Raw genomic sequence first — 512,629 nt, forward strand, 5'->3', positions numbered from 1 at the left:
AACTCTAGCCTAAGTCTTCCCTGGGTCAGTGGTTCTCAAACTAGTGACATCAGAATAAACTCCTGCTATACTTTGAGCCACCGCTCTAGGTAAAGGGCATTAATTGTGCCTTTCAGGCTTCACCTGGATCCAGAGAGGGGCCCCAATCTGGAACAAAGGTTTGTCCCCCTCCAGTACCCCTGGGAATCACTTGGGAGCAGGGAGAAGGGGAAAATCTTCTCCTCTTATGTGTCAGGAGGATGAGGTGGGTGGCACTGAAGACTGCAATGGTCTCAGCTGGAAGAGACGCTGAGGATCATCCCGCCCCACCCAGGGGCTGAGGATCCAGAGGCGAGGCAAGGGCGGCTTTTCCCAAGTCCCCCACTGTCTTCTGAGCCCTGTCCCTCAGATGTGCCTCTCCTCTTCACTGAGACAGGGTGGGCTACAAGGGAGAGGGTGGGAGGGGTGAAAGGTAGGGGAGGGACCCTTACTCTCTTCCAGGCTCTGCGGGTCTCACCTCACTCTCACCTCAAGGGACTTGATTGAACAAACTGGTGTCCCTGTCACCGGACCCAGCAGCTGACAAAGAGTCTGGAAGGGAAGAAAGGCGAGAGGGAGCTCAGCCCCACCCTGCTGCGAGGAGGCAATGTTGTGAAGGAGGGAAAGGTTTGCTGAGGTCCTTTTCCACTCCTTCTCTTTCTTCATCATCCCTTCCAGCAAGTCTGTGTTCTCCCTGTGTCCACAGGGCCACAGCTGAGGGCTTTGTTTTTATTCCCTGTAGTGATTGTGTCCCACCCTGGGGGTATTTTCCTCTTAAAGGAGGACTCACAACAACTGCAAGGATGGAATGCAGGGCCGCAGGGCCAGTGCAGTTTTGCAAAGTAGGGACCCGGGAGCAGAGGGTTCTTCTAGGGTCTCTGCCCCAGCCCACGTCAGATCAACCCTCCCGCATCACTCCTGGGCCTCAGCAGATATCATCAGGATGCAGGTTCCCTGGGGGCTTGCCTTGGGGAAGTGCCCTTGGTGCCACCATCACCTATACATGGGTGGCCCTTCTGGGGATGAGCCCAGCTGCTGTTTGGAACATCTCTGCCTGCCAGACTGCCCCAGGAAGGATGAAAGCGGGTCAAAGGTGTCAAATTCCTCCAGCAGTCTGAGATAAGAGCCCCTACCAAATTGAGGGGGCGGCAGCCTTGGCTACCAGCCAGCTGGTGACAAGTCTGGGCCTGAGAAAGGGAGCCTGGTCTGCCCCTGGGAAACTCAGTGAGAGGTGCAGCCCGATACCCCCCTGTCCCCCAGTTCCTTTCGCTTGCTGGTGGTGGGCAGTGACTTTTGGAAGGACAGGGACACATGGAACAGCAGCAGATCCTCAGTCAACCATGTGATGCCCAACAGCCACCAGTAACTTCTTAGGAGACAAATTGCACAGCCTCTTCGTGGGCCTCTCCTCCTCCTCTGTAGAAGTCAGCAGGGCAGCTAGTCCTTCTTCCATTCCTCTACCAGCCCCCACACCCAGCACTCCCCCAGGGCCCGCTCTGTGCCAACCCCGTGCCAGCTGGTTTCTGGGATACAAAGAGAACAGGTCCTGCCTCCACCTGAGGGGCTGTGGGTGGCAACAGGCAATTTCAGAACAACAGGCTGTGAGAGCCGTCTTCGGGGAACACCAGGAAGGAAGCCACCTCTTCTGGAAACGCCTCTCCTTTCACATCCACACTGGGTCCTCTACCCCTCTTCTCCCATTTAATTAATACCAGCTCAGCTTGGCTGAGCTCTGGCACTCAGAGATGGGCTTGCCCTGCATCCTCCAGCCTCACCACAGCACAACACAGGGAGACTGTGAACCCACTTAACAGAGAAAGAGACTGAGGGAGAGAGTAGCTCAGGAGCTGGCCCCAAGCCACAAACACCTTCCACTTAACTCTTTCTCTCATTGAACTGAGGTTCCCACTCCCTAAGGTCTGGACTCCATTCCCTTCTCTGGTCCCTTTCGGACCCCCACTCCCCTCCCTGCCCCCGTCCCATGGTCTCACATCCTCCCGCACCCTCAGCTGTGACCTCCCGTATCTGGATCAGAGGCTCTAGCACCCTTCAGACTGTTGTCCACACTTCCTTCCATACCTGCCAGGCACCTCTCTCCAGGCATCCTGCCTCAACCCTGCTCTGCCCAAGCCCACCGTCTCATCCAGATGTCCCCTTGACCCCTGCTCCCGGGTCCCCAGGCATCTCTTCTCCCTCCATCGAGATCACACAGTACTCTGCAGCATGGCGGAAGCAGATGGGGCAGTGACATCCCACTCACAACCTTCTGGTTGCAAGTGACAGAAAATTTCCATTTGAACTGCTTTGGTCAACAACAGCCATTTTTGAGTAGAGCTGGAATCAGACCCAGCTGAATCCAGTGGTTCAGATGACACCATCGGGTCTTGTCTTTCAGCTCAGCACTCACCATGGGGCTTGGTTTCACTCTTAGGTCCCATAGGGTGGCAAAATGGCCATCGGCTCAGGCCTATACCCCCTAAGGATGAACAGGAGAGAGAGTGCTTCTTGCCCTGGTAAATCCTACACAAGCCCTGGGATTTGCCCTGTCTGCACCAACCAGAGTCGTGTGCACAGTCCCTGGGGCTAGGAAAATTCAGTGTTCTCACTGCCCAGGCTGGGTCCTGGGTTCCACCAGAACCAAATGGACAGAGTAGTGTTACTAATGAGGGCTTTAAGATACCCAGGAGCTCCATGAGATGTCCCCTACTGATTTGCAGCATGCAGGGGAAGGAGAGAAATGGCTCGATTTGTTCTGAGGATTTTGGTGGCCATTACTAGATAAGATTCATACCCAGATAATTTGAGCCTTAGAGTTCATGGTAAAGACAGAGCTGGGTTGAGCCTTGATTCCACTACTGATAGACTAGGAGATGCATGGTGATAGACAATCCCCCAAATTTCTGCCGTTAACACAATACAAGTTTATTTTTTCCCATGCTGCATGTCCCATGTGGGGCAGTGGGGGACCCTCCTCCACACAGTGACTTAGGGATCTAGGTGGTTGGAGGTGCCATCTGTACATCTCCACCTTTTCATGTCAGGGAAAAGGACAGACTGGAGAATCATGCCTGGTCTTTTCACTGCCTACATTTGGAAGTGACCGACGTCCATTCCACTCATATTTCATTGTCTAGAACTAGTCACAGCTTCACAGGAAGAGGGTGGGAGACAAAGGGAAGCGAATGGAGTATTTGGGGAGACTTACTATTATTGTCACATCCGCTCGTTAGCTATGTGTCCGTGGGCGAGTTGCTTACCCTCTCTGTGTCTCAGTTTCTCCATCTGTTAACTGAGAATTACAATTGTTCCTTTCTCCTAGGGCAGCGACAGGATTCAATCAATTTCAACATGTAAGTGTCTCAGAAAAGTGCCTGGCACATAGAAATAGCTTGATAATAGTTACATAGTATTGATACCTACTCTTCTTAGGGTCTCTTTGTACAAACGATCCTCCCTTCCCCCCAGTAAGAATGAAGTGTTCAGACATCATTCAATAATATTCTGATCTAAGACAAGAACTTAGAACTGAGTAATTTTTTAAACATCTTTATTGGAGTATAATTGCTTTACAGTGGTGTGTTAGTTTCTGCTTTATAACAAAGTGAATCAGCTATACATATACATATATCCCCATATCCCCTCCCTCTTGCATCTCCCTCTCACCCTCCCTATCCCATCCCAGAACTGAGTAATCTTTGGTGAGTAGTTGAATATCTTTGAACCTCAACTTCATCGTCCATTAAAACAGATTACTACTTACCTTTTGGGGCTCATGTAAGAATCCAGTAAGAAAATGGTTGGTTAAGGAAGTTATGCCTACATTAAACAAATCTTGCCTACCACAATGGTCAAAATGACCTACACACATTAAATATTTGCATCAGGATTGAAACCAAAAACATTCATTCCACTTAAGCTGGAAACTCTGGGGATCAAGACCACCCTTATCCCCAGTCCTATGTCCTGACAACTCCACATCTGCCCATAGTTCCTTTGGGGTTTTGTCAAAGGCATTCATCTGGGGGAGGTTTTGCATTGACACCATGTGTGGGCACAGATAGTCTTTCCCAGCCAAAGGGGGCAGGAGAGGCACAGGTCTATGCATGATTGTGTTGGTCTACAGCAAACAAGTTTCTCTCATTTGGCCCTTCATTTATTTTTCATTCAATAAATAATTATTAATGACCTACTATGCTCAAATTGCTGGAATTCAGAGGTGAATAAGGGAGATCTGTTTAAATGGAGTGGTGGGAGCCACAGACAACAAGGAAAGAAGTAAAGACCTTTGGGAAGTGAAAATACCAGAAAGAAAAATAAAATAGGGCAATAAACCCGGGTAACGGAGAGAGAAAGACAGAAATGAAGAGACTAGAACATCGGAGAGAGCAGTCAGGAAAAGACTTGAAGAGGAGGTTACTGTTGAGCTACACCTTGAAGACAAGAGGAATCGGCCTTGCAAGCACCTTGGGAAAAGCATTTCTGCCACAAATGCCCCAGGACAGGAATGAGGAGGCCGGGGTGCCAGGAATTTGATGAGGAGGGACCATGGGAAGATCACAGGGTGGGAGAGGCAAGCAGGGGCTGGCTAGTCCTGAGGACCTTCCCTTCCCTCCTTGCAGGGATTGATGAGTTTGTGCATGTCCACCTCCTCCAAGAAGCCCACACCCTCCCCTCCTGTGGTCGCCTAATTTTTGGTCTAGTCTCACCGGCTCCCTCTCTTCTCCCCGCTCCCTCTGGCAATGGGCTATTATGGGAGATCAGTGAGAATTGCAACATGCTCTCTCTTTGCCCTAGAGGAACGGGGGAGGTAGATTCTATTGGGACCCCATGAGAGAGGGCCGGCAATCAAGACTGTGGACAAGAGCAGCAGGTGAGGGCTGAGGGGAAGTCATAGGAGGTGTGGATGACTGAGGCTGGGGGTGTCAGGGAAGTGGGCTGAGCTTAGCCTTGACAGGGCAAGAGCTAGACAGAACAGAGGGGGTGGGGAGTGACATTCCACGTAGGAGGGACACAGAGCAAAGACGTCCTCATGGGAAGGAAAGGAGCAAAGGATAGCCATGCTCATCAGTTCACGAGTCCCAGGGGTTGGAAGAGAAGGTTGGGAAAGCAAGGAGGATCCGGTTCACGCATCCTAGCCACAGACGCCCAAAGACAGGAATGAGAACTCCAGAGCTAGACTAGTAGTTGGGTTCAAATTTGTTTTCTGTCACTTATTAACGATGTGACCTTAGACAGGTTACTTTACCTCTTCATGCCTCTGTTTCCCCATCTGTAAAGCAGTGATCATAATAGTACCGACCTCATTTTAATGAGGCTTAAATGAGTTCATGTGTGCAAGCACTTGGACTAAATAGTACCTGACCCTGAGGGAGTATTATATAGACGTTGGTCAAGTTAAATGAATGCTGGTGAGCAAGTGAGACCCCATGCTAAAGGCACCTGGAAACTCTTAGCTGTTTCTGGGCAGGACCGTGCATGGATGGAAAGGATTCTCTACTTTGATTCAACTGCATCCCTGTGCAGGCTGGATTGGAGACAGGGGGCCTGGGAGCAGGAAGGCAAGTTAGGAGTCTCCTGCAGTGGTCCAGGCACGAGATGACTGCAGGTGCCTGGTGAGGGGGCTGCCAGTAAAATTGGAGGGGGTGGCAATGTGGGCCTGGTGGAGGAAGCGCTCTTGACACGTGGTGACTGGAGACTGGATTTGGGGAGTGGGCTGGAGACGGAGGCTGTAGGCCTGGGTGATGGGGGGAATGTGGAGCTATGGTCAGAGCGGGAAGTTGAAAAAGTCTGGTTTGGAGGAATACGGTGCAATCAGGTGGAGCTGTGTCGTCTTCGAGGCAACGGCAGACCCCCTGTGTTCTGGGTGGCGTCTCGTCGGAGGAAAGGAATCCTGTGGGCGTTTGATACTGGCTCCTAGAGATGAGTGAGAACGAGGGTTTCAGTCTGGGCCTCCGCACACCTGCATGCGTTGGGAGGAGGCCAGGTAGGCCGAGAAAGGGCAGTAAATATTGAAGGAGGCTGAGCCCACACATCCTCTGTGCTTTGTATTGACAGGGCCATCAGGAAGGGAAGACCTGCCTGTGCTCACCACTCCCAGATACTGGACAGTGATGAGGGTCAGTCCCCTTGGTTACCCATTCCCTTTGTGGGGAGGGGAGCTCAGAGTCTTACGACCCCGCCCACTGTTGACGACACTCATCCCGGGCCCCGCCTGGATTAAGGTTGTAGTTGGGGTCCAGGGATACTGGTTGAGATTGATAGCATTTTATTATTGGTTTCCATTAATGGGTATTGACTGGGTACCTGCTTCAGGATCCAGTGAGCACAGCAGACAATGATCTATTAACCAATGGATTTCAGGGGGCATCTATTGTGTTCCAGGCTCCATTTAAGGCATGGAGCTCAAAGTAAAATGAAATGCTTGGTTCCAGAAACCACATTAGCCTAGGTTTTAGTTTTTCCATTTTTAATTATTGATGACCGTAGCTTCAATACAGATATCAGAGAACTGTACCCTGCCTTCAGTCATGAAAATCTTGGTTCAGCCTGGCTTTTAAGTATAATTTATTCCCTCTGATCTTCCCTACAAAGAGTTCTTAATTGTATGCATAAATGTATTTGTGAAATTTTCTTGAGGTTCAGTTTTCATCAGCTTCTCAAAGTCTTTTTTATTTTATTTTATTTTATTTTTTATTTATTTATTTTTTTTGCAGTATGCGGGCCTCTCACTGTTGTGGCCTCTCCCGTTGCGGAGCACAGGCTCCAGACGCGCAGGCTCAGCGGCCATGGCTCACGGGCCCAGCCACACTCCGTGGCATGTGGGATCTTCCCGGACCGGGGCACGAACCCGTGTCCCCTGCATTGGCAGGCGGACTCTCAAACACTGCACCACCAGGGAAGCCCAGTCCTTGTTTTTTTTTTTTTAAAGAAATATGTTTATTTCTTTCTTTATCTCAGAGAAACATCAACAAGAAAATGAAAAACGATCCATAGTCTCACCACTCAGATGACCCCTTGATTCTGCTTATTAAATGCGCATGGAAAGTAGTTCCAATGCTACAGGAAGACACAGAACGAGAAGCAAAATTCTCTCATTACTCCTTCCCGCATTCCAGTTTCTCTTCCTGAAGGTCTGTGCTATTCGTGGTTTCGTCTATATGCCTTCAGGAAATGTTGAACTCATTTATCAGCATTGTGAATGCATATGTATATCCTCTTCTTAGAAGGTCCTCCCAGAAGTTCAGGACACTGCTCTCTCTGTCCTTTGATAGAGTTATGGTTTTGGTTTGTTGTTGTTGTTCTGTCATATCTGCATTTAAAAAAATAACAGTCAGAGGAACTGGGTTCCTTATGCTCCTCTGCCTTGGACTAGCTGGGTGACATAAGCAAGTTACTTTACCTCTCTGAGCCTCAATTACCTCATTGCTGAAATGGAGGTTCTTGTGGGGATTTGATGATGGTGTGAATGCAGAAAGGCCTGGTTAGCCGGTAGGCATCCCACAAATGTCAGAGCAGTCCCTTAGCCCCTTTTGGAAGGAGACAGGGCTGCCAGTTCTAAATAAATGTTACAGAAGGGGCTGTCACTTCATTTCCTGGCTGCAGGAAGAGGAGCGTGGGAGTCTCCTGACAGGGGATGACAGGGTCACATGAATTCCTCACCCTTGGTGTCGGCTTCCACCCCAGGTGCCCAATCGAGCCCGACTCTGGGAGGCTGGTCCCATCTGTCCTTGGCTGGGAAGGAATCCCTGCTAACAGCTAGGACAGGCCCCTGATATATGGCCCCTGTCACCCTCCTCCTCTTCCTTCTCTGATCTCAGGTTTGAAGACCTCTGTGACCCCGGCATCAGGGGGCAAATGGCTCACAGGAAAGGTCTCCGGCGTCCTCCGGGGTCCCGAAGACGACTTGGCTATTGTCAGCAAAGCTGCGTCCGGCCCAGGAAGTCAGAAGGAAGGGCAAGATTCCAGCCCAAGGAGGTGGGAGTTGATGGTGACGATGGCAGGGGCAGACGAAGGCTGTTTGTTACGTACTAAGAAGCTTCTGCCACAGTGCTCGCTCCTTGGCAGGTGTTGCTAACTTGGCCCTCCTAACTGTACTCCCACTTTGCAGATGAGGACACTGAGGCTCGGAGCGTTGAGCAAACTTGCTATTCAGTGAGTAAGAGGCACATCCAGGACTGGATTCTGACTGTGGAGTCCCGAGGTTATGTTCTGCCTCTGTGCCAGGCATAGGTAGATGTGAGGGAGGGAACCAAACAGGGCCCCCAGAACTCAAGGCCACAAAGTGGCTGCCCACTCACAGGCACGGTACACTTCTCTTGGGGTCCACTTTTATCAGTCCTGCTCTGTCTGTATCCTCAGTATCTAGAACAGCATCTGGTACGTAGTAGGTGCTCAGGAAGTCTCTGTGGAATGAAGAAAAGAATGGACAACAAAAATGACTGATTAGCTAACTAGACAGGCCCACCCCATACTCTGAGGCTGACACTCTCTAAACTTGTCTCAGGGCCTGTGAGCTCCAGCCAGATTTGGGAAAGGGGCACAGACCTCACTCTATTCAATAGCCCCCTTGCCAGACTTCCCAGGAGAGAGGAAAGAGAAGCACCCAGCCAGGGCTGGGGACGCGTCAGATCCTTCCTTCTCTGTGACACCCAGAGCCTCAGCTGCTGGAGGACGGTGGTCTCCTGATGACACCTCTCAGGCTGCCTGGGGTCTGTGGCGGGGTGAGTCCAGGTAGGGAGGCACTGAGGGTTGGGGGCTGGGAGCTCAGCAACAGGGCACCTTGTGACACCCGGCACTGTGGCTCCAGCTGGGCTCTAGGGGCTGGGGGAGGGTGGGAGGGAGGGAGGAGTTGGCTGAAGGTCACAGCGGGGTCAGCCTTAGTTCTCTTGTTCCAAGGGACTCAGACGTCCGCAGCCAGGCCTATGAGGAGCACGTATTAATAACAGTAAGAGCAATAACAATGGAGCATTCACTCCATATCAGACACAGGTGCCTTCCATGTCATTTTCTCATTGAACTCTCACAACAAACTTAGGAGCTAAGTACTGTTTTATCACCACTGTACAGGTGAGAAAATGGAGGTACCTAAAAGTTAGGTTGCGTGTGGGATGTGAACCACTGAGCCTGGCTCCAGAGCCTTTGTGTTTGACCACTGGGGCCCACTGTCATTATCAAGGCCAGGTCCCTGCGCGGTCTTTCCCGCAGGGCTGCTGAGAAAGGCCCTGCAAGCTCCTGAGCCCACCTGCCTCCACAGGTGAGCCACTATGACCCATCAACGACTGGGGGAAAAGCAGAGGAAGACAGCTCTGGGGGAGGGGGTTGGGAAGGGCCCTGGGGAGGAAGAGAGCTGGCAGAGGATTGGGCAGATGGATGATTGGAGGAAGGGCATCCTGGGCAGGGAGTAGACTGTGCAGTGGCACCGAGGCACAGGTGTATTTGCTGGAGTGCAGTTCAGTTAGGCAGTGAGTGGGTGTAACGGGGAGGAACTTTGAAAGATAAAACTAGAAGGCTCGGGACTTCCCTGGTGGTGCAATGGTTGGGAATCCGCCTACCAATGCAGGGGACAGGTGTTCGAGCCCTGGTCCGGGAAGATCTCACATGCCACAGAGCAACTAAGCCCGTGTGCCACAACTACTGAGCCCACGAGCCACAACTACTGAAACCCGCGCACCCTAGAGCCTGTGCTCTGAAACAAGAGAAGCCACCGCAACGAAGAGTAGCCCCTGCTCGCCGCAACTAGAGAAAGCCCGCATGCAGCAACAAAGACCCAACACAGCCAAAAATAAATAAATAAATAACTTAATTTAAAAAAAAAGAAAAAAACAAACTTACTTTAAAAAAAAAAAAACAACTTGGAACTAATTGGTCAGGAAGCTGCCCGTGGAGATGCTGAATGAATAAAAGCATCAAATGCAGGTGAATCACTAACGTGCTTTTCTCTTCCTTGGAGAAGACTTTCCAGGGGGATCAGTCCCAGCCTGGCTCACCCAGGCCACTCCAGTCCCTTTTCTTTGTTCATGGCCATTAATTGGCTCACTTGTATCTGTTTCCCAGGCAAAGGCAGTAGGCTCCCAGGGCTGCGGTCCAGGGGGCCTTGTTCTCTTTGCCCCTGGAGAGTCTCAAATACAGATCTGCACATAGTGGGGGCCCAGTGCAGAGTGCCATCTGACTCACACAATCAGCTTCTTCTAAATCAGGCCTTCATCCCAAGCCAGGTGGTAGTGGAAGAGAAGTCTTCAGAGCCAAAGTGCATGGTTCAAACCCCAGCTCCACCACTTGTTTGCTGTATGGCCTTGGACAACTCAAGTCACCTCTCTGAGCCTCCCTATCTGTAAAATGGGGTAAATGTAAAATTTACTTTGTGAAGGTAAATGAGATAAGATTTGTAAAAAGCCAGGCTTCCCTGGTGGTGTGGTGGTTGAGAGTCCGCCTGCCGATGCAGGGAACACGGGTTCGTGCCCCGGTCCGGGAGGATCCCACATGCTGCGGAGCGGCTGGGCCCGTGAGCCATGGCCGCTGGGCCTGCGTGTCCAGAGCCTGTGCTCTGCAACGGGAGAGGCCACAACAGTGAGAGGCCCACGTACCGAAAAAAAAAAAAAAGATTTGTAAAGAGCCTACCACAGTGTCTGGCATACAAGTGCCCCCAGACATATCCATATTCCCCTCTCCTCATCTACAAATAGAGTGAGCATTTTAGTTCCAATACCACCCTTCAAACCTCTTCTCTACAGGTCAAACCTGGGCCTGAAATTCTAGCATTGGTCATTGTTTTTGGCTCTCAGTGCTTGACTGAAGGTCTGCTGTGAAGAGGCTACTGATGGAGAGAAGCCTACTTCTAGAACTAGAAGACCTGGCCTCCAGCTCCACCTCCCTGCCTGCTGTTAGGGACACCTTGGGCAAGTTGTCTGGCCCTCTGTGCAGTGGGGTTAGTAGTTCCTGCCCTGGCCTGGCAGAGTTGCTGTGAGGCTCCAATGGGGATGGACATGGAAGAACTTTGGCACTGGTATAGCGTCAAACATGCATCTTGGATGTTGACCCCATTTTTAGTCCCTTCTGTAGGAATTGGTTTACTAGAGCTGTGCTTTCCAAAATGAAATGAAATGAAAAATCCAGTTCCTCAGTCACACTAGCCACATTTCAGGTACTCGATAGCCATACGTGGCAGATGGCTACCATATTGGACAGCACAGATAGAGAATATTTCCATCATTGCAGAAAGTTCCACTGGAGAGCCTTTGCACTAGAATTTCTCCAATAGGACAACCAGCCTGGGAATGAGAGGGAAGGATGGAGACAGAGGTGGTCTGAGCAGAAATGGGTGGGTGGCATGGATTTTTTGTTTGTTTCTGGAGACTCTGTTTGGCTGACCAGATTCAGGGATGGCTACCACCCTCAACCCCCTACCTGCTAACATCCATGCTGGGCAGCTTCTCTGAAAATAGCATTTTCTCACCATGAGGTCAGGAAGCCTAAAGGTTGCCTCCAACAGGAAGTGGACAGAGCAGGCTGAGACCAGGAGGCTGGGCGGAGCCCTCAACACTGATTTATTTCCCGGCCTGGCTGCTGGTTGGGTGGGTCTGTGGGCTGGCAGAGCTTCTCTTCCTATCCCCGGAGCAGCCTGGTTGAGAGGGCATGGCCGGGAGCAGGGGCAGCAGTGCCAGGATGATGGCGCCTGGGCTCCGAGCTAAGGGACTACTTAGCCAGTCGTGGGGTGCATCCCGTGACCCTATGCCAATCCATGGAGGCTTCCTGGGCCCCGCTCTGGGACACTGCACTGAGAACCCAGCACCCTCAGGGTCACCAGCACCAGGCAACGTAGCTGGACTAACGGGCTCTGTGGCAGGGGAGGCCTGCAGAGCAGAAGGGACAGGACCCAAGGGCTCACTCCATGAGATGTCCAGCTGGGAGGAGACACAGGGAAACTGACATTTTCTGACTTACTCTGTAGAGCTCCTTCCTGCCCACCCCGACCCGACATACGAAACATACTCGCGTATCTACACAGGCTCACAGACCTGTACACACAGGTCCACCCAGAGATGACCACAGGCCTGCAAAGCAGACGTGCCCTCCTGGGTGCAAGCACATTGCTGTATTTATACATGTGCAGCACCAGCTACCAGTGGGCTAGAATTCCCGCTTATCCCCCTGAGCCAAAGATACTTTCTATTAACCAGAAGTTTTTGTTATTTTTTTTTAATTAACTAATTAATTTATTTTTGGCTGTGTTGGGTCTTCGTTTCTGTGCGAGGGCTTTCTCCAGTTGCGGCAAGCGGGGGCCACTCCTCATTGCGGTGCGCGGGCCTCTCACGATCACGGCCTCTCCTGTTGCGGAGCACAGGCTCCAGACGCGCAGGCTCAGTAGTTGTGGCTCACGGGCCCAGTTGCTCCGCGGCACGTGGGATCCTCCCAGACCAGGGCCCGAACCCGTGTCCCCTGCATCGGCAGGCAGATTCTCAACCACTGCGCCACCAGGGAAGCCCTAACCAGAAGTTTAAAGTGTGTGTTTCCAAACAAAAGCAGTCCCAGGGGCCTCCCAGGCCCTCACTGACTATGAATTAAACACCCTGCAGGGCCACAAGCCCCACACCTTGCACACAGGCTGGGGGAGGGGGGGTGTCACCCAGCTGGACACTTGAAATCCCTGCTCTCAGCCAGAGGCTCCTTCTCTCTCTAGATAATGAGAGCGTGAGAACAGGGCACCTGATCCCCGGGGCTCTCCCAGGCACACCTGCCTCCCTCTCCCTCCCTTCTAATCTTCACAACAGCTTCAGTTTTCCCACAGGGCTTCCGGGGGGGGCCCTCCCCACCCTCTGGGGCAGGCTGGCAGCATGACAGGTGACAAATCAAAAGTCATTCTCTCCTGAACAGGTGTGTGCCAGGGCTTGGGGGCAGGGCGGGGAGGCCAAGGTTGGAGTGGGAGTTCCTAGACTCATGTAGGGCCCTGGAGTGTCTTGAGCCTGTGGCCGGAATCCTGTTTTTAGGTTAGTCAGGGCTGCCAAAGCTGTGGCTGATTTCCTCCCCTCTCCCAATGCCAAGTTCACTTACCACCTTAGCCTTTGTGAAATTTAGCCACCTACTCCGGGCCAGGCTTTTTCCTCAGACCAGCATTGTACATAGGATTCTCAGAAAAAGACCAGATCCCGCCCTCTCAGCCCCAGCAGGCAGACCACCCCCTCCCTCCATTCCCACGTTTTCTCTGCCCACCCGGCTGTTGACAGCTGGGCTCACCCAAGCCCTGATCCTACAGGCCCTGTTGCTCCCCAGCTTTTCAACTGATGTGCCTTGAGGCTGGTAGATTATCAACAGCCTCAAGTCCCATCCCCAGACCCAGTGAGGGTTTAAAATAAAGTCATCCACCCACCTCTGAAACCACAGGAAATGTCCTCGGGCCAACTCAGAGGATTAAATATTTCTCTGCTTTGTGCCCTGTCAAGATCAACAGAGCACGATTTATTAAGTAATACCAGATCATTTAAAATAATAATTAAAAAATGCTAACTGTTGATAGTATTTATGTGATAATAGTTCATGTAAAAATAATAATAGCTATCACTGGAAGGTAAGCAACAATACAAACTCTACAAAGGCAGGTATTTTTACCTATTTTGTTCACTAATGTGTCCCAATAGCCAAAACCAGTGTTTGGCACATTGCAGTCACTCAGAAACTACTTGCTGAATAAAGCGCTCACTCTGTGCCAGGCACTATCCTAGTGCTTTTCAAGTATTAATTCATTTAATCCTTACAACGTGGTGAGGTGGGTAATATTACTCCCATTTTGCAGACAGGGAAATTGAGGTGCAGAGAAGTAAATTAACCTACCCAGAGTCACCCATTTAGTAGAGGGAGGCTTTGTGCGCAAGCCTGGGCTCCAGGGCCCAGGCTTTTGACCACCATGTTCTATTGCTTCTCTTGACAGCAACATTGTGTTATTACACTTAGGCTATTTCATTGAACATTTTTGTTTCATTTCTTTAACAATAATTTATTGATACCCACCTCTCCCGCCAGAATACCACATGTCTTCAACACAGACGATGATTCAAAAGCTGGTGGAATGAATAAATGGAGTTTCCATCCACCTCAGTATATTTATGTCATTCACAAATGTTTTGGAAATGATTACGGGTGGGGAAGAAACCAAGGGGGGAAGAAACCAAGGAGTCAGTGGCTAAAAACACAGACTCCAAAGTCCAAATGGCCGGAGTCTCTATCCCTATCTCTACACCTTTCTAGCTGTGTGACCTTGGGCAAGTTGCTCAGCCTCTTGTGGCCTCAGTTTCATCATCTCTTAAATGGGGATAATAATAGCCTTTGCCTGCTAGAGTTGTTGTGAGAATTAAATGAGATCATGCTTGCTCAGTGCTTGGCACATAGTAAGGGCTCCATAAATGGTGATTAATATGATGTTGGTCTAACTTCTTCTTGCCCCGTATCTGATGTGGAGTCAAAGCCTCATATTAGTTCTTCCGCAGGACACACCGGCGGCTTCTTGGCAGGTGCCTGCAGCAGGTGTGACCCTCTCCTACCCAACTGTCAGGGTGATTCCTCCGCCTGTTCCGGTCTGAGCTTACAACCTACTTATTAGGTTAATTAGATGCGACACCTTTCCAAAGATACCCTGACTCCAAAGCCAGCCCTAACATCTGGTGGAGGCTGCCGATTGCCAAGGATCTGGGGAGTGACAAATTCTCAGCAGCCTTCGGCTGGAGCAAGTGGAGCAGGGTTGGGGGAGGGGCTGGAGAACCATCCCTTTCTTCTCCTTTGATTGTTGGCTGGCTCCTGGGACTTCTTTGGGTAGGACTGCTGGATAAAATACAGGATGTCCAGTTAAATTTGGATTTCAGATATGTGCCAAATTTATTTCTTAGTATAACTAAGTCCCCAATATTACCTAGGACTTGTTTATATTAAAAACGTATTTCGGGCTTCCCTGGTGGCGCAGTGGTTGAGAGTCCGCCTGCTGATGCAGGGGACACAGGGTCGTCTCAGTGGTCCGGGAAGATCCCACGTGCCGCGGAGCGGCTGGGCCCATGAGCCATTGCCGCTGAGCCTGAACGTCCAGAGCCTGTGCTCCGCAACGGGAGAGGCCACAACAGTGAGAGGCCTGCGTACCGCAAAAAAAAAAAAGTATTTCATGTTTATCTGAAATTTAAATTAAATGGGTATCCCTTTCCCCCCCTAAAACTGGCAATCCTAGCTCTGGGGCAGGCGGGAGAGTGAGATGAGGTGGAGAGAAGGCCCAGGTGTTTGAAGGAGCAGCAGCAGAATTTGCCTGGGCCTGGCTCTCTCTGCAGCCCTGACACCGGGAGCTCCACTCTGGGCCTCCTGGGTCTGAGGCGAGGTGGCCTGGGGACCTCCTGGAGCCTACCTCCCGGTGGGAGGCTCTGCAGGAAGAGCAGGGCACTTCTGCCAACTCAGCTGTTTGCACTTCACTGGCTCCCTGGGGCACAGGCTCCCTTCCTGGTTAACATCCTGGATGGGAGGACCAAGAACAACGGCCCTTCTCCCCTGAGAGATGTTAAGGCCCAGTTCCAGGAGCACGGCCGGTGGGGACAGGGCTCTAAGGCCCAAGTGGTACAGGACGTGGAAGGCCCAAAGGACCCCCGAGACGGTCAGGGGCTTGTCCAATGGCACACGGGGAGTCGTAAACCTAGAAGGTGGTCCCTGGACATCTCACTCCCATTCCTCCATGACTACGTGGCTACTTTTCCGTACCTGTCAGAAGGGGAACAGCTATAGCCAGAGCAGTTTTGATCCTCAAACTCAACAGGCCTCAAACCAGACCCCTCATCTCCCTTTCCAACCTGTTCCTCTACCTGGCACCACAGCTCAGCACATGGCACCCCACCCACCTGGCTTTGCAAACTAGAAACTCAAGTGGCGTCCTGGACACCTGCATTCTTCCCTTTTCCTGTAAATCACTGAGCCCTGTGAATGCCACTTCCTCTGTAGCTCTTGAATTCACCCACCTACTTCCACTGCTACCACAGCACCGTGTTTCCAGGCATGCATCATCCCCCACCCAGACGGTTACATCGCCTCCTGACTGGTCTCCCCGCCTCCACACTCCCTCTCTCCAATCCATTCTGTACCCAGCAGCAGGTGAAACACCCATCTGTCCGCGTCAACCTCTACTTTCCCCTCTTACAAATCCATCACTGGCGTCTCACTATTTTTAGGATCAAAACTGGCTTCTTAACCGGGTTTACAAACCTCTTTGTCATCTATCCCTGTCCGCCTTCCCCTCCATGGGAATCCCTCCAACCACAGTGCAGTGGACCCGAACTTCCTTCACTCCTTCCACGAACCAAGCTCTTTCTTGCTTTGGGGATTTGCATGTGCCTGCCTCACTTGCCTCCTCCGCTGGCTAACCCCAACCTGTCCTACCTGTCCATCAGACCTCCGCAAAGGCTCCACCCCCTCCAGAAAGCCTCCCCTCATCCCCGCCAACCCTCAGCAGCTGAGGTGGGTTCTGGAGCACCCCTAGAACACCCTGTGTTATCATGATTAGGAATTATTGCTAGTCTGTCTTCCCTACTGGCCTGTGGGCCCTGTGAGGGGAGGATCCAAGTCTAGCCTATTCCCTGCTGTACCTACAGTAACTGGTGTGGTGCTGGGCACATAGAAAGGGCTCACTAATTATGATTTGCAGTCATTATTATAAATGTTTGGGTAATGTGAGGCTGCAAGCATTAGGAGGAGAAAGGAGGGGGCAGTCCAGCAAGTTTTCAATTAGAGCCACACAACAGAATTACCTGGGTTGCTTTATAGAAATATCAATGATCGGGCATCACTCCAGAGGCTCTGATTCTTTTGGTCTGAGGGGGGCCCAAGCCTGGATAGTTTTCAAACATCCTCAGATATTCTACTGTGCAGCTGGGTTGAGAGGCCCTGGGTGAGCTCTAAGTCAGAGCATATGGTCTCAGCTCAGTAAATTCTTGCTGACTGGTATCTGCCGCTATTTCTAAGTGGGGAGGGGAGCAGACAGGTACTCTTGCCTCCAGCTTCCCTTCCTTGGGGAATGGCTCTCTGGCCTGAGGACCAAAGCTTCCCCCTCTGCCCACTGCCTCACCATACACACCCTCCCCAAGGCACCAGTCTGGAAGCTCCCATTGGCTCTGCGCAGAGACAGCCAGGCTCAGTAAGGACAGGGGCTGAGGTCTAGCCCAGCAGTCTGGGTCCTCGGTCTACTGCTGGAGGTGGCCCGAGGGGAGTTCAGTTGCCTCAACAAATATTTGCTGAGTGCCCAGCCTGGGCCAGGTACTTTGCCGATAGCTGGGAGACAGAGGTGAATCCGGTAACCGAGTCTGGCTGCAGATCAGCCCCATATCCAGCTCTGGGCCGGGGCTCAAGGAAAAGCTGGTTGGGGAGTGGGAGTGGCACTGGCTGTTGGCATCATTAGCACCCAGATCCACCTCTACTGTCACCTAAGCAAAGAGGGAGGTATGGACGTCATGTCCCCACCGGAGCTGGCCTCCAAGTGTACTATGACCCAGTGTGACCAGAGCTGTTGCATCAGAATCCCGTGAGAAGCTTGTTAAATTCACAGGGGGTGATTCAGAAGGTCTGGGGTAAGGCCTAGTACTCTGCATTTTCAGCAAGCTCCCCAGAGGATTCTGATGCAACAGATCACTGGTGGTTCCAGTATGTAGCTGCCTTTAAGAACCACATCTGCCTCACTTCCCCAGGTAGGTTTATACATTCTGGGAGGAAGACAGTGCACAAACAGCACCGTGTTTCCTGGGCTTGGGAGGTCCGGCCACACCTGGCTCTAACTCACTTGGTTCACAGTCACCATTCCCCACCGTTCTCCAAATGGGTACTGGACGCACTAAGTGGGGCGATTTGCTTAATCTTCCCCCCAACCAGGAAAAGCTGGTGTTGTTCCTGTTCTATAGACCAAGTTACTTCCCAAGGTCCTAGAGCACAGTGACTACGTGTTGGGGTTCTGGCTCTCAAGTTGCTCACAGACCCTGGGAGAGACTAATTTGTGCAAACCACCGGCAGCTCTAGGCAGAATGAAAGGGACAGACCCAGGGAGCTAAGAGCAGAGCGCTCAGCAAGTGCAGAGAAAGAAACAATGAACGTCTCCTGGGGAATGGCGGAGGGGGCCCCAAGGGAGATGGTGGCATTTGAGCTGGACCTTAGTAGGTTAATTCAGCTTTGACATTCAGAGAGGGAGCGGCAAGAATACCAGGCAGAGGATACAGCAGGAGTGAAGTCACGGAGGTGGGAAAACATATAGTAAAAATGGCAGGCGATCGATGCAGTGTAGGGTGGATGGAGGGACATGGAAGCAATGACACAGGGCAGGTCAGCTCAGGCCTCTTCACTTGCTGGGCCCTAGGAAATGGCGAGAAATGTCTGAGTGGGGGAAATTACAAGGCCCATCTGGTTTTAGGTAGGTAACTCTAAAGGGGGCAGCGGGCTGGGTGGAGATGATTGGACCCAGGCAGGTGAGAACAGTGAGTCACTCTGGTTCTCTGATCAGTCTGTTCATCTCTAAACTGGAGAGGATTGTCCCTCCCAGAGTCTGTCCCAGGCTTGTTGTGAAGATGGAAGAAGATGAAGGATGGGAAAGGGTGTTGGTGAGATCCATGGGGTCAGAGGAAGAGTCAGAATCGCGGTTGGGGACCATGTGTGCTTGATGTACCTTGGCTGGAGACCCCAGTGGCATGGTTACAGACACAGGGCATCCAAAGAAGTTATAGGACAAGCATAGGGGGAGGCATGTGCCATCTGAACCCATATTTGGGAGTGGGAAGGAACAGAGAGAGAGAGAGAGAGAGAAATCAAAGCCTAATCTGAAGCAGAACAGCAAACTGACCTGTTTTTCCATCTGAACCGGGCCCTGAGGACAAATTACTGTTTCCTAGAGAACTTCAGGGTCGGCTGCCCTGAGCCAGCATCCCATGGAGGTTTTGACCAGCACCAGCCCCTTCTCCAGTGTGCAGATATTTGTGGGAGAAACTGCAGCCAGAAGGGCTCAGGGCCTTTGTGAGAGTGGCATGAGCATGACCTGGTCCAGAGGGATCTCTGAGGGGGGGCAGCCCAATTTGCTGCCTGAGCTCCTGCAGTTCCCCTGAGAGGGCTACCACCACTCATCTCCCCCGACCCCACTCCAGCCCCTCAGTCTTAGTCATTCTTCCAGCCCAGCTCCAAGGGGACCAACACTTGGCCCATGTGAGCACCCTTAAGCCTCACAGCTTTAGGAAGTGAGCGTTTCAGCCCTAATGTTCCCGACGAGGAAAGTGAGCCTCAAAGAGTCCATGCAACTAGCATGTGGAAAACCTGAGATTCAAACCCAGGCCTGGGATGCTAAGGGCTGGGCTTCTCCGCACTGGGCCATGCATCTCTCAGACAGGGGCCGAGGTGTTCTTTATAGACTAAATATCTGGAGGTCAGAACATAAGAAGCTAGTTATGGAAGGGCAAGGTGTGAATTGGTGAGCTCATCAGAAGATGCTTACCTGGGGGAGGCAGTGTGATTCTGGAGGAGGGAACAGGCAGGTCTGGTGGCCTTGGCCTCTCTGGGCCCAAACTCTGGGCTTGCGTAGTTCCCTTGGGGGCAGGGGGGCTGTCTCTCCAGCCCTGACCCAGGTCTGGGATTCCTTCTGGGTCTGTGGGTGTTTGATCTTCAGGAGTCTGGAAGAGCATACACTGTCTGAGACCTTTGATATCTACCTGCAGAACAGACCATTGCCACATTCACGCCCTGGAGCCTCTCAGGCCACAATATCAGAGGTGTCCAATGAGTGGGCCTAACCCCCCAGGGATGGTTGAGTCCAATGATTCACATTGTTCAATGACACACTGGCTTCTTGGTGGAAACTTCCTCATTTGGTGGAGAGACCACACCTTTATTTTACATTTGTGTAACCAAAGGGCCCATTAAGTCATTTGCCCCAACAAGGGGCTAAAGATCTCAGAGGAGCATGACCTTGCCTGTGGAATAACCACACTTTTTATTGTTCTCCTTTAGTTCTTCTTTTTTTAAACCCTCCTACCTTCTAACCTCACCAGTTTCAAGTGAAGCAACCATTCTAATTTCCTCTCCTCCAAAGCCATAGCCTTAGTTCAGGACCCATCAGCTTTCCTCTGACTGACCAATGCATCCATGTTTCCCAGGCCCCCATTCTTTTGACGGCAGCCCATTCATCTCCATCCCACCCCATCTGGGTCCAGAATTGTACTTCATGCTTTTGCTTTGGATTTTATTTTATTTTATTTTTTAACATCTTTATTGGAGTATAATTGTTTTACAATGGTGTGTTAGTTTCTGCTTTGTAACAAAGTGAATCAGCTATACATATACATATATCCCCATATCCCCTCTCTCTTGCATCTCCCACCCACCCTCCCTATCCCACCCCTCTAGGTGGTCACAAAGCACCAAGCTGATCTCCCTGTGCTATGCGGCTGCTTCCCACTAGCTAGCTATTTTACATTTGGTAGTGTATATATGTCAATGTAACTCTCTCACTTTGTTCCAGCTTACCCTTCCCCCTCCCCATGCACTCAAGTCCATTCTCGAGAAGTTCTGTGTCTTTATTCCCATCCTGCCCCTAGGTTCTTCATAACCTTTTTTTTTTTTTTAGATTCCATATATATGTGTTAGCATATGGTATTTGTTTTTTCTCTTTCTGACTTACTTCAATCTGTATGACAGACTCTAGGTCCATCCACCTCACTACAAATAACTCAATTTTGTTTCTTTTTATGGCTGAGTAATATTCCATTGTATATATGTGCCACATCTTCTTTATCCATTCATCTGTTGATGGACACTTAGGTTGCTTCCATGTCCTGGCTATTGTAAATAGTGCTGCAATGAACATTGGGGTGCATGTGTCTTTTTGAATTATGGTTTTCTCTGGTTATATGCCCAGTAGTGGGTTGCTGGGTTATATGGTAGCTCTAATTTTAGTTTTTTAAGGAACCTCCATGCTGTTCTCCATAGTGGCTGTACCAATTTACATTCCCACCAACAGTGCAAGAGGGTTCCCTTTTCTCCACACCCTCTCCAGCATTTATTGTTTGTAGATTTCTTGATGATGGCCATTCTGACTGGTGTGAGGTGATACCTCATTGTAGTTTTGATTTGCGTTTCCCTAATGATTAGTGATGTTGAGCATCCTTTCATATGTTTGTTGGCAATCTGTATATTTTATGTGGAGAAATGTCTATTTACGTCTTCTGCCCATTTTTGGATTAGGTTGTTTGTTTTTTTGATATTGAGCTGCATGAGCTGCTTGTCTTTGGATTTTATTTAATTTTGGTTTTTTTTTTTGAAAAAAAGTCACATACGAGTATAATATGGAGCATCAGAGATCTCTACAGAGTTCATCATGAACAGCTGCATCCCTGATCCATCTCCAAGGGTAACCACTTTCAACTCTTGAAACCGATTCTTTGGAACATTCACTTTCATGTCTCTAAATAACATCTCATACAGTTTCCTTTCGATTTTCACAGCTTTAGGATAATTTATTGATTTCCTGCCCTGGGAGATGAGGATTTCTTCCCCCCACCGTGTGCATCACATCCTCTCCCTTGCCACTGTCTTCCCAATACAGTAATATATGATGATTTTGGTTATTTCATTATTTCTTGTTGTACTTGTATAACCATGTAAACACTATGGCCAGTGGAACTACATGATGGACTAGATTACTTTTTTTTCCACCTTTCCTTGAAATCTGGGTAGTTACCAGCTCATGGGCTGTTCCAGGCAACACAGCCTAGTCATAGCTTGGCTCATCTGACCCTAGTCACTGACATCATGAAACCAAACCCTGTTTCTTCTTGTGAAACATCTGCAGTCAGGCTAATGGTGACTTTACCAGCAAGATATGTTCCAAAAAAATCACTGGTTTCTACTTGCTTTATGTGTCACTAAAAGACCACTGAAGGGTGGCTCTGAGGTGCATTCCAGGGTCAGAGTGTGTGGGTTTGAATTCAGCATCTTCCCTCTGTGGCTATGAGACCTTTGGCAAAAATACATATTCCCTCTGAGCTTCTGTTTCTTTTCTTGTAAAATGAAATTAAAAGATGAAACCACCTGCTTCATAGGACTCTGGGATAAAATGAAAGGATACATGTAATGTACTTACCACAAGAAAAGCATTACAAATGATGTGCGTTATTATTACCACTGGGTTAATTGTTAGTGCGAATCCCAGAATAAAGAAACAGGATGCTTCAAAGATGTTATACAGATATATGTATGTATCTATATTCTTTTTTCAATTATCTTCCATTATAGTTTATTACAAGATATTGAATATAGTTTGCTGTGTTATATAGTAAGTCCCTGTTGTTTATCACATAAATTTTAATTAAGGTTACTTTGATTCTAAATTTGTATGCTCAGTTTAAAAAAATTATGTCGTTTTAAGATGATTCTGTTACAGCCATGTTTAAATAAAGTATTTTTGTAGACCTTTAAATACTTACAGAATAAAGGTGATCTCAGTGATGTATACTGCTTTTCCCAGAAAACATCTCTGATAAAATTTAATGCTTCTGTTTTCTGAATTAAAAAGTAAAATAAAATTGAGTCTCGCCCCCACCACCAAAAGAAAAAAAAAAAGTGTCTAGCACTTGCAGAGTGGTGAATGGTTCCCTGAAGAGCCAGCTTTCCTGTACCATCTACTCTAAGGAGCATGGTTGGTCCCTGAGTGCTATGTGGGGCCCCAGCCAGGTGCTGGAGGATGCAGGTGTAGACTGGTAGGATCCTGGGTCACGGGGAAAATGGAATGGTCCCTCCCTCCCCCCTGTTTTCACAGTTCCCACTTCACTCTCTTGGATGGTTTTTGGGGCATCGACAGCAACAGGGACCGTGTCACATTAGTCTCACTTCCTCTGGTTGCTCCTAGGAGGAGGTAGACTGTTTGACCCCCTCCAGTTCCTTTCTTGTTTATTGGGGATGGTGTGGAGGGGGGGATGTTAAATCAGCTCTAACATGTGCTAATTTTAAGAAATTCAGCTCCAACACGTGCTAATTTTAAGAAATACAGAAGTATATAAAATTTAAAAATGTGCCGTGTGCTCCTTCAGGATTTTATTTTCTATGTTTCAAAATGTGTGTGTGTGTGTGTGTGTGTGTGTGTGTGTGTAGAATTGGTTCATATACTATATTCAGTTATGTGTTACCAGGCATATATAGTAATAAAATGAGATCACACCATACATTCAATTCTGCTACTTGCTTTTTCATGTAATAATGTATCATGGACCACTTTCCAGGTTGATCTAGGTACTCGTGACAGCATGCTGTGTATGTGTTTTGGGGTTGCTTCCCATTTTTACCCAGACAAGCAGTTTTGTGATGAGCGTGCTCTTGGGCATACCTTTCCGTGTTTGTGCTGGTGTTTTGTAGAGCAGAGTCCTAGAAAGTAGGTTTCTACAGAGCGAAGGTGAAAACAATTCAGGATTTACCCACTGGAGATCTCTCTGGCCCCTTTGCCCCTTGGAAGACCACCCTCTCTGGCTCCCCTACCTCCTGCCTCACCTCCCTCCACCAACCCACTACTCCTCCCAGGAAAGCTCTCGCCTGGGCCAGGCTGAGGCAACTGGAGTGTCTCATGTGTGAGGCTGAAATCGTCTCACCTCCTTTGCTCCCAGTTGTCGTGGAAAACAGAAGGGCTTCAGCAGGTTGGGATGTAGGGAGCACAACCTTGTGTTGGCCTGTGCCCGAACCTGGATTGTGCCGCCACCTCTTGCAAAACTGCTTGTAGATCAGAAATGACTACCTTTCCTGCCTTCGGTCTTTCCATCCACAGAGCAGCTCGTTTCATAAAATAAAGAAACTGGACCCCAGAGAGGAAGTGGCCTACCCTGGGCCGGCCCCTGGCCACTGAGTCAGAATCTGGGCCTCTGGACACAGTGGAGGCGGGGGGTGTGGGGGTGTGGGGGGAGGGGAGGGGGAGGGAGTGTGGGGGAGGGGAGGGGAGGGTGCGGGGGAGGGGAGGGGGTGTAGGGGTGGGGGAGTGGGGGAGGACTGGTAGGTGGAAATAGATTGCAGAGGTGCGGGAGGGGAGCTGTACACCAGGGTCTTTCTCAGGTCACAGCATTCAGTCCCCATCGCCAGGCCATGAGAGGGAGTGGAAGCAGCAAGTTTCCCCTTTCCCAGGCAAGGAAACCGAGGCAGATCTGGGCGTGAAACGAGACCCGTCACACTCTTAAGCCTCCCCTATCCTTCCTCTTCTCGCAGTCTCCAAATCTGAGCTCTGGACTGTAGCTCTCAGGTCTGGGGACTCGAGGTTTCCAGGTGTTCCTGCCCCGCAGAGTCCGTTTCTAGGGATGACTGCGACTCTACTCCCAGGTGGGCCCAAATCTGAGGTGTCCCAGCCGCGCTGCCGGAGGCTTAATCTCCCCTGCACATCCCTCCCACCCCAGGGGATCAGAACCCGGGGGTCCCCGGCCTCCCCCCTCCTTCGTGGGGACCTGGTGACTTCTCAAAGGTGGTGTAGCCAGGTAGGATTCGAGGGGTGGGAAAAGCCCCCTTTCCTCCCTCCACCTCCCCTGCCTCAGGTCCCTGGCCTGTCTCCTCCCGGGAGGGCAGGGAGCCGAGGGAACAACACCCCGCGGCCTCTGTAGGCTCTGTAGGCTCGCCTCTGCTCCGTGGAAGCTGGGATTCCTTGGGCAGGGCCTGCCGCCTTGAGACTCCAACCTCCCGATAAAACAACCGCCCTGGTTGCTGGGTACTGTCAACAAAACACTCCCAACAGGCCCAGCCCTAGCGGGGGATTGAGAACAATGGTCTTCCAGGGAGAGGCCCCATTTCCCAAGGCTGGTGCAGAGGGAGAAGTGGGTCTAGCTGGGAGGCGGCTCCTGCTGCCTTGGTGTTTGGAACGACTGCCAGGAAATGTGGTCTCTTCCTCAGGCCTACACGCCTCCGTCCTTCCCTCGCGCTCTCAGAAGGGCGCCTGCTCGGGTGGATGGAGAGCCCCCTCTGAGCCAGTTTGCTCAAGCACACCGCAAGAGCCCTCCGAGGGGTAGGGAGGGTCCAGTGAACATCAAAATCAGCTCACAACAGCTCCAAAGCCCAGCTGCCCCGCCCCACGTGTCTGTTTGGGGTACAATCCCCACCATCCCAGGCTGCCAGGGGCTCCTCAGCAGCCCCAAGACATCCACTCCAGTCCCTCCCCAAGCTGTTCTGTAGTTTTATCATCTTCAGTATTTTTTTTTCCTGATAACAAAAGCAGAACTGGCTCATTATTAAAAAGTATTACAGACACATCTAAAGTAGAGGGCGAAAGCCATCCCAGTCCCGGTAGACAGATAGTGATAGGTTCGCACTGCATGTACACATCTGCAACTTGCTTCTTCAAGGAGAGTTTTTCTGAAACCAAAGCCCATCACGTCATCCCCATGTTTCAACCACTCCTGCGGCTCTGCGTTGCTCTCAGATAAAGGACCTTCTCCTTCCCTTGGCCACAAGGCCGTGCCTGCCTCTGCTGTCTGATCCAGCACCTCCCCCCTCCCAGCCACACTGCCTCTCTTTCAGGCCCTTGTCCTCCCTCTGTCCTTCCCTCCGTCACCTGCCTTCTCACAGGCCTGGTCCCACCTGTGTCCCTACCTGGAATACTAATGCACCTAGTGAATATTTGTTCTTGCAGGTTCCAAGGTTCTTCTTCAGAGAGGACTTTTCTGTTCTCCCTGACTCCCCGCCTGTGGAAAAGCCCTGCTCACTCTCATCACAGCTGCAATGACAGATTTTTGTGTAACTATTGGATGGTCTTGTTCCCCAACTAATTCAAGGAGTACCGGGATCTCTTCTGCTCACTTCTGTCTCCCAGTGTCTGACACATTGTAGATGATCAATAAACACTGAATAAATGGACTAATTTGCCAGTTGCTTATGTGGGCCCAGCACGATGGCAGGTATGGGGGATACTCAGTGGAATAATAAGACAAAAGCAGGCTCTCAAAGACTGGGGAGGGGTACACATCAGGGTAGGGGCGCAGGGGTTTGGGTAAAGGCTAGGATGTCCTTTCACAGGGCTTCAAGGGCGTGGGTTTCGAGGTCCCTCTGTGGTATGACTAAGTCATTGCCCGATTGTCTCCTCTTCTCTTCGCATTACACACAAGCCCCTGGAGAGGAGGGCCTTGGCTTCTACTTCCCCCCACTCCCTCCCTGCCTCCCTTCCCCAGCTCCCCTCTCCCTCTTAGCTCACGGCTGGGTCTACAGACAGTGTGTGTTAAAAGGACGATGGATGGATGGATGGATGGACAGATAGATGGATGACGGATGGACAGATGGACGGATGGAAAGATGGATGGATGGATGAATCAAAGAGCTAAAAAAGCCAGCAAAACCTCAGATATCCCTAATGCACACTGATTTTTAAAATGAGGAAACAGAAGTCTAGAGAGGTGGAGTATGTCTTTCATCACTTCCTCTCTTTGAGAACTCCCCAACAGGAGTTGATTTCCTCTCTTTAGCCTACAAACATCTTGAAATAGCCTCTAACCCAAACAAAACCACCTCTGTCCCCTCTTCCCTACGATCTTCCCCTGAGCTAGGACCCTCCTCTTTCCTTAAAGTCTTCCAAATTTCTTAGAAGACTTGTAAAGTCACCCCAGGACTTCCTCATCTCCCACCACCCCTTGACCCCTCAGCCTCTGCCTTCCATCCATGTTGCCATGGCAGCTGCTGTGAAGGTGCCACTCACCAGGGACCTTCCGGGCCCTGAGCCCTTCCTGGGCCTCAGGCAGTGTTTGGCATTGTCACCAACTCTTCCTCCTGAGACCCTGAGGTCCTGCTCTGCTCTGCTCTGGGGGCCATTCTCTTCCCGTCCAGAAAACTGCTCTCTTCTGGAACCCTGAACAGCGTCTCTTTCTCCCAGCTCCCTCTGCCACAGATTTAACTTCAGCTCTTTTGCTCTTTCTTTGCTCTCATTCTGTAGTCTTCTAGCAATTATTGGGTTCTTTCTGTGTACCAGGCACCATGCAGGGCTCTTAGCTGCATCAGTTCCTGTAATCCTCACATCTACCCTCTGATGTGGGTATATTAATTTCATCTGCACGTGGCAGATGGTAAACTGGAGACCCAGGGAGGATACGTAAATTGCCCCATGCCACACAGTTGGTAAGTGCTGTCTTTGGGACTCAGCTGAGGTCTTACTATTTCTGAGTCTATGCTCTCAGCCTCAAAGCCACCCTTTTCTGCTGTCTTACTCTCACTCAGGCCTCATCTCTCTTCTTATGACTCCTCATTAATATTTTCAGAAGTGACCTCCCCCTGGAACTCCCGACCTGCTCTTCAAAAGGCCTGATGAAATTTTTTCTTAGATGTCCTTCCAAAATCTCAAAGCCAGACTCCTCAGATCTCTGGCCAGGCTGATCTCACCAGTCCTGCACTCAGATGCCTGCAGTGGCTCCCCATTGCCCATTCATCTAGGGGAAAACTCTTCCCTGCTACCCTCAGGCTCACCTTCGATCTGGACCCCGATCCCCTCCCCCATCCTCTTCCTATCTCCTGCTTCTGACTCTCTCTCTGAAAGAGTTTAATGCTCCCTGCAGTACTCTCTGCTCAGAGAGGACCTTCCATGCCCTTGACCTTCCATCATGCTCCCCCTTGACCACCAGAAATCCTGGTATCTAGAAAATAGACTGGCAAGAAATGCACTAAACATCAAGAGTGGTCACCTCCAGATGTGTGGGATTCCAGGTGACTTTTATTTTCGCATCTGTTCAGTATTTTCCAAATTTCCAATAATGAATATGTTTTACTTTATAATGAGTAAGGAACTTGTTCAAATAATTTCAGAAAAGAATCTTATTTGCCCACCCTGCACATTTCCTCTTTAAGACTCTTCTGCAGCTTTGTTCACCTGAGGCCTCCCTAAAGGTCATAGGTGGGGCCGTCTTCCCTCCTGAGAGCCAGGCATTCTCTCATACAGTGTGATCTCCCTTGTCCCCTGCAGCCCCCTTCCCAGTTCCCTGGGTGTGCAGGGACACCCCAGAAACACAGGAGGAACAGAGTTCAGATGGACCCATTCATAAGAGTATTCATCAAAGGAGCAAAAGACTGGAGATGCCATAACTGTCTATCAGTAGGGGTCTGGTTAAATAGTTCTTGGTAGTTTGGGGGCTTGCCTACAGCCACCAGAAAGGACAGAGACCCCAGCTGCCAATATGAACCAGTTTCCAAAATATGTCATTAAATAAAAAATGACTTCCAGAAAAATATATGTAGTTTGTTCACATTTACATAAAAAAAATAAAAGGATAGGGCTTCCCTGGTGGCGCAGTGGTTGAGAGTCCGCCTGCTGATGCAGGGGACACGGGTTCGTGCCCCGGTCCGGGAGGATCCCACATGCCGCGGAGTGGCTAGGCCCATGAGCCATGGCCGCTGAGCCTGCGCGTCTGGAGCCTGTGCTCCACAACGGGAGAGGCCGCAGCAGTGAGAGGCCCGCGTACCGCAAAAAAAAAAAAAAAAAAAAAAAAAAAAGAATAGACTCACATACACATATGTGTACTTATATATACATAGAATATTTCTGGAAGGATACTCCCAAGCTGGTAACAGCAGGGCTGCCAGGGTTATCCAGGGGACAGGAAAATTGCATTAAAGGAATCAGAGGAGGCATGAATGTTATATCTGTTCAGCTTTAAAAAATTGTTTGCATGTACCTTTAAAAAAGAAGAAAAGTCAACTTACAAACAGAATCGGAGCCCACAGCCATTAAGTAAGGGGGAGGACCCTCAGGTACCAAAGGGCCTTGGTGAGGAGGGGTAGAGAGCAAACAAGACCTCCCCCCACCCCACTCCATCCCTGCAGATGGAGCTGGACCCCGACTCCAGCAAGGGCCCTGTGCACTGAGGCCCCACGAGATGGTCCCCAGTTGGGAGCTAAGGCTGAGAGTTGGGGAGGGATCCCACCTGCTGACCACTCACCCCATCCCAGGAACAGGCGGGTCACCACAGGCCTGTTTGCATGGAGTGCTTTGCCACACCCTCTTGGGGCACTGCAGGGCCCTGGGCAGAAGCATCAACTGACAACCAGGCAGTGACTCGGCAGCTTGGTGCCTGCTCTCCCACAGGAAGAAGCAATGTCCCCTGCTGGGTGTGGTGGGCAGGATGTGGTGGGAAAGACCTGGCTTCTTCTCTGGTTAGGATGCCCTGGGCTTGGCCTGAGGCAAGGGTTCTGTGCATCATTTATCTTCTCCTGCACAGGGGTCCTCTGGGCGGGGGGGTTGGGGGGGTGGTCAGGGGCCAGACTGCGCACAGCCTAGCAAGCTGCTGGCCGGGGAGGGAACTGTCATCAATGATGACAATAATGTGCATTTCTTTGGAGACTTTTATCTAAGGTTCTCAAAGTACTGAAAAATTCAGATGCTGTTCATAGAGCAGGAATTTGGTTGGACCAAGAGCTTAGCTGCCAAAGGAAAGCGATCTAAACCCTTTCAGCATCATTCCTTCCTGCTCCCAAGCAGGAGCCCACACGCCTCCTACCTTCCTCACCTCAGGCCTTGAAGTGTGGCTTTGTCCCCGCCATCTACCTATCAGCTGCAGACAGTGAGAGCCATAGACAGTCTTTGCCACTTAAGGCTAATTCAGCCATTGGCCAGAGCCACCTGTGCTGGCCCCAACCCTTTGAGCAGCCCACCCTATTGGTGAGGCTGGAAATGTGGGTCAAGATTCTCATTGCTGTGGCCACTTACAGGGCGAGTCCCTTCTCCCACCTGAGCCTCAGTCTCCGTATCCAATAAAAGGGCTTTGGACTCCTCTAGGGGTTATAAACCATGCTAAACAAAATCCTGGCATTTTTCAGGAGAGCTTCATGGCTTTTGCCAATGCTCAATGCAAATATAATTTCCAAGGTATATTTGAAACTATGTGAAAATTTATAATAAGCAACAACATGCACATTTAGAAGGGATACGCGATTTTCACATGTTGGAACCCACTTGTGTTCACAGTGATTTTATAAGTAACACAGCAACATGTTGGCAATTTGGACTTAGAAAAGAAATTTAAACTAATGGAGTACAGCTTTTGTCAGTTGTATACACTGAGGCCTGAGGCCCGAGCCCCGTCAAATTTTGTTTGGAAAAAGTGTTCCTCTTCTAAAAAGATCTGACAGGCATTGGGCTCAGTCACCAGAGGGAGAGGCCAGGAGAGGGATAGGACAGTGCTTTTCTGCTAAGTGACATCTGTGTCCAGCAACTGTGTTGGGGGATGGTGGTGGGCGTTCCTCAGCCGACTGTGGAACATCTTGAGATCTGAGGCCTAGTCCGAACAGTACCACTGATTGGCAGAGATTTGCGGGTCAGTTCTGGAAGTCACCCACAGGTGATAACTCCAGGCTGATCTGGAAGAGGGAGGGTCTGCTTTCAGCACCCTGGCAGAGGAAACTGAGCCTCCCAGGAGCTGCCTGGCAGCCCAGGCACCTAAGCCTGGGACCAGAAACAAACACTAAGAAGTCCAGTCATGTGCTTCAAGGTTCCGACATGCCAGGCACCGTTCCTCACATCTACACAGGGAGGTTTAGTCTCATTTTACAGGTGAGGAAACTGAGGCAGAGACTGTGTGACACCTCTCAAGTCCCACAGTGAGTGTAGTGCTGGAGTTAAACCCCAGTCCACAGTGGAGCCCAGGGACCTGCACTCTTGATAAGCACCCAGGTGATTCAGGTGCTACTGATGCAGGTAGTCTGCAGAGAAGTCCTTCACTACCTCGTGCTGGGTTCCAGGTGTGGGGATACTGGGCTGAGGACCAAATAGTTCTGTCCAGCAGAGGCCTTATCAGCACCGCTTCTTACTGGCTTTGTATCCATGAGGTGGCCCTGGTTGAATGATGTCATAGAGAGGTCTCTGGCACCTGTCACAAGCAAGCCCCTGCTTTTTCCTTTGCTTCCATTTCCCCTTCAATAAAGTGTGTGCGTGTGGGTTGACTTGATGACATCTAGGTGCTCTTCCTGCCCCAACATCCTATAATCCATCACCAGCCTGGGTGACCTGTGAGGTCAGGGGTCGGAGTGGTTAAGGGTCTTGCTCAAGTCAGACAGCGAGCGAGCCTGGCTTCATCAGTCTGCCGGGCTCGAGAGCCTCAGCGTCTCTGCTTCGAGCAGCAGCATCTCCAAAGCTGGGGTCACGGGAGTGGTCCACCCGGGCACAAGGCGGGGACGTAGTGTCTATGGAAAAGCTAAAAACAATAGCAAAACTGAAAGTGATGCACAGGAATTCTCAACAATGTCAGTGATTAAAACACCCCCTCCTGAGAGGTGGGCTGCTCTCACTGCCCGCACCTCGGTGCCACCCACTGCTACTCTGCCACCCTCGGTTACGTGAGTGACTGCCATGCAGTGAGGCTTCTCAAAAGAAGGAGATGGAGGTAAATTGGTTGGGGTGGGGGTGTACCCTGTGACGTGATTCACATCCAGCTATACCAGCTGTGACAAAGAGACACAAGGGAACGTGGTCTGGGTGACTGCAGAGTTCATTTACTTAAGGCTAAAAAGAGGTGCCTTCCCTGCAGCAGGTGGGTGACTAAGCAAGCCCAAGGAAAGCTCCTGCTAGAGGGAAGGTGGTGCCCAGGGGCCCTGGTCTCCCCCGGGGACAGAAACGTAGTTTACATTGTGCAACTCTTCCCGGGCAAGCTCTCTCTCTCCCAGCTTCCCTCCCCTAAATTCACTGCTCAAGAGCCATGAATTATTGGTCCAGGCCAAATCAGAGCCACAAGTCTAGACACCCAAACTTGTGGTAGCTTTCTCCCAGGATTTGAAGGCAGAGGAGAGAGAGGAGGTGTGTGTGCGTGCGTGCATCCACACCTGGCTGGTGGGAGGATAAACAGGTCATGCCATGTCTATACTGTGGTCTGCCTTTGTCCCTGACTCCCCCTGGCCCTTACACACACATAGTGGGATTGGAGGCAGACTGCTGATGCTCTGTGCCCATGGAAATGAAACGTGCTTCCTTCTCCCCAACCCAGACTCTTCAGGAAACCAGCATAGTCCTGGCCTTCTAGATACATCTCTAGAGGCCCAGCAGAAGCCTCTAGAGTGAGGCAGTTATTTGATGAATTCCATCCCACCTCAGGTAGCTGTCTGAGTAGATTGATGTAATGCGAAGAGGAGGGACTGGGCACCAGGAGACTCGTTTCCAACCCTGGCTCTGCCGCTCACTTGTTGTGTGACCTTAAGCAAGTTCATTTTCCTCTCTGGTCTCCAGTTTCTCTTCTGTTTATCCACTTATCTATTTTGGCAACAAATGTATATTAAATGCCTACCGGGCCAGGCAGCTGTGCACACCATGCTAGATACATCATCTAACATCTATGGAGGATGAAAAATGCCCAGGAAGTCTTTGCACCTCCCCCTGCCTGTCGAAAACTGGCACTATTTCTCCATGTCTTGACTCAGGGCTGACTTTGTAATTTGCTTTGGCTAACAGAATGTCAAGAAAGTGCATTTGACTTTCATTCTCTTCCTCTTGGAACCCAGCTGCCACATGAGGAAGCCCAAGCTAGCCCGCTGGAAAGGTCACATGGAGGAGAACTGAGGTGCCCTCACCGATACCAGTCCTGTGAGTTAACCCACGTGGAGCCCCCAGCCCTCAGCAGACTGGCTGCAAAGGCTAGAGTAAGCCCAGCCAAAACCACTGGGGGAAGAGGCAAGCCGGCCCAGCTGACCTTGCCCATGTTGTCAACCCAACCGAGAGAACTGTAAGCCATGATCTAGTTGTAGTTTTTTTTTTTAAATAAATAAATTTATTTATTTATTTTTGGCTGCATTGGGTCTTCGTTGCTGCGTGCAGTCTTTCTCTAGTTGCGGCAAGCGGTGGCTTCTCTCTTTACGGAGCGCGGGCTCTAGAGCACAGGCTCAGTAGTTGTGGCTCGTGGGCTTAGTTGCTCTGCGGCATTTGGGATCGTCCCGGACCAGGGCTCGAACGCGTGTCCCCTGCATTGGGAGGTGGATTCTTAACCACTGCACCATCAGGAAGGCCCAAAATGGTTGTAGTTTTAAGTCACTGTTTTGGAGTGGTTTGTTACGTAGCAAAAGGTAATGGATCCAATGAACGTTTATTGGCCACTGCCTCTGTGCCTGGAACCATGTGGAATGTTTTACATATATCACCTCATTTATTCCTCACATCAACCACATGAGGCAGGTGTTATTATTCTAATATCCATTTTACAGATGAGAGCACTGAGGCACCAGATAGAGAAGCAACTTGGCTCAGAGCAACGAACAGGTGAATCAGGGAGCTGGGATTTGAGGCCAGGCCATCCAAGCTTCCGAGCTTGCTCCATGGAACCAAACAGATGTTCTGGTCCGCACGGAGTTTACAGCCTAGTGGAGAGGGGCATGAAGCAAACACAGAGATAAATATACATAGTGTATACATAGTGGGGCTTCCCTGGTGGCGCAGTGGTTGAGAGTCCGCCTGCCGATGCAGGGAATGCGGGATCGTGCCCCGGTCCAGGAAGATCCCACATGCCGCGGAGCGGCTGGGCCCGTGAGCCACAGCCGCTGAGCCTGCGCGTCCGGAGCCTGTGCTCCGCAACGGGAGAGGCCACAGCAGTGAGAGGCCCGCGTACCACAAAAAAAAAACCCAAAAAACAATAGTGATAAGTGCTATGAAGAGAATGGGTGCTGTGTTTAGTCACAGGGAAGTCCTCTGTGCAGCGCTGAGGATGGAAAGGGACGGGGTCGGCTGAATGAGGCTGGGGCACCTAAGGAGTTTGCACTGGAATCCTGGTTTCCCAGCTTCAGTCAACATAGGTCACTTGGTTCCCAGGTGATTCTGTGAGAAATGAACATTCCTGGGCCTCATTTCCTAGAGATTCTGATTTGGTTGGTCTGATTGGTTGGAGGTTGGGAGCCTGGTCATCTTTTTTTCTTTTTTAAATGTGCCCTCTGGATGATTTTTATCATCAGGGAAATTTGAGAAACAAAGCTTAGTAGAGCCACCTGAGGGGATCAAAAAATACAGCTGCTCAGCCCTCATTCTGAGATTTTGATTCAATTGGTCTGGGGTGGGCCCTGGAATCAGTATTTTTAAAAGCTCCTCAGGTGATTCTACAGTGCCACCAGGGCTGAGAACTGATCCTAGAAGATTCTCCAGGGCCCCAGCCTGATTTTCTTTATCTCTTTTGAGACACCAGGGTTACCTGGTGCTGACTAAACCATCCTTCTAGTGATTCAGTACTGTGGAAGCCCAGGCCCAGAGCGGAGCCTGAGGTAAACCCGCGCTCAGAGACTTGCCCCTGATTGAACGGACCCCTCCTTACAGACCACGCCCACCCAGATAACCTTCCCAGGGGCCCCATGGGGCTCCCCGTGGCTTCCGAGTCCCCCTTAGCTTTTGTTTGAGAGTCGAGCATTCCTTTAATTGCTACCACCCACAAACATTTGCCTTCCTCTCGGGCTGTACAAGGCAGCCCCTGTCTTGCTCTCTGTCTGACATCCCAGCTCAGGGACCTCTGGTGCAGAGGTTCCCCACACTCTGGAGAACGACAGCATCTGTGGTGTGGTCATGAGAAGAGGTGTGTTGGTGGGTAGATATTTCTTGTCTGGTTTCCTGCTCTTCTTCCAAATAAGGCATCAGGGCCCCTGGGGGTTGCTCCTGATGCAGCTTGATTTAGACCAGAGAAGACAAAAGAATCCACTCTTGGCTTGGGGCCAGCCAGCCTCAGGCCTGAAGAAAGTTTGCTGGAGGTGAGGGCAGAGAGAGAGAATGGACCGGCCCAGGACAGCGGCAGCTGCTGGGGAGCAGCGCCACCCGGCCCCAGCAAGCAGGGGTGGTGTGCTGGCAGCCGGGGGCGGGGGTGAACTCCACCACTCAGAGCCTCGTTCTGCTGTGCGGCTGTGCTCACCACGCTGAGAGTTGTTACGAGAACTCAAAGCTCATGGCGGGGCCTGGGACCCAGCAGGCACTCTCTAGAGGCGTTTTCCTTCCCCTTCTTTGGGACAGACACAGAAATGAACCTGACACGGTGGACGAAGGCAAGGCCTGTTGGGAGAGACCCCAGAGAAGGTCCTTCTTTAGGGGCCGGGACAGACCCCAGTTGCTGTGGCCCATCCCCTGAGGCCCCAGATCTCTCATAAAACCTCAGGTGCTAAGAGGTCAGCTCCACACACCTCTCCTCACAGCACAGGACTCTTGAGCGCCTCTGCCGGCATAGCCTGCACCATACATGGTACAGATGGCTGCCCAGAGAAGGGGCTGGCAGAGGGGTGAGGCCTGACCAGTGAGGAAGGAATGAAGGGAATGAGGCACTGACTCAGGCTCCTACTCTAAGAAGGAAAGGACTTGTTTAGGGGTGCGGTCGGGAGGAAGCCAGGCCAGAGGGTACAGTGAGAAACGAGGGTGCTCTGGGGCCTCTTAGCTCAGGGTGAAATCATCCTGGGAAGGGGCCAGTTTAAAAAAAACAATAGGGACTTCCGTGGCAGTCCAGTGGTTAAGACTTCACCTTCCAGTGCAGGGGGTGCGGGTTCGATCCCTGGCCGGGGAGCTAAGATCCCACATGCCTCGCAGCCAAAAAACCAAAACATAAAACAGAAGCAATATTGTAACAAATTCAATAAAGACTTTAAAAATGGTCCATATCAAAAAAAAATCTTAAAAAAGAAAGAATACGGAGATAGAAAGTAAATTTTTAAAAACAAAAAACAAAAAACAAAACAAAACAAAAAAGACAATCCCATCTGTGGTCTCTTCTTTCTTCTGATGTATCCTTCCAGGAGCAATAGTAGGAGGCCCTGAAGGCCACATCAGGCTGAGCCCTGGGCTAAGTCCGGCTGTGTGCACATCTCTCAGGAGACGGGCCAGACTTGGCATCCTGCATCCATTGGGCAGGGCCAGTGTTTGCCACTGTGCCTTGTTCTCTCTGCAGGCTTCTCTACTCCCCACCCACTCCCATCTCACCAAGCCAAGAAGGGACCATGTCTGGGACCACTTTTCCTATATGGCGCAAATGATTCTAAATAGCACAAAGGCATTTACAGGCTAGCAGCAGCTGGCCCTGTGTATCTATTTGTATGAGTAAATTCGAATGGGGGGAGGTAGGCCTCTGAGGAGGAAGTTGATGAGGCAGTAGGGGTTGGGCAGGGAGAGAAGCAAGGGGCCCAGGTCTGACCTTCTGCATCACCAGAATTTTGGCTGCACATGAAAGAAAACCCAACTTTTTGCTTAACGTGAAACCAGAATGTATTGGCCTGGGAACTGAAGTCCAAGGGTGTGGTTGTTCAGATGAGGCTTAATCAGGGACTCTAAACAGCATCACATCTTGACCTGGTGCTCAAAAGACCTGTGATCTTGTGGCTCAACTCTTCTCTGGGTAGCAGCTGAAGCACAGGCAGATCCCACACCATGGGCACAAGGTGGCTGCAGAAGCTCCACGCCTCACACCCCTGTGCCAGGACAGAGAACCAGTCCACTCCTCTGGCAGCTCAAAGTTCTGGAACTGAGTTTCACCGGCTATGATTGGCCTGACTTTGGTCATGTCCCTTCACTGTTTCACTGGAATCACATGAACTCAGCTGAGGCTGTTACTGCAAGTGAGTAAATGGGGACAGGTTGACAAAAAACACTGACCCCCCTCACTCTCTTTAGAGGGAGAGCTGCAGGGAAGAGTTGAGAGCCTTCTTTGGGGCCTGGGTTGCAAACTGGAATACAAGTTAGAGAGAAGAGCCATCTGCCTATTTCGGCTCAGAGCACAGAACAGTTTGCTGTGGTGACTGAGGAACTGCCCCCTGGGCCAGTGCCAGGGTCACAGCCTGAGAAGCAGGGACCTCTTGGGTCTCAGTGAGAGAGGCCAAGTCCTTGCCTCAGTTGCCCAGCACACAGCAGACATCAGCAAGGAGGTGGAGCAGAAGAAACATCAGCAGACTGACCATGGGCCCCTGTGCGACACCCAAGGAACCTCCAGATATGACCGGGGGGCAAGTCCACTGAGGTCCCATATTAGAGAGAAGGATAGCTCTCCTGGCATGGGTGCCTTTGCTGGCTATGATGGAAAGAACTTCAGACTGGGGGTCTAAGATTTGGATCTGGCCATTGCCAGACCCCTCCTTAGCCATATGGGCAAGTCCCTTTCCCATTCTTGGCCTCAGTTTACGCCTCTGTAGAATGGAACTGATGCCTTTCACCTCAAGAGGTGATGTAGGAATCAGGTGAGGCAGGCAGCAGATGAACTGGGGAAAGGCTAAAGTGCTGTCTGAGGGTCAGGCCCTGTTAACCTGCCTTATCCTGACCACTGGAGGCCTGAGGGAGCTGCACATCTGTGCCCAGAGGCCTTCACCTGTAAGGAAAAGCGGAAAGAGGAACAAGCCCCACTTGTACCCAGTGGGAGTTGGTGGACACAGAGGTCCTGGAGGAAGGCTGTCAGCCAGGGATGTGGGCAGCTCTCTGGGACACTCCCCTTCCCTCCTGCTGAGTCAGAGGAAAGGACCCAGGCTGGGCATCAGTCCTGCAGGTTCTACCAGTTATTGACAGGGGAAGAAGAGGGCTGCTGGCAGAAGGAAGAGCAGACACAAACAACCAACACACCCATCCCTCCACAAACAACCTCCTCCTACACCCCAGATATAAATCTTCCTCCTCAGCACTGGGGGAGTGTTCCCAGGCCCCGTCTGCCCTTCCTCCTGGCCTCTCCCCAGAGCCCAAATAGCAGGGGCCTCTTCGTGGGGGCTGCATGTTTCCCAGAATGAAGCTGGTCACAGGGACCCAGCCTCCTCCAGCTTGAGGAGCTCTGACCAGCCACTTCCCAAATGATGGGTTTTCTCTGCACTCTTCCCACACCATCCTCTGCCACTTCTGGGGTCTGGCCCAGAGAACTGGCTCTTTGAAATGTCTTCTCTCTGCCATGCTTGACCTAGTCTACCTATTAACCAAGTGGTCTTGGATGGAAACATTCCTTTCAATATTTGCCCCAGTCAGGGTGGACTGCTCTTACTTACAAGGGAAAGGTCATTCTGTTTGGCCAGCACTGGAGGCCCCCAGGGGTCTCAGCCCCTGCCCACAGGGAACAGTCATTATGGTGGGAAAGGCATGAGTGTGGAGTCAATTAGATATGGTTTGGATCATAGCTCCTGTGCTTGTCAGCTGTGTGACTTGGGTTGCTTCACTTCTCTGAGCCTCGATTTTCTTATCTGGAAACAGGATGGTAATGCCCTACAGGGTTGTTGTGAGGACCGGAGATAATTGGTACAAAGCTTGTAGTCGGGTTCAGTAGATGAACCTTCCCATCCTTCCACATCTTAATCACATATCACTTTCCTATTCCGTTCTCTTCTCCAGTCAAAATGATCAACTTGTTTGCTCAGGGAGCATGAATGAGTCACCATTATCTTCATTTCCACAGCCCTGGGAGGTGATGCCATTAAGCATGTTTGATTCAAGAGGTCATTGTGGCTCAGAGAGGGGTTAAGAGTTAGAGGGCTACCAGGAGGTAGAGCCAGGATTTGATGTCAAGTCCTCAAGAACTATGGGAACCATGGTCCACTGGTTTCCATGGACTGTTTCTCTGCCTGGAATGTCCTTCCACTTCTTCTCCTTTCTGGATTCCATTAGTCATTCAGGGTCTCATTCCTTCCATCTCCTCCAGGACACCTTCTGAATCATTGAAGACACTTTTTGTTGCAAGCAATAGAAAATTCCATCCCAAACAGGCTTAAGAGAAGAAATGGAAGTTTGGGGTGCAAGGAACCCAAAAGCCCAGGTGATCTTATTTTGAGTGAGGTTGGATTTAGAGCTCAAATAACGTTATCAGTATTTTCCTTCTCTCTAAATCTTGGTTCTGCCTTCTTCTCTGAAGGCTGAAGTTTCAGGCTCCACATGGTAGCAAAAGGGCACAGCGGTCTAGCTTTTACATTCTTACAAGTTTCAGGCATAGTGGAAAGAGTGAGTCAATTTCTCTGTAGCTCAGACTTAGTCTTGGAATTGAGACATGTCATCTCTGATTGGTTTGACATGGGTCAAGTGCCCATTCCTGAATCAGTCAATATGTCCAGGGGGCTGGAGTCCATAGATTAGCTTAGACCTGAATCACCTGCACCTCCAGAGTTGCAGAGGGCTGGGCTTCACTACCCTCTAGAGGGAAACTGATGTAGCTTATCAGGAGACAGGTGAGTGGTTGTGGACAGTAAAATAACAGATGTCTAAGAGCTATTGATATTGATACTTTCCCCCTTTCCTGAATTCCTGCATTCCTGCTCTTCTGGTGGCCATCTCTGCTAGGCATTAAACTCCTTGAAGGTAAGGACCCTTTGTGTGACCCTGAGGTCTTTGTAGAGCACCTGGAAAAGAATGGATGCCAATGACTTGCTTTTCAATCAACTAAAGTAATTATTCTGAACTCAATGCATCCAACCTGTGACAGTTGTATCAGTTGGGATTCAACTGAGAATAGAAACAGTCTAACTATTTCAAAGAGGAGGAGATTATAACTGGGTATTGCATGGCTTGCAGAATCGCTGGGAAGGTTGAAGAAACAAACTCTAGACTGAGCATTCAGGAATGACCCCTAAGTCACACTGTAGAACTGGGTCGCCAAGAGAGCTGTTGCCTCTTCTGCAATGGAAAAGGACCACCAATGACACATTCAGAAGACACCATGATCATGGAACCACTTTCCACTAGCTCCAGAACCACCATGTGCCTGACATGATCCAGGCAGGCTGGGTGCCCATGTCCTGCCTCTCACATCCACCAAGCCAGCAACTAGACTCTTGAGTTTTGCTGACACTTTCGAGGTAAAACCAGGCTTGCCAGCAAAAAGAGAAGTAGCTGCAAGTTCAGCCTACTTCCACTTTCAAATATGTGAATCATGTGGTCAAATGTGAATTATATCTGGAATCTAGGAGGCCTGAGAAATGTAGTTATGCTTTTTAAATAGACTTTATTTTTTAAAGCAGTTTTAGGGTCACAGAAAAATTGAGCAGAAAGTATGGAGTTCCCATATACTCCCTGGCCTCACAGATGCACATTCTCTCCCACTATCAACAGCTCAGAGTGGTATATATTTGTTACAATTGATGAACCTAGTTTGACACATCATAATCACCAGAAGTCCATAGCTTACATTAGAGTTCACTCTAGGTGTTGCACATTCTATGAGTTATTATTTATTTATTTATTTATTTATGGTTGTATTGGGTCTTTTTGTTTTTCTTTTTTTCTTTTAGGTATAGTTATTCAGGGACAACGACATAGCCTTAAATACATTTGCTCTACTGTCATGTAATCAAAGTGCATTTATTTTTATTTATTTATTTTTTTAAATCAAGCACTCAGAATTGGTTTAGGTACCAGTTATTATTATTATTTTTTAACATCTTTATTGGAGTATAATTGCTTTACAATGGTGTGTTAGTTTCTGCTTTATAACAAAGCGAATCAGCTATACATATACATGTATCCCCGTATCTCCTCCTTCTTGCATCTCCCTCCCACCCTCCTTATCCCACCCCTCTGGGTGGTCACAAAGCACCCAGCTGATCTCCCTGTGCTATGCGGCTGCTTCCCACTAGCTATCGGTTTTACATTTGGTAGTGTATATATGTCAATGCCACTCTCTCACTTTGTCCCAGCTTACCCTTCCCCCTCCCCGTGTCCTTAAGTCCATTCTCTATGTCTGCATCTTTATTCCTGTCCTGCCCCTAGGTTTTTCAGAACCATTTTTTTTTTTTAGATTCCATATATATGTGTTAGCATATGGTATTTGTTTTTGTATCGGGTCTTAGTTGTGGCCTGTGGGCTTCTCTCTAGTTGTGGCACCTGGGCTTAGTTGCCCCACGGCATATGGGATCTTAGTTCCCCGAAAAGAGATCGAACCTGCATCCCCGGCATTGGAAGGTGGATTCTTAACTACTGGACCAGCAGGGAAGTCCCACACATTCTATGAGTTTTGACAAATGTATAATGATATATATTTACCGTAATAGTGTCATGTGGAGTAATTTTACTGCCCTAAAAATCCTTTGTGTTCCGCCTATTCATCCCTCTCTCCCCCCTAACCTTTGGCAACCACTGATCTTTTCTTCTCCTCTTTTTATTATTTTCACCCTGGAGAATCCATGTTTTGAAAGACTTAATCTAAGATAAAGTAGTTAAGGGAAGGCCTGGATCCACAGTATCTGGGCTCAGCTGCTTCCAGGCTGTGTGAGCTTGAGCAAGTTACTTCACCCCTCTGTGCCTGAGGATCTTTTTTTTTTTTTTTTTTTTATTGCGGTACATGGGCCTCTCACTATTGTGGCCTCTCCCGGACGCGCAGGCTCAGCGGCCATGGCTCACAGGCCCAGCCACTCCGCGGCATGTGGGTTCCTCCCGGACCGGGGCACGAACCCGTGTTCCCTGCATCGGCAGGTGGACTCTCAACCACTGCACCACCAGGGAAGCCCGCCTGAGGATCTTTTGTATTAATAGTCCTACCTTATAAGATTGATGTAAGAATTAAGAGAAATTATTCACCTAAAGCTCTTGACAGTGTCTGGTATGTGGTAAAAACTCAATGAATGTTTGCTCTGATTCTTACTGATTAACTCAAAGCAGCCTTATCACAGATAACAATTTCTTTTAAGACTTTTTCCCTCCTGACTTTTTATTTTGGAAAATTTCAACCTACAGAAAAGTTGAAAGATTAATACAATGAGCATGTCTATACTTTTCACCTGAAGTCATGAGTAATTAACATTTTGCCACATTTGCTTTCTTTCTCTCTCCTTTAGGAGGTAAGTTGCAAGCATGAAGACCATTTACGTCTGGATACATCAGCTATTATCTCCCAGAGAACAAGGACATTCTCTGTAAGTATTATCACATTCAATAAATTTAAATTGGTGCAATAATATCATCTGGCATATATTCCATATTAAATTTTCTCCAAGTGTCCCAATAATGTTCTTTTTAATCTAGGATCTTAACAAGGGTCATGCAATAGGTGATTAGTTATCCTCTGCCTTCTCTTTCTTTCATGGCTGTGACGTTTTTAAGGAGTCACTGCCAGATGTTTTACAGAATATCATATAATTTGGATCTGTCTGACTGTCTCCTCATGGTTAGATTTAGATGAGACAGTTTTGGGGGCAAGAATACTACATAGATGACATTCTCATTGCATCATAACAGGAAGCTCATAATGCCAGTCTTTTCCAAGATTGTTGCTGTTAAGTTTGCATACTTGGCGGTATCCACCAGATTTCTCCATTTTAAATATCTATTCCCCTTTGGAATTCTCCGGGAGCCCTAGGTTGGGAATCTCTGACCTAGTATACAAGTTTCTACCTCCATTTTCTGGATGAAGAAATTAAGGTGCAGAGAAATACCCAAAATACCCACAAAGTCAGTGACAGGACTGAGGCTGGACTGAGCCCAGCTCAGGGCCCAGCCCACTCCCTGCCTCTGACCATATCTGATCAAATGCTCAGAAGGGTCTAATTCTTGAGACTTCCTTGGGAGAAGGTCTATACTTCCTTGCACACTTTTAGTCTGAGAGTCTGTTTCTGCCTAGGGATAGGCATGGAGCACCAAGAGGGAGGCTGATGAGGGGCCACAGCTATCCTCCAGACACCAGTCCTTAACAGAGAGGCGAAGCGACCTTTAGAAGTCATCTAGTTCAACCCCAACCTTCCAAGGAGGAAACTGAGGCCCAGAGTAATGAAATGACTTGTCTAAGGGCTCATGAGCTTGATTTGTCTCCCAGGGAGAGTCAGGTTGGCTGCCTAGGAAGGTCTCATGGGGGATCCTGGAAGGGGAATGGACACAGCACTCTGAAATTATCCCACATATCAGGGTCTGCTCCCCAGTTTGCCAGAAGCAGAAATTAGGTTTGTTGAGGATACCCAGAGGTGACTGCCGTCTTGGACCTGGTTGACATTAACCAAACACTGGAAACAAGAGTCTAAACCTGAATTCTTTGTCCTAATGGCAATGGGACAGGCCAGCCAATCAATTTCATCATGGCTTGGATGCTGCTCAGCACACTTTCCTTCACGTAGCCCTGGAGGCACAGTGCCACCGTTTTGTTCTTTGAATTCCTTTCCTGGACGCCCTGCAGACCAGTTCCTCTCCCCCATCCTCTTTGACCCATTCTTTCTCAGAAGGGACACCATATGATTTGTTAGTCTACACTTTCTTAGTTATAATAACTCATCCCTCACCCCTCTCTGAGGTTTCATACAGATCACTTTTCTTCCAGTCTGAATGCTCCCAAACTATTTTGACTATATATTCCCAATAGTCTCTTGGATTGGATTTTTTCAAAAGATTCACTTAACCAAATATTTGGGGGTCACTTGCTACATGCCAGGCTCCAGGGACACAATGGTGAACAAGATCATATGGGATTCCCATCAGGAAAGTGATGGCACCAAATATTCATCTTATACAGAGGACTGAAGCTGGGGGGAAAGGTGAGGAAAGGGAGCCAGTCAGCACACCTGGGGACCAAGGAGAGGACTGTTGCTCTGAGCCAGGCAAGAGGCCATGATGGCTAGGATAGGGCGCTGGCCATGCAGCTGGAGAGAAGTGGACAGATTTGAGGAGGTAAAGTCAAGGGATTTTGCTGATGGATCAAGGCAGCATCACACACTGCTTAAGAGCAGAGACTCTGGAGCCTGACTCTACTGCTAACTAGCAAGGTATGTAATCTCTCAGTTTCCTTGTCTGTAAAATGGTGTTAACTCTTAACTACATCATACGATTATAAAGTAAGCAGACAGAGCAGGTACAGTTTCTAGCTTTCTGGAAAGCAGGTGCTACTTGTGAGTGAGGAGATGCAAGAGGGGCAGGTGGGTTTGGGGTGGAAGATGCTCCTGCCTGTTTGTGACTCTTGACTCTAAGGACCCTGGAAGCCATCTAACAGGAGCTGCTCAGCAGGCAGTGAATGTTGGGTCCCAGGCTTCAGAGAAAAATCTGTGCTGGAGTTTTCCATTTTATTTTGATTTTTTCTATTCACCTTTTTAATCTGGGCTGTGTGGGTCACACTTCACAGTTGGCTTAGAGACAGTGATGGAGCTGGGACTAGAACTCAGTCTCCTTCGCCTAAGTCCTTCTGCTTCACCAAGCTGCACCCTCTACTCCAAGAGTCAATAGCTTCCATTTATCAGCTCTTCCTCTTATCAAACTCTGCCGAGTGTCTACTTGGATTCTGTCACTGGACCTCATGACTCTCCAAGATAGCCGCTATTATAGATGAAGAAATGGAGGGGGCTTCCCTGGTGGCACAGTGGTTGAGAGTCCACCTGCTGATGCAGGGGACACGGGTTCGTGCCCCGGTCCAGGAAGATCCCACATGCCGCGGAGTGGCTGGGCCCGTGAGCCATGGCCGCTGAGCCTGCGCATCCGGAGCCTGTGCTCCGCAACGGGAGAGGCCACAACAGTGAGAAGCCCGCGTACCACAAAGAAAAAAAAAAAAGAAAGAAATGGAGGGATACTTCAGGAAGTTAAGTGGGTCATAGAGTAAATAGTAGAGAGTCTGCCCAACTTTGTACCTGTGCTATTAGAGCTTATGTTCTAGGGCTGTGCCATCCAATAGAACTTTCTGTGATGATGGAATGTTACATCTGCACTGTCCAATATGGTAGCTACTGGCCACATGAACAGCTGAGGAACTGAATTTTTAATTTTATTCAATTTTAATTAATTTAAACTTAATGGCCGTATGTGGCTAATGACGATAGTACTGGACAGCACTGTCTTAGTTTTTCCATAAGCCACAGGGAATACCCAGAACTTCCTCTCATGCCTTGTCACAGTTAAGTGGTTCACAGTAAGGAACAAGGACCATCTTGAGCAAAACACAGTTTCTGCTACAGGCCCCTGAAGCAACTCAAAAATTCTAAGGTGTTCTAGCCCTCAAGGGTTAACAAGACATTCCCTGCTGCCCATGGTGTTCAGAGGTACCAGATGGGAAAGTTGGATGGTTTGGGAGGTGTGAAGGCCCCTGGTGGCTTCTGAGATGGGGAAAGGAAATGACCCTCTGCAGCATCTGAGAATACCAGCCTCCAGGCAGGCATCCCAAGCAATGGGGCTATTGTCTGGCAGACAAGGAGCCTTGAAGACCTCCCGGAGGCAGCTGGCCTCCAGCTGGGACCACTCCTGGAGGACAGTAGCTGGAAGCAAAGGGAAGGGGAAGGAGAGGACCAAATTGTGCAGGGATAGGGCATCAGGGGCAGAAGGTGAGGAGATGCTGGGATGGTGCCAGGATGTAGAAGGGCCAGGATGGAGCCCTGCAGGTGGTGCGGTTGAGTGGGGAGGGAAGGGATGGCAGCGGCTGTCAGCAGGGGGAGGTGAGGGAGGGATGCACAGACAGAGGAGTGGAGGCTCAAACAGGCTTGGGCAGAAGAAATGCCTATGAACCCTCGCCGGTTTAGAAGTGAAAACCCTTATTGTAAGCCAGCTGCTCCTGCAGTGCAACCGTCAGCAACAGCTGAGTAACGGAAAGTAATTAAAGGCCAGGCCGGAGAAGAGGCCTGTGACTGTGTAAGCAGGGCAGTCGCCTTCCCTACCGACACTTCTGTGGCTGCCACATTGCCTTAGTTATAATACTTTCCCCAGCAGGACGATTTTCTAATTACATCTAACCAGGCGCACCAAGTGTGTTTCCCACTGCATTTCATTTCCCGGCCTGTTGAATGCTGAATGAATTTTTAATCACCCCGGAAGTGTTGAGTTTAATTACCCAGATCGAGAGTGACTAGGAGAACAGGATCTAGAGGGTAACTTTTTGAGGTGCTTCTTGGGAACAGGAACAGGTTTATTTCCACAAGGCTGAAGGTGGGGGGAGAGGAAAAATGTCTTGGCTCTCCAGGTAGAGTTGTCTGTGTATTTGTGAGCCTACAGTGCCCCCAGCTCTGCAGTAGGCAGGGTTGGGGTGAGAGGGAGTAGAAAAAGTGGTCCCTGGAGAAATCCAAGCTTGGGTTGGAGAGAGTCTCCCCCATGCACAAAAAACAGAAGTAGGACCCAATACAAGACCTTCTGGCCTCAGGTCCTTAATGGTGAAGTCTGCTCTTCAGTTCACTCAGCACAGTGCTCTTTTTGCGACACCATCATGTCTGTTCAAATCCAAAAGCCAGTAGTTACTCTTTTTTGCATTTTCTACATGCCAGCTGGGAGTAGACATGGTTGCCCCCATGACAGTCGCCCTTCCTGACTGGATGTGGATGCTCTTCCCTCTGCCGCATGGAAATGCCACACGCCCATCTCCCTTACCAGAGATTGATGCCATCCCACCCAATGAGCTGTGAGGGGGGCCACAGAGACTGGAGGGTGCCAAGTAGAGTCCTGGAGGGCAGGGACCAGGTCTGCAGCATCATTTGCGTTCCCTACAGCTTTGAGTAATGCATTTTCCACTCATGGTCTTTGACTGATTGATTGAATTTTTTTGGCTGCCCCGTGCAGCTGGCGGGATCTTAGTTCCCTGACCAGAGATTGAACCCCGGGCCCTCGGCAGTAAAAACACTGAGTCCTAACCACTGGGCCGTCAGGGACTTCCCTCCACTCATGGTCTTTGATCACTGCTCATTACTTAAACCACTCCTGCCTTGACCTGCCTGAGGCCTGTGGGGAGGACAGTCCACCAGACTAGAAGCTGCTGGAGGGCAGGGCTTCTGGCTTAGAGCCATGGTTGTTGAGGCTCACCAGGCCATGCACTGGGGACAACCTTGGATATTCATGCCTCCACTTTATCTTCACAACATCCCATGAGATGAGGTGTTATATTTGTTTAACAAATATTGATTGAGGACCTTCTATGTGCCAGGCACTGTTCCAGGCACTGGAGATGATACATTAACTTAGCAGACAAAAATCCTTGCCCACGTGGGGCTTTCGTTCTATTCATTGATTGAAAGTGTCAGAGAAACATCTCAGACTGGCATAGACAGAGAAGGACACATTAGCTTTATATAACGAAGGCAACAGAGGGTACATCTTAGGCAAGCTGGGAGCCAGGAGCTCAGGTGAAGTCATCTCACAGGGACTCTTCTCCCTCTCAGGGTTTCTTAGTTCAGCCTCTATATTTTTTTTTCTTCCTTTGCTTTACTCTCAGGCAGGCTGTTCCTGTGCAGTGACAATATAGCCACTCGAAGCTCTAGGCTTACATCCCAGTAAGCCAAAAGAGAACATTCCTTTTTTAGTGGGTCCAGCAAAAATCCCAAACCTAACTCTCATTGGCTGGATTTAGTCACATGTACTTATCCCTGAATGCATCACTTAGTCTGAGAGAACAAGATGCTCTGATTGGCTGGGTGTAGGGCATGTGCTACACTACTGCCGGCAAGTGGGGTCATTGCCAGGTGAACCATAGGAATGGAGAATTGGGGAACAGTGGTTTCCCAAGGAGAAATCATGGGCTGGAGGAAGAGAGAATAGATTTTTATTTTTTTAATAGGAGGGAAAACTGAGCTTCAGAGATATTAAATCACTTGCCCAAGGAAGCAGCTAGTATACATCTTTAACCAGGATTTGAACTCAAGTCTCTTTGACTCCAGTGCCTGAGCTGTGAACTCAGATCCTTCACTGACCCCTTCTTCCCAGGTCGTCCCATTGGGCAGAGGCAGCCTCAGCAGCAGACGGGAGTCAGTCGGACCTGGGTTAAATCTTGGCTCTGCCGTTGATTTTGTCAACTCTCTGGGTCTCAGTTTCCACCTTCACGAAATGGGTCTAATGACACCTACCTCACAGGGTGTCGGCGAGGATTACATGAATCAAAGCATGTAAAATTCCCTGCAAGAGTGCCTAGCTTGTGCTCAGGGGGAACTGAATGAACTTTAAAAGAATAAATCATACTGTAGGAGCTAAAGAAAAGATTCTTTAGTGGCTGACAGGGTGACATGTCTGAGTTTTCAAAGTCTCTCAGGCTCCCTCAGCTGTTAACTCCTTCCCTGAATCTCCTTTGTGCTGGGGGTGGGCAGGAAAGGAAGGGAAGGAGAAAGAGGGGAGTCGGGGGAGGGGGGAGGGCTTCTCCTCTTCCCATGAGAATAAGACCCAATTTCCTGTCTATTAATGTCAAGGGAAAAGGAAATCCTGCTCTAGGGCCGGAGGGAAGCCTCCACCCCATCACCCACACCAGGGATGTGCACTGGCCTGCAGAGGAAAGGAGGTGGGAGCCCCTCTGCCGCCCCCCACTCTCCGCACTCCACACCCCTCTCCTGTGATCTTCCCTCCAGGTCCTGGGAGAGGAGAGGCTGCTGGAGGGTGTCAACAGTACCTAAGCCTGTGTCCCTGTGTGAGCCATCTTGGGACCAATGCTGACATGCCTTCCCACCCTGCTCATGCCCCAGCCTTCACAGCTGAGCAGAGAATATTTGCATGGAGGCTTAGAGAGCAGGCTCTGGAGTTTGGATGGTTTGGTTCGACTCCTGCTGTTTTTCCTGTGAAGTGGCAATATGGCCTGTGGTGAATACTGTTAGTTGCTCATAGAATGCACCCCCTGCATCACCCCTGCCCCCAGTGCCTGTTAGTAAACACACACACACACACACACACACACACACACACACACACGCTTCCTTGGAGTGCCAGTGTGCCCAGCCCCAAGGAATGGATTATGAGTGTTCTAAGCCAAGGATTGGTAAACTCCGGCCTGAGGCCAAATCGGACGGCCCCCTGTTTTTGTACGTCCCACAAGCTTAAACGGTTTTTAACATTTTCAAAATGGTTGAAAAAAATCAAAAGAAAAGTAATATTTTGTGACCCATGAAAATTATACGAAATCCAAGTTTGTGTCCGTAACTAAAGTTGTGTTGGAGCACAGCCGCACCCCGCTGTTCATGTAGCATCTCGGGCCGATTTCACGCCACAGAGGCTGAGCTGAGTGGCTGCAAAAGAGACTGATCAGCCCACCAAGCCTAAAATATTTACCACCGAGCCCTTCACGGAACTTTGCCGACCCTCGGTCTAAGCCGATCATGATTTTCCTGCTCCCTTTTCCCCAGTCTTTCTTGCAGCTGGAAGTGGCCACAGGTTCCAGTCCTTTCCAAAGAGAGAACTAAGCAGAAGTCTGCAGGGGAGAGCTGTCTAAAAAGCATTGCTTTTCTGAGAGAAGGGGACAGATATGGCTGGGACCTCCCCTGCTTCCTACTTCCTGCCTTAAGCGTGGGTATGTCTGGAGCCCACTCAGCCCTTTTCCTTCAGAGCTCATTTCCTGCCAAGGAACGGGAAAACACAGGGTCAAGAGTCCAGTTGGGAGGGCTGGCTGGGTTGGCTGGGGTCCAAGAAGCGGGGAGCTCCACCCTGGGCATCTGCCTGGGAGCCTGGGAGCCTGGGCTGCTTCTCACCCAGACCAGGCTGGGCCCAGAGGGGCCACCAGTCACCTGGGCTGGACTGAGGAAGGGTCAGCCCCTCCCAAGAAGTTGTCTGATGGCTCCTGTCCTCCTGCTCCAATACGGACACCCAGAGATGGGGAGAAGGGCTGAGAATCCCTGTAGGCAGCGCTGCCCTGGGGCTGTCTGGGTTCCCTCTACTTCTAGCTTCTTCCCCAGCAGCTAAAAGAGTGTAGGTAATCAAAAAAAATGTTGAATGGTTGAGTGGATGGATGAGGGGGGGAGGGAGGCAGAGGATGAAGGAAGGAAGGAAAAAATACAGTTATTAAGAGACCCACACATGTGCTGACCGCAACCCTGTGAGGTCACAGGCTAGGTGTTATTATGCCCATTTAACAGAGAAGGAAACTGAGGATTTGTAAGACTAACTGAGTTTCCCAGAGTCACAGAGTTAGAAGCAGGAACCCAAACCCCAAAGCTGGTCCAAATTCCTGCACAGGCCCCTTCTGCTCACCTCCTTGGACATCACCTCCAGGCCATGCTAGGCCTGATACAGGGACACAGACAAAGAACCTGCCATCCCCTCAGCGAAGCATGAAAGGAACTTTCACGATGTGGGCCTGGGCAGCTTCCAGAAACGCCTCTTGTCTGCATCGCCCAGTTCTGCTCTTGGGACAGCCAAGAATACATCATCTCCTTAGCAGGTGCTCAGTACATATTTGTAGAATGAAAGAGTTGTCTTGTATCAGTACAAATTCCTCAACAAAAAAGTCATAGGTTACAAAATCCCAAAAAAAGCAGGTGAAATGGACGTCACGTTTCCTAGCTTTGCAAGATTGGAATGTGTATATGGGTAGCAGAATAAGCCTCCTGTCAGGCTTTACAAGCAAATGATAATCATCCCCGCGATCGTTAACGTACACACTCGTTAAGGTGCCGCTCACTACAGCAAGCACGTGATGGAAAGCGTCTCATTTAAACTTCACAGCAACCCGACAAGGTAGATATTATCGCTCTCCTCATTTTATGGTCGAGGAATCCGGGGCTCAGAGAGATTAAATAATTTGATTAAGGCCACACAGCTAGAGGAGGGCATAGTGTGATTCAAAGCCAGGTGTTTTGCCTCCAGGGAATAAGAGAGAAGGTAGCAGGAAGCTTGCGGTGGGATGGGTCCACAGGCCTGGCTCGTGGGGCAAATGCCCCCTCTGTAATCTGTATGGAGCGCTGCTGGGGAGAGATAGATGCTGCTCACAGAAGCAGGAGTGGGCGGGGCCTTGTGTGCCCACAGGACGTGCCTTTTCAGCTGGCCTTTCCCTGTCCTGTGCCAGGCTCAGCCCTAGGGTCAACACCCAGCCCATGCGACTGTCGTGTTGGGGGAGGAGGGGGGCCGGGCTGGGTGGGCGTGACTGTGCCTCTCTCCACATCAGTCTCGTGGAGGTGCTGTGGTTACCGCTCCGCAGCCAGCTGGGACCCTATCAGGGCACAACCTGTAGTAAACAAGCCCCCAAATGCCATCCAGGCAAGGGGGAGATGGGGAGCAGAGGGTGGCTCAAAGGGCCCCTGCCAGACCCAAGTCTCATCCGGGGCCAGGCATTCGGGCTCCTGCGTGAGACCCACCAGCCCACGGCAGGAAACCTTTCCCTGCTTGGGGTGAAGCACACTGGAAAACATCACTCTCAGCACTTCTGACCTCTTTTTTCTGGAAGGTTCCAGGACCTCCACTGCCCTGGGCTGGTCCAGGGTATGGCTCTTCTAGCATGAGTTATGGGCCTTGGTGCCCAGAGATCACCTGTTTGGGGGCTTCTGAGCGGTGTGCATGGGTGAGTTGACCTGCACGTCTTTAACTGATCCCACTCTAAGTCTGGCAGGGTCCAATGGATGACTCGGGCTAGGTGCTCAATGAAGGTTTATTGCCCTACTGAGTGATTGAACAGGCTCAGAACTCAGGCCAGAGGAGAAACCAGAAGAGGCATATCCCAGCCCTCAAGGGATTTAAAACCTCACTCACAAGTAATGACACAATTAACAGAACAATGAAGTGTTAAATTGTAAGGCTCTCCCAGGGTGCTCTGAGAATTTAAAACGGGGGCTGGGACCCTTAGGTAGGCTTCCTGGAGGAGGTGTACTCAAGTTGGTCTGAGTGGGGATCCTGGAGGTGGGTCTGAGTGTGGAGGAGGGTCAAGATGAGCCTAGTGAGAAATGTGATGATCTACAAGCCTTTGGAATGGGAAGGTCTTTAAATAGCTGGTCTGCTGTCCACAGGCCTTACCGTAGTAACAGTCCTGGGTTACAGAGCTTTACCTGGTGCCAAGAAGACTCTCAGCCAGGCACATCCTTCTTACTTACTCCCCACATCAACTCTGTGGTGGAGGTATTATTATTGTCCCCATTTTGCAGGTGAACAAACTGAGGCCCTATCAGTTTCAGTAAATTGCCTAAAGCCCCACGGATACAGAGGGGAGAACGAATTGCACCTACCTTGTCCAATACAGTGGCCACTAGCTCTGTGTGGCTATTGAGCTCTTGAAATGTGGCTAATCTCAATTGAGCTGTGCCGTTAGTGGAAAATAACACACTAGGTTTCAAAGACTTACTATGAAACAAACAAAAGAATATAAAACATCTCATTAAAAGCTCTTTTTAGTACTTATTACATGTTGCAATGATATTCTGGATTTATTGGGTGAAATAAAATATATTATTAAAATTAATTTCATCTGTTTCTTTTAAGTTTTTTCACATGACTGCTAGAAAATTACAAATGACATGGAGGGCTTACATAATATTTCCACTGGATGATATCCTACCAAGTGGTTGTCAGTCTCAGCCTGAACACCTCCAGAGATGGTGTATTTGTTTCGTAGGGCTGCCATAACAAAATGCCACAAACTCGGTGGCTTAACCAAGAGAAATTCCTTGTCTCGAAGTTCTGGAGGCTGGAAGTTTGAAATCAAGGTGTCAGCAGGGCTGGTTCCTTATGAGACTGAGGGAGACTCTGTTCCATGCCTCTCGCCCAGGAGATTTGCTGCCAATCTCTTCTGCTCTTTGGCTTCCGCTGAATCACCCCAATCCCTGCGTTCATCTTCACATGGCGTCTGTCCTCCCTGTGTGTGTCTTGGTGTCCAAACTTACCCTCTTTATAAGGACACTAGTCATATTGGATTAGGGGCTCACCCTACTCCAGGATGACCTCATTTTAACTTATTACATCTGCGAAGACCCTATTTCCAAGGGTCACATTCTGAAGTACTGGGGATTAGCACTTCAACATAGGAATTTTGGGGGCACACAATTCAGCTCATAACAGACAGTGAACTCCCTCCCTCTCCACTAGCTCATTCCATATTTGGATCACCCTAACAATCTTCCTCTTGTGCCAGCCCATAGATCCACTAAGGATTCCTCCTTCAAATTACTTGCAGGTGCCCAGAGCACCCCTGCGAGGTGAGGTCAGGGGCCAGAGACACGCACATTTCTTTCCTAGAAACCCAGGTGTGACTGGCCCTACCCTTGGTGATACTACCTTTGTTAAAGATAACAGATGGAGAGCAGGAAGGAGAAAACTGATAAGATAGAGAAGGTTAAAAATAACCGAGGGAGCAGGGGCTGCCAGGATGACCTTAGCCCTTTGCAACTTTGATTTACAAACAGCACAGCCGAGAGGTCACCGGGGCTATAAAAACCTCGTCACCTCACCAGCTGACACAGCTTTCTGTTCAGTGGCCTGGGAATTTCCAATCCTGGGGAAATACGACCGTAGCACGTTGGACCACTTCTCCTTCTGTTTGTCCTGGCAGCCCTTCAGGCCCTTCCTACGAGTGGGAGGGGTTCTGGTGAGGGCTCTGTTCCTGTAAGAGGAGGGGTTGCCTTCGGAGAGCTCTGCAGTCTCTCAACGCAGGCAGGTACCCAGGACCAGCTCAGGTCCTTGGGATAGGTATGACTCGGCAAAGTCACAGAATTTATTTGAGCCTCTGTTTTCTCACCTGCAAAATAGGAATAAGAAGGCTTGCCCTGCCTGCCTCACCAGTTATGGCAAGGAGCAATCTAAGAGTCACGGCTGGGCCTGGGGATGCAGGGAGGACTAAGGTGGGCACCAAGTCCCAGCAGCATCTTGATTCCCCTCACTCGTCGCACATGAAATCCATTCGGGCCCAGGTGTTAGGTGCGTTAGGCCCCTCACCACTCAAAGTGTGGTTCCCAGTGGAGCAGCAGCAACATCCTCTGGGAGTTTGTCAGAAATGCAGACTCTCAGGCCCCATCCCAAACCTGCTGAACCAGAATCTGCATCTTAACAAGATCCCCAAGAGATCTGTGTGCTACTGAAATTTGAAAAGCACCACTTTAATGGGCATAGTTTTTGCTTGCCCTGGGTCCGTTCCCCCTTCTTCTGCTTAAACGGATCTTCTTTCTTTGGAAGAATCATGCCCCCATCCCCCACCCCATCCCACTCTAGCTCTATGTGCTTCAGTGGGGCTTATCTACTCTCTAGATCCCCAAGGGGGCATGAAAGCTGGTCCTGGCCAATCAGAGCCAACCCTGGAACTTTGGCTGGAAGAGTTGGGGAAGAGTTCTCTTTATGCAGCTGTTATGCAGCTGTAGGATGGAAGCCTGGAGCTGGGTGCCACCATCTTGGTTAACACTGTGCAGAATCTAAGAATGGAGTTCCCATAGAGAGGAGTAGAAGTGTGTGTGTGTGTGTGTGTGTGTGTGTGTGTGTAAGAGACAGAGAGAGGAAGATTCCTGATCACATCTTTTGAACTTCCCCCTTTGTCTAAAGCCAAACCGACTTTCTTGGCATTTCAGTCTGTATAAGCCAACCAGTTCCCTTTAGCTAAGCCCGTGTGTGATGGGCTTCTGACTCTTGCAGAGAAAGAGCCCTCCTGTCTACCGTGTTGCTGACCCGAGAGAGTAAGGCAAGGTTTGTGGCCCTGTGGAGCTTACCACCGACTACTCCAGGGGAAGATAAGAAAAGGGCCATTATGGGCTTCCCTGGTGGCGCAGTGGTTGAGAGTCCGCCTGCCGATGCAGGGGACATGGGTTCGTGCCCCAGTCTGGGAAGATCCCACATGCCGCGGAGTGGCTGAGCCCGTGAGCCATGGCCGCTGAGCCTGCGTGTCCGGAGCCTGTGCTCTGCAAGGGGAGAGGCCACAACAGTGAGAGGCCCGCGTACTGCAAAAAAAAAAAAAAAGAAAAGGGCCAGTATGATGGTGCACGGGTAGTGCCCAGATAGAGGACAGCACAAAGGTGAGGCAGGTGGTCGAGCTTCTCAGGGAGAGGGGTCAGGAAGACTTCCCGGGGAAGATGGCACCTGAGCTGGCTGTGAAGACACATGGAGTTATAGCCAGGTGGGCAATGCATGTGAGAGCACTCCAGGCAGAGGGAAGTGTGTGAGCCAAGGCAGAAGGCTGCACTAGGGGCTCAGGGTGGCCCAGGGGACGGGGAGAGGCCAGGTCTGGAAGACGGGGGAGGGCCTGGTGGGCTGCAGTGATACGAGCTCCCAGGGTGTGTCCAAAGGAACTGACGGTGACGGGACAGGGGAGGGGGCATCAGGAGGAGGAGGGTCTTATACTGAATAAAGTTGATGCCCAAGGCTGCCATTCCTGAGGGACAAATCACACCTGCCCTCGGAAACCCGAGGGACACCCTGGTGTGATGGGCAGGGAGTTGGCATCACAGCCAGAAGATCCAGCTTGAAATTTCAGTTCTGCCACTAATAGTTGCATGATCTCGGTGAGTCCCTTCACTTTTCTGGTTCTCATCTGTAAAAATGGAAATTCAAAATTCCTACCTCTGAAGGGCAAGAGTGAGAATTGGGTGAGATTGATTTATCAATTAAGGAAAAATCATTTTAAATCCATGAAGCAAGCCAACCTTCAGCCTAGAAGTGACGAAGGAGGACCCTGTAGGTCAAGGTCCTTGAGGGGGGTGTATAGGAAAGCCCCTCTCTGCTGACCCCCTGAATTCCGTGCCTTCCCACCCTTGCTCACGGAATCTGGTCTCCATCAAAGGGGAAATTCCAGAGGCCTAGTTCCAAGCCTCCACCTGGCCCTTTTTGGCTAATTCCAACGGCACTGCCTTCAGACCTGGGCTTCTGAGATACTGCCGTCCACAGGCGCTCCCAGCCTGGGCTCTGGGCAGAAATGCAGCATCCCTGAGGCTCTGGGAAAAGAAAAGGGCAGGGGCTTCCCACCCTGGGGCCTGAAGATGCTTCGAACCACAGACGCCACCTACGGAGCACTTCCTGTGTGGGCCAGTTACTAGACAGAACGATGACACACACCAACTGATATACTCCCCAAATTCATTCTCCATCCTATAGCATCCCCATTTTAAGGGTGAAGAATGGCTCAGAGAGGTAAAGACACTTGCCTGGGGTCCCACAGCTACCAAGTGACAAGACAAGGTCCAGAGCTGGGTGGGTCTCCTTGAAAGCCTGGCTCTGTCCTCCAAGCCACAGGGCAGCCCATGGAAATGCTCTACCATCTCAGCAAAACCCAGCAGAGGAAGGGTTGGCTTTCTGGCTCCCCCTGCCCCTCCTGTCCCCCCATTTCACACTCCCTGGGCCTGAAGAACGGGACAGAGGTAGCCTGCAGAGTGGATGACCTCTGCAGGAGGTAGGTCAGGGGATGTCTGACCAGGCAGGTGACAGACAATTCCTCAGAACCCTAAGGACCAGAGCTTTAATGGTGGAATAACGGGTGGTGGGTGACACTTCGGGTAGGGGGTCCAACCTGAACCGTCCCTCTAAAGCATACCTATGGAGCAGTGTCTACTCTCGGAGCCGGGCCTGCCTGTCCAGCTTTCCCTGCCCTGCCCCCAGGCTTCCTGCTGGAACTCTGGGGCCATAAACCAGGCCACTTTCGGGCTTGGCTTGTGCATCAGATTGCCTGAGCATGTCCCTGCCTGCAGGCTGGAGGCCTCGGGACAGAGGGGACGGTGGCCATGGATAGAGGACAGCAGTTGGGGCCCAAGAGCACTTGTTGAGGAAAAGCCACACTCCATTTAGTAGACCTGTAAACGAAGGGAGAAACTCAGGGGAAATGAGTTGCCTCCAGGCTGAAGCAGGGGTTGCTTTTACCCAGCCAGGCCACAGCTGGGTTCCCTGAGGTGGTGATCAACATGGGGGTTTGCTCAGGACCGAACGGGTTCAGGCTGAGTACGTCACCCTATTCCCTGAGTTTCCAGAGCTCACACTGGGCTGGCAGGGGTGATGGGGGGATAGTGCGGGGCCAGACCTTGACCAGGAGCCCCCTGCCTCCAAGGAGGGGCCGCTCCCCAGGGCTGCTTTCCTAGGAGCCCAGAGCACCCTCACCCCGTAGAACGTGCACCCCGACGTGCTGAGAGGGTGGGGAAGATGAGACTCTGGGCTGCCGGGGGACGAGTGAGAGCTGTGAGGACGGTCTGTTGCCTACGTGGGTCAGGGCTGGTCCGAAAGCGGCCGGTGTTTGTGTGGGGAGGGCGAGGGCTGGGAGTTAGCTCTGCGTCTGTGAATCTGCTGTGTGTGCACATTGCGAGTGGAAGTGAAAGAGGTGGGAGGTGTGAGTAGAGAATTATCTCTTGCCTGTGGGAGCCGTTTTGCGTGTAGATTTCATGCGTCTCTGTGAGTTGCTGGGGGTTGCCAGCGGGGAACAAGGCTGTCTTGGTGAGTCTGCTTTGTGTGTAATGGCTGGGCGTGAGGATGAGTTATCTGCTGGATGTGTGAGTCCACGTGTGTGCCAATGTCCCGCGGGCTGGGTAGGGGAGTCCCCACGGTGATGTGAGAGGAGGGCGTCCAGTGTGAGCCCACTGAGTGGATGGGCAAAGTGTGTCCGTGTATTTAGTCAGTGCCCATTACTGCCCCCAAGAGCTGGAGTTCCCATCCCAGCTCTCAAATCGCCCTCAATTAATTCCCAGTTAATACCTGGCTACCACCCCCACCTGGGGGAGTTGAATGTGCCCCTGTGGGTCTCTCCCCCATCCCATCCGCCTTCTCAGAGCCAAGAGAGCTACAAACTGCTTGACAGCACAAAGCCCCCGGGTTGCATTTTTTAAGGAAAATTGCTGGTGACACTTCCATCCCCTGCTTCCAGAGAGCAGATTTCAGCGTAGATGTGTCTTCACACCAAGGCCTGCACCTCGGAGCACCTGATTCCTCCCTTGGCACTGATGTCAGGAATCTGGGGAATATGAGAATAATAGAGCCATACGGCCCCATTGTGAAAGGGGGAGGAAAACGCCAGTGCCTTTGTGTGAGGCCAAGAGGAAGTGAGGCAGCCGGAGACTGGAGAACAGGAGGGGCGGGCTGAGAGGGGCTTCCTGCCCAGAAACAGGGTGACTAGGTCAGTCTTTGAGGCCCCAGGATGGGTCTGGCAGTAGCACCTGGGGGAGGAGGGGGAGGGGGGTCTCTAAGCTCAGCTAGGAAGCCACAGCTGGAGAGGACTGGGGAGGGGGCTTCCTCTCGCATCCACATCCCTTTTGTCATCCCTTTCTCCACTCCAGGTCCTCTCACCTGTGTGCAGTTGTTAAGGCTGGAATTAAAAGGCCCACCAGCTGTAATCTCAGTGACTTCACAAGGAGGACATTCCTTCCCTCAGATCACCTAACCCATCTCCTCCAAAGACTTCACGGTTATAAATTCATTCCTTACTTGTTAAAAAAAAAAAAAAAAAAAAGCCCCACTGGGTGACCTAAGCTGCTTCCACCCTGCAGCTCCACCCACTCCTGATTGCTGCATCCTCAGCCAGAGGTGGACCCCAGCAGAGAGGGGAGGGTCAGCTGACACAGTGGGGAGGGTGTGTAGCCCGGGCCTTATCTGGAGTCCAGCCACTCCTCTTAAAACACAAGCAAAGCCCCACTTGGCACACGGGACTTCCTCCCCCAGCCCAGCTGCTGGGCTGCTGGGCAGAGAGTTGCCAAATGACTTTCTCCTCCTGAGTTCCCGTGAGGGAAACTGTGAGGAAAAAATAAATTTCCTCCCGATACGTTGTGGATTGACTCCAGGGAACTTCCCAGTGGCACGTAAAATAATCGTAACATTCATTGGGTTCTTTGTGCCAAGTGGTATTAAGCAGATCTTAAAGAGAGAAGCTATGAGCAGTTCTATGCCTCAGAAGAGAGAGAGCAGGTGACCCTGCCAAGCTCACGTATACAGCAAATCCCAGGGCCAAGACTGGGGCCCAGGAGCTGACTGTCAGAGCCCTTGTACGTAACCACCGGGCTACGTGCTGATTCTTAAGAGAAGGTGCGTTTGTGAAATGCAGCCTGGGAGGAGGGGGAGGGGGAGGGGGGGACAGAGGAGCATCCTGGGGGCCTGGGTGACTCATCTCGGGAAGCTGAGCTGCAGGGCAAGTGTTTCCGGGAACGAGCTCAGCCCCAGAGGGGGCTCCCTGAGATGGTCCAGCCCGAGTCGAGCTGGACACAGCGGGGTGACTCCTGGAGGGAAGGAGTGAAGGTTTGGCTTGGCCTGTGGACACAAGACAGGACAGAAGAGCAAGGAAGCACCAGTAGGCCTTAGCAGTGAGGGTTCAGGGCCCGGGGCTGGCAGTCGAGTAAATGCCCTAGAGCAGCCTCCAGCCTCTGTTTCTCATGCTCCAAGTGTCCCTGGCTCTGTAGGCAAACCCAGTGTTCTAACCAGTTTTGGAGTCTGTGCTGGGCTGGAGAGCATACTGGGGATGGGGGACCTCGGGCGGGCTGTGATCTCCAGGACCTGTCTCTGGAGGAAGAGCTGGCCAGCTCCATGGGTGATGGTGGAAAAGATCCCAGCACCGTTTTGCACTGAACGATATCCTGAGATTCTGTCTCGTTAGTACACGGAGAGCCTGCTGATGCTTTTTCACGGCTGCATAGTATTCTGGTGTGTGGCCATTCCGTAATTTATTAGCCAATCCTATCCTAGTGGACATTTAGGTTGTCATCCGCCATGATAAACACCTGTGGGTCTACCTGTAGGATAAATTCCTGGAAGCAGAATTAACAAATCCAACAGTACAAGTCTTTATAATTTTATGACATGTTGCCAATTAACGGTCCATAGCTGTTGACTGATTTATCCCCTCCCACTCACCAACAGCGAGTGAAGGTTGGAAGAGTCCCCACCAGAGACCAGTGGGGCACCTTCCCAGGAGCCTATGGGAAACCCATACCTTTTGCCTCTTTCCAGAAGGTGGTGGGGAGAGGACGCTTTACCCAATGATTGGCATCCAGAGACTATGTAAGACTTCAAACCTGGCTGAGTTGCCCCCTTGAGATGTGTTATGGAGAGAATAAAGACTGCTGGCGGGGCAGGGCCCAGCAGGGCGGGGATTGGGGTGGGAACAGACAGAAGCATGACAATGATGAGCCTGATTCTTTTCAAAACAAGTTTAAACAACACCCAGTATGATCATTCCATGAGTAACCGATGTTATAAATAGCATATCTTATTATTCCTAGAATAACCAAACAATTCTACATTTCTAAGAAGAGTTTTGAAACATAAAGCAATTATTTTTAAGGCTAGGAAAAATAAGTCCAAATATTAACAATAGCAGGATAGAGGCTAAAATCGAAATGGGCTTTAGAACCAGACAAACCTGAGCTGAGCCCCTCTCTGCTCACACCAGGCCTTCACTTATGGCTCAGTGTCCTTGGTCCTAAAATGGGGTTCATATCCATGTGAAGGGCCTGTGGGGGGCATGGCGAGAGCATCAGGCAGTTGTGGGAGAGTCTGAAGCAGGGGTCCCAGCACAAGGTTCACACTCAATGACTGGTGACCATTATCACCGCAGGATGGTGACTTTGTGGTTAGTTTTTTCCTTTTATATTCCGGTCAGTTTGCTATAGGCGTATTATTTTTAGAATCAGAAAAAAAGAAAAAGCCTCATGAAACAAAGGAAAGGTGAGGAGTGACAGGTGATGAGTGATATGCAGGGAGCAAAGGGCAGAGAGACAGATGCTCTATAGAAACCATGGCTCTGGGCCTGGAATTTAACCTGCAGTTAACGAGGCTGAGAGAGGCAGGTGGGCGAGCCCACAGGCTTCCTTACTGAGAATTTCCTGCCTTTGAGCCCGCCCACCGGTCCCCAGTGTACAGATGTCAGGGAAACCCCAGGGTAGCAAGCCCTTCCACAAACACGCCCACTCCTGGCAAGCAGGCTGACAGGGACCGGGTTGGGGCTTAGCAGAGCCCACTCCACCTCGCGCTCCACCTGCAGCTCTCCCCCTGTGCCCCTGGGCTGGGCCTCTGACATGCAGTGAGGTCGGGTAAGGAACAAAGGCCAGGGACCCCAGAATCTGTGTTTTGTTCCACTTGTCTCTGCCTCATCTTCCTGTTCTTTCTTTCTTTTCTTCTTTTTTATTATAAATATTTTAAAGTCATTCCTTTAGATAAATTGGGCTTCATCAAAATTTAAAACTTTATGTATCATAGGACACGACTGACAGAGTAAAAAGGCAACCCACGGAATGGGATAAAATATTTACAAATCGTATATCTGAGAAGGGATTAATATCCAGAATATGTAAAGAATTCCTAAAACTTAACAACAATAAAACAAACAACCCAATTCAAAACTGAGCAAAGAACTTGAAAAGACTTTTCTCCTAAGACGATAAAGAAATGGCCGATGAGCACATGAAAAGATGCTCAACATCACTAATCATTAGGGAAATGCAAATCAAAACCATAATATCACTTCACACCCATTATGGTAGCTATTATTAAAAAAGCAGAAAACAGGGCTTCCCTGGTGGTGCAGTGGTTGAGAGTCCGCCTGCCGATGCAGGGGACACGGGTTCGTGCCCCGGTCTGGGAGGATCCCACATGCCGCGGAGCGGCTGGGCCCGTGAGCCATGGCCGCTGAGCCTGCGCGTCCGGAGCCTGTGCTTCGCAATGGGAGAGGCCACAACAATGAGAGGCCCACATACCGCAAAAAAAACAAAAAACAAAAAAACAAAAAGCAGAAAACAAGTGTTGGCAGGGATGTGGAGAAATTGGAACCCTGTGCTTCACTGATGGGAATGGGAAATGGTAAAGCCTCTATGGAAAACAGTATGGAGGTTCCTCAAAAAATTAAACATAGACTTATCATATGATCCAGAAATTCCACTTCTGCATATATACACAAAAGAATTGAAAGCAGGGACTCAGATATCTGTGCACCGATGTTCATAGCAGCGTTATGCACAATAGCCAAAGTGGAAGCGACTCAAATGTCCACTGACAGGTGAACAGATAAACAAAGGTGCTGTATACATACAGTGAAATAGTATTCTATCTTAAGAAGAAATGAAATTCTCATACAAGCTACAAGATAAATAAACCTTGAAGATGTTATGCTAAGTGAAATAAGCCAGACCAAAAAAAAAAAAAAAAAGGACAAATAGGGACTTCCCTGCTGGTCCAGTGGTTAAGACTCCACACTTCCACTGCAGCGGGCGCAGGTTCGATCCCTGGTCTTGGAACTAAGATCCCACATGCCACGCGGTGCAGCCAAAAAAAAAAGGACAAACGTGATTCCATTTATAAGGGATACCTGAAATAGACAAATTCATAGAGACAGAAAGTAGAATGTGGTTACCAGGGGCTGGGGGAGAGGGGAAATGGGGAGTTATTGTTTAATGGGTATGAAGTTTCAGTTTGGGGTGATGAGAAAGCTCTGAAGGTGTATAGTAGTGATAGTTGCACAACAGTGTGAATGCACTAATGTCACTGAACCGTACAATAAAAAATGGGTAAAATGGTAAGTTTTATGTTATAAATATTTTACCACAATAAGAAAAATTTAATGGAAGGACCATTAAATATCTCTGAGTGTAGAGAATAGCTCCTTCATTCTATAGAGAATAAATTGAGGCTCAGAGAGGTGAAAAAAAGAGTCATTCCTTTAAAATCATTTTTGATACCTGAAGTATAACAGGTATTCTTGAATTTAAACAATACAGATAAAGTTGAAACCCCCTTCGGGCCACCCTCTTTACCCACATCTCCTCCCCAGGAGATAACCATTGTGAAATCACTTTGTGTGGGTTCTTTTAGATCTATTTTGGTAGGTGTACAGAAATAGAACCATTCTGTACTTATTTTGCAACCTGCCCTTTATATTTGGTGCTATTTCTTGGAGCTCTTTCCACACCAGTTCACAGGAGCTACCTCACTCTTCTAAACTGCTGCGCCATGGGTCGTAGTATGCACACACTACAGTTAAACATTCCCTTACTGTTGGACACTTAGGCTGTTTTCAGTATTTGGCTATAACAGACAATTCAGCATAAATTCCTCTTTGTGCACATGCAGAAGTGTTTCTTTGGGAAAACGTCTATTTACTTTTTAAGGTTACAAGCACACATGAATGAACGTCAATAAAAAGTTGCCATTTATTAGTGCTCAGGGCATGCTAAATATTTTCCATCATAATCTCACACGTCGTTACTCCTCTAATCAACCCCACGAGGAAGTCCAGTCACTGTCCCCACTTATGAGGTAAAAGTCCAGAAAACGCGAGTCATTTGCTCCGGGTCACAGAGCTCACAAGAGAGCCCTGGGCCAACCACATGAGGCCTCTTAGTCTGTGTTCTCCTGGAGACCAGGACTTGGATCTCTTTCCTGCTGTGTCCCCACATCTGACATTGGTCTGGAATGTCATGGGCACTAACAAATGCTCCTTGAATATTGCTGAGCAAATGAAGGGATGGATGGCTGTGTGGAACTCTATTGCAGTTGTTGGCACTCCATGGCCAGCATTTGTCCACAACCCTGCCCATCCGCTCATGCTGCCCACTGCCCTGCCCTGGGCCCCATCAGGAAACAGGGGTCAGACACCACCAGTCTCTCCAATCTCACTCTCAGCTGCACCACAGCACCTCACTCAACTCCACCCACTGGAGGATGACTTCTCGACAGGGCGCCCTGGACACCCTGCCCTGATACAGTCCCCACCCCTAGTCACCCAACCAGGCCCACTGGGCCTTCAACACTCAGTCCAGCCCAGGCTCTGCCTGGCTCTTAGGCCTCAGGGAACTCCCAGAGCCCTTATCCTCCTGCCTTAGATACTTTCTTTTTTAAAGTTAGAGTGACCATTACCCCCTTTGAAAAGGCTCCTCTGTGTGTTCAATACAGATGAAGAAGCTGAGGTGCAGAGATGCCACATGACCCGCCCAGGGGCCTGGGCAGCAGGCAGTGCAGATGGCAGTCACACCCAGGTCTCAGCAGCCTCCAAGGTCAATGCCCTTCCTGTCAGACTCTGGCAGCTTCTGAGATAAACCTGAAAGAGGCTCACGTGTTATCAAATGGGAGTCACACAGGATCTAGAGCTGGGAGAAACATTCGTTTCCTGATACCGGCTCTGCCCCCAGAACTACACGGAATCAATCCCAGCCCCCGATGTGTGGCAGGAGGCTCAAGTGCCTGAGTGGCCAAGACTGTAGCCATTCAGGTCCAGTGGACCCTCTCGTCTCCTGGTTCCCTGGGGCTCTGTCTTGACTTCTCCACTCTGTGGTCAACTCCCTGAGAGCAGTATCTTCTCTTAGACTTCTGTGCCCTCCCACTAGCCCCTCACATGAAAAGGTGCTGATTAAACATCTATTTTACTCCTGTTTCAGTTACTTGTCCTTTAGCTGTTGATCCCAAATAAAATGGAGCCAAGCAGGCAAGGAAAAGGAGTACATGAGTTCCCTGTATAATACCCAAAGCTCTAGTCATCCTAACAACAGCATCTACCATGGCTGGGGGCCTACGTCTGTGCCGGGTACTGTCCTAATAGCCATTGCTTCATTTCCTACTCACATCAACTCCATGAAGAAGGGACTTGAGATGTGCCCTCAAGACCAATGTATCTTGGGATCTATGTGTCACAAACAGAGGTGGAGATTTCCTTCCTTTATTTAAAATTCGACCTGAGCTGCATTAACCCTGTCTCAGAAGCAACCATTTCTTCTCCCCATCACCTCTACCAAAGAGAGCAGGCAGAGAAGGCTAAGTGTTGGGTGGGGCCCTTCCCTATGCAGTGTTGCAGTGTATCCCAGAACTCAGACCACTGAGCTCCACCTCACTTCCCAAGAAAGGACCCCAGAGCCATCATGGGCTTCCATCTAGAAGGGTAAGTACTTTGAGAAGGAAGAACCTTGGCTGAGACCACGACAACTTCCTGAAGAGCTTGGGTCACCAGTCCTGAAGCATTTACCGAGAGCTCATCACATACGCCCTGCACTGTGCCCATGAGGAGGGCGTGCATTTGAATCAGACCCAGGCCCTGCCCACATTTGGCCACAGTCTAGTAGGGAACTCAGACATGTAAAACATAAAATTACAGAACAACATAGTAAATGCACTGGTAGAAATGTGTACACATACAGCTCAAAAATAAAAAGACGTATAACTCAACTAAAAAATGGGCAAAGGACTTGAATAGACATTTCTCCAAAGAAGATGTGCAAATGGCCAATAAGCACAGAAAAAGATGCTCAACACCATTAGTCATTAGAGAAATGCAACTCAAAACCACAATGAAACACCACTCATACTCACTAGGAGGACTATAATCTAAAGGGCAGATAATAACAAGTGCTGGAAGGGTGTGGAGAAATTAGAACCCTCATGCACTGCTGGTGGGAATGCAAAATGGTGCAGCCAGTTTGGAATAGTTTGACAGTTCCTCATAATGTTAAACATAGGATTACTATATGATCCAGCAATTCCACTCCTAGGTATGTACCCAAAAGAATTGAAAACATATGTTCACACAAAAACTTGTACACAAATGTTCTTAGCAGCATTATCCAGAATAGCCCCAAAGTGAAAACAACCCAAATGTTGATCAAATGATGAATGAATACGTAATATATGGTATATCCACACAATGGAATATTATTTAGCCATAAAAATGAATGGAGTGCATTCAACTGATAATAGTGAAGCATTTCAGTGTAGTAAGTTTTCATTTTTTTCTGTGTGGGGGAATGGAAAGCAATTAATTTCTTAAAAATGAAAATTATAAAAGCATGAAGTGAACATCATGAGTAAGGGAAATTTCTGAAAAGAAGCAGACTTTAAATTGAAAATGTATTCTCTTTTTCCCCATAAAATGGGGTTTAATATTTACAATATCTGTTTATCTAATTTCTTTGTTTGTTTGTTTTTGTCTGTGCCACATGGCACGCGGGATCCTAGTTCCCTGACCAGGGATCGAACTCGTGCCCCCTGTACTGGAAGCATGGGGTCCTAACCACAGAACCACCAGGGAATTCCTGTTTATCCAATTTCTATTTTTTTTTAACACATATCGTCTTTCCATTGTATTCTTTTTTATATACTTCCAGTTGATTTAAAAGAAACAACAACCCACAAAGGTAAATAAGTGAGAGCGCTAGGAATATTAGAGGATTATCTAGGAAGATGACCTTTTATTTTTTTAACTGAATCTTTCAAATAAACCCTTCATTCTGATGATGTTAAGTGAAGTTGATAAGTATGCTGAGAATTTATTATTCCTCCTATTCCTCTTATGACCAAAGAGGTACAGTGGAAGTCATCCATTTTATTAGTCCTAGGAAATGCAATCTTTTAAAAAAAGTCTTTGAAGTGTTCTTGTCCTGCCTTCTTCTATCATTTCCTGCCCTTAAGTTCCAAGAAAAGGTGGGTACAGAAACATATGGGAAAATGTGATAGTGAACTAATATTTACAAAAACAAGAGCACATATTCAAAACAGATTCTGGTCTCTTCAGATTGTAAATATTTTCTGTGAATTAAAATTGTAATGCTTATTTGTAATTTTGCCAATCTTTACATACAGTGAAAAAAACTGTGTGGAAACGGATTGAATCATCTCAGTAAGAATGGATTAACAAGTGTGAGACGGATATAAAATTTATTTAAACTTGATACTAATTTGTTTAGTATATACCTATGACTTGCTAAATAAATCTAGAGTAATTCATTTTGAATAAGAAGCTATTGTTAACCTTTCCAAGAGAGAGGGCACCATCTGAGCCTGGTTTTAAAGGACCAATGGGATTCATCAAACAGACTGAGTGGGAATTAAGGGCTGTCTCTAGGCAGAGGGAACAGCACATGCAAAGGCCCAGCAAGAAGACAGTAAATAAAGTGGAGTACTCTGCTAACTTTAAGTCTTTTAGTCATTATGGGTATAAACCTCGATGCATAAACTCAGAAGTCATTTTTTTAGAAGTAGAATTAATTTCTGACTCTGAGCCCCATTCCTCCAGGCTACAGAAAATGTCATCCCCATCATTCCTGGTGTTTCTAGGTTTGTGAGAAAGTGGGTCCAGACACATGCTAGAGATAAGGTGGGGATGGAATGGAGGGTGGGAGATGAGAAGCAGGAATGTTTGGCCTCCCAAATCCAAGAGAGCTAAGAGGACAGCCAGGAAGAGCAGATGGAAATGGAAGCACATGGAGCGGCAGGCTGGTCTGTGTTCCTTTGCCCCTTGTCGGGTTTGGTGGCTGGAGCCATTTAAAGGGTCAGTGGTAGCAGGGACAGGCGATAGCCGCCTATAGAACTGACAGCTAGGAATTGCAGGTGGCAGGTAGGGGTGTGGTCTTGGGGAAGGGAAGCTTCCTTGGGTGGAAGAGAGGATCTAGAAGGCTGTAGCTGAAGCAGAGTGAGAGCTGGGGGCCTATTGGGAATCGATCCCCAAACCGTTCCCACACATGAGTGATGGCGAGTGGGGGAGAGCAGAGGGAACCAGGAGGTGAAAACAGTTGCAGGGGCGGCTGGCCTGGTCACCAACTTTGCTTTGTGGGGAGGATGTTTATTTAAGGAAAATCACTATGTTTCCTCAAAGCTTTGAGCTGCAGCCCTCAGGGGTGGAATTATCAGTGAAAGCTGGGCTATTAATCAACTGTGGGACCTGGTGACAGGCCTTCTTCTCCCTTCCGGAGAGTGGGAGGGACAGAGGAGAGAGGGGGGAAGGGAGAGAAGGGGGCTGGAGGGGAGCACAGGGGAGCGTTTCCATGGCTCAGCAGTCATGGGACAAAGCTGGACGGAAATCACACTCCGGGATGCTCCCTGGCCAAGGCCAGGTTGCCCGGAAAGGAAGGACAAAATTCCTGGATGGACACTGGATGCTGAGCCCTGGAGAGGAGGGCAGGGGTGGGGCCCATGGCGTTGCTGGAGCAGTAGGGTCTCTCCAGCCCATCGGCCAAGACCTTGAACGAAGCCTGAACAGAGCATGCCCCCCAGGGACACGTGCTAGATGCAAGGCTGAGCAGCAACTCGGTAACTAACTTCCCGCTTGCTCTCAAGTCTGCACGGCCAGCCTGATGAAGAGAGGGGTGTGTGCCTTCCCCCCACTGGTGGGCAGGCCGGGCAGGTGGGGTAGGAGCTTATGGGGGTGCTGGGTGAGCAGTGCACAGGCTTGAGAGCTTGCCTGGGAGGAACTGGGGAAGTCACCAGCAGCTGTGGGGCTGGGAGGGCAGCTGGTCCAGAGAAAGAAGAGAGTACAGATGGATGAGGGAGGTGCTCGGCACATGTGCCTGGGCCTCGGGCGCCTGAGGCCTCCCAGGAGCACAGCCGGCGGGAAGTCTCTTTATAGTGGACTCAGGCCAGAGCAGGGCCACTCTTGCTGGGCATCTGGACCACAGTATGGGGGCAACTGCCCTGTGAGAACTGAGGGAAGAAAGGAAAGGAGGGAGGGAGGATCTTTCCTAATGATGGCATCAGTGGTACCTACCTCATCAAGGTGTTGGTGAGTTAGTACAGGTAAAGCACCTGGCCCAGGACCCACTGAGTGCTCAGTGGATGCCCCTAGCATTATCGTTTGACGACTTTGCTTACATCCCACCCACCTTCACTCACATGTGTGTCTCCTCCTTCCCTCCCCCGCTCCTTCCCTCCACACAGGCTGTAGAACCACCAGGTATGGGACCATCCAACTTGCTGTCCTGGGTTCATAGGACCTAAGGACCCCTTTCCACCACTTGCTAGCTGTGTGATCTTGAGCTCCCTACTTAACCTCTCTGTGCCTCAATTTCCTTATTTGCAAAAGGAGGATAATAAGTAGCATAGGATGAAATGATCTAACACATGTAAAGTGTTTAGTACAGGGCCTGGCCTAGACTAAATGCTAAAAGGAAGTTATAGCTGCTGTGCTGGGGGGATCGTCTGTGTTCTTGCTCCAGGGAGAGGCTGTCGTGTGCAGATCTGTCAGGCTGGGGCCCTCGGGCCACAGGCAGCCTGTAGGGTCTAGAGCAGAGGAAACACCAGCTCCCACGGAACCTGGGGGCAGACCTACGTAAGGACTCCCCACAAGGGTAGACCCTGTGTCCCAGCTCTGGGTTGGTGTGTGGGTGGGAAGCTGAGGCCTGCAGCTCCCTCCGTCCTTCATGAGCTCGGTGGCAGATCCCTATCTGTCCGTGAAAGGTCAAGCCAGGTCACTTCTCCAGATAGCAAGCGCCCTAGGGATGCTTCCTGCCCCATAAAGCAGTTTGTTTGTTTGTTTGTTTAAATTGAAGGATAGTTGCTGTACAATATTACATAAGTTACAGGTATACAATATAGTGATTCACAATTTTTAAAAGTTGTACTCCATTTATAGTTATTATGAAATATTGGTTATATTCCCTGTTTACAATATATCTTTACAGATTTTTTCTTTTGGCCATGCCTCGAAGCATGCAGGATCTTAGTTCCCTGACCAGGGATCGAACCCATTCCCCCTGCAGCTCGGAGTCCTAACCCCTGGACTGCCAGGAAATTCCCTCCTTGTAGGTTATTTTATACCTAATAGTTTGTACCTCTTACTGCTCTATCCTTGTATTGCCCCTCCCCCCACCACCAGTAACTACTAGTTTGTTCTCTATATCCGTGAGTCTGCTTCTTTTTTGTTATATTCACTAGTTTGTTGTATTTTTCAGGTTCCACCTGTAAGTGATATCATACAATATTTGTCTTTCTCTGTCTGACTTATTTCCTTTAGCATAATGCCCTCCAAGTCCATCCATGTTTCTGCAAATGGCGAAAGTTCGTTCTCTTTTATGGCTGAGTAGTATTCCATTGTATATACGTGCCACATCTTTATCCATTCATCTGTTGATGGCCATTTAGTTTGCTTCCATATCTTGGCAGTTGTAAATAATGTTACTATGAACATGGAAGTGCATGTATCTTTTCAAATTAGTGTTCTTGTTTTTTTCAGATATGTAACCAGGAGTGGAATTGCTGGGTCATATGGTAGTTCTATTTTTAGTTTTCTGAGAAACCTCCATACTTTTTTTCTACAGTGGCTGCACCAATTTACACTTCCGCCAACATTGTACGAGGGTTCCCTTTTCTCCACATCCTCGCCATCATTTGTTATTTGTGTTCTTTTTGATGATGGCCATTCTGACAGGTGTGAGGTGATATCTCATTGTGGTTTTAATTTGCATTTTCCTGATAGTCATCAGATGTTGAGCATCTTTTAAGTAGTTTCTTATGAGAATACAAAAAGGCAATCTAAAACCCTACTCGGCCCCTCTGTGCTATCTTAAAAACCATACAAACGTCATGAAACAGGAAAGGGCCTTGGGGTGATTGCCCACAAGAGCTTTGCAGAGTGAAGCCGCACCCGTGTTCAATCGTGTCCTTCTCCACCCTCCTCTTCGCTGCTGGAAGTCAGGGAGGCTGCCCTGTGTCCCGGCTACAGGATCCAGCGTACGGCCAACTGCCAGCCCCAGTCCACTGGCTTCTCCTGCCAGCTCTGGGGGCCCCAGTGGACTGGAAAGGCCTGGCTGCAGGCCCTCACGTACCTGTGGTCATTACATGGGCGCTTCTCGTCCATTACCACAGTGGACCCTCCCCCCACTCTGTGTTGGACACCCCCTGGTTCTGGCCGCCCCCCCTCACTGGCACCCTGGACTCTAGTGGGTTGAAATTTTCCAAGGTTTCTCATGTTCCCTCTCACTTCTGGGCCTCTGCGTGGGCTGCCCCCCTGTGTGGAATAGAGCTTCCTAGCCATTGTCTGCTGACCAACTCTTTCTCATGCTTCAACACTCAAACCAAATGTCACCACCACTGGGTGACATTTCCTGTCCCCAGGCGGCTGGTGCTTCCTCCTCACGCTTCCCCTCACCCTACTTCAATCTTGATTTCAGGATCCATCACCTGGATAATACATGAGGAGCCTACCTTAGATTCCCCCCAAATCGAGCCTAAGTAAGGACTTGGGTGCAGGTAATTTATGCCGAAGGTGATCCTGGGGGTAAGGGATGGGGAAAGGGGAATGGGAAGGAGGGAAGCCTTTAGAGGGGTGTGTGATCAAGGTGGTCCTCTGTGGGAACTGGGGGCTCAGCTCCCTGGAACCACCTGAGATGTCTTCAGAAGGCCAGCCAGAACTGTCTGCCCCAGGGAAGGAGGCCCTGCGTTTACCCACTGGCTCCATCCTCCACTGGTGGTTAGTTGCTCTGGGGGAATGAACTTCTGCTCATTGCCAGCCTACACTGTCTTGCAGACCCAGCAGGTGCCCGCAGGTGGGAGAGAGCCCTGGGGCAGGCACTAGGGAGGCAAGCTGTGATGCTGTTGGGCTTGCCAGGTACTGTCCAATGCACCTGTGGCTGAAAGCAGCCCAGGGGGGCTGTGGGACGGGCACCAGGGACATCCCTACAGAACTCCTGGAGGGTGGAACCATGTTCTGCTCATCTTGTTGTTCTTGGCAAGTGCTTAGTAAATGTGGAATGACCAAGACACCAGGGTACAGAGAGCCTAAGTGACCCTGCCATGGTTGGGGTCTCTAGCTGAGAACGATAGTCTCCTGACTGTCCCTCTATGGGACTGGGGGGTTTCCTCCCTGGGGCCCACCCCTTTCCTACTTCTCAGCATAGAGAATCTTCAGAAACTAGGTTCTACTGGTTGAAGGGACAGGAAGATCCCTGTCTGATCTCCAGGGATCAGACACAAGAGGGCAGTGGAACTGCTGGATCATAGCATAAGCCCCAACTGTTTTTAATTATGGTATCTCTTCATGCAAGGGTCAAATTTTAGGAAGAGTGTCTGAATGGCCTTATCAAATCACGTGAACATCCCTTGTCCAGGAAAGGGTGGGGCACTTTGGTGGACAGTCCCACAAGACAATCCGATGGAGAGGGGGTATTCCTCAAAGCAAAATCAAGGCGCTGTCACCAGCAGAAGTGCTGGATGAGGGCAGCCTAAAACCGCAGGCTGTAAAATTGGGAATAATAGCTAAGCTCTCCATGCCACAGAGTTGAGTGGCTCCCCCAAAATCATGTGTGTGGCAGGACTTTGAAACCTATGAGATAGCCTCAGATAGAAGTTCCTTGTAAGACCACAGAACGTAGCTGGAAAGAAAGGAGCTGACCATGGTGCCAGGATGCAGCCAGATCTTTCTCTGACTGTTGTACAAACTACACATGCTTATCCCCACCTTTCACCAGGAGCCACCTCTCAATTGTGATAACTAACTGAGCCATATCCTCATGACCAGCTTTCCCCTCAGCCATGGGTGTGTTCATTCCATTAATTTCTTCTTTGGACACTGACTATTTACCAGAATTTTGGGTCTCCAAAATAAGACCTCCTCCAAGAAGCAAACAGCAGACATAAATGAGTAATTATTTCTGTAGCAGTAAAGTGTAATGGCTTCTAGAACACAGGCAGCACAAGGCATTCTGGTGCTGCGGAGGAGAGAGGAGTCTGCTCTTTCTTTTGTTCGATAAGAAGTCAGTGCAACCTCAAAGCAAGTCTTACTCCGAGTGAAGGATAGAGAGAAGGGAGGTTAGGTGAAAGCAACCCCAACTGTTTAAGGAAAACCTGGCAAGGCTGCTGGGGGTCCTTGGCCAAAGCCAGCAGTCACAGGAGTCCATCGTCTCCCAGGAACGGCCTGCATTGCACCCCTGCTGCCCTGTCACTGGCTGAGTGCAGCCTGCGGGAAGCATGGCCTCAGCAGTGATGCATTTCAGAACACAGCAGCTGGAGCCCCCAGCTAAGTACACTTCCCATAGCTGGAGGTCTGTGAGGCTCATTCTCACTGGCCTCCCCAGAGCACTGGACTCTACAAATTGCACCTTCAATGTGATGTTTAAGCAAAGATTGTTTTCTGCACTTGCAAACTGTTTTGGGTGTATCTCGACCTCTCAGCTGGGCTGTGAGCTGCTCAGGGCAAGGGTGGCACCATAATTCTCCCTCCACACGTTCATTTATTGATCCATCAGTCCATTTACTTTTTTCAACATATACTGACTGGAGTACCCACTGTCCTGAGCGCTAAGAGGGTGAGCAAGGGGGGCCTCAGGAGCCCAGAGGGGAGAGAGACATGAAATAACTAATGACACAGTAGACAGGGAGTTTCTAGGTAAAGGTCAGTGAGTTTCTATTTCCCCTTTCCCCACACCAGGAGGGGCTTTTCTCTGAGAGGGCAGCTGTCTCCGGGGCACACCTCCTGCCTGTGGGTGTGAGTCAGCCCAGGGTCGGGAAGAACACTCAGCTCTGCAGGACCAGCGATGACACAGGCGTGGATTCTCCCCGGGGAACCGCTTCATGCCACTACCCTAGGGCCCTCCCTCGGGGACAGGAAAAGAGGTCACCAAGGGCAGCCTTTGAAGGAGAAGCACGCTCATTGCTCCCTGCTCCAAGGAGCCTCTCAGTGTGCTCCATGAAATGCTGAGAAATCAAGTCTCTTTTCCTGAATGTCTTTTAGAAGTGGTCTCCTCTCTCTTCCCATAAAGGAATAAATAAAACGTTAAACTGGAGACAGGAGAGAGGAGGCAGATGAGGAGGCAACAAACATTAAGGTTTTTCCTCCCACCATGTCAGGTCTGAGCTAAGCGCTTTCCAGGCAGGCTCTGGGTGAATTCCACCACAGCCCAGCTTGGGTCCCCATTTTACAGAGGAGGAAACTGAGGTTCAGAGATGGTAAGGAACTTGCCCAAGGTCGCACCACTGCTAAGTGGTGGAGTTGAAACCTGACCCCAGAGCCTGTGCTCTTAACCACTCACCTCACTGCCTGTGAGATGCCTCCCTCTGTGGTTTCTCTTCCAACTCAGCAGGTGGAGTGTGACGTTAGCCATTGGCAGGAGGTGGGACTTGTAAGCTAGCGGGACATAGAATCTGGACAGAGCCTCCCTGCCCACCGTGTGTAGCTGGAGATCAGTTAGTGTTCATGCACAGCATTCTTTGGTGTCCATAGGTTGTGGAGACAATGGCAGAATCGGGGTGCTGACAACCAACAGAAGTTGTTATGCATCAGACCCCCTTGCCCTTACGTATATACAGGGTAAATATGGCTCCAAACCCCGTAGAAAGCTCTGACCTCGTTTTATCTTTAAACCGAGGCACAGAGTGTTTGGCTGGCTTGTCTGAGGCCACGCAATTTAGCAGGCTCTGCGGCAGACTTTATGGAGCCCTCTCCTTCTCTCTTGCAGACGCCCAATGTTCTCTTCTTTTGCCTCTTTTCAAAAATACCCTTTGCAAAGAACTGGAAGTAGGGTGACACTATAGTGTTAAAATTATGATAACTGCTTCTGCTATTATCTATCAACTATAAAGTGCTTATTGTATGCAAGGCATACAGGTGTCATCACACCCCCTCGTAAGGGTTTACAGTGTTATCATGTGGAGGTAGATGGTGTCCAAAGCCTATGAGAGGTGAAGAGCTCCAATGGTACAATTTCAGGCATCAAATGGGATGGTTGCTTTTTTTTTTTTTTTTGCGGTACGCGGGCCTCTCACTGTTGTGGCCTCTCCCGTTGCGGAGCACAGGCTCCGGACGCGCAGGCTCAGCAGCCATGGCTCATGGGCCCAGCCGCTCCGTGGCATGTGGGATCCTCCCAGACCGGGGCACGAACCTGTGTCCCCTGCATCGGCAGGCGGACTCTCAACCACTGCGCCACCAGGGAAGCCCGGGATGGTTGCTTTTAAGCTGCAGGCTCATCAGCTTCTGTCACTATGTCCAGGTCTTACAGTTCAGACTCGACTGGATAGCCCCATGGGAGAAATGTGAGGGAGGCTTTTGAGAAAACTTGGCAGGTCTGGCTGCCAAACAGTAATTCCAAGCAGCTTTGTAAGCAGACTTCCCTTCCTGGGTTGCTTTGACTCCTTCCCTGTCCAGTGACCTTTCCTGATGTCTTGATCCTTGAGGGAATGGTCCACTTCTGGGGCTACCAGCTTCGGAGCCTTCGGTCTTCTGAGCTCTGCCAGGCCTGGCCCCTGGGGGAGACCAAGGAGCCGTGGGGTGTGCACAAGCTGCTGCCTCTGGATCCAGGTTCATGGTTAGCAGAGAGTGAGTGACCTAAGAGGGAAAGAAGAGCCCAGAACATGGGCTCTTGAGGCATGGAGGCAAGGAGCAGCCAGAGAGGAGGGAGCCCAGCAGAAGGAGGCCTGGGCTGTGCCCTGGGGTGTGGGCACATCCATCTGAAGGCAGCCCAGCCCTAAAGGCCGGGGCTTGGAGAGGGCTGAGCTGCCAACACTCTCCATGTGGAGAGCCCCAGCCTCCTCACAGGGCTCCGGCACCAGCGTCTGCTCAGTCTGGCCCCGCCCACTCCCTTGGGCTCCAAGTGCAGTGGTGCTACTATTCACAAGCTGACTTCTGTTTTCTTTTTGAAACCAAAAAAGACATCAAGCTGTCAAAGAGGCTTTTCCAGCACAGCTCTGGCTGGGTGGAGGTACTAGGAGAGAGTCTTTTATCTCTTTGCTCCACACGGAAATGGCCAAACCTAAGGTTTTTTTTTTTTTTTGCGGTACGCGGGCCTCTCACTGTTGTGGCCTCTCCCGTTGCGGAGCACAGGCTCCGGACGCGCAGGCTCAGCGGCCATGGCTCGTGGGCCCAGCCGCTCCGCGGCATGTGGGATCTTCCTGGACCGGGGCACGAATCTGCGTCCCCCGCATCGGCAGGTGGACTCCCAACCACTGCGCCACCAGGGAGGCCCCAAACCTAAGTTTTTAATTCATCTTTGGAGTAGGAAAATGGGGTCCACCCTCGGGGATGGCAAAGAGGCTTAGCTTTCCATACAGGGAGGAGGTCACCCTCCAAAGCCCTGGCATCATTTCCCCTAAAGAACAGGACGGCTTTGAGTCAGAGTCACAAACATCTGTCATTGTGTCTTGAGCACCTGTGTGTGTGGTGGGGAGAGAAGCAGAGAAGAGCTGGGAGTCACCAGCAATAGGAACTAACGTTTATTACGTGCTCACTGCCTTCCAGGCAGGCTGTTGGGCCCTCACACCAATCACCTCCTTTAATCCTCACAGCACGAGGACGGTATTGTCATCATTGCAGGCAGGCCTTCCTTCTCTATAGGTGAGGACACCGAGGCTCAGAGGTCTTATGGCTGGTGAGTGGCAGAGCTGGGATTTGAACTCTGGTCTGGCTTCAGAATCTGAGCTCTTAGGTCCTGAACCCAGAGTTCTCACAGTGGAGTCTAGAAGCCACCTGCCTGGGGATTTCCCAGGTTGCCTGATAAAAATGCAGAGTCTTGGGTCCTGTCCTGGTTTGTGGGATCAGAGCCTCAGGGAATAAATGGAGCCCGGAAGCTGTGATTTTGACAATCTCTCCAGATGGTTCTGCTGCGCGCAGTGTGAAACCCCTGGCACTGTGTTCCCCTGCCCACTTAGTGGGGAGCAGGGCGACTGGAACATGAGGTAAGGAGGCCCCGAGTGGCAGTGCATGATGCACTAAGGTGTTTGGAGTTGTTTCAGTGAGCAAGGGCGTCCTTTGGAGGCTCCCCCAGGCCCTGCTGGCTGTCCTCTCCCTCTGCCTATTAGTTACAGCCTAACCAGTTAGCTTTCCAACCCCAGGCCTGAGCTGTCCAGGCCCACAGGAGAGTCCTCAGGAGAGCTGGGCTGGTGTTTCTATTATTTCAGCCCAAGCTCTTGCCAGGACGGTGGCTCACTCATCCCGAGAACACCTCAGCTTCCTACTCCCCTAATCCCTCCATCATTGAGAAGCTGCCCCCAGAAGGCTCCTTTCTGTCCCTTTCTGCAAACCTCTCACACTCTCTGCACTGCTCTTCCAACCAGGTCACTAGCCTGGGATGATGCTTCCCTCGAGTTTGTGTTGGTAATTTCCTGGGTGGCAGGGTTAGGTGCTGTAGCCATCTTCTGAAGCACACTTAGAAACAGAGAAGAGAGGCATGTGAATGATGCCAAGTGACACACGACAAGCCAGGCAGGCCTTCCTGACTCACTGAAGCAGCAGCAGGTGGCCTTTGGGACACGGTGGAGCAGAACGATCCCTCTCGTCCTGGAAATGCCAGCAGGCAGGGTAGGGGGAGGATGTTGCTAAGGCCTGGGGCTCATCTGCCCCTCCTCAGACTCCAAAACCTGCCCCTGTCCCCAACGTCACCCTGGGAAACGTGTGGGACCCACTTACCCTGAGCCCTGGCAACTCGACTGGTCTTCACGGCTGCCCCCAATGTTATTTTTAAACTGACTTCACCCGTGTGGGGTGCGGACCACATTTGCCGGGACAATTCCACTAGTAGGGCTGGTCCCAAGCAGGAGAGGAAGGTGACAAACTCCCCTTCCCAGCACCTTGAAGAGCCTCTTTGCTGGACAGCCTTCCCCTGCAGGAGCCTGGGAGAAAGAAGCTGGGTCTGCCCCGTAGGTGAATGCCATGCCACCCGTCTGCAGACTGATCTGCCTTCGCTCCCTCCTCTCCTGACTCACCTGCTTGGCCATGTGAGGGCATCTGGATGGCTTCTCCAAGCCAGGAGGGAAGGCAGCCCCAGAGGCTGTAGAGTTGTTATCAGAGATGGAGGCTTCTAGGCGGCCGGAAGCAGCCCAGATCTCTTTCCCTCCACCAGCTGAGTCTCCTTTCTTCTCCCACCAAGCCACCTCCTCCTCATGTCCTCCAGGAGAAGGGCGGCACAGATGGACAAGCGCACCATCTGTTTGGCGATGGCTGGTCCAGACAGCAAGTCCTGTTCCTTCTCCATCTGGCTTTCTCAGTGAACTTTCCACTGAGCTCCTTCCAACCCTGTGGGCAGCACTCCTTCCAGGAAGAGCCAGTGCCAGGGAGAGCAGAATAATTGCCTCTTGTGTTGTGCATGCTGAGCCTTCATTAACACATCCCCAGAGTGGCATTTGCAGCCCCTTGTCACAGCGACCCGCCATTGAATAGCGCACAATGCATCACCCCCAGATTCTCCACTGCCTCGAAAGAGCCAATTAGCCCTGTGTTTCTGCAAGCAGCATTGGTTCATTCGGAAAGTCATGTCACTGGCACTGAGGAGTGGAGGTTTCTCTGTGGCCTTGCTCACTTAATGGCACACATACGTGAGCTGGCCCAGTCACTCTCCATTTTTCTTATCTTTGGCGAAAGGAAGCAATGCTTCTAATCCACGGAGGGCACGGAAGGAAGAGTATGAGAAGGAAGGAGGCACATGCAGAAATCAGGAGAGCTGCGTTTTAGTCACGGCCTTGCCAGTGGTTAGGTGTGTGACCTTGAGCAAAACGACATTTCCAAATGTCATTTTCTTCACTTACAAAATAAGGCGGGGGTGGGCATCGACACAGGGTCTCCTAGAATCTTAGAGCTCATCTAGCGTACCCATTTCACAGATAAGCAAACTGAGGCACAGAGTGGCCACTCAACTCACCCAAGGTCGTGTAGCCAGGTGGTGTTAAGACTTGAGACCTCAGTTCAGGCTTCCTGCCTCCTGGTCTGGGGTGGGACTGATGAAAGAAGGAAGCATTTCAGGAGAGAAAGACACAGTGAAGGAGATCCCACTCCCTGTGCATGTGGGGAACTATGGAAGGAACTATGACTTGTCCTTCACATTCAAGATTCCAGGGCTTAAAGTGAGGGCTCTCACCCAGGGCTATTTTGCCCCTTGGGGATATTTGGCAAATGTCTGGAGACATTTTTGGTTGTTACATCTAGGGCAGGAGTAAAGGCAGGGAGCATCTAGCGGGTAGAGTCCAGGATGCCACAAGCACAGGACAGAGAGTGATCCAGCCCGAAATGTCAGTAGTGCTGAAGTTGGGGTCCCAGTAGGACACCAGCCCCCTTCTCTACTGCCACCTTTCCTGGAATTTTAAAAATTCTCACTTCCTTACCTGTAGCCTCAAAGGATCTGTCTTTTTGCTGATTTTGTTATTGATGCTGAATTTTAAAACAATTTTTTTCTTGAACATAAAAATCATCCATGCTTACGATAGAGATTTTAGAGTATTCCGAAAGGTACAAAAATAAATAAATAAAAATCAATCCCACCACACAGAGGTAACTAGTAAGAATATTTTGATATTTGGTATTTTTCCTGTATTACCTGAGATTCACTGAGCACACTCGTTTTCCCCTGTTCCGTGGCTTTTCTCAGCAATCCTCTTTGCCCCCTCCCCCCACCCCCATTGCCACCTGTTGAAACCCTATCCAATCTCCAAAGTCTCTTCAAAGAGCAACTCATCCAGCACGCGTGGCAAATCACTCAGGACCCCACCTGAGTGGTACGTAAACTCTCCCTTCTCTGTATCCTACAGCACTTCTGTCTCATGAATGGCAATTTTAACACTTTTTCTTTTTCTTTGTATTCCAGTTCTGTGCAAATGGCTTGAGGGTGGGGACTAAATTTTAGTCTATTGAATGTGTGTCCCCTCCCCTTCTGTCTTGGTCACACAAACACATACACACGCTATGGCACAAGCACAGCACCTAAGATGGGCCTGTTGTGGCTCCTCTCCTCACATCACCGTCTTCTTCTTTCCAGACTAAATAACTATCCTTTGGTTCTTAGTCACAGAGGACACTTCAGTCAGTGGCTTTTGTTGCTCCATCATTTGGGATCATTCAGGTCCTCTTCTTTCCGATGGCATGAACCTTGGAGACATTGAGTATTATAATAAAAATTAAAAGCTTTAACTTAAAGGGTCCCTACTTTGTGCCAGGCATTGGGATAGATGCTTATGTAAATTTCCTGATTCAACCAAAACTATGGATGGGTATTATTGATGCCTTTTTCCAACGTGAACACTGAGGCTTAGCGAGGCCTGGGAGCTTGCCCAGGGTCACCCGATGGATGAGAGGAGGTGTGGGATTTGACCCATGGCCACCTGGCTCCATGGCTACCTGCGCTTCCTTGAAGTTTCTCAAGCCCTGTGCAGTAGGTCTGCTCCTGCCCAGCTCTGTTTTTACAGTGAGAGGCAGCAAGGCCAATACATCAGTGCCTGTGGTCTGGGGGGGCCCCAAGGAAGGCATCTCCCTAAAAGGAAGTCACAGAGCCCAACCCAGCTCCCTGGCATGGGAACCTCTGGCTGGCTGGGTGAGCCGCTAGGGAGCCTGGTGGACGGCTGTGTACAATCCGAGGGCCTAGGAGGTTGAGCGTTCCCTGGCTTAATGAGCAGCCTATGGGCAGCAGCATCCAGAAGTCTAGCCCCTTGGTCTGTTGCTTCCCTATGCCTTGTGCTAGGTGTATCACGGGGGAGGCGGTGATGGGTGGCTTAGCCTGCAAACAGACACCTGATGCTGGAGGACCGGTGTCCTCCTTTTTGGCAGGGAGCTGGTGAGCTGGCATGAGCAGGGGAGGTCACATCTCTCCTTGGCCATCCCCTCCTTCTCAGTCAGGCTTCACCTTGCTCTCCAAACTTCTGAAGTTGTTTCTGCTACTTCTGAAGGAGTCTCTTTTTTCCTGGTGTGGCCTACCAAGCTCAGGCTCTAGATCAGATTAGCTTTGTCTCAAGCCAAGTTCGGCCAACAAAGTGATCTTGAGCAAGTCACTTGCCTTCTCAGAGCCCCAGCTTCTCCATCTATAAAATGGGAAGAATGATACCCACCCTCAAAGGGCTGGATGAGGAATAAATGTGTTTTGAAGAGAAACTGACATGCTGTAGGTGCTCAAATATCTCTCTCCTCCTTCCTGGTAGATTTTAGGAGATGATGGGAGGGTGGTTGGAAAACATGTGGGAGAGGAAAATGGGTTGGAATGGGGAGGCTGGGAGGGGGAGGCAAGGACTGGTCCATTCCTTCCCGTTTGTTTTTCCACCTGGGGCCCTGGTGGAGGGGAACCCTTCTGCTGGTCGCTGGCAGCATTGCTCAAACACACTCAGTCATTTGTGCTGACTAAACCTGTGTCCCAAACCTCTGTGTGGGCTCAGAATCAGTTTCACTCCATTTCCATGAGGCAGCCAAGCACAGTGGTTAGAGCAGGCTCTGGGCTGCCCGGCACACAGGCTCCACCCCTGTGTGGCCTTGGGCAAGTTTCCCCCCACCATTTTTTTTTTTTCGGCCCTGCCACACGGCTTGTGGGATCTTAGTTCCCTGACCAGGGATGGAACCTGGGCCCACAGCAGTGAAAGCACGGAGTCCTAACCACTGGACCACCAGGGAATTCCCAAGTTTTCCCAATTTTAGGACCTCAGTTTTCTCATCTGTAAAATGGGGATATTAATATCTGATTGGGTTGCCTGAGATGATGAGATTAGACCCTGCATGGGTTGTGATTGGCTCAGAGCCTGGTCTATGGGACATGCTTTAAGAGGCTAGCTACCATTGTTCATTTTTGTTGTTGTTGTAATCATTCTAGCCACAGACTGTGTCCTTAACTGGGCTGCCTGTCTTGGAGACATGCTCATTGGGAGAGTGTGGCTGGTTCATCAGAGGGCCCCTGGTCCATACCTGGCAAGCTGCAGCATCCGATGGGTGAGCCAGCTGGGTCAGCCTCACAGCTGAAGACCAGCAGCCCAGGTGTCAGTAGAGGCTGCATTCCAGCAACATTCCTCCTTGGCAGAAACTTCAAAACCAGAAGAAGGTATCACTCAGGCAGATTCGGAAGGCACTCCAGGATGGCAAACCTGAGGCTTCCACTGCAAACTCAAACTGATGATAGCATGGAGTGCCACAAGATGTACTGACTGTGTTCCTGGCCATCTCGAAGCAGAGGGGGTGTGGGGGAGAGGCCAGGGCCGAGGATGGAGGCTGGTGGTGACCCCACTCCACCCCAGGTCTTGCATGAAGCCCTGGAAGACAGAACTCTGACTCTTTCCACAGGATGTCCTAGGAACATAACTCTGAAAGCTGTGACTTCCTCCTTGTGAGGAGGTTGCCTGGGGTGGGGCTGGGGCTTGGCTGATCTTTCTGACTCTTGGCCTTTCCTGGGAGGATGGCAATTCCTGGACCCTCCGTGTCTGATGGGCAGGTGGGGAGAGGCTGGATCCTTCAGCTGGGGACACTCTCGGTGGTCCTTGTCGTGGACCTGACTGCATGCAAGGTCTGCAGAAGGGAGCTGAGAAGGACCCTAGGGGAGGTCCCAGTGGAAGGGAAGGAGGGCAGGCATGTAACCAAAGTAGACAAAGTCCACGGACTGGCAGAATAGCATCCTGCTTCAGAGCACGGAACCACCCTAAGGCAGGTGAGAAGTGGCTGCTGGAATCCAGACCAGAGACAAGGGACCTGGCACTGCAGCACATTTGGGGAAGAAGCAGGGAGGCAAGATGCAAAGGCAGGAGCATCCACAGGCCTCTGGGGCTGCTGAACAGGATGGACAGGGAGGTTGAAGCCTGGAGTACTGGCGGGTCCCAGAGGTGAGTACCGTCATCCCAGAGACAGTGCAGCCAGAGGTAGGGGAAGGGGCTCAGAAGGAAGGGGGGGTCATGAATACGCACTGAGCACCCACTACGTGCTAAGAACTTATGCTAAGTCGTGTTCCTTTAATCCTCCAAACACCTCTCTGAGGTGGGCGTTAAAGTCGCCCCCAGACAGGAGAGGGAGGCCCAGAGAGCGTCAGTGATGCCCCAGTTCTCAGGCTGCAGGCCTCTGACTTTTTACGCTGTGCCCACTGCTTGTTTATCTTCCACCATCTTCAGGCAAACCAGACCTGTGTGAGGAGAGCCTGTGCCTTCTGTGACCTCGCAGAGACTCTGCCGTCAGCTGCTGCAGACAACCCTGCCTCACGTGGCTTGTAGATCTTTTCAGCTATTTGCTTATTTTCACTCAGCCAAGAACTTTAAAGGAGCATCATTCCTGGAGGATTTGCTCATCGATGTGTGTCATGGTCTAGCCACCGAGCCTGTGAGCAGGAAGGAAATGGTCAGGTTCAGAGATCAAACATCTGTCCTGGGTGTGTCTTGTCAAGCTGGGGAGCTGGGACTTCTGTGACCCACGTGGAGATGGGGCTTCCCTCCTACTTGGAGGGTTTGGCCACCCCTCAAATGGCCTGAAGCCTGGACGATGGGACCCACCCTGCATTGGGGGTGGGAGGAGAGGTGGGCAGGAGGGACTTCCAAGGCGGGGATGAGCTTTAGCTGCTCCACCCTCTGGCAGGGCCAGCTCTTCTTGCCACCCCGGAGGAGGTGCCCTGCTGGGTGCTGCACCCTACCTGTGCCACCCAGTTATGCCTCACAAAGATGTAAGTCGTTGTCCCCGAGAAGATGAAGACCAAAAGGCTCAGAGCAAGTGCTCCTTGCTGGGCCAGTTGAGCACAGTGCTATTTCAGTGACCTTCTGGCCTGAGTCACATAGTCAGGAAGGCGTTGAACTGAGATTCAAGCAGGTCTCAGGAGCGACCACGGTCACTCTCCAGTCCTGCAAGCAGCGTTTGTGTCTCACAAAATCTGTACTTGTTGGAAGCTTAGTTCCTTTCAGGTGTTGCTTTTTTCTGTTTCTTGGCTTTTTTTAGGCCTGGGGGTAGGGGTGGGAGACCGACGGTAGATATGTGCTATTTTGCCCAACTGACTTGCCTGCACGTCATCCAAATACCAAGTTCCGTTTTCACAGGAAGTGAGAGGTGTCCAATTCGGTCATGCAGAACACAGCTGGGCTGCCTGAAACGAAACGCAGTGGCTACTCTGAAGGAGATGTTGGGCTGGTATAGGGTTGAGTCACAGCAGACGCTGCTCCCACGTCAAAAATACTGGGCCATTGTCTCAGGGACCTTGGTCCCTCATTCAGGTCATTTCCAACCCACTCCCTGGAAACCACATTAAAGGAAAAGAGAAAGGAAAGGAAAGGAAAAGAAGCAGAAATCAGGATGGCTAAGCTTCCAAGTAAGAGGAGAGCTGGCCAGTCCGAGCAGCACCTGGTGTCTGACTGCCACCGGCGTGGCCAGTGCACAAGCCCACTGGGTCATCTCAGCCTTGGTTACATTCCAGACCCAGGAGTGAATCCAGGTTGTATGATGTCCAAAGACTTACAATATAGGAGCGCTCCTTAATAAAAAGAATACAAAACTCTGAAAACAAAGTTCAGTACCAAGTGAATATTTCTTTAGCTTGGGGGTAGGGGCAGGGATCACAGCGCATTGCTGACGCCCTGCAGATTCTGGTCTGTTTCTTCAGTGATCTCTTTAGGCAGTTTATCAGAAGTGTTCATGCAGAAATGCTTCCTGTTTATAACCGGCTTCCCTCCCTGCCTAGAACACTCCCAGCATCTCTCTGCTCTCACAGGGCCCCGGAAGCTCACGTCTCATGGGCTCTACAGTCAGTGCACCTCTAATGAGACCTCAGAGTTGACAACCCAACAATCGTGAAAGCTGTGGGTGCAGAGACATCACCCAGCACAGGTGTTCTTAATCCTTTTGGGGTCCTGGTCCTATCTGAGAATCGAATGAGAGCTGTGGACCCTCTGCAGAAAAATGCACAACACTCATGACCACTAAATTTTACCTACAATTCCAGGGATTCTTGGATCCCCTTAAAGCCTACCCGTGCATCCCAGGCAGGGCACCCGTGACCTAATGTGATCCATTCGTTTCACAGATGAGACAGCAAATACCCAGAGGGGTGCGTGACTTGCTCAAGATCCCACAGTCAGCTGGTAGCAGAGTCAGGAATGTGTTCTTCGGCACTGGACAGAGAGCGGGGTCTCCAAGGAAGGAGACCCCAAGTTAGGGCCCTTCCGAGAGTCTTTCTCATGTCTCCTGGCTTCTTTCCTAGACATATATTTTTGCCCAGTATAACTCAGAGAGAGCAGAAATGATGGCATTGAAACATGAACACAGGGGAAAAAAAGGCTGCAGGGTCTGGGTTTAAAAGCAGTGAAAAATATACAGTTGAAGAACAGCAAGCAAACAACATGCAAATCTCCTGAGAAAGAACTAGGGGCTGCTCTGTTTGGTACCTGGAGCCCCGGGGAAATCCCAGTAAAAGTCACATCTGATCCGGGCCTGCCTGAACCCCTGTTTTTTTCTCATTCCACTCTCTCCCCTTATACCCAATCGGTCGTTGCTGGCCTAAGCTGTGTGCTTTGCAGGTGTGGTTTCTTCTGCCTGCAATGGCCCGCCCCTCACCTCCACCCACCAGCCTCATCAGCCCACCCACCGCAACGCTGCACAGCTGCCTTAACACTTCCTCTGAGCACCCAGCTATCTTAGGTCTCCTGGAAGCTCCCCGCTCTCAGCCCCTGGCTCTTCTCTTTCAGAGCACATGGTGTCACTTACGGTTCTGTATTTGTTTCAGCTCCAGGTCCCCCCACTTGACATTAAGCTCCGTGTGAGCAGCGTCTGGGCCCTTGGTGTCTCTGGGCCCTTGGCCTGGCATATAGAGATTCTCCATAATCACTCGCTAATTTAAATGAATGGTGGCATCTGCTGGTTTGGACTGGGGCACCTAGAACAAGCACCTATTTGCTAGTTCATTCTTGGAAGCCTGGCCAGGCCTGCCTGCAGCTGGGAGCTTGCTTAAGCCTCTCCCTCCAGGCACAAAGGGATGCGGGCCAGGTGGTTGGAACGGTGAATGGTGCCTAGCCCCTCAGGGCAGACCAGCCAAGCAGGTGCAGAGGTGCCGAGGTACAAGCCAGGCTGCGTGTGTCTTTGAAGTACGTTCTGGTGCTCCATCCTCTTCTCAGGAGTTTTGAGCTGTGAAGGTCCCCCAGGCCCCCAGCCGACCAGCTCACCAGCAACTGTGCCAGGGGCTGCGTGCTGAGGTCACGGGCAGATGGCGGAGGCGGACGCCCCCTGAGGGGGCTGTCGCACTCTGAGAATGATTAAGAAACTCAGAAACAGTTCCCTCTCCTGCCTTCTGGGCTCACCTCCAGATCGTGGAGCTATCTTGAGAGGGCAGCCTGCTATTCATACCCAAGTATTTTTTGCTTTCATTCCATTTAATCTGGGGAGGAGTGTACTCTTTTTTTCCACTTAACACCCACGACTTCGTGACTGATGCTGTATGTGATGCCTCCCAAGGGCTGGGGAGCCTTGATCAGTTCTTCTTTCTTCTTCTTCTCCATCTTGGGCCAGTGAGGTGGGTAGGGAAAGGGTTTATGTGACAGAGAAGCACTGAAGTACAGCCTGTTTCTCTCCTGCCAGGCTCTCTGCCTGGAGAGCAGGGGTTGTGAGTGGAGAGAGCTGATACCGATTGTAGACAAACTTCCCTCAGCAGGCAGTTTCTCTTCCCACTCCCGTCTCCCCAGCAGCTGGGGGTGGGGTGGCAGGAGGCCAGGGACAGGTGAATTCGCCTCTGCAGGTGGGTGCCTGCTCCAGTGTGCTCTTAAACATACACCCACACAGCGGCCTCCTTCCTTTCCCCCTCCCTCCCCCACCCTCAGATGAAATAATCAGTATGAAGTGCTGTGTCTCCAGATGAGATGCCAGATACTTAATTTTCTTGCACCAATCACATTTGCAAAGGGATGAGAAACAAGCCAGGATAGGATATTTAGGCAGCTGAACAAAGCTGATTGGTGCTGACAGGGTGGGGTTCAATGCTGCAGCTACTGGCTTGCCCATCATTCTGATCTTCTCCAGTCAGTCACAGTGTGGCTTTCAGCAGAGTCCGGCAGCCTTAGTGGATAGAAGACATCCTCAGGGCTGGGTGACTAGTCTCTGGGCGTCATGACAGGACCCTAACAGCTTCCCTCCCTTTCTTACTCAGCTGGTGACGCTGTCTTTGATCACAGCATCATGGCTTTAGTATTTTGTCTCTGTTCCAGAAAAGCATTTACACTTACTCCGTCATAGCTTCCCTGACCTCCCAAGGCCAGTGCATCAAAAGAGAGTCACCATCTTGTGAATGGTTTTCCTCTGCTCCCAGATGAGTGGCAGGGTGCGTGGGGCTGTCAGGAAAATTGTAGGAGATGTCGGAGCAGAAAGAAACACCGGGCTCTTCTTATAGCATCGAGCACTGAGCCTGCATCATAGCAGGTGTTTCCGCATACAGCCTCTGGCAGGTACTGCCCAGCTTTGAACACAGGCTCTGCCACTTGCTAGTTATGCAAGCTTGGGCATGCTACTTGATCTCTCTGTCCCTGTTTCCTCATCTATAAAATGGGGATAAGAATAATAATCATAGGACTTCCCTGGTGGTGCAGTGGTTAAGAATCCGCCTGCCAATGCAGGGGACATGGGTACGAGCCCTGGTCTGGGAAGATCCCACATGCTGCAGAGCAACTAAGCTCTGGAGTCCGTAAGCAACGAAGCTCTAGAGCCCCCAACTAAATTACTGAGCCCGCGAGCCACAACTACTGAAGCTCACGCACCTAGAGCCCGTGCTCCGCAGCAAGAGAAGCCACCGCAAGAAGAAGCCTGTGCACCTCAGCGAAGAGTAGCCCCCGCTCGCCGCAACTAGAGAAAGCCCGCGCACAGCAACAAAGACCCAACGCAGCCAAAAATAAATAAATAAATAAATTTATAAAGAAAAAAATAATAATGAAGAGTTGCTATGTGTAAAGCAGTTAAAATACTGCCTGGCACGTAACAGGCGCCACCTAAGTGTTTGCTATAATTACGACTAGAAAGATAGTTACTCCGAGGAATTGAAAATTACTTTTAACCAGAAGCTGTGGGTTTCCTTATCTTGGAGGCATTCACCTCCATCCCCACAAGCTCCTCCCACACACATGGAGCCATCTATTGCAGAGGTTGGCATGCTTTTTCTGTAAAGGGACAAGTAGTAAATACTTTAGTGACTGCAGGTCACACAGTTTTTGTTACAACTACTCAACTCTGCAGTTGTAGCATAGACAATTATGTAAACAAGTGAATGAAGCTCCGTTCTAATAAAACTTCATTTATAAAAACAGGAGGCTGGTCATATTTAGCCTGCAGGCCATAGTTTGCCTGCCCCGATCCACTGGGATTCTACCATCTTACAGGACTCTCCTCTAATTGTGCCTCTTCTAAGAACGCTTCTGGCTCCCTGACGTGGTATTTCACTTTCCTCTCCTTGGACTTCCAAAACACTGAGTTTGGAGGGAGATTAGTCTCCTGGAAAGGATAGGCAGGAAATCTGGGTTTAAGCTCTGCCCTGCTTCATAACTTTGAGCAAGGCACTTAATATCTCTGGAGCCTCAGTTTACTCATCTGCAAAACAGGTATAAAATGTTTTGCCTTAGGGTGATGTGAAGATCAAATAGACCGATGCATAGGGATGTGATTTGCAAACTTGAAAGCATTACACAGTGGAAAGGGATCTTCATGGTATCCCTGGTGCCCAGCCCAGTGCTCAGTGCTTGTGTGTTGACTGCACCAAATCCCGATGGTGGTATTCAATATAGATTTTTATATCAGATATATTGGCACATGTCTATACGTGTACTGATCTCCAGATGGAACACTCAAGGGACACAGGCCCAGTAGAGAAAGGACAGCATTTCCTGGGGCAGAATCATCAGAATGCTTGTTGACTTGAGATATAGGTTGGAGTCACAGAGTCATGGATTGTCATGACAGAGAGTAAGGCTTCTAAAGGCACATATGGCTTGAAATCTGTATTAGTTTCCTGGGGCTGATGCAAAAAATCACCACAAATTTGGTGGCTTAAAGCCACAGAAATTTATTCTCTCAGTCCTGAAGTCAAGAAGTCTGAAATCAAGGTGTCAGCAGGGCCGCATCCCTTACAAAGTTGTAGGGAAGAATTTGTTTCTTGCCCCTTCTACTTTCTCATGGTTGCTGGCATTCCTTGGCTTGTAGCCACATCACTCCAATCTTTGCCTCCACCTTCACATCACATTCTACACTTCTTTGTCTCTTTTCTTCTTCTGTCTTTTATAAGGATGCTCGTCTTTTTATTTATGTATTTATTTTTGGCTGCGTTGGGTCCTCGTTGCTGCATGCAGGCTTCCTCTAGTTGCGGCGAGTGGGGGCTACTCTTTGTTGCGGTGCGTGGGCTTCTCATTGCGATGGCTTCTCTTGTGGCAGAGCATGGGCTCTAGGCCTGCGGGCTTCAGCAGTTGTGGCTCACGGGCTCTAGAGAGCAGGCTCAGTAGTTGTGGTGCACGGGCTTAGTTGCTCCGCGGCATGTGGGATCTTCCCACACCAGGGCTCGAACCCGTGTCCCCTGCATTGGCAGGTGGATTCTTAACCACTGTGCCACCAGGGAAGTCCGGTTGCTTATCTTTTGATTTAGGACCTGCTTGGGTAATTCAGGGTGATCTTATCTCAAGATCCTTAACTTAATTACATCTGCAAAGACCCTTTTCCCAAATAAGGTCAAAATCATAGGCTCCAAGGATTTAGATGTGGACTTATCTTTTAGGGGCCACTATTCAACCCACCACAGTATCTTATTTTCACTTAACTTTTTTCTTAAAGTATTTCCTGTGCATTGAACAGTCTTCCAAGAACTATTTTTGATGGTTATTAACATTCCATATTGTCGATATACCATAATTAACTCAATTTGTTTCCTCTTGCTAGACATTTAGATTGCTTATGATTCTCTACTATTATGATAAGGATGTGATACATGGACTTTGGAGTCAGATATTCCCAGATCAGATTCTGGCTCTTCCATTTACCAGGGATGCGACCATAGTCAAGTTTCATAAACTTTTCTGAGCCTCGGTTTTCTGATTTGTAAAATGAGGATCAAAATACTTATAAGGTGGCTCACAGGATTAGATGAAAGAATAGATGTTAAGTGGCTAGCAGCAGACTGTTTGGCACATATAAGTGTTTAGTAAGTTACAGCCACTCTTGTTTTATTAATATGGATGACAACTCAGTTGATTTCCTTAGGATGATTTGATAGAAGTACTATGCCCAAATCCAGGAACGAGGACAGTTTTAAGGCTCTTGAATCATATTTCAAATTGCATTCCAGAAAAAGATCAGCAAAGACATCCGACCTTAGCCAATCTTACATAGTAACTACTCTCTCTGGGCTCTGATGGCCACCTTCATCAATGGACAAGAATATTACAGGTATCTGTTATGGAACCAGGGTTAAGCTTTGAAGAGCCTGCAGTATACTTGGGGCAACCAAATTGTATCTGTGAAACAAAACAAACAATAAAAAATGGAACCCATTAAATCAGCAAACATTTATTGAGCAACCTATTATGTGCCAGCTACTGTCCTAGATGATGGAAATTATACATTGGTGAACAACACAGGAACAGTCCTTGCCCTCACACAATTTATAACCTGGAGGGTCAGGACGGGGGTGCAGCAGTTCATTCCTATAGTGAAGTTCAGAGAGAGAAGAGACCCACCGAGACCAGGTGGATAGGGGTCTTCAAGAAGGAAGATGACCCAGAAACGGACCTTAAAAAAGGAGTGAGGACTAGAGGAAAAGGGGTGGGTGGGCATGGAGGCTTGTGCCTCATTGCCTCCAGCTGTCTTATGGAGGGCAGAAGTGAAAAGGGCTGGGGAAGCTCCATCATGAAAGACCAGGGCAGCCTTGAGCACTGGCCTGGCAGGGGAGGTCATATTTGTTTTGCTTTAGAAAACTAGAGACTCATAAAATTTTAAGAGCAGGGAGAGGCCAATGAAAGTCACTTAGGAAGAGCAGAAGGCTCTGGATGGGTCAAGCCTGGGTCCAGAAGGCCAGCCATGCTCAGTGTTGTAAATCTCATCCTGCTTCACAGACAAGGCATGGCAGCTTGACTTAGTGGCAGGCGTTACGCTATCTGGCACCTGGTGTCCTGAACCCCTGTCCCATGCCCTCCTCCACCTACCGTTTCTTCCTGATGTCCAGCACTGACCCTTCAGTAAGCTCCAAGCTTTTCTGAGACGTTGTCATTGCTTCCTGGGGCCCTGGGGTGAACGGATCCTAGTCGCTCTGGTACTGATATGCATTAACTTCATGCTTTATTATTATTTTTGCTGTACGCGGGCCTCTCACTGTTGTGGCCTCTCCCGTTGAGGAGCACAGGCTCCGGACGTGCAGGCTCAGCGGCCATGGCTCACGGGCCCAGCCGCTCCGCGGCATGTGGGATGCTCCCGGACCAGGGCACGAACCCGTGTCCCCTACATCGGCAGGCGGACTCTCAACCACTGCGCCACCAGGGAAACCCCATGCTTTATTATTAATTGTCCAGGCCATGTGTTCCTGAGCCAGTGACTTTTCTGGGAACTTCTTCTGTTCCACTACAATGTGTTCCCCAGGGGAGGGCGAATACCTAACGATTGACCAGATCTGTGTCCTTTTTGGCTATAAATATGCCTCTCTGGTTAGAATAGGGGTGCAGTGGAGGAGGCCTCCTTCCATTCCCTGTCTGACCAGAGCTGGAGGAGGGAAAAGATGTGGGGAACCCTGAAGGGATTATGGGGAGACCCCTTGTATGCAGAGAATCCCTCTTCCAACCCAGCTTAGCTCAGGCTGCTATAGAAGATTACTGTAGACTGGGAGGCTTAAACAACACACATTTATTTCTCACAGCTCTGGAGGCCAGCAGCTCAAGCTCAGGGTGCTGGCATGGTGGGGTTGTGGTGAGGACCCTCGTCTAGGCTGCAGAGTACCAACTTCTCATTGTGTCCATACGTGGTGGACAGAGAGTAAGCTCTCTGGGGTCTCTTATAAGGGTACTAATCCCATTCAGGAGAGGTCTACTCTCATGACCAAATTACTTCCCCAAAGCCCCACCTCCCAAAACCATCACATTAGGGGTTGGGATTTCAACACATGTACATTGGGAGGACACAAACTTTCAATCCACTGCAATCCATAACACCAACCATGAGGTCCCCTTCTGAGTCACAGGCCCACTGGGTGGAAGTGAGAGGCTGGCTTATTTAGAGTCTTCACAGAACACAGAAAGAGACTTTTCTAATCTCCTTCCTTTCCTGTAAATCGGACCTCACAATGTACCCCCTACCCAGACGGGCAAGATGATTGTCCCAGGACAAAGTCAAGGTCACTGAGACTGCCACGTGGTGACATGCTCTGGGGCTTTCCTGGGCTTTCAGTGCAGGGGGAAAGAGTGACATCCACCGACCCTGAGCTCAGGGACCCAGGTGATTCACCAGAATTAGAGGGGGGCTTGAGATCCATCCCCAGACCAATCCCCTCATAGTGCAGAGAGGGCCCGTGATGTGCAGGACCACACGCCAGGGGCTGGGGTCAGAGCAGGCTCAGCACCAGATCCCCTGCACCTGGACTGGAGCTCCTCGACTACTTTGCCAGGCCTCCAAGAGGTGGTCTGTCCTTCTGGAAGGTGATTTTCACCAGTGGAGGTGGTTTCAGCTTGCTGTTACTTAGCACATCTCTGTTTTATTTAAAAATAGCAAAGTTCCTGAATGGGTGAGAAAAATCGATGGATCCATTTAAACCTCAAACAAAAACAATTCAGGTAAAACTACAAACGTTTAGAAAAACTTGTCCTGGGAAGACTGTTCTCCCTGCACAACTAAATATTAATACTGTCAAGGGTCAGAGTTGAGATGCAGAATAGAGAAACCAAGGACAATCTCACCAAACGGCCTTTATCTCAAGAGGGAATGGAGTCAGGAGTTTAAACAGAGTGGGGAGGTGAGGACAGCTTACCAGAGGGGACTTACTGCGGACAACTAAAAAGGGCCACAGAAGCTGGGAAATCCTCCTTTGCCTACACATGGTGGGTGCTTGGAATACAGTGGTGGAGGAAATAATGATGGTACAAAAGCGCCTGATCCCTGAGGTGGCTTCTGGAAGTCCAACTTATTCACAGAGACTGGAAATTATGAATAAACTAGATGCCACACGGTACCGTCATATGCCCCATGCTGTAATACCTCGGGCCCTCTCTTCATGCTGTCTTTCTCCTGACGCTTCTCCCTGCCATCTCAGCCTGATGACATCCTATCCATCCTTTCATTCATTCACTCCCGCCCTCACTGATCAATATGTAATGAGCACTCAAATTGTGCCAGGAGCTGGAGATACAGCTATGAATAAGACAGAGTAACTGCCCTCTCCGAGCTCCTGTTTGGGAAATGGTGGAGGTCAGCAGGTGAGGAGAGGGAGGAAGGCAGATATCAGTTAATAGTTAATGGTCCAGGTAATTATTATAAGACAGTCGAGGTAAGGGCAATGAAGCAGAAGTACAGGGCATTCTGAGCATGTGATGGGATCCAGCCTAGTCTGGGGCAGTCGGGAAGGGCTTTCTTGGGGAAGTGACATTTGGGTGGAGCTCTGGAGGCTGAGTGTGAATTAATTAAGGGGAGGCAGACGGCATGGCAGGAAGAGGGGCCAGAATGTGTGCAGATCTGAGGGGGATGGCTTGTTTGAGGACATGAAAGGAAGATGTGGAGAGCGGGGCCCACGGGGGTCCAGGGAAGCAGTGGAGGCATGAGAGTGGGTATCCACTCAAGATTGAGAGTCATTTCTTGAGGCTGTTTACTTCGGAGAGAGAGAAAGGAAGGAGAGAATTAAGGTGCTAAAAATGAAAAGTTAATATGTCACACAGGAGCTGAAGGTCAGAGTCAGATAAGGTGTAATGGAGAAGGACTATGAAAGGCATAGGGAGTAAGGGGGCGTGGAGCTCGGAGAACTAAAGGAGATGTATATTCTACCCAAAGGCATTTACATTTAAAATGTTAAAGCCTGTTACTGGCAAACAAAGCAAAATCTGAGAGTCAACACAGTTTTGGGTACTATTGTGGGGGAACAACGAATGTGCAGGAGGGAGCTGGGAACTGCTTGGCCACAGAGCCAGAAAAAGAGCCAAGGGCGCCCCCTGGTCCTGGTTCCTCCCTGTGGCTGTCAGATTGCCTGCTCTACACCCACGCCCCTTGTGGCCCCCGCCAGCTTGCCTACTGGGGCTCACCTGCCCCCAGAGTCACCCCACTCTCCCTAAAAGCAGAATGGAGGGCAGGATGGTGACTGCTGATTTGCATGAAAGGTGAGATGGGAAAAGGACCCTAAGCAGCCAGCCTTAGCTCAGGAGGGCCTGTGCATAGGTTGCAAGCACTGCTGGCTTCCCCTGTGCTCAGTGAGACTGGCAAGTGAAGATGTGAGGATAGGATGGAGCTGGGAAAATAAACAGAAGGGAGATGTAGAAAGGAGTTAAAATAGATGCGTAAGCTGAGAAAATAAGATTGCAGAACTGACACACTCATTGATTATTTCAGCGTTAACTACCTCGCACAAGTTTGGATGGTCTGCATCCCGTTATTGGCTCTTTCAAAGCTTGAGGGTAGGGGAGCTTATTTGGGCCCTCCTTCACTTTCCCTTTGTGACAGTAAAGGCATGGCTGAGCTTTTCTTAAATGCAATCATGTTTGATCAGAAAACAATAATTGCTTTTTTTTCCTCTTTGATATAAATGTCCTTCCACATATTGCAGGGTTTTCTACAGCTGATCTCAGTCATGCAGAGGAAAGACATTCAGCCTTTTTGTGTTTGCTTTCCCTATAACTCTGATTAAGAACTACATTCATTCTTTATAGGGCAAACCTCTTTATTTGACAGGAAGAAGAGTTCTCTTGGGCCTCATAAGGGAAGAAACATTTTAAAAGTTCATTTCAATACATAAACACTCCTCTTGCCCCACACATGCATCTAATTGCTTGTTTCTACCACCCCGTAAAACAGAACGCGGAGAAATCCCTTAAAGGGAACTCAGCTCTCTGAACTAGAAATTTGAAATGACAGGCTCATGAACAGTAAGTCCTGAGTGTGATGAAAATGTGTAGTTTCTTGCTGGCCCAGTGTCCATGTCACTTAATGCCAGAATAGCATGGGGTTTATGTTCAGATATCCACTCTTTTCCTCTCAGTCCAAGGGATTCCAGTGGAGTTGATGTTGACCTGAGTCTCAGAACTGGGACATCAGGACTGGGACAACCAGGGAATCACATTCTCTGGCTGGTTCAGGGACAGCCACCTGACTGGCCAATCAGGGTCAAGGAGACTCAATTACAGCTACTAGGAAAGAGGATTCATTCCTGTTGTGTGAAAGCTGAAGGGGAACTGAAGCTTGGGCTGCTATGGCATCTTGTCCCCACAAGGGGTAGACCTCTGAGAATAGAGCCAATACACCAGAAGGCGAAGCCAAGATCGAGGAACTGAGTCCTGTGACATCATCTGAGCATTCGAATCCAGTGGTTCCTAAAGCCAGCCCTACACTATGGACTTGTACGTGAGACAATATATGTCCAGTTTTCCCCTGAGTTATTCTGAATTAGGTGTTCTCAATCTTCTGGGTATCACCTATCCAAGCATAAAGCAAAGTGGCTGGTTCCAGCATATGATTCCAGTAGAATCTGCCCCATTACTTTATAGTCACACCTTATACCTGTATAACGTTTTTGACTTCTTCTTAAAAAATTTTTTTTAAATATTTATTTTATTTTATTTGGCTCTGTCAGGTCTTAGTTGCGACACGTGGCATCTTTCACTGTGGACCGGGCTTCTCGTTGTGGCACGTGGGTTTCTCTCTAGTTGTGGCATGAGGGTTTTCTCTCTCCAGTTGCAGCACAAGGGCTCCAGGGCGCGTGGGCTCTGTAGTTTGAGGCACGCGGTCTCTAGTTGAGGCGCGAGCTCAGTAATTGTGGCCCACGGGCTTAGTTGCCCTGCGGCATGTGGGATATTAGTCTCCCCACCAGGGATCAAACCTGTGTCCCCTGCATTGGAAGGTGGATTCTTTACCTCTGGACCACCAGGGAAGTCCCTAAAAATTTATTTAAAAATTTTTTTAAATTAAAATTTTGTTTTTAAATTAAAAAAATGTTTTTAGCTTCTTAAAGTACCTTGACCAATGTGTTACTGCATTGCGTGCAGTCCATTCTTCTGGGAGTTTTCCCACATCACCTCCACGTGACAAGCAGCTCTCTCAAGGCGGCGGGGTAGTAGACAGAAGAGCCCTGTTTTCCCAGCAGGCCTGCAGAAGACCCCTCCCTTCCCACATCCTCTTTTCTTGAAAGGAAAGTTAAGCATTTTAATAACTATCCAGGGAAACTCAGTCCAGAGAAGGACAGTTGAAACGGAGAGGTCCTTATTTCACTGCAGCCTTGTAACAGACAAAAATCAGGAAAAATCTCAGGTGTCCCCCAGTTGGAATCTCTATACAGTGGAGTAGTATGATGCCTTTAATAAGGCAGAGCTAAAAGTCCAACTGCCAAGAACTCTCAAGTAAAAAGGCAAACATTGTATGTAGTATGCCATTGTTTAGGTTTTTAAAAAGACCAAGGCTATCTATACATGTAATCTTGCATATGCAGACTGTCTTTGGCAGAAACTAGTGACATTGTTGCCTCTGGAGAGTGGGCTGGGGAGGCTGGAGACAGGAATGAGAGCATGAGACTCTTTTTCCCTTTATACCCCCCTTTCTACCTTTTGAATTTTGTACAATGTCCATGTTCTACCTATTTTATATTTTTTAATTAGACTAATTTGAAAAAAAGCAATATAACAATTAAAATCTATAAACACATACCCATTTCAGTGTGAAGCCACCCCAGAGTTCTGAGCTGATTTGTAACTTGGCTTCTTCCAAAAGCTGAGGCTGGGGCTTGTTCTACTAGGATGCTGATTAGGGATAGTGGGCAGATTGGGAGTCAATTTTGAGAGATCTCGGAAGGAAAAAATACCCACAAGACCTATTGGAGCAATTAGGCAAAATTAAAATGAGATCTTTGGGGTGGGATTGAAAGACATGGTTAAGGAGAAGAACTATGGGGGCCTGCATCTGGGAAGGAAAAGAGGAGGCTGGTCATTCCCTGGAGGAAAAGGTAGGTCCTTGGTCCTCATTCAATGTCTTAACATTTCCTTGTGTGTCTTCTACCCAGTCAATCTGGGCTATGTCCACAGAGGTTAGAGCCATGACTGCTTCATTCTCTAATGCTTCTGGGGGACCCTATTCTGGATTAGTATATGGCTTGAAATACAATTGAGAAAAACCATTTAAAAATGTACCAAGCTCAAGGGGAGTGAACAGAGGAATGAAGGATGTAAGAACCTAAGAATCTCATGGGCCCCATACCATCACCAGGCCCCAGGAACGCAGGGTCCACACCAGAGAACAGCAACAGCAGCTGGGGAAACACTATAAGAAGGGCAATCAGCCAGCCTAAGAGCAACAGGAGGGCTAACAACTGAATTCTGGGCCAACTTTTCCATGATCAGAGATAGAGAAAAAGACAGCCAGAGAGACAGAGATAGAAAAAGAGAGTGCACTCTGTCAGTTGTGTCTTCATGTACAAGAATTACTTGCTCATTTTTCTCTATCTCCTTTCCACCAGCCTCTGATCTGGCAGATAAGCGGCATAAAATTATAATTGAAAGTGGTGAGTCTTTCCTGACTCACTTCAGGAACTTGTGGTTCAAGAACCAGCGGGTCGAATGCTCTCAACAAGAGCGACACAACACCACAGCATTGGACTCCTCTGGCCCAAGACCCTTTCAAGGACCCTCTCTCACTCCCACAGCATCTGGGCGCCAAGCAGGGGCTCTGAAGACAGAAATGACTGCAGCACGAAATGTTACTGAATTTGTAGGAGAGTCTGACCCTGAAATGTCCTGAGATGTCCTGCACAAATGTCCTGAGATGTCCTGACAGAGGGTGCATCCTATGGGCTTTGCTGACGTCATTGTCTGAAGCTGTGGCTTGATGGGCTTTGCTGCTGTTTACTGTTTCATAGTGTAAAGAGCACAGCATCTACTTATCCAGTCCAGTGTTGGTCGTCATATGGCTTGTTTCCACTTGGCAACCATCACAAATCATGCTGCTTTCGTCATCGGGTTTGTGCACAAGTTGTCGTTACTTCCTAGGACTAAGACTTGGAGTGGAATTGTGGATCACGAATCCAGCTTTTTAGGCTCAGCTTTAGTGAATGCTGCCAAAGAACGTTCCAAAGGCTTTGGCTGGTTTACGCTCCCGCCAGAGAGCTCCCGCTGCTGAGCGCCCTCATCAACATTTGGAATTATGAGGCTTTGTTTCTGTTGATCTGGTGGCTCTGTGGCTTTCATTGTGGTTTTAATGTTCTTTCCCCTGGTGATAGTGAGGTTGACCACTCCCCACGTGCTCACCAGGCATTAGGATTTCTCATGTAAATATCTGTTCATGTTTCGGGCCCATTTTTATTTGAATTGAGTCTTATAACTCCTTTAACAATTACTGTGCTGCAAACATTTTTTTCTCCATTCTGGGGCTAGTTTCTCCATATGTGTCTTTTCATGAACTGAATGTCTCGGTTTTAACATTGTCTATTTCATTGCTTCTCAGACTATCTAATGGTGATGAACCAGTTTGGTTTTGTTTTCTGTCAGTGGCAGATAGATATGCTCTAAAATAAAATAAGATTAATATAAATTTAAAAATGTTTTACAAACATTAAAAGTACTAAGACAACTGTCCTTCTCTGTCACTTTGACTTTTTTTTTTTTTTTTTTTTTTTTTTTTTGCAGTACGCGGGCCTCTCACTGCTGTGGCCTCTCCCGTTGCGGAGCACAGGCTCCGGACGTGCAGGCTCAGCGGCCATGGCTCACGGGCACAGCCGCTCCGCGGCATATGGGATCCTCCCGGACCGGGGCACGAACCCGTATCCCCTGCATCGGCAGGCGGACTCTCAACCACTGCGCCACCAGGGAGGCCCTGTCACTTTGACTTTTAATGCTCTGCTAGATTAATCTAATTTAGATTAGAGTCTAAAATGGAGAGGGTAAATATACCACACTGTCCTGGAGTGCTGAAAATCGAGCATGACAGAAAAAAAAAATTGAGCTACCAGACATGAAAAAGAGGAACATTAGAAAGCTAGTGTAATGACAAAATGTCCTCAGGCAGAAAAGTCTGAAAACAACCGGATTAAGAACAGAATCTGTTCTTCCCTAGCATATTTCTCGCCACATGAGTGGTCTACTAGAATCAAAAACAGGGAACACAGTGATCTTACTTGTTTGCATGCCATCACCCAGGAGGCTCTATGGGTTTATCATTTTGAGGAAGAAGTCTGCTAGTGTCCAAGTTTGGAAATGAAAGTAAATTAATTTTAGATAAGGCGAAATCATCTATTCCACTTGTTCACAGAATTCTTCACTAAAGTTTTGGTTTCACATCATCCAACGTCAATTAATTTGCCTAGATGGTATCTGGAATATTCTCTAAACTTTCAAGCTTTGTGGGAGTAAACTCAGGGTGGCCTATTTCAAACACGTCTCTTTAAACGTTATAGTACCCATTAACTTTTTGTTGAGCTAATTTCTAAATGGGTCACCCTTCTGGGCCAACTTTTCCATGATCAGAGATAGAGAAAAAGACAGCCAGAGAGACAGAGATAGAAAAAGAGGGTGCACTCTGTCAGTTGTGTCTTCATGTACAAGAATTACTTGCACATTTTTCTCTATCTCCTTTCTACCAGCCTCTGATCTGGCAGATAAGCGGCATAAAATTATAATTGAAAGTGGTGAGTCTTTCCTGACTCACTTCAGTTTTCCACACCGGCCCACTTTCATTTGCTGGGCAATAAAGGTATAGAGATGGGAAGAATTTCATAGTCCACTAGGATCATGGATGTTCAGATTATGCATGAACGTTTGCATGAGTGTTTGAATGTGTCAGTGCTGAGTGTGTGTGTGTGTGTGTGTGTGTGTATTGCTCTGTGTATCAGTTGAGTATGTATGTGTATCAAGTGTGTGTACTTGTATATGCTGAGTATGTGTGTTGTGCTTGTATGTTGTGTGTGTTGAGGGTGTGTGTTGAGTGTCTATGTGCATTAAATGTCTGGGTGTTGAGGGTATATGTGCATAGATTGTGTGTAAGTGTGTGTATGTGTGATTGCGTGTGTGTGCCTGCAGGTGTGCCTGTGATAGGGATGTGCATGGCAAGGACACCAGGAGGATAAAAACACACTCACCTTAGGTCACATGTGTTGCATCAGGAATCCAAAGGGCTGATTCCAGAGCCTGATTTCTTTTGTGTGATTTGCAGCTTGGCCCAAATGAAACAACAGCAAAGACCAGCTATTATTTATTTGGAGGAGATGACTTTGAGTAGTCTGGAAAAGCAGAGGCTGGTCTCTGTCCCCAGCCCACACTGTGATCTCATGGTTGGTATCTTCTTAGTCATCTCTTTCTTCATTGAGACTCATAGCCCACTTTTCTTTCCTTTCAAGTGAAAAACTAAACCTTAATTATCCAGAGAGAATCACTGGATGGGACACATTTCACCAAGAAAGTGTGTGCAGGGTTAGTGTTGGAGGGAAGGTGATGACAACAGATTGACCATCAAGAAATCAGCTCATGGACTTGCTTGTCCTGTTACCTATGTGACAGGTATAATCTAGACCCTCAACTAGGGGGAAAGCTCTTCAAAACCTGGAATTTTCTCTTCATTTCCCTGCCCAGCTCCCTTCCTACCTCTCCCACTTGGCACTATTAAGCTCTTAATTATAACAGTGATAAACAGGGGCATCTGCTCTGCACAAGGCCCAGTGCTGAAGCTTCACTCCAGTTGACACGTGATTGGACCTCTGCCTTCTCAGCTCCCACCCTTCCCTCTCTGTGCTCCAGCCATACCAGCTTTTTTTTCTGTTTCTTGAACCCATTAAGCTTGTTCCCATCTCAAGGCCTTTGAACTTGCAGTTTCCCACACCTAAAAGCCTTTGCCTTTAGCTCTCAGCAGGGTCAACTCTGTCAGATGCTGCTGAAAGGCTAAGTAAGCTCAGAACAGAGCAGTCATCACTGGACTGGGGCAATGCAGACAATACTGGTCATCTTGACAGGTGTGGTTCTCAGTGGCTTAGGGGTGGCTTACAGAAGCCCAGATTCAAGCATAGAGTGAATTAGCAGAGACGGTAATTACAAAAACTTTGCCATGAAGGGAAGCAGAAAAATAAGGTGATGTCAGGAGAGAGATATGGGGTCAAGGAGTGTTTTTTGCTTGTTTCCTTTTTTTTTTTTTTTTTTTTTTGCGGTACGTGGGCCTCTCACTGTTGCGGCCTCTCCCGTTGCGGAGCACAGGCTCCGGACACGCAGGCTCAGCGGCCATGGCTCACGGGCCCAGCCGCTCCGCGGCATGTGGGATCCTCCTGGACTGGGGCGCGAACCCATGTCCCCTGCATCGGCAGGCGGGCTCCCAACCACTGTGCCACCAGGGAAGCCCTCCAATGATTTATAAATAGAAAAATGTTCCAGATTTTGTTTAGTTGCCCAAAAATGCATCGGTTAGCAATGTTCTGTTTCTCAACTGGGAGGTAAACACTCGGGTGTTTGTTCTGAACAACATTTCTGATTTGTGTGTTTTTCTGAATGTGTGTTACGTGTCACAACAAAAGGTTTAGGAATAAACCAGAACTGCCTTCTTGATGGTACATGATATGTGACCATCTCTCCTGAAAGTGTGGCCTCACTTAGTTAGTTCCCAAACCTGACCTGTCATCAGAACCACCTGGGGGAACTTCTAAAATAAAGCTTCCCACCCAACACCAGGGACTCAGAATTCCCTGGCCCAGGGCCCAGAGCTTACATCATCAGCAAGCTCCCCGTACCTCTTAACGCTCAGCCAAGTTTGGGAACCGCAGGCCTCAAGTACAACAGTTAAAATCAATGTTTTCTGCAATGTTGTTTCCTGTGGTCTTTGGAGATGCTCAAAATATGTCTCATGCCAGACAGAAGGCTGGTTAATTCAACAATGTCATATGCTCCCTTTCCTGCCCTACACCCTGAACTTGACCCTATTCCTTATCTTCCTTCTGATCTTTCCATTGCTTTGTACCATGGAAATAAGAAAATATATGTAAATACAACGTGTTATAAGAAAAATCCTTTAGCTTAAACACCAAATGATCATAAAACTGATCACATCTCTTCCTTCCCTTTAGTATTCCTCTCTCTTGATACCTCCTGGGGAAAGACCTCATGCTACCCTGAGAAGAGAGTGCTTTATAGGGACATCAGAGCCATAGGAAGAGGCACTTACGCCCATGTAGGAATCAACCAGCCTCTTACCTGAAATGAACACAGCAGCGATTAGGTGGTACACCTGTGGGAAAGAGAAAGTTCTCCACGCTCATCTCTAATCTAGAGCCAGTTGAGAAACCATCTCATGATCGTGGCCACTGCTAGAAGGGAAGGAAGGGCAGAAGAGCTAAGATGGGAGCTGATGTCTTAACAGAAGGTGAGAGGCTGAGGAGGCAAAGAACCAGCCTGCGTCCATGATCAAGAGTCACAGAGGCCCTGGACTTCCCCAGTGGTCCAGTGGTTAGGACTCTGCTCTTCCACTGCAGGGGGCATGGGTTCAATCCCTGGTCAGGGGACTAAGATCCTATATGCTATGTGGCACGGCCGAAAAACGAAGAAAAAAAAGTATAATAGAAATATATTTTTAAAAAAAACACACAATCACAGAGGCCCTAAAGAAGCCTGCTCTGAGAGTATCATTTTCCTTCAATCTCTAACCTAGAAAGAACACAATCAAAATACAGTTCCAGTTGCTGTCCTTCCCTGGGGACAAAAAAAGAAGAAGGAGAAGAAAGAAACAGGAGTTTGGGACTTGCTTTGCAATTTGAATCTCAGGAATGCAAATGAAACAGGAGTCACTGCCTTCTGAGCAAAGATGCTCTGTTGAAACTTGACTCATCCTTGACAATTTATCGTGTCCCCCTCCTTCCTCCTTCCTTGTGACACAGAGGAGTGAGGTGAGTAATGCTCTGCACCGTGAGAGAAAAATAGATCCCCAAATGCCTTCCATTATGCTAAAGGCCTGTTGTCACCAGCTGTGGTGGCATGGGTGTGGTCACCATACATTACTCCCAGAACTTCTGACTCCCTCTCTCCAGGGCTATTTGTGGTTCTAAAGTGCAACAAGCAGGGACTAAAAACTGACAAGCACACAGAAGTCTAAACGCCTTGCTGGGGTCTTGTGAGAGCCACAGTGGCCAAGAGCCCTTGGGGGCAGGAGTCCCCAAGGCCACACAAAAGGAAAATGGTCAGACGCACTTTCTGCTGCCTGACCCTGCCTTGCTCCTTCCCCACAGACATAAGAACGCCTCTTCTTCCCCAGAGTAAAAACACCTAATATTTAATGAGTGCCTGTTATATGTCAGGCACTGGGCAAAGCATTTTCCATGGGTTATGTAAACGAATTTGCCTGTGTGTATATGCACACACACGTATACATACACACACGTGTACGCACACACACCCTGAGGTGGGTACTAACAGTATCTTCTTTCAAAGAAAGGAAAACTAAGGCTCAGGAAATTTCAGTAACTGGCCCAGGACTTCCCTGGTGGCACAGTGGTTAAGAATCCGCCTGCCAATGCAAGGGACATGGGTTTGAGCCCTAGTCTGGGAAGATCCCACATGCCAAGGAGCAACTAAGTCCATGTGCCACAACTACTGAGCCGACATGCCACAACTACTGAAGCCTGTGCGCCTAGAGCCTGTGCTCCACGACAAGAGAAGCCACCACAATGAGAAGCCCATGCACTGCAACGAAAAGTAGCTCCCGCTCGTCGCAAAGCCCACATGCAGCAATGAAGACCCAATGCAGCCAAAACAAACAAACAAACAAAACCTGGCCCAGAGTTACCTGGTTAATGCAGGACACAGACCCAGGTAATCTTCAGAGAAAAGCTTTAAACAAACACAACAATATCATATTTTCTTCTTGGCTAAATGCAGTTATTGGAATAATGAACAAGAGGAATATAGGAAAAAATGTTTGTTTCATTTAATTTGTTTCATAGACTCTCTAGGTTTAATCCCAGAGATAGGAATACTGATTGATAACATTCCAGATGTCCTAGAAGAATTTTTTTTTTAACTAAACTTTTTCTAAAAGGAGGAAATAGGGATGTGGTCATTGCCAGAGCCAGTGGCTTGCTAATAATGCAGCAGTGGGTACAAATCACAAGTAAGTGTGTGAAACTTCTTCCCCTACAAAACTTAAAACAAAAAAATTAAAAGCCTCCATCTTCTCCTATGCAGCTTTTTTTTTAAAGATTTTTTTGATGTGGACCATTTTTAAAGTCTTTATTGAATTTGGTACAATATTGCTTCTGTTTTATGTTTTGGTTTTCTGGCTATGAGGCATGTGGGATCTTAGCCCCCTGACCAGGGATTGAACCTGCACCCCCTGCATTGGAAGGTGAAGTTTTAACTGCTGGACCACCAGGGAAGTCCCATATGCAGTTTAAAATATATGTATTAGTTACAATATATCAGAAACATATTTTCCCCTTCTGGATTTGACCACATTATCTTCCTACCCAGCTGGAATCACACTAGGGAGAAAAATCAACGTTTGTCTCAATGGCATTTTCTTATTCAGCTAATTGATTTTTAAAATAACAATAATGCTTGAACATCCAGCCGCCTAATTACTAAGGAGGAACGCAAAAAAGGCCCGGCTCCCTCTCTGCCAAGTTCAGCGAGGCTTCAGGCTGATTTCAGCAACACAGGTGCCCGACTTCAAATGGAGGAAACCACATGTGGAACCATGTTGGGTAGAAGGGACCTTGGAGGGCATCTGGCTCAATCCTCTTCATTTACAGGTGAGGGAACCTGAGGTCCAAAGAGGTTAAGTGGCTTGCCTGCCTAGTGTCACACGGCTAGTCACCTCCAGGCTGGAACTAAAGCCCAGGCATCCTGATTCCTTAGCTATTTTTAAAAATTAACTTGAAGCATACATACAGAAAAGTGTACATATTATAACAGTACAGCTTGAATAATTATTGTTAAGTGAATACATCCATGCAACTGATGCCGAAAACTTGGGCTTTGCGCACTGGTGCCGAATCGAATCTCGGAGACAAGAGTTTTGGATGAAGTAGAAAAGAATAGCTTTATTGCTTTGCCAGGCAAAGGGGGACACAGTGGGCTCCTGCCCTCAAAAACTGTGTGTCCCAACCTGGGAGGATTTGGTGAGGAGTTTTATAGCAATAGTTCAAGGGTGGGGTTGCTGATAAGGTTAGGGTGTGTGCAGGGCTTGCACTCCTTTAATCTGGTCTCAGGTAATATTTTGATGAGTTTCTCTGGTTCCTTTAGTCTGGTCTCTGGTGGTCTTCTGAAGAATGCTCACATCTTCCATTTGTTCGGGGTTTCGTTCTATAAAGAGCTTAAAGATATGTGTATCACTTGAGGTGGAACCAGGACCCTGCCCCAAGGCTGCACTATTGTTTCTTGGCTGTTCCTCCCTTGTCTCTGCATCCCCTCCCTTCCCTGATTAGCAACTGTTGGAATCTTCCCTTTGGAACTCAGGGAAGGTCAGGGAGGCTGGGGTCTGTTCCCTACAAACAAGGAACGGGGGAAACAGAAAGGCTTCCAGGCCCAGGAGTCCCACAGGGTCCTGCTCGGTTCCACAACCAGCACCCAAGTCAAGAAACAGACTATCTCTAGCACCCCAGAAACCCCCTGATGCTCTCCCTCCATTCACTACAAGCTCTCTCCTTCTCAAGGGTAACCACAATCCTGACTTCTTACACAATAGTTTACTTTGGCTTGGCCAATGTCCTTTCAATAAAGAACTGTTTTATGTGGATTTTCGCTATTCAGAGCTAAAAAACAAATCTGCTTTCTTGGAGTGCATTAAATGGTGTATTAAGAAAGCATATCCCGGGACTTCTCCAGCAGTCCAGTGGTTAAGACTCTGCACTTCCACTGCAGGGGGCACGGGTTTGATCCCTGGTTAGGGAACTAAGATTCCACATGTGGGTTGGCCAAAAAAAAAGCATATCCCCAAAGGACACCCCCATACCCATTAAGGAGTATGGGGTCTCCCTTGGGAGTGAGGGAGATGTTAGGGAACTAGATAGAGGTGATGGTTGCACAACATGGTGATGTACTAAATGCTACTGACTTGTTCACTCTAAAATGGTTAACTTTAGGTTACGTGAATTTTACCTCAATAAAAGAAAGTCATCACTTAAGCTATGTGCATTTCATTGTATGTAAACTAAAAATAAACTTTAAAAATATTTGACTCTTGGAAAAAAAAAAAGAAGACAGCCTATCCCTAACAAAGGCTTGTCAGTACATGCCACATGTCTAGAACTGGCCAGCAAGCCTTAAAGCACCACCTGGGTGTTTTCCTCTGGCTTTCTTCTCTTTGCTTTCACCCTTATCCCTCCACTGAGAGGTCCCTTAACAGGGTCATCTTGCCAAAGCCAACAGTCGGTGATCTGTCCTCATTTTAGTCAACCTCTGGGCAGCATTCAGCTTAGATGACATCTGTCTTGTTCTTGAAACATTTATCTAGGCTTCTGTAACATCGTGTTTGTCTGGTTTTCTTCTTACCTCACTGGCCTTTCTTCATTCTCCTTTGCTCCTTATCTCCTCCTCTGAATGGTGCAGAGCCCAGGGCTCTGTTTTTGACCATCTCTCTTCTCTTCTTTAGTTGGGTGAACTCATCTAGTCTATCTATATGTCTATGACTTGCACATACACATCTCCAGCCTAAACATCTCCCCTGAACTCCAGATATGGCTAGCCAACTGCTCACTTGGCATCTCTACTTGGATGTCTCACACAGCTGAGACAGAACTATGGATCCTTTCCTACCCCAAATCTCCCCAACGTGGCTTTCTCATTTTTGTAAATGGCACCATAATCCACCTAGCTACTCAGGCTAAAACTTAGTCATCATATTGAATCATCTCTTTCCCTCATAACTCACTTCTAATCCATTCATACACCCGATTGGCTTTGCCTCCAAAATGTACCCTAAATACAATTACCTTTCTCCATTTCCATCTCTGCTGCTCCAACCCTAGTTCACAACCCCTCCATCATCTTTTGCCTGGACCATTGCATTATCTCTTAATGGGTCTTTCTTACTTCCCTTTTGTCTTCCTTTAGTCCAAACTTCACCTGACAATAAGAATAATGTTTTTAAAAGGTAAGTCAGGTCCTGATAACACTCCAGTGAGTGCCCATTGCATCCAGAATAAAACCCAAACTCTCACAAGGTCAAGGGGTCTGTCCCAAGCTAATCCCTTTTTAGTCTCACTTCCCTCCACTTGTCCCATCACTCGGGACACTCCAGCCACCCTCACCTTCTTTCCATCCCCTGAACAGGTCAGTCTTGTTCCTGTCTGAGGGCCTTTATATTTGCTCTTCTTTCTGCTGGGAGCATTCTTCCCCAATCTTTGAACAGCTGTCTCTTCTTAACATTATGACTTCAGCTCAAACGTCACCTCCTCCTCCAAGACACCTTCCCTGGTTACCCTCACTAAAACTGGCCTCTCCTACTCACGATCCTATTTAATCTTCTTGATAGCTCTTATCTATACCTAAACTTTTCTTATTTATTGTTGACTTGTTTAATGGCTGTCTCCTCCTGCTAGAAAGTAAATTTCTTGAGGGCAAGGACTCTATTTTATTCAAGGCTGTATCCCTAGTGCTCAGAACAGTATTTGGCAATAGAAAGCACAATGTAAGTTGACTGGCTGGATCTCATCAACTCATCTGAAAAGATGGGGAAGCAAAGTTATTTATCATAATATGGTCTCCATTATTTATCATTTCAATGATAAATAATAAGTCACAAGTAACAGAAACCCAATTCAGGATGTCTTGATTGTAACAGAAAAGGCTAGGTCTGTCTTCAGGCACAGGTGGTTCCAGAGACTCAAATTATATCACCCGAATAATTGTCTTTCAATCTCTCCCTCCCTCTTCCCCCCTTAGCTCTCTTTGCCTCTGGATTGGCTCCATTTGCAGGCAAGTCCTCTCCACGAAGTGGCTCTGCCAGCTCTGTGCTTACATTCTACATTGTACAGCTCAGGAGCCCCAGCAGAAAGAGAACTGCCTCTTCCCAGGAGTCCCAGCAAAAATCTCAGAATTGACTTTCATTGAACCAACTTGGATCACGTGCCTTCCCTGAACCAATCACTATGTCTAGAGGGATGGAATATGCTAATTAGTCAAACCAAGTCACTCACCCACTCCTAGATGGGAGAGCGTGATTGGGAGTTGGCATCACCTGAGAGCCAAGGAGGAGTGGTCTCCCAAAGGAAACTGCAATGCTATCACCAGGGGAAGAGATGCAAGCTGTGGGAGGAAAAAAGATGTCCATTACAATGGTCTTTTTGTTTCAGAGAACTGAAATTTTTGCCAGTTCCAGAAGAACCTACAATTTTAGAGCTTAAGAATGAAGAACTGTCTGATTGCCACCATCTTACAGGACAGCCTGGTGAGCTCATTCACCCACTGGACGTTTACACAGCACTGACCATAGCTTATCTCACAAGGTCTATGTGACACTTTCTACCCTGGCAGGGGTTATGCTTTGTCAGTCTCCTGTCTGTGAGCTGGTGCTGAGTTTAATTACTAAGACCTGACCTCAGAACCTTAGCGTGAATGTCCTTGACTCTTATTTCCCCGGTATCAGGCTTCAATGACACCTGCTCCCTGAAGCCCTCATCTCTGTATGTCTAGAGTGTTTACCTTTGCTTTGCAGCATCATTAATTTTTCTGATTTTGCCCCTCAACTCATTTTGCTGGACTGCTCCTTCTCACGTGATCCCTCTGAATCTGTTTTCTGACCAACCAGCTGAATCATTAGGCCTGTTGCCGCCCAAAGTCTGCTTTCACACCAGTCATTTCCCTCACCAGGTGGCTCCTTCCTTAATCTTCAGTGATGGCTGCATTCACCCTCACCAGCGTTCACTACCCCAGAAAATGAATGAGGTCATCCTATAACATACACAAAGAATACATCTAAGGTGGTCTTAAACGAGAGTCTATCCTATACTAAAATATCTCTAAGGAAGGCCAACCCCCAGTTTAAACTGGCACTGGACAATCTCTAAGGGGAAGACATCCTCCCTTTGCCTGCATTCACACAGAGCGAAGATTCGGAGATGAGCCGATCGCTACCTCTTGTGGTTACCTTTCACATACTCACAGATTGACACTCAGTAGGTCATTGGTTTCCCTTTTCCAAATTCCATTCATTTATTAAAATTACATTTTCCTAACCCTTTCAGATTGTTACTCCCCATTTGGTCCTCCGCAATTACCTGTCTTATGCTCTGAGGCTGAGGTATAATGATAAGAGCACTGTAGTTTTTCCTCTAAATCATAAACTTGGGAACAAAGTATTCTTCATGATGCCACTTGTCATTTCCTTTTTCTTTAACTTCAGAAAGTCACTCTGGGGCTTCCCTGGTGGCGCAGTGGTTAAGAACCCGCCTGCCAATTCAGGGGACATGGGTTCGAGCCCTGGTCCAGGAAGATCCCACATGCCGCAGAGCAACTAAGCCCATGCGCCACAACTACTGAGCCTGCGCTCTAGAGTCTGTGAGCCACAACTACTGAGCCTGTGCACCTAGAGCCCGTGCTCCACAACAAGAGAAGCCACTGCAATGAGAAGCCCATGCACCACAACAAAGAATAGCTCCCGCTCGCCGCAACTAGAGAAAGCCTGCACACAGCAACAAAGACCCAATGCAACCAAAAATAATTAATTAATTAATTAATTAATTAAAAAAGAAAAGAAAGTCACTCTGGTGGTCAGGTGAATTCCTGAGCAGTGACCCTTTGGCACAAGTGTTCCTCTTCTAACTAAGATGGTTGAACCCATCTCCTTACAAAGTGGAAACATACAGCTTGTTTCTGTAGAGAAGCTGCTAACCTGACCCACAAATGCAGTTTTATTCCCACCAGAATACAAAATGATCCATGATGACAGGGACTTTTTTTAGTTACTATATCTCCAGTATTTGGCATATATAGGCACTCATATGTGCTTATTCATTCATCCAACAAATGCTTATTGAGCATTTACTAAAGAGGGCATTGTGCCAGGTGATACTTGGGATCAAAGGAATGAAAACACGTATACCTGGGAGGATATTTCAGCCACAAGTAACAGAACCATTTTAAACAATTAGGTATATATTGTTTCACATAAGTGGAAGTCCAAATTTAGATCAACTCAGGTTTGTTGTCCCACCATTAAGGATCCAGGATTTTTCACAGTTTCATCCTAAAGTTTTTTCTCCCCTCTGGAAAAGAGAGAGAGGGGAGGGACAGAGAAAGACCATAGGGTGGCTGCCAGTAACAACTAAGGTAATAGCGGGAGAAAGAGTAAAGAGGAGGACCCTTCCCAAAGTCTTTAGCATTCCTCTTGCTTCTCAATGGCCAGAATTGGGTCACACATCCATTCCTGAACCATGGACTTAGCCTCAGACCGTTCAGCCCCTCACCACAGTGAGGATGGGGTGGGCTTCCTCTGAAGTAAAGGGACTGTGTTGAGGAGGGGTGGCCCTCTGAACATACAGAGGTTCTGTTAGAAAGGAAGGGAGTCGGGTCTAAGGGCTAAAGGTGGGGCTAGGGAGCAGCCATAGAATTCACTTCAAGTCATAATTTGTAATGAAAGTCTACAGTTTTTTAAAAAGTGCCTGTCCACATATTAGCTCATGTAATCCTTACAATGATGGTAAAGTGGTAGTTCTCATTCCAGGGGTAAATCAGAATCACCTAAGTAGTGAGTCTGATTCAGAAACTCTGGTGTGAGACCCAGGCATCTGTAATTCCTAAAAGCTGCACAGGTGATTCTGATGCCCAGTCAACATTGCACACCAGTGCTATAAGTAAAGCACCAGCACCCCATAGGTGTGAGAATAAGAATTCAGCACAATCTCTACCCTGGAAATCAACTAAATGCCAATTAACACATTCTGACATATGTGCCAGAGGAGTTTAGGGGAGGAAAAGCTCCCTCTAAGCCAATAAATTGGGGAAGGTTACTGGGAGAGAGTGGGACCTCCAAAGATGAATAAGACTTGAATAGAGAACATGGGGAGCAATGTAACCAGAAGGGCACAGCATGAGCCGGGGTGGAACAAGATGGAACACTTGTCAAATTCATGTGTCATGTTTGTCAGAGGACAGGCTGATCTCTGGTTTGTTGCCATATTAGTACATGACAAAGGGAAGTTTTCACATTTTTAGAGTTTTCTCATCTTGAACCAATGATTGAAGAAACTGAGGTTTGTTTCCAGAACTGGGTGAATCAGTGCTATCTGATATTCCTGATACTTTGCTGAAACTATTCACCAAGCTTCCTCTTTGAGCACAAAGGGGATTTTAAGAGGCAACGATCGGGGCTTTCATACATTTGTGTTTGAAAAATCAGAATAATTGGGTGGAAAAACCTTATGAGATCACCTTTCTGCTCTACCCAACCTGTTGTGAGGTGGGGGGGGTGGATACACAATGATCTTCTTAGAGTAGGAGACATTTCGATCCCTTCTCAAAGCAAACTAAGATAAACCCAATAAAATCCAGCCAGGCTGCAGAGTGATTAGGAAGAAGATTAGAAACAACCTGAAGAATATGGAGAAAGTTTGTGAGTTGATTGGTAATTGGATTACATTTAAAGATTCAACTAGTGACATATTCAGAGTAGAGTTTCTTTTATTTGTTAACTCCAGGCAAGAGGCTTGGCAGTTTACTGATAGCACAGAAGGTGAGTCATGCTGCACTGGCTTGCTCAGCCAGGCTTGGACAAATATCACCCACTCACTTTGATGGATGTACCTCATGCATAGAAGTATGTGGACAGATATTGATTTTTTAAAAAACGCTATCATTACTCACTGTTTGTAAAAACTTATTTTCCTTCTTTTTTATACCTTTGTTGTTACTACTTCTGCTGCATCTAACTTGCATTTTAGTGAACTCTAAAGGGGTCTCCTGCATGCTAAAGGAGTTTCTCAGAAATAGAGAGTTGGCAACAGACTTGCCATATGTGTCTTGGGCTGGATGCTCTTGAGGAATATTCCTCTCCCAGGTTTCAAGAGCCTTTCCTATGTTATTATTCAATAGGTTCAGGGAGAGAACTCTGGGTAGGAGAGGTATTTACAGAAAGTATTAATGTGGTAATTAGCTTCGGCAATGAAATAAACAGAATATGTGCATACTTTTCAAGTAGGTGACATACTATAAACTTTACCAGAGAATGGTTACTGTCTGGGAGCTCCTAGAAGGAGAACACTAGGCCACAGAGGAGAGGACTGGCATAAGCCAGTGAGGGCAGAGGTAAGAGCTGGCTCACCTGGTTCCAGCCCTGTACCCAACCACGTTGGAATATAGAAGATGGAGCAGAAGCAAGAGCAGGAATGTGAGGGAGGGCAGCTCAGGTAGGGGCGACGCAGTAGGGGAGGCATCCCTGCAAAGTTAAAGATGACTCACCCCTGTTCAGCTGGGTGAACCAAATCTCTCTGCAGGTTCTATCTTTCCTAGTCTGAGCTGGTCTCTAAGTTCAGAGAGAACCACTTCCCTAGTGTCAATGCCATAGTCTTCTCTTCGTGGTTGATCTGAAATCAAAAATGCTGATGAGCCGAAAGTGATTGCAAGAAAAAGATAATATTTTGGAGAAGTTTGGACCTTGTTTTGGCAAATGAATTGCTTAAACCCATTCTAGACAGACATAAGGGGGCCTACTAAATCTAGGTTAGAAGCAAAGACCCAAGGAATATAAATGATGGGCATGAATATTATTCCACAAAAAGCGATTTAAAAAGTAAATAAGGGTAGTCAATCATGTATAACTGGGGAGAGTACAAAAACAGTTTCACTGAAAAAGACCACTCTCCTAGTTTAAGTCAGCTGGTCTACCCAAGTGCTAGCGATCATACAAAGAGGTGATCACCTAAGGAGGTGAAACACTTAGCCCAAGTTATCCTCTTGGTGGGAAAATAAGCCCAATATGCCTCAGTGCCCTCAGGTATCCTTACCTAAGCATGTGTACAAAGTTTCTCTCCTTGGGCTGATAAGAATTGGGGCTTAAAATAATGATCCTGGCAGCTGAAAGAAGAAGGAGCAGGATGACAATGTAGTAGGCTCCCAAGCTCTAAATGATAAGGGATTGAACTAAGACAGCAGCTGTGAGGGGGAAAGAGATTTGGTATAATAAATGGAGTTGGTGTCCCACTGAGGTAGGGAAGAACGGAAAGGATGAGCCCAGAGGGACTCCAGGCTTCCCTCAGGAGAATGTGGCAGGTGACATCATTTCTTGAAAAAGGAAATATAAGAAATGAAGCAACACTGGAGAAAAGAGGATAAATTCCATTTTAGACATGTGGGTGATCGGTGGCTCATCCGGCTAATGGTCAGTTGATACTTAAAAATGTTTTCTCAGTTAAAAATGTATTGGCTCTGAGTAGAGGGACTACAACTGTCTTGTGCATTATCTTATTCCAGGGCCTAGCACACAGTAGGTGCTCTGTATTTTTTAGAATCTTTTGCTCTTAGCAGTTTGAGTATTATGTATGGTTTGTTTGTTTTTTAAATTTACTTACTCTGCTTGGCATTTACTAAGCTACCTGAGTCTGTAATTTCAAGTCTTTCATCAAATTTGGAAAAATTTTAACCACTATTTTCTAAAAATTTTTTCCGAATTATTTTCTCTCTCATCTTCTTTGGAGGTGACAATTACAACCATGTTAGAACTTTTGATATTGACACAGAGGTCACTGAGGCTCTATTAAATTTTTTCAACATTTTTTTCTCTCTTCAGTTTTTGATCACTTCTCTTGATCTATTTTCAAGTTCACTGACTCTTTCTTCTAACATTTCCAGTCACCTGTTAATCTTATTGAGTGAGTTTTTATTTCAGATATTGTATTTTTCACATCCAGAATTTTTGGTTCCTTTTTATAGTTTCTGTTCCTCTGCTGAGGTTTCCTGTCTATTCATTCATTATGAGTGTATCTTTGTTTATGTCCTTGAACAGTTAAAATAGCTAGTTTAAAATAATCGTCTCCTAATCCCAACTTATGCATCATTGATTGTCTTTCCTCTTGAACATGGTTCCACTTTTATGTTTCTTTGATTGTCTCTAATTTTAGATTGTGCTTGCACAATGTGAATGATACATTGTAGAGACTATGGTTTCTGTTATGTTCCTCTCACATAACATAACATATGGCACAGACATAGAAAACAAACTCATGGTTACCAAAGGGTAAAGGGGGTGGGGAGGGATAAATTAGGAGTTTGGGATTAGCAGATACAAACTACTGTATATAAAATAGATAAACAACAAGTTCCTATGGTATAGCACAGGGAATTATATTCAATATCCTATAGTAAACCATGATGGAAAATAATATATTTATAACTGAATCACTTTGCTGTACACCAGAAACTAACACAACATTGTAAATCAAATATACTTCAATAAAAAAATTTTTTAAGTCCCTCTCCCACAAAAAAAAAGAGTTAACTTGGTTAGACTATGTTTTTCTCCTCTGTGGTGGGCAAGGGTTGAAATTTCTATTCAGTTCTTTCATCATTAGCTGGGCTGATTGAAGTCTGCCTCACATGAGTATTGCTCAGAGATCAGCCAGAGGTTTGGGAAAACTTAATGCACAGAATTTGGAGGTTCTCTTCTGTTGTTTTCTCCTTTCTAGGTTACCTCCATGACCACTAACTTTTTCCAGTTGTTGTGATAACTTCAAACTCTGTCTTCTAATTCCTCAAACCAGTTCACCAAAACTGTGGGTTTCTGTCCACATTCTAAAAGCCTCAGCATGGAGTTGACTGGAGCGTGCCCTCAGGCAGAAGAAATCATTTTTAAAAACAAACAGAAAACTCATCTAGTGTCATTCCCTCCTTCTAAGCGTCAACTCTTCTCTAGTTTCTAGTTTGGTTACTCTTTAATGTCTTTAGATAATGCCCCCCGCCAGAGTTTATAAGTATTATTTGCAAAAGGGTTAATCCAATATAAACTACCTGCTGTTAACAGATCTGGAATTCCAGGTGCCCAATAAATATTTGTTAAACAAATTCAAGTACCCACTTTATATTTCTATGCTGATCTCTAACAGACACCATACACTTAACCTAGCCCCAATTAAACTAAACCCTTTATTTCCTCTCTCTCTCTCTCTCTCTCTCACTCTCACCTCCAGCAAACATGCTCCTCTCCAAGTCTACTTTATTTATTTCATATACATATGAGATACATACATATCATATACACATAATATGTACGATATGGCTAAAATGACTGTCATCCACAAAGTCACCAAGGCTCTTCTACTTCTCAAAAACAGAGAGACATTCCGCAGTTCTCACCTCACCTGATCTTCACAATATTTGACACCTTTTTTATGGAAACTCTTCTGTGACTTCTGTGACATTATTCTATCTTGGATTTCCTTCCTTTGGCTGCTGGGACTTTGGTCTATTTTACAGACTCTTGTTCTACCACCCAGCCTGTGAATGCTAGTGTTCCTTCCTCATCCATGTTTTCTTCTCACTCTCTTCTATTCAAGTAGCTTCAACGTTCACTTAACAAATATTTGTTGAACACCTATTCCATGCCAGGCTCTTTCCTCAGTGCTAGGGCCTTGCCCTATCACTGCTCTTTTCTCAGACAAGGCCTTGCCCTCATGCAGCTTACATTCTAGTGAGGGGAGATATCTATCTCTGTATCGTCTATATATCTATCTATTCAACTGCTTTTGTGGCATTTCCACTTGAATGTATAATAGACCTTTCAAACTCAACATATCCCAAAACTGGAACACTCCCACCTCAGAGTCTATGCATTTGCTGTTCCCTCTGCATGGAATGATCTACCAGATGTCCACATGGCTCACAATTCTTACTCCCTTCAAATATCTGCCCCAAAGTCAATTTTTCAGTGAGGCTTTCCTGACTATTTACTGTAAAATGAATACAACCTATGCCCTCCTTTTGCACTACCCATCCTCTTACTCTCCTTTTTCTCCATGGAACTTATCACCATGTAAATACTACAGATCTAATTTTTAAACTGTTGATGTCAGTCTCCCCTCAGTAGATAAAGCCAACTTGCTCTCCAAAGTGGATAAAACAATATCCATCAATTGTGCATGAGTGTTTTTTTAATTCAAAATTTAAAATTTTCTCCCATTTGATAAGTTTTTGTTGATATATCTCTGATTATTCATAAGTTTGAGTATTCTTCATATGTTTATTGGCTATTTGGTGTCATTTTTTAAATTGTTTGTCCATATCTTCTCTTCTTCCTCCTCTTCCCCATTCTTTTCACTTTTCTGTTGGATTATTTGTCTGTTTTCTTAATGATATGAAGGATTTTTAAAAAATATTCTGGTTACTACTTCTTTTTGCAAATACCTTCTTGTGATCTGTTGCTTGTTTTTAACTTCGTAATGCTGCTTTTGGTTGTATGCATGATTTGAATTTTAATATAGTCCTATTTTTTCGATCTTTTCAAGGATGAATTAACACAAATTATTTTTAGGTGTTATGTGCTGGAGGAGGAAGTTATCAAAGGAAATTCTTGCCAAATGACCTTTCTTTTCTCTGTAAGGTAAAAGAAGTCAACTCTTATAGATAGCGGTAGAGTCCCTGAGCTTCCTCCTTTAGTCAACATATATTAATTGAGTCTACAACAAATGCCTAGATCTGGGAGTTGGCTGGGGTGGGGGCAGGGAGGCAGGAGATGAGATGGGATTTCAGACATTGAACCCTGCCTTACTAGAGCTTACCATCAGAGGACTAATTTGGTTAGATGGTGTAGCCTTGATATATACTTCAGTAGAAACTCAGAGGAAGGAGAGATGAGGTAATATTGAATAATTGTCTATGGACTGGATTAATCAGATAAGATCATATGTCAACTTTCTTGACCTCCTATAAACTAAGAATCACAGAATCTCAGGGCTCAGATAAGGAAATGGAGGCTGGCCAAAGTTAAGGTCTTCCTGCTGAAGGTCTCACAGCTAGTAAGAGGCAGAATCCACACTAGAACTACAGATCCTAGGTCCAGTGTGCTGTTTTACCTGCCAGTCAAGCAAGTTGTCATGTCTTCCTTTGATCACAAAATAGAGATCTGAGACCAATGCAAAAGAAAAATGGAGTAAGACAAGACAGAGCATCAATTACAACCAAAAAAAGCCCACAACCATTTAATCCGGGCTCACAAACTGTTAGAAGCCGCTATTATAGTCACATTAACTTGTTTGTCTTATGAGGATACAAGAAATACGTTATCATTTTTTTTTAGACGGGACAGAAAAAAGGAAAGTGACTTAACCCAGGGCACTTTACAAGTCACAGCAAAAATGAGAGTAAACAAACATGGGCTCTGTGTTCAATACTTTTCTCTTCATAAACCATAAGACGAATGGCCACATATATCTATAGATTGTAGTCACTTTCTTGTCCCAGTTACATGAGTTTTGTTCTTCCACTGTCAGGTTAATTGGTTCTATTCACTCTGCCTGTGGAGAAAGTATCAAATTAGGCACCTAATCAGTAACACTGAAAAAAAAATAAACCAGAGATACATTGATTGCTCATAAGCAATTGCAGTCATGTTTTTCCTATCTATATACTTACCATCAAACAGGAATGTAAAAATCACTTTCAACTGCTTGAAAAGAGACATGTCATTAATTAGGATTAATCAGAAATTCTCTCCACCAAGAAAATGCTTCAAAACATTAACTCCTTATATGTTACTGTAGTAATAACCTTATGAGGCAACTGATATCATATGCCCATGTGTCAGAGAAATATTATAATGCTAATTACAAGAAACCTTTAGGATATTCTCCAAAGTCAAATATAATGTTCACTTCTGTCAAAAGTTTGCTTTTGATAGCAAACTCCATGTGTCTCAAGGAGACCGAATTCTACTAGAGCCAGGCACACCTTGCCAAATATTGATGATGCAAAGAAGAACAAGATGTAATCACTGCCCCTTAGATATGATGTCTAGAGTAGCTCCATTCTAAACCCCAATAGCCCAGGGTATTCATTACTAGATATAAAACACTAAAGGAGCAGAAATGGGAAACAAGGAGTTCTGTGAAAGCTGGTGAGCAGTCACCAAAGTCTCATCAGAACTGGGTCATTAAAGATATTCTTCCAAGCAGGAAAGTGGGGAAAGGCATGTGATGTAGAACAGACAATAGGGGCAAAGCAGTAATGCATGAAAGAACAGGGTAGGTTCATATGTGGAGAGTATGGTCAGTGCTCAGGCTGACAAGCAGGTTGTGGCCATATCACTAATGGCCTTATATGCTGGGCTAACAAATGGGATTTTGACAAGTAGGTGTGGGTATTCTTGGATTGGTGTTTCCAGAAGATCAATCTGGCCGCCAAGTATGGAAGATGCATCTCAGGGAAGGATTCCCATTCTTAGGCTACTGCATCAGGCTAGGTGAGAAATGCTGACAACTTGGTCTGCAGCACTGGGATGGAGAAGAGGGAATACATACAAAAGACATTTAGTGAGTAGAACTAGTCAAACTACTATAAGGGAGAAAAGTGATTCCTTTAGCTGAAACTGGAAAAAAAGAATAAGAAGGGCATCAGTATCACAGAATACAAAAGAAGACAAAATCAGGCAAAAAATAGAAAGTTTAAAAAACTTCTTGGGACTTGCCTGGTGGCGCAGTCGTTAAGAATCCAGCTGCCAATGCAGGGGACATGGGTTCAAGCCCTGGCCTGGGAAGATCCCACATGCCATGGAGCAACTAAGCCCGTGTGCCACAACTACTGGACCTGTGCTCTAGAGCCCGCGAGCCACAACTACTGAGCACATGTGCCACAACTACTGAAGCCCACGCACCTGGAGCCTGTGCTCTGCAGTAAGAGAAGCCACAGCAATGAGAAGCCCGCGCACTGCAACAAAGAGTAGCCCTTGCTTGCTGCAACTAGAGAAAGCCCACATGCAGCAACGCAGACCCAAAACAGCCAAAAATAAATAAATTAATTTTAAAAAACGTTATTTATAAATAGTTGATCATGCATTTTCTGCCTGCAAAGAGGCTATTTTCAGAACATATCATTTATTCCTCCTTAAAAAAAATTTTACCTTAATGGCTTTTCTTTTTATAAAATTTGCCCTATTGGCTTTTGCTGTGCCAGAGTAAATAATCACCAATTGTGCCAAAAATTTTTGGAGCATCCTTCAACAATGGAAATGCTTAATCTTTGTACCTGAGATGCTTAAGCATAAGCAAGCTCTCTTATAGCATTTTATATATACATATGTATATATATATATATCAGAAATCAATTAGAAACAAACACCTGCAGGAAGTGCTGAGACATTTTTCCATTAGCTTTTTGTGTGTGTGTGTGGTACGTGGGCCTTTCACTGTTGTGGCCTCTCCCGTTGCGGAGCACAGGCTCTGGACGTGCAGGCTCCAGACGTGCAGGCTCAGCGGCCATGGCTCATGGGCCCAGCCGCTCTGCGGCATGTGGGATCTTCCCGGACCGGGGCACGAACCCGCGTCCCCTGCATCGGCAGGCGGACTCTCAACCACTGCACGACCAGGGAAGCCCTCCATTAGCTTTTAACACAAGGAAAACAAGATGAGAAGGTGACATTGTTTCATGGTTTCTAAAATGGGTAGCTTCAGGCTTCCCTGGTGGCGCAGTGGTTAAGAATCCGCCTGCCAATGCAGGGAACACGGGTTCGAGCCCTGGTCTGGGAAGATCCCACATGCCGCAGAGCGGCTAAGCCCGTGTGCCACAACTACTGAGCCTGAGCTCTAGAGCCCACGAGCCAAAACTACTGAGCCCACACGCCACAACTATTGAAGCCTGCACACCTAGAGCCTGTGCTCTGCAACAAGAGAGGCCACCACAATGAAAGCCCGTGCATCGCAGCGAAGAGCGGCCCCAGCTTGCTGCAACTAGAGAAAGCCCGCGGGCAGCAACGAAGACCCAACGCAGCCAAAAACAAATAAATAAATAAGCATAAATAAATAAATAAATAAATAAATAAAATGGGTAGCTTCTGCAAGAGAGGCAGCAATAGAGGTGCCAAAAACAGGGGTGCCATGGGGAAAGTATGCTTTCTTCCCTACTGTGGATGCTGGGTGCCCTACCCAGATTCCCTCTTCAGGACTGAGGTGCTTGTTCTCCCAGAGGGAGGGAGTGTTGGTGGCTGAGTTTTCAGCTGAATTGCTCTTAGCCCCCTTCACAGGGGCAGCCCATATCTATTGGCTGATTATTCGGGATTGGGTGGGTATAAAGCCCTGGCTCCCTTGACTTCAGGCGGGGAGCATCTCTGAAGGGCCATCCCAGCTCCAGAGCTCCTACAGGACTGGCTGAGGCCTTTGTTGCAACTGTGTTGCAGCTCCTTCTTTCTCCCTCTGCCCTATCCTGCTCCTGTTACCTCTCACAGGTGATGTTCCCAAGGGTATACCCCAATAAACCTCTTGCACAGAAATCTGAGTCCTTTTCCCAGGAACCCCAACCCATTACCCCTACCAGGACCACAAAGAGCCCTTCGTGATCACTAATTACAGAGAATGAAGGTGTCCCTATAGAAGCATGTATGTATTAAATGTACTGGGTCTTGAACAAGATGAGCCACACTTCCTACTTATGTTTCAGCTTATGTTCTAACACTGGCAACAGAGAGATGTTGTAAACAGAACATGGTGATCTAAAGGAATTTGGATATAAAGTTATTTTATTAAAAAATTATAGCAAGTACAAGTAAAAATGTGTATATTAAAACCAAGAACAGGAGTTGAGTATAGATGAATAGCAGGCCTTCATCACTTGGATACTATAAACCATAGTTTTTTTGGCTGTTTGTTTTTCCCTGTCTTTTCCCCAACAAATCTGTTCGGCAATGCTCCTTCACTAAGGCTCCATCACTGGGGTGGGGGGTGGGGGTGCACATCGGACCTCAAAAGATACCTGTGTCCCCACTGCCACCTAATGGTTCTGTGAGCATTAAGGTCTCCATTGCGTAGTTCTTTTTTTCCCAACTGTTGACACAATACCAATAAATTGGCTAAATGTGACCCTATCAAACTATGGACCACTAGTCTTACTGTGGCAAAACTCTGGGGCTCATTCTGGCTTCTGGAAAAAGTCATGTTAACTGTCTCCTTTTTCCTCTTTACATTTGAGAATATATATCCCCCCACTCCCCATGGTTGTTTGATATAATATGTATCCTTTTAAAAAAAGATTGTTTTATTATCTATCCACTGCGCAATAAAAGTGATTTTCCTGCTTTTTCTGCAATAAGCTTTTTCTAAGATAAATAAACAGGCAACATGAATATGGGGGTGGGAAACACAGATAAAGAAGGGTACTTTCAGGGGCTATGATGCAGATAATTCAATTAACTCTGGGTGTAAAAGACCATCTTAAGACTACTGATGGAGGCTGTTATAAAAGAAATCCAAACAGAACCAAAAAATGAAAAATGCTTCTTTCACCACATCAGAGGGCAAGGCCCACTGGACTCTCTCTTGCATGTGGGGAAGTCAAAGTAATTTTTTCTCATGTTTCCTTCCTGGCCTTCAAAGAGCTCCTGTGACTACTTCAAACTCCACTGCCCACATCTTCCAGCTAAGCCTTGACCCATCTGGCTTTCTGTGGCTTTTTGTTTCTGACAATCACATGAGCTTTTATAATCTCCTATATTACTTTTGAGCTTGTTAAACTACTGCTAGGTCCTAGATTTCTCCTCAGCTATCTGCTGCCTTTCCTCACCATTCCCCGCCAACGTGCACAACACTGGTCAAAACTATTCTAACTAGTCTATGAACACTTTTCTCCATCTTTTTCTTTTGAAAATTCTGAGACATAATTTTTCAACAAAAAGTTGAAAGATTAGTACAATGAGCAAACACATACATCCTCCACAATGACTGTTAAATATTTTGCCACTTTTTAATTCTTTCTCTCTCCATATAGGTATGTGTGTGTACACACACACAACAAATTTAGCAAAATTTTATATAATTTTTTGGCAGAACTATTTGAAGGTTAAGTCATAGATGTAATGGCACTTCATCCCTAAATACCTGAATAGGACATTCTCCTAAGTAAGTTAAGAAAGTTTCACACCTAATAAAACTAACCATGATTCAGTATCATCAGATATCCAGTCCATATTGAAATTTCCCAAAGTGTCCTCAAATTTTCTTTTATAGCTTTATTTTCCAAACCAAAACCCAATCAAGATTTGCCCATTGCATTCAATTGTTATAGCTTTTACCCCACTCTTTTTAATGACACTGACCTTCTGAAGAATTTAGGCCAGTTTTCTTATGTCCCACATTCTGGATCTGATTCTACCCTCAGGGTCATTTTACTTGTTCCTCTATCCCTGTATTTCCTATAAACTGGAAGTTGGGTCAAAAGGCTTGATTATATTTAAGTTAAGCATCTTTGGCAAGGTTCCTTCATAGGTAACACTGTTACTTCACGTTGCATCAAATCAAGAGGCCTCTAAAGTCAGGTTATTCTACCATTAGTGGTGCTAAGTGTGAGCACTAGGCTAAGTTGGTGACTGCTGAATTTCTTCATTGTAAGGTATATTTTCCCCTTTATAATTATTAATATATGGAGTGATGATACTCTGACACTGTGCGAACATCCTCCTTTTCGCTACCTCCTTTTCCAAGATGGGTTTTAGCTTCTCTTGATGACCTTTGCCTGAATTATTGGGGACTGCACAAGGTGATTTTTCCAATTCCATAATTCCATCTATGTTTATTGGCTGGCATTCATCTATAAAGAAAAAAAATCCCTTCCCCAACCCTTGATTTTGAGTATCACTCTGGACTTACGGATTTTTAAAATGTATTTAATGATTTGACCATCTATCACAGTCATTATTCTTTTTAGTGCCGTGATTGACTCATATTTAGCCAGTGGAGTCCCCTCAAGCTGGGTTATGTGAACTTTTGACTTGATCCTATTAGTTTTGGGGCACTTCCTTGTTTTCTGGTAAAATGTTCCAGGCTCACCTTTGTACTATTGTACTTTCTGGGCCTAAGACCCAAAAGCAACCATTTCCCCAAGAAATACTGTTTCTTTTGTGGAGAATTGTATTTAAATATCAAGATACAGGCACCCTCCGACTGGGGTAACATTACTTCTAAGATATATGTGTATATATATATTTTTTCCCAAAATTCAAATTTAACATCAGAGGGCTTTCCCCCAAAAAACTTCTTTTTTAAATATATTTTTCTTTCCTCTTATTAGAGTTTTAACTAACAAAATTTATTAATTATTCATTTTATCTAGAGTAGACATAAAAGTTTTAAAATTACATTACGAATAGTACTATTAGAAATAAATCTGTGATGTTTGAGATTTTTTGTTTTTGTTCTTTCTGCCCTCAGAATATATCCCACGAAGAATGTAGGAGTACTATTAAACACCACTTTCAAATAGATCTAAAGAACTTTGATGCCTCTGCCATTTCTGATCCTTGTAGAGCCTAGATTATCATCTTTTTCAAACTAATCCTTTTTTCTTGTTTTAGTGGTACACGTGAAACATAGAATAGCTGAAAATGTGCACCCTAAGACTAGAAAGGCAATGCAGATTTCAGTGAACAAATCAGGATTGCTATGACTGGTGAGCACCTGCATCCGTCAGCATTCATTTAAGGTTGTTTTTCCATCAAACTTAAATGGATGATATAACCCAAGAGTCATCTCAGGATATATTTTTAAGGTACTGTACCCCAAAACACTCAATAGGCAGAAAAAGCCAGTAGCTTGCCCTGCAACAAATCTCCATGCAAACATTCAAAACACCTATTATGACTAAAAAGGGCAAAAGGCATAGTTATTTTGACTATGTACACATCTCTAATTCATTACCTTAGGCATTTGTACAGATAGCAAAGAAGGTAGGCAAATCTGGGGCTACTTTTAGTCAAGAAGGAATACAATGAAAGCTAAGCTAAAGAATTCAATCTCCCATTTAACCAACATGTACTAGTTTATTCTATACCTTTATGCTCTGCAGTGAGTTGGTACATTTCCAAAGGCAGTGGCTATACTTTAATTAACTTTAGTAGTGAAAGGAAATAGCTGCATATATGACAATGTGGAGTCTTTAAATTTTATGTACTTACTGAGTTACCATCTTTAAAGAACTAGAGGTTTTAGATACTGTTCTTTTTGAAGATAAACACGATTAAATTTGAGTGAGAATGTTTTAAGATTTTGACACTTCAAAGGAAGTGGTAAGTCAGAACGCCTATTTGAAGGAACACTCTTAGTCAAAGCTTGTACTTGCTCCAGCTTTGTCTTTAAAAGCACACAGAATCACAGTGAAAAATAAATAAATACATGTAAAGTGTTTATAATGGTGTCTGGTACACACAACTGTTATCTCTTTGTGAGAACTAATAACATTCAGTATAACTTTTCTTTCCAAATATAATCTATGTTGCACACAGGGAGAGATTAAAAGCAATCCTGAAAACAAAAGCTATCAGAAAACTATACTGAAGCTTATAAATATTTTCCTATTTTTTGATCTTGGGGGTTCATTAAGAGTTCTTATTTGAGAAATTTTAAAACAGCTGTAAAGTTTACTTTATATTCATGGAAGATCCTCCTGGCATTAGTTCTTAAAATACACAATTGAAATAAGAGTTGTCAAATACTACATTGTGTTTTTAATAGATTTCTACTATATTAAAGAAAAGTACATCCTCTCTGGTTTGTCTTCCCTCTTAATTCTAGCTACACACTGCTGCCCTCTGCAGCATTTTCCATTCTTGCAAGCAGACTGCCACTCTTAATCATCACAAACCCACCTTAGAGGAGGGCTTTCTTAAGGGTCCAGCTACAGACCCCAATCCTCCAGGGAACGTTCTTTCCTGGCATTCACATAGCCTCTTCGTGTCTCAGGCCTTTATCTTTTTTTTTTTCTGATTCAGGCACTTTCAAGATCATAGTTTATTTATTACTTCAGATAAAAAGATAGTATACATATTAGGGAATCCCTTAAAATTCAACTCTAGAGTTATACATCATCTAGTACTTCTGAATTGAACATTACCAAAAAAGTCTCTAAACACCTGAAAGCCCCACTAGTAACATGAACTATGGTAATAAAAAATTTGACATTTAATTTGTTCAATATATAGTATTTACATTATGAAACCAATGGTGATACGATAAACAGTGATAAAGAAATAGTAAAAATAAACTCTAAAAAGCAAAGGTTTATATTCTTACAATGTGCTAATTATCATAATTGTATATAAAAATTAAAACATAGCAGAGCTTTCTGTTACAAAACTCTTAATCATCTGAGTTGTAGTCATTACTTGCTAACGATTTACATGCAACATCTGCTAGTGCTGACACTTGATTTTTTTCCCCCAAGAAAGTGTGAGTAGATATTTATTTAAGAGCAGACATTAATTTACTTGTGGACAGAAAAAGATAAAACTGTACTCAAGATTAGTACTGGTCACAAGCCTCTTCTCTACAGAAATGATAAAAATAATAAGACTGAAAAAAATTCCAGAAAGGAGATGCATAGGCAAAGAGTACCATGAATGGCACAGCTCAAAAAATCTTGGGACCAATCAGACACACATGTTTTCTCTCTCCTTCAATGATGAGAGGTCTATTTTGCCATCAAATTACAATGACTGTAGCAAGTAAGGGGCACCAGGTGTACAACTAATTAAACCCTGCAAAATACTAAGATGGGCAGTGGTGGCCAGAAGAAGGAACAACTTCTATATAATTCAAACTATATACAGCATAACTGGAATGCAGCTCATCCCAAACTGGCTGTGTGAAACAATTGGACCTTTATGATTTAATAGTTAAAATTATGACAAGTGTAATAATACAATAGATTTACATGGAAAGCAAGATCCAAGGGGCACTTTATATTATTTACTGTGTATTTCAATTTAAAAATAATTTTGCTAAGTATACATCTCAACTGAAGTCTATGTATAAAATGTACTAATAGATAGATATTTACCTTTGGTGAGTTAAAGGCCTTTTTGTGACTTCTGTCTGAATTGCAGGCAGAATGCGAGATGTACATGCACATGTGGGAGAAACTCAACCTGAGGTAATCCAAAAGATGTGCGTGTAAGGAACCTGGAGGTACTCTGACGGTCAAGGCACACCAGAACCCAAACGGGCAACAGTGAGGATGGCAACGAGCAATGGAATGCCAGAATGGCGGTGAAACTTTTTTCACAACAGAAGGAGGAAGGCCTCTCGTACCAGCAGAATCCTGCATACATACACAAAAGAAAAAGCCATTTCATAGAACAAAAGCCAATTATATTGTGGGAAGTACAAACTGCAGAAAACCAGGAGTCCCTGGAAGAAAAACGACTGGTTCCCGCGAGAGAAAGGAGGACGCTCGGTTCTGCGCAGGGTCACTTGGTGAAGGCGGCCACCACCGCCCACAGCACCTCGTTGGTGCTGGCCTTCAGACACTCCACCTCAGGGTCTAAGTCCAGGAGCTGCCGCACCCGCTTGGTGGCTAGATCGTACTGCTCGTCCAGGAATGGCGCGAACGCGTTCTCCAGGACGTCCGAGGCGTGGGCCAGGTAGATGAGGGCCAGCAGGCGCTTGTCCATGCGGTGAGGGTCGTTCACCCATTTGTCGAGAACGGCTTCCTGCACCTTCTTGATGAGGCGCTGCTTTATGTTGTTGTTGGTGAGGGGATGTGTCGTCATGTCAAAAAGAAGGAAGTTCTGTTTCTCGGTTGTCAACACGCCCTTTTCTACCAGGTTTTTAGCTAATCGTTCCCGCACGTTTCTTAACTGATAATGCAATTTTAACGGATTCCACGTCTCACCACTAAGTAATTCAATCCAGTTCTGGACCGTTTCTGGAGGCTGAGTCTCCTTAAAGTGCTTTAGAGCTTCATCAAGAAGAACATCCCCTGTTGGAGCATCTGACTTACAAATCGCCTTTCTTGTTAACAGACTTTTACGTCTCATTCCACAAGCCTCTAGCTGTAACCTTCCTCTCAACGCTATTTCAATTAACATACAGCCACGTAATCCAGATGATATACAGTCATTCCAAAATGATGTGTAACCCTCTCGGTCCTTGAGGCCCAGAAGGAGCACCTCCTCCATCAGGGTCAGCCGCGTTTCCTTTGAGTTGCCCTTGTCGTCTTCGTCCTGCTTGTCGGCGGCGTTGCGGGAGGCCTCGGTGCGCCGCTGCACCCGCCCCGAGCTGCGCTGGGTCAGCGAGGTCATGGCTCCGGCCGAGGCACCGCGCCGGGCCGAGAGGGACGCGGGACTTGCCGGATTTCCCTCTTCCTCCCTCCGCGGCCCCCGACCGTGTTAAACCCGGGCGCTGGGGCGACGTCCGTCGGTAGCGGGGCCGGGTGCAGTCATGGGGAGACAGGCCGGGCGTCGGGGCGGGCGAGGGGCCCCTTCCTTCCTGCGGTCGCAGCCCAGGGGCTGCCGGAGCTCCGAGGCGGAGGCGGTGAAGGAGGAGGAAGCCTATCTTTTTTTTTTAACTAGTTTTTTTTTAATTGGAAAAAATTATATACGTATGGTTAAAAGAAAGGATAAAAAGGATTATTAGTGAAAACATGTAGCTTCCACTCCAAATCTCCACATAGATTCGTGCATCCGTCCATAAATGGTATATATTATTACAAACATACACACAACACGCATTTCTTTTTAAACATAAGTGGACGTATTCACACCACTGCTTATCATTCAAGATTGTAACTTGAAGATTGTCCCCTTTCAGGAGGCATTAACCTATATAACTTAATTAAAACCAGTAAGTGCTAACAAAATAGGTTTTTCTTTTTTTTTTAACTGTACGCATGGCCTTTATTGTTTGCTACAGGAAGTGGAAGAGGCGGGGATGCGGCAGCTCCGGCTCCTGGGGCGACTCCACAGATTGGGTCACCACCCTCGAAAAGTCCAATTAGGTTTTAAATAAACCAATCTACTCTCGAATAGGTTCTGCCACAATCTAATCAGCTTTTGGTTGCCACTAAGACTTTTATTATTCTGTGAAGCGGTGGTTCTCAAACTTGACCGACATTGGTATCACCTAGAAGGCTTGTTGAAACAGGTTGCTGAGGCCATCCTCAGAGTTTCTGACTCAAAGGTATGAGGTGGGTGTTGAGAAACCATATTTATAGTAAATTATTTTTGCAATAAATTACAAATTACTGTAAAAAAAATAAATACCACGCAAGGCTGATGCTAGCGGGACCACACTCAGAGAACCAACCGGTAGTATGAATGCTGTATTAAACCCCGTTCCTCCCACCACCCAGCACCCTGGGAACCTCAAGAAGGGCCCAACAGCACACAACCCTGAAGTAACTACCCAACTGACACCCACTCCGAGCCGGAACTAAGATAAAACGAACCTACAATCGGCGCCTGGCGCATACCAGTACGTCATTTCCTTCCTACGAAACCCCGCCCACTTCACTTCCCTAACGTGATTAACGGCCGGCGGCCTAGAGGGAGCTGGGAATCACGTGAGTCGAGCGACGTCTTGCGAGGATTTTTTAACCTCTCGCGAGACTTCACCCGCCTCCTCTATTCCTCCTTCCAGTGCCCGGCGTTAGTCCTCTCCCGCTCGCCGTTGAGTGAGGTATTCTTTTCCAGACCGAGTCGCCTAGTTGTCGTCGCGGAGCTTTTGCTTGCTGCTGCCGCTGTCGCAACCACCACTGGGCTGCTTTGCCGCGACCCCGTCCCGCCGCCACGCCCCCAGCCCCACACAAGGTAACAAACGCGATGAGGGAGAGAGTAAGGCCTCGCCGGGCTTCGGCCTCCCCCTAGTTGAAGCGGAGGCCTGAGGCCGAGGAGCGGGCCGCGCTGGAGAGGCCCGGGCGCCGGCCGAAGTGTCAGGAGCGCCGGCCTCCTCTTCCACCCAGAGTTGAGCCCTGAGCGGCCTCGGACGGGGTTGGGCTAGCCGCGGAAACCCAGCGGGTGGGGTTGGCATTTTAAGGACGCTCCGGGCCCTTCCGAGCCTGTTTGCGGGTGGGGCTCCGGGGGCCTCCGCTGGGTTCGTGTTTTCGGTTTCCTTGGAAGCTGAATTTCGAGGTCTGAAATGGTCGAGCAAGTTGTGGCGGGCTTTGAGGTGTTGGGTGACCGAGGGGGAGCAACCTGGCTTGCTCTAACCCTTTTGGAGTCCTTCCAGGCTGTGGTTGGACGGGGATGGTAAAACAGACGGGTCCTCGGAAACCCCGTATGTTTGCTAATAAAGCGAGAAAGAATTCTCTCCTATCTTATTTTCGGGAGAAGAATGAGCCAGATTTGGTGAAAGCCACGTTCCTTAGATTGCCTAAATAGGGGAGTATCTGTGCTGTTTCTTTCATTGCCGAAAATGCATCATCAGTATTTAAGTGACTGGGTTTTTGCTCTGGATAAGAGTTTCTAAACACATTCATACTAATTGAATAGCTCTTGTGGAGAGTTATTTGTGTAGTTAATCCAAAATCAGTTGGAATTGGTTTTGGAAGTATTTTTTAGTGCTTAAAAATCAGAAGCCTCAACTCTTTAAACAGTTTAGTGCCTTTTTTTTTTTTTGTGACAGTATAACAATCCTGTTAATTGAGCCTAACACAGTGCCTTCCCTGTTACAGGACTTTAGAGAAAATCAGAAGTTCTTCTTTTTCCTCTTACCTCTTGTTTTCTGTTCCTATATGGAAATTGTCTGACATGTTTATAATCATCAGAATACTTGAAGTTTGTGTTTGGCTCACAGCTTTTCTCTGAATTGAAAGTAAAGGTAGTAGTGATAAACTACGCTGCAGTGAATTATAATAATGAGTTGGGAGCAAAATTGGTTAGGGTTGATTCAGGCAGACAGGGAAAATTATTTTTTATGGGTTTTTTTTTTTTTGTTGTTGTTCCATTTTCATGGCCTTACTCTTTTTATTTTCTCCAGATGTCGGAGGATCTAGCAAAGCAACTGGCAAGTTACAAAGCTCAACTCCAGCAAGTTGAAGCTGCGCTGTCTGGAAATGGAGAAAACGAAGATTTGCTAAAATTAAAGAAAGATTTGCAAGTAAGTATGAGGGGACACTTACAGTTACATTGCTTGAAAAGAATATTTCTGTGTTTTACAAATGATCTATTGTTAAGAATCTGTGGGTATCCAGAACACCGTTTGGAGGGAGTGTTTCATCCCTTTACACCCCTTGTGTGTACAAGTGTGTACGCACATAGGCATACATGGCTTCTAGGAGTAGGGTTGCTTCCTCAGTTTGTGTACATCAAAATGATTGAAGCATTGTTCTTTGTTAACATCAACCTTGTATGCTCATATAATTTTTAAAAATAAGAGTTAACGTTAGAAGTCATTGTCAAACTTTCTAGAGAAAGAGGTACATACAACTTTACAAGGAATCGCACTTCTGGGTTTTTTTTAGATATATATAAATTTATCTATTTATTTATTTTTGGCTGTGTTGGGTCTTCGTTTCTGCGCGAGGGCTTTCTCTAGTTGTGGCAGGCGGGGGCCTCTCTTCATCGCGGTGTTGGGGCCTCTCACTGTCGTGGCCTCTCTTGTTGCGGAGCACAGGCTCCAGACGCGCAGGCTCAGTAGTTGTGGCTCACGGGCCCAGTTGCTCCGCGGCATGTGGGATCTTCCCAGACCAGGGCTCGAACCCGTATCCCCTGCGTTGGCAGGCAGATGCTCAACCACTGCGCCATCAGGGAAGCCCCGCACTTCTGTTTTTAAAGACCTGGAAAAGGAATTTTAGTTCAAAGGGTAACTAAAATTAAAGGAGGAAAATATAACCTGATTAAGATTCTTTTTAATGCCAAAAGATTCTTTGAAAATGAAATAGAGCGCGCATGCCAGAGATCCTGTGTGTAACAGAGCTAGCTCTAGTGCCTTGTGTTGAAAACATTATAAAAGTACCTAAAGAGATGCTTGTTTTCTGCATAAATGTTATATAATGTTTGAACTTAAGGCTAGGTTTTACATGTAGTTTTTGACACTTGTTAGCAACTTAAAATTAAACCAAATCTATGTGAGAAGGAGATCTTAATTTGTTCTTTTTGTTGTGGAAGGGCAGTAAGTATGAAACCTGCTTTTTAAAACTTGCTCTGGGGTTTCGAGACAAACATAAAGGCATGATAGTAAATATCTGTTATTTCTCAGAACAACAGGTTGATTAATAAAAATACCATATATAATACTTGTAAATATGTATGAGTTTTCATCTTAACAAATTTGTGAACTTAAAATTCTGAACCTGAGTTTTTGGAAAGTTTTAAAAGATGTTTTGATTAGATGGTCTATGTTCACTGATTCAAAACAAACTTTGAATCATCTTCATCCTATCTAAGTAATCCTTCCCCTCCCTTTATATCATTCTTTTGCCCATTAAAATTATTAAATTTTAGGGATATTAGAACTGCAAACAAATGAAACTTATGTGAAATGGGGTCCAGATTCAGGATTCTGAAAGTGCTTACCTGGGCATAATTAAGATGAGTTAAATATTTTTGGGTTCAAATTCTGGATTTAGGATAGACTTTCATGAAGTTGCAATAGTATGTTATTTTTCTAAAAACACAGAAACCAGGGCCCCTCTTCAATACGTAGAAATCAGGCCAGTGGATTTCAAGGAGCCAGTCAATAAGAAAAAGATGTTTTGGGAGCAGTTTCTCCCACTCTCAGGCCAACTTTCTTCTTGCCTCAAGGAGAGAGCCTGGCATGCCCCATCTCTCTGTCTCTGTCTCTGTCTCTCTCTTTTTTTTTTCTTAAACCCAACTTAAAAGCAGTGCTTTTTTTCTTTGAAGAAAATAAAACGTCATATGCTAATGTTGTATACATTGCTTCCTGGGGAGTAGGAGGGAGGGGTATATGTGGAACTGGTGGAGGGGGGAGTTGGGAGTGAAGACTGAGAACATTATTATGAGGTCTTTTTAGTACTTACAGAGTAAATTGTCAGAGCCTGGGCAGAATTGTCTTATTAGGACATGATCCATAGTGGAAATACTATTGGGAGACAGACCATTGTGGTAGGCATTGTAGTAACCAGGTAAGTGGCTTACTTAGGGTTCAGTTAATAATGACCTGGGGGCCATTTATCTGTAAAATGTCCTGTTTTCTGTAACCGTTTTTTTTTTTTTTTTTTTTTTTGCGGTACGCGGGCCTCTCACTGTCGTGGCCTCTCCCGTTGCGGAGCACAGGCTCCGGACGCGCAGGCTCAGTGGCCATGGCTCACGGGCCCAGCCGCTCCGTGGCATGTGGGATCTTCCCGGACCGGGGCACGAACCCATGTCCCCTGCATCGGCAGGCAGACTCTCAACCACTGCGCCACCAGGGAAGCCCTCTGTAACCATTTTGAAAAGCATTGTCCAATAGAAGTTTCTGTGGTGATGGAGATGTTCTATATCTGCTGTGTAATATTATAGCCACTGCCCACATGTGGCTGTCGAATATTTGGAATAAGACTAGGATGGCCGAAGAGCTGAGTTTTTAATTTTATTTAAGTAGCCATATGTGGCTACCATATCAGATGGCACAGATTTAGAAGCATAAGTTCTAACACTTGAGTTAGAAATAATAGAGAATGTTTTTCCTGACCAGTCTTGACTTTGGATTCTTTTCCTCTTATTCTGTCATGGAAAAAAAAATCATTTTGGTTACTAGAAATAGGTCTGTTTTGAATTGAAAACTACTCAAAGGTGGAAGGCATCATTTAGGATTACATAAAATTCTGGAAAGTTTTTTGCTGTCTGCTTCCATCTAGTAATTGTTATCTCCATTGACTACAGCTACAGCTTCTATTTTGTCATAGGTTTTTTTTGTGTGTGTTTGTTTGTTTTTTTTAGTCCTTTTCCTTCTCTGCATTCTGGGATATACCTTGTGCCATTGATATTTAATCCTGTCTTTTATATTTGCTGAAGAATCTGTTCAGACTGATGACTTGAGTTTGTGGCCTCCTTTATTTTCTTGTGTTTCTTTTATGGAATATCCTTACTCTGGTTAAAACTTTGTTTGCCCTTTCATTTATGCAAAATGTTCTTTCAGCATTTTTTTCAGTGACCCTCATTTTGCTAGTAAGGCTTCTATGTTTATTTCTTTATGTACTATCTTTCATATAAAGTTACTCAACAGGCAGCAGATTAATTTACTAAAGTCCTAATTGCCTTTCTTTTTTCACTTAAAAGAAGTGGGTTTAGTAAAATCCAGGCTAGCTAGTTGGCTAGCTCCCCAGGCAGTCTCTGATAATCACAAAAAATAGTCAATTTATTAGGCTGTTTGCTGAATACACTGGTTCTAAAGGAGGCAGGGGTCAAGTCACTTGTCTCATATGTTACAGTGGCTCTGCATCCCCGAAACGCCTTCCTTCAGTAAGCAGAGTGCTTGAGTGCACACCCTTTGACCTGCTGATATGTAGATCACAACATCTGATGCTTCCTTGGATTGCCGATTACTGTAACTGCTGCCCATCTGTCAATGAAGGAGCAGTTTCAGAACTCAGACTTGGGGGAGGAAAAGTAATTAATGGTATGTACCTTTAAGAACTCCCTCATACATAAAATAGTTTCTCTAATACTTTGGTCCATATACACATGTGAAGAAAAAAAGAAAAAACATTTAGAAGGGTCTTCATAGTTGTTGGGAGGGGTATGTAAAACATGGCAAAGTAAAGAGACAACTAGAGATAAATGCTCCAGATTTTTTAAAGTGTCATTTCAATGCAGGACTCTGGAAATTATAACATGCACAGCTTTTCAGGACCCTTTTCTTTGGTGAAAATGTATTTCCTTATGAAAATATAGTGGGGAGATGTTTTATCCCAAGACAAGTAGAGTTCTAAATCTTGAGACCTACAAACACAGACTTCATGTTTGTGCTTTAGTAGTTAAATGATCCCTAGTTAAATGGAATTATTTAATGATAGGGATTGTATGGGCTCTTGAGTCAGGCTTATTGGATTATATTCTTGGCCCTAAAAGTGGTTAATTAAAAACAAGACTGGATAATTTACTCTCCTTCTTTGTGTAGTACATGATCTATTTATTTAGAAGTTCTTTGTATTTGCAAAAGACTGTCTTATTAAAAAGTATTTGAGTGGATATTTGGCACCTAATAAAACTTTCATTAAAGATGTTAATCTACTGAATTTTTAACTTAAATCTGAGTCTTCTAGTTTTTTCATTCATAAAATTTTTTAATTAATAAAACTGATCTTTTTCCAAGGGCTATAATAATCCTTTTTTTTTTTAAGGCTCAAATATAAGTTTTTAAGAAATAGCCAGGAAGATTTAAAATCTTTAGGAGAGAAGTAACATTAAACTTTCTTGGCTATTGAACCAGAACTACTATTATAAAACCTCAATGGGAACCAGAAGAAACTCAATACAGAGTATTACTTTGCTAATTTTTCTCCCAGAACGTACAATGTGATGTTTAAGGTATTTTATTTGCAACAGCAGAGGAACAGGTATGCAAGTTCTTAAAATAAATCAGATAAGATGATGCATAATATGAGTCTTCATCAGAGTAAAAATATAGCAGATTGGTAGCAGAATCTATCAATTTGTACTATTTCTTAAGTTTTTTAACCAACCCTACTAAACACCTTTAAAGTCAGTAAGTGTAAGCCTGAGTTGGAAAATATATTTGCCACACAGAAAGGTTTTGCCTACCTGTGTGTGTTACATTTATTTTATTTTTTTTCTTTTAAACGAAGCTGTGCTAATGTGCTTAACATTAAGGTATTGGGATATTTTAAATCTGACTTGGTAATTTGCTTACCCAGATGGGATAGGTTTTATAATAAATGAATAGAGAAACTACTGTTTTTTAAAATATATCTACAGTACTTTGGTAGAAATATGTATGAGCAGGAACATTTTTATTACTAATAAGGCTGCTTCAAGTGTTTGGGGGTTTTTGAGGGGGAGCTCACCTGTTGGCAGGCAGTTAACACGACTGTCAAGCAGTGCCCTGTAAAAAGTGCAGTTGCGCGATGTACACGTGACAGTGATGTGAGAGAAAAGTGATCTTGAATCTAGGTCAGTGCCTTACAGTTGACTGTTTCTCATCTTTAGAGAGATCTATTCAGCTAGAATAGGTGCTTAAAAATAATGTACAGTGTAAATTCAAGTCTACCCTATTTCTGTTAGTTTTTGAGGTTAATTAAATTGGAAGGCAACTGCCTGGGTTTAAATCCCAGCACCAGTGTATAAAATACTGTATCTCAGTTTCTACATGGGGATAATCACAGTATCTACATCATAGTATTGTTATGAACTGCAAATAAATATGTGTAGCGTACTTAATGAGTGCTATGTGGTATGAGAGCTGTTATCAAAAACTGAAAGAACTTGCTTGTTGAAAGTAGTTGACAATGTGAATTATAAAAATAATGTTAATGGTTTTTGTTTTTCCTTTTTAGGAAGTTATAGAACTAACCAAAGACCTTCTGTCAACTCAACCTTCTGAAACGCTGGCAAGTTCAGACAATTTTGCTTCTACTCAGCCCACTCATTCATGGAAAGTAGGAGACAAATGTATGGCAATCTGGAGTGAAGATGGACAGTAAGTGTAGAAAAAACTGTAACTATAACATGAAATAGTAAAGTACAATGGTAAGGTGATTTTATTCAGCTTGAACTACCCTATTTTAATCTTTCTGTAATAGCCAGTATGACTTATAGAACGAATTTGATTCTTGGGTGGTTACCATTAATACAGTTGAATTTTTAGCTTTAGGTTAAGTTTTAGGGCAGAAGAATGGCTTGGATCCTAGAGGAAATAAACATGAAAGTAGAGGAAAATGAATGGATATTTAAAAAAAAATAGTCTAAATTCTTTTTTCCTTGAATTGAAAATTGAGTAATGGTTGGTTATCTTAGACTTTTGTGAAGCACAATACTGAAATTATTCCTATAAGAAGTATCTTTTCTCAAAAGAGATTGACTAAAGCACATATAGTAGACATGTAAGAGACTTCCTTGGCAATATTTTGGTTAGGACTTCCTTTTTTAAAAGCAGATGGCTAACTCGAGCCACTATTATCTTTGCCAAAGGGACATTTGATTATAGGAGTTTCATTTTAGACAAATTCAGTAGTTGAATCACTGCAGTATAAGTCTTGTAGGCTGAGTGCTAAACCTTTACTCACCTGCTTACAGCCATGATATCTTTACAGGTGTTATGAAGCGGAGATTGAGGAGATAGATGAAGAAAACGGCACCGCTGCAATCACTTTTGCTGGCTATGGCAATGCTGAAGTGACTCCACTGTTGAACCTCAAGCCTGTAGAAGAAGGAAGGAAGGCAAAGGAGGACAGTGGCAACAAACCCATGTCAAAGTAAGTGACTTAGCATTTTAAATGTAATCTTCCCCATTTGGGTACTTGAGGTGTCAGCAGAATCTATGCAGGCTAGACTAGAGGAAGAAACTTATAATACTGTTTACCATTTTTTTGAAGATTAGCAGTGTATGGTCAACATTGTCTATAAATGTATGCCTAGGTGAAGTGAAGACATTTTGGTTCCCACTTAGGCATTTAATGAATAATTATTAAGAGGATTCTATATATTGATACTTCTCACTAAACCAGGTTCTGGGTTCCATCACAGCAAAGAAGAACAAATTAGGCCTTGTCCTGACTGAGTTTATAGTCTAAAGAACAAACACATAATTAAAGAAGAACTTTAATAATAAAGTGTAAAAGTAATGGAGGGAACATAATGGGTACTTTTAGGGAACAAAGAAAAGGTACCTAAACTGCATTTTAGTCATCAGGGCAGACTTCTTTGAGGAAATGATGTGTAAACAGAGATTTGAAAAGAACAGGTGTTAGCCAGTTAATGAACTAGAAGGTACGATCTTGGGCAAGCTGCTGAACTTCTGTTTCCTCATCTGTGAAACAGGGACAATAGTATATCCGTTATGGGGTTGTAAGGATTAAATGACAGCATGAGTAAAACATGTAGCACAGTTCTTGACATGTAGTAAGATCTCACTCAGTAAATGTTTACATTTAAAGAAGAAAACAAGGTGGGAACATAGAGGTAACAGAAAGAAATTCCTTTGGTAAAAACTTGGGACTCAAGGGTGGGTGGTTTGACAAGAGAAGAGGTTAGAGAGGCAGAGGCCAGATCATAAAAAGCTTGAAAGCCATGAATGCATTTCAAGTAGAGAGGATCTGATGTGTTCAGATTGGAGCTTTTGAATGATTACTGGCAGCAGAGAGAAGGCAGCTACTGCTGTTATTCAGGTGTAAGATGATTGTGGACCTGAACCCAGGGAGTAGCAGTTAAGGATGGACCCGTGTATAGTTTGAGAGGTATTTAAGAGATAGAATGAACAATTTTCAGTTCTGCATATTTGCCAGAATTTGCTATCTTTTGGATTTGTCAGGAGTTTTCAAAACTTAAGTTGCTACATAAATATATTTGAATTTGGGAAAATTATATCATCTATTAAAATAAGTTTGGTTTAAGCATCCCAATAAGAAAGATTGTAGAATAACATGACGTTTCTATTTTTAGTCTTTGATATTTGTGTAAAAACCACACTTCATAGTAGTGATTATATGATACAGAGGAGTCTAGATCATATAGCCTTGTTTTTAAAGACCTCTTTCTTCGTCCTTCTTTTGGTGAGAAGTCAGTGTTAACAGACTGAGCAGAAATTATTGAGAGGGTTTTAGGCTCTGATTGGAAAACCCTAGTTGTTTTTGTTTTAAGAATTGTTAGCTATGATTTCCCTTTGTACTGCTGTGCTCTTCCAATCTACATGAAATAGTTTTATCTGCATTGAATCTCTTCATACAGTTTTTCCAAATGCAGCATATCACACTTGCTAACTGCCCATTTAACAATTGATACAGGTTTAGATAGCTTTTAATATTGAAAGTCATCCTATTCCTAAAACACAACTGGCAAAAGCCATGTAAACGGCAAATTAAAAGTCATAGTTGAAATGTTTGATTAAATGGGTAATAGATTACTACACCTGCGTTCAAAAGCTTCCAAGGATACTGTATATTTCAAATAACATTTATTTCTTAGTAGTCCTGAGTTATCGGTATTGATGTTAGCTTTTATTCGTGGGGTGAAGAATGTGTAAGTTCATTAGGTTTTGGGGTTTTTTTGGGGGGTGGGGGCAGTGGTTGCACTGCTAAATATCTCTAAGGAAGTCATCTTTTAAATTTTCAGAGTTGACATTTACCTGTTCTGTCCACACAGAAAAGAAATGATTGCCCAGCAGCGTGAATATAAAAAGAAGAAAGCTTTGAAAAAAGCACAGAGAATAAAAGAACTTGAACAAGAAAGAGAGGACCAGAAGGTGAAATGGCAGCAGTTCAACAACAGAGCCTATTCTAAAAACAAAAAAGGCCAGGTGAGTAAATCCTTCCATCATACTTGGTAAATTTGCAAAGTGCAACTGTCATTAACATAAAGCGAGCACAAAATAACTTTAAAATGAAAAAGGACGTTCATAGATTTAACGAAATAGTAACGGGATCTTGAATTCAGAATCCTCTTTAATCTTCATTTTGACTTACTGAAAAATATCTCCATTAGCCACTGTCTCTGCAGTGGAAGCACTATGAATGAGTTTATACCAGGAATTATAAAAGATCTAGGTTATTTCCTTTTATTAAAGAAAAATTTTTTTTAATAAATGTATTTATTTTATTTATTTTTGGATGTGTTGAGTCTTCATCGCTGCGCACGGGCTTTCTCTAGTTGCAGTGAATGGGAGCTACTCTTTGTTGCGGCAGGCAGGCTTCTCATTGCAGTGGCTTCTCTTCTTGCAGAGCACGGGCTCTAGGCGCATGGGCTTCAGTAGTTGTGGCACGTGGGCTCAGTAGTTGTGGCTCGCAGGCTCTAGAGCGTGGGCTCAGTAGTTGTGGCGCATGGGCTTAGTTGCTCTGTGGCATGTGGGATCCTCCCGGACCAGGGCATGAACCCGTGTCCCCTGCATTGGCAGGCGGATTCCCAGCCACTGCGCCACCAGGGAAATCCCTGATTTCCTTTTATAAACTAAAATTTGAAAAATTATTTGCTATCTTACATACTGCTTACAGTGTATTGAACCCTACCTGATTTGTTAACATGCCTTATGTTGGGTATCACTAGTGGGTTTTATGAGCACTCAGGTTCCCTTGAGGTACTTTTCCTTATAGGTGTATTTTGGAATTTTAATTTTTTCCAAAACTAATTAAGAATTGTTTGTTTCATTTCTCCTAGGTAAAGAGGAGTATTTTTGCTTCACCTGAGAGTGTAACTGGCAAAGTTGGAGTAGGAACTTGTGGAATTGCTGATAAACCTATGACACAGTATCAAGATACCTCTAAATACAATGTTAGGCATTTGATGCCTCAATAATCAGAAAAACTGTTGGATTTCATCTCTGCAGGGCTTTACATTTACCTTTTTATCCTTATATTTTTCTAAAGGTAAATTATTTGTTAGACGAGTAAGGAAGATACCATTGTCGTCATTGTTTGACTTCAGTAGAATGAAACTTGAAGAAATTGTATTTGATAACTGCTATTCATTTAAACTTTTTTCATTACTACTACCAGTTTCCTCAAAGTTTGTTGGATAAAGCAACTTTTCTAGATAGATGCTGAGTAAATACAGCGCTTAGATGAATCATTGATCTTCCTAGTATCAGGCCCCCACTTAATGGATGGCATATACGTTTTGTAAGGTTCTAACTGGGAAGTTTCAGATGCTTTGAACTTAACACATATTCTAGCAATTCACTGGAACATCAAGGCAAAATACCAACCTGCTAAAGAGCTTCTCTTCATTTTTTTTTTATCTTCAGCTTAAACCTAGCTGTTGCCCAGTTAACCTAAAAGTAGGTTAATTTGTAAATGGCAGAGTTTTTTCTGAGGTTTTTCTCAACTCGTTTCCTAAGCCTATTAGGCCATCTCTAAAATTGATCCAGCTCTGTATTCTTTTCATTGAATTTTAGTTTTATGTAAGAAACCATGTTTAGGACCAGCTACCTTTTCTAATGTTTTTTTTTGTTGTTTTTTGTACGTTTGCTTTCCTCCTGTGTTGATTTTCACTTATGGTAGTGGTACCATTTTTTGGATGTGTAATGTTTATATGAGAAAACAAAAAGCTGATGTATAGCCCTGTATACAATGTAGATACTATTTTTGTAAAAAACCAAGGCTAAATTAATGAACAAGAGTACCGAATATTTCATCATTAAAAAGTTAACTGTATTTCTTGTGCATTAATCTGACCATAATTTCCCTGTATATTATGTTCACGTAGCTGAGTTTGTAATTTTTGTTAACTAGATCAAGTTATCAGCATTTGTTGGTAAGTGAACATCACAGTTATCCTGAGTTGAGTTTAAGCCAAATGTATGCGTAGAAAAGGGTCTTCCTATTAATGGAAGATGGTGATTTTTAAGATGTGTAATAATTTCAGTTTTTGTATGTTTAACTTTTATTAAATAAAGTGTTTTTAAAATCTCCAGGGTGTGTTAACAGAAAGGTGAAGTTAGCTGCCAGCATTGATATAGTGATTAAGCATACATCATTTCCACAGGAAAGAATATTGAGTGTGTAATAAATGTTCTGATAAATCCTATGTGCTCCTTATATTGGACATAAGAAATTGGAAAGGACAGACTAGTTTTATTTTAAGGGTTGTGCTTGCATAGGGGTGTTTGTAAGTTTTTGGTAGAAAGGGAAAATAAAAATTTTTATTTCATTAAGAAAAAAAGTTTTTTATTGCATGAATTTTAATTTTTTTGGTAAATTGAAGCTTTTTAAAAAAGTTTTTGGCCACGCAGCACAGCATGTGGGATCTTAGTTCCTTGACCAGGGATCAAACCCGTGCCCCCTGCAGTGGAAGCTCGGAGTCTTAACAACTGGACCGCCAGGGAAGTCTGGTAAATTGAAACTTTCAGGAGGACAGTGATGAGAGAGAATTCCTCGTGTCTCCATCTCCCTCCCAACCCAGGAGATCACTGTTGTTTTGTTTTTTTGTTTCTCTCCCTGTAATTTATGGCCAAAGGGTAGAGCACATAGGACAGAATGAAAGGTGAAGTAGTTTTTCAATACAAGGCACAAAGTACAGTAGAAAAGGAGCTACTTAGCCCGAAGAACTTCTAAATATACTAATGGTCTTGTTACCAGTATAACAAACTTTAAATCAATGGTATCCTTAAAGTGTTGCAAGGGAACCCTAGTAATTAAAAAGCACTGGAAAGAAATTTGGTATAACTGTGGCCATACAAAGTGGTTTTTGGTGAGATTATCTTGGTATGTTTGCTGGAGTAATAGTTCACTTGGTGTTTGTGTAGGCAAGACTTGTGTTGAGACTTGTGCCTCCTTTGACTCTAGGGGCCTTCCTTTCCGCACATTAATTTTCCTGGAGGGCTTTGCAGTAGGAGGAGAGAAAAAGGGGAAAAAAAAGTGACCGTGTTGTAGAAAACATTTTTTAACAAATAGGCATATAGCATGAAGTTAAGAGCCTGTGTGTCAAAGACCTAGATGTGGTCCTTTGTAAAGTCCTATTGTCAGGATGATGATAGTGTCTCTGGACTAAACTTAAAAATTAGGAATCCTGGGGGGACCTGTCTCATAGTGGTTGCTGAAGTTGAGAAATGCTTAATGAGGAGCAAGATACCAATGGTATTTTACAAATGCAGGTGGTTAAGCTCTCAATATTCTAAAATCAGATATGATGCTTGGTCTATGAAGGTTTGTTATAAAATTTAGAGGTTACCCTCTTGTCAAGAAAGGAGACGTGAAGCTCTGAAACGGACAGACTGAACCATACTTGGCCCCCACGTGGCTGTGGTTGCATTTGTCTTTTCTCAAAACTTGACATTTGACTGTTATTGACTCTTTCAAGGAAAGTACAGTCCTAACACCCCCAAAACAAACAATTTTAAATTTTAATATTAATCACAGATAACAGTGTTTTAATTAACATGTAGAAGAGTCATATTGGAAGAGCGAGGACTCTGGAGCCAGACTGCTGTGTTTGAATCCTGGCTCCCTCATTTATTATTTGCCTCAGTTTTCTCAGCTGTAGAATTAAATTAATACGTTTCATTAGGTTGTAAGGATGAGTGAGTTAATATGTGTAAAGTGTTTAGTAGAGTACCTGGTATGTTGTAAGCACTATAGATAGAAGCACTATAGATAGAAGTGTTTGCTACTACTGTGCAGAGCTAATGGTGACTATCTGATCTTTTTCCCTTGAGTACACAGTTCACATTATAATGGAAATAATACTATTGCTTATAAATGTGTTACTGAAATGTTACCAAATTACCAAAGTTCTAAGACATTAAGTAATCCTGGTAGAGGTTTAAATTTTTGTATTAGAATATTTTAGGGTTTGTTTCTTAGTGGGAAGGGGGTTACACTCCTAATAAAAAAAATCACTTTTTTTTAAAATTTAATTTTTATTTTTGTTTGCGTTGGGCCTTGGTTGCTGCACGCGGGCTTTCTCTAGTTGCGGCGAGCGGGGGCTACTCTTCGTTGCGGTGCACGGGCTTATTGCGGTGGCTTCTCTTGTGGAGCACGGGCTCTAGGCGTGTGGGCTTCAGTAGTTGTGGCACGTGGGCTCAGTAGTTGTGGCTCGCGGGCTCTAGAGCGCAGGCTCAGTAGTTGTGGCGCATGGGCTTTGCTGCTCCGCGGCGCGTGGGATCTGCCTGGACCAGGGATCGAACCCATGTCCCCTGCACTGGCAGGTGGATTCTCAACCACTGTGCCACCAGGGAAGCCCCACTCGTAATTCTTCATTAAAATTAATGAGGGATTCTTGGATCTGGGTCCTACCCCAGGCCTATCCAGGCCAAGGCATGTCTTGTTTTTTGACAGACACCACACAGGTGATTCTGATGTGCATCCCTGGCTGAGCACCATGTGTTAGGTTAAATGTGAAAACGGATTTTTGAAATGAAGGCAAAAATTTATAAGTGGCAATTTTCTGAGCCCAATTATGAAGGCTTAGGCATCAAACCAAAGTGAAAATGCATCCATTTAATGTAACAACTCATTTTTTTAAATACTTGTTTTTTCATAACAAAGGATGTGCATGTGCATGCACGTGTGTGTTTCCATTACAATGCAGTTTTAATGCTGTGTCTGCCTTTAAAATAGCAAGGGAAAACCATGAGGTGACAAAGGAAACTCAGTTTTGTAAGTTGTGTGGTGTCTGTAGATTGTGATTATATAAGGTGAAAAATACCACTTGCAAATTAAGCGAAATATTAGAGTTTTGATTTGGCTTTTTGCCTCAACTGGGTATTAACTGAGATATAAAAGAAGGAAGAAAATGTATTAAACCCAACAAGGTTTTGTATTAAAATATTTAGAGAGTTCAATAAACATGTGCTGAATTGTATTAAGTATTTGTATTAAACTATGAAACAGCCAGTTAGTATAAATGGTAATTTACAAGTTCAACAGTAAATGTAAACATTCTTTATATCTAGGATTTTTGAGTTGCAAGTTAAACTGAATTTTTACTGCAGTGGAGAGGAAAAGCACAGCAGGTAAAATAACAGGTAATGCCATAGTTTAAACAAAACCAAAGCTATTGATTCCCCTTATACTATGATTTTTTTAAAAAGCGTACCTGTATAGGTGGGTATAGATGTATTCTTAGAAACATCTCAAGAGGTTCAGAAACCAATAATATTGACATTCTAAGAATTTGTTTTGGCCTAGCCAAAAGTAGTAAAACAAAAACAGGTGGTATTATTCTGTGAGGGTCGTCACTTGCCTTTTCTGCCATTCAGCTTAAGTATATAAAGGTTCTTCTGTGGCCTTGAGTGGGGAAAAGCAGATCTGAGAATAATGCTGGGCTTGGGTTAGCTGACAGCTGAACTAACTAAAAATATCAAATTATGGCTACTTGTCATCTTTTAGTTCCCAGAAATAAAAACTGGCAATTTACTTCCACCAAGCACCTTACCAGTTCATTTTTACAAAACCAGTACGGACTTGTTACTGGAATTATTAAAATTGTAACTTGTTTCCCCAGTTAGTTTTTTTTAAGAGCACAGCTAAAGAAGCTATGGTTATTCTCATTGGGAGAAAAGGTTTGTTTTTTGTGTGAAGAGCTACTTCACACAAAAATCATGGTTATTATTTTGCTGGCTCATGATTTGCCTTTTTTGGTGAAACTGGTGTGCTTTTGTTTTTTCTCCTTTCAAGCCCTGTACTCACTTTATTAGCAAGATGCAGTGAATTTCTGACCAGAGAAACAAAGAATTCAGGCTTGGAGGAAACACTTGACTCTACATCCTGGGAAAACTAGAGTTGAAGGCTGAGATCCATAGCTAGGCTAGTCTTTAATAGATGGTAATTGTCCCAATTGTTAATTGCTCAGAAGTATGCAGGAAGGAGGAGTAAGTATCCCTTTGGTTCTTTTGCTCAGAATTCTTCCCTCCAAAAGCCCTGTCAGGTTTAGTTGACCTAGCTTTCAGAGTGAGTGTGATGAAGCTGCTAATTTAGAAACAACTGACTTCTTAAATTTGTATTTCTTACATACATTTTAGAGATATTTTTTGGCTTTTATGTTTTTACGATGCTATTCTGTGCCCTGGTGTGAAAATCTAAAATATCCCAATTATTGTCCTACTAGTAAAGAGTTAAAAGCATTTTTCCATAGCTAAGAGCTTGAAAAAATAGAAAATATTCCAAAATTATAGGAAGTTGGCAGTACTTTAGAAGAGCTTCATTTAAGCCATTTCCCCTAATAATTACTATATAGAAAAGTAAAACAAACAACTGAAGCTGTCAGCCAGTACATCTATTTTGACTACACTTATTATTTACAAGAATCAGATGTATTCCAAAAGAAAACTAGTTTCCTGTTGGATCTGGTACCTAGGCCAATAAGATTTTTTCTTCATGGTGAGGCTAGCACTAAAATATTAACTAGGACACTCAATTTATTATGCAGTGGTTACTATCAGTGTATAACATACTCAAGCTCAGGTCCTTTCCTTTTTTTAGGAAGACCAGGTAATCACTAAAACCAATGATACATAAATCTTATAAAGCCTTTATTTAAAAATTTATATAGGATGTCAAAATTTACTTCTTACAATGTATAACCTGCCACAGAATTTTGTGAAAATGAACCATTTTATTAATAGTTTTATTCTGCAGGACCCAGAGTCAGAATAACTAAAATTCAAGATTAAGGATGAAGAGATTAAAAGGGTGCATTCATCAGAGGAAGTAGAGAAGTATAACACCTGTTAATTTCCTTCGGGCGCTACATGCTCCTGGGCTGTGGGGGTGGCATGGATCCACATGTGTCCACTTTTGTAATTTTTTTTTCTTTTTTTATTCAAACAGAAAGTCAAAAATTATAATCATCCTCATCAGTTCACTCAGTCTACATATATCAGTTTTAATCCTTAACAATCTTTCAAAATAGAGGTAATATTTCTATCAACTTTCCAGGAGGAAACAAGTCTCCATGAAATTTAGTATCTTGCCCAGGGTCCTTAGCGAATGTTAGAACTGCTGTTTAAATGTAACCAAAACCCTTGTTCTTCCCCTACTATGCTCTTTTTGGAAGGGAGTGTGGAATTTTTGAGGTGGAAGGATAATAAAAGAAAAAGGGCAGCTAGTTGCTTTTTCAAGTGGAAGAAAACAAACCCTCAAAAACCCCTGAAAGGGTAGACCATTTCCTTGTGAGAAATGACCCAGGATGCAGTGTGGCTTTAGGTTAGGAGCCTTGCCTGAACAATCCTCACTGCCTTTTAAAATCCCTTCATAATGCTAAAAACTGTCATTGTTACGGCCCTAGAAGAGGCATTTCTGCTGGAGTTTCTCATACCTATTCTAATCAGAAACTAGAGTCTCAATGACTTCATCACAATCTTTGGTAATAATATTCACAGAAATCGGATTTACCTGTACCTATTAATATGTCACTCAGACATTTTACATAGGGGGCAGTGTTAACTCAGGTTAGTAAGGACTAAATGGGAACTTCCAGATTGGTTTTCAATTTGAATAATAGTAGAGTCAAAGGGATTCCCTAAAAAGTTATTTGGAGAACAGATAATTAGAATGACAAATGGCTTTGTGTCCTACCTGAAGAAATTAAGATTGGGTACATTAAACCATCTGCAGTTAGGTTATGTGGAATTATCAGTCAAGAAGGCACCTGTTGTAAATTACTGAACAGGAAATGGCAATGATTTAAACTGCCATTAATTCAGACCACTGAAGTGGTATAAACATACACATTTAAGGAGACAGTTGCCTCTCAAGATATGGATGCTCATTCATATTTTTTCCTTCATAGAGAAGGGCGGTACAAAAAGCACTCGTGTGTTCTTCATTCACAATTTTTATTTCTTGCAGTTAACTTTTTGTATCTTCAAAGTCCATTTGTCTTAAAAAAAATTAATACTTATTCATCATACAATCCATCCCCCTCCCCCAAGGAAAACAAATTCAGGGAAGGAGTAATTTAGGGGGCAGTTGAAATAGGTACTATAGGTTCGTGACAAAGGCTTCCCAGCCCACCATCCTGTACATATACAACAAAATTGCAGCACCTCAAGTTCACCTAAATGAAGTCCGAAATTCCAGCCCTCGGCAAGTGATGCAAGTGAATGCCATGGGAGTTACAAAATGGAAGCTCTGTCACTGGCTTCCATTTATTTTCCATGGTAGTTAGCAGAGTCGCCAAACTGTCTCCCTTGGGAAAGTCAAAAATAAGCAAACATATAGAGCAACATTTTGACCTGGACAGGAGTAATTATGAATGAAACCAGAAATAATTTACCTGGGCCACAGAAATGAATTTCTTTTATCATGTTTTTCATTAAGTCCCCAGCACCTGAAGTAGCAAGTTCTAATAATGGGCTTCTAAAGGCATGCAGTTTTTCACACATCTACTTCAAAGAATTTCTTCCACTCAAACATACCACAGTCAAGGACAAAATATTTTTGGAGGCACGGGAAGAGCACAAGAACAAGTAAGTATATGATGAGGCCTTGTGTATGACCAAGATGGTTCACTTCATATATAGAAGCAGTGAGAGCTGTTAAAAGTGCTACTTACAAAGGATGGCCTAACATTACACACACAACTCAACTGCACTGCTAAATATGGTTGTCTTTATTTTCTTTTTCCTTGCCCAGCCCTATCTAAACAAAATAAAACTACAGGACTGAAATTAACCCATTAAAATCAGCAATAAGTTATGAAAATCATAAAGCTTTTTTTTTTTCTTTTTTAAGTAATTAAGGGTAGTTAAATTATTTAAAGTATACAAAGTCCAAAGAGCCAGGGTAAGGTCTCCAAGACTTCCTGGGGTAAGGGAGAGGGCCAGGGGAGAACCTGGGAGTTTGAAAGACAAAAAGGGAACACATGACATCAAAGTGCAGGCTAGAATTTCACTTAAAATAACATTTCTGAAAACAGTGACAAGAGCAATAGCACCTGCACAATGGGATTGTGAGGGAGAGAGACTGCCTGTAGGAAAACAGAAGCAAATCCTTACCTTAAAATGAGACAAGTGCCGAACTTAACTATGTTAACTATGATAGTATGTCTACTATAGATATCAGATGGTTAAAAGATGGTAAAAGGTAATGATCTAAAAGAAAACAGAAACAGCACTGACCTTTTTTCTACTTAGCCCAGACCTCATTCATTTTGTGCACTATAAAGAGTGAGGTGTGAGGTGTTTTATCATTATCAAATGCTGCATCAAAATAGATGATTTTTTCCCATGTGTTTTTCACTATAAAAGACGTCTATGTTTTTTATGGACAAGCTTTAAAAAGATGTCATTTTGGTTTTCAACACATACAAACAGTTATCAAAATCTGAAATAAAAATGCTGCCATGGCTCAGACCTTGGCCTGCTAATCTGTGTGCACAACTCTTCTGGCCCCACATGCAGACACAGAGGCGCATGGAGCTGTTTCCTTCTGGCCCCTCAATCCGAACTCAGGCCCTGTGTGGTAGAGGGTGTCATGCACACAGACCCAAGGGCCTAAGGGCAGCTGACTGTACAGCTGGCGGTTGGGTGCCCTAGTGCTAACAATGCTGGATAAGGTTAGCTTGCTTAGCATGGAATCCAACAGAAAGCTGAGCTGCATGATGATCCCTTCCAAAAGGCTTCATGGGAGTCTCTCCTTTTGCAGAGCATGAAATGAGCTTTTTTTTTTTTTTTTTTTTTTTTTTAAAGAATTGATCATCCACAGGCTTCGTGATAAGCTGTCCCAGGCTTGAGTTTTAATAGTTCTTTAGCTATCCAAGATTAATGCCTGATTATCTTGTCTTGTCATTACTATAGATTTGATTTTTGTTTTTAGGACCAAAAAGCTCAGGAAGGGTTCATAATCCCATCTTTAAATGTGTCTACTCAATCAATGGAGTATGAGCAAACTTGAAAAGAAAAAGAGGATGGAATCTTCAATGTCCTCTTTCAAATTAACTAAATCAAATCGAGAAAGTTTCACACACGTTTTCTGCTGCCATTAGAAACTGATTTTCAGATATGAATATTAGAATATTTGTTCTGCTGAGGAGCCGCTGCTCCACTTTTTGCTAAGTATTTGCTTAAACAGAGGTCTCTTGACCCTTCCATTCAAGTATAGTTTTGTTTAGCTTTAAAGAGGAGACTGCATCATGAACTCAATTTAAGAGATTGTTTGGATTGAACTGGCCCAGTGAATATTTTGCCCTGCACTGTTATGTCATGCTGGGTTCTAGGAAGTGAACGAAAGTTTGACACTGGCACTGGAGTAACCCTCGTCACTCCCAATACTCTGCAGGCTGCTGTGGTCATCAATGTCACTGATGCTGGTGGTACTGATATTGTCCACTTCTCCATGGGAGAACTCTGTGCTTTCAACATCCACTTCAATCTCCTCTGCCAAAGGGAAAAAAGGAAGAATGTTAGTAATCTAGTATACGTGTGCCTTCAAGAACAGGGGGGCATGAGGAAAAGAAATTACTTTTTTGTAGTATAAACTGTTATACAAACTATTATCAGTGATCTCTGAAGAACAGAAGGACCCAAAGATTAAGAGACACAGGGATATATTTTGCAAGGGAAATGTCTGGTATACAGTGGTGGTCTCAATTTAAGCAGCAAGTTTACTAAAGCCTTTGACACCAGTCCGTCTAGACCTTCCACCAAAAGCACTTGACCTATTTGGGAATTAGTGCTTAATATTAAAAGATCCCAACCCCAAGTGGTTTAACAACATTTGTTTTGCATTAAACTAGAAACTAATTCTCAGTGATCTTTATTAAGCAGAGTTCCCTTAAAGGGGGAAGAAAGCACAAACTGAATACAGGTGAACTAGAAAATGTATCCATCTGGGCCTTTGGTGGTATTATTTTACAGATAGTTCTATAGACTTCTAGGATTCATCATAAAGATCTCTGACTATTCAGTAACCAAAATTAGCCAGTCATTATAAAGTGGACTCCGAGAGATTTGTCTTCAATTAAATTCTCTTCCATCAAATATAGCTTGAAATGAGGGCATGAGGCTTAAAAGTCTCTGGATTGTAGTGAGATCTATAGTAAAGATTACAGTAAAGGCATTTTATTTTAATACTGGTGGTATTTAACTTTACTTCAAAAGCCAAACATGATAAAAAAAATCTAAATACATATACGACCCAGCTATGTATAGATATTTTAATTGTTAAATACTACATATACAATCACCAATAATATATAAAAAGCAATACACATTTTTTTAAAGGCAATTGAAAGACCATTTTCTCCCGTAACAGGATGAACTCAATAATCTTCAATTCTCTTAAAACAAACTCAAAGCCTGATTTGGCACTGATTTTAGCTATTCGCACTGATCATACAATCACTTTAGGAAACACAGATTCTAGCTGAGCGCAAGAAGACAGAGTAAGTTATTTTAAAGAGCATAATTTTCAAAAGGGCTTGTTGCTTCAAAAAGTTTTAGCAATCGGGCTTCCCTGGTGGCGCAGTGGTTGAGAGTCCGCCTGCCGATGCAGGGGACACGGGTTCGTGCCCCTATCCCGGAAGATCCCACATGCCGCGCAGCGGCTGGGCCCGCGAGCCATGGCCGCGGAGCCTGTGTGTCCGGAGCCTGTGCTCCGCAACGGGAGAGGCCACAGCAGTGAGAGGCCCGCGTACAGCAAAAAAAAAAAAAAAAAAAAAAAAAAAAAAAAAGTTTTAGCAATCTGTTTTTTAAATGCAGGCAGTTGTCCAAACAAGCTGTACAAATAATCCTATGAATTCATTACTATTTGTTTCATATCCATAATGCTTCACAGGCTATTTAGTGTTTCCCAGTATTACAGAACACTCATCCAACCTACATTTGGGAAACAAAATCAAGACACCCTATCCAACAGAGCATGCTGAACTCAATTAAAACAAAATAAAATGACAGACTGTTCTAGCCAAATGGACTAGAGATGTTACTAAAAAAGTCCCTGTAACTCTGGGAAAGAGAGCTGCCAGAGAAGAACAAGAATGGTACTTGGTAAGGTACTTGAACTTTGGGAATACTAAAAAAATGAGAACTATAATAATGAAAACATACCCTCTCTCTGCAATTTGGAGGTGGGGTGGGTACAAGGAGGTACCCACTTTTTGGTTATTTGAAGGTAACCAAAAAAGTTGATGAGGAAATGTTCTTCTTTAAAGAAGAAAAAGTTAATAAACACAACAAGAATGATAGAATTAGAAAATCACTATTTTGTAACACCTAATGAAATAGTGATTGAGCAACAATCATCAATGACTGTTAAAACTATTAAGTGAAAGGTTGATACATCTGCATAAAAGATGACATCACCTGAACCCACTGACCAATGTTATCACTATCATGGGACAATAAAAAATAACACTGATGCAACAGGAAGTACACAGCACCACCCATGAAGTATTCTTGCCTCAAAAAAGAACATGAGTTTAATCATGCCCCTAGATTTACCAACCAGTTTACAAGAAATAATGAGGGACAGAACATGTTAAATGACACCATGAGGATTCATTCAGCCAAATCTAGAATGTGGGAAACTCTATAAGAAAAATGGCACAGTTTCCCAGGTTCTACAAGAAATAATCGGCATTGAAAAAAAAAAGTGGGAAAGGGAAAACTATTATAGATTAGAAGTACAGTTGACCCTTGAACAACTCAGGGGGTTAGGGATGCCAACTCTCCACACAGTCAAAAATCTGAGTCTAGCGTTACAGTCAGCCCTCCCTATCTGCAGATTCAACCAATCATGTATCATGTAAGTGCTATAGCACATATTTATTGAAATATATCCACACATAAGTGCACCTGTGTAGTTCAAACTTGTGTTGTTCAAGGGCCAACTGTACCTTAAAAGGTACAAACAAATGTAATGTAGACTTTGTTTGGGTTCTAATTCAAACATACCAGGGCTTCCCTGGTGGCGCAGTGGTTGAGAGTACCCCTGCCGATGCAGGGGACATGGGTTCGTGCCCCGGTCCGGGAAGATCCCACATGCCGTGGAGCGGCTGGGCCCGTGAGCCATGGCCGCTGAGCCTGCATGTCCGGAGCCTGTGCTCCGCAACGGGAGAGGCCACAACAGTGAGAGGCCCGCGTACCGAAAAAAAAAGAAAAAAAAAAAAACCAATGCCATTTTTGAGAAAGGCTATCAGAGACTGGGCATTAGATGACACTAAATAGGATTATCTGATTTTATTAATTTGTGGGATATTATAATAGTATTATATATATATTTAAAGTCCTATTGATTAAAGATACATATTGAAGTATTTAGGAACAAAATGATAATGTTCCCTGAAATTTGATTTTAAAAAACTCCAGAAAAAATGGTGAGGAAGTAAGGGTAGTAGAGAACAGGTGAAAGAAGAATGACAAAATGTTGACAGCTGTTCAAGCTGGATGACAGGTACATGAGAGTTCATGACTCGATTTACTTTTGTGTATGTTTAAAAATTTCCATAATACAAAGTCAAAAGAAATTTTACAAAAGTTTCTTTTTTTGTTTTGAATCCTCAAAATCTTGTGAGCTCTAGTTAAAGTTCACCTCTGGGACCTTTTATTGTGGTGGGAGGCCTGATGTAGTGGGAGCTACAGATGAGCAGATCAGTAAGATTCAAACAATTTCTTTTCTGGTTATTTTTTGTTCTTTAATTCTGCCAAAGACAAATGTTCTGGGGCAGATGTAAAGAGAAATGAAGGGCATGGTACTTTAAAATATAGATATAAAAATTAACATCACCAGTAATAAAACATATCAACATAATGTATCTTCCTGATACAATGAATTGAGAAGGGCACAACATCACTTCTGTGATATTTCTTCCCCCAAATGTATAATACCTCAATCTAATGAAAAAACATCCGACGAACCCAAATTGAGGAACACTGCATAAAATAACTGACCAATATTCTTCAAATGTGTCATGGTCATGAAAGGAAGACTGAAGAAATATCTAATGCAATGTAGGATACTGCACTGGATCCTGGATCAGACAAAGGACATTATTGGGGAAAGTGGTGAAATTTGAATAAGGTTTATAATTAACAGTATTGCATGAATGTTAATTTCCTGGTTTCAATAACTGTATTATGGTTACATAAGATATTAACATTAAGGGAACCTGGGTGAAGGGTATATGAGAACTCAACAATTTTCTTCAGCAAACTTACAACTTTTAAGTCTAAAATTGTTTCAAAGTGGAAAATTTTCAATATACATATAATCAAGAAAAAAAATTCTATAATTCATACAGGCATTGCTAGACAGTGTTGTGACTACATAAAATCTAGAATGCTACATTCAGTGTTGGCAAAAAAGGAAGCAAATACAACGCCACCCAACCTCCCCTCTCTAAATTCAGATACAGGGATGCTAGTGTTTCATTAGCGAAGAAGCTCACTGCCTACCTCGCTCTGAATCAGAACGATCTGAAGAAATAGTTGATCCAATGCTGTCCATTCGTATCCGTTCCATCTCTTGAGGACTCTGCAGCTGTTCCAGTCGCCGCTTTAAAAATCTCTGTTCTCGTTCCAAATTCTCTAGCTGGTGCTGGCTCTTCCTTTCAGCTTCTTCAAGTTTCTAAAATGATAAAGTGATATTTAAGTTTGTGTGAGGTACAGTACAAACAGTAAAACTGATTCCTACCTAACATGTCTAAAGATTTCTTCTTTGACAGAGAAAACATGAATGACTATACATGTGTGTATACATAAAAACATACATAAGTATATATTTTTTAAACATGAAAAATAGTTATTTCTTCACTTTGTGTGTGTGTGTGTGTGTAATGAATGCTACATTACTAGAACAGTATAGAATTCTCAGTCTGTCAAGTTACCACCACAAAAGAGAAACTTGCTCTGCAGTATAGTTTGATGGAAAATTACTGAGAGACACAGCCAAATGAAGTCATCTCCACCAGAGGGCACAACTGCCTTCCTTCAGGGTATCAGCAGAGTAATTGTTATTTTCCTAGTATTCTCAGCTCTTCAAATGACCACGCTGTCAAAACAATTTAATGTAATCAGGTTATGTTGCTCCCATCAGATTAGCTGATAAGTTTTCAGAAAATTTCTCTTGAGGTCAGTTATTAAAGGAGGGCACTGTGCTAGCTGATATATATGAATAGGAATCATTACTAAAAAGAGAGCAGGACTGAGAATCATGTGAAAATATGACAAAAAACTCCTACCTTGATGTGTGCTTTGGCTTTGTTGAGCAAACCAAGTGTTGTGTGCCTGGTGCAATCTGGTCCTAGTGGAATCAGAACTTTTAAGCGTTCTAAACACAGGCGAAGATGAGCTCGTCTAAGAAAGACAAAAAAGTCCAATCAGTACAGCCTGAATATTCCACTAAAAACATCCTAAAGCCTATTTTAAGACAAATAAGAATTTGCACATTATTCAGTCTATAACCATGTTACGCCCCTAATTCTTCAGTTTCAACAAAGTATCTGCATGCAAGTGCAGGTGTGCCTACTGGTTTTCAGTTTCTGACATTTCTGTTGTACTCTGAAGACATTGGTCACTTCAGATTATTATCCCCAATGGTTATCTCTGTCAGAGGTGATTTAATTTTAACCTGCTCCATAAACTGTCTCAACTGTATTAATGTGGAAGTAGGAAAACATATTTGGGCAACTGTATTTGATTTTTTTTTTTTTTTTTTTAAGTTTATTTATTTATTTTTTTAATTAGTTTCTGCTTTATAACAAAGTGAATCAGTCATACATATACATCTGTTCCCACATCCCTTCCCTCATGCATCTCCCTCCCTCCCACCCTCCCCATCCCACCCCTCCAGGCGGTCACAAAGCACCGAGCTGATCTCCCTGTGCTCTGCGGCTGCTTCCCACTATCTATCTACCTTACGTTTGGTAGTGTATACACGTCCATGCCTCTCTTTCGCCTTGTCACAGCCCACCCTTCCCCCTCCCCATATCCTCAAGTCCATTCTCAAGTAGGTCTGCGTCTTCATTCCCGTTTTGCCCCTAGGTTCTTCATGACATTTTTTTTTTAAATTCCGTATATATGTGTTAGCATACGGTATTTGTCTTTCTCTTTCTGACTAACTTCACTCTGTATGACAGACTCTAGGTCTATCCACCTCATTACAAATAGCTCAGTTTCGTTTCTTTTTATGGCTGAGTAATATTCCATTGTATATATGTGCCACATCTTCTTTATCCATTCATCCGATGATGGACACTTAGGTTGTTTCCAGCTCCGGGCTATTGTGAATAGAGCTGCAATGAACATTTTGGTACATGTCTCTTTTTGAATTATGGTTTTCTCAGGGTATATGCCCAGTAGTGGGATTGCTGGGTCATATGGTAGTTCTATTTGTAGTTTTTTAAGGAACCTCCATACCGTTCTCCATAGTGGCTGTACCAATTCACATTCCCACCAGCAGTGCAAGAGTGTTCCCTTTTCTCCACACCCTCTCCAGCATTTATTGTTTCTAGATTTCTTTTTTTTTTTTTAATTAGTTTCTGCTTTATAACAAAGTGAATCAGTCATACATATACATCTGTTCCCACATCCCTTCCCTCATGCATCTCCCTCCCTCCCACCCTCCCCATCCCACCCCTCCAGGTATTTGATTTTGAATGTGTAAAACCACAGGCTACAGTAGAGGTTTTTGGCTTCAGAGCACCCCAAAATGCTCACAAATTTCCATTTCTTCCCTTCCACCTTTCATTCACACACACACAACACACACCCCTCTCCACAACTGTAGCCATCCTAGTGTTTATGTTATTATGTATTAGGTTGAACTATACAACATTTCTGATATTCAACCATTTCTCACTTATAAAAATGGCAACGTCATATGATCCAACACAATAGAAACAGCAAAATTCTGTGGCCAGTGAGGATAGGGTTAGGCAAAATATATGGCCCTGAGATCAATTCTAGCCACTGAAACAACAACCCATAAAACAGTCCCCTGCTTCCTAATATCTAAGTGTACCAGCTATCATTAGCTTTTCATTTTTATTTCTGTCTCCCTCTTCCCTCTCTCTTACTACCCCTTACCCACCTCCAATTTTCTACACATGGAAAAAAGCCATGACAGAATTCTTCACTAAAAGTCACTGTATTCTTTAATACACCCATCCTGTGGGCAAGTTAGGGAAAATTTCTCCTGTAAATGCTAGTAGAGAGCCTCATGAATTTATATTCCCTATACCCTACAGGAACTATGATTACCATGATGAGACACCCTGAAACAATACTAGTTCCTATATCTGGTCCTGTGCTTCATAAAGTATAACATAATTCATCAGTTAATAATATATCTGAGGGCTTCCCTGGTGGCGCAGTGGTTGAGAGTCCGCCTGCCGATGCAGGGGACACGGGTTCGTGTCCCGGTCTGGGAAGATCCCACATGCCGCGGAGCGGCTGGGCCCGTGAGCCATGGCCGTTGGGCCTGCGCGTCCGGAGCCTATGCTCCGCAACGGGAAAGGCCACAACAGTGAGAGGCCCACATACCGCAAAAAAAAAAAAAAAAAAAAATAATAATAATAATAATATATCTGAGAAGAAAATCCACACGTGTTCATAGATTAGCTCTATTCCGTAAATAGCCATAATTGAACATTTAGCAACTGTTTCAACTGCCCCACGAACAGAACACATCCTCCATGTTTTCCTCAAAGAGGGCCCAAACCGTCTACTAGCTCAGCCACCGAACTATGCTTTCTTTGCCTTAATACATAAGAAATAAGGTCAAGAGGCATTCTCAAATGCTAGCAATTTCAAAGAGGGATAGGAGAAGGCAGCCAATTATGTCACTGACAAGTAAGGATGATTAAGGGTAGTGAGGTCAGAGATCTGGCAGATGAATTGTCAAGGTTCTTCCAGTACCCACTAGCCCAGCCAGCCAGAGGTCTGCTAGCATTTCCACTCCGAATCTCTTTATTGAGTTCAACAACTAAAATCTAGTAACGGGCTCCAGGCTGAAACCCAACATACCTAATGTGGATAAGGAAAAATTTTTTTGAAACTTGCCCCAAATTAAAGGATTATCAATGGATTCCCCTTAATGAGATTTAACAATTTTAAAGTCACTCTCCTCCCCTGCTATGCTACCCCAAATCATAGAACCTTTAGTAGAATTTTCATTTTTAACTGGAAAATCTCTTAGGTGAGGACTCTCACATGGTCACAGAGTGCTCTTGCGGAACAGGCTAAAACTAAACAAAATAAACTCCACATTAAAAAGTGCCTTTGAGATTGGCTTAAGATGGCGAGTAGAAGGACGTGCTCTCACTCCCTCTTGCGAGAGCACTGGAATCACAACTAACTGCTGAACAATCATCGACAGGAAGACACTGGAACTCACCAAAAAAGATACCCCACATCCAAAGACAAAGGAGAAGCCACAGTGAGATGGCAGGAGGGGCGCAACCACAATAAAATCAAATCCCATAACTGCTGGGTGGGTGACTCACAAACTGGAGAACACTTACACCACAGAAGTCCACCCACTGGAGTGAAGGCTCTGAGCCCCACGTCAGGCTTCCCAGCCTGGGGGTCCGGCAATGGGAGGAGGAATTCCTAGAGAATCAGACTTTGAAGGCTAGTGGGATTCAACTGCAGGACTTTGACAGGACTGGGGGAAACAGAGACTCCACTCTTGGAGGACACACACAAAGTAGTGTGCGCATCAGGACCAAGGGGAAGGAGCAGTGACCCCGTAGGAGACTGAACCAGACCTACCTGCTAGTGCTGGAGGGTCTCCTGTAGAGGCACAGGGTGGCTGTGTCTCACCATGAGGACAAGAACACTGGCAGCAGAAGTTCTGGGAAGTACTCCTTGGCATGAGCCCTCCCAGAGTCTGCCATTGGCCCCACCAAAGAGCCCAGGTAGGCTCCAGTGTTGGCTCGCCTCAGGCCAAAGAACCAACAGGAAGGGAACCCAGCCCAACCCATCAGCAGAAAAGTGGATTAAAGTTTTACTGAGCTCTACCCACCAAAGCAACAGCCAGCTCTACCCACCACCAGTCCCTCCCATCAGGAAACTTGCTCAAGCCTCTTAGATAGCCTCATCCACCAGACGGCAGACAGCAGAAGCAAGAAAAACTAAAATCCTGCAGCCTGTGGAACAAAAACCACATTCACAGAAAGACAGACAAGATGAAAAGGCAGAGGATTATGTACCAGATGAATGAACAAGATAAAACCCCTGAAAAACAACTAAATGAAGTGGAGATAGGAATCTTCCAGAAAAAGAATTCAGAATAATGATAGTGAAGATGATCCAGGACCTCAGAAAAAGAATGGAAGCAAAGATCGAGAAGATGCAAGAAATGTTTAACAAAGATCTAGAAGAATTAAAGAACAAACAAACTGAGATGAACAATACAATAACTGAAATGAAAAACACACTAGAAGGAATCAATAGCAGAATAACTGAGGCAGAAGAATGCATAAATGACCTGGAAGACAGAATGGTGGAATTCACTGCTGAGGAACAGAATAAAGAAAAAAGAATGAAAAGAAATGAAGACAGCCTAAGAGACCTCTGGGACAACATGAAGATAACAATATTCGCATTATAGTGGTCCCAGAAGGAGAAGAGAGAGAGAGAAAGGACCAGAGAAAATATTTGAAGAGATTATAGTCAAAAACATCCCTAACATGGGAAATAGCCACCCAAGTCCAGGAAGTGCAGAGAGTCCCATACAGGATAAACCCAAGGAGAAACATGCCGAGACACACAGTAATCAAACTGGCAAAAATTAAAGACAAAGAAAAATTATTGAAAGCAGCAAGGGAAAAATGACAAATAACATAAAAGGGAATTCCCATAAGGTTAACAGCTGATTTCTCAGCAGAAACTCTACGAGCCAGAAGGGAGTGGCATGACATATTTAAAGTGATGAAAGGAAAGAACTTACAACCAAGATTACTCTACCCTGCAAGGATCTCATTCAGATTTGATGGAGAAATCAAAAGCTTTACAGACAAGCAAAAGCTAAGAGAATTCAGCACCACCAAACCAGCTTTATAACAAATGCTAAAGGAACTTCTCTAAGTGGGACACACAAGAGAAGAAAAGGACCTACAAAAACAAACCCAAAACAATTACGAAAATGGTAACAGGAACATACATATTGATAATTACCTTAAACGTTGAATGGATTAAATGCTCCAACCAAAAGACACAGGCTCGATGAATGGATACAAAAACAAGACCTGTATATATGCTGTCTACAAGAGACCCACTTCAGACCTAGGGACACATACAGACTGAAAGTGAGGGGATGGAAAAAGATATTCCACGCAGATGGAAATCAAAAGAAAGCTGGTGTAGCAGTACTCATATCAGATAAAATAGATTTTAAAATAAAGAACGTTACAAGAGACAAAGAAGGACACTACATAATGATCAAGGGATCAATCCAAGAGGAAGATATAACAACTATAAATATATGCTCCCAACATAGGAGCACCTCAATACATAAGGCAACTGCTAACAGCTATAAAAGAGGAGATCGACAGAAACACAATAATAGCGGGGGACTTTAACACCTCACTTACACCAACGGACAGATCATCCAAACAGAAAATTACTAAGGAAACACAAGCTTTAAATGGCACAACAGACCACATAGATTTAATTGATATTTATAGGACATTCCATCCAAAAACAGCAGATAACACTTTCTTCTCAAGTGCACATGAAACATTCTCCAGGATAGATCACATCGTGGGTCACAAATCAAGCCTCAGTAAATTTAAGAAAACTGAAATCATATCAGGAATCTTTTCTGACCATAATGCTATGAGATTAGAAATCAATTACATGGAAAAAATGGAAAAAAAACAAAAAAAATACATGGAGGCTAAACAATACGTTACTAAACAACAAAGAGATCACTGAAGAAATCAAAGAGGAAATCAAAAAACACCTAGAAACAAATTAACAACGAAAACACAATGATCCAAAACCAATGGGATGCAGTAAAAGCAGTTCTAAGAGGGACGTTTACACCAATACAAGCCAATGTCAAGAAACAAGAAAGATCTCAAATAAACAATCTAACCTCACACTTAAAGGAACTAGAGAAAGAAGAACAAACAAAACCCACAGTTAGTAGAAGGAAAGAAATCATAAAGATCAGAACAGAAATAAATGAAATAGAAACAAAGGAAATAACAGCAAAGATCAATACAACTAAAAGCTGGTTCTTTGAGAAGATAAACAAAATTGATAAACCATTAGCCAGACTCATCAAGAAAAGGAGGGAGAGGACTCAAATCAATAAAATTAGAAATGAAAAAGGAGAAGTTGCCACAGACACCACAGAAATACAAAGCATCCTAAGAGACTACTACAAGCAACTCTATGCCAATAAAATGGACAACCTGGAAGAAATGAACAAATTCTTAGAAAGGTATAAGCTTCCAAGACTGAACTGGGAAGAAATAGAAAATATGAACAGACCAATCACAAGTAATGAAATTAAAACTGTGATTAAAAATCTTCCAACACACAAAAGTCCAGGAGCAGATGGCTTCACAGGTGAATTCTATCAAACATTTAGAGAAGAGCTAACACCCATCCTTCCCAAACTCTTCCAAAAAATTGCAGAGGAAGGAACACTCCCAAACTCATTCTATGAGGCCACCATCTCCCTGATACCAAACCCAGACAAAGATACTACAAAAAAAGAAAATTTCAGACCAATATTACTGCTGAATATAGATGCAAAAATCGTCAACAAAATACTAGCAAACAGAATCCAACAACACATTAAAAGGATCATACACCATGATCAAGTGGGATTTATCCCAGGGATGCAAGGATTCTTCAATATATGCAAATCAATCAATGTGATACACCATATTAACAAATTGAAGAAGAAAAACCCTACGATCATCTCAATAGATGCAGAAAAAGCTTTTGTCAAAATTCAACACGATTTATGATAAAAACTCTCCAGAAAGGGGGCATAGAAGGAGCCTACCTCAACATAATAAAGGCCACATACGACAAACCCACAGCAAACATCTTCTCAATGGTGAAAAACTGAAAGCATTTCCTCTAAGATCAGTAACAAGACAAGGATGTCCACTCTCACCACTATTATTCAACATAGTTTTGGAAGTCCTAGCCACGGCAATCAGAGAAGTAAAAGAAATAAAAGGAGGGCTTCCCTGGTGGCGCAGTGGTTGAGAGTCCGCCTGCCGATGCAGGGGACATGGGTTCGTGCCCCAGTCTACAAGGATCCCACATGCCGTGGAGCGGCTGGGCCCGTGGGCCATGGCCGCCGAGCCTGCGCGTCCGGAGCCTGCGCTCCGCAACGGGAGAGGCCACAACAGTCAGAGGCCCGCGTACCGCAAAAAAAAAAAAAAAAAAGAAGAAGAAATAAAAGGAATACAAATCGGAAAAGAAGTAAAACTGTCACTGTTTGCAGATGACATGATACTATACAGAGAATCCTAAAGATGCCACCAGAGAACTACTAGAGCTAATCACTGACTTTTGTAAAGTTGTAGGATACAAAATTAATGCACAGAAATCTCTTGCATTCCTATACACTAATGATGAAAAATCTGAAAGAGAAATTAAAGAAACACTCTCATTTACCACTGCAACAAAAAGAATAAAATACCTAGGAATAAATCTACCTATGGAGACAAAAGACCTGTATGCAGAAAACGCTAAGACACTGATGAAAGAAATTAAAGATGATACAAATAGATGGAGAGATATACCATGTTCTTAGATTGGAAGAATCAATATTGTGAAAATGACTACACTACCCAAAGCAATCCACAGATTCAATGCAATCCCTATCAAATTACCAATGGCATTTTTTTACAGAACTAGAACAAAAAAAAATCTTAAAATTTTTATGGAGACACAAAAGACCCCGAACAACCAAAGCAGTCTTGAGGGAAAAAAACGGAGCTGGAGGAATCAGACTTCCTGACTTCAGACTATACTACAAAGCTACAGTAATCAAGACAACATGGTACTGGCACAAAAACAGAGATATAGATCAATGGAACAGGCTAGAAAGCCCAGAGATAAACCCATGCACCTATGGTCAACTAATCTATGACAAAGGAGGCAAGGATATACAGTGGAGAAAAAACAGTCTCTTCAATAAGTGGTGCTGGGAAAACTGGACAGCTACATCAAAGAATGAAATTAGAACACTCCCTAACACCATACACAAAAATAAACTCAAAATGGATTAGAGACCTAAGTGTAAGACTGGACACTATAAAACTCTTAGAGGAAAGCACAGGAAGAACACTCTTTGACATAAATCACAGCAAGATCTTTTCTGATCCACCTCCTAGAGTAATGGAAATAAAAACAAAAATAAACAAACGGCATCTAATGAAACTTAAAAGCTTTTGCAAAGCAAAGGAAACTACAAGCAAGACGAAAAGGCAACCCTCAGAATGGGAGAAAATATTTGCAAATGAATCAACGGACAAAGGATTAATCTCCAAAATATATAAACAGCTCATGCAGCTCAATATTAAAAAAACAAACAACCCAATCCAAAAATGGGCAGAAGACCTAAATAGACATTTCCCCAAAGAAGACATACAGATGGCCAAGAAGCACATGAAAACCTGCTCAACATCACTAATTATTAGAGAAATACAAATCGAAACCACAATGAGGTATCACCTCACACTAGTTAGAATGGGCATCATCAGAACATCTACAAACAACAAATGCTGGAGAGGGTGTGGAGAAAAGGAAACCCTCTTGCACTGTTGGTGAGAATGGAAATTGATACAGCCACTATGGAGAACAGTATGGAGGTTCCTTAAAAAACTAAAAATAGAATTACAATATGACCCAGCAATCCCACTACTGGGCATATACCCAGAGAAAACCATAATTCAAAAAGACACATTCACCCCAATGTTCACTGCAACAGTATTTACAATAGGCAGGTCATGGAAGCAACCTAAATGCCCATCGACAGACAAATGGATAAAGAACATGTGGTACATATATACAATGGAATATTACTCAGCCATAAGAAGGAACGAAATAGGGTCATTTGTAGAGACGTGGATGAATCTAGGGACTGTCATACCTAGTGAAGTAAGTCAGAAAGAGAAAAACAAATATCGTATATTAACGCATATATGTGGAACCTAGAAAAATGGCACAGATGAACCGGTTTTCAGGGCAGAAATTGAGACACAGATGTAAAGAACAAATGTATGGACACCAAGGGCGGTAAGTGGCGGGGGTGATGGTGGTGTGATGAACTGAGAGATTGGGACTGACATATATACACTAATAGGTATAAAATGGATAACTAATAAGAACTTGCTGTATAAAAAAATAAATAAAATTCAAAAAAATAAAAATAAAAATAAATAAAAAGTGCCTTTGAACCCTTCAATAGGATTATTATAGCATATGCCTAACAACTGAACTCATGTGAGATGACTGGAGGGTGGAGAGAGACTGGTGGTTCTCTTGCAATAATTAGAGGCTCCCAAGGGAGCTCTGAATTCAGTCATCTAAAAAAGTTAACAAAGCAACTAACTAGTAAAGTTAACAAGTATTTTGCCACAGAAATAACTTGTCAATTTTGTTTAAATTATTTAACCCCAGAAATTCAGTGCATATATAGGAACTTTTACTTTTAGCTTAAGAAACTTCAAAGTGACTCCTTACTATAGTTTCATATCAAGAAAAAAATGGGTGGGTCAGTTTTATGTTTTGTGAGATCTAAGTTAAAGTCATATTAACATCTAAGCAGAATTTGCAGCAACATGGATGCAACTAGAGATTATCATACTAAGTGAAGTAAGTCAGACAGAGAAAGACAAATATCATATGATATCACTTATGTGTGGAATCTAAAATATGGCACAAATGAACATATCTACAAAACAGAAACAGACTCACAGACACAGAGGTCAGACTTGTGATTGCCAAGGGGGAGGTGGGAAGGAAGAGGGATGGACTGACAGTTTGGGGTTGGTAGATGCAAACTATTACATTTAGAATGGATAAACAAGGTCCTACTGTATAGCACAGGGAACTATATCCAATTTCCTGGGATAAACCATAATGGAAAAGAATATCAAAAAAGGAGTGTGTGTGTGTGTGTGTGTGTATGCACACACATACATATATATATGGATAACTGAGTCACTTTGCTGTACAGCAGAGACTGGCACAACATTGTAAATCAACTATACTTCAATAAAAAAAGATGAAAAAAATAAAACTATGCTTTAATGTGAAAAAAAAATACAATCTAGGCAGAAGTCAATTAACAAGAGACTTCCCTGATGGCGCAGTGGTTAAGAGTCCACCTGCCAATGCAGGGGACACGGGTTTGATCCCTGGTCCAGGAAGGTCCCACGTGCCGTGGAGCAACTAGGCCCTAGTGCCACAACTGCTGAGCCTGCGCTCTAGAGCCTGCAAGCCATGACTGCTGAGCCCACGTGCCACAACTACTGAAGCCCGTGCACTGCAACTGCTGAGCCTGCGTGCTGCAACTGCTGAGGTCTGTGTGCTGCAACTGCTGAAGCCTGCACGCCTAGAGTCTGTGCTCCACAATGAGAAGCCACCGCAACGAGAAGCCACTGCAATGAGAAGCCCATGCACTGCAAAAAAGAGTAGTCCCCGCTTGCCTCAACTAGAGAGAGCCCGTGCACAGCAATGAAGACCACCCCCCTCCCAAAAAAAAGCAGCCAAAAAAAAAAGGGAAGAAATCAACTAACAATATTAAAATGTCTGTTTCCTTTTTTTAAAAAATCATTCAGTTGTATATTACATGACTCTTGTGTACTCAGCAATGATGTTCCAGACACTTGTTTGAGTGGGAGAAGTAAAAAAACAAACGTATATTTTAAGAGTTTATAATCTAGACTACAAAATGAAATATTTTGTTTCGTTTGGTTCACAATGAAATGAGTCATACAGGTATCAAGGGCAACAGAATCTGAATAAAAGGAGAGATTGTAATTGGAGAAGGCAGCCTTATAAAAGAGGTTGAAACTTGACTTTGAACTTGAGGGATGCTGAATTTGTTTATGAAAAAAGCAAGGATTTTCAAGGTAATTAAAAGAGTAAAGGATTCAAAGTTCACATATTGGGACCAAGTTTAAACCAAAAATTAAAAATAGTTTTTTTCATTCAAGAGAAAACAACTGAATTGGAATTCTATAAGGAAATATCAGCCAAGTTCAGCAGTCTGGTGATCTACAACGGCACTGCCAAATCAGGAGCTACCCAGGTGAAAGGAGTCAAGGTGTAAGTAATGCCTAAATGAACAGGGAAGGCAGACTGCTCCTCTAAAATATTTTTTTTTATTAGCCACTATTGAACATCTTCACTCAAGTCAATTTTTTTAACCATTTTTAAAAATTGAAGTATAGTTAATTTACAATGTTGTGTTAATTTCAGGTGTACAACAAAGTGATTTGGTTATAAATACATTTTTTTTTCAGATTCTTTTCCATTATAGGCTATTACAAGATATTAACTATAATTCCCTGTGCTATACCATAGGTCCTTGTTGTTTATTTTATATATAGTAGTGTGTATATGTTAATCCCAAACTCCTAATTTATCTCCCCCACCCCTACCCTGCTATTCCCTTTGGTAAGCATAAGTTTGTTTTCTACGTCTCTGAGTCTACTTCTGTTTTCTAAATAAGTTCATTTGCATCATTTTTTTTAGATCCCACATATAAGTGATATCATATGATAGCTGTCTTTCTCTGTCTGACTTAACTTCACTTAATATGATAATCTCTAGGTCCATCCATGTTGTTGCAAATGGCATTATTTCATTCTTTTTTTATGGCTGAGTAATATTCCATTGTGTATATATATACCACATCTTCTTTATCCATTCATCTGGTTTTTTTTAACATATTTATTGGAGTATAATTGCTTTACAATGGTGTGTTAGTTTCTGCTTTTATAACAAAGTGAATCAGTTATACATATACATATGTTCCCATATCTCTTCCCTCTTGCATCTCCCTCCCTCCCACCCTCCCTATCCCACCCCTCTACGTGGTCACAAACCACCTAGCTGATCTCCCTGTGCTATGTGGCTGCTTCCCACTAGCTATCTATTTTACGTTTGGTAGTGTATATATGTCCATGCCACTCTCTCACTTTGTAACAGCTTACCCTTCCCCCTCCCCATATCCTCAAGTCCATGCTCTAGTAGGTCTGTGTCTTTATTCCCGTCTTACAGGAATAGGTTCTTCGTGACATTTTTTTCTTAGATTCCATATATATGTATTAGCATACGGTATTTGTTTTTCTCCTTCTGACTTACTTCACTCTGTATGACAGACTCTAGGTCTATCCACCTCACTACAAATAACTCAATTTCGTTTTTTTTATGGCTGAGTAATATTCCATTGTATATATGTGCCACATCTTCTTTATCAATTCATCTGTTGATGGACACTTAGGTTGCTTCCATGTCCTGGCTATTGTAAACAGAGCTGCAATGAACATTTTGGTACATGACTTTTTGAATTATGGTTTTCTCAAGGTATATGACCAGTAGTGGGACTGCTGGGTCATATGGTAGTTCTATTTGTAGTTTTTTAAGGAACTTCCATACTGTTGTCCATAGTGGCTGTATCAATTTACATTCCCACCAACAGTGCAAGAGGGTTCCCTTTTCTCCACACCCTCTCCAGCATTTATTGTTTCTAGATTTTTTGATGATGGCCATTCTGACCGGTGTGAGATGATATCTCATTGTAGTTTTGATTTGCATTTCTTTAATGATTAATGATGTTGAGCATTCTTTCATGTGTTTGTTGGCAATCTGTATATCTTCTTTGGAGAAATGTCTATTTAGGTCTTCTGCCTATTTTTGGATTGGGTTGTTTGTTTTTTTGTTATTGAGCTGCATGAGCTGCTTATAAATTTTGGAGATTAATCCTTTGTCAGTTGCTTCATTTGCAAATATTTTCTCCCATTCTGAGGGTTGTCTTTTGGTCTTGTTTATGGTTTCCTTTGCTGTGCAAAAGCTTTGAAGTTTCATTAGGTCCCATGTGTTTATTTTTGTTTTTATTTCCATTTCTCTAGGAGGTGGGTCAAAAAGGATCTTGCTGTGATTTATGTCAGAGTGTTCTGCCTATGTTTTCCTCTAAGAGTTTGATAGTGTCTGGTCTTATATTTAGGTCTTTAATCCATTTTGAGTTTATTTTTGTGTATGGTGTTAGGGAGTGTTCTAATTTTATACTTTTACATGTACCTGTCTAGTTTTCCCAGCACCACTTATTGAAGAGGCTGCCTTTTCTCCACTGTATATTCTTGCCTCCTTTATCAAAGATAAGGTGACCAAATGTGCGTGGGTTTATCTCTGGGCTTTCTATCTTGTTCCATTGATCTATATTTCTGTTTTTGTGCCAGTACCATACTGTCTTGATTACTGTAGCTTTGTAGTATAGTCTGAAGTCAGGGAGCCTGTTTCCTTCAGCTCCATTTTTCGTTCCCAAGATTGCTTTGGCTATTCGGGGTCTCTTGTGTTTCCATACAAATTGTGAAATTTTTTGTTCTAGTTCTGTGAAAAATGCCAGTGGTAGTTTGACAGGGATTGCATTGAATCTGTAGATTGCTTTGGGTAGTAGAGTCATTTGCACAGTTGATTCTTCCAATCCAAGAACATGGTATATCTCTCCATCTATTTGTGTCATCTTTAATTTCTTTCATCAGTGTCTTATAATTTTCTGCATACAGGTCTTTTGTCTCCTTAGGTAGGTTTATTCCTAGATATTTTATTCTTTTTGTTGCAATGGTAAATGGGAGTGTTTTCTTCATTTCACTTTCAGATTTTTCATCATTAGTGTATAAGAATGCCAGAGATTTCTGTGCATTAATTTTGTATCCTGCTACTTTACCAAATTCATTGATTAGCTCTAGTAGTTTTAGTGGCATCTTTAGGATTCTCTGTGTTGATGGACATTTAGGTTGCTTCCAGGTCTTGACTATTGTAAATAGTGCTGCAATGAACATTGGGGTGCATGTATTTTTTTGAATTTTAATTGAGTTATAATTTACATACTATATAATTCACTTGCTTTACTTGTACAATTCGATGATTTTGGGGTATATTTAGAGAGTTGTGTAACCATCACCACATGCATGGAGTTTATTTATTTATTTTTTGGCCACACTGCCTATGGGATCGAATCTGCACCCTCAGCATTGGAAGCATGAAGTCTTACCCGCTGGACCACCAGGTACATCCCGTTTGTATATTTTTGAATTCGAGTTTTCTCTGGATATGTGCCCAAGAGTGGGATTGCAGGATCATATGGTAACTCTGTTTTTAGTTTATTAAGGAACATCTATACTGTTCTCCATAATGCCTGCACCAATTTACATGCCCACCAACAGTGTAGGAGGGTTCCACTACTACTGAACATTTCTTCAGTCAAGTAATTTTAAATGTGCTCCAAGATGCAGTTTATACTAAGAAAACATACCCTGAGATAACATGTCTCACCAAGGCCAGTGATGCCATTTTCCATGTTTTGTAAATAGGGTCCTTGAAAACAGATAATATTATGAAGGATGAGTGGTGAATGATGTCCTCTGCTCTTCTGTGGGGACAAGTGTATGTGTGGGAGCCAAACGTCATTTCCTCCAGTTTTTGCACTTGTAAGTGAATCAGGCATTTGGAGAATAGAATAACAAAGCGTTAATGGAAGTTGAACGATAGCAGCTGACCAAGGCGGAGCCACACTTTTCAAAGTTGCCATTCAAATACTGCACACAGTTTTTCACATGTGCTTATATGCCACTTTTAAGTAAATGCGATGGACTCTCTGTGACTGTAAACTGGAAAGTTCAATCAGAAAATCCATTCTCTTCCATGTGTAGGTTTTTTCTCTCCAGCAAATTATGAAATGAACTGTATGGCAAAACTCTTCTTCCCTTACAATGGTGCTGTGCTGCTCTCCACCCTTTCCCCCATAGTCTCCCTGCTGGTAACCAGATTGCAAGCTTAACCACCAATGACCTAGAAAGGCACGTCTTTTGATGCCATCTGGTCCTTTCTTTTCTTGCCTTCATTCTCATGTGACTGGTGGCTCAGGAGTCTCCTGTACAGAGCTGCCAAATCATGAACTGTAAGACAATGGGGGAAAAAGAGGACAAGAGACAGAGAAGAAAAAAAGCTTGGTTTGATTTGAAAATTATTAGGTACTGAGAAAAAATTGGCAACTATCATGAGATGATGTTTTTCAAGTCTTCAAGGAGTGGAAGAACTGACATAAAGAAGGATTCATGAAAGGCATGGTTCTGTACCTTTAGTCAAAGTAGGGTAAGAAGGTTGGGGAAAGTTAAGGCTGCTGTTCTGAATATTCTGGGGAACATTAGACTAACAATCAATAGGAAAAGACCTCACATTGTAAAATTAACGTAATCAGACTTGATGGAAAAAAATGTAGCACCCTGGTTAGCAGTTACTTAACTTTTCACAACACATCAATATCTCAATAAAAACTATACAACTAAAATCTTTCCTAATTTAGCGTGAGTGACTGTAAAGCAAAGTTAAGATTAGACACTGCAGCAGGAGGTGCCTTGTGAGAAAACTGGAGTCTTGCAGAGAGGGAGGGGCAAGACAATGGAGAGATGGCAAAGTACTTTTATTTTCAAAGACACTTTGAGGTCTGTTTTAAAATGAGATTTAAAAGTGTGTTTTACCCAGGGGAAGAGGCAATTCCCAGGACTAACCCTGTTAGAGAGAAGGTCCTATCAGAATTACCTACACCTTCAAAAAGGGCAAGCCCCTTGTGGGAGAAGGAACAATTAGAGTCTGTTTGGCTTTTATTTTGGTAGATTGGGATCATTTTTCCCTGAAAGAACCAGTGCTGCTTTTGATTTCAAACCTTGTAAACTCTACTGCCAAAGTGAAATATCACAGAACATGAGGGGAAATGATTTTGCCATAAAATGGCCCCTGCTAGTAGGTGTGATATTTTAATGCATAGGTATATCAACCAGGAGAAGCACACTGTTGAGGGAGGAGAGAGGAAAGAATTCCCTTTCAGAAAAAAATTGCAAGCATCTATCACACGATGATGTTTTTCAAGTCGTCTCTTGAAACTCTAATCCCTCTGCCCAACAACAATAAGAAATTTAACGCCTGCCCAGCCTCACAAACCATCCATTGGCTGATGCCCTTGGAGGCACAGTCCTTCACTGGAACTTACTTGTCTTTCATTCCTCCACTACGGGATACCAAGACTTTGCCAAGTAACGAAATAAAAATGGAAAACAAGTCAAGCGATAGGGACAGTACTGTATTTTCCTCTCTGTTGAATGTTATGCAATGGGCTGTGAGTCCTCCCTTGAGCCACTTTCTTCAAAGCTGCAGTGGCTTGTGGCCAGGTTTCCCAACTCCCTACACAACACTTTTGCACATGACAGCAACTAGCTGTTTTTCCTACACATTTTATACTCCAGCATTTCTCTAAATGTAACATGCTGAGAATTTTCTGAAAATCTAGTTACCAAAAAAAACCAAACAAACAAAAAACTGCCTGCCTCCTTTTCTTATAAAAAAAAATGACATTAAAGATGGATCCAGATATCAAGCACAATCATGATACACATGAACTTTATTTACAAAAACAAATATGATCATATTCTGCTGCTGTTCAGCTTACTCTGTTTGTGAAATAAGCTTTAGACAAGCTATTCCCATAAAACGGCACATGATAATTATATGCTTCATTTACAACTTATATATTATCTACTTCATAAAAAATAGACTATTAACTCCCAGTGAGTAACTTAGTAAGTGGCATTTCCTTAGCGTCAGAATTGACTGTGGTGTCATAGGGCTTAAGGACAATAAAATTAAAACTTAGGAGAATAGCTAGGACCCTCTTCTCACTTTTCAGAAAAAAACTGCTTTCATTAATATTCCTCTTAATTCAACTGGTATCTTGTAAAATAACAGATAGGAATATTAACAAGTGTTACAATGAAGTTATAAATTATATAAAGTACATAATATTATGATAATATAAATTATTCTACCGTCACATTTATCCACCTCAGCACTTAAAGGGCTCATCTATATACAAGAAAATCAGTAAGGCTGAGATACATGTTACTCATTCTTTGAAAACTTTAAAAAAATCACTTTCTCCCAGTAAAATCAAAGTAGTTCTTAGGGTAGGGAGCCAGAGAGGTTTTTTTTTTTTTTAGTTATTCTATTTTTTAAAAATAAATTTATTTATTTATTGATTTAAACATTTTTGGCTGCATTGTGTCTTCGCCGCTGCGCACGGGCTTTCTCCAGTTGCGGCGAGCGGGGGCTACTCTTCGTTGTGGTGTGCGGGCTTCTCATTGTGGTAGCTTCTCTTGTTGCGGAGCACAGGCTCTAGGCGCATGGGCTTCAGCGGCTGTGGCACGCGGGCTTCATTAGTTGTGCGTCGCAGGCTCTAGAGCGCAGGCTCAGTAGCTGTGGTGCACAGGCTTAGTTGCTCCGTGGCATGTGGGATCTTCCCGGACCAGGGCTCGAACCTGTATCTCCTGCATTGGCAGGCAGATTCTTAACCACTGCGCCACCAGGGAAGTCACCAGAGAGTATTTAAAGCCAGAAAGCTAAATATAGTATGCCTTCCAGAAGTCATAATTTTCCTCAAAGGTTTGGAAAAAACACTATTTTATATAAAAACAAGAACTGATAATATAAATAGTGTTTATATAAAATAGTGTTCTTCTTCATATGAAGAAGACTTCAAATAAATCTTAACATTATTTCACAGTACAACCCAGGACCTCCAGGAATCTATGTTAAACTATTAGAGCAAATTACTACAGATCACTGTCAGAGCTCGGGACTTCAGAACATCAATTCGGAATTATTGTTGGGATTATGTCTTTCAAAGGTTTAGAGAGAGAGAAAGAGTGGAGCGGGGGAAGTGAGCAGGGGAGAGGGGAGTACTCAATAAATTAATGACGACAGTGACATATTCTTTCTTAAACTACACAGATTCCATGCAGGCTGAAATTTTAGTCTTTATATCTCAGAGATATGAAGAGGATGAAGTGCCACTCAGTCAATAACAATGACCATCAGTAAACAAAGAGCTACACTCTATTATGCCACTGAATTAGATGCTGTAAAAAAAATTTTTAAGATGCCAGTAGTAATCTTTATCTGTTTGAAGATGCTATAATTTGGCCTACCACCTTTCCAGCTCCACCTACCATTATCCATTCCCTTTTGCAAACCTCTTCCACAAACCAAAGGTTTGTATTTACGGATTTCTCTACCTGGAATACCCTTTCCTCCATTGTCCTCTACTGGGCATCTAACTCATTTGTCAGCCCACAGCCAAACTACTGTTGCTTCCATGAGGCCTTCCTTGCCATATCCCTTCATCAGATAATTAATACTTGATTTTTACACTAATCACGTTATATTTTAATTATCTTCTGGATAAGAATGAATCCATACTTTTTAGTCATTTCAGTTCTTCCAATACCCAAACAGAATGACTGGCCCACAGCGGGGAGAAGGGATGTAACAATTTCTAGTGGGTATTTCTGGGCCTCTCTAACTCACCAAAGTTGAGGTAAAAATACAGGGGCCTCCAAACAGTATAATCAGATGGCAGGCCAACATTCATGAGAAATTTGCTTATGGATGCCAGAACTCTATACTTTGGTGTGCAGCTGTGGTCGCCATCCAAGATGACTACACGTAGAGTAACTGACAATCTCCAACCAACTCTTTAACGAGTCGACATGAAGCAGAGGGTTGGGAACTGCATCCATTACAAGAGAGTGACTTATCAAAGTATTTACAGTGATGGGGGACTAGGTCAACAATATCGAATAAAATTCACAGATAATTTTTTAAATCCATTTTTTTGGTCACCAATATCAACTTTCTGACCTTACTGACAGGCCTCCTAGCAAGTAGAAAACCTGACTGATAAGTCTGGCCTCTGTTCCAGCTGTTGTTCAAGAAATGGTGATAATAACAAGTATGATGACAGGAAGGCAATTATTAAGGAGAAAATAGAAAAAAAAATAGCTAAGAAAACCCAGGTATGAGAGGGAAAAGTCTAAAAAGAAATACTCCACAATGCAAGGGGGGAAAAATTAAATGAACAGTTTTTATCTCATTTGATAAGATGAGAAACTCATGTCTGCATAGTTTTACAAGCTCCCAGGACTGCTGATCCCTTGAAGCCTACAGTACAGAACACATAAATTATTTCTTTTTTATTGTCCTGCATTCATCTCTAAGGGAGTCTTGACTTTTGACAGCCTCATTTGAAAAAAATAATTAAAATCTGGTTCCAGAGGCATATGTTCTCTACTGAAACTCCCACAAGGAACCCAATCTCCAAAGTGATTTAACGGAAATTGCTCACTTGATATCCACTCTGTGCTCAACTTAACTTCCACGCATATGTCTCATTCCCTCTCATATCTGTTTACGAGAATTTTGTTAAAAAAAAAACAAAAAACTTGATCATTCATTCACCATATTTCTTCTTTGGTCACACAAGAACTTTCTGTATTCCAAGTTTCAAAGTCTGGGAAATAGGGCTACATCACTGGTGAAAACAGTGGCAATTTGTTCTAAATACAAAATAGCTTATTTTCCTTTGGCAACTCTCCAGGGTTTTGGGTGGAGGGAAAGGATACTCCTCTCTGGAGAGATCAGGCTCTGAACCTGGCCTACTGTCAAAACTTAGCTGTGGGTGGGAGAGAAATTTTTTAAAATTATTTATCTTTCACATCAATTTGGAAACTGATTAAAGATTTTTGCATTATTAACAGTTTTTCCATTCTTCAGTCTTTTGTTGGTGTTCATCCCTATTCTGGCAGCCCCCACTGACTGATTTAATGGTACCAAGGGGCTGAGAAGTGTTGCTGTCCAAAAGAAAAAGCATTCTCTCACAGGGACTGGGAAGGCAATCTGCAATCACAACAGTAGCTACTTGTTAATTTTCTATTTGAAACACAGTGATGTCAATAGTATTGTACCCTGCCAGCCACCATGGGGTAAAGTACATTTTGAAACCAAAACAAACTTCCTACGTGCTGGCAAGTCAGATTTGAGACACCGTGACAACTTTCTGTAAGACACTGCCCTAGTTTTATATACAAAATGCACACAAGCATCAGTCTATTATTCTATAAGAGTTTAAGTCTACCTCTCACAGCTCCATTCCTACCCACAGCCCAGTACAGTTTATCAAATCACAGTCCAGGGTGGAAGAGGGAAAGGAAGAACTATTGTTACTGACCTCTGATAAAATGGCGATCCTGCTTAGCACAAACAGCACACTCCAAGAATGCTTTGTAATGTAGATGTTCATTTAGAAGCATAAAATGAAAATAGCATGATACTTTTAAAAATAGCCCCACTATGAAGATGTGATTAGTGTAATAGTTCACTTTAAGGAGGTGTATGCACTTAGGAGGAAAGTCACCTTTCTTACCTGAAACAGAAACACTCTGGCCTAAGAATGAATGCATCCCTGGAAGATGAATATTCACAATTTGTACTGAATATAAGTAACCTGAAATAGAGAGCTAAATGACTAAAACTGGTGACCATGCTTACTACTGGCAGACGGCAAATGGTTTGGCATCGCTGGACATCTGCCAATTTAGTCAATCCAAGCCAGGGATTATGTTTAAAGCCCCATTTTAGCAAAATTTCCCCAAAATCAAAATGTGGGGTTTTCTGGTTTTGTTTTTGTTTTGGGGAGGTAAAATCTGGGGCAGGAAAAAGGGTGACAAAGGGCGACTGTTGGCCAGGTGTAATTTTTAAAAAATTAGTCCTGAGGTATTTGTAGGGCATTTGGAACCTTTTAAAAAATAAGATCCACAGAATTTTAAAATAAGATTCACAGAATTCACAGTCCTGACAATGACAGAGAATTAATGTTCTTATTTCAAAGTTACTTAACTCCTCTGATCTTTCTCTTTCATTATGTACTGTATCACATTTTTTTCTGACCACAAAGGGCCCAACTGAAGAGTAGTTTTTGAGAGTTACTTGTGGAGGCAGCCTCGCATAACAGCTGGCACCAATCCTAGGCATGCTCTCCTCTGATAAAGCAGAAATTTTTTCAGTGCTGTATTAGGGCACTGACAGAGAGCATTTTTAGGCAGGTAGAAAGTGAACATGCCTTAAGAACTACTTTACTTTTAAAAACGCTTCTGAAAAGGAAAGGTATTCAAAGGATTAAAAACAATTAAAATAGTCTCCTAAAAGGTAAACTTTTATCGGTAAAAGACTGAGTTCAGATTAAGACTGGGTTGCAACACTACACTTTGTGGCTTGTTTCTATTTATATTTGTCTAAATCTTAGTTTGACTCTCCTCTGGATAAGCCCAGAAAAAAATTAAATGAGAAAAGAATCAGAGATATAATATTTATTTTGTATGATTCCAGCCTCAAGGCAATACCATTATAGTTTTCTGTTCAAGGCCTGCTACAAAAGTGCCATTACACTTTGATTCCAGGAGAACAGCCTTGAAAACTCTGTATTCTGTGGATCTGAGAAGAAGGAAAAGCCATGCTGAGGGAACATGTTCCATTTTGTTACCACTCAATCAAAATCCTGGCTGTTCATGGGGGAGGTTGTGTGGCTCTCTCAAGTATATTCCAACAACAACAACATAAAAACTGTTGCTTCAGCCAAAGAAGCGGGTAGAGTTAGGAGGTTAAGTTTGCCCAACTTGGCCACAGTTCCTTTCAGTTATTAGAAATACTACAGGGTGAAAGTCTTGAAACATCTTCCAGGATCACCAACATCTCTAATCTCAGGGAACAAAAGATACATGAAGGATCTTTTGAAATAAAGGAAAACAAGACCCAAAATTTATTCAGTATTCTTCTAGACACACCAATATTTCCTGCATATTGCAAGCTAACAAATACATGTTTCTTCCTTCATCTGACCCAATACACGCAGCAGTAAACTCCAACTGCTTTCAAGGGAGTTCTAAGAGCCCAATATCACCAAACTGCTCTTTAGGAAAAGCCTCCTCCATTTCAAAAATAGCAGTCTTGCAAAGCCGTTCAGCTCTATCTAAACTGTGTTATGTTTACAAATGTTTTAACTGCTAAGACGGAATTTCCAATTGAAAAAGAACCTTATTTAGAAGACACCGAATTATTTTTACAGCTATGCCAAATACAAGCTGTTCTGTAAAGGAATAATTGTGAATCCAGCTGGATTAAAATGAATCAAGATAGAAAAACCATACAGACGTTACAACCCTAGAGAAAAATGCAATAATTGGTCACACCAATGATTCAAATGCCGAAGAGTAAGTTTTGTCAGTGACACCAGCAGGCTCAGGGGAACTATGACGATTGTCCTACATGACAATACATGTATATTACAGAGACATACCTCTAACATCTTCTTACTAAAGTGCAATAGCAATGTTTTTTCAAAGAACTGATCTAAATTGGTTTGACTTTATTTTCATTTTTTATTAGGGTAATAAGTCCCTATGTAGTTAGCACTCACTGTGTAGAGTAGGACTGTCCTTTTTTTTTAATCCGAAAATTCCTCCTTCAACCTTTCCAAGCTTCAAAGGAGTAAACTTCCTAACTCTAGTCCGTTATGATTTTGGTGAAAAAATCTTAGTTGTATTCTTTATTAATTTCCAGATTTCTCCCTTGTTCTAATTTAGCTATTGCATTTCCAGATTAGAAAGATATTTTTCTCATTTAATTTTAGATTATTTTAAAGGCTCAGCATTGCTCTAATTACTTTGGGATAAAAGTACTGGAAAATAAAGGATTCTATAAAAAAAAATAGATTTTTTGGTAATGGCATAAAATCCTATATCAACCTCCCATATCAGGCAAACTTAAAAGTGACATGTTGTATGTTGAAATTTTTAAAAGTCAACGATCTAAGGTTGATGTACTAGAGCAGGCACAGAGTTTACACAGGCACAGGATTTCTCACAGATATATCTTGTTCAGGGTTCTCTATTAAAGGATAAATTGAGACACACTCAGATGAAATAAAAGTTACAAGGGGAAACACATGAGAGCAAAAGTTACTTGGCTCTTCATCATAAAGGGCTTACTGGAGTACAGTGAACATCTTCAACAGTACTCCAAAACAAAATGACATCCAAGAGATTCTGGACAGCTAAGAAAACTGGCCTTTGGTGTTATCCTTATTTACCTGAAGCTATAGCAGATGCACCTGCCCCAGCTGAAGCTTTTGGCTGTTTTCACAAGACACTTGGGCATTCATCTACACTGCCAGTACAAAAGAGGGAGAACCCTAGTAGACACCCCTTCACAGGGAAAACATAGCCATTACAAATGACACTGTATTTTAGCTGTCATTAGAGAAATACCAGGAAAGCAACTATAGATTAAGAGAATAAAAGGCTTTATCACATTCTCTAAATGTAGTCCCAGGCCCATATCTATCTTATCCATGCTGAATAGCTGAAAGTCCACTTTCACCCCAGAACAAGTGACAAATTATCCTTTAATGACTGAAAGAACAAAAAAGTTTCAGATGCAGCATTTCTCCTGAAAACCCTTTCAAACACACTGACAATGTTTTAAAACCAATTTTGGCAAACTCCTACAGAGAATCATGCAAGTCACAGGAATAATCACTCGTAACTAAGTTGTTCATACAAGCCTCAGCCCATGATAACCCCCTGCTTTGAGTTTACCACAATTCCCATCTGGAACACACACAACTTAGCAGTTAGTTACATACTGTTTGCCGGGGCTTTATAATTTTGTCTTATACCTAGTTAGACTAAATCCTCAAAAGCAGGGCCTGGGATTTCTCCTCCTTTTATCCTATCCCCAGTACCTAGCACACAGTCAATGCCTAATAAATGCTTGTCAGCTGATTTATAATTATCTTTAGGAGTCCTTTGTCAGTGCCAGGAATTAAGCCACTTCAAATGAACTCCCATTTGCACACCAAGATTTTAAATCAGAAAACATGATCTTGGGGTTAACAGTATGTAAGGCTGTTAAGAGACATTAGCATAGACATCTGACCATTACCAATAACTTATAAGTCATCCTAGATTGATATTCAAAGGAAGTTCAAAACAAATTCTAAATTTTCAAGATCAAGGAAACTTGAAACAAATCCTAAACCTAAATTTTCAACATATTTCTGAGTTAAAATAAAAGTGCAAAAGGTGGATGAGGGGAGAGAGTTACAGAGAGGTCAAATAGTACCTTAGCTGAAACACTAAAACTGCTGCTAAAAGACAAAAATTGTCTATTCCTAACCACTGTCTTTTGGACCTGTACTAGCATCCAACCAACCCTTCAAAGTACTCAAAGCTCTATCAAAAATGTTGAGAAACCTCCAATAAACCTTCACCTGCCGAGCAAAGGTAAGGCCATTTTGCAAATTGAAGCTAAGTTCCAACATATGTTTGAGCTCCAGCCTTGCTAGGTCTAAACCAAGAAATCCTGGACAGAAGTAAAATACAGTTCTTTATATCATTTCCAAAAAAGCTTCTCTGTAGAGGACTACCATCTGAAAAAAAATTATTTTTAAATTAAAGCACTAACCAGAAAATACCCTGAAGCTCATGTTTAAAAATCCATTTTTTCCTACTCCATTCAAATGTTACTAAACTAAGCATGTTGACTACAATTTTAAAATAAAATGAATTTTATTGTAGCAAATTATAAAGCCAATTAAAAGTTTAGAAAAATGACAGCAAATATCTATTAACTTTATCACAAGTAAATTAATCTACGTATCTTTGTCAGTATGAAAATAAAAAATCTAGGATCTCAAGAATAGGGGAAAACTAACCACTAGTATCTTTCCTTCTAAGCAGAGCTGATCAAAGAGTGTTAAACATGATTATTTTTTTAATTTCTAATAAAATGCTCAACAGAGCAAGAACAAGTTTTAATACACCATATCTGAAATTCACTGAAGTAGTTACAGATCACTTTCTATTTACTAAACTTGTTACCTTTACTTTAATTACTTCACAGCTTTCAAGTGAGCCAAACTCATAGCTACTTTTTAAACAAATACACACACACATACACACACACACTTTTAAATTCAGGCATAAAAGAAACAGCTCTATATGAATACCTATGAGCACCAATTGGTCATTTCAATAACAACCTATTTGGCTAGAAGCATTTATGGAAATTCTCAGCATTCTACGATGTTTTCCTAAAGCTATTAATTCTAAACTAAGAGAGACATTAGCCTTCCAAAAAAGAATGTCTTTGGAAGCAACCTAAATGTCCATCGACAGAGGAATGGATAAAGAAGATATGGTACATATATACAATTAAATATTACTCAGTCATAAAAAAGAATGAAAGAATGCCTTTTGCAGCAACATAGATGGACCTAAAGATTATCATACTAAGTAAATAAGTCAGACAGAGAAAGACAAATATCATATGATATCACTCATATGTGTATCTAATTTTTAAAAATGATACAAATTAACTTATTTACAAAACAGAAACAGGCTTACAGATATCGAAAACTTACGGTTACCAAAGGAGAAATGTGGGTGGGGAGGGAGGGATAAATCAGGAGAATCGGGAGCTTGGAATGAATATACCATACTACTATATATAAGACAGACAATCGACAAGGACCTACTGTATAGCACAAGGAACTCTACTCAATATTCTGTGAAAACCTGTAAGAGAAAAGAATCTAAAAAAGAATGAATATATGTATATGTATAACTGAACCACTTTGCTGTACACCTGAAACTAACACAACACTGTAAATCAACTATACTCTAATAAAATTGAAAAGAAAATAATGTCTTCCCAAGATGCCACCCAAGAACAATGTTCTAAGTGATCATGGAAACTTCCATGTAATAATCTATTTAGATAATTCTACAGGCTTTTAATGATGTCAAAATCAACAGCTATCAGAATAAATCAAGTTACCAAAAAATCAGAAGCAAAACAGGATTAACACAACTGCAGATAAAAATTACAGGGGAAAAAAATTACAGGGAAGAGTCTATATCTCGAAAAGCAAGCTAATATGTAATAAGATGTTAACATCTTAGAGCTATGTAGACAGAAAAAGGTAACAACACATCAAGGGGAAGACACCTGTATAAATTCTAAACATTCTGAGGAAATGTCTTTATAACGACAACAAAAAGATCTGTCACCGCTTCTTGCTATTTATAGCAAAACTTTAAGTCACAATTGAGTTTCTCAGTCTGCTGTACTGAATTCAGGTACAGAGAGACATGTACTTGCATCTGTAAACCCATCACACTCAAGAGGTATTTTCCCATGATACAACTTTAGGAGAGGTCCCATTATGAAGCACTATCATCACATACTTCCTAAGTGGGTCATATTACCTAGAATACCCTATGAGGACAAACTGTTCTCTCTGAAGCAGGAGTGGAGAACAAAAGTATTTTCCTTGGAAACGGAAGGTATCTTCAGGGTAGCAAATACCTCACTATGTGCCTTCCTAAAATATTTTCTATCTTGAAGTGGCAGGTTTCAAAAAAACCCAAAAAACAAAAGAACCCCAGCTACTTATTTGACTTGGCATTTAACTTTTTTCTCTTAATCTAACACAATGTGCATAGGCAGCTATAAAAATCAAATAAAAATGTAAATTACTAATTCACTGACCACCTGTTACATGCAAGACACTGGTCAGATATAAAGATGAGCAAGTTACAGTCCCTTTCCGCATGACCAAGAAAGGAAAGACATTACAGTATGAGGTAATATGGGTTAAAGTTCATATAAATGACACAAACAGTGAACAGATAGGAATTTAGAAGAGATATCATTTTGGATAAACAGAAAAGACTTCGTGAAAAACATATTTTAGCTACACCTTAAAGGCAGTGTGAAAAAGTTCTTCTTCGGGGATCAGAAAATCTAGATTTTCCTCCTGACTTTGTCATTAGCTTGGTGGAGTATAAAACTTGGAGGAACTTAGTTTTCCTTATCCATTAAATAAGAATACTAGACTAGATGATTTTCTAAGAATCCTTCTAGCTTTATTATCTATGGAAATGTATATAGGTAGAATTACATTTATTGCCTTTCAAAAAAATCTTTAGGTTCACAAATAATACACTCTTACTACAGAAATTCTAACAAAATCAACATGATAGTTTCTCCTTGATTCTCACTCCCCTCCCCACAGGCAACAAGTGTTTCAGTTTGACATGTATCTTTCCAAAACTTTTCCAATGTCTTTACACACTTGATTGTGTTATTTTTAACATAAATGAGATCAAACTGGTAATACCATTTTTCAATTTGCTTTTTTTCACTTAGTATGTCTTTGAAATCTTTCCACATATACACATAGAAATCTGTATCATTCTTTTCACCCGATACAAGGTACAGATGTATTATTATTTACTTAGCCATACCCCTTTTGATAGGAATTCATGTTACTTCTTTTGTTTTTTTTTTTTTAACATGGAAATAATTTATTGGATATACTTGGGGATTTATTTTCCCATATGACTCTTAGGAACATTTCATTCAAATCTTTTAAAAAGCTGGCAGTTTAGCAAAAAATATTATAGGACATCTATCAATATATATTAATTTTAGGAGAATTTATGCTATTACATTAATCAATTGTTTAAAAATTTTTAAACATCTTTATTGGAGTATAATTGTTTTACAATGGTGTGTTAGTTTCTGCTTTATAACAAAGTGAATTAGCTATCATATACATATATCCCCATATCCCCTCCCTCTTGAGTCTCCCTCCCACCCTCCCTATCCCACCCCTCTAGGTGGTCACAAAGCACCAAGCTGATCTCCCTGTGCTATGCAGCTGCTTCCCACTAGCTATCTATTTTACATTTGGTAGTATATACATGTCCATGCCACTCTCTCACTTCTTCTCAGCTTACCCTTCCGCCTCCCCATGTCCTCAAGTCCATTCTCTACGTCTGCGTCATTATTCCTGTCCTGTCCCCAGGTTCTTCATAACCTTTTTTTTTTTAGATTCCATACATATGTGTTAGCATATGGTATTTGTTTTTCTCTTTCTGACTTACTTCACTCTGTATGACAGACTCTAGGTCCATCCACCTCACTACAAATAACTCAATTTTGTTTCTTTTTATGGCTGAGTAATATTCCATTGTATATATGTGCCACATCTTCTTTATCCATTCATCTGTTGATGGACACTTAGGTTGCTTCCATGTCCTGGCTATTCATTGCGGCTCTAGTTAGTTCATTGCAGCTCTATTTACAATAGCCATGTTACTTCTAATTTGAGGTTATTATAAACATTTTTGTTATTCTTATTCATCCCTCTCTGTGCATTAGAAGTTTAAAAGGGGAGTGTGGGGTGCTGGTGGGAGGAAGGAATTTGAGCCAAAAGCATGAAGGTAGAAAATAAAGAGGAAGATGAAGAAGTTCAAACCAGGAGTTATTTTCAGCAAAGGAGGAAACAGGAGTCACAATAACATACCATAAGTAGCTTTAAGACTAGGAATTGGGAGATATGAGTCCTACCCCTTGGTTCACAAACTAGATCTGACAGTAAAAAGTGGAACTGGGTATTTCAAATCTCATAATTGTTTTCAGACTAGACGGGATCTTAAAGATCATTCACTTATACTTCCAGATTTTAGAGAAACGAAAGTCTTATCTGTAATCTAGAATGTGATTTTGATGACCCCTAGCTTTGAGTTTTTACCCCACACTCTGCTGAAAGGATTTTTTTAGAAGGGTTTGAATAGTCACTGTGATAAATGCTATAGAGACACAATAAGAAGTGAGAATAACCGACCCATAATGTTACATTTAAAGACAGCATAAGTTTCTAGTGGACCCAGTCAGCACAGCTCTGATTTCCAGCAAACTTTACCAACTCTGAAGAGGAAAAAAAATAAACAGTGGAGATGTCCTAAAATTAGGGATGGGTTTGGCAGACTATCAAAGCAGTGAGGACATTATTGAAAAGCTACTTTGTCCAAATGGTAAGGAAGAAAGATCCCAACATACCTACCTACTTCCTCTTCGGATTGTTTACAGACAAATGTTTTAAATAAGCTAAGCTGCCCTTCCCTGGAGTTTCGTGTAACAGCAGTGTGCTTTTTCCTCCTGGTATGGCACCCCTCATCTAATGATCAGTGGGGCCTATTAAAATGACTGATTAGGCATAGCAATACAATACAGTTACAACCACAAAACCAGATTTCTGGAGCCTGAGCAAATGTAAACTTAAACTTGTCAGAGAATACAAAAAAAAAAAAAAAAAGTGACCAGGATTTAGCACAATAATGTTTACAGATTAACTCGTTACATTTCCTTAGTGAGTCAATGGTAAGTATTTTTCCAAAAGGGACAAGGTCCTAATATTCATTAGTATTTAAATCTCAGAACTCATATCTATATTTATGTGTGTATTCAGCTTTGAGGAATGTGTTTATATTAGTTATAAAAGACACATATGCTTCTTAAGGCAAGTTCTAGTTTTACAGAAATATTTACTATTTATCATTATAAAATAAGTACTTGTTACAAAATAAGCTTTTATTGTAGCTATAGCACCATGTGTTACAATAATCTACAGATATTTTACAAAGTTCAAGTTTGAATGAGACGAGGTTCTAAGCTCATTTTTCCAGCTGCTCTTTAATCTTGTGTGTGTGTGTGTGTGGGTATTTACATACATACATACATACATATATGCTTTGGAGATAGCAGAATAATATTTAAGTTTTTAATATGCCTGTAATTATTACACTTAAAAAATTCACAAACTATAAAACTTTTCATGTAGGAAGGGAATCAGAGATCATCTAGGTGCCCTCATTTTTACAGCCAAGGAAAGCAAGACCCCAAGAATTTAGTTAACTTATAATATCCACAACTTACCACTAGAATAGATGAAAAGAAAAATTGTTCTACCAGTAGTAGAGATGAAAAGAAAAATTATTATCTTCTAACTTCTGGTACAATTCTCACATCAATGCATTACATATCCCCAAAGAAGTCATCTGTGTTGGATTACAGGTATCCTTTTTGACAATTTAGCTCCTAAATCACACTTAGTATTAAAATCTACCTTTCTCTATTAGCTTTCCCCAAAATAACAACAAAAAGAAAGGAAGTCATTCATACTTATTAGTTCACAAAGTTTCAACTTTTCTTGATTTAGAAGATATGAATATAAGCAACATGTCATGTGGTTGTCCCAGGGCTGAATCAATTATTTTCCAAGCAAATTTGTCTTCAGAAGCTGGTTAGTGGGCTTCCCTGGTGGTTCAGTGGTTAAGAACCCTCGCTTCTACTGCAGGAGGCATGGGTTCAATCCCTGGTCGGGGAACTAAGATCCTGCATGCTGCACAGTGAGGCAAAAAAAAAAAAAAAAGGATAGCAAGTAACCATATTAGAAAATTCTATTCTTATTACTGAATTCTCCTTTAGAACTGTGGTTTTTCACTCTTAACACCCATGGGTCTTGCAACTGGCATTATCCACTAGAATGCACAGAAAAAGATAAGCATGTCCAAAATAACTATCCTCTGCAACAGCTAAAACATATCAAACAGTCTGAATCTCTTCATTTTTAAAAGTAAATATATTGAAGATACTAAAAAAGTATCTAATATAATAAAAAGATGTCTCACTGATGTACCTCTGGCATGCTTTTTTTTTTTTTTTTGCAGTACGTGGGCCTCTCACTGCTGTGGCCTTTCCCGTTGCGGAGCACAGGCTCCGGACACGCAGGCTCAGTGGCCACGGCTCACGGGTCCAGCCGCTCCATGGCATGTGGGATCTTCCCGGACCAGGGCACAAACCCGTGTCCCCTGCATCGGCAGGCGGACTCTCAACCACTGTGCCACCAGGGAAGCCCTATTAAACCAATATTTATCAGAGCATTTACACTGCATTAATTACTGTATGCAACAAAAGAATTTAGCAAAACAGCACACTGCTTTAAAATCTAGTGAAATTCTGCTGCTGTATAATTATTATGAACATTGGTGTAAAAGGTATACCCAGTTTTATGGATCAAACACATTCCTTAAAGCTGACATAAAATAAATTCTTGTATACTGCATCATCTAAAATATATCAGGAAAATCTATTACTATTCCTTCTATTACTATTCCTCTTTAAATTACAAATTCATAGTTTGAGAGGAAGTGTTTTCCTAAACAAGTTACAGTTGCCCTGAGATACACACTCTGCAATCACTTGGATAAAAAGCTACTACACCTTCACTATAGTACTCACCATGTCAATTATTTAAAGTCTGACTTATTTATTTATAGACATAATTTTAGAATCTGAGTTTCAAGTTATAATATTTCTTGGTTATTTTTAAAACCTAATGATCTCATCTCTTCCCAGGTATCATCTGTAGAATTGATTTAAACTTTAGGAATTGGATAACTGAAGTTCTGAGAACACTTAGTTTCTAGAATGCAATCCTTGTCTGAGTCAGCCTCTGTCACCTTGCAGCCTGAGTCAGGGAATAGAAAGCTTAGCCTTAATGAGCTATTTCTAACAAAGGTCAATATAGAAACTGTGAATCTGTCTAGACACTGCTGCAATGACTTCACTGTATAGGCTACATTTTAGATGTGTAATTTTATCCTGGCTATGCTTCCTCTATTAACCATAAATTTTAGCTCTAAAACCCACCCATTACTTCATCTCTATCTCATATAACATTCAACTATAATTGAATTGAACTCTAACAGGTGCCTATCTCTGCACTTGGACAGCTATTTTTAGTCTGTCTACAGTTTTCAGCATTCCTACCCCTATAAAACTACAGTTAAAATATTCATTTACTTGCATACAACAATAAATGCATCAATTACATGTCGCTGACAAATGATGATGTTACTCTGCATACTGTTTGATAATGTTAACATCTCTATATAGCTGGTTCTACAGTTTCATAAGTAGCCAAATTCTATTAAATGTGTCCCCTACTTTCCAGTGCATAGCTACTATTTTAGGGTTCTGTAGTTACCCTCGATAGTTCAGTACTGTAACTAGACTCCTACTGTCTAAAAAAGTACAAAGAATAAAATTAACTTCTTCAGGGACTTTTACATGAATTTAAAAAATAAGGGCCAGTTTTCCATCTTTAGACTAAAAAGAGGAAACAGCCATCATTTTTACTTGCCTAATCAGAAAACTAGATCAGTAGCTATTTCCTGCTATCTGGACAATGACGTTTCTCCTTCCCTCCACAGCTATACTTTTTCTTCAAAAAATCCTCCAAAGAACTGTGTTTTTAAAAAAATTTATTTATTAATTTACTTATTTATGTTTGGCTGCATTGGGTCTTTGTTACTGCGCGCAGGCTTTCTCTAATTGCGGTGACCAAGGGCTACTCTTCGTTGCAGTACGTGGGCTTCTCCTTGTTGTGGAGCACCGGCTCTAGGCATGTAGGCTTCAGCAGTTGTGGCACTTGGGCTCAGTAGTGTGGCTTGCGAGCTCTAGAGTGCAGGCTCAGTAGCTGTGGCGCACAGGCTTAGCTGCTGTGTGGCATGTGGGATCTTTCCGGACCAGGGCTTGAACCCGTGTCCCCTGCATTGGCAGGCGGATTCTTAATCATTGCGCCACCAGGGAAGCCCCCCACAGCTATACTTTTAAAATTTTGTTGTTCAAGGCCTGACAAATACAATCAAGTTACATTTTAGTATACCTTAAGCAAAACAGATACAATTACTATATTCTTTCAATATATGGTCTTAATTTTGTTAAATTTCATTGTTAAGTAGAGGCTCTGAAAAATCTTTAAATATTCCCTTTTTATATGTTACAGAACTCAATCTTTTCTCATTATCAAGTACTTGAACCACATTAGGTAGTAGCACCATATAATATATTGGAAATTTATCTGTGGTTAATTACACATCTTAAGCAGTTGTAAAGTGTTGAGTCATTTGTGCAATGCCATCAGACAATGATGAAATCAGCACTTTCTAAGTGCCAAACTGTGAGGTCAGTAGACTTTTTCAGACCTTTTCCCCAGCCAATGGTGACTGATATGATGAAAGGATGATCACAAAGTTGGTGAGCAATTAGCCATTTTAGTGAGTGGTGAAGTGGTATCTCAATAGTTTTGATTTGCATTTCCCTAATGATTATGATATTGAGCATCTTTTCATGTGCTTATTGACCCTTTGTATATCTGTTCAAATCCTTTGCCCATTTTTATATTGGGTTGTCTTATTGTTTAGTTGTAAGAGTTTTTCATATATTCTGGATACAAGCCTCTTAACAGATATATGTTTTGCAAGTATTTTCTCCCATTCTGTAATTTGTCTTTACTTTCTTGATGGTGTCTTTTGAAGCACAAATGTTTTAAATTTCGATAAAGTCCTATGTATCTATTTTTTCTTGTGTTGCTTGTGCTGCTGGTGTCTTATGTAAGAAACCATTGCCTAGGCCAAAGTCACAAATATTTACTCTCAGGTTTTCTTCTAAGAATTTTATAACAGTTTTATACCTTAAATTCAGGTCTGTGATCCATTTTGAGTTTATCTGTGGATATGGTGTGAGATAGGGATCTAACTTCATTATTTTGCATATAGATATCCAGTTGTATCAGCACCATTTGTTGAAAAGACATTGAATTGTCTTGGCATCCCTGTCGAAAATTAATTTACCATAAATATGAGGGATTGTTTCTGGAATCTATTCCACTGATCTATAAGTCTGTAAGTATAAGAATACTTAGATCAATACCACACTGTCTTGGTTACATAGCTTTGTGGTAAGTTTTGAAATTGGGAAGTATGAATCTTCCAACTTTGTTCTTTTCAAGATTGTTTTGGCCACTCTGGGTATTATGCATTTCCATATGAACTTTAGGATTAGTTGTAAATCCCTGCTAAAAAAAGAAGCTGGGATTTTGACAGGGCTTGCATTGAATCTGCAGATCAATATGGGGAGTACTACAATATTAAGTCTTCCAATCCATAAACACAGGATCTCTTGCCAGCTAAGGTCTTCTTTAATTTCTTTAAACAGTGTTTTGTACTTTTCAGTGTACAAATCTTTCACCTCCCTTGTTAAGTTTATTCCTAAGTATTTGATTTTTTTGGATGCTATTGTTAATAGAATTGTTTTCTTAAACTCATTTTCAGACTGTTCACTGCTGATCTATAGAAACAGAACTGGTTTTTGTGTGTCAATCCTCAACCCTGCAACTTTGCTAAATTTTTTAATGAACTCTAGTTTTTTATGTGTATTCCTTAGGATTTTCTATACATAAGACAAGACTATGATATCTGCAAGTAGAAATGGTTTTACTTCTTCCTTTCCAATCTGAATGCCTTTTATTTCTTTCTCTCACCTAAATGTCTTGGCTAGAACCTCCAGTACAATGTTGAGTAGAAGGCATGAGAGCAGACATATTTGTCTTACTCCTGATCTTAGGGGAAAGAATTTAGTCTTTTACCATTAAGTACAATGTTAGCTGTGGGTTTTTCATAAATGACCTTTTTTATCAGGCTAAGGATGTTACTATAAGGTATTTTCATAATGAAATTTATATCTTAGTAATAAACCAAGGCTAAGAAACACTTTCAACTGAACTTTCCAGAATTACTGGACCCAATCTAAAACTACAGACTTTTGATCCAGCTGCAGTTCTATATTTCAAACCTACAATAAAGGTATAGTTTCCTTAACTACATAACTTTTTTTTAAATTAATTAATTTATTTATTTTTGGCTGTGTTGGGCCTTCATTGCTGTGCGTGGGCTTTCTCTAGTTGTGGTGAGTGGGGACTACTCTTTGTTGCAGTGCGCAGGCTTCTCACTGAAGTGGCTTCTCTTGTGTTGTGGAGCATGGACTCTAGGCACGTGGTCTTCAGTAGTTGTGGCACGCGAGCTCAGTAGTTGTGGCTTGCGAGCTCTAGAGTGCAGGCTCAGTAGTTGTAGCGCATGGGCTTAGTTGCTCCATGGCATGTGGGATCTTCCCGGACCAGAGCTCGAACCCGTGTCCTGCGTGCATTGGCAGGCAGATTCTTAACCACTGCGCCACCAGGGAAGTCCCACATAACCTGTTTTTAATGCAAGCTAATATCCTTCAATGTTAGTTGAGATAAGAGTTTTAATGAAAGTTCTACCAAACCAATCTTGCAAGTTGTTTTTCCTCCTAACAAATGTACATTGTTTTCTAGAATGTGTACACTGTACATAAAAGCATATGTTCTTTTTAAACAAGTGTCATTAAAGCACCCAAAATACGCAGCTAAAACCATTTAAGATATGCTCTTCCTGCCAAGGAATCCTAAATAGTCAGGTGATACACTAAGAAACAACTGCCTAACCCACGGTCAAAGATTTACTCTTATGTCTTGTTCTAAGATAATGTAGACCAAAACAATCACTCTGTCAAAATGTCCATGTCAAATGAGGGCATGTATATAGTCTAAAAAAAACTGTATTCATTATCATGTCCAAACCACTGAGATAAACGTAATACACCAAAAATTCTAACACAAAAATGTTGAAATTATTTATGATATTCTAGTCTCCAAGTATATATCTTTACCTCAAAAAATGCTTAACCATTTTCAAGTCATGGAATGAGAAAAGAGTAAAGACCTCACAAGTGCAGCATAAACTCCGTCAGGTAAACTGCTCCCCTTTACAAAATTACCTGTCTTTTTTTTAGTGTGCTATGTGATATCTTAATGAACTGAAAGAATCAATTAGCTTCTAAAAAAAAAGTTACCAATTCTCTTCTTATGAGCCGGATAAAGTTCTGCATCGTAAAAATCCTTTAGTATGTTGCCAGTTATCAAGTTTTTTCCATATAATTTATTTACATTTTAAGAATTCATTAAGTTTTCCATTTACCTCCTATGAAATTGTTTTATTATAATAATATGTCTTCTGAGCTCTCAAGAGTATTTTATATATTTGTCATTTTTCACTTGTCATTATAATTCAATTAATAACATATTGATTATAGATATGCTCAATAGTACATTTAATCATTTTTTCATTCAGTGAACATTTAATGAATGACTGCTATCTGCTAAGGGTAAATAAGACAAAGTCTCTGCCTTCCTGAAACTTATATTCTAGTAAAAGAAGTCAAATAACTCAAACAAATAAATAATTCATACAGAGATAAATGTTAAGGTGACAGAAAAGGCAATGGGATAGAAAGTGACTGGGGGGCAAATACTGTTCTCTAAGGAGATGACCTGAAAACTGAGAACTAAATAATAATGAAAGACTAGAGCAAGGGCTTTCCAAGCAGAAGAAACAGCAGGTACAAAAGCCCTAAGATGGAAATAAACATGGTGTGTTTGAGGAAAAGAAAGAAAACAGTGCCAGCTGGACCACAGGAGATGAGGGATAGAGTGGTAGGACTTTGTCGGCCATAGATTTTATCTAGTTGCAATAGGAAGCCAGTGGAGGATTGTAAACAGAAATGGCATGACGTGATATATCCTTTAAGAAGATTACTCTTGCTGCTATGTAAAGAATGAAATGTAAGGAGGAATGAATAGTAGCAGTTAACGGAAAATAATATTCTTTCTTTACACTGTTTCTTAGTCTGCTCTGTCCCTTTCTATTCCTAATGCCATCAACGGAATGCTGGTTCTTATATCCTTCTCCTACCTGGGCTGCTTCAGAATATCCAAACCAGTCTCCCTGATTTCACAGCTAGAGTATGTGTGCGTATAGGCGCATGTCTGTGCGTGCGTGTGTGCGTTTGTATGTGTATGTTTTGATCAACAGTCTCAAAAACTCACTACTACCAACAAAATAAGATCCAAATTCCTTGGCATTCAATAACACTGCAGTCTAGTATCAAACCACCTTTCTGTCCTCATTTCCCAACACCAATTTGATAGACTCTACTCTTCCACTATATATGGTCTACACACTCTTTCCTGGGCAGAGCTTATGATGCCACTGCTTCCATGGCTCTGACCCCTTTCCTTATTCTTTCCTTAGATTCAAAGTCTCTCCCTTCCTCTTGGCTCAGGATACATTCTCCTTGACTATCCGGGCAGTAGCTGTTTGACTATGACCACAGCATTTTTACATCACAAGCCAGTATACACAAGTTTCACAATTCTACATTTAACTTTACTTCAAGCAACGCACTTTGGTATCTTCTATTCTATGCTACTTCTTTTTCATATGACTCACTAAAATGACTGCATAGACTACTTAATGGGTTTCAACCTTCAGTTTGACAAACAATTTTAATGCATCCTTCTAGACATTAATTGTTAACATATTATACATATCCTGGTATTGAAAGAGGCAACTTATAACTACCAAAGTACGATGGCCTTAACCTTAAGGATAGGACAGGGTATCTTATACTTCATATTATGTACCATGATGCCAAACACAGTATTTATTAATCCTTACTGAAGAGAAAGACTGATATTACATATAACTATCATATTTATGATCAGATACGATGATTGACTGTTTTATGTTCCCATCAACTTGTTTCAAATTGTAGTTATGATGGTCAAACTGGCTAGTTTTTAATAACACTTTGATCTATACTTTCTGCCTTCCTACCTTACAGGATTAAACAATGGTTTTGCATAGTGGGAGAACACAGTAAGTACTCAATAAATGCTCATTTCCACCATTCCTTCAGAGGTATAAGAAAATCTCTATATGGAGGACACCTATTACCATTCACTGGGCATGCTTCTCTTTTATCACAAATACTCGGGGTACTTCTGCTCTGCCTAGGAAGGCATTGTAAGTCCAGTGTCCTCATGTGGTCCTTTCAGCTTTGCCAAAGTGGGGATAAGAGTAAGCCTTTTGTTTCAATGGAATGACAACTATTAAGGTTAAACGGCCTCTCCTGCTGTCAGCACTAAGGTTCTTGATCATTAAAGTCCTATTAAAGTTGTTGACTCTTTCAAAAACATCTTCAGTAATTTGAATTAAGAAAATGAAAAAGCAATGAAGTGATCTAAAATCTGTACTGAATGGTTTCTTCTCTGGCAAAGGACCCAACTTATAAGATAAGCCAATGGGGCAATGTATATTCTTAATTTTCAAATCTCAAAGACTCAAAAGTAAAATTAACTTCACCATGAGATGATCCACATAGGCTCCTGAGGAATGCGGAACAGCTAAAGGTACTCTACTTCCCATTACTTCTACCTCCTGAGCCTGTTACGACCTCTTGTAGGTCTAGAGGGACAGGGTGAATACACAGGTAACAAATGTTCTGTACCACCTAGACCAGGCTCAGTGTAACCATCAAGGTTTTAGGCGGAAAAAGAAACCCAGGACCTGTCCAAGAAAGAATCTGAATTTCTTTATCAGGTCTGAAACTACCTAAAAGCTCCCTAGTGGGCTATAGGCATCTTGGGGTAATTGTGGGCCAGAGCAAACTACTCTGTGCTCGCCAGACCCTCTGAAGTCTGAGAGTACGAACCTCAACATTTGTTGGCTATTGTCTCCTCAAGGCCAGACCCAGGGTTTCAACAATCTTAGGGCTCTGTTTAAGATAGCCATCTGGGGACTTCTCTGGTGGCACAGTGGTTAAGAATCTGCCTGCCAGTGCAGGGGACACGGGTTCGAGCCCTGGTCCAGGAAGATCCCACATGCTGCAGAGCAACTGGGCCTGTGTGCCACAACTACTGAGCCTGCGCTCTAGAGCCCACGAGCCACAACTACTGAGCCCGAGTGCCACAACTACTGAAGCCCGTGCACCTAGAGGCTGTGCTCCGCAACAAAAAGAAGCCACCACAATGAAAAGACCGTGCACCGCAATGAACAGTAGCCCCCGCTCGCTGCAACTAGAGAAAGCCTGCAAGCAGCAACAAAGACCCACCTCAGCCAAAAATAAATAAATAAATAGATAGATAAATTTAAAAAAAAGATAGCCATCTGGAATTACTCTGTCATTCACTAACAATTTAAACTCATCTACTTTAATTCTCACTGCATTGCCCCAGTAAAAAAACCCCACTAACTTGGAGTAGCTTTATATGCAAGATTTTAGAACTAAGCTTTTTAAAAAAACTTTTGATATGAACATATTGTATGTAGAGCGGCAAAATTTCAAAAATATGACTTGCTTCAGGGATATCTTTTCAGAATGAAAACAAAATCAAATCACTCTTTTGACAGTGAAGTACTTTCCCCATATAAGCTCACACTCAAAAGCAAATGAAAGGTAAAGCCAAAATTCTATTTATTTTAAAGGGTGCCAAATCTACATTAACTTTTTATTTAATATGTCAAATAAAAACACTGCCTTAGAAAAAAGGATCATTAAATAGAACTGGTGGGGGCCTAAAAAGTGTAATAGTAATACAGGCTTAAAGATTAAAAATATTCTTGTGCTGCTTTCCTGCTCTTTGGCTAAAACATCCCCCCACCCCTCCCTTTAAATCATCCCGTGTCTACCAATATTTGTTTTCTTGTTAGATCCACTTTTCAGAAGTGAAGTATACGTTATTCAATTGGATTCTTCCTTTAACACTCATCCTCTGACACATTCCACTAAATTAGAGATTTATTTATATTGATAAATATCCCTTTAAAAAACAAATATATCTTGGAAAGGTTAATTCTATATTACCTTTCAACCTCAAAGAAGAGAGGGAGGGAGGACGAAAGAACAGGAGGGAAGACGAGAGAGAGGAGAAGACATAATTTGAGAAATAAAGACACTAGGACTATCAGAAGAGGACAGAAAAGGATGAGTGAACCATGCCTTAAGAGAGGTAGGGTAGGAAACCAGCCAGAAAGTCTCAGACCTAAGTAAATAAAATGGGAACAAAAAGCCTTCACTGGAGAGAGCAGAGATCAGGTACAGTCCAGGTGATAAAAGCCACACATGCTACTCCAGTGCTATAGACAGATACTAGATTAAACAATTTACAGGGCATATCAAAGTGACACTATGGGTGATAAGCCTATCAATAAGTCAGAATTGATAGACAGAATGCATTGAATGAAGTTTACTCAAAGGTTTTAAAAGCTCAATTCCAAATACTTTACTAAACAGTCTCTTTACTCGCGTGTTAAACAAAGGTTTTTGCTAGATTTCCAATGAGGGTCTCCCAAGGGCCACATTCATGTGGGTGAAATAATTATAAAAGCCACATGTTTATCAGTATTTAAAACATATGGCCCAAAAATACACTCTGTGCTCTAAAGGTCAAGAGAAGGTTTTATTTTTAGTATCTTCAAAGCTGTTATTTCTTAGTCCTTTTGCCATGTTTAAACTAGCCAGATACTTCCTTTAATATACTAGAAATATAAGACAGAAAAGAAACTCTTTAAAATAAAACATTTCCTGCCAAACTGCTTTGCCTCAAAACTAGCAAAACATTTTTGACTAGACCACTGAACTTTGCTCCAGTTTTATCCTTCATTCAGTATTAAAGCTACCATCTACTATACATGCATCAAACGCTAGACACCAAGAATACAAAACTGAACAAAACAGAATCCCTACCTTTGAGGTAGTCATAGTCATTTGGCAGAAAGAGACATATAAACAGATAATTATAAGACTACCTGATTAAGTTTTACAATAGGAGATATGAACAGAGCATTGTGCAAATAAAGTGGTAAAAGCCACTAAGTCAGCCTGGAGGACAATGCTAAGCCTCTTCAAGAGGATTTGACATTTAAATTCATCTGCAATGAGGCTGTTGGGTTAGTCAATATGTAAGGACCCTTCTATTTAAAAAAGGGCAGGACAAAAAAGCTGAAGGTCAAAGAGATCTTGTTTGTCAAAAATGGGTGGTCCACCCAGCTATTCTACTTCTGGGTATTTATCCAAAGAACAGGAAAACAGTGATTTGAAAAGATATATGCACCCCTATGCTCACTGCAGCATTATCTACAGTAGTAAAGATATGGAAATAACCTAAGTGTCCATCAATGGATTAATGGATGATGTGGCATGTGTATGTATGAGTGTATACACACACACACACACATACATGCACACGAGGGAATACTACTCAGCCATAAAAAAGAATGAAATTCTGCCATTTGTGACGACACGAATGGACCTTGAAGGTATATGCTAAGTGAAATAAGCCGCATAGAGAAAGACAAATACCTATGATTTCACTTGTACGTGTTATCTAAAAAAACAAAATAAAACAAAAACAAACCTATAGATACAGAGAACAGATTATTGGTTACCAAAGGGGAAGGAGGTTGTGGGGCAGGGTGCAATGGATGAAGGGGGTCAACTGTATGGTGATCACTTTTTAGTGCATACAGATGTCGAATTATAGTGCTGTACATCTGAAACTTATATAATTTAAAAAATGGCTAATATAAACAATTCCAGTTTGTTGCTTATTACTTTAACCTCTGTACTAAAAAGAGAATATTTAGTCATTCAATCCTCATCTTCTCCCCCAAACTTGTCCCCTTCCTATATTCCTTTTTCTAGTAAATGATAATACAATCTAAAACTTAACCTTCCATAGCCAACTAATCACCAATTTCTATTGATTTATATTCCATACTATTTCTTTATTCTGTCTATTTCTATCTCCAATGGCTACCATCATCTCTTACCTTGGAGACTTCCAATGGCCTCCAAAGAGTTTTCTTGTCTCTGAGATCCCTTCTGCCAATCAGCCAATTCTTTATACTGTAGCCAAAGTGATCTTTCCAAAACCCAAATCTGATCATATGACAACCCACCTTAAAATCATTCAACTGCTCCTTACTGCTCTCAGAAAAAGTCCAAACTCTTCAGCATAATTGTCAACATCTGGCCTTGCTTGCCTCATGTTACCATCTTTTATATTCATACTGAACCTCTTGCAGTTTCCTCAATAACCAGTGCTCACTATCCTCTGGAAAGCCTCCTAAGACTCCCTCAAGAGAGAATCAGGTGACCTTCAAAAATGATCTTTCAGCATCCTCTGCTTCTCCATCATCATACTTACCACACTATACAGTATTTTAATTACTTATCTTTCTCTCCCAGGAAGCTAAAAATTCCTTAAGGTCAGAAACTGCCTTACACATTCTTGTATTTACTATGTAAAGCATTATGCCTGCCTGGCACTAACATATAGATGGTGCAAGATAAAGATTTGTTGAATGCATGAATGAATGAATGAATGAACTGCAAAGAAAGAGAAATTCAATATCCTACAATTTGCCATAATAGTTATTAGCTACATTACAGAAACCTAATCCTTTAGCAAGACCATATTTAAGCCAGGAGCCTATCACAATTAACCTGTTGAGACAGAAATAAAGAACGCTCAACATAAACTCAAAATTCAAATAAACTTAGAGTATATTTATGTCTTCCAGTTTAGACAGCGTAAGCGGACTATTTTTTGGAGAGAATACACATATATCAGAACCATGATATGTTACACATGTAAAAAAGTTATAACTACATATGCAATATATTTTCACAGGTAAAATGTTGAGTTTGCTTTTTAACATATATGAAAGCTGCACCTCATCACTGACTCACCGATTCTTTTCCAGCTCATTGTGTGTAGACCTAAAAGGCAGGAAAAAAGGGGGAAAAAAAGAGTATTAGCCATGTTTTGTTGCTGAGGCTATAGAAAGAGGGATTAGTTTAGGTACTGCTAAATAAATTCACCCAGTTAATTTATTTAACAATGCAATACATGGTCAGACTTCTATCTATCTCACTCATCAAGAAGAAATAGTCTATGTTCATTAAGACTGTTCATTGAGGTATACCGTTTTCAGTTAACAACTCTAAATATTTTGAAATTAGGATCTCATTATCATTTTTAATAAAATTGATACTAGCAAGTATTCTCTTGCCTACTTCTAGGATCCTATGTTTTACTGATTTGTAGACATCATATTAGAAATTTTAATTCAAACATAATCCAGGTATATGTACTTCTGTGTCCTCTTCTATCTCCACTTGCTTACTCCTAAACATAGGGAGAGAAAATGTTTTGGCCACCACAGAAGCTGAAACAGGCTTGCCTTATTGCTAAGTGATACAGACAAATTCAAGCCTTCCTTCCTTGAATGTGAAACATAAATCAAAAAAAGTTATACAAGGGAAAAAAATAACATGAACAGAAGAAAATATATTAATAAAATAAAAAACACATGTTTAAAAGACTGGGAGGATACACCTCAAAATGCTAACTAAGTCTTCTATTTGTGACTTTTTTTCATTTTACTTATTAGTATTTGTTATAATAATACTTACCATCAATTGAACAAGCTGAGTGTCTGCTAAACAGTTAACATACATTACCTCATTTTATCCTCCAAACAACCCTCGTTTTATAAAAAAGAATACTGAGGTTCAGAGAGGTAAAGAGACATGCTCTTGTCCCAAGAATATAAGTCGCAGCCATGATTTAAGCCTACGTCTTTGTTACTCCAAACCCCAAGTTCTTAACCACTCAGTGACAAGCAATACTGAAGAGAGGTTAAAGGCAAAGACTCTAAGGCCTGACTGACTGGGTTCAAATATTGTGTGGCCTTTTAAAAGTCCCTTCATTTCTCTGTGCTCAGTTTTCTCATCTACAAAATAGGAAAAATAACAGTACTTGCCTCATATGATTGTTATGAGGAATAAACAAGTTTATGTTGAACATCAAAATATAACAAACTCTACCTAAAGTTAGCTACTATTAGAATTATGTTATACTAAGTTCTCTTGAATAAACGTACTACTTTTACAATAGTTTAGCATTAACAATAACGGAATTTTATAAAGGAAAATTTAAGTTCCTTCATCAGAACTGAAACTTTAAGCATTTAATATATTCTGGTTAATGTCAAAAGCCTTCAGATTATTACATTACTGATTACTTTAATCTGATTTATTATTTTAATGGATATTTAATAATCAAATTTCTAAATTTTAACAGTAAGAATATTTTTGTCAGTCTCATAATTTGTGGAAATTTTACCCACTGTCTTAGTTCAAGAGCCAAAAGGTTTCTTTGAATTACTGTCTACTGTCCACCTTTTGCTTTCTTAGCAGTTTCATAAGGTCCAAGTGACACAGGATGAAAAAGACTGATGTTCATTTTCTTTTTTTTTTTAAAACATCTTTAATGGAGTATAATTGCTTTACAATGGTGTGTTAGTTTCTGCTTTATAAAAAAGCGAATCAGCTATACATATACATATATCCCCATATCTCCTCCCTCTTGCGTCTCCCTCCGACCCTCCCTATCCCACCCCTCTAGGTGGTCACAAAGCACCAAGCTGATCTCCCTGAGCTATGTGGTTGCTTCCCACTAGCTATCTATTTTACATTTGGTAGTGTATATATGTCCACGCCACTCTCTCACTTTGTCCCAGCTTACCCTTCCCCCTCCCCATGTCCTCAAGTCCATTCTCTACATCTGCGTCTTTATTCCTGTCCTGCCCCTAGGTTCTTCAGAACCATTTTAGTTTTAGATTCCTAATATATGTGTTAGCATACGGTATTTGTTTTTTTCTTTCTGACTTACTTCACTCTATATGACAGACTCTAGTTCCATCCACCTCACTACAAATAACTCAATTTCGTTTCCTTTTATGGCTGAGTAATATTCCATTGTATATATATACCACATATTCTTTATCCATTCACCTGTCAATGGACACATAGGTTGCTTCCATGTCCTGGTTACTGTAAACAGAACTGCAATGAACATTGTGGTACATGACTCTTTTTGAATTATGGTTTTCTCAGGGTATATGCCCAGTAGTGGGATTGCTGGGTTGTATGGTAGTTCTATTTTTAGTTTTTTAAGGAGCCTCCATACTGTCCTCCACAGTGGCTGTATCAATTTACATTCCCGCCAACAGTGCAAGAGGGTTCCCTTTTCTCCACACCCTCTCCAGCATTTACTGTTCGTAGATTTTTTTTTTTTTTTTTTTTGCAGTACGCAGGCCTTTCACCGTCGTGGCCTCTCCCGTTGCGGAGCACAGGCTCCGGACGCGCAGGCCCAGTGGCCACGGCTCACGGGTCCAGCCGCCCCACTGCATGTGGGATCCTCACAGACCGGGGCACAAACCCGTATCCCCTGAATCGGCAGGCGGACCCTCAACCACTGCGCCACCAGGGAAGCCCTTGTTTGTAGATTTTTTGATGATGGCCATTCTAACTGGTGTGAGGTGATACCTCATTGTAGTTTGATGTTCATTTTCAAGAGATTATCTTAATAAAAAAACACCTCTCTCTCTCTCTCTCTCTGGAGATGTAAAAAAAATCTCAGGATGCTTTAAGAGTTCAGACAAATTAATGGCAAGGATATGTATGACTCAGATGGGAGAAACAATAAAAACACAGCATTTTTAGAATAACACAGACTCAGACTTCAAAACTCAATAAATTACAACCAAATCTCTAACACATATAAGTATTTATAAAAAGGTTTAAGTTCTTTTTTGTTTGAATGAAATGTCAAAGTAAATCAATAAGTTAGAAGAGGGAAAAGGTGTATTTTAAAGAGATTTAAAGCAAAAAAATATTGTCCAAAATTTGAACGTGTAATCAATAATAAAATTTTCCACGCACCCCCTCTTAGTAAGTTTTGGGTTAATTGCCTTAATCTGAGAAGAAAACTCAGAACAAGTAAAACAAAAACAATGAAATACTATAGTAAGGGGACCTCCCTGGTGGCACAGTGGTTAAGAATCCGCCTACCAATGCACGGGACATGGGTTCGAGCCCTGGTCCGGGAAGATCCCACATGCCTTGGAGTAACTAAGCCCATGCTCCATAACTACTGAGCCTGTGCTCTAGAGCCCACGAGCCATAACTACTGAGCCCGAGTGCCACAACTACTGAAGCCCGCGTGCCTAGAGCCCGTGCTCCACAAGAGAAGCCACTGCAATGAGAAGCACGCACACGGCAACAAAGAGTAGTCCCTGCTCGCCGCAACTAGAGAAAGCCCAATGAAGACCCAACGCAGCCAAAAAATTTAAAAAATAATTAATTAATTTAAAAGAGCGCGCGCGCGCGCGAGAGAGAAGCAGAGATTAAAAAAAAAGAAATACTACAGTAAGTAATAAATGGAAATAATCTATTTAGAGAGACGAAGACTATGTACTGTATACTTATTTCAAACAGTCTGGCATCCCACATATGGCATTAAATGCAAAAGATATATATCCGGGCTTCCCAGGTGGCTCAGTGGTTGGGAGTCTGCCTGCCGATGCAGGGGACGCGGGTTCGTGCCCCGGTCCGGGAGGATCCCACGTGCCGCGGAGCGGCTGGGCCCGTGAGCCATGGCCGCTGAGCCTGCGTGTCCGGAGCCTGTGCTCCGCAACGGGAGAGGCCACAGCAGTGAGAGGCCCGCGTACCGCAAAAAAAAAAAAAGATATATATCCAAAGATAACCAATTGCTGAGTTCCAGCATTATATTGAGCCTACTATCAAAGCTAGCACCAAAAGAACATAATCTGAACCACTGCTGTGAACAAAATTAAAACAGCAGGTTCTTCCCACCTCTCTCAGATTTTTCTTTATTATCTTCTTAAAAAATATAAAATGATAGCTAAGTATATGAACTTTTCCACCAAACCAGAAAATGTATGCCATATCTAGTTATATCACTAGTAAAATTGAACAAGATTTCCAAATACCAAAAAGCAAAAATGATCATATATGTACTAATCTTTATCATATTGCCGTAATCTTCCAATTTTTAAAAAATGCATCAGTAGTGTTTACTCCTATTTTGATGACTTTTTTGCCTCTAATATCAAGTCAACAAATACTGCATATCTTCAATGTTCAAAATTGGCTTAAGCTGAAAGGAATCAGAGACAGTCTCTAGCTGGTAGATTAAGACATTTACAGGAATAATTATAACTCAAGGCAAAACAAATATATTAAGAAATGTACAAAGTGTTGTGGGAGTTTAAAGGATGCAGAGTTTACATACAAATGGGGCTATCAGAAAATGGGGCTTTAGAAAAGGGGACATTTGATCTGCAGCTTACATGATGAGTACATTTGCTACTACTAGAAACCAGACCTGGTAGGGAGAAGACATACCAAGTGGAAAGGATATAGCACAAGCAAACAAGCAGAGTTGAGAAATCCAAAGCAAAACCAGAGAACAAAAATGGAAAAAAGCCCTGAGTTTAAATATTAGCCCTATCATTCACATTAGCTGTGGAACTTTGAACAAATTATTTAACCTCTCTAATTAACAGTTTTCTCGTTTGTAAAACTGGAATAATACCACATGCCTTGGCTGGGTTACTGTGAGAATTAGAGAATAATGTAAAAGCATCAGCACCTAGTAAGTATTCAGTAAATGTTAGCCACTGCAAATATTCTTATTATTTTTAACAAGACTGAAAATATACTACCTAAAACAATGTTAAACATATTACATGGGGCAACAAATTGAGAGGTTCTTAGTAACACTTGGAATTAGCCTGGAAACAACCAACCAACCATAATGATTAAAAAAGAAACTGGGGGCTTCCCTGGTGGCGCAGTGGTTGGGAGTCCGCCTGCCGATGCAGGGGACGCGGGTTTGTGCCCCGGTCCGGGAGGATCCCACATGCCGCGGAGCGGCTGGGCCTGTGAGCCATGGCCACTGAGCCTGTGCGTCCAGGGCCTGTGCTCCGCCACGGGAGAGGCCACAAAAAAAAAAAAAAAGAAAAGAAACTGAAGGAAAAGATAGGTGTTTTGATCATTTAGTCGGCTGTGAGGACAGTATAAGATTTAAGGTATGATGTCTAATTATACGTACAAGCAGAAAATAACGATCCAAACAGTGCTGGCAAACAGAGAAGTTGAACGCATCACATCCTAGCACACTCAGAAACAACCGCTTTGCTTCCCTGAGCCTATATGCCTGACCAAGCCCTTCCAATAATATGCCATTAAAATAACCCATTATGATAAATTCCCTATAAAGCTGAGATGTTCTGAATAATCCATCTGGTTAGCACACCTTTCTTCTCCAAACAAAAATACACCTCTGAGAACAAACACTATGAACTGTCTTCCTTTCAGACACCCTTACTCTGAATGATTAACAACTTCCAAGGACAGGGATAAAGACATTTCTATCATTTTATCATCAAATCACAGGTAATCTTTTTCGCAAATACTATCCCTTTAAGAGACACGCTAACGCATTCTCTGTTTGAGTGGAAGTCATTATCTCAACCAAATCTGTGATTTCTCACTGACTACAACACTGCTCTAATATGTAAACTTTTAATTCTTTAGGGTGCAGTTTGGTGGCAGTCAATGAAATGAAGCGTAGAACTGAAACTGCACAAAATGGTACCATTTGGCTCAATAGTAGTACCACCATGGAAGGAAAATAAAAGCCTCCGTTCCCAGAATTAATATTCTCTTCCAACAAAAGAAAAGACTTCTATCTTTGTTGGATTAATGAGCCAACCCCTAATTTGTTAACATTTTCATTTCACTTATTTTCTAATCCTAAAGTGCCTAATGGATGTTGTCCTCCACACAATGAAAAGAACACATTCTATGACACTAAATGAATATTTTCTAACTGTATCCTAAAGCTTAAACTTCAGCTTTATTAGAGCAGGGGGTCTCTGAAGTATATACCTAAAGGGGGTTGAAAAATAATTGGCTCAATAGTGAAACTTCTATTTATGTTTATTATTCTTCTTAAACTTTATTCTGTATTTGTAAAATATTAGTACAGTAATACATGTATACAATTATCAACACATACAAATATATTAGGTATACAGAATTTTTTTGCTGCTAGTGGTATATAATAAAGTGGTCAATAAAGTTTGAAGAACACTGTAATAAAAGAAAATCATGCTTATTTCAATAAAGTAATTATTTCAAAGAAGTAGTTTTGTACATTTATTTCTATCACAAGTACATATTTTTTAAAAAACATTAAAGACAGTAAAACTTGAATACTGCACACTTTTAGGGAAAATGTCTCATAAGAAACGTACTACTTCTTCCATAACAATAACAAAAAAAACCCACCACAATATCTAAGGCCACAAAAAAGCAAGTGTCTAAACAGGATGCATAACAATAACTACAATTAATAAGTTCTTCTTAAAACTTACTATCAAAGCTGAATATATGCATACCTTATGACTCAGCATTTCCCCTCAGAGGCATACACCAAACTAATATACATAAATATGCTCACCAAAGGACATACAAGAGAATACACATTCTTTTCATACTAGCCCCAAACTGGACACTCAAATGTCCATCAATAGTAGAATGGATGAATAAATTATGGAACATTCATATTGATATAATGTAATACTATAGAGCACTGAGAATGAACTATTATGCAATAACATGGATGAATTTTCAAAATTTCAACATAGTGCTGAATGAAAAAAGGCAGACACAAAAATACACACTGCATAACCCCATTCATATAAAGTTAAAAACTGGCAAACCAATGGTATCAAAAGAAGATTGTGGTTATCTCAGGTAGGGTTGACAGTAAGTCTATAATATTTTATTTCTTCACCTTTGTGAAAATTCATTGAGCTATACACTTAGGATTTATACACTTTTCTGTATGTAAATTTTCAATACACAAAAAATGAAAAAATTACACATGAATCAAATTCAGTAAAAATCAATTCTCATTTCAAATACAGCAAACACTCTAATTTGTCTCTGGTAAATCTTTTGATATATTACATAAATGTCCCTAAGTTATGCACTTTGTAAAGCATAATTTTCAATAAATTTAAGTACTAAAATCATACAGAGTGAGTTCTCTAAGCACAATGGAATTAGAAATCAGTAACAATAAGATAACTAGGAAAATAGCAATATTTGTAAAATAAGTGACAAATCAAAGAACAAGTGACAGAGAAATTAGAAAATATTCTGAACTGAATGATAATGAAAACACAACATGTCAAAATTTGTTGGATGTATCTAAAGCAGTACTTAGAAATGTTTAGCTTTAAATTCTTCTATTAGTATAAAAAAGGTTAAAAAGTTATGGTCTAACTTTCACCTTGAGAAGCTACAAGAAGAAGAGCAAATTGAGCCCAATGAAATAGAAGAGGAAATAAGAAGTCACAGGTTAAAGAATAAATCACAAAGAAAACAAAGTATCTTCAGCTGGATGATAAAGAAATATAACATTTCAAAATTTGTGGCATGCAGCTAAAGCAGTGTTTAGAGAAAAATGTTTCTAGCTTTAAATCCTTATGTTGGGGTGGGGGGCAGTGATGGAGTCCAAAATCCATGCCTTCCACCTTTAGAAGGTAGGAAAAAAAAGCAAACTAAACCAAAAGAAGGTGAGCAATGGATCTCAACCGTGTGGGCTATTTTTCCCACCAGAAGATATTTGGCCACATCTGTAGACATTTTTGGTTATCACACCAGGGAGACACTACTGGTATTCTGTGAGGAGAGGCCAGGGATGCTGCGAAACATCCAATAATGCTCAAAACAGAATTATCTGGCAGAAAATGTCAATAGTGCTGGGGTTGAGAAACTCTGAAGTAGAGGAAGAAATAATAAAGCCAAGAACAGGAATAAACAAAATAGAAGACAGGAAACAACAGAGAGTATCAATAAAACCAAAAGTTGACTTAAGAAAAAAACAGTAGGGTTTCCCTGGTGGCGCAGTGGTTGACAGTCCGCCTGCTGATGCAGGGGACACGGGTTCATGCCCCGGTCCGGGAAGATCCCACATGCCGCGGAGTGGCAAGGCCCGTGAGCCATGGCCGCTGAGCCTGCGCTTCCAGAGCCTGTGCTCCGCAACGGGAGAGGCCACAACAGTGAGAGACCCGCGTATCGCCAAAAAAAAAAAAAAAAAACAAAACAGTAAAACTGATAAACTTTTCTAAAACTGATGAAGAAAAAAGGCAGAAATTACCAACACACAAAAAATAACTAATATCAGGGACAAAAGACAGCACATCACTACAGATACTACACACATTAAAAGGATGATAAGAGAATATTATGAACAGCTTTATGCCAATAAATTCAACATGTAGATGAAATGGACAAATTTCTTGAAAGATACAAACTATCAAAACTAACTCAAGAAGAAATAGAGAGTTAGTGTCAGCCTTGCATCTATTACGGAAATTGAATTCATAATCAAAAACCTGCCCACAAACAGAAGACCTAAATAGACATTTCTCCAAAGAAGATATACAGATTGCCAACAAACACATGAAAGAATGCTCAACATCATTAATCATTAGAGAAATGCAAATCAAAACCACAATGAGATATCATCTCACACCGGTCAGAATGGCCATCATCAAAGAGATCAGCTAGGTGGTGTGTGACCGCCTAGAGGGGTGGGATAGGGCGGGTGGGAGGGAGGGAGACGCAGGAGGGAAGAGATATGGGAACACGTGTATATGTATAACTGATTCACTTTGTTATAAAGCAGAAACTAACACACCATTGTAAAGCAATTATACTCCAATAAAGATGTTAAAAAAGAAAAGTAATGGTACCATAAGAGCAAGGAAAAAATTAGCGAGAACAACAACAACAACAACAAAAAAACAACCTGCCCACAAAAAAAACTCCAGGCCCAGAAGTATTCATTGGAAAATTTTACCAAGCATTTAGGGAATAAATAATATTAATTCTACAGAACATATTTCAAAAGATAAAGGAAATGGGAATATTTCCCAATTCATTTTGAGGGCAGTTATTACCCTGATACCAAAACCTGACAAAGAACTTACATTGAAAAACAAAACAAAACAAGAACACAGACACAAAAATTCTTGAGAAAATATTAGCAAATTTATAGAAACTATCAGTTTACAATAAAAAACTTGTCTGGTCTTTGTCCCAATTTCCTGGGACAGAGCTTCAGAAACCTTGGAATTTCCTCAGTTATAGGATTGTCTCTGTTATTCATGGTGGGCTCCTGGACCACTCTTGAGTTTATGCTAGGGAGATGACTTAAATTGGACTGGTCGTGCCAGAAAGACCAGCCATGTAATTAGAGGATTCAGGCTTTGAGCAACTGATATCAGCCAACCTCTGGGGAGAGGAGGGTCACTAGAGAGTTCAATCACATGGTGAATGATTCAATCAACTGTGACTACATAATGATACAGAAATAAAAACTCTAGTATCCAAGGTTCAGGTGAGCTTCCTGGTTGGTGAATACATCAATCTGCTAGCAGGGTAATGCATCCTGATACTACACGGAGAGGACACAGAAGCTCCATGCCCAGGATTCTCCTGGACCTCACCCTATGCATCTCTTTATTTGGCTGGTCTTTATTTGTATTATTTATAATAAAACTTGTAATCATAAGTATAGCACTTTCCTGAGTTTCATGAGTAGTTCTAGTGAACTATTGAACCTGAGGGGATTGTGGGAACACCTAAATTTGTAGTCAGTTGGTCATAAATGTGGGTGGCCTGGGGACTCTTAAAACTTGCATCTGGCAACTGTAGTGAGGGCAGTCATGTTGGGGGCTGCACCCTTAAACTTGTGGAGTCTGTGCTAACTAGAGACGTTAGCGTGAGTATTGCAAAATACACCGTGACCAAGTAGGGTTTATTCCAGGAATGCAAGATTAGTTTAAGGTTCAAAAATATGAATCAGTGCAATTAACCATATTAACAGAATAAAAAATAAAAACCACAGTATAATCTCAATAGATGTAGAAAAAGCATTTGACAAAATTCATGCATCCATTCATGATAAAAACTTTCAGCAAATTAGGAAATAAAGGAATTTCCTCAACTTGTTAAAAGGCATCTACAAAAAAATCTACAGTTGTCATATCAATGGTGAAAGAATATATGTTTTCCCAATATCAGAAGCAAGGCAAGGATGTTCACTCTCATCAGCTTCTATTCAGCCACTGTACTAGAGGTCCTAGCCAACGAAAGGAGGCAAGAAAAATAAATATCATACAGAAAGGCAAGGAAAAAGTAAAAATATCTTTAACGTAAACAACATCATTTAGTGTCTATTTAGAAAATCCTGAAGAATATACAAATTACTAGAGCTAATAAGTGAGTTTAGTGAAGTAGGTTTACAAGGTCAATATACCAAATTCAATTGCCATATACAATAGCATCAAAGAATATTAACTACTTTAATAAATATTAACTAATTTAACAAAGTATGCGCATTACCCACACTCTGAAAAACTACAAAATACTGCTGAATTTTAAAAACATCTAAATAATTGAATGAATGGGGAGATATACGATGTTCATGCATCAAAAGATTCAATGTTGTTCAGATGTGTCAAGTCTCCCCCAAATTAATCTACAGATTCAATGCAATCACAATCAAAGCTCTAGTAGGCTTTGTTGTGGAAAGTGACAAGCAGCTTCAATAACATATGTGAGAATGCAAAAGACCTAGAATAGTCAAAGGAACTTTTGAAAAAGATGAACCAATTTGGAAGGTTTACGCTACCTTATTTCATGACTTACTAGAAAAACTGCAGTAATTAAGACCGTGTGGTACTGTAGTAAAGATAAATATTTAGATCAATGGAGCAGAATAGAGAGTTCACAAATAGATTCATATATACATGGTCCTTTCATTTTTTACAAAGATGCCAAGGCAACTCAATGTAGAAATGTCTTTTCAATAAATGATACTGAAACAACTGGAGGTCCATTTGCCAAAAAGTGAACTTCAACCGTTACCTCACACCTTCTACAAAAATTAACTCTAAATGAATCTCAGATCTAAATGGATTACCTAAAGAAAACTTAAGAGAAAATTTTGTGATCTTGGATTATGCAAATATTTCTTAGGACATAAGAAGCATGAACCAGAGAGATTGGTTTAAGATGGCGAGTAGAAGAACGTGCGCTCACTCTCTCTTGCGAGAGCACCGGAATCACAACTAACAGCTGAACAATCATCAACAGGAAGACACTGGAACTCACCAAAAAAGATACCTCACATCAAAAGACAAAGGAGAAGCCACAATGAGACGGTAGGAGGGGCGCAATCACAATAAAATCAAATCCCATAACTGCTGGGTGGGTGACTCACAAACTGGAGAACACTTACACCACAGAAGTCCACCCACTGGAGTGAAGGTTCTGAGCCCCACGTCAGGCTTTCCAGCCTGGGGGTCCAGCAACGGGAGCAGGAATTCCTAGAGAATCAGACTTCGAAGGCTAGTGGGATTTGATTGCAGGACTCTGACAGGACTGGGGGAAACAGAGGCTCCACTCTTGGAGGACACACACAAAGTAGTGTGCGCATCAGGACCAAGGGGAAGGAGCAGTGACCCCGCAGGAGACTGAACCAGACCCACCTGCTAGTGCTGGAGGGTCTCCTGTAGAGGCACGGGGTGGCTGTGTCTCACCGTGAGGACAAGGACACTGGCAGCAGAAGTTCGGGCAAGTACTCCTCGAGCCCTCCCAAAGTCCGCCATTAGCCCCACCAAAGTGCCGGGTAGGCTTCAATGTTGGGTAGCCTCAGGCCAAACAACCAACAGGGAGGGAACCCAGCACAACCCATCAGCAGAAAAGTGGATTAAAGTTTTATTGAGCTCTGCTCACTAGAGCAACAGCCAGCTCTACCCACCATCAGTCCCTCCCATCAAGAAACTTGCTCAAGCCTCTTAGATAGCCTCATCCACCAGAGGGCAGACAGCAGAAGCAAGAAGAACTAAAATCCTGCAGCCTGTGGAACAAAAACCACATTCACAGAAAGACAGACAAGATGAAAAGGCAGAGGATTATGTACCAGATGAAGGAACAAGATAAAACCCCTGAAAAACAACTAAATGAAGTGGAGATAGGCAACCTTCCAGAAAAAGAATTCAGAATAATGATAGTGAAGATGATCCAGGACCTCAGAAAAAGAATGGAGGCAAAGATCAAGAAGATGCAGAAATGTTTAACAAACTCCTACAAGAACTAAAGAACAAACAAACAGAGATGAATAATACAATAACTGAAATGAAAAATACACTAGAAGGAATCAATAGCAGAATAACTGAGGCAGAAGAACGGATAAATGACCTGGAAGACAGAATGGTGGAATTTACTGCTGTGGAACAGAATAAAGAAAAAAGAATGAAAAGAAATGAAGGCAGCCTAAGAGACCTCTGGGACAACATGAAACATAACAACATTTGCATTATCGGGGTCCCAGAAGCAGAAGAGAGAGAGAGAAAGGACCAGAGAAAATATTTGAAGAGATTATAGTCAAAAACATCCCTAACATGGGAAAGGAAATAGCCACCCAAGTCCAGGAAGTGCAGAGAGTCCCATACAGGATAAACCCAAGGAGAAACATGCCGAGACACACGGTAATCAAACTGGCAAAAATTAAAGACAGAAAAATTATTGAAAGCAGCAAGGGAAAAATGACAAAAAACATACAAGGGAACTCCCATAAGGTTAACAGCTGATTTCTCAGCAGAAACTCTACGAGCCAGAAGGGAGTGGAATGACATATTTAAAGTGATGAAGGGAAGAACCTACAACCAAGATTACTCTACCCTGCAAGGATCTCATTCAGATTTGATGGAGAAATCAAAAGCTTTACAGACAAGCAAAAGCTAAGAGAATTCAGCACCACCAAATCAGCTTTACAACAAATGCTAAAGAACTTCTCTAAGTGGGAAGCACAAGAGAAGAAAAGGACCTACAAAAACAAACCCAAAACAATTAAGAAAATGGTAACAGGAACATACATATTGATAATTACCTTAAACGTGAATGGATTAGATGCTCCAACCAAAAGACACAGGCTCGATGAATGGATACAAAAACAAGACCCATGTATATGCTGTCTACAAGAGACCCACTTCAGACCTAGGGACACATACAGACTGAAAGTGAGGGGATGGAAAAAGATATTCCATGCAAATGGAAATCAAAAGAAAGCTGGTGTAGCAGTACTCATATCAGATAAAATAGATTTTAAAACAAAGAACATTACAAGAGACAAGGAAGGACACTACATAATGACCAAGGGATCAATCCAAGAGGAAGATATAACAATTATAAATATATATGCTCCCAACACAGGAGCACCTCAATACATAAGGCAACTGCTAACAGCTATAAAAGAGGAGATCGACAGTAACACAATAATAGCGGGGGACTTTAACACCTCACTTACACCAACGGACAGATCATCCAAACAGAAAATTACTAAGGAAACACAAGCTTTAAATGACACAACAGACCACATAGATTTAATTGATATTTATAGGACATTCCATCCAAAAACAGCAGATAACACTTTCTTCTCAAGTGCGCATGGAACATTCTCCAGGATAGATCACATCGTGGGTCACAAATCAAGCCTCAGTAAATTTAAGAAAACTGAAATCATATCAAGCATCTTTTCTGACCATAATGCTATGAGATTAGAAATCAATTACATGGAAAAAAATGGAAAAAACACAAAAAATACATGGAGGCTAAACAATACATTACTAAATAACAAAGAGATCACTGAAGAAATCAAAGAGGAAATCAAAAAACAACTAGAAACAAATTAACAACGAAAACACAATGATCCAAAACCAATGGGATGCAGTAAAAGCAGTTCTAAGAGGGAAGTTTATAGCAATACAAGCCAATGTCAAGAAACAAGAAAGATCTCAAATAAACAATCTAACCTCACACTTAAAGGAACTAGAGAAAGAAGAACAAACAAAATCCAAAGTTAGTAGAAGGAAAGAAATCATAAAGATTAGAGCAGAAATAAATGAAATAGAAACAAAGAAAACAATAGCAAAGATCAATAAAATTAAAAGCTGGTTCTTTGAGAAGATAACAAAATTGATAAAACATTAGCCAGACTCATCAAGAAAAGGAGGGAGAGGACTGAAATCAATAAAATTAGAAATGAAAAAGGAGAAGTTGCCACAGACACCGCAAAAATACAAAGCATCCTAAGAGACTACTACAAGCAACTCTATGCCAATAAAATGGACAACCTGGAAGAAATGAACAAATTCTTAGGAAGGTATAACCTTCCAAGACTGAACCAGGAAGAAACAGAAAATATGAACAGACCAATGACAAGTAATGAAATTGAAACTGTGATTAAAAATCTTCCAACAGGGGCTTCCCTGGTGGTGCAGTGGTTGAGAGTCCGCCTGCCGATGCAGGGGACGCGGGTTCGTGCCCCGGTCCGGGAAGATCCCACATGCCGCAGAGCGGCTGGGCCCGTGAGCCATGGCCGCTGAGCCTGCACGTCCAGAGCCTGTGCTCCGCAACGGGAGAGGCCACAGCAGTGCGAGGCCCACGTACCGCAAAAAAAAAAAAAAAAATCTTCCAACAACAAAGTCCAGGAGCAGATGGCTTCACAGGTGAATTCTATCAAACATTCAGAGAAGAGCTAACGCCCATGCTTATCAAACTCTTCGAAAAAATTGCAGAGGAAGGAACACTCCCAACTCATTCTATGAGGCCACCATCACCCGGATACCAAAACCAGACAAAAATACTACAAAAAATGAAAATTACAGACCAATATCACTGATGAATATGGATGGAAAAATCCTCAACAAAATACTAGCAAACAGAATCCAACAACACATTAAAAGGATCATACACCATGATCAAGTGGGATTTATCCCAGGGATGCAAGGATTCTTCAATATGCGCAAATCAATCAATGTGATACACCATATTAACAAATTGAAGAAGAAAAACCCTACGATCATCTCAATAGATGCAGAAAAAGCTTTTGTCAAAATTCAACACGATTTATGATAAAAAAACTCTCCAGAAAGTGGGCATAGAGGGAACCCACCTCAACATAATAAAGGCCGTATATGATAAACTCACAGCAAACATCATTCTCAGTGGTGAAAAACTGAAAGCATTTCCTCTAAGATCAGGAACAAGACAAGGATGTCCACTCTCACCACTATTATTCAACATAGTTTTGGAAGTCCTAGCCATGGCAATCAGAGAAGAAAAAGAAATAAAAGGAATACAAATTGGAAAAGAAGTAAAACTGTCACTGTTTGCAGATGACATGATACTATACATAGAGAATCCCAAAGATGCCACCAGAAAACTATTAGAGCTAATCAATGACTTTGGTAAAGTTGCAGGGTACAAAATTAATGCACAGAAATCTCTTGCATTCCTATACACTAATGATGAAAAATCTGAAAGAGAAATTAAGGAAACACTCCCATTTACCACTGCAACAAAAAGAATAAAATACCTAGGAATAAATCTACCTATGGAGACAAAAGACCTGCATGCAGAAAACGCTAAGACACTGATGAAAGAAATTAAAGATGATACAAACAGATGGAGCGATATACCACGTTCTTGGATTGGAAGAATCAATATTGTGAAAATGACGATACTACCCAAAGCAATCCACAGATTCATTGCAATCCCTATCAAATTACCAATGGCATTTTTTACAGAACTAGAACAAAAAATCTTAAAATTTGTATGGAGACACAAAAGACCCCAAATAGTCAAAGCAGTCTTGAGGGAAAAAAACAGAGCAGGAGGAATCAGATTCCCTGACTTCAGACTATACTACAAAGGTACGGTTATCAAGACAATACGTTACTTGAACAAAAACAGAAACATAGATCAATGGAACAGGGTAGAAAGCCCAGAGATAAACCCACGCACCTATCGTCAACTAATCTATGACAAGGGAGGCACGGATATACAGTGGAGAAAAGACAGTATCTTCAATAAGTGGTGCTGGGAAAACTGGACAGCTACATGTAAAAGAATGAAATTAGAACACTCCCTAACAACATACACAAAAATAAACTCAAAATGGATTAGACACCTACATGTAAGACTGGACACTATAAAACTCTTAGAGGAAAACATAGGAAGAACACTCTGACATAAATCACAGCAAGATCTTTTCTGATCCACCTCCTAGAGTAATGGAAATAAAAACAAAAATAAACAAATGGGACCTAGTGAAACGTAAAAGCTTTTGCAAAGCAAAGGAAATTATAAACAAGATGAAAAGACAACCCTCAGAATGGGAGAAAATATTTTCAAACGAATCAATGGACAAAGGATTAATCTCCAAAATATACAAGTGGCTCATGCAGCTCAATATTAAAAAAACAAACAACGCAATCCAAAAATAGGCAGAAGACCTAAATAGACATTTCTCCAAAGAAAACATACAGATGGCCAAGAAGCACATGAAAACCTGCTCAACATCGCTAATCATTAGAGAAATGCAAATCAAAACTACAATGAGGTTATCACCCAACACCAGTTAGAATGGACATCATCAGAAAATCTACAAACAACAAATGCTGGAGAGGGTGTGGAGAAAAGGGAACCCTCTTGCACTGTTGGTGGGAATGTAAATGGATACAGTCACTATGGAGAACAGTATGGAGTTTCCTTAAAAAACTAAAAATATAACTACCGTATGACCCAGCAATCCCACTACTGGGCATATACCCTGAGAAAACCATAATTCAAAAAGACACATGCACTCCAATGTTCATTGCAGCTGTATTTACAATAGCCAGTCATGGAAGCAACCTAAATGCCCATCGACAGACGAATGGATAAAGAAGATGTGGTATATATATATACAATGAGATACTACGCAGCCATAAGAAGGAACGAAATTGGGTCATTTGTAGAGACATGGATGGATCTAGAGACTGTCATACAGAGTGAAGTAAGGCAGAAAAAGAAAAACAAATATCGTATATTAACACATATATGTGGAACCTAGAAAAATGGTACAGATGAACTGGTTTTCAGGGCACAAATAGAGACACAGATGTAGAGAACTAACATATGGACACAAAGGGGGGAAAGTGGCGTGGGGCTGGTGGTGGTGGGATGAATTGGGAGATTGAGATTGACATGTATATACTAATATGTATAAAATGGATAACTGATAAGAACCTGCTGTATAAAAAATAAATAAAATTCAAAAATTCAAAAAAAAAGAAGCATGAACCATGAAAGATAAACATGTAAACTGGACTTCCTCAAAATTTAAAACTTTTGTTTTTCAAAAGACACTGTTAAGAAGATGACAAAGGCATACCACTGAGGAGAAAACATTTGTAAACCACATATGTAACAAAGAATTTGTATCCAGAATTTACAAAGAACTCTTACAAGTCAATAAGAAAACAACTAAATAAAATAAAAAGCAAAAGACACAGACCCTTCACCAAAGAAGATATATCAATGGCAAACAAACACACAATAAGATATTCAAAATCACTAGGAAAATGCAAAATAAAACACAGTGAGATACTACGACGCACCCACTAGAATGGCTAAAATTTAAAAAACTGACAATACCAAGTGCTATCCAGGATCTGGAGTTACTGGAAGTACCCTACACTGCTAGTCAGGATGTAAAATGGTACAGCCACTTTGGAGAATGGTTTCGTAGTTTCTTTATAAAGTTATATACACACTTACTATGTGACCCAGAATTCTACTCCTACGTAGCTAAGAAAAATGAAAACATATGTCCACAGAAAGACCTGTTCATAAAAGTATATAGCATCTTTACTTATAATAGCTAGAAACTATACACAACCTAATGTCTATCAACTGGTAAATGAATAAACAAACTGTGGCATATTCATACAATGGACTCAGCAATATAAAGGACTTAGCTACTGACTCATAGGACAAGATGAATGAATTTCAAACAACATTATGCTAAGTGAAAGAAGTCAGACACAGAATAGTATATACATGATTCCATTTATATGAAATTCCAGAAATGGCAAAACTGTAGTGACAAAACAGATCAGAAGGGGGGGATAAGAAACTGACTATAGAGGCATGAGGTAATAATATTTTGAGATAAAAAAAGTTCTGTATCATAATTGTGTTGGGGGTTGCATGACTGTATACACGTCTAGTCACTGACTCATACACTAAAAATTGAGGAATTTTATTGTATAGAAATTACACTGCATCAAAACTTTTTTTTTAAGTTACAAACCTCATCCTACAATTGAGGCAATACTCTAATCTACCATAAAGTGCCCAGGAATGAGACTAAAACATCAATTCCTTATTCTAGAAGACTAATAATACAAATTACTAGAAAGTGCATAATTTAAAAACATAAGCCCTTTGGGGACTATCTGTTCTTTCATCTACTTAATTTTTTTTCATATCTGGCATATGATTAATCTGCTGTCAGTCAAGAGTATAGACAGTCAAATCTTCATCTTCATAACAGGAAGTCAACAGATAACAAGCAGGATAAGTTCCTAATTTAGAAATATGAGAGCAAACAGTAGAAGAAACTGTTAAATTACTGCAAGTTGTAGCCTCTAGGAAGCAGAAATTGGATGGGGATAGATGAGGCAGAGGAATGTTATTTTAATTTGTAAGCCATTTAGTATTAACTAACTTTTGTCTTAGTGCCAGAAATTAAGACGCATCTAAATACATACTAAAGTTTTACAGTATTTGTGAATAATCACTTCTTAGGTAAAAGCAATATTGGGAACTACAGAGAATTTTCAAGATTAAAATGACTGCTCTTAAACAAATTTTCAAAAGTTAAAACAAGGCATTTAAAAAGACAAACCACTAATTACCTAGACTGCTTCATTATTTGATTCTATTACAGAGCAACATTCTAAAAAATCTTTAAAAATGGAAAAAATATCAGTGATTTCCTAAATCACTGGACTTCCAAATTGTAATTCAGTATTTCAGGAAGGAGTCAGGCATGAAATAAACATTGAGTAGATATTTGTTGGAGGAAAAAAAACCCAAAATGGTACCATAATTAATAGCACTACTCATAATAGAAATCCCATAGATCCCAATTTTCATTGTTACTATACTCCATTCCTCACTATAGTACTAGAAGCAGACACAGATGTTATACATGTATCTATTTCAAAGAATCCTCCTGTCTATGGGAAATATATCACATAGAAAAGTGATTCTCAAAGGGAGTAAGGGAGGAGAGGTTGGCAGGATAGCTGAATTTTCCTTGTTCTGGTTGCTGCAGGAGAGTGGAGGTGCCTTCTTCCAACTGACTACACTCACTACTCCTTATTGGTTTATTTCAAGTTTTAAAGGAATCATTGCTGTGGTGATCATTTTGTAATGAATAGAAATAACAAATCACTATGTTGTACACTGGGAACTAACATAGTGTTGTTGGTCAGTTATACTTCAAAAACAATCAAACTCATAGAAAAAGAGATCACATTTGTGGTCATCAGAGGCTGGGGGTGACGGGAGGGGTAAGTGGATGAAGGCAGTCAAAGTGTTTAAATTTCCAGTTATCAGATAAGTAAGTACCAGGGATGTAATGTACAATATGATTAAAATATTAACACTGCTGTTTGTAATACATGAAAGTTGTTAAGACAGTAAATACTAAGAATTCTCATCACAAGGAAAAAAATTTTTTTCTTTTTCTTTTATTTTGTATCTGTATGAGATGATAGATGTTCCCTAAACTTACTGTGATAATAACTTCATGATGTATGTAAGTCATTATGCTATACACCTTAAATTTATATAGTGCTGTATGTCAATTATATCTCAAAAAAACTGGAAGAAAAAAAATAAAGGAAACATTGCTTAATATTCATTCATTCATTCTACCTTTAGTTCTTTTTAGCATTTGTCATATGTTCAAGACCCTTCATTATCTTACTGCAATAAGACAGGCAATCTTTTTTTAAAGTTTTATTGATACATACTATAAAATTCACCCATTTTAAGTGTACAATTCAATGAGCTTTTGTAAATTTACGTATTTGTGTAACCATTACCACATTCCACTTTTAGAACACTTCTATCACCCCAGAAGTCCCCTCATGTCCATTTGCAGTGAATCTGCACTCCGTCCCCTCACCCACCGCTGATCTGCTTTCTATCTCTATAGTTTTGCCTTATAAATATAAATTTCATATAATGGAATTATGCAATATGTACTCTTATGTATCTGACTTTGTTTACATAAGTTTTTTGTGGTTCATCCATTTTGTCATATGTATGAGTATTTTTTCTTTTTTATTGCTGGGTAGTATTCCATTGTACAATATACTATATTTTGTTTATCCATTCACTAGCTGATGGACATTTCAATTGCTTCCAGCTTTCGGTGATTACGAATAATGCCATGACCATGCATGTTCAAGTCTTCCTGTGGACTCCTGTAGAATAAGAGACCTTCATCTTACAGGACAGTGCCTCACACTTGTTACACTTTACCACTAACAGCCAAATGATTTTTCACATTTGTGGCCAACAGTATGAAGCACATACTGATATTTAATAAATTAATATTAAATTCCTACTGATACTTAAAATGTTTGTTAAAAGAATAAAAGAAACATGTTACTCAGCTATTTCTGATAATATGGGTCTTAACTTCAAATGCTAAAAAAAATCAAAACAAAAACAACTTTGTCGCCAATGAGTTTACCTGCTACAAATAAACTGATGATGAGAATAAAGATATTAAACATCCCTAGATCAGTTTCATACAAAACAATCAATTAAGCCTAAGTTTCTCTAAAAGTCTTCTCAAAACTACACCAACATTTCATAAAAAGTACCTTCGGGTCTACATAATCATGCTCAAAGTATTCAGCCATTCATTTACTTAGTAAGGATTTATTGAGTGCCTACACTGGGAATATAAGTACTTAAAAATTTCAAAGTCTCTTCCCTCATGTAGCTCACATTCCATCATCCAATTTTTGCAAAAAGTAAAAATAACAAAAACAGCAAAAATAACGCAGGACTTACTAAGAAAATTGCAACTATATACCATACACTATGGCACTATATTCTTACAATGTTAGATAACCACCATGTAATTCTTTTAAACTAATTTCTACATGTTTAAGCATGTTTAAATTTTATACAAATAAATCACTGTGTTTCTTTAAACAGTCAGTGGATTAAATATGGTGTTTGTGATAAATTCCATTAAAATATTAGACTCTGAGCTTTTGGTAAACCGCCCCCCCCACCCAGCAATAAACAATGATTCTATACAAAAATGAGATTCAAATATTTCTTTTTGACTAATAGTGCTATTTCCAGGAATGTAACCTGCTTTCCAAAGGACAAATGATTGGGTAACATGTTAGAATGATAAAATTAAGTACACCAAACCTTAAGAGCCAGGCCTAGAAATCCAAATTTTAAATTGTAACTTATGTGCATTTACTGTTACCAACAAAGACTACAAAAAACCATCCAACAGACTAAGTATTAATGACAATACATTATCCAGAGTTTTTGTGGAGACTAAAGATCACTTTTGTTCTGTTGTTCCTATAGAAGATATATACTATCACACAGGACTACGGTGATCGAAATTAAAAACCTGAAAATTTACTTCTTCTAATACCAAGGCAAACTTACCACATTTTACTCTCTAGTCTCTTTTATTACATGAGAGGAAAGGTTCTTTATAGTTCCTCAAAAAGAATCCTAAATTGCCCCGTCTAATTAATCAAAATAAGAGTAAAGGAAAATCAGTTGCTTTATCAAAATACATGACTGACTAAAGACTAAGATTATATTCTTCTATAATTTAAAAATGCTCATTTCAAATGGCTTCAAAGCTCTCATCATGTGGCCTCCACAAATGGTATTTACATTGTGTTCTCAAAAGACTAGCAAAAATATTTCCCATGATAAACAAAGACAAGGAAATAAATACCACATGGAAAACCCTTTTATCCAATGTCATAAAACTAAATAAAAAGAAAATCCATAACACTTTCCCCTGAAATGTATACAGTAACATTAATAACAAAATTATCTACTAAACCAAATATTTTCTCTTATAAGAAATTCATTACTTAGATAAAACATAAGGAATTTCTCTCTAATACTATGTTGTGGAATCCCTATGTCTCCTTGAATGCACATTAAATTTAATCAATGAACAAGTATGTATTGTGAATCTATAGCATTTCCATAATAACCTTTTTCTATAAATTTAAGCTATTTACTCTCTGTACCATCATCCAACATAAATAAAAATGGCCCTGTCTATAACATCTTGCTGATTTGTATTATTTATCATTTTTACTATATATACTATTTTTCCAAATATACCACAAGCTCCTCTATGGTAGGGAAGCATGTTCAGCAATAGTTCTATATATATAGTGTAAGTTCCATAAATTTGATTACAAATTATTTTAAGAGAGCAGTTCCAATAGCTAGCAAATAAGGAAGCAAATTGCAAAGGGTAAAAAAAAACTCTGGTGATAAGGCATTAAAACAGCAGGTGCAGACCACACGTTTCAGGCATTTCCCAGAGCAGAAAAGGAGAACAGTAAAACACATAAATTTCAGGTTATTGTCACTGAGTCTTAGTTTTTAAATAAATTATTACTAAGGACTGTTTGCTGATTCCAGAGAAACAAATTACAGGGAGTTCTCTCATCTTCTAGTTGTACTGTGCATACCAGTCCAGTTTCCTTATCAAAAAAATAGAGAAATAAATTCCACTTCACCTCACAGAAATTTTCTGAAATTCAAAAGAAATAATAATGTATGTTAAAGGGCTTTGCACACAAGTAGCATATTAAATGCAAGGTGTTATTGAAGATGGATTCTACCCTTTGATCCAATAATTCTAATTCTTCATGTTTATCCTAAGGATCTAGGTGGACAAATACACAAAAGTATCTGTACAAAGATGTTCATAGTAGCCCTGCATGTCATGAAAAAGTAATGTAAAATTAACATTTTAAATGTCATTAACAGGGACTTCCCTGATGGTCCAGTGGTTAAGAATCTGCCCTCCAATGCAGGGAACAGGGGTTTGATCCCTAGTCGGAGAACTAAGATCCCACATGCCACAGGGCAACCAAGCCTGCATGCCACAACTACTGAGCCCGCACGCTCTGGAGCCCATGGGCCACAACTAAAGAGAAGCCTGTGTGCCGCAACAAAGAGTGTGCCCAACACAACGAAAGAGCCCGCGTGCCACAACTAAGACCCAGTGCAGCCAAATAAATAAATAAAATTAAAAAACGTCATTAACAGATGGTTGGCTTAACAAATTATGGTACACACATGAAGTAGAATATCATGCTGTAATTAAAAACGACTTAACAGATGTGTACAAACTTGAAAAAATGTTCAGGATAAGTGAAAGCAGGATTGCAAAGGTTCACAACCCTGAGATGCCTTCTTTCATCTTTCAAACTTGATCAGGTCCTCTATTATGGCCTTCACAGGATCCTCTATTTTTCTCTATTAAGCTCATCATAGTTTGAAATAATGTATTTATATGTTTACTTGGTAACATGTGTTAGATGATAATGAAGATAGTATACATATGTGTACACACACACACACACACACACACACACACGGAAGAAAAGTCTGCCAGTGTTTAAAAATGTTAGAAGCCAAAATGAAAATAAAAACAATCTAAAAAAATATGCATACTTAAATTACATTAGCACTATTGAACAGAAATGAGATCTGGATACATATTTTTTCAAACCACACCACAAAACCTCTTTGATTAGGTTAGTATTGGGGAAAGTGTCTTCACCTAAGAAATGACAAAGAATCATGCTACAATATATCCAAAAGGAGGCAATGCTGTTTAATTTGTAAGGAAAAAACTAGAAGAGAAAGCTTTCTTCAGGTTAACATTCCTGCCTGGTTAGAATTATGCATATACTGCTTAAAATCTGGCCTGATATTAAACTTAACCATCACTTATAGCTATAAGGCTTGGACAAAAATCCCTTAAGCATCTCTAGGCCACATGAGCTTTAACCATAAAATATATGATAATATCTTACCTTCATAAAGCAGAGAGCTGTACCAGATGAAATCCTCAATTCCCTTTCTATGATTTGTGACCTATATTACAGTATCACATAAATATTCTGGCAAAAGGCCTCTCATCAAATAGGAACAGAAGGAGTTGTCCTACCAACTTACAAGCCATGATCATGCAAGTCTCCTTCAAACGATACTTCCACAGGGGGATATATTCTTAAGAAATCCAACAACAGCAAACTTATGCTTCAATGAAGCATTTAATGGAAAATCTGAGTTTGTTGAGGTATATAAATAATTCTTGAGAATTTTTCATTTAAACTTGGTTTTAGTGAAAAACAGAATATCACAGAACACATCAGATCACATCACTCAACATTTGGAAAGTACCTGAAGAACAACACTAATATCATTAAGAGTTTAACTGCTACTAATTTCCACTTTTGTCCTGAAACTTTGGGAGTTCTATACTGGACAAAGACTCAGCAACTAGTTATTTAATATCGAAAAATTGAAAAATATAGACAAATAAGAAATTTCACAAAAATAAAAATAAGTCTTCATTCTATTATTCCGTGAACAAATAAGTACATGTTTAAGAATAAAAACCGAAGATATATCTCAAATTACTTCCACTAGGGGGAAAATAAACCTCTACAACTATACTAGAAAAAGAATTCACCCCGCTCCTGCAAAACAAAACAAAAAAACCCCTAATAATCCATGAAGAAGACAAAAGGATATAAAGCTGAAAATATAACATCATTCCCTCTAAAATAAGACTAAGACATTTCATCATTCTGTAGTTTAAGAAAAGTTAAACTAAAGCCTTACAAGCAAAAGGAAAGTTGTTTTGTTTTGTTTTTTATGTCATCAATCTTAGCACATAGTACTGAAATACTGCAGCTGAAAAATGTAAGACATTTTTCATCAACTTGAAATTCAACCGTAAATTGGTACAGGTATACCTCAGAGACATCATGGGTTTGGTTCCAGACCACTGCAATAAAGCGAATATCTCAATAAAGTGAGTCATACAAATTTTTTGGTTTCTCAGTGCACATAAAAGTTATGTTTACGTTATACTATAGTCTTTTTTTTTGTTGTTGTTGAGGCATGCGAGATCTTTCGTTTCAGCACGCGGGCTTCTCTCTAGTTGTGATGTGCTGGGTTTTTTTTTTCTCTCTCTCTAGTTGTGGCGCTCGGGCTCCAGGGTGCATGGGCTCTGTAGTTTGCAGCATGCGGGCTCTCTAGTGGAAGCACGCGAGCTCAGTAGTTGTGGCACGCGGGCTTAGTTGCCCCACGGCATGTGGGATCTTAGTTCCCCAACCAGGGATCGACCCCGTGTCCCCTGCATTGGAAGGCGGATTCTTTACCACTGGACCACCAGGGAAGTCCCTACTATAGTCTATTAAATGTGCAATAGTATTATGTCTAAAAAAAAAAAGTACATACCTCAATTCAAAAACATTTTATTGTTAAAAAATGCTTACCATCACTTGACAATGCAGGGTTGCCACAAACCTTCAGTTTGTAAAAAACACAATGTCTGTGACGCACAATAGAGGGAAGTGCAAGAAAATGAGGTATGCCTGTACTTACTACTTTGTAGGTCACCTTAAAATAATACAATTACTATATGCGTGTTACAAGCTCATACGAATATTTACTGCCAATATTTGACAGACTTTTGGTTCTTTGCATATGAGTTCTGATATCACTGAATTCTCATGACACAGGATGACAATAGTAGTCTTTAAAATTAATTGTAGCATTCTGTAGTCTACTCTAACATACTTGTTTAAAAGAACTGGCAATCTGAAGATTTTTATTCTTCAAATACTATATATTGTTTTCCTTTCCAGATGTATTATCATTAATATCCTACAGAACACAAAGTAATCAGAGTTTGCCAAAGCAGGAGTTGCACATTCTTCCATTATTTCTACTTACAGAGTCTAATATGATACTTGGCACAAAAGAAAAACTCAGTTCCAGTTTAGGACAGTCTACCTGGAGTTTGAAAACCTTCCATTCTTCAGGAACATCTACTGTGTACAGAGCGCTGTGACGGGTACTGGGGATAAATCTTTAAGAAGAAGAGATTCAATCCTTGCCTTCATGGAGTCTTTAGTCCAATAAATGAGACATGAATTTATCAATCAGAGAACTGCATTTCTACAGACTGTGATAAACAGTGGAGGAAAAGTAGGGGTGACATGAGGTATGTGAATACCTGCTCTAGTTTGGCAGATGAGGAAAAGGTTTCCCTGAAGAAGTTATTATTGAGTTGAAGTAAGAGTGTAATTAGATAGAGATAACATGGCAAAAGGGGAAGAAAAATGATTCTCAGAAGAGAACAGATGTGCAAAGACCCTGAGGTAGGAGGAAACATGGTCTATTGAAGCAATTGAAGGAAGGCTAGCCAATATAATTCATCAGAATTGTATTTGGGACAAGAGTGGTTGCAGGGATACCAGTTAGGAGGTCGCGACAGCTGTCCAGGTGAGGAGTGATAGTATCTTGGATTAGGAGGGTAAGAGAAAAGGCAGGTTCAAGAGATATTTAGGAGGAAATCAGTATTACCCTGAAGCCATGTAGAGTAGTGTCAGTAGAGTTTTAAAGATGACAGATCTTAATATTTTTCAGCTGTGAGACCAAACAGTAAAGAAGCTGGGAATTTGAACTTATCTTATACTACTCAATAAGCCAGATAGCAATTGCAGCCAGTTCTCTCTAATAGCAGTAATATCTTAGCAGGGGTGATTTTTGGAAGTGTGCCAGAAGGCCATGAACCAAGATTAAAGTCAACCATGAAGTTAAAAAATAATTATGTATTACAGATCCCACCTCCTAATTGTTAAAAGGATCCCAAATGATAAAATTACTGGGATTTTCAAGGTACATGCTTTTAAACTCACATTACGTCACTCATTTTCTCTCCTTTTTACTTCTATGAAAGTAAGGTTTCAACGCTTGGGAGAAAGGAGGAATAGGAATTTATAATATTATGAGCCAACTCTCAGCATAAATTTATAAAGTAACATTTATATCAGGAATATCATATTATATCTGAGAATATTATGGGGGAAAAAGTCAACCAACATTATATCTTAAGGATGCTACAATGTCAGGGAACAAATGTCACTTTACGACATACAAGAGATCAATGTTCAAGACGCATAAGAACAGCAACTTCCACATAGGTAGCTTTTTGATCAGGAAAATAAGACGCATATACTCATCAACTCTATTCCTTTCCTTGTTTCAGATGACTAATAAATGAAAATTTTTACACGTTTTCTTTCTTTCTGCTTTATGCAACCAGTATAATAAAATCTTTATTAAATCCAGTAATAGGCTTAAAGTTAACAGGGAGTCTACAGTGCTCCCTTACAAATGAAACAACAATACTATCTCCCAAGTACCCCAGGATTAGAATTTGATCCTTGGTTCCCTACTCCATGAAGCAGAAATCTTAAATGGTAAGGAGAAATAATTTCTAGTGTTCCACTTTAACATACTAGTTTTCATCTAAAGGCCCCACCCTAAATCCCACACATGGGTGGACCTTGAGATAATATATCCTAAAATCTCTTTTTCTTTCTCTCTCTCTTTTTCTTTCTTTCTTACTATTTATATTCCCATGAAACATTACTTTACTTAGTCTTAGGTGGTCCAATGTACATGTAATTATTTTCCCTTGGGTACTAAGAACAACATGGCATACTTGTAGTGTTACAAATTATCTGACATGCTGTGCTAAAACACACAGTAATTAGCAATGTCGTCCCACACACAATAGTAGAATCCTGACAAGAACACTAGCATGAAAGAGAAACATCACTTAGTCAAAACCCCAAGCTAAGCAAAGTATAAGTCAACAGATGACAAAGACATTAATGACCTGTAACATAACTGGTAAAATCTAGAAATACACATCTTATTTATATCTCTATAATCCTTGAGTTGTTAGTAAAAATGTCACATTTGCAATGATGGGGTGGTGTACTGAATAACGAATATAGTAACTGATTTCTAAAACTGTCAATAAATCAGTGTCACAGAACTTCAGGGGAAGGCGGGACCTTGGTGAGTACGAAGTTCATCCCTCAATTTACTATGACGACAGTAAAGGACAGAGAAAAAATGTAATGAGATCATATACTTGATTTCTAGAAAGTAGGAAACAATAAATACTTGCAGCATGGCAGAATCCACGTTTGGTTTCCTACCTGGTATTTCTCCCATGTCTCAAAGTTAAAAATAAATTTTTTTTTAATCTACACGTGGATTGGAAAACTCATAAATTCCTGAATACAGGTTTTAATTGATGATACCTTAACCAGAGAAACTGTGAGGGGCAAGAAAATTTATGTGTACTTTTTGTTTAATGCTGCATATCATACTACGTATTTTCATCCCAAACCTACCATACCACAACAAACGCTCTAGATCCACACATAAACATAAATACAGCATATTACACTTATGGCTAATGATTGTTATAATTTTTAAAATTGTTTAAAATACACAGAGTAGTCTTAATGAAGAAAAGAAGCCATAAAGGAAACACAGCTTTGAAGATAAGTCAAAGAAAGAAGAGTGAATCCTAGTGATGTGCCTCAGTAATCCAGAGTGGGAAGATCCACCATTTTGAGCTCTGTTATATACGGGAACCTCAGGTTTGCTGCATCAATGAGTTAGAGCCCCTACTCCTGCTCCCTCCCCAGTCCACCTCCCCAGGTGTTACCCAGTTTCCTGTCTGGAGCTCTCCAAAGTCTTCAGGCAAACTTAGTTACCCAGAGATTGCTCTGTGTCCCTCCAAAATGAATGCTTACATTCTCTAGACCAAACTTTGGAAAAAAAGATCTCATTTAATTCCTTTTATCAATGGAAAAGGCAAGCATCTGTTGATTTTGACTTTCTTTCAAGACTGGACTTTTGAAAACTTCATATGAGATGAATCTTTAGAATTCACTGACCCTCTAGAACAAAAACACTGAAGAGACAGCCAGACACTACCAAAAATTTTCAAAAAAAATATAAGTCAACTATGTCTGAGTACAGCCAAGTAAGCATTTTCTAAGTTTCTGTTTTGATTGAAGAATAAGCACCTTCTTTCTTTTCCATTTTTTTTTTCCTTTAAAAGCTCCCAATTCAATCTTATCATCCTTAAACAAAAAAAAAAATAGACTGTGCCCACTAACTTCCTACTCTACCTAAATATTTTTATTCCTTTGACAAAACCCTTGATTCTGTTTTATATCCTGCCTGAGCTATTTCTGATTTTTAAAAATTTTTGGATCATCCAAGTTTAAAGCTGGCCCAAGATTGCATTTAGCATGTGGCTGCAAGCATGGACACATGCTGCCAGGTCTCTGAACTTACTATCGCTCTCAGTCACAGACATCTTCACTTAATAATCCCCGGCAAGAACTTCTTTAGTTGTCTTTCCAGATTCTATTTCTTCCCTTCTACACAAAGGTAGGTTATGATTCCGAGGCTTTATTATTTTAAAAGGGCCAAATCCCGAGGGATGGTGGGAAAGGCACCCATTTGGCTGTTCAGTGTTGCTCTAGACTCGGTACTAGAGAACTGAGGTCAGTTGGGCCAGCACTTCTGCCTGAGTATGTGCTCCCTCCCTCCAGCTGCCCTTTCTAAACCTCCCCAGCTTGCTACCTGTTGGCAGTGCTGGTGTTGCTGCTCCCGCTGCTGTGTTTCTGTGCCCGGCTCAACCTCCGTGGGGGCTTTGAATGCTGCAGCCGGGGGCTCGGCATGGAGGGGAATGCTGAGGCGTAGCCATGTTCACACTCTAAAGAAATGGCAAGAAAAAAAGATATGATAAGAGGAATATACCCGAATTCATGGATCTACAGATGTCAGGTCCTTGCAGTAACAGGTTGCTGAAAACAAGAGAAGAAAAAGAGGTAAATTTTTTCCACTCTTTCTGGTTGGAAGATAAAATGCCCAGTCCTTGCCTGGTCATCAATCCTGTGACATTATATACAGACCCAACTCGCCCCTGGAAGGTGTACCAACACCTCCTCTAAACCAAGGAGCTTCTCCCTCCTCTCCAAAATCCTTTTCTCCAAGAATTCTTGACTCAAACACCTTCATTTCTGAGACCAATTACCATTCACCTAAATTATTTCACTTGCCTCAAAATCCCTTTTCCTTTAACTATCCCCCTTCTAGAAGGTGTCTCTCTAAGCCCCACGTTTTTGTGTACTTCAAATAATTCAATCACCTAGTCTTAGGAGGACATTTTCTCTCAACACCATTTCCAGGGGCTGTACTCTTCATACCCCAATCTCTTTACATCTCCCTTAGTCTCCATTCCTAAGGGGATTCCATCGCATCGCACTTCAGATTCGAAGAGGTCCCTTGGCCACAAGTGTCTGTCCTCCTCCGCCCTGCTCTTCAGCAGGCATTCCCTTTCTTTGCACTCAGCCTTGTCTCCTCCACCTCTACCTGCACTGCTCCCAGCCCTTTCCTCCAGTTCTTTGCATCCTCTTTCCTCCCAGGTCCTCAGATCACCTCCACTCTCAACACCCTCCTTCCCTCTCCTCTGGTCCACCTCCACTCAGGGCAGCTCCCAGGTCCAGCCTGACCCCTCTCTCCATCTCCCCCAGGTGACAGTCTCCTCCCCTTCATTAACATACACACCCCCACATGTGCCCCCTCACGCACGCACCAGTGGTACTCCTCCCGTCACATACCTGCTGCCTCATGCACCCCTCCACTCACATGCCCACCCTCTCTCACACGCACCCCCCACACGCACCCCCTCCTCACACACTGACCCCTCCTCACACACGCACCCCCCTCACACACGCAGCCCCCACACACGCACCCCTCCTCACACACGCACCCCCTCACACACGCACCCCCTCACACACGCAGCCCCCTCCTCACACACGCACCCCCCTCACACACGCACCCCCTCACACACGCACCCCCCTCCTCACACACGCACCCTCCTCACAACGCACCCCCTCTTCACACACGCACCCTCCTCACACACGCACCCCTCACCCGCCGCACCGCACTCCCTGCGCGGAGCTGGAGTGCGCGGGCTCAGGCGGTGGAGGAGGCGGCGGCGTCCAGCCGTTACCTCGGTCGCGGCGCTCCAAAAATTCGGCCGCCTCCAGCAGGCGCTGCACGTTGATCATCCGCACCTGCTCCATGGGCACCGCGGGCGGCGACAGGGGGCTCTCCGCGCTCCCTTCCCCGGCCGACAGGAGGCGCCTCAGGTGGCTACAATCCGGCACTGCCCCGGGACATGTGCGGCGGCGGGCGGGCCAGCCCCGCCGCGGCTCGGCACGCTCCCCGCCGCCCCGCCGCCCCGCCGCCCCCGCGGCTCAGCAGACAGCCGGCGCGGGGTTTGTTTACCTCTCCGCGCGAGCACGGGGGAGGGGCGGGAGCAGCGCCGCGGCCCGCCCCCTCCCGCCCCTTCCTCTGCCTCCTGGGAAATGTAGTCCCGCCCCGCCCACTGCACGCCGGGAGTCGTAGTGCGCACGCCGCTTCAGTGCGCCTGCGCCTTGCCAAATTCCGCAATGGCCGCCGGGAGATGTAGTCCCGCTCAACTTGTACCTCCCAGATGCAAAGACTAAGAAGCTCTCTGGGCTTTGCTTCGCGGAGGGAAGGATTTGAGCGAACTGTGAGTCTACTCCCTGGGAGCCCTTTTCTCAGTGACTCCTGGCGGGCGCCTAGGAGCTGGAGCATGCTTGATCCGCAGTGCCACGCTCCAATTTTCTATCTACTACTACTTTCTCCTGTAACTTGTGTGCCTTGGTTGCCCCATGTGCAGAATAAATACTTGAAAAGCCAAAAATCCCTGTTCAGGAACAAGGGTTGATCCTATCAGAGCCAGAGAGGGCTCCCATCAGGCCCTTCTTCCACCTCAATTTTCACAGAGAGGTAGTGTTTTTTTTGTTTTTTTTTTTAATCTTATTTTTTAAAACTCCTTTCCCCTCCCTCAGGACGGGAAAAGGCTAGAAAACCTCGAGATTCTAGAAGCTAGAAAACCTCTTTGGTGCTGCAAGTGAGGGATATAATTCAGTGGTTTGGTGCTGGAGTCACATGAGGCTCAGTTCAAGTTCTGACTCTGCTACTTAACACTAGTTGTGTGGACTCTTCAGGCCTCATTTTCCTCACATCTATATCAGATATAATTACTCCATTTATCCAAACATTGAGGGCCTGCCATGTGTCAGGCACTGTACTAGACATAATGTGTACAGTAATGAGATAAACAGAGATGGGCCTTGCTCTCAAGGAGTGTGTAGTCAGTAGGGCTAATTGTGAAGATTAAATAATTCCAGCACTTAGTACATGTCACTCAATAAATGGAAGCTATGATGATCATTTCCTCTCACGCTCTCCTCCACAGAGCAGGAACTGAAAGCAGAGGCTAAAGACAGCAGGACCACATTAAAAGACTGCCAATGGCTGCCCTCACCATCACCGTCTTTCCGAGTCCTCAAAGTCTAGACCAGAGTTTCTCAACCTCAGCATTATTGATATTTTCGGCGAATAATTCCTAACTGGGGGTGGGGTTGGAGACCTGTGCCTTGTAGGATTTTCAGCAGTATCCCTGGCCTCTACCCACTAGATGCCAGTAGCACACCACCAACTCAGGTGTGACTACCAAAAATGTCTCCAGACATTGCCAAATGTCTCTTGGGGCAGAAAATCACCCCTGAATGAGAAGCTCTGGTCTAGGGCGAAGAACGGCAAGAGGGTCATAACTGTTGAAAGCTCTAGGAGCAAGCTGGGAATTGCATAAACATCCATAACTTTTCCCCACCCTGATTACTTTAACCTGCTGGTGGACATCCAGAATAACAGGAAGCTCTTGGTGAGGGGAGAACTTCCTGTGGTCATTCCAGTGGCTACTGCAGAAAATAACCATCTCAGAATGAAAATGTTACTCTCAAAAATGTCACGGGCTTAATGCTGCATTTTAATATGCTCTCCCTCCTTTTTTTTTCCAAAGTGAACAAGATTTCCAATGAGGTCAAAATCTGCAAAATTCTACCAGCCTTATTAAATATTACCCTTGGCACCACATTTAAGAACCAAATAGATGTTCCATCAAATGCAGGGAGACCCAAAATGAGAGATGTTCACAAGCCACAGGAGATTTTTTTTTTTTTTTTTTCCGGTATGTGGGCCTCTCACTGTTGTGGCCTCTCCCGCTGCGGAGCACAGGCCCCGGACGCACAGGCTCAGCGGCCATGGCTCACGGGCCCAGCCGCTCCACGGCATGTGGGATCTTCCCGGACCGGGGCACGAACCCGCGTCCCCTGCATCAGCAGGTGGGCTCTCAACCACTGTGCCACCAGGGAAGCCCGAGCTTTTTTTTTTTTTTTGTAAAAGCTTTGAAACAGGAACTGTGCTTTTTCACCTGTTGGCTAGGTCACTCCAGATCTGGGCTTTCCCATTGGGTGTTGGTAACAAGCACCCTCCACATTCAACAAGGGACATGTTGGATAGGGGAAGAATGGAATTATTTAAAAGAAAATACCTGTTCACTCAGAACATCTGTAAGTTGAGGGTAGAAATAAAAATAAGGTTGAAAGTTTCTAATAAAGTTGAAAATTTCTTTATTTTTTTAAATTAGTTTCTGCTTTATAACAAAGTGAATCAGTCATACATATACATCTGTTCCCACATCCCTTCCCTCATGCATCTCCCTCCCTCCCACCCTCCCCATCCCACCCCTCCAGGCGGTCACAAAGCGCCGAGCTGATCTCCCTGTGCTCTGCGGCTGCTTCCCACTATCTATCTACCTTACATTTGGTAGTGTATATATGTCCATGCCTCTCTTTCGCTTTGTCACAGCTTACCCTTCCCCCTCCCCATATCCTCAAGTCCATGCTCTAGTAGGTCTGTGTCTTTATTCCCGTTTTGCCCCTAGGGCCTTCATGACTTTTTTTTTTTTTTTTAAATTCCGTATATATGTGTTAGCATACGGTATTTGTCTTTCTCTTTCTGACTTACTTCACTCTGTATGACAGACTCTAGGTCTATCCACCTCATTACAAATAGCTCAGTTTCGTTTCTTTTTTTTTTTTTTTTTTTTTTTGCGGTACGCGGGCCTCTCACTGTTGTGGCCTCTCACATTGCGGAGCACAGGCTCCGGACGCGCAGGTTCAGCGGCCATGGCTCACAGGCCCAGCCGCTCCGCGGCATGTGGGATCTTCCCGGACCGGGGCACGAACCCGTGTCCCCTGCATCGGCAGGCGGACTCTCAACCACTGCGCCACCAGCGAAGCCCTCGTTTCTTTTTATGGCTGAGTAATATTCCATTGTATATATGTGCCACATCTTCTTTATCCATTCATCCGATGATGGACACTTAGGTTGTTTCCAGCTCCGGGCTATTGTGAATAGAGCTGCAATGAACATTTTGGTACATGTCTCTTTTGGAATTATGGTTTTCTCAGGGTATATGCCTAGTAGTGGGATTGCTGGGTCATATGGTAGTTCTATTTTTAGTTTTTTAAGGAACGTCCATACTGTTCTCCATAGTGGCTGTACCAATTCACATTCCCACCAGCAGTGCAAGAGTGTTCCCTTTTCTCCACACCCTCTCCAGCATTTATTGTTTCTAGATTTCTTGATGATGGCCATTCTGACTGGTGTGAGATGATATCTCATTGTAGTTTTGATTTGCATTTCTCTAATGATTAATGATGTTGAGCATTCTTTCATGTGTTTGTTGGCAGTCTGTATATCTTCTTTGGAGAAATGCCTATTTAAGTCTTCTGCCCATTTTTGGATTGGGTTGTTTGTTTTTTTGCTATTGAGCTGCATGAGCTGTTTATAAATTTTGGAGATTAATCCTTTGTCAGTTGCTTCATTTGCAAATATTTTCTCCCATTCTGAGGGTTGTCTTTTGGTCTTGTTTATGGTTTCCTTTGCTGTGCAAAAGCTTTGAAGTTTCATTAGGTCCCATTTGTTTATCTTTGTTTTTATTTCCATTTCTCTAGGAGGTGGGTCCAAAAGGATCTTGCTGTGATTTATGTCATAGAGTGTTCTACCTATGTTTTCCTCTAAGAGTTTGATAGTTTCTGGCCTTACATTTAAGTCTTTAATCCATTTTGAGCTTATTTTTGTGTATGGTGTTAGGGAATGATCTAATCTCAAACTTTTACATGTCCCTATCCAGTTTTCCCAGCACCACTTATTGAAGAGGCTGTCCTTTCTCCACTGTACATTCCTGCCTCCTTTATCAAAGATAAGTTGGCCATATGTGCGTGGGTTTATCTCTGGGCTTTCTATCCTGATCCACTGATCTATCTTTCTGTTTTTATGCCAGTACCACACTGTCTTGATTACTGTAGCTTTGTAGTATAGTCTGAAGTCAGGGAGCCTGATTCCTCCAGCTCCGTTTTTCGTTCTCAAGATTGCTTTGGCTATTCGGGGTCTTTTGTTTTTCCAAACAAATTTTGAAATTTTTTGTTCTAGTTCTGTGAAAAATGCCAGTGGTAGTTTGATAGGGATTGCACTGAATCTGTAGATTGCTTTGGGTAGTACAGTCATTTTCACAATATTGATTCTTCCAATCCAGGAGCATGGTATATCTCTCCATCTATTTGTGTCATCTTTAATTTCTTTCATCAGTGTCTTATAATTTTCTGCATACAGGTCTTTTGTCTCCTTAGGTAGGTTTATTCCTAGATATTTTATTCTTTTTGTTGCAATGGTAAATGGGAGTGTTTTCTTCATTTCATTTTCAGATTTTTCATCACTAGTGTACAGGAATGCCAGAGATTTCTGTACATTAATTTTGTATCCTGCTACTTTACCAAATTCATTGATTAGCTCTAGTAGTTTTCTGGTAGCATCTTTAGGATTCTCTATGTATAGGATCATGTCATCTGCAAACAGTGACAGCTTTACTTCTTCTTTTCCAATTTGGATTCCTTTTATTTCCTTTTCTTCTCTGATTGCTGTGGCTAAAACTTCCAAAACTATATTGAATAAGAGTGGTGAGAGTGGGCAGCCTTGTCTTGTTCCTGATCTTAGTGGAAATGGTTTCAGTTTTTCTCCATTGAGGACAATGTTGGCTGTGGGTTTGTCATATATGTCCTTTATGATGTTGAGGAAAGTTCCCTCTATGCCTACTTTCTGCAGGGTTTTTATCATAAATGGGTGTTGAATTTTGTCAAAAGCTTTCTCTGCATCTATTGAGATGATCATATGGTTTTTCTCCTTCAACTTGTTAATATGGTGTATCACGTTGATTGATTTGCGTATATTGAAGAATCCTTGCATTCCTGGAATAAACCCCACTTGATCATGGTGTATGATCCTTTTAATGTGCTGTTGGATTCTGTTTGCTAGTATTTTGTTGAGGATTTTTGCATCTATGTTCATCAGTGATATTGGCCTGTAGTTTTCTTTCTTTGTGACATCCTTGCCTGGTTTTGGTATCAAGGTGATGGTGGTCTCGTAGAATGAGTTTGGGAGTGTTCCTTCCTCTGATATTGTTTGGAAGAGTTTGAGAAGGATGGGTGTTAGCTCTTCTCTAAATGTTTGATAGAATTCGCCTGTGAAGCCATCTGGTCCTGGGCTTTTGTTTGATGGAAGATTTTTAATCACAGTTTCAATTTCAGTGCTTGTGATTGGTCTATTCATATTTTCTATTTCTTCCTGAGTCAGTCTTGGCAGGTTGTGCATTTCTAAGAATTTGTCCATCTCTTCCAGGTTGTCCATTTTATGGGCATAGAGTTGCTTGTAGTAATCTCTCATGATCTTTTGTATTTCTGCAGTGTCAGTTGTTCCTTCTCCTTTTTCATTTCTAATTCTATTGATTTGAGTCTTCTCCCTTCTTTTCTTGATGAGTCTGGCTAATGGTTTATCAATTTTGTTTATCTTCTCAAAGAACCAGCTTTTAGTTTTATTGATCTTTGCTATCGTTTCCTTCATTTCTTTTTCATTTATTTCTGATCTGATTTTTATGATTTCTTTCCTTCTGCTAACTTTGGGATGTTTTTGTTCTTCTTTCTCTAATTGCTTTAGGTGCAAGGTTAGGTTGTTTATTCTGTTTCTTAAGGTGGGATTGTATTGCTATAAACTTCCCTCTTAGAACTGCTTTTGCTGCATCCCATAGGTTTTGGGCCGTCGTGTCTCCATTGTCATTTGTTTCTAGGTATTTTTTAATTTCCTCTTTGATTTCTTCAGTTATCACTTCGTTATTAAGTAGTGTATTGTTTAGCCTCCATGTGTTTGTATTTTTTACAGCTCTTTTCCTGTAATTGATATCTAGTCTCATAGCATTGTGGTCAGAAAAGACACTTGATACAATTTCAATTTTCTTAAATTTACCAAGGCTTGATCTGTGACCCAAGATATGATCTATCCTGGAGAATGTTCCATGAGCACTTGAGAAAAATGTGTATTCTGTTGTTTTTGGATGGAATGTCCTATAAATATCAATTAAGTCCATCTTGTTTAATGTATCACTTAAAGCTTGAGTTTCCTTATTTATTTTCATTTTGGATGATCTGTCCATTGGTGAAAGTGGGGTGTTAAAGTCCCCCACTATGAGTGTGTTACTGTCGATTTCTCCTTTTATGGCTGTTAGTATTTGCCTTATGTATTGAGGTGCTCCTATGTTGGGTGCATAAATATTTACAATTGTTATATCTTCTTCTTGGATCGATCCCTTGATCATTATGTAGTGTCCTTCTTTGTCTCTTCTAGTAGTCTTTATTTTAAAGTCTATTTTGTCTGATATGAGAATTGCTACTCCAGCTTTCTTTTGGTTTCCATTTGCATGGAATATCTTTTTCCATCCCCTTACTTTCAGTCTGTATGTGTCTCTAGGTCTGAAGTGGGTCTCTTGTAGACAGCATATATATGGGTCTTGTTTTTGTATCCATTCAGCCAATCTGTGTCTTTTGGTGGGAGCATTTCGTCCATTTACATTTAAGGTAATTATCGATATGTATGTTCCTATTCCCATTTTCTTAATTGTTTTGGGTTCGTTATTGTAGGTCTTTTCCTTCTGTTGTGTTTCTTGCCTAGAGAAGTTCCTTTAGCATTTGTTGTAAAGCTGGTTTGGTGGTGCTGAACTCTCTCAGCTTTTGCTTGTCTGTAAACGTTTTAATTTCTCCATCAAATCTGAATGAGATCCTTGCTGGGTAGAGTAATCTTGGTTGCAGGTTTTTCTCCTTCATCACTTTAATTATGTCCTGCCACTCCCTTCTGGCTTGTAGAGTTTCTGCTGAGAGATCAGCTGTTATCCTGATGGGGATTCCCTTGTGTGTTATTTGTTGTTTTTGCCTTGCTGCTTTTAATATGATTTCTTTGTGTTTAATTTTTGACAGTTTGATTAATATGTGTCTTGGCGTATTTCTCCTTGGATTTATTCTGTATGGGACTCTCTGTGCTTCCTGGACTTGATTAACTATTTCCTTTCCCATATTAGGGAAGTTTTCAACTATAATCTCTTCAAATATTTTCTCAGTCCCTTTCTTTTTCTCTTCTTCTTCTGGAACCCCTATAATTTGAATGTTGGTGCGTTTAATGTTGTCCCAGAGGTCTCTGAGACTGTCCTCTGTTCTTTTCATTCTTTTTTCTTTATTTTGCTCTGCAGCAGTTATTTCCACTATTTTATCTTCCACCTCACTTATCCGTTCTTCTGCCTCAGTTATTCTGCTATTGATCCCATCTAGAGTATTTTTTATTTCATGTATGGTGTTTTTAATCGATGCTTGATTCATCTTTAGTTCTTCTAGGTCCTTGTTAACTGTTTCTTGCATTTTGTCTATTCTATTTCCAAGATTTTGGATCTGGGAAATAGAATCTTGGATCATCTTTACCATCATTATTCTGAATTCTTTTTTCAGGTAGACTGCCTACTACCTCTTCATTTGTTAGATCTGGTGGGCTTTTATCTTGTTCCTTCTCCTGCTGTGTGTTTTTCTGTCTTCTCATTTTGCTTATGTTACTGTGTTTGGGGTCTCCTTTTTGCAGGCTGCAGGTTCGTAGTTCCCGTTGTTTTTGGTGTCTGTCCCCAGTGGCTAAGGTTGGTTTAGTGGGTTGTGTAGGCTTCCTGGTGGAAGGTAGTAGTGCCTGTGTTCTGGTGAATGAGGCTGGATCTTGTCTTTCTGGTGTGCAGGTCCACGTCTGGTGGTGTGTTTTGGGGTGTCTGCGGACTTTTTATGATTTTAGGCCACCTCTCTGCTAATGGGTGGCGTTGTGTTCCTGTCTTGCTAGTTGTTTGGCATAGGGTGTCCAGCACTGTAGCTTGCTGGTCGTTGAGTGAAGCTGGGTGCTGGTGTTGAGATGGAGATCTCTGGAAGATTTTCGCCGTTTGATATTATGTGGAGCTGGGAGGTCTCTTGTGGACCAGTGTCCTGAAGTTGGCTCTCCCACCTCAGAGGCACAGCACTGACTCCTGGCTCCTCAATTTGGGATGATTTGTTGTCTATTCATGTATTCCACAGATGCAGGGTACATCAAGTTGATTGTGGAGCTTTAATCCGCTGCTTCTGAGGCTGCTGGGAGAGGTTTCCCTTTCTCTTCTTTGTTCTCACAGCTCCTGGGTCTCAGCTTTGGATTTGGCCCCACCTCTGCGTGTGGGACGCCGGAGGGCGTCTGTTCTTCGCTCAGACAGGACAGGGTTAAAGGAGCAGCCTCTTCGGGGACTCTGGCTCACTCAGGCCGGGCGGGAGGGAGGGGCACGGAGTGCGGGGCGAGCCTGCAGTGGCAGAGGTCAGCGTGACGTTGCACCAGCCCGAGGCGCGCCGTGCGTTCTCCCAGGGAAGCCGCCCCTGGATCCCGGGACCCCGGCAGTGGCGGGCTGCACAGGCTCCCGGAAGGGCGGTGTGGACAGTGACCTGCGCTCGCACACAGGCTTCTTGGCGGCGGCAGCAGCAGCCCCAGCGTCCCACGCCCGTCACTGGGCTCCGCGCTTTCAGTCGTGACTCGCGCCCGTCTGTGGAGCCACTTTAAGCAGCGCTCTTAATCCCCTCTCCTCGCGCACCAGGAAACCAAGAGGGAAGAAAAAGTCTCTTGCCTCTCCGGCAGCTCCAGAGTTTTCCCGGACTCCCTGCCGGCTAGCTGTGGCACATTAGCCCCCTTCAGGCTGAGTTCTCGCCGCCAGCCCCAGTCCTTTCCCTGCGCTCTGACCGAAGCCCGAGCCTCAGCTTCCAGCGCCGCCCGCCCTGGCGGGCGAGCAGACAAGCCTCTCGGGCTGGTGAGTGCCGCTCGGCACCGATCCTCTGTGCGGGAATCTCTCCGCTTTGCCCTACCCAGGTATGTGGGGAGTTTCTTGCCTTTTGGGAGGTCTGGGGTCTTCTGCCAGCATTCAGTAGGTGTTCTGTAGGAGTTGTTCCACGTGTAGCTGTATTTCTGGTGTATCCGTGGGGAGGAAGGTGATCTCCGCGTCTTACTCTTCCGCCATCTTACCCGGAAGTCTGTAAAGTTGAAAATTTCTAACACTTCAGATCACAAATTGCCAAGGGCTACCCCAGGAACTTAAAAGAGGTAGCTTTATAACAAATAAAATTTTACCCAATGGGAGGTAAATCATGTGACATGCAGTCAAGGAAAAAAGTACAAACTGAAAATACACATGTGTTCAAGATGGGTTTAAATCCATACATCATAAGCCCTAGCAGGCTATTTAGAGAAAGCAGGATGCTTGGAGCACATGCCTGGCCTTTCACAGTTGACCTCCAGATGAATTAACCAACCCTTCTCTTAAAGCCATGGCCAAGAGGGAGATGAGATGGAAAGTAGTGCGAGAATCACCAAAAAGCCACCTGCATATGTTGAAGAAGAGAAAAGGTGATGGTGATGGTGGGCAGTGTTAAGAACTGGTTTCTGTACAGAAATATCCAGCCTCTTCTAACAGCAAATGACCTGCTCTGGCTGACTCCCAGAGTTCTTGCATGGACATTGGCCACAAGGGCCTCCTACAGCACAAAGCCTGGGGCTCTAGCCTTGGGAGAGTGATGCTACCCACAAACCATCCCTCAGCACCAGCCCAGCCTGCGGAAGCCCAGAGGCAGCCATGGCCTTTCATTGGCAGATGAATCCAATCTGCACTACAAATAGGGAAACTGAGGAAAAGCAAGGCTTCCGAAGTCTACTGACAAAAGAACCTGGAATCTTACCCATAGTTTCTGGTTCTTCTGTCCTCCCCCTAAAGTATCTCACTCAGGGGAGTCTCTTTTGAAGACGGAAAAAGTCCTCCAGAGTCCCCCAGCCCTGTAACAAACAGCCTGGATGGGGACAGTCTGCCTTCTGGAAGAACACGGCAAAGCTCTCCATTCCTAGGGGTCCTCTCCCTGCACCGTTTACTCAACGTAAATTTTCAAATGATTTACTGCAGATCCATGAACAATGCAGGAGGCTGGTCTGTGTTATATCGTTTCTGCAGACAGGAAAGATGAATAGAGGGGAAGGGGCCACGAGGTTAAGGTTGCAAGTCCGAAGTCACTGTCTTAGTGACACCTGGTGCTTAAGAGAACTTCCCTGAAACTGCAAAGTGTATACTGTGCAGGGCACTGTTTTCCGCAATCATCTTTAAGGGTGGGAACCGGGGAGGGTAAGTCCTGAGCTCCTAAGTAAGAACTGTTAACAGTTATACATCTTTCCATCCCCCACCCCAAAATGACAACCGCAGCCTCCTCCTCGCCTCTCCCCTCGGAGCCCAGAAACGTGAAGAGCAGCAGAAAACCTTTTCTTCTGCCCAGTGAGTCAGCCTTGCCTAACTTCATGCGTAAGCTCTCCTCGAGTCAGCAGCAGCTCAGAGCTGCGGGTCTGTGTGCAGCCGAGATAAATTTGGGTCTAGAAGGGATGACGTAATGCTAAACCCAAGAGGTAGCTGCCGCCTCCCAGGGCTCCAGTCTCCAGGGCTGCCGGCTGACATCCCAACCACACGGAAAAGCACCTCGACCCAGGTGCCTGAGCTGGGGATAAAGGGAAAGAAAGGACATGAGGGTGGAGGAAACAGCAGGGGGAGGCAGTGTTAATCTGAGATCGCTGAATCTGGAAGTTTGTTGTTTTTTAACTTTGGTTTTCTGGTGAGATCAGGCCACTGGCAGAGGCTCAAACAGCTGCACTTGACTTCCATCTGGCCTATCTCTTCCCTCTTAGAAAAGGGCTTCTTACATTTTATTAAATGGCCCTTATAACAGCAGCCTATTTCGGTGATTATAAGGGATGTGTTAATCTCTCGAATGTCCTCTTCCTTCTTTTTTGCATTAACTTGGATCCAAGAAGAAATCTGCATTGCAGGACTCAATTAATATGCACATGTAAGACTCTTGCTTACCCCAGAGCACCCCACTTGGGGGTGCAACTGATAAAGTATGCAGGAGGATCTTGCTAGGGCCATGCCAAGTGAATGTTCCCCCAAATAACATTTCATGGTTTGTTTCATAGAAGTTTGTATCGTTAAGCTTATTCCTCAATCCAGCCTCCATTTTTCAGATGAAAATACTGAGGCTCAGAGAGGTATGGTAACTTACCAAGGTCACACAGTTATCTATCAAACTGATGGAGCAAGGGTTAGGACTCAGTCTTACAGACTCTCATCCTGTGCTCTCTACCCATCTCCATAATTCTTTTTCTAGTTGATTTGTGGTTTTAAAAATAAATAGGTAAATATGGGGTTTCCCTGGTGGTGCAGTGGTTAAGAATCTGCCTGCCAATGCAGGGAACACGGGTTCGATCCCTGGCCCGGGAAGATCCCACATGCCATGGAGCAACTAAGCCCATGTGCCACAACTACTGAGCCCACGTGCCACAACTACTGAAGCCCGCGCACCTAGAGCCCGTGCTCTGCAACAAGAGAAGCCACAACAATGAGAATCCCGCACACTGCAACAAAGAGTATCCCGGCTAGCCGCAACTAGGGAAAGCCTGCGCACAGCAACGAACACCCAACACAGCCAAAAAACAAAAAACAAAAACAAACAAATAAATAAATAAATTTATAAAAAATAAAATAAAATAAATAAAAAATAAATAGATAAATAAAGTGGAATACATGTTCTGGTCTTTTAAATTTATGGAGACCCTCTCCTTTAAATATCTAGATCAAGTTACATTCCAAAGGGATCCAAAGCCTGTTCTGTTTCATCTTCTGTTCAAGGTTCATTCTTCCCTAAGGAAAGGGAAGAATCAACTCCTCTGCTGGTGATGACCACAAGCCATGGGCCCAACCTCGCTACATCACTTTAATTAAAAGACCAGCACAGGTAAATGATCTCTGTTGTATGGGAGTAGCTTCCTTCATTAGGAATGCCTCCCGAATACTTTTTCTCAAATGACATTTCATCATGTGTTGCTGTAGTCATGTATTATTCTCCTTTAATTTGTGGTTATAATCGTTTATACTGATAGATTTTGTGACTTTCTGCCATCTCTGGCATATATCCTGGTCAGCCATTGTATGTTGTTCTTTAAAACTGCTCATTCCATGGGTTAATATTTTGTTTAGAATGTTTGCCATCTATATTCAAAAGCAAGAATGTACTGTCATTTTTTGTTGCACTTATCAGGTTTTGGATGCAATGACCTATTCTTTCAAAGTTAAATGCAACTTGATTTTAAAGCCTTAACAAAATATATTACCAGAGGCCTTCCCCTGCTGCTAAGAGGATGCCCCACATTCTTGACACAACCCTGGGTAACCCCCCCTCCCCTGCCAGGAGCCTGCCTACAGTTGCCCTGCCTCACCACCCCTTGGCATCACCACTCCCTTCCAGGCGGCAGACACTTGTGGAGGTCACTCTTAGGGCCAGCCAGGCCCCGGACACTAAATCACACACCCAGCCTTGCTGCCTCGTGGCTGAGTTCTCAGCTTCAGGTGCACTATTTAGAATCAAACACCAGGCCTTTGCCTGGCCAAAGATGTCTGTGATCTCACCATCACTTCTATTTCCAGCATTCTGATTCTAGGATTCTGGGATTCTCCAGAGATCCTAGAACAACATGCCTCCACTTGCCTCCTAGCTGCTACATCATGAGAGCCAACTATGTGCGTGGTGCCCCTTGTATAGTCAGTTCATTTAATCCTCGACACACCTCTGAGATTCCTGTTTCCCAGATGAGGCCCCAAAAGGTTAAGTGATTTGCCCAAGGTCACATAGGTAGCGAACGGATTCAAACCTAGATCTCCCAACTCTTGGACCCCACGGCATACGTCAGGGTATGTTCTGTCAGACAAGGTCAGACAGAATTGGTTAGGGCAATGGTCTCACCCAGGCGTAATACCATCCACCTAGAAGACTTCAGAAATGTGTAGGAGTGTCTTTCTTTCTTTCTTTTTTTTTTTTTTTTTTTTTGCGGTACGCAGGCCTCTCACTGTTGTGGCCTCTCCCGTTGTGGAGCACAGGCTCCGGATGCGCAGGCTCAGCGGCCATGGCTCACGGGCCCAGCCGCTCCGCGGCATGTGGGATCTTCCCGGACCGGGGCACGAACCCGTGTCCCCTGCATCGGCAGGCGGACTCTCAACCACTGCGCCACCAGGGAAGCCCAGGAGTGTCTTTCTTGAGTGTCACCATGACTGGGGAGTTCTACTGGCATTTAGTGAGCACGAACCAAGGATGTTAAACCCTGCAGTATTCCAGATGAATCTGCTCAAGAAGAACTGTCTCATCAATAGCTCCCTTGTTGATAAACACTAGGTCAGAAGGTTAAAGGCAGAGAACTCATCATTCGTTCAACGAATATTCCTTAATCCTCCATTACATGCTGGGCACTAACTTAGATGCTAAAGAGAACAATGAACAAAACTGCTTGTGGTCTTTGTCCTCACGGTGCTTGTATTCTAGCCTGATAGACAGATGATAAGCAAGTAAAATCATTGTAAACCGTGATAAGTAGGATAAGGGATAAAAAATAAATGAGATGGGGGGGTAGCTTTAGGTGGGTAGAGGGATTGGGGCAATCACAGGGGCTGTCTAGGCCAGCTTCTCAAACTTCAATGAGCGCACAGATCACCTGCGAATCGTGCTAAAATGGAGATTTGGATTCAGCAGCTCTGGGGTGGGACCTGGGAGTCCCATTTCTGACAAGGTCCCAGGAGACACCAGGGCTACCCATCTTCAGACCACACTCAGGTTAAACAGTAAGGGTGACAGCCATGCAGGGAATATGGATTTTATTCTAACTGGGATAGGAAGGAAACTATTGAAGGGCTTTAACCAAATAAATGACATGAACCCAGTTATATTTAAGATCACTCTTGTTTCCTAGATCTCGATGGAGGAGAGGAAGAGGTTGGATCTACGCCGTTTGACCAGAACCAGCTGGCCCACACTGGCAAGGTGGCAGCCGGGACCTCAAGCTCATCTGTGCGGCTCACACTTGCCAAGCACGGGCCAGACCAGTTGCCCTACAAGCTCAAGTGCCTTCTGGAAACCTAGTAGAGCCTGACAGGGTGTGGATTCACACCCTTGACATTGTAGCATCCAGAGTATCAGGAGCCCTACTGGTTGGGTGAGTTCCCCAGGGGGTGCTGGGCAAGGTGGCACTGCAAGGGCAAGTGGCAACACCCTAGACCATTGCCTTCCAGAAAAAAGGTCCCTATCTGGCTTCAGTGTCAATGCCTAAAGAGTCCCAGAAGGTTTTGGCTGCCCTCTCTCTGCCCTAGGATGAGTGGGAAGTAAAGGAAGTCGCTCCAGGGAGGCATTCCCAAGGGGACCCTCAGCCTGAACCTCGAACATTCCAGATTCCATTTCTTGCCTCTTGCTCTCTGACACTTCTCTCAGAGTCCTGAAGTCTCCTAGGAAGAAAGAAAAACCTGGTTTTGAGTCTCAGCTTCACTCTTTGTTAGCAGGTGGCCTTGGGAAAGTTAGTTAGCCTTGCTAAGGCTAAGGCTTTGGCTTTCCTCATCTATAAAATGAGGATAATGACAGCACCCTCCTGTTGGATGATTGTTAGGGTTTAATATAAAGCACTTAGCATTGTGCTGGCACATAGTAACTGCTCAGTAAAAGGGCACCATTATCACTATGCCTTTGGAAAACAGAGACAACATTGTATTTGTCAGCAGCCTCCTTGGGGACAGGCTATCAGACTCGCAGGACACAGGCAAGTATTATTTACTGTTCTCTATTTGTCTGTCACTTGCACTGGAATATAGAACTGGAACTGGAGACCATACATACTGCACTTTGGAAGCAACAAGCACAGTGCGTGGCTCCTCACAGGTGTTAGAAATTTTACAGCTGGTGGAAAAAAGGAAAGAAAGTTGCATGCAAGGTACTCGGAGTCTTGGGAGTCAAGAAATATGGTAGAGATGGTCAGGTGTGGTGGAGGTAAGAGAGAGATAACACAGGGACATCATTAGGAAGTTCTGGGCCCCTGTAGAAATAAAAACAAAGGCCACATGCGCTTACACTTGCCACCCATGGCCAAAAACAGAGCAGCCCTGGGCACGCCCTCCATTTTAATACAACAGTATTAAAATAGTCCTGAATCATCTTTATTCAAGTATCCTTGCTAATGGCAATAAAGACATGGAGTAAAATATCTCCAATAGCAGGTAATCCAAATCCCCTTTTATTAGCTTTAAACTTCCCAATCTTTCTCTCCCTCAGGACACTGTGTTTATCTTTCTAATTTTGCTGTGTTTAAATTTCCTTGGCAGACACTGGAGTTGGATATTAGAGGTATGAGGCCAAGGGCATGTTGTATGGGAGAGCAGGCTTGGTAGGAGCACTGCTATGGACAATCCTCCAAGTGCAGAGTGCCCCCGTCTGTAAAGAACTAGGAGTGGAATGTGCTTATTTACAAGGTTGCTTACACAGTACTTGATTTCCTAAGCTCAGGCAGCTTTAAAAAAAAAAAAAAAAAAAGAGTCAGATCTGTAAATATTACAAGGATAAACACAAAACACAAAGGATTTTAAACACCAGGCTGGGGGGTGGCAGGGTGCATGCAGGGAGGGGAGGGACTATTCCTTTTTTTGGAAGCCCGGCATACATTTTCGTTCTATCTGTAATGATGGCTAGAACCAAAGACACAAAGCCCAAGTCAGATGCAGTCCCACATTGTTGGGGTTTACTTTAAGACAAATGAATTTCTAAAACCTGGCACTGCAATAGAGTATAACTCCATGATGGCAGGAAACTGTACTTCCAGGTCCTAGCACAGAGCCTGACATAAAGCAGTGTGTACCCCTTAAATACCAGTTTGATGGATAGATGAATGAACAAACTCACAGAACACATTTAGGGAGAATTCCTGGCATGCAATATAATTCCACATTTGATAAAATTATTTGCCACAGGGCCTTTTAAAGAAAGGTTCTCTAACCTAAATTTTTAAAAAAGAGATCCTATTTACATATATTTCCTGGAGATGTATTGCTCAAAACAAGGGTCACCTGAACTTTCAAAATATTTCACAAGCAAGGGGCCCTGTACAGCATTCTGCCAAGATGAGGAAGCAAAGAAGGAACCTCCAGCTGGGGAGGATGGTGGCAAATGCCCACTGGTTTTGGCCGGAGAGATCAAGTCAGCTGCTGACAGTTTTAACACCTCCAGCCAGGCCACTCAGGGACAACAGTATCGAGAAAATTACTTCCCTTTAGTTTAGCAGAAGAGCCAGAGAGCAGGTGTCTCTCCCTGCGGAATTGAAGCTTCTCTCCAGTGTGAGCCAGAGCTCCACCCTCCACCCCCAGAAGGAGGCCCCTCTGGGAAGACTTGAATTCCTCCTCCTCGGTTAAGGCTGGGTAGCCATCCTCTCACTGTCATCGCCTTCGGGCTCCACCCACTCCCCCCACCCTAAATGTAAAAGAAAATATTTCTTCTAAATGGTGAATTCAAATTAGCTCAATTTTGAGAGACTATTGAGAATGTTGCAATGACCTTTGCAATAACCGGACACACCCTGTGATCACTAAACCAGGGTTGAGAATTGCTGACTTTATGAGCACCTGACTTGTAGAACAAAAGCCCGGTTTGGGGCTCTGCCTGGGACCCATTCTCAGGCGGCAGGGAACACAGCCCAGAAGAACCTGGTTCTGCCTCTCCTGTGTCATCTTGGGTAAGCCACTGTCCCTCTCTGGGCCTCGGCCTCCCCGTCTATATAGTGAGGATGATGGCTGCTCTGTGACCTCTGGGGCTCCTTCTGGCCCTGATGCTCCGTCTTACCACCTGCCTCCTTTAGAACAAAACCCAAAAGGGAGTGGAAGGCAGAATGGAAAAGGGAAGAGAACTGGTTCAGAAGGCCAGGCTACCATAAACCTTCCCCCATTTCTTCCTGCTGAATATGCCTTTATTCATTCTGCAGGAAGATTCCCATTTTTTGCTGGGTTATTGCTTTTTATACTTCATTTTCTTTCTCTCTCTTTTTTAACTCAAAAACCACAAGTCACCTCCCCTAAACGGGTCATTTGGAAGCCAGCACTATCAGGGGTTAGGTGTGTCAGGCCTGGCATACTGGTGGTATCTAAGTGAAGACCAGGGCAGGGCAACCATGGGCTTCTCCTCCAGAAACCCAGTTTAAATCAATATTTATCCAACTGTATTTATAGAAAGTGGTGGTGGTAGGGAAGAGGGGGTGGGGTAGGGAGGCAGGGGGATCTAAAACAGAACAAGCCACAATGACTGATGCAAATCTTTGTGGCCAATTCATTGCTGCAGGGCCAGGCTTTTTTTAAAAAGGCAAAAGACCCAGCTTTTGGTGAACCTGCTGTTGGCCCTAGTACCATAGCAACAGCCCCAAGTCCTCTAATATGTCCAGAGGACAGACTTGGGAAAGGCAGTAGGAGGGGGGCAGTGTTTCCTAGGAGCCTAAACTTGAGTTAGGGCCAGCAGAGTTGAACAACTCTGAAAAACAAAAACAGAATCTCTCTGGTTGGCTCTTCTGTCTCCAGCTTCACTTCTAAACCTTTTCTAAGCAGAGTGTGTGCAGAAAGACCCTGGACAATCAACAGGGTGTTACAAACACCCGCTCTGCTTCAGATTATTGGGTGACCTTGAGCAAGTCATTTCACCTCTCTGGACTTCATTCCTTGGCTGGAAAATGCATACACCTATATATGGTTAAAACTGTAGGCTCAGTCGAATCAGAGGCCTAGGTTCAAAACTCAGCTCTGCCATTATTAACCCTTGTGACCTTTGGGCAAGTTACCCAGCTCCCTGTTCCTCGGTTACCCCCTCTGTAAAATGGGGGTAATAGAAGTGCATATGCCATGGGGTTGTTGTGAAGATTGGAGGAGATAACGCATGTTTAGCCCCATTCTTTACCAAGTATAGTCAGTGCTCGATAAATAGTTGCCAGTGTTGACATTATACAATGCAATTAGTTGCTGCTGCCGCCGCATGCTGGCACCCTCTTCATTTCTTTCAGCTCTACCCCCAGACTTCTGCCAGCCATCCTCAGATGAAAACCCCCGTTTCTAGGTGCATCAGTGGGACAGTGTTTTGGTCAGAGAGGGCAGGTAGGTGAGCAGCTGTTGTTCTGCCTTGGATCTGATAGAGCTCCCCCCCACCCCCACCTCCCAAACCAGGAATGGCTCAATTCAGCTTCTCTAACTTCCCAAGGTCCAGAGGCTTTTCCTGGGTTCCCTCCACAGGTTACCCAGTCCCTGGGAGGTATGGGACTCTGAAAGCCACAACAGTATCCTCAAAAGTCTATTTCTGGCATTTACCTATGGGCAAAGATAATATTTAAAACTGGGAAAAAAGTTGACTCTGAGGAACATAATTTAGGATGCAGAGGAAACAGAAGCCTGATTTAATAATGCTCTTTACATAACTCCACCAAAAACAAGTACATCACTCCACTCCCATCATAAATCAACCCATGGAGTTTTCAGAAAAAAAAGCAATTGCACATAGTACATGCTCAATACATATTTGTGGAATGAATGAATGAATGAATCATAAGATTCCTGCTGTACAGAAATGTGACCTAGGTGAACATTAGTTGCCACCAAAGCCCTCAATTTTAGCATAAGTTGCGCTGGTTTCCTGCTCTCTAAACCAATAACTGATCCGTCTGTAGGGTCACAGCTAATGTAGTTTCATCTCTCTAGGCCTGACCTACCATCTCCTTATAAGCCCTGGTCTTTACAGCCCAAGGGCATTCTGCATTGATAATGGGAGACATCCTCCTTCCTTGGAAGAGATCAGTATTTCCAACTCTTCTCCAAGTCTTCAGAAAGTCTGTCATGTGTCCCCTGGCCTTCAAACCTGATCACTGTGCCATAGCCAGTAAATGACAAATCCAACAAATCAAAGGATGTATATTGTCTACCGTATGCCCAGTGTTACGCAACAGTGACATATACTGAAATACTGTAAGTGATCTTTTCCCTTAAGATGCTAATCTTCTCCCTGTGAGGATAAAGCTAATGCACAGCAAGCAAGTAGAGACTTGCTGATTATCAAGGCTCAAAGAAGTGACTATTTATTGAGCACCTACTATATTCCAGGTACTTTAAATGGAGCACCTCAGTTAGTTGTTCAGCAATGGCAGGAGGCCGATGCTATTGTTATCCTTGTTTTACAAAAAAGAAATGAAACCTCAGAAAGGTTAGGTAACTTGTGCCCAAGGTCACACAGCCAGTAAGCAGTGAAGGGGGAATTTGGGCCCTGCTCTGGGTGACTGTAAAGCTTTCATTCTCTCAACTACCCTGACTTAAGAAATATTCAGGGGAGGTTTCCTGGAGGAGGTGGGAACTGACCTAGGCTTTGAAGGGTAGGTAAGACACAGATAACCCCAGGGGAGTAAGAGAATGAGGGCATTTTAGACAGAGGGAAGAGCCTAAGTCAAGCATAGAGGCATGACTGTAAAGCCTGCTTGCTGGTGGACCTGCTGGACGGGAGCAGAGGAGATTAAGTCAGGAAGGCAGGGTAGGGCCAAATGACACCACACAGCAGCAGCTTACTCTATCAGGAGGAAGAGGCTGCTCTTTGGCCTGTCCATGCCCTTAGGAAAGCACCTCACCCTCAAACCCAGGTAATGCACTCCAGAGAGCCACCCATGGCTTCTACTCCCATTTAATCTTTCTTTTCTATCTTAAGCATTGCCCCAAAGCCACCTTCCCTACAGACTGGGAAGCCCTTTTCTGTCCTGTAGACCTTACCGGTTATAGTAACTTCCACTTGCCTGCTGAACAACTTTTATGCACAGAACACCCTTTTGTGAATTTCTTTCTTATTCCCTTTCATTTTTAACCTTTTCCAAAACAGGAAGTACATATTTTTTCTACTAATCAGTCAGCCCTAAATTGCTATCCCTCCACTGGACCCCAAATGGATATGGGTGATATGTCAGAGGTTATTTATGTATAATTTCTGAATTTGTGATAACAGGGTCACAGTATCCATGATTAATATTTCTGGAGGCCTTTAATTTGAGATTCTCAGGGATTCACATCAGTTGGAACTTTGGGAGAATGTACCAGCATATCCTAAGCAATCCTTGCCTTGCACAGAGCAGTCAATACTGAGTGACTTAATTTGAACACCCCAAGAAAACTCATTATATATACTGAGAATAATTCAGTACTGTGTACACTCAGTGAGCTCTCCTAGTACGGAAACTTCAAAGATGCCATGAAAAGCAGCTCTGGTGACAATGGAAAATAAGGCAAGCTCCTGCCAAGTAAATACTTTGCAAACGGTAAAAGCGGAACGTGTAAACTCGTGACCAGGGCCTATCGGTGCATTTCGAGAATGTCTCACAGAACCCGAAATGGAGAATTGAGGCTCAACACCCGGGTGAAGAGCGTCCCTTTAAGAAGGGACCGTACCAGCTGGCCACACTAGAGCTCCCCGTGATTTTCTGGCTTGCCTCCTGGCTCCACCCCCCAGTCTCTGGCCTCAGCAACGCGTGACGTCAGGGGAAGCTGAAGCTGCCGATTGGCTGAGCGACGCTGCTAGGTCAAGTCCAGTCAGAGGAAAGAAGTTTGTCTCCATGTGGAAACCATGTGTCTCTAGCTGGGAGGGGGAAGAGGAGGAGGCGGAGAAACTGAGATCAAGTGATTACAGGAGAACTGGCTGAAATGAAAGCGGGGAGATTGTGCACCTGAGCCGGCCAGTAATGCCCTTTGCAGTAGTGACCTAAGAAAACAAACAAACAAACAAACCTTGCTCAACTAACAAAACTTGAGGCGCCCTCCAATCATAAAAATAATTAAAAAGCTAGGGTCCTTGCTTCCTTCCAAAAACCAGGGACCTGAGAAACGCTGTAATCCTATCGGAACGCCTAGATTCCCCTCCCTCCCCCAACGACTGAATGATGTAAGCGTTTCGGAAAGCCGGGCTCTGAAGCAAAACAAGTCCTGCGCGCGCGGAGGGACCCTCAGTGCCCGAACCCGACGCACGCACGACCCGCCCCCCGACTCGCGTTATTGCTGTGCACACGCGGACCGCCGTGACGCGCAGGCATTGTGTGCAGCGAGCAGAAAACAACGGCGAGCGCCGCCAGCGCGAAGAAGCACCCCTAATAAAATGAGGCAGATGTAGGGCCCGCTGTTTTCCGTACTAGGAGACCGAGACTGGGCGGGAGGCGGGGCGAGAGTGGGGAAAATAAAGTGGCCTCCGTGGGCCGCTCCAATTTTAAGGGGAGATAATAGAGGGCCCTGCGGATGGTCGCCCCATAGTTTGCTGGAGGTCACCCTCGCCTGCGTGAGCTGTTGGGGAGGGGGCAAGGGCCTCGAGCGGAGTTCCCGCTCTCGGGGAAATCTGGGGGCCGCTGGCATCACGTCATGCTGAGCCAAACAGCGGCTGCGAAAAGAGGCAAGAGAGCTAAAAATACTCCCGCGGGGAGCCGGCCGAAGGAGGGGGGCAGCGGGGCCGAGGGGCTGATTACGCACACGAAGTTGACTTCGATTGGGGTGCCCAGGTTCCCGAGCCCCTCTCGGGGTCTTGCAGCGCGGACGCCTCGGGAAAGGGACCAGGAGGAAGCCCCTTGGCTTCCACGGTCTCGGGAGCCTGGCTCCGCTGCCGCTGGCCCGCCCGGTACGGGGCAGCCCGGCCCAGCGCGCCCAGCCCTCTGCTTACGTGACTGGTGGCCACGCCAGAGCCGCGGCACCGGTAAACAAGGAGGTTGAGGCGGCCGAGGCGGCCGGGGGAGCGAGGGTGGGGGCGGCGAGGTGGGGAGCAGAGGTCTCCGATTGTCTGTGAGTGCGAGGGGCGGGGGGCGAGGGATGCGGTGGAAGCTCCGGCAGCCTGTTTAGTACACCCTTCTGTAGAGGGGGGCGGAGGGGGCCAACCAGGTTTGCCACACACTGCCAAGGTGCCCTCTTTGGGTGCACCCCCGGCCAGAGCCGGCGCCACGGGACAGACTCAGGGGAACAGGGCACCCGGGCCGAGGATAGCGTAAGAAATCACGCCCCTCCCCCCTCCAACAAAAGCGAACACACCAAACAAAACCACGTCTTCCCCCACCTCCCCACCAGCTCTGGCTTTTCAGAAACTACCCTACTGACGAATGCACACTGCCCCCCCCAAAAAAAAACCCGTGAATAATCGCAAACATTCAGCTACACGGCCGACGATGCGCCTTTCTCGCAACCCAGGCACTCCGAGAAAGCAGGAGAGAAGAAAAGAACGCACCACCGACCACGCTACACAAATCCTTGTTTTTGCCTTAAGCTACTGCACGATTTCGCTGCCATCACACGGTTACTTTAACCCCGAAGGCCTGGGGTGTCGGTCAGCTAAGGTGTTTTTGTGTTTGAGGGTTGTTGTTGTGTTTGGGGGAGGGGGGAGTAGGTTGCAAGATCTGACACGTTGCAATCGGACCCTTTCTTTCTTTCTTTCTTTCTTTCTTTCTTTCTCTCTCTCTCTCTCTCTCTCTCATCTCATTGATCTTCCTACTTGTTCGGACAGATTAAACAGCCTGCTTTTCTCTACTCTGTCGGTCTATATTCCTCGGCCCCTTCGCCCTTCTCGCAGCTATTATTTGTGAGGACCGTGCTGGAAACGCCGCACACGCGTGCCCCCGTTAACGGCGCTGAGCGACTGCCTGGGGAGGACGGGGGGACCCAGTTGGCAGAGGCAAAAATGAAACAAACAAATACAAAAAGGAGGCCAGGCCGGGGTGGGGCTCCCAGCACCCCCCCCAAGCATCGCTCTCCACCTGAATCTGGGGTGGGGGGGGAACAGTAAAAATCCACGAGGAAGGCATTTGCCTTGCTCGCCCAGCGCGCTCACTCGGGAGCCGTATCCCGGAAAATAAAAAAAACCGAACATAACAGCCTACACCTTCTTCCATAACTATTGTTTCCTGCGAGATCCCAAAGTTTCCTACTGGCTGCGTCCCCCTCGCCAAGTTTCCCGGGCGCAGGACGGCGGGTCCGGGGCGAGCTGCTGGCGGTGCTTGGCTTTGCCGGCCTGTTTCTTTCGGGGGGGGGGGGGCGGTGAGGAAACCACAGGGCACCAGAGGCGCAGGAGGACTGTATCCGTGGACGCGATGGCCTGAGCCCAGCCTTGCTGCGAGAGGAGAGGAAAAAGCAAAGTGGACAGGAGGGAGAAGCAGAGCCGAGCCAGCCCGAGCCCACGCCGTGGAGGGCTGTTTGGTTGTTGGTGTTATCGTTGTCGTGTGTGTCTGTGTTTTCTTTCTGGAACCGCTAAGCTCTGCCTACAGTTTCCAACTTTCGGCTTCTAATCCCCACCCCACCCAGGAACGAGCGACAGAAAAACAACACTTGTCTGCCCGAGAAGGCTCCGGAAAAAAAAAAAAAAAAAAGGAAGAAAGGCGACCTCGAAGAGATGAGCTCTCGGCTCAGTTGTCAGCAAACAACAACACTCCCCCGCTCCTCGGCCCAGCGGTCCTGCCAGCCTGTGGGAGACGGACAGACGGACGCACCGACAGGGCCCCCCCTTCCCCCCGCTCGTCTTTGTTACATCTTTAGCAGCTTTGTGCGTGCGTGTCCTTTCTCCGGTGTCATCGGCTTTACTGCCGAGGGCTGGATGTGTGTGTGTTGGGGGAGGGGGGTCAAGCAGGCGACAGGGGTCGCCCAAATGGGCGAGGAAGAAAGAGCCGGGCGCCGAGGAGGAGCCAGCGCCCCCAAACTTACTTTTGTTTTCTTTCTCGATCTGCTCCAGGTAGCTGGCGGCCTCGAGCAGAATCTGCACGTTCTGCAGAAAAGTGTTGATGTGCTTCTCCATCGAGTTCTCGCTGGTGTTGAAAATGTCCGAGAAGGGGCACCTGAGCTTGGCCCCCGCGAGCTCCTCTGGCTGGGCCGGGGGCTGGGGCGCGGTCACGGCCGGGGGCGCGGCGGGGGCCAGCCCCGCACCCTCGCAGCGCGCCTCCTTGCGCGGCCGCCCGCGTTTGCCCATGGAGGAACCGGGGTCCGCCGAGCTCGTCCTGTTTTGGGGCTGCGCGGCCCGGCCGAGCTCCGGGCCCCAGGGGAGAACCGGCTGGCTGGAGCGAAGAAGGCGCCGAGGCGAGGAGGCGACCTGACTTCCCGAGCCTCGCTGCGTGCAGTTGTGTGTCTGAGTGTGAGTGTGTGTCCGTCTCGCAGTGGGTCTGTGTGTATGGGAGATTGAATGAACCTACAGGACAGACGGAGGCGCTCTGGCGCCTGGGTCCTAGTGCGAGCCGGTCGCCATCGGACCGGTCAAAATAAAAGGTGGAGACAAGCGAGGCAGGGACCGCCCCCTGCCAGTCCCCGCTCACTCCCCGACTCTACCCAAATCTTACCACATTGTAGAGCGTAGGATTTAAACACGAATGGGAAAAAAATACTCGAAGGCTGTGAGCGCACCGGCATAAAAACAAACTACTAAGCTATTTTTTTCTTCACGTAAGAGTAATACCAATGCCTGGCACATAGTAGGTTTCCAACAAATGGGAGCTGCTATGACTTAAAAAATAAAAGCCCAATCCAAAATATCGTCACATGTGACCTCAAGTTCTCTTCCCCCAATGCACGCACACTCACTCACTCACTCACAGACGCATGGGCATCTACCTTCACGGGGCCAAATGAAATCCCCAGGCCACCAAATCCCAGTTACAGATTTACTCACTCTTTCTTTCTCCCTTCGAATGCAAAGTTATTTTCCAGGAAGAGGGAGGAGGTGTAAGCATCTCTCCCCACACTCCTCTTCCCAGCCATAGTCCAGCTGTGCAAAGCTCACAGTAGGGTGCCTCCACACCTGGCTCTCTTTTATTTGACAGAAAGGCAGAAGTGGCAGCCCAGGAACCTCCCACCCCTACCCCAGCTGAATTCCACCTTTTGGTTCTGAAGACCCCTGCCCCAGTTGACATTGTTTCGCTGTTACTGCAGACCCAGTGAGAGTCTGCAGGAACCATGGATGCTCTCCAGGCCCGGGAAGGATGGTGGGAGTCAGGGCCCTTTGGGAGTGCCATAGAGAAGGATTCAAGTCCCAGCTCTGCTGCATACAGACTGCGTGTGTGCCTGGGTGAGTCCTATAACTGCCCTTGGCCTAAGTTTCTCCATCCACGAAACCTCTGATAAGATTCGTGTGCTGATTAAATTATATCTGCACTTAGTACACTGCCTGGCCCATAGTAAGATCTTTTGCTTCCAGTATAGACCCAGACAAGAGCCTGAGTCCCCTACCTGCAGCTAAGGGGGGAAATAAGTTGCAAGAAACAAGACTCTTCGGCACTTTGTTGGAAAACATATCTGCAATAAGCCCACCTAAATATTGTCAACTTGCGAGGTCACCTGGAGTTTTCCTCCAGGGAAACCGTTTACTTAGAAGACACAGTGAATGCTGCCCCCTGGAGTTGTGCAACCCAGCCACCCTGCTTAGAGTCAGCTTCACACACGTTTGTCAGGAAGACTTTTCCTGGAAATGGAAACTTTTTGAAAAAAAATGAAAGTACATTTCTTTGTAAAAACACTCACTGTGTAAAACAGAATACACACACCCTCACCAAAGTCCTGTGTATTTGTAGTCTATAATAACCTGCTGCTGATATGACAGGAACAATCAGTATTTGGCATTTTAAAGCCAATATATTCACAGTTTGGATCATAATATAATCATACTACACATACTCTGCTCATTTTCCATCTTGATTGATCTCTGCATCCTTTGGCTAGGGTAGAGGAGAAGATCCTAAAAGCTGTGGGATAAATTACTTCCATCATCAGAACAATTACTTACTATTTGTTCTATTGGAACCACAATCTGAGTTACTCATGCTTAAAAGTCTATAAACGTCTAAGGATTTTAGGAAGTACAGTTTCAAACAAGTTTTAACCAATGCCATTTTGCAAAAACTGATCACCCTTGTCCTAGATGAAAGATGATAGTGAGATGACGAACCACCTAAGCCCGGAGAAAACCTTGGTCCCTCTTTAATTCCCCGGTGGAGGCATGGGCCAAATGTGCACATATACAGTACTGTGACCTGCATGTATGTATATACACACGCACCAAGATAGGCACACCCCACACATGAGTGCCAGTGTGGGGGTAGGGTGTTTTGTCATTATTAATTTATCCCTGTTTCATCTGTCATAGATCTGCAAGCTTCAGAAAGACCAGTGGGAATCTTCAAGCTGGGCCACAGATCTGACCAAAGCCAAAACAAACAATGGCTTGAAGAAAATCTCCAAAACTTGCTGATTTGCACTATTCCCACAGTCAGCCACAGCCCCCGCCATCATTCCCATGGAAAACACCAGTGCTGATGCCAAATCAAGTCTTCCCCCCCATCATAGGGGCATTGTTTTTTGTTATTGTGTGAGTTCTTAGCATCAGACAATGGCACCACAAGAGACACATTGGAAGCAGGAGAAATGCCTTTTTGTTTCACAAAGTCTATGCTATTGTGCCCCAGAGTGTCACATACAGTATAGTTGCATATATTTATTTTGGTAACGTGTCTGTGGAACGATGAATGTGCTAAAGCTCAAAGGTCCTTCCTTATTTTTTTCAGAGTCCATCAAGTGTTAAATCATGTTAGCATCCCTCCTCCCTCACCAACCCCCAATTAACAGATTTCTCTAATAAAGTTGGCCCCAACAGAAAGGGTGGTGTTTCAGAAGTTATATCCTGAGATAGGCATCCAAGATGCTGGGTTACAAGCTCAGCTCCATTCTTGATTACCTTTGCTTCCCAGGAGGAGCCATCAAACCCTCTGCACCTCTTTCTCTGGGGCTTTGACTCCATAAATAAACAGGTCTCTTTGGAACCTTGCTGAGAATTTCTACAGAGAACAGGTAGGGGATGAGAAGGTGACCAGCCTGATAAGAACATGTGAACTCTTTGAAAGGAAAGCAGTGAATTTTTGCAGCGCCTGGCCAGGCCAGCCATGATGCTCCCAAGGGCCCAAGGTGTCTTGGGTGCCCACTCAGTCTGGTCTCGTTTTCTCAACCTTCTGTTTCTTTGTTTGGCCTGTTTGCCTGTTTGGTAATATTTTTCCATTAATCTTGTTTCCATATTAAAGCAAAATCACTCTTTCTTTTTTTTTTGCCCCTCTTTTCCCCCAGACTACACTACACTCTTACATCAAAGGAGTTGTTTTGCCTGTAATTATGTCTTCAGGTACACAAGCTGGTTAATTACTGAGGCTGTGATATTAGCTGCCCCCAGACCTCCCCATCCTGCATTTGTATGGGATGCCCTTCCCCTTCCTGGACCACTTTGGCTCTCCTGGGCTCCTTAGCCTTGCCTTTCCTCCTTACCTGTGCTCCCCTCACTAGCCCTTTCTGCCTAAGTCTACCCTCCAACATCTCACTTTTCCTCGGACCTTGTCAGCACAAACCCGTCAGGTTCTCCTCCGCTCTTTGACCTGTGGTCTTTGCACTCAGGCTTGGTAAACACCATCAAGAGATCTTCGGTCCCCTGCATTTCACTTGAGTCCTAATCCTCAGAGTTTTCCTAGACAGATTTTTCCTGGGCATCTTTCCCTTTGGAAAGGCATTGTCCAGCAATGATCTGAGGAGCTGGCTTGGGGCTCCTTCTCTCCTTGGGAGCCATTATCTTGCCTTCATGTTTTAGAAGAAAGAAGTGGCTTCAAGGAAAACCCGGGAGTTGGGGGTTAGAGACTGATGAGGCACAAGCAGAACGGCAGGAACTAGGAGAACTGTGGGACTCTGCCTCTCCTACTGGCTCCTGCACAGGCTTAAAAGTGCTGACCAGGTCTCCTTCAACCACTCCCCATGCCCCCACCCCCACCCCCACACTCACCAGTGGGTGTAGTAGACATGGGCAGAGGATTAAAAGCCTCTGCCCTACATGGGAGCTCACCCAGACGTCACCTGCTCCTGGGCATTATCTCTGCTCTCCTGGACTCTGCCCTTCTCCTGGACCTCTGAGGTTGGCAAGCCCTTCCTGTCTCAGCCAGCTCCTGGGCTTCCCCTATGCAACGCCCAGTACTTACAGGGTTCATTAGACTATGAGCTCATCGAGGGCAGGGAGCACGCCTCGCTTCCCCAGCATCCCCAGCCCCTGGCACCTAGCATGGCACAAGCGTGACAAAGAAGAGAGGCTTAGGCCAAGAGGGTCAAAGTGATGAATGACCTTCCCTTGCCTGGCCAGAACTTGGTGCTGGCCCTTCATGGTTTCCTTGCTCCAGCATGGCAAAAAGAGGCATCTGACACTGTCTTCAAAACTATTCCTGAGTCACTCACTTTAAAGTTTAAATATCAAAATGCTGCCTCTGTAGAGAAGCCAGAAACCCATTGAGCCAGATGGTTGAAGTTCCCTTCCCCAAAAGTGCAGAGACCAAGCCACCTTCTCCCATGTTCTTATTGTTCTACATATCTGGTGACAAGATGGGTCTCCAAGGTAATAAATTGCCTCTAATGGAGAATCTTCCAAAATCACCAGGCCATGAAGGCAGTGGCCTGAGACCAAAGTGGGAATCAAACAGAGCTTACTTTTTCATGTCTTCTTATTCTAAGGTATAACCTGGGGCGAGGGGTTGGGGGAGTCCTTCAGGCCTCTATTTTCTTTAACATCTCCATATTTTTTAAATGAATTCAACAAAGATTCTAAATTCAGGTACATTAAGGTACCAGTGTCTGACACTAGCTCAAATATGATCATTTCCAGGGGCATTTGGAAATAAAAGATGGCCAATGCCTTAAGCTAAAGGAATACAGTTCTAATGGTGAAATGTTAGGCATCAGGAGATGGAAGGGAAAGGCAGCGCACAGGTGGCAAAAGATCTTCTTCCTGATGATGAGCTGATTGTGTGAGTCACACAGAGCCTCAGTAGTGAAGAACAATGTTTGCCTTGCTGAAAGGGTATATATAAAGGAACTCTGGAAACTGTGTTGTACACATGTCAGGATAGTATTGGGCTAAGAGGTCTTGGAAGATTTTCAGGGAAAACTAAAAGAATCGCAAAAGGATGGGAGCAAGAGTTAGGACCCCAGAGTTTGGGGCCAGCCATTCGACTGCACTGTTGTGTAATTTTGGAGAAATAATCTCACCATCTGTAGTGTCAGTGTCCCCACCCAAGATGGGAGAGTTCCACTGGCACACAGTCTACCTCTTTCCCCCTTTCTGAAAAGCATCATTAATTCGTCTTCCCCATGTTCATTAATCACAGACAGGGATGTCACTACCTATGGGGGTTTTGGGTCAGCATGGGAGAACCAGGTGACCGCACTGAGCTGGTAAAATTCTAGCCCAAAGTGAAGAAACTGGCATTTTAGGTCACCCTATCTGCCTTATCTCTGGGAAAAAAAACCTGCTTCCCTTTGATATTCTTTTTGGAAAACAAACAAAAAACAGGTGGAGGAGACCCATCTCTATCTTCAAAGAGGTCTGGGGGACCAGGACCCCTGTCTGTGAACCATTAGACTCAATAATCTGGGAATCAGCGCCCACATTGGGAGCTACACAAAATCTACAGGGAAGAAGCAGCCCAGAATGGTGCTGCTTCTAGTTCCTGACCTTCTGCCTGGACACCTGTCCACCACCCAGGCTCTCCTCCCCTCTGAAGGTTTTTTTCTCTCTCTTCTTTTTCCACCTCTCCTGACTGAGGCCTGCAGGTTGCCCTCTCCCTTTCCTGACACAGAGCTCAGTTCTCCTGGGTGAAAAGGTTGATGAGCACTGAAGTGGGTATATTTATCAGGGATAATAGATGCATGAGCACATACTCAACATATGGATTAATTCATTCCATCAGAAGACATAGTCTCCCACGTGTCAGGCTTCTTCTAGGTGTAGGGACACAGCAGTGAGCAAAGAGCCAAAACTCCCACCCTCACGGGACTTATTTCTTACCCAGGTACACATGTGACATAGGACCAGTGGGATGCATGCAGGTATACACATAGGCACATACATGCACACAAAACCCTTTACTCCCAGATCTTTCAGAAAATGAAATGTAAACTCCAAGTTGGAGCCAGAGTAATAGGGATTCATACAGAGGGACTGTTACATCCTTTTACGTATCACAGAAGCAGTCATAAAGGAGAGTAAAGAAGGGTTTGCCCTCACTGGAAACCTTTTCTCTCTTCTTGCTTACCTTGGAAATTGACTTTTGTTTGCATACACTGCCCTTGTGTGTGTTTTCACATAGTAAGGCATACTACACTATGTATCAGAATACTTAAATTTTTTAAAATTTTCGTATGTTATTCTAATTCACAGAGTTCTGAAAATCTCACAGATATGTGTGGCCTGCCAAAGAGTCACGTCAAAACAACTGTCTAAAATTATGACTTACCTGGAAAAGTCAGAAATGTAATCAGAAGCTATTTCCATATAACTACACCCTAAAAACACCCATCCCAGACAGGCAGGCACATGAGAATAACATGTTGGCATATAGTTGCAAGAATCTGCTTTAGACTTTTGATTCTTAATTGCATCATTGTTAAAGTAGAATTGAGTAGAAAGTACCAACATGGAGGCTAGAATTGGGAAATTCTTCTCCATTTCCTGGTTCACTTTTCAGAGTCTTGGAAGAACTGGACTCTATCAAATCTTAGGCTGAACTGATGCTAAGGAAATGTCTTCTCATCTTGTTAGTTTAATTTTTCGTCCTTTGGACATGAGCACTTTTGAGTATACTATACTTATGTGTAATGAGGTCCCATATTGAGACACTGTAAGTATAAGAGCTAGTATTCATGGGATGCTTATAATATTCCAGGCCCCGTTCTCCAAGCACATTCTATTTCATCCTCATAATCACTCCATGAGCTATTATCATCACCCCCATTTTACAGATGAAGAAAGGGAGACTGAGGGAAAATAAGTGCCTTGTCCCAGATGGCACAGAGAGCAAGTGGCAGTGCTGGGGTGCTCCCTGGTCTCCAGTTGAGCACAGCAGGATGTTCCTTCTTCCTGTTTATAACCAACTTACCTTCATCCAGTTCTGTCCAGCCCATGTGGGCTGGGGGTAAGTTTATGCAGTCTCGCACCTATGTACATAACAAGGTGCTTGTTGCAAATCCTCATTAGATTGTAGACCGAAAATTTCTCCAGTAAAGGAAACTTGGATTCTCCCTTCCCAGGCTGTGAGTTCTTCCACAGCTTCCACAGCAAACCCTGCAGTGCCTAACAAGTGCCCTGCGTAAAATAACTGCAATACACGTTGTTCAATTACTAGGAACTCTGCAGAGAACCAACTCAGGGTGTAGGCAGCACCTTCAGTGTTATTTATCAGACACTGCCAATCTCGCCTTGGCACCCAAGCTAACTTCTCATGAGCTATCTGCCCTTTTACACAATTAGTCTCACTGCTGAGCCAGAGGACAGACACCGTGCCACAGAAGGCCCTAAAAAAACACACACACATATTTGCTGCCTGTGCCAGAGGTTGTGAAGCTGAGTGCAACACATAAGTGCACTTAGAAGGATTGTTGACCACATAGGGAAGAGGTTCTCAGCCTGGGCCTGTGCATTAGAATGACTTGGAGATCGGATTACCAGATTTATCAAATGAAAATACAGGATGCCCACTTTAATTTGAATTTCAGATAAACAACAAACAATATTTTAGTATAAGTACGGCCCATGCAATTTGGGGGACATACTTATGCTAAAAATTATTCATTGTTCACCTGAAATTCAGATTTAACCAAGTGTCTTGTATTTTATCTGGCAACTTAATTGGGGAGGTTAACCTAGTCAATTAAATTAGAATCTCTGGGGAATTCCCTGGAGGTACAGTGGTTAGGACTCCGTGCTTCCACTTTAGGGGATGCGGGTTGGATCCCTGGCTGGGAAACAAAGATCTCGCATGCCGTGTGGCGCAGCCAAAAACAAACAAACAAAAAAATCAAAATTAGAATCTCTGGAAATGGGGTTCAGATACCAATACTTTTAAAAGGTTCCCTAGGTGTTTGTCATGTGCAGCTGGGCTTGAGAATCACTGATAGAAGGGACCTAATATTGTGGAGGGTAAAGGAGGGGAAATGGGGTTTGGCCCAGGGTAGGTAACCCCCAATTAGAAAGTGGTGGAGAGGGACTTCCCTGGTGGCGCAGTGGTTAAGAATCCGTCTGCCAGTGCAGGGGACATGGGTTCAACCCCTGGTTCAGGAAGATCCCACATACTGTGGAGCAACTAAGCCCGTTGTGCCACAACTACTGAGCCTGTGCTCTGGAGCCCGCCAGCCATAACTACTGAAGCCCACACATCTACAGCCCATGCTCTGCAACAAGAGAAGCCACCTCAATGAGAGGCCTACACACTAGAGAAAGGCCACGCAGCAACGAAGACCCAATCAATGCAGCCAAAAATAAATAAAATAAAAACATTTTTTTTAATGAAAAAAATTTTAAATAAATAAATAAATAAAAAGCCTGGAGTTTAAAGCCAAGTAGAGATAGGTTCAAATTCTGTTTCTGTCATTTACTCAGGTATATACGCTTGGGCAAGTTACATAACTTCTCTGAACCTTGGTTTTTCATCTGCAAAATGGAAGTGATAATTATACTTACCTCACAAAGTTCTTGTGAGGATCAAATGATATAATGCCTGTAAAGTGCTTAGCACGGTGCCTAGCGCAGAGGAGGCATTCAATATGTACCTGTTATTATTATTGCATTGCTGCTGCCTTTCCCAGATGCCCCTGCAGATCTTCCTCTCCCAAGGCTTGGCAGCAAAAGAGGCTCATACAGGTGACTACAGTACTGTCCAACCCAGAGCTCCCCAAGGAGTCCAGAACATGAGCTCAGACCCTCTTGTTCTCACCCTTCTGGCTTTGAGCCCTTGACCAAGCCTTGTAAAATAGGATTACTCATAGCAAAAGGGAAAGGGCAGATTATACAAAAGGGACCTGACTCCCTGAATTCCACTTGTGACTTTGTCACTAACTGGTCATGATCTTGGGCAGGTCACTGCACTTCTCAAGGCTTAGTTTCTTTCTCTATAAAATGGATATAGGCCAGATGGTCACATCTAGGCATAATTCTCTGTGATCAGCTCACTTGTAGAAATTCTGGCCCTGACTCCCTAGCCACTCTCCTCAGAGAATTAAGGTTCTTTTTCTACTTATTCCCAGGGTTCTGAAATGGAGCTTCAGGGTTCATGCAGGGCAGAGAGCTCTGAGAGTTGTGGGTTTCTTGCCTTCTCTTCAGGTACATATATACTCTGCTACAAAGTTCAACATACCCTCCCCTTTATGTTTTCCCTTCGAAGAATGGAGGGAAACTTCAGTGTTTATTCTGTCTTTTGCCCTTCTTAAAGATGATACCACAATCATCACCACTGGACACTGCCAAAGTCCACGGGTGCAAATGGACCTGAAATGTTAAGGGGCGACTTTGAGGGTGTCATTCAAAAGCTAAAGTGCCCCCTCCAGCTGGAGCACCCTGGATACACCTGTTCTTTTTCTCTTAGGTAATCCCTTACTAATCCTTTTTCAAAGTTCACCTGCCACTGAGAGTCCACTGCTGTTGCCATTTTGGAAGGACAAACCTGTTTCTCAAGTGATAATTGCACTGGCCATCTGTCTCTCTTAGCCATCCCCCACACATCACCTTTCTCCAAACCCCTAAATGACTGAAATAATAGTGCAATAGAAGAATCTGGTTGCAACAGACGGCATTTTGTCCATGTGTGTTCAATATCGGGATGGACCTACAAATAAATCAAGTAACAACAGAAAAGTCCTCTTTGGTTTCCCCCAAGTTTTCCTGCCACAGGGCTCAGAGCTGAAGAAACAGCCGACTCTCACCTCTGATGAAGAAGATCATTTTATTAGTGTGGATCCCAAGGAGGGGTTGTGTTACTGTTTTACAAGGGGATGTAATTGGCTAACATCCACTCTGATGGATAGTCTGAGAACACGCCTGTCTCCATGAGCACTGGAGATAAAGTCCTAATCAAAGTGGTCATGAACTCCTTTTGAAGCTGCACAGGAAATCTCTGGGAAACACAGTTTAAAAGACTCTAGTTCAAAGGAAACTCCTCCTTTATTAATAATATTCAGAGATTTGTTCCTGATTTGTTTTTGGTAAGTTGCTGTGCTGAAAGAAACAAAATAGGAATTTGGGCAATATCTGTGGGAAATCAAACCCAAAAGGTTGGAAGGGGTTGCAGATAATTAATTTGGGGGAAACTTGTCAGCAACCATTTGGAGTTTTGGCATGGTGAAGGAAGACCAAATTGTTGGTCATGTTGGTGTTTTTAAGGCAGCCATTCTGGTATAAAACTATCTCCACCTCCCCCCTTTGAACTATCAAAATATTAACATCTTTCGATGGGCTTATTTTTATTCTAATAACAGATTTACCCAGAGAGGATCCTTGCATAATTCAAGACTGATCATCTCTTTGGAAAGATGGGCCCAAAATATCTCATGGAGATAGTCTATTAGCAAAGGACTTTGATCACTTAAATTGTTGGTAGTTATGCTAAAAGTTAGCATGATACTGAAATTTCAGTGGGTTTTTGCTTTTGTTAAGAGGTGTAAGTAAACACAGGGGGGAAAGAACTTCCACTTCCAGGAAGATGAGGTAGACATAATCTTTTCTATTCTTCCTACTAAGCACAACTAAAAACCTTGGACATTATGTATATAACAAACATAAGAAGACTCTTAGAGGCAGAGAGAGAAAAACAGACCTGCTAGGGATCTCAGGACCCAAGGAACAACACAGTGGTGAATTCTCTGGGTTTTATTTTTGCCTCATTTATCCCAGACTTGGAATTGAAGAAGCCAGCAAACTGGAAATGCCAAGTGCAGACAAAAAAAAAAAAAAAAGACGAACAAAAATCTGTCCTCTCTGGCCAGATGATCAGGAAAGGGGCAGCCTAGGAAGACAAAAAACTTTTAGATGATAACCACTCTGCTTCAGCCAAACACCGCAGAAAAATTGTGACCCCACCCACACCCACACCAGTAAAGGCCAAGTGGGAGATTAGACTTCCACCCTAGCCAGGCTGTAACAAGGCTCCCCAACATCCCCTGCCGGAATGGTCCCAGAGAAGGCAGAACAGGGAGCCAGGACTTTCACAGCTACCAGCTGGTAAAGAGGGCCCTTTCTCACAGTGTTAGTGCAGATCGCATGGGGAACTCCTGTCTCTGCACAGATTAACAGAAGGTCATCGTCGTCAGGTGTCAATTGGGATGAGAGGGGAACCTGGACTCTTATCTCCATGGAGCAGTAACAAGGCAGCGCGCCGCCCCCCCCGCCCCTTTTCCTGCTATAGCGGTGTCAGAGGAAGCCACATGAAACAGAAGGTTTAAATAAGATGCAGAGTCTTATAATATGAAAATGTCCAGGTTTCAATAGAAAAATCATTCGTCATTCCAAGAACCAGGAAGATCTCAAACCAACTGGAAAAAGACAATCAAAGGATGCCAACACCTAGATAACAGAGAAATAGCTATGATGAAAGTATTTCAAGGAACAATTACAAACATGATTGGAACAAATTAAAAAATGGAAACCCTCAGCACAGAAATCAAAGATCTAAAAAAGAACCAAGTGGAAGTTTTGGAACTAAAAAGTACAGTAACCAAAATAAAAAGCTCAGTGGATGGGCTCAACAGCAAAATGGAGGGGACAGGAGAAATAATCAGTGATCTAGAAGATAGACTAGAGACCATCCAGTCTGAACAACTGAGAGAAAGCAGAATTAAAAAAAAAAAAAATGAACAGAGCCTCAGAACATGAGACTATAGCAAATCCTCTAAGATTAAAGTCATTGAAATCCCAGGAGGGGAGAAAGATGGCAAGGCTGAAAAAATACTTGAAGAAACAATGTTTGAGAACTTCCCAAATTTGTCAAGACATAAACTACTGATTCAAGAAGCTGAGTGAATCCAAGACAATAAATCCAAAGAAATCTTTGACAAGACACACCGTTATTAAACTTCTGACCACTAAAAACAAAGAAAAAGTCTTGAAAGCAGTCAGAGAAAAGTGTAGATATAAACAAGATTATTCTAGAATTTATATGGAAAGGCAAGTGAATTAGAATAGCTAAAACAATTTTGACTCCATCTGCTTGATATCAACACTTAGCATGAACTCTATCTTATACTACTCACAAAAATTAACTTGAAATGGATTAAGGACTTACATGTAAGAGCCAAAAACATAAAAATCCTAGAAGAAAATGTAGGGGAAATTGTTCCTTGACTTTGGTCTTGGCAATGATTTTTTTGAATATGACACCGAAAGTGCAATCAACAAAAGCAAAAATAAACAAGTAGAACTATATCAAACTAAAAAACTTCTGCATAACAAAGGAAACAATTAACAAAATGAAAACGCAACCTACAGAATAGGAGAATATATTTACAAATTGTATATCTGTAAGGGATTAATATCCAAAAAATATAAAGAACTCATATATCTCAATAGTAAAAAAAAAAAAAAAGAATTAATCTAATTTTAAAATGGGCAAATGTCCTGAATAAACATTTTTCCAAAGAAGATAACCAACAGGTACTTAAAAAGTACTCAACATCACTAATCATCAGGGAAATGCAAATCAAATCTGCAATGAGATATCATCTCACACCTTTTAGAATAGCTATTATCAAAAAGATAAGAAGTGCTGGTGAGGATGTGAAAAAAAGAGAATCCATGTGCACTGCTGATGGAAATGTAAATTGGTACAGCCACTATAGAAAATGGTATGGAAGTTCCTTAAGAAATTAAAAATAGAACTACCATAGAATCTAGCAATTCTATTCCTTGGTACATATCTGAAGGAAATGAAATCACTATCTCAAAGAGATATCTGCACCCCATGTTCATTTCAGCATTATTTACAATAGCCAAGACTTGAAAACAACCTAAGTGTTCATCAACAGATGAATGGATCAAGAAATGTGATATATATGCATATATAATGGAATATTACTCAGCCATAAAAGGAAGGGAATCCTGTTATCTGCAACAACATGGGTATTGGTCCTCCAGCCATCTAGCTTGGATTTCTTTTATTCCTTTTCTCCCCCCAATAACTTAAAAAAGTTTAAATAAGTAAATAATTAACACAAAATACAGAGGAGGGCTTGCCTGGTGGCACAGTGGTTGAGAGTCCGCCTGCCAATGCAGGGGACACGGGTTCGTGCCCCGGTCCAGGAAGATCCCACATGCTGCGGAGCAGCTGGGCCTGTGAGCCATGGCTGCTGAGTCTGCGCGTCCGGAGCCTGTGCTCCGCAATGGGAGAGGCCACAACAGTGAGAGGCCCGGGTACCACAAAAAAAACCAAACCAAACCAAACAAAACAAAAATACAGAGGAGAAAAAAAATAATAAAAACCATCCAAATCCCAGCTGCTACTTATAATACCTTGGTTGATATATACACGCAAATACACCTACTCTACCCACTTCAGGCCCTTAATTTGTACCACTCTCCCCTCTAGGGTAAAGTCAAAGCATGTCAAGTGAAAAAGTATATTATCATAATGCAGAACCCTCCTGCATAAAGTCCTATATTACATGTGCCTCTAGCAAAGAATATTCTCCCGAGCTACATCTTATATATATATATATATATATATATATATATATATATACTTTTTTTTAATAAAAGATGAGATCATACTGTACAGGCTGTTTTGTAACCTCTTTTTCACTCAATAGTGAATCATGAACATCTTTCCAGGTCAATAAATATGCTTTTACAATATTTTAATGGTTACACAATATTCCACTGTACCATAATTTATTTAACCAGTGTCCCAAAGGTATACATTTAAATTGTTTCCAAATATTTTTTGCTGCTGTAAACAATGTTACAATAAACATCCTGGAGCAAAATCTTAGCACATCCTTAATTATTTCCTTAGGATACCTTCCTGGAAGGGAATAGCTGGGTATATGCTTGCACGTTTTTAAGGTTATAAAAAGGTTTTGTCACATTGTCCTGCAGTTAATTTGCTCCCTTTTTCTGTATATGAAAATGTCCCACCCCCTCTCCCCAACACACATGTAGCAGCAGAGTCCCCAACACTTGGGTGCCATTCTAATTTTCAAGGAGCTGCCAACTAATTCCTGACTGGTTCTTAACTGATGCTAAAGGTTTAGGCTAATGACAAAGTTTGGACCTTTCCATGACAATTTGCATTTTAGATGTGGGTGTCTAGGAGGGTGGTGTGTCCCTTTTAATGGACTCTGCCTCTGTAACATCTGCTGCTGGCACTCAGAGATTAGAGAAGGTACTTTTGGGGTGTCCCCAACTATTACCCACCATGCTGGAGGGCAGTTTGCTGAGAGCACCCCTGTCTCAACCCCTTTTGGGAAGGAGTGATTCCATTAAAAAACAGCAGAGGGCTTCCCTGGTGGTACAGTGGTTAAGAATCTGACTGCCAGTGCAGGGGACACGGGTTCGAGCCCTGGTCCGGGAAGATCCCTCATGCCATGGAGCAACTAAGCCCGCGTGCCACAACTAATGAGCCCGCATGCCACAACTACTGAAGCCCGCATGCCTAGAGCCTGTGCTCCGCAACAAGAGAAACCACCACAATGAGAAGCCCGTGCACCGCAACCAAGAATAGCCCCCGACCGCCTGGAGGGGTGGGATGGGGAGGGTGGGAGGGAGGGAGATGCATGAGGGAAGGGATGTGGGAACAGATGTATATGTATGACTGATTCACTTTGTTATAAAGCAGAAACTAATTTAAAAAATTAAAAAAAAAAAAAAAAAAAGCTTTGCTTACTGAGGAAAGAGCTAAAAAAAAAAAAAAAAAAAATAGCCCCCGCTCACCACACCTAGAGAAAGCCCATGTGCAGCAACGAAGACCCAATGGAGCCAAAAATAAATAAACTTAAATAAATAAATAAATAAATAAATAAATAAATAAATAAATAAATAAAAAACAGCAGAGCCTAAGTCTCTCAAGGTGCCCGCCCACCAGGACAGACACATACCACCTCTACTTCCAGGATCACCAACTTCAGTGGTGGCAACACCCCCTTCTAGGCCATCTCTAGAAGGCACAGTATCTGTTCAAATTCCGCACAGGATCTGCACCTTGCCATCCTTCCTCCAAGTAGACATGTGGTCCAGGTCCCTGATTGGCCAGGCTGCCTTTGAGCCACATGTAGAGAAAAGAGCACTGGTTCTGAAACCAAGGAAGTAGGGGTCTTGGATCTCAACTGTCCAGCAGGGCAGCCGGGGATGTGGAGTAAAACCTCTTTCTTCTGTGTCATCCATCCTGGCAATAGGGAGAAGGGAGGTCCTGTTCCATGTCTCTTGCAACCTAGCAGGACTGGACAATGGGAAAATGTCTGGTGAGAGAGCAGACTTTGAGCCCTCAGGACATGCTTGCCTTGTGTTTATTATCATTGTTCTTGTCAATAGTCCCTAACACGTACCACGTGCGGACCACCATGGGCCAGTCATGTATTGCTTAACAGGTATTAGCTCACTTAATCTTAACAAACTCTATGAGGTAAGTGCTAGCATTATCCCTATTTTACTGGTAAGCAAACTAAGGTCCGTAGAGGTCAAGAGATTGCCCAAGTCCCACAGCTGGTAAGTGAGGGAGCTGGAAGTCTGACCCAGGTGGTCTGACCCCAGAGCCCACATTCTTAGCCACTATGCAAAACTGTCTGTATAGTAATCACAGTGCCATCACCCACCAGCCACTGAACAGAGATAAACTGGGTGTCTGGCATGGTGCTGAGAACTTGAAATGCAGAGTCTCACTTATCTCCTCCACCCCTGATGAACTGGGGATTACAGTCACTGGTTTACAGATGAATAAACTGAGGTCTGGATAGATCTGATGGCTTGTCCCAGGGCCAGGAGAGCCCTGATCACAATCGCTCACACACCACTTCTCCAGTGGCCCGCAAAGCCCTGATAAGCAGTGACCATGGGACGCCAGGACAGCATCTGTGTACTCGCTCCCCAGGACCCCTGGCAAACAACACCCCTCCCACTGCTCCCTGGCTTATCTCCTAATTAAGCATTTTGTCAGGGCAAGTGGCTTTTTGTCCTCAAACAAAACTCCTCTTTCCTACAGAAGAAAGCAATTTCCTCCATGTCAAAGTTGCCACTTCCTGGAGTGGGGGCCTGTGTGACACCATCAACAACGTGACTGTGGCAGGGCCCATGGCCCTCCTACCCCTTCAGCCTTCCTGAGGGCTCCCGTCTTATCTGCAGGTAGAGCGCTATCAGTTTCCAAAGCCAGCAGGCTTTCTCTATTTCCAGAGAAGAGAAGGGAGAGCTTTCGGGCCCTGGCTCCATTTGGGATGCTAGTCCAAACTTGCAGCTGGATCAGCCTTCAAGGGCCGATGGACTCTCCCTTCCACTGGGATCTGTGTTCTGAGACCAGCTATGGCCTCAGGGTCTCAGGGTCCTTTTTTAATCTAAAAAGTTCTATATTTTTACACATAAACACATTTGAGGGCTTCCCTGGTGGCGCAGTGGTTGAGAGTCCGCCTGCCGATGCAGGGGACGCTGGTTCGTGCCCCGGTCCGGGAGGATCCCACATGCCGTGGAGCGGCTGGGCCCGTGAGCCATGGCCGCTGGGCCTGCGCATCCGGAGCCTGTGCTTCACAACGGGAGAGGCCACAACAGTGAGAGGCCCACTTACAGCAAAAAAAAAAACAAAAAAAACAAAAAAAAAACCACACATTTGAAATGACACAGAAGCAAATAGTGTAAAAAATACAATTCTCATTCATCACACCCACCCATCGCTCGCCGCAATCCTTCCAGGTTTCCTTCATATATTTGCATTCATCTGTGCAAACGTAAATATATTGTTTTGTAGATGTATACTTTTCATGCACAAAAATAGTATAGTATAAATTTTGATTATTTTTCACATAAAAATATCTTGGTGTCCTTTCCATCTTTTTGAATAGGTATATAGTATTCGATGGTATGGATGTGATTTCCACCCCCCCCATGTTATTTAAATGGTTATTTTTAGTTTGAAAGGGGAATATATTCATGGATAAATTAAAACAGTTCAAAGGGGTGTATATGGTGTCTGTCTTGTCCACTGATGTATACCCAGTACCTAAGATGGTATTTGACACATGGCGACCCAGTAAACAAAGGGTGCCTCCCTCCTGCTTCTGGACAGTCACCACGGTCACTTGGTCTCCTGTATATCCTGAAGATATTCTGTGCACACACAAGCACAGCTGCCAATACAGTCTGTGATTTAAGTACAGCCCCTCATCGCCTCTTTTATTCCCTCCTCCTACCCCCATGGCAAGTTGGCAGGCGGCAGAGCTTTGAGGGAGAGATAACAGTCCACGTGAGTGCGGGTCATCCCACAAGCAATAAGCCTGGGTGGAAGGAGTCATGGCTTTGGCATTAGTAGATGTGGATTGGATTTCAGCCTCCAAGGCTGACTTCACAGTGCTTCATGGGTAAAGGTGGGTGACAACCACATGGACCACGCAGGGGTGTTCTGCAGAAGCTGTGAGAGAATGTGTGTGAAAGCAACAGACACATGGTAAGCACACAATCAGTTGGAACAGGTGACAGGATGCCGAGCAAGCTGCTCTGTGTACTGCCCTGATGTGGAGGAGTCCACTTTTTCCAGGAAGTAGGGGAGAAGTCAAAGTTTTACTTCTCTGAAATCAGATGAGCCTTTAGAGCAATCTGGTTTTTTGTTTGTTTGTTTGTTTTGGCCTCTCACCGTTGTGGCCTCTCCCGTTGCGGAGCACAGGCTCCGGACGCGCAGGCCCAGCGGCCATGGCTCACGGGCCCAGCCGCTCCGCGGCATGTGGGATCTTCCCGGACCGGGGCACGAACCCGTGTCCCCTGCATCGGCAGGCGGACTCTCAACCACTGCGCCACCAGGGAAGCCCGAGTAATCTGTTTTTAAACCATGGTTTACTGCCATTAATTTGTCAGTTAAGGCTATATTTGAGGGCTTCCCGAACAGACTGCTCGGTCTTCCCTGGTGGCGCAGTGCTTGAGAGTCCGCCTGCCGATGCAGGGGACACAGGTTCGTGCCCCGGTCCGGGAAGATCCCACATGCCGCGGAGCGGCTGGGCCCGTGAGCCATGGCCGCTGGGCCTGCGCGTCCGGAGCCTGTGCTCCGCAAGGGAGAGGCCACAACGGTGAGAGGCCCGCGTACAGCAAAAAAAAAAAAAGACTATATTTGAGGAGTTACCAGGTACTGGGCATTGTACTAGATGCTTGAGATACAAAGAAGGAAAAGTTCAGGTGCCAGGATCCGCTGTTCTATCAGGGAAGAAAGAGGTAGCCATTAACCTGTATCTCTTGAGAGCCTACTCCAGGTATAAAGCATATGGCAGTGAACAAAATGGACAAAAATGCATAGAACCTACCTCAGAGGCTCAGACAAATGCAGATAGATACACAGTGGGTGGGAGAGGGTGCAGCTAGCCCAGCCTGATGGAGCAGGGAACAGTTGCACATAGAGACAACACTTGAGATCAGTCTTGAAGGACAAGGGGAAATTCACAAGCAGCCAAAAGGGGAAGAGCATTTGAGTCAGAGGGAACAGCCTTTGCAAAGGCACAGAGGTGTGAAAGAGAACAGCATGTTTGAAGGAAGTCTGAGTGACTGGAGAGCTGAGAGGCTGGGCAGGTGTGGGAAGGGGGCGTCACCAGGAGATGAGGTTGGCAAAGTAGGTCAGGAAAAACTATGAAGGCCCCTGTTTTAGTTTCCTATTGCACTTAGCACTTAGTGGCTTAAAACAATACAAGTTTATTATCTTACAGATCTCGAGGTCAGAAATCTAAAATGATCTTACTGGGCTAAAATCAAGGTGCCCACAGGACTATGTTTCTTCTGGGGGCTCTAGGGGACAATCCATTTCCTTGACTCTTCCAGCTTCTAGAGGCTGCCTACATTTCTTGGCCTATAGCCCCTTTCTCCATCTTCAAAGCCAGAAGTGTAGTGTCTTCAAGTCATTTTCTCTTTGACTCTCTCTCTTGCCTCCCTTTTTCATATATAGGAACCCCTGTGGTTATACTGCGTCCAGCTGGATAATCCAGGATACTCTCCCATCTCAGGATCCCCAGCTTCATCACATCTGCAAAGTCCCTTTTGCCATATAAGGTAATTATTCACAGGTCCCAGGAATTAGGAGGCAGACATTTTAGGATGCATCCTGTATTCTGCCCACCACAGGCCTTTGAATTAAACCATGTCAGAGATGTGGACCTGGCTGAGTTGTGGATGGAGCCTTGTTTGCAACGTGGGTTTTGGAGAGCTCATCTTGGTGGGCAGTGGGGAGGATGGGCCTAAGTCCCGAGACGCTAATTAAGGGAAACCTGTCAGGAGGCTGACTTGATGGTCCAGGAGAAAGAAAGGGACCAAATGAAGTGAGTGGAGGGGATAGTGGACTTGAGAGGAGATGTGAAGAACTTGAGAAAGATCTTTCTAGAAGTCAAGACAGAAAGGAAAGGTAGAGCTGAAGGAAGATGTTTCTTGTATTTGCTTGTTGGTTGCTACTGTTTTATCTTTTAAGATAAAATAAAGTGCCTAAGTGTGATTTTTGGCTGAGGGCACAAGGCAATGAATGAGAAGGGAGATTTTGAGAAATTAAAGATTGAAATAAATGTTATGTAATTTTTTTAACTCGAAAACTTGTGTTTGCCGGGTCTCTCAGCTGGGGAACCACCTTCATTTTCTTTCATTCTGCCCAAAACTTCTGGCTCTAAGATAAAAATTCACTAGAGGATATTTCTAAAAAACATTCACCCAGTATCAGTTTCAGAAGAGGCAAGCTCTTCCTGTCTATATTATTTTAAATGTTTTTGCATTGGCTTCTTCAAAAATTTTGAGGTAGGGGTAACTTAAGCCCTCTAGTTCCAGTGCTTTGATGACATCAGAGCCTTATGACAAGTTTACTTTATGAAACCACCTCTGACACTTTCCATATCAGTGAGAAGAGTTCTGGAATCGGAATTGAAGACCCGGGTTTGAGTCTCAGCTACACGCACCTATGTGACCTTGGACAGGTCACTTATTCTTGCTTCCTCTCTGTGAAACGAGAATAATTATGATACCTGCCCACTTCACAGTGTTGTTATGAGAGAATCAGTTGCAACAGTCCACAAACAGCACTGTAATTGATAAAACACCATATAATTTGGGGGCACTATTGTTATTTTCTTCATGCCCAGACTTCTTCTGTTATTTTTCCTGAAGATTACATTCTATTCCATCTAAAAGTAGGGATGGGCTTCCCTGGTGGCGCAGTGGTTGAGAGTCTGCCTACTGATGCAGGGGACACGGGTTTGTGCCCCGGTCCGGGAAGATCCCACATGCCGCGGAGTGGCTGGGCCCGTGAGCCATGGCCACTGGGCCTGCGTGTCCAGAGCCTGTGCTCCGCAACAGGAGAGGCCACAACAGTGAGAGGCCCGCATACCGCAAATAAATAAATAAATAAATAAAAGTAGGGAAAGGAGCTTTGGGCAAAGCCAGGTAAGTCTCACCTGGCCATAGGGGAGATGGAGACGGATGAGCCGTTTGCTCTGGCTCCCCTTTCGCAGAAGGGGCTCCTGCTCACCTCACAGGGCTCTCTGCCCTCGGGGGGCTTACAGTCCAGTGGGGGAGTGGAGAAGCGAAGTGACAATTACCACCTGCTGTGGTAAGTGTTGCAGATATCATCTGAATCTTTGGAGAGCAGATTCTCCCAGAATAGGAAATCTGATGCTGGGGACTGGTGGTCAGGGGTGGCTTATAGGGAGGTGATCATATACTGAGTTCAGACAAACAAACAGGTAGGCAAAGGAAGGGGAAAGGGCCTTCCAAGTAGAAGAAACAGCATGTGCAAAGGCATGGAGGTTTTCAGCAATGTAATAGGTTCAGGAGCCTTTGATGGGACAGCCAAATTCACAAGGTTGTTGCCAGCTCATACTTTTATCTTACGGGCTTCCCAAAGCCCAGAGTCCATCTCATTTTGTTCTGATCTGGCCTGACCATCCTGTAGGCTGCATCTCTGCCCTGGAACAACTCCACACAGTTATGGAACTCAAGGAGCACTCAGCTGGCCAATCAACCTTGACTCCTTTACCATAGAAGTCTTAGGTTGCAGCTTCATCTCCTGGAATACATTCGCCTTGTAAAGAGCCAGTCGGCGGCCATGAGTTTCTCACTGAAAGCAATTTTGCTATTAGGAAGAAAAAAAGCCTCTGACCCTGCCCCTGTCCGTCCTCCCCCAACTCCCTGACATGAGCCCGCGTCGTTAGTTACTCGCTTTGGCAGTTTTATTATGGAAATGACATATTGAAATACAAATTGGGACGTGTACAGTATAATTACTAATACTGCATATTCATTTCCTCCCTTTGTTACTGTTGAGTCCCCATAAAGCCCTCTTACTAGCCTTATCCCGATCCTGTGTGCAGTTGGTTCTTGTCTCTTTTTTTCTGAGTGCCAGTCACGGCTGAGAGGGGAAACGCAGCCAGAGGAAGTACCTGCCTTCCCTGAGAAGGGCTATTTTTGTGACAATGCTGAGCTGACACGGCAGTCAGGGCCTTCGAGGTCCAAGGGCTTCCCAGCTCTTCCCAGACAAACAGCTTGCAGACCAAGCCAGACATGGGAAGTCCCAGACAGGGAACATTTCAAAAAAATTGAATGCAACAAAACAAACATTTTCAGTGACATGGGGGCCGATGGTCCAGGCTGGACTCTGCCACCCTCCAGGCCCCCTGACCTCTCTTCCCTCAGGAGCTTCTCAGGAAAAGGACGTCACATAAGTTGGTTAAATGACCACCTGCTAGAGCTGCACAGTCGGGCATTCAGTGCTGTGTAGCCTGTGCCATCTCCCTCCATGGCCTTGGTGTCTGCCCCTCCCCAGAGGAGCACTGTGCTGCAAATACGCCTCACTGTGACACACAGTCACTTAGCAGATGCACCACTTTGGACAAATTTGCTTAATCCATCTGTACCTCAGTGTCTCCATCTGTAAAGTGGGGCTACTAGTAGTGTCCATCTCACAGAGGTGTTATGAGAATGAAATGCCTTAATACAGATGAAGCATGTAGAACAGAACTATCGTACTGTAGATTTATTGCACAGATGACCTCAATTAAACCCTTTGCAAAGTGGCTTTGAGAAATAACAGTGGGCCAGTTCTAGGCCCCAAGAGGTCTTACCCACTTCTGTTCTGTTGGAACCCTGCCTCTGCCATGAGAACAAGCTCAGTCCAGCCTGCTGGACGATGAGACTCAGAGCTGAGTTAACCTTCTTTTCCCAGCCGAGGCCCCAGGCATGGGAGAAAGCCCAGCCATGAGCAGCCCACAGGTAACCCACGGCTGACCACAGGAGCATAAGTGTGGCCCTCTTAGACCAGAAGAACCACCTAGTCAAGACATAGACTCGTGTGCTGTTTATTTGTTTCTTATATTAAGCCACTGAAGTTGGAGGTGTTTAGTTAAGCAGCCATAGCTAACTAATGCAAATAGTAAGCTATTAGTGTACTTTCCCCCTCCTCTCATACTCACTGTCTGTATACCTTGATCTATTGCCCATTTAGACTAGAGTCCCCAGGGGCAGAAAGATAGTAAGGTACCAGGGCAAGAACATAGGTCCTGGAGTTGGACAGAGTTCAAATTCCAGCTGTGGCATGGAGAGAGTTTGGAGTTGTAGCAAGTAAATTTTGCTCTATTACATGGGAGTAACAACATCTATCATATGAGGTTGTAGTAGAGATTGAATCAAGTACTGGACAGGGAAGAATCTGGCACCCGGACTCTCCTTCTCTTTCCACAGGAAGCTCAGTGTCTTGCGCATAAAATAACATTCAATACATGATGACTGAAGGCATAACTTTCTTGACTAGGTTGAGCTGTTAAGCTCAGTTACCTGATGCTCTAAGAGAAGGCACAGGTCATAGCCCCATTCAAAAGCGTAACGGGGGTCTTCTCCAATTAGCCAATGATGATAATCCAAATACCAAAAATAACAGAAATCCATGGCATTTGCTTAGTGCTTTCAAAGCACTTTCACATATATTACATTGTTGAATTTCACATTCACTTTGTGGAGGCTCTGAGGATCAGCATTGCCCGCATTGTACAGCCTCCAAGAATGTCACTGGGGGTCAGTGCTTTGCCCTTTGATACATAGCTCCGAAGTGGCAGGACCGGGACTCCAAGGGCCCACACTGCCCCTAGTAAACCAGCTGTTGCAGCACTGAGGGCCCATGAAGAGTCCCGCTAATGGTACATTAACCTCTGCTTTTCTGTTTATTGAATACAGATAGCTTAAAATGAAATGTTCCTCATCTCCTGGAAACACAACTCAGATCTCACCTTGGCTTAGCACCAAGGTCTTGGGCTTTTTCAGTCCAGGAGTCTTTTATTCTGGGGCAAAGAATCTCTCATTGTCCTCATCACTCACTGCCAGGAAAAAAAAAGGACCCACAACAGTTCGCAAGGAGAACTATCCAAGTCAAACTCTGCAGCTAACATGCAGGCAGCCAGCCGATTGCACTGAGGGCCCTTCCTCCACCATCACTAGGAGCATCCCTTCTAGCCACATTGCTGGACAATGTGTCCCAGCAGCTGAACTCTCCAAGGATTAGGGTATTTCTTGAATAACGATGAAGTCCTTTCTAGAAGGACAGTAGGAAAGACAGGACTACCCTCCGCAATGTCAGTCAGTGCACGTACAGCGCCCTCCCCATGAGTAGATTTCTGTCCTTGGAGAGATCAGGGGTTGAGAGGTAGGGATAGGGGCTATGAAATGTCAGCAAAACAGTAAGGTCGGTTTCTGCTTTCCAGGAGCTCGAAATCCAAATGGGTCCTGAGAAATGCCCTTCTGGGGAAGCCATCTCCAGGAAATTAGTCAAAAGTTAAAAGGCTATTTGGACAAAGATATTTATAGCAGTGCTTCAGAGTGGTGAAAATCTACAAATTGCCCAAATGCCCAATAAAAGAGAGTTGGTTAAGCAAACTTTGCATTATCAAATTGATGAAATATTACTTTATCATTAAAAAGGATAATAATGAAGTTTAAGTAGATCCATGGAAAAGTGCATATAAAATAATATTGCTTAGAAGAAAAGTGCAAAACAGTTTCTAAGCAGTCACACTTGTGTAAAATCATATATGCACAGTGACAATGATTGTAGGAAGATGTCATAAAATAAAAATAGCAGTTGTTTTAAGGTAAATGGGACTGATTGTAATTTTTTGGTTATGTAAGCTTAATATGCAGTGAGAAATCTAGAAAGTAGCAAGAGAGAGACACATGCTGCCTGGATTTTAGAACACTGTGCAAAACACCAATAGTGCAAATGAGAAGGAAACAAGCAGACAGTAGTGGGGGGATTATTGTGGACTTTGAGTGGCTTAATGATAGATCACTGCTGAGTTGGCATTCCCAGGGATATTTCTGGGGACCCCCTGAAATACAAAGCCATACCCACTGAACATACAGCAGTATCTATGATGGGATATCAGATACAAGGCCAGCATATTAGGAAAGAGTTTTGAAGCTCAGGGAGGTCAATTTAGTGCCCTTCAAATCACATCAGTAACATATTTCTCATCCATCACTTGGAAGACTGTTCTCAACCTGCATTCAAGTTTTTTTGTTTTGTTTTTTTAATATAAATGGCAAGCATTGCATAAAGATGAGAAAGAACAAAGATGAGCAGTGAGAAGGTGAGCTGTGCATCCAATTTCCTTTGAAGAAGCCAGGTTTTATTATCAGGATGCTCAATGTAGGATGTTTCTGGGGGTCAAAAGGAGGTCAGTGCATATATCCCCTCTAAATAGCTTCTCTAACTCAATGGTTAGTGCCCCAAATTGCACAGCTTGAGACTCAACCCATCTGTTCTCAAACTTTAGTCTGAGATGGACTTCAGATGCTTGATAAATAAGCAGATTCAGGGCCCCACCTCCTGATTCAGACTACAAACTATTTGTCAACAAGCCTGTCAGGTGACACTAATGCATGTGGTCCTAGGACTATACTCTGAGAAGTATGGCGCTTAAAGATGTATTTTATTTATTTGTTTTTTATAAATTTATTTATTTTTTTTTCTGGCTGCGTTGCGTCTTCGTTGGGCTTTCTCTAGTTGCGGCGAGCAGGGGCTACTCTTCGTTGCGGTGCCCCAGCTTCTCATTGCGGTGGCTTCTCTTGTTGCGGAGCACGGGCTCTAGGCGCACGGGCTTCATTAGTTGTGGCACCTGGGCTCAGTATTTGTGGATCATGGGCTCCAGAGCACAGGCTCAGTAGCTGTGACGTACAGGCTTAGTTGTTCCATGGCACGCGGGATCTTCCCGGACCAGGGCTTGAACCCGTGTCCCCTGCATTGGCAGGCGGATTCTTAACCCCTCCGCCACCAGGGAAGTCCAACATTTAGTTTATTTTAAAGTGCAAATCCTAACCCAGACTTACCACCCCATTTGCCTCCTTGAAGCCATATGGGTCATTTTCACATTTTAATGAGGAAATAGGAAGGAGAAGGAAGGAAGAATCCACGAGCATAGGATGCTGTGGAAAAGGGGGCAGGTCTCCCTCCCCCAGAGGAGAGGCTGAGACCAGGAAGCCAAGGCCCTTGCACCCAACTTTACTGATGCCATCTCTGCCACCATTGGCCAATGGTGTATGATGTCTACCATCTTGTTATGAGTGGATTGGGGTGTGTGAGTTTTGGAGCTCAGGCTGGGGCAGGCACAGGAATGGAATGGGGCTCTGGTTGCCTCTTTGATCCTCTAACTTTCTCAAGGTGCTCACAGATAGAAAGAGAGAGACTGATTTAAATAAATTATTATATTTAACCCCCCCCCCAAACCCAAGAGGGAATAATACAAGTATTGGGGGAACAGGGGCAGAAAAGGGAATGACTAAAGCTGCTTGGGGGCAGGGGGAGGGTGGGGCTCGTGGATGATTAGTTGATGGCCTATTAAGGGCCAGGCACCATATAAGACAGTAATTTCATCCTCATAACAACTCTGCAAAAGGAGGTATTCTTTTATGTGGATGAACCTATATCTCAGAAAGATCAGTTGTATATACAACATCGTACAGTAGTGATTTGGACGCAAGTCTGTTTAACTCTGAAACATGAGGTGTGATCTTCCCCTAGGATTCATTTGGCTGTGATGTTGGGTGAGTCATTTCCTCTCAGGTTCCTCATCTATGACAACAGGGTTGGGCTCCCTGTGTGCCGTCAAGGTCCTCCCAGTTCAGAGCCTTGAGGAGCCTACTAAGACCTCAACTGGGGAATCACTGGACCTGAAAGGAAAGGAAGATCTTGCTCTCCAAGAGGGATCATTGCCTTCCAATGAGGAGTCACCATGAGACCGGACACCTGCCCCACCTCCACCCCCGCTGCCAGGCTTTAGAGCAACCACTCTTAGATCTGGGTGAGAGGTGAGCATGGACGGTCCAAAGCCAGGAATATTTCAGCAAGTTGCAGCAAAACCACCAGGGAAAGAGGATGAGATTTTTTTTTTCTGGTTTCACATTTTGATCCTGATCTCCCATCTCTTTTCGAAACTTTACTGATCCTCAGTGCAGTGTGGGATAGAGGAAGTCTTCTTTGTTAGCCGTTAAAAAAAATATTTTTGACCACTGGTGGCCTCAGCAACCCACAGTGGCTACACAATAAATGGGCTGGGAGGAAGGCAGAAAGGCGGGGATCCTCTCTGGGAAGGACCACACATCAGGCTTAACCTCCCATAGCTTAAATGCAAACAGAAGGAAAATCAACCCTGGGTGGTGTCAAACCTCTGGCTCAAGGCTGTTAGGAAAAGAAGAGATCACCACCCTCTATGCCTGCCACCCCGCCCCCCCCCAGAAAAAACCTCCTAGGTTACCAGAAAACAACTCTTCTGCTGCAAAGCCACACCCATTCCTGCCCCAGCAAAAGGCCTGCACATGAGCCCCCAAAGTGCCTACCACAAGATCAGAGAAAAGGACATGGAGACTGATCCTCCCCTTCCTGGGGCAGCAGCCATGGACCCAGCCCAGGTCACAGAGGGCTCAAGGGAAGCTCCAGGAACAGCCCCGGGTGTCCTCACTTCAGCTGCCTCACACAAGCAGCTGCCCAGGGTTGGTGAAGTTGGTGGCAGAGCCCCTCCCCTTGGCCCAGATTATTTCTCTCTCTCCATGGACAAACAGGCGCTCTAGGGGACCCCATATGATGCTTTGACACCCAGAACCTTAGACCAAACATTTCCCAGCTGTGGAAACAAATAGACCAGCTGTGGCTCATCAAACCATGGTGAGCAAAGTAAAAGACACCTCACATTTGGACCATTCTGACACAGCTGGAGAGTAGCCTTAGCTACAGTAGCAACGGCTTGCTAGAGACATTCATATGGGTAATCTTATTTATTTCTCAAAGTAGCCAGGTGAGGTGAATAATAGTTACTATCCCAATTTTTTGTTTTTGTAGATGAACAAATTGAAGCTACGAGACTTTAAAAGGTAGAAGCAAGACAAGCACCAAGGCAGTCTGGTTCCAGAGCCTAAGCTCTCAACCACTACGCCAAAGGGAACTCTGGGTTCCTCTCAGAGGTGGAAGAAATCCACGATGTCCTCCATTCCATGATGACCAGTTAATGGGAAGCTTTTAGAAGCCCCTCTCCCTCCTGAGAAAAGAGGGAGCAGTTATCTCAGAGGTCGGGGGGCACATGTTCATGTCGGGAGGGGGAGTGGGCATGGGTGGGAGGTCACGTGTTCAGGACCCTTGGGGTCGGCGGCCTTGGCTTGCCAGGGGCTACTGGCCCCTGGGCTGCTGCTCCGAGGCAGAGCCTAGGCCCTGCGGCCCTTTCCCCTCAGCACCCAGCTCTCCTCCTCCAACACGTTCTAAAGCTTAGTTGTGTGAATGGGCTATTGGCTGCCAGGGTCACCTGTTCCCTCCTTTGGGTCCCAAGCATTTCTCCAGAGGCCTTCTAGAAGTAAAATGGGAAGTGTTAGGGAATCTGTGGCACCACAGCAGGTCTGAGGGGGAGATCTCTATCTTTTCCTCAAATCGAACCCGAGAGGTTGCCACCCAGCCTTGAGGTCCTCCCATTCAAGGGCAGAAAAAAATCTTGTCGGGGAGAGGGGAATTAAGTGGGGTGTGGCCAAGATATGGAAGCAATCTAAGTGTTGGCAACAGGTGAACGAATAAAGAAAATGTGGTGGCTTGTGTATATGTGTGTATATATGTATGTATATATACACATACATATACACACAATGGAATATTATTCAGCCTTAAAAAAAAAAGGAAATCCTGCCCTTTATGACAGCGTGCACGAACCTGGAGGGTATTATGCTAAGTGAAATAAGCCAGACATAGAAAGACAAATGCTGCATGATCTTACTTATGTATGGAATCTAAAAAATAGTCAAACTCATAGTAACAGAGAGTAGAATGACAGTTACCAGGAGCTGGGTGGTGGGGGAATGGGAGAGATTTTGGTCCAAGGGTCCATCTTTCAGTTATAAGATGAATAAGTTCTGGAGACCTAATGTGCAGATTGGTACCTATGGTTAATGATACGGCTGTATCTTGAAATTTGCTAAGAGAGTAGATCTTAAGTGTTCATACACACACACAAGATAACTGTGTTAATTAGCTTGATTGTGGTAATCATTTCACCACGTCCATGTATAATAACATCACGTTGTACACTTTATACAATTTATGTTTGTCAATCATACCTCAGTAAAGCTGGAAGGAAAAAAAAAAAGGGGGATATTGGGGCATTAGCCACTGCCAGATACAGAAAAGAAATCACAGAAAAGAAATTAGGAAGTAGGGTTTCAGAAGGCACAAAGAGTGCGGTGGATGTTCATCCTAGGCAGGTGAGTATCAGCTTGACATAAGAAAGAATGTAAGGGGCTTCCCTGGTGGCGCAGTGGTTGAGAATCTGACTAGCGATGCAGGGGACATGGGTTTGTGCCCCAGTCCGGGAAGATCCCACATGCCGCGGGGTGGCTGGGCCTGTGAGCCATGGCCGCTGAGCCTGCGCGTCCGGAGCCTGTGCTCCGCAACGGGAGAGGCCACACCAGTGAGAGGCCAGTGTACCTCAAAAAAAAAAAAAAGAAAAGAATGTAAGACTACTTTCTTGTTGTTGTTGTTATTATTACTCTCGCAGCTGCCGTTTATTGAAGACAGCGTTAAGCTTTATGCTAAGCACTTTTATCTACACTGCCTTAAGTAAACCTCCTGACCACCTGGGAGGTAGATGCCTGCAATTAACTAGTGTCCCTACATCATGGATGAGGAATTAAGCTCAGTGAAGATCAGTAACTGGTTGAATGTGGCTGAGTTAGCAAGTGGGAAAGCTGAGCTCCCTACCCACACCTGGCTGCAAGTCCACACTCTTAACCTTTAAGTCCATCCTCTTCCCCACCCTCTAGAGGCGATGGTGGGCTCCCCGTTCTCAGAGGTATTCCAGAGGTGCTGTAACTTCCCTGATCACAGGAATCATCCTAGATGTTCCTCAACATACAGCCGCCCAGGCCTCAGCCTGGAACCACAGCTGAACCTCCGGGGAGGGCCCCAGAGTTTGTTTTTAACAGGCACTAAGCCAGCACTGAGGAAGCTGGACCAGATGCCCCTCAGGGCTCCCAACTCCTGTGTGGGCTGAGATTTTGTGATTCTATTTTTAGGCAGGTCTTTCCTGAATCAAAGTGTCAGACTTTCTGGCACCTTGTGATGGCTCTAGGGCACCTGAGCTGTCTTCAGAGCTGCCCTGATGCCCCAGAGATACAAGGAGCCGGGCTGGGAGGAACTCTGGGCGCCAGCAGAAAGCAGAGGGAAGCCACATTTGCCGAGTGGAAGGGGGTGGGGGAGGTGAGAGGGAGAAGACCTTTCATTTCCAGCTCTGAGGGGAATTCTTGGTTCTTTCCACACTGAGGCCAACAGCTGAGAGCCTGTCCTTGCTGTAACCCTCCCTTGCAGAGAAGTTATCCCTTATCAGAAAGCATGGATGGAGGGAGGGAGGTTTCCATGGACCGTTTTCCTGACTGCTTTGGTGGGATGGAAGATGGCTTTTGGGAAATGAGTAGAAGGGACATTGTAGAGAAGTCCTGTTTCTAGGAACTTCTGCAGCAACAAAATGATGGGCGGGGATGGTTGCTGAACCTCCCTGAGTGCTTGTTTTGTGCCAGACACTATGCTGACCACCCTATAGGGAAGCCTCTCAGTTAACCCTCATGACAATCTCGGGAAGTAAGTACCACGACTGCTCCCATTTTACAGATGAGTTAATAAGCTTAGAGAGGTAAGATTACTTGTCCCCAGCCCCCAGTACCTGGCAGAGCCTTCAGATTTCACTGATGGAAATCCTGCACTCCTAACCACACCACATGCTGCCTCTCAGGCCCCCAGAGAACCTCAATGTTTCTTAACCTACCTTTGGATCACTGACTTTTGTGTGTGTGTGTGGTACGCGGGCCTCTCACTGTTGTGGCCTCTTCCGTTGTGGGGCACAGGCTCCGGACGCACAGGCTCAGCGGCCGTGGCTTATGGGCCCAGCCGCTCCGCAGCATGTGGGATCTTCCCGGACCGGGGCATGAACCCGTATCCCCTGCATCGGCAGGTGGACTCTCAACCACTGCGCCACCAGGGAAGACCGGATCACTGACTTTTGAAGAAGTGCCAAAAGCTATTATTTTGTTGTCACAGCTAGTGATCAGTAATATTTGCCATGGCCCAAGTACTATTCTAGGTGCTTTGCAGGTACTGATTCATTTCATCCTGGCAACAACCCTATAGTGTATCACCATTTAACAGATGAGAAAACAGAGCCTCAGAGAGGTTGAGTAGCTTGTGTCAACGGTTGTAAACTGGCATAGCCAGGCTTCAAATTCGGTGAGTTTGACCCCAAAGTCTATACCATTAATCATTATTCTATACTGCTTTACCCTAGGAAAGCATGCACTCCCCCGCCATGCAATACACATACTACAGTGTACTTAATTTCAAGGGATATAAGGCTCTTCTGAAATCCTCTGTTGGGGTCCAATTCTAGGGGTCCAATTAATTGGGGTCCAATTAACAATAACTATGGATTAATTTTACCTGTCCAGGAGCACCACGTACTGGAGGAGGGGCGCACAGGCCTGGAGTCTTCGGCCCGGCTGCTCTGAAACTCTCTTTCCCCTTTCACCAGTCCTAGATCCTGGAGTCTACCTCCAGCCTGGTGAAGAGGTCAGCTCTAGCCATGCCTTTCTTTCTGAAAAGCCATGCTATTGGGCAACTCCATCTCATGCCTGTCCCCTTGCCCTGAAACTACTGGGCCTACATTTGCCTTCCTGCAAGAGTATGAGCCAGTGGTCAAGTCCAGGAAGGTGGGGCAGGTGAAGAAAGTTCTACAACTAGATCACAGGTATCTTAAATTTTAGTTTATATCAGAATCAGCTGTTCAAAAGCAGATTCCTGGGCTCCACCACCCCCCAAAGATTCTGATTGAGTCCATCTGAGATGTTTTTAATAAAAGCCTCAAGTATTTCTGATGTGATGGCCCAGTGACCAAGCCTCTGATCAAGGTCAGAGTCCACATTATCCTCCCTGTTGGCAGTTGCACTTAAGAGGAGGACTCTTGGTTAATTCTACTCATGCTTGGGGCAGGGCGGGGGCTCCTGGGTTGTACACTGAGCAGGGAGGGAAGGAAGGGGCGGTCCTAGAACTTCTTCCTGGTTCTGCCTCCCAGTGTCCCTGCGGGTTGCCCAACATCAGTCACTCTCCCTTTCTTCCTCTCTCCCCGTCGCCAGTCGCTGGCCTTTATCAGGCTTCCACCTGAGTCCCTGCTCTGAGCTGTGAAAGCTGCTGAGGGATACAAGACTGAATCTGATAGGATGAGACATAGTTCCTGGCCTCAAGGGACCAAAGTCTCCTTGAGAAGGTGAATAAGTCAAGCGAGAAATGTCAGTGAACCTGGGGCTTTTGAAATCAGGGGACTGTGGGAGCCAGAGCCCAGCCCAGGGGCAGAAAAGCAGAGGGTTAGAGAAGGGAGGTGATTCCCAGTGAGAGGCTGCAGTGAACGCTGTTTGGGGACATAGAGGCGAACGGTGGGGAACCTGGGAACTAGGGTAAATAACTGACTCTTTTGTTCTGGGGACGGAGGGGCTTCCCAGGACGCAGAACTTTCGGTAGAAAGTCCTGGGCAGACTCTATAGGGAAGGCAGGTTGAGGTCACCTTCAGAAGGTCCCAAGTGTCCCCCAAGACACACGAGAGCCCACCTGAATCCTTCATGACACTCGCCATCCAGGGAGGAGGTGAAAGAAAGCTGGGGTATCTGGAGATTTGGGGACCCACTTCTGAATAGGCCAGACTGTTTTACAAACCTTGAAAGGTCCCTTGAAAGACACAGAGGCTGGACCAGTTCACCTCAAGTTTCAAGTAAACAGATGAATTACACTCCAAGAAACACGAGGAGGAGCAGCAACTAAATTAGTTCTTAATTGAGCTCTTACTATGCGTCAGGACTGTTATAAGTGTCTAACAGGGGCTGTCCCATCTAATCCCCATAACTTACTGGTGAGGCAGATTTCATTACCCCCATTGGACAGATGAGAAGAAAGAGGCACAAAGGGAGCAGGTCACCTGCCCAGAGTCACACAGCTGGCCAATTGCTGAGCTGGGACTATGGACAAAGCACACCTTAACTGAGGAATACATAAAGATCCACAGGGTATTTGCTCTAATCGGTCAACGTGAAAGGCTCCAACGTTTTAAACGATACTCACCTGTCACAGAGGATTAGAACCAGCATGAAGAAATGACTTAGGTCAAGGCACAGCATTTAAAAAAAAAGGAAAATCTAACAACTAGAGACATCAAAGTGAGTCTTCAGAATTTAAGCTGCATTCTGAATGGCTAAGTTGAAGCAAGAAGCGAGAGCTTCAATAAACCTGTTTTTCTAGACAGAAAGGTGCCTTCTGGTTGGGGAGGATAAACAGCATTTGAAAAAGGAACGATCTTTCGGTTGAATTTCTGGAGCACGGTGAATAACAAAAGGCGCCTCTGTCATTCTCTGCGTCCGGCAAAGTGACACTGCTAATCCTAAAATCTATCCCACAATCGCACAGCCAGGGAGAGGCCCCTGTCCCAGGAGTCCTCACCAGATAGTCAAACAGGTTGAGTCAGGAGATGAGGCTACTCCTCACACGACAGTTTCCTTCTATCTGGGAGAGGAGGAACTCTATAGCAGTGTTTTTCAAACTTTCTGACCACAACCCACAGTAAGAAATATATTTTCTGGGGCTTCCTTGGTGGCGCAGTGGTTGAGAGTCCACCTGCCGATGCAAGGGACACGGGTTCGTGCCCCGGTCCGGGAAGATCCCACATGCCGCGGAGCTGCTGGGCCCGTGAGCCATGGCCGCTGGGCCTGTGCGTCCGAAGCCTGTGCTCCGCAACGGGAGAGGCCACAACAGTGAGAGGCCTGCGTACCGCAAAAAAACAAACAAACAAAAGAAATATATTTTCTGGTATAACCCAGCATGTACATATGTGTACATGTGTTTCAGAAAAACTATACTCACCGTATTAAATGCAGTGTGCTCTGTTATTTTCCATTGTAACCAGATTCATTTGTTTGAAAGCTGGTTGCAACCCACTAAACTGATTTCAATACCCAAAAATTGTTTATGATCCACAGTTTTAAAAAAACTCCTCGCATTGTGAGCAGGGCCACGGAAACTGAATAGGGGGTGTTAATGACAGGAATTTATACTGGAGTCATTATCTCTACCATTGTGCCTATGAATAGTGTTTTGTGTTTACCCTACTTTTATCTAAACCGCATTTGTCAAACTGTGTTCCATGGATTACATTTATTCAGGGAGATTTTAATAGGTATTTTTCTCCAAAGTGGTTCTATGGTCAGAAAAGTTTGGGAAATGATACATACTATAGCCACATGTGAATGTCACAGTGTAGTTAGCATGTTCAAGGCTCTGAGAAGGTCTGCAGTGAAGGACCTGATTAACTTTGTTTACCCAGGCTTTCCTAGACTTTTTTTTTTTTTTAACCACGCAGAGCCCTTTATTCCTTCCAGGAGCACTAGTGTCCTCAGAAACCAGTCAGGGTCTGGCTGCTTCACACTCTCCTTTGTGACCCTTACCCTGTCCCTGTGAAGCTGGGGAGACAGGTATTATGGGATACTGTTGCAACAGGCAGTTCGCCTACTTATCTGCTCTCCCACATCAAGTTGGGGCTAGAGCTGAGCCAGAGCCAGACCTTCTGACTCTCAATCAGATGGGGGAGCCCTGGGGCAGCCCTATGGCTCCTGAAGGGCCACCCTGAGCTGCATCCGGGGCCAGTGGAAGGGTGCTGAGTGTCCCAGGAGTTCAAAGCTCAGCCTGAAGAACCTTGAGCTGCTCAACATCCCTGAACAACAGGAGCTGAAAGTCAGGGGAGTGGGTGGCTAATTTGTCTGCATAATTGCTGTGTGAGTTACTTAACCCCTGTTCAGGGGTGAAGGGGAGGCGATGACAAGGCTCACATCCCCTTTTTGTCTTCAGGGCAAAATGAACATAATCTGCACCCTGTCTGCACCTTATTTTTTTTTTTTTAGCGGTACGCGGGCCTCTCACTATTGTGGCCTCTCCCGTTGCGGAGCACAGGCTCCTGACGCTCAGGCTCAGCGGCCATGGCTCACAGGCCCAGCCTCTCCGCGGCATGTGGGATCTTCCCGGACCGGGGCTCAAACCCATGTCCCCTGCATTGGCAGGCGGACTCTCAACCACTGAGTCACCAGGGAAGCCCTGCACCTTACTTTTTAACTTAATGATGGATCTTGGAAATTGTTCCCTATTAGTACACAAAGAGGTTTCTAACTCTTTTTACTGCTATATATATTGTGGCCGTTTATGGGTGTATCATAATGTATTTAACTAGCCTCCCACTGATGAACATGGATCAATTCCAGTGCTTTCTATCAGAAGCGATGCTGCAGTGGATACTTGTGTACCTAAGTTGTGCACACCTGTGTGATCGTGTGTAGGATAAAGTCCTAGAAGTGGAACTGCTGGCTCAAGATACAGAGGCTACTTTAAGTGATGTTGGAGGCTGCCTTGCGACGCTGCTCTGGCAGGGGGATCACAGGAGGAGACTTGGGGTTTCCTTTTCTCACGTTTAATGTTTAATCCTGGCCAACTTCACACAATGACACTGGACTTAGGAGACATGCGGTGTAGTTCTGCCCTGTCTTAAACCAGCTGTGTGATCTTAGATCAGTCACATGCCTAACCCAAGTCTTTCCCCTCCTTTGTAAAATCAAGGTGTTGGAGCACATGATATGAGGACCTACCAGCTCCTTATTCTTTGTGATTCTGGTAGGTGTTCTTGCTGAGTTTTCCAGGAACGGGTAAGGGCAGCACGAACCGTTCTTACCTTCTTGTCTTATCTCTGTTCTGAAGACATTTCTCATTTATAAAATAGCTGGTTGGGACCAGGTTTTTGGCCTTATTCTTTGGAAGATGCCAACTAGGCTGTCCTTCAGTAGGTAAATGGATCCATAAACAGTGGTACATTCAGACAATGGAATATTATTCAACACTAAAAAGAAATGACCTATCAAGCCACGAAAAGACATGGGGGAACCTTAAATGCACATTACCAAGTGGAATAAGACAATATGAAAAGGCTGTGTACTGTATTATTTTAAGTATATGACATACTGGAAAAGGCAAAACCATGGAGATATTGAAAAGATCAGCGGGTGCCAGGGGTGAGGGGGATGGGAAGGATGAGTAGGTGGAGCACGGAGGATTTTTAGGGCAGTGCAACTACTCTGTATAACACCATAATGGTGGATACATGTCCTTATGCATTTGTCAAAGCTGATAGAATGTACCACATCAAGAACGAACGAAATCTAATGTAAACTCTGGATTTGGGGTGATAATGATTTGTCAGTGTGGGTTCGTCGGTTTTAACAAATGCAGCATTCTGCTGTGGGATATTTGTAGCGGGGGAGGCTGTGGGGGGCAAGAGTATATGGGAATCCTCTGCACCGTCCATTCAATTTTACTCTGAACCTAAAACACTCTAAAAAATAAAGCCCATGAAAAAACGTGAGCCACGTATGTATTTTTTCCATCAAAAAGTTAAGATATAATTCACATAACAGAAAATTAATTCCTTTAGCAGGTACAGTTCAGTGATTTTTAGTATATTCAAATGGTTGTGTAGCCATCATCACTATCTAATTCTAGAACATTCTCATTTTCCCCAAAAAGTTTGAAACCCTATATCTGTGAGCAGTTGCTCTCCTTTCCTCCCTCTCCCCAGTGCCCTTACAACCTCTAACCTACTTTCTTTCTTTAAAAAATATTTTTATTTTTTTAATTTATTTTTGGCTGCGTTGGGTCTTCATTGCCGCGCGCGGGCTTTCTCTAGCTGCGGCAAGCGGGGGCTACTCTTTGTTGTGGTGCATGGGCTTCTCATTGCGGTGGCTTCTCTCGTTGCGGAGCACGGGCTCTAGGCTCGTGGGCTTCAGTAGTTGTAGCACGCGGGCTCAGTAGTGGCTCACGGGCTTAGTTGCTCCGCGGCACGTGGGATCTTCCTGGACCAGGGCTCGAACCCGCGTCCCCTGCACGGGCAGGTGGATTCCCAACCACTGCACCACCAGGGAAGTCCCTGTATACAGGTCTTATATTCTGAAAACTTGATTTGTTTATTAGCTCTAAGAGTAATTTTTTGTAGCTTCCATAGAACTTTCTGTGTAAAAGATCATCTGCCAATAAAGATAGTTTTACCTCTTCCTTTCCAATTTGGATGTCTTTTATTTCTTGTTCCTCCTAATTTCTCTGGCTAGAACCTCCAACACAATGTTGAACAATGGTAAGAATGGACATCCTCGTCTCACTCTTGATCTTAGGGGGAAGCATTCAGTCTTTTATCACTGATTATGATGTGAGTTGTGCACTAATTTAAAATTGGTGGCCTAGTAGCCACATTAAAGAAAGAAAAGGGTAAAATTAATTTTACTAATCTATTTCATTCAACCCAATATATAAAAAATATTATTTCAGGAGTTCCCTGGTGGCCTAGTGTTTGGGATTCCGGGCTTCCACTGCCGTGGCCTGGGTTCAGTCCCTGGTCAGGGAACAGATCCTGCAAGCTGTGTGACATGGACAAAAAAAACCCAACATGTTATTTCAACATGGAATCAATATCAAAATTATTAATGAGATATTTTATTTTGTTTGTATACTAAGCCTTTGAAATTTGGTATGTATTTTATACGTTTAGCATATCTCAATTCAGAGTGGCTAAATTTTAAGTGCTAGTAACTCCCATAGTGAGCAGCACAGGTCTGGAATATGCCTGGATCAAAGCAATAATAGCTAATAGTTACTGACCACTTACCACAGGCCAGATACTCTTCTGAGATATTTCATATATTAACTCAGTTTATCTCTACAATAACCATATGAGTTAATGAAGGCATAGAGAGGTTATGTTACTTGTCCCAAATTGCCTAGCTGGAGAATGACAGAGATGGGATTCCAACCTGGGGAGTTAGATATTTTATTTTTTATATCAGATTGACCATGATCTGATCCACATACTATATAATTCACTCACTTCAAAGTGTAAAACTGGACGGTGTTTAGTACATTCACAGAGTTCTGCAATCATCACAATCAATTTTAGAACATTTCATCACCCCAGAAGGAAAGCCCTTACCCATTAGCAGTCATTCCCTAGGTAACTACCAATTTACTTTCTATCTCTATAGATTTGCCTATTCTGGACATTTCATGTAACTGGAATCATACAATATGTGTTCCTCTGTGACTGGTTTCTTTTGTTTAGCATAATGTTTTCAAGGTTCATCTGTGTTGTAATATGTATCAGTACTTCATTTCCTTTTATTGCCAAATAATATTCCACTGCATAAGTATACCACATTTTATTTACTCTTTCATCTGTTGATGGACATTTGAGTTGTTTTCACTTTTTGGGTATTATGGATAATGCTGCTCTGACCATTCATGAGCAAGTGTTTGTGTGGACATATGTTTTCATTTCTCTTGGGCATATATCTAGGAGTGGAATTAATGGACCATATGGTAACTCTGTATTTAAGTTTTTGAGGAACTGCCAGATGATTTTCCAAAGTGACTGCACCATGTTACATTCCCACCAGCAGTGTATGAGGGGTCCAGTTTCTCTATATCCTCACCGATATTTGTTATTATCTTTTTGTTTCTAATCATCCTAATGGGTGTGAAGTGGCCCAATGCCTAAACTCTTAATTATTATTCTACACAGGAGAAAGTCAATGAATATTTTTTAAATTAATGAAGAAATAAACACATCTTGTCACTGTCAATTATGTGTTCTGAATAATAGAACAAATGGCTCAAAGCTTACTAAAAAGGAGCTTTAACAGAAGAGAAGAGTGTTTTCCTCTAAAATAGTGACCTCCTGGTTATATCTGAGTCACCCAAGGAGAGTTTTAAATGTGCCAATTCCCAGGCCCCATTCCCACAGATTGATTTGGTAGGTAAGATGAGGGCCCTGGGAATCTGTATTTTTAAAAAGCTTCTGCAGGTGATTCTGAATGCAGCCAGGTTTGGGTGGGACCCAGTAAGCTAAGAGGCCATTTAGAGTATAGGGTTTACATTCGCAATAAGCCAGTCACTGGAGTGCCTTTCAGAAAGGCAAGGTTGTGGGAAGGGCAGGAATCGACCTGGCTGAGGTTTGGGAGCTGAACCCCTGCTCAGGGCTGTATCGCACATGCCAGAGGAAGAAAGAAAAACAATAACGAAGGCTCGTTGAAAGCTTACGTCGTTCTGCCTAAGCCTGGACGTGGAACACCTCATTTAATCTTCCAACCAAGATCTTAGGAGGAAGGTGCTCTTAATTATTCCTCCGTTATAGATGAACAAACTGAGGCTCAGAGGGATTGAGCTGCCTGAGGTCTCACAGCTCAGTAGAGCCAGGCTTCAAGCAAGGTCTGTTTGACTCCACTCTGCCAGCTTCCCTCCCAGGCCATTTCTCTACCCTGGATGCACTCCAGCATTCTGGCGGAGTCAGGACACAAATTCAAACACGTGGTAGCTAGACAGGCCAACAAAGAAAGGAGCGAGATGCTTGGGGGGAGTGTATGGAGTGGTTCTGGGTGACATGTCGGTGTGAGGAAGGGCAGCGGGGTAACAAACAGGAAAAAGAAATGGTTCTTGGTGGCAGTGCCTCTGTACAGTTTATGAGCCCTACAACCGACCCCATTCCTTCCTGCAGCATTGCATGCTTGCCCCAGAATGCCCTCCCACCTCTCCAGAGAGACTTGGATACAGCAAATATTCCTTAGCATCTAAGAATCAGTAGCAGATGATTTCAAATGCTATAGCTCACTTAGACATCATTTCTAGATGAGGAAACCGAGGCTCAGAAACATTAAATCATTTGCCTAAACTCACACAGCAAGTAAGTTTGCAAAACAGAGGTTCAGACTTTGTTTTCCACTCCCAGTTCAGGCTCTTTTCCTTTTAGTAGTGATTCTTTTTTTTTTAAATTGAGTTATAGTTGATGTATTACATTATGTTAGTTTCAGGTGTACAGGATAATGATTCTATATTTGTACACACTGCAAAATGATCATCACAATAAGTCTAGTTAACATCTGTCACCATATATAGTTACAAAACAATTGATTTTTCTTGTGATGAGAACTTTTAAGATCTACTCTCTTAGCAACTTTCAAATATACAGTACAGTATTATTAACTATAGTCACCATGCAGTGGTGACTATATAATTTGGGGCAGATTGTGGGTCCCTTGGAGAGTCTGATGAAAGCTTATCTTCCCAACGTTGTGAGTGATCATCCTGCATGAGTGTGTGTACTGGGGGCTCATTCACAATGCTTCAGTTCTAGGACAATACCCAGACCCTGGTTAACATGCTCTGCTTTGCTCATGCTTTGAGGGACCCCCTCCCAGGAGCAGCAGTTTCACAAGAACATATTAACACCTCTCAAAGACAAAGGCAACTTAAAAGAGCTGGTTCATCACAGAGCTGAGTCCCTCCTTCACAGACCCAAGGAGACCCGGAAACCATCAAAAGCTGAGGCTGGGAAACCCGGCTTCCTGCTTCTGGCCTCAATTTCTCACCACCACTACCACCATGACCACTAAAAATAAGACTAAACCCTACACACACCCTCCCCAAGTCATTCTCCTTGTGATTTATCTCCTTGTTTCCTGTTGATCTTGAAGGTTGTTTTATTTCACAGCCTCTGACTTCTGTTCACAGCCCACTGGGCACTCCCCCAGCTTGAGAAGAAACAGCATTAAAAAAAAAAAGACCGAGAGAAGGTGAAAGGTGGGAAACAGCAGGGTAATGAGTGTCAATGTCCTGCCTCTGTTCATCCACTTTGCTGGGAAAGTGGGAATCCCCCTCCGACCTTCCAGTGTGGCTGCTCCCAGGAACCCTGGTCCAGACCCAACTCAAAGGCTGCCAGGGCCAACCTGGACGAATCTTGGTTACTGGCTTGACAAATGTCCCCACTGTCCCACCAGTGGTTGTGGAGATATGGAAGGCATGAACTCTAGGTGAAATTATTCCACAAGCTTCAGGGAGGACTAGGTTACATGACATAGGATTTTGGGGACAGTTGATGAAAAATGCCCTTTGCCCCTCTCTATTTGTCCCCTAGAAAACCACGGACCATTGGCCGAGTTTTCTGATTTACTCCCACAAATGCTTCTTCCGGCCATGATTTCAAAGTCCGTCCCCTCCAGGCGATCTCCCTGAGGCCCCTCAGTAAGACTAACTCCGCCCTCTCCCAATCTCTTAGCCTCCGCTTTGTAACGTTCATATCTGTCTCCCTTGCTGGATCGTGAGCACTTGCAAGGGCATGCGTGACCTCTTAAACACTGTTCTTAGAAATTACACAACTAGTAAATGTTTATTGTGTGGAAATATCAGAAAATCCAGAGAGATTTTATCTCCAAAAAAAAAAAAAAGACAAAATTTATCCACAAAGGCTTGTAACATTTTGGTGATCTTTCCATTTTCCTATGCAGACACACACACACACACACACACACACACACCCCACATTTACTTAGAGCTTAGAGTGGAATCATATATTCTATTTCGAGTTCTGTAACTCCTTTTATGCCCGCTCAATAATCTTAAGACATTTTCATATCAACATTTTATATTATTGGAAATCACTGCAGAGTGTTCTATCTGACAGTTGTAACACAGTTTTCTCAACCAGTCTTATATTGCTGGACATTTAAGTTGTATCTAGTTTTTTTTAACAGCTTTAGTAAGATATAATCCACATGCCATAAAATTCATCCTTGTAAGGTGAACAATTCAGTGGTTTTTAGTACACTTACAGGGTTCTGCAGCCATTATCACTAACTGATTTTGAACATTCTCATCACCCCGCAAAGAAACTCCACAGCCATTAGCAGTCACTAGACCCCTAGACCCTGGAAACCTCTAATTTACATTCTGTCTTTATGGATTTGACTATTCTCGACATTTCATCTAAATGGAATCATACAATATGTGGCTTCCTTCATTTAGCATGGTGTTACCCAGGTTCATCCGTATCGTGTCGTGTATCAGTACTGCCTTTCTGCTGCTGCCGAATAATATCCCATTGTACATATAACACCACATTTTGTTTATGCGTTCATCAGTTGATGGACATCTGAGTTGTTATACTTTTTGGCTATTATGAATAATGCTGCTCTGAACATTTGTGTACAAGTTTTTTTTTTTTTTTTTTTTTTGCGGTACACGGGCCTCTCACTGTTGCGGCCTCTCCCATTGCAGAGCATAGGCTCCGGACGCGCAGGTTCAGCGGCCATGGCTCACGGACCCAGCTGCTCCGCGGCATGTGGGATCTTCCTGGACCGGGGCACGAACCCGTGTCCCCTGCATCGGCAGGCGGACTCTCAACCACTGCGCCACCAGGGAAGCCCTTGTGTACAAGTTTTTATGGGAAAGTATTTTTCAGTTATCTGGGGAATATACTGAGGAGTCGAATTGCTGGCTCATAGGTTCACTCTATGTTTAACTTTTTGAAAAACTCCAGACTGTTTTCCAAAGTGGTTTTACCATTTTACATTCCCATTAGCAATGTATGGAGACAGATTTCTCCACATCCTTGCCAGCACTTGTTTTTGTTTACCAATTTTTTTTTTAACCAATTGGTTTTTAACCCCACACAGCACCCAGACCTCTCCCTTGAATATAGGAACTGCTGAATCCATGTTTGCTTGGCTGATCCTGTGCTTTTCCTGAACCAATTTTTGCTTCTTCGAAACTCATCTACACACTTTGTCCCCCAAACACGAAGCCAGATCCAGCCTCCAGCCCTGGAGATGGGGAAGGCTTTGTGGAGGAGGAAGAGTTTAATCTGGAAGACAGTTGTAACAAAGAGCGTGGATTTGGGAACAGGATCAACCGCTTGAGGCTTTAGTTCTATCACCTGTTAAGTGGGGGATGATAACAGCACCTACCTCACGAGATGATGCAAATCAAATGCTCAGCACAGTGCCTGGGAGGATGAGGAACTGGTTCTCCAATTCGAGCTGGGGAAGGACACGCCGCTCTGAGGAAAGAGCACTTGCAATGACACGCGTGTGAAAGCAAGTGTCTGGAGCCAGGTGAGCAGCTGAAGTGTGGAAATAAAGCCAGGCTGGTTCCCCAATGGGCTCCTGGAATGCAAAGGAAGTTGGATTTCATCTTTGCCATAAGTCATAGATTCTGGGCAGCGTGTGACAGGACCACGATTTGCATTTTAAGGAGCTCCCTCTCCAGGAGTGTGAGGCTGGAGCAGAGAAACCAGTAAGGACACTGTTTAAATGAATTTAGGTGAAAAATGAAGAGCCTAGACTAGGGCCATGACAATGGAAATAGAAAGAGGGGCCAAAAGGGGGAGAGATTTAGGAGGAAGCACCAATGGATACGATGGCCATGTGGCCTCTGTTATGGCAGAGCGCTCTACAGATCTCACCTTACTAAATCCTCACAAGTCTGCAAGGAGGTACCCACTTTCCCAGTTACAGATTAGGAAACTGAGGTTTGAAGAAAGTAAGTGACTTGCTCAAAGTTGTAGCACAGTTATAAAATCTGAACCCAGGTCTGCCTGCTCTCTTTGTCTTGGTGTCTCTCTGGGCAGGACTTAGCTGTATGGTAAAGCCTGGGGCACATTGGGAGGGTTGGGAGAGCAGCGGGAGGACAGTTCTTCTCCTTGAGAGGCTTGGCTTGATTGGCAGCTCAGAACTCAGGTGGGGCAGGCTGAGGGCTGGAAGGCCTCTCCGAGGAGCAAGACAGAGAGTGAAGTAAGAGGATTTGCCCAAAAGGAACTGAGATGTTTCTGATCCTCTCTCTTCCCCTGGGGGCTGGGCACAGCATGAAGCCTTGGAAACGAAGTGTGTTCAAGGTAGACCATGACCCAGCCTGCCCACGTCTGGAGTAAGGGTGATGACGTGTGGGCCCGGGAGGAGGGCAGGCAGCCCCTACTTCCTCCCTCGTTTAGAACCCCATCCTGGAGTGAGACCTAGATCCTCTGGGCTTGGGGCCATGCTGGGAAGTCACAGGGCTGGTGGCTGAGGCCAGGCTCTCCCAGATAGCCTGGGGCCTCTTCCTGAATGCTGCCAGCAGCAGGGGGGCAGAGACACCATCCCCTTGCAGGAAAAGTGAACACTCCCACCGTGTGGAGCTGTCCCAGGCCTGCCTCACAGGAACAGGTGAGCTGAGGGGCAGTGTGGACATGGCACAAGATGCCCTGCCCACTGAGTCGGGAATGAGGGAGGGGCACCTGGAGGGGGGTCCCAAGCTGTCAGGCCTTACACAGAATGGGGAGCCCTTTGCTTCCATTTTCCCCCAGGCCCTACTCCCCATGGCCCCCTTCATGTGTGCAGCAGCCTTTGTCCACAAGGCCCTGCTCACTCAGCCTAAAGTTAGCGGAGGCCCAGATGGGGACATGGCAGGGAGCCATCTGGTCTTCTCCCAAGACCCTCAGCCCCCACCCCCAGTGCCTCGCCTGCCTCATCCCAACCACCCCATACTTCTCTGCCCCAGGGTCTTTCTCCCTGTTTACTATCTTTCAACTAGGCAGCCTCAATACCCTGCACACAGAAAGCCAGCCAGCCAAGCGTGGCGATCCCAGGGCCCCCTCTCCTGACTCTCTTTTTCTCTGGGTTCAGGGACTGGGGCAGCGGGGGGAGAGAGAAAGGCAGTCTGCAGTCTCCCCTCCAGCTAAAAGTGACCATGGCCGTGGTCTCTCTGCAGTCAGCTGTTTCTGCAGGACCACAGCTGGAACTCCTGGGGTGGCGGTCAGTGGCAAGCAGGTGCCTGTGAGTGAGGGGCGGGGTGGTGGGTCGGAGGCCCGGGGTATGGCTGTCATGGGACACGTGTCCTCTGATTGACTCCGGGCCTGGCTCAGTTAACCCTTCCGCTTGGAAGTGTTCTAGGTCACCAGCAGGTGTGTCCAATGACCCCTCCCAGAGTGTCCCTGGACACTCAGCCACATCTCTCTGGCCACATGGAAGCCCCCAGCCACAAAGAAGGGAGGGGGAGGCAAAGAGTGAAGAAGGAGGAAGAGGAAGGAGACAGAGAAGGAGAGGCACAGTCGGGGTGGCCGGGTCCCAGGAGGAGCCTCACAGGCCCTGCAGTGACACGCGGATGCCTGGAGCACGCCAGCGCCAGTGCAGGCGCTGGGCTCACACTTGCTTAATCCCCAGCATCAACCCTACAAGGCAAACATGCTCACGCTCACTTTAGAGCTGAGAAAGCTGAGCTTGGAGAAGAAAGCTGCCCAAGGTCACTCAGCTGGTCCTCGGCAGAGCTTCCGGCTCCAGAGTTCACATGTTTGCTTCCTTCTGGGCCGCTCAGCCTCTGCCTCGCCTTGTTCCCTCCCCCAGAGTGGAGTCCACGATCACGGCCCTGTCCACCCACGACCCAGCGCCTCCTCACCAGGCTGGGTCCTGCCTTCTCCAGGGACGCACTTGGCCCGGTTTCAGGCCCCAGATCTGTTCTGGAAAGGCCTGCCTCACAGCAGGGATCATGGGAGCTTCCCAGAGTGACAGGGCCCAGCCTCCGTCCTCGGAGGAAGCTAGAGCAGAACAGATGGCTTCAGAGAGGCAAGACTTGGGGGTCCCACGCATGGAAGAGGAGACTTCTCTCAGGAGAGACCTAGGAGCTTGAAAGGGTCAGGAGTCAGAGACACCAGCCTTTGAATCCTGACCCCCACTTACCACTGTCTTGGGCAAGTAGTTTAGCCTCCATGGGTCTGAGGTTCCTCAACAGAACAGGGTGAGTAATATTGCAGCCTGTCCCCAGGGGCATTGTTGGGAACGCAACCGTCTTTATAAAGCACCCAGAGCGCTGCCTGGGACATGGCAGGGGCACCACGAATACTAGCAGAGGTTATCATTCCTGTACTTTCTACCCCCAGACTGACCTCTCCCAGGGCCACACCACACACTCGTGGGCTCTCAGGACAACACGGCAGGGTTTTGTTCACCTGCACACAACATGGTCTGGCACTGACCTGAAGCTGCCCTCCTGGCAGTGTTGTGGGCTCACCTGCTTCATTCATCAGTGTCAGATGTCCTGGGGGCTTCCACGTGAGGGATCAGCCTTAGCTATAAAGAAAGGGAAACTTCAACCTAATTGCTGACCAAGGTGGACAGCCAGCAGCTAGCTTATGGGTCCAGTCCCTCCCAGAGTCTCCCTCTACCCCAGTGAGGGCAGCTCTGGTCCTCTGCAGAGGTCCTGCTCTGTGTCCCAGGCACACACTCCTCCAACCAGGGCAGACAAGCCCTGGGTCCTCGTCCATGATGCGACAACTTGGTGATGGTTCCCTGCCGATAACCTCTCAGTATTTATTGCTCCTTTTCTTGGAGAGGAGGCTGAGCACAGAGAGAAGAGTGGAGAACCAAGTGGGGTGGGGTGGGAGCAGCAACGAGCTTCAAAGGCACAGATCACACCCAGCAAAAAAGTCCTGCTGTTCACCAGATCTTCACCTTTGGCAATAAATTGATGCAAGAGGTCTCAATGCCTTCCCCTACCTCGAAGTATTTCCTCACAGTACTCTTTCAGTCACACCTGGTTGAAAGATACTTCCCAAGAACTTGACATTCTTCTTCCTTTTTACCTGAAAGAGTGGTTCTGAGTGCCCCTATGGACTGGAGCCCCGGTTAACGGCCCAACTGACCTGCATCTCACTCCAGCTCTGCCTCTGATGGCAGCACTGGTTCCTTAGCTTCCAAACCAAGGAGAATTCTCTGTACAAGGAAATGTGCCTTAGGATATGAGATACCCATGGAGCAGAGTTCCAGGGATTCCCCAGGCATGAATTCTGAGCAGAAAGGACAGGGTTGACCAGAGAATCCATCAGAAGTTTGTTTCCTAAGAGGAATGGAGTGGCCAAAGCTGAAAAGGAAAGTGGGGTAGGAGAGTTATGGATTCAGTGCTTTCTCCTCTAACCCCAGCCGGTAAACCTGGCATGCCAAAGAGTTGGTCCTGCCCTGGATCAGGTCCCATCTCGCAGCAGTGAGGAGGCCACCAGCTACCTTTGGAGAAAAGTACTCACGTGACAATCAACGGCTGGGAGGGCAGCATCGGGAGAAATCTATATTTGGAAGAGGACACTGAACTGGGTGGGTGACTCCCTGGCTTATCAGGCCCCCGCAGTCCAGCATGGCACCAGGGCAGATGGGCTGTCCGATCTCCACCCTATTGGGCTTGGTTCAGTCCCCATAAGAAGGAGGGCCTTGTCCTCACACACCCCTGTGCTGTGTCATCTTACTCCATTGACCCCACTGGCCTCCGTATCACAGCCAGCTGCAATGGGAAGAGAAGTTGGCTGGCTTTCAAAGTCAGGGGTGAGCAGAGGCGTGGCCCTGACCGGACTGGGTACATACTGGTAATGGCAGAAGGCAGGGGAGGTGTTTCTGAAGGAGAATTAACACATTTGATTCCAGGGAATTTAAAAGTGAGTTAAACAGCTCTGTAAGAATTCATTCAACTTGGAGTATTAATCACATTTCTCTCTGGTGACAAAATAGCCATGGCTTAGATAAGTCAAGGTAGCAAATAGTTGAGAAAGCTTTCCATTCCCCATGGAGATGGCACAGCTGTGACCTCAGGCTGACATGTGCTTGACATGCACCTCTGACACTTACTAGCTACTACGTGACCTTGGACAAGTTATACATCCTCCTTGGGCCTCACTTTGCTCATCTGTAAAACGGAGAATAAGTTTTGATGAAAGTAAACACAATCATGTGTGTGAAGGACAGAACCCAGGACACAGCAGGTGCTGAATGGGTGTGTCCTTCTTCTAAAAGCGACCTTCCCTTATTTCTCATTGTCTTTACCATCTCATTTAACTAATTTGATATGAATTGACTAATTCTGATTATTTATTATACCCTGTGCTGGTTTTTAAATATGACTACAAATTCTTTGACACCCCTCTCTTCAAAAGGTGAAGCTGAATAGCCCTCCCCCTGAAGACTGGCTGGACTTGGTGACTCACTTCTAATGAAGAGGCTATGGCAGAAGTGAAGGTGTATGACTTCCCGGGCAAAGTCATAAAAGGCATTGTGTCTTCTGCCTTGTTCTCTCTTGGATTGTCTGCTCCATGGGCCACCCTGTCCTGAGGCAGCCTGTGGAGAGGCCCATGTGGGGAGGATCGAAGGCCTCCCACCAATAGCCAGCACCAGCTTGCCGACCCTCCTGGAAGCAGGGTCTCCAGTCCCAGTCGAGCTCTCAGAAGACGGCGGCTCTGGCTGACATTTTAGCTGCAAACTCTTGAAAGATCCCAAGCCAGAATGCTCCTGAATTTCTGACCCAAAGAAATATAATCTGTGAGATACAATAAATGTATATCGTTGTTTTAAGCCTCTACATTTTAGAGTAACTTGTTACCTAGCAATAGCTAACTAATACATATCCATTGCCTTCTAAAGAGGTTTTGAAACTGCGTCTAGGGCAAGGCATAGCTCTAACTAAATGGAAAGCTATTAGAACAAAATTTGAAAGATGAGAGTGGAGTAATAAATGGGGTGGGTTTAGCTACGAGTCTGACTGTCCCCTTTAACCAGACAATCTGGTTGAAGACAAAACATAGCTCAAGGTTTCTTGGAAACCAAGGCAAAAGTGGAAATTTGATGGGTCATATTAAGACTAACTTTTTTTTCTTTTGGCTCTAAATGAGGATCCGCATTTGACATGTGGGCCTTTAGATAAACAGCCCCACACAGTGTGGTGGATGGTATCGTGGTACCTTGCAGACATTCTATGTACTGTAGATCACACAGAGCATGTTTGAAATGGTGAGCATATAGTTCACTTATAATGATGTGCTTTCTGACAGTTTTCAGGAACTCTTGACATTACAAAAATAGGGGAAAATATACTGTATTTAAAAAACGTTTTACAAAAAATATATATAAAAGGGTTTATAGTGAAAAGTCTCCCATCCCTGTCTCCTACAGGGCAGTTCCCCTTCCCATGGTCAATCCTCTGTGACTGATTTCTGGCTTAATTTTCCTGGGATATTTTATATACATACAAATAATATATATTTTTTGCTTCCTTTATTACATGACTGGTAGCATACAATAGGCACTGTTCTGCTCTGCGCTTATCATTCAATATTGATATATGACTTAAAAATAACATTTACCCTAATTATCATAATTTTTGATTTTCTGAGTTTTTAACATTTTAGTCAAAATTTGGAAATATAAAAGAGTCAAAAAAATAAAAATAAAAAGCACATGTAGGGCCTCCCTGGTGGCGCAGTGGTTGAGAGTCCGCCTGCGGATGCAGGGGATACGGGTTCGTGCCCCGGTCTGGGAGGATCCCATATGCCGCGGAGCGGCTGGGCCCGTGAGCCATGGCCGCTGGGCCTGCGCGTCCGGAGCCTGTGCTCCGCAACGGGGGAGGCCGCAGCAGTGAGAGGCCCGCATACCGCAAAAAGAAAAAAAAAAAAAAAAAAAAAAAAGCACATGTAATCCCAGTACCAAGATATCACCACTGTTAGACTCACAGATATAGAGAACAGATTTGTGGTTGCCAAGGGGGAGCGGGAGTGGGGGAGGGATGGATTGGGAGTTTGGGATTAGCAGATACAAACCATTATATACGGAATGGATAAACAACAAGGTCCTATTGTATAGCATAGGGAAATATATTCAATATCCTGTGACAAACCATAATGGAAAAGAATATGAAAAAGAATGTATATATACGTATAACTGAATCACTTTGCTGTACAGCAGAAATTAACACAACATTGTAAATCAACTATACTTCAATAAGGTAAATTTAAAAAAAAGATATCACCACTGTTAAATATATTCTGTTTGGGTGTATTCTTTCCTGTCTTTCTCCCATGAATATGAAAGTGTATAATGTGTTTTATTATTCAAACTGTAGAAAGAATTTTACATTCTGGGCTCCCTTCCCATTTACTTTTACATAACCCCTTTCCCTCTCCCCCACTGTTAACAATTATATTGTGAGCATATGCAGGTTTTTCTCATGAAGCATCTTTATCTTCTTACTAATGTTTTGCCCAGTCCAGGATTGCTATGAACCTGCCTTTTCTGGGATTTCTCCATGGTGCTCTGAGAACAGTTCAGACTAACCTCTGTCACCAGAGCATCCCCAAGATGCTGAAAACTGAAAATTGTGAAGCATCATTTAAGCTTGTTCATAAAGGACTTTCTTAGATTTCCAAGATCAGACAGCTAGGGCCACAAAGGCTGCAGATAACCCCCCCCCATGTGATGGCACTCAGCTTTCAAGGGACAAAGAGAGCTAGGAAATGTAATCCTTTCCAGCAAGAGCCCCAAAGTTAGTTGCTTCCACGAATACACCTTAGAACCTACAGGATTCTCCAGGAAGCTGCCTTAGGTCTAAGCATTCCCACTGATCTTGAAGTTGCTGCTCTGGAGTAGCCTTGTCTGGGAGGAATCAATGTAATGGTTCCTTCAACCATCACCTTCCCAGGGCACAAACCACACCTTCCAACAACAAAGTTTCTTACTGGAAAAGAGCAAGTTACATATGGTTATGTATTCACTCCTTGTCATCTTCTGCCCTTCTTTTTCAAAGACTGGAAATCTGGTCATAGTTGTACAAAGAATTCTGAAAAGAACAGGAATGACAACATTTCAAATGGATAACCGTGAAAGGGATAAACCATCTATAGTTTCATCTTTTTTTCTAATATGTATTCTCTTCTGGCAGATAAAGGAGACCACAGAAAGTGATAATACTAACAATACCAACATTAGCTGAGGGCTTACTGATACTGAGCTATATGCTAAGTTTTGTGTATATTACAATTTCACTTCTTTTTTTTTTTTTTTTTTGTGGTACATGGGCCTCTCACTGTTGGGACCTCTCCCGCTGCGGAGCACAGGCTCCGGACGCGCAGGCTCAGTGGCCATGGCTCACGGGCCCAGCCGCTCTGCGGCATGTGGGATCCTCCCAGACCGGGGCACGAACCCGTGTCTTCTGCATCGGCAGGCGGACTCTCAACCACTGCGCCACCAGGGAAGCCCCTCACTTAATTCTTATAATCATCCTAAGAAGTGAGTACAATTATTATACCCAATTTAGAGAAAAGTAAAGAGCCAGGAATCAAACTCAGGTCTCTATGACTCCAGAGCATAAGCTCTTAATTATTAGACAATCATATGCTATTACTGGACAAAGAAAAAAATGCTACAACAATTTCAAATGTGGAAATTTCAGGGCATTATTGGTACAATTGTTTAATTAGATAATATGTACCACATCATGTGCTATAGATAGAGTATTCTAGCACCAAAGTGACTGAGAGGGAAAGAAAACATGAACCCTGTATAATGTAATCGTTTCTTTAACTGATGTCTGTTGTCCCCAGAGTCATGTAAATGAAGAAGATGAATAAGATAGCAGTTATCCTTGGGAATCAAAGACAGTAGAAGTATAAGCTCTCAAGTTTGATTACATACGTTTCAACCCCAGCTTTTGCCACCTTAGGCACCTTCTTTAAAACTTTAGTTTTCTCATCTGTAAAATGGGAGATAATACTATCTATCTTGGAGGTTTGTTGTATAAATTAATGCATCCATTTAAAGCACATGGTGCTCAGTAAATCCTAGCTATTACACTTCACCCACGGAGTTATAATGTGCCAACAACTTCTATCAATGACAGCAGTCTTCAATTAAATAAACAATTAGCGAAGATCCAATGGGCAATACAGGAATTAAAAAAAACCACACTGCTGATCAGGATGCAGTGGCTGTACCACTGTTAATTTAATATCACACCTGTAGTGGTGTTTGCTGAGAAAAGACCAACACCCAGTCTTCTCTTCTTTATAGATCCTCTAAGTTGTCCTTGGGTTCCTAACCAAAACTACATTGTGTACGTGCACAGGAAGCCCTCCCCCACTGTAGATTAGTGATTGCAGTGGCGCTGCCCAGGCAGTCTGCCTTGGGTAGACTCTTCGTCACTTAGAAGCCACTCTAGCCATGAGAGAGACAGGTTGGGGAAGGCTCCTCTGACATTGCTGCAAGTTCTAACGCTTGAATTTTCTACCAACTGACAAGAGGGTTGCATTTGGTGAATAACCTGGCAAACAGTAAGAAACAGACTTGGAGTTTGAATCCTGGATTTACCGCTTACTATGTAGCGATATGAGACAATTTATTAGCTTCTCCCTTAACCTCAGGTTCCTGTCACTGCGGGAATGGGGATTAAATGAGATAATGCAATTCAAACATGTAGTACAATGCCTATGAGTGGTAGGCACTTGATAAACTGTAGCAATTATTTTTATTATTTGCTGTGCAGATCAAACTAGGAACTCCAATCAGGATTTTCACCTCAAGCCACTTCCTGATTTTGGCCATTTAAAGTATATGAGAACATCTTTTTGCTATGTACATATCATTAACTTGTACAGTAGTGTCCATCATAAGCAACAAAAATGCAGCCTCTATGTTTGACCAAGCATGGCGGAAGACAAAAGGATGAACAAGGTGTAGGCTTTGCCTTCCCAGAGTTCACAGTCTTGTAGGGGAGACAGATAATCAACAATGGTAATTTAAGACAGGCTGAGGGCTTCCGTGGTGGCGCAGTGGTTGAGAGTCCGCCTGCCGATGCAGGGGACATGGGTTCGTGCCCCGGTCCGGGAAGATCCCACATGCCGCGGAGCGGCTGGGCCCGTGAGCCATGGCCACTGAGCCTGCGCGTCCGGAGCCCGTGCTCCGCAATGGGAGAGGCCACTACAGTGAGAGGCCCGCGTACCGCAAAAAAAAAAAAAAAAAAAAAGACAGGCTGAGATAAGTTTGACCCTAAAGTGCCATTGGAGTTTGGAAAAGAAGGAAGTCATTTTGGTGAGAGTAACATCTTTCATCAAAGGGGCCAGGTGGAGGATGCCTGGAGAGCTGGGAAGCTACCTGAGAGGCTGCAAGCCCTCTGTGGGGTAAGCAGGAGAAGGGAGATCGGTGTAAAGAGGTTCTGTTTGTCAGGGAGTGGGAACAGGTGCCCTGTGGACAACTACTGGAGTGGAGGACAGAACGATTCAAAGAGAGGATGATGACCGATCTGAGCTTTGACAGGTGAGGGCCCGAGGAAGTTATCCTCTCTAGTAGCAGGCTGGAGGAGTGGACTGAGGGGTCGTTATGTGGGCAAGTGTGGCAAGACAAATCAGTGAGGCCTTCGGACTCGGGGCAAAAGGCTGTTACCACAGCCGGAGGGTCTGGAGGACGTGCCATGTGGAATCAAAGCTGTTTCGGGGCTTCCCTGGTGGTGCAGTGGTTGAGAGTCCGCCTGCCGATGCAGAGGACACGGGTTCGTGCCCCGGTCTGCGAAGATCCCACGTGCCGTGGAGCGGCATGGCCATGGCCGCTGAGCCTGCGCATCCGGAGTCTGTGCCCCACAAAGGGAGAGGCCCCAACAGTGAAAGGCCCGCGTACCGCAAAAAAAAAAAAAAAAAGCTGTTTCACCAGCCTAAAATCGGAGCCTCACTTATTCCAGCAGCAGCGGCAGGAGGAGGAAAGGCAGACCGCGCGCTGATCCTCTTCTATCCAGGTAGTACTCTTGAGTCGCATCTCCTAGTGACCCCCAGAAGAGGGGCCAGACTCGTCCCTAGAGCTCATTTTTCTGGGGTGAAGCTGTGCCTTCAGATAGAGAAAATGAGTTCCCAAGGAACACAGGGCCATTTTCACAGCTAGTGTTTCAGTAGCGCTTGGCCCTTGTCCTCCCAGGTAGGTTCTGGTGTGAAATATTAATAACCCATTCTGGCTGCCCTGCTGAGTCTTGCTGTCACATGGGGCTACCTCCACTGTGAGAGTCAGGCCAGGCCCCTGCCTGTCTCTGCAGTCCCCTCCCCCCATCGGCTGGAGCCACTTGACCCCCTCACGTGGGTGTGGGCTCCAGGATGAGTCCTGATGAGGCAGGAGGAACTAAGGTGGCTCTAGTTCCAGGCTCTGGGACTCACTCAGCAAGAAGCCACACCTGTCTCCAGGCCCCTCATGACCTTGTGTCTTGGCTCCGAACCCTGCTTTGCTCCTGGGATCCTGAGCAGTATCACGTACCTCAGCTCTGATAACAGGATCCCCATCTGTCATTCTCCTTCCATCTGAGTTTCTGTCCTGAAGCCTGAACTGTACTCAGGCCCCGTAAGCCCGAGGTCCTGCCTTGATCTTGCCCTTGCCCCACAGGAAGCGGAGGAAGTGTTGCTCTTGAAGCTTAGGCTGGGGCTGGGGCTGGGGCTCCTACACGTGCTACAAGACTTCTGCGGTCCTGCGTTCCTGCTCCGGTGTCTGACGGGGACTTACATTTCCCAGATGCAGACCACTTTACCGGATTGTGCTCTTGGTTGACTGCCACGTCTCCAGATTCCATGCTTCACCTGCTGGGCTGGACTTCCTACTAGCTGCTTCAGCTTAAGCTGTTGCCCCAGTGTCTGACTTGGCTCGGTGACTGGGTAGAATTCCAGAGCTTGCCCCACCCAGTCTGCCCTGTTCTTCTGCAGTTAACTGAGCCATGCTCAGCTTGACTTTAGCAAGTATATGTGCATGTACTCTTGCTCAATATCCACCTAAAGGTCAAAATGGAGACATGAGACCATACTTATACAAAATCATTTCCCATACATGGTTCTACAATATAAAATTACTTAAAAGATATTTTAAAAAGGAAACATCTCAATTACCACACAACATATTTTAAAGGGCTTAATACAGCCAAACATCCAGATGCAGCGGGAGCCTCACCCCTCCCTCTCCCCCTCTTCCTCTCAGCACCGAGGCCCGGTAGATAATATTTGGAATACATTTTTGGTTGTCTGAATAGCCTCAAATGACCTTTATTTCAGTTGAAACAATTGAAGCCAACATTTCCAAAATAGAAATCAGGTAGGAAGTAATGTTTAACCTTAACTTGTTAGTCCAGTAAACACCTTTGGAAGAGTAGGCCTGTGCCTGCCAGCAAGTTGGCTGTATCTCCATGTTGTCTCATAAAACCGAGGAGGTCATCTACTCTGAAGTCAAAGTCTACCAAACCAGTCGCCACTGAAATCCAGCCCCTAGAGCATTACTCAACAGGAAAGGGCTGAGTTATAGAGTGCAGCAACGACTTCCTCCAGAGCTCCTGCTCAGTAAGAATCTTCAGAAGTTATTGCTTTTGGAAAAAACAATTAGTTTAGATCCTGCTTATGAAAGAAAGTGCCCTTACATTAAGGAAGGACACATGCTAGTCTGGCAATCGTTGAAAGGCGTCTAGCAGCACTGCAGCTCCAGGTCCAGGCTGGGACTGTCACTACCACTTTTTTTTTTAACCCAGAAAATATCTTTTAAGTCAAGAGGACCAGTGGGAAATCCACAGAACAGTCTACCTCTTATAACCAAACCACTTCCTCATTTCCATCCCCATCGGTTAGGATATTACTGCTTTGGGAAATCCAAGTTTTTTCTCTAAAAATCTCAAGTCTAAATATCAACCCGAGAGGACATTCTTTGGTCTAAGAAGTCCAATAATTAACACAACAAATTGGTCCTTCCATAGGGCTCACATACTTACTGGCCTTTCGAGGGACAGTCTAATATAAGTAGACAAATAATGAGGAAAAATCTTGTCTGTAAGATTTTGTGCTACATATTGTTATTTCAAAAGCATATTAAAAAAATTAGAATCATTTCTTAGAAATTTATTAATTTTTTGTGTGTGTGTGCGAAAGCAAGTTTATTTAGAGAGATACACATTCCACAGGCAGAATGCGGTCTGTCTCAGAAGGCAAGAGACTGAATGATTTCTTAGAAATTTGATATTCTTCAGTGAACATCCAAATTGGATTAATAAAATCAATGCTATTAATTTTAAGGTATAGAGTTTAGTGAGGAACTAGTATTTTGTCTAGTGACAGGAGTTACCTGGGACTGAAAATAAGGATTTTTTTTTTTTTTTTTTTACTATTATAAGCAAGGTCAATGCTGGCCTGAGAATGACAAAACCTAAAGTAGTTTGTGCAGGAGTAAAACAAAAGCTAGCTTAATCAATTACCTTCACCATTGCTTCAATAACAAGACTTAGCCAACCAGAAATTATATAGGCCTTAAAAATAATTGTTGACTGGAGACATATCCATCTATCTGCTAGATAAGACATATAACATTTTTTGCTATGGAAGGAATATCTAAAGGTATCAGTTTGTCATTTAAGGTATAAATGGCATTTAAAATATTACAGGCTGTAGCACTAAAGAAAACATCGTCTTGAGGGGAAACATAGAAGACTGTTCTATCAGAGCATCTAACAGACTTGAAATTTTAGGAAAAACAATTATTGATAAATAATATACAGGCTCCATTCTGCAATGTTTCTCTTAACTATTCCCATAATAAAGTTCTAAACATTAATTTGCAGGGAATTTTAGATAACCGTGTATCTGTTCCTAGGTTACGATCCAATGGGCTTCCGAGGGAGACTGTAGCATAGCAGACAAGTGTGAGACGCAGACTTGAAGACCTTTGCTTGAATCCTGGCTAAGCCATCTCTGAACTGTAAGTCAGGCAAGCACAGCTTCTCTGGAGGACTGATTCTTCCTAAGTCAGAACAAGATAACTAGGCTGTAAGGCATGAATGAAGTAATTTGGTATGTATAAACTTTCCTCAACCTTATTCTGCATCTAGTAATGCATAATCAGAAAAAAGTTGCAAATCCAAGCTCATAGATATTTTGAAGGAATTTCCCTCAATTAACTAAAGCTAAATATAGACCCAGGATTGCCCCCTAATGGTCATCTCTTAGAAATGAAATCTCTTTGAAAACTACTGAATTTGCGAATTGTTTTTTCTATCCAGATTTCTCCCAAAGGCTTGCTTATCCTTGTTCTGATCTCCAGCATGTACACTAGATTTTTCTCCAAGAAAGATCATCTCCAAGTATGTTCATTTAAATAAAATTGTATGTAGGTACAGTATATTTCTTATCTTTAAAACTGCTTCTGTAACTAGATTAAGCAGCCTTTTCAGGTTTTTAAAATAACTTTCCTTAGAATGTCTCTCCTTGATCCCAACATTGGAAATTTAAAAAAAAAGCAAAGATAAAGAGCATCTCCCCAAGCCTTTTTTGCATCTTAAGCAAAAGTGTAGATATCTTATCTTCCAGGTATTATGGTGAAGGTTCAAGAGCTGGTTCTTTATCCTAAAGGATCATGTTACAGCAGGTTGTTCCCACTTTCCAGGTATTCATCAATTTCTTCATTCTTGGGGTAATTTGTTAAAAAAAAGTCTTCCAAATCAAAAGTTAATGTTTTATCCCAAATCTATATCCCATCTTATATCAAAACATGAATTCACCATGGCTGGACTTATAGTCCACATTAAGTAAACTGCCTCTCCCCCCAGAAAACGTACACTGGAGGCACATAGGGTCTGGCACTAGCAGTTTTAGAAATCTGAATCTCTGAGTGAAATACTAGCACCCCCTTTTAGTTTTCTGCAAGCCTTAGTCTCTATCTACAAAATGAGAATATCATCTACTTTCTTAGGATGTTGGGAAGGCCAAATGAGGTAATACATGAAAAGTATTTAGCATAATCTTTGATAAACAGAAGGCATCAAAAAATGACAGATATTATCAGTTATCTCCTGCAAAAATATCAGTTATTGAAGCAGGCATTATATTACCACTCACAGGCACGAAAACTCCTCCGAGGAGTTATATTCTACCGTGGTTTCTTTCTGAGACCACACCTCAACAATTTTCAATGTGCTCTCCAGAGGCACTGAGTCCCTGCTGGTGGTATTGGTATTGGTGAAATGGGACCTGCTGAGACAACTAGGTTGAGAACAGTCTAGAGAGGAGAATGATAAGCAACAAAGTCTTCTAAGTTCTGGGTATTTCACAACAAACATGGTGGTGCCTAGCAATTAAGAAAAGGGAAGTTAAGTTCAAGGACTACAAACATACAGGATTGTTAGGTCTATTACACCCTCTAGTGGCTACAAAGAAGATTGTTCTTTTTAAAATCCTAGTTTGGTCTAGATTGCAACTTTGAGGTATATACTTCACCCTGGAGTTTGAAAAATAACCCACTTGCCTTTATGTGTTTTCTGCCTGTGTCAAAAAAAAAAATGCTGATGTTAAGAAAAACCAATGCTGTCACAACTTGATCCATTTGGTTCTCTTTATTCCCTGCTGAATGAAAATACTAATCAATAGAGGAAAAGGCACAGGCAACATTACCTTTCATGCTATATGGACTCTCAAGTGAGAACTGAAGATAATTGCCTTTGTTGCTTTATGAAAGGGAATTTTGTTTTTTTTTTTTTTTGCGGTATGCGGGCCTCTCACTGTTGTGGCCTCTCCCCCTGCAGAGCACAGGCTCCGGACGCGCAGGCCCAGCAGCCATGGCTCACGGGCCCAGCCGCTCCGCGGCATGTGGGATCCTCCCAGACCGGGGCACGAACCCGTGTCCCCTGCATCGGCAGGCGGACTCTCAACCACTGCGCCACCAGGGAAGCCCTGAAAGGGAATTTTGAAATGAGCATCTTTCTAAAACAGCAGTTTTTCGCCAAAGGATTATTTACAAGCCAAAGTAATACTTAAATATGCCCAAGACTATGAATCTATCCTCTGCCCAAACCCTTCATTTTTATAATGGGTAATTATAGTAAAAACTTCAATTAACCAGAACCCTCAATTAACATGATTTCCCCTCTTGCACTCTATTTTTAGGACAAAGTGGTAGAAAAAAATCACAAGAAATCACTCATATGAGGGATTTGGTTTGAAAATCTTCTAGGACAGATTATGCTATGTTTAAGTAGAAAAAAAATCTTGAATAAAATTACACTCACCCCATGATAACCAGTACACAGGAAATATATACATAGCTGAACAAGAGCTAGAAGGGAGTGAAATATTTTGTTGAATGTTAATGTGGTGGAACTGTAACCTTTCTATTCTCTCTACTATCTTCTTTATTGTTACATTGTTACATAAATAAAAATCAAAGAGAAGTAATCTATAAACTCAACACATATTCTGCAACATTTTCTATTCTACATCCATAGATTCTGAGACTGAGAATCAGAATCCTAAGTCCTTCAAAGATCTCTAGATGTCAGAGAAATAGTTAAGTTTGCCATATCCTATCAAGAAAAAAAAAGTAGGTAACTTGGGGAATATTTCCTCCAAAATGAGCTGAAACAAGAAGGGTTTTATATAGTTGATTTTCAACTAATTTGAAAATAAATGTATTAGGACATTCCTTATTCAGAAGTGTCAGTCTTACTCAAAATCTCACTGCAGTACAAAACTCAACAGTCCACAAAGTAATTCAGGATAAGTAACCACCCTTGAACTGAAAGCTCTTGATACCAAGTCCATCTATTTAAAATACTGTTTATTTGTGATTTTACATTAATTAGCATTACATCTAAGAGCAATATCAGATAACATTTATACATTTTCCACATGACACAGAGGTTCACTGGCTCATTCTTTATGCCAAAGCAAGTAAATAGAGGCATTAGCAAAAGGTGCAAATAGTTCACTGTTGCATTTAAAAAATATTTATGCACATTGCATTCATTTTATATATATTTTTAAAACGTTATGGAAAAGCATAGTTCACAGGTTACTGTTTCTACATACGTTGTAATACAACATAAATGATGTAGAACATAAAAGAATCCTCAAATACAGAATTAAGCAACTGAAAGTTTCCACTAAGATTAAAACACTGATTCCAGTAGTTAGTGAGATCTAGAATGAACTTTCCAGGCTCCATTTCAACTTTGCATCATCATACACTCACAGTCAAACAGAACCAGCCCCAGAGCACACTATCATCAGTGTAATTTTTTACACGCCAACTCACCCTTCAGAAATACTTTGGATTATTTTTACCCACTGACTATGTTGGATCATTGATTTTACATTGATTTGTGACATGACTTGGGTGAAAGGGAAAAAAATAACTATATTAAGCCTAGGTTTAAATTTGTATTTACATTAGAAAGAAAGTTAACTGAAAAGATAAGAAAAATTGGTAAAAATTAAGAAGTGGTAGTTCTCTCACGGTGGGGGTGGGATTAGACCCACTGATTTCTTCTTGTGCTGCCTTCTGAAGATACACAAGTTAAAAGGAGGATCCGACCCTTTTTAAAACTCAAATATCAACTAAGAAATACAATAATTTTGGCAGAGAAGCAGAATTTTAGAAATTTGGGACATGTGTTAAATAAATGACACTTCAAATCCTATCATGACTATGAATCATTATCGAACTAGAATTCTTCTCATGACACCTCTCTTGTTCCCTTCATTTTTCACTTTCTCTCTCATTCTTTTCCTTTCTGTTTGGTTACCTTATGAGGGCTTCTTCATTCATTAGTGATACTAAGAGAAAAATACATTATAAGGTTCAAATATGAATCCTGTTATGGCTTTAAATGCTCTAATCCCCTTTTGATACCAAGTCCCTGGATTCTTTAATTATATTTAAGTATACTTAGTACCAAGCAGCCTCAAATGTGCTCTACTGTTAAATGATTGGCTAATATGCTCAGACACTTTTATACTGAATGGTATACAAACATCTCAACATACAAAAATCGTTTTTGCCAGAGTTAAACTAAATAACCCATGTTATGTGTATAAAATCCCCTTTGTTGAAAAATAAGGGGCTTTCTAAACTAATAAAAAAGGAACTTTTCAAAAATTATAGTTTACTAAAATGACGTGTTTTTTTTGCAAACAAAGTTACTTCAGGTGAGGAAATTTTATACTATGAATAAAATTCCAAATGAATCTTTTCTTAAATTTAAAAAAACAATTATGTGCCAGTGTATACTAATGCTATAGATTCTTATCTTAGAAGCTTTTAAAGCATTCTGTTAATGCCCATTTTAACAATGGGAACCCAAAAGGGACAGTCAATAATCAAGATAAAAAACTATAATCTGCTTACCAAGTGAAGCAGGTTTTGAGAAACAAAAATTCTCTCACTTGTTCACTGGTAATTTCTTTCCAACAGATATTATGTAGAAGGCCTGAAGTAATTCAGACAGATATCTGTTTGTGGTGATTATAACAATACTTCATGAGGGCAGAGCTAATCAAAACTAGCAATTGTTTAAAAATTCAAAACCTTTTTTGGACATACAAAATGAGAGATGAATTTGAAAGTGTTTTTCATAATATGTTTTTCTTTTAGTAAAACCTCTTTCCAGTTCTTAAAGTCCAGTTTGCTACATATCCCCAATCTGATCTACCACTGCATATTAATGATCAACTTAAATGTGGTTTTTAAATGTGCAACGTCACATTGTAATAATAATAATTACAAAAAGACTATTTAGGCTTCAACTTTCTCCTTTTTTTTGTTCTTTTTCAGAAAAGAAGGAGTGCGGAATTTCTTCTTTTTCTTGGATGGTGATTTTGAAGGTGAGCCTTCAGGTGACAGGACTTCTTCAATTTTTTCTGGAGACTTAATGGTAATCTCGATGTTTTCTATGGTGGTGCTTGTAGTTAACCTGCTCACTCGCTCAGCAAGCTCGTCTTCAACCCCATGCACGTCATCCTTGCCGTTCACTATCAGGACAGGCATGTCCATGGAGATGAAGCTCTTGGAAAACAGCTCATGGTTTTCTACAAAAGGGGAGGATTTTTTAATTTTATATAGTCAACATCCTTGCTTTATTTTACAAAACTGAAATGTTTAAGCAATGTACTTTAATTCCAGTAAAGATAGATCATTATTTTAATAGACTATGGGTCTATTAGCATAAAGCTAATGCTTTTAAGCGGTATAAAGAGGAAAGTTGTTAGACCAAAGAATGAAGGCTGGATAAGTCCAGTTTGATGACTTGATAGTTTCATTGTAAAGCAAGTCAGTATAAATGAGGAAGACAACATACATATATTTTTCTTTAACTTTGGGGTCACTGGGCAATCAAAATTGAAAAAGATTTCATGCTTCTGTTTGGAAGACATATGACAAACCAATTTTAATTTCACAAATTCTTAAGAATTGCCAATATCCAGGTTAAGGTAAGTCAATATAAATGTTGAACAAAAGTAGCACCCCATTTAATAAAAAATATAAAATTATTGGGAGCTTTAAGTAAAATCCATGGTAAACTTACTGTATCAGGTGTTCAATTTCTTTATATGAAGACAAATGACAGAGGGACAGACTCTAAAGATTAAGTCGGTGAAGGCTATGGGAAATTACATTGAATACCTTCTAATTTTTCAGGGATATTTTGCGGTGACTGAGTTTGAGACTGAATTTGTGAAACAGATGAAGCGTCATCTGAGAGTAATTCCTGCTCAGCATCTGTTGGATAAGAGTTTAGTTAAAAGCCATGCAAAACAAAGAAGCATAAGATTTCAGGGAGGTTAGTGCATACATCAAATACCTGCAATACACAGGGATGATAAGCTCTTCAGCAATGAGCTGAGCATGCTAACAGTTATCCCACATATCGATAACTATGCAGTAAGAGGAGGTTAATGTGTTAACATTTCTGGCTGCTACTGGTAATTTTATACACATGCTTTAAGGAAGCATGGCTACTGGAAGCCCAGGCAAATAATATGTATGCATTTAACTTTTGCTAGAGTGTTAGAAAATCAAAATACATTGAGCAGCCAAATGAAAAGAAATATGAAAGCTTCACCAATGATGCTACATTAATGAGGCAGAATGCCTCACTGAATTTTTGATCAATATCCAATTAGTGATTCCTGTCAGCAATATTAGTGAGCCAATTCAGGTCATAATGAATGTGGAAGAAACTATAAAGTTATATATAAAAGGTGATGGTTCTATTGTGCGTATTTGTTACCTGGCATCTTTAGGCTTTCAAAAAATAAGAGATTAAAGAGGGACATTTTACAAAATACAAAAACAGAGAAAGTTTCCAACCTTATGTTAGAATAAACAAGTTGAATAGTATCACCTAACATTTAGTGTAATTACATTAATGAGTCAGGATGACTTCCTTTTGTGACAAAGACACTAACACACTTATAAAAACTGTTCCCTGGATGATCCAGATGTCATTAGTTCTTTCTACATGATATCTAACTGGGACAAAGATTCTTTAACTATTGGTTCTGTTTTGCATAAAAATTTCAACTGTATATTGAAGATGCTCTAAAGCAGAGGCTCTTACCCTCTTTTGGGGTTACAGACTTCTTGCCCTCCACCTTGCACCCTTGCCTTCCTCAAATCTGTATTGCACAAAATTAAGCATATATTTTTCAGATGGCTCATGGACTGTCTAAAGCTTATCCAAAGACCCAAGATTGAGAATGCTTGCTACAAAGAATCTCTTATTCTTGAGAAAAAGGGAGCTAATATTCAATTGGCATTTTCATGAACAATTCTAAAATACAACCCTTGCTTAGGGTTCTGAAGTCAGATAAAAGCAACCTCACTAGAGTGCCCATGTACTTAAGGAAAGTCACATAAAAATTCTAGCAGTTTGTTTTATATTTTGATTTTGAAATTAAATATTGACATCTTGAGACATCCAGTAACAATAGAGATTTTACAAAGCATTAAAGCCACATACTTGTTAATCTATAATTATGTCAAAATAGAAAGTTTTTAAAAAAAGCCACATATTCTGAATGTTTAAATCTATTAATGTATCTACACTTACTCTAGCTAGTGATTCTTTACTCATCCGGGGATTTCACTTTACTATAGAAGACTTTTTGCTAGCAATCAGATTGTTTTCTGAGGAAAACAGTCTTCTCTACACGTTAACATAGATGGTGTGTGGTAGCTATTTGCATTTCAGTCCTACTTATACTCAAGTAAGGACTGGGAGAGAGGATATGGAACAACTGATTGTAAAAGGAACATTAAAAAAAAAAACCCTGACTGCCCTCTGTCATCCACCTCAAGAGGCTGTTAGCAGTGTGGTTATCTTGGGCTCAATCTCAAAACGAACTAACCTTCCAGTCCTTGCTGTTTACGTTCAATTGCCTTCTTATACTCTTCAAGTTCTCCTTCTGTGAGATGACTGAAGGGGTTGGGAGGAGCTGGTGGGGCATGATCGTCTTCTTCAAACTGCATGGTCTTGCAAAGAAAAGCACTGACTTGTTACCAAGAACTTTACTTATATCTATATATTTATTTATATATATTTACATATATACACAACTTCATACACACACTTAAATGTATATATGATGTTTGTGACACCCCACCTCACACCAATCATAAGAAATGATAAAGTAACATGCTTTGTTTAAAATATTCATATCAGATTAATGCTTTTAGACTACTGATCCAATAGACTAAAATTGCCAGTGATGTTTCCTCAATAAGCCTGCATAGGTCAATTTTAATAACTCTGAAAAAAAAACTAAGCCAAGTTCTAGAAAGCTTCATATAACTAAGAAATATCTTAAAAATGAAGAATTTCAAAAAGTCTTTGAAGAAAGTCTTAGAAAAATGAAACTGTACCAAAAGAACTTTAAATTTGCTATGAAAATAAACTTGTACCTATTTGCTCTAGAAAAGAAATTAATGAGACTTACAGCTAAACCTGGCAGATTGAACCCACGCATTTAAAAAAATTCCTCCCAAAACCCCACTAAAATGATAGTAAAGGAACAACCACAAAAAGTATAAACTTTTAAGGACAAAAGAATGGAAGATGAGCCAACAGAGGATGAGAAGTCGTAACACATTGTTGGAAGATGGAAAGCAGGTGGAAGAATGGGTGGAAGAGCTGAGAAAGTTGAAGCCTTCGCCTTGCAAAGGAGAAACCTGCTCATTTGCCCTGTGGAGGCCTGGTAAGGCTCAGGTATCACAGAAGGTGCGGTGAAGAAAAGCTGAAAAGTGGGGACAAGTTAGAAGTGTAAATAAGGAACAGACAGATTCTCAGGTCCCCTTTCCTGTTCCACACAGCTGAGCATTTACTTCTCTCTCATCTCTGCAGAAGATCAGAGGCTTATTCTTCAGAACAACTGATTAGGGGACACAAAACATAGCTGAGGGTTCCCAGGATGATGGTGGGAGACTGGCAAGAGACTAGAGAATTCTCTGGATAAATTAAATGACCCCAGATAAAACAACTACAGATACTAACATCTGGGCATTTCTGAAAGAATCAACCTGGTCCACATCCAGTCACCCTACAGTGGAGCTCGCCAGTTCCCAAGCTCTGCACCCACCTGAAGCTTCTGACTGGCTTTCAGTGTCTCATTCTTAAATACAGACAGAGTACCACGGATTTCCAGACACTTGAGGAAAGTTTCCAACATGGAGGAAACCACAATTAAAAAGAAAAAGGGAACTCAGAAGAAACAGACAATAAAGGCAGCTGAAGAAAATTTAAAATTGATTCCCTTAGAGCAATAAGAGAAAATACTGTATCCAGAAAGACCAGGATGTTATTTAAAAAAAAAAAAAAAAAGGAACATTCAGGGAATAAGAAGTCTTAAAAAGTAAAAAAAAAAAAATCAAAATAGAAAATTAAATAGAAGGCTTAGAAAATAAAGTCAAGCAAATCTCCCAGAAAGTAGGATTAAAAGACAAAGAGATATAAAATAGGAAAGAAAAAAATCAGAGGCTTAGTCAAAGAGATCCAACTAACAGCATATATATCCTGACAGAAAAAGAAATTGAAGGGAAAAGGACTACTTACTGAAGAAATATTTTAAAAAATTCCCAGGACATGACTTTGCAGATTGAAAAGGGTTACTACGTGCTAAAAGTGGAGACTAAATAGAAATTACTACAAAGCACACCATCATAAAATTTCAGAACAGCAGGAATATAGAAAGGGTCTTAAAAAAAAAAGCCTACACAAAGGTACACGAATCACAATGCTCTCCTACTTCTTAACAATGATATGGAGCTAGGGGATAATATGGTGATGCTTTTCATTTTATTTGTAAACTAGAATTCTGTATCCATTACATGCACATTTGAAGGTAGAATACAGGTTTTCAGACTGTTACCTCCTATGTATCCTTTCCCAGAAAGCTATTAGAGGATGCGCTCAATGATAAAGGAGTAAGAAAGGAGTCTCCCTTTCTTAAGTAGGAGACATACGATGCAGGAAACAGGACTACATGGTGAGAAGCACAGGAATCCTCAGGATGGGCCTGTACCTCTGGCCTGAAGAGCACCTAGTCCAGATCCGGACCAGAATAACAATGACAAAGGGCTAGTCCAGATCCGGACCAGAATAACAATGAAAAAGGGCTAGAACTGAGAGATTACCTGTTACCTCTGACCCTATGGAAAATACTATTAAGAAAAGTTTGGGAAGAACTAAGCCCAATGTATCCTAAGTACTAAGCCAATGAAAAAAGGAGGCAACTTTTTCTCCAAGGGGAGAAAAGTTGTATAAGAAAGGAAATGTCATCATGGGATACTACCTGGCTCAGCAGTAAGCGTTTAAAAATATAAACACTGAAAGCTGACTAGACAAAACATTGTGGTACAACCTTACTGGGTGAATGAAAAAGGGAAGCCTTGTGTAAACAGGCTAGATCCTCATAGTCCACAAAAGAAGTCACTACTGTCTTTCATTAATTCTAAGATGCACTTTTCTCCCACATTTTCTGATCCTGAAATTGGCATTCATCTTATAATTAGGTTTTTTTCTCTTTCAGTGATACATAAAATAATGGTACTTCTCATAGTTGATGAAATAGATTTGATGAAATACAGTTGACGACTAAAACTGATAAACCAAGAAAAAGCAGAATAAAGATGCTCTTTAGAACCAAAAGTGTATGCTAGAATAAAGTCCTTGCCCCTAGAAGTTGGGAATTGAAGGTGACATTTTAAGTCTTGTGGATTATTTGACTTTCTAACTTGTGTTTATATTAACTTTAGTAAAGACAGATATTCATATTTAAAAAGCAAATAAATTAACGTGAAAACAAAGATCATATTGCTTTATGGACTTACAGAAGGAGGCTTATCCACAACAATTCCAGCAAGCAACTGAGATTGTGGTCCTGCTGTTTTCAAGTCATATCGATTTTGTTCTCGAATCTGAATTGAAACACAGTAACAAGTTCTTGGGGGCAACTCTGCAGGTGACCTTTGGCTTACTATTTGACCACCCCAGGGTAAGAGCCTCTTTAATTCCCACCTCCACAAAGCCCTCTTTTACCATCATAACAACTCACATTAATCTCCACTCTTCTTGATGTGTGATTTCCTATTGTCTTACATTGTTAGAGGACTACATTTTTCACTAATACAGCAGAAATATGTCTAATACTTCTTCCCCGTATAGCCCGCTCACCAGAAACTAGAACAGAACTGGAGGTATTCAATACAAGCTAAAATTATACAGAATTAAATTTCAAATTCTTCTGTATTTAAACCTCTAAGCTTAGCATTAATCAGATTCAGTCACCAGTGATTTAAACATAAAACTGCATAAAAAGGCCTCGTCTAGTCACAGATCAACCATGTCTTACCTTATTTCTCTTCTCTAGTACCTCATTCGGGTTTGTGTTTAAAGGAACAAACTGATTTGGATCTTCAATTTTGATAGGTGTTCCACTACTAACTTTTGAAGAGTCCTCTGCCTTCATCCACTAAAGAATCAAACATTTTCCAGAATGAAGCTTTGTGTTAAGGAAATATGGTAGGTTCTTGACAACTGTTGATTGACTCCAGTGGTTGGGTGCATACACTGCTAATATTTCAAAGAATTTCACTGAGTAGTTTTTAGTGGTCAATTAGTGTATCTCCCATACTAGTTAGAATCAGCATTCACTTAAAAACAAACAAATGTCATTACTATTCACATGAATACTAGATTATGCCTATTTAAATTTTTTCCTTTTGGCATTTTAACTATATTGGTGAAAATATTTCAAGTATATAGAGCTTGATCTCACATTAACTCACATTCAGAGTTGCCATCTGCATTCAAGTTTTAAGTGATGATGGCTAAGAAGTCATCAAAAAGGACTCAAGAAATCTCCTAAGATTTAGTTTTCCAGATATCATTTTTATTTTTGGCTGACAGAATGGGCCAAGCCCCTGACCAGCATTTCACAAAGGGGATAATCTTGTAGTAATCTATAGTGTAATGGCACCACACGGGTGGAAAAGCCTTAAATAATTCTTCTCATTTTCCCGTTATATCCCTTAAAGAAAGCTAATATTCATCAAGATTAATGATGACTGGCCGTTAGTTTCTGTCAATAAAATTAATTCTGGGAAACTTATGTTCTTTTACTAGGAGATAAGAAATCAATATAGACTAGGGGAAATAAAAAACTTTGATGCCTAGGTATTTCCATATTGAATACTACTGATTTATATGATAGGATGAACCAATTTTGAGTACCTATAGAATATTTAGTGATAAGCACTCCAAAATTAAACCAAATCTGAGACAAAATGCTGCAAAATTTAAGATAACCTGTTTCTTTATCTACAAGATCTTGCCTGTGTGCAGTAATTCACAAAATCTGGCACCGTTAGGTGTTGATAACTTTTATAGTTCTGATTCACAAGTACAATATAAACTACAAAGCAGTATCATGCAATGGGTAACACTGGGCTCCAGAGACAGACTGCCTGCATTCAAACCCTGATTCTACCATTCACAAATGATTAGTGAATCCCTCTGTGCCTCCGTTTTCTCATCTATAAAATGGAGGGGAAAAACAGCATCCCTTCCATATTAGGAGAAGTAAATGAGGTAATTCATGTACGGCACTTACAACAAAGTGCCTTGCACAAAGGTTACCTGATAAGTTATAGTGATATTATTGTTAGCGTTATATTCTACTTCCCCAATATTTTCAACATAGACCATCCAATTCATCAGTAAACGAGGCAAAATATTTAGTAAAGGCAAACCACGTAAAGTAGGGGCATACTGTGATTTTGGTCCTGGGACTGGTCTCCCCATTCCGAGACTCCTCAGGCACATTCACTTTCATGTAGGTATTTGGTGAGTTCAGCCATCTTGTTTTTTCACGCTGCTGCCTCTGTGCCATGTATTTGAGAGGAGAGAGTGGCACTGTATCATCTTCAAAGGAAAAGGCAGTCACGGTTGCTGGGATCTCCACATCACTCTTGTGCCTAGGCTTTTCTCGAATGAGAGGATGCCTGTAAGCATAGCCTGTTCTATATCCCTAGGGGAGGGAAAAACCACATTTGAAGCTATCAAACTTGTAGCAAACACAGCATTTAGAGTCTAATTCTTTAAACAAATGATTCAATAAGACCCTTTTACCAAAAAAACAAATAAAGGGAAGATCCTTCCAAACTCCATATAACCTCCACATAACACTAGAGTTGAAAATTAAGCAAATATCAAGATCTGGTTAAAACTGATTTCAGCTGACAAAGCAATTTCCACTCACACAACTGTTCCTGACAAAGGTAATTTCAAAACTGCTCACCAGAAACATGTTCCTAGATATAAACTGGTTTTCTGGAGGCCAAATCTCAGTGCTCATTTAATAAGTATTTGTTCCCGGGTCTGAAGGCAATCTGCCTTCTGACTCTTAGTGCAAGAGGCTAATAACTAAGATAAGACAACAGTTGCATGTTTCACTGATTCTTAAAATACACTGAATTCCTTCTTGGGGTCACACTCTGGAGTAAGGAGCATGTTCCAAAACCAAAGGGAGATGGAAACATCTGCTCTTGAATCTGGAAACATGAAATCAAGGTTATGTTCAATTTTTCACCTACCAAATTGTCCAGAGTCCTCATCAGCCCTTCAAACTCAATCTCGCCAACCTTCCATTTCTGATGGGCACCCATATTCACTCCTCCTCCTCCAGATGCTGCCACAGTGTGAGTGGAAGCTTTATACTTCTGAAGATCCAGTACAAGCAGATTGTCTACTCCACCTGCCCCTGCTAATGCCCGCACCTGTAATCAATGGCAAAATATAGAGGCACAGGACTGTAAAGACTAGAATGAGTATTTCACTTTTAAAGAGGCATAAGGTTGATTCAGCAAATATCTGTAACACTTTCTTCCAGGCTGCCAACAAAGAAATACACTTGTGAAAGCAGGCAGCTGAAGTATCTTTTCCATCTATCTATACCTTCCAGGACTCTGACCCTCCCTGATGGAAAACACATTTAGAGCCATACCTTTTAATATATTTCAAGAAACTGAATTCTCTTGCCAAATTTTAAAGTTCTTTCCTTGCAGTTTTCCCATGGCAATCCAGTTAATACTTTTGTTGACAGTTATAATTTTAAAGGAATATAAACACTATACTGTGAATTTAAGAATATTTAGGCAGAAGTCTGCTTATTATCTCAATATAATTAAGCTTTTCATAGCCTCATTTGAGAAGAAGAGTGACCATTAAAGCAAAAAAAAAAAAAAAAAGGTGGTTAAGACAAGTTGGTAGAAAAAGTTTTTTCCCCCTTTTTTGCGGCCTTTCCAATAAATTCAGATTATTACCATTTGCTTCAAGAGAATCTGCTTGATTTTTGTTAAAGGGCGAAATTAGGGCCATTAAATGCATTCATCTTCTCTGGGGGAAAAGTGGTTAATAAGTAATCCATTATAATAATGAGGCTGAGGCTGTGGCATCGCCGGAAACTGCATGAGTTCATAAAACTTCTGGCACTGCTCTTACACTTTTTATAAAAGTGGCCACAACACAGCTGGTCTATTTTGATAACTGGTAGTCACCTTTCTCAATTAGCACCACATCACTAGAGGGTGAAAATGGAGAAATGTGCAACTATACCATCTTAAAAAGTAGGATTATAAGGAAAATGATGTTTATGCAGCACTTAGATTTGGTGTGTGTCTGTATATGAATTTCAATTTTCTTTCCTCCTGTTTTCAATTCAAGAGATACCTCAGTTGACCCTTTTTTACTCAAGTGAAGCAGAACTTCTCTTAAAAGACAAAACAAAAAGCCACCAACTGACAGAACTCTGGAAATAAGTAAACACAATACCCAACACAACAAATAACAAAGCAAAAAAAAAAAAAAAGAGAGAGAGAGAGGGGGGTAGACAATTTTTCTTACCTGAATCTCACAGGCTATCTGCACATTAAAAATGTAATGAAAAGCCTCCTCAACTGTTTCTCCAAGTGCTACCACACCATGATTTCTGAGTACCAGCACCTAAAATAGAATCCCAAAGCAATCACTTTAAATAACTGGCATAGCTCACACTGCTTTCATCAACAGTAACAGCAACAAAAATAGCTCCTTAGATAGAAACTCTACTACATACCTTACAACTTGGCCCCAGAACTTTCTGCAGTTGAATTCTCTCCTCCTGTTCATCAAGTGACCCTTGGTAGTCATAATAGGCGACATCTCCCAGGATCAGGGACTCTTGAGAAATTGGAAGGATCCCGCACTTCATGGAGGATACCTATTTGGTTGGGTTCATGCCAAGATAACACACTTAGTTACTAACTACACCTTCATAGGAACTGGATTCTTCAGTCAGCTCAGGGACCGCTGGCCTATTCACTGTGTTCACCATTCCAGCCCACCTCCCACTTCAGTTCTTCACTTCTTCAAGAGAAAAAAAAAAAAAGACCTTTTAGGGATACTACTCAATTTACATGCTGTGCCAGATATTAGGAAAGAAGGCTTGCTCTAAAGAACTCAATGACCCCATTATTAAACCGATGAGATCAAAATGCAAATGCTATCTCTCCAGTTGTTTCCTAGAACAGTAGCATTTACTCCAAAGGGACTTTTGCTTTCTGGGTATGCAGAGGATTAATACTTTGAAAATAACTTCAAATGGTGGGGTCTGAAAGAATGAAGATTATAAAGTATCATGTAAGGAAAGCCATGAAAAAATACACTTCCCAGGGTCATTGTTGATTTTGGCCCTTCAGTGACTTACAGCTGCCGTTGCAAGGGTATGGATGTGTATCACACACTTAACATCAGGACGTGTTGAATAGATTGCGGCATGGGGACTGAAGCCTGTGTGGTCAATTTTCAAATTAGTACTTCCCTGATCAACCACTTCTCCTATTATATTGACTTTCACCTGGAAAAAACAGAAAGACACAGTTAACTGGCACACATGCATCAAAGTTTCCTGTGTTTCATGAGCTAAACCAGGGGGTAGCAAACTTTTTGTCAAAAGCCAGATAGCAAATATTTTAGATTTTGCGGGCCTCTGTTGCAACTACTCAACTCTGCCATGGTAGTATACAAGCAGCCACAAACTACTGTAAAAGAATGGGTGTGGCTTTGTTCCCATAAAATTTTATTTACAAAAACAGGTAGTCTGCAACAAAACTCAGCATTTAGCAAGAAGCACAGTTTCCAAGAAACTGAATAACTTAAGCTCTTCACTGAAAGTCTGGATAAGTCTGGCATTTACTGAACTGGCTGGAAAATGTTCATTTGCTAATTAACACTACAGCACCAAAACCAACGTAGTTCCTACTCTTCTAGAGGCCAATGACAGTGGCTTGGGGTACAATCATGGAAAAATAAAATGCTAGAATGTCAGACCCCATACTCACACCAACTGAACTTTGTTTAAATCTAGCTATACAATATACAGATTTTGTGTGTGGGTTTTTTTGTTTTTTTTTTTAAAACAAATTACAGAGAATACAGGGTGAAAAAAATCAAGATTCTCTAAAAAACATAAATAGGTTAACTGATTAGACCAATTCATTTATTAGGCTCTTCAACTACCCTGTTTTTCTTGAACGCTAAAGCTTTTCTTAAAAATCAACATTAGCTTTCCAAATTCTTCCCTGTTCACTAGTAAATGTTCTTCCATCCATACCTTTGCTTGTTCTGTCCTGTATTAAAAGCTAAAATCAGTCAGAAAAGTACAAGGAAGCACAGAAAAAGTAACATAGGAATGAAAATTGTACCAAATTGGAGGCGGTGGCTTCAGAAAAAGACAGGCCTCTGGGAATTATTATTATGTGGTCTTGCTCCTTACTTATTCTTACCTGGGAAAAAGAAAAACAAAACAAAACAATACAGATTTACTATGAGGTGTTCATATTTTGCAGTGTAAACATGACTAGGAATATATTTACAATGAATAACTGTAAGATATCTGGGGGGAAAAACAAAGCAGAAGTTAAAGCTGTGCAGCATGAAACTTTCCTTGAAAAGTTTTCTTCCCTCAAGCCCTCAAGTACTGCTAAAAAATTCTGACATTAGTTTCTCATTTACTGGACTTACCTAAAAGTGTTATTTTGGGGGTCCTAAGGTTATTTAGGGTCAGCTACACGCAGGAGAAACGAATGCCAGTATTGTTCAACCCAATGCAATATGGAAATTAAGGGGAAATGGGCAAAGGAAAGAGAATAGATTCTCTTCCTAGGAACGAATTAAGGTGGAAATGGAAGGGGAAGCCAAGGAATAGCTGGAGGAAGGGATGAAAAGTTGTAGGAAGACTGCACCTCACATCTGTGCCATTTTCATCACACAATATTTTCATACTTTTTGCTTCCAAATATTGTCTTGTGTCCAAGTGTGGCAACATGAAAACAAGATGATGATGAATGGGAAAAATATATTTAAAAAATAAAGACGAGAGAGGAAACTTCCCTGGCCCCCTCTATTTTCCCTGCCCCAAGTACTTTTTAAAGCATTTTTTTTTTTTTTTTTTTGTGGTACGCGGGTCTCTCACTGTTGTGGCCTCTCCCGTTGAGGAGCACAGGCTCCAGACGCTCAGGCTCAGCGGCCATGGCTCACAGGCCCAGCCGCTCCACGGCATGTGGGATCCTCCCGGACCGGGGCACGAACCCGTGTCCCCTGCATCAGCAGGCGGGGTCTCAACCACTGCGCCACCAGGGAAGCCCTAAAGCATTTTTTAATATCACTGACTCTCAGACATAATTAACACAGAGAGAGAAAATTCTGCCAGGAGGATTTCTTCCTGGATAGGTTCTGCGACTGGTCTGAATTAAGGAAACGACAGATAACAAATGGAGAAGAACGTTGGGGTAACTGCAGCCTCTCCCTTAAACATAAGGTTTATATCAGGATGAGGTTGTGGTCCAGCGTGCTAGGTTCAGAGAATAAGGCCTGAAAACCAGACTTCTGAGTAAAGGTGAGGAGAGTATAGTTGCCTTTAAGTTGGGATTTTAAAAAAAGGAACTGAAAGACGAAGGACTCACTGAGATATATGTATTTGCCAGGTGGGCCCATCCAAACAAATCTGCAAGTCTGTATAGGCTGGCAAGTTTACAACGAGTAAGCTTTTCTCCCTTCATGTACGAGGATGTATCTGTCCCAGGAAGGTCATTGATAGGTGTGACCATGCCGAGACCTAAAAGAGGAAAAATTGTGGAGAAAGATTCAGGTCAAATAATTCCTTACCTAAAAATCAGTTGCCAGGAAGCAGCCTGAGTCCGAGAGTGTCCCAGCCTGTAAATGATGATCTGAAACTTATCAGCCCACACAATGTTGCATTAGCTTATCTGCCTTCAGAGAAGTACACTGAGAGTAAAAATACGTATCAGCTATCGCCTTGCTGTTTCATCTAGTACTTGTGATGTTAAGGAGTCAGGTTCACACCACTGGGGAAAAATGGTCACAGGATCCCAATGGTAAAAGCGTTATTAACACTGAGGTTATTGCTAATTTTATGATGAAAAGATCTCAACAGAAAGCTATTGTACCTTTCTAATACCTCTTTTGACTTTTATTCAAACAAAAAATATTTAAGAATGCAGTCAAACAGCAGTCTGGTTTCTGCCCTCACCAAGCAACAAAAATGAGTCTTAATCTCTAATGACCCAATTGATGAATTCAACTTTCGCTCAGTCTTCATTCTCCTGGACACCGTTTCCCACTTCTTTCCTAGACTTCTTTTCCAGGCCTGTGTGGTACTATCGTGGACCTCTTATCCCTTATGGACTCTTGTGAGGATTCATGGCACATGACAGATAATCAACGTTATAGAAAAAGTGAACAAAACTAGCTCAACATTTTAACTTTCCTGTTGATTCTGATAGAATGTTTCTCCCAAGCTGGAAGAGTGGGTGATTTGGGAACTCATCGTTCTTCTCACCATCCACCTGCCACCCCCGACATCACCACATTCAAACCTGTGGCTAAGTCTTCTCTCCTCTTCCTTGGCTATGCCTTTCTCACTGATCTCTTCCTTCTTTTACCCGCAACCACTACTTTAGTTCAAGCACTTATAATTCACTTTGGGACTCTTTCAAAGATTCTTTAACCAGTATGTATGTCCCAACATACTGATCCACTTAGGAGTTCTACCCTCACCTTGCACGTTCCCACCATCATGTCTCTTTTCATACCATTCCTCTATTTGCGAAGTATTTGAATTCGTTGAATTCCTGTTTGTAAATCTTTAACCAAAAAGAAACAAAAGGAAGTAACAAAGGAAGAAAGAGAAGGAAAAGAAAAGTCCCTGATGGTCTGGGACTCTGTGTACCTGCCCTGGTACAGCAGTGAGTTCTGTGCATGTCTCTCTGAGATGTAAAGTGCCTGGACTCAATGCCTTATGATTCTTGGTATCCTTAGTGTTCAGTCCACCAAATCGGTGCTCTCACTAAAGAACTGTTGAATGAATAAAATGTCCTAAACCCTTTTACACCAAGTTCTAACTGCTCCATCCTTTAAAGTCTGGTTAGTTGAGGCCTCTCTTCTTCCACAAAGTTCTCTCAGTCCACTTCAGCCAATAATCAATTCCAACTCTGAGCTCATAGCAAGATGACTTAGAAAAGGTCATTAGACAATTTCTTACCAGCTGCTTTGTAATTTTTTCCTCTACAGTTACCTTGCAGTTTTAATCTTTTGTGCATTCACTGTATGTCTCCTCAATTCAAATATGCATTTATCTGGGGCAGGGACCACACTTTATAACTATTTTGTAATCCTCACAAAGTCTAATAAATGTCTGGTTGGTATGAAAAAGTAAGAGATCCTAACACTATGTTCCTCTAACTATTAGATGTTATAAACTTAAGGACTGAACCAGATCAGAATATGCTGCTAGAAGTGTGCAGTGTACAAAGTAGAGATGAAATTACTGTCTTTTAAACTTTACGAAACTGACGTACTGAGGGGAGGTGAAGTAAAGCCCGAGAAAGAATTGGCCATGATGTAATCTGCAATCTGTTGTAATGCTAGTAATCCAGTTGGATTGTGGCCTTTCTTCATCTGTTCTTGAATAAGGCATTCCAGGTCTTCCCGAAAGGCCTGTAATACACAAAAATAATCACTGAGCACATGCATCTCGCTTGGAGCAGAACGACCCAAACATAACTTGCTCTGATGTAATCAGTCTTCTTCTCCCATCCCTCTCTTGAATAGCTTTCATGTACATTATTTTAAAACAAATATAAAACAAAAAATAATAAAATTAAAACACTGGAAGAAGAAGCAAGAAGCTTGCTTTCAGGGGAGGGAAAATCATTAGGCATTCTTAATCTCAAAGCAAATGAGCTATATTACAACATCTATAATAGACAGGTATAGGTAAAAGCAACTTTGTTAATAATATGCAACTAGAGCACCAAGTACAGACTGATGTAAAAAGAGACCCATTCCTTGCCTAGCAGCTCATTATCTAGGTTAGGATAGAGTTCTTATCTGAATGGGGCATGACTCTGACTATAGCAACTCCCAGCAAAAGTTTTCACTAAGACATAGTAAATCATGGCTTCCATTTTACGATTTCCATGGCAATTCCGTAGCTCTATAAACTCTGCAAGCAAACTTATAAAAGCTGAGAGCTGATTACTCCCCTTATGCAATACTGTGCTAAAGAAAGAACTTTTCCCCCCAACTTTGGGTACTGTATGTTCCTGTTCTGGAGTGCTGTTTTTCTTTCTTTTCTTTTTTTTTTTTTTTGCGGGGGTGGGGTGGGGGAGTGGTATGTGTGGCAGAAGCAGTATTTATATAAATAAAAATACTGAACATTAAGAGAAAATTTTCTATTCCAGTAACCCTTGAGTTGTGAATATGATTCATCATTTGAAACATCTCCCAGTCCTTCACATTAGTTGAAATAGCTGGTTTTGTATTTCTATCACACCCAACCAACACTTATTTTATTAAATTCATCATTTATTCTCTTGCTCATGTTTATATTCATTCATCTTAAACATGAAGGCTCTTGCAATATAAACCATCTAGACCTTGCTCTTCCGTTTGAGATTGGTTACATGTATAGCAGAATACGCTGCTGAAAATTAAATTCAGTTTGTTCCCACCTCACCTAAGAGGGAGAAGGCAGAAAGCTGCTTTGGAAACATTACCTCCAAGAGGGGTAGATATAAACACCATGGAGATCACTGGGAAATCCTCCTTAGAAGAGTGACTCTCCTTCAAGTCGCTGAGAATAGCCCTCCTCATAAAGGCTGGGAATAAGATCTCCTGGAACAGTTGCTTAGATGTAGCTTTGCTTAGAGGATGGCTGAACACCTCTGAGGTTTTCAGAAGGAAGAACTTTTTTAAAAAATTTAAATAATGGCAGAGAAGCCCATGGTGAAAGTGGAAATGTGGTTGTGAGGCTATGAGGTGGTAGTACATATTAGAACCAGTACTGACTCATGCTTGTGTTGCTTTTAGAAAACTTTCTGCTCATACAGCAAATGGATGTTTGAATGATTAATTTTAAAAATACTGTGACCATATTTGAGTTCTGAGTTCATAGAGAAGTTTATACCAGTTAAACATGGTTTTTCTTTTACAAATTCAAGGCTTATTAAATATAAATCCTTAGCATAATTATAAAAAAATTCTAAACATCTAATTCCATTGACTTTGATCTAGTTCATTTAAATACATGATTTAAACCGGAGAAACTATCGTATAAAATATTCTCTACAAAGACACATTACATTTATCAGAAAACTCCATTAATACATATCTAAGACCTTGTGAACATAAAATCGTTGTGAGCTGCATATAAGATGGATGGACGCATTCATACTGATGAGTAACATGAGTGTTTTACCATGTTTAAGGCTGAAAGGAAAAGAATCTCCCAGATATACTCATTTATCTTTATATAAACTACAGAAAACTTCTAGATACCTGGCAGTGGGCCAAAATGCTCTTCTGAAACTTTATCTTCCCTTCAAAACCAAACTCTATTTAAACCTTCCACAGTTCAAAGCAGCTATAACCAATATTCTTTGATTCAGTGTAAAAAAAAAATTTACACCTACTGTATGTATCACAATAGCTCTGAGAAGTAGGCGTAATTTATTTTATTGAATGCACCTTATGTTATTCCAGGAAGAATTTAAGGCAGATTCCATAGATTAACATGACATGAAAATAAATTAAATATAGGTAAGAAAAATCAAGCTAATGAGAAAATAGGCATATGAAGGTAAGATAGAGCCAGGAATGAGGTTAAGATACAAAGAGCATACTATAAAATTGTATCATTTGCTAGAGATGGGCCAACTTTTATCTAAAGCCTCCAGCAGCCAACACGAATCAACACAATCGCTCAATATGCTGGTTTACAGGGGTTTTAAGAAATAAAAAAACCTCAACTAGTTGCTCAAGAGAATCACGACTATTTATGACCCTGATGAGAAATTTTTGCTGGGTGGATTGAGAAAGCTAAATAAGAAAGGTTGAAAAATTCGTTCACAGAGGTCACAGAGCTGGTAAATGTCAGAGGCAAGGACTCAGGTCAAATGCTTTTTTTAATCAGTGAAAATGCTTTTTTTACTTCCATTTATCCCATAGTATGGTGAATACCATCCTAAAGCTTTGAGATGATCCATGGTGTCACAGAGGAATGTATAAGCCCTTCTGAAATTAATTAAGAAAAAAATATGAATTTCCCCTTTAAGGCTAGTGAATTGCTTCTATGCAGTATAGGAGAAGAAAATAATTTTCAAAGTAAATGGAATGTCCCCAGCCTTTTTATATAGTTGACAGTGCTTCAACAGATATGAATTCTTCTATTCCAAAAGATTTAATATTTTTTGTCATGAACATTTATAACTCAGTTATTATGTTCCAAATATTTCTGAAATATTGTTCAGATAATTACCTAAGCCATAAAACAGTCAGTATAAAATTTACTAATGATATAAAATTGTTTCAGCTGGTTTTTAAAATTTATCAGTAAACTTAAGCTTTCGTTAAAATAATAAAAATTTTGTTTGTCTTTATGGTGGATAGTTAATCATATTCCTACTAAAATTCAATGTTAATAAAATAATCCTTTACAGTTGATTCATTTGAATCTCACAACAAAGTCCTGAAATAGGCAATGACTTGCTCATGGTTACACAGCTAACAAGTAAATGGAATAAAGATTCAGATCTCGAACTCTCAGTTGGGCACAGATATTTGCCTAATTTTATCAGAGATGGGTTGTATCACTGAAACCAAACACAGGCATACCTTGTTTTATGGCACTTTGCAGATACTGTGTTTTTTACAAATTGAAGGTTTGTGGCAACTCTGCCGAGCAAGTCTATCAATGCCATTTTTCCAACAGCATTATTTTAAAATTAAGGTATGTACATTGTTTTTTTTAGACGCAATGCTACTGCACACTTAATAGACTACAGTATAGTGTAAATATAACTTTAACACGCACTGGGAAACCAAAAAATTCATGTGACTCACTTTATTGCAACGTTTGTCTTATTACAGTGGTCTGCAACTGAACCTGAAATATCCCTTAGGTATGCCTGTACAACTAATAAGGCAGCAGGTGGGCTGTGATCAGAAATATGAGTAAACCTCTTAGGCTAGATTAGGGCATTAGGTTATAATGATAGATAAAGCAAAAAAAAAAATTATACAGCAGATCTTGGAGTACCAAAACTTGCCCTCTTATAGCTAGGAATTCTCCCACCAAAGCAGAATGAGAAACTCAGTTATAAGCAGGGCAGCAAGATCACATGCTGGGGCTTCTGAAGTCAGATTAAACCAACAATTCCCTAGGGTCTCTACTAGAGAAGAGTCAGGTTAAAATATCAAACAACACATACACATATGTGGTTTTACAGCATAAACCGTCTTCCTTCTCAGATAGAGAAGAACAGAGAAGAGAAGGCAGTCCCTGAATACATGAATACATGAACATCAATAAGGCAGAGTGCCATAGGGGTGACAGATCCTTTAAGGCCTTCAAAAACCAAAATACAGTCTAATGAATTATGATTATAATCTTCAAAGTGTTGTCACAAAAGCATAAAAATGCTTTAAGTTAGCGATATTGTATTAACCCTATGTATTCATTTCCACAGAAACAGTTGTCTACTACGTGCTAGGCACTGCACTACAGGCTTTTATGTTATTTCATTAAACTGTCACAACCACCATGTGAGGTCCATTTTTACCAGCAAGGAAAAGTGAAGTTCAAGTTAAGTGAGTTTCCTAATGTCACATAGCTATTAAGTGGTGGTGAGCCAAGATCCAAAACAAACACTATATGCATATATATGCATGTATAAAACATTTATATAAACAGATTAAAGCTGGAAATGATGAGAAAATGGGCTGACCTCTAACTTAGGTCACAATAGTCTGGTACTCCAGGATCTCTACAATCTGTTAGGTCAATTTTTGGCTCTATCTCCCATTACTACCTCATGCTCTGGTAGCCTATGAGGTTTGCTGAGCATTCTCTGATCACAACTTGTACTTTTCTATCCTTGCTCACTGTATTTCATCAAATGGAAATGCTGGTTTCTACTGTTCCTCTACCAGATGAATTCTTACCCTTTACTCAACACTCATCTTAAAATGTCACCTTCTCCTTGAAGTCTCCCCTTTAATCACCACAGTTAGGAGGGATCTCCATATTTCTTCTCTTCTCACCCCACTTTGAATTGTTTTAACATTTGCCTATACTACATTTAGGGTAGCTACCATGATTGTGATTTATTTTTCATACTCTACTATACAGTAATATCTGATGGCTGGGACTGTGTCTTTCACACTTCTAGAGTCTCCTGGACACAATTATTCAGTGCTCAATTATTATAATCATAAGTTAGAGCTTCTTTTCTATATTTTCCTAGATATAAGGAAAGAATGCAAAGAATCTGATCTCCTCTTGAGTTAATGATAGCAAAGATCCATTTCATAGGTTATTAGCACTGGAATCTGAAGTTCTAGAAAACAGTCTTATCAGTCTGTCACTTGAATGAGAAATACCTCCTGTGTAATAAGGCTTGTCCATCATCTAATGGGAGAAATTCAGTTTTTTTAAATAAGAAATGAATCTTAACAGAAGGTTATACATTTTTGAAAAGTCATTTAGTTCTTCAACTCAAACAAAATCCTACTTGAAAACTTGGTTTGTCCCCAGAACATTATAGTTTGGACAGCTCTCTCATCAAACACATGTCCAAAAAAGTGTGGTTAAAAAAAAAAAATCACTAGGTGAAAAACAAAATGTTTAAGTCAGAGAGAGGGTGCCTGCCTTTAAAGCTTTCTCTGAATCTCCCCCGTTTCATTTGATACTTCTCCTGTCAATGTTGAAGGAGTGATCCTGTAAACTTTGAATTCATAAAGGTATGGATAAAAATAAACTTGTAAAAATACAAAAGATTCAGAGATTTGAATGTAAGGTCAGAGTATACTTTAAGTATACTCTTAAAGTATATACTTTAAGTATATACATATTCATGTATACTATACACCAAAAGTAGGAGTAATTTGAAACATCAGATCTTAAGGCTTCTGCATCTAAGATCAGAACTTTCAGGAGAAAGTGGCAATAGATGAAAGATTTTCTATTTCTAAATCACAGACAAGAGAACCAATTTGATAAAAGAAACAGACTTGATGTGATTATTTTGGTTAAGGCTAAAAAAATTACATAGACTGACCTATAAGTAATGTCTAACTTATGAAAATCAGTTAACAGAATACTGATAAGTATCAGAGCTGGATTTTAAATATCCACATCTGGATGTTCTACCTCATAATAATTACTAGAAAGAAAAACTGGAGCAAAAAGAAAAACAGATTACAGACTTGCTGCTCCCAAGGCACCCTGAAATTATGCTATTAGATCTCTCCTAAAGTGGGATTAGGAGCATAACAAACTTACTTAGAATTTTTCCATTAAGAAATGTATTCATTTGGAAATAGATTACCACTGGTCCTGTTGAAAGGAGAAAACACAAATAAACCAAATTTTCTTCTGGATGATCTTTCTCCTGTATCTATGCGTCTTAATTAATATAAAGCTAAAGGTTAGAATAATATCTTTTCTTAAAGCTGGTATAAAATAAAAATGCAAACAAAGTTAATAAAGAATACTTGTGACCAGATAAATCATGGTAATTTTGACCAACTATTCTAACTGAGGTGATCTGTTAACATTTTAGGCCTTGATTACAGTGATATTCTAACATGTATATGGCTTTGAAGTTTCTCCTATCTTTAAAATAAGTTTGAAGCATTACACACTGCCCTTTTATTAAGAAATGTTAGTGTGTCATGTGCCTGAGCAATCACCACCTACACTCCTGTTGTCCTATCTTTCAGAGTAACATTGCACACTTCTGTTAACAAGTCTAAATTGTTAACTTCTGTTAACAAGTCTAAATTCTTGTAGTGATATGGCTTAAGAACATTCATCCTTTTTCTGAAACCCACCAACTGATTGTCATTTAAGCAGTCAAGTTCAGTAGGAGCTTGTTGGACAACATTCAAGTGTTTAATGACTCAAAGCCCACTCAGCTATTCATATATCCATCCATCCATGTATTCAGAATTTACTAAATATCTACTATGCACAATGCACTATTAGTTTTCAACTTACATGATTCTTTAACTTTGATGAGGTCCATCATTTAATTCTAACAGTTTGCCCTGGACACTTCATCCCGAGACAAGGGCAATCTTATATATGCCATCAGAGACATATATATGAGGAATATATTGGTCAAAGAAAACTTATGGATTCTCCCGAGTGCATTAACAAAATCTCTAGCTAAAACAAGTTTACTCGCCAGCTCTTAATTTCTAAGACAAATACTTTCTTAAATTAAAAAAAAAAAAAAAGACAAAAGGCCGTGAAATTCCTAGAAAGAAGTAATAACTTGGAGTTAGGATGAGACAAATTGCTCTTATTTTCTCAGCTCAAGGCAATAAGGTGTCAAGTTTGTTATCCAAATTTACAGACACCAAAATGTCTTATGATTCGAAACTCTTCTTGAGTTGGGTTGAATTAACTTGAGCAAGAGAATTTGAAGAAGAATGAAACAATAATATATGAGTGGAATTTTTTCAAAGTTATTGAATGCTTTAAGTGGTACAGCCTAGTGCGTAAGGGTGTGAGCTTTGGAGTTTACATCCAGACCCCACCATTTAACTAAGCTTGTAAAAACTTCTGCAAGTTATTTAATGCCTCTAAGTTTCAGTTTATTCCACTGTAAACTAGGGATAGTAATACTTCTTTTTTTTTTTTTTTTTTTTGTGGTATGCGGGCCTCTCACTGTTGTGGCCTCTCCCGTTGCGGAGCACAGGCTCCGGACGCGCAGGCTCAGCGGCCACGGCTCACGGGCCCAGCCGCTCCGCGGCATATGGGATCCTCCCAGACCGGGGCACGAACCCGTATCCCCTGCATCGGCAGGCGGACTCTCAACCACTGCGCCACCAGGGAGGCCCAGTAATACTTCTTTGATTGAGTTGTTTTGAGGATTAAATAGGGTTTGATACATAATAGGTGCCTGGTACATAGTAAGTGCTTTCAAAAAAAGTATTATACTTTGCTTTTATTAGTTTTTCTCCTGATTTCCTTTCTTCCCAAATGAACTCAGCAATTAAAATAGAAGGATTACAAATTTGTTTCTTACAAACATGAATTAGTAATACCTTTGATTTTGATCTTTATTGGTTATGGGTTTTGTCCAACAGAGTGAACCCCAATATTCACAGGAGACACACAAAGGTTTTAAGAAAATTATATTCACAGAAACATTACAAGTTTGGACTTAAAGAAACAAAGAGAGTACAAAAAGGAAAGAGGTCTTTGAACTCTAAAACCTCTACAAGTGGAACCAAAAGCTCAGAGGGCAGAGACAAGAACTAGGGAGACTCATTCCTACTAAGTAGAAGGACTGTGTCTTCATCAAGGGAACTGCCAAACATTTGTCCAGGTGAATTTAAGAATTGCTATGGACCAGTGACTTCTTTGTACTCCCAATTTTCTCCCTTTTTGAACAGGAATGTCTATAGCAGTTATCTTTGCCTGTTCCACCACTGGGTGGGTGGGGGGCAGATAAATTGTCTCTTTAGTTCTCTGGTCTATAGATTGAGAGGAACTGTACTTAAGAAATTACACTTGAGAAATTACATCTTGAGAAATTACACTTGAGAAATTACTTAAGAAATTACATCTATACCTGGACCATATTTAGATGATGATATTCTGGATTCAGGCTAATGTTGTAATGGGATGAAACTTTTGCAGGGGTGTTAGGAGATGGTGAATGTATTTTGCATGTGGAAGGAGGAGGTGGTGAGTGTATTTTGCATGTAGAAGGAAGGTAAATAAGTTGTGGCAGACTGTGATACTTTTAAAATAAACTGTGATCAGAGAGTGGACAATCCTCCCCTCAAAAGGTGGAGCTTAATTCCTCTCCCCTTGAGTATGGGCTGAACTTAGTGACTCACTTCTAACTAATAAATTTGGTGGAAGTGATGGTGTTTAATGTCAGAGATTAGGTCATAAAAGGCACTGCAGGCTCCTCTTTGCTCTCAGATACTTCCTCTGGGGGAGAACACTCAAACAGCCTCAGGTTAAGGTCCATGTGGCAAGGAACTGTAGCCTTTTGCTGACAGTCATGTGAGTGACCCATCTTAAGATCAGAAACTTCCGCCCCAGTCAAGCCTTCAGATGCAGCATCCCTGACTGATGTCTTGACTGCAACTTTATGAGAGACCTTAAGCCAGATCCACTCAGCTAAGCTGCTCCTGAATTCCTGACCCACAGAAATGACAAGCTAATAAAAGCTTGTTGTTCTAAGCTGCTAGGTTTTGTTATTTAGCAATACAGGCCACCATGTATTATTTCCTGTGGTGAAAAGTTTGTTGTATTAAAAGAAATTTGAAAGCCATTGTCCTAGAACATGGCAGAAAGACAAAATGTATACACTTTTCCAAGTCTTTCACAAACAAGATTTTAAATTCACTAGTAAAGATCTAGGAAAAAAGTGATCAATCCACAATTCTTTTAAATTTTCTTTGTTTCTCTCTGGGCTAAAAATTATCACTCTTGCTATATGAACATGGAAATGACAATCTATGTACCTGCCCTTTCCCATTTGTTCATTAAGTTCCCTTGGGCATAAGTAAAACTGATACTTTTAAGCCAATCTACAAGTAGTAATACACAAGTAAAAACATTAGGTAATCTCCTCACTGTTATACTGTTGTTAGTTTAGTGGAGAAATTATCTTAAAAAAACCCTGGCATAGAAATGTAGTTTGGTACTTTTTCCTTTTAAACTTTAGTTAGAATTGAATGATCCTCTTTGGAGCATTTCCCAAAGAAATCTCAATATTTAATAACCTTGAACAAAATCTGAACTTCATCTCATTCTTTCAGTTACCTTATTCTATATATTACCATAATCCTTTGGCTAATGAGTTTGTTCTTCAAAGTGGAGTTTCTTTATAGAAGGAAATATATCTATATAATTAGCATGCTCTTCAAGTATTTATAAACATAGAAACTAGTCTGCATAAAAGAAGGCACTGAACATTTAGTCCCTCATGATGAATTTTATGGTTAGTCTCCTTTTCATTGGGAAAAGGTTTCTTTAAGGGTTTATTTAAAGGATAGCTTTACATTTAAGCTATACTTAAATTCCTCAAAGCTTGCCTTGCTTTTATAACTTGTACTTGCTTTTATCTAGGTCACTGATATATAAGAATTACTCAGGAGTGGAATTCCCCTTTGGCTTTGGACTCAGCCTCTGTGATTAAATCCACAGGGGCACAACAAAAATGATTCACCAGGGCCACCTCAGGCAGTTCTATGTCTTGGTGTTTATTTTAGTACCTAAGTTGGAAATCTAATAGAACCCCAACCTGGGCATCGTGTGTCTATGTATGCTGAACTCTGTCTTAAGGGGCCCATGATCTTCATTATACATAAAGCTATGAATTCATTTTGCATGTTAAATCAAGCTGTTCACTCATTTTCTAAAACTTATATGTGACCTTCCACTAAAGGTTTGTAAGAAACTTAACAAATCACTTGAATATGATTTACAAAGTCTGGATATTACTGTGAAGACAGAATTTCAGCTTGAGTTAAGGTTAGAATCCATGTTTAATCTAGTTAGTTTGGTGCATATGCATATATGTGTGCCTACATTAGGTGTATGTAACATTAGGCTGACAAATCACAGACATCCTCATGAACCTTAAGTCTTCCTATGCTGCTCTGAGTGTCAAGATACCCAAAGGAAGAAGAAAGTATGTTCATGGGGTGTATCTGTTTCTTGGTTCCTAACACTTCACTTATACCTTTATTTTCTTCACAGATATTCAGTCTGTAATGGGGATCCTTGAGTTCAGTAGCATCTTTTATCCTCCTTTAATGAAACATTACACTCAGAAATCACTCAAGAAAATTTATCCCACCAAGATGATACCAGTTTATTATTAAAGCCTTGCAAATTAAATTTATAAATTAGGTGCTTATTTTGCCTCTGAAAGACTGGGGACAACTAGTCACTCTTCCTCCACCCCTCTTCTAACCTGAGAGTATCATTGTATCAAGGTTTCCAAAGAGGAAGAAAAATTATAGCCTTCAAATTATTTTGACTCACCGGACTTTGCAAGATCTGAGTAACTCGTTTCCTCTGCTCCATCATATTGAAGTCTTGCCGTAGATCAGGAGACATGTTCCTCTCCCTTATGTATTCTGGGTCATTTTCATTGATGCGGTCAAAATACCTCTCTTTGTGAGGCACGCTGGGAGGAGGAGAAGTAGTGACCACGCCTTGGCTAGCATCTGAACTCATGCTTCAAGTCTGCCAATTCTCCTTGCTATCTGCATTAATAAACACAAGTAGGACATTCATAATAAATTCATTATTAAATTCAAATTTTACACAGGTCATGCAGCACTTTTTTTTTTTTGCCCTCAGAGTAACAGTGGCAACTTTCTTTAAAAAGTAGCTTTTCAAAAAATATTAGAACAATTTTTTATTAAGGTGAAAATATCTTGGATTACAATGCTAAATTGGAAATTGATATTTTCAGAGCTAGTGGCAACTTGTGGTTCAATTATAATGTCATCAACTGCTATATGAATTTTTTAAAGGAGCAATGATCAAAATATCTGAAAGTAAAATGCCACACCTAAGACAGCAAATTTTCACAATTAGTGATTACTGTTAGTGGAGATTCTCTTTCCTCTCTTACTCATGCTTTTACGTTAGACCAAACTCTGGCCATATTTAATGATCACTGTTTTATAGTGAATGTAGTTTTAGTTTATTAACACATGAGAGAAACAGAGTTGTAAGCTTTTCAAGTGATTCAATAAGTTCCAGGGAAAAGGTAGGAATTATTAAGGTTGCCACACTATATAACTTTAGCAGATAGTGCTTCAAATCCAAGTAAGAAAAAATAAAAAGCCATTCAGAAACCACAGGAACAGCTGATTCATTTAATTATTACTGACACTTAGGATAATCCTTGACTTTATGCCAGGAAACAAATTCATTTGGGCTTTGCTACAGCTGAGCACCTAATCAACCAACTGTAGCTAGATCAACAGGACAGTTATTTAACATCCATCCCCAGCCCCAGGCTGTGATGGCTTGTGCTAGAAGTTGATGAAGTCATCTAACCCAGTTCTTCTCAGACTGTCTGTGGTGAAGGACTTTCTCCAATTTTCTGTAAACCAGTATTTTTGTAAAATACAAAATAATGCATTTAGATGTCACGGCAATGTCAAACTGCATGAAGTTTCTAAATGCTTAATGTTATATTCTGTACTTGTCATGGACTGCAGTCTGCAGAATGGCACCGGATCCTGGACCACACTTAGAGTATCATTGACCTAGTAGAGAGCAACAGTCACTGCACACTGAAGGTATGTTTCCTCTTTTAGATGTGATTTGGCAAAAGCCTAAATCAAGAGAACAGGACAGCACTGATTAGTGTATCCCTTTACATAGTTGTTCTTTTGAACTGAATGTAGAAAGTGCAAAAAATGTGCAACAAGGAAGAATAAAAGGAAACAAATTTTAAAGAAGAAATTGTAAAGACAGTTTTGCTTAGCACGATTTTCTTTACAGGTGGTAACAAATGCAACCTGTTCAATATAAATGACTGGGTAACAGAAAAAAACATTCTCACTACAAAATGGTATTTATTAAACTGATTATTTGCCTAGTAAGAAGAATCACTTCATAATAAGGGAAATTAAATGTGAAAAATTCCAAGTATTCTTTTTCTATTTATGTAGAAAACTAAGGGGAGAGAAATATCTGTGGACCTGAAACTCTGAAGATTCTTCACAGCCTTGGATTCCCTCTCAGCAGAATAGTGTCTAGGTAGATCCAGAAGGGAAAAGGCAAGGGCCACCTTTTTTCTTAGGGATCTGAATCCCTGATAAAGACCAGAGATACCTGATCTCATCTTTTAAACACAATAACAACCAGTGAGGTTACTGTATTTGTCTCTAATAACAGTCTTCTCTGATAGAATTCATTTCTAAAGCTGCCTTGACTCAACTTAGCCCAAGCAAACTCATTGCAAGACATTAAACATTCTTGCATTAATTCTGGTCCTGGAAATGTAAACTTATTCTGTTGAATAATTTTTGCAAAACAACGTTAAAACTGTTTTCTTTTACTTGCCAACATCAATCTCATGCTGAACATTCTAAAAGCTACCTAAATTATTTTAGTGTACTACCCCCAAAATTCATGAAATATGGTTAAAAACACTTTATATCATATGGCTTTAATGAAATTCTGATTTTATGACTAGAAAGCAACTAATCAGTGAAGGAAATGTGAAAAATGAGCTTTTCTATAACTGAGTCTTCCACATCCTAATTCATTAACTTAAAAATTGGGAGAAAACACTCAACTAAAGAATGAATATCTGATCATTATATGTGTTCTCCACAGGATAAATGGCCATTTTTTCTTCTTTTTAGTATAACATCCACTATTAATGGAATGATCCTGGCCATATTATATTCTTCCAAAAATTAGGTTTTGCTACACTGTTATCAGACTGGCACTAGCCTATGGTATTTTATGTATGTATGTACGTATGTATGTATGTATGTATGTATTTATTTATGGCTGCCTTGGGTCTTTGTTGCTGTGTGCGGGCTTTCTCTAGTTGCGGCGAGCGGGGGCTACTCTTCGTTGCAGTGCGCGGGCTTCTCATTGTGGTGGCTTCTGTTGTTGAGGAGCGCGGGCTCTAGGTGCAGGGGTTTCAGCTGTGGCTCAAAGGCTCTAGAGCACAGGCTCAGTAGTTGTGGTGCACGGGCTTAGTTGCTCAGCGGCATGTGGGATCTTCCTGGACCAGGGCTTGAACCCGTGTCTCCTGCATTGGCAAGTGGATTCTTAACCACTGCGCCACCAAGGAAGCCCTAGCCTATGGCATTTATCATCATCTTGCTATTATCCAAAAATGTGGTGCACAGAGCACCAACTGTAAGAAACTTTTTTTCATATCCAGCTGGGTTATCAGCAGTCTAAAGGTCTAACCAATCTTTGGAACGTAGTTTTCTTAGAAACTTTTTATAATAGGTCATTTGAACTCCTTAAAATAGTTTACTGCTAGCAGATAAAAATTTCAAGGAGAATGAAAGTTTTTAAAAAAGCAAACAAACAGGGCTTCCCTGGTGGCGCAGTGGTTGAGAGTCCTCCTGCCGATGCAGGGGACATGGGTTCGTGCCCCGGTCTGGGAGGATCCCACATGCCGTGGAGCGTCTGGGCCCGTGAGCCATGGCCACTGAGCCTGCGCATCCGGAGCCTGTGCTCCGCAACGGGGGAGACCAGAGCGGTGAGAGGCCCGCACACGGCAAAAAAAGAAAAAAAAAAAAAAAAAGCAAACAAACAAACTCACATATATTAGTAAATGTCATGCTGCTCTGGCCAAGTACAGACTAAGTGGGTACTCAATAAATGGGACATCAATTAATAAAGAAATTAGTTCTGTTTAGTTTACCACACTAGGTCACTGGCTATGAATAAGTCATTTTTAAAAAAGAAACTCCACAAATATTGCCTTCAGTTGGATTTTAACCTATTCCTCAACCCCAAAAGCTCTGTTTAGCCTAATGGAGGAACAGAGTTAGATAATAAGCTTATGTCTAACTGAATTTGCTGATGCTTATAAACTAATTTTATTAAAACACAGCAAAAAGCAAGGAACTGTTGTAGTAGATTCATTTTGTTGTCCCAGCACTGGTTTAAGAAACCGATAATAGAAACATTGATAAGTAAAAGCTTAGAGTTTAAAGAACTCTTGATGAATGCATTTTTAGATGAGTAAGGTAAAGAGGAAAATATATCTAACCATCCATTTTAATAATAAAAGAACATATTATAGATGTGTAACACTTTATATGGTTTATACCATGCTCTTACACCTTTCTATCTTATTTTACCTTTGCAACTACACAATGAGATAGAGGTTAATAATCTGGAGGTTCAGGGGATTAAACATCCTGCCAAAAATCACACTGCTTGTGTCACAGGCAATATTCAAAGCCACAATTTCTGTCTCCTAGTCCACTTACAATGAAACATATCATAAAACATAAGAGGGCTACAAAATTTTGAGACTTTTATTCTACATTCTGCCCTAAATATTAAACAATTCAGAGTTTATAGAATCTGTCAAAATTGAGGAAATGACACCAAAAAGGGGAAATAGGATTAGAAATGACTCAAAACACTCAGACCTTTTTAAAACTTCAAAAGCTCATTATTGAACAGACTTGTGGTTGCCAAGGGGGAGAGGGGTGGGGGATGGATGGATTAGGAGTTTGGGATTAGCAGATGCAAACTATTATATATAAAATGGATAAACAACAAGGTCCTACTGTATAGCACAGGGAACTGTATTCAGTGTCCTGTGATAAACCATAATGGAAAAGAATATGAGAAAGAATGTATATATATGTATAACTGAATCACTTTGCTGAAAGTAGAGATTAACACAACATTGTAAATCAACTATACTTCAATAAATTTTTTTTAAAGCTCATTATTTAGCATGGCTTTTTAATACAAGAAGTTTCAAAGTTTTATGTACTTGGAATAAGAATTGAGAATTTATAAGAAGGATATAGAAATAAAGAATAAGAACACTAGCTTGCCATTTTGGTGCTCTTCTATACCTAGATACTCAACACTAAGAGTTTTACACAGATTTTTAAGCCAATCATAAGCAACAACTGATTATTTGCAATTTTACATACCAAACACTATAGACTGAAGTGTTATTTCAAGCCTGGAAAAAACTTAGGATCCACAAGATTATCTGAAATAAACAGAATTCAGAAAAAAAATAAGGGAAGCTTTAAGCATTATTTACAACAACCAAGACATGCAAACAACCTAAGTGTCCATCCACAGACGGATGGGTAAAGAAAATGTGATACACACACACAATGAAATATTACTCAGCCATAAAAAAGAAGGCAATTCTGCCACTTGCAACAACATGGATGGACCTTGATGGCATTATGCTAAGTCAAGTAAGTCATACAAAACAAAGAGAAATACCATATGATCTCACTTATATGTAGAATTTGAAAACATCAGACTTACAGAAACAGAGAGTAGAACGGTGGTTGCCAAGGGCTGAGGGGTGGGGGAAATAGGGAGATGTAGGTCAAAGGGTACAAACTGTCAGTTATAAGTTCCAGGGACCTAAGGTACAGCAGGATGACTATAGTAACAATAGTGTATTATATATTTGAAAGCTGTTATGAAAGTAGAACTTCAATGTTCTCACCATAACAATGACAAAATAAGTATGTGATGTAAGGCTGTGTTAACTAACCTTATTATGGTATTTCACTATACATGTATCAAATCATCACACTGTATACCTTAAACATGTACAATGTTATGTCAATTATATCTCAATTATATAGTTACCCATAAGACACATATCACCAAATACCATTCTGGAAGACTAGGATACCAAAAGGAAAAGATTAAAGAATTTTTACTCAACCTAATAAATTCGCTTATATAATATAAAAATAAGTGGTTTCTATGCTTAGAGAGAACTCCTAAATTAGTCTGAAATAATGATAAATGGGCCACAGTCAACTAACGTGCTCTATATAAATATATGTCAGAGGTCCTCCTTCCTTCTTTCAAAAATATTTATTGAGCATCTACTATGTGCCAGGCCTTGTACTGAAGGTATGGATGGAATGTTGAATCAAATCCTTCTGGGAGCTCCCAGAGTAGTTCAGAGGTTTCTATAACCCAGTGAAAAGGATTCTACCCATCACAAGGGGAAGCTTCCTAGAGAATATAGCATTTTCTTACACTAAGGAAGGTACAGGCCCAGGGAAACAGCAATGTGCCAGGGAATAAAGTTAGCAACGGGATAAACAGCACATCTTACAGAAGCAATTGCTTAAAGATTTGGTTAAAAATCAGTCCTACAGGTAACTTAAAGCATTTAAATACATTATTGTTATAATAAAAAGTTACATGAGTTTTAAAGAAACAGGTGAATTTCACATTTGCTTTAGAAGGCAATGCAAACTTACTAACAGACTGATAAGGCAAGCCAAGTAGTAATTTCCTACCATTTCTCAGAATTTTGTACAATATCAAGTGAAAAATTGGGTTTCCAAAGTGAAAACTTTACACTTAATGATTACTCTAGTAATCACTACTTATTAATGCATACACTCTATTCTCCTTCACTAAAAAGTTGACCCAGAAGTTTTTTCATAGTATTTTGTAATAAAGTTCAGTGGTTTTACTAAGACTAGGAAATCAAGCCTACTTCACCCACTAATGTTAAAATATTCTTTTCTGGGAGCAGGGGAATAAAGTAGTCTAAGGAAAATAACAATATTAATAGGGCCCTAAAGATAGCAGCTAAGTAGACTTCTTTAAATAGAAGTTTTCTCCTCAAGCTAGTTTCAGGAGTAAGATTTTTAGGTCCCTGAGCTTAAAAAAATTCAACAAAAACTAACAAGTCATAAGCAATATATGTAAAATGGTGCCAGTTTTATTAGCCTGAGGCTGATTTTTCTCAAGTTGTTTTTCAAGCTTCTAAGTCAGAAATGCCACAGAAAATGCATGTGAGTTCACTTAAACCGGGTGTGAAAACCTTTCTACACATTTGTGTCAGTCTTGCCTGACCAGAGCCCTTATTCCATCCTACCAAGAGTTGTTGTTCTTAAATTCCATCTTTTAACTTGATCTGATTATGTCTGTCTTTCTTATAACCTTAAATGGCTTCCTGTCATCCATGGGATAAAACTATTCGTGGCTCACTTGTTTTCTCTTTCTCTCATCACCTCAATACGTAGAAAATACAATTGCTTTGTCTGTAATAGAAACATCCAAGCTTAAACTTTCACAAATATAATATAAAGAAAAGCCCAGTAAAACCCACCAAACTATCTTTACAATGCTCCATTACTAATTCTTTTGCTTTTCTTCAAAATTACTGTATACATACAGAAATTCTAGTGATTCTCCAAAAGCTTTACAATATTCTTTAAAATGGCCCTTGCAAGAGAGCCTTCTCAAAAAAAATGGTGAAGAAAGTGTACATCCATAGGCAAAGAAAAAAAAAAGAGAGAAAGAGAACCTCAACCTAAGTCTTATACCTTATTAAAAAATTAACTCACTTCTAAATATTAACCCAAAAGAACTGAAGACAGGTATTCAAACAAAAACTTGGACGTGAAATGTTCATAGCTGCACTATTCACAAGAGCCAAAAGGTGGAAACAACCCAAGTGTCCATCACCTGATGAATGGATAAACAATAAATATGGTGTTGCCACATAATGGGAATATATATCCATAAAAGAAATGAAGCACGGATACATCTACAACATGAATGAACCTCAAAAACATTAGCTAAGTGAAAAAAGTCAGACACAAAATGCCACACATATTATATGATTTCATTTATATGAAATATCCAGAACAGGAAAATCCATGGTACAGAAAGCAGATTGATGGTTGCCAGGGGCTGGGTTGTGTGGGGGGCAGAAATGGGGAGTGACTGCTTAATGGGTACTGGGTTTCTGTGTGAGATGATGAAAAAGTTCTGGATCTAGATAGTGGTGATGGCTGTACAGCATTGAGAATGTACTTAACGCCACTGAATCATACACTTCAAAATGGTAAATTTTATGTTATATGTATTTTACCATGATAAAAAATTAACTCAAACTAGATCAAATTAACTCAAAATAGAAACTATAAAGCTTTCAGAAAAATATAGAAAATCTTCAGGATTAAGTCCCAGGCAGTGTTTATAGATTTGACACCAAAACATGGTCCATAAAAGGAAAACTGATAAATTGAACTTCCCCTAAATTTTAAATGTTTATCTGCAAAAGACCCTGTTAAGAGGATGAAAAGACAAGCCATAGACCATGAGAAAATATTTGCAAACCATACATCTGACAAAGGACTAGTATGTATAATATATAACAAACTCTCAAAACTCAACAGTAAAAAGAAACAATTCAATTAGAAAATGGGCAAAAGACATGAACAGTCATTTCACTGAAAAGGATACATGGTAGAAAAGCATATGAAAAGGTGTTTAACATCATTAGTCATTAGGGAAACACAAATTAAAATCACGAGATACTACGACACAGGTCCCAGGATGGCTAAAACAAACAAAAAATAATGATAATCTCAGATGCTGGAGAGGATGCAGAGAAACTGGATCCCTCATACCTTGCTACTGGGAATGTAAAATGGTACAACAACTCCAGCAAACAGTTTGGCATTTTATAAAACGAAATATGCAACTATGAAATGACCCAACAATTGCTCTCCTGGTCATTTAATCCAGAAAAAATAAAACATATGTTCACACAATCTGTATACAAATAAAGCTACTATGGACATTTGTAACAGTCAAACACTGGAAATAATCTAGTTGCCCTTCAGCAGGTGAATGATGAAACAAACTGTGGTATACCCATCCTATGGAACATTATCAATATAATAAAATGGAATGAATTACTGATACACAACAGCCTGAATAAATCTCCAGTGAATTACACTGAGTAAAAAAGCCAATACCAAAAGATTATATACAGCATGATTCAATTTATATAATACTCTTCAAATGACAAAATTATAGAAGTGGGGAATAGATTAGTGGTTGCCAGGGGTTGGGAAGGAGTATGCTCTGGAGGGAGGGAGGGAGGGAAGGAGGGAGGAAGGTATGGTTATAAAAGGAGGTATGGTTATCCTTGTGGTGATGGAATTCTTCTATGTCTTGACTATGGTAGTGGATACATGAACATACACATGTGATAAAATTGCACAGAACTAAACACACAAACATACATCCATACAAGTGACTTACAAGCAAAACTGGGAAAATCTGAATAAGACCAGTGGATTACCACCATGTCAGTATCCTGACTGTGACATTACACTATGGTTTTACAAGATGTTACCATTGGGGGAAAGTGGTTGAAGGGTACAGGATCTCTCTGTATTAATTATTATAATTGCATGCAAATCTACAATTATCTCAAATTTTAAAAGTTTAATTTTAAAAAAGGCCATTCCATAAGAATGTGATCAACCCTAGAGCAGAATAAAGCTTATACTGTAGATATTTTTAGATATCTTTTGTACCAGAATGTATTTTAAAAGCAGTTCCGTCAATACAACTAAATTGCATCTGAATAAAAATGCATACATTCTATTAGCATCAACTGGTCACTGCAAAATACTTCTCATGATGATTAGTCTAGAGCAACTTTGGAACTTAACATCTGCTTACATAGCAGTTTACTCAAGTTAAGGACAGTCAGAATATGAAGCCCCCGGGAGACAGAATAAAATACCGTAAAAAAAGCATTTAACGGATACTGTTCAGATTTCACTACTAGGCTTTATAAGCCAGCGGACACAGCAAGGGGAAACATTAACTCAACTACTGGCTTTGTAAAGGAACTTTAAAAAATCTTGCTGTGGTCAGATCAATTTAAATATGATTGTTTTCTATCAGAAATTTTCACTTAGTTGAAAATAGTTAAAATGTTCTAGGAGCCTTAGCTGATTATCAGACTAAAAAACTTCTAATTATATTCTAAAAATTTCCTTGTATGTAATCCTGTCAAGAAGAAAGCAGAATGGTGCAGAGTACTGGACTGAGGACAAAGAGACCAGGACTCAAGTCTTTGCACGTCCACCAAGTACTGTGTGACTTTAGAGTAGCCATGGCACATTCAGTCAGTAAGTGTCTGAGCAACTACTACGTGCCAAGGTCCTACTATATAGAGATAAAAATGGCAAATAAGACACAGTTCTTCCTGAGGTTTGCAGTCTAGTGAGGAATATGAAGAAGTAAGTAAGCAATTACATCATAAAGTTCCCAAGATTAACTGTAAAATAAAAGGGCTATCTCAAAAGACCCTTCAGATTTTCCTAGTTCTAACATCCTATGGTCCTACTGGTATCCCCTGATCTAGTCCCATAATGAGGCAGAGAAGGAACCTTGATATAGCTTGGTATTCATAACAGCTAGAGATTTTCCAACAATAACTAGGTATTCCTTACTTTAGTGAAGGGTCATCACAGCATTTAAAAACAACTGTCAGGGGCTTCCCTGGTGGCGCAGTGGTTGAGAGTCCGCCTGCCAATGCAGGGGACACGGGTTCGTGCCCCGGTCCGGGAGGATCCCACATGCCGTGGAGCGGCTGGGCCCGTGAGCCATGGCCGCTGAGCCTGCGCGTCCAGAGCCTGTGCTCCGCAGCGGGAGAGGCCACAACAGTGAGAGGCCCGCGTACCGCAAAAAAAAAAACCCAAAAAACAAAAAAAACCCAACAACTGTCAGTTACTGAGCTCTTACTATGTGCTAGCTGCTGGAATTTAAATGCATTAGCTCATTTGCTCCGCATAATCCTATGAGGTAGGTGTTATTATCTCTATTTTACTGATGAGGAAATAAAGTCACTGAGAAGTAACTTGTTTCAGGTCCAAGAGCTAGCAAGTGGTGGACCAGGGATTTAAATCTAGTCTGTTGATCTGTAAAGCTCATGGACTTGATCACAACTCAGACCCAGGCAGGGGTAACTAGTAGTTTCTTTTCAAATGCCAATTCTAGCTATTCGGTGGCACTGAGGGATTGAAAAGGTTTCACTCAGGCCCCAGAAGAAAAAGTACCAGAATTGCCATGGCTTAGAAGGGAGTCAGGCATCTTCACTACTGCCCCCAGGGCTCCTTCTCTTTAAAATTAACCAACCCTATTTTTTAAGACCACATATACACAGTCATGCTTTCTACTACTGCAGAACAATATAAACACCAGTGCAAACCAGTATGAACTACATTAGGGGAAAAAAATTAGTCTTTCAACAATGTTCTCTGAATTGAAAATGATGCAGAAGACAGATTTAAAAAAAAATAATGTTATAAAACTTGTTAATACTATGGGTTTTCCTCTGGCCATGCAGATTAGAAACAAGATATCAAGCATAAACAAAATTCTAGCTTTAAAAACATTATCCAAATATTTATGTAGTAACTATACAATATGTATGTTTAAAGAACATTAGGTTCAAGACAAAATTAGATAAAACACTTTAGAATGATGGCTTTTGAACTTTTAAAAAATGGTAATCCACAATAAGAAATACATTTTATATTGTAATCACATACAAATACATGAGATGTATAACTGAAACAAATTCAGGGCATGATACTTTCCTTTACTGTGTAGTATATTCTGGTATTTTCTATTTTAATCTCTTCCTTTTTTAAAAACAAATGCTTATCAAATTGATTTATGATCTATTAATAAGCTGTTGTAATCTACAGTTTGAAAAACACTGTCCTAGGAACTCTAAGTCATGGTCAGATGGGAAATAGAAAGAAAAAGAAGAATGTGTGTGTGCATGTGCGTGTATGTGTGTGCGTGTGCATGTGTGTGTGTGACAGAGAAAGAGAGAGAGAGAGATGGGGGGGAATGAACATGTGCTAGAGAGACGGAAGGGAATAAGAAATGATTCCCTGATTTTTTTTTTAATATTTATGGCAGATTATAGCAATAAGATCCTAGTGCTTTGTGGGATAACTAGATTTTCCTCCATCTGAGCACTTAGAAAGTACCATCTGTACTACCCAATGTCAGGGTTTTTTTTTTTTTCTTTCATTTTTCTTGACTCATATCTACTTCTAGTTCAATTTTCAAGACCTCTTTGCTTATGTTTGTAGTCCCCACAACAGCAGAATACTCCACAGCAGCGGCTGAATTGAATTATTTTACTATATCACAACTCCTTCCAAAACAACCTTGTTTGTGTTACTTCTAGACTGGGAATGGTAAAAACAATCCTACGAAAAGTTATTACTTATAAAAAGTCTTTCCAAGCTTGAAATTCTTGGTAGTTTTAACAGCTTTCTCTAGAATATAAGCAAAAAGATGGCTGTACTTTCAAGTACCAGGCCCATTGTTTGGTATTTAAAACAATAATCAAAGATATGCCGAGACTTCAAAGCAGCATATTTGGTTAAAAACAACAACAAACGCTAGTTTATTTAGTTTTTCTTGATGAAAGTTACTATAAAATTGTGAAGGTATTTAAAGTTCTAGAAAACAACTTGGACTCTGCATAAACTATGACAAGCCACATCAGATCGACCACTGAAATTTTATTCATTTTAAACTGCAAAATACATGAACTACTTTCAACTGCTAGCCAAAATTTTATATACAGCTGACATAGATATTGATAGATATGGAAAATTGAACAGAAGTAGATAAAAGTCAAGAAAAATGAAAAAAGAAAAACAGGCATTGAGTGGCACTGAGTAATACAGATGGCACTTTCTAAGTGCCCAAATGGAAGAAGATTTAATTATCCCACAAAGCACTAGGATCTCACTGCCATAATGGCTACTGATTCTATGAGAGCTCTCCTGGAATTTTTCAGACTAGATTCAAGGAACACTTTTTACTGATGAGAGGAAACTATAATCAGAGGTGTTGAGTAATTTTTCTAAAGCTACAATTTTTCTAAAGCTCAAGTATCAGATATTGCTATGAAATCATAATAATGACATTTATTAGTATTACCATATCATTCACAGACTGCCCTATGGCCATAATTTACCCTCAAATGAAATATAAGAAAGAAACAAGGCCCACCACACACAGTTTATGCAGGTAATTTATGAATAGTATTGACTGAGAAGAATAGGCTATAAGGAAAGCCTAAAAATCCTAGTGCTTCTAAATGGACTTAATGTTATGATTGTCTGTCTGTCTAGCATGCACAGAAAAGTAGATGTACAAATGAGGTAGTTGTATAGTGGTGGTTTGCATGACTTAAATACCTTAGGAATACGCTTTTTTTAAGTAACTAGATTTTTAAAGATTAAGAAGTATCTACTAACATATTACCAGTAAATTAAGGATCTGTCCTTTCACTTAAATTCTTTGAAGGCTTTGAAGCAAAAATTAGGAGAACAACCAGTCCAAATCTCTTGTGTTCTAGATTAGGTAACTAATGAAAGAGGTCTTCATACAGAGACATGCCCAATATCATACATCTAACATCATCAGGGTGATCTAAGTTCTCCTGGCTCTTTATGCAACACAATATTGCCTCCTCATAATTGGCCTTCTTTTCTATCAGTACTTAGCAAACCAGATAAATAAGATACATAAGGACAAGGAGTATTAGGACATGGGCAGACCAAGAAGCTTAATGAAGTAGGCGAAGATGAGTAGTATCATAAAATATCATGGAACATTCCATACAATTTTGAGTTCCAAACAAAGAGGAACTAAATACATGCAGGGTAAGGGCCCTTAAACTGGTTCAAGTCCATCTGAAAACACCACCACATGGGCAATGATCAGTATGTTGGAAGTTGTAACTGTTAACCTAGCAGATAACCGCTATGTCTTAATTAGAAGTTATCAGAATGACATTGACTGTGCCCTGAGTAACAATAAATTATGTTCAAGTTTACATTTTTATCTCTAAAGTTAAGTTAGCATCATTTGGAAAGAGTTGAGGGCCTTTAACTATTTATAATGAAACAAATCAACCCTTGGAAAAAGATTATGTTGGCAATAATTCCACTGTATAGATTAAAAAAACTGAGATTTAATAATTTGCCTCAAACTACCAAATATTCTTCACCAAACAAGGAATTATTCATGGTTATAGATCTTAATTAGGTGTGGAAGAGTTGACCAAAAAAGATGGAACGGCTCAAAGGACTGTTATTTCCTAGAAGTATACACAGCTATTACAAGCTTAATTACTGTCTTTCTTTACTGGGGCATCTGAAAATATATTATAGGATCACAATATTCAGCACCAAAACAGAAATGGTAAATATCATCAAAGTAGTAAAATAAAAAAATCTTGTATGGCTACCAAACTGGTATAACTGTGAAAATTTAACTCTCTGTGGTCTATTGCCAGAATCCTAAAATTGATCCAAATGGGCCTTAAATTTCTGAATACTTTTTTTTCTCTTCTGAAATGACTTCTGTTGAGTATATCTTTAAAATAAAACTATAAACTCTAAGCTTCAATACAAAAGTCTAGGAAAAAATGAATCTATAGTTGATTAGCAAAAGATACCATTAATCTGGGCCTGAGTCAAAAATGCAACTTAACTCAAAAAACTAAAAGTAGAAAAACAGGGCTTCCCTGGTGGCGCAGTGGATGAGAGTCTGCCTGCCAATGCAGGGGACACGGGTTTGAGCCCTGGTCTGGGAGGATCCCTCATGCCACAGAGCAACTAGGCCCGGGCGCCACGACTACTGAGCCTGCGCTCTAAAGCCGGTGAGCCACAACTACTGAGCCCGTGTGCCACAACTACTGAAGCCCACGCGCCGTACTCCACAACAAGAGAATCCACTGCATTGAGAAGCTCACGCACTGCAAAGAAGAGTAGCCCCGACTTGCCACAACTAGAGAAAGCCTGCATGCAGCAATGAAGACCCAGCGCAGCCAAAAAAAAAAAAAAGTAGAATACCATGTGATCCAGCAATTCCACTCCTGGGTATATATCCAGAAAAATGAAAACACTAACTTGAAAAGACACATGCACCCCAATGTTCATAGCAGCACTATTTATAATAGCCATGATATGGAAGCAACCCAAGTGCCCAGCAACAGACAAATGAATAAAGAAGATGTGGTGTGTATATATATATATATATATATATATATATATATATATATATATATATATATACACAATGAAATATTACTCAGCCATAAGAAAAAATGAAATTCTTCCATTCGCAGCAATGTGGATGGACCTAGAGAATATTATGCTTAGTGAAATAAGTCAGACAGAGAAAGACAAATACTGTGTGATATCACTTATATGTGGAATCTAAAAAAATACAAATGTATATGCAAAACAGAAACAGACTCAGATACAGAAAACAAACTAGTGCTTACCAAAGGGGAGAGGGAAGAGGAGAGGAGCAAATTAGGGGAATGGGATTAAGAGATATAAACTGCTATGTACAAAATAAACAGCACAGGGAATTATAGCCATTATCTTGTAATAACTTTTAATGGAGTATAATCTGTAAAAATAGGGAATCACTATGTTCTACACCTGAAATTAATATAATATTGTAAATCAACTATACTTCAATAAAAAAAAATCTGACAAAGTCAAGGAAAAAATGCCAACAATAATAAAACAAACTAGTAACAGTGACAGCAACACTTTATGTTTCTAAGGGTCTTGTACTTTTAATGGAAGTTGATAGCTGGCTCAGCATTTATTAAAAAAACAGATATCAGAAAAGTATCAACTGGAGGGCACAGCTAGGAGAGTATTTTGGTCTCAAACTGTTTTAATAATAAAAGCAATGCTGCTAATTAACATAAACTACTGTAGCAAACATGAAAAATACATCCTGTGCTTGTATAATTGGAACATAGTAGTAGTTCTGTATAACCATAATACACGTTGTTTAAGTAGGTGCTTGCTAGGTCACACTGAGCAGGGTGATCCAAAGACCAAAGGCATTCACTGCTGGATAAAGCAGAAATGAATCTAACTTCTTTCTCACTAAGGTATCAGTAGTTGATGAAGAATATTTTATTGATCAACATTACCTGTTGCAAGGAACAGAGAGCTGGACTTTTGTACGTAAAGAGTAGGGGCTGGGGAGAGGAGAGTCAGTCACTTGCTTAGACATTGGTAGGACTGGAAATAATGTTCACCGGTAACTTGAAAAAAACTTTCATTATAAATAGGTCAAATTTACCAGTTGTAATGGCCATGCGAGGGACAGAGTTATAAACTTGAAAACATGTACAAAAAGTTCAGAAGTGTATTTTCTTGAAGCCTAAACTCAATCACTTTTTAGACTTAGCTCAAATTGTTCCCAACGTGAATCATTTGGAAAAGCAAATATAAGACTGATTTATATATATATATATATATATATATATATATATATATATATATATCTTATAAAATGATGAGTAAAACAATCAACCACAGAGAGGCAATCTCTCAAGTATCTTGCAGAATCCAAAAACACATGGCCTCAGTGCCTTTACCCTCCTTTCTACAAAACATGATGAACATTCTGTATATATTCCCTCAGTCATCATTTGTCTTCAACATGGTGTGTATTGGAAATGGTTGGGAAAAAACCAAAAGCTGTTTTTTTGGTTTTTTTTTTCCCCTAAGAGAAAGTTGACAGAGACCAGTGGATTGATTACTCAGATGTGCCACTAAGACATTGAGTTTCTGTTATTATGTCCCCTGGTATCAGTGAAAATTTTTAAATTGAGATCCAGGAAACTATCCAAAACTTGACAGCTCATGATAAATGAGAGGTTTAAAAAAGTGGAATAAGTGGAGATTACGGTTTTTAAAGAAAGATTCATTGCTCTCAATTTCTGGAGATACCTTAAATCGTTGGCTCTTTACTATTTAGTAGTCCTGGAAAAAAGCTTTTTTTAAAAAAAAAAATTACATGTGCAGCACTGAGCTTGAAAAATTTAAAGCTATTGCTTTTGACATTTTCTTGAGAGCAATGTTTGAGGAAAAATCACTCTTACCTATTACTGCATATCTACTCTGAAACCTCAGGAAACTTTTTCCAAAGTGAGTATCAGAATACAAGTAATATAGAAAACTTAACTCCCTCAAATTCCAATCTTACATATACCTATTTTTCAAAATTTCTGAACTCAAGAAATTCTAGTTCCTCATTCTGAAGAAATGCAAATGATCCTACAAAAGCTCATTATTAAAAATGAGCTGAGTTTGCAAATCAAAACATTCACCCAAAAGGCTGGTCTAGAAAACTGATTTGTTATAGTGGATCGTACTTCTAATGGTCCATTCCTAACGTGATTGTTGTGACCAGTGAGGGACAGAAGGGAGGCTGGCACAAAAAATATGAGGCAAAGTTCCTTACTTTAAAAACTGGAGGAGGGGCTTCCCTGGTGGCGCAGTGGTTGAGAATCTGCCTGCTATTGCAGGGGACACAGGTTCGAGCCCTGGTCTGGGAGGATCCCACATGCCATGGAGCAACTAGGCCCGTGAGCCACAACTACTGAGCCTGCGCATCTGGAGCCTGTGCTCCTCAACAAGAGAGGCCGTGATAGTGAGAGGCCCGCACACCGCGATAAAGAGTGGCCCCCGCTTGCCACAACTAGAGAAAGCCCTCGCACAGAAATGAAGACCCAACACAGCAAACATAAATAAATTAAAAAAAAAAAAAACTGGAGGAAAATATACAAAAAAATCTTAAAGAACACAAGGTATGAGTAAGTTCCAAGAGTTCATTTTGATCTACTATCAGGTATCCCAACTAAAGACTTCTGGCTTTCATGATTATAACTTATAAAATACAGCTGCAAAAGTCAATCCAAAAGCTGTAGGTAACTCAGTACATCGTTACTGCAAAGGAGTCATTTGAAGGAGTTCCTACCTCTAGATTTGGCTGGTAAGGAGGATTTCAAGATCATCACAACCTCATCTGTTTTCTTTCTATGGAAAGTCTAATACTGAGTCATGAAAATGCAATTTATTAAGCATAGGTAATAGTACTTGAAAATTATTTCCAAAAATACTGGTCATAACCCACCATTCAGAACTCTGATAACAGTTTTAAGTGGAAGTCCATGCAAAGAGATGTTTGTCAACCTTGAAAATCTGTTTTTATAATAAAAAAACTATTTTTGTGAAACTAGCTTTTTTAAATGAATTATCCTTTAAATCTAAAGTTTGATATTACATCCTGTACTGGGGTTGAATAGTGTCCCCTAAAATTCATATCATTACCTCAGAATATGACCTTATTTGAAAATAGGGTCTTCGGACTTCCCTGGTGGCGCAGCAGTTAAGAATCTGCCTGCCAATGAAGGGGACATGGGTTTGAGCCCTGGTCCGGGAAGATTCCACATGCCGCGGAGCAACAAAACCCATGCGCCACAACTACTGAGGCTGTGCTTTAGAACCCGCGAGCCACAACTACTGAGCCCACGCTCCACAACTACTGAAGCCCACGTGCCTGGGGTCTGTGCTCTTCAACAAGAGAAGCCACCGCAATGACAAGCCCACGCACCGCAACGAAGAGTAGTCCCAGCTCACCACAACTAGAGTAAAGCCTGTGCGCAGTAACGAAGACCCAACGCAGTCAAAAATAAATAAATATATTAAAAAAAAAGAAAATCGTGTCTTAATTTGTAATTAAATTAAGATGAGGTCATATTGGATTATGGTAGGCCCTAAATATGATGACTAGTGTCTTTATAAGAGAAAAGTAAGAGAGATGTGGATACAGAGACACACAAGGGAAAAAGCCATGTGATGATGGACAGAGGCACAGACTGACCTGATGCAGCCACAAGCCTAGGAACACCAAGGATTGCTAGCAACTACCAGAAGCTGGGAGAATTCTAGACACAAAAGAGATTTTCCTCAGAGCAGCCAAAAGAAACCAACCCTGCTGACACCCTAATTTTGGACTTCTGGACTCAAGAACTGTACGAGAATAAATTTCTGTTGTCTTCAGTCACTCATTTTGTGGTACTTTGTTATGGTAGCCCTAGAAAACTAATATACATACTGTTCCAATGGAATTTCCATCTTAATAATACCTATTTTAGGAGGCATTTCACCATCACAACAGTGTAGATAGGTAGCACACCTTTGCAAAATCAAAGTCAGCTCTTTGGGAATAACAGAAATCAAAATAGCAACCCGAATGACATTAAAAAAATAAATTTATTTATTTTTGGCTGCATTGCGTCTTCTTTGCTGTGCACGGGCTTTCTCTAGTTGCAGTGAGCGGGGGCTACTCTTTGTTGCGGTGCGCGGGCTTCTCATTGCAGTGGCTTATCTTGTTCCCGAGCACAGGCTCTAAGCCGGCGGACTTCAGTAGTTGTGGCTTGCGGGCTCTAGAGCACAGGCTCAGTAGTTGTGGCGCATGGGCTTAGTTGCTCTGCAGCATGTGGGATCCTCCCAGACCAGGGCTCGAACCTGTGTCCCCTGCATTGGCAGGCAGATTCTTAACCACTGCGCCACCAGGGAAGACTCCCGAATGACATTTGATATACCATTTGATATACGTAAGGGCAACGCAACATAGATGTCTTGCACAATGGTATGACTTTTGCAAACTATTACCATGTTAGATCAAGAGACAATGTTTCCAAGAAAATCTGAAGCCAGATGATATGAATGTTCTTGTCACATCAGATTCTGAACAGAAATTTCTTTGTAAAACTCCATGAAGATTCACAGTGAACATCAACCACAAATTAAAGATACAGTGGGCTCTACTGGTCCTATCATAGCTGAAACACTTAAAGCAGTTATCAAATTTTAAAATATTCTAGTCTGATGGAATGTCTTTTCATTAAGCAAGAGTGGATTTAAAAAGCCACTCACTCCGTTTATCAGGTTTCTTGCCATGTGTACATACAAGCTGCATTTCTGCCCTTCTCCCCACATTAGGGACCACTAAACCCTAACCTGCAGATTCAGCATCATGCCAGGCTCTGGGCCCCCAGGATTATGAGAGAAACCTTAAGAAACTAGTTTAGCAGCTCAGCATCAAGTTAGTCTTGCTGCTGCTGCTCCCATTCTGATGTCTGACTTTCACTTTAGCAATACTTTTATCTGATTGTTAATAATCAAACTTAGCCACTCCACTCACTCTAAAGCAGCCTAAATCCCTTTCTTGTTTTTCTATCAGGTAACTCCATATACTTTCAAAATTGAAGATTTATGCCTGAACCCTCTTTCCCAGGTCTCAGTCTTAGACCCTTCTATCAGTTTCTACCGTTCCCTAAGGTAACCTGATGGCTCACACCCCGGCTTACACTAGGGGATTTCTGATGCCATGCAAACTTCCCTGGTATGAATTCCCCATCTAGGCTTCTACCAATTGCCACCCTTTGCCAAAACACCCTGTTCCTATGCACTGCCTACAGGCCAGGGTTTGAAACCTACTGTCCAACCTCCCTGACAGTCCATACACCTGGGCTTTTTCCTACTGCCTGTTGCTAGGATTCTGCCCTGTCCTCAAGGGTCTGCCCGGATTCCAAATCTTTGTCAGGCATTCAGCCACTCCGACTCTGTTACTGACACCATCCTTCTTAGTAATTTAGCTTTCGTGTTTTTCTATTAAACAAATTACATCAGAATTTTTAAAAACACAACTTTTGATGAAAGTATGTTTTTATGGGGAGAGAGGGTTAATGGCCAGTAGTCAACATTTCCTGAGCATCTACTATTACCTAACATTGTTTTAAGAAGGCAGCGTGTTTTAACTCATTTAATCCTCATAATAACCTTAGACAGGTAGGTGCTATTACCATACTCATTTTACAGACAAAGAAACAGCATACAGAAGTTACGCGTACAAGGTCACATACCAATATGTGTGCAGCTATGATATAAATTCAAGTAGATGGGCTCCAGAACCTGTGTTCTTAACCACTACACTATATTGCATCTCTACCTTCTACTACCCTATCCCCACCCCTAAACTCCAATGATGTTTTCAAATTTTAAGTCGTTTCAAATTTATACCTGTTAAGATCCTCCAGTAAATGTTTCCAACTCCTCCCCTACCCAGCCCCAAATCTAAGTCCCCACCTCTAATGTGAACTCTTTGAAAAGATATGTTTTCATAGGCTGTATTTTCTTACGATGAAGTTTACCTGAATGTAAAAGCATGATGTACAGGGTGTGACACTCAGGAATTTGATAATTAAATCAATAATAAATAAGTAAAATCCCCTGGTCATTCATCAAATTTCATCTTCTACAAAGTGTAATCTAAATTACAACTATAATTGTGAGCTTTAGAAAGAGGTGAGGGGAGTCCTCTGGATCCTACTACCTAGATTATATATGCCCCATTATTTCATCTAGAACTGTGTTGGACATTTACTGCCATATAGGTTTGTCGATTCATTTAAAGAGGTCTAGGCTCTGACCTGGTATAAATAAGATTTAGCCTTGCAAAGTAGGCCTAGTCAATATGAATAAGAATCCTGAAGATGTGTGCAGACATTTTGATATTTTATGACAATTCATATAAGAGAAACGAGATCGAGATTCTTTTCTGACATGAATAGTGAGGAGACTGAAGATGATAGGAAGATAAAGAGACAACCACCCAAGCCTCTAATCCACAGCTGGAAACTGGTCTTAATAAAAAGTAAAAAAAAATCTGAAAGAAGAGCTAAAAAGGCTAACTGTCCAAGTCATGGGAAAAGAGAAAGCATTAAAATAACTCATTGTTTAGTTTATGGAGGAAAGTTTATCAAAAACAGCAGGCTGAAAAATACCTTTGTAAGAATAACAGAGAAACAAAACATTTATAAGTCCATATAACAACTCTTCCAAGAAATAAATACTGCCTTCCTTAATATTATCTAATTACAGCCAAAAGAGGAATAGCATCTCTAGAATTTAAAGGTGTTAGAGCTTAATAGGGTATAAGGTATTATTACATCTAGTACTACCCCTCATTTCTCCATATGAAGAAACAGGTCCCAGGAGAGAATCTGACTTGCCCAAGTCCCTCAATTTATCTTACTCAAGATTTTTCATATTATCTAGAGCAGCATATGATACATAGAATGTAGATCATATGATCTATCAATGTAAGAAAAGATTTAAATATGAACTACATTTTAAAAATTCCTTTAACTAAAGGTTTTGGCAATAAACTAATTCCAGAAGCTACTGTATGTTAAATAAAATGTTAATTTTCATGAAAAAGGAAAATCACCTAATGCCTCAAGTACCGGTTTCTTGATTTTAAGGGGTTTGTAGGTATGCATTCAGGGTTAAAAACACACAAAACAAATTTTCTTGATGTGTGCTTCCATAAGAATTTAGAGTCATTTATACCATTTTAAAATAATGAGAACACTTCTCTGTTAAGCTTTCATGGTAATTCACTAGGGAGAATAAATTTTATGACTCAGCTTTTTGTGCTCACTCACACATGCCTGAATGGTCCACTTAAATTGCTTGCTATATTTTAAATTCAGGCCTGGAGTAGGATTCTTGTTTCTCTGAGGCTCACAAAGACCAGACTCACAGCTTAGTTCTACAGTGCCTATTTAGCTGGACTTAAAGCCTACATCAAGTAGTTTATTGTCAAAATAAAAAGCAATCTTCATAGAGCTTAGTAACTTAAGTAGCTCTCCAGAGTTTGGTAAATATTTTGCGTCTACTTTTTACCTCTATTGTCAAGGAAGGGTTCTATAGAGTGGTGAAGTATTATTTTACACATCTAAAAGGTACTATAGATACTACAATCCTTCAGGTTCATGGTTACAACTGAGAAGCACAAAGCCACCTACAATAATTTTCCAAACACACAATTTTCTTAGTCATTCCCAAGTTTTTTGTTTGTTTGTTTGTTTTTTAAGCATCCTGGAGTCCCATCTTAATCAGTCTAGGTTTTTTTAAAATTCAGGCTCTGAAAATAGCATGGAAAAGGCTTTTAAGTAGACCCCACAGACTGAGAGGAAAATGATGACCCTCCCAAACAAAAGCCATTTCTCTAACTAATGCTTTGCTCACCTTATTTCTCACACACTTGGACTGTTTTCCCTGCTCACCTCCATCCATTCAAATCTTCCACATTTTGTGGTGTGTTCAAAAACCAACTCCTTCCACGATGGCTTCCCAATCTCCTCTATCAGAATTAGCGCCCCCTCTTAGTGTTCCCAAAGCACTTTGTCATAGTCTGTGTTGCTTTTGAATTATCTGAGTATGTCTTTCTGCCCCAGTAACTGGGCCAACATCTTTTTCCTTTCTTCACTGTCTACTAACTGTTATACTCAATAAGGGGTTATTAAACTGAGTGAGGTGAGTAGGGCTATTGACTCATAATATCCCATTCTCTAGTCTTAGAGTAAACTAGCGCAGAGAATCTACAGCAGCTCTTGAAAAGTGGGCTAATCATGGTTTGATCAGAATGGCCAGCTACCCAAGATGGTTGAGGTAATGAAAAAGTAATCACAAAAAAGTATGAAGGTATAAAAAGAGCAATTAAAAAAAATCTATACCTACTGCTGTGTTCTGAGACCAGATACAAATGGTGCTACAAAATATCATCTTAAAATAACCAAAAAACTACTTATCCAGTCAATCAGTAAACACTAATATAGCTGTTAGGTAAAGAGTATAAAGAGATATAAAGCACAGATCTAGGTTCTGCCCTTAAAGACTTCCCAGTTTTAACTATTAAGAACTAAAATTCTCTACTAAAATTCTCTATTGACCTCATGGAAAGAAAACTGATAATAAAAACCAGTTTATGGGACTTCCCTGGTGGCACAGTGGTTAAGAATCTGCCTGCAAATGCAGGGGCCACAGGTTCAAGCCCTGGTCCAGGAAGATCCCACATGCCGCGGAGCAACTAAGCCTGTGCGCCACAACTACTGAGCCTGCGCTCTAGAGACCGCGAGCCACAACTACTGAGCCCACATGCCACAACTACTGAAGCCCGCGCACCTAGAGCCCATGCTCCTCAACAAGAGAGGCCACCGCAATGAGAAACCCACACACCACAACAAAGAGTAGCCCCCGCTTGCCGCAACTAGGGAAAGCCCGTGCACAGCAACCAAGACCCAACACAGCCATAAATAAATAAATTTATTTATTTTAAAAAAAAGTTTATGACAAATGCTAAATGAAAGATAAATATAAGATATCCAAGAGTTGTTGAGGATTGCTGATAAACAGAATTATGGATTAAGATAGTAAGGGAAGATTTCAATGAAGAGGTAAGGTCTGAGTTTCATGATGTATAAAATGAGGTGGTTTGAAATAGATGACCTCTGGGCTTACCTTCCAAATCTGAAATTTTATTGTAGTCTTATCACATAATTATATCAATAATAGTGACTTGATATTAACTAACCACCCCCTGAATAGAGTTTTCTTCTTAATCATTATGAAAGTAACAGCTTTTAAAAAGCTGTCAGTCCTCAAGTAAGCAGTTTTATCAAATCATTTTAAATATAAATATCCAAAACTGAATGTGATATATCTCACAAGAAGGTTTGGTATTTTGTAAGAGAACTTGAGCTGGAGGCTTTCTTTCTTTATACCAGTTTCTTGGTGTGGCTTCCAAAATTCAAAACAAGCTTTTAAGTGCACACATTTTCATACCCAAAAGTTGTATTTGAAATCATTTAAATTATTCTTGTCTGTGGATAGGAAGTGAATAGAGTAAACCTGCAAAAGTTCATCACCATTATTAAAGCACTTTTTTCTTTGTTCTTTTTGACTGTCATGGCTTTTGTGCCCAGCAGTTACTGATGATCAAATGTATTCTGAAGGTCAGCCAAAGTTTTTTTTTTTTCTTTTTTTTTTTCAGGCAACACTCAAAACAAAGCAAATATTGGCTTAGTTATGACACTTGTTGTTCTAATACATTAATAGCCTATTGTCCACTGTGGTTGTCTCAACAAGATAATACATTGAAAAACAGCGTTTCCTGATAGGAAGTGAATTCCCACTGTGTGTCACAGGACCCTAGCCAAAAGCTGGGCTCTAAAGGAGAAAAAGCAGTCCCTTCTGAGATTGCATACATAACAGACCAGAGTAATGATTAGACTTTTTCTTCCCTCTTGTTTAAAAAGGCTTTCTGCTTCAGCTCAAACTACAGTCTATTTGACTGATTTTGCTATCATAGGACTGCTTTTCTAAAATGGTTTCAAATATTTTAGACAAAGTTTGTTCAACATCCTGTAGGCAGCAGTATCCTGCATATTTCTGACTCTAGAGAACTTCCTTAGTCGTAAATGCCACAATGGATAAGGTAACATGACAAAGAAGATATTGGGATGTGTCATAAAGACAGTGTGACCATTTTCAAGGTTAGTTTCATACAAGCAATTATTTAAGCCATTATAATATACGGAGGTACAATAATTGCAACGGTAGGCAAAAATTGGGGCTCAATTAATCCACACATCACAAATGTGTTTATTTCATTTAGAATTTGATTAGTGAGAAACTGATGTCACTAGCAGATCCACACACAGAAGAGTAACTGACATTGCCCTAAAAGACATTAGTACCCCTTTTTAAATGCTGAAAATGTACTTTTTTCCCATCTATTTTCACACACTCAAACTTGGAGAACTTTCTCTGCCCAGTTCCACTTACCGGTGGATACTGCAGAACTCCAACAATAGAAGAACTAAGAACAGTTGTCATTTTGGTACATTCCAGTGAGACTGTCTCTGTCATCTAGGTACTCCCACCTTTTAATGCAATGCTTGCCTCTTAGAAGGTCCTCAATACATTTTGCTAAACTGAACTATGTCAAACAATTGATATGAAAATTAATGCAGAATTCTAGCATTATTTGGATAACAAATAACCTCTCAGGTTTTAGGGAAGTATACTTATTCAAGGTATGTCAAGCCTTCTGCTAAGAAGCTAGGGTCACCAGCATGAAAACACACAGACTCCCCTACCTCCAGGCCAAGAAAAAATGTCTTTTTATCTTCCTGTTGTAATTATATAAATCAAACGATAAATTCTTATTCCATTTTGCTTTCAGGACAGCTGTCGTTTGATGGAATTATAAGAATAAAATTGTGAAACAGGTAATGTTAAACATCCTACATGTGATGCAGCAAAAATTCCCGCTTCGGTTACTTTATAACTTTGCTGTGTAACTTGATAACTTTGCTGGCAGGATGGTAGTGCACAGTTCACCTCTAAGGCTGCTTCCTCAGCACCAAGTCAGAAAACTTTAGCTATGTCAAGCAACATCAATTTTAGCATTCAGTGAAACAGAGAGATGGATTAGAGGGCTAGAATGTGAAAACAATTTAAACAAGGGGACTGAAGCCAAGTTTCAAAGCCCTCAGGATTAACTCTGAATGGCTGGATTCATTGAAAATTACAAAGATCCATTTTAAAAACAAACATCACCTCAGAATCTTCTCAAGTATTCAAGCTTGATAAAAAGATTTGCTTTTACTTCTGGAATGGATTTTATACTTTTGAAAGTGATTTTTTAGAAAAGGAGAGTTTACGTAAAATATAGTATAATATTCAACTTCTCTCTCTCTCTTTTTTTTTTCACATGCTTAAACTTTCAAATAGCTTAGGCCATATGGCAGGTCAAACAAATTACAGACCACACAATATACACAAAAGATGTTTTTAATTTAAATAACAGAAACTTCGTACAATTTGGGTTATATAGCTTAAGTCAATATTAAAAAAATACTATGTAACTATTACAGCTGGAAGGGACATTAAAACTCATCTATTCCAATCTTTCATTTTATACTCAATAGATGGTAAAATTGAGGATCAAGGTGGTTAAGTGACAGGCTCACAATCTCACACTCCAGTTACCAGATTTTGAACCCAATGTTATTTCATTAATCTGCTGAAAAATGACTCCAAGGGCAGTCTTACCCACTCATGAATGGCTGGGACAGTGGGGCCTACTTTTGGTGTTCTAGCCAGAGGAAGAGAAGTTGGTGAGGGGTTTTTCCACTTCCACACAGCACTATCACCCCTTTCCAGTAGCACCTAGGTTCTGGGTTCTGTCCCAAAATGGAGGTAGGAGGGAAGGCTAATAGCCTAAGTATATCTGATGGGGAGAAAGGGAACAACTTGGAAATAATCCAGATACCTATCAAAAGATGAATAATTAAATAAATTATAGTCTACCCATCCATACACTGAAGTACCATACAACTATTAAAAAGAATGAGGCAGATACATAATGGTGTGTGTAGTATAATTTTATTTGGATTTTTAAAAAAGATGTCCACTCATATTCACAGAAATTTTCCGGAAAAATAGAGAAGAAACTCCCCACTGGGGCACAGCGTTCAAAGATTAGGGTAAGAAAGAGACGTTTTGTCATATGCCCCTTATATTGTTTCATCTTTTTACCATGTGCATTTTTTAAGTTATAAAATTAATACTTTTTAGAAGTACGTTAAAGCAGAGAAGGGAACTTCTTTAGAGCTCTGGGAAAACTCTGAGGAGGACAAAGATGGGGTCTATCAAGGGTAATTTGATACTCTGTATCTAATCTATGTGACACACAGTTTATTTCTCTAGAAAAGACTTCCTAACCCTTTTCATGTCATATTAGTTTTCACTAATACAGTGTGCATAAATAAAATTTGTATAGCGTACTGGAGTAAAGAGGAGGGGGTTTGGGGGCAGCCATATAATAGGGCTAAGTAAAAAAAACCCACCCCATTTTGTCTATATTACATAATTATTACAAGAAAAAAATAAGATAGAGTATTATTAGATATTAGCTATTGACTTTCTACAAAATTTCCAAATAAAAATCTATCTAGAAAATCTTCTGATTTCAGTATTTAACAGCAAACTAGTTGGCAAGCTTTGCTCTGGAGCAACTATAAAAGTCTAGGAGTAACTATATTCTCCTAGAGTTCAAAGGGACAGTAGAGGTCATCTAGCTCAGTGGATTGAAACACATTTAAAAAAAATAAATCAGAACAGAAAATATAGCAGTGTGTTTTTTTGCACTGTTAAGAGAAATTTATTTTAGAGATTAAGTGGTGTGTATGTGGTACATATATTGGGTTGTGATGCAAAATATATTTTAAAAAAAAGATTGAAAGCCACTTACCCAGGCTATACAACTAATAATTGTACACTGAGTATAATAGGAAATGTTTAATAAATGTCTACACAACACCTGTGGCAAGAGGTTCACCTAGTTCCTGCTTGAAAATTTATTTTCTTTTTTTTTGTGCGGTACGCGGGCCTCTCACTGTTGTGGCCTCTCCCATTGCGGAGCACAGGCTCCAGACATGCAGGCTCAGCGGCCACGGCTCACGGGCCCAGCCACTCCGCGGCATGTGGGATCTTCCGGACCGGGGCACGAACCCGTGTCCCCTGCATCGGCAGGCGGACTCTCAACCACTGCGCCACCAGGGAAGCCCTGGAAATTTATTTTCTTGTTGAGGACATCACATATATACTAATTCTACTGCTCAGATATTAAACAGTAAATTTCCAAAATTTCTGATATACACAATTTATTTGAAGCAAAGCTTTAGTTTTCATGTCATTTGTAAGAATGATTCTGGGTTAACGTCTAAACATTTTTTTCTCAAATCTAATACATTCCCTTTAGCATCTCTGGAATAGGCATGAGTCTTTTACCAAGAAAATTAGGGTATTCTAAGCTGGAAAATGTCTTAGAGAGCTAACCCAAATTCCTACTTTTACAGGTGAAGAAACTAGTGTCCAAGGTAAAAGCCTCTTAATTCCCAGGCTAGTGCTTTTTTCTATTATATAGGTTTTTACTTTATTCTTGTATCCTTGTGATGTTAGAAAATAGCTAAACACATTACTACTACCAAAGAGTAGTAATTCAGCCAAGAGGAAGCTGAAGCAAGGAAATGCTAGGAAGTTTAAGTCAAGAAAGGATGACACAATGCCACCCCTGCAAGCTTTACAGAAATCTGCCATTTTCAACCCGCAGCTTTAGATTTCAACTAAGGCAAATGATTCAACTTGCTTGTACTGAATGGGTGTGTTTGCCCCACAAGGGGACACAATGAACACGCAAGAGAGGAAGACAACAGTACAGACATCACAAAGCACAACCTCTCTCCCAACGTGCCCACTTTGATCAGTGCATAATTAAACGCTTCGCAGGCATTTAAAACCCAACTACAAAGAGAACTCCAATATGCGAGAAGAAAGGTTAGACCCCATTTGCAAAGAAATATTGCTGAATGTGGACCTCACTGAATAACAATCAATCTCCTATAGTTGAACTTACCGTTCACGTCACAAACTCTAGAAAGAACACAGAGTCACAGACAAGGCACAGAGCAGAACTTGGGGCTGCAGCCTTCCCCAACTCCTCTGACAAATACCCAACAGCAGGAGGACAAAGCGTCATTATGACAGAAATAAAGGCTCTTTAGATGCTGCCTTTTTTTAATTCAATGAACCCACTCTTACACACAGAGTTCATGCCACGATGTCTCGAAATACACTATTGCCAGATTATGCTATTAATGAGTCCAATAAATTCAGTGCAATATTTTAAAGCATTTGTATCTTAAATGAGAGATACATTTGTATCTCAAATGTATCTCACATTTGAGAGACTACCAGTATTTTCCTTAAACAGTCAATGTCATCCCCCAAACAATTAAGAACAATTCAGTAAACAGTTCAAGGGGGGTAAAAAGCAAACTAACAGGAAAAAATTTAATTGACTGATAAAGTCACAAGCTCCTCCCCAAGAAGAATATTGCACATTGCTAGCAGCTGGCACAAAATTAAACACCTATCTTATCTATGCTTCCCCCTAAGCTGTGAGCTATCGGTATTACAATAGACAATTTTGTACTTACTTATTAAAAAGAATGGAAGCTGCCGCACATATCTTAAGCTGGGTTTTGTGTGGCAATTCTGATGCAATGCTGCCCTAAAAATGAACTTTGTTTTAAACAGTGAGATATCCACACAGTGTGGTTAGAGCAGGGGTGGAGCCCACTCTGGGGGAAACAACACACCCAGGCCGACTTCAGTGAGAGCAAACGGCACGTTAATGTTGCCACAACGTTTTTCAGTGTCTCAGAGTCAAAATTAATTGGGTTAAACCCTCTTCATAGAAATGGGGGGAAAGTTCAGCTTTCCTGCCATGGAATGAAATATAGACATTTCTTTTTCGTGAGGAAAGTAAAGATAAAATGCAAGGTAGATCACGCAGCTCAGCCAACAGAATGTTAGGTGGAAGTGGACTACTGTAAAGGAAGTCCAACCATGCCAACTGCTAAGTTTAGCAACAGCAGCTTCTGCATATCTCAAGGTGTCAGCAACACTGCTCTAGCACTTGACTTTGGCCTAGGTGGCCAAGACAGGGGACCTGAACATTATCAAGCATTACCTATCCTTCTCTACCAATGCTCTAGTTCTCCTGGCAATACAGAAACAATAAAAGCATTTTCTTATCAACTAATTAGCAAGAATTGCCTTCAAAAATAAGGGATTTGACTGATGCTTTAATATTGAAATAAACACATAAAAGAGGAAATTATTTTGATGAAAATCATTAATATGAATACTATGCTTTAAAAAATTTGCAATCATCCACTTTTGCAAATAATTCCATAAGTTTTGATTTTTAATTTTTTTCTGATTTATTTCCAAGTAAGATATTCAGGAGGATGTATACGTACTGTCTAAAAATCTTTAATAGCGTTTAAAATTTCAGTTATTGAAACTATTATTAAACATCCGATTATTGTTCAAAATGATCTTAATCAATACTACTTTCTGTATGCACGTTCAGAGATGCACCAACAGTTACTTTTAACTGAACTCCTATAACCCATGAAATAAAAAAATAGGTTTCTCAGTAGAATACCCAAGCATGTAAAAAATAAGCTATATAATCGTTTACATAGAATGTAAAACAAACAATGGAAATAGCTTTGGGAGAAGACCAGGAAAATATTTTTAATGATACATGTTGTCACATTACCCTCTCCAACTGCTACTCCCTCACACTGGAACAATAAATCAGTCTGGAGTATTGAATATTTCAATATTTTGAGAGATGGCCTAGAACACCCTCTTTCAGGACCCTGCGGGTAGGTGCTGACTGATTTCGTCTGTTGTTGGATTATGAGGTCACTCTTGCCATGATAAGTTAACCCGTTCCAAAATCCTCCTTTCATAGTCCAAGTGCCTGATATAATTATGTTTTTCATCCATATATATAATTATGAATTGCCTGCTGCCATCCCTTGCTCTTCCCCACCTAACCCCCAAACTGAACAACTCAAAGGTAGCAGTTGGATATTACATTTGAAGAATCCCATCTTGATATTTTCTGGATTTGCACTGCTGGAAATGTCTGTTTTCAAGTCAAACTTCACTTTCACAGCTGCAAAGGAAATGACAAGAGAAGAAAAACACAGCCAATACATATCAGCAATTAATTCCATCCACAACTGCCCAGCTGTTTGTGCATGGAAGAATCAGTCTGTTTCCTTTTGGGGCTTTCACCACTGAAAATTGATACTGCATATTCAGAGACACAAGCTGTTTGTAACATGTCAGGAATGTGCACAAGATCACACAGAGTTGAAGAGACAAAATGAAATCCAGATCTAGTTTTCTTGGGACTTGCCAGTATTATTTCATAGCTAAGAAAGAAAAGAAAAAGAAACCATAAAAACACCTCAATCACAGAGAGAGGAAAATACACACAAAAAAATTATCCTGTCTGAATTCACCCTACCAATAAGGAGGAAAATCTGCCAATGACATCAGATTTAGTATCAAGAATAGACACTCTGATTTATTGGCATAGACAAGGTGTGACATTGCTTGGAATCCACATGCCCCTAGTACACTAAATCCAGCCAATACTTTCTGGACTACACAGCTGCTTGCCCAATGTGTAGTTAGTCCTCAAAACAAAATCCTTATAAACGTGAAAGCTGTTGGGAACCAATGCTTTCACCAGTCATGCAGAAAAGCAAGTTTTTCTTGGTTAGTTCAGACATTATTTGGCGCTTACAAATACCTGCCCGTTTCAGGGATTCAGGTAAATTTACAGATCCAATCTTCTAGTGTAACAGTCAAGGAATCAAATTTCTCCTTTCCTCTCCCATTCAGCTTTGTGGGTTTTAAATAAAAATACTCTCTACTGAGTGCCAGAGACTCATGTGCAACTCAAGAAGTAGTCTATCCCCTTCTCTCCCTGCACTCCAAGTCCAATTTTATCTCAAAATGTCTGTTTCACTTAAGTCTTGTAAAATGTCATTTTGGTACACTGTATTTTCAAATATACAGTGAGTCAAATAACTTGTGTTTTCAGTATGTAAAATGACTTGTGGTTAATTATTGTCATGCAAGTTAGAGAAAAGAAAAAGATGACATTTTAAGAAAATAATTCAAAACATATTTAAGCTATTCGACTGTTTTTTTTAAATATGAAACTAGGTATCCCAGGACTGAATTCATTGTTCTAAGCACCTCCTCTCTCCCCTTTTGCTGCACAAGAGTTCATGTACTCCTAATGCCAGTAAATTTTCAAGCACAACTTGGATGGCACACTCAATTTGGGCACCACTAGGGGACAGGGCTTAACCAGTGAAAAGAAGAAAAGCTCTCTGCTCCAAGTATGAGAGAGACATTCTGTAATCTTCAGAATGAAGATGCTCTCAAGTGCCAGAACTCAAACCAGCACAATGAGAAGCTGTGAGAGCATGAAGTGTGATTTGTTAAAGAAATAGAAGGCATCTCAAACAAGTGGTAGACTGAAAACAAAGCACAAAACCAAAAAAGGGTTTTTTCCTTAACAAACACCATCTGATCAAGGGTATATCTGGGGTAGGAAAGGGGAGGAGAAGAAAAGTTTAACCTTTGGCTTCTGGTGACACTAACTTATAGAAATATGGTATAACTATTAGTGACTCAAAAGCCACAGAGACGAGCTTTGCTTGGCAAACTTCAGCTCTGTGGGACACAGACTAGTTTGAAATGTCTAAGGGAAGGAACTTCCCCACCTACAAGGTTGGCTGAGGAAAGAAAAGGTCTCTCTGAGCTGTTGAAACCAGGTCACTTAAACTCATGATAGTCTAACTAGAGCCTTGGGTAGCCTTAACAAAGACCATTCAGGAGAGGAGGCTGGAGATACGAAATTGTCAGCTCATATTTAAAGTGATTTTTTTCCCTCAACAATTTATTATGATAATATTTAATACTAATATATATGGATTTACGATTTTATTCTTAAAAATTTTACATATACAGCAAATTGGAAAGAATTTTACAGTAAGCACCATGTATGCACTAGCTAGATTCTATCATTAACACTGTACTATACTTATTTTATCACATATCTCTTCAACTACCCATTCCTCTTTCCATCCATTAATCTATCTCACCTTTCAGGCATTTAAAGTAAATTACAAGCATTAGTATACTTCCCCCAAATACTTCAGCATACATATCATTACCTAGAGTTCAGTATTTGCTTATCGCTTTTTTCTTTTATGTAAAACATACATACAATGAAATACAGAAATATAAGTGTACACTTGTATAACCCCAACTCCTGTCCAGATATAGAACGTTACCTTCCCCCCAGAAAAGTTCTCTCGTGCCTCTTCCCAGGCAATCCCCTTCCCCCACATTCCCAGAGGCAATCACTATTTTGATTTTAAAAGTGATTTTAAACAACTCCAAGTAGTCATGCCTTCGCAACCTGCGCATCAGAACATTCTCCACTACATCACGTAACTTATACTTGGCTGAACAAAATGATCAGATATGAACCAAACAGATGGAAGGAGCCAAAGAAGAAATCATCAAGTTAGAAGGAAGTGTAGACTCACCTGCTCCAATTGCTCAATTTCTTAGGTGAAGGAAACAAAACTTAGAAAGCTTTGGCTGCCTGTACCACTCATCCAACTACTCAGCGATTTATTGGGTGGGCCTAGTCTAAGGCTCTTAGGCAGCAGCTCTACACTTCATTTTAGGGTGAAGAGAACAAACTTTGGAGATAATGCTGGTTCAGAGGGAGAGCTCAACCACTTACAGGCTATACATCTTAAACAAGTTTTTTGGTTTTTTTTTTTTAAACTCCTTTGAGTCTGTTTTCTCAACTGCAAAACAAGGAAAATCTTAATTCGTAAAGTTTTATGGATTAAAAGAGATAACATTTGTAAAGTACCCAGCATATTGTAAGTGATCAAAGGAAGGAAACACAGGAAGTGGAGGGAAAATTGACAGTACGAAGCACAGTTCAAGAATATGCACTTTCACATATTGCTTCTAAGTCCTTGTGCTACCCCTACATTTGCTCTCATTTTGCATATATATGCAAAGAAAATAACAGCACTGAGGCAAGCCGTTTTTCACATCTAAAAAAAACACAAAGGCTACTCCTTTTCTTTTTTTTTAATTTTTTTTATTAGTTTCTGCTTTATAACAAAGTGAATCAGTCATGACATATACATCCGTTCCCACATCCCTTCCCTCATGCATCTCCCTCCCTCCCACCCTCCCCATCCCGCCCCTCCAGGAGGTCACAAAGCACCGAGCTGATCTCCCCGTGCTCTGCGGCTGCTTCCCACTATCTATCTACCTCACGTTTGGTAGTGTATATATGTCCATGCCTCTCTTTCGCTTTGTCACAGCTTACCCTTCCCCCTCCCCATATCCTCAAGTCCATTCTCAAGTAGGTCTGTGTCTTTATTCCCGTTTTACCCCTAGGTTCTTCATGACATTTTTTTTTTAAATTCCATATATATGTGTTAGCATACGGTATTTTCTGTTTGCCTTTATGACAGAACTGGAGACTTTTGACTTCACAGTGACCATATGTACCTTATATCCTTACCTGTCTTTGTATAAACAGCTCCCTTTGCCTGGACTGATCTTTTTAGCCACCAAATGAGAAGGTCCAGTTAAAATCTAACGTACTTTCCTGATCTACTCAGAACAAATTTAAAGCTCCTTCATCTGTGTTTCCATAATGCTTTAAATAACAGCATTACAGAACTCCTCATCCCAGCTGGCTGCTTCCATGTTGTTTCCCCTACTTGAACGGGAGCGCCTCTGTATCCCAAAGCCTAGCACAGAGCTTAGCACATTGAAACCATCCATAAGTATCTGCTGAATGGATATGCCTGGGTAAATCGGTATTCGGTTATGGTCAAAGTAGCAAAATAACTAAGTCTGAACACTCACCAAAAAAGGAAAGCAAAGTGGCCAGAAAAATGGGGGGGGGGCAGGGAGATGATCACAGGGCATATTAAAAGGCATGAAATTTAGAAAAGATTAAAAGCCAACTGTGTGTAAATTTTTGTGTTCTCAAAGAAGTGACTGCCACTAAGCAGCTGAAATGCCACTGGAATAATTCAGTGTGCTGTGTGCTTTATATACTTATCCCATGCACCACCCACGACAACCCTATCAGGCAGTACTATTACGCTCCTTTTATAGATGAGAATACTGAGACTCAAGGAAGTTAACCAAATAAGGTCACACAACTAGTGGCAATGGAGATAAAAAGCAGAGTAGTGATGTTTCATTACAAGTCATTTGCATACTAGGCCTATTTCACACACCGCGTGGGGAGGCTCTGCATTAAAGAAGACCCAAACAGTTGAGGGGCAACCAAATAGTACAAGAGACTCAACAGAGGGAGCAAAAGTCAATGCCAGAAAAAAAGGCCTAGACAAAAAGCAAACCAAAGCTGAGGTGATAAGAGGTGTGTGACTTCTACGTAGGAGTCATCTTCACAGAACAGTTCGCAGCCCAGAGTTATGAAACATAAGCCAGAGATGGACCTAGAACACGTAGGAGTGCGAAAGAGTAGCTCTTACTCTCGGCATGGTTTTTTTCCCCAAAACTAATTGTTCTCAGAAGTGATAATACAACATGGATAACTCCTTGATAAAAATGCTGACCATGGTGTTCATGCTTCAGAAGATAATGAAAGCCTCACCAAGTTGATGAAATGATCTCTTGTCTGCAGGCATCTCTGGCTACATTCTGTAGTTTCTCCTTTAGGAATACCCTGGTTTTGCCTCCCTTGCAAAGATGGATTTATGAAGGAAAGCTTCCTAGAAGCCTCCACCTTGAAGTTTAAAGCCTCAAGTCCCACAGCCCTCTGGCTTACCTCCAACATAGCACTCATTACACTGGCTCACAACTGGCTGTTCACGGATATAGTTCTCACATGTGCTGTGAGAACCTGCAAGGCAGGGACCCTCAGGACCTAGCACAGGGCAAGTTCAAAAAACATTATGGATGGTAAATGAATAATGTCCTTTGCCTATTTAATATTTGATAGATGGTTATCTGTCAAAAGAGGTAATACAGGATTTAAAGAGGAAGCAATTATAAAAAAGTCATATTATAGAAAAGGTTGGGGATAACTGAGACTTCGTTAATGTTCAAAACAGGTCTTTTTTTCTGGATTAAAAAGAAATGTACTCAACATAACATACAATGATTGGCGAGTTAAGTCTAATGGAGTGAGGCTGAATTCAGTAAAACATTGGGTCTAAAGATTAGGCATGATCCCAATTTAAAACAAAAATCAACCGAACTAGTGAGCTTAGATTGTATCTGAAGGTTGCCAAACTCCAAGTGGAAAAAAATGTGACTTTGACTCAACTATGGCATAATACTTCCAAAAACAATGCATTTCATTAACCACCTCTTAAAAGATGGCAAAGACTACACGAAAAGAAAAAAAAAAACCCACAGAAAAAAGTGAAGGATAAATATTTACGTGCTATTAAAAAACCTGCATTCACAAATAATTTTTGCTTTGAGAAGAAGTCCAAAAACAGAACAGAAAACAAGCAAAAATAAAATGTAATATGGCCATGCAACATATGAAATATTCATGACACATGCAATTTCTTGTTAAAAGTATTACTTTTGTTTTGATCTGCACCATCTAAGGATATGGGACTATGCAGCCATTTTTTAATTGTTGCTTTTTCTAAATATGAGGAAAAAACTCTTTAGTTGGAAAAATATGTGTCATATTTCAAATGACTTACCCAGTAAAAAAAGACATACCAAATTTTTTTTTAATCTTGGGGCATTTAAGTATTCTCTTCCTTCCAGATTCAAGTACTTAGCTTCAAAGACTGCTAATAAGATAGGTAGGAGGCCAAGCTGACAAATCACAGGATTTACAGGACTAACAATCCTACTTCTCCAAGATCAAGCTCTGGAGCAGGGGTCTAGCGTCTGTGGCCTGTTAGGAACCAGGCCTCACAGCAGGGGGTGAGCGGTGGGCGAGTGAGCAAAGCTTCATCTGCTGCTCCCCATCTCTGGCATTACTGCCTGAATCATCCCCCTCCCCCAACCCCACGGTCTATGGAAAAACTGTCTTCCAGGAAACCAGCCCCTGGGGCCAAAAAGGTTGGGGACTGCTGCTCTAGAGCACGTGCTGCCCATCCATGACAAGAACCACATACCATCCTCTAAAACTAAAACAGCTTTGAGTCACCAAATCCTATCATAAGCTCTTTCCAAGACAGGGCAAGAGACAGGTTTAGGAATTTTCTCCCCATCTTCACTCCCATTCCTCAGTGCCTCAGTGAAAGTATCCATGGATGGTTGGTAGATTTGCCCACTTTCTATTTCCTCAGGCAAACTGACAGCATGATAGGAGGTTTAATTAAAATACAAACAAACACAAAAACAAAAGTAGCCTATAAACACATCTCTTCTTTGCATCTGGAGACACTTCAGTTTACTGCATCATACTTCCTGCCCCCAAATATTACTAAAGTTGGAGAATATCAACTTGTTCTGTGCCAAATCTATACTATACTGATTTTAATCTACTCTGATTTTAGATTTTTAAAAATTATCTTTAAATTCTAAGTTGGTTAGTCAATTCATCAACTAATTTCTCTACTTTTCTGCTTAAATTCATTTATTCTTTGAACAATAACTCATTCAACACCTATCATGTGCTACAACTGAGGAGGTGGTACAGTTGGAGAATGCAAGACATGAATGAGACATGAGCCCTGATTCTAAAATACTAGCAACTTAGTGGGTTCGGGGAGGAAGAAGGGAGAGACAGTTTCTTAAAAATTTATATAGGACACTGTATTATTATAGATGTATTACAAACTCAGAAAGGAGCCAATATGAAAGATTCCTGAGAAGTTACACTGGAGTCTGGTCTTAAAAGGATAAATAGGTATGAGGGGTGGGGGGCAGACAGGTATGCAAAGCAGCATACTTAATAAACCTGTCCTTTAACACATGGTTTTAACTTTAATTAAAAGTATTACAGATCCATTAATACAAAAAGGAAATCAAAATTGTCACTAGTTAACAGCTTAACAGTGGTTCGTATAATTTAAGCTAGAGAAACCCTACAATCTATTAGCAAACCATACAGTTTTGTACCACCTGCTTTTGCTTTCACTCTAATCTTGATTTGCATGCTAAGAAAAGAAACTCAAAAGCCATTTATATCCTTTCTTGGAACAATGCTTGTTCTTACACTACACTAACCAATGACTTAGAAATAATTAAGACCAATTATCTTGAAGCCAGTCCAACTGCAGTCTGCCATGTATCATCATGAAAGGAGGCTTAAGAATGTCCTAGGTTAACACAAAGGTCAGTAAACAAAGACTTGGTCAACCTGGCACAGATATACCACACCCTATGAGCTCAAAGCCTTAATGGTATCAAGCATAAATCATGGTTGATTCAAGGGGAGGGGCTAGGAAAAAAAAGAAAAACATAACTGATCACAAGCATTGTGTTTGTAAGGCACCTAAATGCTCAAGTTCACTGGCCCAGAAAGATGTTGATACATACGAGAAAGATTACTTTCGTGGATTGGAAAATTTGGCTAATCTGATGAAAGGCGAAAAGAATGCCATGTTAAACTGCTGAGAATAGACCACCCATTTTGATCAAGTTACTATTGATGTGAAAATGCTGTAAAGTTAAAATTTAAGATATGTTTCCACATCAAAGTACACATAAGTAACAAATCTCCCATTTTTATGGAGAGTATTATGAAGATCATTTACAATGCACACTATATGACCACCCGAGTGAAAAAAATCTAAAACAGAAAAATTAAAGTAGGATTACTTATATTATGTGACTTCTTTATTCTAAAGATTCCTTTGCCAGGTTCTTTTAAATAGTAATCTCCCCTGCATCTAATATATTATATTAGGATACAGCCAATTTTTTAGAGCACATATTTTACATAAAGCAAGCACTATCTGTACTTTATATTCATGAATTCACACATATAATACCTAAGCTCTGACAAAAAAAAAAAAAAAAGACCTCCTGCAAAATGTTTGAACTGAGAGGTTTAATCCTAGTGTAGGAATTTCTCAATGAAACATGTATATTTGGACAGTGTGTAAGTAACTTCCTCAAAATATTTAGAGAAAAGGGGAAAAAAAAACCTTATGAGAACTGCTCTTGAGCCTTTGAGAAGGGAGGTGACTAGAGCAATATAAAAACTGGGTGGAAGAGGAAAAAGGAGGAGCTAAGACAGTAGATGAAGAGACAACTAGGGAGCCAAGAGATAAGGAGGATCATGTAACTATCTGAGCAGCAGTCTGAGGCCGGCACACCCACACGGAGCTATGCGGCTTATTTCAAGGGGGTGGAACACTGAGCAAGTGAACAATTTTGGTTTTGTTTAACTGAAAGGTTGAGCAATCCTACAAACGGGAGAGGGAAAAAGGGGTGTTTTTCTAATATAGAAAAAATTAGGATATAATAAACGGCTATCATTTTTAAAACTATTAAACGAAAAAGAGAAGTAAATACCTTATATATGAAAATGAAAAATTGAGACCTTTGAGGAAAAACACTATAAAGTCCATGTAAATCCAGGGCCACATCATTTATTGATTGTCATGATAAAGCTTTTTATCCTGTGGACTACACCATCCTTCAAACAACAAGATGCCAGCAAAGTATACTGACGAGAATTTGGGGGGGATGTGGATCAGTGTAGTTTTTCTTCGATCCAACTTTTGATTTGGCAGCTTATAGAAACAGTTCTCAATGGCTGAGTTTTAAGAACTTACTCCAAGATAAGCAGGACTGTGACTCCAGTGGGCTATTTCCAAGTTGCCAAGCCATTAATCTAAAACAGCTCTCGAGTCCTTTAAACTGATTCCTGCTGGTCCAATATAATAAATGACATGATGTTTTAAATAAAAAGGGGAGAGGGAGGGGAAAAAGAAGGTCCAAACAGTACCTTTGGAGTTGCTGTTAAAAAAAAAAAAAAAACCTGGAAGTGGGAAGCAATAAGATAATACACATTTACTACTATATTTTTCAATCATGTGGCTAGAAATTACAGAACGGATTTTGGATAGGCCTTCTACCAGAAGCAAATTACTTTCTTCAATTTAAAGTTTAACAGCTATTTATTACATTTGCTACACTCTCAGAAATGAAAGCTGAAAACAACCCCCCATAAGAGATAGTTCAAGCTTTTTGCAGATGATTTACTACATTAATCACATCTCTTCATTCGTCTAGGCATTAATGAATACCTTCCTACGGAACTGGAAAAGGGATAAGGTATAGTCAAGTGTTTGCCTTTGTCATGACACAAAAGATGTACCTGATAAACCAGTTAAGCCATCAGTGCACCTAGACCAGTGTTTTTAGTACAGTCAGAACAGAGCAACCAGCTGCAGCTTTAGCATTCTGACTCGTTGGTTTAACAACAAAAATTTGTAGATAGGGCTCAAAGGAGCAAACCTCTCTCAATATAAAGTCATTACATAGATCATACCACTATTAAGAAATACTCATGGAAATACTCTTTTATTTCAGTAATTTCAAAAAAACTAGACATTTAATTACATCACAAAGCAATATAAACAGCTTAAAACTTATGAAATAATTCCTAATCATAGTCAATCAATTTACCAGGGTTAATTGGATCAAAAGGAAAAAGTAGAAGTTGCCTAGTCTTCTGAAAATGGTGTTATGAAGAAAAAACTGCTAAATTAGAAATCAGGTTTTCTTCAAGTCACAACTTACAGGGGTAGACAGAAAGAGAGTTCTTTCCAGAAAGTAGGGAGTTGTTATTAGACCACCCTGCCACCACCCTCCCCTCAAAAGTCAGAATCCTGAAGGGTAATACCCTCAGTTAAAAGGTTAGACCAAAAAAAAATCTGTCCACAAACAGAGGGAATTTAAAACACACACACACACACACACACACACACACACACAACCACCAAAAAGCCTTATCTGTCTTCTCCAGAGCACTGAGTGGGAAAAGAAAAACCTCTCCTGAGAATCTGTAACAACAGGTCTATCCTCCTAAGAACTCGGGATTTGAATTTACACACCATCACGGTCCACAAAACCCCACGCCAAGAGAATAATCTGAAGTGGTCTTACACCCCCACCAGACACCTGGCGAAAAGGAAACAGATATATTTGGAGAAAGGTGCTCTCAAAAGTGGGCCACCTAAGGATACCCACAGATAAAATCCTGCCAAGTTCAAAATTCAGAATTACAAAGCACATGTGTAAACAAACCACATTAAACAAAAGTCAGCAGAAACAACAGAATAGAATTTGACACCTCCCCCATGCCCAGAACTGCACACAATAGAATACTGAGACATAGACTGTAAAATGAGTATTTTTACCATGTTCAAAATCCTTACAGATAGAATTAGAAGCATGAGAAAGAAACAAGATGTTATAAAGACCAGTAGATTTGAAAAACTACTGAATAATTGAAAAAAACATAATGAATGGAATAAACAGTAGACTAGACCCAAGTGGAAAGAGAGTAAGCTGGAATACAGATTTGAAAAAACCAGCCAGACTGAAGCACAGAGAGACGGAATATATAAAAGAGAGGCTAAGAGACATAGAAAATAAAGAAGTCCAACGTACTGGAATTCCTGAAGAGGAAATAGGACAGAGGTCATGCTCGAGGAGATCATGCCTAGAAGTTTTCCACAGCTGTCCAGAGACAAATCATCTGAAGGACTGACAATTAGATTTGCAGTAGACGTCAAAAGAAAAAATAAATATATGTCGTGAGACAGAAATAATATTTACAAAGAGCTGAGAGAAGATAACTGTCAGTCTAGAACTGCATATCGAACAAAACTATCACGTAAGTAAAATAAAACACCGTCTCACTAAAGTGTTCGATAAGCTCATTAAAGGAACTTTCAAAGGATTAATTTCAGAAAGAAATTAAAACTGGAAGGAAGAGCTGAGATGGAAGAAGGAGTGAGGGAAGAAATTGGTAAACAAGTGAGTAATTTCAAAAATGTTATATAAAACAATTCCAACAACAAATGTAGGGGGTTAAAAACAAGAAAGAACTAAAACCCCATCACATAAGATTGGAATGGAGAATAAGAGTTAAACTGTTTTAAGATCCTTATATTGGTCAGAAGGGGAGAGAGGGCTATTACCTTTGTCTAGAATATTTTCAAAACCACTAAAATCAGTACTAATAAAACATGACACCCTAATTCTGCCTATTAGTAAAAGATCTGAACAGGCACTTCACAAAAGAGAGTATCTAAATGACCAATAAATACATAAAGAAGTGCCAACATCATTAGTCATCAGAGAAATACAAATTAGAATCATAATGAGATACTGCTATCTACCAATAAGGTAAAAATGAAAACAAACACAATAGGCTGTTAATATCAAGTATTGGCAAGGATGTGGAGCATCTGGGACTCCTGAACACTACAAGTCCTTGTGCAATTAGTACAGATATTTTAGAAAATTGTCTGGCATTATCTACAAAAGCTGGACACACACCTGCCCTGTAATCCAGCCACTCCTCTCCCAGGAACAGATTCAACAGGAAAACGTACATATGAACACCAAAAACAACAAAACAATGTTCATGGCAGAATTGTTTTTAATAGCTAAAAACTGGAAGCAATCTGAATGGCCATCAACAAAATGGGTAGATTATTGTATGTTCATGTAATGAAATACACACAACGAGAATGAACTATTGTTACATGCAGCAACATGGGGAAAAAAATGTTGAGCAAAAGAAGCCAGATACAAAAGAGTAGACAGTGGGTGATTCCATTTATACAAAACTCAGAAGCAAGCAACGCTAAGCTATGGTACGTCAGGATTATAGCTACCTTGCAGGGAGGAGGAAACGCCTGAGAAGGCATATCAGGGTGTTCCTGGTGTTCCGTTTCTTGATCTAGGTGAGGTTACACAGTGTTCACTCTATGTATATTCACCAAGCTGTAGTACCTTATGATTTGTGCATTTTTCTGTTATGTTTAACTTATACCTGAAAAAATTAAAACAATTTAAAAGAGAGAAAAGCCTCCTCTCTGTAGCAAAAAAAGCATATACAAATATTGAATCATTATGCTGTACACCTAAAACTAACATACTGTTGTATGTCAATTGTACCTCAATAAAATAAATAAATATATATATTTTAAAAAAGCAAACAGCTAATCCTTCATTAATCCAGTCTATTTGCTATGGTAGATCTCCATACAAATGGATATTCCTTATTTCTCCACAAGCACCTGGATTTCATCTGTGTATTACAGCAACTATGTGCACTACAGTAAGTTTACTCTGTGTGAAGTATAGCACCAATTTGCTTCACTCCTTATAAAAATACTTCTTGAAGATGCTCTCATTCTGTGTTCCCAAAGGAAGGTTTAACTCCAGTCAATTCTTTCACTTAGACTTCCCCAAGGCCAACTAGCAGTAAGAGAAAGAGAAGACAATCCTTTTCTGCAATGTCCTACTCCAATAAAAGTGAGTGTCACTGAATAAGTCAATCCATTAGCCCCTACCACCAGTCCACTACCTACACTGTCAGGAGGCCATCAGCCTTACCTGTGTCTACTTTGGCTGGAGTTTGTGGCTCTGCTAGATGGGCCTAACCATCTGGAACACTGTGGCTTCTTCCTTCTAAATCAAAAAGCTCAACTGGCTTACCTTCTCTTCATCTTTCATATGATATAGTGGGTGTTTGGAGAAATAGCCATTAACATAATGAGAGAGACAGCTGCATTTTGTGCTAGTGGAGAACTCATGCTCCAAAAATGTAAAATACAGCTGAAGGGACCTTTAAGGTCATCTAGTCCAATTCTCTCTTTTCACCTGTGAGGATTCAGGTCCTTGAGGCTGCTACCTAAGGTCACACAGAGTACTCATCTCCTGACTTCAGGCCAGTGCTCTTTCCACTCTTATCATAAAAGTTAAAGCTGCCATTAAGGAAAGAATGTTCAAATTGGAATCCTCTTTCCAATGGAACTTGTTGATTGTCATTCTGCTGAATCATCAATGAACCATTCCATCCCAACTGAGATGAGATACTGAAAAACATTTCCAAGCTATCTGTTTAATGTCAAAAAATGAATTTGCACTGTTGAGAGCAACTTATCAGTGTAACAGACATTAGAATATAAATCCCAAAGAAGGAAGGAGCTCTGGGTAATTAGTATTGTTCCAGTGGCAATCAAAGATTTTTAGGATGGTAAGATGAAAGGTGTAATATCCTGAGGTTGTTCTGAAGCTTTAAGAGAGAATAAAGTGGTAGAATAGTTACAATGCAGAGCAAGTATTTAGTTCTTTGTAAAGGAATTGTCTGGTTTATAAAAGAAATAGAACTGCTTCAATTATAGCATGAAAACTTCTAAATGTTCTTGGGATCTTCTTTAAAAAATTTATTCAGAAGGGGTTTCTCCTTGTCATTCAGTCTTTGCAGCACACATATTCCATATTTAATTCACTCTCTGCCTCTAACCCAGTATTTTACTAATGTTCACATTCTAATCTGGGCATATATCCAACCCCTTGCTCCATGCAACACTGGAATAAACTTTAATATATTAGGAAATTAGAAAAATGAACAGGAGGAAAAGCAAATGTATTTTCACACAAAGTACAGGATACAGCTGTGATCTGTCAAGCTTACGGGACTATCTCCTTAGCTAACAGCAGAGTTATAGGACTCTCCTTAGCTGAACAGGAAGTAGCAATCTAAAAAGTATAAATGTTCCCAAGCCCCAATTCTATTCCCTTCCCTTCACATATTCAGCACACACTCACCCTTTGACCAGGCCTGTGGTGAACACACCCATTCAAATAGCCTTGATGAAGTGTCAGTAGTCTATGGATGACAAGTATTTTTGAGAGTCCACAAGAATAACCTTTAACCATGACGTCCCCAAATAGAAAACCTATGTTGGTTGTACCCTTCTGAGGAAAGAGGTTGTAGTAAGAATGACCAAACCAGCCTTGGCTCTTCAGAAATTCATATTTGTATGAATGATCTTTAGTTTCCCAGTTCTGAAAGCTGTTTCCAGGGCATCAAAATATAACTAAAAAAAATAGAATTTCCTTTCATATCCTTTGCAGGACACTATGTAAGCTCACAAACAAGACACCTAACCCAGGTCCAGTGCAACAGAGGTGGAAAGGGAGCATTTCATAGTGGAGCTAACATGTGATTATAATATATAAAATTTTTATGAGACTTATAAATTATATATATTCGATTTATAAATTATAATTTTAAAGGATAAGAGTTAGCCAAGCAAAGAAGCAGTGAGAGAGTGTTCTAGGCACTAGCAGCAGCATGAGCAAAAGCAACGGTATATCTGGGACCAATGATAATTTAGCAGTAGTACAGCAGATCCTTCCTATAGCTCCACTTTATTTTTTTTTTAATTAATTTTTATTGGAGTATAGTTGCTTTACAATGTTGTGTTAGTTTCTACTGTACAGCAAAATGAATTAGCCATACATATACATATATCCCCTCCCTTTTGGACTTCCTTCCCATTCAGGTCACCACAGTGCATTAAGTAGAGTTCCCTGTGCTATACAGTATGTTCTCATTAGATATCTATTTTATACATAGCTGCACTTTAGAATGGGTTTGATACTGAAAAAGTCAGTTAGCTGGATACTTGGATGCTGATTAGAGGTGCTCAGGTGAATCAACAGGAGATCATATTCCAAATGGTAATTCTGCGTATATAAATAAGAGAGGCTCAAAACTAAGGAAATAGGGATATGCTCAAATGGGTGTGCTTAGAGAAGGGAGGAAGCGGTGAGCATTTTAACCAAGAAAACACTATAGAATTACTTTCAAAAGAATACCCCTTTTAATTGCTTGATTTTCCCAGCTTACCTTTTAAATCAATAAGAGAGCACACCAGTGTTGCCACAATCCTTACAAAGTGTTATCACCATGGGTCTGACACACAAAAACAGAGCTCACTCTCAAACAGGAAGTCAAACAGGAAGTCACCATCTTGTCAATTAGATGGTACACATTAGAAATGAAAAGATCAGCTGTATGGAAAAAGCAATAAAAAAAAAAAACATGTGGAATGGAGAGAAGGAACTCTTTCTGAGATTTTGCCCTCTGCCACCACAGGCTCCACAATTTATAAACAGCTGGGAAATTTCCTTTTCACAGGAAAAGGATGACTTCTTAGTTCACATTAAAGTGGAAATGACAAAAACTGACACACAGAAAAAAAGGTGTTTCCTGAAGAAAGGAGACAGAGCACAGCCTTTATTAAAACACACACGTGCACACACACACACACTCACACACACGCGAGAAGCAAAATACATGAATACAGCAAGCAGAAAAAAATCTTTTTCAAGAGATAAAGGAGAAAACAACTAAACCAAGGAAATGTTTCACATGGTAGGAGTTAGCCTTAGTGGGATAATCATTTTGCCCCAGCGGGTTATCTCAAGTGCAAATAGGCTTAAGGGGAATGATAAGAACATATTTGCACTTTATATTCATGCAGGGATTTTTATATATATTAAAAAAAATAAATGTCTAGTTTCAGTTTTTCTTTCACACTCACACACACAAAGGATCCATGTTTCATCACTAACTTATCACAAGTTCTTATAGTTCAGATTATTTCAAAGAATTGATGCTTGAATGGTTTGTTCTTTAAATAAATTACACTAATTCTTAAGCATATTCTTTCATTCAGCAAAAAGTATTCTCTGAGTGCCTACCCTGCACTAGTTACCAGTTTACATGTTTGAGGCACAGTGGAGTACAAGCTTCCTGCCCTCTCTGAACTTAAACTACTCACAACTGTGAAGGATATATTTTAAAAATTGCTTTGTCTAGTTTTGTTGTACTGAATAGTAGCAGTGATTTTAAAACTTTACTGCAAAACAGAATCATATGAGGAGTTTTTAAAAATCCCAGGCTGTATCCCATTCCATTTAAATCAGAATCTTGGGGGTGAGACCCAAACATTAGTATTTTTTTAAGCTTCCTAGATGACTTCGAAGAATAGTCATATTTGAGTACCAGTGAACTAGCACATTGGTCCTCACTAAAGAAATGAAGATAAAAATATAGAATCCCTAGAAATAGATTCCTCTATGTTCTTCTCCCAATCCTACCAACCCAAAGTAAGAAGATTCATTGGGCGTACAGGACAATTTTCTTAGTGGGGAGGTGAGATCTACTTGCTATCCACATCAGCAACTCCCCCACCCCTCACCCTAGTCAAAATATAATTCCTGCAGGGGGGGCTACCAAGCTTGCCATTTCTGCCTTCTGCTAGGACATCTGGGATAAATGGGGACAAAAGAGTCATCTTGGAATATGCTGACACACATGAAGCATATAGGGGTGCTTCTATAATATGATAATCATAGCATAAGAATTTAATTGTTTAAAAAATTCTGCTTATTGGATCATTTTCTTAAATCTTAGGATCAAAAAGTCACACTGAGGTTCAAATTAGCAAGAAGGGGTTAGGCACCATTAACTCAAGTATATGTCTGAAAAACCAAAATAATCCAAAATCAAGATGTTTTGGTTCTCAATGGGAAGAATACAGGTAAAATCATTAGGAAATGCCCAAACCCAAAGGTAGGTATTTTTAATAATGTTGTGGAATTAAAGGGAACAAAAGCCAAAAGACAAAATTAAAGTCCTTTATAAAGCAAAATATAGTCCCTTTAATTTTCATATTTCTATATAAGTTTATTTAAAAAGCAATTTAAATTAACTAGTAAGAGCAAAATAGAACTAATTTTTTCACCATGAAAGGTCATTCCCTGCACTTAAATATCTCATAAAAGCTGATTTATAAAATTCTAAAGAGTTCCCATGCTAGACCTACACAGATCTTTCTAGAGAATATACTTGATGATATCTTAAAAGTTGCATCTAGAAAGTCTGTCATTACCTAGTTTACAAACCCTTGTGCTCCTCCAATTCACTATATCTATCAGACTTTACAGCCAAATCCTTCAGGCATGTCACTGATCCCTTCCTGGTTGTTTTCATTTCACGTGTGAGTCACAAGCATTTCTCAATATTTATACCATGTGTTGTAATAGCCACCATACTCAGTTTTTAGTATACATCTTTTCTCTTCGAAGTAAATATTCTAAATGCTTTAAGCATGTCCCATTAGTATGCCCCAAGAATGTACTTGGTAATAGTCCATGATTTAAAAATAACTATTGGAAAAGTAACATCATACACAGACACCACAAAAATCACCATTTCTAAGATGGTAGAAACATTCGTTATAGTATATTGCCTGTTAACCAAGCAAAACATTTAAATCTCTTTTGACATGTTTATGTACAAAGTTCAACCCACGTTACAAAGAATACATTCCAAGTTGAAGACATCTTTCTTTCACCTGTGAGTAGAGAGATAAAGAGATCTAGCGGCAAAAAACAGACACCTCTTGTTTAAGTAAAAATGCTTTCCCACATCTTTTCAAAGGAAGGAGAAGTTTCCAGAACAAGCTATTAGGGAAAATTACTGGCAATTATTTTTGGATACATAACAACAAGGTAATACACAGAGAAAAGTTAGTTGTCACATAATGACCAATTAGAAAAGTGTTGGGTGGGATGGGGTAGTGAAGGGGAGAGCTAGGGGTATAAGGGAAGAATATGCAAGTATCACAGATCTCTTAAGAGTCTGTGTCACTGAGTGTCTACCCTCACCCCTTATAAGTCTACCTCTTATCAACAAAGGCATCAAGGGATTTTGCAACCAAAGAAACTCTTGAGGAAATCATTGGAAATAACCTATTAACCACTGTTAATAACCTAGTGTTTCCTTATAACACTGACCACAGGAATCCAAACAACTTTCTCATAAAGACATGGGTCTGGAAAGAACCAAAATAATCTAATTATAATTCTATCTTCCCATTAGTATCGCCACTGTCCAAACAGTCCTTTTGGAAGCTGAAGAAAACCAATCAAAAAGAAAGAGTTCTCCATTTGTTCTAGATACATGATGAGGGTACCTCTGAGGAAGGTGAGCTATAAAGTAACTTCATCAAGTTTCACTTGGGAGGGGTTGGAGGGTTGGATTTTAAATTTATGCCAGTTGTTTTAAATTCAATGCTTTTGTGAATCTATTCAGTGTTGACTGGATGAAAAATCTGATTTGTCCATTTCCCACTGCCTCTGTTAACTCTTGGTCAGAACAAATTAACACCCTAAACCACAAAGTGCATTTTTCACTTTCTATACCAAATCCTGGAATTATTTTGCAAAAAATTCTATTTCTTCCCAAAGCATAAGGAAAGGTATTCTCCTACTTCTAAAAACTGTATCTACTATTGTTTGTGAAGGGGGTAAAAATCCTCAACTTCAGCTGGGCTGTAACCTTCAAAATAATTTTAATTCCCAATATAAAAGGTCAAGACTAATTTGTTTTTTTTTTTTTTTTGCGGTATGCGGGCCTCTCACTGTTGCAGCCTCTCCTGTTGCGGAGCACAGGCTCCTGAAGCGCAGGCCCAGTGGCCATGGCCCACGGGCCCAGCTGCTCCGCGGCATGCGGGATCCTCCCGTACCGGGGCACGAACCCGTGTCCCCCACATCGGCAGGCGGACTCTCAACCACTGTGCCACCAGGGAAGCCCCCAAGACTAATTTTTTTAAACCTTGCTAGGTCTCACCTGTACTTTCCTGCTTTTTATAAGTATTACTGTTTGTGCCTGAAATTGATCATTAAAGGAACCAGCTGATTAGAAAACATACCATTCAATCCAGGAACAGAAAGTTTGGAAATGCAAAATGGAAGTCACTCTGGTATGCAATTTATTCATGGAACTAATTATTTGAGGCTCATCAGAACCCTTCTGAATTATGTCAGCTCAAGCATTAAGGCTTTCCCTCCAGGTCTAAGCCTTGGAACAGAGGGAGGGTGACAGTTATGCAGCTAGTCATCTCATTAAGAACAATTGTGATGTGATTTTTGGATTAATGTCTTTGTTGATGTATAAAAACCTGTTTGCAATTCAACAGCCTTCAGGTCATAAGCTCGTATGCTACCACAGGCACTATAATAGTCTGCATGTTTAGCTAGGCCAAAAGATTTCTTAGTGGTTAGCTTGGATTTACAATAAGTGTTCCATTTTACCATTACTGTCTAATTCTATTAAGAAAATTGGTATGATGAGCTTTAACGTCATCTGATAAAACATACTGTGCAAAGAAAGTCTAGATTGCAAAAAGATTACATAGCCCCTTTTATGTATAGTGCCTTCTAGTTTACAATACACTTTCATATATATTGTTTCATTTTATGCTCAGAACAACTCTAAAATTATACCTCCATTACACAGATGAAAATCTATCAAGGACACAGAGTTAATAAATAGCATGATTAGGACTGGAATCCAAGTCTTCTGATGCCTGCCTCTTTATTCTTAGGCATACTTTAGAAACTTAAACTTTCAGCATATCAGTTTTTTATTTTTATTTTTTTTTAATTTTTTTAATTTTTAATTTTTAATTTTTTTGCTGCGTTATGCGGGCCTCTCACTGTTGTGGCCTCTCCCGTTGCGGAGCACAGGCTCCGGATGCGCAGGCTCAGTGGCCATGGCTCACGGGCCCAGCTGCTCGGCGGCATGTGGGATCTTCCCGGACTGGGGCACGAACCCGTGTACCCTGCATCGGCAGGCGGACTCTCAACCACTGAGCCACCAGGGAAGCCCCATATCAGTTTTTTAAATTAAGGTTTCCTTAGACTTACAATATGAAAAATCAAGTAAAAATAATAAGTTATTAACATTGTAAATATTTATAAAGACTTGAACCTTAGGTAATCCCATTACCCCAATAATTTATATTGTGAAATTTTTTCAGTTTTGTTTTATTGTGATAAAGTACACGTAACATATAATTCACCCTCCTAGCCATTTTTAAGTGTACAGTTCACTGGTATTAAATACCTTCATAATGCTATGCAACCATCACTACCATCCATCTCCATAGCTCTTTTTGTCTTATAAAACTGAAACTCTATCCCAATTAAGAAATAACTTCTCATTTCCCCTCTCCAGCCCCTGGTAACCACCATTCTACTTTCTGTCACTTCAAGTGAAAATTGTAGAATCTCATGTAAGTGGCGTCATAGAGCATTGGCCTTTTTTTGACTGGCTTATTTCACTTAGCATAATGTCCTTAAGGTTCATCCATGTTATAGCATGTCAGAATTTTCTTCCTTTTAAAGGGTGAATAATATTCTATTGTAAGAATATGCCATATTATGTTTATCTATTCATCCATTGATGGACACTTAGGGGTAAACCAGATTTTTGATTGACTCTGCCAAATATGGAACACTGTACTCAGCACTTAGCCCAAAACACACGTATTTTAAAGCAAAGTAATGTTCAGGAAGTACCACATGTAGTATCTCTGAAATTAAGGGTAAGAGTGATAAGCAGCTGAGTGGCCTATGTAAAGACACTGATTTACCACTATTTTCTACATCCACACAATGCCAAAATAATTCAGAACACTTGGGCAAGAAGTTCAACAGTTCAATCAAATACTGTGAATACATCTGCCTGGATGTTTTTATCACTACAGCTTTCTCCTATTTCTTGTCTTTCTGGTATTTTTTCCAGTTTGACATGTCAATCAAGGAAGATTTCAGTAGCATTATAACCATGAATAATATTGGGAACTCACTAGATGCTAAGCACTTTACTTGGATTTCATTAAAGAATGAGAAAATTAGCTCCTAAAGACTGGCTTTCTTCAAAGTTTTGTCACAAGTTGGGTGGTAGTTCCAGAATATGAATCTAGGACCTCTAACTCTAAATCCAGTGCTCCATCCATTACACACAAATAATATTAGCATTATCTGATAGTACTAAAATATTCTGTGACTAAGAGTTACAGCTCTTACATTTTATACTACATTCTTGAGTTCTAAAAATGTATTATTATAAAAACCATACTCATATTTACATACCATTCCCCAGAAATAAATTTAATCACAGTTTCTGTGGTTTCCTTTCATACCTTTTCTCAGCATATAGAAACAGAAACATTCTTGTTCACACTTTTTTAAAGAAAACCTCATATTATATTGTATATTCTGCTCTATACCTTAGTTTTTAAATTAATAATTATGTAATGGACATTATATTCTAAATCAGTATAAACAGAATGATGCCATTCTTCAATAGTTACGGTGAATGATTATGCCATCGTCATCCCACATTTTCAGGTTTTTTGTTTTTGTTTTTTTTAATCATAACCAACTCTGCAGTAACAGACATCCTTGTACATATAACTTTGCACACGTTTTGGAAGTAAAATGTAAAGTAAATTCCTAGAAATGTCATTGATGAAATGTCATTGATGGGTCAAGGGTTAGGGACATTTAACCTCTGATAAATATTGACAACCTTCCATGAAATTTGGACTTATTAACAGTCTCATCACCACTGTATACATTAGAATTAAAGTTTCACTTATAATTTCTATTCCAGGGGAATCTTACTCATTTCTTTACTCAGTGAAAACATTAATGCTCAAGGAAAAGGAATCAGTGGTTCTATTAACTTTCCTGCAAGATTAGACTACTGATTATCAGTGAAGGTTCCATTTACTGTTTTTAAGTTAAAAAAAATAATCAAGCTAAAAAAATAATTCACGTACATTCTGTGATATAAACTTTGCTACTTTAAATTTATAGAAAAAGAATAGTCTTGGTATTAGAGCACAGCACTTGATTCTAATAGAGTATTACTAGAAATGCTGACATAAAATACATCTAAACACCCAACAGTGACCTTATAGAATCCAGATAGACAGTTTCTAATAGTAATAACCCAAAAGATAATATATTAAGGAGTGCTCACGGAAAAGTGAAAAGCTTTCATATTCCATATTATTTGCCATAAAAAAGAAATATTCACATTAAGTCCAAACAGAACCTGGCATTATTTAAATTCACCTACCTTAAAGTGAATCTGAAAGCATCCTTTTTATTACGATTGAACTAAATGGGAAAATGTAGAAAGACGACTAATGGTAAATTGTTGAGTTTAGTTTTCCCCCTTCTGCTATGATCTTATGCTCTTAGCCATCTGGATTGTATTTACTGTCCTATTGGGAAGCTATATTTGCTCACTAACAAAAGTAAAAGCTCTATCTTTCCTATTGTGTTTGCACAGTTATTCCCATGTGCCAGGCCAGGTATTCCGCCCACCTCAGAATGGATTCTTTAAGGCCTCATGATTATTTATTAATGCAACAGAATATGCTATACTTCCTTACAATATTGTTGTTTCTGCACTACAGTTGAACAACAGTTTCTCTAAGCTGTAAGGAAATTCCTCTGTCTTACTCCAACTTCTCCAGCAACCCTGTCACTGTAAGGGCCTTAGTGCCTGTGATAGTTTATTTTATGTGTCAGCTTGACTGGCCACAGATGTCCAGATTAACTGTTATTTCTGGGTGTGCCTGTGAGGGTGTTTCTGGATGAGATTAGTATTTTAATCGGTGGATTTAGTAGACTGCCCTCCCCAATGTGGATGGGCATCATCCAATCCTGTGAAGGCCTGAATAGAACAAAAGGTGGAGGAAGGAGGAACTCGCTTCTCTTTCTGCCTTACTGTTTGAGCTGGGACATCTCATCTCACCTCCTGCTCTCAGACTGAGATTTACAGCATGGGCTACCCTGAGGATTTTAAAATTAAAAATTAACTTAGTTTTACAATAACTATACTTCAAGAACACTCCTGCCATGAAATTCCATTCCCCAACACCCCTCTGTCTGTTCTCTGTATTTATGACTCTGTTTCTGTTTTATCTTTGTTCATTTGTTTTGTTTTTTAGAGTCCATATATAAGTGAAATCATTGGTATTTGTCTTTCTCTGTTTGACTTATTTCACTTAGCATAATACCCTCTAGGTCCATCCATGTTGCTACAAAGGCAAGATTTCATTCATTTTATGGCTGAGTAATATTCCATTATATAAACATTATATAATATGTATAACATTATATATATGTGTGTGTGTGTATGTGTATGTATGTGTGTGTGTGTGTGTATATATATATATATATATATATATATATATATTAGGGCTGTATATATATTTTGGAATTAGTGTTTTCATTTTCTTTGGGTAAAGACCCAGGATTCCACTGTCTTTTTTTTTTTTTTTTTTTTATGGTAGGCGGGCCTCTCACTGTTGTGGCCTCTCCCGTTGCGGAGCACAGGCTCCGGACGCGCAGGCTCAGCGGCCATGGCTCACAGGCCCAGCCGCTCCATGGCATGTGGGATCTTCCCGGACCGGGGCACGAACCCCTGTCCCCTGCATCGGCAGGCGGGCTCTCAACCACTGCGGCACCAGGGGGTGGGGGATCAATTTCTTTACATGATAATGTTATAGCTTTCTCTGAAAACATTAATTCAGATACAGTTGAAAATAAATCCTCCTTCTTTCAAAAATATACATGCACAGATTTGAAAAGTTTCTATTGCATGATTTTAAAATATCAAAAAACTTGATGAATATATTAATCTTATTTTTTTTAGTGCTTAAAGTTATTTCAGGAAAAAAAATTCATCTGGATTTAAAGGCTAAGACAATCTCAAGTAAAGTTAGAGTTACTACAAGAGCAGAAAGTGATGTCCACCTGTAAAGAGCAAGCAGATTGACTAAAAACTGAACTGGCCCAACAATCATGCAGACCAAGGTCTCCAGCACACAACTGAAGTGCAAACAAAATTACTATGTCTTCCCTGGGCTATTCCACAGCCTGGAAATACGTTTTTTAAATCAACATTCTTGACCACTGAACCAGGATTAATCATTACTGGCCCAGTGCATGTAATTTGCCAAAAAGCTTAAATACATAATAATTCATGAAAAACAAAATAAAAAGTGACCATTAAAACTCTGAAGTAAAAAAACATGCATTCTACTTTTTTTCTCAAAGTTTTAATAACTAGTTTAGGTCAAAATTAATTTAAATTTTCTTTGGTAGATATATAATTTTAGACAAAGAAAAAAATCAAGTTGTTTCACCATTAGTGGAAGCCTTCTTATGAAATACCTGGATGATGGAAGTTGTTGAAGAAGTACTTATTTGTAATTACCAGGATAATTAGATTTGGTTCCTGAGTTTAAGACATGAAAAAGTTGATGGAAAAAATTACCAAATAAGTTATGAGTAAGATTATTATTAATATTGTATTATTGTGCTAAATCTAAATTAAAATCCACATTACATGTAATTCCAGAATATTCCCTGACTAATAATAGCATTATTTTAATTGAAATGAATTATTTTTTCTTCTTTTAAAACATGAGGTTTTTCTGTAAAAATATTTGTAAGATTATTTCTCACATAGGATTTCTCTTATAGAATTATTTTATTTATAGGATTTTTTTCTAGTTCACCTAACATATATTCCTAAACACCTCCAAGTCACTTGGGCAACACCGAATTTGACAAACACGTTGCCATGAACAAGCAAAACACTTCTGTACAAGTCAAACCTCCTGAATGCCTGGGCTCTTTGTAACCTTCTGGCTCTGCCTCCCTCCCGAGATGATAATATAGAACGTTAGTATAAACTAATAGTTATTTTAATATAGTTGTGTTTTAAATCACCTATTCTTCTTAATGTTAATGTGGTTTCTAGTTTGCCCACAGAACAGGCAACTGTTTTCCAATTATGACAAGCTCTGATACAAACAATAATAATGCCTTTAAGAAACAACGTTGTTCGAAAACCATGACAGAATTCCTTACCTACAATTATCTAATCACAAAGTATATTTTCAAAAAGAATGAGGCCTCCTTTCACAACATATAAAGTCATAAAATCTTCGAGGAGAAGATTTTTCTAAGATAAGGAATTTAATACAGGGCTCATGGATCCCAAGAGCTTCCATAGATAAACTTCAGAAAAATTAATTTGGATTCTCTCAAATTAAATACAAAATTATATGTGTACTTTTCTGGGGAGAGTCCATAGCTTTCATCAGATTCTCAAAGTAGCCTGTGACCTCAGAAGAGGTTAGGAAGTGATCTAACTAGATTGGGAGTTTTAAGTATGGTTTCTTTGGTACATGCCTATCAGCTGTGAGGTTATCTATCACGAGTAACTTCTTGCTGATTTAAGTACTCCAGTTTGTGAAATATTTGCTTTTTGAAATATATAATGGAGCAGACCTAAAATTATCTTTATATTAACATAACTCTCATTTACTTGCATTTCTTATATGACAGAGAGACTCAGAGCAATGAATTTGACCATAATTCTGAGCACACTTGTAGAAATGTGCTGTGCATGTGAACATCCTACGTTACACATAATCCTGCAGAAAAAAAGCTTGAGAATATCTGATTTGAAGCAACGTCCTCATTTTATAGATGAAGAAACTTAGGCTCAGAGATTTTAAGTGATTTGTTCAAAGTCACAGAGGAGTCCTGGTACTTCTACCTATGTAACCTCAAGTAGGGCTGAGATTATAACGGATCCCTACAATGGTACTTTTTAGTCTGTATTGTAGCTATAAAAAGAATGACTTTAGACCTTGGTATCTGACAAAGTTCCATCCTGGGCATGCTTTTTTCACTCTCACCTTCACCTTGGACAATCTCATCTGCCTCCCACGACTTCAGCTATCACTCTCCTCTCTCATTCACAAATCTCTATTCCCAGTCCTGTCAAACTCCTTGCTTGCGCTCCAGATCTATGTCCAACTGCTCACTTTATATCTCCTACTGCTCTCCAACTCTCAACCTTCACATGTTGAAAAATCAAACTCCTATTTCCCACACATCCAACTACTGAGACAGAAGAGATCTTTGCCACAGTTTTCTTTCTCTATGCCAGAAACCCCAGAGTTTCTTTAACTGGACCTTTACCTCCTACATCTGGGTAACAACCAACTCCTTTTGATTTTACCATTTTTCCTCTCAGGGCTTTTCCTCTCTCTCCCTCTTTATCCCTGAGACTGCTGATTTATTTCAGGCACTCATTCTCTCTCTCCTGGAATACTGTAATAATTTCTTTGCCTTCAAACTTTCATTCCTCAATCTACTTTCAATATTGCTGTCAAAATGAGATTTTTTAAACCAATCTGACCACATCACTCCTTTTCCCATAAATTCTTCAATGGCTCCCCATTTTCCAAAGAATAAAGTCCAAGTTCCTTAACATGGTAAGTAAATTTCTCCATGATATAATCTTTGCTATAAATTACTATCTGCTTTATACTGCAATGAAATAATGAGTTCTTAAATTTGCAATTAACTCCTAATTATGGATAACCATTAAAAAATTACTGTAGGGCTTCCCTGGTGGCACAGTGGTTGAGAGTCCTCCTGCCGATGCAGGGGACACGGGTTCGTGCCCCAGTCCGGGAAGATCCCACATGCCGCGGAGCGGCTAGGCCCGTGAGCCATGGCCGCTGAGCCTGCGCGTCCAGAGCCTGTGCTCCGCAACGGGAGAGGCCACAACAGTGAGAGGCCCGCGTACCGCAAAAAAAAAAAAAAAAAAAATTACTGTAGAAGTATACATATATCAACTGGTACATACATTAATTGGTTGTAGATATGTGCTATATAATGCTGCCAGTGTGAATTTGTTCAATCATGTTTCAGGTAAGCTGGCCCATTAATCACCTCTCAATCTTGGCAAAAGTGTTACATGATCTATCTTCACTAGGTAGAGAAAAAAGCTATATCACATTTTCCCACTGAGTGTATTCTCATCCAAAGCTCACTCAAACAAGTATCGCTGGCAATGTCTGACATCACTTTATAAGATAAAGGTTGGAAATCTGTGAAAATATTAACTTCCCTAGTGATTTACCTAAAACCACCATTAGTATTTGTGGTGGGCAGCCTCTAAGATGGCCCCCAATGAGTTCACCCTCCTGGTGTGCACACTCTTGTGTAGTCCACTCTCACACTGTATTATGATTGGCCTGAGAAAGCAATAATAGCATATGACAAGTGATGGTATGCCTGCAAGATTAGGTTATAAAAAGACTGTGGCTTCCATCTTAGATCCTCCCTGACCCCCCTTACACCCCACCCATTCATTCTGGGGGGAGCCAGCTGCCATGTGTTAAGGACACTCAGACAGCCCTGTGGCAAGGCTCACGTGGCAAGGAACTGAGTCTCCAGTCTTGAGGAACTCAGGTGTGCCAACAACCAAGTGCATGAGGCTGGAAGGAGATTCTCCAGCCCCAGACAAGCCTTGAGATGGCTGAAGTCCCAGCCAGCAGCCTGACCGCAACCTCAAGAAAGAGCCTGAGACAGAACCACCCAGCTAAGCTGTTCTTGAATTCCTGACCCACAGAAGCCATGCAATAATAAATGTTGTCTTGAAATGCTAAGTTTTGAGGCAATTTGTTACATGGCAGTAGGTAACTAATATATAGTATTTTGGGTTTTGCTTATTTTAACATTAGAGAGTGCTCATGTATGCTTTCCTCTTGGAAGCAATGAGACACACAAATTCTTTACCCATCTCTAATATTTTACCAGAAATTCCTTAAAGCAGCATTTGTCAAACTTGAATAATACACCAACTTTTAAAGGAAAAAACCCAAACACTAAAAAAACAGAACCAAACATGTGACCTTATGATTTTGTCCAATAATGATTAGAAGAATGTATAACTTTCAGCCTCAAAACATACAATAGGGAACGTTGAGTAAATCAATATATAAATAACTCTGGCCATATTTTATCTTCTAATAATAACTTTACTAATTTTATTGATTTTATAAAAATGATTCATGCACAATGTTAAAATTAAAAACTACTAAAACATTTCTGAAAAGTTGATAAAAATCACAAATCTAACAACTCAGAGATAAATTACTGTTAACATTTTGGTAAACATCCTTCAAGCACACATAAGGACATCCATCTCTTCTTATACACATACACATTCATATATTCAGTTTTACATACTATATATGCTACTCTGAAACCTACAGTCTCATTTGTTGTGACATCTTTCTAAGCAAATAAAGATCATCATCGTTAACAGCAGCACTGTATCCCAATGTCATATGTACTTATCAAAAGTTATTTGAGGGCTTCCCTGGTGGCGCCGTGGTTGAGAGTCCGCCTGCCGATGCAGGGGACACGGGTTCGTGCCCCGGTCCGGGAAGATCCCACATGCCACGGAGCGGCTGGGCCCATGAGCCATGGCCGCTGAGCCTGCGCGTCCGGAGCCTGTGCTCCGCAACGGGAGAGGCCACAACAGTGAGAGGCCCGCGTACCGCAAAAAAAAAAAAAAAAAGTTATTTGATCAGTTCTTTTCAAACAAATTCAGGTTTTTTTCCTAGTTTTTCACCGTTTTACAGATATAATTGTCATCCTTACGTATACAACTGTTTACACGTTTGCTCTGCTCCTGAATTCTTTGGAGTAGGATTTAGTCAAAGAGCATAAAACATTTTAACACACACGCAAACCTTCAGAAAGGGTGCATCAAGACGATGTGCTTTTAAAGAGCATCTCGAGTACAGCAGCTATCTTTCACATCTGTTTAAAAACAACACTTAATAATGGGACAGTTTGTAAGGGCTGCATAATATTCCAGTAGTACTTAATGACTAGGGGCAAATGATAAGCAAATGTTTTAATAAGCAAGGTACAAAATTGTTTTTACACTGCTGTCCCAGGTTTGAACACTAGTTCTTAAAAGCTACTATGGGTTCCTTCATTGTCTCTCTCTTCCCTCACTTACTGGTCAGTTGCAAAAGATCCAAGATCCAGTGCAGGATCCAAAGGCCCTGAGGGATGGAGCCACTGTTTGGATGGGCCTGGATCTCAGAACCACCCCTCTCCCCATTTACACTGAACTACACATAGTGAAAAGTAAACCACTGCATTAAGTCACTGAATTTTGGAGATGTTTGTAAGCACTGATAGCCTACTGTAATATATTAAGCTCTTTCTGTGGGATGATTTATTCCTGGTTTTTATTTACTAACTTGTATCTGTATTTCCTAAACATTTTACAATGGGCTTGTATTATTTTTACAGTCAGAAACAAACATTATTAAAAAAAATAAAATACACACATACACACAATATATGCTATGATATGGCAGCAATTTCTTTGGATTTACATAATTTTTTTTTTTTTTTTTTTTTTTTTTTTTTGCGGTATGTGGGCCTCTCACTGTTGTGGCCTCTCCCGTTGCGGAGCACAGGCTCCGGACGCGCAGGCTCAGCGGCCATGGCTCACGGGCCTAGCCGTTCCATGGCATGTGGGATCCTCCCGGACAGGGGCACGAACCCGTGTCCCCTGCATTGGCAGGCGGACTCTCAACCACTGCGCCACCAGGGAAGCCCCTACATAATTTTTAAATCACCAAAAACATTATGATTTTAAAAATAAATATTACATGCCATTAATTTCCTAAGAAGCTGAACTATGTGGCTAGTTACTATCTCAGTATGCCACAAAATTTCCCTTCATGCCAGTGTCAAAGAGCAGCAGAAGCCCTGCAGCAAGACGGAAACAGTGGTCAAGTGATTTGTAAATGGCTGGCTATATGACTATGACCTTGGGCAAGTCTGGGAAACATTCCACTTCCTACCATGTCAAGTGAGAAAGCTGAACCAGATGACCTTTAACATCTATGAACAGTTCCATGCACGTAGCATTTTCTTACTTTCTTATGATGCACCTAGTGCTCCTATAGCTCTCTGTCCCCCAGAAACCCACCTGCTTGTTCTCAGAACTCAGTACCTGGCCATTTCATGGTAGAAGTTAAGAATGACAAGGCTGTCCCTGAAGCTTGAAGCCTGGACATGGCAGTGCAAGCTGAGGCCCCTGTGCCGGTGCTACAGAGCCCTCCCCTAGCAGTGAAAGTAACACCAATCTCCTTGGACACACCCAGTGGCAACTGCCTAACAAGTCATTCCTATAGCTATTACTACAGCTCTATGTAATTACCTTTTGTTGCACACACAGTCACGCTTCCCAGCATGGCCCAACACTGGAGGCTGAGCAGGATCCACTCCCGGCAACCAGCTCACAGACCCAGAAGCTCAATCCCACCTCTCAACGACGAACTTTTTTGCCTTTTCTCAAGCAGGGGCAAAGCACCTTTCTTATTAATCTCTCTAAACCATAAAGGACCCTGTTGATGCTGCATATACATGACTCAAGAAGGCTACTTACATGACTTTTGCCTAAAGACTTTCTGGTAGAGCCTACGCTGAGGAGCAGTGTGAGCCTTCTATGGGTGGAGCCTTCTCTGGGGTAAGCCTTCTCTGGCCAGGGGGGTTTTAACGTTCCCCTGAAATAAAGAGTCTGACCCCGTTTTTGATGTTTGACTAATTTTTCCTCCCAGTTTTATTGAGGTATAATTCTTATTTAAAAAACCTGCACATAATTAATGAATACAATTAGATGAATGTGGATGTATGTATATACTCATTTTCCCCATAGCCAAGGCTTTTTTTTTCTTTTTTCCTTTTTCCTTCTTTTAGGTTGGGGTTCTGTTTTACCTTGCTGTTGTTGATTCATTTATATTTTTGAATTTTATTTTTTTATACAGCAGGTTCTTATCTATTTTATACATATTAGTGTATATGTCAATCCCAATCTCCCAATTCATCCCACCACCACCACTCCCTATATTTTTATTTTTTTCTAATAAATCTTTTATTTTTCTAATTTTATTTTATTCTTTATACTTTGTTATTGGTCTGCTCCTTTTGACTTGCTCCCACCCCCCCCTTTTTTTCTTTTTTCTATTGTGGTTTTGTTTTACCTTGTTGCAGTTGTTTCAATTATATTTTTATTTTTCCTAATATATTTTTTTATCTCTCTAATTTTATTTTATTTTTTAGTCTTTGTTATTGTACTGCTCCTTTTTTTCCTTTTCTTTCTTTCTTTTTTTTTTTTTTTTGCTGTGCCATGCAGCTTGCAGGATCTTGGTTCCCAGGCTGGAGGTCAGGCCCGAGCTCCTGTGGTGGGAGTGTCAAGACCAAGCTGCTGGACTAACAGAGAACCTCAGACCCCAGGGAATATTAATCAGAGTGAGGCCTCCTGGAGGTCCTCATCTCAGCACCAAGACCCGGCTCTACCCAACTGCCTGCAAACTCCAGTGCTGGACGCCTCAGGCCAAACAACCAGTAAGACAGGAATACAGCTCCACCCACCAACAAAAAAAAAAAAAAAAAGAAATGACAAAAAGTATGTTACAGACAAAGGAGCAAGGTAAAAACCTACAAGACCAAATACATGAAGACGAAATAGGCAACCTACCTGAAAAAAGAATTCAGAGTAATGATAGTAAAGATGATCCAAAATCTCGGAAACAAAATGGAGAAAATACAAGAAATGTTTAACAAGGATCTAGAAGAACTAACAAGCAAAGAAACAGTGATGAACAAAACAATAACTGAAATTAAAAATACTCTAGAAGGAATCAATAGCAGAATAACTGAGGCAGAAGAACAGATAAGTGAGCTGGAAGATAAAATAGTGGAAATAAGTGCCAGAGAGCAGAATAAAGAAAAAAGAATAAAAAGGACTGAGGACAGTCTCAGAGACCTCTAGGACAACATTAGACGCACCAACATTCGAATTATAAGGGGTCCCAGAAGAAGAGAAAAAGAAAGGATCTGAGAAAATATTTGAAGAGATCATAGTCGAAAACTTCCCTAACGTGGGAAAGGAAATAGTCAATCAAGTCCAGGAAGTGCAGAGAGTCCCATACAGGATAAACCCAAAGAGAAACATGCCGAGACACATATTAATCAAACTATCAAAAATTAAATACAAAGAAAAATTATTAAAAGCAGCAAGGGAAAAGCAACAAATAACATACAAGGGAATTCCCATAATCACAGCTGATCTTTCAGCAGAAACTCTGCAAACCAGTAGGGAGTGGCAGGACACATGCAAAGTGATGAAAGGGAAAAACCTACAACCAAGATTACTCTACCTGGCAAGGATCTCGTTCAGATTCGATGGAGAATTACAGACAAGCAAAAGCTATGAGAATTCAGCACCAGCTTTACAACAAATGCTAAAGGAACTTCTCTGAGCAGGAAACACAGAGAAGAAAAAGACCCACAGAAACAAACCCAAATAAATTAAGAAAATGGTAATAGGAACATACATATTGATAATCACTTTGAATGTAAACAGATTAAATGCTCCAACCAAAAGACAAGACACAGACTGGCTGAATGGATACAAAAACAAGAACCTTATATATGCTGTCTACAAGAAACCCACTTCAGACCCAGGGACACATACAGACTGAAAGTGAGGGGATGGAAAAAGATATTCCATGCAAATGGAAATCACAAGAAAGCTGGAGTAGCAATACTCATATCAGATAAAATAGACTTTAAAATAAAGACAGTTACAAGAGATAAGGAAGGACACTACATAATGATCAAGGGATTAATCAATCCAAGGAGAAAACATAACAATTATAAATATTTATGCCCCCAAAATAGGAGTACCTCAATACATAAGGCAAATGCTAACAGCCATAAAGGAGAAATCGACAGTAACACAATAATAGTGGGGGACTTTAACACCCCACTTACACCAACAGACAGATCAACCAGACAGAAAAGAAATAAGGAAACACAAGCTTTAAATGGCACAAGAGACCAGATAGACTTAATTGATATTTTTAGGACATTCCACCTGAAAGCGGAAAAATACACTTTCTTCTCATGAAACGTTCTCCAGAATAGATCACATCTTGGGTCACAAATCAAGCCTTGGAAAATTTAAGAAAACTGAAATCATATCAAGCATCTTTTCTGACCACAACACTATGAGATTAGAAATCAATTACAGGAAAAAAACAGTAAAAAACACAAATATATGGAAGCTAAACAGTGCGCTGCTAAATAACCAACAGCTCACTGAAGAAATCAAAGAAGAAATAAAAAAATACCTAGAAACAAATAACAACGAAAATACGATGATCCAAAATCTATGGGATGCAGCAAAAGCAGTTCTAAAAGGCAAGTTCATAGCAATTCAAGCTCACCTCAAGAAACAAGAAGAATCTCAGATAAACAATCTAAACTTACACCTAAACTAACTATAAAAAGAAGAACAAAGAAAACCCAAAGTTAGTAGAAGGAAAGAAATCATAAAGGTCAGAGCAGAGATAAATGAAATAGAAATGAACAAAACAATAGCAAAGATCAATAAAACTAAAAGTTGGTTCTTTGAGAAGATAAACAAAATTGATAAACCTTTAGCCAGACTCATCAAGAAAAAAAGGGAGAGGACTCAAATCAATAAAAGTAGAAGCGAAAAAGGAGAGATTACAACTGACACCACAGAAATACAAAAGATCCTAAGAGACTACTACAAGCAACTAGACGCCAATAAAATGGACAACCTGGAAGAAATGGACAAATTCTTGGAAAAGTACAACTTTGCAAGACTGAACCAGGAAGAATTAGAAAATATAAACAGACCACTCACAGGTAATGAAATTGAAACTGTAATCAAAAATCTTCCTACAAACAAAAGTCCAGGACCAGATGGCTTCACAGGTGAATTCTATCAAACATTTACAGAAGAATTAACACCTATCCTTCTCAAACTCTTTCAAAAAATTGCGGAGGGAGGAACACTCCCCAACTTGTTCTACAAGGCCACCATCACCCTGATACCAAAACCAGACAAAGATATCACAAAAAAAGAAAATCATAGACCACTATCACTGATGAACATAGATGCAAAAATCCTCAACAAAATACTAGTAACCAGAATCCAACAGCACATTAAAAGGATCATACACCATGATCAAGTGGGATTTTTCCCAGGGATACAAGGATTCTTCAATATACGTAAATCAATCAGTGTGATACACCATATTAGCAAACTGAAGAATAAAAACCACATGATCATCTCAATAGATGCAGAAAAAGCTTTTGACAAAATTCAACACCTATATATGATAAAAACTCTCCAGAAAGTGGGCATAGAGGGAAACTACCTCAACATAATAAAAGCCATATATGACAAACCCACAGCAAACATCATTCTCAATAGTAAAAAATTGAAAGCATTTCCTCTAAGATCAGGAACAAAACAAGGATGTCCACTCTCGCCACTATTATTCAACACAGTACTGCAAGTCCTAGCCACGGCCATCAGAGAAGAAAAAATAAAAAGAATACAAATTGGAAAAGAAGAAGTAGAACTGTCACTGTTTGCCAATGACATAACACTATACGTAGAAAATCCTAAAGATGCCACCAGAAAACTACTAGAACTAATCAATGAATTTGGTAAGGTTGCAGGATACAAAATTAATGCACAGAAATCTCTTGCATTCCTATACACTAACAACGAAAGATCAGAAAGAGAAATTAAGGAAACAACACCATTTACCATCGCAACAAAAAGAATAAAATACCTAGGAACAAACCTACCTAAGGAGGCAAAAGACCTGTACTCTGAAAACTATAAAACACTGATGAAAGAAATCAAAGATAACATAAACAGATGAAGAGATATACCATGCTCCTGGATTGGAAGAATCAATATTCTGAAAATGACTATACTACCCAAAGCAATCTACAGGTTCAATGCAATCCCTATCAAATTACAAATGGCATTTTTCACAGAACTAGAACAAGAAATTTTACAATGTGTATGTTAACACAAAAGACCCCGAATAGCCAAAGCAATCTTAAGAAAGAAAAACGGAGCTGGAGGAATCAAGCTCCCTGACTTCATACTATACTACAAAGCTACAGTAATCAAGACAATATGTTACTGACACAAAAACAGAAATATAGATCAATGGAGCAGGATAGAAAGCCCAGAGATAAACCCACACACATATGGTCACTTTATCTGTGACAAAGGAGGCAGGAATATAAAATGGAGAAAAGGCAGCCTCTTCTATAAGTGGTGCTGGGAAAAATGTATAGATACATGTAAAAGGATGAAATTAGAACACTTCTTAACACCATACACAAAAATAAACTCAAAATGGATTAAGACCTAAATGTAAGGTCAGATACTATAAAACTCTTGGAGGAAAACCTAGGCAGAACACTCTATGACATAAATCACAGCAAGATCTTTTTTGACCCACCTCCTAGAGTAAGGGAAATAAAAACAAAAATAAACAAATGGGACCTAATGAAACTTAAAAGCTTTTGCACAGCAAAGGAAACCATAAACAAGACGAAAAGACAAACCTCAGAATGGGAGAAAATATTTGCAAACGAAGCAACTGACAAAGGATTAATCTCCAAAATATAAAAGCAGCTCATGCAGTGCAATATCACAAAAACAAACAACCCAGTCAAAAAATGGGCGGAAGACCTAAATAGACATTTCTCTAAAGAAGACACAGAGATGGCCAACAAATACATGAAAAGATGCTCAACATCACTAATCATTAGAGAAATGCTAATCAAAACCACAATGAGGTAACACCTCACACCAGTCAGAATGGCCATCATCAAAAAATCTAGAAACAATAAATGCTGTTGAGGGTGTGGAAAAAAGGGAATGCTCCTGCACTGTTGGTGGGAATGTAAACTGATACAGCCACTAGGGAGAAGAGTATGGAGGTTCCTTAAAGAACTAAAAATAGAACTACCATATGACCCAACAATCCCACTACTGGGCATATATCCTGAGAAAACCATAATTCAGAAAGAGACATGCACTACAATATTCACTGCAGCACTATTTACAATTGCCAGGACATGGAAGCAACCTAAATGTCCATCAACAGATGAATAGATAAAGAAGATGTGGCACATATATACAATGGAATATTACTCAGCCATAAAAAGGAACGGAACTGAATTATTTGTAGTGAGGTAGATGGACCTAGAGTCTGTCATACAGAGTGAAGTAAGTCAGAAAGAGAAAAACAAATACTGTATGCTAACACATATATATGGAATCTAAAAACAAACAAACAAACAAACAAATGGTTGTGAAGAACCTAGGGGCAGGACAAGAATAAAGATGCAGACGTAGAGAATGGACTTGAGGACACGGGGAGGGGGAAGGGTAAGCTGGGATGAAGTGAGAGAGTGCCATGGACATAAATACACTACCAAATGTAAAATAGATGGCTAGTGGGAAGCAGCCACATAGCACAGGGAGATCAGCTTGGTGCCTTGTGACCACCTAGAGGGGAGGGTGGGAGGGAGATGCAAGAGGGAGGAGGTATGAAGATATATGTATATGTATAGCTGACTCACTTTGTTATAAAGCAGAAACTAACACAGCATTGTAAAGCAATTATACTCCAATAAAGATGTGAAAAAAAAAATATGGCTTCCAATGGTGATATTTTTTCCCCCTCAAAGAAAGTTAGGTACTCCAATAAAGATGTGAAAAAAAAAACCTGAACATAATTAATGAGTACAATTAGATGAATTTGGATGTATGTATATACTCATTTTACCAACACCATTGTCCAGGTAATAAACACATCCATCACCTCCCCCAAAAAATGAAACAAGACTTTAAACTTTAAAAGGAAGATGTATTTTCTAAACTATGAAAGGGGATGTTTCCATAAGAAATATCAAGGCTTGGAGAAAGTATAAGGAATTCCAAGACTAGTAAAAATATTGTACAGTTATAAACTGACTCCATTGTACAATGCTGTCTCACTGTAGATGGTTAAAAAAAATAAAGGAAACCAATGTAAGAAAAGCTAATAAGAAAAGAGGGCTTCCACAACAGTTCCATAACAGAAGACAGCTGGCTTTGTTGGGGACAGCGGGTGGCATGAGGGAGGAAAAGGAACGAAAGGAAAAGAGAAGATTCAGAAAGATTTCCTAGTCTAGGAAAAAAACAGTGGTTCTCAAATTTGGTCTCCGAACAGCAACATCACCTGAAAATTTATTAGAAATTCAAATTATTGGGCCTTACTCCAAACTGCTGAACCAGGAAGTGTGGGGTGCAGCCCAGCAATCTATGGCTTAACAAGCCCACCGGCTGCTTCCAATGCAGGCTGATGTCTGAGAACCACCAGTCTAAAAGGCTTCACACTATCACTGGCAGTAAGAGAGCCGGTCCCTCTACAGGTAACTGGGAAAGTTAGTTCCATACGTGCAGTTTCTCTTTCGTCAGCTCATCTAGCTTGGCTGTAAAATTTTTGATACTGTTTCTGTTGCTGAGCAGCTCCTTTCTGGTGGAGTTAGTTATCACTATAATCTTTAGGCTTCCTCATTAAGCAATCCTATGGATGAAAGGAAACTGTGTGGATAAGATATTTACCTTATGTTCCATAAGAGAGCAAGTTTAAGGATCTTGTACTGTCTAACGTAATACTAAAGGGAAAAAAATTTTATATTTCAGTAAAAGAATCTCTCCCTCAATTCCATTTGGGGTTTGATGGTCTAGTCATTAAATACTACTTAGTTTTAAACATGCCATTTTTAGTTATTCAGCAAATGGCAAGCCAAAGCTAACAGAAACATGGTCTTCCAAATACAACTGAAAATAAAATATTGTCTCATGGTTTAGTTTGGTGGTTAATGGGTAAGACAGCTATTTCTTTTCTTGTAGGAGGTTATATTTATACATTACATATCCCAAAACCTGAAACATGGCTGGTTAAGCTTTTTTGGTTTAATTTAATGTATGCACTGGCTCACACTAAGCTTGAATATATTTAGTATTTTTTATTACTCACAATACGACACAACTTTCCAGTTTTCCAACCTGGGGATGATTCAAGAACCACATTTAGCTGTAACATTTTTAAAAATTCTCAGATGTCATTTTTAAGGAATTCATGAAAAGCAAGAAATGCTTAAAATCCATGATGTATATTCAGGTTAGAGAACATGAATAAGTAGGCTTTGATATAGATAAGTAATTTGTTTATCCGTAGAGTGTCATTGTCTAAGTTGACAGTCTCAAAACCTCATTTCATAGAACAAATTTCATAGCAGTATCTTGGGTTACTGAAACCTTTGATTTTCCTTCCAGTTCAGGTAAAAACAATTACAGACTAGTTTAATTGCTACTAAAATGTCTCTTTACCTACTAGTTGAATTTAAAACAATTATATTTTATTTTATTCTTGAAAAAATATATAATTAGAAAATAGCTTGCTAAAGAAATTATCTGGCCTATCAAAAGTAAATGTAAATTTTAAAGTATAAGAAAAATTACATTTACAAAAAACATCAAAATGCCCCCAAAAGATATGAATATCAATGTAAAGACATACCTCATAGAAATGAACATTTCTATGTAAAATTATAAAATTTCTATGTAAAGTTGTCTTATAATTTTAAAACAGAAGTTTTAAACACAAGCATTCTATCCCCCAGGCTAAGGTATCTATAACTGCCAAATATAATTTTAATTGTGATTTTTAAAAAAAAAGAGTAATCACAAAAATGAGCTCTGAGATCTGCTAACACATTACTTAAGGGCGTTATTTCCCCCCCCGGTATATTCTAAGAAACAAGAGTTCCATGGGATATTAATACATTTTATTAGAGAGACTGATTGATTCCCCTGGTCTATGTGACATATTTAATGTGTGATACACTGAGGGGTTTTTTTTTTTTTTTTTTAAGGTCAACCCAGTACTTAGCAATACTTCTCAGTCTTTGCTATGCTAATGTTCATTATGAGCCTTTAAGAGAAAGAGTGCAGAAAATAGTTTCCCAAACATAGTTGGAACTATTTTTCCTGGGAAATCTTTTAGAACTAATGATCTACAGAACATACTGTGGGAAATGCTACTCTGGGGCATGAGGTTTCTAATGTGAACATGAAAGTCTATATTAACACTTATACAGGTTAACTTTGAGAATAAAAAGGAGTCATATTAGTTCTTCAGGTCTAATCCCCATGTATGCTGTTTGAATTCTTTTTCATTTATGCCAAGTTGTCTTTCACTAAGCCTATCTACCACCTCACCTTAAACAGAGTATTAGTTTAAAGCTAATTCTACACAGAAAGTGAGTTGCCTACTTTTACTAGGTTTAACCCATCTGCACTTCAGTATCTTTCTTGTTCATAGAGATTAAGGGGAAGCAAGTTATGATCCCAGGAACTCAAAATAGAAATGAAAACAAATGAATACAATACAATGAACCTACTGTTCCTGCTGTTTATTATTTATAAAAATGCATGAAGTATCTGCACTACATATATTACAATGTTTATACTACATACATTTCAATATAGCACATGAGAATTTTAAAATTAAAATTTAATTTATTTTAAAAATAACTATACTTCAAGAATACTGCTCCTGCTATGAAATTCCATTCCCCAGAAATGGGTTCATCTGATTAGCACAACTGATCTGCCAGCTGGATGGATCCCAAGTAAATTTCAAACCGGCATTTGGCAAAATATTCCTGTAGCCAGCATTTTACATGGAATACAAACTAAAGATGCATTCTGGGATTGCCCTGAGAACCAAACAACTGTACGGTAAGATGAATATATTCAACTTATCCTCTTTATGCTAAATTTACAAGATGAGCAGTTTAAATAATACTTCAAATTCTGTGCTTCAATTCTGCTTACATTCATTCTGTGTAAGTCTGTTGGTGTCTAACACTGGATTAAGAAAGACTGCCATCTGGTAGTTATAGCAACCCTTTACTAACTTGGTCGGAAGTTGAAGACCATGAGCCTCAAAGAAATGCAAACCAGGTTTATTACTATGAATATATCAAAATCTTTTTTAAAAATAGTCATGGAATAGCGCTTTTCACTTAAAGAGAAACATCGTGTGTGCTTGCACACTCATGCATTATATAATCGACCTACAAAAGTCACGTTTTAAAAGGGGTTAAAAGGATGAATGAATTAAATAAGCAATTAGGTCCACATTCCCTTCACCCACAAGGCTGCCACTGTCCCTTTTATAAAGCCTAGGGATGTGAGCCAAATTAGTCCTATTTGTTGGCCGTTTAACTCTAACTTCCCTTAATCATGTGTGTTCTTGGGTACCCATTTTTTCCTCTCAATGAAGTTTCACAGGTAAGCAACACTTCAGATGAAGAGTAAATAACAGTATAAAAACACTAAAAACATGCATACAGCACATGAGCATACCCAAAGTATTTTCAAACTCATCACAATCTTATTAAACCATGAAGGAAAGTCAGAGAGGTAGAAAGACAATGATTATCTCAGATTCTATAATTTCCTAGGGTTACACAGTTAGGGGTGGTAGAGCTGGGAAAATTGAATCTACACCACCTCGTTAGAAATTTTATTTTCTTTCTAGTATATCACAGTTCCTTTCCTGAAATAACAGTATTTTACAGTTTACACAGTTGTAGTATTATCAATATAATGTGTGTACATGTATAAAAGGGCTTTGCATTTTTGAATTTGCCCAAACCTCCCTGTGGCCCACCTCCAGTCTAGTGTCACTCCTTGAACCTCTTTGATCTTCCTTTTCTCCCCTTATTTTTTTCAAAGTCACTACCACTTGCTTGAGCCTAAGTGAAGGCAGCAGAGTAAATGCAGCATCCAGCCTTCCAGAGCACTCATGAGTTATGACTATATCTACTCCAATTTATAGACAAGCATGCCAACACATGGACTAGTTCCCCTTGCTCTCACTCTTAATGCAACAATGTCAAGGACACAGCCATTAAACGATGACCTAGGATTATACAAGACTTATCCAGCTCAATACGCTTATTCTATCCCATTATTTTACTTCACCCCCTTTGTCTATAAAAAGCCCCTTCCTTATATGGCCAGTCTCTGAAGTCTAAGATTTGATATTCCTGGCATTCAGAGTTCTCTTCTTGTATCTCTTCCTGAAGGCATCTGAAACATTCTTTGTTGATGGACTTTAAAGGTGGAAGGGATGCTCTTTCACAGGAGGCTTTTAGATTATCTGTCCTGCTCAACAGGCTGTCAATAAGCTTAAGTCTCTCCATTAATGTCTGGGCCACTCACTAGGTACTAGACAGGGGAGGAAAGTGACCTGGAGTGAGGAGCACTGAAGTCATTCACCAACACAAAGGAAATCAACTTAAAGATCAGTCAACACCATTTGGCAAGAGACCCCTTTATAGAGAGCACTCTGTTTCAGACTAAAGTACACACATAGTTAATGGAAAACATGAGTAGAGCATAATAAAGCAGAAAGAACAATGGCTCTGGAATCAGAGAGATTTGGGATGGAATCCTGATTTTGCCACATAGCTGCCACTAGCTGACCCAGGGCAAAGTCACAATGTATCTGAATCTCTTTTGTCATTTATAATTATCAATCTTGAAGAAGTGATGTTAGGATTCAAGATTTTATGTAAAGTATCTAGCACACTATCTGGTACATGGTCAGTGCCCAATAAATAGTAGCTATAAATTTATCTTTTTAATCACCTACCTTCAAGAAGCAGCTAGTCAGGAGATAACACCATTAGAGGTTGTGGGCAGAGTAATTTTTTAAAAATTCCTCATGAAAATAAATACATACATACATACATACATACATATTTCATGAACTGGGAGAGTTAGAGAACAAGGAGAGACAGTGGCTGCTTGTAGGCAACAGCTCTCAAAACAGCACTGTAATACAAAGTGGCCCAGCCAAGTCAGCTGGAATAGCTGTAGCTAAGGCATCCTGAGGGAGCATTTCCCTGAACCTCTGCAAGCTCCCAACAGTAAGAACACAACATAAACTCTCTTGTCCTTATAATAGCATTGCCCAATAGAAATAAAACGTGAGTCATAACTGCTTTTATTTTATTTATTTATTTTTAAAAATAAATTTATATATTTATTTATTTTGGCTGCGTTGGGTCTTTGTTGCTGTGCGTGGGCTTTCTCTAGTTGCAGCGAGTGGGGGCTACTCTTCGTTGCGGTGCACAGGCTTCTCACTGTGGTGGCTTCTCTTGTTGTGGAGCACGGGCTCTAGGTGTGCGGGCTTCAGTAGTTGTGGCACGTGGGTTCAGTAGTTGTGGCACGTGGGTTCAGTAGTTGTGGCACAGGGCTCAGTAGTTGTGGCGCACGGGCTTAGTTGCTCCGTGGCATGTGGGATCTTCCCGGACCAGGGTTCAAACCCTTGTCCCCTGCATTGGCAGGCGGATTCTTAACCACTGCACCACCAGGGAAGTCCCCATAACCTGCTTTAAAATTTTCTAGTAGTCACATTAAAAACGTAAAAAGAGGGCTTCCCTGGTGGCGCGGTGGTTGAGAGTCCGCCTGCTGATGCAGGGGACGCGGGTTCGTGCCCTGGTCCGGGAGGATCCCAGGTGCCGCGGAGCGGCTGGGCCTGTGGGCCATGGCCGCTGGGCCTGTGCGTCCGGAGCCTGTGCTCCGCAACGGGAGAGGCCACAGCGGTGAGAGGCCCGCGTACCACAAAAAAAAAAAAAAACGTAAAAAGAAACAGGGTAAATTAATTTTAATAATATATTTTATTTAACCCAATATATCAAAATATCATTTCAACATGTAATAAATATTAAAAATTGAGTTATTTTACAGTCTTTTTTCTTGTACTAAGCCTTCGAAATCTAGTGTGTATTTTACACTTAACAGTATATCTCAATTAATTCTAGCTACATTTCAGGTGGTCAGTAGCTACACGCAGCTAGTGCTTGCTGTATTGGACAGTGGGGCCCTACAATCCTGACACCAAGCCTGCCTGGGCCCAGTCCACAGAATCTACCCCAATACTTGTTACTCACTATCCCACTAGGGACCTTGAAAGCCTTGTTATTAAAAGATCTCACTTTTAAAATGTGAACTTCTCTGGAAAAGCAGTGAACTAATTAACATTTCAACAGAGATTATCTGATACAGGTTAGCCACCTGGAAAGTCAAGAGGAAGAAAGCAAAAGAAAGCCAAAACAGGCGGTGCTGAGAAGGGAATCTTAAGGAAACCAAGGACATATTTTGCCTAGTTCACAGGTTAGCCTAGATTCATGCCACTTAATACATGGCACAAATCTTCTCTAGGTTGCCTAGCGCTAGATTACTATTATTATATCAAAAGCTCACACAATCAGTTTTGACAAAGATCTACACAAGAATGTAACTAGTAACACCTGTAGGGAGCTGTAAGAAATTGGTAAAGGAATGCCAGTCACGTCAATTAACACCATTTCTTGATTGCCAATCAGCACAGTGTATTCCAACCAGGTCAGGGCCTTCAAAATTCCACAAACCTTAAAGAACTTTTAGTAAATAAGACCTCTGTCAGGGGTCATTAGAATAATGAAAAAGTCTGGACAACTTGAAAAGCTGGTAACTATAAGAATCCTCTATCTCAGGTGTCAGTGATAACAATCCATGCATTTGGACAATTATGCCTTTAGTTACGTTGTTTGTTAAAGTTCACCTATAACTGTAAACAACTTTCAGTCAGGTAAGAAAATGTGTCATGTGGTTTGCTCTTTTGCAATTCAAAAACTACTTTCAAAGTCTGTAATGCAAAGTGCAACCAGATGCTATTGGCAAAGAACTGAATCTTCAAATGTGACCGATTTCCAAGAACATTACCACAGATGTGGGCTACACATTGGGTGCACACAAAGCTTTGAAAAGTTCACATCTAATCTAATCATCTATTCAGAACACTCCACGCTTTCCCACATTTCAATGAATTATAAATTTCTCAAAATGCATAGCAAATCAGAAATATATGTATGATTGAAAACTCCCTCCTAGATAGATTCAGAACATGCTATACAGCTAATGACACAGAAAGTCCCCGTTCTATCTAAAAAATACAAATTGATGTTAATGCCTGAGCAAGAACAAAAGGTCACTTGCATTGTAACATAAAGCTTAGTCACCAAGTGGCAGCTTTCCTTCCATTTAGAAAAGTTTTCCTCAGTTCCAATTACTACACAAGTTTACAATCATCAGTATACTATTACTCTGAAGACAAGCCTTCTGAAGTAGATGCAAAACATAAATTCCAAATTGCAAAATCCCTTGTGGTAAAAAGATAAAGAGGTATCTTTAATAATTGAGATTTTTCTCTTAAATAATTGAAACAAATTTTAGAAACATTTGCAGGTTCTATTTTTACTGATTATTGAAATAAGTATACTGAAATAAAATTGGCAAAATTCATTTCTATTTCAACAATGTAGAGTACGAACTATTTCACATCATTACTCTGTGAACCTTTCAGATAATGGTCCTGAACTAAAATCTCAATTAACCACAATGCTTAGGGACTAAGTTTGTTCTGGACAAACATTGAATCCCAATCAGTTTAGTAAACGGGATAGGTTTCTTTACTCTATTTCGACATTTATTTTAGGCATACCTACCTCCTTTCTTATTCCTCTCACAAGCAGGGATTTGGGAGTGGGGGACATAAGCAAGCAACAATCATTTACTCAACACAAACTTACTGAGCACCTCATAGGAACCAGATACACAGGACATACTTCACATACATCATCTTATTTAATCTTCATAGCAACTCAAGAGATAGGTAATTTTATCCCAATTTTACACATGAATAAAGTAAAAAGGCTCAGGGAAGTGAAGTAACTTGCTCAAGGCCAGCAGGATTCAAAGTGAGATCTGTCCTATTTCCACTACCCAGTGCTGACTCTTCCTTTTCCACCCCAGCTCTCTTCACCTACGCACACCAACTGAAGCTGCCCTCTAAAGTTCTCATTCAGTAATACTGGCATTTCTTCAGCAGTACTAGTTTCTGTAAAGGCGAAAAATTCTTAAAACAAATATGATTGAGAATTGTTTTTTCTCTATGGAGTTTTTCCTTTTCCACTCAATTATAGAAGAGCATACATAGAGATAGACGGCAAGACTGTAGTCCCCCCAAAATAAATTTCTAGTGGAAGAATCCTCAACACTGATGTGGGACAAAAGAGAAAGATGTTCTAGAGCTGTGCTGTCCAATTTGGTAGCCACCAGCCACATGTGACCACTGAGTACTTGAAATGCAGCCAGTATGAACTGAGATGTACTAAAATGTAAAATATGTACAGGATTTCAAAGACTTGGTATATTAAAAAAAGAGCAAAATATTTCATTAATCTTTCACTGAATCAATATTTCAATGAATCAACACTTCATTAATATTGATTACATGTTGGATATTTTTAAATTGTGTTCAATAAAATTCACATTTCTTTTTTTTTTTTTCCAACATGGCTACTAGAAAATTTTAAATTACACTTGTATTTTGGGGAAGGGGACAGCAGTAGTCTAGGGTCTTCATATGAGACTTCAAATCAAACTGTGTACAAAAGCCTTCCCTGAACAGAAGGCCCAAATCCTTATAACTAAACCTCTTAAAAGAAAATGTAGTGGGCTATCAAAACTTTGGAGAAACCCATAATTAATTACTGTGATCATAAATGGTAAATAAATGTCAATTCTTATAGTAACCAGCCAAACATGTGGCCTCCTCACTTATTTTCCTCCAAAAGCTAAAAGCCATCATTCCAACTTCTGGTTTCATATACATTCGTGAATACATTTATCTTTATTGCTTAAGACTTGTGCAAAATATTACAGTTTTCCCTCTGAATGTTGATTGTAAGTACAGTAGACCAAAGAAGATACAGGAGTCAAAGTGTGCTGACTTTAGCACCCACCTAGAAGTCATTGCTTCCAATACATCCCTGAAACTCCCTTGTGTGCTTAATCATTTGGTTCTCTTCCATTAAAGGACCCAAGGAATTTCAGGTAATCGAAGCATCTATTTAAAAGACATTTTATTCTCTATAGACCAAAATCTCAGGGAGAAGCACCAATAGAAGCTTTTAAAAAATCAATAATTAACTTAAAAGAAATATGACATGGTTTTCATAAAATTGACCTATAAGGTTTTAATACAAATACTGTCATCATGAAACACAGCTAGCCCCCAAGTAGTTTAAATCAACTTAAACACTGAACTCAAAGTTCTCCAGTAAGTACTCTGACCTTGTACCTACTCCTATTAACATTGGTTTAAAATCAGAGCAAAACACATCTTTTATACCCATAGTAAAATCAAAAGCAATTATATTTTACTTACACACCCACCATAATAATGAATCTTTTCAGTTCCTGAGAAGGATGTATTACATAAAGCCATATGTAGTAAATATTTTGAAAAGACCAGGTTATCTTGAACACTGCCTACTGAAACTGTTGTCATGAAACCAAATGCTATAGCAAAACACTGAAAAAAAAATCTGATAGATTCCATTCAAAGTCCTTGGTATGATGCAATATATGATGGCTAAAAATCTTATTTGATAAATGAGTTTAATCACAAAATTATACTAAAACATTAACATTTCTAATATGACCAATTTCTTCCTTCACTGTGCCTCATGTAATGGGACACTTAGTTGAAAATAATGGAAAATTGGGGCCATAAATTCTATCATCTATTTTACTGAAACAAATGACCTGAAACTTTTTCTTTTCATCAGAGGGTGGAACTGTTTCTCATTTAAATATGTTCTTTTCCAGAAAGAAAAAAAAAAAAAAAATCAAGGCAGCCAAATACATCTAGTTTGAATTTGCAATATAATGTTCCTAAACATGTCAGTGACATTTACCATGTACATGACTTGCTTCAGTGGTGAGCATGCTTAAACTGGAACAATATATAGAAGATCAGCATAGCTTTTTGTCAAGATAACAAGAAAGTTCACGACATGGTCCAGATTTTTAGAAGAAAAACTTCTTTACAATACACTCCCTAATTCAATGAAAGATTAAAACAAAGAAAGGTACCAACTATTTCTTGAAAAGCAGCTTCAAATCCCTAAGAGATAAAGGTCTCCCATCCTGCCTAAACCCTGCCCTAAGGAAGGTCAAGTGGAATTCTGGTGAACTCCCTCACCCCAGAATTGCATGAATGGGTTAAGATGGCTGGTAATGTGATAAAGTAGAAAAAGCACTAGACTGAGAGTCAGGAATCACAGTTGTGAGTCTAGATCAGCCACGCTGAACATGTCATTTCACTCAATCAAACCAAGTCCTTCACCCATAAAAATGAGGTGAGGATTTCCAAAATTCTATGAGTCTAGATTTCATCCTCCTCTTTACTCTCCCAAACTTTGCCTCTCCAAATGATAGAGTTTACAGAGAATTCCCACTTCTGCTCATAATAGAAACTCTGAATGATTCAACAAAGGCAGAATTTTAGCATCCAATGAAACCTGCAAACCTGTGGAACCCCAATTTCTATTACTGGGGAAAATTCTTTCTTACTGGGTCATGGGGGCAGAGGTCAGCTACCACCAGTTTGCTGATCCTTGCCTCTCCCATAATTATCACCCCCTCTCCCATCCACCAACATTAATTTGCACAGCTGATGGAGAGGGTGTGGAGAAAAGGGAACACTCTTGCACTGCTGGTGGGAATGTGAGTTGGTACAGCCACTATGGAGAACAGTATGGACGTTCCTTAAAAAACTACAAATAGAACTACCATATGACCCAGCAATCCCACTACTGGGCATATACCCTGAGAAAACCATAATTCAAAAAGAGTCATGAGGGCTTCCCTGGTGGCGCAGTGGTTGAGAGTCCGCCTGCCGGTGCAGGGGACACGGGTTCGTGCCCCGGTTCGGGAAGATCCCACATGCTGTGGAGCGGCTGGGCCCGTGAGCCATGGCCGCTGAGCCTGGCGTCCGGAGCCTGTGCTCCACAAGGGGAGAGGCCACAACAGTGAGAGGCCCACATACAGCCAAAAAAAAAAAAAAAAAAAAAAAAGAGTCATGTACCAAAATGTTCATTGCAGCTCTATTTACAATAGCCCGGAGATGGAAACAACCTAAGTGTCCATCATCGGATGAATGGATAAAGAAGATGTGGCACATATATGTAATGGAATATTACTCAGCCATAAAAAGAAACGGAATTGAGCTCTTTGTAATGAGGTGGATAGACCTAGAGTCTGTCATACAGAGTGAAGTAAGTCAGAGAGAGAAAGACAAATACCGTATGCTAACACATATATATGGAATTTAAGAAAAAAAGAATGTCATGAAGAACCTAGGGGTAAAACAGGAATAAAGACACAGACCTACTTGAGAATGGACTTGAGGATATGGGGAGGGGGAAGGGTAAGCTGTGACAAAGTGAGAGAGAGCATGGACATATATACACTACCAAACGTAAGGTAGATAGATAGTGGGAAGCAGCCGCATAGCACAGGGAGATCAGCTCGGTGCTTTGTGACTGTCTGGAGGGGTGGGATAGGGAGGGTTGGAGGGAGGGAGACGCAAGAGGGAAGGGACATGGGAACAGATGTATATGTATAACTGACTCACTTTGTTATAAAGCAGAAACTAACACACCATTGTGAAGCAATTATACTCCAATAAAGTTGTAAAAAAAAAAAATTTGCACAGCTGAGGGGTGAGGTCTCTTCCAATGATAATGCAGCTAAATTCTTCACTTTGAAATATGTATCAAAGGCCATAGGTTCTGTGTCCCTTGTCTCAATTCCTGGGTCTTGAATGTCAATCATAATCTTTGCTGCATAATACAGACCTGTATAGAGGGTTTCAAATCACAATCTTGATTAGGAACAGGAATAACAGATTTTGTATCACCCAAAATCTTGATCTTAATTTTTCTGATCCAGGAACATAGGAGAGGGAATGGGAAGTTACTGTTGAATGGGTATAAAATTTCAGTGTTACAAGATGAAAAGAGTTCTGGAAATTGATGTTGGTGATGTTTACCCAACATTATGAATGTATTTAATACCACTGAACTGTACACTTAAAAATGGTAAATTTTATATTATGTGTATTTTAGCACAATAAAAAGTATTGGCAGACACCCAGGACTCCAAGATGGCATCAGGGGCTTCCCTGGTGGCGCAGTGGTTGAGAGTCCACCTGCCGATGCAGGGGACATGGGTTCGTGCCCCGGTCCGGGAAGATCCCGCATGCCGCGGAGCGGCTGGGCCTGTGAGCCATGGCCGCTGAGCCTGTACTCCTCAACAGGAGAGGCCACAACAGTGAGAGGCCAGCGTAACAAAAAAAAAAAAAAAAAAAAAGATGGCATCAGTTGCACCAGTGAAGAAGAAACTTATGGATGTTAAAATAGGGGAGCTGCCAAGTTAGATACTGAGGCAGGATTTTGCCCCTAAGGGCATTGCTGGAGTGTTCCAAAGAGGTTACCAGTGGTATGACAACAGGTATGTCAACGTGAAGAAAGGAAACACTGCTGGGGTTTCTACAGTACTGGCAGCTTAGGTGCTTTTCAACTACTGCCTTTCTTAGAAAGAACTCAAACATGAGCAGCTCTGCAAATACCACTGAAGAAGGCCCACTGCAGAGGACACACTGACCATGACCTTTGCCCGACACTCCTCCTTGAGGAACCTGATCACTGCTGAATCTTTTCATATCCTAATTGAGAACAATGACCAATAAAAGATAACCAGTATAAAAATTTTAAAATACATTGGAAAACTTTTTAAAAGGACCCTTCCACACATAGCACAAATATGAAACTATTATTTACAGTATCTGCTTAGGAATGACGTTCTATTAAATACCATCTAAAGATGAAAAGAAACCAAATCCAGTATCAGAAAGTTTAGAGTCAGGTAATCCCAAGGCTTGGGAGAAAATCTTATGACTTGGTGGACAGCCAAAGGCAGAGTCAACAAAATAATGCCAAGTACTAAAAAACTAAAAGTAAAGTTTTAGAAGCAGTCCAGTCCAGCTGGATGCACAAAGATGGGAAAAGATGGGAAATGCACAAAGATGCACAAAGATGGGAAAGGCTGACCATTCTTTTCCTTAGGTACTAGAGAATGTTTTTGCATGGGAGCACTTCTCAGCTGGAATTTGCTTTGTTAGCACATATCATTTCATAAAAGTTACTTGTCATTGCCTAGGGTAAAATATGAGTGAAAGATGATTACAATTACCACCTCCCACTTTCCATACCTTTGCCTTAAGTGGAGGGGGAGCTAGGAAAGCACACTCTTTAATGAAAAGAGACAATGAATCTAGAAACCACACTTATGAGAAGAACAGGGCTGGCTATTTCGCCAGGTTGTTTTGAGCCTAAAGCTATTATTTATATCTTTTGCAGCAATTCATCCACCAGGTGTAGGCAGGCAAAGCCTTGATTCAGGATTTTAAAAATAAAGAATGAAAAATATCTCTAGAATAATATACAAGGAAGAAAGAAAGTGTAGTAGTTCAGGGATGGAGTGACAACTTACTTTCACTTTATACTCTTGTGCCTTTTGTTTCATGTCCTCATATTTCATACTCAAAAGATAATTTCAAATATTTTAAAATGAAATTGATTTCGTAAAAATGTGACTCAAATAGTAAGTTTACCTTAGAAATCAAGTTAATAAAATCATTCTTGCTTTAAAAAAAAATCGAGTGCTCTTGTTTCTGATTTTTAAACTTTCATTATATTGTAATGTTCATAAAATATTTTTCAATTTTATTGAGTTGCTTTTGAATAGGTTATTTTAAACATTACTTAATACTTAGAATTTTTAAGCACGAAAGCAAGTTTTATACTGTGATAGTTTAGAAGTCAGTTCTGTCAAATCTGGTATTTTCTTTCAGCCATTTATAAAATCACTGTGTCCTAATATAACACCCTCTTGGTACATGTTTTATTAAAGGGAATTACAAACAAACAAAAATGGCCAATCATGCCTGTAAATAAGCGATGAGAAACACCAGAGGAGCCAAATCTTATGTTAGTTGTTTCATTAAACAAATGTGCAAAAAGTCTTATTGGATTGGATTCTCCACTAAATCTACACAGAAAAAAACAAATGACTTTGCACGTACTTCTTTTGACATTTCTAATTGTTTCTTACAGGTGCTTACCATGTGTTACTTTAGAATTTACAAGATAAACCACTAAATGTAATAAAGGGGAAACTTCAAGATGGCACAATGACTTCCTGTAGTGACAGTGTACAATACTTAATACTGCAATGCCCAATACTACCTTCAGTTCTTTTTTATTATTCCACGACACAAAAGTTTAAAATGAAACACAAAAGCACAGCATAGGGAGGCAGTTTCCTTTGGAAACAAAAATACTATTCTTTTGCCAAAATGATGACTATTCAACCATTTCCAAATGCACAAATGAAAACATATCCAAAGATTGGAAAATTGAGTAATAGCTGACAAGCAGTAAAAATTAAAGAAGATTACGAAATAGTCACATTTCTAAAGTCTTTTATGTATAGTAAGGAAAAGATACATTCCAGACTTGCTGAATCCACCTAATTTCTAGTTTTACAGGTGTATCTTGCCTCTGTCATAAATCAGAGTATTCGAAATGGAGTAAAGCACAATATTTAAATTTCTATCCCTGGTGATCAAATGTTCTCTCAACATCTGAACTGTTCAGCAAGTTGCATGGATTTCTGTCTCCAAAATGTCTCATTCCTCCCTTTCTAACCTCAAAGCCATTGCCTCAGTTCATCTGCTTATCTCTAAATGCTTCCTAACTTGCCTCTCTGCCAACACTCTCTATCACCACATTCTTCACAACAACAAATCTCAGACACATCTGATTATGCCTCTCTTTAGCTAAAATAAGTGCCACAGAATAAAACCTAAATTTCTTAAAATAGCACCCAAGGCCTTCACGATCTGGTGCTCTCAACCTTACCTTCCTGTTTTCTCTCCCACCACAGCCATCCACAGATCACATGCCTTTGCATAGCCTATTATTTCGGTCAGTAATTTACTCTCCTCTTCAACATTTAAGAGATCCTCTAAAGCTCAACTCAAATTCCATCCTCCTCCATGAATTATTTCTTTCCATTGGAATAAACATTTCCCTTTTCTGTGCCTACCTGCACTCCCTTTAAGTTGTTGCTATAGCATTGCTCTCAGGTTGCTGCTGGAGTCAGTGACATAAGTGTCCCTTTTTCCCACTATGGTTCTGGTCTGGTTCTCATATGCTTCCCTTAAGATGCTGAAAACTTATCAAGCCACTCAAATAATATGGACCTCTGTTCTCCAGACATTTTTATCCTAATAAAGGAATATATGAATATATGTATATTCATAATAAAATTAGGGGGTAAATTTTATGGTATGTGAATTATGTCTTAATAAAAAAATAACATTAGGATAAGTGGTACATGAAAGTTAAAGACAATCCTTTCCTGTACTTCCTCAACAGGCAACTCTTTGATGGTAATAATGTTTTTAAGAAGGTAAATATCATCTTGGGTTGTCTAAAAAAATTGTTGGGAATTGAGTTCTCCATTTTTTTTCATTACAGGCACAGAGAAAAATATTAAGCCATCTTTAATGACTTAAGACCTAATAAACTTATTTATAAACTGCTTCCTGCTCTCTGAAACCCACAGAAATGATAATAATAGAGCCTTCTTTTGCTTATCTAGGTCATCTCCATGAAATTGGGTATTTAAAAACATTTAGATTCACCCATGACTTCACCAACAGGATCACAAACTGCTTCATTCACCCATGACTTCACCAATAGGATCACAAACTGCTTCCTGATTCCTACCGGAATGATCTAAGTATCTTAACTCTGCCTCTTTAAGCAAACCAAGCTAAACCAAGTTTAGTGTGGTAATTCTTGCTTCATCAACTTTCTACTGGGAAAACAGTTTGATTTTAGGAATAAGATCCATGTAAGTTGTTTCAGTTGTTCCTGTGTACATATGGGTGTGCACATACACTTTTTTTCCTGGTATCTTCCTTTAAAAATTGAGATATAATTCACACACCATAAAATTCACTCTTTTAAACTGTACAATTCAGTAAATATATTTAGTATATTCACAATGTTGTGCAACCATCAACATTATCTAGTTCTAGAACTTTTTCATCACCCCAAAGGGAAACCCAGTACACATTAAGCAGACACTCCCTATTTCCCTTATCCCCTGCCCCTGGCAACCACTAATCAATCTGCTTTCAGTCACTATGGATATGCCTATTCTGTGCATTTCACACAACTGGAACCATACAATATGTGGTGTTTTGTGTCTTGCTTCTTTCACTTAGCATAATGTTTTCAAGGTTCAACCACGCAGTAAAATGTATCAGCATTTCATTCCTTTTTATGATTGAATAATATTCCATTGCATGGATATACCACATTTATTTATCCATTAATCAGCTGATACACATTTAGGTCGTTTCCACTTTTTGGCTATTATGAGTAATGCTGCCATGAACAGTGGTGTACAAGTTTTTGTGTGAACATGTTTTCACTTCTCTTGAGTGTATAATGTAGGAATAGAATTGCTGGGTCATAATGGAAACTATCAATATGTTACTATTTTTAACCATTAAACCATATTAACTTTTGGAGGATCAGCCAAACTGTTCCATCTGACATTCACATACACATTTTTAAGGGCAGTAACAACACTTTTTATTTTCACATTTTGCTTAAAAGTAAATTGTTCTGTCCCTAGAAGAAAAGATTTCCTTTGGGACTAAGTGTCCTTAGAAGTCAAAGTAAATTCTAGATTTTACAAGACAGATTAAACCCCTCCAAAAAATAAAGATGTATACAGCAATACATCAAACCCTTACTACAGCAAAGTTTATTCTAGTCATCAAAGGCATTAAATCTGCAAATATTTTTAAATGAAAGAGGAAAATAATAACAACTCCCAATTTTATATAGTCAGCCAATAAATATGCACTGATCTTCCACTCACAGAAACATCTACTCCAACATCACTCATAGACATTTCAAACTTAATATGTCTCATGGGACTTCCCCAGTGGTCCAGTGGTTAAGAATCCGTCTTGCTAGGCAGGGTACACCAGTTCGATCCCTGGTCAGGGAACTAAGATTCCACATGTCACGGGGCAACTAAGCCCATGCACCACAACTACTGAGCCTGCATGCCACAACAAAGAGCTCGCGTGCTACAACGATAGATCCTGCATGCCACAACTAAGACCCGACACAGCCAAAAGATAAATAAATAAATAATTTTTTAAAAAAGATAACAACAAAAAAAACTTAATATGTCTCAAACTGAACTTCTGTTCTCTACTACTCCCCAAAACCGTTCCTCCTGAAAACTTTTGCCTACGTCCCAAACCTTGGTGTCAAGTTTGACTTCTTCCACTCACCTATACTCCACATCCCAGTCAGTAAATTCTATTGATTCTATCATCCAAATACATTCAGAATCCACTCAAATCTCACCACCTCTATCAGATACACAATCTTTCACCAAGATTATTGTACCACTATGGTCTCGTGTCAAAACACAGCCAAAATAATCCTTTTAAAACATAGGTCAGATCGTGTCCCACTTCTAAGGGTCATCCAGTGGCTTCCCAACACCAAATACCACATGCTTGGTATTCCCTCTGCCTGCCATGATAGTGCCCTTGATATTACACAGTCATCTCAGTACTCGAGGGGGATTTGTTCCAGGACCCTGGCGATACCAAAATCTGTGGCTACTCAAGTCCTTTATACAATATAAAATGGCCTAATATTTGCGTATAACCTACGTACAGCCTCCCATATACTTTAAATCATCTCTAGATCACTTATAGTACCTAATCCAATGTAAATGCTATGTAAATAGTTATAAATACTATGTAAATAGGCTCTGGCACACAACAAATTCAAGTTTGGCTTTTCAGAACTTTCTGGAATTGTTTTTTCCAAATATTTTTGATCTGTGGTTGATTTAATCTGCAGATGCAGAAGCCACAGATACAGAATACCGATTGTACGCATTCTCTTACCATCTTCAAGTCTTTGCACACGTGTCACCTTCTTAGTGAGGACTTCACCTATAGCCACTCTATTTAAATTTGCCATTGCCCCCTAACACTCCCTTTATCTTCCTCCCCTGTTCTATATTTCTCCATAATATTTATATTAACAAATATATACTTCATTTATTTATTTCTCTTTACCTCCAAGAATATAAACTCCATTAAGGCAGGAGGGTTTGTCTGTTTTGCTTACTGCTGTATTCCCAGCACTTAGAACAGGGCCTGGCACACAGTAAGTGCTCAATAAATATTTGTTGATTGAATAAATGAACAACTGAAAGGAAGCATAAAGCTGCTCAGAAGAGCTAAAAAGAGGCCAGAGAAATATTTATGAGGAACTAATATACTAAACATAATAAAGTTGTGATGGGAATGGAAAGCACCATTTCTAGAAAAATATGCTACAATGTTTCTATAGTTGGCTTTAAGAAAAATTGCTATCCTTGACTGTTTTCAAAAAGGGTCCATCCATTGTCCATTGCCACGGGCCCTTAGCTTCTGAAGAACTGAAAAAAAACTCTGGGAGTTGACAAGTTCCTAGAATGATGATGTCCTTTTCTAAACTGCCACATATACACGGAGCCAAGGACTTTCATGGTCTTGGCTTTCTATGAGATCTATTCCCAGGACCATCGTATAGTACAATCATAGGTTTCTTGGCCACCTTCCAGCTAAAGCCACTAATTGGTAAACTCACCTTCCTTAGAACTACAATCACAGCATCTTCAAACTAAAATGGATCTTAAAATGATCTCAACCCCTTATGTACTTTATATATTTTAAAAAACTACAGTGAAGGGGCTTCCCTGGTGGCGCAGTGGTTGGGAGTCCGCCTGCCGATGCAGGGGACGCGGGTTCGTGCCCCGGTCTGGGAGGATCCCACATGCCGCGGAGCGGCTGCACCCGTGAGCCATGGCCGCTGGGCCTGCGCGTCCGGAGCCTGTGCTTCGCAGCGGGAGAGACCGCAACAGTGAGAGGCCCGCGTACAGCACACACACACACACACACACACACACACACACACACACACACAAAAAAACTACAGTGAAAAAGAAATAGTGACTTGCTCAAAATAACTTGAATAGTTACACTAAGTATTTTTCAAATAGTAAGTGATAAATACTATTAAATCTAAGAGAATTCAGACACTTGGAACAAATTCTCTAAAATCCAAAACAAGACAATGTTATTTATAAAAGCTAAGTCGAAATTATACCTCATAGTATCAACAACTCTATCTATCCACACATTAAAGTTAAAAGTTATAACAGAACCATCAATGAAACTTTGGCATTCAGCAAACAGTAAACGATGGATAAATTTGGATTTTAAAAAAATGTACACCTCTTCCCCAAAGGAGGCTTTCCTTGTCCAGTGTTGGGAATGATGAGGATTTCTAAAGTCTTTTTCAAGTACCAACTTTCCTAAGCATTACTGGCTTCAAAATAGCAGTAGAAGGATGTTTCTATGAACCAATCGTTTTCACATGGGGTTCAGAGAGAATATCTGTTAAAAGGTACATGATTTTCACCACACCTACCACTCTCTCCCCCTTCCCCTGAAATATTCTAACACACCTCCTAGGGAAGTATGTCCTCAGCACCGTTTCTGATACGAGTATGTTGCATATTTCAAGTGCCTTACAGTGAGACGAGATTGTGAACCACGATTATAAACTATCTCCTGTCATGCTACACAAAAAGGATGACTATTTTCATGGACAGTAATTTCTTGCCAAAACCCTTTCCATGGTCTGCATCTAGTGAAATCCTACTGTGCCTTTAAAGGCCCACCCTTATTCCTCTTTCCTGGGAAACTTTTTCTGACCATTCTATCCATGGTGCTCTTTTCTTAACCAGATGACCTATGGTATTTGTCATCTGTACCTGTCATTTAGCATTCATCACACACTGGCAAGTAACATCTTTTGTATAGTCGTCTTAGTTGTTGCTGGCTTTTTTTACGTTTGACTGGATAGAGTCAGAATCCCAAAGAGTTACATAATTGATATTCCTATGGCGATTTTCTGGACAATAACGCTTTATGCTCTTACATATGAAGGGAAAGAGTCAGAAGTCCCAAAAGAGTAACTGGGTTTTAGAATACACAGCACAACCATCACTGAACTATAATTTTAAAAGCTTTGGGTTATACCAAAATAATGATTCCCAACCTTTTAAAGTAATAAGGATGCCTTTTAAGATCAAAATATGTTTTAAAAAACCAAAAACATATTCAATATTAGTCAGGTGTTAAAGTTCTTTTAACTGAGAATACATGCATTCAAAAGTATAAGTACACAATGTCAGGTATGGGACTCATTTGGTCTATAGAGCATACTTGATGTGCACAAGAAGTTGAGGTTCCTCCAGGACCAGACTGGCACATGGTTGAATGTTACTGTGCTGTGGACATGAAATATTACTGCCACATCAAAAAGTACTACTACCTAAAGGTATTTAGGAGCAAGCAAAATATAGAAATACTAACAAATCCCTCCCTACCCCCAACCCTGCTCCTCCCCCCAAATCCTTCAGTAACTTAACCCTTCCTCCCAAGAAGTAGCAGATTTTAAGCAATGTGAAACAATTCAATGTTTCAATAATAAAGTTTTCTTGGGGTTTCAAGTTAATAAATAATATAGCAAAAGGAACAACAACAAAAAAAGAACATTATAGACAAACCAAATAGCAAATATTGAAAGTCCATCTCTCATATATTTCCTGATTCTAGTGAAATCTCAATCCCACTTACCCATTTCATCACCCTCTTAAAACAAACAAAAACCACCAATATTTTCCAGCAGAGGTAGAAATATCATTCTAACCTCAGTTCAAGTCCTTTGTGCAGTCACCAACAAGAATGAGCTTAAATAAATAGCAGTAGAGTACAGCGTTTAAAGGAATTAGCCCTGGGCTCAAGTCTTGGCTCTGTCACTTATTAACTGTATGATCTTGGGCAAGTTACTTAACTAAACTTCAGGTAATTCATGTAAAGTGCTTAACATGATCCTTGGCAGGTTTAAGGGCTGAGAAAAGTGGTTACTGATTAATTAAGTAATTATATATAACAGATATATAACAAAGATATTCTCCTTATCATAACAATTTCAAAGTTTCCTTTCAATTCCTTCTTGTCTGGCTCTGACGGATCTATTCCAGGTATCATAAACCTCCACTCTTGACCTATAACTGGTTCTACAACCTCCAATTCTACCCATGGCTACTACCATAAGCAGTTTCTGGAAGCTAGGGAAAACATAACAAAAAACAAAACGGGAGGCCACTTGAGCAAGCTAAAACAAGAACAATATCCACTTTGAAACAGTGAATTCGCTCAAGTAGGAATCACTGCCTTAAAACCTGAGACAAAGAAAAAGGCAAAAGAAAAAAACAAGCCAAATTATTCAAATACTTTAAAAACCCTTACCTCCAGTTAAACAAATGATTGACGATTTGAAGCCCAAACTAATTTTAAACAACATTATTATTGTCTGCAGGACCATCAATAACCAGCACTACTAATGAAACATGCCTCATTAAAATACCTTTCTTTAACACTTTTAATTTAACAATGATTTAACCATTGCTAGACTATTTTTTAATATTAAGTCTCAACAATTTCTTCAAGTTTCTCCTTTCCCACGCATTCCAACAAGCAGTGAATTAGTTCTTCATCATGTGTTTAGGCCTCCTGCTGGGAAGCATAATTAAAATTAAGCAAGCAACAATTCCACTTGGTGCTAAGATCCTGTCAAATCCTTCCATGAAGTTGAGTCTGGTTTCTCCAGGGAGCCAGCTGAAAGTTCTGCAACAAAAACTTGGGGCTGCTCAACTCGATGCTGGCCATTCAGTAGATGGCACTCTTTCCTTTGGGCCCAAATTACAAAAGCACCAAGAAGCATGTTCTGTGACATTCAGGTGTGATACAAAACAGGGATTCCCTCTTCAAAGCACTTAACTGGTCGTCACAATCCCTCCAGAAACCCATTCATCAAAAGCTGATGGTCCAACCAGACACTTTTAAAGAGCCCAAGGAAGTTCAGATTATAAAACATCAACTACAATATAAAATCACCTAACTCAAGCGATTACCAAGTAATCAGCTTCTCAGAGCCTTTTCTATGTCAAGCAGATACACTTTTTATTCAGGCATAAAATTTTCCTTTCCTATTACATTCTGCTACAGAGGTGACAGTCTTTCAGTGGCTAGTGACCAAATCTTGTCTATCAAATATCTCATTAAGGTATTTAACGATAGCAAAGTGTTTAGAGAACTATGATTTTGTCATTATCAACATTCACTAAGATCAATGAAAGATATATTACTTTTGTATTACTTTCAACATTTTTGGTTGAAAAAATTCAGGTAATCTTTGATACCCACTTAAAAAGAACCACACATCCTAATACAAAATTACTGTACATCTAGTTTTGCAAAAAAAAAAAGGGTTTAAATAATATGGATTTCTGATTCATTAATGATATGTCTTTTACTTTAATACATGATGGCTCCCAACTATTACATGACAAGTAAGGTTTCTTACACTTCTGTTTCAGAGATCTTTTTTTTTTTTAATTTAAAAAGCAGACAGTTGTGGAGAGAGATGGAAGGAAATTCTTTTTAGTGCAACCTCCAGGTGAAAGCCAAACTTTACAGCAGTCACACAGGAATCACCTTAAAAATTCCACCTTTCTCTAGGAGAGATAAAACTCAGTCCTAGCAATAAAAGTCAAAGGAGAAAGGCAAGTTAAAAGGAACACTGTTTTAAAATTAAAAAAATAAAAAAAAGCATTGGGAGTAGGGACAAGAAATAAGAAAATATATCGATTTCATTGCCAGTCTCTTTCCCCTGTACACTCTCACCCTATACACTTAAGCCCATTCACAACTCCACTTGAGCTCTATCACCCTTCCCCAACCACTTCCTTAGATATTAAAAGGCTGACCTTACAGAATCTTTTTCTTATGTACTAATAAGACGAATGAGATTAGAAGTAACAACGCAGCTTACAGTTGCTGGCTCTAATTTATGTAGGATTATAAGTAGAGTGTTCTTAAAGAAGAATCCCTGGGGAGGCCTTGATCCCAAAATATACTTCTTTAGACATACCAAATAAGCCTAACTACCTTCTCCATGAGGATACTGAGTAAACCTATCTTTTTGCTATGGCATTTAGTCATTCCAGCAGATCAAAAGATGACAGGATAAGAATACTGTATGGAAAAGGGAAAAGGAAATGCTGTCCTTGCACAGGATGAGCTGAGCCATTGTGGAAGAACTTCATAGAAACATTGCTGATGGTGACAAATTAAAGGCATATACTAAGTCCCCAAGATGCTGATAAAACTCAGCACTTCTCCAACCTGACTGCTTTCTACATTGTTGGAATTCCAGCTTCCCTAGCAGGCAACCAACAATAGCCATGAGAGCTGAATTAAACAGGCTCCTGAACTCACACATGCACTGTCCATTCCTCTTCCATCCAAAGTAAGCACTTCTTGGTGGGGGAGTGAAAAATTACAAGAAGAAATTAAAAAGGGTATAAGAGCTAGCAAAAAGAATAAAGTAACAATTTCATGTATGTTACATAGAATTAAGTTTTCATATTACTTGCCTTAATGCACTTTGTGAGAGCATCAGATTTTTTTAAATTGTTTTATTAATATATACGGTGTGCTTCTTGAGACATTGGTTGATATGTTGTTGTTATTGCCCTTAAGTTTATAAAAAGTGTTTTTACCCCCTGGCTGGCTGGTTGTGGGAAATTTTTTTATCTTATGGATGTCAGTATGCCTTTGGCAGAAAAAGTGAGCTGCATAACCCAAGTTTCAAATGGTAGTCTTGTTTGAGGAGGTAGCAATCTTAAATGCTAGTTAATGTACTGCTATACACCAATATCCTTAGGCCCAGTTTCAGGCAATTTAAAACAAGAGGTTTCAAAGTTCATCTTATATCAGGGAGCCTTACCATTTCCAATCAAGCTTTAACTAAAGCCAACTTTTAAAACAAGTAATTGTAAAGTATATGGTGGTGAAACAGATCAGCTTGACATCAGGTAAAAAGCTCAACTTAGATCTAACCTCATTATAAAGATATAACTATATGTCAAAGCCTAAACATCTTTCATAATAACATTTCAGCTATGGCATAGTTAAAAACTAGTCTACACAATCTTCCTAAGAAGGAAATTTACAAAAACAAAAAGCCTTTTAATATCAGGGATGGGTTTCATCCATTTTATACCTTTTGGTGACCATGAAGCTACTTTTTGAGCTATGCTAGACAACTCTGAAAGCCACATTCATTCTTTAAGGTTTCTAGGATACTCTTTATTAAATTGTTCCTTCAGTGTAGTAAGTCATGTCCTAGAAACCTAAAAGAGACTATTAACGCAGCTTTTCAAAGATACCCAACAAAAAATAGTTTAAAGAAACAAGAGGGTGATTCTCATTATCTACGCTATCGTCTAAGACTTTAGGGTAAGTTAAACAGTACTTGCTTGACATTCAAGTATGTTTTCAACTGTGCAATTAACTTACTTTTGAACTTGATTTTGAGACTAGTCCACATATAACAGATCAACATTAAAATACACATGAAATAAACAAAAAACCCACACACCTTTTTTTCTCCAACTTTCAGTTAATTTTCAGTTAAAGTTGCTGTTCTATGCATGCTGTTGGTATTCAAATATTCACTGCATGAATGCCAAGTGAATCATTTCTAACTAACCTGAAAGGAAGAGCATACCCCAAGTAGTATGGTTACACTCATGTGTGTCCATAACTAGCTACTGCTAGAAGAAAAAAATAAATTCATCTAACTATTATACATAAGGGATATACAAGGGATAACAGCCTTTTTTTCTTTCAAGCCATAGTCAATGAAAGGCTGATAACTTATATAATTTAGAGAAGATTCTTAATATACACAACCCATTGCAGTAAAAATTTGAGATTGTCTTGGCTTTCGGCCAAGAAAATTTAGTCACTAGCAGGACCTGAAAGACCTCATAACAATCTCATCTAGAAATACTGGGGCATGGACCCCAAGATCAAATGACAAAGCATTAACATAGAAGACATGAAATAAAGTATCAGGGCACCCATTTTGAATCTCAATGACAAGACACAGTCTATGACTGCTCAATTAATTTCAAATAGGGTGTCCATGTTTAAAAGAAAGAATAGTACTCTTGATTAAACATTTAAAATGTTTTCTATTCAAACTCTACAAGTTTAATATTTCCAATGGAATCTGAAACAGCACTGAATTTTAATTATAGCAAAAACATATTAGCATTGTTAGTATGAGAAACAGATTAGTAACCTGTGTCTTCAGTACCATTTGAGCTTTCTTAATTCAACGTATGCTTGCTTTTAAACATTTTTTCCTAATATTACCTTTCACTAAATTGCCAACAAAGGACATATTAGCTCTATACAATAGTTATTTTAAACATTACGTAAAACACCTACTAATTTAGGTTATAATTAATTTGCTTGACATATCCACTACACGGGTGAAGCAGCAACACACAGTTCCTTGAGGAATGTGAGTGACAAAGTAAAAGCCACAAGTGACATCTTTCCAAGTAAGGCTAATTTTAAGAGGCAACTCAGGTGGAATTTCGAACAAACTTAAGTTAAAATTCACCTCAAGTTAATATGGTGGAGTTGGTAATCAGAAGATGAGGCCTACCGATTTAGTGCAGAACCAGAATCCCTCCAAGGGCCCTGCTGGACCATCTGGAGCCCTACACATCTGGCAAGCTTGAAAAACAAAAAAGACTTTAATCCTTAGTAATTAAAAAGATAACATACTACAGCCCAAATTCTAGCATCCTAGCTAAACATATGTTGTGTGAAAAGAGAATCCTCTTCCAAAGTCAAAAGGTGATTCTACTTAATGCAGATTACCACCATTCACATTTAAACACAACTTGGTGGTACTAACACAGGAGGGTGTTACTAAACAAGGCATATGCACACCTGTGGTCTTGGAGATATTGTGAAGGTACTTCATTGACTTGCTAGAATTACCACAAGTGTAATAGCAGCAGGGCCTACTAGTTATGCGGGCTCACTCTCAAGCCAGGCTCTGGGTTCAGAACCAGCCCGTCTGTGCCTAGTAGCTGCACAAAATACTTAACCTCTCTATGTCTGTTTAGGCACTGGGTTGTCATGAAGATTAAGTAAATTAAATCATATAAAACTGTGCCTGGCACAGAGGTAGAGCAAATAAATATTGGCTGTTACAAATATCTGCTGAGTCTTCACTTGCTGGGTTGCACGATATAGCCACCTTCAAAAAAAATGTCATCTTATACTGACGATGATAAACACATAAAACACTGAGTACCAGACTATATTCTAAGCACTTCCCATATAACAACTCAGTTAAGATTCCGATATTATCATTCCCCAACATTTTACAAACCCAATTTGTTCAGAGTTGGGTTTTTATGCTTTTATGTGACTTCTTCCTTCAATAGAAATGCTTCTTATACCCTGACGACATACATAAGTGCTGCCCTGTACAGCTAACCAACTACTTTGAGATAGGAGGGATTAAACAGCTAACAACCTGTATAGGCTTGAGTGTGACAAAAACACTCAGACACAACAGACCTACTTCAGGAGGCCTCACAACCCCAGAGGTTGGGCCCCACCCTGTATTTAGGTTTTAGGATTGTGTGTAGGAGGTCAGCTGATGCTGTGTCCTCTTAGTCTCAAAAGACGTTCTGGTTTTACAAAGACCAAATCCACCCTTCAAACATCATTGAGCAGAACACACATTCATCCCAGTGTAACATTATTGAAAAAGGGGGTTAGAAATAGCAAAGTGTACAGTATAATTTTCTCATTCATTTTCGGAATGTAAAACTTATATTCTGAAAATACAATCCTTCTATTATGCAAAATAGTTCCTAGATGTCACATGATCACATATGTCATGTCAAATGTTTACCAACAAACATTTCCTTCTATCTATCATACCTGTAAAAAGCTGCAACATATTGAATGCCTCATACCCAACTACCTCAAGAACTCTTAAATTATGTTTAACATTCGTGTACCATGTTTAACAGATACACCAATTTTTTTCCTTAAAAGCAACTATTACCAACATGCCAACATTTGCGGTCAATTTAAAGAGTTTTAAGAGCACAGACTGAACTCTTTGGAAAAATGAACACTTAAATATAGCAAAAGTGGCCATTTTTTTTTCTGGTCTTCCCTCTGCAAAGTTAATCTGCTCAATTTAAGCAGAGGAAAATGAGTGAGTTACAGTGTAATTACAATGCAATAGAGACTCAGATATAAAAACTTTATACATAGTTAAAAAGTAACTTAACCCTATAAATGAACAGGTCCCATATCGTAATTACACATTTTTAAAAACAGTCAAGCATCTTATTTAAAAACGACAAATTACGCTGTATTCTTAGTTTACTCTCTTTAATAGTCTCATTAGAAGTCTTCTAAAGTCAAAATTAGGATGTACCCAGTATGATGCAGTTGCACTCCATTCCAAGAAAAGCAACCATTTCATACTGCTAAATCTAACGTGTCGTACAATTTAACATAAACGTGCCTCCCTCCCCCAAACCTCATCAACTCCTTCACGAAACTTGCATATAATCCTCACTCAAAGCCTCTTGGTTGGGCTACCCTGGTGGCACAGTGGTTAAGAATCCGCCTGCTAATGCAGGGGACATGGGTTTGACCTTCCTGGTCCGGGAAGATCCCACATGCCGCGGAGCAGCTAAGCCCGTGCACCACAACTACTGAGCCTGCGCTCTAGAACCTGCGAGTCACAACTACTGAGCCCGTGAGCCACAACTACTGAAGCTCGCGCACCTAGAGCCCATGCTCTGCAACAAGAGAAGCCACTGCAATGAGAAGCCCGCGCACTGCAACCAAGAGTAGACCCCGCTCACTGCAACTACAGAAAGCCTGCATGCAGCAATGAAGACCCAATGCAGCCAAAAATAAAATGAATAAAATAAATAAATTTTTTTAAAAAGCCTCTTGGTTGAGTTAAATTCCATCTCTCTCCATACCCCTCTAGCAGGTCAACTGCAACAGCACATGTGCCAAAGAAATGAGTGGTTTTACTCACGCTCCCATTTTAAACGGGCACCTACTTGCAATTAAATCTCTGCAACAAAAAAGTTTACCTGAGGCCATTCTTGCCATTCTAATAGAGGCCTAGCTTATTCTACCTGTCTCTGTGGTCTTGCCTTAGCTATAATAGCATACCCCCAAAGAGGCTGGACACCAGCAAAGCGGACCTGCTGCCAACTCTGCCTGTCACCCCGGGCAGGAAGCGCAACCTAACATGTATACGTTTGTAGGGGTGGGGTGGGTGTGTGGGGGGGATGGGAACGCAAATTACAGGAGAAAGGTTTGGTTGAATACTTTCAACTTGTAACAGAAGTTGTTTAAATGAGGAGAACAAAAATAACCAACACTCCCTCCCTTACCTCCACCCTTTCCAACCGCGGGAACCTACCACCTTCCTGGAGAGCACCTTCAGTGCTTAAAGCACTCCGGGTCACTGACGCTTCAGCCAGCTCTTGATTTTTAGAACTCCCAGTCCTCCGGGAGAAACCAGAGGACGCCCGAAAGACTCGGGCCCACCCCGCGGCGTCCCGAGATCCTCCCCTGCAGGTCCACCCTCTTCGAACCAGCCCGAGGCTCCCATTCCAGTCCCGGAGGAAGAGGGGTCCACCTGAGGCCGCAGGGGCAGCTAATAGGCAGTCCCCTCCACCCCGCGAGCCTTCGCGTTCCCCACCCCCGCGCGACCCCCTGGAAGGGTCCCCGCAGCCCAGCCCGCGCGGGCGCCCGCCGTCCCCGCCGGGAGGAGCGGCGGGAAGGCCGCGCCTTCTCTCCCCTCAGGATTACCTCGCAGCGCGAAGCCGGCTTTGTGCTTCCCTCCCTCCTTCTCCGCGGCCGCCCGGGCTGCAGCGGCCGCGCGATCCTCCACCGCCGCCTCTTAAGCGCCTCACGGCTCCAGAGGGGAGGGCAGAAGGGGAGGGGGCGTGAGAAGGGAGGGACCTGGGCGCCGAGCCCTGTGTAGCAGGAAGCGGCGACACCTGGGTCGCTATGCCTCTAGCTCTCGCTCTCTGTTTTTAAAAAATATAATTTAAACCCCCTTCTTCCCCCTCCCGCCCAGCGGCCCCGCGACCGTTACCGGTAGGCGGCTGGCGCTCTGGCGGGACTGGCCGCGAGCCCACCGATCGTCCCCTGGCCCCGCCCCTAAGGCCCCGCCCTTAGGCCCCCAGGCTCCCCTGGCTCCACCCCCACAAGCCCGCCCCTCGCAGCCCCCGAATGCTCATGGCCCCGCCCTTCAGAATCACAGGGTGTTCCTGGCCCCGCCTCCTCAAGGCCCCGCCCCGCGCGGCCCCTCGCGCCCCTCCAAAGCTTTGGTCCCGCCCCCTGCGGCCCCCTCCCTACCTCCCTCACCCTGTCTCTGAAGCCGCGGACCCGGGCCCCTACTGGCCTGGCCTCTGGGAGGGCCTGGTGTGGGGCAGCTGCCTAGCATCTCTTCAACGTCCTCCCCGCTAGGCAGCTTCGATTAGCGGCGTCCCCTGAGGGTCGGAGGAGTAAACGACCCCGACGGAAACCAGACTACAAGCGGGAGGAGGGGAGACTCCGCGATGCCGCCCTCCCTAACCTGAGCGAGCCACCCCCCACCCCCACCCCAGCTCCCGAGGCTGAGACACAGCTTTCAGAGTCAGCTTCAGCCGCCCACACCGGCTGCTGGGTCTTCAGCGGGAGGCCACTGCTGAGGTTCCACCTCCGCACGCCCCCCCCCGTAGGAGGGGCCTGGGTATTCTCAGCACAGTTGGCTTTGGGGGCGCCTCTTTCCCCTGCTCACCTCCACTGAGAGGCCGGGCAAGGGCTCTCTCCGTGAGCTCCACTTGCATCCGTCGAGGGTTTTCACCCCGACGTTGGCCCCTGGCCTTGAGACCTTATGAGAGCTGATCTCTTGGAGGTGAAAAGTCAAGGCACCGACAGCCTTCAAAATGAATTCGGGGCCGGGTAAACTTTGCACTCAGTGGCAGGGATGTGGATCCATCCACAGGTGACGCTGGGCCGCCCACCCCGGCCGCCCAGACACGACCTACTCTAGAAATAGACCTCCCAGCAACGCACACCTTTCTCTACCACCCACGACTTTCATCCCTCCCGCATACACGTCCTCCACAGGCACGAATCCACTACCAAGCACACCCTCCGAGCGAGCGGCATTCCGGTTATTCATGGTCCCTTGGGTCAACCCCACCCTAACACACAACAACAAACTTCATTCCCCACGCTTATCTCCCTGCGTTTCCAAGGTACTGGCGACAGTCCCCTTCATTTCCTTCCTCTTCTGCAGACTCTCTTCTTCCCCCTCAAATACTTCATGCCATCCCCCTCATCTTCATTCCCTCCCTCTTCCCTAAAAATGTGCTAATTAAAATGTAGTTTCCTCTTCCCACATACGAAGTGTGGGAAATGAATCTTGGCTTGACACAAACTGTGATTCATTTATCCTCGTTTTCTCTCCCCACTGGACTGAAGCTACAGAAATTTTAGTCTACCACCATCTCCCATATGCTCAAAATCTAACCATGCCTTATGGTTTTTAAATACCCCTAAAGGATCGTGGGTAAGGCTTCCTGGCTTTGGGAAGAAAATATTTAGAAAACGCTCGGCCTGTCATTTTTTGTGGCGTTTTAAAATATCTGCAGTATTTGAGAGAGATACTGGGAGTGGCTAGATGTTTTCTTGCATTTAAAAAGCAAAAAATGAAAAAAGCTTGGCACGCATCAAGGTTAGCCTTTTTATGAATAGCCCCCCAAAAATGTGTTAGGGGTACATATCAGACAATAGTCTCCACTGTACAGGACATTTGCCAGTCACAAATCTAGACCCCGCTCAAAGGAAGACAAATTAACATAGTCCATTTTAAGCATGTCTGATGAGCAATCCTTGCCATGATCACTCCCTTTCCCACAGTTTTTCTGGACAAAATGGATAAAAGATTTGCTTACCCACTGAGGATCCAAGGCTTTCCTGTGTCCAGGGTAGTAGACGTGTGTATCTTCTAGGTGTGGATTCTGCAGTGCTGCACGGGAACCCACTGCAGCCTCAGACCGGCGGTGGCGGCGGCAACAGCAGCAGCGGCGGCGGCAGCAGCAGCGGCGGCGGCAGCAGCAGCAGTGGCGGCAGCAGCTTCTCCCAACGCTGAGTAGTAAAGTGAGTGACTTTGGTAGAGACTCCACAATTACCATTAGGCACTTGCTTATGAGAGAGGAGGTGGAATCTTTCTTAAAGGAATGGGTTTTGTTTTTCCTCTCCACTATTGCTTCATAAAAGGCAGAAAGGGTGGAAGCAGGGAGTTTTTTTGGACTGAGTAAGGCAGTACAGCTGTAGGAGGTCAAGGTTAAAATTAACTGGGTGATCGAGGGACCAATTTAGTGTGAGTCAATGAAATGCTAGAAGCATTAGTTTTAAAGAGCCCTGCTAACTTCAAACACTGGGGTCCATGGCAAAAATAAAGCCATGTGCCTTGAAACTGAATAGTATTTTGTGTTAATATTTAATTTCCAATCATTGCACTACAATGATAACTATATAAAGGGAGGTTATTTAGTATTTAATACAAGAATGTGAAAAGAATAATACATAAAATAAAACTGATTTACATGATTGGGAACAACAGAGTCCAGTCTTACTAATACTTATAAGCATATGTGGAATTTCAATGAATGTCAGTATTGGAAAATATATTATTGTAAATCAACTATACTTCAATTTTTTTAAAAAAAGAAAATGTATTATTGACAGATACCACTTTGTACTTATAAAAATCACAATATTATTTATAGAAAAAAACAAAAAATTTAAAATCATTTAAGAATATAATAGCAGGGTACTATTTCAGTGGCAATTTAAAGTTCAGCAAAATTAAGGAGCTCATAAGTAGATAACTTTAAATGCATGCAAATTTACTGTTTACACTATTAGAATGTGATGTGTCCACATATGAGGAAATTGAGAGTCTGCATTATAACTTTAAATTTTATTTTAGACAATATTCCTCAATTTAAGCACTCAACATCTGTGATTTTTTTCTTCATAGGTAAATGAGGAGGTGTGGTCCCAAAATATGAATAGAGAAAAATATGGAAAATATTCTGCAATTGATTTTTTTGCACAGCCTTTGTTAACTACCTGTGTGATCTTGAGCAAGTAAGTAAACTCTTTTGTTCCATAGTTCCCTATTTTGTGATTTGAGGATGTTGGATTGAAATTTTCCTTTAGCATTCCAATAGACTATGATTTTATGAGATTTAAACTTTTTTGTGTGTGATTTAATGCATGTATCTTTCGGTCTACACTACTTTTCCTGAAAACTTGGATTAAAAATAAATTTTTATTTTAAATGTGCAGCCAGAGTTTGTTATTTACCACCATTCCAAAATTATTTTGCAAATCATCGTTTTTGTAAAGTGAAAAAACAGTTTCATCTGACTTATGATTTTGTACCCAACTATGACAAGTTTTCCTGAAGCAGGACCCTACAGTATTGCTAAGGATACTGACTTGGCTGGAGCACAAAATGTATGTTTAATAGCGATGAGAACATAGTTAAAAAAAACTGGTGCATCATTGGGTGGTAGAGTTGGAACAGAATTTAGAGCTCACCGACTCCAGCCCTGTAATTTCACAAGTGGAAAAAATGGAAACCCAGAGAAGCAAAATGGGGACACAGGGAAGTTAACTCAGTCTCCACTCTTCCCATACACACAAGTCAAATAAACAGCACGTATAACCATATACACTGTTTCACACACCCACACTGGGCACTGAGCAAGACCTGTCACAGCAACAAAAAAGTAGTTTCACTCAGTGACACTGTTTGTGTACATGTAGTATAAACTAAAGAGATATATCAAACAAGTGCTTATAATGTGTGTAAATATTAACACAAGTTTTGCCTTCAGACTTGGAGATGTTTATGCTAGAAAGTAAAGAAATTTGTCCAGGGGAATTTTTTTTAAGTGACCTCTAAGGAAACTCACAACAATTATTTGCAAACTCTTACTTATCTTCCACACAAATGACAGGGCCTTGCACTTGTTTCCTTGCACCCATTGGTGCCTCTGTTCCCTTTAGTCTACATCCTCAAGCATACCTGCCAAAAGGAAAAGTTCATTTTGGAGCCAGGCAGGGGAAGGTACTGTAGAGATTTAATTCTGGCCTTCAGAGATGCTTTTTGGAAGTTGCTTTTGGGGCTAGATTCTAACATTTTTCCTTAAATCCTGATTTGGTATTTCTGATAAGGAACCTGGCACTAACCTAAGCCCATTCTCCCTAGTTTCAAAGGGGCATTACCTTAGATTAGATGACATAGCAAAATTAGTGTTTTGTATACCTGGCAAGACAATTTGTCACCAATGTTTTTTCTTTAAAAAAGCCTCCTAGGGACTTCCCTGGTGGTGCAGTGGTTAAGAATCTGCCTGCCAATGAAGGGAACGTGGGTTCGAGCCCTGGTCTGGGAAGATCCCACATGCCACGGAGCAACTAAGCCCGTGAGCCACAACTACTGAGCCTGCGCTCTAGAGCCAGAGAGCCACAACTACTGAGCCCATGTGCCACAACTACTGAAGCCTGTGTGCCTAGAGCCCGTGCTCCTCAACAAGAGAAGCCGCCGCAATGGGAAACCCACACACCGCAGCGAAGAGTAGCCCCTGCTCTCCGCAACTAGAGAAAGCCCACGAGCAGCAGCAAAGAGCCAATGCAGCCAAAAAATAAATAAAATTATTAAATAAATAAATAAATATAAAGGCCTCCTATAGGGAGAGAATTGAAGGAAATTAGTTGCCCAGTTTCTTCATCTGTTTTTATCTTGCTCTTCTGCAAGGAAGGCATTTCATTTCATCTACCAGGTGGTAATGGACAATGAATAAAATGGCTGTTATTTGTATAATTCAAAGCAACCCCTCAAAATTAAATGCATTTCTTTGTATCTTCCCCAAAGTACTGAGCACAGTCTCTTATATAAAGGCACTTAATAGATACTTTAAAAAAATGAATATGCAAATTAATGAAATGAATAGCTCCCAAAATATCCAGAAACTGATTACAAAGTGTTTTTGTTTGTTTGTAATTTGGATTGTCTAAAACAACTGACTCCATCCACTACTTCCTTTTTCTAACACAGTCATGCCCTAAGAGAAACAAATTATTTTCTGGAGAGCTCTTTAGGCATGCCTGATTTGTATTCTCCAATTAAATTGTAGCCACATATCTCCACGTGAACTCTGGGTAGATCAAGCAGTAGTGGGACAGTCTCTCTGCCAAGAAAGCACTGGATTAAATTTCAAAATTCCGGTGCTCTAGTTCTAGTTGGGAAACCAACTGGTTATGTGACCTCGAACAAGTTTCTCGACATGCTTGTGCCTCAGTTTAGCCATCTTTTAAGTGGCCGTGGTGTCTTATAACACCTGCTGTCCCTACTTCATAGGGTGGTTATGAAGTTCAAATGATAATAAAGGAAAAAATGCTTTGAACTTTTCAAAGTACTTTGTAAATAGAAGATATTATTATAGGCAGATGTATTTAAAATCAACTATCTAGTTCAAGGGACTTTACCCTAAACAACCTGTTTTACTACTTACTGGTTCGGAAAGCAAACAGGTTAATCTCTCTCCCTGTGTGTGTGCGTGCATGCATACACACACACACACACACGCCCGCACACACACACGCATGCACCCTGCTGCTCCCAATTTAACAACTTCTCAGCTTTGAGGCTTTCCCCTTGGGTCGGGAATAACATCTGCAATATGAAGAGCTAAGAATTTATATAGAGATCCCTCTTCCATCCTTTTCCCCCAAATGTACCTTTTTAAAGCTCTCGGACCGAAACGTAAACTCAGTGAAGCACAACAGCCTTTTAATACTTCCTAATGTCATGTATTCAATCAGTGGGGTTAGATGAACCATTCATTTTGAAACTTGGCCATGCTACATACGTTTTGATCACCCTTTTGTGTCGAGCGAGTCTGGAAAGTAGTTGAGGAACAGAACAGGAAGGACTAACATGGAACTCACTCTAATGAGTTCTCCACTCCCCAAGGAGATATAATCGGGGTGACACTCAAGGATTCATCAACATATTTTGTTAGCACTATGTGACCTATATAGTTTATTTTAAAGGAATTACCTCAGTTAAATGCCTGACAGTTTCTTATACAACTGTTTAAGTAATCAGGCCTGATAAATTTCTGTAACGTTTATAAACTATCACCCTCGGAGTCCTCCTTTTGTGTCCTAAAAGTATTTCTTGTCATTTATTCATTTTCCATTTGGTGAGTCTTTTAAAATCATCATGGCTAAATAAATAACTGCTAATACACAAACAACTAATAAACAATTGCTATAAATAAGATACTCCAAATGAGAGGCCCACACATAGGTAAGATAAAAACTCACAAAAAATCAACTTACCAGTTTCTGTGGAGAGATATGTAAAATGAATACAAAGTATGCAATTGCTATGTTAAACCTAAAATACATCATTTACCTATATCTTATCATCTCATGCCTTAAAATTTCAGCTGCTAATCTTTAATATATATTACATGATCTAAAACTGGGTGTTTTAATCCTTATGACACTATTTCTAGAATGTGATCAGGAGCTACCTGCAACAAAATCACTTGGAGTGTTTCCTGAAATTCTGGTTCCTGGACCCTATCCTTGAATTAGAATCTTTTAGGATGTGGCTGTAGATTGAGGGTTTTTTCCAAGCATTCCAGGTGATCCTCATGTGCACCAAATTTGAGTACTGCTATCCTACAAAAACGATGTACTGTGTGTAGAGTCTCAGAGACAGGATGAGAGAAACATAGGTGGCTCCTTTTTTATTAAGTGAGAAGGATTCAGAGAAGGACTAACACTGGCTCCACCCTTTCTAGTATAAACTTGGGCAAAAATTTTAATCTGTCTAGGTCCTAGTATCCTTATCCATAAAATAATTCCTGTTCAACCGTGTTGTTGTGAGGATTATGTCACACAACATGTCAATCATAACATATGGAGAGCTTCTACTCTAGAGCCTGGCCCATAATGGAGCTTAAGTATATGTTCATTCCTTCTCTCCTTGTTCAAAAATGAGTTTCCAGGTGGTTTCTTCTTGTCCAGTGTTTTAGTATGCTTGGTAGAGGAATACAAACTAGTAGTTTCATGAGAGCTAATATTCTGAGTACTTATGGTATGCCAGTGCTAAATACTTTATACTCATTATTTCATTTCATACCCAGAATAATCCTTAAACATAGGGACTATTATTATTTTTGGTTAAAAGAACTGAAGCTTGTAGAGGATAAGTAACATGCCCAGAATCTCAGAGCAAAGAATTAGCAGAGCAGGGATTCAAACCCAGGCATTCTGGCTCCAGAGCCTAACTGTTTATAATGCCGTATGTTCTGAATATTCTCTAAGTGGCTTAGATTCCAACATAGGAGCCAGTCTCTTAGAAGGAAAAAGCAACTGCAAAAATGGAGATTATAAACCTGCCAGAAATACAGACAAATGAATGCCATCATTTGCCTATCTTAGAAGCCTTTGCCAGTTGCCTGTAACAGAGTATGGCACAGAGTAGGTGTTCAAAAGTATTGAATAGATGTACGGCAGACCTTTCACCGGCATACTATTTAAGCAGATGACATATCTAAGCCCAAATTTTAAATTTTCCAGATTTTCTAGATCAGCTTATGTTCTGACATAATGCAAGTCACTAAATTTCAGAGCTATGGATAATCTTATCATTTGCAACAAATAGTTCTTGAGCACTCGCAATGAACTATGCACAGTTTGGCACTTAGAGGATTATTAAAAAAAAAACCACAGCAACAAAACCTTGAGACATAGCTAGCCTATACCCTAAACACCCAGCTGGAAAATAAGACACAAATGCATGAAGCAACCAGACTGCAAAATCACTACATATGAGCTAATAAATGTGAAGCTCCTAGCAAATAGTAAACAAGCAATAAATTTTATTAAAAATATTATTACCAATATTATATTATTATCAATTATTATCCATAATATTATTTTCTATTTCAATAATCATTGTCATAATTATTATAGTTTTATTAGAAATAATAATTGTTATAGCTACCATTTAATGAGTGATCCTGTGCCAAGTATTGTGCTTGGTGTTTTATATGTATATATATATTTCATCATCTTATCAATCCTGCTAAATTAGTACCATTAACCATATTTTTTAAATGAGGAAACTGAGGCTCAGAGAGGTTAAATAACTTGCCCAAGGCACATATTTGATACGTATTCCAGAGTCAAGGTAAATAGTGTACTCAAAGAATCCAAAAGGAGTCAGGGAAGAGAGAGATCAATTCCTGCTGGAGAAAACAGGGAGTATGAAGGGCAGAACTGTGACAGGGAAAAGATGGAGGCGAAGGGCCTTTGATGACAGAGGTGGCAGGAGCAAAGGTATGTGTGTGAGATTCCTGAGACAGGTCCCCCAGCACTCTGCTCAGGCCATGCTCATGGTGAAGCACGACTTGGGTCTCTTCACTGAGCATACCGGAAAGTGTAAAGAATGTTGGCAGGACATCAAGTAAACCTGTCTGCCTGGAATGAGAAGTTTGTGTGGGGCAAAGTTAGAATACATGTAGTCCCCAAACATGACCCTGAAAACTCAACCTTCCTTTATGGATAGCCTGTTTAAGTAGCCCCATCTCGAGTTACTTTCCATTAATACACTCACTTCTTTTCATTCATTGAGGCAATAGCATTTTTTGAACTCCTATTATGTGCCAGCCACCAGGTGCTAGGGATAGAACCGTGAATAAAGCAGACAAAAATCCTTGTACTCATGAAGTTTTATTGTACTGAGAAAACACAGATGTTAACATGTAAACAAGTTGACAAGTCAGATTATTTCAGACGCTAAGGACTATAAAGAAAAGAAAACATACCATTGACAATGACTAGTTAGGAAGGATGAAGAAGCCCTCTTTGAGGAGATGACATTTGAGCTGAGACCCAAATGACCTGAACTTGTCAGCTGGAGAGAAAAGCAAGTTCAAAGGTCATGAGGCAGAATAATCTTGGTATGTCTGGGAGACTGAGAGAAGGGAATGGTGGTTGAACACTGTGTGCAAGGGACAAAGCACCCCAGAGGTGGCCAGAGTGCCGGAGGGGGGCGGTGCTGGGCTGGATCATGCAGTTCTGGGAGATCAGGGTGAGAGTTTGACTTTTGGGAAGTTTTAAGCTAAGGAGGGATAGGGTCTCATTTACATTTTTGGAATTTTGCTCTGGCTGCTGTGTGGAGAATGGGCTCAAGACGGAAGTGGTTAGGGGCTGGGAGGCCAGTTAGGCAGTTATCAAAGCCATCCATGCAATAGGAAATGGGGTCTCTTTGCAGGGGTGGCTGTGGAGATGAGGAGAAGTGAATGGACTTGGGGGCACGTTTTGTGAGTAGAGCTGACATGACTTGAGAATGGATTCATGTGGTGGGTAAGGAAAGGGAAGGAAAGAGAGAAATCAACCCAGAATGACCTCTAGGCCTTTGGCCTGAGCATCTGGGTGGAGAGGGCGCCATTATCTAAGACATGGAAGACTTGAGAAGAAAGAGCATGACAGGTAAAAGTGAACACTTCTGTTTGGTCATGTTTGGCTTAAGATCACCCTCTTTCTTCAGAATGCTTGTTCCACTCTAAAATTATCTTGTTTATTTTTTCTATTTGTTTATCATTAATTTCCTCCCTGTAAGAATCTTTGAAAGAGCAGGAACTTTGGTTATCTTATTCATTGTTGGATCCTTAGAGGCCAGAACACTGACCAGTGCGGAGTATGTGCTCAACAGCTAGTGGGGTTTGTTGAGTCCCGTTCAGTGGTTCTCAAACATATATCAGAACCACCTGGGAAGCTTATTAACTATTCAGTATCAGCCCCTGCCTGAAGCCCTCCCCACCAGAACTCGGCTTTAGTGGGTCTGGGATTGTACTCAGGAAACTGCATATTTAGTTAGGACAGGAGATGGGCAGTGATCTACAATCTAAACCAGTGGTTGAGGTATATTAGTATTCATTCAAATATTTACTTTAGAAACCACATTTCAGCACCATCCCAAAAGACTGAAAAGTGTGGCTTTAAGAATTCAATGGTATTCTCAAGTGCAGTTAAATCATAAGGTGTTCATTTTAAAGCTTTTGAGAGAAAACCATTGAAAGAATCCTGGGGTCCCTCCCATCTCATTTGACTTATGTGCTCTCATTAGAAAGGGTCTCGTACGAGGCTCCTTCATGTGAAGAAAAATGGCTACCTGAGTGTGGAGACAATCCTCCTCTTCTTCCACATCTTCAAAGTGTGTCCCGCACCCATCGACAGGTATGTGAAATGCCTTTACTTGGTGATTATAGTAAATGTATGTTTTTGTCAGCACAGCATCTCTTCCCTTTTCCACTAAGAGTGCCTCAGTATTCCTTTGTGGAACCTTTTTTCATCCCATTCTTACAGTGGGACCCTTCCCTTTCCCTAAGCAAGGGGTTGGCCTCAAGCTGGACCAACCAGATGTTCTCTCCCTAGCATTTAAATATTGAATAGAATGACACAAAAACTTAAGGAGATGAGAGTTCATTTTGAATGAGGTCCCTGAGGAGAATGTGGATTAGATGCTGCTGTAAAGCTCTTGTTTGACTTGGCTCCTGTCCTTTACAAGACCTGATTCTTCAGCTTTACCTTCAATTTTATGAGCCGTGAGCCTTATTCTTCCAATAAATTCCTTTTGCCTAAGTTAATTAGACTGCTCTCAGTTGCTTGCAATATAATCTATGACACAGCAATTAAAAACCTTGCAATCTGTCATTCAAGGTAAAACTTTCAAAACAAACCCTTCCTGAAAGTAGTAATACATTGACCTAAATTTTCATTAAAGTGTAAATGTCTTATAGCAGAGACTGAACAGGCAGATGAGAGTGAAAGGGCTCCGTGGCTTGACATTGCTTCCACCACTGAGGTAGGAAAGAAAAGGATGGCTAGGACATGACACATAAATCCCACTTTACAAATTTGCCCTGAATTTACACATGAGATAAATAGCTTGCTGGAAACTCTCAACACTTTTATTTCATAGTTCCTACTCAGCTCTCCCAGCTTCTGAATTTCTATCTTCAGACTAAACTTTCAGAGTAAGCCTTTCCAAAGCAGGGCATAATTACTGGGACACATAAACCTAACACATCAATTTATGAACATGAGGACTCATAATATTAAATTTAGTTCTCATTTCCTTCTGTGGCCCCTAGGGGGAAAAAAGAACATCCTGTCCTTTTAATCATTTCTGTTAAATCCTAGTCATTCGTTGACCTCTCCCCTCCCCCCATTTCAAAAAAGACCTATAGGGCTTCCCTGGTGGCACAGTGGTTGAGAGTCCACCTGCCGATGCAGGGGACACGGGTTCGTGTCCCGGTCCGGGAAGATCCCACATGCCGCGGAGCGGCTGGGCCCGTGAGCCATGGCCACTGAGCCTGCGTGTCCGGAGCCTGTGCTCCACAACGGGAGAGGCCACAACAGTGAAAGGCACACACACCACAAAAAAAAAACAAAAAACAAACAAACAAAAAAACAAAAACAAAACAAAAAAAGACCTATAACTCTTTAAGACTCTTAAGAAATTAATAATTTTTGTGTTGTAAGCAATATTTTTTTGAACAAGTTTCTCACACCCTCATTCTTAGTGATTGCTGGGATTAAGCCACAACAGACAGGATGCTGAGCAAAGTCAAGAGCATGCTGAGTGTGAACCACATCCACGGAGGATAAGGAGCACGTTATAGTTTAACAGGAGTAATAAAAATGAAATCTAATCACTTGCAGATTATATGCAGTGTAAGTGGAGATCAAATGTAAAAAACAGTCTCATTAATTTAAACATTTTAATTTTTAACAGTGGTTGCTATTTGTGAAAACTAGCCATAACAATATTTGGCTATAAATCTGTACAGAGTCTGCATGGTCATTTTCCTCTCAGAGGAGAGGGGTGGATCACCACTCTCATTATTAAAGCATAAAATAGCATTACAAGCATTTGCTGAACACCTACTATATTCCAGGTACTATTCAAAGTGCTTTATAATATAGGTATCTCATGTAATCTTTACAACAGCCTCATGAGGTATTATCCTATTATTCCTGTTACAAACAAGGGAACTGAGACACTGAGAAATTAAGTAATTTGCCCAAGATCAAAGAGCTGGTAAATGGCAGAGCTTGGGTTTTAAATCCAGGCAGTAAAATGACTACAAAATCTGGGTTCTCAGCCCCTTCTCTTACCACCTCCCAACACTGCTTAGCCAATTAGTGAAATAACACCTGGTCCTTCCTTCCACCTGTACTTGAGGCCCTTCTAATCCTCACTTTGAATGTTTAAAACTACATTTTGAAAACTATGTGAACCAGGTAACCAAAATAATTAGGCTTTCCAGATGCCAAATTACTTGGATATTAATTGTTAACTAAATGGTGAGCCTTTCCAGCAGCCTTGACAGAAATTTACTTACCCAGATTTTACAGTAAGTAAAATAGTAAGAATTTAGAGATCTAAATCAAGTCAAGTCTCCAAATGCATGAGCAAGGCCTTTGATTTTCAGATTCTGTTGAAGGGTTTATAAGTTGTTACAGTGGATTTGGGATGGAGGAATGGGTGGTCATTTCTCACAGAAAAGTGGGTTCTTTTTCTGATAAGTGGTTTTTACTTCTTTGCCAGAGAGATAATTGAGAGACCAGGCTGGGACTTGCATCTGTACTCACCTGGGTACAGAGTGAGGGTGACACATACATTCAACAACTTATTCTCGAACATTCAGAGGCTCTGCAGATACAGCGTAGATTTTCTGAGCCGGTATCCCTGCAGTCTGGCCATCGCACAGCATGCTTCAGCCCAGAAGGCGGGTAGTTTCTTGAAGACTCTTCTTAGTCTTTTTTCTTTTTCTTTTCCTTGAAATGAGTTGTAGAATTGATCCAATCCTGACTGCTGTCTAAAAGGCTGCCAGAGTTTTTACAGGATGTACCTCTAGTACCTCAAGTTGGGCTTGGCTTTTGTTTTTTTCTGGGAGTATGCCAGCTCCTCTTCTCTCATGCCATTACTTTCTTTACATACAACATTAATACTCTTTTTGCTGGATTAGGAATCCAAGGCGTTAAAAAAAAAAAAGAGGGAGAACGTAGGGTGACACCAAATGGTCCTGCCCTTGGTGCCTTTGCTCTTAGAAGAGACAGGAGGAGGGGAAAAAAGGAAGAGATGGGAGGACAAAACAAAGACATGACTCCCTGCCTCTAATCATGTATTTGTTGTGGGGTATCAAGGTGGAACCTAGGTTAGCCAAAGGCACAAACAAAGGAGTGCAGACATATCTCGGAGATATCACGACTTCTGTTCCAGACCACCAAGATAAAGCTAATATCACAATAAAGAAAGTCACGCGAATTTTTTGGTTTCCCAGTGCATATAAAAGTGTGTTTACATTATACCCCAGTCTATTAAGTGTGCAATAGCATTATGTCTAAAAAAAGGTACATACCTTAATTTAAAAATCCGTTATTGCTAAAAAGATGCCAACTATCATCTGAGCCTTCAGTCAGTAGTAATCTTTTTGCAATAGTAACATCAGAGATCCCTGATCACACATCACTATCACATATATAATGATAATGAAAAAGCTTGAAATATTGTGAGAATTACCAAAATGTGACACAGAGACATAAATGAACAAATATTGTTGGAAAGATGTCATCAATAGGCTTGCTCGACGCAGGGTTGCCACAAACCTTCTATTTGTAAAAAAAAAATGCAGTATCAGCAAAGTGCAATACAACAAAATATGTCTGTAAAAGGGATTCAAAATTATGTAGCTAAGTGCTAGCAAGGCTACAGTCATGGAAGTATGTGTGTTCAATGGAAAGGTCAGTGGAAGAGTCACCATGATGCTTGGGTTCCACACTAGTTAGTTGTGAACTTGAGCATGTTACTTAAGGATTCTCAGCTTCTGTTTTCTGATCTGTGAAATGGGTGTGGGAATCAAATTATACATTTGTAGACTTGGAAATGGACTCAGAGGTCATTTGATCCAGTCTCTGATCCACTGCAAGAATTCTGTCTACAGTATTTTTGACAGAAAACCAATCACCCAACCTCCCATGAAAGGGCACTCATAATCTCTTTATTCTCCTTAAACTGAGCTAAGTTCTGTGTACCTCAGGAGGTACATCAGGACCTCCATTCATTGGCCATGGTTCTTTCCTATGAAGTTCTGAGTTGGCAACTTGGATGGCAACAGAGATAATACAACACAGTGGAAAGAGAATCGGATGAGCCTGAGTCTGGATCCCAACTCAAGCACTTACCTAGCTGTGAAATCTTGACCATTGCATCAGTTCTATGATGCTCAGTTTCCTTATCTGTCTAATAGAGAAATTGCAACCCACCCTGCAAATTTGTTGGGACAATTAGAAATAATTTATGTAAAATGCCTTCACATAGAGAGTGCCTAATAAAAAGACCATTAAGAGGATTCTTCTTCTTAGAATATAATAAAATCAATATCTATTGAGGCCTGAGGAGTTTATGGCATGTCCTTGTTACAATGGTTTGTTTTGAAATTTGTTAGCTTTTCCTCTTGTTCCAGTCCTAACTAAATAACTACTTCCTATATGTTTCAATGCATTTCCCTTCCCAATAAATCTTCTCTTCCTTGTACAATTAGAAAAGGAGAAAGGAGCTTGAATGCAGACTTAATGAAATTGTAGGTGAGTGTATGCTAACCATTTAGGAAAAAAATCCACAGTAGAGGTGGAGTTTAATCTTCACTCTGAAACATGAGCGGCTTCTGAGTTTTGCTGTAAAGAAATCATTTGCTTCTGAAACAAAGCATAGTTGCTAAAATGTGCACCAGGAGGAGAGATTGTGGCAATATAGAGAGCATGTTCACTTTACTGGGGTGAAAGGAATTCTGTGAGTTAACCCAGAGCTGTGGATCCCACAGTCAGTCAAAATCTCATAGAGAGTCTCCTTAGGAGCAGAAGCGTCAAAGTGTGTCCTCTTAAATTTGGTCATAACTGTCAAAGATTAAAACATATGACTCTTCGATTAAGTAAATCCACTTAAAAGACACTACCCTACAGAAATCCTTGTATGAGCATTTGAATGAGATAATTACAAGGATATTCACTGCCATGTGGTTTCCAATAGCAAACAAAAGAAACAACAATCTAAATCTTTAAATAGGAGAACAGTAAAATCAATTTTAATGGATCCATATAACAATACTATGCAGCACTGATGAAGTATGATTCTGACCTTGATATACTAACCTGGCATGATGCCCATGATATATTGTTAAAGGAAAAAAGTAGGTTGTAGAATAACATGCTGAGAGTAATGTCATATTTGTATATATACATACATACATATGTGAAGGTACATATATTTCCATGTGCAAATAGGTATAAATATATGTTATATGTTTTAGGAAAAAGTTTAGAATGTGTACATGAGATGGTTAATGTTAACAGTAGGTATTTACTTCTGAGAAGTGGGATTAGGAGGGTGAGGGACACTTTGATTTTTTATTTTAAATGGTATATATTTGAATGTTTTTACATGTGTAAATATTATTTGTATCATTTTGAAAAACAATGACATGAGAATAGCTAAATGCAGAAACATATATTTAAGCCCTTAGTTACGTTTTCCTAAGTTTCAGGAGTCCTCACTCGGAGAATACCTTTTCAAGGGAAATGGATAAAGTTAATCTGTTTCTTTTGGATGAAAAGAGTCTCAGAATTGAAAAATCATATTGTTTAACTCCCTAGAAATATACCCTCCTATCCAAATCCTCAAGTCAAGGGAGGAATCTGGAACCCCTGACATCCCAGGGTTTCTTCATACTTTTCCACTGCTTCCTTTGGACCTCAGAGAAGGCCAAAATTTTAACTAGAGTGCAAGTGTTTTCCTTGAAAGGAAGTGAGATTTGGTCATCAGATAACTTTCCACAACCTGATGTGTGCACTTGGGCTTAAGTGCTGGTTACTATGAATAAAGCTCTGTGGCCCAGGAGCTCGCCTTCTCAAGTTCAGCACTGGAAACATCCGTCACCTACCATTTGCTAGATGGGAGTTCAGTTGATTAAAGAACGATGTTAATGAACACTTAGGTTTGAGTTTTTTCCCAAAGGACCAAATTGCTTCACACACAAAAAATACTCTTCACTAAACCAGACTTCATCACTAACTCCAGCTGGTTGCATCTTGAAACTATTCCACTAGTTGTAAAGGTTAGGGAACTAGAGGGTGTGTGTGATTGGTTAGTCATCAATTTGTTCATTCAGTTATTCATATATCTCTTCGTTCAATTGTCAGCAGTAAAATATTGTAGTTAGCAGTCAGCTGGCGGCTTTGGAGTCAGAAATACTTGGGTTTGAATTCCTGGCCTGACACTGGTTATAGAATTTTGTCAAATTACATAACTATCCAAGCCTCCATTCCTCATCTGTAAAATAGGGGTAGTTATCAAAAGATTGTTGTGAGGATTTTTAGAAGAGCATCTAAAGAGCCTAGCACAGTACCTGGCACATATTATACACACAACCAAACTTTACTACTGTCCTTTAAAAAAATATTTATTAAGCACCTATGGTGTGCCAAGTTTTGTGTCAGATTCTGTATGTTTAATATGATTAGGATATGATCCTTGCTTTTTTTTTAAAATTTATTTATTATTTTTGGCAGTGTTGGGTCTTCGTTTCTGTGCGAGGGCTCTCTCTAGTTGCAGCAAGCGGGGGCCACTCTTCATCGCAGTGCGCGCGTGGGCCTCTCACTATCGCGGCCTCTCTTGTTGCGGAGCACAGGCTCCAGAAGCGCAGGCTCAGTAGTTGTGGCTCACGGGCCCAGTTGCTCCGCGGCATGTGGGATCTTCCCAGATCAGGACTCGATCCCGTGTCCCCTGCATCGGCAGGCAGATTCTCAACCACTGTGCCACCAGGGAAGCCCTGATCCTTGCTTTTAAGAGGGTTAAATTTAGATCAGAGGTGAATTCAGGACTTCCTGAACATGGATGGGAAAAAAAAAATCACATATCTAGTTTTCACTAACCTCTTAACTGAAATTTAACATTCTTTTAATTATGAATTTATACAACAAATCACAGAGGAATTCACAATATGTGTGACTTTGTCACCCACAGAAATCACAGACATTGTCATAGCACATTGTAGTTTTGCAGAAATTTTGAAATTTTATTTAGTGCATCATTACTTCAAAATTATAATAGTTATTAGACCCACTGCTGGCTCTGGGAATTGTGTTAATAAAGAAGCATATAGGGCTTCCCTGGTGGCGCAGTGGTTCAGAGTCCGCCTGCCGATGCAGGGGACGCGGGTTCGTGCCCCGGTCCGGGAAGATCCCACATGCCGCGGAGCAGCTGGGCCCGTGAGCCATGGCCGCTGAGCCTGCGTGTCCGGAGCCTGTGCTCCGCAACGGGAGAGGCCACAACAGTGAGAGACCCGCGAACCACAAAAAAAAAAAAAAAAAAAAAAAAAAAAAAGAAGCATATACATAGCTATATCTAAAATTTTATAATTTGAAAACTATATATTAGTTTATTTATTTTGTGGTCCTGTGTATTGTATTTTATGCATTTAAAAACATTGTTTTGAAATGCATACATAACATACATTTACCATATATGAGGACAAGGTAAATGTATGAGGATGTCCATAAAAGCACTATTAATCACAATGAAAAAACAGAACAAAACTACATCTTCATCAATAGAAGAATGGATAAATCAGTGGTGGTATATTCATACAATGAAATACCACCCAGCAATGAGACTGAATGAACAATTGCTACATTCAGCAACATGGGTGAATCTCACAAACATGGATTGAGAAAAAGAAGCCAGATGTAAAATGGAACATACTGTATGATTCAATTCATAAGAAGTTTAAAAACAGGCTAACTAATCTCTGGAGTTAGACATCAATATAGTGTTTACCCTTTTGTGGGGTGGTGGCTGGAATGGGTATGGGACTTTTGTATTATTTATTGATCCAGATGTTAGCAATGTCAATGTGTTCACTTTACACAAATGAATTGAGCTATCCATCTATAGCACTTATTTATAGTTGCTGTACTTTGGTAAACATTTACTTTAAAAAGAAGGGTCCATAGGCTTCACCAGTCTACCAAGGGGATTCATGGCACAGAAAAGATTAAGAACCTCTGGTCTAGGTGGAGACACAAATCCAGAGAAATTACTATAATACGAGGTTTCATACACACCCTAGACATTCTAGGCTTTTCCTGATCCCAGTATTCTATTGATCTCTTAAGTATAATTCATACTTTTGAAACCAAGAATCCTGTATTTGTACATTGAAAGTATGGTCACTGCAGCTGTAGGAAAGGAATTACAAAGTACTGTGAAAACACAGAGAAGGGAACCATTGGTTTTGCCAAGTGTGGTCAGAAAGGAATCTCATGGAGGAGGTAATATCTGAATGGAACCTCAAAGGATAAGTCGACTTTCAACTAAAGGGCTTCCAGTCAGAGGGAGCAGCATCAGGAAAAATATAGGAAGCATGCTGTTTGGAGAACACTGAGTCATCTGGTGTGGCTGGATCCTGGGGAAGATAATTGGGGATGGGGGAGGAGGGGGACAAGTGGGAGATACATGAAAGACTGTGTATCATGCTAAGGGGAAGCAACCAATGCTGGCTGTTTGTTTTTACTTTTTGTTGAAGGAAAAGACATAGAGAAGTGTGCCTAAAACATAAGTATACAGCTTGATAGATTTTCACAAACTGAACACATCTGTTTTACTAGCACCCCAATCATGAGACAGGACATTAACAACATCCTAAAAGCCCCTTTCACGATCCCTACCAATCCCAACAATTGCTCCTCACTTTACTGAGGTCTGATGACATGTAAAAAGCTATACATATTTAATGTATACAGCTCAATGAGTTTGGAGATAAATATACACCATGAATCCATCACCACCATCAAAGCCATAAGCATATCCATCACCTCCCAAATCTTCTTCCCACCCCCTTTATTATAATTATCATTGTGTGTGTTGTAAGAAAGTTTAACATAAGACACTCTCTTAGCAAATTTCAAGTGTACAATACAGTATTGTTAACTATAAGAACTATATTATATAGTAGATTTCTAGAACTTATTTCGTCTTGCAGAACTGAAACTTTGTACCCTTTGACTATCATCTCCCCATTTCACCTTTCCCTAGCAATTACCATTCTACTCTATGCTTCTATGAGCTCCACAATTTTAGCTTCCACATATAAGTGAGATCATGCAGTATTTATCTTTCTGTGTCTGGCTTATTTGGTTCAGCTAATGTTCTCCAGGTCTATCCATGTTGTCACAAGAGGCAAGATTTCCTTTTTTTTTTAAAGGTTGGTAATATTTCATTGTGTGTATGTATCACGCTTTCTTTATCCATTCATCTGTCGACAGACACTTAGGTTGTTTCCCTATCTTAGCTATAGAGAATAATGCTACAAAATGAACATGGGAGTGCAGGAACTCTTTGGGATCCTGATTTCAATGCCTTTGGATAAATACCCAAAAGTGGGATTGCAGTGTCATATAATAATTCTATTTTTAACGTTCTGAGGAAGCGCCATACTGTTTTCCATAATGTCTGCACCCATTTACGTTCCCACCAATGTGTATTAAGTTTCTCTTATCTCCACATCCTCACCAATACTTATCTTTTGGGGCTTTTTAAAGAAATAGCCATCCTAACAGGTGTGAGGTGATATCTCATTGTGCTTTTGATTTGCATTTCCCTCAAGATTAGTGATGTTGAACACCTTTTCACATACCTGTTGGCCACTACTGTGACTTCTAACACCATAGATTGGTTTTGCTGGGTATTGTGCTTTATTTAACATATGTACTCTTTTGTGTCCGGCTCTTTCACTCATGTTGATAAGTGAAACATGATGTCATTGTATGTAGTTATGGATCATTGCCACCTAAGTTTAAAGCAGGAGAATGGCTTGGGCTGGCCTCTGTGTTAGAAAAATCACTCTAGCAGCTTGGAGGAGGGTGGGGTGGAAAGATAAGAAAGAAGTTCCATGCAGGGAGCTAGAGCAATAATCGAGGTGAGAGATGATGAGGGCTTGACCCAGGGCGCAGGCAGTGGGAACGGAGAAGAGGCGGACAGATCAGAGTCACCCTGAGCTCTGGAGAAACAATTCAAAACATATGTGCCATTTACAGTGTCCTTCAAACACAGAGGAAAGAGCTCAGAACTAGATCAACATTAATTGACCACAACATTAGTTTGGGTGTTTGTCAAGATTTAAATGAAACAAGCTACATTCCTCTAAGAGTCTATTGTCCTAGATGACAAGGATGAGACAGACCAAAAGCCAAAGCAATGTAGATAAATGAAGCCTGTCCCGCGAGACTTTAATGACCTCAAATGATATTGGAGGACTTTTGCAGTTGAGCTATTTTTCTTAAATATTTTTTGAGTAGTGGAGTTTCAACATAAAATTTAGATTAGTTAGAAAAACAAAATCAGGATTGAAGAGACAGCAGGGTTAGGGGAGAATTTCAGCAGAAATTTGGGAGAAATGAGGCTGATGAGGGTATGGGATGGGTATGTAGGGTAGAGAGATGGGGAGATAGTTGATGAAGCATGAAGTGAGAGCATCTAATTGTTATGCTTCTCAAACTCAAGTATGCACACCCCTGACAACATGTCAGGAGGAACCTGAGTCATCTGATAAATATGGTACATCTTGCTGGAGTGTCTCCAGGGTTGAGGAGAAGGATGCCATGTATATGAAAGCAAACAATATGTTATGGAGTAGAATACAAATTTTATGTGAAGTGTCAAGATAAAACACAAGACTTCAAATAATTTTCTAGCCAAATTGCTTTGACCGGGGACTTCCCTGGTGGTCCAGTGGTTGAGAACCTGTCTTGCAATGCAGGGGACACCAGTTCGATCCCTGGTCGGGGAACTAAGATCCCACATGCCTCTGGGCAACCAAGCCCATGTGCCACAACTAGAGAGCCTGCCTGCCGCAACTACAGAGCCCACACACTCTGGAGCCTGCGTGCCACAGCTAGAGAGAAGCCGGTGCGCTGCAACTAAGACCCGACACAGCCAAAAAAAAAAAAAAAAAAAAGTAAATAAAGCATTGCCTCTGCTTTAAAAAAAAAAAAATGCTTTGACCTTCAGGCCCAATGCTCCCCTTTGCATTCATTACATGGAATTCAGAGGAAAAGTTTTAAGAAGCCTCATCTCCATCACTCCCAACTCCATGCTGCACTCCAGGATACTAGGACCTCCACTGAACTCAGTTCCAGATTGGGTGTTGTTACTCACTCAATAACATTCCTCTCTTCCTTTACTCATTCATTCCAACAATATTAAGTAAGAGCTTACCACATACTAGCAGCTGAGAGTTGTTTTTCTCGTATAATATTGTAAGCTCCAAAAAGGACTGTGCCTTAAAACAAACAAACAAACAAACAAACAAACAAAACTTAGAGTCCCCTTAGCATTTGTCAAATCTTGCATATATCAGATGTTCTATTTCTTGACATGAAATGAAATGAGATCTTTGCAAAAACCCGTGGAGGAGTTAGGAGAGAGACAATAAAGGAGAGAGAATGGGCTGAGTATATGTGAACTAACTGCTAACCATATGAACCAAACATATTGTTTCATCCATGAACAACTCTGAGATAGACTTTAAATTATATCCTTTTTTTTTTTTTTTTTTCGGTACGCGGGTCTCTCACTGTTGTGGCCTCTCCCGTTGCGGAGCACAGACTCCGGACGCGCAGGCACAGCGGCCATGGCTTACGGGCCCAGCCGCTCCGCGGCATGTGGGATCTTCCCGGACCGGGGCACGAATCCGTGTCCCCTGCATCGGCAGGCGGACTCTCAACCACTGCGCCACCAGGGAAGCCCTAAATTATATCCATTTTATAGCCATGGAAGTTGAGGTTGAGAATGAATAAAGTAACTTGTTTGAAGTAACACAGTTAGTGACAGAGCACAGATTCAGTCCCAGCTTTGTCTGATGCTAAAGTCCATGGAGAACATTTATGGAAGTGTAAAATGCATATCCCCTCTGACCCAGTAATTCTACTTGTAGGAATTTATCCTCGTGATCTTGTGATTTATAATAAGAAACATATATTTGGTCTACGTCCCATTTCTGGCACACAGCTCCTAAAACTCTTGGAATTTCCTAAGTGATGAGAGAGATAAAGATGTCTTTTGTTCTGTTAATGAGGTGACTTGTGTATCACACCTAAGGATGGAGTCTGGTTGCCAGAGGAGCAAACCACGTGATTAGAGGGTTGGAACTTTTAGTCACAGCCCCTTCCCTTTCCCCACCTTGAGCTTAATCACCAATGGACAATGATCTTCATTCCTCTGTAATGAAGCCTCCCTAAAAACTCAAAAAGGATGGGGTTCAGAGGGCTTCCTGTTTGGTGAATATGTGCAGTTTCGGGGAGAGTGGCACTCTCGGAGAGCACGGAATCTCTGTGCCCTTTCTCCATACCTTGCCCTGTGCATCTCTTCTGTCTGGCTGTTCCTGAGTTGTACCTTTTATAATAAACCAGTAATCTAGTAAGTAAAATGTTTCTTTGAGTTCTGTGAGCTGCTTTAGCAAATGAATTGAACCCAAGGAGGGAGTTATTGGAACTTTGAATCTATAGTGGTCAGTCAGAAGCACAGGTCAGAAGCATCTGGAATTGTGATTGGTGTCTGAAGTGGAAGACTGAGCCCTTAACCTGTAGAATTTGATGCTATCTCTAGGGTAGATGGTGTCAGAATTGAGTTGAATTGTAGGACACTCAGTTGGTGTCAAAGAATTGCTTGGTGGTGTGGGGAATACCACACCCCGCCTCCACATTGTAAATTGGGTGCAGAATTGATAATCCTGTAGATATACTGAAATAGGTGCTCAAAGATACAAACACAAGAATGTTCATTTCAGTGCTGACTACAATAACACTAAACTGAAAATAATCTAAATATTCTTTATTGGTGAATTGGTTGAATAACTTAAGGAACATCCGTACAGAAAGAGGCAATAGTTATATATACTGATACGGAAGGCTATTCAGGATATATTGTTAGTTGAAGAAAAACAAGTGTAGAACAGCATACATTATTTGATTACATTTTCTCTTTTAAAAAACAAATGCATAAATCATATATGCATGCATGTATAGGCACCAAAAATTCTGGAGGGCTACCCAACCTTAACAAAGATTACCTCTGGGCAAGTGATGTGAAACTCTGCTCAGGTGGGAATGAAGAGAGAGGTCTCTTTTTTTCCACTTTATTTTCTTTATAAATTATGTGAAAGTAAATTTTAAAATGTGACTATGTATTACTTTCATAATAAAAGGAAACAAGTTGATATATTTCATAAAAATAAAGCCTTTTTTAAAACACTCCATGATGCATGGAGTAAGTAAAAGTTCCAAGGACAGGGAAACAGGAGAGAAGAGAGTTGAAAAAAAGCAGAAGGAGCTAAGAGGCAAAAGAATCAAGGAAAGGAGAAATGATACCATTAGGGAAGCTCATGCCAAGGCTTTTATTTTTATTTTTTACTTCTTATTGGTTTCTATTAAAACAATAGAAATCCAGTGTCTCATGGTTCTGGGAACTACAAGTCCACGATCAAGGTATTGGCAGGGTTAGTTCCTTTTTGGGGCTTTGAGGAAGAAGCTGTTCTCTGCCTTTCCGCTAGCTTCTGGCAATCTCTGGTATTCCTTGGCTTGTAGATCTCTGCCTTCATGTTCACATGGTATTCTCCCTGGGTGTGTGCCTGTTTCCAGATTTCCTCTTTTTATAAAAACACTAGTCATATTGGCACCCACCTTACTCTCGTATGACCTCACCTTAACTAATTACATCTGCAAGGACCCTATTCCTGAATAAGGTTACTTTCTGAAGTACTGGGGGTTAGTTAGGACCTCAACATGTACATGTTTCAGCCAGGAAGGAGGACATAAAATTCAACCCATAAAAGCAGATGCAAAAATTTTTGTGATCTGTGTCGTGTGCAAAGATTTGTACTTTAGGATTTTGGATTTCTCCACTTTAGAGATAAACCAATTTTTTCCTGTGAAATAATCAACACACTAGTTTTAAAATTTTGGTCAAAATCATATTTTATGCAAAGGAACTCTGGGAATATTGAAAAAACTGGAAGAACAGATATCTCAAGTTGATTGGAGATCAATATGAGCTGAGTGGAAACTTGAGATACTGAGAAGAACAATACATAAATACTTGGTTCTGGTTTTCTTTCATTTGCTGTCTACTTACCCTGCTTTAAAGCAGGCTAATGCTTTTCGCTGCCTTAATGCTCTGAGATTTTACCAGTGAACCTTCACAATTTTACTGAAGTATAATGAGACTATAATAACTGTATGTATGCTTGTAACAAACTGTACAGGACTTAGACACTTCCCATCTCTCTCTCTCTCCCTCCCTCTCTCTCTCTCTCTCCCCTCTCTTCTTTCCTATTATTTTTTTTTAATTAAAAGAAACTTAACTGTGGTAAATACACATAACAATAACCATCTTAACCATTTCTAAGTGTACAGTTCAGTATTGTTCAGTATCTTCACATTGTCTGCAGCCAATCTCCAGAACTTTTTCACCTTGCAAAACTGAAACTCTATACTACCCATGAAACAGCAACTCCCCATTTCCCAGTGCCCCCAACCCCTGGCAACCACCATTCTACCTTCCATCTTTATTAATTTGGCTACTTTAGATACCTCATATAAGTGGACTCATACAGTATTTGTCATTTGTGCCTGGCTTATTTTACTTAGCATAGTGTCTTTAAGATTTATCCATGTTGTAGCCTGTGTCAGAATTTCCTTCCTTTTTAAGGATGAATAATATTCCATTATATATATCACATTTTATTTATCCATTCATCCATTGATAGACACTTGGGGTGCTTCCAGGTTTTGGCTATTGTAAAAAATACTACTGTGATCATGTGTGTACAAATATCTCTTCAAGATCCTGCTTTCAATTCTTTTGGATATATACCCAGAAATGGAATTGCTGAATCACATGTAATTCTCTTTTTGAGGAGCTGCCATACCGTCACAAGGTTTTTAAATTGTTATATACTTACTGCTTGGTTAGAAAGATAGAAGGCAAGAAGGTGGCTGTTTTTCAATATATAAACCACACAACACCCAGGGAAGTAGCCTTGCCATCAGTAGAATCAAGACTTTTTTTTTTAAAGAACTCTATGACACCTAAAGCAAACGTAGGAGTATTCTCTAGACTGTTTCCCTGAGAAGTGGAGAAGGAAAAGCAGTTGCTGACTAAGTTGCTTAAGGATCTAAGTATTTTCTACTAGGAAATATTTATCCGTTTGGTAGAGCTGCAAGTTCTGGGGAGTGCTCTCATTAGAAAACAGCTGATGATTCCAGGAAAACTTGGAAGAATCACCATGGTGATGGAGAGTGACCCATTTAAAGTGTAAGGCCTATTGTGAGTTGAACTTCAAAAGATGTCTGTACAAAAGTTTCTGTTTCATTTTTCGTTGGACGAACGATATGAAATAAGGTAACATTATTATTATCATCTCCATCTCTCTTGCAGTCTAATGTACTAGGGAGATCCTTCAGCGTCTAGTCCTGGCTTGGCTACTCTGTGGCTGCCAGTGAGTTGAGCAGACCACTTAAACTCTCCAACCTCAGAGGGTTGCCCTAAAGAGCCTCTAAAATCCCTTTAGTTTGTGGATTTACTTCTATGCATATTTATAATTGCTTTTTTTTTTTTTTTTTTTTGAGGTACGCGGGCCTCTCACTGTTGTGGCCTCTCCCGTTAAGGAGCACAGGCTCTGGATGCGCAGGCTCAGCGGCCAGGGCTCACGGGCCCAGCCGCTCTGTGGCATGTGGGATCTTCCCGGACCAGGGCACGAACCCGTGTCTCCTGCATCGGCAGGCGGACTCTCAACCACTGCACCACCAGGGAAGCCCTATAATTGCTTTTTGTTCGCTACTTACTTTCTCTGGAACTTGGCTGTTAGGCAAACTCACTTAATCAGACACAGTGGAAAATGAAGAAATAAGCCAAAAGATGCTGAATGGACAAGCACAACATCAAAGTCCATGTCCTAAAGCTCCTTCACGTTATTGCTTTCCTGGGACCTCAGGTGCACAGGGCTGTGTTGATCACACTCATGGGTGTACGCAGTCTTTCTTCCTTAGTCTGGACAAGGCCCTTCTCTGTTTATCTTACTCTATTATTTTCTTCTCCTTCATCTCCTATCCCCCTTCTCATTTCCAGCACTGTGCTTGATGGTATAAATAGACTATCGTATTGAATTCTAATGGCAATGCTATAAGGTAGACAATGGTGTTACCCCCATCTTACATATGGGGAAACTAAGGCTTATGGAGATTAAGGGGCAGGGGAAGAATTTCATCCAGATAGACAGATCCAGAATCTACCCTTCTAAACACTACACCATCTAATCAGAAAACTTGTTTAAGATACAATTTGTCTCTAAGTTATTCTGAGCTGCATGTAGGAAACCCCCCTTCCATTCTTCAAAGAAAATGTTAACAGATCTATTTTGAGGCACTTTGCTTTTCCTCATTCATCTTTTGCAGAACTTGATCACCAACTCAGGTCACCAACTCTTTGGATTTCCTTGTCCTCCTTTCCATTTCTCTTGAGAAACTTGGAGTTATAATGGTCAGCTTGGCCCTTGACTCTATTGTTTGCTGGGGACATAACTGAAATGCTAAAAGATAACATTTCCTCTCCATAAACAGAACACCTTTCCCCTCACATTGTACTCTTTCTGCATGTCACTTGTAAGAAGACGATTGCTGATGTACAGACTATGCTCTTGAAGTCGCCTTTCTCCCCTGGATGAAGAGTGTAGGGATTTATAATAGAATGGAGTGCACGTCACCTTTTAGGTAAATCCACCCCAAATTGATGGTTAGCTAATGTGATGGCCAGTTGACATTCCTGGCATTCTTTCTTTTTTTTTTTTACATCTTTATTGGAGTATAATTGCTTTACAGTGGTGTGTTAGTTTCTGCTTTATAACAAAGTGAATCAGTTATACATATACATATGTTCCCATATCTCTTCCCTCTTGCATCTCCCTCCGTCCCTCCTGGCATTCTTAACACAACTCTGATATGAGAAGGTACCAGATTGTCGGGGTAGGCTGCATTTTCTTTGTGAGCCCTCGTGGGAGGGGAGGACGTTCCTGGGGGAGATGCAGGGGCAGAGAGGCTAAGGGCTTTGTTGATTAGGAAGATTCTTCCCACAGTAGTCTGAAGATGGATTACCAGGATGGGGAGGTGAGGTCATAGTTGAGAGGAGCCCAACTACAAATATTTATGATAATGATGATGATGAGCTTTGGATCCAAGGTTTAAGGTAAAGATAGAATGGGAGAATGCCTTTTGAAGGGGGTGATGGAGAAGATCTACAGCAGGACCATATAAAGGTGCCCAGGTCTGGTTGAGTGGTTCAGGATTTTACCCATATGTGGAGACAGAGGACCCTGGGGCGGCCCTCCTGACTGGTGCCAAGCATCCATGAAGCCAGGCCAGGGCCACACCCTATCCTTAGAATCATCTCTTTACTATCTTCTTCCCAGTTTTAAGGCCATGCTGTTATATAATTTGGATATAACAGCCAGAGGTAATTTTCTGCTTGAGACAGTCATATTTTATGTTGGATAGGTTTGACTGGGTAAAAGACTTCTTTCTTCAAGTGAGCATTTTATGCTGTTCATTGTAGAAAGTCCTTGTGGAGACATTTTTGCAAATGATGGAATCCAGCTCTTCCCCTAAGAGAGTGGTCCCTAAGAATTCCCAGACCTTGCAAGAAAATCATGCATCCTCAGCACTAAATTCATTTAGAGTCCCATCAGAGCATTCTAATGCAATTTTTATAAAGTGTCTTTTATTTTGTACTTGGTTCCCCTGTAACAAATGAGTGAGTGATTTTCAAAAAATTTTAAATGTATCCAGAACCTTTTTTTGTCTTTGTTTTGAACAGCCACTCAGAAGCCAAAACCAATAACCCTGTCCTGTCTCCCCACTGCTTTGCTGGAAAGATAGCTTTCCTCTGTACGGATCACCATGGTTCCTCTGACAGGAATGAGCAACTCTCAACCAGCCAAACTGTTGACCAGGTGAAAGAAGCACCTCACAAGTCTCTGCAAAATATTGCCCAGGAATTATCTTTAACACTTGTGTGCTCTGTTCCGGGAAGGTCTGAAAACAACAATAGTTTAAAAAAGAACTTTAGGGCCGATCTCGGTTCTCTCTGTGATTCACGAGGTATTCTACACTAGGGTTTCTTTGGAAGCCTCTTCTTGTGAGTGAGCCTCACCATTAAACGGTGGTTGGGTACAGTAAACCCCTGAGGACTAGTCAAAGACAGATTCACTTGATGCCAAATTCTTTTCTATCACCCAAGAGTGACCAACGAGACCAAGGGTGGGAGTGGGAATTCACCAGGGTTTTCAACAAAGCGTTCCAATAAATTAAAAAACAACCAACCTTTGTTCGAATGAAAAAAAGTGTTTGTAATGCTTGTTGGTTAGAGCGCCCTCATGTGTCTCAGCGTGGTAGTATCATTTCAGGGTTTTCAAAGGGCATAAAATGCTCTTCTAGTCATGCCAACACCATTTAATGGCATTCTCTTCCTTCCCATTTGTTTCCAGGGCTACAAATGAAGCTCCTTCTTCTTTAGGTATTAGAATTTCCAGTGTGATGATTATTTTTTTTTACCAGAGGCTGCAAACGTAAACAATTTCAGTTTTCAGAGTCTACCTATATGCATGTTCAATAAATACTTGCTGAATTAGTGCTCATTTAAATCTCAGTTTCTGCCCCAAAGTGAAAATAATCCCAATGCCCATCCTCTGGTGAATAGATAAATAAATTGTGGTAACCCATACCATGGGATGCTACTTAGTAATAATTAGGAAAGAACTACTGACATATACAACAACAAAAGAGTGCATATTGTAAGATTCAATTTATGTGATACTCTGAAATACAGACATATCAAATCAGCGGTAGTCAGGAGCTGGGGGAAAGGGGGTGGGATTGGCTGCAAAGGGGTACAAGGGCACTTTTGGGGGAGATGGAAATGTTCTATATCTTATTTGACGTTGGTTACCTGATTGTATACATTAGTCAAAACTCAGAACTGGCATTGGTGGTATGATGTTGAGTATAGCTTCTAAAACTCATCGAACCGTACACTCAAAAAAAAGTGAAATTTACTGCATATAAATTATACTTCAATAAGCCTCATTAAAATTTTTTCAATTCCTTAAAGAATCACCGTGGACTTCTTCCAATCTACAAATCCCCAACGCTTCTGGGTTAGCCTCTTGGCCTCCTTTTCTTTGCCCATCTGTAAAAGACACTAGGCTGAACTCTTATGAGTCTGCAATTTCTAGTCCAATTCAAAGCCACAGTGGGGCCAGACTGCATTCCAAGCAGTCTGCTCTCTGACTCTGCCATCGTGCCGGAGACGGTGTGTGCAGTGACACGAAGCCTCCCTGGCATTTGGATATTGAAAAGGAAAACTTCAAAGTTCCAGGCCAGTGCTAGCCCTGCTAGCAACAAGCGGGAACCCACCGAGGGGAACTGAGATCTGGGCCCTGAAGGCAAACTTGTACTGTCCGTTTGCTGGCTTCCCTCCCTGACAGACAACAGCCAGTTGTTCCTGGGCAGGAGCTGTGCCTTGTTCAGACCACCCATTAGTCACAAGACTGAACATTCCACCCCAGGCAGCACCCAACATCTGATTCTAAAGCAAACAGCTTAGGTTCAGTGGCTCCCAAGTGTTCCACACCCTCATCCCCCACAGTGGTGACCCACAAATGTTGATCCAGGCCAGTGGTTCTTAAACGTCACTGGGCTCGAGAATCGCCTACCTTGCTAAGACACTAAATCGTATATGCTCTCACCACACCCACACACACAAAAGTAACTGTGAGATGATGGATGTGTTAATTAAATTGATTAGTAATCAATTAGTAATTTGATCAATGAGTAATTTGATTAGTTTCACAGTGTATACAGTTACATTAAATCATGTTGCATACCTTTTAAAAATCACAGCCTAAATATAACCAATTTTTATTTGTCCATCATACCTCAATTAAGCTCAAAAAAAGAAGAATCACCTAAGGAGTATATTTTCTAAATAACAGTTCCCACTCATACCTGAGATTGTAGTGTAATAGGTCTGGGAGTGGTCCCTGAAAAGTGTATTTTTAAAAATTGAATATTATATAAAGTTCAGGTGTACAACATAGTGATTCAATATTTTTATAGCTTATACTCCATTTAAAGTTATTATGAAATAATGGCTATATTTCCCTGTGCTGTACAATAATATATACTTGTTGCTTATTTATTTTATACAAAGTAATTTTTTTTAAACTATTGGAGTATAATTGCTTTACATTTTGGTGTTCGTTTCTGCTGTATAAAAAAGTGAATCAGGGCTTCCCTGGTGGTGCAGTGGTTGGGACTCCACCTGCCGATGCAGGGGACACGGGTTTGTGCCCCGGTCCGGGAAGATCCCACATGCCGCGGAACGGCTGGGCCTGTGAGCCATGGCCACTGAGCCTGCACGTCCGGAGCCTGTGCTCCACAACAGGAGAGGCCACGACAGTGAGAGGCCCGTGTACTGCAAAAAAAACCCAACCAAACAAACAAACAAACAAAAAAAGTGAATCAGCTATACGTATACATATATCCCCATATCTCCTCCCTCTTGCATCTCCCTCCCACCCTCCCTATCCCACCCCTCTAGGTGGTCACAAAGCACCGAACTCATCTCCCTGTGCTATGCAGCTGCTTCCCACTAGCTATCTATTTTACACTTGGTAGTGTATATATGTCCATGCTACTCTCTCACTTTGTCACAGCTTACCCTTCCCCCTCCCGTGTCTTTAAGTCCACCCTCTACATCTGCATCTTTATTCCTGTCCTGCCCCTAGGTTCTTCTTCTTTTTTTTTGGATTCCATATATATGTGTTAGCATATGGTATTTGTTTTCCTCTTTCTGACTTACTTCACTCTGTATGACAGACTCTAGGTCCATCTACCTCACTACAAATAACTCAGTTTTGTTTCTTTTTATGGCTGAGTAATATTCCATTGTATATATGTGCCACATCTTCTTTAACCATTCATCTGTCGATGGACACTTAGGTTGCTTCCATGTCCTGGCTATTGCAAATAGTGCTGCAATGAACATTGTGGTACATGACTCTTTTTGAGTTATGGTTTTCTCAGGGTATATGCCCAGTAGTGGGATTGCTGGGTCATATGGTAGTTCTAATTTTAGTTTTTTAAGGAACCTCCATACTGTTCTCCATAGTAGTTGTATCAATTTACATTCCCACCAACAGTGCAGGAGGGTTCCCTCTTCTCCATACCCTCTCCAGCATTTATTGTTTGTAGATTTTTTGATGATGGCCATTCTGACCAGTGTGAGGTGATACCTCATTGTAGTTTTGATATGCATTTCTCTAATGATGAGTGATGTTGAGCGTCCTTTCATGTGTTACAAAGTAATTTATATCTCCTAATCCCCTACCCCTATCTTGACCTTCCCTCATTTTTTCTTCCCACTGGTAAACAACTAATTTGTTCTCCATATCTGTGAGTCTGTTTCTGTTTTGTTATAGTCATTTGTTTTATTTTTCAGGTTCCACGTGTAAGTCATAGCGCAGAGTATTTGTCTTTTTCTGTCTGATTTATTTCACTAAGCGTACTACCCTTTAGATCTATCCATGTACTTGCAAATGGCAGAATTTCATTCTTGTTTATGGCTGAGTAATATTCCAGTGTGTGTGTGTGTGTGTGTGTGTGTGTGTGTGCGTGTGTATGTGTGCATGCGCGCATGTATCAATCACATTTTCATCATTCATTCATCTGTCTGTGGACACTTAGGTTGCTCCCCTATCTTGGCTATTGTAAACAGTGCTGCTATGAACATGGGTGCATGTATCTTTCCAAATTAGTGTTTTTGTTTTCTTCAGATACATACTCAGGAGCAGAATTGCTGGATCATATGGTAGTTCCATTTTTAGTTTTCTGAGGAACCTACATACAGTTTTCCATAGTGGCTGCCCCAACTTACATCCCCACCAACAGCATACTAGTGTTCCCTTTACTCCACATCCTCAGAAACTGCAATTTTAATAAGCACCTCAGATGATTCAGATGTAGGAAGTCTAAGAATCACACTTTAAGAGATGATATAGGCCAAGAAAACTTTTATTTTTAGGCTTTTGTTTTTACTTCAGAAAGTTGAACAATTTCCTTTGGAAATATATGACCTACAAAGTGGTTGAACAGCACCGTGATTAAGAGTGGGGCTCTGGAGTGGAGTTCCTGACTTCAAAGCCCACCTCCACCTATTTTTATCCGTGAGGCCTCAGACAGCTTACTTAACCTCTCTACAGCATGTGTGTAATAGGGGGTAAGATCAAATAAGCTGACACTTGCAAAGCACTCAGCATAGTGCCAGAAAGCATTAGACAAACATCAATTATCATTCTGTCTGGATCAATAAAGACTGAGGGGAATACTGCAAACTGTGAACAAAGAGAGTTACTTCAAGGAGCTTTTCATTTAAAGCTTGGACATCTCCAAATACTTAAAATGATTGAAGTAACTATAACCACTTTATATATGCCAACTTTCCTGCATTCTTGATTTCTTTGCCCTGTTTTAAATATTAAACCTATAAGCTGAAAAAAAAAGCTGACTTAACAGTACCCTTCTTTGATTGATAGCTTAAGACAACTCATATATTAGCTTACATAATATATGTAAGTATAAGATGTGGCTCCTTCCGGGTAAGATGGCGGAAGAGTAAGACGCGGAGATCACCTTCCTCCCCACGGATACACCAGAAATACAGCTACACGTGGAACAACTCCTACAGAACACCTACTGAACGCTGGCAGAAGACCCCAGACCTCCCAAAAGGCAAGAAACTCCCCACATACCTGGGTAGGGCAAAGTGGAGAGATCCCCACACAGAGGATCGGTGCCGAGCGGCGCTCGCCGGCCCAAGAGGCTTGTCTGCTCGCCCGCCGGGGCGCGCAGCGCTGGAAGCTGAGGCTCGGGCTTCGGTCAGAGCGCGGGGAGAGGACTGGGGCTGGCGGCGAGAACTCAGCGTGAAGGGGGCTAATGTGCCACAGCTAGCCGGGAGGGAGTCCGGGAGAACTCTGGAGCTGCCGAAGAGGCAAGAGACTTTTTCTTCCCTCTTGGTTTCCTGGTGCGCGAGGAGAGGGGATTAAGAGCGCTGCTTGAAGGGGCTCCACAGACGGGCGCGAGTCGCGACTGAAAGCGCGGAGCCCAGTGACGGGCGTGGGACGCTGGGGCTGCTGCTGCCGCCGCCAAGAAGCCTGTGTGCGAGCGCAGGTCACTGCCCACACCGCCCTTCCGGGAGCCTGTGCAGCCCGCCACTGCCGGGGTCCCGGGATCCAGGGGCGGCTTCCCTGGGAGAACGCACGGCGCGCCTCGGGCTGGTGCAACGTCACGCCGACTTCTGCCACTGCAGGCTCGCCCCGCACTCCGTGCCCCTCCCTCCCGCCCGGCCTGAGTGAGCCAGAGTCCCCGAAGAGGCTGCTCCTTTAACCCTGTCCTGTCTGAGCGAAGAACAGACGCCCTCCGGCGACCTACACGCAGAGGCGGGGCCAGATCCAAAGCTGAGACCCAGGAGCTGTGAGAACAAAGAAGAGAAAGGGAAACCTCTCCCAGCAGCCTCAGAAGCAGCGGATTAAAGCTCCACAATCAACTTGATGTACCCTGCATCTGTGGAATACATGAATAGACAACACATCATCCCAAATTGAGGATCCCGAAGTCAGTGCTGTGCCTCTGAGGTGGGAGAGCCAACTTCAGGACACTGGTCCACAAGAGACCTCCCAGCTCCACATAATATCAAACGGCAAAAATCTTCCAGAGATCTCCATCTCAACACCAGCACCCAGCTTCACTCAACGACCAGCAAGCTACAGTGCTGGACACCCTAAGCCAAACAACTAGCAAGACAGGAACACAACGCCACCCATTAGCAGAGAGGTGGCCTAAAATCATAAAAAGTCCGCAGACACCCCAAAACACACCACCAGACGTGGACCTGCCCACCAGAAAGACAAGATCCAGCCTCATCCACCAGAACACAGGCACTAGTCCCCTCCACCAGGAAGCCTACACAACCCACTAAACCAACCTTAGCCACTGGGGACAGACACCAAAAACAACGGGAACTACGAACCTGCAGCCTGCAAAAAGGAGACCCCAAACACAGTAACATAAGCAAAATGAGAAGACAGAAAAACACACAGCAGGAGAAGGAGCAAGATAAAAACCTACCAGATCTAACAAATGAAGAGGTAATAGGCAGTCTACCTGAAAAAGAATTCAGAATAATGATGGTAAAGATGATCCAAGATTCTATTTCACAGATCCAAAATCTTGGAAATAGAATAGACAAAATGCAAGAAACAGTTAACAAGGACCTAGAAGAACTAAAGATGAATCAAGCATCGATTAAAAACACAATACATGAAATAAAAAATACTCTAGATGGGATCAATAGCAGAATAACTGAGGCAGAAGAACGGATAAGTGAGGTGGAAGATAAAATAGTGGAAATAACTGCTGCAGAGCAAAATAAAGAAAAAAGACTGAAAAGAACAGAGGAGAGTCTCAGAGACCTCTGGGACAACATTAAACGCACCAACATTCGAATTATAGGGGTTCCAGAAGAAGAAGAGAAAAAGAAAGGGACTGAGAAAATATTTGAAGAGATTATAGTTGAAAACTTCCCTAATATGGGAAAGGAAATAGTTAATCAAGTCCAGGAGGCACAGAGAGTCCCATACAGAATAAATCCAAGGAGAAATACGCCAAGACACATACTAATCAAACTGTCAAAAATTAAACACAAAGAAATCATATTAAAAGCAGCAAGGCAAAAACAACAAGTAACACACAAGGGAATCCCCATCAGGATAACAGCTGATCTCTCAGCAGAAACTCTACAAGCCAGAAGGGAGTGGCAGGACATAATTAAAGTGATGAAGGAGAAAAACCTGCAACCAAGATTACTCTACCCAGCAAGGATCTCATTCAGATTTGATGGAGAAATTAAAACGTTTACAGACAAGCAAAAGCTGAGAGAGTTCAGCACCACCAAACCAGCTTTACAACAAATGCTAAAGGAACTTCTCTAGGCAAGAAACACAACAGAAGGAAAAGACCTACAATAACGAACCCAAAACAATTAAGAAAATGGGAATAGGAACATACATATCGATAATTACCTTAAATGTAAATGGACTAAATGCTCCCACCAAAAGACACAGATTGGCTGAATGGATACAAAAACAAGACCCATATATATGCTGTCTACAAGAGACCCACTTCAGACCTAGAGACACATACAGACTGAATGTAAGGGGATGGAAAAAGATATTCCATGCAAATGGAAACCAAAAGAAAGCTGGAGTAGCAATTCTCATATCAGACAAAATAGACTTTAAAATAAAGACGACTAGAAGAGACAAAGAAGGACACTACATAATGATCAAGGGATCGATCCAAGAAGAAGATATAACAATTGTAAATATTTATGCACCCAACATAGGAGCACCTCAATACATAAGGCAAATACTAACAGCCATAAAAGGAGAAATCGACAGTAACACAATCATAGTAGGGGACTTTAATACCCCACTTTCACCAATGGACAGATCATCCAAAATGAAAATAAATAAGGAAACACAAGCTTTAAATGATACATTAAACAAGATGGACTTAATTGATATCTATAGGACATTCCATCCAAAAACAACAGAATACACATTTTTCTCAAGTGCTCATGGAACATTCTCCAGGATAGATCATATCTTGGGTCACAAATCAAGCCTTGGTAAATTTAAGAAAATTGAAAATGTATCAAGTATCTTTTCTGACCACAATGCTATGAGACTAGATATCAATTACAGGAAAAGAGCTGTAAAAAATACAAACACATGGAGGCTAAACAATACACTACTTAATAACGAAGTGATCACTGAAGAAATCAAAGAGGAAATTAAAAAATACCTAGAAACAAATGACAATGGAGACACGACGACCCAAAACCTATGGGATGCAGCAAAAGCAGTTCTAAGAGGGAAGTTTATAGCAATACAATCCCACCTTAAGAAACAGGAAACATCTCGAATAAACAACCTAACCTTGCACCTAAAGCAATTAGAGAAAGAAGAACAAAAACATCCCAAAGTTAGCAGAAGGAAAGAAATCATAAAAATCAGATCAGAAATAAATGAAAAAGAAATGAAGGAAACGGTAGCAAAGATCAATAAAACTAAAAGCTGGTTCTTTGAGAAGATAAACAAAATTGATAAACCATTAGCCAGACTCATCAAGAAAAAAAGGGAGAAGACTGAAATCAATAGAATTAGAAATGAAAAAGGAGAAGGAACAACTGACACTGCAGAAATACAAAAGATCATGAGAGATTACTATAAGCAACTCTATGCCAATAAAATGGACAACCTGGAAGAAATGGACAAATTCTTAGAAATGCACAACCTGCCAAGACTGAATCAGGAAGAAATAGAAAATATGAACAGACCAATCACAAGCACTGAAATTGAAACTGTGATAAAAAATCTTCCAACAAACAAAAGCCCAGGACCAGATGGCTTCACAGGCGAATTCTATCAAGCATTTAGAGAACAGCTAACACCTATCCTTCTCAAACTCTTCCAAAATATAGCAGAGGGAGGAACACTCCCAAACTCATTCTACGAGGCCACCATCACCTTGATACCAAAACCAGGCAAGGATGTCACAAAGAAAGAAAACTACAGGCCAATATCCCTGATGAACATAGATGCAAAAATCCTCAACAAAATACTAGCAAACAGAATCCAACAGCACATTAAAAGGATCATACACCATGATCAAGTGGGGTTTATCCCAGGAATGCAAGGATTCTTCAATATACGCAAATCTATCAACGTGATACACCATATTAACAAATTGAAGGAGAAAAACCATATGATCATCTCAATAGATGCAGAGAAAGCTTTCGACAAAATTCAACACCCATTTATGATAAAAACCCTGCAGAAAGTAGGCATAGAGGGAACTTTCCTCAACATAATAAAGGCCATATATGACAAACCCACAGCCAGCATCGTCCTCAATGGTGAAAAACTGAAACCATTTCCACTAAGATCAGGAACAAGACAAGGTTGCCCACTCTCACCACTCTTATTCAACCTAGTTTTGGAAGTTTTAGCCACAGCAATCAGAGAAGAAAAGGAAATAAAAGGAATCCAAATTGGAAAAGAAGAAGTAAAGCTGTCACTGTTTGCAGATGACATGATACTATACATAGAGAATCCTAAAGATGCTACCAGAAAACTACTAGAGTTAATCAATGAATTTGGTAAAGTTGCAGGATACAAAATTAATGCACAGAAATCTCTGGCATTCCTATATACTAATGATGAAAAATCTGAAAGTGAAATCAAGGAAACACTCCCATTTACCATTGCAACAAAAAGAATAAAATATCTAGGAATAAGCCTACCTAAGGAGACAAAAGACCTGTATGCAGAAAATTATAAGACACTGATGAAAGAAATTAAAGATGATACAAATAGATGGAGAGATGTACCATGTTCTTGGATTGGAAGAATCAACATTGTGAAAATGACTCTACTACCCAAAGCAATCTACAGATTCAATGCAATCCCTATCAAACTACCACTGGCTTTTTTCACAGAACTAGAACAAAAAATTTCACAGTTTGTATGGAAACACAAAAGACCCCGAATAGCCAAAGCAATCTTGAGAACGAAAAATGGAGCTGGAGGAATCAGGCTCCCTGACTTCAGACTATACTACAAAGCTACAGTAATCAAGACAGTGTGGTACTGGCACAAAAACAGAAAGATAGATCAATGGAACAGGATAGAAAGCCCAGAGTTAAACCCACGGACATATGGTCACCTTATCTTTGATAAAGGAGGCAGGAATGTACAGTGGAGAAAGGACAGTCTCTTCAATAAGTGGTGCTGGGAAAACTGGATAGGGACATGTAAAAGTATGAGATTAGATCACTCCCTAACACCATACACAAAAATAAGCTCAAAATGGATTAAAGACCTAAATGTAAGGCCAGACACTATCAAACTCTTAGAGGAAAACATAGGCAGAACACTCTATGACATAAATCACAGCAAGATCCTTTTGGACCCACCTCCTAGAGAAATGGAAATAAAGACAAAAATAAACACATGGGACCTAATGAAACTTCAAAGCTTTTGCACAGCAAAGGAAACCATAAACAAGACCAAAAGACAACCCTCAGAATGGGAGAAAATATTTGCAAATGAAGCAACTGACAAAGGATTAATCTCCAAAATTTATAAGCAGCTCATGCAGCTCAATAACAAAAAAACAAACAACCCAATCCAAAAATGGGCAGAAGACCTAAATAGACATTTCTCCACAGAAGATATACAGACTGCCAACAAACACATGAAAGGATGCTCAACATCTTTACTCATTAGAGAAATGCAAATCAAAACTACAATGAGATATCATCTCACACCAGTCAGAATGGCCATCATCAAAAAATCTAGAAACAATAAATGCTGGAGAGGGTGTGGAAAAAAGGGAACCCTCTTGCACTGCTGGTGGGAATGTGAATTGGTACAGCCGCTATGGAGAACGGTATGGAGGTTCCTTAAAAAACTACAAATAGAACTACCATATGACCCAGCAATCCCACTACTGGGCATATACCCTGAGAAAACCATAATTCAAAAAGAGACATGTACCAAAATGTTCATAGCAGCCCTATTTACAATAGCCCAGAGATGGAAACAACCTAAGTGTCCATCATCGGATGAATGGGTAAAGAAGATGTGGCACATATATACAATGGAATATTACTCAGCCATAAAAAGAAATGAAATTGAGCTATTTGTAATGAGGTGGATAGACCTAGAGTCTGTCATACAGAGTGAAGTAAGTCAGAAAGAGAAAGACAAATACTGTATGCTAACACATATATATGGAATTTAAGAAAAAAAATGTCATGAAGAACATAGGGGTAAGACAGGAATAAAGACACAGACCTACTAGAGAATGGACTTGAGGATATGGGGAGGGGGAAGGGTAAGCTGTGACAAAGTGAAAGAGCGGCATGGACATATATACACTACCAAACGTAAGGTAGATAGCTAGTGGGAAGCAGCCGCATAGCACAGGGAGATCAGCTCGGTGCTCTGTGACAGCCTGGAGGGGTGGGATAGGGAGGGTGGGAGGGAGACGCAAAAGGGAGGGGATATGGAAACATATGTATATGTATAACTGATTAAATTTGTTATTAAAAAAAAATATATATATATATATATATATATATGTAAGTATAAGTTGTACGTAATCTTTGGTGATTCTTAAACAGAGATGCACATCAGAATCATGTGTAGAGCTCTTGAAAATTACAAAATTTGACTCAGTAGAAATTGGGGTGGAGCCTAGGGAATCTGAATTTCTAAAAAGTTCTCTCCGTAGTTTGGCTGTACATTCCAAACTACTGTTACAACAGGTGAAGGCTAGGATAATCTACCTTATTATTTTTTTTAATTTTTTTATTTTTTGCGGTACATGGGCCTGTCACCGTTGTGGCCTCTCCTGCTGCAGAGCAGAGGCTTCGGACGTGCAGGCTCAGCGGCCATGGCTCACGGGCCCAGCCGCTCCGCCACATGTGGGATCTTCCCGGACTGGGGCACGAACCCGTGTCCCCTGCATTGGCAGGTGGACTCTCAACCACTGCACCACCAGGGAAGCCCTACCTTATTTTATATCTTAAGAAAAAGACCAAACATGTTAACTACTTTGCCAAGGTCACTCAGTGAATTATTTGTGGAGGCGGGAGTTGGATTTTGGTCAGTAGTTCTAAGGTCAATATTCTCTCCACTACAGTTTATATTGTAGAATCCACTTGTATAGGGAGGGATAAGCATAGTAAATTTTTATTTGCTTATGACATAATACTCTGATCTGAATTTTAAATTAGAGCTGCTGATCTGGGATTCTGAATTCCTTTTAAATTCCACCTTTCACCCTCTTACCTGCATGTCCCCATTTACCGATTACCCCCATTAAATCCCTGGAAGTGTAAAAGAGAGTCGGCTCCTGTGGAGCCTCGGTCAAATCCCTATGGGAAATATGCTCATGAACCTGAGGATCCTTTCTTCTTCTCCACTCTTAGAGCATAAGAAACTCTAAGACTACAGTTTCGTCATGGACAAATCCAAGATAAACTGGCACACAAAGTTAGGAAATGAGGATCCCCTAAGATCATGATCCTAAGACTATTATCCTGTAAATCATCAACTGACAAGTTACTGGGACGTGAGTCAGGAGAATATCCAAAAGGCCATTCTAGTGGTTAAAGGCCGTGGCATTTTGGTGGCCTCTACTCTGGGCTGAGGTTTTTGTGGGCTTCTTTTTCATCTTGGGACATATGTGTGACCTATAAAGTCCCTCAGAAATCATTTTCTTTCATGCATTATCAGAGAAGAAAATCTGTCAGTCTGGGTGGGAAGGGAGGTGGCCACCAGTCAAGTGAAATCGTTCTACTGAACTTGAGCCAGGGCACCAAACTGGGGCAGTATCATTTCACTTGCAAAATGGCCCAGCAGGCTGGACTCCCTGCCTGCAGACCTTCACACATCACCAACCCCTTGAGAATAAAACAGATCCTTTATTAGTTACTTCTTGGCATCCATTGGCTGCTTTCCTTTTACATTTTCTGTTGCCCATATTTCAATATCCCGCCTTTGCATTCTGCTCCTGCTCTTGTTAAAATACTGTTGTTGTTGTTTTTTTTAAAAAAAAGATCCCTTTTAATCAGATAGCTCCTGCTGGCATGAGCTGTCAGAGGTATTCATTTCAGTGGACTCTGGCATTATGCAGCATTACCGTGGCAACAAGATTTAGAGGCACAGTCCTGGCCTTGAACTTGTCATAGTCTCCAACGATGTGAACTCAGCACATATTACTCTCCAGCATATCAAGTTGTCATGCCAACCCCAAACAATAAAATCCATCTCTCTCTTCTAGGATTTTAATTAAATAACTTTTCAAATTGGTTCCTTTTGTAATTCAATTGGCCTGAAATGTAATATATGAATGTGTGTGTGTGCAGGCACGTGTGTGTTTAACCAGTCACGAATGGTCTTCCACTAAATGATTGTAGATTGGAAATACAATTTAGGAAAAAAGTACATCAAAAAAGCAAAGAATAACCAGTGCTGGATCTAACAAAAGGAGCCTGCAATTTTGGAAATTCTGACGCAGAGGTAACTAAACAAAATCTTAAGAACTGACTTCTGCCCTTAGTATGTATGGGACTCCATCGGCACTGCTGCATAACACATTCGATACCCAGAGTAGCTGCACCCCCATATGTATTTAGAACTCCTTGGATTAGTTTTTTTTAACATCTTTATTGGAGTGTAATTGCTTTACAATGTTGTGTTAGTTTCTGCTGTATAACAAAGTGAATCAGCTATATGTATACATATATCCCCTTGTCCCCTCCCTCTTGCCTTTGATTAATTTTGAGTACAAACCAACTTCAATTCCTTAAAAGCACTCTTATTTTTATACTTACATTTTATTTTCCTCTGAACCAGAAAGCTTTGTAGGAAGCTGTCCCCTTAGAAAGTCTCTTCAGGCAGGCAACTATTTTTATCATTTTAACCTCACAGAGTAAGAAATGGAGACACAGAGAAGTTAGGCAGCATGTCCACAGCCCCATGGCTAGTAAGTATCAGAACTGAGGTTCAAACCCAGCAGTGTGGTTCCAGAGTCTCAACTTTGTATACTGCTTCATTGGATTCTGGCTGACTGTCTGAGCTTCTTTGCAAAGTTTTATGTAAGAAACATCGATAATCTAAAATCACAAACTCCTTGAAAGCAGAGACCAAATCTAACACTTCTATGTCTTTCTTAGTTTCTAGTTGAGTGCCTTTCACATAATGGTTATTCAGAAATATGGTTAGCTTGGTAAAGATTGATCTAGGAGAATCCTAGAATACCAAATTCAAGGCCATTTTGAAAATAAGTTTAAGTTGTAACAATAGGGGCTATCATCACCTCCAACCCATAGGCTTCTAGAGACCAAACTCAACTGAGAACAGAACCCGTGTTTCATGGTGTGATGGATATTTTTTTTGGCCTCACCAGAGACACTTTCTACCTTTTCCCCCTGTGTTCTTTGCCCAGGACATGGGACTTTTATAGACTATACCAACTGGAGTCTGTTGCCCTCTGGCTCTGCATCGGGCTGAAAGAAAATGAGAGAAAGGTTGGGGTATTTATTCCATAGCTTGCTCCTTGCCAAGGCACAGTTTGGTAATATTTGCTTCCCTCTAACGAAGACCATTGGTTCTACTGAGCAGCTCTGTCCCAATGCTATAGCTCTTGCTGGGATGTAATAGCTTTCTGCTAGTATTAGTTCCACGATGCTTCACCATTCTTTATTGGTGTCCTGTAACTGAGTGAGTTTTTTTTCATGTTTTTTAAACTGAAGTATAGTTCATTTACAATGTTGTGTTAGTTTCAAGTGTATAGCAAAGTGATTCAGTTACACGTATACATATGTATATTATATTCTTTTAAAAAATATATTTATTTATTTATTTTGGTTGCACCGGGTCTTAGTTGTGGCACGCAGGATCTTCGTTGTGGCATGTGGGATGTTTTAGTTGCGGCATGCAGACTTCTTAGTTGCGGCATGCGGACTCTTGTTGTGGCATGCATGTGGGATCTAGTTCCCCAGCTAGGGATCAAACCTGGTCCCCCTGCATTGGGAGCTCAGAGTCTTACCCACTGGACCACCAGGGAAGTCCCTATATATATATTCTTTTTCAGATTCTTTTCCGTTATAGGTCATTACAAGATATTGAGTATAGTTCCTTGTGCTATACAGTAGGTCCTTGTTGTTTACTTATTCATTTATTTATTTATTTTTGCGGCACGCAGGCCTCTCACCGTTGTGGCCTCTCCCGTTGTGGAGCACAGGCTCCGGACCCGCAGGCTCAGCGACCATGGCTCATGGGCCCAGCTGCTCCCCGGCATGTGGGATCCTCCTGGACCGGAGCACGAACCGTGTCCCCTGCATCAGCAGGCGGACTCTCAGCCACTGAGCCACCAGGGAAGCCCTATACTTATTTTATGTATAGTAGTGTGTATATGTTAATCCCAAACTCCTAGTTTATACCCCCATGCCTCCCCACCCAACTATCCCCTTTGGTAACCATAAGCTTGTTTTCTATGTCTGTGAGTCTATTTCTGTTTTGTAAATAAGTTCATTTGTATCATTTTTTTAGATTCCACATATAAGTGATATATGATATTTGTCTTTGTCTGACTTACTTCACTTTATATGATAATCTCTAGGTTTATCTGGGTTGCTGCAAATGGCATTATTTCATTCTTTTTATGGCTGAGTAATATTCCATATATATATCTCTATCTATCTATCTATCTATCTATCTATCTATCTATCTATACTACATCTTCTTTATTCTTTCATCTATTGATGGATATTTAGGTTGGTTCCATGTCTTGGTTGTTGTAAATAGGTGCTGAAATGAACACTGGGGTGCATGAATCTTTTCGAATTAGAGTTTCCTTCAGATGTATGCCCAGGAGTGGGATCGCAGGATTGATTGGTAACTCTGTATTTAGGTTTTTAAGGAACCTCCATATTGTTTCCCATAGTGGCAGCACCAGTTTATTACATTATCACCAACAGTGTAGGAGGGTTCCTGTTTCTCCACACCATCTCCAGCATTTGTTATCTGTAGACTTTTAAATGATACTTCATTGTAGTTTTGATTTGTATCTCTCTCATAATTAGCAATAGTGAGCATCTTTTCGTGTGTCTGTCGGCCATCTGTGTGTCTTCTTTGGAGAAATGTCTATTTAAGTCTTCTGACTGAGATTTTATTTATTTATTTATTTATGTATTTTTTTGCGGTATGCGGGCCTCTCACCATTGTGGCCTCTCCCGTTGCAGAGCACAGGCTCCGGACGCACAGGCTCAGCGGCCATGGCTCACAGGCCCAGCCGCTCTGCAGCATGTGGGATCTTCCTGGACCAGGGCACGAACCTGTGTTCCCTGCATCTGCAGGCGGACTCTCAACCACTGCGCCACCAGGGAAGCCCTGACTGAGATTTTATTAATAGTCCCTCCAATAAATACATCATTTATCTCCTGACAGGATCCTGGCTCTTAACCCTGTCATCTGGTCCAGTGCTTCTCACATGAGAATCACCCACAGATCATGTTAAAATGCAGATTCTTATTCAGAGGACTGGGGTGGACCTTGAAATTCTGCATCTCTAACAAGCCCTCAAGTAAATGGATGCTCCACAGGCCACACTTTCAGTAGCAATCTACTTTCAGTAGAAATCTAGTAGATGGTCTATAGTTGTCATTCGATAGGTATTTTAAGTTGAATAAAAGAATGATTAAATGAACAACTTAGATGCAATGCTGCACTTGTTAACACTGGTGGAGGAAGCCATGCCCTTGCCACACCTGTCATGTAATAACTTACCCCTGGGGTCCCAGTGTGGTTACAGCAGACCCACCTGGTCACACCAGGAAGCTCATGGCTGGCTGGACATCCTTATCTTTGTCCTTCTCATTGCCAGAGCTATCCTGATGATTCTCATCATCCCTGGTTAATACTGTTTATGAAAAATAGCAACTACCACAGCCAACCTCCAAGAAATTGAATTCACACACATGAATTTTTTTTCTTCACAGATAAAAGTAAAATATATATTTTCAACATCAGAATTGATCCCCCCAAGGGACAATCCTTGCTGAGTGAAAGATGGTAAAGAAGTTAATGGTTTGCCAAACAGTAATTCTTATTTGCCCAGTTTCTGTACAGTCTTGTACAAACAAGTTCTATGGGCAAAGGTAAGGTCACGCTCTAAGAAATTATTCAAAACAAGACCCAGCTCAAGGCAAAATACACCTAACTGTGCCTGTAAGCAAATCAAGCTTTCAGGAGATCTGAGTTCCCTTTTACATGTAGCTTAGCAACACACACTTTTTGAACACCTACTAAGTGCCAGATGCTTTGCAGGCCATGATTATGTACACAGTAAAATCTTACTAATTTCAAATTTGAATAAATTGAATATTGTAATAATTCAGGCAGATGCTAACCTGCATTTGATTAGCTAACAACGTGAAAGGATTTATTTGCCAATAATAGGTCAATAAGTTTGCAAAAATACTGCTTAAGAGAATAAATGATTTTCAAGACTTCTTAATTGAGTTGTTTGCTTTTTTGATGTTTGGATTTTAACCCCTTATCCATCATATCATTAGCAAATATTTTCTCCCATTCAGTAGGTTGTCTTTTTGTTTTGTCAATTGTTTCCTTTGCTGTGCAAAAGCTTTTAAGTCTAATTAGGTCTCATTTATTTATTTTTACTTTTATTTCCTTTGCTTTAGGAGGCAAATCCAAAAAAATATTGCTACGATTTACGTCAAAGAGTGTTCTGCCTATGTTTTCTTCTAGGAGTTTCATGGTTTCCAGTCTTACGCTTATGTCTTTAATCCATTTTGAGTTTATTTTTGTGTATGGTGTGAGAAAATGTTCTAATTTCATCCATTTACGTGTAGCTGTCCAGTTTTCCCAGCACCACTTACTGAACTTCTCAAGTGTTTTAGGAAGGCATATTTAGGTTTTGACCATGGAGTCACTAATTGATAGATTAATAATGTTGATTGTTGTGCCAATTAAAAGCATTCTGCTAAATGCTATGTGATATCCTAGATTATATCTTGGAATAGGAAACTGTGAAATCTGAATGAAGTGTCGAGTTTAATAGTAATAGATATGTTAATAGTAATAGTAATGTGCCAAGTTTGGCTTCTTAGTTTTGGCAAATATACCACAGTAATATAAGATGTTAATGTAAAAAAAAATCTGGTTGAAGCATATATGGGAATTCTCTAGACTATCTTTGCAACTTTTCCATAAATATAAAATTATCCAAAAAATTTTAAGTTTATTTAAAAAAATCTTGCACATTCATGAAGTCTGATTCTCTAAGAACTCCTAGTAGCAACAACAGAAACTGTTTATTGAACCCATACGCTGGTTGGCATATTGCAAAATGTCTTACTCATGTGCTCACAAACTGTTATGAAGTAGGTGTGGTTAGTTATCTTCATTTTCTAGAAACTTGCCCAAAGACACACAGATACAAATTGATGGAGACAGGATATAACAAGCTCTGTCTAATCCCAAAGTCTTGGCTCTCAGCAACTCCACCACTCCACTGTTTTGCCTCTCTTAGTTTGAGTTTCTCTGGGTAAAAGAGAATTATCACTTATTCACATTGACACCCATCTTTCATTTGAGTTGGTGAAACGTGAACCCAATTATTTACACTGTATCTTTAAGTAAACCAGAGTATCACTTGAAAGTAACCAAACTTAACACAAGGTCAAGTTGTCCACCTTTCTGCTTTGTGAAATTGGGCTCTAATTTTTCTGGAGGAGGGGGCTGGGAGGAGAGGCTGAGAGACGCATCTATTCCAAGGAGCTTAGGATGCTTGCAGAGCTAAGTAACTGGCCCTTTCCCCTTGGCTTCTGTCTTCTTTTGCCCATCATATGATCATCTTGGGATGCTGGGCTTGATGCTGATGCCCAGGATTCTCCGAGCACTTTTTAGTCGGCCTTTGGTCATGGATTGTTTACTCAGAAATGGAAGAAGGTAGCATGCCATGGCATGATACATGGTCTAGGGTCAAGAATGCAGCTCTATATGCAGAGAGAGAGAGAGAGTAACTGGTTCCCTTAATACAGTTACTGGAGAGGCCCCAGAATGGTCTTTGTTCCCAAATATCACTCCCACAGGTCCAGCAAAGTGCCTGTGATCAACTAATTCATGTTAAATGCAGTGAACCATCTGTCATGGCACACATTCTTCTCACAGCCCCTCACAATTTTGCTTAGGTACACCTCTTCACACATTCCCTGGGTCTGTGCATCCCAGCTGGGGTTTAGCCCGCTTTAATCCATCATTCATTCATTTGTGAAGGGACAAAAATTATTACACAGTAGAGTTCCCACCCTTTCCCCCCTCTTGACAGCCAAAGATGATTGTGTGATTGTGAATTGCTCTGCCCTTTGAGAAGGATCCTGTCACTGCCAACTGAATGGTTCTTTGGGCTTTCTAGATACAGAATCAGAAAGGAAGGGGAAGAGTAGGAAGAGGCATATTAACCAGCAAGAAAGTTTTTGAAGAAGATTGCCGGGTGGGGGCAGTTTTAGTGAATGAAACACAAGAACAGTCTTTAAGAAAGAAGTGGGGCTTAAAGAAATATCGCTCTATACTATTTTTTCAGTCTTGGTGTTCAGAATAATACAGATTTAGGACCAGTCTTTTTTTTTTTTTTTTTTTGCTTTTTGGCTGCATTGGGTCTTCGTTGCTGTGCACGGGCTCGCTCCAGCTGCAGCGAGCAGGGGCCACTCTTCGCTGCAGTGCGCGGGCTTCTCATTGCGGTGGCTTCTCTTGTTGCAGAGCATGGGCTCTAGGCATGCAGGCCTCAGTAGTTGTGGTGCGTGGGCTCAGTAGTTGTGGCACGCAGACTCCAGAGTGCAGGCTTAGCAGTTTTGGTGCACGGGCTTAATTGCTCCACGGCATGTGGGATCTTCCCAGACCAGGGCTCGAACATGTGTCCCCTGCATTGGCAGGCGGACTCCCAACCACTGCACCACCAGGGAAGACCCAGGACCAGTCTTAGATGGATTAAAGACTTGAATATAAGACCTGAAACCATAAAACTCTTAGAAGAAAACATAGGTGGTAAGCTCCTTGACATTGATCTTGGCAACGATATTTTGGATTTGACACCAAAAGAAAAGGCAATAAAAGCAAAAATAAACAAGTGGGACTACTTTAAAAAGTTTCTGCACAATAAAGGAAACCATCAACAAAATGAAAAGGCAACTCATAGAATGGGAGGAAAAATATTTGCAAATCATATATCTGACAAGAGGTTAATATACAAAATACATAAAGTACTCATACAACTCAATAGCAAAAAAAAAAAAACTAATTAAAAAATGGGCAGAGGAGCTAGACATTTTTCCAAAGAAGACACACAGGGACTTCCTTGGTGGTCCAGTGGTTAAGACTCTGTGCTTCCAATGCAGGGGCCCGGGTTTGATCCCTGGTCAGGGAACTGGATCCTGCATGCCACAACTAAAGATCCTGCATGCCACACAAATGGCCAACAGGTACATGAAAAGATGCCCAACATCACTAATCATCAGGGAAATGCAAATCAAAACTACAAGGAGATATCACTTCACACCTGTCCTAAAAGGCAAGAGATAACAAATGTTTCTCACCAATGCTTGTTATCTCTTGACAGAATCCTTCTCTAAGGGCAGAACAGTTCACAATTACACAATCCTTTTTGGCTGTAAAGAGGGGGGAAAGGGTGGGAACTCTGCTGTGTAATAATTCTTGTCTCCTCACAAATGAATGAATGTTGGATTAAAGCAGGCCAAACTCCAGCTTATCTCCAAGGGTTCCCTTGGAGAACCTTGTGCACTGTTGATAGGCATGTAAATTGGTGTAGCCACTATGGAAAACAGTATGGAGGTTCCTCAAAAAATTAAAAACAGAACTACCATATGACCCAGCAATTCTACTTCTGGGTATATATGTGAAGGAAATGAAATCACTAGAAAAGATATCTGCACCCCTATGTTCATTGTAGCATTATTTACAATAGCCAAGACAAACAACCTAAGTGTCCATCGACAGATGAACGAATAAAGAAAATGTGGGATATATCTATTATGTATATAATAGATAATTATATGTATTATTTGGCCATAAAAAAGGAAGGAAATCCTGCCATTTGTGACAACATGGATGGACCTTTAGGGCATTATGCTGAGTGAGATAAGTCAAAGAGAGAAAGACAAAAACAGTATGATCTCACTTACATATGGAATCTAAAAAAAACTGAACTCAGAAACAGAACAGGGACTGCCCTGGTGGTGCAGTGGTTAAGAATCCGCCTGCCAATTCAGGTAACACTGGTTTGAAAATTGCTAAGAGAGTAAATCTTAAAAATTCTCATCACAAGGAAAAAAATTGTAACTATGCTAGGTGACGGATGTTAACTAAACTTTTTGTGGTGATCATTTTGTAATATTTACATGTATCAAATAACTGGGTTGTACCTTAAACGAATACAATGTTTTATGTCTATTATATCTCAGTATAACTGAAAAAAAAATCATTCCGGAAAAGCATAGCTTTGGGGTAATGGGTCTCTGAAAATTGTTAGTGGTCCAAAGCTGGGAGAACTTAACTTGTGACTCAACCTTGCCCAGAAGCAACAGCTTACCAAAAGACAGTGAACAAAAGAGATGGAGAACCCCAAAACATTAAGAGACTTGGCATCAAACATCAGTGGCTGCTAACAGCACAGAAAAGAAAGAATTAGACATTAAGTCCCTTCTGATGAAAATAAACACTATGAAATAGTCTTTTAAAAAAATCAAACCTGAATCTAATCAAGACTTCAGATGTAATTTTCAGTTTTTTTTCATGACAAGATGTTCAACTTTATCAATAAACAGGAAAAAGCAAATTAAGACTATAATGAAATACTATTTTTTAAAATTTATTTATTTATTTATGGTACGTTGGGTCTTCATTGCTGCGCGTGGGCTTTCTCTAGTTACGGTGAGCGGGGGCTACTCTTCGCTGTGGTGCGCAGGCTTCTCATTGTGGTGGCTTTTCTTGTTGCAGAGCATGGGCTCTAGGCACACAGGCTTCAGTAGTTGTGGCGCGCGGGCTCAGTAGTTGTGGCTCACGGGCTCTAGAGTGCAGGCTCAGTAGCTGTGGCGCACAGAGTTAGCTGCTCTGCAACATGTGGGATCTTCCTGGACCAGGGCTCTAACCTGTCCCCTGCCTTGGCAGGCGGATTCTCAACCACTGTGCCACCAGGGAAAACCTGAAATACTATTTTACATCCACTGAACTATAAAAAAAAATGGAAAAGTCTGTAGTTTTCAATTTTTAGGAAATATAGGGGCTAGGAAGGAGTGTAAGGAATATGTTAACTATGTCACAGGGAGGCAATTAGCAAAATCCAGACTGAAGAAAAGAAAGACACTTCAATAAATAAGTTGTTGGGCTTCCCTGGTGGCGCAGTGGTTGAGAGTCTGCCTGCCGATGCAGGGGAAACGGGTTCGTGCCCCGGTCCCGGAAGATCCCACATGTCACGGAGTGGCTAGGCCCGTGAGCCATGGCCGCTGAGCCTGCGCGTCCAGAGCCTGTGCTCTGCAACAGGAGAGGCCACAACAGTGAGAGACCCACGTACCGCAAAATAAATAAATAAATAAATAAAATAAAAATAAATAAGTTGCAAGGGGGAATGGGGGAAGAGAAATGAAAGGAGATCCTACTGATTTTTTGAAAAGGCCATTGCAATGTACATCTTATCTGTATCCTGATTCAAATAATCTGTTAAAAGAAAGTAGACATTCATGAGACCATTGGCATTGGAACACTTATCGGACATTTAATGATGTTAAGGGATTATTGTTAAGTTTTTAGGGATGCTAGTAGTATTGCAGTTTTGTTTTAAAAAGAATCTTTATCGGGCTTCCCTGGTGGCGCAGTGGTTGAGAGTCCGCCTGCCGATGCGGGGGACACGGGTTCGTGCCCTGGTCTGGGAAGATCCCACATGCCGCGGAGCGGCTGGGCCCGTGAGCCATGGCCACTGAGCCTGCGCGTCCGGAGCCTGTGCTCCACAACGGGAGAGGCCACAACAGTGAGAGGCCCGCCAAAAAAAAAGAATCTTTATCTTTTAGAGATACATCCTGAAATACTTGGAGATGAAATGATATGGTTTCTTGTACTTGCTTCAAATAATACTGAGGAGAGGTGCAGGGAGAGTACTGGGAAATTGGCCATGAGTTGATAATTGTTGAAGATGATCATCAGGTTCATTATGCTGTCTTTCTACTTTAATATATGTTTGAAATTCTCCTTAAAAAAAATTCAACAAAACAGAAAGTGAAAAAACAGGAGAACATGATGTATCCATTCTGCCATCACTGTTTAAAAAAAAAATCTTATGATGTCTCACTTTTCAAGATGGTATAAGTCACTTCTTAAAACTTATTTCAACAGCACTTATTCAATAACACTTTTATCTTTTCCCAGTGTAGTTGCAGAAGAAACCCACTCTCCATTTCTTCCCGTTTACAGATAGGATTTGGGTGGGGAAAAAAAAGGAAAGAAATACTACTCTACACTGTTTTTCCCTTTTAGGTGTTCAGAAAATGCAGGTAAAGGACCAGACGGTTGATTTTTTTTTTTTTTTTAATTTTTTGGCTGCACGGCATGGCATGCGGGATGTGGGATCTTAGTTCCCTGACCAGGGATTGAACCTGTGCAGTGGAAGTGTGGAGTCCTAACCACTGGCTAGCCAGGGAATTCCTGAATTTTCTTTTTATTTGTCAGACAGTATTTCTTTGGCCAGGATCCTACCTCTCCTGGACCACAAACATCCAACTTTAACAACAATGCATGTACTTACCACCAATCTCTTCCTCTCGCCACCAGCCGCCCCTCCCCTCCTGCCAACTCTGCTTTTTTGCCCGCAACACTCTGCTGAGCTCTGCCTGAATCTTCTAACTGATCTTCTAACCACTGAAGTCAATGCATACTTTCAGCTTTTACTTAATGTCACCTCTCTGCAGCATTTCTCTGCTGCCAACTCTTGATAGCTGTCCCACATACTGACAATCCTCAGGTTCAAGGCTCCAGATGCTTTCTATTCATTATTTATTTAATTAATCCCCACAATTTTAGGAAGGAGGTTTTATTTCCCACCTCACCCTTATTTAGTTTTGCTAAATAAGGAAACTGGCTCAGAGAAGTTAGTAACTTATCTAAGTTCTTAGAGCTAGAAAATGACAGAAGTAAGGCTTAAGCCTAGAACTAGTTGATTCTGAAATGTTTACTATTATTATTTAATAGTTTAATAAACGATTACTATAAAAATATTTTATTATAAAATGTTATAATACTATAATTATTATATTAGTATTATATATATTACATATTTATTATTATCATGCCAGTGGCTTCAACTTTCAGATTTCATGGACTAGAAAAAATTTTTCAACTTTTTTGGGTCTCTAAGGTGAGACTGCCGTGTGTGTGTGTGTGTGTATGCGTGTATAGTCATTAGGACATTTAAAAAACACTCAATTACAATATATTATTACTATCATTTAACTAAAAAAAGATTTCCCAAATGTATTGCTATGGAAATATCTTTACAATCTGTTATTAAGTGAAAAAAGCAAGATGCAGGATGCTGCCTGCTGTATTAAAAATGAGTTTCTATAAACACATCTGCTTGTATCTGCATAGAGCATTTCTTTCTTTCTTTCTTTTTTTTTTTTTTGTGGTACGTGGGCCTCTCACTGTTGTGGCCTCTCCCATTGCGGAGAGCACAGGCTCCGGATGCACAGGCTCAGCGGCCATGGCTCACGGGCCTAGTCGCTCTGCGGCATGTGGGATCTTCCCGGAGCGGGGCACGAACCCATGTCCCCTGCATCGGCAGGCGGACTCTCAACCACTGCGCCACCAGGGAAGCCCAAGCATTTCTTGAAGAATAAGAAATCAGTAACAGTGGCTGCTTCTGAGTTTGGAAACTAGAACTCTGGGGTAGGAAGGAGGTGGCCTACATAATCAATATTGGAGGTTTTCTCACATTTTGAATTTTGTGCTAGGGGCCTCATGTATTAGCTACTCCAAAAATAAGTAAGTAAATGCAAAATAAATATCTAAAAGAAAATATATTGCTATGGTCTGAATGTTTGTGTCTCCCCAAAATTTGTTTGTTGAAATCCTAATCCCCAAAGGTGATTACAAGGTGAGGCCTTTGGGAGGTGCTTAGGTCATGAGAGTAGAACCCTCATGAATGGGACTAGGGCTTTATAAAAGAGATTCCCTTGAGATCCCTAGCTCCTTTCACCCTGTGAGGACATAGCGAGAAGGTGCAGGCTATGAATCAGGAAGGGAGCTCTTACCTGAAACCAACCATGCTGGCACCTTGATCTTGGACTTGCCAGCCTCCAGAACTGTGAACAATACATTTCTGTTGTTTATAAGCTACGCAGTCTGTAGTATTTTGTTATAGCAGCCCAAACAGGCTAAGACAGGTATTTTAACATTTCCAGAAATATATGGCTCACACAATCAGAAAATACTTTGAATAAATTTAACTTTACCCTTATTTTTCTCTTTTTGACATGGCTTGGTGAAAACTTGGTTAGGGTCTGACAGTAACCTTCCAGCTGACCCTCTAGTTCTCACTGATCACTCCCCGGGAATGTATAGATGTGATGTCCTTAAGTCTGCCTGACCCACAAGTGAAGGCATCTCTTTTGATTGTCCCTTCTAGGCACCCAAAATTCAAAACAATTTTCCCAGCATTAGAATGTAAATAGGGGAGTTAGGCCTCGCTGGAGTCAGTGGTCTGAGATTAGGAACCTGGATTTGAGCAGTTCTCATCCTGATGCAAATTCTTGAACTTGACCACACTTCAGAATCAACTGGGTAGTTTGTTAGACTAGCATCCTCTTTTTTAAATTTTTTTTATTTTTTATTTTTATTTTTTTATTTTTTAAATTAGTTTCTGCTTTATAACAAAGTGAATCAGTCATACATATACATCTGTTCCCACATCCCTTCCCTCATGCATCTCCCTCCCTCCCACCCTCCCCATCCCACCCCTCCAGGCGGTCACAAAGCACTGAGCTGATCTCCCTGTGCTCTGCGGCTGCTTCCCACTATCTACCTACCTTACGTTTGGTAGTGTATATATGTCCATGCCTCTCTTTCGCTTTGTCACAGCTTACCCTTCCCCCTCCTCATATCCTCAAGTCCATTCTCAAGTAGGTCTGTGTCTTTATTCCCGTTTTGCCCCTAGGTTCTTCATGACATTTTTTTTTTTTAAATTCCGTATATATGTGTTAGCATACGGTATTTGTCTTTCTCTTTCTGACTAACTTCACTCTGTATGACAGACTCTAGGTCTATCCACCTCATTACAAATAGCTCAGTTTCGTTTCTTTTTATGGCTGAGTAATATTCCATTGTATATATGTGCCCCATCTTCTTTATCCATTCATCCGATGACGGACACTTAGGTTGTTTCCAGCTCTGGGCTATTGTGAATAGAGCTGCAATGAACATTTTGGTACATGTCTCTTTTTGAATTATGGTTTTCTCAGGGTATATGCCCAGTAGTGGGATTGCTGGGTCATATGGTAGTTCTATTTGTAGTTTTTTAAGGAACCTCCATACTGTTCTCCATAGTGGCTGTACCAATTCACATTCCCACCAGCAGTGCAAGAGTGTTCCCTTTTCTCCACACCCTCTCCAGCATTTATTGTTTCTAGATTTCTTCTTAGAGACTGTGTCTCAAGGCAGGGCTGGATATCTGAATTTTAAACAAGCATCCTGAGGATTCTGATGCACCACTATTTGAGAAGCACGAATAGCTCAGGCTGTGTATCCTCATGGACTGAGGATGATGACTGAGTTTTAATACTAATTCAAGCTTTTCCTAAAAAAAAAAAAAAAAAAGAAGAAAAAGAAAAAAGAAAACAATAACAGAAAGTGGAGGCCCTGGGATTAGTGACAGTCAAAAGTCAAACAGAACAGTTCCCCTCCCCCTCTATGCCAGAGGTCAACAGGATGTGTCTCAGATGGAGTCCACTGATGCAAACAGGATCTGGAGAGAAATAGCAATTTTTCCTTTTCATTCTGAACCTCCATCCGACCAGTTCCGGAAACAGTCCTGATTAGAGCATAATTGATTCGGACTCCGTGAGCAGAGCAGGCAGACCTGCACATGGCCTTCCCGCACAGCGCAAGCTGTGCAGGATCATCTGACTCTTTACTGCATTAAAAACAATGTGATATGACATGTGCTGGTTTTCTAACAACATTTGCAACCTAAGTAAGATTATATAGTCAATGACTGTGCCAACCGTACTTTAGAGAAACAGCAGGGCATTTCTACCCAGCCCCCAACAACAGCAAACAAACTCAAGGCATTGTAGTTGCATGAATACTAACTCTGGTCACACAGGATTTGGGGTCTTTTGCTGGTCAGGAAATGAACATGTATTACTTTCAAAGTTGAATCCGTTATTCCAGTTTAAACAAGGATTCTAAAGAGTTTGGCTTTTTGTTTTTTCCCATAACACACATCATAGAGTGACTATAATTCAAATTTATCAGAGATTGAAAAGAAAACCAAATAAACAAAAAAAACCCCATCGTACCAGAAGCCTGGGAGGATATGAGTTGAGTCAGAGAAGAATTACAGCAGGGACTTTTTGGTCAGTGTGTTAGACTTCTTACTTTCAAGCAGTTGTTTCCTCTTTTTGCCCCAGTCTGTGTCAAGACCCCACTGAATGGTAAACAGGACACCAGCCAACCAAGGAATAACTGCTAGTCTGAAGCATCTCTTAGGTCCACACCATAAATCCTACTGCCTGAATTTACTGTTCCCCAAAATTAAGTCTACACAATCCAATTATCCTGGAAAGTGAGAATACAAACAGTGCTATAAACACTTTATCAGTGAATTTACAGGAAAGCATAGGCATTCTGTCATGAAATATTCTGATATACAAGAGGTTTAATCCATAGCTCCAAATGGCTTAATTTTGCCAGTGTGCCATTTCATTTTGTTCTATGTATACCTGAAACCAATGTCCCTTATGATGAATAAATTTTTAAAAAACCCAGACATATTCTATTAGATCCTTGTTTGTATCTCTTTCTATGATACAAAATAAATATGTCTGTGATAACTTTAATTTAAACCTTTGTAGTATGGAAAATTTCAAGGATCATATGTAAAGGTACAGAGACTCATATAACGCTCTCTAAGTTTATGGCCAATGCCCAGCCTCCACCCCTAGCTTATTTTGAAGCAAATCCACATCATATCATTCATCTGTAAATGTTCAGTATGTAGTTCTGAAAGATAAAGATTCTTTTAAAAACATAAACGCAATGCTATTATCATACTATAAAAATTAACGTTCTCTCTTTAATATCAACCAGTATCCAGTCATCTATTGACTTTTAAGCAGAAGTCTTACAGAAAGTCAAGCTGATGAAAATCTAGCAGTTCCTGCGCTGCTACTGTGTGACTGCCCTCACCCGCAACGCCCCAAGGCAAGGCTGCTTAAGAATCAGATGCACAAAAGTTCTTTCAAGGACTTGAGGCTGAATTCATGTGTCCAAACCTCGCTGGCTCCGGAGACCGGGTTGGATTCTCCAGCACTGTTGACTTTGGTCTGGATGTTTATCCATTCATTTTTCAGACCTCCAGTCGCTTGTTTATCTTGGCCATCCCTTTCCAGCCCAAGACTTCCCACACCCTGCCATCTGGCACCCTCTCTGGTTTCGTTCCCACAGCCCCAGCTCTGAGTAGAAACCTCAGCGGAAGCCCAGATCTTGCAAAGGTCCCGAGTGCTGGGCCCATGCTTTGGTACCCTAGTTTTCCTGTAGAAAAGAAGGGGACAAAAAGATATTTTGGGGAGGATTCCCAAGGTTCATTACCAAAAGGCTATCAGTTGATAGATTTATAGTCATTAAATATCTCAGTGCCTTGATGAATATTATCTCATTGCGATAAGCTTAGGAATCAAGTGTAGAACTGTACCTGGTGGTTCCTCTTTAAAAAAAAAATCCACCATATAACTGAATATTCAACTTGCATCTTTAGATCTATAAACTGCTCTAGTCAAGATAGCAAATTTTTTAGCTATGAGGACTTCAGGTTTAATAGAGCACTTTAGACGGTAAAGAAAATTTTTAATCAATCCCATGCAAACTGAAGCAGCAGCTTTGCTGATTTCTGGCTAACAAGTCTATTCGACATTTCCTAGAATTGCTTCCCACTTTCCTGCTGTCTTGGGAATCACCCCTGACTTGTCAAACTTACCTATCCTTGAGGGTTCTGTTGATTACTCAGGCCAAAGAGCTTCCCTCCTCACTTCCAGCAAGAGAGACACCATCTCCATCACCAGGATGTCTTTGACAGTTTCTGAGAACTTACTATGTGCTGGGCACTGTTCTTCATCCTTAATGTATTATCTCACTTATCTTTAGTGTATTATCTCCATTAAACAGCTCCAGGAGAAAAACACATCACTTTATAGATGAGGGGAATAAGGAAAGAGTAGGTAAACAGCCAAGGGCACAGGGACAGTAAGTGACAGACCTGGGTCACCTGGCTTAGAGGACCTCCCCTCCATCTTTAAGCTGTATTGCCTTTAAAAAAAATCATATCCTACCCTGTGTATCAACAACGTGTGTATGTATACGTGCCCTCTCCTTAACATAGGCTATGTAAAATTAATTAGTGCAGTATCTGGCAAATACAGGTGGTTGATGCTCTATAAATGTTAGCTATTATTATTGTTGCTGTTACCAGCAATTATTTTTGCCTGGCGCAGAATAGTCTCACTTCCATGCTGGGTGCAGTGGTAGATGCAGAAGCATCATAGTCTGGCCTTATTGTTGCCAGATGTAGCAGATAAAAATATGGGATGCAATACATGGGGCACACTTATACTGGGAAGGTATTTGTTGCTTTTGGGAAATTCAAATTTAAGTGGCATCCTGTATTTTATCTGGCAGCCTTAGTCGAGGGACTTAACATCAGTCAAAGAGGTGACCACGGCACTATGGAGGATGGGGAGGAGGAGGAGGGGGGAGGGGGAGGAGGGAGGGGGAGGAGGAGGAGGGTGGAGGGAGAGGAGTGGGAGGAGAGGAGGAGGGAGGGGGAGGAGGAGGTGGGGGGAGGGGAGGAGGAGCGTTCCCTGCTCAACCATATGATGCTTATTAGAAGTGTTGCAGGAGTCTTGAAAAGGGAGGGCAGATTGGCTGTTGGGCAACCAGAGAGGGCCTCACAGAGGAGGTGGGGCTCCCAAAGCAGGCAGAATGGGCATTTTAAAGGCTTATAGGCCAAAGAAAGGATTAAGCAGCAATAGACCAAGTGCCTTCTAAAATGTGCTTATTATGGAAATAAGTTCACGGAACAGAGCTGAAAGAAAGGGAGATGTCCCTTTACGTTGTTTTTGAAAGTGCACAAGATGGTAAGTTGTCCATGACATTGATCCAGATGTGTTCAAACAGCACGGTTCCTGCAAGGCCGGAGGTGTCCACATTCCTGGTCTCTTGTTAGAAGAAGTGGAATAAGCACAGCTCTAACCTCTGAGGCTCACTAGGCCCCAGAGTAAAGGAGTTCAGATGCACTGAAGAGTAGGAGCAGTGTGACCTTTGCTGGGGGTGAGGGGGTAGGGGAGAGCATAACTGCCATCTTGGAAAGATGCTCCCTCATAGGCAAAGGTGCTGCCTTAACCCTCTCCTGTGGAGAGTGAGGACCTTCTGCTTAAAGATCCCATGATGCATTTCATAGGGCAGAGCATTTATTCAGTGCCTGTGGAATACAAGGCATAATTTAATTCTCATAAGAATCCTATTTTCTATTGTAATCCTCACTTTATAGAAGAACAAACAGGTTCAGAGAGCTCAGATATTTCACTGCACATCACTCAGCTAGCAAGTGGCAGAGCCAGGTTGCAGATTTAAGTCTGCCAGATTTCCAATCCTGTTCCCTTTCTCCTCCACCATCTGCATGTGAGTCAGTTCTCTGCCAGTCATTTTTAAGGAAACACTCCTGTCGTCTGTCGTCCTCCACGTATGTGACAATGACTATGTTCTCACTCCTGGTGAATGTCGTCTTTGGCTCAGACTGGTAACTGGATTACTCCTGGGTACTCAAGGCTTCCTTTTTGACAGTGGGGCACGCCTGTGAGTCTTCACTCTCATCCTTGTGCCTTTGGGAGGGCAAATTCTTCCATGGTGCTTTCATCTGGATCCCTCAGGCATCTTTTTCTAGAGTCCTGAGGGGTCCTCGGCACCATGGAAGCACCCTAAGAGGCCTCCGTCTGGTTTAGTGACTCCGAAGACCCCACCTGCCCCCAGATCCTCTGTATATGGTGCCTCCAACAAAGGAAGAAGAGGAATAAAAACGCATCTAATTAAAGTAACTTTCCAGGTGAAGGGAACAAAATCCAGGCTGATTACAGGCCAAGGGCAGGCTAGCTGCTTTTGCAGATGTCTAGAAAGAGCCCAATTATGACAAGGAGTATAGGGAAAGACACTTCCAACCATGAAGAGCCGAATGTTGAAGTTGAAGGGCTATGAAAACAATCTATCTAATTTATTGGAACATGTTTTTCTAGCAACTTTGGGTTAGAGCTGTGATTGCCTCCTGCAGGGATTTGTGACCTCATCCTTTCTTTCCCCCCACTCCACCTCCCCCGAACTGTAACTATAGGGTTTTCCCGTTATAACCTAACATATGGTTTGCAGCAGGAAGTGCGAAATCCCAGTTATGAGTAGAGGCTCAGGTTTCAGACTCAAGAGAGACTCAGGTGAGCTACAAGGAATGGCCTTTGTTTCCTATGAAAGCAGAGTTGAAAAGAGTGTTTCGTGACCCCTTGGTTTGGAATGAGGTAATTAATTCTCCAGAAACTTCCTCTAATTTCCTGGGCAACAAAATCAATGTGTTGTTGATAGAAAAACTGGGAACAATAAATTGGTTTACATTACAGATTTTCTTCTTTTTCTAAAATAGGGATTTTTTGCCCAACAACCCAAAATATAAAACAAAACAAAACAAAAAGCAAACAAAAAATTCAAACCACACACACAGCATGTAAACACACACAGCATACACACACACACACACGCACGCACGCGCGCGTGCACGCACATAAACTTAACTCTTCCTCACACCCTGTGACTCAGCCTCTTTTAAAAAAATTTGAGTTTAGTGCTGTGTGAATATTACTATGCTTGAGAAGATAGGGAAAGAGAAAGGGATCCAATCCCATGCATAACTGTACACAGAACAAGAACATTTTGGGGTAATCTTCAGGCCGAAGACTCTCACTCTGAGTGGGGTGATGGCAGGGTCAGCATATCAGAATTCCTGGGAGGTGTCAGAGGGAGGGAACTGGTATGAGATTTGTCAAAAAGCGTTGAGGATTAAAAAAATAAAAAAGACTGAGAAACTGGCTTAGATGGTCTTGGTTTTTTTTTCCCCCCATTTCAAAACCAAGTAAGTAAAGTTTTGCTTTTTAATGGCCAGTTTAAGAACTAGGTAAGTGGTGTGGTCTTCCTGGAAATCCTATTCACAGCACTTTCTGAACTTCTGGTTGAAATCAAAGTGTATTTTTCCCCTACCCTCTCCCTGGGGCAGCAGGAACTTCTCACTGTATGGCCTGAGAACACTGATGCCAGAACCAAACTGTTTGGACTCTACCCTGGCTCTCTCACCTTCTGTATCTCATCACATTTAAGATGCCATTGACTGTAAAACAATCATTATTTTAAGCCTCACTAAGAAAAAGAGCTGCCAACCAAATTATGACACAATGCTAATATGCCATCAATTGCAGGAAATATCCTAATTTCAGTGATGTTAAAATATGACAAAAATTTGTCTTAGAATTGATGAACAATGGCACTTGTTTAGGAAATTTAATCTTTCTAATTTAACCTCTCTCTGTTTCACCTTCCCACTTAAAAGATAAAGATAATAATGGTACCTACCTCATAGGGTTGTGAGGATTCAGTGAGTTGGTTCACTTAAAATGCTCAGACCATTCCTTGACACATAATAAGCACTGAAGCTGCTATTATTATATTCAATATACACCACTCTAATTGACAGATACTTGCTCAAATGCAGGGTGGAGGTTGTCATTTCTGCTAGGGGGAAAAAACAGCGTGGTAACACCCACACACTGCAAATTGTGATTTTAGAGAAATGAAAGCAGACCATATTAGAAGAACGGTAACAGATCGTTCCTCTCTGCCTTAGTCTCTGGGTGATTTCTTCAAGTACACCCTGGTTCCCACAGAAAAGTACTTGGCTTGTCTGGCAATTGTTCTGTTGTGGGGAGAGTTTTTGTATTCATGATGCTCTTGTGGATTATTTTTGCCAAATTTTTGTTGCTCTAAGCACTTCCTGGAGGCACCCCAGTCACAGGAGGGTTCTGAACTCAGGGGGATGCCAGGCAGGGTTTGATGCAAACAATCCATGCTCTGCATGGGCCAGATGGTTCCACACAGCAAGCACTGTTATTTCATTGACAAAAATCAGAAATAAGCTGATTTTTCCACTATAGCCTTAATAAATGGAAAAGTGAACAACCCTATCTTGATAAGCAGGCCCATGTTGAGGCAACTCATTTTTGCAAATAGATGAACATGAGTGCAAATGAGAATTCCCAAAGTAAATACTGCTTAGACACATTTGACTCAAAATTAAAACCAGTAAGGGCAAGGCTCCAAGTCCACATATGTTTTCCAGACTCTTGGAAACTCTTGCATTTTGTTGTTGTCCTTAGCCTTCTGCTATCCCTAACTTCCTCCTCAAGTTATTGAAGAAATAGATATTTGGATGAATAGAATGTGATCTAGCTGGCACTAATTTAAAGGCACATGTGTGTTTTTATGCCCAACCAAGTTTGATCAAAAAAAGAAACGGTGTGGGAGTTGGCACTAGGGCTTAGGATGCCTAGCTCCAGAGTTTGAGAAAAAGCATTGACTGGGCTTTAGGAGACATAAATCCTAGACTCTCTTTTTGGCCCCAGGGTCACTCTTCACCATTCTCTGCTTCTTAGATTCCTCATCTATAGAGTCTCCCCTAGCCCCGAATCTTTATGATGTAAGGAACTTGTTTCTGCTGGGTACCTTTAAACAACACATGACAGTTAATTTTGTGTCCAGGTGTTTGGTCAACACTAGTCTAGATGTTGCTGTGAAGGTACTTTTGCACTCATGGTTAACATTTACAGTCAGTTGATTTTAAGTAAAGCAGATTACTCTTTATAATGCAGGTGGGACTCATCTAATCAGGTGAAGATCTTAAGAGCAAAGACTGAGATTTCTTGTGATGTAAGAAGGAATTCTGCCTCAAGACTATAATATAGAAATCTTGGCTGAATTGAAATCCTATTGGCCTGCCCCACATATTTAGTATTCAAGCCTGCAACACCAGCTCTTACTTGGATTTCCAGCTAGCTGGCTTCCCTATGGATTTCAGAGTTGCCAGCCTCTACAAATGCATGAGTCAATTTCTGAAAATAAATCTTTCTCCTCTTTCTCTAGATATATATATTTCCTACTGGACCATTTGCCCTGACTCACCTTGCACTTGACCTCCCTATGTGACCTTCTCAGTATCTGGCTTATTTTTCTACACATGAACTTACTTCACTTCTCACCTCTACATTTCTAGTTCCAACCTTGTGTTTTCCTCCTAGATGACCAAGATTTAAACTTGCTTTTTGGCCCAGCTACTGTTTATTTCCTTGAATAAAACTTCCTCTGATCTGCCTCCAACTCTGAGACCTTACTGAGTGACCCCAAGAGACCTGAACAGGTATGACTGAACTCAGCTAGGTACACGCACAACTGTCCACATGCTCACAGCCTCCAGGGCTCCTGCCTTTTTGTGCTTCAGCGGCTTATGGCGTTCTTGCCCTACATACTTCTGCTCAGAAACCACATTCTTTACACAATGTCCCCACACTTTTTTTTTTTTTTTTGCTGTAGGCGGGCCTCTCACTGTTGTGGCCTCTCCCGTTGCAGGGCACAGGCTCCGGACGCGCAGGCTCAGCAGCCATGGCTCACAGGCCCAGTCGCTTCGCGGCATGTGGGATCCTCCCGGACCGGGGCACGAATCCGTGTCCCCTGCATCGGAAGGTAGACTCTCAACCACTGTGCCACCAGGGAAGCCCCCCATACTTTTACAAAGGGTTAAAAAGCAGCTGGACTCATTTCCATCTCCTGGGTATTGTATTTCTTGTTCATGTCGCAGGATATATGTGGTTATAGAAGGACATATTTATTAATTAAAAGGGAGTATGTATAATTAGTTTTCGCTTATTTGCAAGGGAGATTTTTAAGTACAGTTGTATGCCTGTGTGTAAAGTTATTTGACAGCAAATGTTTGCATAGCTCCTGGAGATCCACAAAGGGCGGTTGCTTGGCCAATGCCAAGAATTATTAGAAACACAGGCATTGCTATTGTTGACTCTACTCTAGAAGACCCTTATCATACAACAAGTGTTTGCCTTCATAAGGGGCAGCTCACAGGAAGTCTAGGGCATATTCTTTTTTTTTTTTTTAACATCTTTATTGGAGTATAATTGCTTTACAATGGTGTGTTAGTTTCTGTTGTATAACAAAGCGAATCGGCTATACATACACTAGGGCATATTCTGACTTCAATGCATTGCCTGTCGGAATCTAAAGGGGCCTATATATGGCCTCTCAGTCTGCTGTGTCTAGAAGACATTATACATTTTGTTCTCCCTTGTACTGCAGTGGAATCAGGCCGAGTTTGCGTTATATAACACCGCCGTCTCACTCTGTAATGAGGAACTTCTGAGGAGGAGGCGGCAGGGGGAACAAAGCCACCTGCCCTTTGCCAACCCCTCCATGCTCTGCCAGTGCACCTGCAGAGAACTCCAAGGGCTCGGCCTGGAAGAGAGGCCGCTTATTATGTTTCATTGTGTAGATGACACAGGGCCTTTCCAGGACAAACCAGACGGAAAAAAATCTCTGCTTTGTTTCTTGGCCAGGTTTTACGCAAGGTCTCCTAGGGCTGAGGGATCATTAAGCAGCTGCCTCGCTGAACCCTTGCCTTTCACTTCACCTGCTTTGAGAAATTTGATCGACTCAGAGAGAGACATGAAATATTCAAAGGAAGCTCCCAGCGACCAGTGTCTCAACAGCTTGCAGTGTTTAAATTGGGGACCTGTCACATGTTGGTTACACCTCAGTAGCATTTGTCCACAGTTCAGGTCTGACCCATTGGTGTGCTCAGTCAGATTGAAGTTTCGTCACTGCTCTTAGTTATAAGGTAAGCATCACTCTCTCCCCCATGGTCTGCCATAGGGCCCTTTCTGTTGAGATAGAGACCCAATTCAAACTGGTTGAAATGAAACAAGAAATGTATTAGATCAAGTAACTAAAAAGCCCAAGGCTAAGCTGGCTTCTGGGATGGCTGGCTTCATGGCTCGAATGAGGTCATCAGGACTTGGTTTCTCTCCATCTCTAGGCTCTGCCGTCTGTTTGACTGGCTTCATTTTCAGCAGTCATGTGGTGGGCCCCAGCAGTTCCAGACTCCCCCTTGTGGTCGGAAGGTGGCTGCAATAGTTCTAGCCTCCATAGTGTAAATCAGGGGTCAGCGAAACGTTTCTGTAAAGGTGACAGATGGGGAATATTTTAGGCATCGTGGGCCACACAGTTTCTGTTGCAGCTTCCAGCTCTTCTTTTAAAGTGCAAAAGCAGCCATAGATAATACGTAAGTGAATGAGTATGGCTGTGTTCCAATAAAACTTTATTTAAAAAACATGCAGTGGGCTGGATTTGGTCTGTGGGCTATAAAGTTTGCAGATCCCTGGAGCTAGAGAGTTGCTATTGGAAAAATAGCTGCCCAGCCAGGGGCTAATCTCCCAGCTTCCCTTATAATTGGGTGTGGCCACATGACTGAGTTCTAGCCAGCACAACACAAGTGGAAGTTATGTGGACCACTTCTGGGTCAAATCTTTTAATAAGCAGCAATGCCCCTTCGCACTCTCTTTACCCTCTTGTTACTGATCCTAGTCCTTGGACTCTTTAATCAACAGAAATTGATGAGACCAAATGAGAATTTCAGGCAAGGCTTTAATGGGGCTCATGCTACAGCACAAGGGAGCGAAAGCAAGAAACAGGTACCCTTGCCTGCTTCCCGAGAGGAGGTGCTTGGGTCCTTAAATGGGATAACAACAAGGGTGAATCCATGGGTTAGGCAGGAGGTGTAGCTCAGGTGGTCTGTCCACCCTCTTGGTGGTGCTGTGTGCAGGGATCACGCGAAGCACCCTGCTTTTTCTCCCGGAACCTCAGAAATGGCAGTTTGTTTGTGGCCTTTTTTGTATCTCATTGCTCATAATTGCCTCAACTGCGCATGCATGCAGTTATTTTTAGTCTCTTATAGTTTCTTTGTATCCTATTGCTCAGGGAGAGGTTTGTTCAGGTGCAAAGCACTCCGGTAGAGGGTCCCAGGTCCCAGCCTGTTTCACTCTGAGACTGGACACAGATGATGAGGAAGTTCTAGGAGTGTCAGAGCCACAGGATAAAGGAATCTGATTCCTGAATCACCGTGTGGAGGGGAGTCACTCAATTGACCAGGAACAACTGCCTTAGACTATGAGGCGAGTGGGAAATAAATTTCTATGTTGCTCAAATCATTGTACACTTCATGTCTATTTTTAACAGCAGTTTACCTTCCTTAAGTAATACAGAAATTGGTGTTAGAAAGGACTGCTAAGTAAGAAACACCTACATTATGTGGCACTCATTTAGCAGTTGTGCAACGAGAGACAAGAAAATAGAGTGGGCTTCAAAAATGGTGACCCAGGTCATGCAGTGGCAGAATATTTGTTCAGCTGTTGCCAGCAGTCATTTGGAATGCAGACCAAGATGAACCTGTAGCTCTAGGGGAAGCCATTAAAAAGAGACAGAATGTTAGTGTGTGTTAGAGTTGAGTTCCTTGCTACTTGTAACAAGTTACTACTAGAAAAATATGAGCCCTGGCAATAATTGGCCAGTTTATAAGCAGAAATAAAAGGGAGTGAAGAAAACCTCTGAATTTGAAAAACCTGATTCTGGGTCTCAAACAGTAAGAAATAAGACCAGAAGAAAAAAATTAAAACCCCAGACTTGGAAAGGACAAAAGCCTATTAAGAATTCTCAGTTAAATATAGCAGTTCAACCCCTGCAGCAAAGATCAGATTAAGGGTGTAGCCTTTCCACTTGGGTCTATTGTTCAGATGGCCTCAAGGTAGCTGTCATTAAGTTGTGAGAAAGCTACAGAGACTCAGAACTACATCCAGGAAAGAATTTTGGGTGTGGTTATTGGCATTTGGAATTTACTAGAAGCAAATAAATGAGAAGCTTACCAAATTTTTTGAGGGGATTGTATTACTACTGGAGTCACAAACCTGGGTGAAATAATCTTAAATTGGTCAAGCCTTACCCTTTGGTCCTAAATTTGCATGAGTAGAAAGTAGACTATGAAGGCTGTGGAGTCTTCAAGGAGGGCATGTCAGAAGTGGCCAGAAAGAATAGTGGGCAAGGAAGGATATCAGGAGGGTGGAGTAAAGGGGCCTAGAGAAAAGTAGACAGTGAAATCCTCCCAAAGGGCCGATTAAAGGACTAAACAGGGAACTTACCCTTTGTTACCAGGCAGAGTGTCTTCGTACTGTCCATCTAGCAGGGCTCCATCATGCTATTAACCAAAGACTCTGTTTTTCCCATTCTTCCTTTTTCTGAACTGGAGTCTTATTGCAGTTATCAAGTCCTATTCCATCATGTTAGAGTGGATGTGTGTTAGAGGCCAGATAACTGGTCTTTTAGTTAATAAATCACTGGGCTGTGAGGAACCACATACAGACCTGATTGAGAAAATACTGCATCATCAAGAATCCCAGACTCTGAGGTGCATGTAGTGACTAAATGGAGCTTTAGGTTGTCTTCCTTGAGAAGGACATGAGTGCAGGCTCTTTATGTGGGAAGAAGGATGCAGATGGTCAGTTAGTGTCTGGAAGGGTGGACTGTGATAGATTGAAGCTATTTACTAAAAATCTATTTCTTCTTCTTGAATGCATAGCTAGACCACACTTCCTGGGTTACATATGCAGTAGGACACAGCTACATGAGTGAGTTCTAGCCAAAAGAATGTGAGTGAAAGTGACGTAAGCCATTTCCAGGCCAAGAAGGTCATATGCCACATCCTTGCTTCATTCCCTTTCTGTTGGCTGGATATAGATAATGATGAGATCTTAGACCCTGGAGAATAGTGCAGCCACAAGCTAGAAGGAGCCTGGGTTTCTGAATCAGCACATGGAAAAGAGCTGTCTTCAGATTGTTGAGTAAGCGAAAAATAGACTCCTACTGTTTGTGAGCATTTATAAAATTTTGTCACCCCAGCTTAGCCTACTTAATTAATACAAGAAACAAAATAGTCTCTGTGTCTGCTTAACCCTTTCTCTCTGAAGACTGGCTTTCATTGCTCCTCTGTATGTAACTCAGATGTTAGCTGGAGCTTCCCTTCTCCTTGAGTTCTAGGTGAAACTGGAATGAACTCTCAATTCCTTGTCCTGTGGTTATCCAAAGACTTTTCTAAGATATCTCTGAATTCCCAGTGGAGCTTCTGTTCTTAATGGATTCCTTTCCCTCTTGAGTTCCTCAGTTCTCTCTTCTGTTCCATAGTGACCAGACAAGAAACTCAACCCATTTCTGACTTATACACACACATACACATCACACACACCTCTCATTCACACAAATTCCTTATGAGCATAAGAGGCTGTACAGAGAAATTGGTGAGGAAGAAATGGAGGAAGAGCTTACAACCACAAACTGTAAAACTTCAATGAAACAGTAGGTGTCACCATTCTTAAACCACCCACCCCTGGTGAGTTTCACTAGCCCTTCACTTCACCTTATCTCCTTAGTTTTTACTCTTCTCCCTTCCTCTTTCTCTTTCCCCTTTACTTATACCAAGAACCAGACAAAAGCTCTTGGGTACAGTGGACAGTTTAACAATTTGTCACCCTGGGAAGACTGATAACTGGATGACTTTTCAAATCCATCTTTGGAGGGGAGGCAATGCCTTGCATGGGGTGCATGGAGGGAGAACAAAAGAGGAGCATCACACTCAGCCTCTGCTTTGTCTTCCTGAGCAATTCCACTCTGGCCCCAAACATTCACAGCCCACTGAGTAAAATAAAAGTATTGTGTTTAGCTTGACCCACTGTCCTAAAAAGTTGTTTTAAAACCAATTCTCTGTTTTTATACAATCATGTTCCTGGTGGCTCATCCCAACCTATGTGGCTTATCAGAGTATCTGTTACAAACTTACACTTTTGTATCTGAGAGAAGTTTTGGGAACCTCAAATTTCCCATTTCCTTCACATTTCCAGTGGCATTTTTTTTTTTTTTTTTTTTTTGCGGTACGCGGGTCTCTCACTGTTGTGGCCTCTCCCGTTGCGCGGAGCACAGGCTCCGGGTGCGCAGGCTCAGCGGCCATGGCTCACAGGCCCAGCCGCTCCGTGGCATGTGGGATCTTCCTGGACCGGGGCACAAACCCATGTCCCCTGCATCGGCAGGCAGACTCTCAACCACTGCGCCACCAGGGAAGCCCCCAGTGGCATTTTTATAGTGTGGCTTCACTGCTGTTTATAGGTTAGCATTCCAGGCTGTGGCCTACCAACTTCCTCCTAAGACAGCATTTCTCAACTGTCTCCATTTTAGGGAAAAAAGCAAGAAATATTTCCCTTTGTCTCAAGCAGTGTGGTTTTCTTCCTCCTCTGATGTCTGGCACTAACTTATGTTTGTCATTGAAGGATTCCCTAAGTAGCTTATCAAGGTACTTTCCCATACAGAGATAATTTTTTTCCCTAAAATGAATTCTGGTAATAGCATAAATATGTTTTTCACTTTAGTTTACATGGACATGATGGAATATGGCCCTTTTAGCCCTGGAACGCAATTAACTTTGAGCTCCAGAAGGGTTGTCATGTACAGTAGTACAGGTGGTACACCAAGTGACTCTAGGGGGCACCTTTTACACTATTGTCTATGTGCTTGGTGACCCCTAGAGTTGTGTAGTCCACAGCCTGTACAACCATATGTTACAGACGTATCTCAAGGACCATCCACCATCCAACTGTCATCTCAATGGTCTAATTTCAAAATGGTCATCCATTGTGTGTCAGTTAATTCCTGTCCAATCAGATATGCCCAAGTTAGAAACATCATGTTATAGACACATGGATCCAGAGTTTCAGTCCTTTTGGGGAGCCTATGTGGGGGCACTCGGGTTATATGGAAGAGAAGGTATTAGATGGGAAGGATAGATGTCTCAAAACATGGCATCTACTGAAAGAATTTGGCATTGGCATTGCCAAGGGCCAGTGACAGAAAAAATGAATAGCCAAAAGGCATATAAATATAGTCAAGCCAATGTTTTTAAACTGTGAGCTATGATCCATTAATGAGCTGTGAAATCAATTTAGTGAGTCACACTTTTAAAAACATAAAAATGAAATTAAAAAGATTAGAAGCAGAGAAGTCACCTCTAATAATAGTAAACATTGTTTTGTGAAATTATGTTTTAGTTATTTGTATCCTGGATCAGTATATAAGGTGTGGATTATGGTGCAAAAAATTCAAAACGCCAAACCAAAATCCAAACCAGATGGTGATCTTCAATCTTACTTGCCAACCCACAGGTTTGATGCAGGTGCCCTGGGACATTTATCTCAGAGCGTGTCTCTGGACCTTGTCTCCCCCACTGCTCCTGCCATCTCACCTGATCTGCTTAGCTGACCCTTTATTTTGTATCTGGTTCTTGCTTCCCAGTCACCCATGTCTCAGACTGTCTTCCTCTTAGCTCCATGCCCAACTCCAACTCTGGGGAGTCCAGGCTGGTTAGACTTGCCAGCATCCCCAGAAAGGGAAAGTTGGACAAAAGACAGCAGTCAGAGTCTTGAAGCCCAGCCCTCTCTTGTCCACTTTTCTTTGGTCCCTGAGCCCACCGTTATCTTGGCAGATGGTAAGTCAGAGTTTCTAGCTGTAGAAGTAGGGTTTCAAGTTAGTTGTGCTCATCAGGGTCCGATATCCCAATGGCACTAGGTATGTCTCAGAGATTCACTTGTTCCCTGAACTGCAGCCTATTGCTACCTTTGCCTAATTGAAACAACTGGGCTTTTGCTTAAACTTTTTGCTGTACTCTCTGTGCTGGGGTGCTGCCTGGTGCCTAGATCTTGTAAACCAAGTTATCCTTGGAACTGGACAACATCCCTAACATCTCCTACCCCAAAGTCATAGCTGATTAGATCACAGATGAACACTTGTCATAAGGGCAGCTAGTCTACAGGCTCCCCAAAGCAGCCTATAAGGTAGCCTGGTACAAAAGTTTTTCACAAGAGGATTAATAGTGATTAAGTAAACCAATCAGATGTTCTCTTTCAGAGCTTTGAACTCAATAAGAGAAAGTGAGAGAGTCCGTTGGTAGGAGGAACAACCCTCACCCCACAACCCCTCAGCTCTTACTGGCAGGGGAATCTCTAGATACTGAAAACTGCTGGAATCAGCCTGGAACTTTGGACCCTGTATCTTGTGCCTCTGCCTGCCCCTTGGAAATCTTGGTCCTAGCATCATCCTGTCCCCATTGACCTAACAGTTAGGCCAGCACCTGGGTCAAGCTAGAGGTCAATGGATGCACATATGAATGTCCTCCATTTCTTTTGGGTTGCGGTGTCTGTGGTATGAGCAGTTAGACGCCCTGACTGTGAGTTCTGGCTCTGCATGCTCCTATCTATGTAACCTTGGACAAGTTACTGGAATCCTCTAAGCCTCCATTTTCTCCTCTGTAAGGTGAGGGTGATATTGTTTACCTCTTAGGCTGCTGTGAAGTTTAAAATAGCAGATGTGTGAAAGCCTGTATTTAATGAGCCCTCTAAAAGCCTTTAGTGCATCTGAGTATAAGGAAGTTACATGTTATATGAGGGTTGCACTCTGTAAGACCTCATGTAAGTAAAAAACAAACAAATTTCATGAAGCAAGACTCTTCCTGGCAAAGGATAGCAGCCATCATGTTGGCCAGCTGGCAAGAGAATAAGCAGAATTTCCAATTCACTGGGCTCTCGGGTGAAAAATTTTGCAATTTTGAACAGACTTTTAATTTTAGAGTCTTTTCAAAATTTCAAAAAAATGTCTGTATGATTACCTTCACAATATGCACTTTTAAATATACCCCCAATCAAATTTGCTTAAAATACACTGAGCTCTATGATTTGAGAGAGAAGAAAATGAAAAATGCACACTGTGATGCAAAATGAATGGTTCTTCACGGTCCCGCACAGCTGCATGTTCCCGCATCGCATTAACCTCTGCATCTGCTCAGGCTTCACTCTGGAATTTTTAAGTGTCATAACAGTGTACTTTCAAAATAATATGCTTGTGTATCCCCCCACTTCCCCAAGTGTGTAATCTTGTCAGCATGTTTTATCTGGTGCCATATATCATGCACATGAAGAATCCATTTCCCCAAACAAAACATCACACATGTCCACAGTGTCTATAAATTTTGAATCCTGACATCGATGTTATTATCCTCTGACATTTGGATTGGCCTGACTTGGGCATAATTTGGGGGTGATGTTTTTAGGGAATGAAGGGGATGTCACTCTTTTCTTCCTGATGGGTTCCCTCTGGAGAAAGTGATGTCAGGAACATGCAAGACTTAACCCTGCTGGAGAAGGCCCCAGATGCTCTCCCCAGGGTACCAGGAGATTAAGCAGGCCTGATCTGTAAGCATTCCCACTGCAGGGGTGATAACAAGGTCATTCTGTACTTAGGTTTGGCTTTATAATGATACATCTGGCATCGATAGAGTTTCCTTCTTTCCAAGTGCTTTCCTACTTATGATCTCATTTTGCCCTCACAGGAGGAGGAAAGGGAGCTGCTTGGGATGAGCAAACCTGAGTTTCTCCTTCTCTGGGTCTCGGCAAGTTGCTTCTCAGGTTTAGTTTCTCCATCTGTCAAGTGGTATCAGAATTGCTATTGGGTGCTTAGGGTTGGATACGTACAAATGTGCCTGTGTATCCCAAAGTGGGGAAGTGCTTTGGGAAATCCCAAAAGCTATGCAGGCATACCTCATTTTATTGTGCTTCACTTTATTGCACTTCGCAGATGCTGTGTTGTTTACAAATTGAAGATTTGTGGCAACCCTGCGTTGTCAGATGATGGTTAGCATTTTTTTAGTAATAAAATATTTTTAAATTAAGGTGTGTGCATTTTTTTTAGATGTAATGGTATTGCACACTTAATGGACTACAGCATAGCGTAAAGGTAACTTTTATATGCACTGGGAAACCAAAAACTCGTGACTCCATTTACTGTGATATCCACTTCATTGCCGTGGTCTAGAACTGAACTTGAAACATCTCTGAGGTATGCTTACGGACAGAAATGTGCTGTGATGATAAAAGTCATTTACACACTCTTGAAAGAATTTAAGAAATGAAGCAGTAAAGAGGTTTTCAAGCTTTCTCTTGTGAAGAAGACAGATGAATGGTGGTCATGAAGAGAACACATTTCTTTTGTCGGTTCAGATTTTTGCTCTCTCGCTTCAAGGGGTGCCTAAACTGTAGGTCAAATGCCTTTGTCTGTGTTGGTTCTTTCTCCACCTCATTCTCTTTCACTCAAGAAAGTGTATCAGAATGCAAGCAAGTGAGATGTTATTATAAGGGTAACCTTGATTTCACTCAATTTATTTTCATTCAATTTATTTTCCAAAAATACAAACTCGGGATTCTTATAAGTAAGAGAACCCCAACCCAAACTGACATAAGCAAAAGATAAAATGCACAGACATGTGTCATATAAGAATATGCAAGGGCAGATGCTTCTGTCATGGCTGGATCCAGAGGCACAAATGGTTTTATTGGGACTTAGACTATTTATCCATCTTTAGGTTCTACTTTAGTTTGTGTTGATATTTTCAGGCAGAATCGCTTCATGAGTGATAAATGGCTGCTGGCAGCCTTAGGTCTGTATTCTCAAAGCTTAGCACCCTCTGTGAAAAGAGAGCTTTATTTTCTCAATACTGTAATTCTAGCGTAAATCCTAGGATTAAGACTCATTGGGTTGACCTGGAAGCACTGCCCGCTTCCTGAATCAGCCACAGGGTTCAAGCCAATAGGATGTGCTGATTGGCTGGGACTATATTGTCTCCCACTTTTTCCACTATGGGGGGATGGGTGATGGAGGTGGGCTTAGTCTTGTCTGAACCACATAGACTGAGTGGGTGTGGGGTATTCCCTAAAGGAAAATTGAGGGGCTGTTCTAAGAAACTAGGAGAATGGAAGCTGGGTGGGCAAAACCAACAGATGTTCTCTACAGTAAACATGATACTTAGACAATTATTTTTAAGAAATTACTTAAAATGTACATTACAAATGGGTTGCAATTTACCAGGGTGTTAGAATAGTCTGACTGAAAACCTCTGATCTAGTTTGATCCTCTCTTTTTCCAGATATTCCTGTAGCTTGGTAGGTTTCTTTTTGAGCATAATGAGTTGAAGTTTTCTTTGTGATTTTGACACCTCATTAAAGGTTTTCTCAACTTAAGGAGCCAACCTAAAGGCTCTTCGCACAAGTTTTCCAAGAAATAAACTGTCCTTCCAAAGGTGAGAAGATTGCTAAGGCCTCCTTTATATAGATTGCTTCTGTACTTCTTGCTATGTGAAGAAAACCTTACCAAAATTTAATTCCTCTGATTTCCCAACTTTTTCATATGCAGAAACAGTAGAAGGAAATGCAAGTTCTATCACCTGGATTTAGAGACAAGGAAACTGAAACAGAGAGAGAAAACCAGGCTTATGTGTAGGCAGCATGGCTAACTACCTCCACAGTATGACTGAGACACTTCTCAAGGCCTGCTATTTCTGGAAACCTCTAAAACAAGCAGTTTGTGCCACTGAAGTGCTTTCTTAATGAGACGTGTGTAGTTTAACTGGATCAAGGCATTACATCGCCTAGAGGCCAATGTATAATTAATGTTTTTCAGGGATCTGTTCAATTCAACAAATAGTTATTGGGGACTTATTACTAGTTGTATCACTTAGGGTGCTTTTGGTTGCAAGGGAGAGAAAATCCATTTCCAACAGTCTTAAAATATAATACAGATTGATTGATAAGCCCAGTGGTAAGGTGGCCTTCAGGTGAGCTTTGATCCAGAACTTCACCAAAGACCCAGTTTCTTCTTTCTTCTCAGACTTCCAGGCTGTCTTCTTCACCATAAGGCTGGCTGTCTTAGGAACACGGGATGACTGCCAGAATGTTCTGAGAGCTACATTCTTCCTTATTTACTTCCACCAGGAGAAAAGCAGTTGTCCAAGGAATTTATAAGGGTGAGGCATTTTTTCCCCCAGAGAATCTCCTCCCATCTCACTAGTTCAAACTGGGACATGTACTACCTATTCCTAAACCAAACTTTATGGCTCGGAGGATGGGATACGCTGGTAAACAAGGACCATGTCTGGCACTCTCTTCCCCAGACACTGGGGAAGATAAGATGGGCTGGGTTGTGGGGTGGGGGTGGATAAGGGTCTTGGCTGAATGTAAATCCACATACTGTCAACAGAAGGAAGGGGAATACATGCAAAAATTCATCTCATTAGGGGTTGTCTTTTTATTAATGAATAGAATGGTATTGAATATTTGTAACTACAGCAAAAGAATCAAATTTCAAGGAAAAAGGAGAAGATAATGTTAATTTTGGACATATTGAGTTTCAAGTGCCCGCAGCATTATTTGGGCAATACTGTTGAGTACGGAGTTAGGAATAAGGACCCATTCATTACTCAGAAAGTCAGGTTTGGGCTGGAGATTTAGATAAGGTGGTTAAGGACATGACAGTGGAGACAAGTAAGTTCAGGTTGAGCATCTAGGGGCAGTGCAGGGTGAGTGAGAAGGAACCCTGACACCTACAGAAGTGGGAAAAGGAAGGGGGACCCTGGGGGCTGGAGGAGAACGCTGTATCAAGAAGGCCTGGGGGAGAGCAGTTCACGGAGGAGGGAGGCATCATCTCAGAGGCCAAGTTAGATGAAGCCTCAGTGGTGTGTGCTCAGCTTGGCAGCTGAGAGGTCTGCGGAGGGATGCAGCAGGTGGAAGAGAGTCAGCGAGGAGGGACGGGGAAGGGAGGTGGTGAAGGCAGTGACAGGGCTCCTCATCCTGTAAGCCTGTCTCTGAAGGTCAGGGGGAGCTAGGGCAGAACTCAGAGAAGAGGGAGAAGACTATCTTTTTCCTGACAGGGTCTTAAATGGGTTAGTACTTTTTGTATCAGGCCATTTAACCTTTTGATGTTCCTCTTTCTGGACAAGGAGGGCAAGTGTGGGCATAGGAGGTGGAGGCTGGGGTCTACTACAGCTGGCAGAGCCTAAATCCTTCCTTCTCCTAGACTAGGTAAGGACTGGTGGTGCCCCAGGGTGACCATCCTTCCGTGAAGCCCCCAGGAACCCAGCTGACTTCCTGCTCTTCCTCTCCACCCAGACCAGCCCCAGGGCATCTTTGAGTGGCAGCTTGGGCATCCTGGGTGGTAGCGTGTATCTGCAATCCTCTCCACTCCCGCCTTCCCCTAAAGGAAGTACTGAGGCTCCTCTAACTCCATACGAGGACCTCCCAGGTTGTCTAGTGTGTAGACTACTTCCCACGATGTCTGAGCTTCCCCAGTCCTCTCCCTTTCATGCTTATCTTCATCTCGCCGCTCAACGTTCATCTGTTTCAAAACTCCCTATTTGAGCTGTGGGAGCACCTGGGCCTTGGGACACAGCATCTGATGAACATCTTTTGTGTGTGTGTGTGTGTGTGTGTGTGTGTGTGTGTGTGTGTGTGGTACGCGGGCCTCTTACTGTTGTGGCCTCTCCCGTTGCGGAGCACAGGCTCCGGACGTGCAGGCTCAGCGGCCGTGTCTCACGGGCCCAGCTGCTCCGCGGCACGTGGGATCTTCCCAGACCGGGGCACGAACCCGTGTCCCCTGCATTGGCAGGTGGACTCTCAACCACTGCACCACCAGGGAAGCCCTGATGAACAACTTTATTTTATTTTTTTCCTTTGCCTAATTTCTTTTTTTTTTTTTTTACATCTTTATTGGAGTATGATTGCTTAACAATGGTGTGTTAGTTTCTGCTTTATAACAAAGTGAATCAGTTATACATATACATATGTTCCCATATCCCCTCCCTCTTGCAACTCCCTCCCACCCTCCCTATCCCACCCCTCCAGGCGGTCACAGAGCACCGAGCTGATCTCCCTGTGCTATGTGGCTGCTTCCCACTAGCTATCTACCTTACGTTTGGTAGTGTATATATGATGAACATCTTTAATAGGCTTTAGCCCCTGCGTGTCTTTCATCCTCCTGTCTCAAGGGACTCACAGGCCCTTCTCCTTTCTAGCTGTTGCTGGTAGTACCCCTGTGACCCCCTTCTTCGCTGCCTGTCCCCATGGAAAACACCCTAGGCCAGTGGGCGGTGCCTAAATTCAAGCTATGGGGACTGGGCCCGTGCTGGTCGGTCAGCACTTCAGAGAGAAAATCTTAAGCAGGGTGTTTCTGGGACTTGGAGAAGGGAAGGGAGAGTTCCGAGGAATGCTTCACAGGAATGCTAAGATTAGCGTCTCTAGTTAGCGCCCAGAGACACTCCTGCACTCGCTGTCCGGCTGCATTGCAATCATCTCTGCACTGGGCCTCAGACCTGGGCAGTTTCTGGAAGCGTGAGCCATTTCTGAGGTGCAAGAAGAGGATTCCAGGAAATGCAGGAGGCCTCAGAGGGGTTGAAATACTTGACTGGGACTAAAGCTGCCCTCATCGGGACACTGGGCACTGCTTCTGTAACAGGGGAGCATTTGCTTCTTCCCTGGAGTCACCACCACCCCGCACCTCCCCTCTGTAGTGGAGCATCAGGTTACTTGTGGTTCCAAGTACTCCAGGCCTTGCATTCTACCTCTGCCTGTTCTGGGCAACAATTGATTTTAGCAAGAGACCAACCTGCTCTGTGCTCAGCACGAGCATAGTAGGGCCATTAAAGTAGATTTTTCCTACCTTCAACTCCCTCTTTATGCTAATGGTTCAGCTCCAAAGGCAACACTTAGGCAAATAAAATATTTAGAGAACCAATCAGCTTTGTATTCTGTTCTTTGAAGGATAAAATCAAGGCAATACAGGGAGTCAGAGCTGTATTATCCAGTATGGTAGCCACTAGCCACATGTAGCTATTTAAATGTAAAGTAAAATTAAATAAAATTAAAAACTCAATTTCTAAGTCATACTAGCCATAGTAGGTGCTCTGTAACCACACGTGGCTAGTGGCCACCCTATTGGACAGAGCAAATGAATATGATTCCTCTCCAGAATGTTCTATTGGGCAGTGCTGGCCTAGAGTAATAGAGGTCAACTTCATAGAATAGGTATGGCTCGGGCTGGGCCTGGACAATAGCAGAATTAGGTAGAAGAGGAGGGGTAGGGTCTTCCAGGTGGGAGAAAGTGTGCAACTGTGCTCAGAGATTGGAATGAACCTGGCAGTTTGGGGCAACACCCAGGGGAAGAGGCCTAGCTGGAGCAGAGACTTCCTTTTGAGGAACCATGGAAGCCATCACCAGTGATGATAACAGCACAGGGAATGAAAGGGAGAAGGCTGTCCTCCTCCTCTCAATTCTCAACCCATATCCCATCCTTCACACTCACTCTACTCCCTCGGGAGGAGAAGGTTCTGATGGGACTGCAGCTCCTGATCTCCAGAGAGAGGCATCTTGGTATCATAACTCATCTGTTCTTTTCGAAAAAACAGCTGGGAATGGACTGGGATGGGAATCTGGACCTGTGACCTGTGACCTCCCTCTCCCTACAGCCTGGATATCTTATGACCTGACCTCTAAACCTCCTTGGCTGAGCAGGGAGTGGGGAAGCTTAGAAGTCAGGCCCACCCGAATTCAAGTACTGGCTCACTAGCCAAGTGCCTGTAGCCAAGCAATTTAACTCCAAGCCTCAGTTTACCCATCTGCAAAATAGGGATGATAATAGCGTTGACCTCACAGGGTAGTCATGAGAGTTCAATGGATAATGTTTGCAAAGGGTGTGGCATAGTTCATGGCAAAATAAATGTTACCTATTCATGATGTTATTCCTTAGACTGAAGCTGTTTATAGGTTCACTGCTATTGTTTCTGTTTCCCTCTTAATTAAAAAAATTTATGTAGTAGATTAATCAATTTTTCCTTAATGATTTGTATTCTTTGTGTCTTATTTAAAAAATTTTCCCTACCCCAAAATCTTAAAGATAGTCTTCTGTATTTTATTCTCAAAGTGTCTTTAAGTAAAATTTTAATTGAAGAATAATATAGGAAAGTGTGTAAGTTGTAATAGTGCAGCTCCATGAATTTTCACAAAGTCAACATATCCATGAACCAGAACCTAGATCAAGAAAGAACATCATCAGTTCCCTGGAAGCCCCATTTCATCTCCCTTAGTCACTACTCTCCTGCTAGGGTAACCACTAACCTGACTTTGAATGTTACAAATAGGTTTTTCCTGTTATTGAACTTTATAAAGGCGGATTCATACAACATCTACCTCTTAGGTGTCTGGGTCCTGTTTGTAAGATTCATTCACGTTGTGCATGAGCAGTAGTTTCTCATGGCTTTATTCTACTCAGTTGTATGGATAGACCACAATTTATCAATTCTACTGTTTATGGACATTTGGGTAGTTTCTGATTTGGGGCTGCGGTGAATAGCGCTGCAATTGTATGTGCCTTTTGGTGAACCTATGTCTGTCTGTGGGCTGTGCAGACATAGGAGAAGAATATCTTAATCATTCTTCACTTGATATTAGAGTCACCAGATGCTAGAGCAGGGATAGGGCTTGGAGGGCATCCATTCTTCCATATTACAGATAAGGGGATTATGGCCCAGTGGGGACAATGACCCCTGAGGTCACACAGTTCAGCAATTGGCAGAAGCAGGTCTCCTAAGACCCTTTCTCCTTCCAGTTCATCCTGTTGCTTCTCTTGAGAGATCAGCTGGATCCTCTTTTCTTTAGCTCCGTGCCAGTCTCCCCTGCCCCCTAAAACACACACACACCTGGGAGTACAGTTGCTGTTCCAGGGAACCTCCAGCCTCTTAGGGCATTCACAGTGTGCAAAGGTCCTGAGACACAAGGGAAGGTCCCTCTGAGGAACTGGATGGTGAGGCTGGAGCCCAGAGAGAGGGGCATTGGTGAGGTGGAGGGTTGGACAGAGCCTTGCCCATCATAGCAGTTTAAGGTTTTTAGACTTTTAAAGCCCATTTGCAGTTGACAGGTGATCATGTCATACAGCAAAATCTTCTTTAGAGAGCTTTAATCTATTACATTTATTTTTTATTACTTAACACCCACATGATTCCAATTCCACCTAACTTCAAAGAAAGGAAGAAAGACTTGGTTGGTGATGAGGTCATACAATAGAAACGTTTTGTTTTACTCTCTTTCCGTTGAAGAGCAGTTCCTCCTTTGCTCCTACTTCCTGAAGCCACTCCATGGCTTCTTTGTGCCAAAGAGCTGGGGG

General features: G+C 42.1%; 4 protein-coding genes and 2 long non-coding RNA genes across 9 annotated transcripts; 3 read left to right on the top strand and 3 right to left on the bottom strand.

Annotated features, from left to right (window-relative positions):
* Positions 1-123,957: 123,957 nt before the first annotated feature.
* LOC308608582 (Golgi phosphoprotein 3-like) lies at positions 123,958-126,460 on the bottom strand. Its single transcript, XM_081221820.1, has one exon. The coding sequence runs from the start codon at positions 126,150-126,152 to the stop codon at positions 125,319-125,321; it is 834 nt and encodes a 277-aa protein (XP_081077946.1). The 5' UTR covers positions 126,153-126,460; the 3' UTR covers positions 123,958-125,318.
* Positions 126,461-127,467: 1,007 nt separating this feature from the next.
* On the top strand, positions 127,468-139,368 carry SMNDC1 (survival motor neuron domain containing 1). The gene is made up of 6 exons (XM_081236603.1): positions 127,468-127,658; positions 128,827-128,946; positions 134,306-134,448; positions 135,062-135,223; positions 137,109-137,262; positions 138,117-139,368. The coding sequence occupies exons 2-6, from the start codon at positions 128,827-128,829 to the stop codon at positions 138,252-138,254; spliced, it is 717 nt and encodes a 238-aa protein (XP_081092729.1). The 5' UTR covers positions 127,468-127,658; the 3' UTR covers positions 138,255-139,368.
* Positions 139,369-145,209: 5,841 nt separating this feature from the next.
* MXI1 (MAX interactor 1, dimerization protein) lies at positions 145,210-250,540 on the bottom strand. Of its 2 annotated transcripts, none has more exons than XM_081243885.1 (6): positions 250,082-250,540; positions 224,743-224,875; positions 194,854-194,883; positions 152,577-152,691; positions 151,792-151,963; positions 145,210-147,774 (listed from the first exon to the last, which is right to left on the bottom strand). In XM_081243885.1, the coding sequence occupies exons 1-6, from the start codon at positions 250,341-250,343 to the stop codon at positions 147,611-147,613; spliced, it is 876 nt and encodes a 291-aa protein (XP_081100011.1). In that variant the 5' UTR covers positions 250,344-250,540; the 3' UTR covers positions 145,210-147,610. The 2 variants fall into 2 exon arrangements, with proteins under 2 accessions (XP_081100011.1, XP_081100012.1); XM_081243886.1 differs by lacking the exon at positions 250,082-250,540 and adding an exon at positions 226,178-226,439.
* LOC308622452 lies at positions 208,085-472,611 on the top strand. Its single transcript, XR_014016637.1, has 2 exons — positions 208,085-208,191; positions 472,512-472,611. It is a non-coding gene; the product is annotated as an uncharacterized lncRNA (long non-coding RNA).
* On the bottom strand, positions 309,172-435,202 carry ADD3 (adducin 3). Of its 3 annotated transcripts, none has more exons than XM_081252888.1 (14): positions 435,056-435,202; positions 336,542-336,765; positions 325,821-325,959; positions 323,907-324,058; positions 322,647-322,727; positions 321,650-321,799; positions 321,020-321,163; positions 320,809-320,907; positions 319,500-319,682; positions 318,677-318,934; positions 317,258-317,377; positions 316,737-316,823; positions 313,760-313,883; positions 309,172-311,437 (listed from the first exon to the last, which is right to left on the bottom strand). In XM_081252888.1, the coding sequence occupies exons 2-14, from the start codon at positions 336,734-336,736 to the stop codon at positions 311,145-311,147; spliced, it is 2,025 nt and encodes a 674-aa protein (XP_081109014.1). In that variant the 5' UTR covers positions 336,737-336,765; positions 435,056-435,202; the 3' UTR covers positions 309,172-311,144. The 3 variants fall into 3 exon arrangements, with proteins under 3 accessions (XP_081109014.1, XP_081109013.1, XP_081109015.1); XM_081252887.1 differs by lacking the exon at positions 435,056-435,202 and adding an exon at positions 432,918-433,220; XM_081252889.1 differs by lacking the exon at positions 435,056-435,202 and adding an exon at positions 365,823-365,891.
* On the top strand, positions 435,177-446,172 carry LOC308627148. Its single transcript, XR_014017357.1, has 4 exons — positions 435,177-435,260; positions 436,147-436,256; positions 443,326-443,435; positions 445,813-446,172. It is a non-coding gene; the product is annotated as an uncharacterized lncRNA (long non-coding RNA).
* Positions 472,612-512,629: the final 40,018 nt, after the last annotated feature.

Source organism: Mesoplodon bidens (genome assembly GCF_964165515.1).
Source record: "Mesoplodon bidens genome assembly, chromosome: 1".
NCBI classification, from domain to species: Eukaryota; Metazoa; Chordata; class Mammalia; order Artiodactyla; family Ziphiidae; genus Mesoplodon; species Mesoplodon bidens.

Coding starts and splice junctions, on each gene's coding strand:
- SMNDC1 (XM_081236603.1), top strand. CDS start 128,827: ATGTCGGAGGATCTAGCAAAGCAACTGGCAAGTTACAAAGCTCAACTC. Junction 128,947..134,305: donor AATTAAAGAAAGATTTGCAA/GTAAGTATGAGG, acceptor TTTCCTTTTTAG/GAAGTTATAGAACTAACCAA. Junction 137,263..138,116: donor CTAAAAACAAAAAAGGCCAG/GTGAGTAAATCC, acceptor CATTTCTCCTAG/GTAAAGAGGAGTATTTTTGC.
- LOC308608582 (XM_081221820.1), bottom strand. CDS start 126,152: ATGACCTCGCTGACCCAGCGCAGCTCGGGGCGGGTGCAGCGGCGCACC.
- ADD3 (XM_081252888.1), bottom strand. CDS start 336,736: ATGAGTTCAGATGCTAGCCAAGGCGTGGTCACTACTTCTCCTCCTCCC. Junction 316,824..317,257: donor TACTAGAGAAGAGAAATAAG/GTAAGACATGGT, acceptor GTTTCAATTCAG/ATTCGAGAACAAAATCGATA. Junction 311,438..313,759: donor TAAACAGCAAGGACTGGAAG/GTTAGTTCGTTT, acceptor CCCCTTTTGTAG/AAAACCATGAGCTGTTTTCC.
- MXI1 (XM_081243885.1), bottom strand. CDS start 250,343: ATGGGCAAACGCGGGCGGCCGCGCAAGGAGGCGCGCTGCGAGGGTGCG. Junction 151,964..152,576: donor AAGCCAAAGCACACATCAAG/GTAGGAGTTTTT, acceptor TTATCATTTTAG/AAACTTGAAGAAGCTGAAAG. Junction 147,775..151,791: donor TCGTTCTGATTCAGAGCGAG/GTAGGCAGTGAG, acceptor TCCCTTTGGCAG/AGGAGATTGAAGTGGATGTT.